Below are 576,716 nucleotides of genomic sequence, written 5' to 3' on the forward strand. Positions count from 1 at the left end.
ACTTTTCACACCCCAAGATGACTGTCCACACTCTTTGACCTGTAACCTGGTAAAAAGTTGGGGATTTTTGTCCCCAGGCCCCGGGGTGGGGTTTAACTCTGCTCTCCTGCCATCTTCCCATTTGTTCGGACCATCCACCCACCCATCAGGCACACCTTACCCTCCCTGGAAAAGACCCACAGCATCAGACTCTGTACTTCCTCCGTTTATAAAAATCTGTTCCATTTTGACCGGCGAGCCTCAGTTCAACTCTTCACCGTGGCCCTGAGTATTTTTCTGTCTCCGTTTCCCAGCACTCTTTTTTGCCCTTGACTTTCCTAGCTATCACCCAGAGGGGCCTACAGAGCTGCCGTTGGCCCTTCAGCCTGCGAAGCCCACAGCCCTGGCCGGGGCCCCAGGGCACTGGGCTCCTCCCAGCCTCCACCCCACGGAGACGAGAATTTGCTCAAGGAGACAGGAGGTGGGAGTGTGAGAGCTGAGGGAGGGCTCTCGCCCCAGTATTATTTCACACAAACAAGACTGTCCAACGGCTCTGGACTCTGCTCGAAAATATTGGTCTTTCTGCAATTCTTTTTTTCTTTCTTCAACCAAAATATGCTCTCTTCTGTTTTTCCCCTTCCACACCGGAAACTCTACTTATGATTTTTAAATGGTCCTAACTGGGGAGAGGAAGTTGATTGGCTGGGGAGAGAATTCCACACTCATCCATATCCCACTGGGCTGAGAGTCAATAGAACGGCCCACCGGGCTCCAGGCGGCAGGAGACCGGACAAGCCACGAAGTATTTATTTTCTGTGGCTTTGCTCAGGCCTCTGCAGACAGACTTTTTATTGAATCTGGCCCCAAAACTGCTGGGATTAGGCCTTGCTTGGCTACTCAGAGAGAAGTAAGTGTTCTCAGAAAAAAAGTTGCCCTCTCCTGCCCTCCCCTTCTTTTCCTTTTCTACTCTCCCCACGTGGTTTCTTTGTTTAAAAGTTTTCCAAAATTTGCTCGTACTGAGGAAGAGAGTCATGTTTTTCTGAAAGCCCAGCACGGCTCCTCTGGACCCGTGGTTGGCGTCAGTCTCAGGAGCTCCCTGCTGCCCAGCGCCAGGAGGAGGGCCTGTCTTGCACTCACTGCGTCCACAGGAAGGCCTGGCCTCACTGCGGCCTGCCTGGTTTGGAGGCCCCGCAAGGCAGGCAGCAGGGTCATTCCCAGGCCTTCCCTTACAGCTCAGAGCTTGGAGCGGCCCCCAGGCCTCCGGGGAGCCTCCGTCATAGCGAATGCAGCCTCCCTTGAGGTGACAGCTAACGGAGGATGCTGAGGGTCCCACGCAGGTGGCAGGCCTTCCCAAGGTCCTGGGCCCTTGCCTGGCAAGGCCAAGATCAGAATCAGGCAGAGCTGAGTTCCCCAGCAGGGGTTCTGGGCATTTCTGTTAGAACCTAGAAAGTAGGCGACTGAGTGTTTCAGGGGGCTCATGATCTGACACCCCAAAACAGGCTCTCTGGCCTGGCCCAGATCTCAGTGTCCTGAGGAGGCCTCTCATGGCCCCTCTGGGGCCACTCAAGGGCTGTGAGAGGGGTTGGATTCCATCTAGGAACCTCTGCCCTGATGGAGGCACTGAGGTGCCAGGGCAGGTGGCACCCTAGCCCCTGGCTGTGCTTCACGTCCATTCGCTCTTCTTTCACAAACTTGTCTGCATGTGATATGATCACTCTTTTTTTTTTTTTAATTAATTAATTATTTTTGGCTGCGTCAGATCTTCATTGTTGTGCGCGGGCTTTCTCTAGTTGTGGCTAGCGGGGGCTACTCTTCATTGCGGTGCGCAGGCTTCTCATTGCGGTGGCTTCTCTTGTTGCGGAGCACGGACTCTAGAGCGCGGGGGCTTCAGTAAATGCAGCACGTGGGCTCAGTAGTTGTGGCTCGCGGGCTCTAGAGCGCAGGCTCAGTAGTTGTGACGCACGGGCTTAGTTGCTCCGCGGCATGTGGGATCTTCCCGGACCAGGGCTTAAATCTGTGTCCCCTGCATTGGCAGGCAGATTGTTAACCACTGCGCCACCAGAGAAGCCCAATATGATCACTCTTAAGGCGCCATCTAGCAACCAGGTGGGTTAACTTCTGTGACTCATTCATTCATTTGTTTATGCACTCAACAAACAACTGCAAACAAAATAGCTCTGGGAAGGCGGTGCTTTGGACCCCTAAAGGGGAGTGGCCTGGCCTCTGCTCCTTCAGGCGCTTGCACCCTGAGACACTCCGGGGAGAGCTGCAGACCACCACCCAAAGGCAGGCCTCTGACTGGGGGGCACAGGGAGCCTCCAGGCCCAGGTTGGCTCTCTGCCGGCAGCAAGAGACAGGACGGCATCACTGGAGAAAGCACGGAGGCTGGACGGACACTGCAACTGAAGAGCAGAGAGACTTTCCTGGCGTGTTGGGTGGACCAGCGAACATGAGACCTCTTTGGACACAGGCTGTGGCATCAAGCCAAAGATTTGTTACATGGACAGAACCCAGCTGTGTTGGGTCTGGCAGTTTCTTCATCTGGCTCCTTGTTCCGAACTGGAAGGGCTATCTGTGTTGCTCGAGGAGAGGCCGATTATGGCTGGCGTTTATTGTGGGGCTTTAATAATGAGAGTACCCCTGCTCCAGGGTAGGGGAGACAGCTCGGGGCCAGCCAGCCAGGTCCCTGGAGCCCCTTCCTCTTGCCCTGCCAGATTCCTCAGGGCCCAGTGGATTAGATCAGCGGTTTCTACTTCCCAAAGGCCCAGGCCTCGAATTCTTATCCAGCTCCAGCCTCCCTTAGCTCAGGTGGAAGGGGAGCCAGCCTGCGAGGGCTGGGTGCTCAAGGGCCCCAGAGAGGGGCCGGTCAGGCAGGGGAGAAGCCCCCGTTCAGAGGTGGCTTGAGTCCCAAATCCTTGGTGCTGCTCTGCAGAGCATTCACCCCCCTCCCCGCTTCCAGACCCCTGTTACTCTCTACAGTCACTATCCTAAAGACAATTCCAAAGGCGCGAACCTGGGTGCCTGCCGAGCAATGGGCAGGAAGGACAAAGGGGCAGGGAAGCTAGACCTGCATACAGCCTGAGAGGTCCTGCCTGTCCTGGTCGCTGGGTCCTTTCCCTCTCCCTCTGCCCCGTGCCCCGACAGCTGCTCTTGCTCTAGTGTGGTGGAGCCTGTAGCTGGTGCCCCCAGTGACCGCCCATCCACCCTCTGCCCGCTTCACTGCTCACCTGGTCTGTGCAAGGGTCCCCCCGACCCCCATCCCCACCTCTGTGAGCTCACGGAGGGCTGTACAGCAGAGCACCTCCGTGCCACACGAGGCCCTGCCTGGAGGCTTTAGGTTGATTTGCGTGTGTGCAAGAGGGGTCTCCAACGCCCAGCTGCTGGCTCCCGGGCTGCACACACACAGACAGACATGCCCCTCCCCTCAGTGAGCTTCTAGGAGGGATGCGGGGCTCAGTATTCCTTGACTGTGAGATGATTCATGTGGTGGTTTTAAATTCCCTAAGAACACACGTCAAGCCTGGATTCTAGAACTGACTTGGCTACCTCGTGCTGTGTGACCTTGGGAAAGTCATCTAACCTCTCTGTAGAGTTCTCATTTCCTACTCCAGGAGGAGATTAGATTAGTTTGTCTCTGCAGAACCTGTTAAGAATGAGGTCAGGAGGAGGTCATAGGTTACAGCAGAGTCAGGTCATTCCCAGATTTCTCCGGGGAGGGGAGGAGTGCTAGGGCCGCCCCGCCCAGGGCGGGGTGGGATCCTGGTTCTGCCTGCAATCTCCAGATTCCAGCAGACAAGTCTCCTCTGACCTGCCAGAAGCTCTCCTCCAGGAAGGAAGGCAACCACGTCGACTTGGACCCTTCCCCTCTTTCTCTTGAGCCCCTACCTGCCAAGCCTGCTGGCTTCCCAGCCCCCTCTCTGTGCTCCGAGTTAATCCAAGAACAGATGTAGGCTGAGGAGCCTTCAGATGATCTTCTACTTTCCTGACACTGGAGAGGGGCACTGGGGTTGATCTGTGGGCCAGCCATGGCGGTGACATTGACCCACACAAAAGCCCATCCAGGGAGGTTTACTAGACGTGCTGGGATTGCCTGGAGGCCTCCCGAGTAGCAAGGGAGGGAAGGGTCTGAGTGGATTTTGCTGGGTCAAGACCTGGGGCTGGGGGTGGAACAGGGTGCCCTTCCTGGAGTAGACAACACCTGGGCTTCTGAGGGTTAGAGGGAGAGAAGGAAAGGCTGACCTTGCGATACAGCCAGCTCAACCCCTCCAAGTCCTGCCTCTTCTTGGGGTTCCTTTGTTTCAGTTACTAAAATGTACATGAGAGGGCTTCCCTGGTGGTGCAGTGGTTGAGAATCCGCCTGCCAGTGCAGGGGACACGGGTTCGGGCCCTGGTCCGGGAAGATCCCACATGCCGCGGAGCGGCTGGTCCCGTGCGCCACGGCTACTGAGCCTGCGCTCTGGAGCCCGTGAGCCACGACTACTGAGTCCATGTGCCGCGATTGCTGAAGCCTGCGTGCCTACAGCCTGTGCTCCACAGCGGGGGAGGCCGCCGCGGTGGGAAGCCTGCGCACCCCAATGAAAGAGTGGCCCCCGCTCGCCGCAGCTGGAGGGAGCCTGTGCGCAGCAACGAAGACCCGGAGCAGCCAAAAAGAAATAAATAAATACATTTATTTAAAAAAAAAAAAATGTACATGAGAGCTTCTGCTCACCCCAGCTGGTGGTTTTCAACCCTGGAGGGGTTGAATCACCTGGTGCCCAGGACTCGTGGCAGAGACTCTGATTTCATCCATTGAGAACCTCTGCCTTTAGAGCCTGACTTGTCTCCAAGTGAAGGGTACCTTCTCCATCACACCTCCCCTCCCCCAGTACCTGAAGGTTCTTCCTCCCCCCAGCTCTTGCCAGGAGGACACCTTGCTCACCTGGGATGACTGTTGACACAGCTGGTCTCTCCTGCAGGTGAGGACCTGGCCACCTCAACCAGGTAAGTGAAGTGGCATTTTCTGCTCAGGTGGGAGTAAAGGCTCCTCACACATCTGCCCCTCAGCCTCAAGTTCAAGTCAGACACGTCGACAGAGTCATGGGTCTGTGCCCCCTCTGCTCCCCCATCTAGCACTGCCTGGATAGTACCCCTGTCCCCCACTCTCCGGACAACCACCTGCCTGGCAGGAAGAAGTGTGGGTGGTGATGGGCGGCGGCTGCTAGGCAGGGCCAGTTCTGCAGCCAGGCCGGCCTGGGGGGTCCACTTTTCTCCTGGACGGCCTCCAGCCTCGCCATGACATCATTCAGTGGCTACTTCTCAGGACCTCCCACTGAGGACCTCTCCGTCACCATCCCCTCCTCTGGCTCCTGCCTTGGCTTCCAGAATGCTCCCTCCCACAATTCTCTTGATGGGCTCCTCAGTCTCTCCTGCCACTTTCCCCAAAGGCAGGGTCCCCTGGGGCCTGTCCTCGGCCCTGTCCTGGCTCCAGCTCTCCCAGGAGTGGCATAGCTTCAAATGCTGTGGGCACCCCGACTCCATCTCCAGCCTGGACCTCTCTTCCGAGTTCCAGATCCCCGCAGCCAGCGGCTTACTGGACCTCTCCCCTGGTGTCCCACAGACACATCCAACCCTTCCACACCCAAGCTGCCCCTCTAGTTTCCCTGTCTCAGAAAGCCTGGCTTTATCCAGCAAATTGCCTCCTCCTTGTCCTGGCCTCCTTCCTGCCCCACACCCCAACCATGCCCCTACCTCATTTCACCCCCTAGGTCTCCATCCATCTACTTCTTTCCACCTCCCTCCACCAGCCTGGTCCGGACCACCATCATTTCTCACCCAGACCCTGCAATAGTCTCTTCATTGCATTTCCTGCTTCCCTTCTTGTCCCCCTTCAAACGTTTCTCCACATGGCAACCATTGGGAAGTCTGAAGCACAGGAGCCTGGATCTGCACTTCTCTGCCTAACACCTCCGCAGGGCTCCCCAGTGCCCTTAGACAAAGTCCTCTTTAAGGAGGCTGACCCTTCCTTCATCCCAGCCCTCCTCTGCCTTCATCTCCTCCTCCCAACTCCTTCCTCCGTACCCTTCCATTCACATTCCAGTCATTCCATCTCCTTAGAGTTAGGGAGTGATTGACACTTCGGAAACATCGCACTTGCTCTGGAATGCCCTTCCCCACTTTATCCGGCAAACTCCTACTCAGTCCTCAAAACCTCACTCGAGTGCCGCTTCCCCTGGAAAATCTTCCAGGACCTCCTGTCTGCGTGCAAGAGTGACTTGGACTGTGATGGAGCACATCTGCTCTGGCTTTCAAGATGGCAACTCTTCCTGTTGCCACAACCCACGGGAAATTTGGAGCCCTGAGAGGGAACCACAGAGTGTTCAGATGAGGGGAGAGAGACCATCACACAGCCCTTGTGGTGGGCAGCCTGCACTGAGTGGGGCTTATCCGGGGGACTTGTCAGACTTTTGTGGGACACAGCGGGCAGAGCCTGCAGTGAGCTTTGCCCACATGTCTCAGTAGAGAAGTCGGTAAGGGGTCGTCTCAAGTAAAAAGCAGAGGCCCACCCACCAAGGAGCTTTCTCGGGTGACGTACATGTTCTGTATCTTGCTGAGGTTTGGGTTACGTGTTGTGTTCATTTGTCTAAACTCAGTGAGTGTACACTTACGATTTGTGCATGTTGCTCTCTCTCTATATTTTATATCAAAAGAAAACACACTTTAAACAAATACTGAAATCTAGTGAAATATATGCACGCTGAAGTATTTAGGGGGAAGTGACCGATGCCTGCAATTTACTTCACAACGTGTCCTGAAGATCACAAGGGATGGAGAGAGGGGTGACAGAGTGAGAACAGTAATGCGTTAGCGGTAGAGTGCAGGTGGCTGGTAAACAGGTATTCCCTGTAAAATTCTTGCCACTTTGCCGTATGTTTGACATTTAAAAAACAGTTTCTAATAAAATGTTGGCTCAAGAAAGCAGAGGTCCAGGGCTGGAGATGGTGCAGGGCAGGAAGAGCCACTTTGCCTTCTTCCAGAAGAGGCAGCCCAGGCTCCTGGGTGGAAATCATCCCAGCTCCTCCCTGAGGGGCCTGGAGACTCTTGGGGTTTATAGTTTGCATTTACACTAATGGCCTAAAATGAATCTGCTTTATCCCAGAGTGTGAGCCCTGCCACTTTCAACAGATCCCTTGGTGGTCCCCACAAACTCCCATGTAAAGCACTGGGGGGGGGACTCTACCTGCCAGTGCAGTCAAGGCCAGGGGAGTGATGCCCCACGCCACGCCCAGCACCCAGCAGAGGCTCTTTATCTATCTATCTATTTATTTATTTATTTATGGCTGCAGCACGTGGGCTCAGTAGTTGCGGCGCACAGGCTTCAGTAGCTGTGGCTCGCGGGCTCTAGAGCGCAGGCTCAGTAGTTGTGGCGCCCGGGTTTAGTTGTTCCACAGCATGTGGGATCTTCCCGGGCCAGAGATCGACCCCGTGTCCCCTGCATTGGCAGGCAGATTCCCAACCACTGCGTCACCAGGGAAGTCCCCAGAGGCTCTTTTAATGTGGCTTCTTTCTCCTCCAGGGTGACGGTTACCCAGCAGGATTCTCCATGACCTTGAGTCCTTGAGTCACTGCATGGTGAGCTCCAGGGGGCAGGGGCCATGGCTGATTTTTCTTTGCATCCCCAGAGCTTGGCACAGTGCTGGCATGTGGTGGGGCTCGGAACTGTTTGCTGGATGAGGGAATGCTCTCAGTTGTTTCATGTCACCCACCGAATTCGGCCGGCCTGGGTACTCTGACGGTACGTGAAGCTGAAGGTGATGCCAGCTCCCGGTAGCTGCCAGCGGCGATACCCTAAAATTGCTTCCTAGGTGGAGGGAGGGGCGTGTTAGAGCTCAGAGTCCCTCTGTCCTACGTCAGGATGGAGCGATCCAGTCTGGCACTGAGTGATTCAGAGCCTGCCCTCGCCTCTCTGGCATGATTCCTGCGGCTCCCAACAAGCTCCTTCTGCCCCAGCGGCACAGCTCTAGTCCTGCCCTCTACCTCCGCGCCTTCGCTCGCCCGGTGCGCCCTGCCTGGAATGCCTTCTCCACCTCTCCCTCCTGTCGGAACAGCCTCCACAGGCCGGGGCAATGATTGTTTCCTTTAACTTGTCCATCGCCCACTGGCCTTTCTGCTGGCCTGGCACCAATCAAACAGCATTATTAATTAGTTATGCAGCATGACCAGTGACTTCTTTCCAGGTGTCCCACTGCTCTCCCAAGGTCTACCTGTATCCACACCCCTATCCCTCCCCTAGGGCTTAGCACCGTGGCCGAGAGGGACAGAAGACACCCCGGCGAGCTGGTTGCCAGAGAGTGAATCTTCAGGGCTGGGTTTCAGTCCCAGGCCCAGAACAGAAGCCATTTTTATGAATGAAGCACCTGAGATTGAAACGCGCCAACATGAAGACAGAGCGATGGTGCCCAGACAGAGAGGAGGGCACGGTAGGGGCCGAGGCTCCTGGTTCCCCTTTCTCCAGAGCCTCACCTCCATCTCCTCCTTGACCTCAAAGGGGTCTCACATCAGCCCGCTCCCCCATCTCTTCCCGAGCTGCCTTCTGTAAAGTGATCTTTCTATATTTACTTAAACATCTATTTAAAGAGGAATTCCTCATAATTACTCAGCCGCAGAGAGCTGACACTGTTTGGCTCTGTTTATTTAGTTTCTCCTGGTGATTGGCAAAATGTCCTCAGTGGCTTTAAAGAGCAGATATAGACGAATGACCCGCTGGTCATAAAATAAAGTATGGTGTTCTTTTCTGTCCTCATGGGAGATGGCATGTGGAGGGGACATGAGATGCCTCACTGCCTCATCCCATGAAAATGCTAAACCCAGTCATTTCTGAGGTTGGATCAATGAAGGAGTTTTATAATTTTTGAAAGGCCGCCGTATCATCTGGACATGAATATGTATGGGTACGCAGTGTGTGCTCAGCGCACACGCTATAAACACTTCTCATGTACATACACAGACATTCACACCCACACACAGCCTCACAAACAGCAAAGGGCAGACATGCCAACAAAGGGATGAAGCAGGGATTAATACATCTATTTTTTCTTCAGAAAAAAATTAACTGATATCGGCTTTTAGCCCAGTAGTGGAACTAAAATAGTAAGTTGTTTATGTAGAAATGATTCCCAAGGCGCTTCCCTCTCCTCTCCCTCACCCCTTCCACCCCACTCCGCCACGCAATGACCTTCCTGCTACAGCAACCCAGAGGGAAGACTGGGCTGAATGTCATTCGTCAAACTTTGGCCAGGAGCTGGGCTCAGAGATGGTTGGCAACGGGGGGATCTCGGGGCGAACACTGTGCCGTGTCCTCTCCAGTGAATCCCAGTGAGTTCAAAGCATGCAGGCAGCAGGGACAATTGTCATGCCTCCCAAAAGTGACCCGACCAACCTAACCCACCACAGCACCACCCCCTCGCTTCCCATGAGCCTTCTCAGCACCGTCCCACCACAAGCCCTCCAAGACCGGCCTTCCTGGGGGACATCCTATCTCCTGCCCGGTATCTCCCCTCCAGCAGCCTTGAGCTGACCCCTCGGGATTGGGGCAGCCTTCAGAGGCCTCCTCTGCCCGCCTTTCCCTAAGTGCTCTGCAGAGAGCTTTGTGGGGCTGCCGTTCCCTCTGCAGTGAGACTGCCCCTTTGAGGGGGACGGGGCCTGTGCCTCGAGCCCCTGCAGTGTCCCCATATCACCTGGCACACAGAGTGGGGACCAGCGTGGTGTCGGTGGGGACAGCACGTGCTTGTGGCCTTGCAAGGCACAGCTCAGGAGCCCGAGAGATGTCTGCTGTCGACCAAGGGCCCTTCCTGGAAACGTCCTTTCTGCTGGGCCCAGACCGAGGTCAGTGGGCCTCTCTTTCTGCATCCACCACAGCTTCACCTGAAAAGCCAGCAAGCAGAACTGAAAGAGCCTGGCCAGACGCAACGCCTGCCCAGTGAGGGCCGCGCATCTGCCGAGTAATACGTGACACATCCTCCATCGCTCCCTTGTTCCAAACATTGTTGACAAGGTGTCCCGAGCCCCAGGCTAGTCTAGAGTTTGTGATGATCCAGCTTTCACTTCCTGCTCTTTCCATGGCCTTGCTTCCCAGAAAATCAGGAGGACCATATCTTTCTTCTTCTTTTTTTTTTTTGGACCCTGCTGCGCGGCTCGTGGGATCTCAGTTCCCCGACCAGAGACTGAACCCAGGCCACGGCAGCGAAAGCCCGGAATCCTAACCGCTAGGCCACCAAGGAACTCCCAAGAGCACCATTTCTATAAAAGAGATTAGACAAATAAAGGCAGCGTGAGAAGCCAGGACCTCCCCCGTTCCTAGAGCTAGCTGTCCTCAGACACAGCTGACGGGGCTCCGCACGTGGGCTCCGCCGCCCCTGGGACACCCTGCCCGGCCCACCAACCACGCCAGCCAACTCGGGGCCTTGCGCCTCCATGGTGTGCGCAGCCCCTTTATCACCCGCTTTCCCTAAAGGTCAGCTAAAATGCAAACGTTAACAGAGAGAGCCACCAAACCGTTTCCAGCGGTTAAACTCCAGCTTGAATCAGTGTAATTTCAACAAGCACTGATGGAGCGTCCACCATCTTCCAGGGGCTCTGCTTACGCGTCAGTAAACACAGCAAGTGGATCACTGCTTTCACGGAGTCTACAGCCCAGCAGAGGGGTTCCCAGATTTCAGGTGCATCAGCATCGCCTGGGGGACTTGTTAAAACACAGAATGTTGGGCGCCAACCCTGGGGTTCCAGATTCAATAGGTGTCTGGGGTGGACTCTGAGAATTTGCTTATCTAGAAAGTTCCCAGGTGATGCCGATGGTCCAAGAACCACACTCTGACAACCACTGGTCTAGCAGATCCCCAGAGCAACAGGACCCAGGGCAGTGAGTTTGTTATTTTTCATTTGTTGATTTTTGCCGTCTTTTTTTAAAATTTTGGCTGCGTCACGCGGCTTGCGGGATCTCAGTTCCCTGACCAGGGATTGAACCCGGGCCACGGCAGTGACCGCACTGAATCCTAACCACTAGGCCACCAGGGGAACTCCCCAGGGCAGTGATTTTTTTTTAAGGCGAAAAGACTGGTGGTCCAGAAAAACAAAAGGGTGGCTGAGAAGCCAGCAGCACGTGGCCCGCAGGCTTTCGGCATGTCAGAGCCTTGAGATTTCATCCGAAAAGCCACTGGGCTCGATGAGCTCTAAGATCCTTTCTGGGTCTCGTTTTCTGGAGGACGGGTGGATCAGCAAGAGAGGGGGAAGTGGGCTTGTGAGCAAGGGTGGGGAGGTGGGGCAGAAGATTCTGGAACCCACTGGGGTTGGGCCGGTGTTGGAGAAGAGGAGACTCTGGGCCTTCCTCGGCCTCCCCAGCTTGTCTCGGCTTCAGCGGCCTCCGCCTGGGCATCCCCCGCCCCCAGCCCCCAGCACCGCCGTGGTCTGGCTGGGGCCATTGAGACCTGGGAGCCGCCGCTGCCCACGACACCTACAGTTTTAGAATCTGGAGAGCAGATGTCTCTCCTTGCTAAGCAACTCGTGAAACAAACAGTTTGCTTCAGGGCTTTCTGTTTTGAAGCTGACTTTGTTGTTGGAGTGGTGTGATGTGTGCACAGATAAGCTTCTCAAAGTGATGACATCACAAGAGCAATAAAAAATGCCACTTTGCACTCTGTGCCTTTCACCTTTGAGACAGTGTTCTTCAAAATAATCACAGGTCCATTCCCCTTCTGAGCAGCTCCAGGGGCTGGGGTGGAAGCAGGGAAGGGGTGCCCGCCGACAGACATTGGCTCTGCTGACAGTTCTCTGAGGGGCTGGGAGCCAACCACCTTACCTCCCAGACCCTCAGTTTCCCCATCTTAAAAATGGGCCGAGCTTAGGTGGCTTTTAAGGTCCCTGCTCGTTCCCACTTATAAACTGGGCGTTTAACCAAAGCTTTGTTCAATGGAGTTTTCACTGCAGTGGTGTTTGTTGTAAATGAATTCTACCTGGATATGCATAAGTAAATTTTTTTCTTTTGTTATGGTAAGGGGTCAGAGGTTGCTCCAGGTTTTGGGGGACCCTGAAGCTTCCATAATTTGTGAGGGCATCTCCCTAAGAAAAATAATACAGATTTACTAAACAAAATTAGGCAGGGGCCCGGCTGTGAGGCACCCTGAGGCTCAAGCTTCTTAGTTCCAGGGGATCCCCACTCCATGTGGTTCAAGGCCCACTGTTGTCCTGGGCGAATATCAGGGTCCAGAGTAGCGGAGACCCTTGAGATCACCATGCGCTTGAGTCTGCACTTTGCAAACCTGTCTCCCGCGCCCATCCTGTCCTGGCCTGTGTTTTGGCCTTGACACTGCAGTTGCCGGGCAACTGTCTATCCTATAGGAATTCACACTCGCTCTTCCAGGCAGACGCACATTTAATTTCAGACCCAGAGTGCTCAGTGACGCGGGGTGTCAACAGTCTGCGGCCTCACAGAAATAACCTGAAGCACTCAGTCAAAAGTAGCTGGGGGAACTGATACCGCATTTGGTCTTACTCCCCGAAAATAGCCTGCTCCCGTTTATGGGGCCACCGTGAGAGCGCCGACGCGGAAGGCTGTCTGTGCTCCCAGCTTCCTCCCTCCCGCTGGGTGTTTTCCTCTCCGTGGCCATCCCCAGGGACCCTCGCAGTGACTCAGGGCCCTGAACATGATGTAACACCTCTGGCCCCCGGGCAGGGTGATGGGGAACGTGTGACAGCCTTGGAATTCCAGACGGGACCCTTAGTGCCAGCCTGCCAGTTCTTGACCAGTGCCAGGTGTGGCTGAGAGCTGGGCTCTCGAGCCTGCTGGTGGGGCTGGGGAGGACGTCCCGGGCCCCGGGCCAGAGCTCCCACTGAGCACAGGCCCAGATCGTGACCCCAAAGGACCGCACATCAGTCCATTCTCTCGAGTAGTGGTTCTCAACCTTGGGCCCACACTGGAATCACCTGGGGAGCTTTAAAAAATATGGATCTGGGCTTCCCTGGTGGCGCAGTGGATAAGAATCCGCCTGCCAATGCAGGGGACACGGGTTCGAGCCCTGGTCTGGGAGGATCCCACATGCCGCGGAGCGACTGAGCCCGTGCGCCACAACTACTGAGCCTGCGCTCTAGAGCCTGTGCTCCGCAACAAGAGAAGCCACGACAATGAGAAGCCCGCGCACAGCAACGAAGACCCAACACAGCCAAAAATAAACAAAACAAAACAACACAAAACGAAACAGTCAGATGCTCAAAACTCCATCCTTGGGCTCTGCTCTCTGTCGGCTGCAGGAAGGAGACTGGCGGCCTCAGCCCATCTCAGCTGTCTGCTGACAAGCCCTCTGTTCATCCTCCAGCCCAGCCGTCTTCCCTAAACTCCAGACTCATATATCCAACAGCTTCTTTGACCTCTCCATGTGAACATCCAACGACCTTATCAAACTCAACAGAACAGGATAAACCTCAACTCCTGAGCTCCCCCGAGACTGCCCCCCGAGAGGGTTCCCCAGCTTGGCCAACGGCAACCCTGTGCTTCTGTGGCTCACTAACCCCTTGCTGTCATCGTGAGCTCTCCTTTCTCAGATCTCACCTCCAATCTGTCAGGAAATCCCACGGACTCTGCTTTCAAAGTGTAGTCAGAATCCAACCACTTCTCATCCCCTCCATTACTGTGCTAATCTCATCTGAAAGTGTCCATTACGCACTGGTGTCCCTGTGTCCGCCTTGTCCCCCTGCAGTCTAATCTCAACGCAGCAGATAGAGTAGCCTTTTAAAGTGCAAGCTTCTGCTCAAAACCCCAAACCCTCCAATGGCTCCCCACTTCACCAGAGGAAAACTCAAAGGCCTGACAGTCGTCTGTTACAGTGATTCTCAAAGCAGGGTCCCCAGACCAGCTGCATCCACACTTGTTAGAAATTCTCAGGTCTGCCCCCGACCTATTGAATCCAAGCCTCCAGGGGTGTGGGAGCAGCAATCTGTTTCACGAGCCCCACCAGGTGATTCGGATGCACACTCAAGTTTGAGAAATAACGACCTACTTCATCTGGTCCTACCGCCTCCCACCCCCGATCGGTTACTCCATTCCAGCCAAACAGGCCTCCTTGTTGACCCCCACACAGTGCAGACACACCTGTGCCCCAGGGCCTTTGTCCTGGCTGCCTACCCTGCTCCTCAACTTCCTTCAAGTCTCCGTTCAAAGTCACTTTCTCAGCTGGGCCTTCCCTTCCCCCCATATTTAAAACTTCAACTCTATTTTTCATTATAGTATTGATTACCTTCTAATGTTTTGTATAATTTACTTATTTATGATGTTTCTTGCTTAGAGGCTAACCTCTCCCACTAGAACGTCAACTCCGCTTGGGCGGGGATCTGTCTCTTTGTTCACAGAGGCATCTTGAGTACCAATAACAGTGCCTAGCTCAGGGTGTGTTTGTTGAATGAATGAGTGAATGAAAGAGAATCCACATAACCCCAAAGGGCAAAAACTACCATTTATTGAGCACGTATTTTGTTCTGATCTTTTTTCAAGCATCAGCTTTAATTCTCTCAAAATCCCTGCAAGGTATGTAGCACAGTCTTCATTTTATGGCTCCAGAACTTGACTCAGAGGACTTCTCTGGTGGCGCAGTGATTAAGAATCTGCCTGCCAATACAGGGAAGACGGGTTCAAGCCCTGGTCCGGGAAGATCCCACACGCCGTGGAGCAACTAAGCCCGTGCACCACAATTACTGAGCCTGCGCTCTAGAACCCACAACTACTGAGCCCCTGTGCCACAACTACTGAAGCCCGCGTGCCTAGAGCCCATGCTCTGCAATAAGAGAAGCCAGAGAGGCCGGTGCACCCCAACGAAGAGTAGCCCCTGCTCACCGCAACTAGAGAAAGCCCGTGTGCAGCAACGAAAACCCACTGCAGCCAAAAATAAATAAATAAGCAAATTTATTTAAAAAACAAAACAAAACAGGTTGACTTAAAAAAAAGAAAAAAAGAACTTGACTCAGAAAGGTTAAGCAGTTTGCCAAAAGTTGCCCAGCTAGAGGGGCTGGTGTTTGGTGTCTTTCTGATTTTGAAGCCTCTGCTCTTTCCCTGATACCAGGCAGCTATTCCCAAACACCCTCCCCCCATGCCCCCCAAAGGCTGCTGCAGCCCCCCAGCAGGAGGTGACACAGCCTTGCAATGCTGTAGCATGGGTAAACCCACTCTGTCTGGGAAACATACAGTAAAAGATAACACAGGACCTGGCTGACTGGGACCCGTCCATCTGTGGATCAGAGCACAAAGAAGGGAACGCCTGGCTCCTCCAAGTCTGCTGGTGGCAAGGAGGGGGCTGGGGAGCGGGTGGGCTGGTGTGGCGGTAGGGCTGCCATCCAGCTTTCCCTAGATTCTCATGCAGTCCTTTAGAGAATGTACCACTTCACCCAGTCTCTAAGCAACTGCCTTCTGCAGTGGGCGGGAAACAATCCATTAATGATACGTTAGGAAACCCTTACTGAAAATAATTACACCCTCCTCTGAGCAACGTGTCAAAACACGTTGGAGGATAGTCAGTGCAGGAAGAGCCCGGAGGCCAGCCCCTTCCGTCCAGCCCCCTTCCTCCCACTCGCTCTTCTCAACCTGGCATGTCTTCTGCTCACAGACCCTCTTTCTCTTCTTCTTGAGATTGGCAAAGTGGGGGGCACCCACAAAACCCACACCCCATCTCTTTCCTAAACCACACTATTTAGCTGTCACAAGGCTCAGAGGATGGACGTCATGCTTACAGAAGGTTTGGAATCAGGGCCACCCTGGGAACCCGGGATGGATGTCATTGTAGCTGCCAGCCCCCATCCTGACTCCTGCAGTGGGGTTTGTGGACTCATCAGGGGGCTTAGGGCTCTGGCAGACCCAGGTTTCAATCCCTGTGTGACCTTGAGCCAGGCATTTGACCTCTCTGTACCTCAATATCCTCATACATAAAACGGCCATAACAACTTGGTAGGGTTGTGATAATTAAAAGACATTTAACCGATGGGCCTTACTCTGTGTCCTGGAATGTGGCACATCATAAGGGTTTCATATAGATGCTTGACACTCTTTAGGACAAATGTGACTTAATAGTGAAAGATAAAATACAAAGCACCACTTAGTAAGCAGTGAAGAACTTTGGAAGAGGAGAGAGATTGGGTGGGCTGAGATAATTAGGAAGAGCTGGGCTGGAAGGATGCAGAGGATTTGCAAAGTCAGAGGGACGGGCAGGGAGGCAGGGCGGCGGTTCTGACTTGAAGGAGAGATAAACACTTAGCAACATGCAAGCGTATCTCCTTCCCTTACTTGGCTTCTCCCTCATCAGAATTCAGGCTCCTTGCGGACTGGAGTCTGTCTGTCTGGTTCCCAGTCCTCCCACTGCCTGCCCAGAGCAGTAGATACTTATTGAACGAAGAAAGGAAAAAGATGAGGTGTGCCAGGCAAGACCCATCACGCAGGATCCCAAAGGCCCAGGAGTTGACTTTGGAGGCGGTGGGAAATGGGACACATTTTGGTTACAATGGGTATGTGTATAAAAAAGTGCTACTCTGTACATTCCTTCTAGGGGAAAAGGCATGGTTCCAGCCTTGCAAGGCCATGACAAAATGTCGGGCTGGGGGAACCATCAGAGGCAGGCAGGGCCAAGGGCAGATGCATCGGGGCACCTTCCAGGTGAGTGGGGTTCACCTGGCAGAGAGGGCGGAACCGTTCTGGGAAGGGGAGCCCAGAGGCCGAGGACAAGTCCTGCTCAAGCAGTGGGTCTTGGCAAGAGGCTTAGGCAGCGTGGGGACGGCGGGCTTCAGGGAGCCTGGCTGGAGAGCTGGGAACTGCTCAAGGGCTTCATCCAGACGGCGCTGGGGCGTTTCAGAAATGCCACCTGGAGGCGGCCTGCCACCTGGAGGCGGCCTGCCGAGGAGGGCAAGCGGCCCGCTTTCCCAGTGAGGACTACACCCCGGGGCCTGTGGGAGTGTTGAGAAAAGCAGCTGTGCCACTGTCCTGCAGAAGGGGCCAGAAGGGGCTCCAAGGCACGGAAAGACTGAGGCGTTGCCCCATTCCTGCCAGTGACCCGCCACCTCACCCTGAATTCCCACCCTTCGCCACCAACAAAATCACCTGCAGCTGACTGCTTTTGCCGGCTCTCTCAAGATATCTTTTTACTTAAAATTTTTCTTTATTAGTTTTTAGAATATCAAATTATATGTGATTGCTGAAAAATCATTAAAAAGCACAAAAGTACTGAAATAAGAAATGAATGTCCACCCCATCCCCATCCGCAGCCACTGCCTTCTTTCAATCCCGCTCCCTGGAGCTAACGGTTCCTTCTCTTTCCTTCTCTCTCTCTCTCTCTCTCTCTCTCTCACTCATAGTGTTTTTATTCTGTATTATTGTTCAGCTTTGATTTGTTTTGTTTCCACAAATTTGGGCTGATCTTTTATATATTTCTCTATAGTTTGCTTTTTCACTCAACAGCACAATATCATGGAAATTCCTTGGAACGAATGTAATGCCTGAGGTGCAGAGTGTGAGGGTCTATACTTTCCTGGAACAACCTGTTATTGATGGACATTCAGGTTGTCTCTAAGTTTTTGCTAATTCAGACAAAGCTGTATAAACATTTTCTAAAACCATCCTTGTGAGCTTGTACCAGTGCTTTTGTGCAATATTTTCCCACAGGTGGAATTGCTGGGTTGAAAGTGAGGTGTATTTAAGCATTGGATCACTGTTGCTAAATTAACTCCCCTCAAAGACGGCCTGATTTACTTACAAATTGACAGTGCCTGCTAACTGTTCTCATATCCCTCCCAGCACTGCACAGTATTAATTTAAAAAATTTTTTTCCAAGCTGATAGAAGAAAAATGGACCATTTTATTTTCTTTGGGGAATTTCTTCTCCCCATCTTTTGCCCGTTGGGTTACCTTTTGCTTGTGTATAGATTCAGGACACAAATCCTTTATATTTTACGTCTGATGCAAATATAGATTTTCTCCTGGTGGGTCATTTGTCTTTGAACTTTGTTTATGAGGTCCTTTTTCCCCTCTTTCAGTTTCTAAGTAGCCAAAGGATTCCTTTCTGTTTTCTGGTTGTGCCCGCATCCCCTAAACACTACACTCCAGGGTAAAATGATGGGGACTGAGACCTTGCTGGCACAAGAGCTTAGCCTGGAGGCGTTACCCTGGGAGATGTATTTAATCTGGCAGAAGCCTGGGATGGAGGCCTCTGGCTGCCCCTGGAACAGTCCCTCCTGCCCTCAGGAGCCTCCTCCAGGGCTGCAGACTCACTCCTCGGCCCGCGGCTGGCCCAGGAGGGAAGGCGAGCAGGAGACAGTTGCCCCCCGACCTCCAACCCCAGACGCCATCCTGCTGGGAGAGGGGAGGGCAGGGAAGCATTGGCTCCAAAGCCCAGAGAGGGGAGATATGATACTGGGCTCTTCCGGAAAGAGTGGGGCTCGGGCTCCAGTGGCCAGACCGACTGACCCTAGCACAAGTCCAGTGGAGACGCCAGCCTATGGCTGGGGCCTCTGGAGGGCGCCTCAGGAAAATGGGTCAGCGGAGGTGGCCTCTGGCGCACACGGCTCCACGCACCCACACTCCCGCCACCCAGGCCGCCACGCTTGGTAGTAATGACCACAGCTGCCCTTTAGCTGTTAAACGTTGGGGGTTTTCCCTGTTATAAAAGTACTACACACTACATACAAAAATCACAACCATCCCGGAAGTGGACCATGTGGAACGTGCCAGCCACTTGGGGGACCCCCCAGGCCTGGAGTCTGTCCAGAGCTGATCAGAGTTTCTCTTCCTTCTTGAGTCTCTTTCCCCAGCAGTTCTGGAAAAGCATCCATGTGATGTTGATCTTCAGCTGTTTTGGCAGAACGCTGCACGCAATACTCCCTAATGATCTTAAAGTCTCATGCTTTTCTGAGGTCGGGCTCCTTTCCCCTGGTCTTACTCTTGTGGGTTTTCCCCCACGCCTCTTTTTAAAAACCTTTCTTATCATGAAACGGGCATAGATAAATGTGTATGTAAGACAAATGTACAGCTGAATAAAGGGTTATAAAGGAAATGCCCACCACCACACAGATCCTGGGAATGTTCCACACCCCAGAAGCCACCCGGCATCCCAGGGCCCCTCCCAGCCACAGTGTCCTCCTGCCCCACCATCCTGACTTCACCTCATCACTTCCTTGCTTTCCTTTGTATTCGTTCCACCCTGGTTTGGCTTTGCCTCTTTGCGTCTCTCTTTATTTGCTCGGTCGGTCGGGCCTGCTGGGCAAGGTCAATGGCCGTGTTTTTTCAGGGAGGGTCTACCAGGCCAGCTCCAGACCCCCTGCCCGCATCCGCCTTCCCGCCTCCCCAGGCTCTGCCAGTGCCCACACTTCGCCTGCGGAGAGGGCTCCCCTGGCCTCCAGGCTCGCCATCCACAGGTGGGGTTCCTTCTCCGCCCCTCACCACTGCACAAACTCGGGCAGGTTCTTAAACGCTGTAAGCTTCAGTATCTTCTCCATAAAGCGAACTATTGGGAGCTCTGGATGTGTTAGTCCCCTGAAAGAGTTTGGCCCAGTTTCTGCCATTTATTGATAGTAAGCAGGACACAAGTGTTGGCTTTTACTCTCGAACCTTCCCACCTCACTGCCATGGCTACTCCTATTCCCAGCGCTTGGTATTGCTTTTCCCTTCTCTTTGCATGGGAATCTCCTCCTTCTCCATCACAGCCCAATTCAAATGCCTCAGCTTTTATGACACACACTGGCCAGTGACTTGCTCCTCCGGCATTTCTTTCTCACCCTGCATTCCTACATTCTAAAAGGCTAATATAAATCTCTGTCATTTATTGGGCAACTACTTCATGCAAACTCTTTCTGCATGTTATCTGTCATCCTTGCATCATCCAGGAAAAGTCGATTATAGCTCTGTTTTATAGATGAGCAAATTGAGGCTCACAGAGGTTAAGGGGTTTCGCCCAAGGTCACAGCGTTGCTAAGAGATGATGTGGGGAAACAAATCAAGGAGGGAATCAAATCAAGGTGCGCAGAAGTCACCTAGTGCCACCGCCAGCCCTTGTGGTGCCTTTGGGCATTTTAGCAAAGGCGGCTTTTCCTTGGGGCACACACAGCCCCCAAAGTGGTAAAAGTCGTGGAGATGGGGTACGGGGGGGATATGGGTCCCACCGACCCCTGGCATACTTTGATAAGACACAGATAGGAGGGACCCATAGGAATGGCAGGTGCCCTATGCCTCAGAACTGGTCTGGCCACGCCTGGGGAAAAGGGGAGGGCCCTGTGGAATGCATGCTCAGAGGCCCCAGAATCTACCCTGGAGGGCCCAGAACCGTCTATGAACCGTTTGTGTCTTCTGAGCTTTAGTATAGGCAAGACCCTGGGGGGGGGGGGGCGTCTTTTTTTTTTTATTAATTAATTAATTTATTTTGGCTGCGCCGTGTCTTAGTTGAGGCACGCGGGATCTTTGTTGCGGCATGTGGACTCTTAGTTGCGGCATGCGGGATCTAGTTCCCCAACCAGGGATGGAACCTGGGCCCCCTGCATTGGGAGCGTGGAGTCTTACCCACTGGACCACCAGGGAAGTCCCCCTGGGGATCTTATTACTCAGTTTGTGGTAGCTGTGGCCATTTTAAAGGCAGCTGCATTTACCCTCTTGACCTCGAGGGACTGTGTAAAGAAGTGGCCAAGGGCTCCAGAGCCAGACAGTCTGGATTCAAGTCCCAGCTCAGTCATGGTCTGCCTGTGCTACCTTGAACAAGTTACTTCTCTATGCTTCAGTTTTCTTATCTGTAAAATTGTGATTAAAGATCGTACTTACCACCTCTATAGAATTGTGATTAAAGATGCTACCTACCTCATAGGGTTGTTATAAGGATTAAAGGAGTTTAGACATGCTCAGCACTGTGTGGGTTTGTGTGTGTGGAGTGCTTACCCTTCAACCAATGACCAAGGATCCTGAGGGCTCTGGGAGGCCCCAGTGGGTCCTAGCTATTCCATAGGATATTGTGCCACTGGGCAACATCCATGAGTATACATCCCCCCTGGGTCCCAAGCCTTCCCTAGGCCTGGACCTACCCCAAGGCAGGTGCACCCATTTGACCCAGGAGCATAGAGAGAGGAAAGAAGGAACGTGTAGGAAATTAATCCTGGTGTGTGCTGGTCCATATGTGAGGTGCTTTGCAAACATTGATTTCATTTGTTTTTCACCACCCGGTGAGATAGGTGGTATCAACCCCCAACTTGTGAAAAAGAGGCTCAGAGAGGTTAAGGAACATGCCCAAGGTCACACAGCACTGGGATTTATTTCAGGCCTATCTGGCTCCAGAGTCTGGGTTTTCCTTCTGCAACTAACTTACTGCCCTAAGGTGGGCAGCCTTCTGGTGTGGTTCTGAGGGAATGACTAAGGTGATACCCCTTATTATAAAAAATTCCTGTTTTACAGAAGTAGACATTTCAGAGCCTTAAGAGATGGGGATTCCACTGACTCTCTAGATCATTTCGGGGAATATTGTCATCTTAACAATATTAAGCCTATTAAGCTTCCCAATCCATGAATGTGGGATGCTTTCCATTTATTTCAATCTTTTAAAATTTCTTTCAGTGTTTTGTATTGATAGTTTTCAGAGGATAAGACCTGCATTTCTTCTGTTAAATTTATTCCTAAGTATTTTATTTTTTTGGTTGCAATCGTAAATGGATTTTTCCCCCTAAATTCCATTTTGAATTGCTCATTGCTAGTGTATAGCAATAAGTTGGTTTTTGCATATTGATGCTGTACCCTGCCAACGTGCTGAACTTGTTTACTAGTTATAATACAGTCAGCTCACTGCCCTTGGATGCCTGGCCTGCTCTGGGGTGACTTTGACCAGAGGATGGAAGAGGGGCTGGCAGGGGAAGATCTGGGGGTGTATTTGGGGACTATGGGTCACCAGCTCAGAAAGTGCTGATGGGACTTGCCCCTCCCAGACAGGGAGCAGTGGGGAGCAAGAGATGGCGCCTCACCTGCTGGTCTTGCACCCAGGGCCACGGGACGCGCGTGTACACGCACGCCAGCTCTGCCCTCAGAGGAGACTTGGACTCCAGGCCCACCCCTGGCCCAGGGGTATCTCAGCTGACCCTCTTCCTCAGCCCACCCTCTTCCTCAGCCCACCTCTACCTTTCCTCTCCAGTTAGAGGGCCCACTGCTTCTTACCTTCTTTCCCTCCCTCCCTCTCTCTTAGTTCTTCCTCAGGACTCCCCTGCAACAGGGCGACCCCCTCCTGTCCTTTAGGGCCACCCCGGGCCCTTTAGCACCCATGGGCAGCATTACGTGCTCAATAAGTGTTCCTCTCTCTGGGTGTACAGACAGAGGCATGTGTATGTTTGGGAGGTGGAAGGTGGGTGAAAGGGGTGGAGGGGCAAGAGGCCTGATAGCTGGCCAGGGGCGGGGGTGGAGGGGCTAGGGGAAGGCCTCTCCGGAGCTGGGACCCTGTTCTCCCACTTCCCCAGTCCCCGGGAGAGGCCCCATTCTTCTGGGACGACTCACGTGCCCCGCCCTCGCACCTCTGTCCCACCTGGGCTCCCAGGCCCTGATGAAGATGATGGGGTGGAGGAGGAATTTATGGCGCGTCGTTCTGGAGGAGCCTTGTGGCTTCCCAGCAATGACTTCACTGCTCACGGGAACAGCCTCGGGTGTGCCAGGCAGGTACCAACTCGCAGGAGGGAAAACTGAGGCCCGGGAGGGAGAGGGTTCACCTGAAGATGCCTCCCTGAGGGCCAGAGGGTTTCAGGAAATAGAAGCCTCCTTCCTCCCCTTTTGCCAGACCCATGGGAATTAGGGCAATTTGAACAAAAGAGCCTAGTTAGGGCCTGTCCGTTCCTAGGGCGAATCTGGGTGCGAGCCCACCCTGGTCTCCACCCTCCCCTGCCTGCACCCCAATCCCCATCGTCAGGCACGTGCTGGTGGCCACCCTCTGTGGGGCGCTCCCAGGGTGAAGCCGCTGCTACATGCCAGACACTATTGGGGAAACTGAGGTAGAGGCTTTGCCCTCACCCGTGGGGAGTCTGAGAGGTGGGGTGAACCAGCAAGGCCAAGAGAGGGGACGGGGGCAAGCGGCTGTGCACAGGGCCCGTGGCAGCCGCTGAACAGGACCCCGAAGGGGCCTGGGCCCGGGGCTTTGAAGGAGGGGTGGGCCTTCTGCACCCCTAGACTCCTGGTGCCCCCTCAGCAGGCCTCGATGGGGCAAGAGGCCGCCGCCTGCCAATGGCCCCGTTCAGGGTGAGGGTGACAGACACAGACATTCTCGCTTTGTTTCTAGGGCCACCGTCCACCCAGCTCTGGGTGGCTTTGCGGTTGGGGGATGGTAGCCCCTGGGAATCCTCTGTGTCTCCTTGGCAGTGCTCTGTTGGCCTCTCTCTGGGCCTCTGGGCATCCCGGGCAGGCCCCGCCCCTCAAACCCTGCACACATCCACAGCTGGGGGCCCGGGTACCTGCTGGCTGGGCTGGCTCTGGCAGCGAGGTTTCCCCCTCCCTGCGGCCCTGACTTGGCTCTTCCTACCTGAGCTCAGCTTGCACAGCCAGGAGACAGGGCTCTGGGGGCTTCTGGGCTGGCCACCATCTCCTGGGCCTTGGAAAAATGGTTTTGTCTGCTGAGCCTCCGCTGCCCTCTCTACGCGTCATCACATCTAACCTCCACAGCAGCCTTCTGAGGTGCGCACTTTCATTAAACCCGTGTCACGATGAGAGAGTGAGACCTCGTTACCCAGGGTCACAAAGGTCACAGACATGGCAAATGACAGAGCAGGAACTGCACCCTCACCGCCGTGCTCGCTGTGTTCCTAGGCTCCGCCAGCACCCTCCCCGCGCTTCTCCGGGCCCTGCGGAGCGGTAGCTGATGGGCTGTGGTCTGGGGGTGAGCTTTCGGTCTGGGGTCTGCTGCAGAGGGAGCTGACATTCCTGTTGTGGCCCCACTGTCTGCTGCATCTCCTCCTCACTGCTCAGGTCACAGGGGTGGAGCACAGCTCAGGCCATGTGTGTAGGGGGGCAAGTGGGAGGGAGACCCTGTCTGCCCAGGATCTGGTGCTCAGGGTGAAAGTTGGGGAAGCCAGCCCTGGGTTGGGGTCCTCGGGAAGGGGCCCCTGGCCCCTGGCGTCAGGCGTGTACCTGCGGAGGGCCCAGCCTGGCCGGGAGGGGAGCAGGGGCCCCAGGGGCCAGCAGGGGAAGTGTGCTGGGAGTCCTGGGCAGACGCTGGGGGTGTCTGCCACCTAGCCCTGGCCGACCCTGACAGGCTGGGTGACCTTGGCCGAGCCTGCCCTCTCAGGGCCGCAGCCCACGGCTGTGAAGTGTGACCAGCCAGCGTCACCCCCATCTGCCCTCCTGGGATGCCCCCTGGTCCCAGGACATAAGCCCGTGTCTTGGCTGCAGGTGCGCACGTGTGTGTGAGCACGTGTGAGAGTGTGTAAGCATGTGTGATGTGCCTGGGTGTGAATGTGAGAGTGTGCGCGCGTGTGTGTGCGCGCGTGTGTGTCTGTGTCTGTGTGTGTCTCTGTGTGTGTGTGTGCGCGCGCGCACGCGCGCGCGCGTGTGTGTGGAATATGCCTGTGCGCTCCGAAGTGAGTTAAGACAGCTGCCCTGCATCCTCCCCAAACCAAGCCGCCCCTTTGGCCTAGCCAACCTCCCCACTTGCTGTAAGTGCTGAGGGGAAAGAGCTGGTGCCCAGGCTGCACCCGAGAGTGACCAGCACGACCCATGAGGGGGCCTGGCAGACAGGAGCAGCGGCAGAACCCAGCAGATTTCACCGCCCAGGGAGCCCAACCGGGCGGCTCTGGCACTAAATCCTCACCCCCAGCCCCTCCCCAGCCCCCTGAGCAGCTTGGGGCAGGGAGGAGTCCTGTGCAGGCCTAGGGCTCGGGTGCCTTGGGGAAGAGGAAGCAAGCCCCTCTCCCCCCAACCCCGTGCCTCCTCTTTGTCCACGGCCGTAGATCATCCCAGCTCCAAATCCAGGGCTCTGGGGTGACTTGCTATGGTTTGGCCTGAAGTCTGATGACCCACAGTCCCCCCAGGATGGCACCTCACCCTGGGCAGCTCTGCTCTCCAAACCCCCTAAATTTCTGAGGGCTCAGCTGGTCTGGGGTCATCCTTCCTGCTTCTGGGCAGGTGGCATCAGAAGCCCAAGTCCTGGCCTCTCTCCGTTCCAGACCTGTGTTTCCAGTAGTTTCTACACACGTCGGTGGATGTGTCATCCCCACCGGAAGCTCACGGCTCCGAAAGCAGCCTCTTCGTCTCTGCTCGCCCCATAAGCAGCCCGCCGCTCATCTTCCCGGTCCAGTCACCTGGGGCAGAATCTCACCACCTCTCAGAGAAGGGGGAGCATGGCGGGCAAGGGGAGAACTGCTCTGGGGAGGGGGGGCCTGGTCAAGCCCCTGGGGTCCCCTACGACCCTGGACCTAGGGCTACATCTTGGAGCCCCAGCTTCCCCCGTGAGCTGTGGCCTGTTTCAGGCAGGTGGGAGGAGGGATGATGTGATACGAGGCGCACGGTGCCGGGGAGCTGGGTGTCCTGCACTGCCATCCACCCTCCATTTCCCATCTGCGCCCCTGTGGCCATCAGCGCGTGGGTCGAACTGCCTTCACAAGGATGCCTCCAGCCCTTCAGCACTGCCTCCAAAATGACCCTTGGGTAGGGCAACCCTGAACTTTGCTAAGCCACGCCCGGCTCAGAACCCTTGAGGGCTGATGTCACCTACCCCGGTGTCCAGCGCCGCCCGCACCAGCCATCCTTCCACCTGACCCCAGCGTTTCCCTACAACATCCCACTCCCCCGGGGGGACAGCCTTAGTCTTTCCCCACCCCCTGTCTTGGTGCACGCACTCCCTCTTGCCTGAAGCACCCTCGCAATTCTCTCCCATCCTCTCACGGGGGTCCCCAGGCCCCTGGCTTCTCTGTCAGGTGGGAAGGTCTGGAGAGCTGAAGGGGGCTTGAAGCCCAGAAGGAGATGCAGCACCAACAGGGAGCCTCCCACCTGTCTGAGTCTCCAGGTCGGGTGAATGACCTCCCAGAAACAAGAGCTCAGCTGCCCTGCCCCAGGGAGGGGCGGGACCCTGCAGGACACGACCCATGACCTCACCTCTCCTGGCTCCCGGCAGCAGCCCTGCCCACCTCTGGAGAATTCCATGACTCAGGTAAGGGGGCGGGGCCCTGCCAAAGTCTCAGAGCCAAGGGAACGCCGCCCTGCCACGCGGCCACCTCTGCTGTGTCTATAGAGGTGCACGGCCAGGACCAGAGGGCACTGCCTTCCCCGCTTAGCCGAGGGACCAGCCTCACCAGGAGGCAATGAGGGGATGTGATCTGGGGCCCAGAGGGGAGTTTGGGTGATCTGCAGGGGTGGGGAGTTGGAAGCTGGAAGCTCCTACCTGGCTCAGCCTGCAGGGTGGGGAACTTAGGGAGCAGCTCTTGCAGGCAGGGCTAGCGGGCTGGGGGCCAGGCCTGGGCCTCAAGGGCTTCCTTTAGCATACAGGAGGTTACACTCAGGGCAGCCAGGTACGGCTGCATGGGTTGTGCACTGCTTAACTCTAGGAAGCACCCCACACACAGACGTTGACGTTGATATGATGGCTGGCCAATGTGTGATGGCTCCAGTCTCTCTCTCTCTCTCTCACACACACACACACACACACACACACACACACACACACTTTGTTGAGTGATTTCACATCAGTGTCCTGACGTGTGCACATTTCTTTTTGCCCTGTTTAAAGATGGCAGCAGCAAAATAATGGTGACTGTGGCCTGGGGCTCCAGTAACTGGGGGAATGGGTTTAAAATGGAAGAGCCAAATTGTCTTTCTTCTGAAACCCCTTTTCTAAGCCTGCTCCATGTTCCCCAAAGTCAGAATTACCATCACAACCCTAACTGAGGGACCAGGCCTGGGGCCTCCACCCTCCTTTCAGCCCGGGCCTCGGTGGAGTGGAGCCACTTTCCGTTCTCAGGACCTGCCTCTTGCTTTCGTGTTGGCCGGGCCCTTCCTCATGGTGTCCCCCATGCAGACTTTGAGGTCCAGAGGAAATGTGACCTTGTCCTCGAGGCTCCCGCGAGCCCTGAAAGCCCTCATGCCACCCTGTGATCTTGACAGTCTTCAATCCAGGTGGTCAGGTGACCAGTTGTGTGACTTCAGGTCTGAAAAGGTGATGCACTTCTGCTTTGTTTGCTGGACGCCTGTGGAGGCACCCTGACTGCCATGTGCAAGTCCAGCTACCTGAGGCTGCCATGCTGTGAGAAGCCCAGGCCACAGGGCGGCCACGTGTAGATATTCTAGTTGCCAGCTCCAGCTGAGGTCCCAGCCAGCAGTTGGCACTTGCCACCAATGAGAGTGCAGACACCTCCAGGTCACTTTGGCCCCCAGCTGTCGAGTGTCCCCCAGCTGTAGAGTCTTACCCTGACTGAGCTTCAGACCTCACAGAGTAGAAACAAGCCTTCTCCTCTGTGCTCTGTCCAAACTGCTGACCCACAGAATCTGTGAACATAATAAAATGGTTGTTCTAAGCTGCTAAATTTGGGGGTTATTTGTTATGCAGCAATAGATAAATGAAAGAGCTGCCATCTTCTTCCTGCTCCCACCCTTGCACAGAAACCCCTATCACCAAGGTCCCCTAGGATCTCTGGGTGGATAAAGTTAGTGGGCTTATTTCTGCCTGGCCTTTCTTCACCTCTCGGCCACCATTCAGGCTTTCTAGAAAATACCCTGACCCTTGGCTTCTGACGCCTCCCTCCCTCCCGGTCTCCGCCTTCTCCCTCGTTGCTGGGCCTCAGTTTCCCTGATGGGCTTCCCTCTGTCAGTCACCCCTTGAATGTGGGTGTTCTCCAGGAACCCACCTTAGTTTTCTGCTTATCTCCTGGCACACAGGACTCCAAATCCATGTCTCCCGTGTAGACCACTTCCCGGAGCACCCACTGCCTCTCCGCTGTGGCCTGGTCTGGAGGCCCCCCACCCAGTCCTATCCATCTGGTCATTATCCAGGCTTTGTCTGAGCATCATGGTTTACAGGTGTGGAGCTGGCCTCTAGGGGTGCAGTGGGAAATGGTGCAAATCGGGCTGAGGGCGGAGGCGCTGGGAAGGATACGCAGACTTGACCGAGGGGTGTGGGCTGTGGCAGTGCTCCCCAGTAACCAACTCATGGCTTTCGGGAGAATCCAAATGTATCTGCAGTTTTTCCTTTGCTGCTCATCAGCCCACTCAAGGGGGCACTGCCCAGATGGATTTTTTTGCTCATCACCTGCAAGTCAGTTCACCCCCAAAGTGTAAAAACAGAGCCTGCTGTTTCCAGTTATTCTCTCTCCCCTCACCCTCGTCATCTCTGATCCTGCCTGAGCGTGTGGGCAGCGGGGTGAGGCACTGGGCAGCGAAGGCTGGAAGTGTCCCTGAGCACGTGCCTGGGGTCCGGTGCTGCCCTCACTGAGTGCCCCAGTGGACGGGCAGAAAGTTCAAGGTCAACAATCAATGAGCCAGCAACGCACAGGATGTGGGAAGGGATGGAAGAAGCAAGGCTGATGAGGAACTGGCTGAGGGTTCCAGGGAGAGAGGGGTCCAGCTTCCCAAGCCAGAGCCAGAGGATGGCGGGGCCCTGCCCTGGGTGTCTGTGTGTGTGTGTGGGTAACTGTCTGTTGTGCCCAACAGAAGAGGGAAGCAAGGAAATGGAGTTGAAAATGAAGGGGTTGCTTGTGGGACCACACTGGGAGCAAACTCATGGATCCAGGGTTATGGGCTGGACTGTGTCCCCTTCCCCACCTCCACTCCAGTTCATATGCTGAAGCCCTAACCTTAGAATGTGACTGCATTTGGAGATAGGATCTTTAAAAGAGGTGATTAAGGGCTTCCCTGGTGGCGCAGTGGTTGAGAGTCTGCCTGCCAATGCAGGGGACACGGGTTCGAGCCCTGGTCTGGGAAGATCCCACATGCCGCGGAGCAACTGGGCCCGTGAGCCACAATTACTGAGCCTGCGCGTCTGGAGCCTGTGCTCCGCAACAAGAGAGGCCGCGATAGTGAGAGGCCCGCGCACCGCGATGAGGAGTGGCCCCCGCTTGCCACAACCTGAGAAAGCCCTCGCACAGCAACAAAGACCCAACACAGCCATAAATAAATAAATAAATAAAAATTAAAAAAAAAAAGACTGGTCTCGTTTAAAAAAAAAAAAAAAAAGATGTGATTAAGGTAAAATGAGGTCATTAGTGTGGGCCCTCATCCAATAAGACTGGTGTCCTTAAAGGAAGAGATTAGGACATAGACACACAGAGGTAAGACCGTGTGAGGACACAGCGAGAAGGTTGCCATCTCCAAGCCAAGGAGAGAGGCCTCAGGAGAAATCAACCCGGCCGACACCTGATCCTGCTCTTCTAGCTTCCAGAACTGGGAGAAATAAATGTCTGTTGTTTAAGCCCCCCAGTCTGTGATGCTTATTAAGCAGCCCGAGCAGACTAAGACATCTGGGCTCCAAATCGAGACAGGAGAAGGGGCAAATGAGTGTTGAGGGGCACGGCAGTGACTTCAGATCAGGCTGTGCTTCACACCCCGACCCTGCACGGGAGGCCTCCAGGGCTGCCCATAGCCCCCTCTGCTGGCTCTGAAGCGCCACCCTCTCTCCCCAGTTCCTGAAGGCTCAGCTCCTTCGAAACACACAGTGAACGTGGAAGTGAACCTAGATGTTCTTTAGAAAACACCCTCAGCCCACCCATCTCCCAAGATGCTGTGGCCGTAGTAGCTTCCAAAGGTGCCCAGACACGCGTGTGCAAGACACACACACATGTGCCCACATGCTTACATGCATGTCAATATGTCATCTATTAAGATTCCAGTTTTACAAACTTGTTTTAAAATTGCCCAAAGGACATGGAAAATAGCCCTGCTTTGAAGATGTGTGCGTTTTGGAGCGGCCGTCTCAGCCCGCATCTGGTTTCCTGGTTTCTGGACTGAGGGGCGTGGCTGGGTCTGGGCCCCCTGCTCTCCGGTGAGGGTGAGCTGGTCTAGGGGGTGTTTTCACCGCCTGGACACCCCTTGCTCTGCCAGTACCACCCTGGGTGGGCGCTTGCGCGGGCCTCAGGCTGACAGGGTGCAGGGGGTACTGAGGCCCAGTCCTGGGAGGGCCGGGGGCCAGTGCAGCCAGGGGCTGGGTGAAACGTCCCCACACAGGACTCTCCTTCCAAGGGTGTCCCTGCCCCACACACTCGAAGCCCTGCTGGTTGGCCGGCCTTGGCAGACAAACACTTTCCCAGTAGACAGCAGGCCCTTCAGCCTTCTCCAGCCCCAGTCACCCAGCGTCCCTCACTCCACAGCCCCCTGCCATCAACCCCCTCCCCAGCGGGCTGCCCCTCCTCTGAGGCCAGTTCTCCCCACAATCCACTGGGCAGAAGAGGGGCGGGGAACGGACAGGGAGGCAGAGTCAGGAACAAGGGTTCTGCTCATTCCCTGTACCTCAGTCTCCCCTCTGTATAATGGGGACAACCTCAGGAGGTCTGCTCTGAGGAGGGACCGGGGGCTATGGTGGCCCAGAGGGGAGGCTGGCTCACCGAGGCTCGGAGGAAGCTGCCACCTGGCAGGGGCACGGCCCCCCGGAACACCTCCTGGGGTGGCAGGGCTGTGGTGGAGCTATGGGAGCCCAGGAAGGGAGGGATACAGGTTGGTCTAGTCCAGGGTGACTTCCTGGAGGAGGCTGGATTCAAACGGGGCCAGTGGGGTGAGGTCTCCGCAGAGGCAGCCAGGACATACGCTCTGCCCTGGCCACGTTCAGAGCTACTTCTGCTCCCTCCACCCCTACCCACGGTCCCCCCAAGGCCCACTGTGCCAGGCTCTGGGCAGAGCATTCAGGGGCTTAGGTGCTCCTCCCTCCCCACCCCATCTCTTCAACACAATCTTGGGGAAACTCTTCCTATGGGGCTGTCATCCAGGTGAATTCAGTTCCCAACCAACATGGCTGGCAGCCTGCCCGGGGCCACCCGCTGAGCTCCCAATGCCCAGACCTCTCATCCCTAGTGTTCCTGCAGCCCCACCCTCGGCAGGCTTGTCATCCTCGTTACAGACTGGACAAACAGGCTGCACAGATGCCCACCAGGTAGCCAGGCCAGCTGCTCTGAAGCCAGGTGTTTTCAAGTGGAGCCGGGGGGACTGCACTGGTCTCTGCCCCAGAAATAGTGGCCCTGAGGTGGGGCCGTGTGTGTTGCAGTCAACTTCGCCTTTTGGAGCCCGTGGGCCCCAGCCTCCTGCCATGCCCCCTTGGTCCCAGGTGTGTTTAGTCACCGATCCTGCCCCAGATGCTCACTGGGGGCCTTACAGACGCCAGCAGGGCGACGGGGTGCTCCTAGAGTGCAGCCCTGAAGAGCTTCATGGTAAGGGGCCCCGACAGGGACTCCGTGGGCACGGGGGATGGGTGTCGTCTAGCCACTGGGCGGGGCTGCCTGGCAAAGACAACTTTGAGCCTGGCCTTAAAGGGAGACAGGGAGACCAGGAGAGGAAGGGGGTCCAGGGAGAGGGTGTGGGTGGAGGCAGTGGGATTGAAGCTAGAACATCTCCCTGCCCAGGCCTGGGCCCCAGGGGGATAATAAAGTAAAGCCAGGGCTCCTTTGGGGCCACTGGCTCTGAATCCCCCCATGGCTTGGGGTGTGGGCAGTGCCGAGGTCTGCATGATGAGGTTGGGAGACTGTGAGGCTCTGGGGTTCAAGTCTGGAGCCTGGAGACCCCTCCCAGGCTGGGGGCTCCTCTACATGAATCCTCAGAAGGTTCTTGAGTTCCCCAGCCTGGCCGGGTTGGGCCCCCTCAGGAGCCAGGCTGGGCTGGGCTGGAGGGGTTGTGCTGTGGTGAGGACAGATGTTTCCAGTTTGAGGGCTCGGTTGTCATAAATTGTTTGTTCCCCACCAAACCCTGTTTCCTATTAAGCCGACTCTGGGGGATGGAGGAACCGCCATTCGTCCGCGTAGCCTGTGTGTGGGAGCCCTGGTGAGGAAGTGGCTATGTGTTCATCCACTCTGCACACCTCCTGGCCTTCCACAAGCCCTTGCCCTGGGAACTGTCCCCTGGCTCTCGGGCAGCCTCATCCAACTGTAGGATCCGAGAGCTGGGACACAGGAGACTTCCGGAGGGGGGTTCTCTGCCTTTCCCCTCTGCCCCTGATCATAGCCTACACTGCTGGGTAACTGTCCACCCTTGCCTTCCTCTTCCTTCTTCCTAAAAGAGCCTGATTTACAGTCTGGTATTCTCTCTACTTCATACAGCTGATCCATCCAGGTTCCAGATCCTGATTCGTTTGCCGTGATGGTGGAACTCTCTCCTTGCCAATGATGCTTTAGGAATGGGTGTGGGAAGCAGTCCTGAGCATGGAAATGTGAGGGGACCTCGGGGAGAGGAACCCCACTCCCAAGCTGTGCCCTAGATGAGATCATGCCTTGATGCAACATCAGGAACTGCTGCAGCCCTCTTGTGACTATGAGCTGAGCCAGTCAGAGGGTGTCAAAGCTACAGATGGGCAGAGTTTGGGTCCTTAAGATGGCATTGGGTGCTGCATTAGCCCTCTCTGGGACTTCCTATTATGTGAAATTATACTGGCTATTATTTTTTTCCCCCTATAGTTTTTAGCATTTGTTCTGTTTCCTTGACTTTTTTAAAAAATTAATTAATTTTTGGCCAAGTTGGGTCTTCGTTGCTTCATGCGGGCTTTCTCTAGTTGCCGCCAGCGGGGGCTACTCTTCCTTGCGGTGCACGGGCTTCTCATTGTGGTGGCTTCTCTTGTTGCAGAGCACGGGCTCTAGGCGTGTGGGCTTCGGTAGTTATGGCACGTGGGCTTCAGTAGTTGTGGCTCACGGGCTCTAGAGCGCAGGCTCAGTAGCCGTGGTGCACGGGCTTAGTTGCTCCGCGGCATGTGGGATCTTCCCGGACCAGGGATCGAACCCATGTCCCCTAGCACTGGCAGGCGGATTCTTAACCACTGCGCCACCAGGGAAGTCCCCTAGCTCTTACTTATTGAATGCTTATCATGTTCTAGAAACTGTGCTAAATGCTGGCATATTCAACAAATATTCCTTGAGGTCAGGTACTGTTATGTGTGGGGTACAGACACACAGAAATCAGACATAAACCCCTGACTTAGAGAATTTACATTCTCCATGCTTTAAGTATTATCTCACTTAAGACTAAACGACAGTGTGAGGTAAAGTGACAGATGCCACGGTGTGGCTCATGCAGCACACTCCCACCCCTGTGGACTGGGCTTTCCTGACAGAGGCTGGAGAGCAAAAATGCTTCACTTTCTAGGCTCCCCTGCAGCTGGGGTTCTGCATGCACCCAGCTTTCCCGAAGCGCTCCGGCTGAGACTTGGAAAGTGGGAGTGAGCATCGGGTGGTGGCAGGTGCATGGGCATTTGGGCTTGGTTCCTCTTGGGCAGCTGTGGGCAGAGTTTAGTGGCTGGCCTCTTAGCTGTGTGGATGGGTGCTGAGTGCTGGGTGAGGCCGCAGCCAAGCTGCCTCTCAATCCTTGGGAGCAACTGGCCATTTCTCCTGGCTGTGTAGCATGTAAGCTTAGTTCCCCAGCCCAGCCCGGAATTTGGTAGCTACCTAATACCCAGAAATAAATCCTTTTCTGCCTAAATTAGCTCGCATAGACTACATGATTGCTGCAAATAACATCACCTAAAATGTGCCATTGAGCTTGAGGAGGTGGTTGGGTGGTAGATGGTTAAGAATCCACTCATTGTGGCTGAAAAACCAGTGTCCCCTGTTAGGCAGTGGGAAAGTATTAGGCCAAGCTGCTTCCTCCCGTGCTTAGGAAGGAGGGCTACGGCCAGACTCTGAGCTGGGGGCAGGGACAGGGTGACTTTGGGCTTATCTTCTTTGAGGAGCGTGTGTGGTGCTCTTTGTGGGGAAATGAGACGGTGTGCGGATGTTGGATAAGGGAAGGTAGAGACCAGCAGGTGGAACCCTCCTTTACTCCCTTTGCAGCTGCAATAGCAATGTTGAGCCTTCCAGCCCATGAATCTAATACGCTTCCACTTACTTAGGGCTTTAATTTCACTTTTTCTTTTCTTTTTTTTAGATTGATCTCTGGGAACTTAATGGATTTTTAAAATGCTACTGTAAATGGTAAACCTAAAAATTTTCATTTTCTAATTGTTGCTGGCTTATAGAAATACAAGTGATTTTTGTATATGACCTGGCATCCAGAAACCTTGCTCATTCTGCTAGTTTATTGGTAGATTCTTTTAGATTATCTAAAGTAATCATGTCATCTGCATATGATGACAATTTTTCTTTCCGTCTAATCCAATCTTACCTTTTTTCTTTTTTTAAAAAAAACACTAGGCTAAGACCTCAGGTACTATTTCCCCCCAACACAAAGTGAAATTGAAAGAATTGTACAGTGGACACCTGTATACCCACCATCTAGAGTCTACCGTTCTACATTTTACGAAGCTTACCAAACTAGTTTTATCACACATCTCTCCATCCTTCTATTCATCCATCAATCCATTCTTTTCCCCTTTTTGTGATGCATTTCAAAGTAGTTGCAGACATCAGTATACTTTCCCTTAGTACTTTGGCATGTATATCATTACCTAGTACCATTTTGAATAGAGGTGTTAATGGACATCATTTTCTTGCTCCCAATCTTAGCAGGAAAGTTTTTGATATTTTAAGTATGATGTGTTTGCTGTAGGTTTTTTGTAGATATCTTTATCAAATGGACATTTCCTTATTTTTCTAGTTTGCTTAAACACATCACCCAATGATTTTTGAATTTTATCAAAAAATTTTGTCCACACCTATTATCATTTACTTTTTTCTTTCTTTCTTCTGGTAATGTGAATGACTCATTGATTTTTGAATGATAAGTCCAATTTAATCTTTTATATATTGCTAGTTTCTATTTGCTAATGTTTTGTTTAGACCTTTCGCATCTACAATAATGAGAAAGCCTGGCCTGCAATTTTAGTTTCTTATACCGTTCCTGTCAGATTTTTGACATCTAAGTTTATGCTGGTCTCATAAAATCAATTTGGAGGTTTTCTATTTTCTGGAGGGGTTTGTGTAAGATTGGCATTCTTTCTTTCTTAGATGTTTGGTTGAATTCACTAGTGAAGCCATCTGGGCCTGTCGATTTCCTTGTGAGGAGATTTTAAATTATGTATTCAACTTAGGCAACAGATATAGGATGATTCCGATTTTCAAGACCTTCTGATGTCAGTTTTAGAAAGCTATTGTTTTAAAAACAGAAATTTGTTCATTTAATCCAAAGCTTTATTGAGGCATAATTGACATACAAAAACTGCATATATGTAAAGTGCACAATTTGATTAGTTATGACATACGTATACACTCCTGAAACATCACTCCATCTAGATTTAGAATTTATTAGTATCTATAACATCCTCTTAAATATTTTTAACGTCTGCCTAATCTGAATGACTTTGCCCATTTTCACTTCTGATACCGGCTATTCCTCCGTCCCTCTCCCACCCGTTCTCCTTCCTTCTTGATCAGTCTTGTTACAGGGTTGTCAATCCTTTTAAAGAACCAACTTTTCACTTTCTTGATTCCCTTTATCGTATATTTGTGTTCTATATTTTGGCTTTTATTTATGGGTTTCATTTGCTTTTTTTTTTTAAATTTAATTTCTAGGTGGTTGCTCAGATAATTGATTTTCAGCCTTTCTTCTATTCAGACATATGCAGTTAAAGGTATAAATTTATAAGCATAGTTTCTCACAATTGTGAGTTGCAACTCACAATTTTTCTTCTCCCTAAGTTTTAATATGTACTATTTTCATTATTCAGTTTGAAATAATTCAAATTATCTTTATGATTTCTTCTTTGACAGATGGGTTATTTAGAAATCTATTTAACTTCCAAATATATGAGGATTATTACATTATCTTTTTGTAATTGATTTCCACCTTAACTGCATTGTGGTCAAAGAACATATTTCATTGGAATTAACTCTCTTGAAGTTTGTTGAGACTTGTTTTACACTCAGCATACAAATTTTGGCACGTGTGCCATTTTTGTTTGAAAAGGAAGCTGTTGAGTGTAGTATTCTACATGTATCTATTTGGCCAAGTTTTCTAACTGCGTTGTTTAAATTTTCTATAACTTGATTTTTGTTTGCTTGTTTTTACTATTACTGAAATAGATGTGTTAAAATCTCACTATGATTGCATATTTGCCAAAACTTCCTAGTTCTATCAACTTTTAATTTTGAGATTGTATCACTAAGTGCATAAAATTTAGAATTACTACCTCTTTCTGGTAATTGAATTGACTGTTTTTATTTCTAATAAAGTTTTTGCCTTAAAGTTTGCTGTAATATTAATATATCGATACCAGTTTCCTATAGTTGCTGTTTGCTGGGTGTATATTTCTCCATCCTTTTCTTTCAAAATTTCAAAATTTGTATTTTTTATTAATTAAATTTTTTATAGATTTCATTAAAAATTTTTTTATTTTATTATTTATTTTTGGCTGCATTGGGTCTTCGTTGCTGCACGCAGGCTTTCTCTAGTTCCAGCGAGCAGGGGCTACTCTTTGTTGTGCTGCGCAGGCTTCTCATTGCGGTGGCTTCTCTTGTTGTGGGGCACGGGCTCTAGGCGTGTGGGCTTCAGTAGTTGTGGCACGTGGGCTCAGTAGTTGTGGCTTGCAGGCTCTAGAGCGCAGGCTCAGTAGTTGGGCGCACAGGCTGAGTTGCTCCACAGCATGTGGGATCTTCCCAGACCAGGGTTCAAACCGGTGTCCCTTGCATTGGCAGGCAGACTCTTAACCACTGCGTCACCAGGGAAGTCCTCAAAATTCGTATGTTTTAAAAGTGTCTCTTGTAAACAGCATATAGTTGTTTTTATTTTCATTTTTTACTGTTAAATTCTTTTCCTCTAGTTTTATTGAGATGTAATTGACATACAGCACTGTACAAGTTTGAAGTGTACAGAATAATGATTTGACTTACATATATCATGAAATGATGACCACAGTAAGTTTAGTGATCACCCATCATCTCATATAGATACAAAATTAAAGAAATAGAAAAAAAAGTTTTTCCTTGTGATGAGAACTCTTAGGATGTATTCTTTTAACAATGTTCATGTATAACTTACAGCAGTATTAAATTATATTTATCATGCTGTACATCACATCCCTAGATCTTATAACTACTATGGTAGTTCTTTTTAAATCAAGCCTGACAATCTTTGTCAACACTTGAGTGTTAGTTAGCCCATTTACATTTAATGTAATAATGGATTTATCATGTATATCTTACAACCTGCTTTCTATTTGTACCACCTATTCTTTTTTTCTTCCCTCCTTTTGCAGCTCTTAAACCTGTTCGTTGAATTGTTCCATATTCCCTCATTGGCTTGAAAGTTATACACCTTTTAACTAATATTTATTACAATATACATCCTAGACTTATCAAAGTCTAACATTAAATTGGATTTTTAAAAACTCTCTTCTTGGATGATGCAAGGGGCTTAGAACACTTAAACCCTATTAAAGCCCTCCCCACCTATATACCTTTACTTGAACACCTTTCGATATATAAACTTCACAAGACATAATTATTTTTATGTAGTTAGTATTTATGTTGACCTGTACATTTCTCATTTTCATTGCTCTTCAATCCTTCCTGAAGCTCTGTCCTTACATTTGGGATCATTTTCCTTCTGCCTTTAGAATACTTTTAATCTTCCTTTAGGGTATGTGTGCTGATGAATTCTTCCAGCTGTTTGTGTAAAAATGTCTTTATTTCTTCTGCATCCTTGCAGGATAGTTTCCCCAATTAGAAAATTCTAGGTTGGCAGTCATTTTCTTTCAGCACTTCAAAGGCTGTTTCTGCTGAGAAGTTAGCTGTCAGTTTAATTGTTGCTCCTTTGATGGTAATCCCTCTCCTACCCACGCCTCACCCCTCAGTAGCTTTAAAAATTTTCCTTTTCTTTGGTTTTCAACAGTTTTACTGTGATGTGTCTAGGTGTGGATTGTGTTTTATTTATCCCATTTGCAATTTGTTGGGGTTTCTTGAATTTATGGTTTGATATCTTTCATGAGTTTTGGAAAAGTTCTCAGCCAATATTTATTTAACTATCCCATTCTTCTACGCTTTTGATATCCTCACTGTATCCTTCGTGTCTCTTAACCCTCTATTTGCTATCTTTTAAAAATTTATTTATTTTTGGCTGCAATGGGTCTTCGTTGCTGCACGTGGGCTTTCTCTAGATGCGGCGAGCGGGGGCTTCTCTTGTTGCAGACCACGGGCTCTAGGCGCGCAGGCTTCAGTAGTTGTGGCACGCGGGCTCAGTAATTGTGGCTCGTGGGCTCAGTAGTTGTGGCTCACGGGTTCTAGAGCACAGGCTCAGTAGTTGTGGTGCATGGGCTTAGTTGCTCTGCGGCATGTGGGATCTTCCCAGACCTGGGCTCAAACCCGTGTCCCCTGCATTGGCAGGTGGATTCTTAACCACTGCACGACCAGGGAAGCCCTATCTTTTTGATTCTGGTTTTGCTCTGACTTTTCACCTTAACTCAAGTTATAGACTTGCAAGTTTTCTAATTGTGTTGTTTAAATTTTCTGTAACTTGATTTTCTATAACTTAGACTTTTCACCTCTTCTTGAGCCCATCCACTGAATTATTCTGAATTTTTGTTATATTTTTCAGTTCTAGAATTTCCACTTGGTCCCTTTTATTGTTTCTAATTCTCTGAAACTCTTGGGCACGTGCTTCTTTTTTTTTTTTAACACAGAAAGCATAGGTGTTTCAAATTCTGTAAGACATCTGGAGAGATTGTGGGTTTCTTTTTTTCCTCTGGTTTTAATTCATGTAATTTATATTATTTGGTCTTCTCATATACCTGGATATTTGATTGTAACAGAAATAATTTGAGGCCTTGGGTTATGCTCCTGTCTTAAGTCAGCTTGGGCTGTTATAACAAAATACCATAGACTGGGTGGCTTAAACAAGAGACATCGATTTCTCAGTCCTGAAAAGTATGAAAAGGCTTTAAAGTCCAAGATTAAGGTGCTGGTTGGTTACATTCCTGGTGAGGGCTTTCTTCCTGGCTTATAAACAGTGGTCCCTTTGCTGTGTCTCCACATGTTGGAGAGAAAGATCTCTCTCATGTCTCTTCTTATAAGGGCACTAATCTCATCATGGGGCTCCACCATCATGACCTCATCTAAACCTAATTACTTCCCAAAGGCTCTACCTACTCATACCATCACACTGGGGGTTAGGGCTCAATATGTGAAATTTGGAGGATACATTCAGTCCTCAACAGTTCGTGTTCTCCAGAGAGAACATACATTTGCTAAGCACTGGGGGCACTAGTAATCTGGTTTCACCTCAATCCACATTCGGTGACTGAGGTGATTTAGAAGCTGGGTCACAGTATCCATGAAAGATAGTCTGCTGATAGTAATGGAGCACCAGGTAATCCAAACCAACCCTCCAGCTAAGGGGAACTTGGAAATCTGGCCGAAAATATTTTAAAATTTTGTTGCAGTCAGCCCAGAGCCAACAGAATGGTGAAGCATTACCTGGTTAGTCATATGAGACGGCTTTCCTTCTGGAGGGGAGCTTCTGCTACTTCCAGAGGCTGTGTCTGAGTAGCTGGCACTTTTGATAGCCTTGTGAAGTCAGGAGGGTAGGGGTTGCCATACATGACCTGACCAAGCTGGTGGGGAGCTCCTGATGAATCTCCCTGGCTTTGGGTGGGAGATCCCAAATGGACGTACCCTAGTGAGATTAAATTTTATGCTTTGAATTCTTAAAAAATAAAGATGCGTTATTTGCTGTGGCTTGTGCTATAATCCATTCCTCAGCTGTGTCATATTCATAGGAAGCATGGCTCTTTGTCAGAGACTAGAAGCTCCTTGACTCCTGGAAGCGACGTAGGACACTGGAATAGCCCTGAATTTGGTGTCAGTATGCCCAAGGATCAGCCCCTAATATCAAATGGCAGCTACTGAAACTGCAGGCATAGTGCTTAGGAGGAGATTAAGAGACCAAAGGGTTGACCTTGCAAACTCAAGCTTATAAAGTATCAGAAAGTACCACAACTCTAATTTATGGCTCTGGAAAGCAGTGACTGTTATGCAGAGAGCTGTAACGTCTAATGCAAAACCCTGGCTCCACAGAACCTACAGGACAGTATGTTGCCTAAAGAATGATATATTAAGAAATTTAGGACCTAAAAGCACCCCCCACTAAACGTTCCACTTGGGGGTACCCTAAACAAGCTGGAGGAAACTGCTGAGTGTTCTGATTGACACTGGTCCTATGTTCTTTCCTCTCTCCGTCTTCTTCTACAGTTCCTGCGATTTCCTTCCGAAGAAGAGGACTGTGTGTGCAGTGTACTTTCTGTGCTTCGGGGACCTTCTTTTCTTTCCTTTCTTTGTCTTTGTCCTTGAGCTGCTCCACAGCCTTGCTTCCATCTGCACTGTTGAATGGTGGCCATCCTGTGATGCCAACCTTGCAAGGCTGTTGTTTACAGATCCTATGACACCAGCCCTCAGTGGGTGATGTGGGGACCAGAGTTATATAATTCTGAAGCTTTTTTTGCACAGTGCCTTGAACTCTTGATAGGAAAGGTGCTATTGAAAGGGGCACATTCTTTTAAAAATAAATATTATGAAGGAACCCTTTGTTGAAGAGATGACACGTTGCAGTAACAGCTCTGTATCTTGGGTAAAATCAGATGTTAATTTACATTCAAACACACGATGGTCCTGTATTGCCTCATTCTACACATTTTTACTTTGTGGAAAACTAAACAATTTCTAAGCAAATTAATGCAAGCATAATTCAAGTTTATCATTTAAATTTATTGTCATGTAATAAATCTTCCACAAAAATAAAGAGGAGACTCCTGGTGGATTTGCAGAGTGGAAGCGGTGACGCAGTGGTGTCTGGGAGTGTGTACTCACACACTTCCTCCGAGGCTGTAGCCCTAGCTGAGCTTTTAGGCCAGTGAGCACTTCTACTGTGTGGTTAATTAAAAGTGGCGGGGAGGGAGGGAGAGGACACTGCCAGAGAACGGGGCTTTGGGGGCACCTGGTGAGCCAGGTGGCCTGGGGAAGAGACTGCAGGACTCCCTCGATCAAGGCTTCCTTGGTAGTTTGCGCTCTATGACCGAGTTCTGGGGGACCATATCTCCTCCTGTCACAAGAACTGACAGTCCTGCAGCCCAGTGACTGCCCCATGGCACTTCCCAGTCCTCAGCCTCCTAGGTTAGTTCTGGGGTCTTACCAGGGGCTCAGCTGCTCCACGTGACCCTTTAAAAATTGTGTTTTGGTTTAAATGAAGGAAAGCAGATCCAAGTGCTTTGGAAACAAATTAAAGCTATATATCACGTTCCCATATAGGAAATAAAAATAATTGCTACCTGAAATGATAATCCAATCATTTCCCCTTTCTGACTGGAGGATTCCTCCTTCCACCTTCAAACTGCCTCTCCCCACGAGCCAGACTAAGCAGAAGCGCTTCACACGACTCATCTGCGGGTCTGAGGCCCTGTCCATGCGACCTTCAGTGAAGTACCAGAGTCCCCAGCCACTCGTGGAGACACGTCAGAGGCCTGAGGCCGAGGAAGCAGCGGGCAGGCCACACGCGCCTCCTGGGTCCACCCGCCAGTGATGGCCCTTCCTCAGGCGGTCTGCCGCAGGGAGCTTCGGTCTCAGCCCCTGTCCTGATGGAAATGAGACCGCCTGGCCGACCTCAGGTGCTGCTGAGAGGATGGAGCAGCCAGGCTTTTCATGAGTGGAAACCACACGGACGTGCACTGACAGGTCATGTTTTCAGCCTTTTCCAGAGCTCGGTGTGACAGAAGATGGCTCCTCCCAGACCCTCAGAAGATGGTGATGAACCAAAATGACTCCAGCCTCCAGGTCCGGGACACAGGGACAGGGGAGAGAAGCTGCCTCTGACACAGATTAGGCAACGGCAGGCTGAAACGGGTGCTCGGTCTCATCTGGGATTATGTGCTTCCTATGCAGAAAAGCAAGTACTTTTTGTGTCTTTGAGAGTGAAACTAGACCGTGAAGGGGTGGCCATGGACCTAGAGCGTGACTCGAAAGGCCTGTCCCCTCTGTCCTCAGTGCCCACTGCTCTGCTCAGGGCGACCCCAGCGGCTGTTTCCCTCAGAGAAGCTCAGGGAGACAACTGCGATCACACAGGCCCCAAAGAGTTTAAACAAAGTCAGAAGTGGAGAGAAAAACATGTGTTTACTCTCATGTGGAATACTGTATTAATCAAATTGGTCTCCTTTTTCTCCTATTAGTCTGGTTGAAGAAAAAAGATTGCTTTCAAAATGAAGCTTTTCTTTTCCCAATGATTAATACAGAGTAGATTAACTTAATTTGTGCTAGACTCCAATTTAATTCAGCTACAGCTCAGAGGCCAAATCCACAAAAAAGCTAATCTGGGCTTCATGAGAAGGAGCCACTTCTTTCTTTGAGGGAAAGATGACAGGGATCTAAAGGCTTATATCCAACCGCCCAGGCTTATATCACGGGCCTTCTGAAAGGCAACTGCATGCATACACGGCTTCATTTCCTTATTAATTCCTGTCTTGTCATCTTTTCAGGTTGACACTTCTCAATGTTGAAACACACACACACACGACCAAAACAAAAATCCCGAACATGCAGGGGGGAAAAAAAAAAAAAAAAGAAAGAAAAGAAAAGAAAAAGAAGTATGTACTGGTAAAGTTATATGCCTAAGGCATCAGGTTCCTGGAAAAGCTCTAGATTTTTGGTTTAGAAATAAAATTGCATGTGAAATAGCAGGTTTTTACATTTATTATTGTTGTGTAACTCCCCTCCCCTTTTTTGCACTATAATCTAAACTGAGTGATCTACTGCCAACTGGCACCAGTTCTCCAAACCCAAGTGTGCAAGGGAAACACGCCTGTGTGATCCTCTTTAATAGAAGACGCACCAGGGAGTCCGTCTACCTCTGTTCCCCAGGAAGAAAATAACTAGAAGGTTGCTTGGCTGGAGGGGGTCAGGGTGGGAGACAGCGTCCCGTCCTCAGTCGGAATCCATAGTGAACAGCTGGATGTCCTGCGGGTTCCAGTACAGGCCTACCGCTGAGTTGTACACCAGGGACCAGACATAGGGGATAAAAAACTCCTCGGGCTGCTCCTCTTCCACATATTTGAATTTCAGTTCTGGAAATTTCTGCAACGAAAACAGGATGATGTAATCAATCTCAGCCCCAGGTGAAAGCAGCAGTAGTTTATACGCGGCGTGTGTGCAGGGTGCAGGGAGCCCACCTTCCCTGACTGGTCGGAGGGCCTGTGAGCCCCGGGGCCACAGATCCAGCTTCCAGATGACTCTGGAGGACACGTGAATCACCCGTAGGAAGGGCACAACCCCACCAGCCCTGGTCAGGGACGTCAGTGTGCTGAGAGGAGCAGGGACCTGGACGGGACGAGGCGGGCTGAGAAACATCAGGCGGGGAAACAGGCCCCGCCCAGGTCCAGACAGCGTTCAACAAAGACTGCACCACTGGGATACGGATGGCTGGGCCTCCTTGAGACGCTTCCCTCTCAGGGCTGCGTCACCGTGGAGGTGAAGACTTTCCTTCACAGTTCCTCAGCCTTGACTGTGCGGGCAGGCGGCGCCCATGGTGGGCCTCGGTCAGGGCCCTGAACAGCTCAAGCCCCCTCTTCCTCCTCCTGGGGGAGGGGGTGGTGGGGATGCTCTGGCTTTGTGGCGGGGGTGGGCAGTGGAGGTGATTCCTGGCTCTACAAAGGCTTCCGGGCGACCGGGCCGCTCTCTGCAGTCCCGGCTGATAAGTGAGAACACGTGCAGTTTCAAGGTCCTGTAAGTAGCACTTCCACTGCAGCGTTTCACCAGGATTCGGGCTTTTGATTTTCTAATTTTACTCCTGACCTATTTATTCCAGCCAGAGCAGAGGAAGTGATTCCCCCTTCAGCAGCCTGAGGAGCTGCTGGAATCTACTAAAAGTCCCCGGGCCGCCTCCAGGGCGAAGGTGATTCTGACAGGAGTGGCTGCAGTTTGGTGACCTGTGTCCCAGGTGGGGCGGGGAGAAGGGGGCAACAGTGTCCTAAGACGAGGGGTACGGTGGAAGGGCGCGGGAGAGGGCTGAAAGGGACAAGAGGGGAAACACACACACAGAACGCGTGGCCCACGAGGGCAGAGATTTCTATGCCCATCGTGTTTGCCGCTGTGTCCCCTTAAAGGGTGGCCACACACTTAATACACGATTTGATGAATTAATCAATGAAGCAACCAACCGTATAAGGACCAACGATGTCCCAGGCACAGTGATGAATACTTTAGGTATATTATCTTGTTCAATCCCTCTTACATGAGTCATTCACTGATTACCATACTGGTTGAGCGTCTGCTTCTCTGCACCAGGCCGTGTGTGCACCGGGGCCTGGGGACACAGTCCCTGTCCTCACAGAAGGCGCCTTCTCGTGGAGCAGAGGGACAAACAAGCAGCAGCAGCAACAAAACAATGACAACAGAGGAGGAGGAAGGGAAGGACTAGGGGCTCGAGGCCTGGGGGCGGGGAGGGGCAGCCAGATGAAGAGGGAAGCGTGTTCTTTCTGAGGGAACAGCACGGAGGGAAGGCATGAGGCGCTTTATGCTGGAGGGAAGAGGAGGGGCGGAGGGAGAGTAAGCCCTGGTGAGCGGGGCCCAGAGGGGAGGAGGCCGCCACATGAAGAATCCTGGCCTCCACGTGAAGGTCCCGGAAGCCTCTGAAGGGTCTCAGAAGGGGGCTAGATGAGAGTGGCTCTGTGCAGGGACCATGCCGATCACAGAGTGGAGAACTGGAGGGCACCCGGCAGGGACAGGGCCTGGTCCAGGTGAAGGGCAAATGGGCCTGAACTAAAATGACACTAGTTGGGTGGATTTAAAAGATTTTAAAGAGAAAAGGGGGTGGAGGGACTAGGGGAGCTACACACACACCCAGAGTTAAGAGATTTTTAAGACAACATTTGCAATGATTAAGACTAAACATCTAAGTGCTGGATCCTCAGAGTTCCAGAATGATGACAGAGGGGCGGCGTTAAGCAGGAAATGCTTTGTGGCAAGGTGAGTTTTGAGTTAAATCTTAAAAAAGTGTATAGGAATTCGTGCAAAGGAGGGTCCTCTGGTCATGGGTGTTACTTCAGCATACCACAGACGGCACAGCCCCCATCTGTTATGGCTTCAACGAAAACCAATTCTATTCCACAGCTCCCAGGGCATCAGTAAATACAGAATACACACAAATGGGTTTTATAAGTGGCCCAGACTCCAGCACTACCTACCCCTATATCCTCCCTCATACACTTTTTACCCCATACTTTGCAAAACTACTCAGGTTTAATGCAAACCCAAGCCTTTTCAGACCACCAGTGTTTCAAGTCAGTTCTTTAGTATCATCAGTGCAAGGCTGAAAGTCTGTGTGTGTGCTGAGGGCCATACTTATTACAGTGCAGAGGACAACTTCTCCCACTGCGCTCGTGGGGTCAGTCTGGCTGACAAAGTGCGATCAGCTCAGGGATATGACACTACTTCCAGCACGTACTGATCTGACTGGAATTCAGTTAGGTCCCCAGTCTCCTTGAATCCCTCCCACCCCGGGCCGAATCCCCCCCATTCTCTGGGTGCACCATAGCCGCTCAGCAGCTGGGTGGTCTCTGGGGGCCTGGGGCGTCCTTGATGAGCCTCCTAACACGTTCTGTGCTGCTTCCGGCCTGGCATGGGGTTCTCAGGTGTGGGGACAGGGTTCCTGGAGGCGGCAATAGGCCTCTGTCATGGAATCAGGTGTCTTATAGGTAGCAACACAATGATCTTCTTTTCCATGAAAAATCTGCATTTGTAGCAGTAGGGTGCAGCAAGCAGCTGCCACCAACCGAGCACTCCCTGAGCAGCAGGTCGGTCTGGAGGCTCCCCACTTGCGTCGTGGTCAGTCACCATGGTGTCCTGCTGAGGCCCACGTGGCCAACCCCACGAATGGAAGGTGAAGCGGGGCCTGGAGCAGCTAAGCGGCTGGTCCTAGGTCACACAGCCTGTGGGCTGGAGTCAAGATGGAAGCCTGGGTCTGACTGGGTGGGAAGGTCAGTTTGAAAAGAGATACCACAGTCATAGCCACCCTAGTGCTTTGTCCTAAAATCCAATTCTCCAAGGCTCCACAGGGCCCTGCGGGGTTAGTCCTGTGCCCTTTCACTGTATGGACAGAATGCAGCACACACACTACTGGTCCTGATAGAAATGACCGAACCCACAATGATGTCAAGAATCAAGAAAGTATGGGGGCGGGGCTTCCCTGGTGGCGCAGTGGTTGAGAATCTGCCTGCCAATGCAGGGGACACGGGTTCGAGCCCTGGTCTGGGAAGATCCCACATGCCGCGGAGCAACTGGGCCCGTGAGACACAATTACTGAGCCTGCGCGTCTGGAGCCTGTGCTTCGCAACAAGAGAGGCCGCGATAGTGAGAGGCCCGCGCACCGCGATGAAGAGTGGCCCCCGCTTGCCGCAACTAGAGAAAGCCCTCGCACAGAAACGAAGAAGACCCAACACAGCCATAAATAAATAAATAAATAAATAAAATTTAAAAAAAAAAAAAAAAAAAAGAAAGTATGGGGGACTGTGTGTGAAGAAGAAAAGAACTTTACCCCCTAATAATGAGGATGCAAGTCCTAGTTCTTGGAATGGCCTCAACTTGAGAAAACTTCTCACGCTGTCTTGGAGAAAAGTGAGGGGCTGGGGGAGCAGAGGTGGTGGTTTGAAAAGGCCAGAGGCCCCCGCACTGCCTCTTTCAGCTGGAATAATAAACCTCCTACATTTCTAAGCGGTAATGTCACCAATAAGGCGCGCTTCTTGCTGACAGTGATAAAAATGACTAAAAGATGTGAAACCTTTTCTCCAACGAGTGACATATTTAGGGGTGTTCCTACGAAGGCAGGTCTTAGGAAAGGGTGTGAGGCAACTTAGCCGAGACTGCTTTCTGTACCTCCAGGGAGGGTGGGATGGGAAGTAAAGCGAGCAAGCTGCTTTCCTAAGAATTCCCTCCAACTGAATTAAAGAAACTCAGGCAAAACCTGCTCAGCGGGGTGGCACTATGTTCATGTGCTGGCACTAAGTCTACCCGCCCTCATGGTTTTGGGGAAATTCTGATGACTTTCCAGTTAGGAAGAGTAATGAATCAAAGACTGCCTTTAGATCACACACAGGCAGATCTAGGAAAAGGCCACCAGCAGAAGCACCTGGAACCCCCATGGTTACCCTTCCCACCACCTGGTAAAAATGGAGCTGAAAATGCCTTGTTTTTAGTCTTGGCTCGAGTTTAAGTCAAAACAATAATCCATCTCACTCTGGAGTAAGTGTCGTAAACAAAATCTCAATGTAGGGTAATATCCAGAGTGGCAAGAATATCCATATATAATATAAAATAGTACAAAAAAGTATAAACTTTACCTGACAACAGCAGACATGTATTTCATTATGAAGTTTTTCAAGCTGATCAATGATTATTTCTATAGAAGTTCTCCGTAAAAACTTAATTAATTCTGAGATTATGGGTAACGTTTATAGCTACCATAACTGATTACGTATTACATAGCAGGAATGTTCAAACACTTGACATATAGTTACTCATTTAATCTTCGAAGTAACTAGAAAAAGCACCTGAAAAGCAGGCATGTGATTTGAGTCCTAGCCCCACCTTTCCTCATTCATTCATTCATTCAGCAAATTCTCACTGAGTGCCTACTGTGTAGCAAGCACAGTACTAAAAACATAGCTGTGAATAAGATGTATACAGTCTCAGCATTTAAGAGCTGAAAGAAAGTCCAGTCCGTATTAGCCAGGTGACTTGGGACAAGTCTCGTACCCTCACTCAGACTCAGGCTCTTAAAAGGTAGAGTTTACTCTACTCTGAGACTTTGAATTTAACCGTTCTATTTCACAGAAACGAGATGAGCCATGTAAAAGTGCCTAACACACTTTTGACGAAGCACTCAATAAATGCTGGCTATTATTACTGACATTGAAGTGATATGCAAATGTAAGGTATGCTCTTATTTCAGAACTTTCAGCGATCAAATCTAAAGACTAGAAATACCCCCTGGCCTGGTCCTAAGCCCATGTCTCTTACTCTACCCAGCTGGACACTTCTGACTTGGCAACCCTGTTTCCTGACTCTGTTATTAATAACAGAAACACAGGGTTTCCCTGGTGGTACAGTGGTTAAGAATCCGCCTGCCAGCGCAGGGGACACAGGTTTGAGCCCTGGTCCGGGAAGATCCCACATGCCACGGAGCAACTAAGCCTGTGCGCCACAACTACTGAGCCTGTGCTCTAGAGCCTGCGAGCCACAACTACTGAGCCCGCGTGCCACAACTACTGAAGCCCGCGTGCCTAGGGCCCGTGCTCTGGAACAAGAGAGGCCACTGCAATGAGAAGCCCGCGCACCGCCAACAAAGAGTAGGCCCCGCTTGCCTCAACCAGAGAAAAGCCCGCACGCAGCAACGAAGACCCAACACAACCAAAAACAATAAATAAATTAAATAAAATAATGAAATAAATAAAGTTATTAAAAAAAAAAAAAGAAACATAAAGAACCTGGGCCTCCCCACGTGAAAACCCAGGAACAAGTGCTGACAAGTGGCTTAAAAGCGAGACTCATCTTCATTAACATTTTTAAAGAACAAAGTTCTGTCACTGCCAGAAGGCAGGTTCTGAAGAACTGCCTTCTGTCCGTCTCAGAGTCCTCACTTGGTGAACGGTGAGTTAAGTGAACGAACGCGTGGCTTCACGGCTGCCCACAATCCTGTGACGTAGCTGTTGAACTCAACTGGAGCTGAGGACTGGCTCTGAGGGGAGCGTGCGGCTGTGTGATGAGAAGAGAGGGGTCACCTCTAAGCTGTATCTGACACCAGGCTCACCGTCTCCCTGGATGATTATGTGGCATGTTCAACAGCCTCCAACAGGGGTGTGGCGTCTAACCCCGAGGGGACCTGGCTGAGGTGGCTGAGGTGACCAGGAGCGAGGACGCCGGGCCTTCTGCTAGCTCACGGAGCCCACCCAGCTCAGGGGAAGTGACACGCTGAGAGCGCCCACGTGCCGGTGCTTTTCACTTCACCCACGACCACCCGGTAGCAAAAGCGGCACCTCTCAGCTCATCGGCGTATCTCCTTCACGGCAATTGGGGCTTAGCTTGTGCATGTGTTTGTTTACTCGGGTACCATCTGTTTCCCCACTAGAATACAGGCCCCAAGAGGGCAGGGACCTTGTGAGCATCTGGCATACCACTGACACTTAGGAAATGCTTGTTGAATGATGAGTTAAATGAACAAGCGCATGACTTCAAATCTGCACATAATCCTGTGACATAGGTGTTATTAACTCTATTGAATGACTAAGAAAACCAAGGTTCAAAAGGATAAATAACACGCCAAAGGGGACAGAGCTAGGACGTGGTAGAGCCAGAGGCTGAATGAAACTACATCTCTCTGCTGTGGCCTCTCCAGAGTCAACAGGTACCCAGCTGCGTGTTTCTTGAAAATGTCTATATCCAACATAGATGGGAGGCTTCCATGTCTTTCCAGTAATGATAATGTGCCTCAAACACTTCTTCCATGTCCCCTAGCCACTAAGTCACTAACCTTTTGTGCCTGAGTGTCCTCACCGGGAAGGGATGGAACTGATCTCCGGCTCTGGAGTCCAGGTGACCCCAGGCTGGGGGTCAGGAGGCCTTGGCTCTGTCTTGGCTCAGCTACTGGCAGGCTGAACAGTTTGGGGCAAGTCACAGCATTTCTCCAGGACTCAGGTGTCTCACCTTGTGTAAAATGAAGGACCTTTAAGCTCCTTCTGATTCTACTGGGTGTGGTTTTACGAGATGACCCCAGTAAGGTCTACACACTGGCATTCTCTGCATGCCTCCCGGGTTCTGCTGGGCCCACCTGGAGAAAGGGCTGAATGAGTTGGGTTCAGTGGGAACCCCCAAGTCAAGCACTTGCTGGTTTGCACTTAGCCAGGCTTCACCTGGGGGCAGTCTCAGCGGAGAAGGTCAGTATCTGAAGGTTCCTGAGCTGTCCTGTGGGTTGACAGCAGTTGGTTTTAAAGGCTGAGACTCCCAATTGCTTAAAATCAAGACAAACACGAGGCCATGGTTGAGCTGCTGTGGCCTGAGGGCTCGTGGCTAAGTGGGCTGAGGTCCCAGGCGTGGCCCCGTCTGTGCTAGAGAATGAAGGCCCGGCCCCTTCCATGGAGCGTGCGCCACTGGGCATGCGGGAACCCAAAGGGCAAGCACAAACAGAGCAGCACGAACACACTTCTATCACGAGCAAAACCCGAACACTGCAGACGGCACGCTGGCACGCCCCTCGAGCTCCAGTACCAGTTCCTCTCGCCGCAAGGCTACAAGTGAGCTGTGAGATATTATTTCTTGAGTTATTTGCTTGCAACTTTGCACCAGCACTTAAAAGGTTCATAAAGGGGGATAAAGCATAATTAGCAAGAAAAACAGAGCATGTTCTCTAGGACTGGCTATAACAAAGCGAACATAACAAAGCACGAGGTAAAAAGATTCCTTTTTCCTGCAATAAGTTGTTTTTAAGACAGTGTACTGGGAACATTTTAAAAGGCTGCATAATAGGCATAACTCGCAAAAGAGTCTGGAAAACACTGTTCAGTTGACCTGACTGAATGGGAATGCAGCCTCTGTGTAACTAACTGTGTCCAAGCTGCACCAAATTTGACACCCCCCAAGTCTCCCTGTCTATCTAACCAGAGAGAGAGCCCACATGGGCTGAGAGAGAAACAGACTTTCTTAAAAACATGTGCTCCTCGGGACTTCCCTGGCACTCCAGTGGTTAGGACTCAGCGCTTTCACTGCCGTGGCCTGGGTTCTATCCCTGGTCAGGGAACTAAGATCCCACAAGCCGTGCGGCCAAAAAAAAGAAAAGAAAGAAGAAAGAAAAAAAGTGCTCCTTGAATCCTCTTAGAAGTCTGAGAGCTAAGGAAAAGAAAGGCAAAAGGTTTTATTTAGCACTAATGACACTGGGGACACATCTTGTCAGAATTCAGTCCAAGAAATGTCATAGTCTGAATGCCAGATCAACAACCTAGAAAAAGTCACTCTTTCCTTTATGTTCTTTTCAAGCCTGTGGAGAACGCTAATGCCATCCTGTGATGGCTGGGGGAAGCCCAGCTTCCTCACTTGAGAGTGTCTTCACTCCTGACCCCGCCAGCAGGGCCCAGGCCACCGGGGCCTTCCCCCACCTCTACCGCATCTCCCCTCTCACCTGCTCAGGCCCCCGTGGCCTCCAGCCAGTGACTGCTGGGTGGACGTGCTTGAGGACCCACTAAAGCTCTGGGAAAGCGGAGGAGGGAGGTCTGGGGGGACGGGGGCTTTGATTTGACAGTTACGGCAAGAATTCATCTGGAAGGGGCTAGCAGAGGGCGGGGTGCTGGCCACCACAGGCCCAGGCTTTCGCCCCTCTCTTTCTGAGACAGTTGTCTCGTGACTCAGCTCAACGAGGAGGGAAAAACCATCTCTCAAGCTTGGAGCTTGGTCTCAATCCAAAGCTACTTACAACAATCTTGTTGTTTTGACTTTTGGAGCCAGAGGTAATGCTAGACTCTCAAGTTTGGCCGGAATGTTTTTATCAGCTCCAGTGAATCAACCCACCGCAGTGGGACATCCGGACGCCCAGCCCAGAGACAAAGCAAAGGTCTGATTTGGTGGTTGAGGGTCGGGTATAATAAGCAGACCAAAAGCTTTAAAGACTGTCTCTGCTTCAGCCATGTGATCTGGTGAAAACCCACAGGAAGTTCAGCGAACAGATGTAGGGCTCAACTGCAATAATTTTATTACCACAAAAGTTCAATGGCGTTTTCCCCCTTCCACCATTATATAGATAGCATCAGAAACTCTAGCAAGCCCCTGGCATGTTTCCAGAAAGTTTAGTGCAATTTAAAATCAAATAGCTATATAGCACATTACAAAAAATTCCTTCAAAGACCGTTTTTCAAGCCCCTGAACAGACAAGTGACGGGTGATGGTCAGTAGTGAGGCAGGCCGGCACTGCTGGGAGAGGGCGTGGGGCAGGATGGACGAGGTGAGTTACTGCTGGCAGCAGACACGTGGGCTGTGGTGGGCAGGTTCCATGCAGATGGAAAGTACCCTGTTTCAAGCTTCTGTCGTAAGATATCCAGGTAGGCATTTACATGCAGTTATTTTATCCACAGGTGAATCTGGGATGAGCCAGTTTCCCTACCATTCCTTCCCTCATTTACTCTCATTGTGTAAACGCTGGTCCTTCAGTGATGGGTCCTTAAACTAAACACTGGTAAGAGCCAACTATATACGAAGCATTGTGCTTGAGGCCGTAGAGGAAAGAAAGAGGAATAACTGTTGCTTCTCTAACAGGGGGTATAATTTAGTAGGACGAATAAGAACAGTGGGAGCATGACACAACATGGAAGGGCACTGCCCTGGAAGGCTGCTCTCCCAGGCAGACTGGCCAACACTGGGGTTGGAAGACTGTAGGTGGCTTTGAACAGCAAACTCTAGGAGAAGCGTCTATCTATATGATCAGTGCAGCTAAACTGAGCTTCCCTGGTCGGGCAGTGGTTAAGAATCTGCCTGCCAATGCAGGGGACACGGGTTCGATCCCTGGTCCGGGAAGATCCCACCTGCCGCGGAGCAACTAAGCCCGTGCGCCACAACTACTGAGCCTGCGCTCTAGAGCCTGTGAGCCACAACTACTGAGCCCGCATGCCACAACTACTGAAGTCTGCATGCCTAGAGCCTGTGCTCTGCAACGAGAAGCCACCGCAATGAGAAGCCCGCACACCGCAAGGAAGAGTAGCCCCCGCTCGCCGCAACCAGAGAAAAGCCTGCACGCAGCAACAAAGACCCAACACAGCAAAAAATAAAATAAATAAAATAAAAATAATAATTCAGCTAAATTATGGCCTGAACAAGCCTGATCTGCAGGCTCTTCTATGTGTGATGGAATGAGCTGCAAATGGATCCAATATTATTACTTACCTGACAAAAAGGAGGTAAGCACTGGCCTATGAATAACAGCAACACTGAATGTGGAGCAGTCCCATTTTATGCAAATCAGTTTCAAAATTAAATTCAAAACATAGAAAATTATAAAGGGCCATTGATTAAAAGTTACACGTGAAGAAATGCAAAGCTAAAGTTAAGAAGCCCACCATGAGGTGGCTCAGAAGACAGTTACAATACCTTGCATAGCTAAGAGCACAATGGCTGGCTGGGCAGCGGGGACCTCAGGGGCTCCCTGGGAAGTAAGTTACCACCAAGAAGAGAGCTACAAGGTGAGCGGACACCTGTCCTGAAAGCTCAGGCCAGGCGACCACCTCTGAGTATTACAAGTGACACTAATGATGTCTGTGACCGGTGGCAAAAAATTAAAAACCTCTTAGGAAAACAGAGGATACAACAGAAGGTTGAACCCACACGTGTGATGAGCTGCCCAGCATCATGCCATCAGCCAGAATCTGACGCCCACTGCAATCTGAAGCCTGGGCAAACGTCCCTGTTAGACCGTTGTCTCACCAGGTCCAGGTTAAGGTGGGTCATCAAAAGGAGGATGTCTTCAGTTTGAAATTTCTCTCTCTTTTCTGGGGGCTGGTGGGGTGGCCCAGAGGAGAAGGAAGTAAGGGCAGGTTCTCCCGCCACAGGGGAAGTTAGAGAAAGGCCTTGACAGATGGGTTATCACCCGTGGGGGAGGGACTGGGGGCAGGGAGGAAGCTGGCATTGCATGGGGAGAGACCCCTGTGAGCAAACAACGAGGCCGATGGCTCACCCATGGGCCTGGCGAGTCGTGTGGGACCAGGGCCCAGGCTCGAAGGCCGGCAGCTGGGGACGCTGCTGGAAGGACAGCGCGCATACAGGGAGGGGCCTTGAAGGCCGGGACAACAAGTGTCCATTCGGTGAGCTTAGAGTTGAGAGAATAGGTACGCTGCGGTTAGAAATGTCTAATTTAAAAGTCATTAGTTCAGGCTTCCCTGGTGGTGCAGTGGTTAAGAATCCGCCTGCCAGTGCAGGGGACACGGGTTCGAGCCCTGGTCCGGGAAGATCCCACCTGCCGCGGAGCAGCTAAGCCCGTGTACCATAACTACTGAGCCTGCGCTCTAGAGCCCGCGAGCCACAACTACTGAAGCCTGCACGCCTAGAGCCTGTGCTCTGCAACGAGAAGCCATTGCAATGAGAAGCCCGCGCACTGCAACGAAGAGTGGCCCCCGCTCACCGCAACTAGAGAAAGCCGCGCACAGCAACAAAGAAACAAAGCAGCCAAAAGTAAAATAAATTAAGAAAAAAAAAAAAAAAAGTCATTAGTTCTGAGATGGCAGTGGAAGTTGCCAAGTGTGTAAACTCCTCAAGAAGACTGAGCTGCAGCATAGAGTCAAAGCCCCTGTTTTGAAGGCAAATCAATTCGAGTTCAGAAGCCTGGGAAGAGGAGAACGTTTTGATTCCACGGTGGCAGATGAAGGGCAAAAGTAGAGAATTTACTGGCAGAACTTCTTGCGCTGAAAGAGAGCCCAGAGGGGGAGCCACAGATAATTGGAATTGCTTGCCCTTCCTGCAGCGGGCTCATTATTTTGGACAGGACTCAGATACCTGGCCAAGAGAGTGAGATGTCAGAAAAATAAATGCATTACTATGAAATAAAAGTCTAAGTAGAATATAAGCTCCATGAGGGCAGGGATTTTTTTTTTTTCTTCCCCACTGATGCATCTACCAGTGCTTAGAATATTGCCAGGGGCTTAACAGATATTTGTTGAGTGAGTGAATAAAGGAATGAATGAACAAAGAGGTAAAAATTGCTGTTTGCAGAAAAACTCAGGAGTTCTGGGGGCGAAAACGAGTTGGGAAAATTGAGTCCTGCACTGGGTGAGTTAGTGGAATAACTGCCCCAATTTACTTGGGATAAAATGAGCCAAACTAAGCCCATGTCACTTTGAGAAGCAAATGAACTGACTTACTGGGATTTGGGGGCAATACTTCAAACCTAATGGATTAATTTACTTCTCAAATTGCCTGTTCTCCTTGCTTACCACTATCCTACTACCGTCATATTGTCACTTACCTAGGAAAAATCAGATCCCGAATAATGGATGACATTAATCTAGATGGTGATGGTCATATTTTATATTTCAATATATCTAATTACGGAACCTAAAGTGAGCTCATGTACTAGTCATGAACTGATGTATAATATGTAAACGGAGACAAGTTCCACTTTTAATGAGTCCTTTACTTTTTACTCTTGTCAAGACTGCAATATGGTTCTTTTAAAAAAGGGGAGGATATGGCCTCAAAATATAACACGTAAGTCCTAACTACCGTGTCTGTGACAATATTTCTTTACACTAATTTTTTTTCAGGTCAATATGTGAATTAAGTGGGAGCAGGAGATGCAGATTTGGAGAAAGATTCTGAATCATGCTTAGGCAAATTCTGGCAAAGCAAGGATCTCTGCTATGTATGAAATGTTCATGCTGGGAGTTACATGTGGGTGACATGTGGCGGGTATGGGGGCAAGGGCACATGAGAGGCTTTGCTGGCATGCCCCTGCCCAGACTGATGTGTCTCTGAGTGAAGGAGAGTTTGTGTGATTGTATCAGGCGAGAAGACAGCCTTTGCCACAGTACGTCAAAGAGATATCCGGGAAACAGAATTCCTACTAAGACAAATGCACAGATAGGAAGTTGTCTTTGATTTCTTAAGAGTTATTTCCTTTGAACGTTCTTAGGATTTACGTTATCAGCAAATGTGACAGTTTTTCAAGCCTTCAAGGGGCATCACCCATTCTTAGAAAAGTCATGCCTTAATTATTCCTTAGCAAGAAGTTGAAATGAGGCTCTGAGAATCAATGTCCCATGTACCTACTATATAAGAGGATTTTTTCCCTCTGCTTATGGAAAGAGCAATCTATTCCTAGTGTTCTATGAAAGCCTTGTGGTTGCTAAACCAATGACGTTTTCTTCAATCTACTGGGAGAAAATCCCACTTAAATCCCATGATTCTAAAGGTAAGCATTTTACAACATAAAGTTCAGTCTCAGTGCTTCCTGTGGCTGTATCTCCCAGTGATGCAAGCATGATCCGTGAGTGGAAGAGCCGGACCTGTGACTTCCTGTCAGATGCAACAGTCCTAGCCCCGTGGTTACTCCAACATGTGTGATCAATGAATTAAAAGCACAAAATTTGGCTTGTTTCCTTCTCTACAGTCATGAGGACTAACAAAGGGAATTAGGAAATCTAGAGGAAAAGGAACAGAAGCAGAATGCTCCAGATGATTCCTGATAATCCTATTTGCTGTTAGGAAGTGAGTCCACCTTAGATTTCACTCAGGGATGGTTATGTCAATGTCAGGCAGAGCAACCTAGAAGATGGGCTCCCCCAGCTTCAACTAGACAGGTCTAGGTCAGCTAGAAAAATTCGTATTACTTTCCTGAACCTTGACACTAAGAGATCCTGGGATCACAGAATACCAGCACTAGAAGAGGCTCCCAATTTTGAAAAGAAGGTACAAAAATGTACAAATAAAACCACAAAAATCCTTAACAGTCATAAGTCCACCAAGTTAACTGGAATTCATATTAAATGACTAGTGTATAAGTTGATTTCTTCAAGAAATTGTTCTAAGATAGGGAACACATTCATTACCTCAGCCCAGAACGCCCTCAGACTCAGGCTCGTTCCTTTTCGGGAAACAGTTGACACTTTCCAAAAATTAAAAAAAAAAATGCTATTGATAAAATAGTTGTGTTTTTTATCCCCTTGAAGCCAGTAAACATATTATTAAACGATTCAAAAGCTTGATTTAGTGTCATGCATCACATTGTAAGATATCGTCTCACTGTGGTCTTTTTTTTTTTTTAATATAAATTTATTTATTTATTTATATATTTATTTTATTTTTGGCTGCGTTGGGTCCTTCGTTGCTGCATGCGGGCTTTCTCTAGTTGCGCTGAGAGGGGGCTACTCTTCGTTGAGGTGTGCGGGCTTCTCATTGCGGTGGCTTCTCTTGCTGCGGAGCACAGGCTCTAGGTGTGTGGGCTCAGTAGCTGTGGCTCGCAGGTTCTAGAGCACAGGCTCAGTAGTTGTGGCGCATGGGCTTAGTTGTTCCGCGGCATGTGGGATCTTCCCGGACCAGGGCTCACACCCGTGTCCCCTGCATTGGCAGGCGGATTCTTAACCACTGAGCCACCAGGGAAGTTCTCACTGTGTTCTATTTGTAAAATAGCTATCAATTGTGAAACACTCAATTGGTTGAAAACCTCAAGACAGGAGATAAGCAATGAATGCACCAGAAGGAACTAATCAAAGCAGTTTGTCTAATTTTTCTCAGGGAAAACATGAACAGGAAGAAGCAAAGACAGAGCAAAGTGGGTGGTGGGGGACATCACTGAAGGGCAGGAGGTGGAATGAGAGAAACGCTAGCACAGTAGAGTTCTGTGATTTGAGAACTAGGACCAAAAAAGAAAACGAAGGGGAACCTACCTGACTATACATTAAACTACAAAGCTAAAATAACTGAATGGTGTAATACTCCTCCCTCTAATTTGGACCATCACAGATGTATATAATTTAGAATTTATACCTGCTATGTTATAATCACAGAAGAACTAACTAAAAGATCTGTATAAAATATCTCATCTACGGAATACAGGATACATTTTATTTTACAGTTTTTAAAAAAAGTGGTTGCGATTTAAACTTCCCAAAGTTTTGATTTTGAAAGTTATAAGATTTAGAAATTTCAAAATACGCAAGAGTACATGAAAGGGCCAGAGGCTCCCACATTCACCAGACTTCTTCCTCCTCTCTTCTCACCCCATCTTAATCAATTAACCAATGTGTTATGTGGGAAACACTGTGGGGTACGGCAAGTATAAAGCAAAGTTCAGACTCTCAACGGGCTGAAAATCTAGTAAGGAGACAAGATGTAAATGTACAAACTAAACATTTAAATATCAACCTCATTGTTAAATACCGAGAAGAGTGATATAGAGAGTGAACTACTGAAAAGTTTTCAGCAGGAAGAGATCAATACATCTGTCACGTCTGGGACAGTCTTCACGGAGGCAGGCGGACCTAGGCTGTACAGGCAGGTAGAGAAGGGGCAAGGAAGCCACTTCAGGCAGGGCCAAGCAAGGCAAGAATGAAGAGTGGGTTCAGGGGCTGGGGGGCAGACAGCAGGCAAAGGAACATGGCGGTAGGCAGTGGGGGCTGAGGTTCTTAAGGTGGACTGGCCTCAGGGTTTGAATTGTACTTTATTCTTCCTGGACTCTTCAGGCATCAGGGCATCAGGCTGTGAAGAACGTAAGACAAGTGGTGAAGTTTATTCAAATGACCGGGGGTAGAGGTGGCAGTGATAACGGTGATATATACGTGTTGTGTGTGTGTGACGTTTCCCCCAACAAACTGCACCCGTTCCCTCTCATCACCCAAATTCGCGTTAGAGAAACGAGACCCACAGACCAGCAGCATCACCATCACCCGGGTAGGCACTTGTTAGAAATGCAGATTCTTGGGTCCCAACTATTCTGTGATTCAGGAAGGAAGAAGGGAAAGAATGACCTGAGAGAAAAAGAATTTCAGTTCTGGAGGAGCCATGTGTGGGAGTAAAGTTCTCCCGAATCGGGAAGGGTGGAGACTGCAGAATGGCAAAGGCATCCCAGCACAGTGGGGTTGGAAGGACTCAGACACCATCTTGACAGCTCCCTCAACTGGCATGTGGGGAAACTGAGGCTTACAATAACAATCATTTATTTCAGGCGGCAAGACTAAAACGTGGCAGAGACCTAACAAGAAATAAGTATTTTGGGCCACTGGTTAGGCTGGCCCTAAGACACAGACAGAAGCTGGGAACCATCTGTGTGGAGCCTGAAAACAAAGTGAAGGTAATTAGGGAGAAAAAAAAAGGGAAAGGATGGTAAAAAAAAGTGGTGCTTCAAGACGATCTAGTAAGTGCAAATTTTGCTAGGAGCTTCCTAGTTCCACTAGTATGCAATCATTTCACAAATAACTAATGACTCTTAGCTTACTGCTGTCTTTAATGATGCTGATGTTAACGGGAGACAGATTCAGAATATGAAGGGCCAAGAGCTCTTTCTAATCCACAGTAGTAACATTCTCTTTGGCTTGAAGTTCTAAATGGGTCATGTAGGATCCTACTCGTGGCCCATCTTCTTAATAGCTCAGTGCCATGTGCACAACTCCCCCAAAGTGCAGAGTGGCCAAGCAGGCAAATTGTTCATGGGCTTTGGGTCGATAATTTTAATTCCATTACTTGGACAAAGGTCTCCCTGCAGTGAGAACGGGAAGGCAAAGATTATGACGAGCTGAAGAATGGAAAAGGCTAGACAAAGAAATGTTTCCCTCTAGGGTTCCAAGAAATACCCTGGGAGGGTTTATACAGAATGAATGAACCAGCGGCCAGTGGCTGACTACTAAGTAACAAGCACCCCTGCCCTGCCCACGGCCCCCCGGCCCTCCCCCCACCCCGCACTCCCCGCCAGCCAGTGACTGCCCTGGTGCTGGCCCTGCTGTGAGGGTGGAGAGGGACTCCCAGCCCAGCCAGCAAATGAGAAATGCGGAGGGAGGGAGGGGGCTGAAGAAGACGTCAGAGTTTCCCAAGTCACTCCAGTCCCATTCTCATTTCTTCAGCTATCACTCTCTGTTCCCACTTCCCTGAAATAGAGGCAGGACCTTTAAGACAATTCAGAGAGACCTGACAGCCACACAACAGGCTCAGGGTCCTTCTTAATTCTAGCGCCACGATGAAATAGAGCAACTAAACAGCCCACTAAAGAGAAGGTATTTTTATTGTCAATATTATGGCAGAAAAGAAAAATACTTCAAACTCTCTGCTTTCCAAAACCAACACAGAGAGATGATACTGAACAAGGCACAGGTGATGTGATCACAAATCAAATATGACCTGGATCTCAGATCACATGCCACTGAGGAAGACACTCACGGAAAAGCTAATGAACGTGAAGAGGTTAACACTTGGAAGCTGAAACACAGATCAAATGTTCCATTTACAAAAGCCTATTCTTTGCCATTCATGAATCCTGCTTTTACTCTTTCGTATACCAAAAAACACAGGTTTTAAGTTTCATGTCTTAGTGTGTGGTTAGAAGTTTAAAAACTGGCCCCCATATCTAAAATGGAGTATTGTGCAGGCTTCAGGGCAGGCTGGAAATTTAACTGCACTGGTATAAATGCACGTGACTTCAATTTTTTTCCCATAATTTTCTTATGAAGGGAATGTTTTACAACTTTATGAATAAGCAATAACACTGCAGGCAGATTAAAAAAAAAAAAGTATGCTCAGAGGTGGCAAAGCAGTGGTAATATCCACCAGGACCAGGAGGCCCAGAAAAGAGTGACTCTATACGCTGTGAAGAGGGCTGCTCCCGGAGCCCCAGGCTTTCCGCTGACACGGCTCATGTCCTGGGTCAAAGCATCACATCCACCCTTCCACCTTTGTACAGTCTTGAAGGGGTATTTCGCAAACTGGAAATGTAAAATAAAAAGGACCGTCTTGGGGCTTCCCTGGTGGCGCAGTGGTTAAGAATCCATCTGCCAATGCAGGGGACACGGGGTTCGAGCCCTGGTCTGGGAAGATCCCACATGCCGTGGAGCAACTAAGCCCGTGTGTCACAACTACTGAGCCTGTGCTCTAGAGCCTGCAAGCCACAACTACTGAGCCCACGTGCCACAACTACTGAAGCCCGCGCGCCTAGAGCCCGTGCTCCACAACAAGAGAAGCCACTGCAATGAGAAGTCCGTGCACCACAACAAAGAGTAGCCCCCGCTCACCACAACTAGAGAAAGTCCGTGCACAGCAATGAAGACCAAACGCAGCCAAAAATAAATAAGTAAAATAAATAAATTAAAAAAAGAAAAAGAAAAAAAAAAAAAAAAAAAAAAGGACTGTCCTTTGTATATGGAGGCAGTAGTCCCGGCCCTCAGCCTCGTTAACGCAGATCCTTTTAGGTGTGCGTTTTTCTCTGATCCAGCCACATACCTTCACCTGGTTCCTCTCAGAAACACGGGTGTAGGATTCAAAAGGGACTGGTTTCTTTACTGGCTTGTGGCCCCAGAACAGGGAGGGGGACCAGGTAGTGATAAGCGACTGTCATGAAACATTCTAACCCACGGCTTTCTCAGCCACCCCCAGACCCCTTCCTCCACACTTTCAAGAAGCTGGAACTTCTTCCTTCGTCTGGGCCCTCACACTTCTGTCCACCACTAAATGACACTATTTTTTTAAAACCTTATAAGGATGCAGCCTCTTCTGGAATTCCTCCGATTTCAAAGTCTCACTCTCAAGTTCTTGAAAATGAGGGCAGTTCCTGAAAGGCAGGTATAGCAACCGAGGACAAAAGAAAAATCATAACTTGTTTATTAGTCAGAAGAACTGTGCTAAAGATGCTGCAGCTATATTTAAGCCCCATTAGGTGCAAAGCAACCTGAATAAAAGATTCAAATGTGTTTTGAGCTGAATGGAAATTCTAAGATTGAGGAAAAAGAGAGAAATTATCTGCAAGTCTTAAATAGCAGGACACGCACCCAGAGGGCCAAAGACCTGGGGATAATGGTGGTCAGAAAGAGCAAGGCAAGGAGGCTGGGAGTTGCGCTTGTTCCCGTTTTCTCCGCGGCAGTGGCTCTGTGTGCTGTGGGGACAGGCAGAGGTGGGACGAATGCAAATACCAACTGAGGGGGCCGGCTGGGGCCTCGGGAGCCCCCCGCCCTCTGTCATTCACAGGCTGAAAGCCTGGACTGGGCCAGGCAGGTCATTTGGACTCCGGTCCCTTTTAATTCCCCAGCTTAGGCAGACTGGAGGTTGTAAAAGGCAGGCAGTTGGTACTTAATGCTCCTCATGGCAGTGGTCATACCTACCAATTATTTGAAACTGAAATAAACACTATGATAAGGAAGCATAAACCTTTAAGACTCATATGTCTCTCTCCCATCTAGGCTCTGACGGGTATAATGGAGGGAAAATTCAGGATGTCTGAATTTTAGACTTGGCTCTGACACTAACAAACTTGGACAAATAACGTCACCCCTTTGACACTTAGTTACCTCATCTGTAAACCATTACTGCTGATGAGGCCTGCTCTGCCGGTGGCGGGGAGCTGAGGTTTAAGTGACTCACGCGGGGCTGGGGGCCCAAAAAGGGCCAGGCAGGGCTGCTGGGCCGATCCTTGCCTTGTCCACAGAAGCAATGCCACAGAAGGGCCATAAAAGAGCCCATCTCCTGCCCTGTGACAAAGGTCACACAGCCAAAGGAAAACTGGGAATAGAGGGACCCCCTCCCTTCTCCATTTTGGTTGGTTGCTTGGTCTATCTATCTATTTTTCAAAGCAGCGCCTCAGAAGGCAAGTAAAACATCTGTAGGTGAAGCATCTGAAGATCTGTAGTCATTTCCAAAACATGACAATGGTTTACGAGAAGGAGTCTTATGCTTTATAACACAGGCTCTAATTATTCCAAATTTACATATTTCAATAAAGAAACACGCACTGTTGGGACTTTCTTGGTGGTCCAGTGGGTAAGACTCCTCGCTCCCAGCGCAAGGGAGCCCAGGTTCGATCCCTGGTTGGGGAACTAGATCCCGCATGCATGCCACAACTAAGAGAGGTCCGCATGCTGCAACTAAGAAGCCTGCATGCCGCAACTAACGATCCCGCGTGCCGCAAGGAAGATCCCACGTGCTGCAACTAAGACCCGGCGCGGCCAAAATCAATAAATAGAAATAAATAATAGGGCTTCCCTGGTGGCGCAGTGGTTGAGAATCTGCCTGCTAATGCAGGGGACACGGGTTCAAGCCCTGGTCTGGGAAGATCCCACATGCCGCGGAGCAACTGGGCCCGTGAGCCACAACTGCTGAGCCTGCGCGGAGCAACTGGGCCCGTGAGCCACAACTGCTGAGCCTGCGCGTCTGGAGCCTGTGCTCCGCAGCGAGAGAGGCCGCGATAGTGAGAGGCCCGCGCACCGCGGTGAAGAGTGGCCCCCGCTCGCCACAACTAGAGAAAGCCCTCGCACAGAAACGAAGACCCAACGCAGCCAAAAATAAATAAAATTAATTAAAAAAAAAAATAAAAAAATAAAAAAAATAAATAATAAATAAAATAAATATTAACAAATAAAGAAAATGTATTGCTTATATCTTAATTTACTTTCAGGGACTAACCACGGATCACTCAGTTTGTTATACACTGCAAGCATGAACATTAAGTAAAATTGGAATTTACCTTGAAAATATTCCGAAACATTTTAAAGGATATTTCTAGGGGAAATTCTAAATTTAAATAATCAACATACTGGATATAGGGAATACTTAAATAATAAAACACTCTTTTATACTTGGGGTTTATTTAGAGAAAGGAATGTAGAACATATGTTTCATTTTCTTAAAAAATCAAAATTTGGGATAAATAAGAAAACAAGGTGGAACTATAAATTTCCCCTATAGAGAACTATTGTATGCTCAGCATGAAAGGGATGACATCTGAGTTCCGGGCTTTTAAACTACTGCTTTACTTTCTTAAGGAAGAGAGAATGTTGTGCTTTATTGCGAGTCATTTACACTGTTGATACATCTTGCACCGTTTCTCCATCCCAGTGAAGGTACAAAACACTTTCTGATGAAGGATGTTAAGATAAAACTTCTGATTAAATCCCTCTTGTAAGGTGACCTGTTCACCCATGCATCCTTCCTTCCTTTGTGTTAATATTTACATTTTAATCATAACCACCGATGATTTAACAAATACGGTATTTTAACACAATGGTGGATACAAAAATAATGGTCTCCTTTGCCATCTGGCTGATGGGTCTGCATCATCTGTTGTGACTATACCAAGAGCCCAACCAAATGGCTGACTCCTGGCTGTTGTCCTGGTTGTTCCCGTGGTCAGAGCTGCAGCAATGCAATGTGAGGCACAGACGGCGGCCACATAGTGCTGCCGCGAGGGCGCTCGGCTGGGAGGCCAAGCTGAAGGCTTCCTCAGTCCCAGCCAGGGTCCAGCGTCTCCCCCAGCATTTTATTAGAGATGCCCACATACACAGCAGTGGAGAGAAGGGTGTGCCCTGGGCATCACGCTCAACTTACAGTCATTCTTGCTTCAGCTACCTCAAACTTCCCTCCTCTGAGTTATTTTGACGGCAATCTCATAATTTTATCCCTAAATGATTTTTCTTTTTTTAAAAAATTAATTAATTATTTATTTTTGGCCGCGTTGGGTCTTGGTTGCTGCGCACAGGCTTTCTCCAGTTGCGGCGAGCGGGGGCTACTCTTCGTTGCGGTGCGCTGGCTTCTCATTGCGATGGCTTCTCTTGTGGCGGAGCACGGGCTCTAGGCACGTGGGCTTCAGTGGCTGTGGCACACGGGCTCAGTAGTTGTGGCTCGCGGGCTCTAGAGCGCAGGCTCAGTAGTTGTGGCGCACGGGCTTAGTTGCTCTGCGGCATGTGGGATCTTCCCGGACCAGGGCTCGAACCCGTCTCCCCTGCATTGGCAGATGGATTCTTAACCACTGCACCACCAGGGAAGTCCCTTTATCCCTAAATATTAACCTGTATATTATCAAACAGGTAAGAACTTTTTGCTCTACTTTTAAGGTAACTCAAAATTAAGTTACAGAGTGTTCCTTTGTATCATAAAAGTATTTGATCAAAGATATGTCCTATGGTCCCTGGGCTCAAGTAATCTTAACAATTACTTGGACAGTTAAGATGAATGCAAATGAAAAAAAGAAGCACTAAAAAGCAATTCTCCAATATAACATATTGTTAGACTAAGCAATGTACTAATTGCCAGTCCTGACTTGGATGGATTTTAGGATGTGCACAAACAATCCAAGTGACCTCCTAGCTTCATCTGCTTCCTCTCCTTTACACAAACCATCAGCCTCTGCCAAAAGGAACTCCCTGAGGTCTTCTGCAAACTCCAGGCAGTACCCCTCTCCGTGCTGCTCCATTTCTGAGACTGTTCTTTATAGCTAAGATGGCCTTCCCACCACACTATCATTTCCTACAGAGCTGGCTCAAATGTTTCCCCTCCTCCTCAAAGTCCTTCATGGTCCCCTCCAGGGCTCGGTGTCTGCTTGCCCACCCACAGGCATCTGTCTGTATACTTCCCACAAGGTGCCTGGACTGGATACGGGTTTGTATATGGTTTTCACTCGCTACCGGATATAAATGTTTTGAAGGCAGGCTTTGCTGAGTGAGGAAATGTACCCACCCCTGTCAGGAGCTATGGAGGCTTAGGAGAGACACAGACCCTGTGCATGAGGCTGATGCAACAGTGGCTCTGAGTAGTCCTGAAGGAGAGGGGAGAGGTGGGGAAGTATTCCAGGCAGAAGAATTATTCAGAAGCCTGGCCAAACAAGAAAAAGGCTCGAACCCTCCCATATACTGACCCCTCTGAGGAGCCCCCGGGCGCACGTGGGGGCTGCATCAGCAGTGATGAATTCTGGTCATGGGGGACTTCCCTGGCAGTCCAGTGGTTAGGATTCCGCACTTCCACTGCAGGGGGTTCAGGTTCGATCCCTGATAGGGGAACTAAGATCCCCCGTGCCACGCGGCCAAAAAAAAAAAAATCTGATCATGGTTCTCTGTGACTTAAAGAAGATCCTTGATGGCTTCTCCATGAAAACTACTGCCACAGAAGACACCAAAAAGAAAAGACAGAGACTCTGCACCAAGGTGTTTATAACCTACACCTGGAGATAAAACATCTATAGAAATAACTATAAGACAAGGTAGAAGCGGTAAGTATCATGTGAAGTATACAGATAAGCAAACTATGGGAGTCCAGGGAAGGGAGAAATTACTGTAAATGGGGGCATCAAGAAAGACTTCAAGGAGAAGGTGGCAATTGAGTGGTCTGTACACAATGGGTAGAAGCCGGGCTTGTGAAGGTAGGAAGAAGGGCACTCGGGGCAGAGGGGATAACAGATGAAAAGGCATGGAGGCAGAAAAGCACAAGGGTGCCCAAGGACCAGCCAGTGTGTTCAGGCTGTTTGGAAAATGGGGAATAACAGTGGGAGTGATGTGAAACAAAGCTTAGAGGCAGGTTCATGGATCCTTACTGAGCCTGATTCTAGACTTTAGTCTGTGCAAAAGGAGCCACTATGCGTATGTGAGCAGAACAGTGACCAGGGCCTGAATGCCGCTGTGGAGGATTACTTGGGAAGCAACGTGACCCATTTGATTGAGGGGGGTGGTGAAGCAGGCCCCAGGAGAGAAGAAGCTGGGCGACCAGAGCAGGGGTCGAGGCTACGGGATGAGGGCCTGAACCCGAGATGACGGTGGGAACAGCGGAAGGGATGAATAGAGGAGTCGTGGGGGGCGGGGGGGGGGGAACGCCACCCGGATGAGGGAGGGAGGGAGGCTTGGCCACTCTTCACGGCTGCCCCTCCCCAGAAAGGGAGATGAGGGCTCAGAAGCGACAGATCCAGAAATAAATCCAAGAGTGTCCTCTGTTGATGATCCTATGTTGAGTCCAATGACCTTTGTTACTTTTGTTTTTCACTAGAAACAAAGGAGCAGACAAATAAAATCCGGTTCCATCCTCCGTCTGGCTCCATTCTAATGAGTCTTTTATCTTTGTGATATGGTTTCTTCGAGCCGGAGCCCGTTTGCCTCTGGGAAACGGTCTCTGCGCAGCTGACTTCACAAAGCCTTTATATTTAGGTCAGCAGTAGCTGCTGACACCAGCCCCCAGTCCCGACAGCTTCACAGATTAAGCACGCTGTCTGGAAGGGTTTATCACCATTCTGATTCTCTGGCCTCTATCTTTGAAAGTTAGAAAAGGGAAACAGAGCCTAGAAGGAAGTCGCAGTACCTGTTTCTGAAGGGAGATGTTTTCCTTAATTTTGTCCATTTCAACCTTTGATCATCAGCCTGTGAATATTGAGAGCAGTAACAACGGCTTAGGAACAAGGAGAGCCTGGCTGTGAACGACTAACTTTCTCATTCCAGTTCAGGAAAATGCACCCATATCTAGCTCAGGTTCGGGACCTGTTGACAAATGTCCTGGTCAGTCCCCAGGCCTTGACTCTATCATTTCCAAGGCCTGCAGATGCACAGTGACTGATGGACAGTCCTCCTGCCGGAAGCCTGAGCCAGGAAACTACCTCCCACGTTTGGGGAAAAACAGCGAGCCCTGAAGGTTCCAGGGACGAGAGTTAAAACTGTATTGGACCCAAGGTGCTTCATGGGACCCTGTTTCCCATGCTCGGAACACACGTGGATGGTCACGTTGCTTGACATGTGTTCTCCCCCAACTCTGTCCTTGAATTATTTGAAAAGAAAACAGGAGTCCTTAGGACACACTAGGGTCAAGGGTTCCAGCTTAGAAAAACTAATTCCAATGACAGGTTCATCCTCTACACAAAGTTTAGGAAAATGTGCATGCAAATTTCATTCCCAGGATTCTGCCCTGTTGCGTTTCCTTTTTTACTTCTGGAAATCAGGGATGGGAATGGAGTGGGTGACAGGAAGGAGGAGATTAGAATAAACTTGGAAAGCCAGTAAGGTAACCTGACTTCATCTAAGGGCAAAAGGTAACAAAATTCCCTCGTAGGAGCTTTCTGTATCTGGAATATTCTGTCATCATCAGTTTTTACTCATCTCTCATTTCCCCTTCCCCCAGCGTGACAAACTCTAGATTGAACTAGACCCCTACTAATTGGAACTTTCATGACAGCACACTTATTTTTAGGACAAAGAAACAAGAGAATGAGCACATAGTAAGTTAAGAAAAAACACAACATACTTCCAAGGAACCCTCCCACTAAGATCATGATATACTCTGCACGATTTCTCACACCTTACACAGGCCTATACACGGAGAACTCACATTACAAGGGTGATGGAAACACAATAAGATTCTGAATTATCCACAAGAGATAAAAAGCAACACGTTCCTCATCTATGCCTAAAGAACTTCCCTCTGAACTATAAAAAGCTTTAGGATGTAAGTTGTATTGAGGGTGTAGTTTGTAAGTAAATGAATATATAGACAGAACTAAAGAAACAGTATGTAAATGAAAGACACTACATCACAGAGCCAAGAAACTGAGTGTGGTTTAGGCCAGTTCCTGACCCAGAGGAGCCTCCGGTCTAGGGGACAGCCATGACACAGTGATAATTCAAGTGGGAAGGGCGCTAATGGCTGTGCTAACAAAGTGGTGGGGAAAGGCTTTGCTGAGGAGGTGATAATTTCTACATCCTGAGAGAAAGGGGTGAGTTTTGACAGGGAGGAAGCACTTTAGACATTGGGAAAAAATGCAAATAGGATCATATATGCAAAAATAGCAGAAACTTTATCTTTAGAGGGGAGATAGTAAAACTGGTCACTCCCCAAAGGACTAGGTTTTTAAAAAATTTTGTTTCATACGTCTTACAAACTAACAGTTTATAATTTATAAACCTTTTATAGACTCTTATCATAAAACGGTATACCTTATTTAAAAAAAATTATCAGAACTGCAATGCCTAGAAAAGCAGCCTTTTAAGGCAGATCCCAGCTTGGAAATATAAATTCTCTGATTTCAAAATGGAATGTTTAATAAACCTGGTCAATAAAAATTAACTTCTGAGATTTCAGTTATTTTAAATTACTCTTTTTATCTATTCTCCCAAAAGCCATTTATCACTTACAAAGAAAATGTCTTTGAAAATAAACATGCAAAAATTTATATCAAATATATAATTCTGAAAATAGATTAATTTTTGTGAAGTCCTCCATAACAAGCTCTGTGACTTCACATTCCCTAAAGAAACTGTTAACAGTAAGACATTTTACATTCACTTTTTGAGGGCCACTCTGAATTTTTAGCTATGATCTGTTTCATGAAATACTACTCGAAAGTTAAAAATAATAAAAAAAACTATAGTAGGCTGATTGATGCAAGGGAATTTTTAGGCTTTGCACTCATATGTAGAGAGGCTAACATGTATTTGAGATCTCCAGCAAGAGTGTATTAAGTTCTACTAATAAATCTTCTGGGACACCGTGTTCTAAATATACATTTTTCCTTTTTAGACTTCTAAATCTGCAATTGAAATAAATTTAGTTTTAATTTTTCCCATGTTCAAAACTAGCTACTCTCTTAAAAAAAAAGCAACAACTTTTATTATGGAAAATTTCACACACACACACACACACACACACACACACACGTAGAATAGTATAATGAACCCAATGTATCTACCGGCCAGCTTCAAAATTATCAACAGCTTGCCCAAATTCTTATCCACCATATTTAAAAATATAACCACAGTAATGTATCAGAATTGAAATAGTTAAAATAATTACTATTACATAATACCTATCAGTGTGTATAGGTCCCCAAATATCAAAAAGGCCTTTTTGCAGTTGGCTTATTTGAATCAGGACCCAAACAATGTCTACACATTAAATTTTTTTTCATTTTCATTCCTTCAAGTATTTATTAACCACCTGATAAGCATTAGGCGATGTGCTACGTGGTAATCCCAATTTTATTTAACAGTTTTATTTTCTCTCTACTTTCAAATGCTGTTTTGTAATTCAACCCTTGGTTGCTTTTTATCTATCTGGTATTAATCTGTAGTCATAACCAAGTATTGACTCTTAACAACACAGGTGCCCAATTTCTATGGGTTGCTAAACTACAAAAATTATTTTCTCAACTTTTAACTTACTTGTAGGATTGAAATTAGCTGCACTCTTATTTCTGAAAGTACCAAACTGTTTAAAGTATACTTGAAGTTACTTGTTTAATTCACTGCTAGATCAGAGAGACTAACTTAAAAATACAAATTGTCTGAAAGTGCTCACACGCCAATCACAAGCCTTGGCTTGGGGTTCTATGTACAGCACATCACTAAAATACCCACAGAAGACTTGGGCCTTTGTTTTAGAGAAAGAAGGGATATAATCTATTTTCCCATTCCCATTTGCTTTAAAACCATTAACTACCAAGTCCATACATTCATCATAATACCCTCCTCTAACTCATACTGGCAAGGCCATCTTCCTCTTTTTCTCTCTCTCCTTTTTTTTTTTTTTTTTTTTTTTTTTGTGCTAAACAACATAAAATTTACCATGTTGACCAATTTTAAGTGTACAATTCAATACTGTTAACTATATTCACATTGTTGTGAAAAAGATCTCAAGAATTTTTTCATCTTGCAAAACTGAAACTCCATACCAGTGAACAACTCCCCTTTTCCTCTCCCCCCGCCAGTGCTCGGCAATTGCTGTTCTCTGTTTCTATGAATCTGACTCTCTTAACTACTGCATGTAAATGGAATCATTTGTCTTTTTGTGACTGGCTTCCTTCACTTAGCATAATGACCTCAAGGTTCATCCATGTTGTAGCATGTGACATGATTTCTCTCCTTTTAAAGGCTGAATAATATTCCATTGTAAGTACAGGCCACATTTTGTTTACCCATTTGTCCACCTTTTTGGCTATCATGAATAGTGCTGCTAGGAACAAGGGTGTGCAAATATCTCTCTGAGATCCTACTTTCAATTCTTTGGGCTATATACCCAGGAGTGGATTTGCTGGAGTATCGATAGTTCTATTTTTTAATTTTCTGAGGAAACTCCAAACTGTTTTCCATAGTGCTTGCACCATTTTACAATCCTACCAACAGTGCACAAAGGTTCCAATTTCTCCACATCCTCACAAACATCTGTTTTTTTTTTTTTTTTTTAACAGTAGCAATCATAATGGGTGTTTTTTCAAATTAAAAATTTAACAAAATTTCTACTACATGTTTCATAGTAAAATAAAATATATTATTCACTGAAGAAAAATTGTAAAACAGGGATTTAAAAAATTATCGTTAGCTCCACAATCCAAATACAACAACTGTTAAACATTTTGATATATATTCCTCTAGCCCCCCTCTTTTTTTTTTGTGGGGCATGGGGGGCAGAGATCATATTTTAGGAGAGGTAGACAATTTGATTTCTATATGCAAATGGAAACGGAGAAGAATCTTACATATTGATAAAAATATTTTTACCTTCATTGAAATCCCCTTGTTTAACATTTCTATGACTTACCATACTTTACTCATTTTTAAAATAAAGGAGTCTTCGGAGACTCTCTCACTTTTTTTAGCCTTTTCTATTATGAAGTATAACACACATACAGAAAAGTCCACAGACACAAATACATGACAACTAAGTTAGTACAAGGCAAACACTCCTGTTTCCACCGCTCGATCTGCAGAAGGACACTCCCACAGGATCGCTCGTTACCACTCTCCTGACTTTGATGGCAATCACTTCCTTGTTCTTATACTTTTACCACCTACACCAGCATTCCTTATCACTATCGTTGAGTTCTGCCTTCACTTTAACTTCATATTAATGAAATTATACAGTATATACCCTTTTGTGTCTGGGGTCTTTCATTTAGTGTTATACTCGTGAGGTTCATACACAGTGGACTTGCTGTGGTTCACTCATTTGCACTGCTATCCAGTACTCTATTGTTTGAATACACCACAATTTTTAAATTAATTCTACTGCTGATGGACACTGGGTTGTGTCCAGGGTTTGACTATTATGAACAATGATGCTATGGCCATTCTCATACGTGTCTCCTGGCATGCAAGGGCACGCATTCACGTCAGGTGTACACCTAGGAGTGAAACAGAGTGTACATTTGTTCAACAGAGTGTACACTTGTACACAGGCCAAACTTCTATTGAAGGTCTTCAATAACCACATCGCCCTCGTCTACTGCTTTTCTTATTCCTGATCCTGCCCCTTTATCAAACCCTCGATGGAAACTGTCAGAGCTTGTCAGTGGCCATCACACTTGCATCTTGGCCAACACGGCCTCCTGGAACAGACTCGTACCTTCCCATCACACTGCGGTGAAGACACGCGCGGTGAGTGCATACTGTATGCAGGGCTGCAGGCTGAGCGTTGGGGAAATAAAAGGCAGATGACAGGTCCTGGACATTAGATGTTACAATCGAGTCGGGAAAAAAGGCAGAGAGATAAGAAGGGAAGTCTTAACAGAGGTGGCGTGCGCTAAACAGCAAATAATCGGTGTAGATGACGAGAGCTACGGAAGTAGAGGAAGGAGTAGAGTGACGTGTGAAAATCTTGGGGAGGAGACCTGATCTTGGCTGGGCCTTGAGGGAAACGCAGGACTGAAACGAGCAAAGGCCATGGTTGGGAATGTTACGTTTACAGAACAGGGAAGGATGAGTGCTTTCCTGAAGTAATGACCCATACCACGTTCAGGTGCACAGGGGTAGAATCTGTCTCTTAAGTGGCCCGTTAAAGAGTAAACTTGCAGCTAAATAAGATATAGAACATAAGAAGAAAATTAAAGTCTGCCAGTTAAAAACATGACATTTAGTCACAAATGTGCATTCAAAAACAATTGCAAAATGCAGTACTAAAAAATACCTATGGTACTAGAACACGGAGCCCCTGATGCCTAGCCTGAGAACGTGATCCCTTCAGGCCTAGAGAGATGTGCGATGTCACTGTCACAGGCCACGCAGTACTCTGAAAGTGGTCCTGTAGTAAAGACATTCTGCTGGTCATAAGGAAGACAGGTCAGGGAAGGAGTATTTGAATTAACACAAACATGTCATCAACAGCAAGCACAAACTCACGGTGTCATCTTTCTATATAAAGAACAGCAAAGAGCCAATTACTAGTACTGGAATGGCTGGATTTTCAAAAACTTTGAGGCTGCTTTGATGGATGATTTAGCCGATGTTAGGAGTTCCAGCGCCCCTTGAATGCAGAGAAGTGTCACGTAGTACAGATGGATCAGGAAACCTGGCTCTGGGCCTGCATCTGCCCCTGCAGCCTTGTGACCTTGGGCCATGAGTCAATTCTCCTCATTTTCTCTGTTCATAAAAATAAGGGGGTTGAAACGGGGTTTCTAAATTATCTCTTATCTCTCCATTCTAACAACTAAATGCTGAGAGAAGGCATATTTTTTGGTCCACTTCCTTAAGAATGAGAAAAACTCATCGCTGGCTCCTGTGTATCTTTCCCACAAACCCTAAGGCTTCCAACAGAGAAAGGGCACAGTCTGATGCTGTTCCTGAAAAATGAAGGAACTCCAGAGAACATTGTTTTTTAAATCATTTGAACACAGTTTTTGTTACCCTGGGCTGCTGGAAGTGAGAAGTGTAAGACAAATCAAAACAACCAGAGAAATGAGCTCTGGCACTTGGCTGCTTTTGTTACAACTTAAACGTCACGTGCAGCTCTCACAGGCCGAGGATAAGAGTGGAAATTTAAAACAAGGAAGTGGCTTCTCCTATTTCTTCTCCGGGAGTGATTCCATTCCAAACCTTCTTTTTTATTCGACTGGAAAGTGGTACACTTGTGAGATACAGTCAGGGCCAACTCTAACAGTAAACGTGAATACAGCTGCATGGATTGATAGGTCTTTTCATAAATACTTCCACTAAAGTGTCTTTTTTTTTTTGGCTGTGCCGCACGGCATGCAGGATCTTTGTTCCCCGACCAGGGATCGAACCCGCACCCCCTGCTTGTAGTCTTAACCACTGGACCGCCAGGGAAGTCCCTAAAGTGTCTTTCAAAAGTACTGGAGTCAGGGAAAACATCTGTAATACCAGGTTTTTAGTTTTTTTATACTGAGAATACCATGTGTACCGAGGAAACATGGGCAAAACAAAATAGTAGTACAATAGGTTGGCTATGGAAAGAACAGAGCTTTAGAGTTAGATAACCTGGCTCAGCTTCACTTTATAACACGGAACTTTCTAGATGGAGTGATCCGTGAGTTAAATGAGATAACTTAATCCTGACAGAGCTATTGGTGTGATCACAAAAAATGGTCTCTAACCTGTAAATTATTATAAATCAAATCACTTAATTACTTAAAAGAATTTTAAAGTTACTATTTAAGAGGATCTGGCTATGATTCCTTCCAAACTAAAATATCAGAACCACCAGCCAGTTAAATAAAATCACTCAGGAATTTATCTGTTTTGAGAGTTCAGACTAGTGACTTGAGCCTTCTTTGGGCTTAGGTCAGTGATGTGCTGCCGTGAAAGATGAGCCCTTACATTTCTCAAAGACAGAGATGATCTCCACTTGATATCCTGTAACTGCCCCACCTTTTCCTCGGGGTCATGACCTCTGTGGACTTGCAACTTCCCCGATGAATAGTGTATAAAAGTTCATATAGGGCTTCCCTGGTGGCGCAGTGGTTGAGAATCTGCCTGCTAATGCAGGGGACATGGGTTCGAGCCCTGGTCTGGGAAGATCCCACGTGCCGCGGAGCAGCTGGGCCCGTGAGCCACAACTACTGAGCCTGCGCGTCTGGAGCCTGTGCTCCGCAACAAGAGAGGCCGCGACAGTGAGAGGCCCGCGCACCGCGATGAAGAGTGGCCCCCGCTTGCCACAGCTAGAGAAAGCCCTCACACAGAAACGAAGACCCAACACAGCCAAAAATAAATAAATTAATTAAAGGTATCCTTTAAAAAAAAAAAAAAAAGTTCATATAACATACAGAAAAGTAAGATTCACATGTGTTGTTTTTCTGTTCCTTCCCTTGTTATACCAGGACAAGTGGCCCTTGATTTTCACTACTGTTAACGTACTAACTTGTGGAAGTTCTTTTAAGTTGTGTCTTCTAATCTGTCATAGACTTGAGAACCAGATGGCCAAGCTTGTTAAGATCGTGGATCAGGCTGTGAGCAAAAGGGCTTGTGGCCCTTTCCTAGTAATAAAGTGCACGGAATTTGACTGTTTAGAACTTACAGCTCTAGTTCTTGGTTTTGTTCTAGAAGAGCGAGGTTGATAGATAAATGGGAAAATGATATCGGCTAACAATTACTGAGAGCTTACTTTGTGTTAGGAACTTTGCATTCACTGTCTCTGTTAATTTCCCCAGCCACCTCGGGAGGTAAGCAAGGCTATGAGACAGACCTACCCTGGAGGTGAGAAACTGATGCACAGTGAGGGTTAAGTAACCTGCCCGACTACGCAGCTGTGGAGACGCGATTCACTCTTAAGCCCTACAGCATCCTGCCTGCCTCTCCATTTATATGCTTCAGGGTGCTGGGGTGGGGTCCGCATTCTGTTTGTAGCCACTTCTCATTGCCAGTCAGGGAGATCAAGGTATCTCAAAGCCCTTCAGGGTTCGAGCTGTCTCTTTCCTTTGCCGTTTGCATCCTCTAATTTACTTAAGATTCCTCATTTGAGAAAGAAGAGTCGAGCAGCTTTTTTTTTTTTTAATCATTTTTACTGGAGTATAATTGCTTTACAATGTTGTGTTAGTTTCTGCTGTACAACAAAGTGAATCAGCTCTACGTATACATATATCCCCATATCTCCTCCCTCTTGCATCTCCCTCCCACCCTCCCTATCCCACCCCTCTAGGTGGTCACAAAGCAACGAGCTGATCTCCCCCAAGAGATGCAGCTGCTTCCCACTAGCTAGCTATTTTACATTTGGTAGTGTATATATGTCCATGCCACTCTCTCACTTCGTCCCAGCTTCCCCCTCCCCCTCCTCGTGTCCTCAAGTCCATTCTCTACGTCTGCGACTTTATTCCTGTCCTGACCCTAGGTTCATCAGAACCTTTTTTTTTTTTTTTTTTTTTTTTTAGATTCCATATATATGTGTTAGCAGACGGTATTTGTTTTTCTCTTTCTGACTTACTTCACTCTGTATGACAGACTCTAGGTCCATCCACCTCACTACGAGCAGCTGTTTCTGGGACTGCTACTTTAGAAACTGTGCCCTCCTATACGGGAAGGCTCTTTCAGGGACAACCTCTAGAGGACTGCTGTGCAGGCTGGAGTTGCTCAATCAATGCTAGTTGAACAAATAAATGACAGGCTACAAGATGCCAATTGCAAATAGTAGCTCTGCAAGAAGAGGAACGTTAGCCACTGGATGTTGGAGATATTTATTCAAGGACTCAGAGGTGTTAAGGATTTGCAGGAACAACATAAATAAATATAATCATCAAGAGCCCACATGGTTCCTTGTACCCCACTTGTATCCTGACCTGAAAAAAACCTCAATATTGGCTCAGTGTTCTCCTTCAACAGGGACTGTTAACAATGAGAAGCTCTATGACAGAATATGGAGAACGTGTACAAAGGACTAAAATACTCCCTGATTTTTCATTTTCAGATCCTGTAGGTTAGAGCAGAGATACAGATGGTCAGAGAGGAAGGCAAATCTTTTATAGTGCCTACCTGCTGTTATTTCTCATCTCTGTATCAACAGGAAGAAGGCTGAATGCACAAATTTGATAAGACTGATATTTATTTAATGGCAGAGGTTGTTAGAAACAAGAAAAAAAAAAACTAGACATACTATTTGAATACTTTCCTTGTGAAATTCCTCTAATGCACATTTTTAAAGAAAGACTGTGCTTTCAATGCCCCAAATATGGTCTTTTGCTACGAACATATTGAAACTGAATGGAGAAAAATAAGATCCCTCTTGACTACAAGTAACCACCCACTTCAGTCTGTGTAACACTCTGTGATACAATGGAAACCATGGACACAATGCTCTACGTGCAATTCAAGTTCACAAAAGCTTAACTCTGAGTGATGAATAGAAAGAATGAGTCATTCATTTACCCTTTATGGAACCAGTGTGGCTCTTTGGGGTTCAGATTATGAGCAAAGTCATCAGCCTGCACAAGCTAAGGGTTGGCTTTGTGACTTTAAGTATATTTTTAGCAAACAGGAGCCACACCACTCAAGGGAACTAGTGTCCACTGCTAGTAATTCTTTACTAACTTGGGGGCTTAAAATAATCAGGGCTAAAAGTTGAAAGAAAAGTATCTCCAAAGAGGGGGAAAATCAGAGTTTAAGGAATTCAATCCTAAATATTATCAAGTGCATACATTACGTATCAGATATTTAATGTCAGAGAAAGGACAATAATGGTAAGACTACAAAGGTTCTCATTTATAGCATCTTGTCATAGGGACTATTGAAAATTAAATAAGGCTGTTTCTAGCTGCTACTGCTATCAATTAGCCAGCAGCCAATTCCACAGCCGTAACAACTGCCACATGCCCGCTGTGTATTACCTCTGGGCCTGCTAATTCCAAACACAGGAGGTCGAGGCTGCACTGAACAGATGAGCCTACAGCCGAATGCCCTGCTAGTCAGATTTTGTTTTACAAAATGAAATGATTCAGTACGTCAGAATATTTTAGATAATTTAGCCTAGTTCCGCTCCTTAAACATGTGAACTAGATTACGTACTTTAATAATTTAACCTTCACTTACCCAAATGTTCTCTATGCCATACAACTACGTGCTTCTCTTTATTTCTGTTTCTTCTAGTTCACAAAATTTAAACAATGATCTCTGGTCTAAGTTACAAGGTTATGCTGCCAATAAGGTGGTTCGTGTCATATTTAAAAGCTTTCATTTTTTTCAAAATGAAAAAAAAAATAATCAGCTCTCTGAAACTGACACTTCAGTTGCCAAGATGAAGGTATCAACATTGAAAAAAGAAAATCCTATCCCAAAGGGTCACCTTTTATACCTATGGAAGCAGCCCCCAGACCCACTCCACGGCCTGCTCCCCGCTCCAGCCCTTTCCTTGGGGGGGCGGGGGGCGGTTCCTCAAACCCTAGTATTGACAGGGGTTCCCACGGATCAAGACATGAAATGCTGGACAACAATAAAGAGTTAAGGCTCCTCCTGAACTTTGGAAGAAACCAGATTTCGTCAGTGAGGTTTGGCAATGTGAGAAACCCTGTAACCAATTTCATTTCCTGATAAATGAATGGTCCACAGGGGAAAGTCGGCCAGTGAGTTTCAGAGCTGTTGGGAGTTCAGACTTTACTGCGAGACTCCTTGAAGGAGCCAGCCTGTCTACTGCTTATCGCTGCTGAGCCAGCCCCGTGCAAACAGGGCGGCTGCCAGACTCCATTCACAGCTCACTGAAGTGCCAGTAAGACGTCTTCACAAACATGTGGTATCCCTTTAAGAAGTGATGCGGCCATCAGAGATCCTTTCCATTATACTGGGCTTTTTAACCTGCACGACCGCAAACACAGGCCTATTAGAATTATTTTACAACAGCAGGTTCAATGGTCTTCATCATTTAAACTTATTGCCCCTTGTCCAACCAAAACCAAAACAGCCTCAGCGTTCAGTTTAGATTCAGAACTGGGGCAATGCAACGTCTAAAACCAACAAATACTCAGATAAATAAGAGTAAAAGGCAGAAAGTCCATCTGAGGGGAGTTACATAGAAAGTACCTCAAAGTACTGAAACAAGTTTACCGGAAATGTAAATAGCATAATTAATCTCAAGATCATTTACATTTTAAGCTTGAAATGAAATAAATATCTGTATGTTTAAGTAAACGAAAAGGCAATTCTCATAAATATAACCACAGATGCTGTATTTATGCTTAAAATGTAAAAAAAATCTTAAAAAACATTTTTCACATTAATTCAGAATTGGTCAAAGCCTACACTTAAGAATTTGTTGACTTCAAGTAAATTTTCATCAAAGGTTAACTTGACAGATTTACAATCTCTAATTTGGGCTTGCTTAGAAAACACACACAATTACCCTACATAAAATAGTCAAATGAACACTTGAAGGCGGGAGAAGGGAAAAAGTTCTAAATAATGGTTTCGGGCCCTTAACTATAAAACATGAAGAAAACAAAATCTGAAGCTAGTGAGCTTTCAAGAGGCTTGCAGGCTTGAACTGGCAGTAAGGAACCTGGACCTGATTAGCCTCACCCTCACAAATGCACGTCACAGCGGCAATGAGGAAGTGCTCCAGGTTTACAGAGATGGAGAATGTTAATTTCATCCACCAAGAATAACTCATAAAACACGGACAGAGGGAAAGCCAACGAGCCCTTTAGCTTCCTTAAGCATTCAATCCAATTTTTTCTTTCCTTCATGGTCTTAGGACCATAAGATGTATTCTTCCTTGGACTTCAGTGTTAGATTCCTGGTGACATTGAGTTGGGCTGTCTCCAGGGTCAGAGTAGGGAGAGAAGTCTGTGCATTCACTTACAGGGAGTCAGTAAAGTTTGCTTTGTTTAGGTCAAATCATTCGATAACAGAAAGACTGAAGGGAAAGGGAGCCTCCTAGGTTATTTTAAAACCATCTGAGTTGTGACTCTGATCAGTCACGTGACAGTTTATAAATCAAGGGCAAAAAACAAATTTCTAAACATTATGTTTATGAACCACTTCAAATTTTAATTATCTCATAAATAGTAACTGTGCATGGTACTTTCAAATTCAGAAAACAAGCATAACTGAAAGGTTTAATTTAAAAATAGAGCTCATTACCTGTGGTAGGAGACAATTAGTCTGGTTCCTAACATGAAAACTGAGTTATTTAAAGGATAATCGTCAGTGCTTTGTGGACAGAGCTACAAATGACTGAGTTTAATGGCCAAAAGCACATCTGAAGCCTTTAATTAATCTCAAGAACTGTTTCTTGTAAATATGCTGCAAAGCACATGAGTTTCTTATATAGTAAGTTCCAAGAGAACTAAAACATTTTTCTGTTTTCTTCTGGACGTGGCTGCTTCCAGACCGTCTCAAGTTCAGAAGCTGGATGGCGTGGGAGTCAGGGAGAGGGGAGGGGAAGGTTTAGAGAGCGATAACGTTGAAACTGCTGTGGAAAAGGCCTGACGTGACGCACGGAGTCCTGATAAGAGAGGCCGTCGATGAGCCTGGGGGAGGCAGGCAGGACAGGGCTTCCTTCGGATGAGCATCAGCTCAGAGCCCAGGAGGTCAGGGGCCCAGCTTCAATGCTGCCTCCTCGCCGGAGAAGGATGGACAGCATGACCTTTACAGCTGGACAATGGATGAGGACCCGTCATCCTAGGGTATGAACGAATCTGAGGTCCTTATTCTGAGGAGGAGCCAGGGAAATTCCCTCTTTCAGCATGCTTTTCCTTCCTTCCAGGTTCTTTTCCGTCAACATGAGCACACAATACCTTCCCGTCTGAGAGCTGAGTGTGCAGCTCCTGAGGAGGGAGGTTTGCTGGCTCGGCTCGGCCTGAATGGGGGATACTCCCCCATGCCCACTACTCCTCACACTTCCCTCCATGGATCAGAGTCACTCAGAAATGTTTAAAGTGAGAAAAACAGGACCAGTATACAGCTGAGGAAATGTAGGTACTGAGAGATTTGGTGAAGAATGAACAGGGAGGCAATGACAGGATCAAGAGGAAAACACACATTTCTGGATCCTTACTTGGGAAACTGGCAACGGGCATGATGAGCTAAACTACAGACCTGAAATTTTATCCACATTTTGACGATGGGGGTAGTGGGTAATGCTAGAAAATATCAGAATTTTTCCAACACTGGGAATTCAAAACATTTACTGCTGTGAGTCTTGGAAACAAGGAATGGTAGTTTAAGTTTTGAGGTAGGGAAGCAGAGGGATCAAAAGAATGTTTACTCTGTTTTCTAGAAAAAAAAAAAGTTTTATGAAGTGCTCTTGCCAGTGGAAGACATAATTATTATTTTCTGCTGGGAAACATTCCGGCTAGTTTACAGTAAGGATCTGATATAACATGCGAAGAGTTTAAACCCTATACACTTAAAAGCTTGCTAACACATATTTTCCTGTAGAGGCTGCGGTAATGTTTATCCTCCATTTAGATAGAGCAATGTCAGAAATGTGTTAGCAGGAGCACCGTCTTACTGTAGCAGCAGAACATTAAAGGGAATTTTAAGAAAGCAAAGCAAGCAAGCAAGCAACCCAACCCAACCCACCCTTAATCTTACTACTCAAAGTAAGTAAATATTTTCATTTCGGGGAATAATCTTTCTGTCTGTATTTGTGTGTCTACATTTGGATGGGTGAATACACACACACAGTAAGTGTGTATGTATAAATATAAATATGAACATAGTTACAGCCATATGAAAAGTATTATGATGTTTTGGAGTCTGGGAGACACATTAAGAAAAACTGCCATGCCTTCATACTTCTAGATGGCACTATGAATTATTTCCTACTTTTCGTTTACTCTCCATGCGACAGAGATTATGCCAGAAGTAAATGGCTGAAATATATTTTGGTAAAACATACTATTGTAATTGTTCAAGTAATTCACAACTCCAATGTAATAACAAGTGCTGTGTTGTCTAGGTTTTGAGGCTATAGGCCACACAAAATGATTTTTCTGGAATCATTTTACTTTTTGTATGAAGAGTTACGTAAAAATGTAGTAACAATACAAAGTGCAGAGTGTTCATACCCTGAAGACACCTGGGAAGAAGTGAGTTGTCCATTCTGCTTTTAAAAAACCTTTGGAGGTACTGCATGAATATTGCACTGGTTACTCCCAGAATCCTCCCCGAGAGAGCCACAGACAGGCTATGGATGTCACAGTGCACACCACTGCTGCCGGTACTGAGAACTTTTTGACAGATAATATGCTTAGATGGAAAAATCTTTTTTTTTTGTTCCACCGAAGGAAGCTTGGTTTTTGAGGATGGCATTATGTAGCTTTTGTTGTTGCAAGGACTGGGTCTGGGCTGTGTGAGAAGGGACATGGAGAAAAAATGCTCTTGAGACCTCTGAATTTCAAATCTGAGCTCTTTAAATGATCTAACCATAAATTAGCTCTTTGCTCAAGTGGTGAAAACATATGGTACTCTGCACAACAGGGGGGCTTCACGAAAGTACTTTTTTTCTTTTTCCTTTTGGCAATGTTCTTCTAGTTTCCAATTATATTTTTGAATTGAACTCTGGTATTTGTTAGGTGAAAATGACCAAACTGATTGCTTCCTTCTTTTTTGCTTGAGATGTAACACCATACAATTAAAAGTCACTAATTTTAATGTTTAATTTGATGAATTTTGCTGTTTGTATATAACCACGTAACTGTCACTACCATCAAGATAGAGATGAGAAGCCCCTCCTGCCCCTTTGCACTTGATTCCCTGCCCTATCCCCCTTGGCCCAAGGCAGCCACTGATCTGTTTTTGGTGACAATTTTGCCTTTTCTAGCATTTTATTGATTTCTAATTATCTAATTTAGCTTTAATGATTTTAATGTTTTTTTTTTTTTATTTATTTATTTATTTATTTATTTATTTATTTATTTATTTATTTATGACTGTGTTGGGTCTTCGTTTCTGTGCGAGGGCTTTCTCTAGTTGTGGCAAGTGGGGACCACTCTTCATCGCGGTGCGCGGGCCTCTCACCATCGCGGCCTCTCTTGTTGCGGAGCACAGGCTCCAGACGCGCAGGCTCAGTAACTGTGGCTCACGGGCCCAGTTGCTCCGCGGCATGTGGGATCTTCCCAGACCAGGGCTCGAACCCGTGTCCCCTGCATTGGCAGGCAGATTCTCAACCACTGCGCCACCAGGGAAGCCCGATTTTAATGTTTTAAAAAATTATTGAGATTTGTTCTATGGCTCAGAATATGTGCCATGTGCATTCCAAAAGATGAATTCTGCCATTGTTGGGTGAGATGTTCTATGAATATCAATCAAGTCAAAGTGATCTCCTATGTTTTCGCTGATTCTTTTTTGTCTAGTTGTTCTACCAGCTGCTGAGAGGAGGCTGTTAAAATCTTCAAAATAATAGAATTGTCTATTTATCCCTTTAATTCTGCCAGTTTTTTGCTTCATGATTTTGAAGCTCTGTCATTGGTGCATATACATTTACAATTATTATGTCTTCTTTTGCTGAACTAACTTTTTGATCATTTTGAACTATCTCCTTCATCTTAGGTTTTGTTTTGAAATTTGTAATAGCTGATGTTAACAGAGCCATTTTAACCTTCTTATGCTTACTGTTTGCATGGCACTTCCTTTTCCTTCCATCATTTGCTTTCAAACCATCTATGCTTTTATATTTAAAGCACATCATTTGCAAACAGTATATAGTTGGGTCTTATTTTATCCATTCTGACAATCCCTGCCTTTTAATGAGTATTTAGTGCATTAACACTTAATGTAATTATTGATATGTTTAGGTTGGTCTATCATCTTTTTTTTTTGTTCCTATTTGAATCCTCTGTTTTGTTCCTTTGTTCCACCTTTCCTACCTAGGGAGAGGGGAGAGGTAATTATTTGAATATTTTTTAGATTTTTATTTTAATTTTTCTGTTGTTTTTTTAGCTGTTGATTTTCATATTTTTAAAATAGTGGCTACCCTAGGTTTACAATGTAAACCCTTAACTTTTCACAGTAAAATTGCAGATAACAATTTAGTACTTCATGTAAAATACAGAACGTCATACAGGACCACAGCACACAGGATCATATTCATCCTCTCTTATCCTTTATGTTACAGTCATGTGTGTGTATATATGACACATCTACATACATTATAAATCCTACAAGACAATGTGATAACTTTGGTTTTAAGAATAAGTTTATTTAAGACAACTAATAAGGACCTACTGTATAGCACAGGGAACTCTACGCAATACCCTGTCATGACCTATATGGGAAAAGAATCTAAAAATAAGTAGATATATGTATATGTATAACTGATTCACTTTGCTGTACAGCAGAAACTAACACAACATTGTATACTCAATTATACTCCAATACAATTTTTTTAAAAAAGGAATTTATGTGGTTTAAAAATTAACACAAAAAAAGCTAAGCAAAAAATGGGGGGTGGAAGGAAGAGAAACAGAGACAGAATAGATATGAACATTTTGCATTTATCTAGATATCTGTCATTTTTGGTAAATATTCATTCTTTCTGAAAATCTGAGTTTCCATCTGATATCATTTCCATTCAGCCCGAAGGACTTTCTTAGCATTTTTTATCATGCAAATGTGCTGGCGACAAGTTCTCTTAGTTTTCTTTTACCTGATCATGTTTTGTTTCGTTTTCATTCTTGAATGATCTTTTCACTGGATACAGAATTCTGGGTTGACTATTGTTTTTCTTTTGCGCTTTAAAGATGCTGTTCCATTCTCTTCAACACTATACAGTTTCTAACGAGAAGTGATGTTAATTGGATTGTTGTCCCTCTGTATGTACTATACCATTTTTCTCTCGGTCTTTATCGCTGGCTTTCAACAGTTTTTTTTTTTTTTTTTTCTTTTTTAAACATCTTTATTGAAGTATAATTGCCTTACAATGGTGTGTTAGCTTCTGCTTTATAACAAAGTGAATCAGTTATACACATACAATATGTTCCCATTTCTCTTCCCTCTTGCATCTCCCTCCCTCCCACCCTCCCCGTCCCACCCCTCTAGGTGGTCACAAAGCACCGAGCTGATCTCCCTGTTCCAACCGTTTTGACAATAATGTGCCTTGACGTGGGATTACTTGTGTTTATTCTGCTTGGTATTAGCATCTCACCTCTGCAAACTACTGACTTTTTTATTGTCATTATTTCTCAGCTGAGTCTTCTCATGTCTCTGCTGAGATTTTCATGCACTGAAAACATGTTTCATGCAATGAAAACATTGAGCAGAGTTATAGTAACTGCTTTTAAATCCTTTGTCCGTTAGTTCCAACATCTGGTTTGTTTTGAGGTTGAACTCAATTGATTTTCTCTTATGTAGAGAACATGTTCCCTTTTCTTGGTTCCGTGGATGCTGGGAAATTTTGGATTGCATCCTGAATAATATTAAGTTGTGGAGATTCTTGTCTGGGCTTAAACTGCAAACTCTATATTTTTAGTAGCAGCACCAATCTCTGTTCAGATCTTTTGTCTTTATCTAGGCTGCTTAAAGTTTGGTCTACAGATGGGTGGTTCACAATTTAGTCAGAGGTGTGGGTAGACAGAGTTTAGGGATCCTCTTCTCTGATTCCTTCTCTTCTGGGATTCCTCCACTATTTTCAGAGTTCACAGATCCTCAGCTTTTATTTTTGTTCTTCAGCCCAGAAAGGCTACAGCTTTCCCCATGTGTCCCATCTCTGCTGTATGTGCCATGGACTGCAATTAGCCTCAGGCTAAAAGACCTCAGAGATGTGGAGTTTGCTATTTCCCATCCTCCAAGTGAAAGTATACTCTTCACCAGAGTTTTCTTGCATCTGTTCACTCTTCTGTATCTTCAGGGTGGCAAGTCTGGTCTTAGTTTAGAATTTTGGTCTTTGGCTGAGCTGCTCTGAGTCTGTCTTCCACATATGGTTCAGAGATCAGTCAGAGGTGTGGACAGATACAGTCTGGGGGCTCCTCCTCTGGTTCTTTCCCCTTCTGGGATTCCTCTACTCTCTTCAGTCCTCACGCTTTTCCAGCCTCACTTCTGGGGTTCCCCAGCTCAGAAAAACTAACAGTTCTTCCATGTGAGTCCCTCGCCACTACAAAGTAAACCACAAGGACTGTGCTTAGTCCTGGGCTAAAGGCCACGGACATGGAAACTTACTTATATAGCTTCCTATCTCCCCCTTCTAAATGAGCATGAACTCCCTGCCAGAGTCTGTTTGCTTCTATTTGCTCTCCAGTACCTACAGGCAGCTGTGTTTTGTATTATTTGTCCAGGCTTTACAGCTGTTTTCTGCAGTGGGTGTCATCTGGTAGGGTCTTAGTCCATGATACCTGGAAGTGTTCTCAAGCCGATTTTCAACCATGCTGAATGAATTAATAAATTCATTCAATAATATTTAATAAGTAGCTATTCTGTGCAAGGCAGTGTATTATGTTAAACACTACGGAGGAGATATAAATATAGAAAATACAGCAAGAAACTTAAAATCAAATGAGATTAAAATATATACATACGTATTTATATATAAAGATAGCATGACAACTTTTTTTTAGTAGCTTAAAATTGGAAATAATCTAAACGTGTACCATTAGTAAAATGTATAAATCGTGGACTATTTACACAATGTAATACTAATACATCAGTGGAAAGGAACAAACTTTGTGTAACAACATAAACATCTTTCATAAACGACATTGAGTGAAAGAAGAAAGGTGTAAAAGAAAATAAACTGCAAGATTCCATTTACAAAAAGTTCAAAAACAGGAAATCATATTGTTTGGCACTATACACACACAGATGGTAAAGTTATAAAGAAAAAGAAGACAATCATCTTCAAAGTCAAGACAGTGTATATTTATAGGGGGACAGGGTACATATATTGAGACTTCTGGGCTGTTGGCAATGTTCCATTTCTTGCTCTGAAGAGTGATTACATGGATACTCACTTTCTCACAATTTAAAAGAGTAAAAAAAAAGGGGGGTGGTGGATTTATCAGTAGATGGAAACTTGGCTACATTCTAGGTATGATGTATGACTATGAACAAGTTAGTTACTATTCTTGTGACTCAACATACTTCTGAAAATGGGTATAAAGTATATTCCTTCCAATCTCACTGAGCAAAAATATAATTTGATACTAAACACAGGTCTGGTTTAACTTACCTAGCTAGCGCCAGAGAAAAGCTGACTTTAAGTGCTTTAAAAAAACTCTTTCCTATTTAAATGTAACAGAGTCAGTTCTATTTGAAAGATCATGTGAGAAATCTTTTCGGTGAGCCAAGATCCTTCCTGAACACAACTAATTAGTCTATAACTTACCATTTTTAAAGGTTGGGGTTTTTGTATATTAGGTTTTCTTCAAGAGTGGCATACGGGTAGTGATCTTCACAATCTAATAATTGCCACTATATTAGTCAGAGATTAGGAAATCCCCTCAACTATTTCTCCAAATTCATATTTTAAGCTGTGCTTGGGTTAAAGACCATATCATTATTTCCAAGTTTCAAAATGGATTAGATTTCTACCAATTAGTGTTCACTGTCCGAGGTACTTCCTACTGCCCTCAGAGCTCCCAGGCAAGAATCCTATTTAAAGCAGGGGTCCCCAACCCCTGGGCCAGGCCACAGACTGGTACCCGTCTGTGTGGCCTGTTAGGAACCGGGCCGCACAGCAGGAGGTGAGCGGCGGGCTAGCGAGTGAAGCTTCATCTGTACTTAACAGCTGTTCCGCATCGCTCTCATTACCGCCTGAGCTCCGCCTCCTGTCAGCATTATGGTGAGCTGTATAATTATTTCATTATAGATTACAAAGTAATAATAATAGAAATAAAGTGCACAATAAATGTGATGTGCTTGAGTCATCCTGAAACCGTTCCCCTCAACACCCCCGGTCCGTGGAAAAACTGTCTTCCACGAAACCAGTACCTGGTGCCAAAAAGGTTGGGGACCGCTGCTATAAAGAAACTGCGTGTGCTGAATTGACAGGAGAACAAAAATTGTTACATTCGTTAATTAACTGTCTCTAACTTACTGTTGAGTATCAATCATATTCAGTCTTCACAGAACTATGTTAGGGTTTTAGGGCCTCGAATCCTCTAAAACCAACAAACCCTGTACAAAAAAAACTCGAACTGTATGGCAGATGCTTACCAGCTACCTCGATGTGATTAGTTATATGCCAATCACTGCCTCTTCCAACTTGCCCCAGAAATGAAAGCCATCATAACAAAAGCAGTTTTGTTCCCTCAAATGACCAATTTTGCTGTGTGTAATGAATTATATTAGTGTTTAATTAAGACTTTGGTTTCTTTAAAAAGCCTTATATCACCTTAAAAGTTTTCAGAAACTTTTGGGATATATGCTCAATTAAGAACATCCCTTCGAAAATCATAAGAACCAAATATCAATACAATTATTTAGTTTTCTTATTCTTTTACTTAAAAAAAAAAACTGTGTAGAAAAGCTGACTTGAGAATACTAATAAAATAAGCAGAACCCACAGAACAAATTATTATACATAATTTGTTAGTCACTCTTTTTATCAGAAATAATTCAGTCTTCACTTATCATCCATTAAAGATAAACAGTTCTATAACTATCTGGGAGCCATTATTTCTTGGCATAAATCAGATTACAAAATACTTTGTAAGGATTGCAATAAATGACTTGAACAGTAACTGTAGAGGCAATGAAACAAGCTCAGTAACTTTCATATGGTCAGCCTAATAGAAGAGTCAAGATTGGGACAGATGAAGAATGGTAAATGGTTCTATTTTTCAACCTACATAGTAGAGTCTCTTTTAGGAACTTTTAGTTTGTGAATCACAAATTTCTGATTATACCAAAGAAAATAATTCTATCAAAAGTAATAGCAGAGACAGGGACTTCCCTGGTCGTCCAGTGGTAAAGAATCCGCCTTCCAATGCAGGGGATGCGGGTTCGATCCTTGGTCGGGGAACTAAGATACCACATGTCGCGGGGCAACTAAGCCCGTGTGCCACAACTACTGCGCCTGAACAAGAGAGCCTATGTGCTGCAAACTACAGAGCTCATGCGCTCTGGAGCCCGCGCGCCACGACTAGAGAAGAGAAAACCATGCATTGTGAACTTGTGTCCTTTGGTCATTGGAAACCACGGTTTGGAGAACTGGGCAAAAATTTTTTTGCTATAGAAAAATCAGATATTTATCATTTTTCAGTTAAGAGTTTTAGTTTTCATGACTATATTCAAGATGTAATGATTTGTAATAAACACCAAATTTTTATACTCTTTGAGATCACAAAGTAAAAACTAAGTTTAATCTAATTCTTACCCATTGAAAGGAAGAGAAAATATCCTGTAAACTGCTTACAAATCTACCATATGTTTAATTAAACAGAAATAATGAAAGACATTATAACAAATACCAGAGTTAGTTTGCTTATCAAGAATGGCTATCCTAAAAGTAAATACGACATGAAGCCACTGCATGTGCAGTGCAGTTTCATTATTATCTATGAGAAAAGCCTCAGAGTGTCCTAATACTCCCTGAAGTAGCAATGGCTATAACTGTCCAAACGTTCCAAAGATTACAACACTGTATACAGATACTGTCAAAACCAAGAACTTAGTTATATTATGAATGCTTTAGGTTAAACAAATTGATCTAATAGGCAAATGGGTTTGTGAGGCAGGAGGAGACAAAAATTTAAGATTTCAAAGAAAGAATAGCTTCTTTATGGCTCAAAGATAAGAGGGACTGAAATAATCTTGGACAAGCCATTCTCTTATCTCTAAATGCTCTTTAGCCTGTTTCCTCACTTGCAAAATGTAAATTATCCTTACAATTCATATGGTTGTTGGGAAGACGAAATGAGAACACCTATAAAAAAAAATACCTAGCAGAGGGACTGGCACAGAGCAAGTGCTCATTAAATGTAACTAGATGATAAACAACAAAGAAAAAGGAGTTGAGTCAAAAGAGGGATACTTAAGTCAGACTAAAGAGCAGATGCTGGGACTTCCTTGGTGGCTCAGTGGATAGGACTCCACGCTCCCAATGCAGGGGACCTGGGTTTGATCCCTGGTCAGGGAACTAGATACCACACGCATGGGGCAACTAAGAGTTCACGTGACACAACTAAGGAGCCCTGGAGCTGCAACTAAGACCCGGCACAACTAAATAAATAAATAAATGAATATTAAAAAAAAAAATAAAGCAGATGCGACATTTTAAAAGACCATAGCCTTTAACTTTTTTTGCTACTATTTGTTTAATTTACAAAATAATTGTGATAATTCTCATATTTGGGTTACATGTCAAAAATCTACTTAAAAGAAAGCTTCTATTTTAAGGTTCATGAAGTGAAAGTTCTCTGTCTTTTATAGGAAACGAAGATAAAACAGTTCCAATCCTATCAAGGCTACTGTTAACCCTAGCCATCATTTCCTTCTTTTTTTTTTAACATCTTTATTGGAGTGTAACTGCTGTCCAATGGTGTGTTAGTTTTTGCTGTATAACAAAGTGAATCAGCTACATGTATACATATATCCTCATATCCCCTCCCTCTTGCATCTAGGGCAGGGAACTAGAGAAAACTGGGCCACACAATAGTGGTTCTCCAATCTGGCAGATTATCGGGATCACTCAGAGAACTGTTTAAAAAGCCAGATTCCTGAGTTCATCACCAGACCACTGAATCAGAATCTGAGGCGGTATCCAGAAACCTGCATTTGAAAACAATGCTCCAGGCGACTGTGTTCATTCTTTTGGAATCCTCGCCTTGATGGAAGGAGAATCAGTGTAAGCAGATTCGTTCTTACGTAAGACCAATACAGAAGGAATTCTAATAACAACATTTAAAAATTTCTGTGCTTCCTACAGTCCTTGTCTTGTCCTGTCCTTGGTTAAGCTTTCCCATTTGCTTCCTTCTCAATGTATAAAATCGGTGACTTGGAAAGCTAGAACGGCACCCTGCACGTGTGCGGGGGTGTGTGAGTGCGCGTGCATTTGTGCATGTGTGCATTTGAGGTCATGTATTTCATACTATATTCCTCATATGGGATTGAATGGTCCTAAAAATAAGGTGCCAGCATTATTCTGGCAGTTTCTGAAACCATTTATGATTGTGTTTACTGTTCCATGAGAGGCACTGGTAACTCATGAGTAGGACTTGATCTCGGTCTTTAGTGGACAAGAAACTCAAGGAGGGTTAGAACGGGAGAGAGAACCGCTCTGCTGGTCAAACTTCTGCAGAGATCATTTGGGGCTTGAAGGAAATGGCAGGAGTGTGCTCGTCTCCCCTTTTAAGGAGAGAAGCCCAGCACAGAGCTGTCCCTTTTATGCTTTAGTGCTTCCTAGTCGCCACCCAAAAGTAAAAAGTAATTAAGATAACAATATTTCAAAGAGAGAGAGAGAAAACAGCCAGGGGAAAAAAGTCCAAAATGAGTTTTAAAATACAGGGGGGAAAAAAAGGCTTCATATGAGCCTGGTAATTCCAGCATGTTCTTCACCCTCCAAGAAAGACTCAGAAATAGAATAAAATAACGTCACCTGAGAAACTTTATTCTAATAACATAAATCAGAATATTTTACTCTGCTTGAACTGTAATGAAATCGTGGCAGGTGAGAGCCAAGAAGAGAACCCCTGAGAAACTCTTAAAAATTCAGTGAGGCCAACTTACATAGTAATTAACTTACTGATGAGGAGTACTAAAGAGGAGGTCTTCAGACCAGGGTTTTGCAGCTATAAGAATGCATGAGCGTGGAACAATTATTATAAGCTTAAAAAAATGTTAACTATTTCAGCAAAGTGACCAGGGCCTCCACTCTTAACTTAGCTTCTCTAATAATATTTTGGCAAGAAAGTTGACCTTGCAAGAGTCTCTGGAGAGCTGTTCTCCAAAAAACAATGTTTACTTGAAGCAGCATCTGGGACCATCACTCAGTGGTCAACAGCTCCCCTCCTCTCTGCCTCTCTCTCTTCCATTCAGCAAATATTAACCCACTATGTTCCAGATATGACCTAAGACACATCAGTGCACAAAATATGCAGAGCCCTGCCTTCCTGGTGCTTATATTATCCGAAAGAATAATAATAATTACATAGCATGCTAGGTGATAAACGCTGCAGAAAAGCAAAACCTAGAGTAGGATTAGGGGGATTGGAAGCGCTGAAATTTAAACAAGGAGGTCAGGCAGGCCTCACTGAGAGAGAGGCTTCATTTGCTCATGTGAGTAAAGACCTGAAGGAGGTGCAGGAGTGAGGTGTGCAGGGATCTGGGGGAAAGCAATCGAGGCCAGAAGGAGAAGCCCGAGCAGAGGCCTTAAGGGTGGAGAGTGCTGGTGTGTCTGGGGGATTATCTACTGCTATGTTTCTTAAACTTGAGCCGACATCAGAAGACACTTGGAGGGCTACTGCCGGGTCCCAGCCCCAGGGGAGGAGGCTGGCTAGTCGTATTCCCATGGGTGGAAACGCACACGGTAAGGACGCAGAAAAGTGTGTCTGTGGACATGAGCATTGGTTATTGTGGGACCCCGAGGTGGGGCCGTCCAAGGGGAGGTGGGCACACCACAGTGGCACTCAGTATTCTGCTCTGGAGACAGAGAACTGACAGGGAAACGAAAGACACTTGGGCTGGGAACAGAGAGAGACTCCTAATAGGAGATGGGGGAAGATTTTAAGTGAGTCAATATTAAGAGGCTATGAAAAACTCTTGAAATTTCAGTCAACTTTCTATATTTCTCTTTGTGCAACTAACAACAACCATGAAAGTATTCTAAAAGGTGGATATAAAACAAAGGCTTTAAAAATCACTCAGCGTGAAACCACCAAGCCACTCGAATCCTATGATTTGCCAAGTGTCTTAAGTGAATGAAATGAGAAGTTCAGTTAGTGCCAGTAACTGCTATTTTCCCTAGTTTCCTATTTACACTAAAAGAGAAGTTATCTTCTGGCTCATTCCCCCTGAAAAGCATGACCTGAGTTTCAAACACTAGATATGGCAAAGTTCTTAATCCTCAAATGACATGGGTAATTCACTAAGCCGAAGAAAAGAGGGGCCCAGGAACCCTTACATCATTACGTACGAGGTGGTGTGACGGTGGCTGAGAACCTGCACAGATGTGGGTGAATTCTGACCCATCATCATGACGTTCCAAATGCTCACTAGTAGGCCAAACGGGAGCCAGGGGCAGGCCCTGCTGTGCACGCAGACAGTGAGAACTCTGAGCTGCATCTTCTAACTGAGCTCCTGGAGGACACACTAACTTTATTTATTTCCTTCCAAACGCGAAAGGAGAAATAAGCATCTTAGGGTTTCAGAGCCTGTTCTTTGTGTGTCTGTTTATGCAGGAGGGTCCCCCCAAAACTAATTACCTGGTATTGCCTTTCCCAGACTTCACGCAATACCCGTAAGAAGAGGATGTTTAGAATGATATTAATACTATTTACTCTGAATAGCCAACTTGTTTAACTGTATAGACAGATTCATCCAAAGAGTATATATTCCCACACAGGATATTACACAAATATTTTACAAGGCTATGTCAAATAACATTCGATTGAAAAATATTTTATTTGGTTGAAAGTCAATTACTGTGTCATGGGCTTCCAGATCTTAATGTTTACTTGCCCAAAATTGGAAGAATAAGTCTTCTACAAATTTGGCTTCAGTGCTGCAACTCAAAGGAAACTTCAAAAACTTCTGGCTCATCTTCTTCAGTTGACATTAGCTGGCTAATGTCTCAGGAGTAAGAGGCACTGTGCTTCTCTTAACAGCCCAAAAGGTCGTTCTAAAATTTCTAAATGTTTAATTTATATTTTAAGAAAGAACAAATCAGTAAGTACGCGCACTATTCTACACTTTCATAAAGACCTTACTAAAAAGCATTTCCAATTTGAAACAACCTCTTTTACATCAATCTCATACACAAAGCTATTATTACATACCCGACAATTATTTTACCAGTATATATTAGTGAACCACCCAAAAGACTATAATGTGCTGTAATGTGGTATAGTACAAACATTATTCAACACACAGCTTGAATTTTCAATCAACTTTAGATACAGCAGAATTCTGTGAATTAAACTCTAGAGGTTTTAAGCGATTCGTTTTATTATAAACAATCCAAAAAGATGATTAAAATAATTGAGATAAGGCTTGATTATAAACAGTCTTTTTTTCTAGAAACATCTGTGGTAATAATGTGCTATCATTTAAACCAACTGAGGATAACTCACCATCTGTGAGTAAATGTAATTTTGGTTTCTGTTCTAGTACTGGGGACGGATTTCTTTCTCTCTCTCTTTTTTTAAACTGAATCATCCGTCCTCCATCATCTGTCCCTCTTGCAACCACAGAGTGAGATGGTAAGCTGCAGTCAGGAATGCAATTTCTTGCTATGTTCCTGAACAAAATTAACCGGCCCATCTAAAGAATTTACCCATGACCTTGGCTTCAATGGGATCTTGCTCTAAATTAGAGTTAACTGGGACCTCCCACAGATCAATTAATTTCTGCATTTATTTAGCCATAATCCTGAAAAACCAAGAGTTATATTTCTCATTTATATTTTACGATCTCAAATATAAAGGGCATTTTCTTTCTGAACATAGTATAATAAATGAACAACACAGTAACATTCAAACATATAGCCTGTACACTGTAATTCATTTTGCTTTAAGGTAAGTATTATAGTGAACTACAAAATTAACTTGCAGTATCTGCTATGGCCCATGGAGTGGCTCTTGGGCCAGGAGTGTTCACTAAAGGAATTAGGAAATAAAATTTGGGACTGGAATTCAGTAGGAAAAAAATGGACTAAAGACGAAACTAGTGAGAGACAATCCAAAAAGAGAGGAGCTAAGGTTTATCATAGGGGAGGGAGAGATACAAAAGAAGAGTACCTGAGTATAACAGCAGAGTGAGGAAGCAGTAACTGTCCTCAGAAGAGAAAGGAGGTGGGAAAGGACAGGCGAGTGGAAGGGTCCAGAAAGTTCTAAGAAGAAGGTGGCCTAGGGCTTCCCTGGTGGTGCAGTGGTTAAGAATCCGCCTGCCAATGCAGGGGACACGGGTGCGAGCCCTGGTCTGGGAAGATCCCACATGCTGCGGAGCAACTAAGCCCGTGTGCCACAACTACTGGAGCCCGTGTGCCACAACTACTGAAGCACGCATGCCTAGAGCCCGTGCTCCACAACAAGAGAAGTCATGGCTATGAGAAGCCCACGCATCGCAATGAAGAGTAGCCCACGCTCGCTGCAACTAGAGAAAGCCTGAGCGCAGCAACGAAGACCCAATGAAGCCAAAAGTAAAAAAAAAAAAAAAAAAAAAAAAAGCAGCTAGTTTAAGAAAAAAAAAGGGGGGTGCCTAGTGCCCAGGTCTTGTTTCCTAAATACCATTTAAAAAAAAAAAAGGGACCAGGGATCATTGAAGAAATGGTTGATTCCGGGGCTGAGGAAGATACAGGAGCCAACCTGGAGGAGCTCCCACTGGCCAAAGCTAGAACAATTTGAGCAACAAAATAAATAAATGATAATATTGAATTATAATCTATAGAATAAAATATAAAATTATCATTCATTAGGTAAACACCACAGTAATAACTGTGTAGGGCAGCTCCACTGATGAATGATATAATCAAGGCAAAAGTTTGAGGAGAAACAGGATATTAGCAAAGTCTCACTCCCAAGACAGTAATCAATAACAAAGGGAGAAATAGTGACTTTCCACTGGAGAAATCTGGTAGCCACCACATTAACCGAGTGATCAAGGATAACATCAACAGCAATGAGAGAGGCTGACACCAGGTACCTCCTGGTATGATGAACTGAGAGGGGCACAATGCCACTTCTGTGGTATTTTTGCCAAATATGTATAACTTCAATATAATCATGAGGAAACATTAGAAAAACCCAAGTTGAGAGACATTCTACAAAATAACTTGACCAGCACTCAACCACAGTGTCAAGGTCATGAATGATAAGGAGAGCCTGAGGAGCAGTCTCAGGTTGGAGGAGACTAAGGAGATACAAGAAGTAAATGCAGTGTGGGTCCTGGAAAGGATTCTGAAACAGAAATAAGAATACTGGGAGAAAAAAAAAAAACAACTGGTATAATTCAAATAAGGCCTGTAATTTAGTTAAGAGTATTGTACTTCTGTTAATTTTCCGGTTTTGATCATTGTACTACAGTTACATGTGTTGTTAGCATCAGCGGATCCTGGGTGAAGGGTTTACATGAACTGTCTCTACTATTTTTGCAACTTTTCTGTAAGTCTAAAATTATTTTAAAATAAAATGTAAATAAGAACATCAAGGGGGCATTGATTCAAATATCTTCTCTTCTGGACAACCTATCTAAAACTGCTCGCTTCCCAATGTTATCTATCCTCCTCTATTCTTCTTATTTACTGCTACCTAAAATAGCAAATATTATAAAATAAGCTACAAGGATATATTGTACAACACAGCAAATATAGCCAATATTTTATAATAATTATAAATGCAGTATACGCTTTGAAAATTGTGAATCACTATATTGTACACCTGTAAATTATATAATATTGCACATCAACTATACGTCAACTAAAAAAAAAGAAGAAAAAAGAAAACAAGAAATAAAAATAAATTAGTGTACAAAAAAAAGCAAATATTTTACTTATTTCTCATTGTCTATCTCCTCCACAAGAAACAAAAAAACAAAAAACCAAGCTCTATGAAGAGGCAGGGTTTTTTTGTCTACTTTGCCCATTGCTGTATCCAGAGTTTAGAACAGTGCCTGACACATATAGGGAGAGACAGTTAAGTGAATTAAAATTGCAAAGAGGATGGTAAAATAAAAATTAAGAAAAGCAGGTCTGGAGATAGAAAATTTTACTCCAGGACTCTTGAATTCTAAGAAGTCCCCATTTCCTCTTTAGCATATATAAAGTGAGCTTTTCACTCATCTACTTATTACATTTACTGAGCAACTCCTATGTACCAGACATCAAAGGGATGCAGATGACTAAGACATGACCCCTATTCTCAAGGAAGTTACAGGTGAGTGGGAGAGAGAAAACATTTAAATAACTACATACAAGGTAGAAGAGGAGAGGAGTCCCCAAAAATGTAAATATAAAATGCAATGGATATTCAGAGGGGGGAGGCACAGGTAGGTTGAGGAGTAAAAGGAAAGGCTTCCTAAACGTTGTTAACTTGATCAAGGGCTTCAATGAATGCTTAGAATTTGAATAAGCAAAAAGCAAAGGTGGGAGAATGGTATATTGGGAGAAGAAAATTGTGTCAGTAAACCCAAAACCGCAGGAAGGAAGAAGGCACAGAGATAGTTCCACTCGGCTGGAGCACCAGGTGGGGGTGGGGCAATGGGAAGTAGGGAGGCAAAGGACTGGAATGGCAGGCTGGGGTTAGACTGTGAATGGTCTAGAATTGCAGCCTAAGGACTCCAGACCTTGTCAGGGAGCAACAGGGCTTGACCTCTAAATAGTAGAAGGACGTTACCAGAGCACTGCTCTACAAAAATTCTTCCTGGAATTTTAGAACACAGAATTCTAGACTCATAAGAATTGCAAGAAATCTTTGGGATCATCCTGTGTAACTTCTTTTTTTTTTTTTTTTTTTAATTATTTATTTATTTATTTTTGGCTGTGTTGGGTCTTCGTTTCTGTGCGAGGGCTTTCTCTAGTTGCGGCAAGCGGGGGCCACTCTTCATCACGGTGCGCGGGCCTCTCACTATCGTGGCCTCTCTTGTTGTGGAGCACAGGCTCCAGATGCGCAGGCTCAGTAGTTGTGGCTCACAGGCCCAGCTGCTCCGCAGCATGTGGGATCTTCCCAGACCAGGGCTCGAATCCGTGTCCCCTGCATTAGCAGGCAGACTTTCAACCACTGCCCCACCAGGGAAGCCCCTGTGTAACTTTTTATTAACAGGAACTCTTTCAATCTTTTCCCCCTGTGTTATAGATTTGAGTTCCTTTGTCACCTGGTGCTCTTTTTACATTTACCATCCAGACTTTATCGTGAATACAACACTTCACTACTTCATGAAGCCCCATATGGACTGCTAAACAACTTTACCCGTCAGAAAACACTTCCTTAGGTGGAACTAATACCTGTCTTTGTTCAGTTACTACCCATTGCCCTTGGCATAAAATGAGAAGCTTAATTCCTCTTTCACAGTATAATCCTTAAAGTAGCTGAACACAGTTTTTATATTTTTCTCTCTTTCCCAGGTTATATATTCTCTACTCCTCACCTTATGTGACCTACAGGCTCTTTACTATATAACTTTACCTGCTTGTGCACACACCTTGGTTTACCAATGTGATGCTCAGATGGAACCTAACGACCCTAGTGTGGTCTTACTGGCACGGAAGGGGATAGTACAGGACAGTGGTAAACAAAATGGACTCTGGAGAAAGACTGCCTTGGTTTGAAGCCCAGCTTTGCATCTGGGCAGTAATTTAACCTCTCTGAGCCTTAGTTGCCTCGTCTAGAAAAATCAGGATAATAGCATCAACTCATAGTGCTATAAAGCGCTTAGAAAAGTGTCTTGTAGCATTATTAGTATTATTGTTGAGCTTGAGTTCTCAAATTTTACTCACAGGTTATATCTGCCAGCATTGTGAGAAACTGTGCATCTGAGCCTTAAGATGAAAAAGGCTGGCAGCGCTTATACCATTCTGTTTTTTTTTTTTTTTTTTAAGTTTTATTATTTTTTTTTATTGGAGTATAATTGCTTTACAATGTTGTGTTAGTTTCTGCTGTACAATGAAGTGAATCAGCTATATGTATATCATCTATATCCCCTCCCTCTTGGACCTCCCTCTCCCTCACCCCATCTTACCCGTCTGGGTCATCACAGAGCACTGAGCTGAGCTCCGTGTGCCATACAGCAGGTTCCCACTAGCTATCTATTTTACAGATGGTAGCGTATTTATGTCAAACCTAATCTTCCAATTCGTCCCACCCTCCCCTTCCCCGCCCACCCCACGTCCACATGTCCGTTCTCTACGTCTACGTCTCTATTCCCGCTGCAATTAGGTTCATCTGTACCATTTTTCTATATTCCACAAATACGCGTCAATATATGATATGTTTTTCTCTTTCTGGCTTACTTCACTCTGTATGACAGACTCTAGGTGCATCCACATCTCTACAAATGACCCAGTTTCATTCCTTTTCATGGCTGAGTAATATTCCACTGTATACATGTACCACATCTTCTTTATCCATTCATCTGTCACTGGACATTTAGGTTGTTTCCATGTTCTGGCTATTGTAAATAATGCTGCAATGAACACTAGGGTACATAAGTCCTTTTGAGTTATGGTTTTCTCAGGGTATATGCACAGTAGTGGGATTGCTGGGTCATATGGTAGTTCTATTTTTAGTTTTTTTAAGGAACTTCCATACCGTTCTCCATAGTGGCTGTATCAATTTACATTCCCATCAACAGTACAAAAGGGTTCCCTTTTCTCCACACCCTCTCCGGCATTTACTGCTTGTAGATTTTTTGACTGTGGCCATTCTGACTGGTGTGAGGTGATACCTCATTGTAGTTTTGATTTGCATTTCTCTAATAATTAGTGATGTTGAACATCTTTTCATGTGCCTCTTGGCCATCTGTATGTCTTCTTTGGTGAAATGTCTGTTTAGGTCTTCTGCCCACTTTTTAATTGGGTTGTTTGTTTTTTTGATATTGAGCTCCATGAGCTGTTTGTATATTTTGGAGATTAATTCTTTGCCCATTGCTTCGCTTGCAAATATTTTCTCCCATTCTGAGGGTTGTCTTTTTGTCGTGTTTATGGTTTCCTTTGCTGTGCAGGAGCTTTTAAGCTTAATTAGGTCCCATTTAATTATTTTTGTTTTTATTTTCATTACTCTAGGAGGTGGGTCAAAAAAAGATCTTGCTGTAGTTTATGTCAGAGAGTGTTTTTCCTGTGTTTTCCTCTAAGAGTTTTATAGTGTCTGGTCTTACATTTAGGTCTTTAACCCATTTTGAGTTTATTTTTATGTATGGCATTAGGTAGTGTTCTAATTTCATTCTTTTTAAAAAAAATAAATAAATAACTTTATTTATTTATTTATTTATTTATTTATGGCTGTGTCGGGTCTTCGTTGCTGCATACGGGCTTTCTCTAGCTGTGGTGAGCAGGGGCTACTCTTTGTTGCGGTGCACGGGCTTCTCATTGTGGTGGCTTTTCTTCTTGCAGAACATGGGCTCTAGGTGTGCAGGCTTCAGTAGTTGTGGCGTGCGGGCTCAGTAGTTGTGGCTCACAGGCTCTAGAGCGCAGGCTCAGTAGTTGTGGCGCACGGGCTTAGCTGCTCTGCGGCACGTGGGATCTTACTGGACCAGGGATCGAACCCATGTCCCCTGCATTGGCAGGTCAATTCTTAACCACTGTGTCACCAGGGAAGTCCTGATTTCGTTCTTTTCCATGTAGCTGTCCAGTTTTCCCAGCACCACTTACTGAAGAGGCTGTCTTTTCTCCACTGTACATTCTTGCGTACTTTGTCATAAATTAGGTGACCATACGTGCGTGGGTTTATCTCTGGGCTTTCTATCCTGTACCATTGATCTATATTTCTGTTTTTGTGCCAGTACCATGCTGTCTTGGTTACTGTAGCTTTGTAGTATAGTTTGAAGATGGGGAGCCTGATTCCTCCAGTTCTGTTTTTCTTTCTCAAGATTGCTTTGGCTATTCCAGGTCTTTTGTGCCTCCATATAAATTGTAAAAATTTTTGTTCTAATTCTGTGAAGAATGCCATTGGTAGTTTGATAGGGATTGCACTGAATGTGTAGATTGCTTTGGGTAGTAGAGTCATTTTCACCATATTGATTCTTCCAATCCAGAAACATGGTCTATTTCTCCGTCTGTTTATGTCACCTTTGATTTCTTTCATCAGTGTTTTACAGTTTTCTGAGTACAAGTCTTGCTTCCTTCGGCTTCAATTTTATTTAGAGGATATACTCTTTTCCAGTTGGAGATTATTCTCACTAAAGGAGATAAACTAGCATTTGAAAATGGGAGAATGCTTAAATCAATCAATCATGTGATCTTGTCCACTGTTCCTATGCTGAAGGCCCACAATTTCTTATTTTCTTTGCTTTCTCCTCTCAGAGGATCAAAGGCCCCTTCCAATTCGAGTCTTCGACAATGTTTGTGTAAGTTCATGCCACTCCATTACTTTTGGCCTCTGTACATACCATTCTTTCTATCTTTTGCAGGTATCCTTTAAAAAAAAGCCATGCTCGTCAAGGAACTTCTCATTCTGCTTCTTTAGTTTCTTTTGATCGTATGCCACGTTGTTGGCAACTCCAGCACCTTTCTTCCCCTTTCACGCTGGAAGCCTGGAAACTACATGTCCTAGCATCTCTCCAGAAGGGCTTTGGGTTAGACTGTGGCAAGGAGAGGAACTTGTATTTCAGAAGGCAGAAGAGAGACAGAGGCCACTGGTGCTCTGGTTAACAGTGGTGGGCAGACTGTGGGCTTCAGCAAACGTTTTGACGGTGGCTTCTAGCAATCTTCCTGCAGACCTCCGCATGGATGTCTGCAGGCCGGCCAGACCATCGGTGACGACATTCTTGCCGCTTCTGATGTCCTGAAAGCCAGCACTGTTTTTTGCTGAAGTTGGCTTCCTTAGTCCTTTCAATGACTTTCAAATTTCCTATATTAAATTGCTTTCTGTTCGCAGTCAGGGGTTTTATTTCTCTGACAGGTTTGGTAGGGAACACAGAAGGTCCTCTCTATAACTCGAGTATAAAGGGTTTTGTAAGGAAAATAGAGGCTTACGCAACCGTTAGAAAGGCGAGATCAGGGAAGCCGCGACAGAAGACTGTCTACAGCACTGGAGTAGGTTCTCAAGAGCTCACTGCAAGCTGCTGCAAACCTCAGTATCTCTGGGGAGACATCGATGACCCTGGCCGCCTAGAGCACCAGGCCAGGCAGGAACTGCCTCTGGCGGATAACGGCTTCTTCTCTTCTGCTTTCCAAATCGCATGCAAGTGGGCCTCTCCTTGGCTGACTGCCATTTGGAACTACACAGACAGGAGGATTCTGGAAAATGTACTCTGGATGCATCTCTGTGATGCACAGGAGACTGGAGAAGGAGGCGAATGTGATACAGAGTTGAAAACAGATACTTCAGTACAAACGTAGTTCTCATATTTGTTTACACAGAACAATCAGTGATTGGATAGTTAATATCTTTTATTTTATTTGTTTTCCATCCCACTTGAACTACATTTTTTCTTGCTATGAACCATATACAACTTTTAGCAATTTATGGTCTTTTGGCATACAAACCTGACTATATGCCCCTCTGCTATTATGAACTGAAAGGTGATCTCTGTCATAAAAAATCCCCAGGTCAATAATATTTCCTTATTGTTTCTTACATCTTCTGAGAGTAAAAACTGTTATCAAAAGTTTATGCAGTTTCCTGCTTTGTGGAGAATGATAATTTTAGTATATACACAGACAAAATTATACTCTTAGGAATGGAAACGTTCTTAAAAGTCACACAGTTGGTTTTCCCCACCAATATTTGAGTCCTTACAATTGGAATGGCAAATAACTTGTACATGTGCTCCTGGCTTTCTGCTCCTGTTGCCAATGGCAGGCGTTGTTAATGGATCTCAGCACTTTTCCTGCTGCACCCGAACTCAGCCTTAGAATCCTTCTCCATTTACTGTGCTGGCCAGCTAGTACCAACAGATGAGAGCTTCATGCAAGATGGAACTTATCTGCATCCCTGTCAAGTGGCCATCGTCCTATTACTCTTAACACCTCCAGTGACAGTGAATGCACCACTTCCCAGAAGTTGCCTATTCCATCTCTAAATACAGTTGACCCTTGAACAACAAGGATTTGAACTGCGTGGATCCACTTATGCATAGACTTTTTTCCAACAGTAAATACTACAGTACTACATGATCCAGGGTTGGTTGAATCTGTGAGTTCAGAGGAACTGTGGATACAGAGGGCTGATGATAAATTATATCTGGGTTTTCGACTGTGTGGAGGGTCTGCATGCACCCTGAACCCCTACATTGTTCAAGGGTCAACTGTAGTTCCATTTCTTAGAAAGTTCTCCCTTCTATGGGACTGAAATGCAAGTTCCTTCTACCCATTGGTCCTATTCCTGAGACCACACATAATAAGTCCAAATCTGCTTTTGTAAATAATTCTTCCAGTACTTGAAGACAAGTCTCTTCTGCTTGGATCCTCTGAATTCCCCTAATCACTCCCTGTGTTCTTTCACAATTTTGGTGATTCTCTGAAAGTTTTCCAAATTGTCTTATGGTGTGTGGCCTCCAAAGTTTGCTCTGAATTGTCTAGTACAGACAGCCTCTAGAAACTAGTAGCAGATTGACTCACATATACTGTTGAGCCGCACATTTAGCAAAGCAGAGCCAGGCATCTAACGATGAAAGACTCAGCTAGCCAACATCTGAAAGTTGTCCTTGAGACCACCTAGCCCAAGTCCAAATCCACTTCCATAAACAGTTCTTCCAGTACTTGCAGACCAGTTCTCTAACCAGTCCAACAGAACCTACGTTCAGCCACCATTCCCTGGAGCTTCTGTAATCAATGCAGACTATAGCTATCTCCTAAAAGGCCTAAGTGCACTCGCCTGCCCACCAGACAATTTCTTGGACGAATTCTGTTAGCACTTCCGCCTTTCCACCGTGGTCCAAGTCAAGCAATAGTCTAACTGATCTCTCTGCTTTCATTGTTGCTCTATAGTCTACCCTCAACACGTCAGCCAGAGTGGTCCTATTAAAACTGAAACCCCATCGTGTCTCTCCTCTTGCACTGGTTCCCCATGTCACTGCACCTCCCCACCCCCATCATCCTGTTTACCTCCTGTTCCTCTCCCCTTGTTCACACAGCTCTAGCTGCTTCGTTCTTTTCATTATTTCTTCAACATGCTTGGCATCCTCCTGGCTTTGGACCTTTTTAGTAGCTGTTCCTACTGCTTAGGACTCTACTCTGAATAAGCACGCCTAATTCTCTCGCCTTTTTTTTTTTTTTTTTTTTTTTTTGCTAAAGGTTTGCCCGGACCATTCTCTGTAAAACTTTCTCCCACCACATCCTCACGGATACTCCCAGACCCCCTCAAGCTGCTCTACCTTTTCTGTATTTTCCAGAGCATTTATCACATCCTAGTGCCCTAGATCATTTTGTTATTTACTATGTTACGCTGATTGTTCATTGTCTGTTTCCTCCTGCTAGACTATGAGCCCTGAAAGGGCAGGGATCTTGGCTCACTATGTGCCCAAGCACTTACAGCAACACTGTCACAGAGCAGATGCTTGAGAAAGACTTGCTCAGTGTTGATGGAACCTTGTGGCAAGCGTAAACCTAATGTCGTATGTCCTCATCACTGGTCACTGCCATCTTCTTTTGTACTTTCGTCCCCATTCCTCTCTGTGCTTTCTCTCCCCCGATCCAGCCTCCTATTACTTCCCTGCCTCCCATACCCTACACTGCCTTTTCAAACCCCAATTTCACGGTTAGGATGTATCCCTACGCTCTCAGTCCCTGCACTGACTCTTCTCTCCTCACCACCTGTTTAACTGAAACTTGGTTCTCCCCTCAGGACTCCCAAACCCCTGGAGCCTTTGGAAGTTAAAAGCTGCTTGTTCTTTCACACTCCCCAGCCTTCAGGGTCTGGAGGTGCAGTTGGTGTCTTCTTTGTTTTCACTGTTGTTGCTTGGCTATTATCCTTCTACCCTTAAGTACAAAGCTCTGTTCATATGAGGCTGGTACCAGCTTCTTCTCCTCCTTATAGCTGCCACCTACTGACTCTTAGGCCTCTCTCTCATTTTCTATAGCATCTGGCTCAGTCTTTCTTTCCGCCCATGGCTTATCATCCTGGGTGCCTATGATGCCCACGTGTATGGCCCATCCTTGGCTTCCAATTCATTAACTGGCTCAGTCACACTGACTTTCATTCACATCTGCATCATTTCAGTCCCCCACTCATGGCCGAATCCAGATCGTGTTGTCATGGAGATCTGCTCCTTTTGAACATCTTTGGTCTAAATATACTGCCCTCTAATCACAATTTCCATTTCTTCTACTATGCTGGTTCTTTGATCTCATCAAAATCTCCCTTCCCTTGACTCCTCTGCATTACCCTTTCCTTATGGTTTCTTGATAGTTCCACTTCTTTCTTGACTTAGCTTAAACACCACGATCCACCACTTCCTACTGGTTAACATGGTAGAGTTCAAATAAATTTGAAACAGTGAGAAAAAACCCGAAAGACCTCAGATGTCTTACTTTAGGTAAGAAAGGAAATAATATGAATTCTCTACACTTCAGGAATTGTCAGGAAAAGAGAGTAAAGTCAAAGCTGGAGGGTCTGGTGAACCGTAATCAGGTTTTATGCTCTTGCCACATGGTGGTGCCATTTTAGCTGATAAGCAGAAACCCCTCCTTCGCTCAGCACTGCGTGAACTGCACGGCTGTGTACGGACAGTGGAACTTCTGCGAGTGATTATGACTAATGTGCTGCTGCTTTATAAACTCTGTTATTAGAACCGAAAATGTTTTCATATCCTACAATGTTCATTAAGCGGCGGTTCTAGTGATAGTGCTGAAAAACAGAGCCCCCCAAACGGTAACTTTGGAACAGAAGCTAGTTGTGATAAAACACTATCAAGAAGGCCAAACATTCACTATGACACCCTGTGTGCTGTTCATTTAGGAACGAGCACTCTAAAAAACTGAGAGGCAATGAAGGAAAAAAACTAAAAGAAGTATTAAGGTAAAAATAGGCGGCAAGGCTGTACATTCACACATCTTCCCCCAAATATCCCCCTTACATATTTTCCTATGGGAAAATTAGTCTTGAAGTATGAGTTTTACATCATGAGATCACTTCAGGAACATATCTAACACACAAATGTAAATGCCTCCTCAAAATACAATATTTCCCCTACCTCTTCCATGAAATGATCCTCTTCTATAGCTACTCCCAGGCACACAGTAAATAGCGTGGTGATTATGAGCATGGACTTTGGAGCCAGATGGCCTGGGTATGAATCTCCTAGTTTCCTAATTTTCTAATTATATGGCTTTGGGTTAATTACTTAACCTCTCTGTGCACCAGATTCCTCATCTGAAAATTAGGATGATAACACTACTTACCATCAAAGGGTTGTTGTGAGGATTGATTGGGTTAATATATGTAAGACACTCAGAACCTCCCAAAAGCACTGAGTAAACACTATGTAAATATTAGCTACTGCTGTAGTGATCATCATCGCCATCACCACCACCACCACCTTCCCATCAACCCTTGATGACACTTAACAAGACTGTATTTATTTCACTGGGTTAAAAAAATAAGGTGCTCCTTTATTCATAGTATATATATATGAATCACTCATAGTATATACAGCGGTTACTCACAGGATATGCAGTGGTGTGAAGACAGTCCTTTTGCTATTTCTTCTGGAAAACTGTCAGAATCCTTCACCACAGTTCTGTGTGTCAGTATACAGTAGAGTAGGCAGCGCAAGTTTAGAGAGCCTTTTCCAGCGCAAGTGCTGGGTAAGTGGTATGATTCTGAATAGAGCCCACTCAGACACTAATATTTGCATCAAGGGATACAACAGTATGTTTCTTCCCCCAGTCTTACCTTCAGCCTGTCCTTGGGCAGTGCGACGACCCCTTGCTTGATGATTTCCAGGACCCGTTCCACTGACAGCTCAGCTCCAGCTTGTAGCAACCTCGAGCTAAAGAAGGTGATCACCTGGAATGTAAAGTGTTATTTTTTTAAACAAGTAGATGTATGAGAGGTATTTTCAGTAGATGCCTTTCTCACATGGTAGTCAAAGGATCATCGTTCCATTTCTTCGAGTGACCTGGCTTTTAATTCACTAGCTCTCCTAAATCAGTCCTCTGTATAAAGGGTTTGATGGCTGAATTAGAGCCAACCCCTGAATATTCAGGGTTGATTATCCATTCTGTGAATTAAGCAGGCTCCTGAATTCTGCACTTTCTTGTGCTGCCTCACCTTGCATTCATATTTCATTTAGAGAGCAGCACCCATCAGGAGGTAGGAAGAGAAAGCTAAAGCTTAATATCTGTTAATATTGAGGCTTAATAGTAGTTGTCCAGAAAAAGTCTTAATAAGAAAGAAATTTGAAGCTAATGGCTAAAATGATGTTTTGGGGATTATTTATCAATTTAATTTATCCACAACACTCTTACCTCTGAGCACCAGGGATAATCAACAGCATGCTGTAATTTTTTTGTTTCATGTCACAGCACAGCCTGAACTATGTAGCAAGGTGCTAACACACAGTAACATTTGGAAATAACACTGTCTCTTAACACTTGTCATTAAAAACTAAAAGACTGTCATCATTTTTTAGGAAATCACTTAAAAACCACAATGTTAATAAATCAAGAAGACCGTAAGTCACTTTTTATTCAAGAGACTATATACACTATAGACCAGTGTTTATAGTCAGAGATGCCTACAAAAATATAAAAATGTATGTTTCTTAAAAAGTTGAGTATTTCCATTTACATGTTTTCTATTTTATAGGTAAATTATTTTAAGTTAACTAAGAGTCATTTCCAAACATTTTTCTAGATTTTCTTTCAGGATTACTCTCCTATATATTAATTGTTCAAATGCACAATAACTTTTCTCCTAACCATTCTAGTGGAAGGTGCATGATATGACATAAATGCCACTGAAATGGATTTATTCTGGAAAGTAGAGACCCAGCTGGAGCCAGAACCCTGACAGGCTTGTGCCTTGCAAGACTGTGGCAATGAGCGAAAACAAAGGCAGCCAATGCCTGGCTATACTGCTGTTGATTCCAAATAAATCATTTCTTTATCTCAGGCAGTTTGCTGGCACCAGCTCCTTTGCAAGTTGCTTATTTTGTCCATGACAGGTTGGTTTTCAACATGTGCCTATGGGTCTTGTTTTTTCCAAGTCAGATTTTAAGCTCTCTGGGATAAAATTTTGTTCACAAGAGTTTAGACACAGCAGGTACTATAACTGATTTTCATAAATTGTAATTAAGTCTCTTTTTATTTATTTATTTATTTTTGGTTGCATTGGGTCTTTGTTGCTGCACGTGGGCTTTCTCTAGTGGCGGCGAGCGGGAGCTACTCTTCGTTGTGGTGCGCGGGCTTCTCATTGCAGTGGCTTCTCTTGTTGCGGAACACAGGCTCTAGGCACACGGGCTTCAGTAGTTGTGGCTCGCGGGCTCTAGAGCGCAGGCTCAGTAGTTCTGGCGCACAGGCTTAGTTGCTCCGTGGCATGTGGGACCTTCCCGGACCAGGGATCGAACCCGTGTACCCTGCACTGGCAGGTGGATTCTTAACCACTGCACTACCAGGGAAGTCCCTCTTTTTATTTTTAAATGGACATTTTATATGTGTAAAATAAGTAAATTCCGTGAAAATATTTTTTGAATTTTGGTTGTACCTGAAGTTTTTGTGTTTTACTTAAGACACTGATGATACCCTTGACAACCTATTCAGTGGAAGGAGTAATCAGAGAATTTACAAAGGAAATAGATGATACTTTGTGTCTGCCAGAAAGATGCAATGTGTACAGCAACTGTACACATTCAATAAAAGGGAAAAAATTCAATAAAATATTTTTTTAAACAAGTAGCAAATTCAATAAAAGGGAAAAGAAGAGAAAGATGCAATGTAATTGGGGGACAAGACACTGATCAAACGTATAATTAAATGGATTTAAGACATCATGGTAGTGTACACTACAAACTACTCAAAGTCAGAGGCCTAGTTTGGGTCCTGCCTGCGATACTTACTAACCATGTGACTTGTAAGATGCTCAACTTCTTCCAGATGTAGAATTGTGCAGTGGTTTGGAGCGCTTATCAGGTGTCAGATTGCTTGCGTTTAAATCCCAGCTCTCCTTATAAACTTAGGCAAGTTATTTAACATCTCCATGCCTTAGTTTCCTGATCTATAAATGAGGAAGAATAGAATGCCCGCCTCATGGGGTTGTTCTTAGAATTAAGTTAATACTTGCAGAGCACAAAGAATGATGCACGGCCCATGGTAAGCGCTCACAAAATGTCAGTAACTATGATTATCATTAGGTGTATCTCAGTATCTTTGTTTATAAAATGAAAAAGTCGCCCCATCTACTGCATAGGAAACAATCATAATACATGTAAAAGTAGTCTGTTAAGGATGAAACCCATGAATGTTAGTACCCCACCAATGTATCCGATCAATAACATTTCTTTGTAGTTATATGTCTATATTCCTGACTTTATGCCTGATACAGGCGAAAAATTTGTAAGAACTGAGTTTGCTGGCACAGGTCATCTCACCCAAACCAGTCAGGACTAGCAAGTGAAATCTACTGAAAGTAAATTTTAGGAAAGCCTGCAGGTTAAAACCTACATGTGATCACCATTAGTTTAATACATGACTGAGGGTCAACTAACAACTCTTCTATTTTTACTTGATGAACTTATGTACAACTTTTCCCAAGGAATTTATATTAATTTCATTATTTTCAGAAAAATTAAACTTAGTACCAGATTGAGGAAGTTTTCATAGTTTGCTTAGGTTGCATAGGTTGCTTCTGTATCTTGGCAGTTATAAATAATAATGCTGCTGTGTACACTGGGGTGCATGTATCTTTTTGAATTAGCGTTTTTGTTTTTTTCAGACATATACGCAGGAGTGGAATTGCTGGGTCATATGGTAGTTCTAGTTTTCGTTTTTTTTTGTTTTTTTTTTTTAAATTTATTTATTATTTATTTATTATTTTATTATTTTTGGCTGTGTTGGGTCTTCGTTTCTGTGCGAGGGCTTTCTCTAGTTGCGGCAAGCGGGGGCCACTCTTCATCGCGGTGCGCGGGGCTCTCACCATCGCGGCCTCTCTTGTTGCAGAGCACAGGCTCCAGACACGCAGGCTCAGTAGCTGTGGCTCACGGGCCCGGTTGCTCCGCGGCATGTGGGATCTTCCCAGACCAGGGCTTGAACCCGTGTCCCCTGCATTGGCAGGCAGATTCTCAAGCACTGCGCCACCAGGGAAGCCCTAGTTTTCGTTTTTTGAGGAATCTCCATACTGCAGATATTGAACTATCCTTGAATCCCTGGGATAACCCCACTTGACCATCGTGTATGACCCTTTTAACGTCTTGTTGAATTCAGTTTGCTAATATTTTACTGAGGATTTTTGCATCTATGGTCACCAGTGATATTGGCCGTAATTTTCTTTTTTTGTGATGTCTTTGGTTTTGGTATCAGGGTGATGCTGCCTCACAGAATGAGTTCAGAAGTGTTCCTTCTTCTGCAATTTTTGGGAATAGTTTGTGAAAGACAGGTGTTAACTCTTCTCTAAATGTCTGGTAGAATTCACCTGTGAAGCCATCTGGTCCTGGATTTTTGTTTGCTGAGAGCTTTAAAATGACTGATTCAATTTCATTGCTTGTAATTGGTCTGTTCATATTTTCTATTTCTTCCCGGTTCACTTTTGAGACACTGTGCATTTCTAGGAATTTGTCCATTTCTTCTAGGTTGTCCATTTTATTGGCATACAGTTGTTTGTAGCAGTCTCTTACGATCCTTTGTATTTTTGTGGTATCAGTCGTAACTTCTCCTTTTTTGTTTCTGATGTTATTGATTTGGGCCCTCTCTCTTTTTTTCTTGGTGAGTCTGGCTAAAGGTTTATCGATTTTGTTTATCTTTTCAATGAATCAACTCTCAGTTTCACTGATCTTTTCTATTTTTTTCAGTCTCTATCTCATTTATTTCTGCTCTGATCTTTAGGATTTCTTTCCTTCTACTAACTTTGAGTTTTGTTTGTTCTTCATTCTCTAATTCCTTTAGGTGTAAGGCGAGGTTGTTTATTTGAGATTTTTCTTGTTTTCTGCAGTAGGCTTGTATTGCTATAAACTGCCCTCTTAGAACTGCTTTTGCTGTTCCATAGATTTTGGGTCATTGTGTTTCCATTTTCATTTGTCTCCAGGATTAAAAAAAACTTCCTCTTTGATTTCTTCAGTGACCCTTTGGTTGTTCAGTAGCATATTGTTTAGCCTCCACGTGTCTGTGTTTTTTTGCAATTTTTTTCTTCTTGTAGTTGATTTCAAGTCTCACAGCATTGCGGTTGGAAAAGATGCTTGATATGGTTTCAATTTTCTTAAATTTACTGACAGTTGTTTTGTGGCCTAGCATGTGGTCTACCCTGGAGAATGTTCAACGTGCACTTGAAAAGAATGTGTATTCTGCTGCTTCTGGATGAAATATTCTATATATATCTATTAAGTTTATTTGATCTAATGTGCCACTTAAGGCCAGTGTTTTCTTACTGATTTTCTGTCTGGATGATATGTCCATTGATGTAAGTGGGGCTGCACAAAGTGATCTGAAGATGAACAGATGACCCCTGCAAATGTCGTGGGTTATATTATAGCAACAGAACTCTGAGCTTAGGGAACCCAAATCTCTTATTAATGGTCAGTAAGAGTGTCTACCTTTTGCTCCAGAGGGAGACAAAGACATGCTCCCATCTTTACCCCACCTGATCCCAGGTATCTGCACAACTCATGGTCTACCTCCTTCAAGTTTGAGCTCAAATGTACCTTCTCAGAGAGGTCTTCTCTGACTGCAGTCTTTAGATTTGCAATATCCCAACCCTATTCCAAGTAGCACTAACTATTCCTCTTTCTTCTTCTTTTTTGGCATTTTGGCATACGCAACTAGGTAGATATTGATGTCATTTACAGAGCTAAGGCAGACTGCAGAAAAAAAAGCAGATTCATTTTGTGTTTGATTTTTTTTGAAGAAAATAATGAATTCTCATTTAACCTTGTTCGACATTTGTGGGACTGTTGTATAGGCAACTGAATGAGCTAGTTTGGAGCTCAATAAGAACGGTCAGGTCTGCAAATACAGAAAACCTAGTGTAAACTTTACACTGTCAAGAGATAAAAAAAATAGTTCTTGCCTTTACCATACCACAAAACTACTGTTGTTCACTGTCTCTGTCCTATACTTATATTCAGCCATGAAATTTCTTTCACGCCCTCTCTTGTTCGGTTTGGTATTTCTATTTTGTCCTGTTGCTTAATTCAGCCAGATCATATCATCTTATGAGTTAGAATGGAGGGTTATGTACCAGTGGCTAACAGTAATTTGGCTACCTGAAAGCACATGTCTAACTCCTTCGGCAGAAGTTAAAAGTACTCCAAGGTTAGTCACTCCTGTCTCAGACATTCAACATTGCTTAATGTCTTAATGAAAAACATCAACTCTCAACTCCCTGTCAGCTAAAAATAACAGTAGATTCATAGTCTCCTCTACCAACACTTTTCAAGGTTAACTCCCTGAAAGAAGAAATAGCAAAGGTTTGCTTAAGCCAAGATTTCAGCAGGAGCATTTAGGGGAGGGAAGGAGAAGGTAAAGTGCTGAAAGAGGCAAAAGTAGAGATGTTATTTATATCTTTCTCATGGTATTCTTTTCAAAATATGTAAAAAAGAGTTTAAAATGATTTTGAATGAATCTCCAGTGTGTCCAACGCTATTTTAGATGATAGTATTCAACAAAAAGTTGTTGGAAAATCTGCTCATTTGGAATCTTATTTAGGTTTATCCAAGTGAATGTTGAAAATATGGAGTTTATAATGAGAAGATCCGGATTCAAGGCTGAGTGATTTACTAGCTAAGTGACCTTGAGCCAACCATTTCACCTCTGAAGACTCGCTCTGCCTCCTTCACGAGGATAATTTAAGGGTCAAATGACATATGGCGTATGCAAATAGCCCTCAATGATAAAGCCCTACGCAAACATGTGATCACTATTTAAGAGGATTTTTTTTTTTTCGTATTGCTGCATGGCTTGTGGGATCTTAGTTCCCTGACCAGGGATCAAACCCAGGCCCCGGCAGTGAAAGTGCCAAGTCCTAACCACTGGATGGCCAGGGAATTCCCTAAGAGGAATGATTCTTAGGTGGGGATCTGTGTTAAAATCACCTGGGAAGGCTTCTCTCAGCCTGCTGGTTTCCTTATCTGTAAAGTGGGATAACTGTAACTAGTTTACTGGTTTAAGAAGAATAAATGAGTAATATCATGTAAAGGTACTTAGCCTCATTCCCAGCACTTAGTAGGGACTCAAAAATGTTTCGGCATATATTTATCTAGTTTTAAGAACTACACAACAGCACACAGCCAAATGTTTACCCAGAGATTGCATTTTTCACGAGTACAGTTGGAGTGTCAGTAAGTGGCCAACTACTGACAAGGACAGGAAAGTGAGCACTGGATGTAAATCCAGTTTAACACCCTGCTTTTATTTCCATGTGGTGATATACTGTGAGAAAAACAAGTGAGGTCCTTTCTATTTCCTCATCTTTACTCTAATTTTCACCTCTTGCAAAGGAGACTAAGTTTCAAATGGATGTAGTTTAAATCCTTTGCATGGTTCGTGTGTGTCCTTTCAAAAAACAATATGGTCCTTCAGGGTTATTTTTAAGGATGTCAACAGCCGGGTTACTAAGAAGGGAACATCACTTTCACCACTGGTGGAGTAAAGACTGATTTGACATTATTAGAAGTGAACTTGAAGGAGAAAGTAAATTTCCGGGTTTGTTTTCAGATGTTTTCAGGCAGTGAATAGGCAAACCAATGAGAAACTGTAGGAACATTTAGTGAATGGGGATAGTAGTCAGGCATGATGACTACAAACAAGGGTTTTATTATCAAACTGCCTCGGTTTGAGTTCTGGCTCTATCACTTTCTGAATATGTGATCACAAGCAAGTTAAATCTTTCTAAGCTGGTTTCTTTAACTGTAATTGAAAATTAAAATGAAATGTACTTCCAAGTTTGTTTTTTAATGAAGATTAAGAGAGATCATGCATGTAAATGCTTAGCAAGCATGCAATAAAAGCTAGCAACGCTAATGATGAGATGAAGAGAAAAGGAGCAAATGGTTTTTGATGTGGTTTAAACATTTAAAACTAAATAATCCAAACAATGTATTACAACATGATCATTTATCATCTATTACAGTTATGACCACAGGAAAAAAGAAACTTTGGTTAGTCTTTTATCAGAAACAAAAAGAAAAAAATGCACTATTATGAAAAGAGGTATTGGTAATTAAAGAGAAAACATTTCCGATACACTGCAGATATAGATTATCTGACATATATTGTGCACAGTTCAGGTGACTATCCAGAGAAAGAAAGGTAGAATGAGTGAGTGAGAGAGAAGGGGGAGGAGGAGGAATGGAGGGAGGGAGGAAGGGAGGAAGGAAGGAAGGAAAGGGTAAAAGGAGAAAAAAGACAGGAAGGAATGAAGAAAGAAACTGAAATCAGAGAGGTCCAGAGAACGGCAAAAGTTATGAGACAAGGGGCAGGGGTTTGCCATAAGGGCAGACTAAAACGATTAGGATGACGCAGGTTAGAAATATGAAAGCTAAAAAAGGATGTATTGGATAGTTCTATAATTCAAAGATCTGGATAAACCTTGGAAAAACCAGGATATCCTCCACCCTGGAATGTGAAAGAGATAAATTTATAAGTATTATAAGAAGATATTATTTTAGCACTTCAGTGCTTTTTCCTGGGTGGTAGGCTTAGACCCAATTAGACATCGAGAGGCTCAAGAACATAATAGCGGTCTCTGTTTACCTTGTATACACTTGAAATTTTTCATAATAAAAAGTTTTAAATATTTAAAAAAAAAAAGAGTGTAATAGGCCACACTGGGCATAAGATTAACTTAAAAGGACAGAAGGCCAGGAAAAAGAGCATGCCAACAGCACAGCCCCAGGCTTTGGTTTTCCCTGGGAATACTCACAGCAGTCTCAGGGCTGGTCTTTGGACCCTCAAATGATAGCGCCAGTGTGAGAGACTGAGACTACCATGGGCAGATCCAATAGCCACCCTAGCTTAGAAGCCATGTCCCAAACAGAAACCAATACCCCTTGTGATAGTCTCAGCTTCTAGGTCCCTGAAAAGGACATGCCTGGCTATGAATTTTTTCACTCAGGGAAGCCCAAAGCTATATAGTCCTTTCAGTCCAGACTCAACTTACCATTCAAATGTCATTCTATCATATTCTCGTTTTATTACAGCAGTGTTACCTAGTAACATGGCTGACATTCCACCTTCATCAGATTTCCAAGGAACAGAGCTAAAAGCAGCTTAACCCGAGGCCAATTTCCCATGTAAAAGAGAAAAGGGTTTTGTTGAACCTTTCCTCACATGCACAGTGAATCTTAATCTCAGTATTCTACTCCCCAAAATGGTACAAGCAAGAAACTAGAAGTGAATTTGGACAAATTCGTGAACAGGCTGGCTAGAAATGGCTTTTTATTTTATTTTTTATTTTTTAATTTTTTTTGGCCGCACTGCGCGGCTTGCAGGATCTTAGTTAGTTGACTACCTCGTTGTCAAAAAGCATCTGGCCAACAGAAAAAGGTAGAAATAAGCTCTGATGGATGTCCCTTGGGCAATCATTTGTTTCATACTCTTGTTACCACTACTTATCAATTTTAAAAGGAGGCGCTTTTCCCATTAAACAAGAAGGACATGGGGCCAGAGAAGAAATATTTGGGAAGCAGCTTGGGGATGCTCTCACACATCCTAAATATCAACACATCTACATGGGAGTACTGGTTCATAATGGTGAGAATTTAAAGAATATAAATGTCAAGTCTAACTCTAAGATATAAACATGCTCATTTGAAATGATGTTTCTGCTTTATCCTAACTGCAAGGATGACAATAGTACCCAGCTGCCCCAGTTCTGTTAACGATATCTAAATAATACTGATAATAGTTTAGGAAAATGACAAGAGTGTGTGTGGCAAAATAATTTGCTATAGCTGCAACCATTAGGTATATAGTTGAGGTGACTTAAGGAAAGCTCATGAAAACGCTAATTAAACTGACAGCAAAGAGGTTTTTGTTTTGTTTTGTTTTGTTTTTAACATCTTTATTGGAGTATAATGGCTTTACATGGTTGTGTTAGTTTCTGCTATATAACAAAGTGAATCAGCTATACATATACATATATCCCCATAGCCCATATATCCCCATAGCCCCTCTCTCTTTCGTCTCCCTCCCACCCTCCCTATCCCACCCCTCTAGGTGGTCACAAAGCACCTAGCTGATCTCCCTGTGCCATGTGGCTGCTTCCCACTAGCTATCTGTTCTACATTTGGTAGTGTATACATGTCCATGCCACTCTCTCTCTCACTTCGTCCCAGTTTACCCTTCCCCCTCCAATGTCCTCAACTCCATTCTCTACAACTGCGTCTTTATTCCTGTCCTGCCCCTAGGTTCTTCAGAACCGTTTTTTTTTTTTCTTTTTAGATTCCATATGTATGTGTTAGCATACGGTATTGTTTTTCTCTTTCTGACTTACTTCACTCTGTATGACAGACTCTAGGTCCATCCACCTCACTACAAATAACTCAATTTCGTTTCTTTTTATGGCTGAGTAATATTCCATTGTATATATGTGCCACATCTTCTTTATTCATTCATCTGTCGATGGACACTTAGGTTGCTTCCATGACCTTGCTACTGTAAATAGAGCTGCAATGAACATTGTGGTACACGACGGTTTTGGAATTATGGTCTTCTCTGGGTATATGCCCAGTAGTGGGATTGCTGGGTCATATGGTAGTTCTATTTTTAGTTTCTTAAGGAACCTCCATGCTGTTCTCCATAGTGGCTGTATCAATTTACATTCCCACCAACAGTGCAGGAGGGTTCCCTTTCCTCCACACCCTCTCCAGCATTTACTGTTTGTAGATTTTTTGATGATGGCCATTCTGACTGGTGTGAGGTGATACCTCACTGTAGTTTTGATTTGCATTTCTCTAATGATTAGTGATGTTGAGCATCCTTTCATGCTGACAGCAAAGAGTTTTAATTTTTATTGCTGTTTACCTGCCATCATTACACAGCAGTGATATGGAGCACATCAATGAACAGATCTGCAACAGTATACATAGTTGTAGTTAAACTCATGTAATTGTGTGGATTCCAGAGTATTCAGCAGTTTACAGAACTATGTGTTAAGAGTCTGGAATGGGGAGCCTGGTTATAGTTCAAAGCTGATTTCAATTAAGTACCGAACAAGTACACAGGACTCTACTGGGATGAGCAAAAATTAACCTACTTGGGTAAACTGGTTTAATGAGAATGGATAGAGATGCTCTTAAGTATCTTAAATGTGATCAGAGTCCATGCCCCCATTTATGCATTGCTGTTATCCTGAAAGAAGACGGGGAGTTTTCACTTTAGAGGCCACTCTCACCCTCTCTTCCCCACCCCCAATTTTACCCAGCCTCTCTCTACCTCAGCTTTTAAAACCCTCACAGATGGGCTTACAGACCCCAGGCAGGAGCCTGGAGGACTCTTAACATGAGGACACTGATCAGTCCAAGAAATAAGACTTAGTGATATTGACAGGAGGGGCTCAAAAGGAAATGGCCATCTAATAGGAGTTTCATAGAGAGGAAACAGCAGGACACAGAGAGAGAGAGAGAGACAACCGGGAAGAAATAATTAAAATGAGTATTTGAACGTTCTGAGCATGAGCCTCTAGACTCAAAGGACCCTCCAAGCGCCAAGTGCAATTGACCAAGGCACAGCAAACCCCCATGAAATTTCAGGACACAATAACAGAGAGATCCCAAAAGCTTCCCAAGACAACAGGTCATGTGTAAAAAGCGAAGAAAAACATTTTCAGACATGAGAAACTAAAAAATAAAAAAACCTACCTCACATACACCCTTTCCCTAGAAAGCTACTGTAGTATATGCTCCACCAACATGAAGCAGTAAACCAAGAAAGAAGAATTCACAGGAGCCAAGATCAACCAAAGGAAACAGGTGAAGGAAATTCCCAGGAAGATGCTGCAGCTCGGCAGGATAACCAGCGTACAACCTGGCTGGAGCTGGAAGCAGCGCTCCAAGAAAAGAATGGAGCTGAGAATTTGATGTTTGACTATTTTGAGAGGAGTTTTAGAGTTACATCAGAAAGTCTGTACTTGTGTTAGTGACTGGATATTTGCAAAACATAACCAAGAAACGCCTAGAATCCAGAACATACAAAGAATCTACACAAAGATAAATAACTCAGTAGAAAAAACCGGCAAAAGACTTGAATTAGCGTCAGAAAAGAGGAAATCCAAATTAAAACTATAATGAGATGCTATTACAAAACTGACCAAACTAAGTGTTCATGAGGATGTGAAGCAACAGGAATCTTATACACCACCAGCTGAAGAGTAAAATGGCAGCACTCCAAGGGAAACGGTTTGGTACGATACATGTTATGCAGCGGATCCACTATGAGGTGTACACCCTGGAGGAAGGCGTGTATGTGTGCTTACTTATGATGGAAATTATATATTCATACGTGTGCAATAATTTAATTATTAAAAATCTCCCTAAATGTAAGTAACACAAGGACAGGGATGGTGCCTCTTCTGTTTCCTCTTGTGCATTATGAATCTGATTAGCTATGCAAGAGATTTTTGTGGAATCAAACTGAACTGGGAAACACTAATACAACAATAGAAAGTTTAGCAGAAAAACCTTTCTAAAAAGGACAGGAGGTGAAAGTTCATAGACCTGTGAAAAATGTTCAATCACACTAATAATGAAAGAAATAAAAATTAAAAACAATAATGAAATACCATTTTTGATATAAAAGGACAAATATTAAAATAATTATAATAAAGCTGTAAAAGTATAGTGAGATAGATCCTCTCATACATCACTTGTAGAAGTTATAAGGTGATACACAGATGCATTAATTGTACAATACTTCTGGAAAGCAATTTGACATGGGTTGAGTCTTGAAAATACTGATCTCTCTGACAGCAAAAACTAGTACAATTCCAGTTTTAAGACTACTTCAAAAAGAGAACTAAAAAAGGTGAGATACGATGTATTTACAAACTGATAATTATAAATTAATACAAAATATGAGAAACAACCGAATGAGCAATAATGGGATAAGGGTTAATATATTTTAGGACCTCCATAATACAGGTTATACAAATACTGAAATGTGAGATTTTCAAAGAATTGATGATATCACAGAAAAATGTTAATAATGTTAAGTAAAAATGGCAGAATACAGAACTATATAAAGTATGATCTCAATTCTACTAAATATACATGTGTGCGTGTATATATATGTCTGTATATAATACATACACAAACATACGGAAGGTGACAATTGTTATAGCAGAATAGACAGCAAATAGAGTTAACGTTCAAGAGACTAATTATTGCAGTTTTTTATCAAGGTTTGTTAAACTTTCTCTACTTTAATATTTTAAAAAGAATCATAATAAATATCTCCATCTACACTTACCAGATCAATATTTTGCATGATATCCTGAAATGAAGGATGCGTTCGAAATTGTTCAAAGAGATCTCGTTTGTAAAGAAGTGCATACACCAAGTTCGGATTGTGATGAAGAGAATTTGTCAGGCAGGAGTTGATGATCTCTAACATCATTCGAATCACTTCTTCGATGACATTTAGGTCTTGTGCCTGATAAAGAAAGACAATCCCCATATAGAGTCTGTGTTTTTCTCCTTGACACAGAATTAATTAGAATGAGGGCAACTGCTTTGCAATTCAAACAGCATTGGAAAGATCATGCAAAAGAACTCTTCAAGATTACTTCTGTCAAGAATTTTTAGAATTAAGTTTACCAGTTACTAAAGGATTTAAAATCTTTTGAATTTAGTATGGTGATAATTATAAATTTCACCTAATAAATTATAGACTTGCCAATCTAGAAGGAAATTTGGAGCTTATTCAGTCCTTTGATTAATAGACCCTAATTTGTACTCTTATCACTGTATCACCCTAAATCATTAGACTTGCACAGTACAAAGTGGTGGTAGGGTCTTACCAATTCCAAGAAAAGTGTCTAATTCAGAATACGACCTCATTTTTCTGCACTGTCATTTCAACGTCCATAGTTACAGATAAAGAGCCTACTGTTTTGTTTCTGCTTCCTCAGAGTCAACAGTCTTTGGGAATCTGAATGTGGAATAGTTATAAGAGCAAAACTCAAAGTAAACAATCAATATCTCTCTTGAAAGAAAGAACAATGGAAAGCAAAAACACAGGTGAATACAAGACTTTCCTTCTCCTCTTGGGTTTTCTAAATTATGTTTGACAGCTGAAGCAGAAATTATAACACTGTCTGATGTGGTTCTCAATGGATGTAAAGGAACACCTAAGACAATTACATTATAAACCAGGGAGAGCAAAGGGATTTAAATAGGGGACGGTTTCTACATCTCACTTGAACTGGTAAAATGTCAACACGACTAGACTGTGGTAAGTTATGTATGTAAATGCCTAGACTGAATTTATACAAGGAGACAGTATACACAAAAATACTACTGATATATCAAAATGGAATTCTAAAAAAATGTTCAAGTAACCACAGGAAGGCAGTCAAATAAGACAGATGAGAAACAAGGAACAAACAGAAAGCAGAAAGTAAAATGGTAGACTTAAGCTCTAACATATCAATTATTACATTCATTGTATACGGTATAAATATAATCATTAAAACCCAAAGAATGGCAGAGTGGATAAAAAACACATGACCCAACTACATGCAATCTATAGGAAACTTCAAATATAAAACTCACTTTAAATAAAGTTAGATAGAAAGTAAAAGAATGGAAAAAGATATAACATGCAAATATTAACCTAAAGAAAGTAGGGATGGCTATATTAATATCTGATAAAGTACACTTCACTTCAAAGACTGTATGGCCTACAAAATAAACAATACTAGCTGGTGCCTTACAGAAAAGTTTACCACCCCTGGTCTAGCAGACAAAAAGGTATACTTATTTCCATACAATTTACCTCCACCTGCATTGTTTTAACCATAATGTCCAGCATTCAATCAAAACTTATGAGATAAACAAAAAGCAAGTAAAAACAATCCATGTCTAAGAGACAAAGTAATCAGCAGACTCAGAGATACACAGATATTGAAAATATCAAATAGGGAATTTAAAAGAATTATGATATACAAAAATCTACTATGAGTCTATAATATGCTTACATTGATGGGGAATTTTAGCAGAGTTGAAAACTATAAGAGGGAAGTTCCCTGGTGGTGCAGTGGTTAAGAATCTGCCTGCCAATGCGGGGCACACGGGTTCGAGCCCTGGTCTGGGAAGACCCCACGTGCCACAGAGCAACTAAGCTTCTGTGCCACAACTACTGAAGCCTGTGTGCTCCAGGGCTTACGTGCTGCGACTACTGAGCGCACCTGCCGCAACTACTGAAGCCCATGCACCTAGAGCCCATACTCCACAACAAGAGAAGCCACCACAATGAGAAGCCCACGCACTGCAGTGAAGAGTAGCTCCCACTCGCGACAACTAGAGGAAGCTTGCACGCAGCAACGAAGACCCCATGTGGCCAAAAATAAAATTAAAAAATTGCAAAAAAAAAAAAAAAAAACAACTATAAGAAAGTAACACGTGGAAATGTTAGAATTAAAAAAAAAAAAAAAAAAAAGGTAATAGCAGTAAAGAATATCTAGACAAGTTCAACAGCAGACTTGAAAGAATCTTTTAGAGATAATGGCTGAGCATTTTTTTTTAAATCACAAAAGAATCGAACAACAGATCCAAGAAGCTCAGAATAACTCCAGAGTATTCCCTAAACAACCCCCCTGACCCAGACAAGAAAAAAACCACACAACGAGATGCATCATATTCAAACTACTGAAGACCAGAGAGAAAGAGAAAATCTTGAAGGCAGCCCAAGGGAAAAACAGATTAAATACAGAGGCACAAAGCTAAGAACTACGGTAGACTCCTCGCGAGGAATTATGCGAGCCAATCTAAATGGAGCAGCACTACTAGAGTGCTGAAATCAGAGTCAAGCAAGAATTCTATCACTAGCAAAAATGTCTTTCAAATAAGAAGGTAAGATACTTTCTCAGACTAAAAAAAGTTGAGATGATGTATTACTTGCACACCCACACTGTAAGAAACGTTAACAGGAATTTCTTCAGACAGGAGGAATATGAAACTAGACAGAGCTGTAGATCTACACAAGGAAATAGAGACATTTTTATTTTAAATCATTCTAAAAGAAAACTGATTTCAGAAACGAAACAGTAACAATGTATTACAGGTTTATAGTACACGTTAAATATGTAAAATTTATCAAAAAGTCCTTCTACTAATGGGCATCCGATTTATTTTGTTTCCTTGTTTCCATAAACAAGGCTGCAATAAGCATCCTGGTAGATCTCTTCTTATATATGGGCACTCTTGTTTCTCTGGGAGAGGTTCCAGGAGAGGGATGGCTGAAAAGGTTGTGTTTTGTAAAGTTAATAGATGTTGCCAGACATTGCTTAAGGAGCTATAACAACCTATTTACAATGACAATGTAGGAAGGCTCCTGCTCTCATTTTCTCACCAACAAGTGTAATTGTTCTTTTTAATATTCACTGCCTGAAAGAGTCATCAGTTTTTAATAACGTTATGTCAAAATTTCCCACAGTGATTAAGTATTTATCAATTCCTCTGAGTGATTCATGTATTCAAAGTGACTGTAGGTTCACGATTGGCCTCTTTTTAAAAACGTTATCATTATGTATTGCTTCTCTTTATTCATAAGTGTATGTTTTACTGATATTAATATTGCTGGGACTTCTCTGGTGGCGCAGTGGTTGAGAATCCGCCTGCCAATGCAGGGGACACGGGTTCGGTCCCTGGTCCGGGAAGATCCCACATGCCACGGACCTACTAAGCCTGTGCACCACAACTACTGAGCCTGCGCTCTAGAGCCCGCGAGCCACAACTACTGAAGCCTGTGGGTCCTAGAGCCCACGCGCTGCAACTACTGAGCTCAAGCGCCACAACTACTGAAGCCCGTGTGCTCTAGGGCCCACGTGTCACAACTACTGAGCCCGCGTGCTGCAACTACTGAAGCCCGTGTTCTGCAACGAGAGAAGCCACCGCAATGAGAAGCCCACGCACTGCAACAAAGAGTAGCTCCTGCTTGCTGCAACTAGAGAAAGCCTGCGTGCAGCAATGAAGACCCAATGCAGCCCAAATATATATATATATAGCTATACCATCTTTATTTTGTTTACCATTTGCCAGGTATATCTTTAATTTTCAAACTTTCTGTGTTACTGAAAACAAATATGGTTAAAAGCAACTATGCTGCTAGGCTTTATAATTTTTAAATCTAATCTAATAGTCTGACTTTTGAGTTTAATTCACTTACGTTGTTATTGTTGATATCTTTGGAATTTATTCCTACCATCTTGTTTTGCGACTTTATATCAGTTATCTATTGCTGTATAACTAACTACAGGCATACCTCATTTTACTGCACTTCACAGATCCTGTGTTTTTTTTACAAATTGAAGGTCTGTGGCAACCCTTCATTGTCAGATGATGCTTAGCAGTTTTTAGCAATAAAGTAATTTTTAATTAAGATATGCTCATTTTTTTTTTTAGACAGTATGTTATTGCATACCTAATAGACTTAGTGTAAACATAACTTTTATATGCACTGGGAAACCAAAAAATTCGTGACACACTGTATTGTGATATTCGCTTTATGCAGTGGTTTAGAACCGAACCTGAAATTATCTCCGAGGTATGCCTGCTCTTCGAAGCTTAGCAGCTTAGAATAGCAATAATCATTTGTTTTGCTAACAATTTGGGCTGGCCTTGGTGGGAACAGTTTGTCTCTGCTCCATACGGCTTCACATGGGGCTGCCTGAGTGGCGGTTGGAGAATCTACTTTTATGACAGCTCTCTATCATAATATGCCTGGCAAGTTGGTGCTGGCTGTGAGCTGGGGGCACAGCTGTGGGTGGGGACCAGAGCCTTTGATTCTTCTTTGCATGGTCTCTTCTGGGCTGCATGAGCTTCCTCACAGGTTGAAGGTTCCAGGAGAGTCAATGTTGGAAATCACTTACTGTCACCGCCATTTAGTGTTACTACCAAATGGTGCCACACACTATTTATTGAGGAGTGGCAAAGTTCTAGAAGAGCACATGAAGCAGAAGATGTTGTGGCCGTCATCTCTGGAATGTATAACCTGCCATATTTGTTTGCCATCCTTTATAAGTTTACCTCTTCCAAACCTGTCTTCCCTTTCCAGCTTCTGTTGAATTAATAAAGCTTTTTGTTATCCTGGCCCCTCCTTTTCCTCTCTGCTGGTTTACAGGCTAAAGATAGCATTTCTATTCTTACAGGGGTAGCCCTTAAAATTTTAACATACACATCCAACTTTAAAAATACTGCTGTCTACCTCCTGAACAAGATCTAAGGAGGTTAACATACTTTCACTTCTCCTTGAACAGCAAAGCCCCTGACCCCATTCTTCCTTGTTTCGTTACAGTAGCTTAGGTTTTTAATTTCATCTTTTAAAAAACCCCATAAATTGGTTTTTAAAAAGTCAATGGTTAACTAAATTTACAGATGAATTTCAGTGTATACCACTCTTTCTCGCATTCCACTTCTTTACAGATCTATTCTTCTTCTATTTGAAGTACATCCTTTAGTAGTGCTTTCAGTGAAGTCTATGGCTAATAAACTCTTTTAGTCCTTGTATGGTTGAAATATGTCTTGATTTTGCATTCACTCTTACATTACATTTTAACTTATATATAAATAAGAATTATAGTTAGAATTACAGTTACTTTCTTCTGCACTTTAAAGATACTGGTTCACTTTATTCTGGCATCTATTTTTGTCATGGAGAAGTTTATTGCAAACCTAACTATTGTTCCACTGTAGAAAATCTTTTTGATAGCTTTTAAGATTTACTTTTCATCCTTTAACACTCTTGAGTTTCACAACCATGTGTTTAGGTGTTGATTTATCTTTATGTATCCTGCTCAGTATTCAGATCATACTTTTCATCTGACAACCTAGTCTCTTCCATAAAGATAACCTGGATAATTTTTTCTCGTTACCTTCCAATTTACTAACCCTTTTTGATAGTACCCAGGTTAGAACTTATTTTGTCTACTGAGCTTTCAATTTTAATGACTATAGTTTTCATTCTAAGCTTTCTAATAGCTCTCTGAGTCATCTTCTTATTTCATTTCTCCCTGTTTTTATTTCATAATTATTTATTCATCTCAATGAATATTATATCCTTCATTTATCTTTGAGGGTATTAAAAATACTTAGAGTGCTTTCAAAATTATCCTATTAAATTTTAATTCTCTTTGGATAAATTTACCTTACTTATGATCATGACTATGTTTGCTGTCTTTCTTAGTATTAAGTTAGATTTTGGCATGTATTTTGGAACTTTGGTTGTGTAGGCTCATCTGATGTAGCTTAATCCCCCCAAATCTACAGGTCATGCAGCAGCTTTCTAGAGCCCCCAGTCTGAAACTAGGTCTCATTGTTGGTATCTCAGGGCTGCTGCTCTGCAGTTACATTGAAGGCAGTATGGGCAGGGTCCGTCACCAAGCCACATCCCTCACAATGGGCTCAAGATCCCATCGTGAGGCTGGTTCTATGTCCTCCCACCTCCCTAGGCATAGAACTTAACCGTCATTATTAGTACCTCTTTTCAGGCTCTTTTCAGTAAGTGGTCTATCCCAGCTCTCAGTTTCTACCAGGGAACCTGGCACTAGCATGCTGCCTCTCACTGGGCCCCTTAGTGCTACGCCTGCCCTGCAGCAGTTGAGCTCCCAGCCACTCCTGCCTCCTTCCAGGCCTGAAGCTTGGCAGCCTCACTGCTTCAGACCTTGCTATCTGCATTGATGGCTTTTTCTATTTCTGGTTGATCCTGAAGTATCTATCTCATTTTGGGGTGTGGCTATGTGTTTTAAAGGTTCTCTTGTTATAGTTCATCTATTACATTAATGTTTTTGGAACAAAGGGAAGGGATTAGCCTTCATATTGGGAACTATCAAAATAATCTTGACTATAGCTCTCTCAATTATATTTTCATCTCACGTTGGTACTTGAATTAGTAGAAGAGGAAGAAGAGACTTTGAGTTTCAGAATTCTCTCTCAAAGTCATCCAAGAGCAACCCAGTACGACGTTATGACTACTGTAGTAATACAAGTCAGAATATTAGCTTCTGCAGAATTTTATGTTCACAGGTATTCACACCCATTTATGTTAAGTCCTAATATATTAAACTTAAACATCAAAAATGAATTACCTCTTGATAGCTTACAATTTCTGCTTTCAAACATATTGATAGTTAATTCTCAATGTTTTAATATGTAATTTGCTGCAACAAGCAGGGTAATATACTCAATTCCCAAATAGGCACCTGCTCATTTAAACCCAAACCAAACTACTGACCATTTATTTTATTCCCAAGTCAGGTGAAGTACAAACTGGAAACTTTACGTCAATAAGCATACTCCACGGTAGTTTTCTTTTTTTTTTTTTAATATTTCTTATTTATTTATTTATTTTCCTTATTTTTTGGCTGCTTCGGGTCTTAGTTGCGGCACATGGGATCTTCGTTGAGGCATGCGGGATCTTTCGTTGTGGAGTGCGGTCTCTTCGTTGTGGCACTCGGGCTTCTCTCTAGTTGTGGCATGCGGGTTTTCGTGGCGTGCGGGTTTTCGTGGCACGCGGGCTCCAGAGCGCGTGGGCTCTGTAGTTTGCAGCACGCAGGCTCTCTTGTTGAGGTACTTGAGCTCAACAGTTGCGGTGCGCGGGCTTAGTTGCTCTGTGGCATGTGGGATCTTAGTTCCCCGACCTGGGATCAAACCTGCGTCCCCTGCATTGGAAGGCAGATTCTTTACCACTGGCCCACCAGGGAAGATCCTCCACGTTAGTTTTCACTTTGCATTAACCAATCTGACTGAAGCTCCTTAAGGGTTATACTAACCCTCCTACACTTATAGGAGTTACTAGGTATTTTACTTAACTTCTTTTTTATTGTTTCTGTGACAAGTCCTAATTCTAATGCTATCTTTTAAAGATTATTTTCAGCTGCAGATTTACAAATTAAATGACAAGGACATAAAGCTTCTCTGACATTACTCAAATCAACTGAAAATATAATGTAAGAAGCTACAGCAAAGACATTTTATATGATATCATATTTTGTCATATTGTCATCATACTAGGAAGCATCCTGTATATTTTAATGTTATAAAACAATTATAAAACAAAAATGAGAAATTAAACATAATTTAGAAATTAAAAATAAGTTTAAATTAGGGAGTGGTTGATTATAATTTTCTGACAATATCTATTTTAACATGTAACACTGTAAATCATTTAGATTTTAGACATTATTACAAAAAGCACAAAAAATAACTGCCTTTGCAAAGTGGATAAATTAATGCAATTACTATAACTGCAAAGAATCGCATCTCTTAGTTTTAGATATAACTGCTAAATTACACTTTTATTAATTTACAAAACTGGTCCTTTAGGGAAGTGTATAAAAAAATGGACTTACATTTATGGAATAAGTTTTTTAAAAAAGACAGGTTTTAAAAAACTAACAAAAATTAGCTTTGTCAGAGATAATATCAGATGGCTCATTGGTAGAGAAGCAAAATACGTGGAGAATATTGTGCCTTTTTCATTCATGGTATTTTCTTTTTAGTACATACAGCTTCCATTCCAGGAATGGATCCCTCGTCAAACAGACTCTCTTCTCAAAAAAAAAAAAAAAAAAAAAAAAAAAAAGGCAGACTTATTTTATTGTAGAAAATCTCAAATGTAAAAACAAGGGCCCTGAGAAAATGGCTCCATTTTCAGATGTTTCTGATGGTTTTGTGCATGGTGGTAATGAACACTGAACATGATCTGTGCTAAGTAGTGAATTTACGTCAAACGGACAAGCTGGCAGTTGTGGGAGTATCTTACCCTGTCAACAGCAGTCATGGCTGCTTCATTATATAAACTTCCTTTTCCTTTCAAGAGGGAATTTATACAGTTAAATAGTTTCAAATAATTTATTTTTAGTTTCCTTAAGAGAAGCATATGTATCTTGTTTGTATTAGTTTTGGGGGGATTCCAAGAGAGCTGTCTAAATTTCCTGCATTTTCAGCAGAAAATAAAACCTTCAACAAAATTAATGGGACTTTGCCGAAGTGGGGAAGAGGGGGGAGGAAGCCCATAAGCAAAACTCTTTTTAAAGTTAACGCGCAAATGGCCTTCAAAGCCAATCATTCGGTGATGGAGTCTTGTTATCTCTATGTTGTTAAAATTCACTGGCACACACGATGAAAAGCTTTGTGACCACCATGTTATTTCCAGCCAGCACTGGATTTGTTCCAGAATATCGAGCTTCTGATAGTGAGAACTAGCTTTCTATTACATGCAAAATCACAGCTGAAGAATCAATCCTGTGACCAGAGGAGATGATGCAGAGGGGAGGAAGGGGGAGGGCAGAAGGCTGTCCTCTAGCACCACCAACTTGGGTAAAACGATGTGGTCATTTTCTCCATTCCTTGGACAGGGTCTGAATGTGGCCCACAAGCCTAAGCTAGAACCCTGGGAAGGCTGTTATTTAAAACATGCTTACTGGTGGCAGAAAGGCAAGATAATGGTGGCTGCCAGGGGCCATGGGCTAACTTCACATGTTTTCCCATACCTGGAAAACAGCCAGAGAACACACAAAAAAGGAACATTCTGATTGAAATCCAGGTAGGCTGCAGCCCCCAACAAGCAGTTACCCTTAGCAGGCTACTCATACTGGGCAGCAAGTGGGGTGCCTAACAGTGCTTCTTACCCCTCCCCAGGCCCTCCCACTGGCAGAAGAGAGGAAGCACACACCCGAGCTTGGAGTTTTTCATATTGTTTTTAAAAATGCAAGGCTTTGTATCAAGAAATAGTGTTCACTTCCATTCTCCAAAATACACTGGTGTTGGGACTTCCCTGCCCTGGCAGTCCAGTGGTTAGGACTTCACCTTCCAATGCAGGGCATGTGGGTTCAGTCCCTGGTTGGAGAGCTAAGATCCCATGTGCCTCGCGGCCAAAAAAAACCAAGACATAAAAATAGAAGCAATATTGTAACAAATTCAATAAAGACTTTAAAAATGGTCCACATGCTGGGAAAACTGGACAGGTACATGTAAAAGTATGAAATTAGAACACTCCCTAACACCATACACAAAAATAAACTCAAAATGGATTAAAGAACTAAATGTAAGGCCAGACACTATCAAACTCTTAGAGGAAAACATAGGCAGAACACTCTATGACATAAATCACAGCAAGATCCTTTTTGACCCACCTCCTACAGAAATGGAAATAAAAACACAAATAAACAAATGGGACCTAATGAAACTTAAAAGCTTTTGCACAGCAAAGGAAACCATAAACAAGATGAAAAAACAACCCTCAGAATGGGAGAAAATATTTGCAAATGAAGCAACTGACAAAGGATTAATCTCCAAAATTTACCAGCAGCTCATGCAGCTCAATATCAAAAAAACAAACAAACCAATCCAAAAATGGGCAGAAGACCTAAATAGACATTTCTCCAAAGAAGATATACAGATTGCCAACAAACACATGAAAGAATGCTCAACGTCATTAATCATTAGAGAAATGCAAATCAAAACTACAATGAGATATCATCTCACACCGGTCAGAATGGCCATCATCAAAAAATCTACAAACAATAAATGCTGGAGAGGGTGTGAAGAAAAGGGAACGCTCTTGCACTGATGGTGGGAATGTAAATTGATACAGCCACTATGGAGAACAGTATGGAGGTTCCTTATAAAACTAAAAGTAGAACTACCATACCACCCACCAATCCCACTACTGGGCATATACCCTGAGAAAACCATAATTCAAAAAGAGTCATGTACCAAAATGTTCATTGCAGCTCTATTTACAATAGCCAGGACATGGAAGCAACCTAAGTGTCCATCGACAGATGAATGGATAAAGAAGATGTGGCACATATATACAATGGAATATTACTCAGCCATAAAAAGAAACGAAATTGAGTTATTTGTAGTGAGGTGGATGGACGTAGAGTCTGTCATACAGAGTGAAGTAAGTCAGAAAGAGAAAAAGAAATACTGTATGCTAACATATATATGGAATCTAAGAGAAAAAAAAAAAAAAGGTCATGAAGAACCTAGGGGCAAGATGGGAATAAAGACACCGACCTACTAGAGAATGGACTTGAGGATATGGGGAGGGGGAAGGATAAGCTGTAACAAAGTGAGAGAGTGGTATGGACATATATACACTACCAAATGTAAAACAGATAGCTAGTGGGAAGCAGCCACATAGCACAGGGAGATCAGCTCGGTGCTCTGTGACCACCTAGAGGGGTGGGATAGGGAGGGTGAGACGGAGGGAGACGCAAGAGGGAAGAGATATGGGAACATATGTATATGTATAACTGATTCACTTTGTTATAAAGCAGAAACTAACACACCATTGTAAAGCAATTATACTCCAATAAAGATGTTAAAAAAAAAAAAAGGTCCACGTGAAAAAAATCTTAAAAAAAAAACAAACCCAAAATACATTGGTGTTTTATTATAAAACCAATGTCCTTCCAGATCCTATAAAAAGTAATATCTAAGTAAAATAATTCTCTATGAAGATGTATTGCCTTTTTAAAAATGGCTTTGACATTGTACTGAGTGCCTCCCATCACCCCACTCTGAGATACAAGAGTCCCAGTTCCAGTTCCAATTCTAACAGTAACTAGCTGTGTGACTTTAGGTAACCACTTAACCTGAGTTGCATTTTTTATTTGCAAAAATAAGTGCTTGTGAGATGTAAAAAATCCCTTCCTAGTCCTAGCTTCCTTAAAGAATGTAGAAAATACTGAATTTAGAAAGCAAATTTTATTAGACTAACCAAAAATGTAACTAATGTAGAAAAATCTTAGGGTGACCTCAAACTTCAGTAAAATTCAGAATTTACTTTAGATTATCGCAGCACCTAAAATAGTGTCACTGTTCGTTTACAATGGAAAAAAAAAATCCCAACAAACTTTGAGAATAAAAATGTATAAGGCTAAGTTTGAAAATAATCAGTCTCTAAACCAAGGAACCTACTGACTCTTCTATAACTCATTTTTTTCAGTGTTTGTTAATTATCTTTGATATTGTTAAGGCACAGAAGGGAAATAATCTCTAAGTTGTATGTCAGGGATTTCACATGAACGTCAGAGACCTAATGATGCTTGGTGCCCTTTTTTCATTCATTCTTGGGAAGAAGGGTAGGTGGTGCTAAGAAGGGCAGTAAAGAATCACATATAAGAGAGCTATTTACAAAGCAGAAATAGAGACACAGATGTAGAGAAGAAACGTATGGATTCCAAGGGGGCAAGGGGGGGGGTGGGATGAATTGGGAGATTGGGATTGACATATAAACACTATTGATACTATGTATAAAATAGATAACTAATGAGAACCTAGTGTATATAGCATAGGGAACTCTACTCAGTGCTCTGTGGTGACATAAATGGGAAGGAAATCCAAAAAAGAGGGGATATATGTATATGTATAGCTGATTCACTTTGCTGTACAGTAGAAACTAACACAACATTGTAAGGCAACTATACTCCAATAAAAATTAAAAAAAAAAATAAAAAGAAAGCTGTAGCGCTGATATTTAGAAAAAGGAAAAAGAGAGGTAGCTACAAGTTCGTAGAGAGAAGTTCTAGAATGGGTTCTAGTCTCAGTTTTGCCATAGACTGGACAAGTCCCTTTCTGGGCCTCAAATGTAAAACTAATGGGCTCTTTGGGCAATGCAGGGAAGCATTAAGGGACTCAGACTGACTTCTGCTTAGGATGTGGAAAGCTGCAAAGAATGTCATCTCCTACCCTAACAAGGAGGAATAGCCAGATAATTTAACAAGTCAAAAGTCTTCTTAAGGTCATCAGAGAATAGTTCTGCAAGGTAATGAAGTGAAATGAATTCCCAAGAGGGACAAGTCCCTCTAAGGAAGGAAGGAACACAAGCACTCCCTCGCTTTTGGCAGAGTGCAGGCAGAAGAGGTGGTCTCCACAGAAATGGGTAAGAAGAAATCGGCTAAAACTTTAATGAATTCTTAAAAGCTAAGTGTGGTCTAATGTTTCAGTCTGGAAAGCGAGAAACTCAGATACAGTGGAGTTTGCACTCAACCAAAAGTTCTTTTCCACTGGACTCAACCGGGTGCTCATGAGCCCCTGTATTTGGCTCAAGCTTGCAGAAGGTGACCAGCTGCAGCTGGGGGCAGGCACCAAGACTCCGTAACTTCCCAGACATTCTTCTCATGCTAAGCAAAAGCCTTAAGCTATCGGGACAGCAAACCCTTTCGGCCTAGAGCACAGGCAAATTTCCACTGCTTCTAGGGGAGAAGTAGGAACATAACCCACCTGCCTCTGAAGAGAAGCAAGAAACCCTCTCACCCCCAAGACACAGGCAAAGATCCATTCTTGCTGGTGGAGGGATAGAAGCAAAAACCTTCTAACACTAGGGTTGGGGCCAGGATCCCATACCTATACCAATACCAAGCAGAGGTCTGCTGTCACTGGGGAAGGGGCAGAAAACTCCCACTCAAGGCCCACCACAGATACGAGGCAGAGTCTGGTTGCCAAGGGGAGGAGGAGCAAAGATGCTGAGAAAGCCCTATCTCTAAGACCTGGATGCACCCAAGGACTCCTCAAGATTGAGGCTGGACCAGGACAATAGAAATATTCCTTCTCTTCTCTAACTCCACTGCAAGGACTGCTGAAAGCAGAGTATGATAAAGGAACACTGAAAAAACAAACAAACAAACAAACCCAGGCCCACTCTTTAAGCACAGGTAACAACTGCTGGGGAAATTTGAAGTTGGTGGTACAATGAAGATACAAAACCCAAACCCAACTCCAGTCCTAACTAGAATGATCTGACTCCCTGTTAGCAGCCTAGCAGCAGAGGTGTGACCATTTACAGTCATAAATACTTTTTGCTTTAGACTCTGCTGTGCTATACACAATGACTGGCATTGAACAGAAAATTATGAGACACATAAAATAAGTTATATGGTCCATAAGTAAAACAGAATATATGATTTGGTAAATGCTGGGGACAGAGTAGTGCTCCAGACATGTCCATACCTTTACATAGGTTATCATCTAGAGGAGATACACCCTGAGAAGTATTCGGTGCTATGGGAACACTTGGGGGTTGATGCGGGGGCAGGCAGGAGAAAGAGGCTTCCCAGAGGAAGTACAGCAGAGTGGTTAGGAACATAAGCTCTGGAGTCAGGCCTAAATTTGAACCCCAGCTTTAGCACTTACTAGCTGTGTGTCCTTGGGCAATTTACTGAATTTCTTTGAGCCTCAGCTTTCTCATCTGAAAAATTAGAATATTACCTGTTTTATAGGATGTGATTAAACAGTACAATGTCCTTAACAACATTTGCTGTCTTGCCTAGCAGATGGAAAGTGCTCATTACCTGGTAGTTACTATGACTACTTATTATTAATAGGCAGATTCCTGTACAAGTTGGTAGGAGAGGTGGATAGGCAGAAGGAACTGCATGTACAAAAGGCCTAATAGTGAAGTGGACCATGGAATGGTAGGGACATCCAGTTTGGCTAGAATGTCAAATATAAGAAAGGAGTAACAAGAGGTGAAACTAGATCAAGTAGGCCTCACAGGTCAAGGCAGATGAGTTCAGGACTTCCCTTAGTACAAAGAGGACCTTTAGGGCTCCTTCCAGCTGAGAAGTACCCAAAGAGAGAAGGAAAAACACTTCTGGCTAAAGAACAGCACTGGAGAACTTCAAGTAGCTCTAGGAGAAGAGATGGTGAAGAATACCCAGAGAGGTCCAGGGAGCACATTCTGAAAACCTACTGAGGTAGAGATTCAGGCATGTTACTTGCTAGTCAGAGTGCCAAGGGCATGAGAAACAGAAAGGAGATAGCAGAGACTGAAAGTTAAGGGTGAACTTTGGAACTACTATCTACAATTTTGAAAAACAGCAAAGGGAAGACATTTTCTAACAGAACGATACATAGTACACAAAGCTTTATTAATTAATATATTAGAAATGGTACCATAGAAATATATTTGCTCCTTTCAAAAGAACATCGGAAGAAAAAGAATCCAGAAATATATCCAAGTATACATGGGAATTCAGTAAATTATATGGAATTTCATATCAGAGGGGATAAATAATTGAATCATTGTTACTGGGTTAACTGAGTAATAATTAAATAGAAAAAAAGTAAAGGCAAGATCTCTAATTCATTCCTCTCAACAAAAAGAATGCTAGAACACTGAAAGGTGAAAAATAAATCTTAAGGTGGTAGAAAATATACAGGTAAATATTTTCATAATCTTGACCCAGGGATGAGATAGTGAAGACAGGGAGGCTTTTCAAAATTTGGGGAAAAAAAATCCAGAGTTCCTAAAAGAAAAAACACACAGCTTTGAATACATGAAAATGTAAATCTCTTGAACTGAAAAATGCTAATCAATAACAGAGGTGCAACCAATGGCGTACTTACAGAAAAGGCACAGCCTCATAGTCATCCATAAGTAAATAAGTAAAATTTAAATAGTAAACATTATAAACCCACAGAAAGCAGGACAGAAAAAAATAAAAACCTAAATGAATAAATAAGAAAATAAAAAAAACCACAAGAGAATAAGTAAATAAATAAATAAATAAATTTGCTCCTTTTAAAAGCAAACAAAAGATAGACAAAATGCTCATCAGGAAAAAGAGGAAAAAGACAAATATAAAACATTAGGGAAGATAAAAGGACTGCAACTACAGACATGTAGGACATTTCAATTAAAATTCTTCGTACAATTCTCTAAGAAAATAGACAATCTGTGACAAAAATGCAAAAATTAGAAAAACTAATGATATATTCTATTAGCAAGATTGTAGGAAAACTGGAACTCTCATGTTATGTTAGTGGGAATGCAAAATGGTACAACCTCATTGGAGGAGCATTTGACAATACACAGAAAAACTAAATGGGCATTTGCACTTTGACTCAGAAATCCCACCTTTAGGAAGTGATTACAAAGGTACATCTGCACAACTATGCAACAGCATATGCACAAGGCTCTTCGTTATGGCATCATTTGCAACAGTGAAAGAAAACAAAATGTCCATCAATAAACTATGGTATGTCCATATAACGGAATACTATGCAGTAGGGAAAAGCAATGAAGATGGCTTTACACTAAGATGAAGTGACCCCTGGGACTTACTGTTTATACAGCAAGGTGTAGAACAGTACACACAGTATGTTATCTCTTGAGTAACAAAGGACTTAGGGAAGAGAGAGAGTGTGTGTATGCAAACAGAACAAAACAAAAAACAAAACCAAACCAAACCTCTGGAAGAATAAACTAAAAATAATACAAATAAAAATAGTTACCTTTAGAAGAAGGGAAGAAACAAGAAGAGGGAATAGGGATGAAAGCAAGACCTTCCTAGGTACACCTTGTTACACAGTTTTGACTTTGGAAACATATACCTTATATAATCCAAAATAAAATTAAATCAAGAATTAAAAAGAATTCCCTAAAACCTGACAACAGACTTGAATGATGTATCAGAATGATGACACAAGGATACAGACATAAGAATTACTTCATGTGGCTTTGGAACATAGTAGTTTGACTGTATGTAAGTATATTCTTAGTAGACTATTAAGTAGAATATATTCTAAGGACAAATAGAACTGAAATATCAAACTTTATTCAATAGTCTCACTGTTAACAGTCACACTGGTGGCATTATTTTGAAGCTACAGATTACTTAATGCAAGTAAATAATTATGTTAATGTTTTTAAGAATCAAGGTTTTTAGTGTAAGAGAGGAGATACAAGCATAAAACCGAAGAAATAAAGCTAAAAGTTCATAATGTTAAATGTGAATTTAAAATCATAAACAAACGACTTTTTCTTTGGAAAAATGTATATATCTTTATTAATAGTCCACTGAAAAGGTCTAGTAGTAATGACAACCAAGTAGCAATGGGAACATCAACTGTCAGATTATATTCTCCAAACACCATTCACCACCAAAAAAACCCAAACAAACCCAAACGAAAAAAACCCCCACCCAACCCAAGTCTTCTTGAAAAGGTGACTGATACCAGGTCTGTGGCAGAAAGTACAGAATATTAGCTGGGACATCTTGTGCTGGAAATCAAGGAAGCTTTTAATGACTAGTGGACTGTGTTAAAGGGACCCAGAAGTCAACATGATGTGATACAAGTAACCAAAGATAAAATTTCAAAGAGCTGAGCTTCAAATACGAGATTTCTGGCAGGTGGAATAGATGTTTTAGACTGACTCTCTCACCCGAGAACAGCAATAAAAGCTGGATATGTGCGTGCATGTACGTATCCGTACACACCGTTTAATGTCCTCAGAAAGTCACCATACACATTTAATGGCCTCAGAAAGCTATCAAGGCAGTAAGAAATTATTAGTGCAAGATTTAGGAAAAAAGAAAAGCCCAGATGATGAATCTGGCATCTAGAACCACTTTTCCCATAAAGGTGTATGCTGAAGTATAGCTGAGAGCCTGAGTAGCTGAGTAGCTAAGAAGCTTAGTGTAAAGTTCGATAGGGTCATAGGACTTGAGGGAGGGAAGGACAAAGACTGGAATTCAGGGTCTGTCAAAGACGAGGGACCCAGGTAAATTCCCTCAGGCTTTCATCTGAAAGTCCAAGAGCTACACATGAATTGTCAGAGTAAAAAGAAAAAGATCACCCCTCACAGAGACTCAAATCCAGCTTTGAAGCATCTTAATCAGATAGGATTAAGCCAATCTGGGTGTAAAGCATTCCTAGCCTAGACAGTTGCCACAAGCAAAAATCTTCTCTGGAGGAAGGAAACATTACCCAGGGCCTCTAATTATCTCCAGAATTTTTCATATACAATGTCTCCCACTTAATAAAAATAACTAGGCGTGTCTAAAGAGAAGCACATAACCAAAAGACAAGAGAAACAACAGACAGTAGAAACAGACCCACAGGGAAACATCAGACATGTACTTCAAAATAATTGTGCTTAACAGATTTGAGGACAAGACAGAATTCTGGCAGAGAATTGGAAACTACATAAAAGAACTGCATGAAAAATCTGGACATTAAAAATACAATAACTGAAATTAAGAACTTAATGGTTGAGTTAAATAGCAGATAAGACACAACTGCAGAGAAAATTAGTGAAATAGAAAATAGTTGATAATAAAACATCCAGAATAAAGACAAAGGAACAGAAACAATATTTCAGAGGTACTAGCTGAGAATTTTCTATAACTGATGAAATACTTCAAGCAACAAATTCAAGAAGCAATATAAACACTAGCAGGATAAATCTGACCAAAACCACTCTAAGTAAAACTGCTAAAAAAACCAACAACAAAGAGTATCTTAAAAGCAGCCAAAGGGGGACAATCTGTGATAAATTCTTCTAACTATGTACTTAATGATTTATGTACTTTTCTGTATGTGTGCAATACTTCATTAAAAAGTTTTTTTTTAAGAATAAGGATGCAGTGGATGTAAACATATTCAATATGTAAAACTCCGTGAGTTAGACAAGCAACAAAGACTGACTGTATAACACAGGGAACTATACCCAATACCATATAATAACCTATAATGAAATATAATCTGCAAAAACCCCTCCAAATCACTACACTGTACACCTGAAACTAACACAATATTGTAAATTAACCATATTTCAATTTAAAAAACCTCCATAATTTTAGTAATAATCCCTTAAAAGATGAGAGAAACCTCTCACCCCCAAAACCCACCAATTCATTGGACAACATTATAACTAGACCACCAGCTTCTCACTCTGAAAATTAAAGATTAAAAGGGAGTAATTAAGCCTTTCCTTTATGAACTGTATTTCACCTAGCCCCATCTGATGGAGGAATATACTTCTTTATAGAAGAATTACAGCTAGTGACTATAAAAAGAAACAACTTTGAAAAATCAAAATATTACAATTCTTAATCAACTAATTTTGGCAATAATATTCAATGAATTGTAAACTGTTAGAGAAAAATCTGAAGTGAAACTTCACAATGGAGAAACCAGGCTGTCCCCACCTGAAATCACTGATCAATCTTAGCATCACTGAAAGTAAGACAATGTCTCCTAATGTATGGGGCAAACAGTACCACCTATGAAAGTATTCTTGCCAAGAAAGATGAATCTGAATCTATTCAAGCTTTTAGAGCTAACTTCAATGTACAGTAAATATGAGGGACACAGAACAAGTTAAATAATACCAAAGAAAGCAAAAGGACATATTCAGAATATGAAAGAGTCTACAGGACAAACGGCTGTTTTTGCAACCTGAGAATGGTATAGGAAAAAAAAATGGAGAGGGAATTGCTCTAGATTAAAAGAGATTTAATAGACATAACAGCTAAATGTGTGAATTTTATTTGGATTCTGATTTTAGCACATTGCCAATAGCCCTATTTGAGACTACTGGAGAACTTTGATTATGCTGTATATTAGATTACAACTGGGAAATATTGTTACTTTTGTTAGGTATGATAATGATATGTGACTATGAAAGAAGCTGTTATTTTTAGGGATGCATACCAAAATATGAAGGAGTAAAATTCCAAGATGTACTTTGAAATAGTTCAGCAAAGGAAAAATAAAAGGTTCAGATGAAGGACATACGACAAAATCTAATCGTCAAATCTAGATAATAGGCATAAAGGGGTTCATTAAACAACTTCTGTAATATGTTTGAATTTTTTCATAATAGAATATTTTTTTAAGTTGACAATTTGAATGAAAAAAGTTATCTTCGTAAATACAAATTGTTCAACTTGACCTATAATTAAATAAAAAATGTGAAGAGAATAACATGAAAAAAAAAGGGAAAAATGTGTCAGAGATATGCTGTTAAAAAGGACTGTGCTTATATAGTTTTAAAAGTAATTCCTTTACATCTTTAGGGAATATACAATTACTATGCCAGTTAACCTTTTAAATCAGAAGAAAAAGATAGTTTCTCATTTTTTTTTTTTTCCTTAAAGGAGAGTAACAATAACTGATTTCAAAATATGGTAAAGTTAGCTCAAAAATGAAAATAAAAACCAATGTCACCAAAATACTCAATAAAACATATACTTATCAAAGTCAACATCGTACCAAAAAATTCTACAACCCAAATAGTTTCAAAAATTCTAGAATGACGCAATATTAGGAAATCTATTGATGTAATCATGTAAATACTCAAAGAAGAAAAAAGTTATGATCACCCTAGTCGATTTTTAAAAGGAACTTGAGAAAAATTAATTATCATTTCTCATTTGAAAAGTTTTTTGGTAAAGTAGGAAAAAGGGGCTTCAATTGAAAAATGCACAATGGACACAAACACATAATTCACAAAAGATAAAATCATTAAAATATGTTCAACTTTCTAGTAGTTAAAAAATGCGCAATAAAATTATAACGCTGTATCTTTTTTTTACACCTATCACAATGATTAAAAATAACAAATAAATGTAATTCCCAATATTGTCAAGAAGACAGGAAATGGACATTCTCAACAGAGTACTGATGGAAGTGTAATCTGAAACAACTTTTCCAAGGATCAATTTATAAATATGTACTAAAAGTCTTAAAAAAATAAGACTTTTTTTTTTGGTCCCTGCAATTCTTTATTTTATTTTTTCTGTCAGTGCCAATTAAATGTTTTTTTCACAAGGATGTTCCTTACAAGGTCAAAAATCGGATTAAATTCGATGACCCTATGGTCCCTGCAATTCTAATGTTAGAAATTTATCCTAAGGAAATAAGTAAGACTGTGCTCAAGGATTCAGCCCTGTGGATGTTTATTGTATAAGAGAAAAAAATTCTCCTCATCCCTGAATTAGTTTTCTATTGCTGCCATAACAAATTATCACAAATTTAGCAGTGTAAAACAACACAAATTTATTATCTCATACCTCTGCAGACATTCAGGTAGGTTTGGTTGGTTCCTCTGCCCTGGTCTCAGGAGACCAAAATCAAGCTGTCAGAGGGGCGAGGCACTTATCTGGAGGCTCTGAAGGAGAATCCCCTTCCAAGTTCATTCAGGTTGTTGGCAGAACTCAGTTCCTCATGGCTGCAGAGCTGAGTTTCCTATTTTCTTGCTGGCTGTCAGCTGGGAATCTCTGTTAGTAACTTATGTTGCCTGCATCACATTGCCCCCTCTGTCTCAAACCAGCAACGGTGTGTCAAATCCTTCTCAGCTTTGAATCTCTCTGACTTCCCCTTTTGGCATTTGTCTTCTGGAGAAAGTTCTCTGCTTTAAGGGTTTCCGTGTTTCGATTGGGTCCACCTGAATAAGCGAAACTAATCTCCCTATCTTAAGGTTCATAAACTTACATCTGCAAAGTCCCTTTTGCTGTGTAACTTAACATACCCACGGGTTCTGGGGATTAGGACATGGACACTTTTCTCTACCACAATTCCTAAGAGTCATTACGCCTACCACAATCCCAAAGGTCCAACAGTCGATGACTGGTTAAATAAATTATAGTCCATCTGGACAATGGAATACCATGTAGTTGTTAAAATGATGGGTACTGGGCAACTCACTATGAAATGTATAAAAGATAGCAATGGATTGATAGAAGGTCAGAGATGAATAGGTAGGTAATAAAGCAAATTTAGTAAAATGTTCACTGTAGAATTTAGGTGGTAGGTATATGGGTGTTCACTGTAAAATTTTTCAACTTTTTTGTATATTTGAAAAATTTCAAAAAACAATTAATCCAGTGATCTTGCAGGCCCTCCTCCCCACTCAGTCAATGGTCTTCAAACTGCACTGGGTGAAAATCTAGGTGTCTGTGAGATTTCTAGCAAAGCAGCAGCAAATAAGCTTTTGCGTAAGGTTTGTACGGAGACTAAGTCTCAAATAGCATTAAATAGCACTCCACTTTACTTTTCAGATAATTAGCAAATTAAAAAAGCAATAATATAGGATGCATTTTTTGAATTGTTAATGTAAAAACCAAAAGTATATCATTTTTTTTTTAAATTTATTTTATTTTTGCGCCACAGGGAAGCCCCCCAAATTATATCTTACACTTGAGGCATTTTTATTTTTAAAATGGAAGTTCCCGCTAACATGTAAAACTAATGCTACCTCTATTAATTATTTCTAGTTGCAAATAAACAAATCTATCCCACGGTTTAACAAAATTTGACAAAACAGATTCTCAACTGATTGAAATAGACAGAGAAATGAACATAAAATAACCACAGAAGACAATGATTTCACAAACAGTAACTGAAGGCCAATGTCATGACAGGTAGCATCGTCTTAAGCACTGAGAACAGATTCTAAGGCTATAAAATAAAATGCAGTCCTTGCCCTTTATTTCACCTTGGAGTTATAAAATCCTGTCTTATTTCGTAAAACAGAAAGGTCTCAAAAACACTATTTTCAAGATATGTAAGGAATTTAACATTTAGAAAAGGGAACAAAAACCTAACTTGTTATTTTCATTTGGAAATATTGCAAATATAACTGAGGGATGCTGAACCTCAAGCTAGACAACAAAAACTATTCTCATGGATTCAAATCAGGAGCAATTATTCATATTAATGACTCTCCAATTTTACGGGAAATTGGCCAGAGTATGGAAGAGGAATACTGTGGCACAGCAGTTCACAGCCAAGGCTCCGTGGTGAACCTGACTGGCCTTTGTATCCCTGTTCTACTATTTACTGCTCATATGATGGTGAGAAAGATTCTAAACCTTGATTTCTTTATCAGCAAAACTGTCAGAGTGGAAACAAGATAATGAATATGTAAAACACCTACCCCAATGCCTATTGTGCAATAGGACCTCAAGAAATTGTTGCTTTAACTAATAAAAGCGATAGTAATAATAAATCAAAGCTTCCTATTACATACAGATGTAATTGGGATGTATGTTAACTCTATCGGGCACTAAGTCATATAACTGTATTGTTTTCTGACTTGCACTTTTATGTCTATTTACAGAGAAGTGCTTCCATGACACTGAAATTTGAATTTTAGAACATTTGTGTGCATTACAATGAAACGCTCTGAGCTAACTGTGAATCTGAGATCTTTAAGAACCTAAATGCTATTGTTATACTAAATGGTTAATCCTTTTATGAAATAGTACGTTCAAAAATATTCCAAGGGGCTTCCCTGGTGGCGCAGTGGTTGAGAATCTGCCTGCCAATGCAGGGGACACGGGTTCGAGCCCTGGTCTGGGAAGATCCCACATGCCACGGAGCAACTGGGCCCGTGAGCCACAACTACTGAGCCTGCGCGTCTGGAGCCTGTGCTCCGCAACAAGAGAGGCCGCGATGGTGAGAGGCCCGCGCACCGCGATGAAGAGTGGTCACCGCTTGCCGCAACTAGAGAAAGCCCTCGCACAGAAACGAAGACTCAACACAGTCATAAATAAATAAATAAATAAATAAAAGAACGTGAATTTCTAAAAAAAAAAAAATATTCCAAGTTGGGCTTCCCTGGTGACGCATTTGTTAAGAATCCACCTCCCAATGCAGGAGACGCGGGTTTGAGCCCCAGTCCGGGAAGATCCCACATGGAGCAACTGAGCCCGTGCGCCACGACTACTGAGCCTGAGCCTGCGCTCTAGAGCCCGTTAGCCACAACTACTGAAGCCCGCGTGCCTAGAGCCCGTGCTCCGTAACAAGAAAAGCCACTGCAATGAGAAGCCCGTGCACCGCAACGAAGAGTAGCCCCTGCTCGCCGCAACTAGAGAGAGCCTGCGCGCAGCAATGAAGACCCAACGCAGCCAAAAATAAATAAATAAATAAAATTAAAAAAAAAAAATTCCAAGTCTACTGCTGAAATATAGGTGACCCCTGATTGAAGACAGCTTGATTTGAAATCCATTGCATTATAACCATATTCCACATAATGGCCAAAGGTTATATTTATGGTTGCTTAATGGCTGGGACCAATGTCTACATTTTGTAAAAACAACTGCCAATGCTCACGATTCAGTCAAGGTCAGTGGCAGTGAAGGTGACTCAGTCTGCTGCTACAATTAGAGTAAGGGAATCACTGAAGAAGTTGCCATGGCAACTACCTATCGCCCAGCAATTACCATTCAAAAACTTTGGGAGGCAATCCTGTATTAAACTTGCAATTTATTTCTGTGGCAGAAACTAATTTTAAAGCAGTTTGAAGGTCCTTAGAGTAATGAATAATGCTTACTACAGGAAGAGTTACTAAAACAAGATGTCTTCAGTCTAAATGTTATTGGACTTATATTTTCAAAAGCCTCAAAGGCACCCAAAAGCTTATACAGAACCCAATTTTTATCTTGCTGTTTGTGATATAGGGTTATAAAATACAAATTTTTCATTCACTGAAATCTGTTTTTCTGTTTCTATAACATGAAATTGATTTGGGGGAAAGGAGCTTAACATGTGTAACATTTATAAGGATCTGACTTAAAATGGCCCACCTTAGGATCATAGTTTAGCAATCGAGTCATGAGTTGGGGCTGCCGTCATTTTGCTATTTGGTGCTGATTTCTTGGTAAGAGATGCTTAATTTTATTTTCTGGACATTTTTCCTGGACAAAAGTTTGTAGAAACAACTATCAATATGTAAAAGATAAAATCAAAATGGGTGGGGTAATGTAACATGAAGGATATCCTTCTTTTAGAGGCAAAGGAAAGGTGATTTGAACATAGAAATAGAGAAAAAGGCTATTAAAGGAGTCTCTTCAGTCAAAATTTACTTGACAACAAGGAATGTGATTCCCCCTTTCCTTTTCTCTATTGCACGTCTTTATCAATTTGGGAATAAGGAAAAATTTTTGTTAGGCGGAAGATACAAGATGCAAGCAAAAGACATTTTAGGGTAATGAGTACCTTGTAACAAGAAAACTTTCTAGTACTAATGCTAGTATCATTGGCAACAAAGCTAAAATTTGCTTGGTAGCATTTCTCACTAAAAAAAAAAAAAAACACAGCGACAGTACAAGGAAGTAATGTAATGAAGATGCAGCTTTTTCTACAATGTGTAGACCATTAAGTGGCAATTTAATGGTAATTCTCTTTGGTCAGCTGTCCTGTAGGTTTGTAAATAAGAGGCAGACAATTTTAGTTTTTCTTTAGTTCAAGGAAAACCATGGTTTCCTTAAGGTCCAAAGTCAGAGATGTTATTAGATGTGCACCAGCTCAAGTGGAAAAGACTGAACATGCTGTAGCATGTGTGCAACAATCACAGACGTGAGTGCGAGAGAAAGTCTTTTGTGATTGATGCCATTCACTTAGCTCTGGCAAGGACCTAAACGTGCACAGCTATGATTACAGAGAAACCTCTGCCTCACTGCATCAATAAAGTCAATGATCAGTTCAAACTTTCCTGATAATCACTTGGTTTTACCGAAAGATCATACTGCGAGCTAGGTGAACAAGAACTATCAAATATCCAAAGAACAAGAAAACGGCAGTATAAAATCAATTTTAGCAATTTAGTTGTTTTCTTAATAAAAATGCCTCTCCAACCAAAGTGTTTAGGAAGCAGTTTTTCTCCTTGTATGTGTGTTTGATTTATATTTAAGAAACATGTGGTGACATTATTTCAACTAATTTACTGGTTATTAATTCAACAGTCACTGCTAACTCTAACTCTTTGGGGTGCCAACAAGCTAAATAAAAGAATGATTAGAACCTTCTTAATGGCTTCAACTTTATGTCATTCAAAACTTGAGTAAATTGGGAGAGGAATTGGTTGTGTTGAGCAAAAAGAATACAGAAACTGTAAGACAGACATAAAGACACAGAGGGAGAAGTTAAAATCTCATTAACTGCACACACACAAAAAACAGTTACAAACTGCCTTTTACAAAAGACCTCAAAAACAGTTGCTATTTGAATATTCCTTACACTTCCTAAGAGCTTTGATAACAGCACGGATACTGAACACCTGCCCAGTATTCTGTGCTCCCCTGTAATTTAGTGGCCTTGGAAGGTCTGGTTCAATGTAGCCTTGGCAGCTGGGGAAATTTTATTAACTCCTTCAGGTTACCAGGCTAACTGGTGCAATTTAATCAATCCTCCCAATAGTTATTTATTAGTTAACTCAACATTCCCAGATGAAATCTGTCATTTACTTAAAAATACTGAATGACTGACACTGTGAAAAGGCACTGGACCAGGCACTGGATTCAAGCAGTGACCAATGGATGCAATCCCTGCCTATATGGAGCTTAGACTCCAGCGGGAGATTACTGTGAATTGTGGGAAATCCTTCAAGGCAAAGAAAAGGGGGAAACGGGAGGATAAAAAAAAATACAATTTAGACCAAGACTTGAACACAAAAGCACAGGAAGTGTCCCATTTAAGACCACAGTATAATGCTTTCAAGAGTTTCAGTCAATGTCATTAGAGATTTCCAATTAAATAAAGAAAAATACCAGAAGTAGGAGAAAATACCTAATTGTGGAATGCATAATTTATTGGCAGTTTTAGCCAATCTCTCTTGAATTACCAAAAATCAGACTCAGCGTTATAAAGTGAGGGTGCTGACAAGCTTGTTATTACTTTAAGACTTAGAGAATAATATATTAAACTCAGTTTTGAAAATAATCTCAAATATTTATTGTACATGTGTTTGGTTTCCTGTTCTTTATTTCTTTCCCCTAAACTTCTGTTTTAATTTTTATCAAAGTAACAAATGAACATAGTGTGAAAGTTAAGACTACTACTAGATTTGAAACAAAACAAGAGCAATCCCAGGACCCATCCTCCTTTCCCTTCTCCTAACTCCCACTCCCCAGAGGTGAGTATTTTGAACCATTTTAGCTACTTCCTCCAACATCTGTCTTCTTATTTGGAAATAATAATGTGTGCTGGTATTTCTTAATTTTAGAATTTTCAAGTATCTATTGACTTCTTGAAAAATGAGAGGCTTTTCCTCTTCTAAATTCATTTTAGAATCAGCTTGAGGCTTTCTGATTTACTGAACTGAAAATATCCATTTTTAAACCACCATATGAAGGAGACAACTAAAAAGAAACATGTATATCTAAGCTAAAATGCTGAAAGAAATGAAACAAGATTTAACTGGGAATCTCAGAATAAGATCATGCTTCAAATTTTATGACACTGCTTTGAGACAATGGCAGTTAACTGACTCCCCATGTATCTGAATATCTTATCTGTAAAATGAGGGATAGAGAATAATAATTTCTCTTGCTTCATTACTAGAGTAGAATCTGAGTCTGTTTAAGAGTTGGACCATTTTCCAGAGCACCCTCTAAATTCAATTAGGCCTCTTAACTGTACCCTATGGTCACTGCTTTTGACCTGACAAATTTATTTTGTAACTCTCAGAATATAATGAATCCTAGGTGGCTGTTTTATTCCTTTTCTTTTTCTCTTTTCTTTCTTTATAAGAGTCTGGCATTCTCAACAGTCACAGCAGTGATCCTGCTGGCATTCTCTCTTGCTCCTGTGCTATTACATTTAATTTGTGTGCTTTTATAACTTTGTACTTACGCCCACGGGCTTTTGAACAATGGGCACCCATTCAATAAATCCAAGAAATAAATGACTTAATGATTGTAAGTGCTCTGAACTCAATGGACAGAAGGCTTTACATAAGTAATATAATAGTAAGGACACTAGGATGAAAGATTGAAAAGAAAAAAACAATCTAAAGCTTTTGCAGACACACACACTCCCTCTCCCTCTCTAATTGTCATTCTTTGTTACATAGCACACGTTTTCCTCATTTGTACTCCGTTCTCAAAACCTCTTAAGTTTCTGGAGGGGAAAATGACAAACATTTGTAAAGCAAAAAATACATTTATACATGCTTTCAAAGAGTATTTCCTCTGAACCACGGATGGGATGGTGAATGCACCGTTTATTATATAAGGTAAGAGATACTTAAAAACATCCTGCAATCCCATGGAAATAATATCAGTGCTATGAGGAAACCATTTGGAGCTTCCTATAACCTGAGTTGTGGGAATACTGTACATTTTGACTTTAGTACTTTTAACTTGGTTTATTAAGCATAACTTAATTTAAAATCCGATCATGTGTACGTTTAAAGAAAAGTAATCAGGATTATTTAGCTATAAGTTTATTATGATGAGTTGTTATTAATTACAGTCCTTATGTATAACCTGCATTTTTTTTTTTCTTTTTTTTGGCCTCATTGCGTGGCTTGTGGGATCTTAGTTTCCTGATCAGTTTCAACCCAGGCCCCAGCAGTGAAAGTGCTGAGTCCTAATCATTGGACTGCCAGGGAATTCCCTAACCTGCAGAGAGAGAGAGAGAGAGAGAGAGAGAGAGAGAGAGAGAGAGAGTGTCTATTCACCCAAATGAATTTTATTATCACTTTATCAATTTATATTGAAAAATTACATTAACTTTGACATATTAATTTGTTAAGGATGAAATCTTAAGAATTTCAGAGCTTAAAGTTTAGAAAGATACATTATTTCTCCATTGATTTAGGTCTTATTTTATCTCTTCATTAATATTTTAACATTACCTCGGACATCCCTTGTGGCGCAGTGGTTAAGAATCCGCCTGCCAATGCAGGGGACACGGGTCTAAGCCCTGGTCTGGGAAGATTCCACATGCTGCAGAGCAGTTAAGCCCCTGCACCACAACTACTGAGCCTGTGCTCTAGAGCCTGTGAGCTACAACTACTGAGCCTGTGTGCCACAACTACTGAGCTCATGTGCCACAACTACTGAGCTCATGTGCCACAACTACTGAAGCCCGTGCACTCTAGGGCCTGTGTGCCACAGCTACTGAGCCTGCGTGTTGCAACTACTGAAGCCTGCATGCCTAGAGCCTGTGCTCCGCAGCAAGAGAAGCCACCACAATGAGAAGCCCACGCACCACAATGAAGAGAAGCCCCTGCTCACCGCAACTAGAGAAAGCAGTGCAGCACAAAGACCCAATGCAGCCATAAATAAATTAAAAAAAATTTTTTTTAACATTACCTTAATATAATTCCTAGATATTTGTTGTTAATTTATTCCTAAATATTGCCTAACCTGCATTTTAAACAAGCTTAACTATTATCATTAGTCCACACAAAATATTCATAAAGTTGGGTATGCTAAGAAGTAGGAACAGGGGTAGTAGACACATATTCTAAGGTAAGAAAGGTTAACCGGGAGACTGAAAATAAACAATGTGGTACTCTTTCTTTCTTAGACCTCGATTTAAAAAATCTAACCCATAAAAAAATCTTCTCATGATTAATCTAGCTACCTGTCAGCTTATACTATTCAAAATAATTCCCATTTTCACAAGTCCAGATACCATCTGTGTTTTGCCAAATCCAGTGCATATGTTTTAATCCTCATCTCATCCTCAATCTTCAACCCATAGTTGGCTCACCATTTCTTCCTCTTTAAGACATGCCTACTTGACCTCATGCATTTCCTCATCTATCCAACTTCTGAAGGTTGGGGGCCCTTCAGGGCTCCGGACTGATCCCTCTTTCCTTCTCATGCCACTTTCTCTCTCATTGTGCTCTCATCTATCTCATGACTTTGAATATCTCATTCTGCATTTCCATCTCCAGTCTAGACTTCTCTTGAGTTCCAAGCCATTATCATCTCTCACCATGTTGATTTAACTGGACTCTCAGTCTTAACTCTCATCTCTTTAAATCACTTCTCCACAATATCCTTTTCAAAGGCCTATTGGGCCAATTGCTCCATTGTTCAAAACCCTTTAATGACTTTATGCCAAACGATGGATAACATCCGAACTCCTTAAAATGAGGAGTCCGTCAGGCCTGGCACGGGCTGACGCTGACCTGTACCTCCAGTCTCATTTAATGCTACTCCCTCTCTACCTCTCACATCCACACTCCAAGACACTCTGGTCTGCTTACATTTTCCTGAATAAACAGAGACCTGTCCTGCTTCAGTGCCTTCACATTTGCTGTTAAAAACACTACTCCCACTCTTCTTCTGGCTGACTATTACTCATCTATCAGGTCTCAGTCAAATATTACTTTCTCAGAAGGCAAATACCCGATCTCCCCCATATCCCAAAATCCAAATTAAGATTCTCATGATTCTCTTGCATTATGTTGCAGTTATTTTCCTTAACCCTATTTATAATTTTGCATTCATTTGCTTGCTAATTGATTGGGCTCTTCCCTCTACTAGCTCCCTGAGGTGGGGTAGGGTCCATGTCTGCATACTCAAAGCCTGGGGCAAAATATGACATGAATAAAATCATACGTTTTGAATGGATGATGCCCTTCTTGAATTTATGCTGTTTTACTTTTGTATTCACTGTATTTAATCCTATTTAAAAACTAACAAGTAACTAATAGTAGGACTGTTATGATTATTTTCAGAAGTGGAAATTAAAACTCAAAAGATTGTCATTTCCTTACTATTTACACAGCTACTAAGAGAGAGAAGCAGGATTCAAATCTACGTATGTCTGATTCCAGAGTCTTTGTTCTTGGATGGAGAAACTGAAGCTCAGACATATGATTTATCAGACTTATATAATAAGAACTTGAATGTTTTCTTTTTTTTCTGGGAAAGAACATAGATGCATATTATTACTTACATATTGAGAGTATAAATTTTCTACAATCAATTCATTAAAAAAAAATCTCTGTGCCTTCCCTTTGTGATGCTACTGACTGATAAGTTCCTTAAGGACAATGGCCAGGTCTCCCAGCATCAGGCAAGTTCCAGGAAGCTTGCTATATTGCTTTATCTCTTGTGAGTGCTCTGTAAGCAATAATGATGAAGCTACAATGAGAGAAATGTCATGCTGAGTTACTCAATGAGAAGAAGTAAAGCAGTGAGGATGTCAATAAATAGAGACAAAAAGAATCACAGGGTACAGAGTTAGGAAGAGATCTGAGTAGTCACTGCCGTTATATTTCTGGAATCAGTTCTAGAGCATTTCTGTTAGATGCAGACCTCACCTCTGTTGTATTTGAATCTCTAGCGGGAAAAAGAGAGCACTTTTCTATTGCATCTGGTATCTAACAAGAAGTCCTTTTTGGTGATTTTCACATGTTACTAGAAAAAAAAGCAAGTTAACACTGGGCATCACTGTTCCAGTTATCTTTAATCCGCCACAGTCACCAACAACAGAGCACTCCTCCCTCGGAACGTGCACTCCTCTAAACAGAAAGGTGATAAGGCTCTACTGATAAACAAAACCCAGAGAAAAAAAGATAGATACTGAAATTTCAAAAGCTGAGAAAAATAGATACGATTTAATAGTATGTTCTATTAAATCCATATTAAATCTAAGGCCAGAATTAAATCAGAAATAGATTATTCTTATGTTCAGATAAATTTTGGCCAAGAAGGATATATGGAAAAGTCCGTCTTACCTTCCATTCCTGAACAATGATAATCATATATGAATGAATACAATCATGGATGGTAATATCCATCATTTACTGAAAACCTACTATGATCAACGCATTAAGTCAAGAACATTATATGTATAATCACTAATATTCAATCTAACTTAAAAAGTAGGTATTAGCATCCTCATTTTGTAGATGAGATAACCAAAGCTCAGACAGCTACAATAACTCCCCTAAGGTCATTAAGTAAATATTTACTAACCAAAGTAGCATATCAAGTAAGTGCTAAAACTTAAGTTAACTCAAGTCTGTCTGACTTGCACAGTAAGCTTATTCCATTACAGCACAGCACACTGAAAAGAGAATTTTTAACAGGCTTCCTCGGTAATAAGCTAAAGTTTTCAGTGATGGGAGAATGAAAGATATATTTTCCTACTGTAGGTGGTAGAAGCTGTAGTGGTGGTAATAATGGCCACTAATATTTACATAATACATATTTATATAGTTAAAGTTACATGCCACATATTGCGCTAAGTGCTTTCTATGCATTATCTCATTTAATTGGTACAACAATCCCATGGGCAAGGTATTATTGTTTTTATTTAATAAATGAGGAAACCAAAGATCAGAGGGGTTTAGGTCAAGGTCACATGAAGGTTAAATGTAGTTTTTTCAGATTCCAAAGCTCATATTCTTTAATTTATTTTTTAATTAAAAAAAATGTTTTTTCCCCATCTTTATTGGAGCTTAATTGCTTTACAATGTTGGGTTAGTTTCTGCTGTACAACAAAATGAATCAGCTATATGTATACATATATCCCCATATCCCCTCCCTCTTGAGCCTCCCTCCCACCCTCCCTATCCCACCCCTCTACGTGGTCACAAAGCACCGAGCTGATCTCCCTGTGCTATGCAGCTGCTTCCCACTAGCCATCCGTTTTACATTTCGTAGTCTATATATGTCAGTGTTACTCTCTCACTTCGTCCCAGCTTCCCCTTCACCCGCTGTGTCCTCAAGTCCATCCTCTATGTCTGTATCTTTATTCCAAAGATCAGAGGGGTTTAGGTCAAGGTCACAGGCAGGTTAAATGTAGTTTTTTTTTCAGATTCCAAAGCTCATATTCTTTAACTTAAAAAAACTGTGGTAAAATACACATGAAATTTACCATCCTAACCATTTTTCTACCATGTCAGTAGTGTTAAGTATACTCACACTGTTGTGCAACCTCTTTAACTTTGTTAATTGGAAAATTTCAAATATATACAGCACGAAGATAGGACAGTATAATGAACCTCCATTTACCTTTTACCCAGCTCCGACAATTACCAACTCAGGACCAATCTTGTTTCTTTATACTCACTCACTTCCTCCCCTCAAGTGTCATTTTGAAGCAAACCCCAGATATACCTTTATTAATATACTGGTAAGTATCTCCAAAAGATAAAGATTCTTCTTTTAAAACTGTAACCATAATGCCATTCTCACACATAAAAAGTTAATGGTAATCTGTGAAAATTATCAAATATCCAGTCAGTCCTCAACTTTCTAATTAGGCAAAAAATGGTTTTTGTTCCTATTTTTAAGACACTTTGTGAGAATGAGGATCCAAATAAAGTCTTTACGGTGCAACTGGACTTTATTAAAGGGTGTTTTTCTCTCTCTCTCCTTTTTCACTGTAATTTATTAGTTGAATAAACCAGGTTATTTGTCCTATATAATTTCTTGCAATCTGGATTTTGGTGGTGGTGTTTCATGTTTCTCTGTTCTAGATATTTCCAGTAAATTGGTAGATGAATCTAAAGGCCTGATCAGACTAGTTTTTTTGTTGTTGTTTTTGTTTTTAAAACAAGACTCCTTCATGAATGGTGGTGTGTTCTACATCAGGAGGCACATGATGTCTGGTTCTTTTTTTGTAAGTGAGAGGCTATTCATGTCCACTGCTTGGCTCTACTAATTTATTAAGGTTAATTAAATGGTGATATTCTAATTATATCATTCCCTTTTCAGTTATCAGCTATAACATTTCTCTAAAGAGGAACTTTCTCATAACTATTGTTTTGTTACCATCCTATATGAAAGGCAGGATAAATTGCTTGTTCCTTTCAGTGGAAATCTGATTGCTAGCGACGTTCAATGCTGTGCTACTGGGCTGGTCACTGCTTCTGTGAGTTCAAAGGACAGAAGTAGAATGACTAGACATAGCTACAGATATTCAAAAATAAAAACCAGAGTCCATACAGAGTCTTCCTATTCAAACTAAGATCAAAGAGTTTTTATTCAATCTCTTCTATTTTATATCTGCATATACTGCTCCCATGCCAAGAATCCAGGTTCCCAAGGCAATGGGGAAAACAAAATTAGAATAGTGTACAATTACTCATTTGCTTTATCTTACATTAAAAGCCCATGTCATGAAATAACAATACCAAGGTTGCTACACACATGTGATTAGTAAAAACAGTTTAATTTTTTTTTTCAGTTGTGCCTTAAGGTACAGCCTCCTAGGGATAAAGAGTCACTTGGATGTTTGGTTATACCACCTACTGGATATATATTTAGGTTTATTTATTTCAATTTATTTAAATTTTAGAGACTGTTCTTTTAAACTGTTTTATAATCATGTTATATGTATAATCACTAACATTCAATCCAACTCTACTGAAGGAACTTTTTCTTAGGAACTATTTATGTAGTTCTTAAGTTAAATCTAAAATCAAGAATTACTCAATCTAGCTTTATCCTTCTCAGTCACTTTCATCCTATTCTTTTACTCTCCTTATAGGTAACAATTAAAAAAAATTTTTTTTATAGTTTGTCCTTCCATTGTTTTTGTTTTCAAATAAAAAGATACAAATGGATATCACCAACCTACCCTGAGGATGCTTATGTGGCAACTTATAGAACTTCATATAGAAATACTTTTCATTCATTTTTATAGATGGATAGTACTCTACTGTGTGAATGTACCAAAATTCATTCAACCAGTTCTTATCAATGGAGTTTTAGACTGAAGATCAATTTGTTTGGTTTCAATGCTTTCACATATAATTTTATATTTATATATATATATTTCTAGGTCTTTTATATAACTAGCCTTTCCATATGTGGTATATTTTATTTGCTTTCTTTTTATATTTTATTTTTTGGTATTTTTTTTGGTATTCAGGAAATTTGTATTTTTCTTCTAATGGTTACCCCTATGTGAATAACTATATAATTCCTGTCTTCTTATTTTTTTGTCATTTTCTACTGGTTTGCTGCTGTAAACAGTATCAAATCAGCTAATTACCTCTTCTTCTTTCTCCCACTTCTCTCCCAGCATCTGACCTGAAATAATATCCTTTAACTCCCAGTTAACCATCAGGCAATCAGCAGTTTATTTTACTTTTTACATGTTCTCACCATTTCCCTTCTCCATATTTTAATAGTTGTGATGTATCTGCATTGCCAGAGACACAGCCTTTACATACTATACCACACTCTCTCCTTTGTGAATCTTGTTTCATGCTAGTTCTACAAGTAAAAATATAGATAATGCTTATCACCAGTCTTTATGTTTGTATCTCTCCAGTCATTGTGGTTGTCTAAAGTTCTTTCTCTAGTACAGGGGTTGGCAGACTACGAACCATGGGCCAAGTGAGATTTGTGGCCTGTCCCAATATGGCCTTTGAGCTAAGAATGGTTTTTGTATTTTTAAAGGGTTGTAAACAAAACACCCCACACAAAGATAGGTGACAAAGATAGCAATGTAGCCTAAAAAGTCTAAAATATTTACTGTCTGGCTCTTTATATAAAACCTTTGCTGACCACTACTCTAGTAGAGCCCTCAGGAAGGGAACAATATTCTCAGAGTTCCTAGATTTCATAAGATTGTGTTTCTTATACTTGCAAGTCAGTTTGGTGGGATATAAAATCCTTGGCTCACATTTGCTTTCCTTGAGTATCTTAAAAATGTTATTCCATTTTATTGTGGCATAAGACACTGCCCAAAAGTCTGTTGACAATTTTATTTTCTTCCCTTAAAAGTGACCTGGACTTTTTGCCTGAGTACCCCTCAAATTTTTTTCTCTCTAGCTTTGTAACTGCAGTTTCACTGGAGTATGTGTTGGTATTTGTTGTCCTAGGTTGATTTTCCAAGGCATACAGTGTATGTTCTTTCAACATGTAGTTTCAAATCTTTTTCGTTCATAATTTTAGGAAAGTTTCCTTGAAGTATTTTTTTTCTCTTGGGGGGATTCCCATTTTATATATATATTTTATAAATACTATAGGATTTCTGCCTATAGTATTTAGTCACTTTCTCGCGAATCATTTTTCTTTCATTTCTTTTTGTTTTTAAGCTTTTCCTCCTTTTTACTTTCTATTTTTCTTAAGGCATTATATCTATTTATTTACTAAATACTTTCTCTTTATGGATAGTCTACATGTCCCAAATAATTTTTTATTTCTAATTTTATTTAGAAATAAAATTTGTCCATTTGGGTTTTTGTGATTCTGATTTGTTGTTCTGTTATATCCTATATCATTTTCTTAGTTTCTTTTAGTTGTTTTGAAAAGTTATTTAACAGTTCTCATCTATTTTATTTTATTTATTTTATTTTTGGCAATGAACAAGCACTGATATATTTGTTTTAAAAAAAGTTTTCTTTTAGTCACGTTAATATCAAGACAGACAACTAGTTGTTAGCTATGCAATTCTAGACAATTTTGTTACATTCTCTGAACCACTGTTACTTCAAATGATTTAAAAAAAATTTTTTTTAACATCTTTATTGGAGTATAATTGCTTTACAATGGTGTTTTAGTTTCTGCTTTATAACAAAGTAAATCAGCTATACATATACATATATCCCCATGTCTCTTCCCTCTTGTGTCTCCCTCCCTCCCACCCTCCCTATCTCATCCCTCTAGGTGGTCACAAAGCACCGAGCTGATCTCCCTGTGCTATGCGGCTGCTTCCCACTAGCTATCGGTTTTACATTTGGTAGTGTATATATGTCCACGCCACTCTCTCACTTTGTCCCAGCTTACTCTTCCCCCTCCCCGTATCCTCAAGTCCATTCTCTAGTAGGTCTGCGTCTTTATTCCCATCCTGCCCCTAGGTTCTTCATGACCCTATTTTTTTTTTTTTTTTAGATTCCATATATATGTGTTAGCATACGGTATTTGTTTTTCTCTTTCTGAATTACTTCACTCTGTATGACAAGACTCTAGGTCCATCCACCTCACTACAAATAACTCAATTTCATTTCTTTTTATGGCTGAGTAATATTCCATTGTATATATGTGCCACATCTTCTTTATCCATTCATCTGTTGATGGACACTTATCTATTTTAAAAGCATGGGTATATATCATGCTTTTATTTACAAGACATATTATTCTCCTTATTCTCTTTTTTCTTCTCTCTTTGCACTGAATTTGACTGAGCTTTTTCTCTTTGCTCACGTTTTTTTTTTTTTTTTTTTTTCTGGCCGTGTGGCATGTGGGACCTTAGTTCCCTGACCAGGGATCGAACCCATGCCCCCTGCATTGGAAGCGTGGAGTCTCAACACTGGACCGCCAGGGAAGTCCCTCTTTTGCTCATTTTTAATGAAGTTAGTTTTCCCGACTTTTTTCTCATGGAGGGTAGGTCAAGGTAGCACTTGCTAGTTTCAAGACCACCTTTTCTTTGTTTATGTAAAGTGTTCATAAACATGGTCATGCACTTTCTGGAATCTCCTGGCTCTCTTCTCCAACCCAACATTTATCTGAAACTTTCTTTTTTCTTTGCTTATTGTCCCTGACCTTCTCTGGGGGCTCCAATTCTAGCAGCTTCACTTCAGTGTGGGGCTTGGTCCTAGGAGAGACCTTCAGCTATTTAGTTTAATTTTTTTTTTTTTTAAAGATTTAATTTTTTATTTATTTTTGGCTGCATTGGGTCTTTATTGGTGTGTGCGGGCTTTCTCTAGTTATGGCGAGCCGGGGCTACTCTTCATTGCAGTCCGCAGGCTTCTCTTGTTGCGGATCACGGGCTCTAGGCACACAGGCTTCAGTAGTTGTGGCTCGTGGGCTCTAGAGCACAAGTTCAGTAGTTGTGGCGCACGGGCTTAGTTGCTCTGCGGCATGTGGGATCTTCCCGGACCAGGGATCAAACCCGTGTCCCTTGCAATGTTGACAGGTGGATTCTTAACCACTGCACTACTGGGGAAGCCCCCAGCTATTTAGTTTTAAGAGTCGATAGGGCCCAGATGCTGGAACCCCTTCAGATCTTACAGCAGACCCCTGACAATCGACTCTGAGTTAGGGTATGCAAAACCCCTACCAGTTTCAGGTGCTTTTCTCAAACTGGCCTGTGGACTTTCCAGTGAATCCCTTTTGGCTACTTCTCAGATCCCTTGGCGGTCTCATTCCTTCTAGTTGCTCTCACACAGATACTGCAAGGATCTTGTAGCTCTTGGTAGTTTGTACTTACCCTCTGGTATTTTGGGTTTCATGTGGCTACCCTGTCACCTAGTTTTGTTGTAAATGTTATGTTTATTGATGCATTCTCTTTGTTTTCATGGGGAAATTTCAAGAAAACTAATAAACTATGAAGCTGGGTCTATGTTCCAAGAATTCTCCTCACAAAGCTTATATGCCTAACCATCATATATACTGACTCTTAATTAAAGGCCCTTCCACTCTGTAAGACTCAGAATAAAACCACTCAAAACTTTTATGATGCCTTCTCAGAGGAGCCTCTTATTTGTAGCATTCTATAAAACATAAGCTGATATTTATCTCGTCTATAAATATGTACATCACTCTGTGATATCTACAAATGGCTGTCTCAAATCCTTAAAGAAAGGGTCTGCATCATCATTCTATATTTCCTATTGAGTCTCGCCATTCACCCAGGCCCACTACTGTTGTGTAACTCCAGGGTACACCATGCACACTGTATTCTAGGATATGTTTCAGGTGACACGGTTCACACAGAATACAATGAGAGTGGAGTCCCCTATAACTGCTGTGCATTGCAGCAATACAAATCCCTTTCTATATAACCAGAGAATGCCAATCACACTGGAAAAGGAAATCGCACACAAAAAATCTACTTTAAGATACACTTTAAAGGCAAGGAAATCAAGGGTCAGAATGGCAAAATAAGTTGCCCAAGCCCACAGCAAATTAAAGGTAAACAAAACAAAACAAAACAAAACCCCAAAAATAGGTCTTCTAATTTTCAGGCTGTTGCTCTATCCAAAACTTTTCTGGATCACCCGTCGATATGCATTTGTTCAAGAGGATTATAAATACGGTCCAGATAATCTCCTTCCCAGCCACTATACCCTGTCAGGGCTCACGGAGGCTCCTGTCTCAACCCCTCTGCACTCCCTGTTCCATCTTCCTAGAACACACTGACCTCTGCATGACTCACTGCTTCTCCTTCCTTAGGTTTTACTCAAATGTCACCTTCTCAATGAGGCATACCCTCCACTAACCACCCATTACACTGCTACCTTCCCATGGCCTGTGCTCCCAACCCCTTTATTCTGCTTTATTTTCCCATGCGAACTTCTTACATTTCATTCACTTGTTCATTCATTTGCCCATGCATACAATCATTATACATCTCTCTTCATTAGAACGTAGGCTTCATGAGGGCAGAGATTTTTATCTCCACTGATGTCTTAAAGGGCAGAGAAAAGTGCCTGAGAAGACGGCAGTTGCTCATTACTTGCTGGATGAAAGAATAGGGAATTTCAAGTACCATATGGAGTTTTTTTTAATGCATGTACTACTCTTTTGTAACTGATATTACTGTTAACCTGGATGATATTAGTAATTATATGAGAATTCACAATGGGTATGGGGAATTTAGGACTTGGAATTGGTTAATAAGCTAAAGCACTACTAATAATGAAACAAAAGTTACTCTAATTGGAATTCACTGACCAGTATGATACATAAGAGATAACTTCGTAAAAGAGTTAATACTGATTATTAAAGGCTCAGTACTTTTTAGGCTTAGAATATGACCCTAAAAAGGATAAGTCATTAATTCATTTGCTAAGTTGATCAATTAACATTGTACGTTCAAGAAAAAAAGATATGTTTCAGAGTAACACAATATTCTCCTTATGACCTCAGTCAAAATACAAATTTGAGATCATAGAAGATACCAGGTGAGAGATAAGACTCAAATGCATAAAAATAATTAACCATGCCTGCCCTATTTATAATCAAACATGCTAAGTAACTTTATTTCTGTGGTACCAAGTACACTTAAGAACTGAAACTTAGTTCTTATGTGTCAACTATCAAAAACAAATACTATGTTGTGTTAACAAATTAAAAAAACCAATACACTCCAATCATGGAATAGCCTCTAACAACTGTCAAACCACAAATTAACTTGTCTTCTGTTTCCCAAAGCATACTGCTTCTCAGAACTGAGATCTCCAAATTCACATCTCAGAAACTCAAGTAATTTATAAATAAGTTAAGAAACAATTTAGGCTTAACTTTATCTGGTGTTAATTGAGTCTTCCAATAAAGCCTGAAGCCTAGATAAACTCTGTTGCTTTCATGTTCATTTTTGCATTTATAAGGTAATCCCCAAATACTCTTGTAAGATTTCTTAAGAATTTTTCAGAAAGCCATGAAATTTCCAGGAAAATAGGCAAAGCTGAATTCTCAAATACAATTTGTTTTCAGAAATTAAATCCACTATGGAAAGAGTTGAATTTCCACTCATACAATGAGTTAAGATGACTAGTTTTTGGGGGTCTTATTTGGAGAAACTATAATAAAGTGCCATTTATAAAATTTTGCAGCTTTGACTATAATCAACTGTAATAATAAGATACCAGCTCAAAAAAATTCTTTTCATTTAAATCTCTTTTGTAATACTGCTTTTTAATAACCCTCATAATAGCCGAATTAAAGGACCCCAACAGAAATCATTCATCCCACATAAAACAAACATTGCCTTTTCTTCTTAGCTTTGTTTTACAAGCTACATTATTTCCAGATGACGCTTGAGGGGACTATGGTTTCAAGAATTAGATGCTTAAATAGACAGCTGCTTTCTATTTGCCATGCAAATCAAGGATATATCAAAGAAAATTCCAAATAGTAGACTTCTTTTCTTCCTATTAGGAACTATGAACTCAGGCAGAAAGGGAGAAAGAGAGAAAAACAATCAAAATTCGAGCAAACAGAAAATTAAAATAATGATTTTTTTTAACATCTTTATTGGAGTATAATTGCTTTATAATGGTGTTAGTTTCTGCTTTACAACAAAGTGAATCAGCTATACATATACATATATCCCCATACCTCCTCCCTCTTGCGTCTCCCTCCCACCCTCCCTATCCCACCCCTCTATGTGGACACAAAGCACCAGAGCTGATCTCCCTGTGCTATGCGGCTGCTTCCCACTAGCTATCTATTTTACATTTCGTAGTGTATAGGATGTGTTTGCACTGAAGTCTGGCAATGATTAATTAACCTTCTAAGAGAAGTTTAAATAATACAGAAAACCCATGCATATTAAATTCAGTAGCAATGTGTGATAAATTTCTAAAAACCAGTGATCGCAGTTTCTTTTTTTTCCCCCTTCCCATTGTAGTGAAAATATTCTTACCTGCTGCTCTACAGAGCTAATATAAAAACAGCTTTTCCTGAGATTCTTCAAACTTTCTTTGTTATTTAAGAAATCACTATGATTTCTTAAATTATCACACACTGCTACTGAATTTAATATGCAAGGGTTTTCTGTATTCTTTAAACTTCTCTTAGAAGGTTAATTAATCATTGCCAGATTTCAATGCAAACACATCCTATTTCCTTTTAGAAGGAACATAAAAGTTATTTAAGTATTTTTAATGATAATTTAAAAAAATCCTTAAAAAGAATATTCTACCATATTCCATAAGAAGGGACAGGACAAATTTCCTCTTAGGAATAAAGAAAGGGCAATATTCTTTACCTCAATTCAGGTGTGCTTTTTAAGAATGAAGAAATTTTTCTTTTTTAAACAAGAGGGGATCCCTCCAACTAAAACTGTCCTTAGAAGTATTCTCAGAACATTTCTGGAACTCGTAGTTCAGAAATGCATCCAAAGCCACGTTATAACACAACCAAGAAAATCAGTCTGATTATATTAAAGTCAGGCCTGGTTTTTAATTAGGAAGAAAAGTGGCAGGGATAGGGTGTGGAGCTTGCTCACTTGTTAGAGGCCTCATTTATTTGATTTTTAAAATCAATTGTTCTAAAGAAGAAACCTCCTGGGACCTAATCAGTGTGGGGCTTGGAATCTGTTAATACTTAAGTTCAAAGCAGTTGTTTCTAGGGATGTTCACAAGATTTGCAACCTTATTCACAAGATCGGGCTCTGTTTTTTACATTGGTTTTGACATTAGGAAAGTAACTATCAATATAAAGATCTTGATGCAAATTTCATGATCCTCCTTGGAGAACTGGTTGATTTTAGGGCTGGAGCAGGGGAAACACAAGATGAGTTGGAGCATCTTGAAGGTCGCAAAAAAAAAAAAAAAAAAAAGGTTGACGCATATTCAAAGGGCAGAGGATACAACCTGAAAGAGCTCCCAGCGCCTAAAGTTGGAACAACCTGAGTAACAAAATAACAACAGTTCTGGATGATAAGAAGAAAATTCATATCCAGGAGTCCATACTGATAGAAATAAACAACTGCATAGATAAATACATCAGGGAGAGGTGACAACTCTTCCTTGCAGAAGAATTCTAATAATAAATTTAGAGGGAATGAGACAAACAGAAAATCACTAATAAATCAGTAAAATAATGCTGAAGCCAGATCAATCAATGGATGCTAAAATTTGTGGGAAAATGTTTAGGAAGAAACAGGATATCGGCACCATCTCAAAGTATCTCCCCCATATACTGTTCCAATATAGTGGAAATATTTAATAATCTAATAAAGTATTTCCAATATAGTGGAAATAACTACTATATAAAACATAAAGGAATTTCAAAGGGAAAATCAGCAAGTTTACGGTGAAGAATCTGGACAGACATCATCCCAGTGAAGTGATCAATACCAGTAATACACACCAACACCATATATTCTCTGAAATGATGTACTGAGAAGGGCATATCACTTCTGTAGTATCCTTCCCAATAAAGCATAACATCAATCTAATCATGAGAAAATGCCAGACAAACCCAAATTGAGGGACATCCTACAAAATAACTGATTAGTACTCTTCCAAGGTGTCAAGGTCATGAAATCCAAGGAAAGACTAAGGAGACGTGACAACAAAATGCAATGTGGGATCATCCTGGATTGGATACTAGAAAAGAGTAAGGGCATTAGTGTCAAAACTGGTAAAATTCAAATGAGATTTGTGTTTAGTTAACAGTATTGTACCAAGGTTAATAGTTTTGAAAAATGTCCTATGGTTATGTAAGATATTTACAAAAGGGAAAGCTGGTGAAGGATATATGGAAATTCTTGAAAACTCTTTGTAAGTCTAAAATTATCTGAAAATAATAAAGAAGAGAAGGAAGGACTGAGGGAGGGAATAAAAAAAAGGGAAGGAAGGGAGGGAGGGAGGGAGAAAGGGAGGGAAGGAGGGGAAAATAAGTCCTATACTTGATAAAAATGTAAAGATCTATACCTATAAAGAAGAGCATAAGGCAAAAAGTGTAAGTTCTACTTTCCCTTCCCTTCAGTCTGACTCCCTACAGGTAACCACTATTTAATAGTTTCTTATGAATTATTCCAGAAAAATTAAATGCATATTTTCAAACATACATGTACATATAACCTACATACTATAAAGTGTGGTTTTCTGTTTGTTTCTACTGATTTAAGTGTTCTGGATATCCTTTCAGATAAACCTATATGGACTGAATTTGTTAAAAAAAAAATGTCCGCAGAACACTGCATTGGATAGATTTAAACTTTAATCAGTCCGCTATTGATAGATTTTGCTTGTTTCCATTATTTTGCTCTTAAGCCAGGCTGAAAAATACACATATCTTTTTGTAATTGCATATCTAATTGACTTTAGCAGTTTCTAAAGTCAAGACACTACTTAAGAAACATTTTCCCTAATTGAAAATATTAACTTTCCCGAAGTATAAAATTTATTTTTCTAACATTCACCCTCATGCCATAATGCCAGCCAAGCTGGTATCTATATGCTATTATGTTCAACAAATAGTTCTTTTTTTCTTTTTCCTAGTGCTCCAAGTACTACTTTTTTTTTTTAATGGCTTCACTGAGATAACATTCACACACCACACGTACTTTGTCAATTTAAAATGTACAATTCAATGGTTTTCTGTACATTCAGAATTGTGCAACCATCACCACAATCTAATTTTCAAACACTTTTATCATCCCCGAAAGAGACCATGTACCATCAGCAATCACTCACCATCCTACATCACATCGTGGATTTTTTCCAATAAATATACAGTTGGACCTCCATATTGTCAGGTTTTACTTCTGTGGATTTAACCAACCTTGGATGGAAATTTCTATCTGTGGTTGGGTGAATCCTCAGATTCAGAATCTGAAGATATGGAGGGCCAATTGTACTATACCACTTTATATAAGGGACATGAGCATCCTTGGATTTTGGTATATGCGGGGGCTCCTAGAATCAATGCCCCTCAGATACCGAGGGACAACTGTATACTATGTTTTTTCCTATACAGGCATACTTATGATAAAGTTTAATTCATGAATTATGTACAGTAAGAGAATATCCAAATTGCTAGCACCACTACTCTTATGCTTTGGGGTCATTAAGTAAAATAAGGGTTACTTGAACACAAGCACTGCAATACTGCAACAGTCATCTGATAACCCAGATGGCTACTATGTGACTAATGGTCGGGATATGCTGGACAAAGGGATGAGTCATGTCCCAGGCAGGACAGAACTGGATGTCGAGAGATTTCATCACACTACTTAGAATGGTGTGAAATTTCAAACTATGAATTGTTTATTTCTGGAATTCTCCATTTAATATTTTTGGACCGCTGTTGACTGTAGGTAAATGAAATCTCAGAAAGCAAAATCGTGGCTAAGGGGGGAGTCGACTGTACTTGCTTTTAGCAAGTTGAGGATAAACTCTTAGTTACTGTTTATACTTCTCCTGATTTTTCTGATCTGGCTCCTTACTCTTTGGCCAGGGTCTTTTTGGCTTGTGCCTTTGCATTTACGTTTGGAATGAGATGAGAAAGTTGGTCCTATGAAAAGGTTCAAAAATTCTTTGATGATCATGGGGCAATAAATTTTGGTTCCTTATGATTCCACCTAGAATAAAAGTTAGATTCCTCTCATCTCAACTAGTTGCTAAGATAATTGTTAGAAATTAGGGATACAATGCTTACATGACATGTGACAACAGTCATAATTAAAAGCCACGGTTATATTTAAAAAACAACTATAACTCACTTATTATTTTTGCTTCATTGTCTATATTCAGCTTCTGTTTTATATGACCAAAGTTGTTTAAGAGGTTTATTCTTATTAAAAAAAAAAAAGTGTTGGGACTTCCCTGGTGGCGCAGTGGTTAAGAATCTGGCTGCCAATGCAGGGGACACGGATTCAAGCCCTGGTCCGGGAAGATCTCACATGCTGCGGAGCAACTAAGCCCGTGCGCCGCAGCTACTGAGCCCGCGTGCCTAGAGCCCGTGCTCCACAACAAGAGAAGCCACCGCAAGGAGAAGCGCACACACCACAACGAAGAGTAGCCCCCGCTCACCGCAACTAAAGAAAGCCCGCAAGCAGCAACGAAGACCCAACGCAGCCAAAGATAAATAAAAATAAATAAATCTATTTAAAAAAAAAAGTGTTGAAAGATTCTTCTTTAACAATTCTCTCATGTCTCTTTAGTCACTGAATTAAACTTTATGAAACCCTGATATAAAGACACCAAAACTCAGCCAACTCAACTGAACTTCACTAGCTTTCCTAGACACCTTTATCACTCTCTGACCAGCTATCATTCTCTGTAGTGAGCATTCTCTCTCCCCATGGAGAACTTGAGTATAATTTTTTGTTTTATTTTCCCTTAAGCAGTCAGGGAATTTCCTCATTCTCTAGAAGCTGGTTGAAGGCTTCAGGTTTCCCCTGAGATGTTCAGACAAACATGGCTGTACTAAAGTACTAATACTAATGTTTTTGTAACTCGCTATTTGCTTTCTATGTTGTTACTCAATTGACTGGTGAACTATACAGTATAATGAGAATCAACATTTTCTTAATAAACTCAGAAATCTCTAGGTAGACTGAAAGTACTCTATGTACTACAGTGAGAAGAAAAACATATCCTTATTTTTACACAGTTATTCAAACTTTGCTACTATAGTTCTCTCAATCCTGCTGTAGAAAGTATACATCCAGGAATCCACTGCTGCATTAAGACCCTTTCGTTTTCCTGTTCCATCTTTTACAGACAAGTTTTCTAAAGCATTAGTCAAGGACACAGAATTTTATGTGGTTGTTGGCAGAGACACTTAACAAGTAAAATTTCTGGGGAAGAAAAAGGGAACATACTGCATTTGCCCAGTTAATGACCAAATTAAAAGAGAATGATAATGAGAATATGGTTTCAAATGTTCACTCACTTATACGTAGTATTTTGAGCAACGGGAATGACCGACCAATAAAACATGAGTTATCACCAAAGAAGAACATAGTGTAGTACTTACTTTTAAGGTTGCTACTGTTTTCTTTAATCACCTTTCAGCTCAGTGGCAGGAGGAGTGATTCACAGTTATCAACACTACTACCGAATCAGTGTTACCCACCCTCTGCACTTAGCTCCGAGGAAAGGCAGCAAAATTCAAGTTCATAAACCCATTTGGAAAATGCTGTGATTTGCAAAGTCTCATACCCACAAATGTTATAATAAGGACTGTCAATGGCAGATTCCAAATGGAATTTTCCTTGTATTTCTAGGAAGTGGATGCCTCAAGAAATTCAGTTTTACTCAGTGAAAACTTCACGCAAGAGGAAAACAGTCAATGACCTGTAAAGTTCAACAGAATTCATATGTCCATTACGAGTTCAACTTGTCCTTTCACTGCATAATCACCTCCATGATTGGCAAATACTGTTAAATATGACCTCTTTTCTCAAAGAAATATCAATTTTCTGGCCTCTGATTAAAGGAGAACACCGCTAGGGCAACCTCAGTACTACATACATTCAACACATTTTTGTAGAATTAACAGGAATACTATATAAATCAAATAATATGTGTATAAAAATTACAAAACACTTACAGATGAACAAAATTCAAGTTCTTAATAAATATAATCCCTACTGCCACTCTGGCCCCAACTGAGGTTTCCAAGGAGCAATTAGAAAGAATTATTTTTCTTAGAACAAGTCATGACAAGGATAGAATTAAGTCAACTATAATGCTCATTTTTCCAAGAAATTGAGAATATTCAACTAGCAGGAAAATCTTAAAAGATACTAATTGTTCTGGTAGGAGAGAAGTAATTTGGAATTTTAAATTTCATAATGGGAAGACAGATCATAACATCTCTCTCACACACACACTAAATAAATAAATAAAAGAGATGAAAAATAGCACCAGTCAGGTTGTGGCTGCACACAGCTATCTCTGTTTATCAGCGTCTGATATCTGGACTGGGTGCTGTTCCCACAGTCTCATATCAGCACAACCATTTAGAAATGAAACAAACGACAGCAGGAAGCAAGCAAAACAACTCTCCGGCTGTCTGGTACACATCACCACCTCAAACTTAGAATATAAAAATTCTCTCCTAAAGTTTCTAAATATCAACTCATTAAGTTGTCCCCAGACAAACAAACAGGGAGGTCCTTATTAGAACTGGATGAACTACCTCTGTGGTCCGTGACATGAAAGTTTTTAGCATCCTCATCTAAGGTATGTTCCAAAACACAAGAGGTGTCACAGACAGTGGCACAGCCCTAAAGGAACTCATAACGAGTTCCCCCTCCTATTATATAATGCTCATCCCTGTGCTGGGTTCTATTCCATCATCATCCCCCGAGGTCAGGTGGTAATAAGCTCTTCATCTTTAAAGAGGAGGGAACAAATGCAACACGTTACTGCTGTTCTCTGCTGACCATGACTGACGAGATCGGAGCAGCATACTGACCCAAGCAGAGACAATTAGATTCTCTCTCCCAGGATCTGAGAATTAGGACTCTGATCAGTCAGCAAAAGGCATGACACTCCCAAGGACATGTTAAGCGCTGGGAGGGAAAGGGGGTGGGGGAGGGGTCGGGGTTGCTATTTCAGTCAGCAAATAGGGAAAACGGGCCTACGGAAAGCAGCGGCAGAATAAAACTGAAGCAAAAAGAAGCAGATAACTGAAACTAAATGCCCCAGAAAGATTGGCTTTTTTTTTTTTTTTTTTTTCTAATTTTAAGAATTATCATTGCTTATTTATGTATGTATGCATGTATGGCTGTGCTGGGTCTTCCTTGCTATGCATGGGCTTTCTCTAGTTGCAGCGAGCGGGGGTTACTGTTCCTTGCGGGGTGCGGGCTTCTCATTGCGGTGGCTTCTCTTGTTACAGAGCACAGGCTCTAGGAGCACGGGCTCAGTAGTTGTAGCGCGTGGGCTTAGTTGTTCCACGGCATGTGGGATCTTCCCGGACCAGGGCTCGAACCCGTGTCCCCTGCATTGGCAGGCGGATTCTTAACCACTGGACTACCAGGGAAGTCCCAAGACAGGCTATTTTGAATGAATCCAATGGCTTTTCCATTTCAGGTTCTCATTCCCTGAAATCCAGGTGTACATCTTCCCCTTGAGTTCCGTGAGAAACCTTTGCACACTTCTTATATAAAATCCCTCCTTTTGTTTCTCTGTAATTAGTTTGAGTGGTTTTCTTGACTAATAAGATTTCTAATTATTAACAATCATTGATTTAGGGTTGACTTTCTTCAACAATTTTGTTGATAATCATCAAAAATTTTTTCACTTGATTTGAGATGCCAATCCTTTATTTACCTACCATAGGTTTCTCAGGGAACAAGATCACAGCCAGATCTTGGGAAGAGAGGGGTATTGTTACTTTTAAATTTAGCAATGAAAGGAAAATTTTTTTATTGACAAAGTAAGGTAACTACTTACATAATCTGGTAGAGGAACATCACTGGAGCTCAGCGAACCTCTCAAGGACTGTGTGGCTTGTTCCAGAACTTTGTTATGTTTTTTAGACAGCAAGGAAAACAAGCTGAAAAAACAAACAAAACCCCAATTATATTAAAAGAACTAAGTGTCTCCTTTTCTAGGTTTTATATTGACATTGCACAGAATGTCGATTATTCTAAAAGATTCTTTTTTCGTGCCTGTGTTAACAGCAGGATTAACAATACTATTGATATAACAAATAATAAAGCGAAAAGAATGTTTAAATTATAAGGGTTCTAAAATAAAAGTTTGCCAGTTTCAAATTATATTTCAAACAGAGGAGAAATTTTCAGAAGATTACTATCATGGACAGGACAGTGGACAGATATTAAGAAAACCTGAGATATGGACTGACTTTATGAGTAACCCATAGTGCAATCTGTTACAAGTTACTTGAGCTTGCTGTATCCCAATTTTCTCATCTTTTTTTTGTATCTTACTGCATGGGTTTATTTATTTTACTTTTTTTAACATCTTTATTGGAGTATCTCATCTTTCAAATAAGTGCACTGGATTATTTCTCTAGCATAATACAGAGTCTATGATTCTATATTATAGCTTTATATTCTTATTCTCAAAAAAAATGGCTTTATGGGCTTCCCTGGTGGCACAGTGGTTGAGAATCTGCCTGCCAGTGCAGCGGACACGGGTTCATGCCCTGGTCTGGGAAGATCCCACATGCCGCGGAGCAACTAGGCCCGTGAGCCACAACTACTGAGCCTGCGCGTCTGGAGCTTGTGCTCCACAACAAGAGAGGCCGCAACAGTGAGAGGCTCGCGCACCGCGATGAAGAGTGGCCCCCGCTCGCCGCAACTAGAGAAAGCCCTCGCACAGAAACGAAGACCCAACACAGCCAAAAATAAATTAATTAAAAAAAAAAAAAGAATGGCTTTAAACATATGTATGCATTATAAGATTTTTACTTCTGGCCAGGATGGATTAACTGGTACTGAATAACTCCCCTGTGTAAACAACTAAAAAACTGAACAAAATATATAAGATAACTGTTTTCAGATGCTGAACATCTGAAATGTTCAAAACCTGCTCCAGTGTCTTCTTGAAAGGTGTGGCAGTAAACCACCATCCAGGAGCCACAAACTGAACAGAGATTTTGGAGATCACAAAAGGCTGGAGGGATGAAGTTCCAACCAGCCAGAGTGGATAAAACTCATTGAACATGAACACTCAGTTGAATTCTCAGAAAGGCCATGCTTTAGGAGTAGGGCTATTCTAGCCCAGGGTAAAGATGATTCTAAGATGCATCCCAACAGACCTAAATGAGCAATTTTCAAAGTATAAAACAAATTTACATTAAATGTAAATGGATTAAACACTTTCGTTAAATGACAGAGATTGTCAGACTGGATAAAAAAGCAAAACCCAATAACATGCTATTTATAAGAGCCACGCTTGTAAATTTAAAGATACAGATAAGTGAACAGTAAAATGATACAAAAGAGATATATTGTATAAACACTAATCATAAGAAAGCTGGAGCGGCTATATTAATATTAGACAAAGTAGGCTTAAGGATAAGAATATTATTACCCGAGATAAAGAGAGAGATTTTATAGTGATGAAATGGCAAATTTATCAAGAAGCTGTAACAATCCTAAATGTGTATGTACCTAATAATAGAGCTTCAAATACACATAATTATATGATCCTAATGTTAAATCTACTATATCTAGTGAATAAAGTATTCTTCCTTGGGCTAGATGACAAGTTAAAAATAAAGACAATTCTGATTCCATGTACTTTTCCATATAAGTATGACCTGTAGTATCTTCTTTAATGCCCAAAACATTACTCTAGTATTTCTTAGTGGTACCTTTCTAAACAGAATATTGATTTGAATATCAATTTATGAAAATCTCTAATTTCAAATGGTTTAAATGGGATAATTACTGAAAACAAGACTACTAAGTATTCTTTCTAGATTAAGTTTTAACATTAAAATGTTAAAAAATGAATGAAAAAAATTCCTTAACACTTATTGGTAATGCTGGATGTGTACAAAGCAAATGCAACAAAGCCAAGAATATTCTCTAAATCTATACTCAAATACAGCAGGAAAATAAGTGAAATAATTACTAAGTGAATAAGTGTGAAATCATATGATACTGATCAAGCATATGTTAAGAGAGACTTCTTTGAAATGGAATAGTTCAGCAAAGTTTCATGAAGGGGTTAGACTTTATGATGAAGGAAAAAGATTTGTGCAAGAGAAGAGAGAAGGTATTTCCAAACAGAAGGCAAAGCACAGAGGCAAAACAGGGGACAGTGAGAAGAGTGAAGCGGAAGTGCTATGTAAAGAAGTAGGAAAAAAGACTCAATCTGTAAGGGTATGTACATTCTTTTCAATCATTTTACTTTTCTGGGTCTTCTCTATTTGAGGTTTAGTTTTGCTTTTTTAAGGTTAAAAGTAAACATCACACTTTTTCCTCACATCCATATCCATGACCCACTGGTAACAAATGTTAGCGGTTTATTGTCTATGATTCCAACAATATTATATGCATCAAGGCATGTATATGAATGAATACTGTGCATATACATCCATGTTTTTTTTCTACAAAATAGGTACTGCTCTGTACCTTGCACTTTTTCCACTTAACAATATAATCCTTGATTCGTTCAATAAACATATATTGAGTGCCAGTTAACTGATATCCAAGCATATGGATATACCTTAATTTAACCAGTCCATTAGAAATGAATCATTGCAATGTTTCCAGTTTTTTGTATTATAAATAGCACTGCAATGAACACCCTTGTACATAATCTTTAGTATACCTGAGGCAAGACTGACTATAGCTAAAGTAAAACTGCTGAGTAAAAGAATAACTGAACATAGTACTAAACTGCAATGGGGGTATATATTCTTAAATATACAAATTATTTTGCAGGCAATGGAAATTAAAAGATAAAAATACGTTGGGATAGTGCATAAAGCATATTCACATGGAAATGCATAAAAGAGGGCAATTAGTAAGATTCTTTTAATTGGTTGTAGTGTATTTTCTGGAATAAATGGAGTTTCAGAAGTTTTTTGAGACTGAATGGACTTTGGTGGTTGATTTTAGTATAGGGCATGGCAAGACTCAGAGGCATCAATTGGATGCCCAAACAAAAAGCAAAAACAATAAATATACCTGGAAGAAGTTAGCTTTTTGGTGTTAGTAAGAGGAAAGGGGGCAAGTGAAGTACAGCAGTGCACTTCAAGTTTACAAAATACCAGAACTCAGGAGCTGTTTTATGGGTTCAATAAACCTGGGATTTTCTCTGTCAGTGTTCTAAGAGTGTACCCTTCAGAGAAGGACAACAGAGGTAATCTATGGTAACTTTTATCATCACTTTCAGAAATTTATGAAACAAGTCCTAGGAATCAAAGCAAAAAGGACTTGATATTGTTTCCTTTGGAGAAGAAAGGCTAGTTTGTTTATTTTAAAAGAGAATACTAACAATCCTTTTTCATTGTTGGTAGAAGACAAAACAAGGAAGGGAGCTGCAATTCAAACATAAGCTCTTTCAGTTGGACATAACAGAAAATTTGACTGTTATGGGCATACAATGTTGACATGGTCCACCTCAAGAAGCTGTGGCTACTGTTCCCAGCTGTTTTTAAGAAAGTTGGTGTAAGAACAGATGATTTGAGGTCACTCCCAGTTTTCTATCACGAATTAAAAACAGAATTCACACTTACTCAGGCTGTTATTCTTCTACAATCTAATATGCTTTATTCCTCAGGTCTGCTAGCCAGAGCTCTCAAAGTTTTTTTTTTTTTTTAATTTTTAAAAAACATTCAATTTTGTCTTCTGTTTAGCATTTGTAGGGCAAAATGACCTAAATTTATATGAGACATGACTTGCAAATTGCTGAGAAAAGTAACTTTTGCTTAAAGCTTTTGCATTCAAAGTACCAGCCCCAGCTAAATGCTAGAGTGAGTGACACACATGATGTTTGTATGGAAGGGGTAATTCCGATTCTGGAAATAAGTGAAACTGATTCCAAGTGTACTGATCTTCATTCAGGATATAGCTGCCAGAATACTTTTTTATTTAAATTAGAAAAAGACTGGATTTTCCTTTTTGTACAAGAATGTTCATTGTAAATTGGTTTAACAGTGAAAAATTAAAAACAACAAAAACTCTCAGGAATGGAATGGGTAAACAAACTGTGGAAGAGTCATACAATGGCATACTATGTAGCAATTTAAGGTTATCTAAACCTACGTGTAACAATAGGGATAATCCTCAAAAACAATGTTGTTCTACAAGCAAGGACCCTGGTAGAGAATGTGAATGAGGTATTATTTATATAGTGTTTTTAACATGCAAAACATTACATATCTTCTACAGATAAAACATTTGAAGTAATAAAACATATATGGAAATGATAAACTCTACATTTAGGATAGTCATTATTCTCTGAGAAAGAAGAGAAGGAAATAGGATCAGGGAGGAAGAAATAAGAGGCTCAGCTCTCTCTCTCTCAAATGTTCTTTCAGTAATACTGGATATATATATAGGTGACTGCTATATTACTGTTTTTTTGGGTTTTTTATGCCTGAAATATTATACATTTTAAAAACTGGAATAAAAAGAACACACTAACCTGAAGAAAACAGAGCCCCCGCCAAAAGCCAGCGTTTCACAAAAGAAAGAAGCATATAAATATGCATGATGAGTCCAACCTGGAATGTGCTCAGAAAACCACTGGCTGCTGCAAAGGGCTGTCGTTTAGGGCGCCCAGCTGGTGGCAGGAGACGAGGACAGTTTAAGGACAGACTGTGAAGGGCCGCTTGTGGCACATCAAAAGTCCTGGACCTTTCTGTATGCAGTAAGAAGCTAATGTTACAGTCTTACAAAATGAGTTAAAGAGACATGATTCCTTGCCCCCAAGGAAATCAAGTCTAATGGAATAAGAGGAAAAAAATGTCTACAATACTGAAATCAGAGAACTCCATGGGTCTGAAGAGAGTGCCATGGGAGTACAGCTGAAGGTTAGGTACGTTTCACAGAGGAAATCTACCTTGATGGTGGCCTTGAAGGTTAGGGGGTTTGCTTGTTGGGAAAAGTAAAGGGGGAGGGATAGCCATTCTGAAAGGGGGAAAGTGTATAGAAAGGCACAGAGAGACTTCAGGGAAGTACCAATAGCTTATAAGGCCAGAAAAGTGCAAGTCCACCGGGGCGGAGGGTTCGAGATGGCGAGAGATGAAGCTAGCAAGATCAGCATGGGCCTGTTAAAAAAGATCATGCTAAGAGGTCTCACTAAGTCACTGAGACAGACAGTAACTCCAACATTTACCAAGAACCTACGACATGCCAGGGAATGAGAGCGTTGTCTGCCTGGGATACAGCAACAAGCAAAAGCCACACGATCTTTGTTCTGTGCTCCTGGAGGGCGCAGTCAGGTCAAGGAGGCTATGCCTACACAGAAGTCACTGTGGTGATGGAGAGAAGCATGTTGCACTGGGGACAAAGATGAGGGCTGCCTGACTGCACCTGAAGTAAGGACAGGAAATCATTTCCGGAGGTGATGCCTGAGCTGAATCTTAAGGAACAATCCGGAGTTAGCCAAGCAAATCAGGCAACGGTAAAGGTAATGTGGGCAGAGAAAAGAGCACGAGGGTAGGCAGAGAAATCTGAGCACTGCGGGTGTAGCAAACATCACAGCACGCACACTCATAAAGTGTTAAGTATCTGGAGCACCACGATAATGGTCAGGGCAGTAGCGGGAATAGTTCATAAAGTGCCTCCTGTGTCTTACTTAGACCCTGGACTTCATCCTGAAAGCCAGAGGTGTTTTCTGACAGCAGGACTATAATGATAAGCAAGAGAGACAGAAGCAAAGCTGCTATGTTCGGGGTCCAGGTGGGAGGTGGGGGGCAGGGATGGGCAGGAGGGGTGATGGAGCAACCTTGCTCATCTCTGTCCTCCATCTCTCCCCGATGCGCTCTCATCTCGTGGTGGCCGCAGAGGCCCTGTCACAGAACCTGAAAACCACATACCTGTGCAGAGAGGTATAAGTACATAACAATTATGTTTGTTTCAGAAAGATTCCTTGGCTCCTAAAGAGGACGGGAAGGATGGACAGGGGTGGGCAAGGGAACGGGAGTGGAAACAGAAAGATACTTTGGGTAACTTTTACGCCGCTACAAGTGAGAGGTGAGGAGGGCTTGAACTGAAGCAAATAGGAGCTATTTGGAAGGCAAAGGAGACAACACAGAGTGAAAAAAGGGAATCATGGATGACTCTCAGGTTTGGGAAGCTTGGGAAACTAGTGGATGGCTGAGAATGTGACTGAACATGCCAGGGATTCAAAGAAGAAGAGCCAAAGAGTAGGAAGAAGACCCAGGAAGACAAAGGGCTGCGCCTCAAAGAGAACAAGAGTGGCAGCAGCTCAGTGGCAGGTTGCTTCCTGAGCATCAGACACTGTTCAGCAGGTCATCACCTGACAGATGTGCTATTATTCTCCACGCTTTTTTTATTTTGAAGGGATGATGAAAATTGAGGCAAAGTATGGTTAAGGCTCATAGCTACTAAGTGCTGGAGTCAGGAGACAAATTCAGGCAGACTGGCTCCAAGAGCTGTGCTCTTAACCATTCTGCCACGAAACGCAGAGGTGCTCGGCAATATCCAGATGGAGGTGGTTAGAAATATCCAGATTCAGGGACTTCCCTGGTGGTGCAGTGGGTAAGCCTCCATGCTCCCAACGCAGGGGGCCCGGGTTCGATCCCTGGTCAGGGAACTAGATCCTGCAGGCTGCAACTAAGAGTTCACATGCCAAAACTAAGGAGCCTGCGTGCCACAACTAAGGAGCTGGCGAGCTGCAACTAAGGAGCCCTCAAGCCGCAACTAAGGAGCCCTCAAGCCGCAACTAAGGATCCCATGTGCCGCAACTGAGGAGCCTGCTAGCCGCAACTAAGACTCAGCACAACCAAATTAATTAATTAATTTTAAAAAAGTTGCATTTGGAAGAGATTTCTTAAAAAAAAAAAAAAAAAGAAATATCCAGATTCAGGAAATACTAATCTGGTGCTCAGGAGAGAGGTAAGAAATTTAAGGGCTATTAGCATCAGTCGAAATCATAAAAGTACAGGTGATCACCCAAGGAAAACATGTAATATAAAACAAGGACAGAAATCTGGGAAACACCAAGACTAAAAGGGTAAACACAGTAAAGGGTACTCAAAGAGCTAGCAGTAGAAGAACAAGAAGAGAAAGACATTCTTCTCGAAGTCAGGAGAATAATCGTAAGGAGGGAGCACTCACCACTGTTAAAAGGTAAAGAAGGATTGAAAAAAAGAAACAAAGTCACTGGATTTGACACAAGGAAAGAAATCAACGGTTACTGTACCCAAAACTGTTTTCAGTGGGGAGGAGGAGGCAGAAGCTGGCCCTTGGTGGTTGAGAGACAAGCAGGATGTGGGGAAACAGGCAGCGCTGGGGCGAGGAGAGTTAAGAGTAACAGCCCAACGGGGAAGGCAACGCAGACAGAGGTCAGTTACTGCGAGGTGGCATGGGGTTCCCTCCTTGAAAACTGCAGACATTCCTCACAACTTGTAATCACTTCCTCTCCATGCCCCTGTCCCTCCCTCTGACACACTCAAACAGTAGTCACCAGAGAAATGAGGAGCACCTCAACTCCACATTACAATGGGAGCAGATGAAGAAACTTAGCTACAGAGCTGGTAGTTCATCCAAGGTCAAAGTTCCATAGTGTAGTGAATACAAAAGTTCTTTACAAACCCTAAAGAGCTATTTAAATGCAGAGAAACACAAAATATTATTAAGGTTATTAAAGGCAGAGCTCCAGCTAGACACCAAATCTCCTTCCGCCAAGCTTTGGGCTCACTCCCCTGCAGACACAGACTCTTTCTATATGCAGGAAGCCCTTCTTGCCCCCTCCACCCATCTAAGTGCTGACTCTCTTTCAAGGCACAACTCCCTACGCTCTGTGAAAGGTTTCTCTAACCTGCCACTGAACCATACTAACTTCTCTACCACTCGGTTGATATTTAAATACAGTCTTACACTGCTGGTTACTTTATTTTTAATCAGCTTTATTGAGGAATGAGCTCCATATTATAAAATTGGCCAATTTTAAGTAGACAATTCAATGAGTTTTGAAAAATACAAACATTCATGTGACTCATCACCATAATCATGATAGAGACTATTCCCATTACCCCAAGAAGTTCCCCTGTGCCCCTCTGAAGTCAAGTCCCTCCTCCAATATGCCCACCCCCAGACCTCACTCCAGGTAACCACTGGTCTGTTTTCCATCACTATGGTTCTGCCTTTTCTAGCTTTCATGTAAATAGAATCATACCATATGTACTCTTTTGTGTCTGGCTTCTATCACTCAGCATAATGTTTTTCAAATTCATCCACATTGTTTTGTGTGTCAGTAATTCATTCCTTTTTATTGCTGAGTAGTTTTCTATTGTATGAATGAACCTCAATTTGTTTATTTATCAGTTGGTGGACATTTGGGTTGCTTCCAGTTTCGAGCCATCATGAATAAAGAGGCTATAAACACTCTCGTACAAGTTTTTATGTGAACATATGTTTTCATTTCTCTTGAATAAATACCTAGAAGTGGGATTGCTGTGTTGTATGCTCTTTGTTTTAACTCTATAAGAAGCTGCCAAACTGTCTGTTCTACATTCTGGCTAGCACTTGATATTTCAGTCTTTAAGTTTAGCCATTTTAGTGGGTGTGAAGTGGATCTCACCGTGGTTTCAATTTGCATTCCCCTAATGAATTTCCCTGTGCTCATGTTTTCTTTGTTGAAGTGTCTATTCAAATCTTTTGCCCATTTATTTAAAAAATGGGTTCTCTTTGTTCTTCGTGAGTTGTGAGAGTTCTTTATCTATTCTAGACACAAGTCCTTTATCAGGTATTTTTTTTGGTCAGCTTTAAAATATTTTCTCCCAGCTTTATTGAGATGTAATTGATATATGACACTGTGAACGTTTAAGGTGTGCAGCATGTTGATTTGATACATACATATTGCAAAATGATGACCACCACAGCTTTAGCTCACACCTCCATCCCATCCCATAACTACCATTTCTTTCTTGTGGTTAGAACATTTAAGACCTACTTTCTGAACTACTTTCAAGGATATGCTAGAGTACTATTAACTATAATCACCATGCTGTACATTAGATCTCCAGAACTTATTTATCATAAAACTGGAAGTGTGTACTCTCTGACCTTGTTATCAGCTAAACATCAAATTGGTTGTAGTATCATTTTTTAAACATCTGGGTACTGTCATTGAGATAAAATTACAGTCTACTCAGAGGCAGCTGTCTCTTATGACCTATGAATTATAAATATGAAAATATACCCTAAGTACAACACAGAGTAGGGTGGGTTATAAAACTAAAGGAAGATTTTAACATATTGATGAAGATTAAACAATGATCTTAACTACCCTGAGAAAAGGACCTATATTTCCTTACTTTGTATCTCATTATCAGGTATTATTTATTTTTGTAAACAACTTCTCCCATACTTGGTGGGGGGGCGGTGGGAAGTGGAAGAAAGTTTTAAAATTTGATGACGTCCAATTCATGAAATTAAAAAAAAATTATTTGTAGTTTTTGCATCATAAATCTTTGCCTAACCTAAGATTCCAAAGATTTTCTCCTATAATTTCTTCTGGAAGTTTTATAGTTTTAACTCTTATAATTAGGTCTGTGCTCTATTTGGACTTCATACGTATGTATGGCATGCAGTAAGAGTCAAGGTTCACTTTGTTGTTACTGGGCTTTTTGGCATATAAATATTTAATTGTTGTAGAACCATTTGTTGACAAGGCTATCCCTTTCACCCCCTGAATTACCTTGGCAGCCTTGTCAAAATTTCTTTGACCATATGTGCATGGGTCTATTTCTGGACTCTATTCTATTCCATTGGTCTAAAAAGCTATCACATACTATCTTGGTTACTCTAGCTGTAATTTAGAGTAAATCTTGAAATCAGGTAGTCTTAGTCCTCCAACTTAAGTTTTCTTTGTTAAAATTGCTTTTGGGTATTCTAGGTCCTTTTTACATCCATACAAATGTTAGAATCAACTTTGTCAATTTCTACCAAAAAGTCTGGTGGGATTTTGATTAGGATTATTTAAATGTATAGATCAATTTCAGGATCTTAACAATACTAAGTCTCTGATCCACGAGCATGAGATCACCCTGTTTATTTATGTCTTCTTTAATTTCTTTTAGCAGTGCTTTCGTTTTTATTGTACAGATCTTGCCTGTATCTTGTTATGTTCGTTCCTAAGTTATTTCGTATTTTTTATGCTACTGTAAATAGCATTGTTTTAAAATTTCAATTTCTGGCTGTTTATCACAAGAATATCAAAATACAATTATTATTATATACTGACCTTTTATCCTACGACCATGCTAAACTCATTTATTAACTCTAGTAGATTTTTTATAGATTCATTAGGATTTTAAAACATATGACCATGTTTTATGTGAATAAAAACACCTGTAGATCTTCTTTCCTAATCTGGATTATTAACATTTCTTTTTCTTGACTCACTGCACTGGCTAGGATCTCTAGCACAATAATGAATAAATGTGAGAGTGAAGATCCTTGTTATTTTCCTGATCCTAGGGAAGATGCATTCAGTTTTTTACCATTAAGTAAGATTTTAGCTGTAAGTTTTCTCATACAATTTCCTCAGTTGAGGAAATTCCCCTCTATTCCTTGCTAACTGAATTTTCTTATCATCATGAATAGGTGTTGAATTTCATCAAATGCTTTTCCTATACCTATTAAGATGACCATACAGTTTTAAGTCTACTAATATAGTAGACTGTACTAATTGATGATGGTATGTTAACGCAACCTTACATTCCTAGGGCCGATCCCACTGGTTATCCTTTTATATGCTGAGGATAAATAATAAGAATGACGGTAGTTGTCACTTACTTACAATGTACTCTATGCCATGCACCTTTTTAATCTTTTATATTTTTTAACTAAATTAACATACAACATGCTTAATAAAAAGGGTATTAATGCTATCGTCACAACATACAAGAGGAAACTAGGGCATTAGAGAGGTAAATCAGCTTGCCAAGGATTATACTGCTTTTAAGTGGAAGAGCTAGAATTTAGACCTTGGTAATCTGACTTCAGAGCCAGTACTCATAACCACCTTATTTTATTATCTCTTATCTGGGGTGGTCTGGTTTTTTTTTTTTTTTTCTGCCCAGCATGATTCACTCCCACTTATTTTTTTTAGGAAAAGAACTGACTCTCCCGAAAAAAGTGAGTTCATGGCACACGGTGAGTCAGTTATAATACCCCATCCCCTGGTTCACAAAGATTGGCAAATGGATAGGTGTTTTAAGTTGAACCAGTTGAAAACTTTGCCTAAGATTTTTCTAACTAGGAATGGTGAGAAAGACTGTTTCTCCTCTTTGGTTAGAAGACTGTAAAGATGTAAGGTCATGGTTTAGTTTTGCAGAGAAAATCCACGTATAAAAGGAGAGAATGAACCTACGCTAAGAGAGTGAAAGAGAAAGACAGACCATAGACACAACACACAAACACAGGCATATAGACACAGACACACAGGAAGAGAGGAAGAAAGGGAGAGGGGGGAGGTGGGCAGAGAATATGCCCTGGAGGTGCTGACTCCCCAGTTTAAGTCTCTGAGGTTCCCAACATCTCCAGCATTTCTTTTGTGAGCTATTCTCCACTAAGTATCCTTAAGACAAACCTTTCCTTTCTCACACCTGCTAGAGTCTAGTATGGCTTACTCCCTCATCCTGAAGTTTTTTCTCAAATGTCACCTACTCTTTGAAGCCGATCACAATCCAACCCTGGCATGCCTTATTTTCCTTCCTGCTCTATTTTTATCCCCCATACTACTTATCAATTTATAAAATACTATATGCTTTACTTATATGTTTTTACTGCTTCCATCCACTAGAACAGAGGCTGGCCAACTACAGCTCACAGACCAAATCTGGTCCACCACCTGGTTCTTGTAAATAAAGTTTTATTGGATCTCAGCCACATCCATTCATTCCTGTACTGTCTATGGCTGTTTTCATGCTACAATGGCAGAGCTGAGTAGTTGTGACTGAGACAATCTGATGTGCCACGTCTAAAACATTTACTATCCAGTCCTTTACAGAAAAAGTTTTCTGATCCTGCACTAGTATGTAAGCTCCACCACGGCAGAGATTTTCACCTGTTTTGCTCACTGCTATATTCCTGGTACCTAGAACAATGCCTGGTGCATAGCAGGTACTCAATATTGGTTCACTGAATAAAATACAAAGTAGAAATTCCCTGAAAATTACTTTTGCTAAGCTTAAAATTTCAAAGTTTATCTGGTTTCTGATTCTTTACACAAATATCTGATATTTTTATAGTTAGGCAAATATCTCCTTTCCATATCTTTACTGCACTTAAAAAAAAAAAAGCATTCTCTCCCATTTACCTGGAAATACAATTGTCTTACACTTTTCAGTTTCTCCTGAGAGCTATTCTCCAATATCTTTCCTTGGTATACACACCTAGCTGATGCCAAAGCCAACAGGATTTGTTGCCAGCCTGGATGTGAGGTAAAAGAGAAGAGTCAAGGATATGATCAGGGTTTTTAGTGTAAGCAAATGAAAGGGTAGGTATACCATTTACTGATATGGGAGATTATCCACTGGGGTGGGGGTAGTTCCAGGGAGATCATCAGGTGTTCCCTCTTAGATATGCTACGTTTGAGATGTCTATTCATTACCCAAGTGAAAGTTTCAACTAGACATTTGGATGTGTGCATCTGGCTTCAGGAAAGAGATTTAGGTTAGAGATATGCATTTGGGAACTGTAAACATACAACCAGGAATGAAAGCCATGGCAATGGATGAGAAAATTCAGTGACTATTATAGATAGAGAGCAGAAGAGAGACTAGAAAAAGCTGAAACCTAAGCTGGAAGTGAAGGAGGACCAGGCGCTAATGAGTTTATACTCTAGAACTCCAGCAAGGTACAGGTCTTAAAAGTACCAGGTATTAGAAAGTAGGATGCAGATGAGGCCCAAAACAGGAAGACCGACTGAAAGTATGTATTACCAAGTCAGACTTTCAGTTCCCTCCCCTCTCCCACTCAGCCCAGTGAATGCCTCCCTCCATCCTGGGAGAAGAATAGAGGTGTTCACTCTCCAGAGGATGAAGCAGGCAGACTCTGGACTTACAGATGTAACACCCAAGTGAGGATGGGAGCGCTACACTGAAAGCGATTAAGTAAAAGCCTAGATGCTGAACACTGAAACTTCTGGCTTCATCCCCCGATCAGCTCAGAGAATGCCATCAGTGAGGTGTGTATACTCAAGAAAAATACTGGAGGATTACTCTCAGGAGAAAATAAAAAGTGGGGAATTCCCTGGCGGTGCAGTGGTTGAGACTCAGCGCTTTCACTGCTGTGGGCCTGGGTTCAATCCGTAGTCAGGGAACTAAGATCCCACAAGCTACACAGTGCAGCCAAAAAATAAAAATTAAAATAAAAAAAAGCTTAAGACAAAAGAACCCAAAGATACCAACATTTGGGGATTCTCCAAAAACTTAGTCCAGCTGGAGCACTCTGAGATGAAGCCACCAGCCAAAAAAGCCCAACTCAAGGGGTTTTCCTGGTGGCGCACTGGTTAAGAATCCGCCTGCCAATGCAGGGGACATGGGTTTGAGCCCTGGTCCGGGAAGATCCCACATGCCGCAGAGCAACTAAGCCCATGTGCCACAACTACTGAGCCTGTGCTCTAGAGCCCGCGAGCCAAAACTACTGTGCCCTCATGCCACAACTGCTGAAGCCCGCACGCCTAGAGCCCGTGCTCCGCAACTAGAGAAGCCACTGCAATGAGAAGCCCGCACACTGCAACAAAGAGTAGCTCCCACTCGCTGCAACTAGAGAAAGCCTGCACACAGCAAGGAAGACACAACACAGCCAAAAATAAAAATAAATAAAATAAATAAATTTATTAAAAAAAAAAAAAAAAGCCCAACCCAAGCACACAGAACTTCCAATTCGTTCTTTAGTGGCTCACTTTAAACATCAACTCTGCCAAAGATCACCAGAAAAAGCCACTAAAATGACAAACAAGTAAGAAAAGAAAAAAGGAACCTGGATGAAACAGAGAAAAGGCAGGGAGGAGATGAAATTCCCAAAATGTTACAATTACTAAGCTAAAGGAAAAAGTGAATATACTGCAACTATGAAACAAGAAGGAAGTCATATAAAAAAGGAATATCAGAGAACAAAGAAGAGCTCTTGGGGCTTCCCTGGTGGCGTAGTGGTTGAGAATCTGTCTGCCAATGCAGGGGACACGGGTTCAAGGCCTGGTCTGGGAAGATCCCACATGCCGCGGAGCAACTAGGCCCGTGAGGCACAACTACTGAGCCTGCGCGTCTGGAGTCTGTGCTCCGCAACAAGAGAGGCCGCAATAATGAGAGGCCCACGCACCGTGATGAAGGGTGGTCCCCACTTGCCGCAACTAGAGAAAGCCCTCGCACAGAAACAAAGACCCAACACAGCCAAAAATAAATAAAAAAAAAGAGCTCTTGGAAAATGTAAATATAAAAAATTCAACAGAAGAGTTAAAAAAGAAATTTGAAGAACTTTCCCAGGAAGTGGAAGAGAAAAGACAAAGAGATGGAAAACAGTGGGAAAATGGCAATCAGAGAACTGGTCCACAAAGCTTAACATAGAATGTTTTAAAAGAGCAAAGAAAATGGAAGGGGAAAAGAAGGAAATTATTACAGAATTATTCCAAGGAAAGTTCTCAAAACTGAAAAACATGAGTTTCCAAACTGAAAGAGCCCTCCATGAATCCTGAAAACAGGTAAAAACAAAGCATAATAGCATATGACTGGAATTTTAAAACACTGGAGACAAAAGATCATAAAAACTGAGAGAGAGAGAGAAAAAGAAGGAGGGAGAACCATATACAAACTGTCAAGAATTAGTAGGGCAGTAGACATCTTAACAGCTACAAAACAATGAGCGATGCCTTCCACATGTAGAGTGAAAATGACTCTGAACATAGAATTCTAAACCCTGCCAAATTTTTATTCTAAAGATTGAAGACATTTTTAGACAAATTGTCTAAGAAAGTAAACTATATGGATCATCTATACTATTCGGATCACCTGTGAATAATATCTGGTTATAACCATGTAAACATTCTATTGATGCAGCATAAAACGACTGTTGACCCGTACTGGGAGAGTGGGGAAGAGGCACCTTAGAGTGTGTGCATGTAGATGTGTGTAGCTGTAGGGGAGTTGAAGATGATGACTATTACTTTTGAAATATTGGTCTGTTTACATAAATGTCTCCTTCTCATGAAAAATCCCTCCATCTATTCAGAGAGGGTCAAGCAGAGCAATAATTGCCACAGACCAGATTCCTGTAGTCTTTGTCAAAGACAGTCAGATCAAATCAGAGGTCGGGGGAAAGGCCGAGGGAGAAGTGGATGGCTCTAGTAAACATGGGGGAAATCTGAGGATTAAAACACCTCTGAGTGATTAAAAACTCAAAGTCTATGAAGACTAGAACAAATTCATTCCATAAAGTGTGTCCCTTTGTATTTGTAGAATATAACAGAAATAGAAAAAAAAAAAAAAAAAGTAACTTCCCAGGCTTTTCCTCTCTATCAAATTACATACTCCTAATTATTTGTGTGTTTTATGCTATTAAATTGCTATGCACCTACACACATATATATGTAAAATATATACATGTATAGCAAATATGGTTTCCCCCCAAATGCTAAGTTCACGTACAGCCTTGATTGTAGATCTTTTTACAGTGCTCTACATATAACAGCGTCGAAAATACGCTTGCTACTAATAATGTCTTTCTATTTCTCTTCCATCTTTCTTACTCCAGTAAAAGAAACTTCAAAGATATCCATAATCCTGCCTTACAAAACTGGAAACGAGAGGTCTTTGTTTATTTTTAGAACACAAAAATCTTATTTTTAAGGATCTAAAATTAAGATGAAGGAGACAACCAACTACATAATTATCTTTGCTAAAAACACTGACATTTACAAAAAGAAGCAAGGTTAGAGCAAACCGCCCATTCATTCACATGTAACTGACTTAATAACCATAAACATTATTTTAGATACATAATAACTAGTTTAAAATTCATTTCCATCCAGGACAAGTGCTGAAATGGCATTGATTTTTATGGTATATAAGGTAGAGTACAAAATGAGAAACCTCAGCATCACTAGCTTGTTGATTTTCAAGTAAGACTTGTTAAAATGCAAATGTTTAGTGAACTAGCAGTACGGAGCACAATGCATGGGAAGATGTGTCCATCCACACTGAATGCAACATGATCCATCAGGTCTACATTATTCCACGTTTCAGCACTCTAAGGAAAAGGCAGTAACTCATCTTCAAAAACTCTGAAGTAAAAGCAAAAGATACAGACACCCATTTATAAAATCTAGTAAGCCAGGGCACATCCTGAATTGCAAACTGGAGAATCCAATCTCTTTGCCATAAAAACACAAAAGGTATCTTGGAAAGAACTTGAAATTATGGTTACAATGTCCAGTATAATCTGCACTGTATGCATGTCATGCAACATGACCAACAATGTTTCTTTAAAACAAAACAAACAAAAAAAAAAGCTTAAAACTCAAGAACTGAATTTCCCCTGGTAACAGTAACAACATAAGGAAGACACAGAAGGAAAACTGAAAGATCACTAACAACTTTAAAAATAATGTTACATGACTTATTAGAAGTAAAAATATTTTGAAAATAATGGATAAAATACATGATCTGGTAACTATATTAACAAAAATATAAGTGCATGAAATAAAATAATCTATCATTAACTTAAAAACAGTTACTTTTATTTTTCACAAAGGCATGCATGCAAAACTTCTTGCATGTTTTTAACCTTTGAAGTAATTCAGTGGAAAACTTCTAATAAGTGGACATAATGCAAAAGGGTTGTTTTCTTAAGCAGATTTTTTTTTTCAATTTTGACTAAATTTGGTCAGAAATGCTACCGAATAAGAATGACCTAACTAAATTTAAAAATTGGTAATTTATCTCAAAAGAAAAACTTTATCCCTAGTCTTCACTTCACTTTATACTTCTTTCATGGCTAACATACTTAAAAATGTGTATCCGTATATAAACTCAAGAACAGCACAAGACAGAAAGTATTTTGTAATTAGTATGTAATTCTAAAGATATCAAGTTTATTAGAAGTTTTATGGTATTTTCTCTGTTAGAAAATATATTCTATAAAGAACAGAAATGCATCTTCTGACTTGAAAGAAATTAGGTTGCCTTTCTCTGACATGCTTTCTTAGTCCCTTGAAAAAAACTGCACACTGAGCAGACAGCAAACCTATCCACTTAAAAACAAAAATTCTGTAGCAAAATGTCACTAATTTATGGCAACAACTAGGACTGAAATGATATCTAATGAGAATATTCATTTGAAAAGTGGGATTATCTCATAGTGAACACAAGAGCAGCCAGAATGAACAGTTTATAAGTTATTATCACAAATTGTTAAGGCACTTCCTAAGTGTAAAGAAATTTCCTCCCAGGGGAAACCTACCAAATGAAGTATGTTTACTCTATGTCAGATTTTAAAAGATAGTCAAAGGAAACATGACACTAATAACTGTATTTAGAAAATGATGCAGAATACCTACTCTTAATATTTTTTTAAATTTTTATTTATTTTATTTTTTTGCCTGCATTGGGTCTTCGTTGCTGCACACGGGCTTCCTCTAGTTGCGGCGAGTGGGGGCTACTTTTCGTTGCATTGCGCGGGCTTCTCATTGCGGTGGCTTCTCTTGTGGAGCATGGGCTCTAGGCACGTGGGCTTCAGTAGTTGTGGCCCACGGGCTTAGTTGTCCATGGCATGTGGGACCTTCCCAGACCAGGGATCGAACCTGTGTCCCCTGCATTGGCAGGCGGATTCTTAACCACTGCGCCACCAGAGAAGTCCCAGGATACCTACTCTTGTAAACAATTTATCAGGAAGATGGTGGTAGACCCTTAATTTGAGGATCCCAACTAGAACTTCAAGATTTCTTTTTGCTTAGCCTGTAATCTTAATTTAGCAAATACAATTAGTCTTTGGAAGGGCTATAGGAACAGGAAGTCTTAATTGGAATTGCAGGTCTTTACTAGTAAGTGCCTTTTCTCAACATCTGTCAGCCTCATTACTATTAAAAATCTTAAGATTTGTAAAAACTCTATCCTCTTATTTCAACTTCCTTTCAACCTTTGTGTACTTAATTACTAATTTATACTTGTTCTACACATTTTAACATACATCTTCCTTTATCTTTTGCTTGTATATTTATTCCATTTCTTTTGTGAACACAGTTTCAAGGGCACAGATGTCCATTCCTCTTCTTTTCTTTCAACTCCTTTGCAAGGTCTCTCATGTATACACAGTGACTTAGTTATTTCCTTCTCCACTTTCCTTTTAAGAAAAATATCCACTGACTGATTGGTGGTGGATAAAATATACTTTGAGTTAAAGTTTAGAAATACTTTTTTAGAATAACCAAGAAACCAAATACGTATTCATAGTAACTTCATAAGAAACCCTCCTCTACCGTGACATCCTCACATAGAGGAGCAGCCCCCTTTCCTACCTGCAGAGACAAACCCAAGCCAATAAAGATGTAGACGTAGAGAATGGACTTCAGGACGTGGGGTGGGACGGGGAAGCTGGGGCGAAGTGAGAGTAGCATTGACATGTATACACTACCGAATGTAAAATAGTTGGCTGGTGGGAAGCAGCAGCATAGCACAGGGAGATGGGTTCGGTACTTTGCGATGACCTAGAGGGGTGGGATAGGGAGGATGGGAGGGAGGCTCAAGAGGGTGGGGATACGGGGACATGTGTATGCGTATGGCCGATTCCCTCTGTTGTGCAATAGAAACTAACACAGTATTGTGAAGCAATTATACTCCAATAAAGATCGATTAAAAAAAAAAAAACAAAAACCCAAACAGCCAAAAAAAAGATTTCCATGCAAGAAATGGTTATCAATGCCCAAACGAAAGCTATGAACTTAACTCAAGGTCTTATTGGTCTGATTTAACACAACTATCAACAAGCTAAATTATTAGCTTCCTCAGCTAAAACTTCTAAATAATAAAATTAATGAAGAAGGGAAAACCAGGATGGTTTCCCAAAATGGTTAATAGCGTAACCAAAAAAGAGAAGAGAGTTTTGACATTAAAGTAGGAGCAAACTCAGAATTCCATTACTTTTCAGTACAACAGTCCATGTTCACAGCAACAAAAGTATCAAGAAAAAGACTCAAATGTGCACAAGGTCCTGTACTTAAAAACTGGAGAAAGTCTGCACAGCAACATCTCTTATCTGAAATACTTTTAAACCATTTTAAGGTAGTACGTTTATGAAACATGCTTTTGTTCTCTGGAAAATATTTGGAAATCCATAATTCCAGGGATGGTAGATAAATGAGGTATTACTTAAACAGGACTTTTAAAAGCCTGTAATATTTGAAGCCACAGTCCCTTTTAATTCTGGGTTAAGTTCAAACAGCAGAGTTATTACAGTATCAACCAGAATATTTCTGATATGATAAAAATTATGATTTTTTTGTTAAATATATTTAACAATACAGAATATAAACCACAGTAATCCTCACGAATAACCATTATTAAATGTCATTTTAGAACACAGCTCTTTATTATAACTACCAATAATTACAGAGGTAGAATTCTATCAGTAGTTGTAAAAATGTCACCATTTCAAGACACAATTATAGCTCAAATCAAGTCGAACATAACCTGATAAAAAATAATCTTCTGTTTTAAGAACTGTGGTTAATGTTTAACCATATGACCCCCACCCCCCTAATCCCCCAATTTTCCTAAGATCCAGACATAAATTCATGCCTTGTGCTCCCTCTGCTGGCTCTATAGCTATAGTTAATCCCATTCTTGGGAGATATTTTGTACAATGCAATCCTATTACAACACACTGAAAGGCAATGGTACATTATATGTGGGATCTTAACGATATAATACAGCTCCCTCCTTTGGGCTTTGAGGACAGATAAAAGAAGAAAAACATAACTTGACCAAGGTCACACAGGGTACTGACAGAATAATTCTGGTCTGACTCCTAATCCAGTGTTCCTTCTATTCCGTAACAATGTCAATGTCTTCATGTACAAGACTATACTTTGCTACAAGTACCTAAAATCTGAAGCTTGATATCTTTGGGCCACACACAGATTTTTCACTGAACTGTAATTACAACTGGTAAGAGCATCTGACCAATATTCACTGCAGACATACAAAGAGTGTCCCTGATTTTAATTTTCTCGGACAGTGCCCAATTAAAAATGAAAGCTTTAGGGAAAAGATAGTTTGTTAAAAACAAGAACCTGTTTAATTTCTTTTAAAATTTAATCTAAAGTGGAGAGGTTAATACTTTCCTTACTTTTAGTTGAATAAGGTATATGACCTATGCCATAAATGTTCCCAAAGAATAAGTTAGTATTTAATTCCAATTGACTTTTGTAGAATAGATGTATTAATTATTTGTCATGTAGTCTGTGTGTGGAAAACTGGAAATACTAGCTCTAGTCTGATAACAATACTATTTAGATAGACACAAACAGTCTGGGATTAAAGAATCTAATCTATTCAGACGAAAAGTAAATATTTATTAAGCTAGAATATACAAGTCTATCTTTGCAGGGAAGAGACATTTGTTTCTTGATGAAAGATATAAATTGTTATCTAAATCAAGAACAATTTTTATTCAAAGTAAAGTTTAAATTCTGTGTTCCTTTTAAAAACAGAAAACTAAAGGCATCAGCGCCCATCCTTGTCCTCTGGTGGTGATTAGTTGTTATTTTCATGGAAGGGAATCATGTTAAAGTATTTAAATAAATAGGAAAATCGTGTTAAAATGAATATATTTCTCAATTACCTACTGATAACCAATTAGGACAGTACAAACAACAAATGTCAACATTTTAGAAATGAGAAAGTAGCCCGGGTTAAATCCAGCCTTAAGGAATTCAGGGAAAACTGACAGATGAATGTAAATTTTAACCTTGCACAATTTAAATAATGTGATAAACTTGTTACCCAGGGCTCTATAGCTATCATCATATAATATTTATGAATATTGATTTTTCAACTGAAATGACAAATAAATATTACCTTGTTTTTGATGTTATAAAGAAAGGCATTTAGAATAATTCAGATACACCTCTGTTTAAACACCGGTCCTCCACTTTCTAGCTATGTGAACTTGGTTACTTAACTTTTCTGAGACTCAATTTCCTTACATGTGGTGGTGATGATGGTGAAAGCTACTGAACAAGAATTCCTGTGATGATTAAATTAATTCAATTAGTGTAAAAACACTTAATAGGGAGTCGAAGGAAAAAGCCACCAGTCAGTTCCAATTGATTATTGGCATGGAGAAATGTGGGCCCTGGGTTACCAGCTATTCCATTTATCTGTTATATTTTAGCAACAAATGCTAACTTTTTAAACATACTGTGCAAAACCAAACACAGTGCCTCTCTGGGCTGAATCCAGACCGTAGTTTCTGTTTTGGAGAATCACTGGAAATGCCACATGTCATGAAACTGAGCAAGGCACTGGGAGTCAAGGCTGTGTTGGGGTTAGATGGATGTTCTAGAAGAAAGAGATGTGCTCCGGCAGGAGAAGTCAAGGGTAGAGGTTAAGAAGATTTTATGAGAACCACGCAAAGCAAAAAGTGTGTTTTTCCTGGCAAGCCATAGTTTTGAGATAGCTCAGTACCATACTACGTTCCAATTTAAAATCTTTGATTTTTGTATAAATGCATTTCCATTTAATCCCTGATTCTCCAGTAAAGAGAATATGTTCTATCAGAGATAGATCAGTTGGTTTATGGTAGAATCCAAAGTCTCTACAACATAACATTCATATGACCAGGATACAGTATAAAACTACTGAACATACAATCCTGGCTAGAGGTATATCGATTTTATTGATCTTCTCAAGGAATGAATTTCTGGTTCTACTGACTTTCTCTTCTGCTTTTTTGTTTTCTATATCATTGATTTCTGCTCTTTATTATTATCTTTCATTTCCTTATTTTGGTTTAATCTGCTCTTCTTTTCCTAGTTTCTTAAGGTGAATATTGGGGTCACTGATTTGAGACCTCTCTTCTTTTCCAATATAGGCATTTTAAGTTAAAAATTTCCCTCTCAATACTGCTTTAGTGGCATCCCACACATTTTGATTTGTTGTGTTTTCATTTAGCCTAAACTACTTTTTAAATTTCCTCTGATCCATGGGTTGTTCAGAAGTATGTTTTTAAATTCCCAAATATTGGGGGATTTCCCAGAGAGCTTTCTATTATTGATTTCTATTATGATTCCTTTATGGTGAGAGGATATGCTTTCCATGACTGGAACCCTTTTATTTAAACTCACTGAGACTTGTTTGACGGCACAGAATATGGTCTTTTTTTTGGAAAATTTGTGAATAAGTTTTATTCTAAGTTAATATTAAATTTGGAAAATCTGTAAGTTTTATCTCTCACCTAAATGAAATATAATAAGAAATTAGACCTTTAAGAAAAAGCACCATATTCAGAAAAAATACCTAGTATGTGCTAAGACTTGAAATACATTTTCTCTTTTCTTCCTTTCAGTATAAAGCCTTCGGCAGGTAAATACTATTAATTTCAGCATGAATCACATTCTACTTAAAAGAAATGGTTTAGAGTTTAGAGGGTTAGTAAATGAGAATGTAAAGCAAAAACAAACAAACAAAAACAGTAACAACAAAAACTCCTTAAATTTTAAAACCCGATAAAAGAATTATTTTTTAACCTGTTTTTTTCTCTCAGAGATCTATGTGTAAGTTTAGTATCTAAGCCAGAGGGGGAAAAGAAAAGATATCTCTGTTCAGTTTTTGCATTTATATAAGGCCCTAGAAAGTCCAGTCTAGGCCCCAATATCATTGCAAGCTAACACTTTAAACCATTTTCACCCACTGATATTGTGGCATGAGTCAAGTTTATCACATTAACAAGTCAGGGTCATAGCAGGACTCTGATGGTCTGGAACGTAGCTCTGGCATGTTCTGATTGGGAATATGGTCTTTCTTGATAAATGTTCCTGTGTGCAAATGAGAAGAAAGTGTATTGGGATGTTATTGGTTGGAGTACTCTATAAATATCAATTAGGTCAAGTTGATTGATAGTGGTGTCTGAGTCTTCAATATTCGTGCTCATTTTCAGTCTACTCCTTCTATCAACTATTGAGAAAGAGATATTTAAATCTCCAACTGTAACTGTGGATTTGTCTATTTCTCCTTGCAATTTTATCAGTGTTTTGCTTCATGTATCTTGAAGTTGCTATCTATTTGGTATGAACATTTAGGATTCTAACAGTCCTCTTGATGAATTGACTCCTTTATCATTATGAAATGGCTTCCTTTATTCCTGGAGAGTCTATGCTCTGAAGCCACTCCCTCTTGCTTTTGACCAGTGCTACTGATGGGGTTAAGTTTATGTCTATCATGTTGCTGTTAGTTTTCTATTTGTCCCATCTATTCTTTTTTCTTTCCCTTTTCCTTTTTTTTCTGTCTTCTTTTGGATTAATTGAGGGTTTTTTGTGAGTCCACTTGTTGATTTATTAGCTATAATTCTGAGCAGTGGTCAAGAAATTCTCTTAGAATAAACAGTAAGCTGCGATTTTCGCAGGGATCACTTCCTCTTGTTTCCCATCTCTCAGGGATTAGTTCTTTTATTGCCTCATGCTCAATGTCTTGAAAACCACTGTTTCATATATTTAGTCTGTTTTGTTGCTGTTTCAGGTAGAAGAGTAAATCCACTCTCTGCTACTCTATCTTGGTGGGAAGTGAATAGTGATTTTTAAATATTTATAGGAAAAAAACACATAGTTCTACAAATTTTATATAGAAACTTAAGGAACACTGGAGAAAACCAAAGAATTTTAATCTAATATTTTTCCTTACTTAAGCTGTGATTGTACAATTTTTCCCACCTCTAATAATCACGGTATTTTAAATTTCACCCTGATTTCTCAAATATGACACAAAGTACACACTTAGTTCAATGTGTGTGGAAATTGTATTCCCTCAAAATAATCCCACTAATTACATGCCTTGTACTAACTCTACTTTATTTGCACTACTAGTCTCTTTTGTAGATTATAAGTGTCAGTCATTCCTAGTCTTTTCATTATTCTTCACTGTAGAAATCAACATACTAGGTGCTCTCTACTTTTTCAGATAATGTTGTGACACCATTAGGGAAGACAAACACTACAAGGCAGTTTTACATTTCTAGTTCAAGTCCATCACCCCCTACTTCATTCCACACACTGTTCATTGCTCTTCTCATCACTTCCTGAATACACTGTGCCTTTGTCCACACTAACCTCTTTGCCTTTACATCCCTTTCCTACAAAAATATGCCTGGCAAATTTCTACTCACCCTTCAAACTCAGAAAAAACATCAATCACATTTTCTAGTTAGTTGTATGCATGTTTATTTCCCTCACTAAAATATGAAGTTCTTGAGCATGGAATAATTCACTTTGGCCTCCCTGGTACCTAGCATAGTGCCTATGTATTTAAAAGATTCTCAAAAGTGTTTGTTTAATTAACTAAACTCAGAAACAGAAATAATTTGGGAGGCAGCATGTCATGGACTGAATGTATGTGTCCCTCCAAAAGTCCTATGTTGAAGCCCTGACCCCCAGTGTGGCTGTATGTGGTGTAAGGAAGTAACTAAGGCTAAATGAGGTCGTAAGGGTGGGGCCCTGATCAGAGAGGATTATTGTCCTCATAAGAAGAGACATGAGCTCCCTCTCCCTCTCCCTCCAGGTGCGCACAAAGAAGAGCTCACATGAGCACACAGCCTGAAGGCAGCCATCTGCAACTCCAGAGCAGAGCCCTCACCAGACATCAATCCTGCTAGTAGTACCTTGATCTTCAACTTGCAGTCTCCAGAAGTGTGAGAAAATAAATTTCTGTTAAATAAGCCACCCAGTCTACAAGATTTTGTTACAGCAGCCTGAGCTGACTAAAGCACTTAGGGAGGTGGTTAAGATGAGGCAGTTCCTCTCTCCCAACCAGAATGCAGGTTAGCGTCCTTGAGTCTCAAGGACCAGCAGTAGGAACTCTCTCTTCTGTTTAAAAAGAAATTTATGGGCTTCCCTGGTGGCGCAGTGGTTGAGAATCTGCCTGCTAATGCAGGGGACACGGGTTCGAGCCCTGGTCTGGGAAGATCCCACATCCTGCGGAGCAACTAAGCCCGTGCGCCACAACTACTGAGCCCGTGAGCCACAACTACTGAGCCTGCACGTCTGGAGCCTGTGCTCCGCAACAAGAGAGGCCGCAATAGTGAGAGGCCCGTGCACCGCGATGAAGAGTGGCCCCCGCTTGCCGCAACTAGAGAAAGCCCTCACACAGAAACGAAGACCCAACACAGCCAAAAATAAATAAAAATAAATAAATAAATAAAAGATTACTATAAAAAAAATTAAAAAAAAAAAAAGAAATTTATTTCTGTCTTTCCTCTGGAGGGCTATACTTGAAACAGTGCTGCTATTTCACCCTTAGCCATTGCTACCACACAACTCACTCCAAACCAAAAAGATCGGACATTCTATAACCAGGTTTATAAGGTTAGAGTTTATAATTACTCCAGCAATATATATATCTCAGAGGTATGGGGATGATCACAGTGCTTCTGAAATAACTGTCATTTACAAAAATAAAGGTAAAGAAAGAATAAATAAAGTGGAGAGAGGCTCTGGTTTTGGATGGGGTAGTCAGAGAAGGCTTCACTGAGGAAGTGATATTTAAGTAAAGACCTGAAGAAAGTAAGGTTGTGAATTGAGTAGATATCTGGGGAAAGAGCATTCTAGGAAAAAGTAATAATAAATGTAAGTGGACCAAAGAAGGGCATGTTCAAGTTGCATTACTGGTAACAATCTCAAGAATCTCTCTAAAGAACTATTTAAAGCATAAAAGATCTAAAACACATCATTATTTTTAGTTGCCAAGACCACACCCCACCCCCAGCAAAACTAACTTTTTTTTTTTTTTTTTTAACCTAAAACAGAAAATTAAATGATTACTCTTCAGCCAGCAGTCTGCTGCAGAACAGGAACTGGATTTGAAAACCACAATGCTACTGAAAACATTTTTAAGACTTACTTGAATACAAAATGAGAGTTACTGTATTCAATAATACGACTGTGACAATCTGTCTACTTCTGGCAGAGATAGATAGAAGGTGACATGTGAGTTGTATTATATTAAAGCTGGAATGAAAAATGGTTTTCCAAACTTATTTCTTTAATTACTGAATTATCGTTACAAATAAAAGGCAGAAAGCTACCAGCAACATCAGTATTTGTTACTTTAAATTAGCTTAAATTGAAAACATGCTAACCACCAATATATAAATAGTCGTGGTGGCTGTAGTAATCATGGGAAAAAGAATAATATTAGAATTTGGTTGCTTAGTATGTGACATTAGCATTGTGCTAAGTGTTTTGCATACATCATCTCATTTAAATCTGACCTCAACCTAGAGAGGCAGGTTTCCCTATTATCTCCATCTTACTTGCTCAAGGTTACCAGCTACTCAGTGGCAGAACTAGCAGTCAAGTCTAGGCCTGACTCAACACCTAAGCGTCATGCCATGGAAACGCCATGGAAATGCCAATATCTATAAATCAACCTCAGTGATGGGTCCTGCTAGTCAGGGCCAGAATCTGATACAACTACTGACACTTTATTTTGTTAAGGAATATTACAGTGTAGCACTCTCAAAGCTCAGGATTTTAATGCTTCCTATCTTTGTGATCTATGAATGAACTCCAAGTAAATATTCAATAATAATGTGAGAACCATATGTCCTGATTTGCCCAGGATGGTCCCAGTTTATACATTTTGTCCCCCTGGAACTATTAGGCAGAGTTCCCTTTCACTCTATTAAGGGTCCTGGTTTGGATGATAAATTACATGCTCATCTACTGAATAATCACTTCATTTTTTGCTCCACCCAGTCACTGTCTTCCTTATTAAACAATGAAACATCGTAAACGGCCATCACTCTTTCTTTTGGGGGTGTAAGTTCATTAGACCTTTTCTTCTAATCGGAGTGTTGGCTTTCTCAACATTTAAAGTACAACTTTTTTCTTGTCTCCAAATGGTCTCACAACTCTTTCCCAATTTATATGTCTGATCTCATCTCCTCCCACACCCTGTCCCATTCCCCATTCTTTTCTCCTAAATGAACCTTTTGTCTTTCTCGCCTACTCTTGCCTATATCTTCTTTCATGCCACCCCCTACACTTGGAACAACCTACTAATCCACCAAATCTCTTTCCTCAAATCGCTTTTTAAGAGTCACTTTAGTCAGTGAAGCCTACCTGAGATCACCCATGCCCCCACCTGTCCTATTTATGGACTGAATCCATCAGATTCAACTTTGAATTGTTTTTGTTATTACACTACTATAAGGTTCACCATATTCACTGACATCAAAGAGTATGTGAATCCTGACAAACGTCACAACTTAAAAGTAGGGCTTTTAGATATATCTATTAACCAAAAAGAAAGCACAATCCAGATGGATCTTACTAAAAATTATAAATGAACCATTGCTTTTAGAGGACACAGGGACAAAAAGTGATATGTGGATAATCTGATTGTCAAAAAGAAGACCACATTCACTGGTAATACACAATAAAAAAAATTACTCTTAAGTCTTGTGGGGAAAAAAAATCGGTGAATTGGAACACTGGTCTTACCCTGCTTCTATCACCTACAACTTGCCCAATTCTGAACACCAGAGCTCTGTTCGTCCACACTGACAATAAGGACAGAGATATCTGCTACAGAGAAAAATTAGAAAAACAAAATGTCCCACGAAAACCCATCTCTTTTAGGCCAAAGACTAGTGGTATTTAGTGAACTAGTCTAATGAATTAATGTATAATAACTCTCATTTTCATATTATTTTTTCAGTGGTATTTTACATTCAAGGAGGAAGATAATTAGTTCTAGGTAATAGTGTAACTTTTGAACATCATAGTTTGTCTAAAACAACAATGAAGTAAAATTCAAAGCTGAAACAACACCAAAAAGATATTTTTAATGAGATAACGTATCTAAAAAGAAAATGAAAACTAAACTCTCCTCAGAAAAATATTTGAATAACAAATATTAATAAGCAAGGAAATAACTACTGCATTTTTGCAAGTATAGGTTATCGGAAGAAATGTCATTTGATTGTGTAAGAGGGAAAATCAGCTTCTGTAAATACACGAAATCAGAAAAGGCACCTCCAGAACCAGATTAGGAATACCATGATAATACATATAGCTTCATTATGCTAAAGAATGCTACAATACATGTGATGGGAAAGTGAGCTCTATGGTTTTGGTTATGAGGAGGTATGTCAAATTTCCACATGCTGTAAACAAGTAAGGCCACATCACCTTCTGAAAAGACTACTTATTGATTCTTTTTAATTTTTCAAGTTAAAGAACACTGACTCATATAAGTATGTACATTCCCCAATACATAAAAAGCAGTGATTCAAGCCATGTGCCAACAAATTCAAATCCAAGACTACAAATACACCAGAGCTGAGTTAGTTAACAAAGCAACAATTTTAAGAGTTCATTTTACTGTTTGGGCTAATAGTCCCATGACAGCAGAACAAAACCACCACCATTTTGGCTGTAAAAGGCATTGCAAATTGAAGCCAAACTGACTTTGGTCTCACTTAAAGAAAAGATATATACGTGAGTTACATTTACAAGTTTGCAACCAGTGCCTCTGAGTTTAGTCACGATTCTAGCTCAAGTGGATCACCTTTCAGTGGAACCACAAGTAATTAACGTATATAGATTCACTGTGTAAACAGGTTACTATTATCATTATTATATTCACAAGAGGAAGGGAGGGACTAGAAAACCGGACAGTGAGAGTGAAATAAAATCTCTAAACCATGGTAACAGGAAATACCACATTACCATAGTCACACCAAGAGTCATGCAAAATTTGGTAGCTTGGATACCTCTTGCATTTGCTGCTTAGTGTCAGGCACAAAAATCAAGGCAGCGCTTCTTGAGAAAGAATATTAAAAAAAGGAATGAAAATCAAAGCTCTTTCCTTTCCTTTCCTATCACAACACATTGCCTCAATATCTTGACGGCTATAGTAATATATTGTTATGCAAGACAGGAAAACAGCAAGAATTAAAAAGCCCACAGAACAGATGATTGCCCATTGTGTCTTACTGACCCGTATTTAATCCACAGTGATGCTCTCCACCTGACCATTTAAGGACAGTAAGAGGAATCTTGAGGCTACTGTACAATCAGCTGAACTATGAACAATATTCCCCAAATGCCCTTTTTTCACTGCGCACTCAGAAATAAATTTACCTGTAGCTATTTATTTACTGGTTTTAGATTAATTTGTTAACCTTTCTTTTATTTTCTAACATTTTATAGAAATGATACTGAAATGTTATTATATGTAGTTGCATCCCTATCTTCAAACGTGATTTTGGAAGTTTAGGACCGAAGGACATGACGTAAACCCTAAAAGGCGGACCCACCGCAACAAGACACAAACTGCTCTTTGCCCAGACTCCCAGTGCTGCCACAGGCACTGCACGCCAGGACGTGGAGCCCATACAGTAAAACTTCTACTGCCATGCATGACAGGGACCTGAGCTTCCTATTGGCTTCTAGTATGCGCTACCTGAGAATAAATGCACATAGGAAAAGGAATTACTGGTATTAACATGAGATACACCAAGAATAAACTTAAAAATAACAAACATTTTTAAGTTTATGTAAATGTTACCTGTAAAAAAAAAATGTACATATATAGATAGTAACTATACTTCTAAATCCCCAGGAAAGCTTCTGCTTATTTGTTTATTCAAAGTTAGAAGGACAACCCAATTGTTAGTCACTAAACAGAGGAGTAACATGGAAGCTGTAAGACTTTTAGTCACTATTGGAAATTATATTCAGTTGCTAACTGTACTTATTTTTTCTTTTCCCAGTGGTAACTAAAATGTAAAACATATCCTTTGGGTTACCTTGAAAATACACCTATAAATGCTTACTTTGTGAAATCTGGTTAAAAACCTTTTGAGAATAGCTTGTATCTTTTTTTACTTTGAGAAGGAAAAATTATCAAACCTATAGCAAAAATTAAAACCTAACTTAGACATTTGGGATACAACATTATGAAACTTTTAAAAGGATTAGTAGCTTTGAAAAACAGGAGACACTGCATGTTTAGAGAGTAGAAACCAGACTAAATGGTACCTACAGAATTTAGAGGACCAAGAAATACAGTTTTGAGTTTCTCCTGTTTCTACAGTCCACAGTTCAATTTTGAATTTTAGCCAGTTTTATAAACTATCTCCAAGTGAAATTTTGAGTGTGTAGAGAAGTTCAAGAATTTAAACATAAATTGTTTAAAATGTATAATCATCAAATAATATTGGATCTGTATTGGGCTCTAAGATGGGCTGAAGTGATTTCAAGGGCAAAGTTACTTAATAAAATCATACTATTATTAAAAGGTTTCTTGGGAGGCAGTATAAGGTTACAAGTGTAGCTTTTACAGCTAGAATAATTTCAGTTTCAATACTGGCTTTACCATCTTCTAGCAAGGTATTAAACTACTCTGTGCATCAGTTCCCTCATCTATAAAATGGAGATAACAATATTAACTACCTCACAGAGTTGCTTTGAGGATAAAAATAAAAATAGTTAATAGGCACTTCCCTGGTGGCGCAGTGGTTAAGAAACCGCCTGCCAATGCAGGGGACACGGGTTCGAGCCCTGGTCCGGGAAGATCCCACATGCCGCGGAGCAACTAAGCCCGTGCGCCACAACTACTGAGCCTGAGCTCTAGAGCCTGCGTGCCACAACTACTGAAGCCCTTGCACCTAGAGCCCGTGCTCCGCAACAAGAGAAGCCACCGCAATGAGAAGCCCATGTACCGCAACGAAGAGTAGCCCCCACTCGCTGCAACTAGAGAAAGCCCGCGCACAGCAACGAAGACCCAACACAGCCAAGAACAAATAAAATAAAAAATAAATAAATTAAAAAAAAAAAGTTAATAATTACAACAGTGTCCATTACAGAGTAAGAGAGTTCAATAAATATTAGCTATTATCACCACTACTGGGCAAAGAAAGTATTTTGTATGTACTCTCTTAATATACAGCCTTTAGAAAATCCATACAGTACATCTAAAGTTCATTTAAAAATTAATTTTTAATGAACTGCCTCTTACAGACAGCTAGTTTGTAGAATTGTTGTGCAAAACAAGCAACCTCTTGGAATATATCTAATTCTAATTTAAGATCAATATAAGAATGCACATGGAAAAATGCCTAAGAAAAGTATTAACTCTTCAATTCCTATTCCAGATCAAATCTTTAAGATGGAGACTTAAAATGTAACAGATTAAAAATATAACAGGATTAGGGACTTCCCTGGTGGTGCAGTGGTTAAGAATCTGCCTGCCAATGCAGGGGACGCGGGTTCCAGCCCTGGTCTGGGAAGATCCCACATGCCGTGAAGCAACTAAGCCCGTGAGCCACAACTACTGAGCCTGAGCTCTAGAGCCTGCGAGCCGCAACTACTGAAGCCCCTGCACCTAGAGCCCGTGCTCCGCAACAAGAGAAGCCACCGCAATGAGAAGCCCGCGCACCGCAACGAAGAGTAGCCCCTGCTCACCGCAACTAGAGAAAGCCTGCACGCAGCAACGAAGACCCAATGCAGCCAAAAATAAATAAATAAATAAATATTTTAAATTAAAAAAAAAATAACAGGATTGAACTGAAATTTTTAAATCTCAAAACATAAAATTTTTTTAAAAATTGGAGGAGCTATCTATTGAGAATAATTCATTAAGTGCATGTATACAGCGAGATGCATTTCTCACTTTATAATGCTGTGACATTCAGTCAGATGAAACTCTGATCTCCAGAGACTTGGATTCTACTTCTAGCTTGTGTGATCTTTGCCAAACCATTTAACTTCTCCATATTCTCCTCCAATTCCTCATTTTTTGCAGGATGGAAATAAATTTGTTGTCAATCTAACTCAGAGGGATAGGATTAGAGTAAATGTCATTCCCACTCTGTGGCCAAATTGAAAAGGATTTACCTTTCTCGTCATGAGTACGATGATTTAGTTACTTACTGCCAGTAGGTGAAACATTAACTTCTGATTTACATCACTGCCTATTTAAATTCTGGAAGTCAAATAAATGTAAGGCTGGAATCGTGACGTGCCAAGGCATGGAGAATGGGTGAAATCACTTTTCTTCCATATACAGGAAACCCTGTATATTTAAGTCTGTTAGACATTCAGTAACCAAGAATATTTCTATAATAAGCAGTTATGCAGGTCTGCATGTCTGAATATGTACATGAAATTCCCTGCAAACGGCAGCCCCAGGGAAAGAGCATCCAACTTGGGGGATTTTGTATCCATTCCAAATCCTCCATACGTTGTCTAAACTGCATGAGAAGTTTTAATTTTGTTGTTTAGAGTGCTCATCTTCGGGAACTCTGGTTACACCTACATATCACAGGTACATTAACTAAGACTTGAGTGCCTCCTTTACCAATGAAATCTATACCAAGAGCATTTGGTGGAAAAAAAGATCTATTACCACTTTGGGGGATCAAATATGAATTTCATATTTTTGTTTCCTTTCTATCTTACTTTGTTTCCATATGGAAAAATCTTCATGATATCCTCCTTAGACTAAAATTTTACTTATCTGTAACTCATAATTTTCCCTTTCTTTATTAACCATTTTAATATCTTCTTTTGGAAGTGTTTTTACATATATGTACATTGAATATTTTCTCCCAATCATTATTCTTACCAGTGTCCTTGGAAGAGCAGAGAATTTTAATTTTCATTAAATCCAATTTACCAGTTAAAAATTTTTTTTTACTTTGAGCTTCCCTGGTGGCGCAGTGGTTGAGAGTCTGCCTGCCAATGCAGGCGACACGGGTTCGAGCCCTGGTCTGGGAAGATCCCATATGCCGCGGAGCAACTGGGCCCGTGAGCCACAATTACTGAGCCTGCGTGTCTGGAGCCTGTGCTCCGCAACAAGAGAGGCCGCGATAGTGAGAGGTCCGCGCACCGCGATGAAGAGTGGCCCCCGCTCGCCACAACTAGAGAAAGCCCTCGCACAGAAACGAAGACCCAACACAGCCATAACTAAATAAATAAATAAATTTAAAAATGGTCCACATCAAAAAAATCTTTAAAAAAATTTTTTTTATTTTACTTAGTTAATAGGTATCTTCTGTTATACTTTACTAACTTAATCTACATTTCTTCCCTCTGGGCAATAAATTGTACAGTGCGACTTGGCGACATTTTAGTGCCAATCACTATGTCATGCTAGTATAACAATTTATTTTGAGAAGGGTTTTAATGTTACTGTTGATCTTCAATAAATCTTACCAATATTCTTATAAGTAACACACTGAAAATATTTTCCTAAACGTTTCCAATTAGGTATAGTATAATGAATATGTCTGCTTTTCTACTAGGTAATTTTGAATTAAAAAGGAAGTTAAATAGAATTTTTAATACACACCGTGATATATATTTTTTTACTTCTTATCTATATTTCTGAAACTTCATTCTGCTACTACTATGACAGCTACTACCCTCCACAATTTATTTATGCTGAAGGACAACTTTTCGGTGGGAGGGTGGTAAAGCTTGTAAGAACTATTCTAGCTTCAAATTATTTGAAATGTTGTATATTATTATGGTGTGTAGTCTTATGTTTAAATTTCAAGGGACAAAATTTAATGCAAAATAAGCTTACTGCTTCCTCTGAGTTTTTTCTGCTTAGCTAGAGCCACCAAATAAAAGATTTTTGCATTTTTATGAGTCATCTTTCAAACCATGTTGATATTGCTTTGATGGTCACAGTTTACCATATAAATCCAAAAAGTGAGTGGAAACTTTGTAAAATATTTAACTGAGAAAAAAAAAGCAATGTAATTTCACATATTCAAGAATTAAGGAGCCTTCCTTTGGCAGGCAGTTTTACTGCATATCTGTAGAAAGTATAAGAATACTTCATTATCTAATGATGCTACCTTGAATGCCATTTTGAAGATATAGTAGCATTAAAACAGGATTGTCATCTTACTGCTTCTAGTCAAGTAATCGCTGAAGAAGTGGTCATTATTAGACTGGGCTAGTCTGCAAAAAAGTTAATTGTAATAAACTAAAAGCATCCATTCTCATCAAATATGAAGCACCTGTTGCATACTTAAGTATGATATTAGGTGCTACGGATTAATGGATAAAAAAGCATACATCTTCTGCCCTCATGGAGCTTAGAGTCTACTCTGAGAGAGACAGAGAGATAAAGAACGTGTGTGAGAGAGAAAACATAGTACAATGTTAAGTATAACAATGGATTTGGGGATAAGGGAAAATCTGAGGAAGTAACAAGTGTAAGAAATACAGAGTTGCGGGCTTCCCTGGTGGCCCAGTGGTTAAGAATCCGCCTGCCAATGCAGGGGACACGGGTTCGAGCCCTGATCCGGGAAGATCCCACATGCCGCGGAGCAACTAAGCCCATGTGCCACAACTACCGAGCCTGCGCTCTAGAGCCCGCGCACCTAGAGCCTGTGCTCCACAACAAGAGAAACCACTGCAATGAGAAGCCCACACACTGCAACGAAGAGTAGCTCCCACTCGCCGTAACTAGAGAAAGCTCACACGCAGCAACGAAGACCCAACACAGCCAAAAATAATAAATAAATAAAATAAATTTATTAAAAAAAAAAAAAAAAAAAAAGAAATACAGAGTTGGGGAAAGAACATTCTAGACAGGGAAGAGCATGTAAAAAGCCTAAAGATGGAAATAGGGTCAGCAAATCCTAGAAAATAAAAGAATTGGTGTGGCTAGAGGATGTACCATCCTAAGGGCAAAGGGAATCCACTGAAGGGTTTCGAGCAAGGAAGAGCAGTAATTGGATTTAGAGTACCTGAACATGCTTGCTAGGTGAGGAATTAGGGGTGCGAGTGGGAGTGATAAGACTGCAGGAGGAGAAACCAGATAGGTTTTCTCAGTCTAGGTGTGAGAGAAGACCGTTTGAGCTAGAGTGGCTGCCAGTGGGCACAGAGAAAAGAAGGCAGATACTACTTACATTCTGGATACAGAAATGAAATGAATAGAGTCAGGATGGATGTAGGGGGTGAGGGAGTGAAAATGCTGAAGATTTTCATGGGATGGGCGTAAGTAACTTGATGGATGGAGACACCATTTACTGAGATGGAGGAGACTAAAAGAAAAGGTTAATGGAGAAAGGTTAAGAGTTCACCTGAAAGATGGGGCCTGTGAAAGGTGTGAGTGGTGACTATAGCATGAAGACGGCTGACAATATGGGACTGGAGCTCAGAATTTCAGCTGGCGTTATCCATTTGAGAAGCAGTGGCACTTGCATGACATGGAAAGTCACAGAAATAGACAAAAATGCCTACGGTAAGAGTTTAAGTGAAAGGAGAGGAAGACCTTAGGATCAAGCTTTAAGGAATTCTAATATTTTCAAAAAGAACCTAAAAAGAAATGGCAAAATGGTGGGAAGAAAGCCAGGAGTATAATGTCACAGAAGTGAAGAGAAGGGTGTGGGGCAAAGCTCTCTACACCTCAGCTCTGAGACCAAGCCAAGATGGTGGCTAGGATTGTCAAGCTTTGCCCTCCTCTTTTCTCCAGAATGCACGGCGATGATTCATTCCTGTACATCTTGAGAAGAAAAAAGAAACCCCCAAATCTCCGGATCAGAACACATACTAATTTAGAATAGTGATTTTAAAAAAATTTCACTGCCTACTGTTTATTCCTCCCAACTTTTCTGATCTGAATTTACCTGTCCTATTTTGATTTATACAGCACTGAGTACTAAGGCAGTAAATCTTAAGACTGAACACAACATTACAGAAAATGGGATAAGCTTGATGACAAGATCAAGTAGTGAATATGTAACTCGAAAGGAAACCGTAATGGTTTAAGTGGGATAATACATTTCATTCATGCCACAGAAGTGGCACAAAAATCAATAAAGCACATAGCCACAATAGAATTATTAAGACAGTATCATATGCATGAAAAGTTATGACTATGGCTTCAAATATTTATTCATTACAAATTCAGTGAACAGCATACAGTATGACAAGACTGTTCTACTAATTTAAGAAACCTCTCTTGAGGAAACTCATTAGAATATTATCTTAGATTTAGATTGAAGAGGCAATCCTTTCAAAGCAATAAAATGGCACTGGATGTGATTTTTTTAAACCACAATATAAAAGACATACCAAATAGGGTAAAAGCACTCCTAAATTTGAAAGTTAGACAGAGAAATGACTTAATGTTGTGCTTAGAATTACAGACCCATTCTCAAAAAGAAAAAATAAAGAATTAATAAAAATTCTAACATAAGCCATGGGTGAAATTTTCTGTGATCACAGATCAGGGAACTCCTATCTATTCCCATAAATCACACTGCAGGTCTTTGTCAATTAATAAAATGACATTATATACTATGTTGGTAGGGGGAGAAAAAAGAAAAGCCAAAGACATAGATTTTATTTGGGCAGTGGAGAGAGGGCACAGAAAAGGGAGAGAAGAAACTTACAATTTAAATTTGCATAATTAAAAAAATTATTTTTTAAATTAAGTTTGTAAACTTAATTTTGCAAAATAAACAAACTTATTTTTTAAAGAAATGTCATGTATATTTTACTAATGTTCCACAACTATTTTTATACATTATCTAGTTTTTGTCCATGTGCATATAATTTTACACAGTTGTATTAACAGCAGTACATAACTTTATATACTTTTTTCACTTAACACTGTACCAGATGTTTTCCATATTTCTACTCATTTTTCCTTATAATATTTTTAATGGCTGCAAAATATTCCACTGAGTTGATAGGATATAGTTTACTTGTAGTTACTAGCGATTAATTCAAATTCTCAAATGCTCAAAATTCTAAATTTGACTTCTACAGATGGCAACTCTTAGGTTAGTAATCTGAGAGTTGCTCTCAAGGCTTGTGAGCATAAACAGGAGAAGCTACCAGGTCTGAAAGCCTTATAGCTTCATAAGGTTTGACTCAAGAGTAAGATGGGCCAAAATCAAACATTAAACTAAGAATAAATGTAAAGCCCTGCAGTTAGGTTAAAAAAAAAATTAAATGTGCAACAGGTCTAAGGAGATGTGTGTTCAGGTGAAAAGGATCTGGGAATTTTACATGAGCTAAGGTGTGCCTGCTTTAAAATGTGTGGTTTGTCTTACGACAAATTAACAGAGTATAATTTATAACTATAATTCAGTTTATAATTTATATAGTTTTCATTTATAAAGGACAAAATTATAAAGTACAACTGGAACATTACATCCAATTCTGGGTACCAAATTTTGTGATATGTGCTGACAAATATAATTATCCAGAAAGAGAAAAAGAAGGCTGAATAATCTAAAGATCATTTGTCTCTGTAATGGTTAATGTAATCAGGCTATTTAAGTTAAAGAAAAAACTTTAAGGGGAGTCATGACAGATGTTTTTAAAAACCTGAAGGCCTCTGATAAGCAGCAAAGTTTATACATTTATGTGTTTCTCTCAAGCAGAACCAGACCAATACATGAAAGTTACTGGCAGGCAGACTTCACATATGACAACCTTTCTAACAATGAAACAGCAAGAACCCTACCACCTCCCGAAGTAGGAAGCACCCAGAAGCTCTCTCTCAGGGATGCTATAAAAAGAACTCTTACACTGGAAAGAAGTTTACAGTAGAATGACTGAAATTTCTATCGCAGTGATTCGTGTTAGACTAAGGTAAAGTTCCTTCCTAAGGAATAGGCTTATATTTCTCTCTAGGAATTGAATTACATTTTAAACAGTCTGCATAACCAAAAGCTACTTGAGGTTGTGAACTGAGTCTGAGATTGCTCCTTTCAGACATTTGGCTTGGTTTATCCTTCCATACAACATAGTTGAAAGAAAAATCTTTCAACTGCAGGGACTAGATCACACTTGACCACGTGTCACTGTGTATGCAGGATGTTCACCACTTGCAGATGAACATGCCACAAAGGTGACCAGACGTCTCCTTTTATGCGAATCCCGCCCACATTCTGAAGTCTGTCCCAAATGGAAGCGTTTCCTGTCCACTGTCTCAGCCTGCAAGTGGTGGGGTCGGATGTTAAGCCAGTGGGGGAGGAGGAGGAGCCCAAGTCCCTAACCTCTGCACTTCAGGAAAAGTAGACAGGGCCAGGCAGAAACTGGATGCCAAAAGACAGCACACACCTCTGATGCAAACGCCCTGTTACAAGATGAGAGAAGACGGGAGATGTCAGAGAGGAGACAGGAGTAGGGATGGGCTGAGGTGGTCCTTTGAGCAAAGGTGGTGAATGAGGAAAAGGAAAATGGGAAAGAAATGCTACAGCAACTCAGAAACTGAGGGTGGATTTAACTCTGCCAGGAATTAGCTGAAGGGGGCTTGGGAATCGCACGCTGCTTTCTTTAGCCACGTGGTACCTTCATCTTCCTCCTGTCAACTTTTCACTTTTGTTCCTTCCTACTTTGTCTTCCTCATCCTTTTCCTTCTGTTTTCTTTCATCTTCCCAGTTGACTGTGTATTTCTGTCTCCTGTCTGTTCCTGTGAGGTGAGGGGTGTGACTCCAGAGTACACCGGCACATTGTCACACGTGGCAGATGGTAAAACCTGCTGCAACTAGTATTAATGAACAATGCACCAGGCATGAGGTGCTATAAGATGTATAATAAGGAATAAGATTCAGTGTCTACTCCCAGGAGGCTCACAGTCCGGCAGGACGGATACCATGCACATGAAGACACACAGAAAAACAGAAGCACAGTGTGGTGGTAACTTTATGTGCCAACTTGGCTAGGCTATGGCGTCCAGCTGTTTGGTCAAACACTTGTCTAGACGTGGCTGTGAAGGTATTTGGGTGTGCGATTAACATTTATAATCAGTTCACTTTAAGGAAAGCAGATTACCCTCGTAATGTGGGTGAAGGCCTTAACAGCAAAGACTGAGGTTTCCTGAGGAAGAAGGAATTCTGTCTCAAGACTGTAACATAAACATCCTGCCTGAGTTTCCAGACTGCTGGCCTGCCCTATGGATTTAGGATTTAAGACTGAAACATCAATACCTGAATTTCCACCTAATTTCAGACTCACCCTAAAATAAATCTCAACTATTCTCTCTCTCTACACACACACACACATACACCCCTACTGGTTCTGTTTCTCTGGAGAACCCTGACTAGTACACTAGTAAACAAGGGCAAGGTCAATTATGGTGTCCAATTCAGAGGTTCAATGATTAGTAGCTGCTCTCTCCATTCTTTGAAACCAGACAAGTTCTGTCTCCAGATCCAAAGAGTAGTCACTTACCTGATATTCACTCACTTTACAAGCCAGCTGAAAGTCACTGGCTTTAGTTTGATAAATTCTCCTATATTACATACATAAGAGTTGATCTATTATTTCCACTTGCTCTTCTATTTGATTTTTTTCATTTCTTGAAAGTGTCGTTACTGACTCAGTAAGAGTCTGACCAACATCATTATGAGAGTCTAAAATTTTTCTGCTACCAAGAAAAGGATCTGTCACCTTAGTTGTCACACTGTCTTCAATTCCTAATAATCAAAGTGTTTTCACTTAGATATACTGTGTAGTCTGAAGCTTTCCTATGCGTCTTCACCTGAAAAGATCTATTTTAATTCTAAATGCTTGCTCTTTTCTAGAAGGCGGTCATGGAGTTTTTTCCGTCTTCCTCTAAATCAACTGGCAGTGAAGACACTGCCTTCAGACATCATACTTGGCTAACAGTATAGTGCTGGTGTGCGTCATCTCTGACTTATAGAAAATGTGTGTTAGAAATGTCAACTTCAAGTACAAAGCAGTAATGTCATACTGCCCCTCTACTAAACAACAGGAGTTGATTTTCTCTGATACTTGAGATTGATGGCTTGTCTCTTTCTTACTGCTCCCATTTGCATTAACTTTAATCTAGATTCATCTATGACACGTTGCAACTTGCTGATTTTATAACCCCTCTGTAATGTAAATGAAATGAGTGAGAAATACAAAATCCCAATGAATAATTTCTACCTTCTTATAAAATCAAACCTGCTCAGCTGAATGTGCCTCTATCAAAACATGGGTGCAGCCTCACAGCCAGCTCTCAGCTATACAAGCAGAGCAAGAAAGAGACCTCAAAATTCGTATGTAATTTCATATATAAACCAGACAGAGCCCTCCCAACTATCATAAGTTAAACCTAAAGATTTCCAAATGAAGCAAAGTAGAGAAAAATTCTCTCAAGTTTACATGACAACTATGTGGCTAAAAGCTTTTCTCTCTCCCATGAAACATAACAAAGTACTTAAGACATTTGTTTAAAAAAAAAAATCCCAGCCATTTTTCTAAAGAATTATTTAGTATCACTTCAAATATAAATTTCCTCCTTAATCATTTAATTGACATGTATCCCATTAAAGCATGCAATTATCAGTCAATATACAGCATGCAGCATGCAGTAAATGGACAGCATAGGTTAATAACCTGGAAGCATAGGATCTGAGAATGTGAGAGCAAGTTAAAGACAAGAGTTCCTCTCCATTGTCACTGAGGGTCGAGAAGCAATGTTGAAGCGTAGAACAGTGAGAGTGGGGGAAATACAGTTTGTCCAACACATAAACATATCTCCGCAAGTGGCGGCAGGTATAACTGAAAGACAAGGGTAAAAGGAGAAAAACAGAAAGAGAGGAGTTTTCCTTTGAAAAAATAAATCATTCTCAATGACCTCAAAGTTTTCTGTGTATTTTCACTAGATGGTGCCCAAGAAAAAAAAACTGTAAAAGAGAATATTAAAAAGATTAAAAACAAGAAAACAACCTGATTTTTTAAAAAATGGACAAGACCTAAGCAGACACCTCACCAAAGATTTACAGATGGCAAATAAGCATAAGAAAAGATGCTCCTATGTTATGAAGGAAATACAAATTAAAACAACGAGATACCACTACATACCTATGAGAATGGCCAAAATCCAGAATACTGAAAATACCTAATGCTGACAAGGATGTGGAGTAACAGAAATTCTCACTTATTGCTGATAGGAATGCAAAATGGTACAGCCACTTTGGAAGACAGTTTTAGTTTTCTTACAAAACTAAACATACTCTTACCACATAATCCAGCAATCATGCTTCTTGGTGTTTACCCAAATGAGCTGAAAACTTATGTCCACACAAAAACCTGCACATGGATGTTCATACCAGCTTTTTTCATAACTGCCAAAACTTGGAAACCATTAAGATGTCCTTCAGTAGGTAAAAGGATAAATAAACTGTGGTACATCCAGACAGTGGAATGTTATTCAGCACTAAAAAGAAATGAGCTATCAAGTCATGAAAAGACATGGAGGAAACTTACATGCATATTACTGAGTGAAAGAAGCCAATCTAAAAAGGCTACATAATGTATGATTTCAACTCCATGACACTCTAGAAGAAGCAAAACCATGGAGACAGTAAAAAGATCAGTGGTTGCCAGGAGTTAGTGGGGAGGAAGTCAGTGCACAGAGGATTTTTAGGGCAGTGAAACTCTTCTGTATGACACCATAATGGTGGATACATGACATTATACACTTATCCAAACCCACAGAATGTACAACACCATGAGTGAAACCTAATGTAAACTATGGAGTTTGGGTGATAATGATGTGTCCAAGTAGGTTTATCAATTATAACAAATGTATCACCCCTGGTACAGAATGCTGATAGTGGGGGAGGCTAAGTGCAGGGGCGAGGCAGGGGTATATGGGAATTCTCTGTACAATCTACTCAATTGTGCTGGGAACCCAAAACTGTTCTTAAAGAAAAAGTCTATTTAAAAGGAAAAAAAGATATACTGACAGAGGGAAAAGTCTCAAAATATCACGTCATTAGTTAACCATATAAAATTTGCCTTGGTAGAGCAAAGTGACGTGAGATATTTTCTCTTTGCAGTAGTACAAATACATTCCTGGAAGATAGGTAATACTACTACAACAATGTGGAAGATGCCATGGTAGAGGGAATACTAGGGGTCAGAAAACTTAGAAATCTAGATCCAGCCCAGCCACTGGCAGCTTTATAACAGTTGGTACTTGATCTAAGTCTCAATTCCACAAATTGCAACATGAAAGTAAAAAGTTTAAATTACTCAAAAAGTTTGAAGTGGTATTATAAAAAGGTAAAATAGTAAGAATTTATTAGTATTATTATTATTGCCAGAGCAATTTCACTTATATCACATTTCAGACCACTTAAAAACAACAAGTTTGAAAGAGGAAAATGCCAAATCAATCAAGGTCAATTAACCAAATAGTGAATACATCAATTGATATGCCTAGACTATTTGTCTTTGAGAACCATGTCTGAAAAACCATACCAAAGGTCTATCAAAGTTCCCAAGGAGGCAACCGGTGATTTTTAAAGTGTGGTGGAACTCAAAATAAAACTAAGAGACTGAAAGATTAGAAACAGGGAAATTTCCACAAATGGACAATCCAATCATCCATTCAACCAACTAACCAATCAATCAACTAATAAGCCAAGCAGTATCTACTATCTACTGCATGTAGGAACAGTGCTCGACATTGAAGACAGGATGAGGAAGAAAATACATACAATTATTACCCATATAGAGCTTACAAGATAGAGGGAAAGACAGATGTTAGACAGTAACAAAATTCCACCACAAACTGTATAATTTCAAACTTCGAACTGCAGTAAGCACTCTAAAGGAAAAGTACTGAATGCTTCAAGAGGAGTAAAATGGGGATCTCCTTGAGATGTGGAGGTTGAGGAAGGGCTCTTGCAAAGTGAACTTTAAGCTGACTTCTTAAGGAAGAATGCAAGTTAGCTAAATAAAGAGTGTGGGCTGGGAAGAGGGGACATGAGTAAATTAAAAATCTATTACAAATAATATATGAATGTGGCAAAAAGAGTGGGCTCAAAATTAATAGCCTTCCTCTATTCAAAAAACAATCAGTTTTTAAAAAAACACCATGATTCCATTACAATGACACCAAAAAATGATGAAGTATTCAAGAATAAATCAAAAGTTATGTACAAATATGTATGAAGAAATGTTTAAAATGGTAGTAAGGAAAAATTTTAGACTCAATAAAATGGAAAAAAAAATTTTTTAGACAGGAAACTCTAGGGTTGTAAAGTCACCAAATGTTCTTATGTTAATCTAAAAATTTATATCCTCACAAACATCAGTAAGATTTTTTAGAAACTAGACCAGTTAATTCTAAGGTTCATATAGGAAACTGAACATTTAAGAAGAGCCGGGGTGGGGGGGGGGGTACTTCCCTGGTGGTGCAGTGGTTAAGAATCCGCCTGCCAATGCAGGGGACACGGGTTCGAGCCCTGGTCTGGGAAGATCCCACATGCCGCAGAGCAACTAAGCCCGTGTGCCACAACTACTGAGCCTGTGCTCTAGAGCCCGCAAGCCACAACCACTGAGCTTGTGTGCCACAACTACTGAAGCCCGTGCACCTAGAACCCGTGCTCCGCAACAAGAGAAGCCACCGCAATGAGAAGCCCGTGCGCCGCAATGAAGAGTAGCCCCTGCTCGCCACAACCAGAGAAAGCCCGTGCACAGCAGCAAAGACCCAACGCAGCCAAAAATAAATTAATTAATTTTTTTTAAAAAAAGAGCCAGGAAATTCTGAAAAACTAGAGTTATAAGATGGGATTAGCTCTGCCACCTATTAAAAAATACTCTAAAGCGACTGTCAGAAACAGTCTGGTATAGTGCATGAGTAGACAGAACACCACAATAGACTCAAATAGGACAGGAACCTAGTATAAGATAAAGGTGGCACTTTAAAACAGAAAACCAGATAAGTTATTCAATAAATGATATTAAGTTAACTGGGTAAATAACTAGAAAAAAATATAGCTGACTTTCTACTTCACCTCTTAAAATAAATTCCAAGTTGATCAAAGGCTTGAAAGAAAAACACTACTACAAGAAAGTTCAAAAATAAACCATACACCTGAGAGTCATTTAAAAATAAAGACATAAATTTGACCACACACAAAAAAATGGAAAATATGAATGGAGGAGACAATCACTTTTCACTCTTTATCTTTTGTACTGTTTGCACTTTCTGCCATTTTCATGTATCACAGAAATAAATTAACAACTAATTAATTTTTAAAAATTTAAAGGGGCACAGGAGTGATACTTTCAATCAGAGAGAATATCCTAAAGCAGGGAGATCTAGGCGAGTTCATGGATCTGAAAGAAGTTCAGTACAGCTGCTGTAACAGTGAATACATGGTCAAAGGTAAGGCAGGCGCATGCAGGCTATGTGCTATTTTAAAAGATTTATCCTATCGTGGAAAATTAATGAAGGGATTGAACGGAGAGCCACTATATCTGATTTACATTTTTTTAAAATAAATTTATTTATTTATTTTTGGCTGCATTGGGTCTTCGTTGCTGTGCGCGGGCTTTCTCTCATGGAGAGCAGGGGCTACCCTCCTTTGTGGTGCGTGGGCTTCTCACTGCGGTGGCTTCTCTTGTGGTGGAGCATGGGCTCTAGGCACGCGATCTTCCGTAGTTGTGGCTCGCGGGCTCTAGAGCGCAGGCTCAGTAGTTGTGGCGCACGGGCTTAGTTGCTCCGTGGCATGTGGGATCTTCCTGGACCAGGGCTCAAACCCATGTCCCCTGCACTGGCAGGCAGATTCTTAACCACTGTGCCACCAGGGAAGTCCCTGATTTACATTTTTTAAGATACATTTCTGCAATGCAAAGATAAAATTGGAGAGGGGCAAAAGTTGAAAGATAAAACTAGACAAGGGCAGGAGTAGAAAAGCAAAGAGCAGTCAGAAGCTACTGCAATAGTTTAGGCAAATACTGCTGATGGCTTAGAGCACGGGTATGGCAGAGTAAAATCAGTAAAACCTGCACACTGACTGGAATGGGGGATGATGTCAGTGGAAGAAGATATCAAGAATAACTCCCTGATTTCTGTATTAGGAACTGAATGAAAGTAAACTTTCTGAGATAGGAGAAACTGAAGGAGAGATAGGTTTTATGGAAAAGATCATGAGTTTGGTTTTGAACATGTATGGTATCAGACACTGTAGTTGTGAGATGTCAGTAAAAGTTGGTATATGGGTAAGTTTGAAGCTAGGAGAGGTGTGGACTAACTAACCTAGAGATACAGGTAGATATAGACATAGACACACAGATGGAAATCACAACTCTGAGAGCATGTATGAGATCACCTATAGTCAAAGTGATGAGACAGAAGCAGGACCCAGAAGTTACAGCCTTTCCAAGTGTGAGAGAGAGAGAGAGAGAGAGAGGGAGGGAGAGAGGAGGTGGGGGGGAGAGAGAGAGAGGGAGAGAGAGGGAGGGAAGATGATAATGAATACTAAATGGTAACTAGAGTGGCAGGAAGAAAATCTAAGAGCGTTGTCAGAAATCAAGAAAAGGAGTGTTTCAAGGTAGCCTTGGTAATAATACGCCTTTAAGATAATTTCCAAATATGCTAAACAAATAATAAACTTTTCAAACCGTATGATTGAAATAGTTAAAAATATTTTTATAAACAGAGCTACTGTTCAATTTAGAGAAGCTCCTTGCTATTAATTTAATCATCTTGAAATATTCTTTATTATTTTTACATAGAGAGTGAATGGAAATAGCCCAGGTGACCAGCAGCCATGTGACAGATGTATTCTCATTGTGTGAAAAATCCTTTAGCTTCATACTTTTAGCTTACAACAACAACAACAACAACAAAAAAAAACAAGAAATGAACAAAAAACAACACAACTAGCTTTTCGGAATTACCTTTTAACCACTTACAATTCTATCATGAAGTCTGTCTGAATATTTTCACAGCAATTGTAAAAATGGTAAAAAATGAATTCAAAATTCAGTAGACCCTAGACTTTGAAATTGCTATTTTGAATTCAGCTCAATCTGTAGTCCTTAAATATAAATCAAGGCACAGAAAATTGGCTTTTAATTACATTCAGTTGTCATTATTAACTAATTTTTATGAGCATCCACTGGATAAATAATATTTATTGGTTACTGAACAAGACTTCAGTTATGAAATTATTTTAAAGGCATGTAGTCTACATAAAATTAATAAAATGTTTCAAAAGGTACAAATATGAAAATGGATAAAAGATATGATGTTGCATTTACTTCAGCATTTTACACAAAAGAATACCTTCTAATCATTACTGAAAAACAGTTATATGGCATCTGATTGAAACCTTGCCGAGACAAAAAGATCAACATCTTGGTTACCTTTTTCTAGATATACTCTAATTTTTAAATATTCTTAAAACACAGTGATAATATTACTATTACCTTCCATGAATGGAACAGTATAATATTTTTTTGATGAGCACAGGTTTACATTAGGATTTTTAGCAGTTGCTCATATTAGGCTGGTGACCAAATGTAATGCATTATAGGACAATCTTTCCAATCCTTTATTTTACAACTGATCTTTGGAACTTAAATTAGGAAATGTCAACTTGCAGTGCTTGGTTTCATTCTAATATGTCAAGATAATTTTGAATATGAACTCTGTGACTTTGTCATCTACTAAACTGAGAATATCTCTCATGATTTCTTCTAAGAAAATCATTAATAGAAGCACTGAATAGAAACAGGTCAAGGACAGACCTCCTAGAAAAATGCACTAGCGATCTCTGTGTTGGCCATCAGTGCATAGAGAAACACTAATCAACAGCATTTTCATGTTTTTCAGCCATAAATATATGAAGGAGGAATGTGAAAAAAAAATACTTTCACATTTATGACCTACTTATGTTTTTTGTCCCCATATTCCACCACGGTAATTAAAAACAGGTATCAGAATCCCCATTTAACAAATGATAAAATTGCAGAATAAAGAAGTGACATGTTAACTATCCTGTAAATTAGTAATGGAAGAATTCTACCCAGTGGAATCCACCAACAATGCTGTCATGCTCCAGCCCAGAGGCTTTCTAACTCTGTAAATGAATATCCAAGACCAGGACCCATCTGCTCTGGAAGTTCTCCAAGTCCTATTCCTGCCCACTTCTCCCAAATAAAAGTATTAAGAAGCTGATAATGTCCAAGATAAGGTAGGGTTAAAAAAAATTTTTTTAACAGGTTTACAATTAAATAGATATTTTTACTAAGTCCTAAAAAGGACTCCAGGACTCAATCCACCGAAGGAAAGCAAAAACTTAAGAAAATATAAAAATTGTGCTATTTAAAAACGCGAATCAGGGGCTTCCCTGGTGGCGCAGTGGTTGAGAATCTGCCTGCTAATGCAGGGGACACGGGTCCGAGCCCTGGTCTGGGAAGATCCCACATGCTGCGGAGCAACTAAGCCCGTGAGCCACAACTACTGAGCCTGCGCGTCTGGAGCCTGTGCTCCGCAACGGGAGAGGCCGCGATGGTGAGAGGCCCCCGCTTGCCGCAACTGGAGAAAGCCCTCGCACAGAAACGAAGACCCAACACAGCCAAAAATAAATAAATAAAATAAAGAATTATTAAAAAAAAAAACGCGAATCACCACCACCACCTTAAACAAGCGATCACAGTGAATATTAACATCAGTAAAGTAAACCTCACGTGTCTCCTGATATGATCACGGCAGAGATTAAGTCTAACCACACGGAATCATCAGGCAAATCCAAACTGAGGGGCATTCTTTATTTTAAAAAAAAAAGGGTCTGCGTTTTTCAAATTTTGAAAGATGAGGAAAAACCAAGGGGCTGTTCTGGATTAAAGAAGAATAAAGAAGACAACTAAATGTAGTATGTGATTCTGGGATTGGATCCCAGACTAGGGTAATAAAAAGGCATTTTTTTTTTTTCCTAGAAAGGAAATTAGTGGGGCAAATGACAAAATTTGAGTGCCTGTAGATTAGACAAGAGTATTTTCTCAATGTTAATTTCCTAATTTTGAGAAATATCTTCTTATTTTTAAGAAATACACACTGAAGTTCTTGGTGGTAAAGGTACATCTTGTGTATAAACTTATTCTCAAACGTTTCAGAAAAAACAGGACACACAATGATACAGCAAATGTGAAATTTTAACATTTTGGGAATTTGAGTTAAAGGTAAGTAAGAAATCTTTATACTATCTTTCCAAGTCTACAATTTGAAGAAAAAAGGTTTTTAAAAACAAATACAATATTATAACATCAAAAACTTATTTATTTTTAATCTAGGAAAAAAAAGAAAACCAAACTAGCCTTTTTGTTATAGTGAATAACATCCATTTTAAGGTTATGGAACGTAAACCTGGAGCCCTAAAATGTCATCCTGACCTCTATACTTAAAGCTTAGGACATCAGAAAAACTAGAGTGTGGGAAGTAAGCAAATGTGGTCTGGAGCTATCCCATAAAAAACAGTCACTGTTACTTAAGAGCTGCACTTTCATAAAAAATAAATTCTCTTTAGTGCCTTCTTACATGAAAATGTCCAAGATTATGCAATGTATAGTTCTGAAATGTTACTTGATATGGTTATGTCTCACCAAAGTAAAATAGGAAAATTTCTGTCCTAGAACAACATTTAAGTCTGTAAAAGATCCCCAAAACCACAAGCAAAAGAGTGATGCTCTAAAAAGAACCTAGGGTCAAGCTTTCTAATAATGTATTTAACAATACTTTGACAATAAAATTACAGCATAAAAATGAGGTTACCAGGGGCAGGTTAAACTTTATGGACTACCTAGAATATTCTGTGTATCCCTTTCCAATCTCCATTTTTGTTTCTCCCTCCCTTCCTCCCTCCCTCCCTTCCTTTCTTTTGAAAAAGCTTGTCAGCAAATTCACCAGTAGGTTTAAAATACCAAGAAAACTAAATTGATAATAAATGTTTATGACCAATATGAAGAAAATTACAAAAATTTACTATTGTGCATAACAGAAGTCTTCAATAAATGAAGACACACCAGTATGCTTCTGCATGGGAAAACAAAATACAAAGAATGCCATTATCCTCCACAGATTAAAAATCGCAAGAGGAATGTTGATTTTGACAGTGTAACTCTCTTACACTGATTCCTAAATTTCTTTTATTTAAGTGTTCATCTTAAAAGCCAATAAAAGGTATGGATCCCCTTACAGAAAAATGCAGCAAGTCACATACACACAAAATTTTATATAAAATTTCAAGCTCTTCATGGAATGCCTGAAGCCCATTCATATGATCCCTATGTCCCAGATTTATGAACTACAAGTACTGAGCTCCTGTGTAGAAGAAGAAATAGGTAAAAGAGCCAAGAAGACTTTGAAAAAGAATAGTAATTAGGAGGGATTTAACCTTATGCTATTCAAATATATAAGTCTATAATAATAAAAGTAGAAAGAAAAGTGCTAGAAGAAAAATAGACATATGAATCAATATAACAGCTAAGAAAACCAAAAAACAGAATCTAGTATGTGCTAAGGGTTGCATTTAAACTTTGGAAGGGAGAGGGATTTTTTTTGATATGTGTCTGGAAAAACCAGTAACATATTTGAAACAAAAAAACAAAAAAACCCCAAACATATTTCTTACATAGCAAATCAAACAAAATCCACCAAAGGACCAGAAGAATAAAGGAGGGAAGTGGGAGATGTGGCCATAAGAAAAAGGATTATTGATGTTACTTTGTAAACATTTAAAATGTCAAAACAATCAATAAAATGTAACACATATATTTATAACATAAGACAGTCAATTTTTCCTTGTGTCTATAAAGAACTCTTTAAAATCAATAAATGAAAGATGAAAAACACAACTGATAAATGAACAAAGTGCATATGCTGGTAATTCATAAAGTATACAAGCAATAAACATTTGAAAACAATTTACTCTCACCAGTGATTAAAAAAACAAAATTTCAAGAATGAAACACCAATTTTTGGCTATCAAACTGGAAGATGTGTTTTTTAAAAAAAGCTGATGAGGATGGCAAGAATACAGGAATATGGACGTTTTATGCACATGGGCTCTGATCTCACAGAACATACATTTGAATAGGAAGGAAGACTGAGAACAACTGAGTAAAAAAAAAAAAAAAGAAAAAAGAAATTTTCAGTTAATGAAATAAAGAAAATATGAACAAGGGTGGTGGGAGAGGGGCCAGAGGGGCTAACCTGTGTTGTTAGGAAGGGTTTCACCAATGGAATGACATCTGAGCTGAGAAATGAATGCCTAGGAGAACTACAAGCTCAACTTCTTGAGTATTTCATAATATTATGAACTAACTTACATTCTTTACTCCATAGCTGAATAAAAACATTTGATATTTCAACTGAAAGAGATATTAATCAATCTGAATAGGGCTCAGACATGAACAAGATAATGAGTTTTTCCAGTGGATGGGACTGGAAGAATGAGGCCGCCTGATGATAATGGGGATCTGTGATTTCACAGTCACAGGGCCGGGAGGGCCTGAGAGGTCGTTTTATCCAATCTTCTACCCACAACAGAACGTTCTTCTAAGCACTCCTGCAAGTTGTTCATATTGCTCTTACTATATACATCTTTAAGCAAAAGGGAACTCTCTAATTCGACAGACAGCCCCATTCCACAGATAAGTGTAACAATTAGAAAATTGTTCCTTAAAGTAAGTTAAATTTCTACCCAGTTATGACATCTGGAATTAGATACACAAAGTCTAACTTTTTTCTCTATATAATAGCCTTTAACTGTATAAAGAAACTGTGAACCCCTTAATTTTTTCTTCTCTCATTGATACTAAACATCTGTTCTTCCATCTTTCAAGAACTACAGTTTCTAAATTCTTCATCAATCTTATTACTCTTCTTTGGACATTCACATTGATTAATAACCTTCTCAGCAATGTAAGAAAGGCAAAGAGGAGTATTTTCTCACTGATAGTATTTAGAATTGATAATAAAATGTAGACCAACTTTTAGTTGGTCTTACTATAGTTTTAAAATTCTTTACGGGCATAGACAATACACTCCCTTATTGCCTAAACCACTGATATCATCCACTGCTTGGTACACCACTGGTTATTCTTAAAATATGGCAACATAAGTGAACTCATCATATTAGATGTGTTGTGTTTCGGGCAATGATGAGAAAATTATATTCTATCAGTACAGCTCAAAATAATTTCAAAAACTAAAATTAAATCAAAAAGAAAAAATTCCCTCAAACTGAGAACTGAAATGAATTTAACTGTATATCAAGTGATGATAAAGCTACACAAAGAATTATTTTGTATAACTTTAAAATGTAGAATTGATCCTACATATATATCAGTGGGATATACTCTAAGGACAAAGAGACACCAAAAAATCCTAAACTTCATTCACTGACAGTAGTAATATTAACATTATTTTGAAACAAATATACATACATATATACAGAGAGAGACAGACAGACATGAGAGAGACACACAGACATATAGAGACATACACAGTAGGATAAAGAGGAAAAATATATTAATGCTGTTCAAACAATCAAATCAGAATTTATGTTAAATAATCTTAAATTTGAATCAGAACTAACAGTATAAACTTTTTCCTTTCCAAGAATTTATATTTTCCTAGCTTTGTCCACTAAAGAGAGCTAAAAGAAATGACAATCTCCTTAGCAATTAGCACCCCTATCACCTACGAGCCAGATTGTGGTTTCTAAGTATCATTCCCACTAAAAGAAACCAGAGACCTTAGAAGAATGGCTGTTTCTACATCTGAGACAGGAAATGTGCAAGATGGCCTGAGACATCTTATTGGCCTAAGAGCAAGGAAGCAAGAAAACTATCAAAGACAAATGGGGTCCTATCAAAAGGACATAGAGACAATATCATACGAGGTCTGCCATTGGCCAAAGATGGCACAATAAAAAATCAGAAAAATTACTCTGCAAGTGATTGAAACACATTATACACACACGCACAATATATATACACTGAAACACATTCTATATGTATATATAGAGACAGACAGAGATCAAGGAGATCATAATAAAATAAAACAAAAAAGAAACAAAAATGCATTAGTTATGACTGGAGGTAACAAGGGCACTTAAAGGGAAAGAATTAATTAAGCATTAATCCTGTCTTTCCAACTAAACCTAACTGGAAAAGAATCCTACCTAAAAATATGCATGTAATATTATAATTAAAATTTTTCCTTTTGGCAGCCTATAACGAAACAACTAATTTGGTCAATCATCAAGAGATGAAGCCATCACATATATGAACAATGGTGAAATTCAGAACAAAGGGAACACGTATCCTATGCAAGTGAAAGACAGTGTGGCAGGAGCTGACCTTGTGGGAGAAGAGAGGTAGATGGGGCCAGATTACACAGGAGTTTTGTTTTTATCCTAAGAACAATGGCAAGCAACCGAAGTCTATTAAGCAGAAGAGTTACAGGATAAGATTTGCATTTTGAAAGGATCAGTCTGGCTGCAGACAGTTGAGGCAAGAGTTGGTAACAGACCAGTTCGGAAGTTACTGTAGGGAACTAAGGCAATGGAGTAAAGGAGAGAAGTGAATGGATTTGAGAGAGAGTTACTAACAAGACTTGCTACTCAACTGGATGTGGCAGGTAAGAGAAAGGGGGTGTCAAAAAATAACCCCCAGCTTTCAGGCTCACATAAAAGGTGATGTCATTCACTGAGGCAGGGAACAAGAAAGAGGACTGGGGAGCGCTGGGAAAGGGCAAGATTTACATTTTGGACATGTTGTGTTTGAGATGACTCTGAGAAACTTGAAAAGATGATACCACGTATCTGATTGGACCAAAAGGTTTCAGAGGTCTGAGGACAGGTCTAGCCTGGAGATGTGCGTTTGGGAGTCATCCACATATAAGTGGTAGTGGCTGAGATCACCTACCAAAGGAGTAGAGGGAAGGCAATCTAGGAGTGACCTTGAGAAGTGCCAACATTTAACAGTGTAATAAGATCACGTTAAAGCTAGATGAGAGGAAGACAAACTTCCACAGATTTTTGAGGAGTGGCAAAAACAAACCAATCAACCCAGAAGGAAGATGAGGAAACCAAGAAGAGACTATCTTAAAGAAAGAGTAGTTAAAAGTGTCAAATGCAACTGAGAGGACAAATAAGACAGAAAATGTCTCCTGGATTTAGCAATATGAAAGTCACTGGTGACCAACAGTCCCTTTTGTTAGCAACATAAAAAAATTCCATTCATTAAAACACAACTCTGGATATAAGACTTCTGTTTAATACCACTGATTAGCTCATTTAAGTGCACTAAATATCATTAAGTTGCCAGGGGTGATTTTTGCAAACCAAAAAATTTAAAAAATAGCTCTCACACACATAATTTTACATAGTATAAAACTTACAATACAGTGTGGATATCTAAGGATATCCAAAAAATGAAGCAAAATAAAATCTGGGACGAGTGTCAGGAAACTACACAGCAGTGGTGGAAGCACAACCCTTGAATCATTTAACTCCCTGGCAGCAGAAGCCATTTTTCCTGGAGCGAAATCTATTGCCAGCAATGAAGATCCTGGGAATCTCTAGTATGAAGGATTAACAAACTGGCCCAAACACTGGAAAATACATTGAAAGGAACAATCTAGTACTAGCTCAGAAGGGATGAAATGACCTAATATCCCACTGCCAGGTCTAGAAAGTAATAGAGATTGTAATAATAATAAAAAAAAGGACCTCTTCAACAACAATATAACACTATGATAGAAACTTCTGTGACTTGTTTTATTCTCATTTGCTGAAGAAATTCAAAATAAGAAAATCCTTTGGATTTGCAGTGTAACACAACATTTTAATCAGACAGAATTTATACTATCATTGATACTTGGAATTTAATTAAATTCTCTGATTTAAAAATCTTCTAATAAACACTTTCATCCTAAATTAGCTACTTATTTTGGGATATAAATGCATCAATAAAGACCTACAATGTGAACATTTTTAGAAATTTTAAAAATAAGCAAATATTTCGGGTCTTCTACGCATTTTTTAACTGGATTGTTTGTTTTTTTTATGTCGAGTTATTTGAGCTGTTTATATATTTTGAATACTAACCCCCTATCGGTTATATCATTTGCAAATATTTTCTCCCATTCAGTAGGTTGTCTTTTCATTTTGTTGATGGTTTCCTTTGCTGTGCAAAAGCTTTTAAGTTCAATTAGGTCCCATTTGTTTATTTTTGCTTTTATTTCCTTTGCTTTAGGAGACAGATCCAAAAAAATAGAGGACATTCAGATGGCCAACAGGCACATGAAAAGATGCTCAACATCACTAATCATCAGGGAAATGCAAATCAAAACCACAATGAGATATCACCTAACACCTGTCAGAATGGCTATCATCAAAAAGAACACAAATAACAAGTGCTGGTGAGGACATGGAGAAAAGGGAACCCTCCTACACTGTTTGTGGGTATGTAAATTGATGCAGCCACTGTGGAAAACAGTATGGAGGTTTCTCAAAAACCTAAAAATAGAACTACCATATGACCTAGCAATTCCATTCCTCAGTATATATGTGAAAAAAAAACCCAAAAACACGAACGTAAAAAGATACATGCATCCCAATGTTCATAGCAGCATTACTTACAATTGCCAAGATATGGAAGCAACCTAAGTGTCCACCAACAGATGAATGGATAAAGAAGATGTGGCACATATATACAATGGAATATTACTCAGCCATAAAAAGAAATGAAATTGAGTTATTTGTAGTAAGGTGGATGGACCTAGAGACTGTCATACAGAGTGAAGTTAAGTCAGAAAGAGAAAAACAAATACTGTATGCTAACACATATATATGGAATCTAAAAAAAAAAAAAGGTTCTGAAGAACCTAGGGGCAGGACAAGAATAAAGACGCAGATGTACAGAATGGACTTGAGGACACGGGGAGGGGGAAGGGGAAGCTGGGACAAAGTGAGAGAGTGGAATGGACATATATACACTACCAAATGTAAAATAGATAGCTAGTGGGAAGCAGCCGCATAGCACAGGGAGATTAGCTCGGTGCTTTGTGTCCACCTAGAGGGGTGGGATAGGGAGGGTGGGAGGGAGACGCAAGAGGGAAGAGATATGGGGATATACGTATATGTATAGCTGATTCACTTCGTTATACAGCAGAAACTAACACACCATTGTAAAGCAATTATACTCCAATAAAGATGTTAAAAAAAAAAGATGTGGTACACACACACACACACACACACACACTGGAATACTACTCAGCCATAAAAAATAATAAAGTTTTGCCATTTGCAGCAACGTGGATGGACTTGGAGGGTATTATGCTATGTAAAATAAGTCAGACAGAGAAAGACAAATACTGCATGATATCACTTTTATGTGGACTCTAAAAAATACAACAAACTAGTGAATATAACAAAAAAAGAAACAGACTCACAGATATGGAGAACAAACTAGTGGTTACCAGTGGGAAGAGGAAAGGGGCGAGGGGCAATACAGAGGAAAGAGATTAAGAGTAAAAACTATTGTCTATAAAATAAGGTACAAGGATATACTGTATAACACAGGGAATATAGCAAATATTTTATAATAACTATAAATAGAGTATAACCTTTAAAAATTGTGAGTCACTATATTGTACACCTGTAACATATAATACTGTACATCAACTACATTTCGATTTAAAAAAGGGCAGGGGGAAGCAGTAAAAAAAAATAGGCAAATATTTTAGATGGCAATTTCATGATGTCTTTGTAAATGTACTTCTTCCTGATTTTAAAATATTTGTTATAATCAGATATATATTTGGTAGTATCTATAGGATTAATCATATTCACTTTTAGGGGCAAACTTTATTTCCAAGAATGTTTCTAAGAATCTCAACTTTGCCTTTGATCACAGTTTACAGAATCTCATTCTCCTTTTTACAGAAAACAAAGTAGTTAAAAGCACTGATTTTCATATACTATAAAAGCAAAGGGAATAAGGCACTTGAAAATATATTTTTTTAAGTTTTGTAAACATTATGTCATATGTACCAAATATCTAAAAATATTAGATTAAGCAGATGGAAACTTACATGATACTCATTAAGTATAACATCATCCCTCGTTTTAAAGATGATGTGACAATCTATATTTACAGGTGTGGATAAACAAATCAATTTATTACCAGCATTCCTTTTTACGTGGCATATGTATTTTTAAAAAGTCTTTTGACTCTGGACAAGGCAACCATTTAAAAAGAATGTTGCCGTGGCTCTCCATTATAGACTTTGCTCTACAGGTATCCAATATGGCAATGCAGCAAGGTGGAGCTGGCTTGTTCCCAACAATGCACAGTTATGCTATATGGCCTGAAGTTGTATTTCAACGTGTTAATAGTGTGCTGTTCTCTACCCTACTTGTGGTCTAATAACAAGGTCTAAAAAAATCTATAAATGCAGACATTCATTTCAAGTTCCTAACACTTTCTTCCCATGAACTTAAGAGTTAGGAGGAAGGGAACACTGATGGAAATTTCATAAGCAAAGAAAATTTACTTGAAAACAATTTCTTGATTGGATTTGTTTACAATTTATATTTTGAAAGAAACATTTCTCTATGTCATTATGTTCCTCCTTGTGTCGAGGGAAGTGGTAGATTGACAGAGCACACGTTAAAGCGATGACACCCACAGATTCCAAATTGGTTCCAGTGGGGTTGGAGGTGATTGAAAGAAAGGAAGACCTAAAGCACATGCTCATTACAGAAATAGCTATTAAAGACAGAGAACTTAGCCTGAAATTTAAAAAATTTATCTTTACACATCATCTTGAGAAATTAAAAGACTTGTTTTCAAAAATCTAGTCTTCAGGGGACATTCATAATGACTATATACTAGATTCAAAAGTGTCCCTCAGTCCACACACATCTGTCTACACTAAGTAATCTGGGGTATAAACACTAAGAATGTAATAGAAAGACTGGGTTCACAATGAAATAGGTATAAAATAGCATATTCAGCACATTTTATGACCATCAAAAAGCTTGTTCACTTCTATGGTCATTATATTTTACAAACACTCTCTTGACAAAAAGGCACAGAAAGATTTACAGCTATTGTAAAATTATTCTGAAAAACCTGAGTTCTGAGTCTTAATTCTCAACATATATGCCATAAGTATTAGATCAGTGAAGTTAGATAATCTGGAGCCATGAAAAAAGGCCAATTCTGTTAAGACTGATTAAATGTTTATGTCACATCCTTTCTATAGCAGAGCTGGAAAAATATACACAAGATAAAATGCTATACAATCAAGAGCTGAAAATCTATTGAGGTCATTAAAAATAAGAACAAATCTTCACATATAGAAATTATGCTAATAACCCATCATCAGAAGACCATTCTGGACTCTTTTTTCAGTGTGCTCATGGATATACACTGGAAGAACCACATTCCCTCAACCTTTCACCCACATGGGCGTGGTGACACACACTATACCCACATCTGTGAGCTGGCAGGCAAGGATCACGGGAGTGGTCTGTTACAGGAATGTGGTCATCATGATACTGAAGAAGCTCATTGGCGTAGGTGGGTGGAGATGAAAAGCCTGATCTTGGTCTCACCAGCTCAATGCTCTCATCAGCCTACCTGAAGTATTAGCCTGACAGACACGCCAGGACACCTATTCCTGGGGGAAAAGACAGGCATGTGTTCTTTTGCCTCTGGGTCTTTGCACCTGCTGCCAACTATCTGGAGATGCTCATTCCATCTCCTTGTCCTTTTGGCAAACTCCTCTTCCTCCATTCTGTAAGTGTGACTCTCCTGTGAGGCTTTCCCTGACTGCCTCAGGCACATTCTGGTGCTTTCCGTTCTAGGTTCCCATTTTGCCTTGTGCTTACTGCCAATACACAACTTAACAAAATGTATTTGTAACTGTCTTCATAGCTATCTTCTCTCCCAACCGTAACCTCTTTGAGGGCAGATTCTGAATTTTTGTTTCCCTAGCACCCAGCACAATGCCTGGCATTAAGAAAGCACAATATTTACTGATTCACTACAGGAAAACTGACAAAAATTAATGTTCCATATTCAATGATCCACAAGTTACTCTGCTTATGAGGGTTTCTGTGCATTTTATACTACACTGACAATCACACTGTACGCTGGGCTGGGATTCAGAGTCATAACCATAAATATAAAATTACTTCCTTCCTTAGGAGTGAGCAAAGGTCTATAAATCACTAGCAACAGGAACTTACACAATAATTTCTCTCTAAGGCCCTAACTTCTAAGTTTTTTAAATTTTAAAAGAATCCCATGATTTGTCCACATGGCAAAAGTGCAAAAGATTCAACCGTTTTAATCACTTCCACCCTCGCCAAACAAACAAAAACTTTTAATTTTCTTTCCATGGAGTAAAGAACTGGATCAACATGATTAACCTCACAGCTGGCCATCCTGAAATAGTTCTGAAGACCTTACTAGCTATCACTCTATTCATTCTATGAATTACTTTACATTATTTTGGATCAAAATTTGCAACAATCTACCAACTTCTAGAGCTAGGTGCCTTATAAAAGGCTTCATATGCTTTTTTTAAGACAAAAGTTGTAACTGTTGGATACAGGAAATGGCCAAGATGGGATGAAAGAGATCAAAAAAGGAGGGAAAACGCTTACTATGATTTGCAGCAACATGGATGGACCTAGAGATTATCATACTAAGTGAAGTAAACCAGACAGAGAAAGACAAATATCATACATCGCTTATAGGTGGAATCTAAAAAAAAAAAAAAAAAAAGATACAAATGAACTTATTTACAAAACAGAAATAGACTCACAGACATAGAAAACAAACTTATGGTTACCAAAGGGGAAAGGTTGGGGGAGGGAGGGATAAATTAGGAGTCTGCAATTAAAATATACACACTGCTATATATAAAATAGAGAAACAACAAGGACCTACTATATAGCACAGGGACCTATACTCAATATCTGGTAATAACCTATAATGGAAGAGAATGTAAAAACAGAATATATATATATATTTTTATATATATGTATATTTATATACATACATATATATATATCTGAATCACTTTGCTGTACACCTGAAAGTAACACAACAATGTAAATCGACTATATTTCAATTAAAAAAAAAAGCTTACTATGGAAAGACAGACCAAAGTACTTTGTTTTTATGACAATTCACAGAAGGAGAAAACAGGGTACAAGAAAGATCTATATCATGATGGAAGTGACATAGTGCTTATTTATCTAGCATCTGAATAAACAGTTATTAGTTCTTTGACTCTTCTCCTCTCTCTTTGGTATGTAATCTATAAGAAAATTAACCAATGGTTACCCATCAGGCAGTTTATAGTGTAGCTGAAGATTCAAGGTATAAACAGTGTAAAAATTAAATGACACAAAAAAATTACCTAAGACGTATCACAATTCCATATATTTACTAATTGACAAAATAATAAATCTATGACAATAAGAGGTTACGAACAGGACAAAAGAGAAGATCGTAGACTATAAAGAATTAAGTACCAGGAGAAAAATATAACGTAGGTATCACGGATTGAATTGTATCATCCCAAAATACATGTTTAAGTCCTAATCCCTGGTACCTACTGGTACTTCCACATGTCGCTTATTTGGATATGGAGTTTTGCAGACATAATTAGTTAAGATGAGGTTATACTGAAGAAGGGTGGGCACTTAATCTAATATGACTGGTGTCCTTATAAGAAGAGATGGGAGACAGAAACATACAGGGAGAAGATGGCCATTTGATGACAGAAGCAGAGACTGAAGTGATGCATCTATAAGCCAAATACTATCAAGGAATGCCAGCAAACACCAGAAGCTAGAAGAGGAAAGGAAGCATTCTACCCTACAAGTTTCAGAGGAAACACGGCCTTGCTGACATCTTGTTTTCGGATTTTTAGCCTCCACCACTGTGAGATGATACACTTCTGTTGTTTTAAGCTCCCAATTTCTGGTACTTTGTTACAGCAGCCTTAGGAAACTAATACAGTGGGCGAGATGTGTCCCTTCAATTGGAAATAACGAGAATATGCATCATCACGTCATCAAAATTAAAAAATTCTGCTCTTTGAAAGATGCTATTAAGGGAAAAGACAACCCACTGACAGGTAGATGAATATTTGCAAAACATACACCTCTGAGTTTTATATCTAAAATATATTAAGAACTCTCAAAAGTCAAAATTAAGAAGCCAAACAACCCCAACATAAAAAGGACAAAAGGTACGAACAGACATTTCAGCAAAGAATATATATGAATATGAGTTATATGAATACATGAATATAAAGAAGTTACATGAATTATATGAACACAGAGCTGCTCAATCTTATTGTCATCAGGGAAATGCAAATTAAAAGCACAATGAGATACCACTATGTATTTATCAGAATGGCTTTTACAAAAAGATATTATTAGCTATTTGGCGAAAATGAACACTCACACACTGCCAGTAGGAATGCAAAATGGTACAGTCACTTTGGAAAAGAGTTTGGCAGTTTCTCTTAAAGTTAAATATACACTTACTATATAACCCAAAGACGCCATTCTTAGGCATTTACCCAAGAGAAATGAAAACTTACATTCCCACAAAATTCTCCACACAAATATTTGTAGCAGCTTCATGCATAAATGCCGCCAAATGAAAACAATCCAAATGTCCTTCAACTGACAAATCGATAAACTGTAGTATCCGTACAATGAAATACTACTCAGTAATACAAAGGAATGATACAACAACATGGATGAATTGCCAGACTCAAAAGACTACATATCATATGATTTCACTCATATGGGAACAGAATAAGGCTTAGGTGACTGGAAGGGTATGACTATAGACTCGTACAGGGGAATCTTTAGGGAGATAAAACTTTTCTTTATCTTGATCATGGTGGTAGATACATGCCTATATGTGTTTGTCAACTCAAAAAGCTATACACAAAAAAGGAGAAATTTTCTGTACATAATAAAGCAATTTTTAAAACTGTCCTAAAAAATTAAAAACAACAATCATCTATGGTGAAATATTAGCCTTTGCTAGTCAGACATACCAAATGTATTCAAGGGAAGAAGAAAATTAGGTTATAGATTCCAAGCTCAGTTCTATATATCCTGCTCAAGCACAGACCATTTGTCATGGTAAAAACCTTTAATGTCAAGCCCTTTTTAATCTCTGCACACTTTTAAAGTTTCTTATTCCATGCATCATCAAAAACTTCTTACTATTCCCAAACAAGTACTACTGTCTACTGAGAACAAAAACCAAGTGTTTCTTACCGTGACAGAAACTGAACATCTCACCAAAAATGAACTATACTGAAGTTAGATATGCTATCAAGGAAAGCTTACCACACACTAAGTATTACAGCAATGGTTCATTCCATACCAATCTGCATATTGGCCCAAAACAAACAAAAGGCTTATTAGAGAAGAATTATTTCTGGAGGTCTTAATGGAAGTCAGAGGAAACAGTCGATAAAACACTAAATATTTAATTCAAAACACTCAGTATACTTGGTTTGGTAGTCTGGGACATATGCCTAATAATTACGAAAACAGATTTTCTCCATAAGAATGAATCTACAGTCTATCTTTTAATAGATAAAATTCTATGGAAGGCAGAGAACGAGAGTAAGTGGTAGAGCCAAGTAGAAAAACTCAATAACCTATACGTAGAAATAAATAAAAGACAAAAGAGAATGTTTCTAAATTTTAAGTATATAAGAAAATGCAGAGTTTAAATTACCAAATAAACCCATTATTTATTTTAAAAAACACTGACTTCACTAATGGTACTTAAAAAATGCTATTATTCTAAGGTATGATATTCATTTTGTAGATCTTTTAGAAGGATATCATACCTTAGAATAATATACTGCCTTCTGAGAAGTTCGAGGAACCTAAAGATCAACCTCATTACCTCATTTAAAGAAGTGTTTTCTCATTTTCACCTTAGTTATTTATTCATGGAGGTATGTATGCATGCATGTATTTAAAGCAATGGAAACCCTTTCTTCAAACAAAATCTGGTGTGAAAGTGCAACAAGGAACACACACTAGTAGAGCAGTGCTGCTCTGGGACGAGTAGGGCAGCATGAGAGCCCTGGTGGCTCATGTGGCCACCACCAAGGAAAACATGAGCTCTACAGGTGAATAAAACACAAAAGCAGAACCGTAGCATCTTGGATATGAGAGGGACCTTGCTGTTCTTTACTTTCCATCAATCTCTTCTATGCTGCCTCCAAAGGTATGTAGCCACTGTTGAATAGCTTAAGTTATCTTAGCCTTTTCCCAGGTCAAGCTGAAATGTAAGTCATTGCTACACTGTTCAATGTGAAAGACATTGAAATGTATGAAAGCTACCACACCCCTTTTAGTTATTAGGTCAGCATGCCCACTTTGCAAAACAGAGCAGGGTGGGGTGAATCTATTTGTGTCCAGTTCCTTTGAATTAGTGGCAGTCTAGATCCAAAGATAATGACATTAAACAGCCATTAAAAAGCCTCATATTGTACTAGCACATCTAGAGCTGAAAAATTACCAGAAGAACCTTAGTCAAAGTCCAAATGCAGATTACAGTACTGACTAGTCTTGAAGAGGGCCACATCAACATGGCTCCTAAAATAGTGTCTGTATCTGATTTTACTTCTGCTAACAGGAAAAGTACTAGAGGTTGCAGACCAGAAAAGTTCCGAAGTAAATATTCATTGATATAAAATAAAAAACAAGTAATTCTTCTATAATAACGGGCAGTTCTAAATACTTCCCGGAATTCTTCTTCCTTGTCAGCCCATTGATGTTTTTTAGTTACACATATGATTTTCCTGTTTCCCTGCCTTTACCTGTTGAAATATTATTCATACTTTTGCAATTGACTGTCAGGTACTTCATGGAGTCTTCCATTTTATCCTAGGTTACAATTACTCTCCCCTTCCTTCTATGTTCCTACAGCACTTTGAGCAACTTATCACTTCCTGTATTATTTTACAGTTGGCCTTATAGAATTTCTACTGAATTGAAACTGAACTTCTTATTCCTACACTACACTTTCACATTTTTTTTCAGTAGATAAGATACTTAAATGTTGTAGGAATTAAGGACTCACATAATGCAAAAATGGACGGATGGGTGATATACTGAGGGGATTTCTAGAATGTATTTTCACAGAACAGCTGGATTCACTGTAGCTTTATGAAAGAATCTTACTCCAAGTGCCACATGAGTAGTAACATTTTTTATTCATTCCAAAAGTACTTACTAAAACCCACTCTGTAAAAGCACTGTGCCTGGTACACAAGGATAGACAAATAAATCAAGACTAGATGCTTTTCTAGGTATCGAAACTTGGTGCTCTGGTGTCAAGTTACACTGCTTATTTAAGGATTTTGTTCAATCTGCCCCTAAGGGCCTTTAACTCACCCAGGAAGCCACTGTTGCCCCACTCTTATCGTATGGTAGTTGTGCTACTATAATCCCCTCTTTTCTTGTTTTCCAGTAATTGGAAAAATGTAACTGTTGGTTGTTCCCCAGTGGTCCATTTTTTCCCTTCTATAGCAAAAGATTCTTTTAGCAGAGCACATGGCTGCAGTGAATAAAAACTACATTTCTCAGCTTCCACTGCTGCTCCGTGTGGTCAAGTGACTAAGCTCTGGCTTACTAGAGATTGAGGCAGCTTCTGGGAACCTTCCTTAAGAGTCACCTGGTGCCTTGCCTCACCTTTTATTCTTTGTCTCCTCCTCTGTTCTGTGGCTTAAACTCAGATGCTGACTGGGACCATAAGAAGGAAGATCAGACCCTAGGGATGGTGGAGCTACAATGAAAGGAATTTACCCAAAGATGCCCATGCCCTAATCCCTGGGACCTGTGCATATGTTACAAGTCAAAGGGGAATGTGCAGATGTAATTAAGACTACACATCTTAAAATAGGGAGATTATCCCAGACCATCCAGATATGCCCAATCTAATCACATGAGCCCTTAAAAGCAATGAACTTTCTCTGGCTAGAGTCAGGGGGATGTGGCAAAAGAATAAAAGAGATCTCAAGCATGTGAGCCATCTGATGTGCCATTAGGCTCTGAGATGCAGGGGCCCACGTACAAGGACCAGAGAGAAGCTACTGGAGCTAAGCGCAGCTCCTAGCTGAGTATCAACAAGGAAATGGGAACCTCAGTTCTATCATCATAAGGAACCAGTTTTGCCAATAACCTAGAATCTAGAAGCAGATTCTCCCAGAGCCTCCTTCTCAGAAGGCTGTTGGTCAGGCCAGCAGACCAACAGCTTGACTTAGGCCTTGTGAAATCTCGAGCAGAGTTACCAGCTGAGCCAAGCCAGAGTTCTGACCTACAGAACTGTGAGATAATACATTTGCGTTGTCTTCGGGACTTAAGTTTGTGGTGATTTGTTACAGCTGATAAAGGAAACTCATACAGACTTCCTGGAGTAGAGCCTCCTTATCAGCTCTGAAGGTCTGCTTTGGACTTTTACCTGGAGAAAAATAAAATTCTTTCTTCTTTAAACTACTAGGATTGTTAGTTTTTCAGTTACTCACAGTTGAACCTAAATTTGACTGATACACTTGACGAAATCCTTTCAACCTAGCACAGCATCATTATCAACTGCTATAAAGTGGAAGAGGCTAAAGTGAAATACTATTTCAAGCTGTGAACACTTTATATAGGGAATGATAATAGTCTTCAATGAGGTTTATTTTCACTTTTTTATTTGTAACAGATATATCATTACTTCAAACTTCATAACACTTAGTATATGATCCAATTTTAAGAAAGTCTAAACAAAATGGCATAAGATTACATCGCTATCAACGTCTAGACCAGCCAGGATTAGTAACTACCTATGGATACAATATACATGAGCAAAATAGATACAAATAGTTTGGTAGGAAAGAAAAACACAATTTCAAGTAAGTACTAGATATCGCGGTGAAAGAAAAAAAAATATCTATGGCTTGAAAAAATACCTAAATCTTTTAATTATTACAAAATACTCCATTTCATAACTGTAATATAAAAAACACATACTGCTATAAAACCTTCATACTATTTTTCTTCATAAGGAAGCAAAGACTTCTGCAAACAAAATCTGTTTAAGCTAATTCAATCTTAACATGAAACGTTTGATTCTAGACATGAGGAAAACAGAATCTGTGTAAAAGACTTGAAAATTTAGTTAAAAAATTTTTTGGTTGTGGAATGCTTTATTCACATTTCAGGTGTCACTTTTAGATAATCTAAAAGTTAAAATCTTCTTTTAAAACCTATCAGAAAGGACTTCCAGTTTCTCCTTTCTATGAGGGTGGTCTGTGAAATATCCATTAATACATAAATGAAAAAAATATATATCAACAGCCATTCTCAGTCATGTTGTTTGTATTTCAAAACTACTTCAATGTGATCAAGTATATCCTGCTTCAAGAGAACCAATATGTGGAAAGAAGAAACTGCTTTATAAATGGTGCGACTCGGGAAGGAAAATAGGCAGGGATGAATTCTAGAAGCTAATTAACAATAAATAAGAAAGAACATAAAAACTTAAAAATAGTAATCTAAGGAGATGGGAAAATGTGAACTGACTGCCCCAAAAGGCAACCACGTAGCCTCTGAGGTGGTGGGAGAACACAGCACATAACCAAGCAGAGTCAGGTTAGTCCAACCAGGTCTTCTCTCTGCTCACATCATCTAGCAAGGTGAACGAGAATCCGGGATCACCCACTTTCAACGTGCTCTTCCCAGAAAGATGCTGAACAACTTTCCCTGATACATAATGATGCATAAGACACACCTGAGATTTGGAAGCATAACTAGATTCACCTCCTTGAAGTGAAGAACTCTGCAGCTGCTCATTCTGGGTATCTTCATGCAAATTATCCATAAGGGCCTCCTGCTTGTGACCCCAGGGATCACTTTAGGGGAGAGTACCTAAAGGACCAGCTACAAACAAATGTTTGTGAAGAGTTTTGAGGGTCATTAATAATGAACAGTAATAGTCCCTCAGAACCAAGTCTGCCATTTTATCCCCATATTTGGAGAGAAGAGGTTAGCTAACACTTAAACGTGCTAAACATTGTTCTAAAAGGTTTTCATATTTTTACTGATTTAATCCTCACAACAATGCTATAAGATAGGAATTATTTTAATCCACATTTTACAGATACACCCGCAGCAAGGTTAGGTAACTTGTCGAGGATCACACAGCTAGCAAGCGGAAGGGGTGGGTCTCACTCCAGTGTGACTGCTAACTATCACGCACTGCCCCTCAGGCACACGCAAGGATTTTCTTTCCAGAGCTGTATGTGTCAGTATATGCACGCGTGCCAACACCTTAAATATCCAGTACGTGACGTTATTAATTTTACTGGATAAACTCAATGATATTTTGAAGCTGTCATGCTATGGAACTATATCCTCTCAACGTAGTGGACACACACACACACACACACACACACACACACACACACAATGTGGCTACTAAGTGATACACTGGAGAAAGGGATGTCCTGGGTGGGACAGCACAAGAATGGCACACAATTTAAAACTTATAAATTGTTTATTTCTGGAATTTTCCATTTCATATTTTTGGCCCATAGTTGACCACAGGTAACTGAAACCGAGGAAAGAGAGGAAACCATGACTTGCTTTTTCACATAATATATCTTGGAAAGCCTCCTACCAGTACCCTTACTGTTTTTTGTTTTTTGTTTTTTTTTAAAGCTACATGCTGTCCACTGTATCAGTGTACCATATTTACTGAAATAAGTCTCTACTGATGGATACTTGAGTTGTTTCTAACCTTTTCGTATTATTAAAATATACTGCCAAAATAAACTTGTACATCGTCATTTTGCACAAATGCAGGAATGACTGTTGGGTCACAGGGTAATGTATTTAGAATTTGTTCACATATTGCCACATTGTTCTTCATAGGAGTTGTACCAATTTACACTCCAGTGTCTGTTTCCACACAACCATGCAAACAGATTTTTCTAATCTGATAGATGGAAAGTGGCAATCTCAGTGAAGTTTTAAATTGCATTTTTCTTATTAGAGTGAAATTAAGCATTTTAAAGTTTAGTTAAGGACTCTGATAAGTTTTTAACTTAAAAACTTTTAAACTTCGTGAATACATCATCTTTAGGCAAATTGGTTACTACCTTCAGAGCATCTACAGGTAGCTATGGGCCTGGCTTGAATTCAATTAGGTATTATTTTTTCACTTTTCAGAAAATGTCAAGAAAGTGAATGGCAAGGATTAGACTCTGAGGACAAGAACCACGTCTTAGTTCCCCTACGCCTAGCACAGGGCCTGGTGCACCTTAGATGAACAATAAAATGTTTGCTAAAAAAAAACTGGCACCGAAAGATGTTTTCTTTGGAAGTTGATAGCGCAACAGCACCACCAAGGGGAGCTTTAGCTAAAGCATCCCCCCATCAGATGTCCTTCAGCCAGGTCTCAAAGCCACCGCAAACACATAATCGGCAGGAGACAGTGCAACCGCTGTACAAATTCCACCTCCAAACAATCTCCAAGCTCCGCCCTCCAAATTTAATGCTGCCACTCAACCTCCCTTATATAGGACTTCTGCAGCTGCCATCATTGGAGTGCCCCTCGGGCCAGTCCCGCTGCCACAGGGTAACGGAGCCCTACATTTTCTCGGCCCAAAGCCAAGCGCTGGCTGTCGACAGCCGCTCAGTAACCAGCAAGTGCAGCCCCACGGGGCATTTACAGGACAGGAATTCCGCCCACTTGGTATAAGTAAAGACACCATTATGCAAAGTGGGCATTTCCTTCTGAACAAAAGAAACCAAATACAGGCAAAAGTCAGGGGACAGAACTCTTAGCATTTGAACGGATTCAGCTTAATTTTCTCTTTTGAATAGAAATCTAGACATTTATCTTAAGCCTAGAATTTGAGAATGAAAATACTTGTTCATTTCTTCAGCTACACTGCGTAATAATTTATGACAGTCTTGTGGCAGCTAGTATCCAAAGGTGGCCACAAATGAACCAAGCCTCCCAGAGTTTATGTCATTTGTGATCCCCTCCTCTCCAATCTGTGTTGGTCCTGTGACCCGCTTTGGGCCAATAAAATGTGGTGAAAGCGAGGTTGGGAGACAGCTGAGCTCGGTCATAGGAAACCTCAGCTTCTGTCACTCTCGGGATGTTCATTCTTGGGAGCGTCCCTCTTGGGAACCGGGGAGAAGACCAAACTTCGTGGACAGGTCACATGGGAAAAATGAGGTGCTCCAGTCACCGTCTAAACAGACCTCCCCAGCTGACAACTGGCATCACCTGCCAGCCAGGAGACTGGGTCACACTGGATATCCAGCCCAGCTGCTGTCTGACTGCAAGCATGTGAGAAACTTGGAGTGAGTATCACTCGGCTAAGCAATCAATCCACAGCACTGGGAGAGAGAATTATATACATTGTTGTTTTAAACCACTTAGTTTTGGGGTGGTTTGTTACACAGCAATAAACAACCAGAACAAATTTATTTTATAGCCACACCCTGGCAAGGTGAGCAATAAACTTATAAGACAATTTAGTACAGTAACATTTCCATCTTCCAACTTTTGGGAGGGGCGGGCCACGCTGCATGGCTTAGTTCCCCAACCAGAGATTGAACCTGGGCCCTCGGCAGTGAAAGCACCGAATCCTAACCATTGGACCGCCAGGGAACTCCTTCCATCTTACGACTTTGAGAGATAGGAACCATGTCCTCTTACAGGCAATAAACATGATTTATACATTCTGTATATCCCCTTTCTCTTCCAACCTCTGATAACTGAGTTCTCAATAGATATTTATTAAATTGAAGCATGAATAATACAAACATAGCTAACTATTGATTATATTGATGGAAGGAAGTAAGGGTATAATTAATTCAGAGATAGATATTTAAAAGTATGTACAGTGACCTTTGTGATACAGGTATGCTCACATTCACTATCTCTACCTCTTCCTCTGAAAGGGCATTAGAACAGTGGTTCTTAAACTTATGTCAGGGCTCCTTTAGACTCTTAAAAAATTACTGAGGACCCCAAAGAACTTTTTTTGTATGTGGAATATACCTACAAACATTAACTAGAGTAGAAATGAAACTACTAGTGGAGAAAAATGTAAAATACTTATTAATTCATTTAAATATAATAATGAACACATTACACCTTAACATAAATAAAATATTTAATCAGAAACAACTCTTTTCCAAACTCAAAGAAAATGTGATGAAGAGAAGCATTATTTTCTATTTCTGCAGATCTTTTTACTGTCTGGCTTAACAGAAAACAGATGCTCATTCCTGCTTCTGAAGTCAGTCTCATGCTATATGTGTTTTGGCTGAAGCATATGAAGAAAATGCAGCCTCAAAAAGATACGGACTTGGGAAAAGGAGCAGTCTTTTAATGCCCTTTACAGAAAATTGCAGATATTCTTCTTTGATACTACAATAAAACAAGTGGTAGTTTCTTAAAGACAGGTAAAAAGGTAGAATCAGACACCATAACAAAAAGCTTTTTGAGTCTGTTGCATTAAGATTCATTAGTCTATTTTGTATAATTTTAATGAATCTTTTCACTCATGCGTAATTTGTAACTTCATGCACTGGTCATTTGAAATATACCACTTCATTATTTTTTTGAGTGGTATAATCTTTTTACATGATAAAGTTTATATACACAAGCATTCAAGGAAAAGTTGTTAATTTCATGGCTCTTGTGACAATCACAAGAAACAGACTGCATTAATCATGCTGCACAAAAAGACAATAATAAGCAAAGGTTGAAACATTAAACTTTTAGAGGTGAGTCATAATTGTAATGCTATTTGTCTTCAAACTTCTTCACAAAATGAAATAACTTTCTTTCCATAGTCTCAATTATATTAGCGTCTTTCGAAGATTTTGGAATTAAGGCAAAGACGTTAAAAGGAGTCAATTCAGACCAAGAGTGGAAGTCAACTTTTTGAGAATCAAAATTCTCTTATGAAAATACCACTTCATTGAGTTATAGAGATCTTCCAAATGTCAACACATTGCATCATACAGTATCCAAAAAATCCCACATTTATTAATATAATCATCAATGTCATCACAAAAGTCTTTAATTATTGGGAAGCTGTCAAACTCATGGTGCCAAAACAAGTTTTTTAAAATTCTAATTTTTGCTTGTAAGTTCCAATTTTATCATTGGCAACCAACACCGGCAGCTGTCTTCTTGAAGTGACAGGCTCACTTTATTAATTTTCAAGAAAATGTCTGCATAGTCTAAATAACCACAGACTGTCACTCGTTCTTTCATGGGAAAATTGTATCCTATCAAAAAAAGGGCTAGTTTAGCTCACAACTAAATCACACACATAATCGCTGTAGTTTAGTATGCAGTGGAACTGTTTTCATGTGAACATCACATAGAATATTACAAAGACATGGATTCAAGGATCAAGATTTATTACAACTAATCATTTTTACTGTTTCATCAAGGACATTAAGCAAAAGTGGCTTTTTTTTTTCCCACTGCAAGCGTGTGATTGTGGAAAATATAGTGATTCCCAGTATAGTTTGGTGCCACTGCCTTGATTTATGCTTAAGGCACCAGCAGTTTTACCCCAACGTAGCTTTCACAACCCTGGTGCAAATGTCAGCACAGTGGAAATGGCTTATGACGTCCTATTATTAAAAATGGTTTAGACCCCATGGAACCTCTGTGGTCTGTGAAGTACACTTTGAGAACCTCTGCACAGGTATGATTCAAGAAAAAAGACTGTAGAAACTCTATACGGTAGACATTTCAGTCATTCATAACTGAGAACTTGAGTTTAAAGTGGCTGACATCTGTTTTTTCTTTTCAGTATTTACCAATGTCAGGTCTGCCATAAAGAGAAGAAAGAACACTTCTAGGCTAGGGTCACTCAAGGATTCTGATTTCAGCTCCATCACACTATGAGCTGTCTGATCCTGAATGAGTTTCCCAGCCTCTCTGAGCCTCAGTTTCCTCATCTATAAAGTAGGAATTATGTACCACATACAGGGCTATAGTCACACTTGGACAGTCTCCAAATAACAATGGTAAGCACTGTGTGTGACACAGAGTAAGTCCTAAACTGAACAGGATTCTAAATGACTAAGAACCAGAAATACGGCTAATGTCCATATTTGAATGACAGTGGTAACACTGATTTTATTTTTCTCTCTACCACTTGTGGAGGGACCAAATCATAACAGATTGTCATAAAAACTCATCCTTTAACATAATGCAATTTTGATAGATGAAATGCCAGAAACTGCTTCAAAATAAGGAGGAAAAGGTAGAGATATAAACAAAATAATGCTGGTCATGAATTGATATATTTGTTGAAGCTCAGTGATGGGAACCTACAGGCTCATTATAGTATGCTCTTTAAATATGTTTTGAAATTTCCAAATTAAAAAGGAAAACACTGGTCACTTATTTGAAAAGTCTTTAAATGATACTTAAGTTTGTCCACTGACTCTAGCTAATTTGATAATTTACAGATTCACAGGTTCAACAAGTCACCTTCTACGCTAGTAGTTTTCCCACAACAACACACACCACATGCTTTCCTTGCCCCTTCCCATCCCATTCCACCTGGGAAGTGCTGATGTAATCTGCATCTTTAGTCAAACCAAATTTTAAAGTCACATGAGTATTCCAATAACGTGACAACTGTGACACAAGTTGAAAAGTTTTCTGAATAGGAAAATAAAGTTGCTCTAAGGTCAGCTTGCCAGATGGCTTCTGCAGTAGTAGTTTTTATTTTAATACATATTTTAAAAAAATTTTATCACCTATCATTCCTATAGGAATCGAGTTAGATGAAGTTAAGTTTTGTGAGTTTTTCTGTAGGTAGCTAAATGGGAGCTATATGTATATAAATGAAATCTTACCTACGGTTTCTAAAGGAAGTTTAGGGAGAGCAAGACAGATGGAGAAAAGAACTGTCTCCCTTATCACCAATATAAAAGAGGGTAGACTGCTCACCTCTTCAGATAACGCAACCATCACCTGACCGGTGAAGGGTGCAGTGGTGTTCAGGTTAGCTGTCTGCTCTCTCCCTTGTCGCCCTGCCATCAGCATACTACTCACGCTGCCCGATGACTGTTAACCCACTGCCTCAGCCTGATGAGAAGCTCTTTGAATGCAGAGCACAAATATATGACGCGAACCTCCAATGACCAGCAATGTCTAACACAAGCAGACGTACAAAATATCTGATAAACGATTAAATGACCCCAAAATACCTACCCTTGTTTTAAAAAATCACAATCGTGTTATAAAACACTCCATGAAGAAAACATTATTAGAACCCAGTTACTCTAGTTTCTCAGAGGGTATATGTAGAATCCCAGTGATTTACTTAAGACTGAGTGATTCTAAATGGGAAATGTGTAATGATATGAAGGTCTTTGATTACCTTATGTACAAAGGTACCATGATTATGTTTATAGCAGTAAATAATGACAGGGTTGTGTATACTTCTGAATTGCCAGGACTAATGGGGTCATGAAAATTCATCAAGTAAATAATATACAAACGTTCCTGGGCTTCAGTATGATCTTCATGTTTGACTAATGAAGGTAAGGAAACAGGCACATTTTAGATGGAAAAACATCACTAACAGGAGTGTCACACTAGGTTCCTAGAGTAGTTTTTCTTAACTTATGGGTTTCAACCCCAAAAAGCCCTTCAGATCTTTTTCAACCAGAGTTCCTAAGAAGGTGTAAATCTGGTAATCAATCAAATTCTCTCCTACGTGTTTAGGAAGGTGTTGTCTATGTGCCATCCTTGGAAGAACTGAAAAACCTGTCACTCATGTCATTCTCCACAGGGCTCGACTCCCTCACAGAACCCCAATTGAGAAAAGCTGGTACAGTACCACAAGGTATCTGAGACCCCACAATTCACTCTGGAATCTTCTCAGTTACTAAAAGATAGTCAACAAGGGGATCACATGCTTAGAAAGGTCAGAAACAACTCACCCAGGGCAGGATGCGATATTAAAATTCTTGTACACAAATTATTTGCACGCTTTTAGTTTAAAACCTCATTTACAAGAGGCATTTGACAATGGAAGGCAGTCCAGTACTGTGGATGGAGGACAGATGAAGGCTTAAACCCCAGCACGGTCACTGTCCAGCAAGGTGACCTTACATAAATTACTTCTTTGAAATTTAGTTTCTTCACTATAAAATGGAAATAATAATACCCATATCATCAGATAACACAAGTAACACGTTGTATAGGGCCTAGTATGTAGCATATGGCAGATACCAGCCATACAAAAAAAAAAAATAACAAAGGCGGTCTATATGGCATGTTGTTTCCTCTTCACCTAGAGCTGTAGATTTTAGCTATTTTCTTTTAATCCAGTTAGAGTGTCAGAATTTCATCATTCGTTCCAATACCTACTGAGCCACCACAAGCAAGACATGGTGCTGTCTGTCCTCTAACAAGCAAGATTTTTGTTTCCTCTGATAATTCCTAGGTGATTGCTATTGAAAAGACTCTATTCTAAGTGCTTTATGTATAATCACCCATTTATTCCTCACGGCAGTCCTAAGAGGATATTCCCATTTTGTAAATGAGGAAATCGAGGCCCATTAAATGAATAAACAAATGTTAAATGCTCAGAATACTCATCAGTATTGTTGATAGGGAGTATTTACCTACCTTTGCGGCAGCTACCTTTTCCCAACTATCCTCCTACCTCTCCTAAAGAAGCATTCTCCCTTCCCTGTGGGTCCCCGTCTCAGGCACATCCGATTCTGCATGTGTTTATATGGGACACGTGAGTCATTTTAAATCTCTTTATCCTTCTGTTTACTCTCATTTCTCCTGTTAGCACAATCCTTGTTTCTTTGTCTTGGAAAAGGTGCTTTTTACAAAGTCTGTGAAGCATGTGCAATTCATCAAGAAAGAAAATGCTTTATTAAGTCATTTTATTTCTCTTACCTGGCTTAGCACTTTAAACGTATCAGGTATCACAACTATGTAAAAGAGAAAGGGAGAGAGAGAGAGAATATGTGTGCGTGAACACACACCTTTTTTCTCTTTTGTTCTGGGAAGAATATTAGGCAAGGAGCTGGGAGGCTTGATTTCTACATCTGCTTCTACAATAGTGTTCACTTAGACAAGTCACATAATAAATCTAGGTGTCAATATTTCCATATGTAAAATGTGCAAACTTCTCTTAGATGTTCTTTAAAGGCCCTTCCAAACCTAAAATTTTATGATTTGTGTTTAATACAAAAATATTTGGGTTATGTCAAAGCCACTCAGAAACAAGGCTTTAAGGATTGCATTAATGACATTGACACCTGAGCAGGAGATTCATTATGACACGTGGACAAAGCAGAGGCTAGTGAGGCCAGTCAGTCCTTTACTACTTCTTCTAAGATACATAAATCCCATGCATTAGCTAGAACAGTATCAACTAGCTACCTTAATGACTTGGTGACAGGTTTTTCCAACTGGCAACAGAAAGGCATAACTAGGTACTAAGACTATAGGGAGAGTTCCCCATGGGTCTCTGGTGTTTCTGTACATCTTGAAAGCAGAGGCATTAGCAGCCTCGTGCTCTGGATTCTCTTTTCATGAATTTTGTAGAGTGAACAGATGTGGAAGGTAGAGACAGTGACTCCCTCTAAAGCAGAGGGCAGTTTGCTGCTATCAAATATATGAAAGGTATCTCCATCCAAAGCAAAGTTTGGGCAGGTTTGCTTGAAGCCTATTATAAAAGATGGGGTTTCCTAAGCTCAGGGTTCTCTCCAGTAATGCAAGCCACTGCATGTGCAGATGTCACCTGACCCTGGTCGCACTGCCCGGTGGGCATGGGGAACCACACAAGAAAATGATGATACTCTGGCTCACACTACTGTGAGCAATAAACTGTCCTTTGTCTCTGACCCAGGAATCTTGAGTCTCTAAGAGGATCCTCAAAACTGTGGCAGGCTAATTTGTTAGCTTGAGAGTAGGGTAAAAGTCTCAGATTCTTCACAGTAGTAGACAGAAATGGGGGCTTAATAATTCATGGTTAAGAGGACAAGGTATGAACCCTCCCATTACCTCTATAATATGACTGTAACACTTTATAAAGCTCTATGCCAATTATTTTAATGTTTACTTTCCCATGTGACAATTTTGCCCACAAAGGTCTTTACTTATAAGAAATCAAAATTCAGATAAATGTATGAGATGCTTCTTTAAAAATTGACATTTTGGGGCTTCCCTGGTGGCGCAGTGGTTGAGAGTCTGCCTGCCAATGCAGGGGACACGGGTTCGAGCCCTGGTCTGGGAAGATCCCACATGCCGCGGAGCAACTGGGCCCGTGAGCCACAATTGCTGAGCCTGCGTGTCTGGAGCCTGTGCTCCACAGCGGGAGAGGCCGCAATAGTGAGAGGTCCGCGCACAACGATGAAGAGTGGCCCCCACTTGCCGCAGCTGGAGAAAGCCCTCGCACAGAAACGAAGACCCCACACAGCCAAAAATAAATAAATAAAAAATTAAAAAAAAAAAAAATTGACATTTTGAATGTGCCAGCAGTCTAAATTGAAACTAAACTTCAAATTATTAACATTTCACATGTCCCATCAAGTCTACCAAGACCCTTTGTTGTATAATAATAATCTCTGAACAGCTAGAAATTTTCTATTGAACACTTACAAATTTTCAACTGGGAGCTGTCTAAATGCTCTCAATATAACTTCTAAAGAAAAGGCTAAGCTGAAAAGCAAACCATGTCCCAGGTTTTCCTGAAAAATGTAGCTACCTTCAAAGTATCACTGGCTGTAGGAAGTGCAGGAAGCCAGATTTTTGTCTTTTTTTTTTTTAGGAAGCCGGATTTTTAAGGCAAAACATTCCTCCTTCCTTTCTTGGCTACTGCTTTGCCAAGAGCAAACAAGGATCAGCAAAGACCAAAAGCAATGGAGAAACTGGAACTACTTTATGGCCAAGGCACTGGGCAAGAAAAAGTTAACTCTGTCTTCTAAAAAATAAATCACATAAGTTTAAAAGAAATACTTACACTGCAAAATCATTGCTTAGACCTCCTACCAATCCAAAATAAAACACTATCATTAAAAACTCCCCAACTAAAAAACAAAACAAAAACTCCCCATTTATATTCAATGAGGTCTTCACTGAGGGAAATATTTGGGAAATACAGGCAATTCGATGATCCTTTGGGCTAGGAATCGGAATCTAGGAATATTCTGATTCTTTGCCCAATTCCTTGCCTAATTTCTAGAAAGCAAGAAAGTTTTTGTAAGGATGTTATCTAGATTTGTTTTTAGATTAAAATTACTTCAAAATGTTATAATACAGCTACAAAAGACGTTATAAGCCATTAACTCTCACAACACTACAATGAAGTAGGTATCATACATTATCTTAGAGATGGAAAATAGAAGTTAAACAACTTAACAAGATTTTAGAAACAAAACTGAGCTACTTGTTATAACTCTTAATATCACATAACTCCTTCCCTAAAGAAACAAATTCCTAGTGTTACAATATGAACAGACCAATCACAAGCACTGACATTGAAACTGTGATTAAAAATCTTCCAACAAACAAAAGCCCAGGACCAGATGGCTTCACAGGCGAATTCTATCAAACATTTAGAGAAGAGCTAACACTTCTCCTTCTCAAACTCTTCCAAAATATAGCAGAGAGAGGAACACTCCCAAATTCATTCTACGAGGCCATCATCACCCTGATACCAAAACCAGACAAAGATGTCACAAAAAAAGAAAACTACAGGCTAATATCACTGATGAACATAGATGCAAAAATCCTCAACAAAATACTAGCAAACAGAATCCAATAGCACATTAAAAGGATCATACACTATGATCAAGTGGGCTTTATCCCAGGAATGCAAGGATTCTTCAGTATATGCAAATCAATCAATGTGATACACCATATTAACAAATTGAAGGAGAAAAACCATATGATCATCTCAATAGATGCAGAGAAAGCTTTTGACAAAATTCAACACCCATTTATGATAAAAACCCTCCAGAAAGTAGGCATAGAAGGAACTTACCTCAACATAATAAAGGCCATATATGACAAACACACAGCCAACATCGTCCTCAATGGTGAAAAACTGAAACCATTTCCACTAAGATCAGGAACAAGACAAGGTTGCTCACTCTCACCACTATTATTCAACATAGTTTTGGAAGTTTTAGCCACAGCAATCAGAGAAGAAAAAGAGATAAAAGGAATCCAAATCGGAAAACAAGAAGTAAAGCTGTCACTGTTTGCAGATGACATGATACTATACATAGAGAATCCTAAAGATGCTACCAGAAAACTACTAGAGCTAATCAATGAATTTGGTAAAGTAGCAGGATGCAAAATTAATGCACAGAAATCTCTTGCATTCCTATACACTAATGATGAAAAATCTGAAAGTGAAATTAAGAAAACACTCCCATTTACCATTGCAACACAAAGAATAAAATATCTAGGAATAAACCTACCTAAGGAGAAAAAAGACCTGTATGCAGAAAATTATAAGACACTGACGAAAGAAATAAAAGATGATACAAACAGATGGAGAGATATACCATGTTCTTGGATTGGAAGAATCAACATTGTGAAAATGACTATACTACCCAAAGCAATCTACAGATTCAATGCAATCCCTATCAAACTACCATTGGCATTTTTCACAGAACTAGAACAAAAAATTTCACAATTTGTATGGAAACACAAAAGACCCTGAATAGCCAAAGCAATCTTGAGAAAGAAAAACGGAGCTGGAGAAATCAGGCTCCCTGACTTCAGACTATACTACAAAGCTACAGTAATCAAGACAGTATGGTACTGGCACAAAAACAGAAATGTAGATCAATGGAACAGGATAGAAAGCCCAGAGATAAACCCATGCACATATGGTCTCCTTATCTTTGATAAAGGAGGCAAGAATATACAATGGAGAAAAGACAGCCTCTTCAATAAGTGGTGCTGGGAAAACTGGACAGCTACATGGAAAAGAATGAAATTAGAACACTCCCTAACACCATACACAAAAATAAACTCAAAATGGATTAAAGACCTAGATGTAAGGCCAGACACTATCAAACTCTTAGAGGAAAACATAGGCAGAACACTCTATGACATAAATCACAGCAAGATCCTTTTTGACCCACCTCCCACAGAAATGGAAATAAAAACAAAAATAAACAAATGGGACCTAATGAAACTTAAAAGCTTTTGCACAGCAAAGGAAACCATAAACAAGACGAAAAGACAACCCTCAGAATGGGAGAAAATATTTGCAAATGAAGCAGCAGACAAAGGATTAATCTCCAAAATTTACAAGCAGTTCATGCAGCTCAATATCAAAAAAACAAACAACCCAATCCAAAAATGGGCAGAAGACCTAAACAGACGTTTCTCCAAAGAAGATATACAGATTGCCAACAGACACATGAAAGAATGCTCAACATCATTAATCATTAGAGAAATGCAAATCAAAACTACAATGAGATATCATCTCACACCGGTCAGAATGGCCATCATCAAAAAATCTACAAACAATAAATGCTGGAGAGGGTGTGGAGAAAAGGGAACCCTCATATACTGTTGGTGGGAATGTAAACTGATACAGCCACTATGGAGAACAGTATGGAGGTTCCTTAAAAAACTAAAAATAGAACTACCATATGACCCAGCAATCCCACTATTGGGCATATACCTTGAGAAAACCATAATTCAAAAAGAGTCATGTACCACAATGTTCATTGCAGCTCTATTTACAATAGCCATGTCTTGGAAGCAACCTAAGTGTCCATCGACAGAAGAATGGATAAAGAAGATGTGGCACGTATATACAATGGAATATTACTCAGCCATAAAAAGGAACAAAATTGAGTTATTTGTAGTGAGGTGGATGGACCTACAGTCTGTCATACAGAGTGAAGTAAGTCAGAAAGAGAAAAACAAATGCCGTATGCTAACACATATATATGGAATCTAAAAAAAAACCAAAAAAAATGGTCATGAAGAATTTAGAGGCAAGACGGGAATAAAGACGCAGACCTACTAGAGAATGGACTTGACATGGGGAGGGGGAAGGGTTAGCTGGGACGAAGTGAGAGAGTAGCACTGACATATATACACTACCAAATGTAAAACAGATAGTTAGCGGGAAGCAGTCACATAGCACAGGGAGATCAGCTCGGTGTTTTGTGACCAGCTAGAAGGGTGGGATAGGGAGGGTGGGAGGGAGGGAGACGCAAGAGGGAAGAGATATGGGGATATATGTATATGTATAACTGATTCACTTTGTTATAAAGCAGAAACTAACACACCATTGTAAAGCAATTATACTCCAATAAAAACGTTTAAAAAAAAAAAGAAACAATTTCCTAACTACAATGAAATCAGAAAATGATACGAGGTTGAAAGTGAATTAAGTTTTAAAAACTAAAACCAACATGACTATAACACTTAATTTCTAGATACAATGAATGGCATTTGTCTGAAATTAAAATGTAAACAAATAAACTAAAGAGGACTTTGGCAGTGGTATGCTTACAGCAAAAGCTCAATAAGTACTTATTGAATTAAAAATAAAATCTAACATCAGGGACTTCCCTGGTAGCGCAGTGGTTAAGAACCCGCCTGCCAATGTAGGGGACATGGGTTCAAGCCCTGGTCTGGGAAGATCCCACATGCTGCGGAGCAACTAAGCCCGTGAGCCACAACTACTGCCTGTGCTCTAGAGACCGCAAGCCACAACTACTGAGCCCATGAGCCACAACTACTGAAGCCCGCGTGCCTAGAGCCCATGCTCCGCAACAAGAGAAGCCACCGCAATGAGAAGCCCGTGCACTGCAATGAAGAGTAGCCCCCCCTCGCCGCAACCAGAGTAAAGCCCACGCGCAGCAACGAAGACCCAACGCAGCCAAAAATAAATAAATAAATAAATTTATTTATTAAATAAATAAGTAAGTAAATTCTGGCAAAAAGTTAAAAAAAAATGTAACATCAAGGATTAGATGTAAGAAAAATATTAAGTTTCAGGCTGAAATATATACAGTTCTTGTCCTTTTTTCCATGTTTATTTTCCAGGAAAATACCCATACACTTTGTATTGCAATACCTGACACATCCATACCTTTCTCAACTAGCCAGTTCAAGAAAGAAAGAGAGAGAAAAGGAAGGAAGGAAGGAAGGAAGGAAGGAAGGAAGGAAGGAAGGAATGGAGGGAGGGAGGAAAGAAAGAAAGACCCAGTCTTTGCTACTATAACTTTAGGGGTTTAGCTATACTGGAAGGAAGTTGGAATGAGGGGTGGGGGGCAGCAAACCGAATAATCAACAAGGGTTTGGCTACCCTAGATTGCAGAGAACCATCTGTTTCAGAAAACCCCAGAGAGTTTGGATTGATGGTCCCATGGCAGTGAATTACTCTCATTAATAACGTCCTGCCAGTCTTTCCATGACAGTGCAGTGGAATAGGCATGGGCATTTCATCTGGACAAACTTGTCAGCCAAGTGTCTCCATAGCCACCTGTCAGCTGTGCAACACCAACACCTTAAATTATACAAGCCTCCAGACTTTTACCACTCTTAAATGTAACAAAAGAGAGAGAAGTGTGATGAAACACTAAAGGTGATAGGTATGAATTTATCATTAAACGGACCTTATTTTTAAAATAAGACAGTATTCCTGAAATATCAAGACCAAGAAATAACCAATATTTCTCAAATATTGGTTATTTCTCAAACAAGAGAAATAACCAGACATGTTACTATATCTGAATATTTTACACTGTATAATATAAATGTATCCCAACAACAAACAGGCCATTTTGCTTCTTAACATTCTCTTGTATGTCTTCGGTTCAATGTATTATTTGGTTCAGAAAAAAAATCAACTCCTGAAGACTTCACTCAGTGGGGACAAAAGTGAGGAAGCCTGATGTGGTAAGCTAATACTAGGAGGTATTAATTAAAAGCAAATTGTCCAACTTTCTTTGATTCCATGGGACATTCTGAAACATCTATATTTGTCCAAAATAGAGGAATTAACCACCCAGAGTTAAATAAGGCAAACTGTGTTTTTGTAGTCTTCAGAAAAAGGCTGGGTGACTACAATATGTACCATTATATGTGCAGAGCAGAACAAGGCACCTTACATAAACTGCCAGCCTGGGGCTAGACAAAGACAAGATGGACAGCAGTGAACTTGGTTAAAATCTGAAGAGTATATGTTCACTACTAGTGGCTGTTAACAGTTAGAAAAGGTGTAAGCATAAATTATGAATTGAAGTATTTAAAAGTTCTTAAATTACATGATTAGATTTTACCAAAAACAAAAACAAAAACCAAAACCAAAACCAGCATTGTAATTAAATAGCTTTAATTAAAATCTAATCTATGTTTTTTTATTATTTTATTCTCAGGAAGTTTGAAAGACCACAAAGCTTTCCGTAATGTACACTGTCATCAACTTCACTAGTTTCAAGCAGCAGCAGCAATCTGCAAAATGGGATGAATCAATTTAGGTTAAGTCTCAGAATGATGGATGCCACACTAAGCTTAAATCCCAGATGCCCGCCCATCTTCTAAGAATCAGTGGCTAGGTATTTATTAAAATTCTCTTGTGTACCTGCTAACAGCTACTCTAGTAAAGTGATGCAGAGAAATCTAAGACAAATCTTTTCTCTCCAGTAATTACTACTCTGCTTGAGCAACGAGACTTAAAACTTCAGGCAAGGCCAGTGTATCACAAGCAACTACGCTGGCCAGGGCAAGACTCTGAAGTTCTCTCTCCCTGACACCTTCTCTGAGAGAATCCATATTTCTAACATGTGATATTCTTCTTTTCCCTGCCCTATCCTCTCCGCTCCTACCCCAGAAACTAGCCCCTGGGCCAGAAACTGGCTGTGTGACTCCTGGACCGCCACGGAGGAGCTGAGGAGAGCCAGCTGGGCAGACAAGGCCCACTCTAAGACAAGGCTCCTCAGCCCCAGCAAGACGACACTTGGGGCTGGATAATTCTTTGCTGTCCTGTGTATTACAGGATATTTAGCAATATCTCTGGCCTCTACCCACTAGATGTCAGTAGCAACCTCCTCCCCAGTTGCGCCAACAGAAAAAACAAAAACAAAACAAAACAGCAAAAAAAAAACACCCCAAAATAAAAAAAAACACAAATAAACCACCTTGACTCCTGTCCCCTGGGGGCAAAACCACCCATGTTTGAGAGCCACAGCTTTCAGGAGGTTGAATTTTAACCTGCTGGCAACAGGAAGGCATTTAATGATTTTAAGCATAGGAAGCAATACAAAACGGATCAGATTTGCTTCTCGAATGAATGGAGCAGTACAGGGGTCGACTGTAGAGGGGCAGGGAGGGAAGCAAAAGGACTAGGCTGACTAAAGACATAGTTTTGGGTGAAGATGATGAACACGTGAAGTCACGCAGCAGTAGTGGAGACAGAAACAGGGTATGAATGCAAGTTACAATGGTAGAGTTAGACAGAACACCAGGGCCCAGTCAGATAGAGCATTTGAAGGGAAGGAAAAAAATGGCACAGAATTACTTGTAAGTTTCTGACTTGGCAATTTAGATGGCTGTAGTGAGAGTCATTACCTAGGATAGGGAATTTAACAGGAAGAGCACGTTTAAAAATGAGTTCCAGGGACTTCCCTGGTGGCGCAGTGGTTAAGAGTCCTCCTGCCAATGCAGGGGACACGGGTTCGAGCTCTGGTCCGGGAAGATCCCACATGCCGCGGAGCAACTAAGCCCGTGCGCCACAACTACTGAGCCTGAGCTCTAGAGCCTGTGAGCCACAACTACTGAGCCCGCATGCCACAACTACTGAAGCCTGCGCGCCTAGAGCCCGCGTTCCGCAACAAGAGAAGCCACCGCATTGAGAAGCCTGTGCACCGTAACGAAGAGTAGCCCCGTTCACCGCAACTAGAGAAAGACCGCAGGCAGCAACGAAGACCCAGAGCAGCCATAAATAAATAAATAAATAAATAAATAAATGTATTTTAAAATAAATAAATTAAAAACAAGTTCCGGGGACTTCCCTGGTGGTCCAGCGGTAAAGAATCTGCCTTCCAATGCAGGGGACAGGGGTTCGATCCCTGGTCGGGGAACTAAGATCCTACATGCCATGGGGCAACAAAGCGCGCATGCCCCAACTACTGAGCTCGCACGCATCAACTAGAGCCCACGTGCCGCAAACTACAGAGCCCACGTGCCCTGGAGCCCACGTGCCACAACTAGAGAGAGAAAACCCACATGCCGCAACTAGAGAGAAGCCCAAGCGCAGCAATGAAAGATCCCGCATGCCTCAAGAAAGATCCTGCGTGCCACAACTGAGACCCTGATAAAAAGAAAATAAATAAATATTAAAAATAAATAAATAAAAATAAAAACGAGTTCTGTTTTAAACGTAATAAAAGTTTGAGGTAAGTGTGGGATATCCAGGTAGTGAGGTTAGCCGTTAGGTTTCAAGGGGTCAACACTTATATCGTGAACATTATGTGCCAGGCCCTTTTCAAATATTAATTCGCTTAATCTTCATCCTATTCGTTGAGACAGCAACTATTGCCGCCCCATTTTATAGATGGGGAAATCGCTGTGCAGAGAAGTTAAGTAACTTCTCCAAAATTCCATAGCTAGTCAGTTTTGAAGCTGGGATCCCAAACTCAGGTCTGTGCTCTTGTAGAGTAGGTGAAGTTACAGGCATAGCTATGAACTCGCAAGGAAAATGAGCAAAGATGAGAAGAACAATCTAGGATGAAATACTGGAGAAAAGTATAAGTACCTGTTAAGCCAAAGGTGAAGGAGGAGCCAGAGGAAAGAGCCAGTGAGGGGGGTGTGGGGGGGGGGGGAGGGTAAAACAAGCAATAGGGAAAGTCTTAAGGGCAGGAAGTAAGTGATGATATATTTGTAACTCACAACAATCCCTTGCATATAATCTACTCCACATAAATGTTTTAACTGAATTAATAGCCCTATAATCCCAAATAATGATCATATCAAATATCCATGCTTACAGCATATTCAAAAAATTTCATAGGTGAGCAAAACCTATATCACGTATGTCTGTGATTTTTCTAGAATACCAAGAGTTTGTGGAAGACACAGTGCCATTTAATATGAAACAACAGCTTAGACACCATATGAAATCATTCCATACATTTATGTCCAACTAAGAAGACTTTTTAAAGCTTTATTCACATCCTACTTGCACAGCAATGAAACATGTTACTCTGTTTTGCATTTTGTTGAAGATCACATGAAATATTGGCTCCTCTAAGTTTTGCAAATGACAGCTACAAAATTGTGTAGTCTCTTCCTAAAAAAGGATTTAGAAACCGTGTATATGAAAACTAATTACTTCTCATTTGAAGGAGTTACTAGAGCATCTGGTGAATCTTGAGTTGTGCTGCTATAATAAATCTTCTGTGTATCTAAACAGTTTTTGGTTATGCATTCCTTATTATACTTTACAATTTTATACCCTAAACACAAACATTTAGTAGAAAATGAGTTTCCTCAAGATACAAAAACGCTGGCCCCCACTTCCAATTCAACACGAGTGTTTTCTAAGTGTTTATTAATCTTGATTTCCAGGCCCAAACTCAAAGTACTTTCTCAACTTTAATGCATGTACAAATCTTTCAGGGATCTTGTTAAAATGGAAGATTCTGATTCAGCAGATCTGAAACCAGGCCAACGCTCTGCCTTTCTAACAAGCTCCCTCCCGCATGATGCGATGCTCTGGTCCACACTGGCTACTCCACTGTGGCGCTTGGACCAGAAGCACCGGCAGTACTGGGGAACTTTGCGAACTGCACGGCCCTCAGTGTGACAAACAACAGACCAATATCATCTGCTGAAGCTGATAACTCCAGGCATTTACATTAAAGTATTTCTTTTCAAATCCATTTACAACTCATTCACTGACATTTTCTTTTTTGTCGGTAGAAAAGGTGACACCTTCTTTTCTTTCTATTCTTTCCATTATCCTAAACTGTGGATCTAACAGCTTAGCCCCTCCACAAGGAGGCCCCAGCTGGTTCTTTCAGGCTTCTCTCCTATAATCCTTGTACTGGTCCACAACATGCCAACTGAATGGACTGGTTATTTTCTAAATATAAACCATGCTCTCTCACCACACCCCCTCTTGTTTTGTTTTGGTTTGTCTGGTTGATGCTTTCCCCTATCAGGCCAGTCTCTAGAGCCGTCTCTCTCTACTCACCTTGCCTGATTTCTCAATGAGATGTGACCTCACCATTCTCTGAACCAACCACTTGCCCTCACCACAGGAATTTTTCTTTCATTCTAATATTTACTACATTCTGCTAGGTATGACATATGTTGGTCTTTGCCTTATCTCGGCTATTGAATTACAAGCTATGTAAGGGTAGGAATTTTTATAACTAATTTTGATACTCCCTGCACTGCATAACACAGTTCCTCACTAAATGCTAAATAAAGCTCCAATAGGGCTTCCCTGGTGGTGCAGTGGTTGAGAATCCACCTGCCAATGTAGGGGACACGGGTTCGAGGCCTGGTCTGGGAAGATCCCACATGCCGCGGAGCAACTGGGCCGGTGAGCCACAACTACTGAGCCTGCGCATCTGGAGCCTGTGCTCCGCAACAAGAGAGGCCACGATAGTGAGAGGCCCGCGCACCACGATGAAGAGTGGCCCCCGCTTGCCGCAACTAGAGGAAGCCCACACACAGAAACGAAGACCCAACACAGCCAAAAATAAATAAATAAATAAGTAAATAAATTTATTAAAAAAAAAAAAAAGCTCCAATAAAACTGAAGTAAAGCATTATTCCTTAATGATGATAAACTTGATCTAAATAGTCTCAAATCACAAATCCAAATTACATTTCTTATTTCTCCAAATACTATTGGTTTTCTACTTCAGTCATCACAGAAAATTGGGCACAATGCTTAATTTGCATTTTTTCCAACTCTGACACCTAGAAAATTTTTATTTAATCTTACTTAAATCATTTTATCAGAACTTAAATTCTGAACCAGTTCATCTGGCATTTTCATATTGAACAGTCCAAATGTTTATGTATCAGTTGAGGAAAATTTTGTTATGAAATCTTCCTAAAACCATTATAAAACTCCACATACACACAAAGAAAAATAGAACATGAAGCAGCACAGATATCATTACACCTGTCATGCTGAAATAAAGCATGGTGACAAAGGTCAATTTTTAGAAACTAAAGGCTCTTCAGAACACCTGGAAGAATCTGAGGTATGAGGAGACACCATGTTTACTTTTAATCACGAAGTCCGCGTTAGTTCAAAGTCAGTCAACTGGACAATCTCTCAAGTACAAACAAACAAACAAAGAAATCCAAAATAATGTATGATTAAAGTAAACAGTGAGTCAAAGGAAAATATCCTGTGCTAAATTCTGAGGATAAATAAACAGACTAAGAACGTAAGTTAATTCTAACTGATTGTTAAAAATGAGCCCAGGTCAATAAATGTCTCTAACCAAAGGATGGAAAGTGAGATCAGAGTTTAAAAGTGATATGGAGTTGTGATAACCACCAATGACTGGAAGACAACAACTAATTATCAGAGCTGCATTGCCCCAAAAGCAAGAATTAAAAGAAACGATCTAATGTCACTGACTACATAAAAAATGTTCTACTTGAGAGCTGCTAGGGCAATACTGAGCACCCACCTGAAGACCAAAAAGTAACCATATTTGTTAAATCCTGCAAATGACAGTCATTCATTCATTTGTTAATTAGCTTTCCTAACCTTAAAGATTGTGCCTTTGGCAAAGAACAGGTAAGGGACGGGAGTTTCTGGTGATGTTCTGACAGGCAGAATAATGGCTCCCCCAAAATATCCATATCCTAACTTCCATGAACCTATGAATATGTTACCTTACATGACAAACGGGACTCTGCTGTGGTTGTGATTCAGCTAAGGACCTTGAAATGGGTAGATCATCCTGGATTATTCAGGTAGGGCCAAGGCATTCACAAGGATCCTCACAGTAGAAGAGGAAGTCAGAGTCATAAGACGTGAGGAGAACTCAACAACCTACTGTTGCTGGCTTTGAAAGGAAAGGAAGGGGCCATGAGCCAAGGAATGCGGGCAGCTTCTAGCAGCTGGAAAAGGCAAGGAAAGAGACTCTCCTCTAGAGCCTCCAGAAGGGAATGCAGCCCTACTGACATCTTGATTCTAGCCTGGTAAGACCCCTGCTGAACTTCTAACCTACAGAATTGTATAATAAATTTGTGTTGCTTTAAGCCATTAATTTGTGGTAATTTGTTACAGCAGCATTGGGAAACTAATACAATGGTTAACTGCCATGGAAAGAATTCTCTAAAACAGATAACTGCTTTTGAAAAGGGTAGAGTGATGCTCTATAAAATGCTCGGCAAATATGTGAATTAAGATTTAGTTTGCATTACTAAGACATAGACCTGCTCTGCTGTAAAAGGCTAACACACAAATCTTAAAACTAGATTTTATAAAAAGGTTGAAAGCAAATACAATTAACTTTGATAGAAAACCTTGGGTTAGAAAACAAAGCAGAACAAGGTATTTTCAGCCAGACAAGAAGGTGATAAAAAATAAGTAGGAAAATGTGATATTCCTTGCAGAAAGCATTTTAAAAGGGACCACCACAGTATCCTTTTCAATAGGCCAGCTAAAAGGCAAAAATCAGCATTTCTTTTAAAGCTCATATTTACCTGATGATCCTCTGGGCAGCATACTGATGGAGAGAACGAAACTGTGCCGACATATTTGCTAAAGCTGCCAAACAATTTGTGTGAAGGTACTTGTCCTGTCAGAAAACAGCAAGTTTAAAACATACATCGAGTCTTCTCGACATTTTAAGCAAGGTTAACTAGAAGCAAATGTAAACTCAATTGTCACTGATTTTAGAAAGTGCAGATCCACAGTCTGTTTTCTCTAATTCCAAAATCCATAAAGCACTGAAAATCCAAAGTTTTTTCACCGCTAGTTTGGAACCAACATCTGGCACAAAAGATAATGATGCTATTTATGGTCTTCATTAAGCCCACCCTGGAGAATACTGAACTATCTTGCTGCAGAAATATTAATGTTTAGTTACAGTGCGCGGCTCCAGAACCTCATGGTTACGTATAGTGTAGCACACAAACTATAATTATCTTCCTAAAATCAAAAAATTCTCCGTGCTAAAACATATGTGGCTCCAAGAGTTTCAGATAAAAGATTGTGGAAAGGCTAACCTATGTTAGCTTCCCAGAGGGGCATAACTGAAGATGGTGCAGTAAATTTGACCACTTCTCTTAGCTATGAATTCTGTATATTGCTTCTCTAGTGACTGGAACTGAAATTTGCTCCCAGGCATAGCAAATACAATCTAGTTGAAATTTTCCTTTTACTCTTTAAAGTATTCTCTTTTTCTCCATTTCTTTCCCATCTGAATTCATATTTTCTTGTGCTTGTATCTTCTTACAGTTTGCTGTTGCTACTTTTAAAAGGTAAATCAGTTTTATCAGTCCAGCAAAGACATACAACATCTTTTATCTAAATGTGCTCCACTGCTTATTTTCTATTACATGTAAAATATCTCTGATCATACCACCTATGAAATATTAAGAAGCAGACACTTTAAACATTACCTTAGGATCATAATACAGTAACTATATGTTGGTCTATATTTTTCCACCATATTCCATGAGAACGTTAGCACTCTAAATATTGAGATTGCTTTAAACTATAGTCTTCATCGTACTGTATGTATAAAGGTAGAAAAATAGCTACGGAATACTTACTCGTGTCCTTGTCATGTTGTACTGAATAGTTCTTATTACAACCAGTATCAGGAGACTCCCCAGTGAAATTTCAGTTAAAACCCGTTCTGAATACCAAGTAATATTTTTTAACATCTGTAATAGGGAAGAAAAGTTTAAGTAAATATGATTGCTTTAGGGAAAAAGGGATTATCCATGTCTACAATTTCTGACAAGCTGTGGCTTTGCTCTGAAGGTGAGTTAAACAGTATATAAAAGTAAACTGTGAGAATTTCAGTTCACGATAGTGAAACTGTGCTGATGTATTTTTCTTCTTCTTCCTTCTTAAATATAAAAGAAAAACAAAACAGACGATGCTATCATTAGTAGACAAAAAGGAGCTATATTTAAAAAGGTATGGCACATAGAACATGTCTGACAGAAAAACCATCAGAGGTCAGTAGTTTGAAAGCAAAAATAAGAAAACCGAGGAGTCTCTTGAAAAAGTGGAGCTATCGTAACAACCACAGAAAATCTCTACCCTTGGGTCAAGGAGAGGCCAAGAATGCAAATAAGGCAAGATCTTCAAGAAGAGATGCGCCCATGCTCTGCTCCAGCTCTGGTGCTCACCTCCAGGCCTTGGTAAGCAAAAACTGTCTAGCTTCAGTTGGCGAGTTCCACAGACTTGTAACATGGGCATCAGAGACAGAAAAACTGGGCAGCACAGCAGCCAAGGCTGGGTTGCCACAAAGAAGGAGGCAAAATGCACAAAAACCAACAGGCTCATCTGGCACCAGAACTCCTCGTTCTCTTCCATCGAGGTCACCCTACTTCTTTTCTCCTTGACGCATGAAGCCAATGAGCCACATTCTTTCCATCCATGCCTGAAAAAGGACAAGACTTCTGGCTGATTCCCGCCCTCTCCACTGAGAAGATAAGCCCCCCTGTAGAGCACAGCAGACCTCCATCATTCACACCTTCCAAAGGGGGTCTCACCACCTTTTAAAATAAGTGAATCTAGACTTTCATTTATAACTATGAATGGACAAGAAGCCACCAAAAAGTAGAGAAATCCAACAGTGAAAAAGATACGGTGAATCTAATCAAGCCTCTGTTCTAATTGCCAGCATATATGAAATACAGAGGACAGAAGAACATGATAAATAACACAATGATATAATCAGCCAAAGCCAAATGTATGAAATTCTACTAAACAAATAAGTCAGTTTCTACAAAAAATAAATGGTGTAATAAGGTGGGAGAGGAAGAGACTGTTACAGATAACAGTCAAGAACTAAATGCTTTGGAAACTCATTCAAACCAACCAACTCAAGGAAGACATTTTAAAGATAATTGAGAGAAAACTGAATATTAGTAGGTATTTTAAAAATATTGTTGGGCTTCCCTGGTGGCACAGTGGTTAAGAATCTGCCTGCCAATGCAGGGGACACAGGTTCAATCCCTGGTCTGGAAAGATCCCACATGCCGCGGAGCAACTAAGCCTGTGCGCCACAACTACTGAGCCTGCACTCTAGAGCCCGTGAGCCACAATTACTGAGCCTGTGCTCTAGAGCCCGCGAGCCACAAATGCTGAGCCCACGTGCCATAACTACTGAAGCCCGTGCACCTAGAGCCCGTGCTCCGCAACACAAGAAGCCACCGCAATGAGAAGGCCGCGGGCACCGCAACGAAGAGTAGCCCCTGCTCGTCGAAACTAGGGAAAGCCTGCACAGCAACAAAGACATAATGCAGCCAAAAATAAATAAATAAAATAAATTTATTTAAAAAAATAAATAAAATAAAATAAAATATCGTTGGTTTTGTTGGATGTGATAATGGTATTATGTTTATTTTTTTATGCCTATATTTATCAAAGTGACATGCTTAAATACCCACAAATGAAATTTTATATATATATATATGATTTACAAGATTAAAAAAATAGATTTTAGCCAAAATATAAAAGGCAGAGGGGGTGGGGTGGGTAGATGAAATGAGAACAGAAGAATGTTGATGAATCCATGGGGATTCATTATACTATTTTTTCCAATTATGTTTACATTTAATGTGTTCATAATTAAAAGTTTATTAAATAAACAAATAATAAGAAAATGAATAAATGTGAAACTAAACAAGCAGAACAAACAGACCCCCAATTAAACAAAGATAATTTAAGAGGCTGGGGAAAAGTTTTTGAAATTCTAATTAGTATCTTTGGTGAGAGTTGACAGAATACTGTATCCATAAAATAAGAACAGGCTACTATGAAAAATGAGAATCACAGAATGAAGAAAGGCTACTGAAGATTAAAAATATGATGACTGAGACTTAAAAGAGAGAGAGGAGGGCTTCTCTGGTGGCGCAGTGGTTAAGAATCCGCCTGCCAATGCAGGGGACACGGGTTCGAGCCCTGGTCCGGGAAGATCCCACATGCTGTGGAGCAACTAAGCCCGGGTGCCACAACTACTGAGCCTGCGCTCTAGAGCCCGTGACCCACAACTGCTGACCCCGTGTGCCGCAACTACTGAAGCCCATGTGCCTAGAGCCCATGCTCCACAAGAGAAGCCACTGAAATGAGAAGCCCATGTACCGCAACGAAGAGTAACTCCCACTCGCCACAACTAGAGAAAGCCCGCGTGCAGCAACGAAGACCCAACGCAGCCAAATAAATAAAATAAAATTTTTAAAAAAAAGAAAAGAGAGAGAAATTAGCAGAATGGGCGCTATGGAAAACAGAACTTGGGATGTGAAACACAAAACTGAGAAGTTCCCTCAGACAACAGCAGTATAAGGCAAAAAGACAAAATATAAGAGAAAAGTGGAGATTCAGTATATACCTAATAAGAGTTCCAGAAGGAATAGACTAAAATCGACCCTTGAACAACATGGGTTTGAACTGCATGGGTCCATTTATATGTGGATATTTTTTTCAGTAAGTATACAGTCAGCCCTCCGTATCCGCAGGTTGCATCCGCAGATACTGAGGGCCAACTATGGGACTTGACAATCTGTGGGTTTGGGTATCCACGGCGGGTCCTGGAACCAACCTCCCGCCGATACCAAGGGAGAACTGTAGAAGCAAAAGAGAAAAATTAGTAATAGGGCTTCCCTGGTGGCACAGTGGTTAAGAATCCGCCTGCCAATGCAGGGGACACTGGTTCGAGCCCTGGTCCGGGAAGATCCCACATGCCACAGAGCACCTAGGCCCGTGTGCCACAACTACTGAGGCTGCACTCTAGAGCCCATGAGCCACAACTACTGAAGCCCACGCACCGAGAGCCCATGCTCCGCAACAAGAGAAGCCACCGCAATGAGAAGCCTGCACACTGCAACGAAGAGGAGTCCACACTCGCCGCAACTAGAGGAAGCCTGCGTGCAGCAACGAAGACCCAACACAGCCAAAAACAATAAATAAATAAAATAAATAAATTTATTAAAAAAATTTTTTTTTAAAAAGAAAAATTAGTAACAGAAAATTTCTTTGAGGGAAAGAGAAACTTGCAACACTTTAAGCAAAAATATTGAAAAAAAATCAAAATTTAGTCTGATAAGATTTCTGAATCAACAGTATATGAGAAAATCCATTGGCTTCTAGACAGAAGAAACATGCCAAAATCTATTGGCTTCTAGAGAGAAGAAACATGTTATCACCAAAAGAAAGAAAGGTAGACTAACATAAGATTTCTCATCTTGAACACTATATATCTGAAGGACAACAGAACAATGTCTACAAATTTTTGAGGAATAGATTATCATTCTAGAATTCTATATCTAGAGAAGCTACCACACAAGGATACAGAAAAGTGAAGACTTTTAAGTATGCAAAGACTCAGCATGAACCACCCATGCACTATGTCTGGGGAAAAAACAAACCACCACACATGTAAGTGCTTAGCTGCCCCTCCTCACCACCGTAATGACAACAAAACAATAACAGCCAGATAAAGTCAAGGAAGGAAAATATGGACTACTAAACAACAACAACCCCCCCCAAAAACCCACAATTATAATTCATGAAATGAGGAAAATATAATTAAATCTAAATAATATGGTTGACCTTAATTCTTTGCTAAGATAAAATAAATATTTCTCTGCTAAGTCTGCCTCCCTGCAAATTCCAAACAATATTAAAAATGAGAAAGGGGGCATGGAAGCAGATAAGCATTAAAAAGTAAAGAAATACTGTCTTCAACTTCATGTAAGTGTCCATAAGTGCCTCCACAACAGATTTTTACGCAGTTCAACTCTTTGACAAGAGACCCATGTCACCTAGAATCCGCCATTACAAATAACCCAACCCTGACCTGTGCCGGAGGCTCCACTCGGAGGATGGCATGTACAAATGCCCAATACATGGTAGTTGAGTACTGTTTGCGAAGTAACACTTTAAGCATTTCCATTTATTCATGACTAATAACGACCTTAATCAACTAGAAGAGACAGCCTATGTGTAAAACAAATGATAGTAGCTGAAAATACTCAGAACAATGAGATTTGCCAGTTGAATCTTTATAAAGGAATGATGCAATGCACAGTCCCTCTGATTTACTCTCTAAGGCTGCAGTTCTCAAAATGTGGTCCTGGGACCTCTAGGGGTCCCTGAGACATTTCTGGAGCATTCTCAAGGTCAAAACTATTTTCACAATAATACCAAGACATTACTTTCCACTCTCATTCTCTCGTGAGTGTATAGTTCAGCTTTCCAGAGGCTACATAACATGTCTAATAGCACAACAAATTTAATACAGAAGGAGACATGAGAATCTAAGGCAAAAATGTAAAACAATGCCACTTTCTGCTAAACTTTTGTTTGTGGAAAATAGTTACTTTCATAAAAATATGTTACTGATGCTAACATGTAATGGGGTTTATTATCATAATAATTACTTCTAAATGAACTAATCAAATATTTTAAAAATATGTCAGTTTTAATTTCCAATACAGTAAATGTAGAGAACAGTAATACACATAAAGTCATTATTTGGTGTCCTAAACTATTTTTAAGTGTAAAGACCAACAAGGTTAAGGCCACTGCTCTAAGTCTCCAAGGGAATACTAACCCAGGACACTCATTAGGCAACTTTACTAGTGAGAGGAGTCTCTGTCTTTCAAAAGGTCACACTTGAGCACACACACACTTGAGCATAGTTCGGTTTCTCCTCTCTCTTGGCTCCTGTGTTTAGAAATAAATTCTCATAAGCCACCTTATTTGAAACCAAGGTCACTGGTTCTTAACGTTTACTTGTGTGTGTCTACTACGTAACTGGATGGAAGAAGTGTTTCGAATAAAAGTAGTCTTATTCATTTAACATTCAACAAATATTTAATGAGTATCCACATAGTAAACTTATGATGCTACTATGAAAATCAGAAATCCAATTTGGCATTTACATAAAGGTCTGTCTTTTCTTCCGGTGAAAAATAAGTCATTATCTGGAAATTCTGGTAGTGTTTAAGAAAAATTAAAAATAACTAGCTATAGAGCTCACACAGCTTCCCAGGGGACATTAATGCATACTAGGCAGCATACAGAAAATTTTCTTGGTAACCTGGCTGTAGTTCTTGACCTATTTATTTGGTTCTTATAAAAACAATTCCTCACCTCTTGTATTCAACATCCATACAGTTTAATAGCTGTAGACTGTTATCATCTTGATTACACATTACATACATTTAACATTTTACACCAAAATAACTCAAACATGTAGAAGGGAACTCCTCAAGGATTTGAAAATATCTTCCTTTTCAAAAAGTATATGAGAATTGTTTGTGGTTCTAGGTCTTCTTTTCAGCTTCTTCCCCCCATAGGATTTGTTTTTATTGACTATATCTCTTCCATATGTTACAAAGGCTAGAATATTATACAGTAACATATTATATAATATCAACTCTTTAAAAAATTAAATATATATAGAAAAGCACAAAGAATAATGAACTTCCATACTCCCACAAATGACATTAACATTTTAACATTAACATTTAACGTTAACGTTAATGTTTTATTTTTTAAGATGAAAATCTCATTTTACTCCCCCAAAGAGGGACAACCACTATCTTGAGTTCAGTATATATCTTTCCCGTCCATTTCAAATGCTTTGTATGTATACACACAAACACACACACACAACCAAAAACCAGCATTCCTTTGTATATTTTCTACTTTACATAAACAGTATTATACTGTATCAGGTTGAATAGTGTCCTCCAAATTCATGTCACCCAAAACCTGTGAATGTGACCTTATTTGGAAATAGGGTCTTTGTAGACACAATCAAGTTAAGATGACATTACACTGGATTAGGGTGGGCCCTAAATCCTATATGACTGGTGTTCTTATAAGAGAAGGAGGAGAGACAGACAGGTACATGAGAAAAGGCCATGTGAGACCAACGCAGAGGCTGGTTGCAGCTGTAAGCCAAAGAACACCAAGGAATGATGACCAGAGGCGAGAAGGAGGCAAGGAATCACTCCCCTACATCTTTCAGAGAGAGTATGGTCCTGCCGACACCTTGCTTTTGGACTTCTAGTCTCCACAACGGTAACAAGCAATTTCTGTTGTTTTAAGCCACCCAGTGTGTTATGGCAGCACTAGTAAACTGATACACTTAAGTATTTGTTTGCGTCCTAATTTTTTCACTCAATAGGTCTTTGCAACTCCTCTATATTGATATATATATATATAAGAAGAATTATGTTTACCACATAAGCCAAGGTCTAATAGTACTAGTTGTTTTTTTAATGAACTGCTTCTATACTAGTTAGTAAATAGGTGCTGCCCCAAGCCACTCCTCCAGGACCTCCTCATGGTTTGGCAATTAAGGTACAGCAGAGGACAAAGGACTATATGGACAACAGCCATTTTTACTGGATGATTTTGATGCCATGACAGTTAAATAGCTGAAAATCACCTCTAATTCATTCCATCCAAGCATGGTACAGTCTTGCGTCAACAGGTCACATTTTTTTATCCACTCTTCTATTACGGAAATTTAGGTTATTTCCAGGGTTTTCCCTATTAAAATCAGTGTTACAATATAGATCCTTACCCTCATTATCCAAAATCTCACTACATTAAACTCAGAAACCAGGGAGTCCTTACTCTCCATACTTGTAGTATCTGGCCATTAATTACCTAAAGTCAGGAATTACACAGATTTTGAAAACAAAAATATCTGTAAAATCCCTGTTATACGTTACCCAGTGTGTGGTACTTAGTGACTTCACAAGCACTTTGGCAAGAGTTTGTTAGGAAGCAGAATTACTAAGCCATTGAGCACCTCCTTTTAAAAAGATATGTATGGAGGCTAAACAATACACTACTAAATAACCAAGAGATCACTGAAGAAATCAAAGAGGAAATCAAAAAATACCTAGAAACAAATGACAATGAAAACACAACGACCCAAAACCTATGGGATGCAACAAAAGCAGTTCTAAGAGGGAAGTTTATAGCAATACAATCCTACCTCAAGAAACAAGAAACATCTCAAGTAAACAACCTAAACTTACACCTAAAGCAATTAGAGAAAGAAGAACAAAAAACCCTCAAAGTTAGCAGAAGGAAAAAAATCATAAAGATCAGATCACAAATAAATGAAAAAGAAATGAAGGAAACAATAGCGAAGATCAATAAAACTAAAAGCTGATTCATTGAGAAGATAAACAAAATTGATAAAACATTGCCAGGCTCAACAAGAAAAAAAGGGAAAAGACAAACCAACAGAATTAGAAATGAAAAAGGAGAAGTAACAACTGACACTGCAGAAATACAAAGGATCATGAAGGATTACTAGAAGCAACTATATGCCAATAAAATGGAAAACCTGGAAGAAATGGACAAATTCTTAGAAAAACACAACCTTCCAAGACTGAACCAGGAAGAAACAGAAAAAATAAATAGACCAATCACAAGCACTGAAATTGAAACTGTGATTAAAAATCTTCCAACAAACAAAAGGCCAGGACCAGATGGCTACACAAGCAAATTCTACCAAACATTTAGAGAAGAGCTAACACCTATCCTTCTCAAACTCTTCCAAAATATAGCAGAGGGAGAAACACTCCCAAACTCATTCTACTAGGCCACCATCACCCTGATACCGGACTAAGATGTCACAAAAAAAGAAAACTACAGGCCAATGTCACTGATCAATATAGATGCAAAAATCCTCAACAAAATACTAGCAAACAGAATCCAACAGCACATTAAAAGGATCATACACCATGATCAAGTGGGGTTTATCCCAGGAATGCAAGGATTCTTCAATATACGCAAATCAATCAATGTGATACACCATGTTAACAAATTGAAGGATAAAAACCATATGATCATCTCAATAGATGTAGAAAAATCTTTTGATAAAATTCAACACACATTTATGATAAAAACCCTTCAGAAAGTGGGCACAGAGGAAACTTACCTCAACAAAATAGAGGCCATGAATGACAAACCCACAGCCAACATCATTCTCAAAGGTGAAAACCTGAAACAATTTCCACTAAGATCAGGAACACGACAAGGTTGCTCACTCTTACCACTATTATTCAGCATAGTTTTGGATGTTTTAGCCACAGCAATCAGAGAAGATAAAGAAACAAAAGGAATCCAAATTGGAAAAGAAGAAGTAAAACTGTCACTGTTTGCAGATGGCATGAGACTAAACATAGAGAATCCTAAAGATGCTACCAGAAAACTACTAGAGCTAGCCAATGAAATCGCTTGCATTCCTATACACTAATGATGAAAAATCTGAAAGAGAAATTAAGGAAACACTCCCATTTACCATTGCAACAAAAAGAATAAAATACCTAGAAATAAACCTACCTAAGGATACAAAAGTCCTGTATGCAGAAAACTATAAAACACTGGTGAAGGAAATTAAAGATGATACAAACAGATGGAGAGAAATACCATGTTCTTGGATTGGAAGAATCAACACTGTGAAAATGACTATACTACCCAAGGTAATCTACAGATGCAATGCAATCCACACCAAACTACCAATGGCATTTTTCACAGAACTAGAACAAAAAATTTCACAATTTGTATGGAAACACAAAAGACCCCTAATAGTCACAGCAATCTTGAGAAAGAAAAATGGAGCTGGAGAAATGAGGCTCCCTGACTTCAGACTATACTACAAAGCTACAGTAATCAAGACAGTATGGTACTGGCACAAAAACAGAAATATAGATCAATGGAATAGGATAGAAAGCCCAGAGATAAACCCACGCACATATGGTCACCTTATCTTTGATAAAGGAGACAAGAATATACAATGGAGAAAAGACAGCCTCTTCAATAAGTGGTGCTGGGAAAACTGGACAGCTGTATGTAAAAGAATGAAATTAGAACACTCCCTAACACCGTATACAAAAATAAACTCAAAATGGATTAAAGACCTAAATGTAAGGCCAGACACGATAAAACTCTTAGAGGAAAACATAGGCAGAACACTCTATGGCATAAATCACAGCAAGATCCGTCTTGACCCACCTCCTAGAGAAACGGAAATAAAAACAAAAAAAAAATAAATGGGACTTAATTAAACTTAAAAGCTTTTGCACAGCAAAGGAAACCATAAGCAAGATGAAAAGACAACCCTTAGAATGGGAGAAAATATTTGCAAATGAAGCAACTGACAAAGGATTAATCTCCAAAATTTACAAGCAGCTCATGTAGCTCAATATCAAAAAAACAAACAACCCAATCCAAAAATGGGCAGAAGACCTAAACAGACATTTCTCCAAAGAAGATATACAGATTGCCAACAAACACGTGAAAGGATGCTCAACATCACTAATCATTAGAGAAATGCAAATCAAAACTACAATGAGGTATCACCTCACACCAGTCAGAATGGCCATCATCAAAAAATCTACAAACAATAAATGCTGGAGAGGGTGTGAAGAAAAGGGAACCCTCTTGCACTGTTGGTGGGAAGGTACATTGATACAGCCACTATGGAGAACAGTATGGAGGTTCCTTATAAAACTAAAAATAGAACTACCATAGGACCCAGCAATCCCACTACTGGGCATATACCCTGAGGAAACCATAATTCAAAGAGAGTCATGGACCACAATGTTCATTGCAGCACTATTTACAACAGCCATGTCTTGGAAGCAACCTAAGTGTCCATCGACAGATGAATGGATAAAGAAGATCTGGCATGTATACGCAATGGAATATTACTCAGCCATAAAAAGAAACAAAATTGAGTTATTTTAGTGAGGTGGATGGACCTAGAGTCCAAATACCATATGCTAACACATATATATGGAATCTAAAAAAAGAAAAAAATGGTTCTGAAGAACCTAGGGGTGGGACAGGAATAAAGACACAGACATAGAGAATGGACTTGAGGACACGGCGAAGGGGAAGGGTAAGCTGGGACGAAGTGAGAAAGTGGCATGGACATATATACACTACCAAGTGTAAAATAGATAGCTAGTGGGAAGCAGCTCATAGCACAGGGAGATCAGCTTCTTGCTTTGTGACCACCTAGAGGGGTGGGATAGGGATGGTGCGGGGGAGACACAAGAGGGAGGGGATATGGGGATATATGTATACGTAGAGCTGACTCACTTTGTTATACAGCAGAAACTAAGACACTATTGTAAAGCAATTATACTCCAGTAAAGATGTTAAAAAAAAAAAATGTATGTTTTGATCAGTATTAACTAAAAAGCACAGAGCAACACAGCAGCACCAGCCACAAGTGGGGATTTAAATTCAAATTTAATAAAATTAAAAATTCAATCCCTCAGTCACACTGGCCAGATTTCAAGTGCTGCCATATCAGACAGTGCAGTTACAGAAGATTTCTATCAACACAGAAAGTTCAACTGAATAGCCTGGTATAGAGAACACCACTGTATCCATCATCCAGTTTTAGCAAATGTTAATATTTTTGCTTTTGAAGCACCTAAAGTCCCCCAGCTACTCCTCCCTGACCCTCTAACCTCTGACAACACTCTCTTAAATTTGGTACTTCATTACCATGAATATTTTTGAATTTATTATTGTCAATACATACAGTTCTATTTCATTCACTGTAGCTCCTAGCTCCTCTGCAGTATTTCATTTATGTTATCAGGTGCTTGCAATTTTTGAACACTACAAACAATCCTACAATGAACACTGCTTCAAATGTGCTCTTGTGAATCTATGGAAAAGTTTTTCCTAGGACTCCAACCAGGAAATGGAATTGCTGAGAGGTAGAGTATTTACTTCTGCAGGTAATTTGAGGAATGTGAGAGGCCAAATTCCTCTCAAAAGTGGTTCTACCAGTTTATACTGTCACTACCAGTATATGAGAGTCCTCTTTCTCTGTATTCTCACCTGATATATGAGATCTCGTAATTTTTGCCAATCTGATGAGTACAGAATATATCTTAATTAGCATGATCCCTGAGAATCATCAGGTTGAGCATCCTTTAAAAATGCTTACTGGGGAAATTCCCCAGCAGTCCAGCGGTTAGGACTCTGCACTTTCACTGCCAGTTGCCTGGGTTGAGGGCCGGGGTTCAATCCCTGGTCAGTGAACTAAGATCCCACAGGCCTCACAGCACGGCCAAAACGAAACAAAAAACTTCTTTAAAAAAAATAATAATAAAATAATAATGCTTACTGGTCATTCAGGTTTTTTATTCTGTTTTTCTATTACTTTGCCCATTATTCGAGCAATACTTTGTTTTTGTACCTGATTATACGGATTCTTTATAAATTAAAAATGCTGGTACTTCCCTGGTGGCACAGTGGTTAAGAATCCGCCTGCCAATGTAGTGGATATGGGTTCGAGCCCTGGTCCGGGAAGATTCCACATGCCGCGGAGCAAGTATGCCCGTCCGCCACAACTACTGAGCCTGCGCTCTAGAGACCGCGTGCCACAACTACTGAAGTCTGCGCACCTAGCGCCTGTGCTCTGCAACAAGAGAAGCCACCGCAATGAGAAGCCCACGGACAACAACGAAGAGTAGCCCCCGCTCACTGCAACTAGAGAAAGCCTGCACACAGCAACAAAGACCCAACGCAGCCAAAAATAAATAAATAAAAAATAAATTTATTTTAAAAATAAATAAAAATGCTAACCCTGTCTTCCTGTCTGCATGTTGTTTTTACTTGCTCTAACACTGAAAATTTTCATTTTAATGAAATTCATTCATTTTAATGTAGTCAAACTTATTAATCTTTTCATTCATGGTTTATACATTTTATGCTTAAGAAATTCCTTTCTCAAGTTCATAGTAATATTACCCTTTAATTTCTCTTTGAAGATTTTAAAATGCAGCTTTTCACATCTAGGTCTTATTAATCCAAGTGGAATTCTTCTTTGTATGTGGGGCAAGATAATCTAATTTTACTTTTTCACTTTGGATGAGCCATGTTCTCAATCTCAGCACAATTTATCTATCACTTCTGTCACACTTCATGTTTCCCTATTTGAGTGTGTAGTTTCTGGACTAAGTTCTTTTCCATTTATTTATTTTCTATTCCCTTGTTAATAAAACACAATCTTAAGTACTAAAGTTTTATAACTAGTCTATCTGGTTGGGTGAGTAACTCCACAATGAATTGCTTCAAAAACTTTCTAGGCTTTTTGCTTTTCCCTTCGATTTCTGGGATTAGCTTCTCAAGTCTCACAAAAAACTGCTGAGATTCTCATCAGATGAACATAGCGATTAATTTGGAGGCAAAATTAACAACTTTACGACACTGAGTCTTCCCATCTGTGAACATGGTATCTTTCTCCATTTATTAAGCTATATTTAATATCTTTCATTTAGGTAATTTATGCCGTTAAAATATTGTACTTCTTTTAGATTAATTCCTGGGTTTCACTGTAGTTTTATTGCCATTGTAAGTAGCATCTCTATATCACATTTTGAAGTCCTTTGTTACTGGTATGCAGATATAGTATTTATTTTGTATACTGATTTCTGACCCAGAAAATTTGTTCAACTTTCCTAACAGTTCTAATATTAGAGTCTTGAATTTTCTATGTAGTCAGTCATAACGTCTGCAAATACTGTCATTTAGATTTCCTTTAATTTTTAAATCATTTATAGCTTGTTCTAGTCCCAAGGACCTGCTTAGAATTCTGGTACAACATTGAGGAGAAGTGGTAATAAAGGGCATACACACTTTGTTCTGACTTTCAAGGGAAGACTTTCAAAATTCCCCAATCAAATATAATACTTAACTATAGGTTTTGGTAGATATTTTCTGTTGAGACAAGGAATTTCTTTTCTACCCTTATTTTGTTAAGGTTTTTTAAAATCATAAATAAGTACTGACTCTTATCCAATGCTCTTCCTGCATCTGTTGAGATGATTATATGGTTTTTTTACTCTTAAGTTAATAAATTACATTAAGATATTTTCTAATATGAAACCATCCTTGCATTCCTGCAATACTTGGTATTGACAGACATACTCTTTTTCCTATCTTGCTTTATTCCATTTTACAATATTAGATTTATAAGCTTTGTGACTACATTTGTGTCAGTATTGCTTCTCAATTCGAAATCCACTCTTCTTTGTCCTGCTTTGTGATACCAAAGCTGAACACTGTAGACATTTCTCCTTTGTTGGCTGTCTTGATGTTAAGTTTTATCAATAGAGGACATTTGGAAGGACACCTCAACATCAGAGCAAGAGGAAAGCTCTTTCTTCCCTTCTTCAATGTAGTGTTTTCCATGCAGTAGCCAACAACAGATCAGCATGGGGGACCTTGTAATGTTTACCTAAGTGACCTTCACAGTTCCACTTTGGCCCACATCCTCTGACAAGTTTCTTCACTACTGGCAAACTGCATATTCCTGGGACAACCAGGTCCTCTTCCTCAGAGATCTGGCCCTCAGCTTTGGGTGTATATGGGGAAGCTTCCTTTAAATTTCTAAATTCCTTCCTCCTCCTCTGTCAGATTAATGATAACAGCTACTTTTTGCACTTGTCTTTTCTATACTCTTTAGAGTTGGCAGTTTCTTTCTTAAAAGACTAAATATACTAAATATTTTAGGCTTGCAGGCCAGATAGTCTCTGTCACCCATGACTAGACTCTACTGTTGTCACTTGAGAGCAGCTGTGGAGAGTACATTAACAAATAGTTGTGGCTGTTCTACAATAAAGTTTTATTTACAAAAAACAAGCAGCTGGCCTGCCGGCCATACTTTGCTGAACTCCTTCAAAAGACTATTGTTGCTGATAGTAATGATGACAGGTATGAATGAATTAGAATAATTCACTATCTGTCAATTGAAAATTTGATATGAATACCACAGCAATCAGTAGAATAATAGTGATATGCAAGAAGTGACTTTTTTTCTTATTAGAAATAGAAAGTGAAGCAGGTAGTAATTTTGCACATTACAGTATTTGGGTTTAATATGAAAATTTACCAATTTAGAACAAGTTGAACACATATATTCAACATGAAAGATACTTTCGATTGTATTAGTACATAAGAAATTTCAAATTTCTCAGCTTGTTTATTATTTTACTTTATTTTTCATGTTCAACCTGGTTTGAAGGATAGTTATTCCACTTTAATTACATATGATCAGCAATTACACTTGCATGGTACCCAAGTGCTCAAAAGCTTTATGCGCTATGGGATTTTTATATATTTCTTAATGAAACTAGTATCTTAAGACTAATTAGCATAATCATGACACTTTGCTGTAACATATAATCTTCTGCATGTCTCTTGGTATATATGTACATGCATTTCTTTGCATATATACCTAGTAGAATTGCTGGGTGTTTGGATATATATGTTCAAATTAGGTTGAAAATGACAGTGAGTTTACCAAAGGAGTTGTAACAATTTAAAACCCCACCAGCAGCTCCTCACCCTACCCAATATTAGGTATCATCATCCTTTTTAATTTTAGTCATTCTGGTAGGTGTATACTGGTACCTCATTGTGGCTTTAATCTGCAATTCCCTAATTACAAATGAAGTTTTTAAAACACTTTTTAATATGTTTATTGACCATTTAGATACTGTCCTTTTTGAAGTGCTTCTTCAAGCCTGTTGTTCATTTTATTACTGTGTCTTTTTCTTACTGGTTTGTAGGCGTTCATTATATATGTTAAATATAAGCCATTTGTGAGTAATATATATATATAGCAATATCTTCTTCCACTATCTGGCTTGATTTTTCATTCTCTTACTAGTATTTTTTGATAAATAAATTTTAAATTTTAATCTAGTTTGGTTTATTAATCTTTTCTTTTATTGCTAATGCTTGCTGAGGCCTGTTTGAGAATCTTTCCTTGTCCCCAGGCCATGAAGATATTCTCCTCCATTATCTTCCAGAAGCTTTACTGTTTTGTTCCTTATATTAACATCTAGAATTCATCAGAAATTGGTTTTTGTGTATGGAGTGAGTAGGGGATCAAGTTCATTTTTTCCCCATATGGATAACTTACCATTTAATGAAAAGACCTTTCTCTGTGGCAACCTTTGAAACAAGCTGTGTTCACATATAGAGTTCTCATATCCAGTAGATCAAGTCCTCCTACTTTGTTCCTCTTCTACAAGGGCATCTCAGCTATTCTTGGCCCTTTTCACTTCTAAGTAAATTGTAGAATTTACACATACATTTACACTCTCACATTCAAAAGAAAAATACTTGGAAGAGGGGAATTTCACTAAATATATATATCAATATAGGGGTAAAGATATCCTTGCAATACTAATATTTCTAATGCATTAACATAAAAGTCTACATTTATTTCCGTTTTCTTTAATCTTTCTCAATGTTTTAGAATTTTCTAAGTAGAGATCATACACATCTTTCACCACATTTATTCCAAGGTATTTGATATTTTATGATGCTATTGTAAAAGGTATCTTTTAAAAAATCCATATTCAACTTATTGCTGGTATGAGAAATACAATTTTTTTTTTTTTAACTTTTGGATTTATTTATTTATTTATTTATGGCTGTGTTGGGTCTTCGTTTCTGTGCGAGGGCTTTCTCTAGTTGCGGCAAGTGGGGGCCACTCTTCATCGCGGTGCACAGGCCTCTCACTGTCGTGGCCTCTCTTGTTGCGGAGCACAGGATCCAGACGCGCAGGCTCAGTAAATTGTGGCTCACGGGCCTAGTTGCTCCGCGGCATGTGGGATCTTCCCAGACCAGGGCTCAAACCTGTGTCCCCTGCATTGGCAGGCAGATTCTCAACCACTGCGTCACCAGGGACGCCAAGAAATACAATTTTTTTAAGATTGATCTTACACCCACCAATCTTACTAAACTCACTAACTCTAACATTTTATATATAGATTTCTTTGAATTTTCTATCTAAACAATCATATCATCTGAAAGAAGTTTTATTTCCTTTCTAGTACTACGTATTTTAGTTCTTTTTCTTTCCATAATACACTGAATAGACCTCCAATCACATGTTCAATAGAGTATTGTTAGCAGATATCCTTGACTTGTTCATGATCTCAGAATGAAGACTTTTAACATTTTATCACTAGATATGATGCTTAACACCGTTGTTTATTACTTCTTTTGGTAGATACCCTTCATCAGATTAAGAAATTTTCCTCCTGATTCATTAAGTTTTGTTTTTTGTTTGTTTGCTTATTTTTTTTAAAGAATAAAGAGACTGAATTTTACACAATACTTTCTTGGTATCTATTTAGATTTATCATTTGACAGTTCTCCTTTATTCTGTTAAAATGATGAATTACATTCATTGTTTTCCAAATGTTAAGCCAACCTTTCATTCCTGAATAAATCCACCTTGATTATGACATGTTATCATTTCACATATTGTGGTTCAGTTTATATTTTGTTTCTACTTTCCCGTCTATTTGCATAAATGACACGTGCCTGCAATTTTCCTTATTCAAATTTTGTTACATTTGGTATCAAGATTATGTTGGCCTCCTAAAATGAGTTGGAAAGATTTCCCTTTTTTCTACCATCTAGATGAGCTTCTATAAGACTGGTGTTATTTTTTCCTTCAATTTTCAGAAGAATTCATAGGTAAAAAATCATCTGTGCCTACAATTTTCTATTTAGGATGATTTTACATTACAAAGTCAATTTCTTTAAAATAAACAATTATTTTGATTTTCTGTTCCTTTTGTGAGCTTTGCTCAAGTTTTTTCTAGAGGGGGAGGGGATGTGTCCATTTCATGTAACATTTAAATCTTATGGTATAAAATTACTTGTATCAATAGTATCCTCTGAGGATTTTTAAATATCTGTGGAACATTTCCTGATCTCCTCTTATGCACTCGCACTCTCAATAATAAATGTTTGTAGCTTTTTTTCTTGATCATCTTTCTAGGGATTTATCAATCTTACTAGCTTTCATATATTTTGCTTGTAATAGAAAAGCACAAAGATATAAAATCAAAGATTTAAGCTTCTACCTAAAGAACTGAAAAAAATAAAGAACAAGTAAAGCTTAAGCAAGCAGAAGAAAGGAAATAAAGAGCAGACATTAATGACATTTTTAAAAACTGAGAAAATTCAATGGAATCATAAGTTGGTCCTTTGAAAAGATTTTAACAGAGGGAAGGAAGAAAGGGAGAAAGGGAGGGAGGGAGAAGGAGAGGGAAAAAAGAAAGGAGAAGAGAAGAGAAACCTCTAGCCAGATAGATGAAGAATAAGAGAGAAAAGACACACATTCCAATACCAAGATTGAGAGAGGTAACATCTCTATGGCCATTACAGATAGTAAAAGGTAATAAGTTTAAAAAAAAGGTAATAAGAATGTATTATGAACAACTAATGACAATGAATGCAATACCTTAGAAGAAGTGTACAAATACCTTGAAATACATAAAGTATCAAAGCTCAAAACTTAACCAAATTGTATATGAAAATATATATAAAAGGATACTACATCATGGCCAAGCACAGTTTATCCCATGAATGCAAGGTTGATTTAATATTCAAAAATTAATCAGTATATAATTCACTATATTTACAGACTGGAAAAAAATCCACGTGATTCAGAATATATAAAGAAGCCTTACAAGTCAATAGTAAGACAAAAATCCAATTTTTAAAAAAGGAGGTATGGCTAAACAAGGCAACATGAGGGACATCCCCATGGTGACGGAAATGCTCTGAATCGTGACTATTTCAAAGTCAATGTCTTGGTTGAGATACTATACTACTGTTTTGCAATTATAGCTGTCACTGAGTGAAAACAGGTGAAAGGTACATGGGATCTCTCTGAATTTTTCTTACAACTACAATTATTTCAAAATAAGTATAATTTAAAACAATGGGGAAAAACTTGGAAAATACTTCACAAAAGCAAATATATAAGCACATGAAAAGTACATGAAAAATGCTCAGCATCACTGGGTATTAAGAAATGATAATTCTAACCAGAATAAGATACCAGAATATATTTCATAGACAGCTAGGTCCACAGTGGATGATACCATGTACAGAACTTTGTAAAAACACTTGACTTACTCATTTTTACTATTACACATAAAAAGGAAAAGGATAAAAGTAAACAGATCAACACGAAAGTTAGACTCTAGAGAAAAAGAACAATTTGTTTAAACACCTGAATGTCATCTAGAATATCCTGAAATCCTTATGGAATGGACTTGAATGTTAACTGAATCTAATGCCTTCCCTATCTTACCATCCCTGTTTTGGCAGTCAGTAAAATTTAATTTTAATGCAAAATCCTGTGCTAACATAAAATTGTTTTAATTACCAAACATAATAAAGATACAAAAAAGTATAGAAAATAATATAATAAAAAGTATATCCACTGTTAAATTATGTCAAATCTTAATATTTTGGTCAGATATGGTTCAAAGTTTTGTGTGGTTACTTTTTACTTTTGTTTTTGCTGCTGTTGAAGTGAAAAGAATATTACAGACCTAGGGGAAGCCCCACTGTGCACCCTTCCCCATTTTCATTCCCCTTTCTTACTCTGATATAGCCGGTACCCTGACTGTTTTACTTTGCATGTTCCACACATTTTCAATATTATAAACAGTGCTGTAGACGACCACTAATAAGCATGTCCTCTCTGCAAATGTGCAAGAGTCTTCCTAGATAACCCTGGAGTGAAATGCTGACTTGTGGGGTATACACAGCTTCAATTTTACCTGTATCCCTTAAAACTAAACACACACTTGTCTTATGACCCAGCAATTCTACTCCTAGGTATATGCCCAAAAGGTTGAGTGCATATGTCCACCAAAATACACGTTCAAAAATGTGCACAGCTGCTTTAGCAAAAACAGCCCCAAAGTGGGGAAAGAAAAGCCAAATATCCACCAAGAAGGGAATGAATAAATATATTGTGGCATATTCATACAATGGAATAATAGTACATAGCAATAATAAAGAACAAACTAATGATATAGTAACATGGGTGAATTTTAGCAACACTATTTTCAGTGAAAGAAGCCAAAATAAAAGAGAACACCCTAATTTCATTTCCTAATGCCCAGTAATAGTAAGCATTTTTCGTGTACTTTTCATGTGCTTACATAGCTTCTTTTGAAAAGTATTTTTCCAAATTTCTCCCCAATGTTTTAAATTATACTTTTTAGTTTGAAATAATTGTAGTTTTAAGAAAAATGCAGAGATATCCCATGTATCCTTTACCCATTTTCCCCCAGTGACAACTATAATTCAAGGAGAAGCAAAAACTAATCTATTAGGAGGGAATTCAAAATGTAGTTTGGTGTGGGATATTGACCAGAATAGGGCAAAAGGGAGTCTTCTACTATGCTAGAAATGTTCAATAACTTGATCTGGGTGGTAATAATACAGGTATATATACATACATAGAAACTCATTAAGTTGTACCTTTAAAATTTGTGTACTTTCTGTTTTATACTTCAATTTTTAAATGTTTTTAAAAATCATACTGGTTTTTCAACTTCTTATCAAAAGAAAGATAAATGCTAGTTTTAAAAAAAAAACTAAGTCAGTGCAAATATTTTCTCTCATGGTACTTTACTAAATAAAAGAATCAAAAAATGTGTATGTTTTATCCTCTTTCTACAGTGTCAAGATCCTTTAAACCTTAGTTGAAATGATGGTCGCACTACGTAAGAGGCAAAAATAGTTTCAACAGGAACAGTAGAGAAGAGTAAAGACGACATGAAAGCTCTACTGAAGAAGAAGAAGGTGTCTGTACCCGAAGAAGAGTGAGACCCCTATAGCCCCATTCTCCCAGTCGACCCCCACACTAGACTGGAAGAATCCCTTCTCAGAAATTGATCAATTACCCCAAAAGGCCTACAGCGAGTAGGACACCCAGAGAAACAGAATATGTAGTGCACATTACGTTGAAAATGTCCTGCCCACACACAGAACTTGCAATCAACGTTCTAGTGCATGCTCCTCAATAGAAACAGATAAGCAAGAATCACCACACATTTGAGGAAAGCCTCCAATGAGGACTAAGACAGGAGCCAAGGATGAAAATGAAACGGAGAAAATATGCAATATGTTTTAATAGCTTTAGAGGGGGTTCTCGGTTCTGCTAAAGTTGGGAGTTGCATTAGTGATTGGTATATGAATATAAAACAGGGCAATGATGTGCTACAGAAAAATTAAAACATGTACAAGAAAGGAAATACAATTATCATACACTCCATCTGAGGGCAGAATTATAGTTAACAAAATTATAATAATGTAAAAGCTGAGTTAACCAAAAATGATAATAAGATGCAAGAAGGAAAAAGTCTCTGTTCTGGAAAGCGGTCTAGGAACCCAGAGGGAACACTCAAGATGTGCAGGAGGGACAGCAGTTAATCTCTAAATCTGAAAAATCAAGAAATAACAATATAGGCATGTTATTTAGAAACATGGACAGAGCTGACAGCAGTTGTCTTTGGAGAGTGGTAATCAGGTATGGGGTAGACATGGGGTCTGCTAGTTTGCATTAAAACCTAGTACTTCTGTGTAAGTTTTAAAACTATGTACATGTATTACTTTGACAAAAAGAAAATACCAAAGAGGAAGATAAAATCAGTTTGGGAATGGAACTCACAAACAGGACTAAAATTTAAAGAGTTAAATTATACTACACTATTTTACATTGTTTTACAAAACAATTTTCAGTCCTCTTCTTCTTCCCTATTCTTTCGCTTATTCTATATAAAAGGAGCAAACCTGTTTGATAATTTCTGCCACAACTAAAAAGTGGAAACGGAGAGGAAAAATGATCTCACTGCAGCAAAAACATTTCTATCAATTACTAAAGAAACTATTTTGAGAGAGTTTTTAATAGTAGCTAATAGTCATTCAAAAATAAAAAAGCATCACTTCATAAATCTGAAGAAAGGCACACCATTTCTAAGTCAGGCACTTGCAGAAATATCTACCAGAAGGAAAAGAAGGAAGTAGGGTACTAAGGGTAGTAAATTTTATGGAGTGACGTGTCTGTTCTGTAACTCTGATTAAAGTGAAGGCAACTTACCACTTCGTGAATGGATCTATTGAAGCCATCATCTTCTGTAAGGATCAACAATACTATAAGGGCCATATAGACATGGTGTGAATTTCTTTCTTCCACATGATACAGAATCTCGAGAATTGGTAAAACCTAGTGAATAAAAATTTTAATTTACTATTACTTTATTATAAAACCAATGTTTTAAACCTCTATACTTTTATCATGTACCCTTTGCTTTCATTTCACAAACCAGCCTGTGACTGAAAGTACTTTCCATTTGTATAACTAAAGTACCAGCAGAGAAAAGCATCCTCTTCTGCAAAGGTCTGCCGCCACGTAAAGGTTGGGTTTACAGAGACCACTTAGGCTCATGGTCAACACCTGACACTCAATAGAGGCGATTCGGCCTCCAGCCTAGCAGGAACTTACTCAATAAGGTATTCTTAGAAACACTGCAATATATCAAGCATTACCTTCTTAACAGCAAAGATTGTAGGATAAAAGAATTGTTAACAACAAAATCAGATCAGCATAGTGAATTTCCTACCAGTAACATATTTTCTAATCACAGACTCAACAAATTATAGATGAACAAGGAAAGGGAAGGACATCAGTTAAAACATTATAAAAGTAATCTATGCAAGACATTAAAAACAAAAACAAATATACAAGCCCCACCTCACCCCACCCCAGCCCCCCAAAAAATCCCCAAACAAAACCTTTTAACTTTTCACTGGTGTTAAGTCATCACATACAGACATCTGTTCCCCTGCATGATCTTTTGTACCAACATCCTTACCATGGAACTTTCTAGAGCTGATGATGTCATGGGCTTTCTGCTTATTCCCATCATTTTCCTTAGGCTACATCATGCTCAGAATTGTCTCTGCTTATATTCACTCACCCATTAGTAAGCAAGCCTTTTCTTTACAAGCTTTTACTCACATGAGCAGTACACTGTCACACCCAATTTTGCTATTTAAGCCAATGTTTTCCACATATAGCTGGTGCGCAGATGGGTTCTTTCATCACATTTTTTTGTCCTTAGTGTCACTCTGACATAGAATATGCTCTTCAAATAAATTCTAATATTCCATGTTAACTCATTATTTTCATGTTTAATGCTGAAAAAAAGTGGCCACCAAATCCCTGGTGAATCCTGCTATCACTCTATAAAAATTGGTGCAGAGGGGACATTCCTGTTGCCACCAGCAAGCTGCCAGCTATTTCAGAGATGTTCACAATTTTATTAATGCATGAACAGTCCAATGTTATCTATAATTATGTTTTCAAACATGACATCAACACCTTAGTGAGGCAGCTTACTTTTCATAGAAACATTTTTGTTTACACATTAGTTATAATGGAAATCAATAATTGCCCATAGGAGTTTTTGTCTATGAGCAAAAACTTGGAACCAATTTCACTCACATAGTAAAGGGTAATGTCCATTTATATGATATCTGGCAATGGTACCTTAAAATAACTATAACACTTCAGGAACTGAGTTCAGACAGCCTTAGTGTCAAAGCCTGTTGAAGGGATAGGACACTTGGGAAACTGAGTTGAAAAATCACCCTTCCTTTTAGCCATACTCATCAGGAATATGCGACAACTGTGACCAGCTACTTGAACTTAGTGAGCAGGCACTTAGTAGCGGAAAGGAACCAAGAGGGTATAAAAATCTTCTTGACAATGGCAGCCAATGCTTCTTGGAGGACTTCATCCAGGCTGAGTCATGGGCAGTGGGTGGCTGTTAAGGACCTAAAGGACAGGGAAGTTTGCTGTGCTGTGTGCTCTCCTGCTCTGCACTGTGACGCCATCTCTATGTGCACTGTCTCCTACACTGTAAAACTCATACCTCTGCCTTTGCCTGGTGGCATCTCCCTATCAACCTCTTGACTATCACCTTTGCAACCAGGCAAATATACATATCCTCCTGGGAAAAGAAATTACTCTTCAAAATATTATAAAATATAAAACCATGTTTAATATGATACTTACAAGATTTTCCATATCTGTGCGAGCCAACATGTATGTTCTAATATTACTATTCTGATGGAGCAATGTATACAGGAGGAGAGTTGCTTGATCAGATGTCTGCTGTTCACACAGGGCCATATACAAACTGTTAAAGTTAATCTGGAAAGCATGTGAAATTGACGAGGGGAAAGGACTGCTATCTGGAATATGGAAAACACAAAATTTTTGAAATATTACATCTATTTTCTAGACTGTGCCTGATATTAAATAATAAATAATAAAAGTACTGTTAATGTATACAATTCAGTTCCCATTAATTTTGTATAAGTTGCTACATTTCAGGCTCAAAATTTCAATTTGTATTCTAAAGTTTACCTAAAAAAGAACTAAACTAACTAAAACATGACTACAGTTGATAACACAGTACTGTATATTTGAAATTTGCTAAGAGAGTAGAACTGAAATGTTCTCACCAAAAACAAAAAAAACAAAAACAAACAAAAAAACCACACACACACACACAAAACACAAAAACCCAACCCAACCTAAACTCGGACAATTTATTTCTCTGTACTATCTAAACCATAGTTTTCCAATGATTATAAATATATGAGCAAATACCATGTAACAGACTGACTTTTTTTTTTTAAAGCCAAGTATAAAAAAAAACTAAACTAAGTCACGCAGTTTGACTCCACTACTATTTTTGCATTAACATAGCTGAATTAAATTGTCAATAAAAATATGAGCTTAAATAAATACAGCTATGGGAGTAGGCCAAAAAAAAAACACCTTTAATATATACAATTTAACCACAACATTGAAATGCTTTGTTACCGAGACTAAATGGCCATCTGTCCTAAATAAAAATATCTAGAGACAAACAGAAAATTCTCTTGTAAGATAAGAGTTAAAAAGAAAACAAACCTGCCTTGAAGCTAAGTTACATTTTTTCAAATGAATTATCACGGCTGAAGTATTCATCAATGCCATCAATCCATTTATGAAGAAAATAGGATAACATATAATTTAGATAATTTAAAAATGATATCAAAATCAGTATGTTCAACATTAGCTTCTATAATAGAACATACCAAACCTAAGACAACTCTTGGAAAACATAAAACATTTTTGTTTAAAGGAAAACTTAAAACTAATTGACTACAACTACTAAGAAACTTTTTTTTTAAGTAGAGTTACTGGAATGATGAAAAGCATAAATTACAACCCACATAGGGAAAATTCTTGATATTCCAAAATTGACATAGCCCCTTTCCTACAGTTTACTGGATTTGTTTAAAAACTGAAGCAAGCAAGGTTAGGAAGTTTAAAAGGAGGTAAAGCTAGGTCCACTGACTTAGAGACAATTATAGTCTCATCAGATAAAACAGTGGAACATAACAGCACAAATAGCTGATATTTTAATGTGTTTTGACAAGTACGCATAAAGAATTGTTTTTTTAAAGACCCAGAACCACTAGCAAAACAAAACAAAACAAAATTTTAAAATAATACTGCTTTAACATTTCCAGAAACTGTGCTCTTATGGAAAAGAAACGTGTGCCAACAAAATCGTCATGATAGCACAGTCCTGTGTCTCTCAGATTTTCCTTTTTAACCTTTACATTTGTGAGAAGAATGCATCTAAAAAATGTCTTCAACTTTACTACAAACTGCCCTCACTTTTCCTTCCACATTCAGAACACAGGTTATTTTTTCAATCCTAGCACTGTATTTTTGACACTTACAAAAATAATTGTTTTGTAAGACTGACCTACATTTTTGCAAAGGATGGCAAAAGGAAGTGCTGGATATATTGTGAGTATGAAAATATTACAGGATTTACAGAAGACTTGGTGGAGGAAGATGTTGGACACACTACACCTCTTTACAATGGAAGCAGAATAACACAGGTTCATCAACCTGTATTATACCTGACTACAAATGGAATACATATGTTGTGTGTCTATACGTTACTAGCTAGTAAGTGCTATGAACCAGCCATTATACTGACAGCTTTATGTGTATTACCCCTTATTTAACCCATATGACAACCATGTCATTACTCTGACCAGTTTTACAAAGGATGAAATAGAGGCTTAGAGAGATTAAGCAACTTTTCCAAGATCATCCCTGAGTAAACACAGATCAGCTCCTGTTGTTTTCACCACATTATACTGTTTCTTACAACAGCAGCAATAATTTAGTGGGTCCGTCCTATGATAAATGCTCATTTAATTCTTCTAAGAACCTTATGAGGTAGAGATTATAATCCTTGCTTCACAAATAAGGAAACTAGTATATAAAGAATATAATCTGGGATATGAACTCAGGTCAGTCTAACCCTAAAGCCAATGTTCTGAATCACACTGTTCTGTACCACAGTCTCCCAAAAGATGACTCTCCCAAAAAGGTTCAACCCTAAACAGTATCATTTGGCCAGAGCAGCAAAAGTGATAATAGCAGATACCATACACTGAACACCTGCTATGTTGCAAAATCTGAGCTAATCATTTCAAAACCTTATCTTGTTTGGTACTTATACAAACCCTATTAGGTGATACTATCTTCATTTTACAGAAAAGGTCACTGAGGCTTATTGAGACTAAGCAAACTGTGAAAGGCCTCACAGCTTTGAAGTGACAGGAGTGTGACATGAACTCAGGTCAGCTTGACTCCAAAACTTCCTTTTTTAACCCTGAAGTCACACTGTCACCAAGAAGAGTACAGCAATGAGAATAGAAAATACTATTAGATACATGAGTTTTCATTTCTTATCTATCTAATTGTTAGAGACTCATATCCCCCTGCAAATAATAATGCCAGAATTGGCAAAGGCTCAACAAACACTGTCTATGAGAAACGTATACTAGAACAGCTCTGGAAAGGAACAAAGCAAAGAGCACCAGAAGTGTTAAAAATCTTCCTAGCCAATAACTGCACTTCTTACCCATCTTAATTATATTAGTGTTGGATGTATTTTGAAAATCTAACTACCATATTAATCTTGCTTCTAGAGTATAACCTTTTGATAAGTGATTACTGCTTCAACATGGAACTATCTGCGCGTGCTCTACGTCAGGGTTTTGGCAAATTACAGCCCACAGGCACCCCACCACCTGTTTTGGAAATAAAGTTTTACTGGAACCCAGTCATGCTCATTTGCTTATTTATTACCTATGCTGCTTTTATGCTACAATGGCAGTTAAGAGGTGGTGACAGAGACCACAAAAGCCATCTGCCCCTTTGCAGAAAAAGTCTGCTGAGTTCTGTTCCTATTTTTAGTCATATAAAACCCTAGATGGGGGCTTCCCTGGTGGCGCAGTGGTTGAGAGTCTGCCTGCCAATGCAGGGGACACGGGTTCGAGCCCTGGTCTGGGAAGATCCCACATGCCGCGGAGCGGCTGGGCCCGTGAGCCACAATTACTGAGCCTGCGCGTCTGGAGCCTGTGCTCCGCAACGAGAGGCTGCGATAGTGAGGGGCCCGCGCACCGTGATGAAGAGTGGCCCCCACTTGCTGCAACTGGAGAAAGCCCTCGCACAGAAACGAAGACCCAACACAGCCTAAAATAAATAAATTAATTAATATTAAAAAAAAAAAACCCTAGATGGAATATAGATTTTAAATAAAAAATTTCAAATAATGTATCATTCGGAGTTTTCCAGGTTAATTCCTATCCCTAATAGGTAGGACAGGTGGAGCTACATTAAGCACATGCTGGCTTGGTTATCTCTGAAAGAAATGTAAATATAAATGGATATAAAGAACCACAGCCCTCATCTAAGATTTACTTGACCTTCCTGAGAATATACACAGAAAATTTAGTTTTTCTCATCTTTAACCAACATGAAAATATACAACTTAACAGTCAACTCCACAAGTGAAAGTACACAATATGCAGTAAACAATACCCTCTTTCCTCATTAGAAAGACTATTCAGAGGAAAAAAAATACCACAAACCTTGTGTATTCTTAAAGGACATGATGGCCTGTCTGTAGGGGTTTGGTGCATCTGCAGCATCTGTCAGGTTGGCCAGCACCAGCAGAAGCAGGAGACTCTGGTTGGCCAGAGGCGAAGAAACTTCTGGAGCAGCGGCCGCTTTGCTGCCCACACCGCCCAGTGTGAAAACAGTCCAGAGTCCAGCTTGAGAAGAAAACACACAATTAAAATGTGCTGGGACTAGGGGCAGGACAGGAATGAAGACACAGACGTAGAGAATGGACTTGAGGACACGGGGAGGGGGAAGGGAAAGCTGGGACGAAGTGAGAGAGTGGCATGGACCAAATGTAAAATAGATAGCTAGTGGGAAGCAGCCACATAGTACAGCGAGATCAGCTCGGTGCTTCGTGACCACCTAGAGGGGTGGGATACAGAGGGTGGGAGGGAGACGCAAGAGGGAGGAGATATGGGGATATGTGTATATGTATAGCTGATTCACTTTGTTATAGAGCAGAAACTAACACACCATTGTAAAGCAATTATACTCCAATAAAGATGTTAAAATAAATAAATATATAAAAATAAAAATACAACTCAGCTCTGGTGGAAAACTACAAAAAAGAAATGTGCTGGGACTAGTAAGATGAATCTATTTCTGTACAATATTCTATACTTACTCACATTTTAAAGTTTGAAATAACACTCCCTTTTTTGATTATGAAAGTAAAACAAGTCCATAATTTGGAAATTCTCATATTGCCCAAGGACATAAAATTTTTAAAGACTATCATTCCCTATTCCCATAATTCCACTTCCACTTCCCATAGATAACCAAGATAATATTAAAGTTTCTTATGTATCTTTCTCAATTTTTCTTTACATATAAAAACATACACATAATTATAAAAAAGTTTCACGTACAACTTTATACCAATATATTTGAAAACCTAAGCAAAATATTAAAATATCTAGGAGAAAACAAAATACCGAAATTGGCCAAAAAAGATGAAAGCCTGAATGGACAAATAACCTTATAACAGTGTAAACCAGAGTCAAAGAGCCAATCCTTAAAAACCATCCAAGTCCAGATTTTTTTTTTTTTTTAGAAATAAGTCTACCAAACCCTCAAAGTACAGATAATTCTCATACTGTATATGCAGTGCCAAAGTACAGAACAAGAATCATAGCTACATACTCATTTGACAAGGTCAGAAAAATCTCCTTGGTACAGAAACTGGATTAAAAAATGCATTTAATCACATTAAAAAACAACTTAGGAATAAACCTAGCCAAGGAGGTGAAAGACTTATTATATGTAAGGAGGTTCATCAGAAAACTAAAAATAGAATTACCATATGATCCAGCAATCCCACTCCTGGGCATATGCCCAGAGAAAACTGTAATTTGAAAGGATACACGCACCCCAAAGTTCACAGCGGCAGTATTTACAATAGCCAAGACATGGAAACAACCTAACTGTCCAAGCACAGATGAATGGATAAAGAAGATGTGGTATATATATACAATGGAATACTACTCAGCCATAAAAGAGAACAAAATAATGCCATTTGCAGCAACATGGATGCAACTAGAGATTATCACACTAAGTGAAGTAAGTCAGAAAGAGAGAGACTATCACTTATATGTGGAATCTAAAATATGACACAAATGAACCTATCTTTGAAACAGAGACAGAACCACGGACACAGAGAAGAGACCGGTGGTTGCCAAGGGGGAGGTGGGGGGGTGAGGAATGGAGTGGGAGGTTGGGGCTAGTAGATGTAAAGCTGTTATGTATAGAATGGACAGACAACAAGGTCCTACTGTGTAGCACAGAGAACTATATTCAATGTCCCAGGATAAACCATAATGAAAAAGAATATTTTTAAAAAAAGTATGTATATATATGTATAACTGAATCACTTTGCTGTACAGCAGTAATTAACACATTATATATAAATCAACTGTACTTCAATTAAAAACAAACCAAAAAAATAAGTGATCACTACACATCACAAATTTAAATTTATTCAAAACAATGTTCACGAGATAGTTGGGAAACTTGAGGCATTTAATAAGAAAATCAAAATTATATAAGAAAGTACAACCAGTAGCCAAGTATTATTTGCTTTGGGACTGATCTGTTGTTTATCTTAACATTTTTAAAAATTTCCAGTCACTTCCTTCCACTCAGAGTATGCTCCATGACTGCCTACCCCTATATATCCACCACTGTGTGCTCGAGGATTGCAGGCAAAGAAAAACACAATTAGAAAGCTCAATCTGCCAAAAAAAAAAAAAAATCACAAAATGCTCTCCAAGGTAAAATATAAGTGTTTTATTTTGGGGGGGGGATTCTCTTCACAGCTGTGCATCTTCATTACTAGGAGAAATAAGAGTTGACTAGCACTGGACAAATTTCACAAACAAAATTCTGACTAGCTTTTAACAGAACTTCAAGTCTCCTTCCCCCCCCCCCACCCCCCTTCAAGTCTTTTCAAGAGGGCTGCAAAGCTGCTTATAATGTCAACAAATGAACATTTTATTGAGAAGCTATCCCGCCCCACCCCCACCGGACAGACAGCCTTCCTTCCTTTCTCTGATAAATATTACTGCTATGTGGCCTTTCCTTACAGGGAGAAATGAGGCAGCCTGCCATTGCCTACACTGTAGTTTAAACTGGTCATAATACTGGACCAGAATTCTTCCAAAAGTTTGTTTCTTTTTGCTGATCCAAGCCTCTGATCTATGACCCAAGAATCTTAGTGGAACTGCATTTTCCTGTTGGCAAAAAAAGTCTTCTCTCCACCAAAAAAATAAGGGAAAGTTACAGTATATTTCCTTCTGTTCTAAAAACCAAATTAAGGATGGTCTCCAAAGTTTTTTAATTGTATCCCTCAGGTCCTCCGAATAAATGCTTAAAATAAAATTCATCTAACTAAAACTAAAAAAGTACTGAAATTAACTAAAAGAAAAAATCTAGTGTTGATAATTCCACCTTTTAAAAGTACTGACTCAAGATTATTTAACCTTAAAAATAAAAATGTGAGAAAAATATAAAGTATGACAAACTGAAACATCAATAAAATAATAACCAAAGAAAAAAGAACTCTCATTTTAAGAAATTTTGAACTCAAATGTAAACTATTAAGACAACAAAATTAAGGTAAATTACTGTTTTTTTATATTACTAAACATGCCACTTGCCCTATAACTGATTTCTTATATCTAAAAAATACATTACAGAACACTAATTATTCAAGCAAAACTATACCAAAAAATACATGATAACATACTATACTGTCATCCATAGTTATAAAAATCTGCTAAAAGGGTCATATTCATATATTTTGGGCCTGTAATACTGTAACAAAACAGAGACCATGAAGAAATTAAGGAGAAAGCAGGTCAGCTATTACAAATACTTATGAAAATTCTGCTAGAGACATTTCAATCAACACAGATAAAAGGGTAATCAGTCAATAAGTAGGTAGTGAGTGCCTAATTAGGGTTAGGCTCTATGCCAAGTATAAAAAATACAAAGAAGAAAAAAATTATACTTTGTCTTTGAGGAGGTTAGAGAAAGGGGAAGCAAATATTCATACCAATTTTAATTGTCATAATGATCCAACAAATATACCTAACTCTTCAAACATCTATACTTTTCCTATATAAGTATAGTGAAATAAGGGAAGACAGTTTCACCAATAAAGTTACTGAACATGCATCCCAGGGCAAACATTGGGGCAGAGTAACTATCTGATCCCAATACCATGCTCTCTTTCCTTTTATTAATAAAACGCCCTGAGATTTAGCTGGGCAGAACTACATTTCCCAATCTCTCTTACAGAAAACTATGGCCATATGACTAAATTCCAGCCAATGGGATGTGACTGGGAGCAGCCCAAGCGAGTTTTAGATTATATCCTTAAAAGGAAATTATTTTCTCTTCAAATCCTCACCCTTCCCATGGGCTAGAACCCAGGTAGAGTGGTGGGCCGACAGATTTGACTTTGTGCATGAGGATACCACCAAGGGAATGGCAAAACAAGACAGAAGGAAGTCTGGCCCTGGATGACCTCAGGAAGCAAACCTGCCTACACTCCTGGACTAGCTTAGACTTTTACGTGAGAGAAGTATTAATCTTCTATCTTTTTTAAGCCACTGGTATCTGATCTCTATTAAAAGCCAAACCAATATCCTAACACAAATACGTGTTATAAAGTTCCAAAATATTATTGCTTGGTTAGAGACCTTTTTTTTTCCCCAAACAATAGTTAAAAAAAATTTTTTGCATATCAAAAATTTATTTAAGTTTTTAAGATAATTATAGATTCATATGCTCTTGTAAAAAAAATACACACCTTTTTATCCAATTTCCTCTAAGGGTAACATCTTACAAACCTATAGTACAGTATCACAATCAGGATTTAACATTGATACCATCAAAATACAGAACAATTCCATCACCAGTTAGGTACATTTGTATGGGAAAAAATATCTGATGATCACTAAACTTCTTTGAAGTTAATTTCTTTTAAGGGTCACATACCAGCCACAGAGGAAATGTACCATTGTGGATTAGGCAAAGTGCAAGAAAATGGATTAGACACTAAGGAGCCCAAAGACAATGAGGCCCTATCCATGAAGTTTATAGTCTAAAGGAGAAATGGACATGGAAAAGACAAGCAAATAAATAAACTGTAATGAGTTTGCAGGGAGAAAAAGAATGTTACCTAAATGTCAGGATGGCCCTGGAAGAAAAAACAGTTGAGAAATAACTCAGAAATCAATGTGTAGAACTGACCATTGGTTTATAGACTTTTTCCAAGTTTACAATTAACCAGAGAAGCCATTCTACTTCCCCCCAGTTTTAAAAAATTTTCTTTCATTTCTTTTTCCTACTTTCTTTCTTGCTTAGAACATCCTTCAAGGTCCAAATCAGACTCGTCTATTCTAATGAAGCAAAAAATGACTGCTTTTACAGCACTTTGATTATATAGCTCTCTGGAGCATTGTACTTACCAGTCTGAAATTGATTATACTTACATATGTAACTTAGGCACAAATCTTCCTGTGGACTCCTTGATAGAAAATAGCTACATCTTTTTCATGTTTCATATTCCTTAGAGGGCTCCAACTTATAAACTTAATTTGTTCCTTTACTTCAACTTTACTTTACTTTCTTTCTTACTTCAGTTACTTACCAAAGGTTATTTTTACAGTGTATAAGACAGATTTTATATTTGATATTTTAAAAGTATATAAATAATATAGATTTTATATTTGCTATTTAAAGGAAAAGCATGCTGTTTTTAAAGTTCTAAATATAAGTGTCAAAAGTTGGCTTTAGTCCTATATTTTAAATTATAATACTTTAATGCTGAAGAGAATACTAGGAGACAGGTATTTTCAGACACCAGTGGTAGGACTGTAAATGGGTACGCACCATCTTTGGGAAAGGCAGTCAAGTAATGTGCATCACAAACATTAACGATACGCAGATTATTTGGCCTAAGAAGTCCAATTCCACAATTTATTCTAAAGAATGAATACAAAGATCAAATTAAAGAGCTATCCACCTTAAAACTCAGAGAAACATATACACTTAAATACTGAATGAGAAGAAACTGGCTGAATCAATTGTGACATAACTCATCAACACAGGAGAAAACCAAGCCCATGGTTAGAAATACAGGCGTATCACCCAGAATGTCAACAAGGTTAACATTTTCCCAGTAGAATGTCAGCTAGTTTTTAATATCTAAACTTCCCAGAATATATCACTCAGTTTAATCCTTTTCAACTAGTGTTTATAAAATAATCTTTTATATTTGTATCTCCAAAACTCAAAACATTTTAAACAAAATAATGTACTGGGGGAGAGGGGGAATCAAATTTCATTACAAAGATAACTGGTGTGACAGAATTGCTGACATTTTGAAACTGAACTGAGTGTTAAAAAAAAAAAAGGAGATGAATGTCTCAGATGTTGTTGATAACTAACAGGGCATCTTAGTGTCATGCCCTGTGTGAGCCATTCTCCACCACTGGGCACACATACTAAATGTGTTTCCTAAGACCTTTCACACTGAGCCCTTGATTTTTGCTAAGTGTTATACAATAAGAGGTAAAAGTTGAAAAAGTTGTAAAGAAGAGTGAGGAAAAAATGACTAAATGGAAGAGAAGAGATTACTATTTAAATCATCACTTTCATCAGGAAGCCATGTTTTAAGCATTTTATATAAAAACACACTAGTTTGTTAAACACTGGCATTTAGTGTGCTTTAAAAAACTGGTTGAATAATTTGAGTTATTACATACGCTATAATTTTTAAAATTTAAAATAATGGTATTTAAATAGGTTCCAGATCAGTATTTTTGGCATAATGTCTGATTTTTGTGAATTTTTGTGATTACTGATATTAATCAGTAAGAATCTGTAAGTAACGATTACTCTTTGGTTGAAAGTGACATTCAAGGAAACATGGGAAGAATTTCTTCCAAAACTCGGACCACTTTGAAATGAGTAACTAGTTTGGAGGGTCAGTTGTTAGGGTCTGACTACAAAGGAACACAAGGAGACTTCTTAAGATGATGGAAATGTTAAAAATCTTATGGTTATGGTGGTTATTACATGACTATACATATTTGTTAAAACTAACAGAAGGTAAATTTTACTGTGTATAAATTATATCTCAATAAACATTACTCCATCCTTTCCCTCTCCAAAAACATGTTGGGCATGGATGTGGAGCAAGTTGAACTCTCATATACTCTATAGTGAGAGAGTAAATTGGTGAAAATAATTTGGAAAACTGTTTAAGTGTAACCACTATACTTGAATGATGCACAGCTAGGACCCACCAATTTGCCTAATTATTATACCTAATAAAATGCTTACATTATGTGCAAAGACATGTACAAAAATATACACAGCAGCATTATTTTAACAGGCAAAAGTTAGAAATAATCAAATGTGTTAATAATCATACACATTACAGTATGAAGGATAAATAAAATATGGAATAGTCTTAAGATGAAATAATACATAATAATCAAAATGAACAAAATATGCTTCATGCAAAAATATGAATGAACTTTACAAACCAAAGAAGACGCCAAAGAATACATAGCATGTGATTCCATCTATATAAAGTTCAAAACTAATCTGCGGTGCTAGAAGTCACAACAGTGGTTTCCCGTGCAGTTGGGAGAGGACCGCGATTAGGAGAGTACACGAGCGGGGTTTCTGGGATGCTGGGATTACTTGACCTGACTGGTAATTACATGTATGTTCATTCACTTTATGACAATGAATTGAGCTATACACTAACTGTACATTTTCTAGATGTTAAACTTACATTAAAATGTTTACCACTAAGAAAACCCAGTATGCATTCCTTTTTGTAAGATGATAAGTATATACCATAATGCTCACAGTGGTTACCTTTGATTACTGGAACTAAAGGTGATCTGTTTTTCTCATTAGAATGCTTTGATTTCTAAAATGATAATGTAGTAAAAGAAACCATAAAATTCGAAAAAAAAATTTACATGATATCTTTAGAACAATATTTCTTAAAAGAAATATATTAAAATGTCAGTTTATTGAGGAAAACATACCCTATTTGATATTATATCTTTATTAAAGGGCACAGTCCTCAAGTACCTCTCTATGTGTTCAGCCTATACGTTAAGAAAACATTCTTTAGCAATTTATTTTTTTCATTTGAAAATGAATATAAAACAGCAACATACACAATCTTGAACTACAGCCAATCATACTACAGTGCTAGGAAAGGGGGAAGGGTGGTGGGAAGGTCATTAATATTTTCACTTTTTTACATGTGTTTACATTTAAAGCACTCTTAAAATATCTGGTGACTTCTAGTTCCTAAAACAGTTCTGAGTCAAATTCAATTTTCCTAACACAAAACAACATGATATTAAAACCCCCAGCCTGTCTCCCAAAAGGAATGCTTTGACCATCTCAAAAAAGAGAAAAAAACACACCACAAAAGAACAGAGGAAAATGTTTTAAAAACTCATAGCACACTAAAACATTTCATCCACCTTTGTAGTCTGAAATCTTTCAGAACCTCTGATTTATAATCCAGCATAATATAAGCCATATGAAACTTTAAAAGTCTTACTCCTTTAAGAACAGAACTATTAAAGAAAAATTGAAAAAAAAATCCACTGAAATAATTCAGTGTTTATGAAGATAACACCTGTTTTCAAAAAGGAGAAAAAATGAAAGGTAACAGAATTCATTGGTCTAAGTAAAACTCTAGAATCACATATCCTTAAAATAAACATTTATGAGAACCTAAGATGAGCCAGGTACTATAGTAAAGTGTAGAGTATGAAGGGAAACAAAATGAATAAAAAACCTAGTGTCCTCTGAGATAAATCCCATCTCATACCCCCATGCAAAAATGTTAGATAAATTAAATCTGATGCAAGAAATAAGAAAGGGGCACTGTGCCTGTATGCTCAGAGGACAGATAGCCCTTCCCTTGAACAGGTCCATATCTGGTTCCCCAGTAACCTCATTCCATCTGTCCTGAGGTTGGCCCCTAAAGCAGTGTTTCCCAAAATGATGCACGGACCACTGATGAAGTGAGAGATGGTTAAGTGTGGCACTTTTTAAAAATCTTCAAGAGTTATGTATATTAGAAATATATAAACTAGGATATCAATCTCAATTTTCAAGGACTTCACCATGTAATATAAGGATAGAGTAAACAATATGTTTAAATTTTTGAAAAAGTGAGGTAAGTAAACTGGAATTCAAGCTGTACTCATATAAGACAAAATCATGGTGGTTGCATGGACGTGGGTGAAGTTGGGGAAATATTCCTGTAGGAAAACAGAGAAGTCCTCACATCACAGCTCTAAGCATCTGGCAGTGTATACTTACACAGAAGTCCCACTCTTCAAACCAAAAAAGCCCTGTTCCCACAACATTTTCTCATGATACATGATCTCTAACCCCTCAATACCCTGGCCACCTTTCCATCTGCTGGCAATGAGGCATCCCCAACAAAACACAAAATAGAGGTATGTGTGTTAATGATGGAAGAGAAACATAAGTACCTTTCAACAAGCTTTAACCAAATACAACCATTCACCCCTCCTTCAGCTGAGGAAATCCAACAGTGTAGTATGTCACCCCTGTGAAAATTAAAGGGCCTTATTAGGGCTAGAGCTTTCACTGTTACTACAAACTTTTCTCTCTTATACACAGCTGTACTACTTCATAACCTTGGCTTGCACGACTGCCTTCCCTGCTAGACTGTGGGTTGCTTGAGATGGGTGTCTCCCTTCTTCACTGTGGTTTGATTCCTTTGCACCCTGACAATATAATTTTTTATATTACATTAAATAGGAAATGAGTAATTTTTAATTTTGCATTTTTGCAAACTGAATTTTTTACCTTTTATGTAAAAATATTCATACGAAATTCTTTACTTTCTCCAAATAAAAATCACGATTGAAGTCTGAATTATGCAAGAGATTTTGTCAAAAACTACCTATACTAATAAGTTTATTAACTGTAACAGTATCAATAACCAAAAATAATCCATTACTGTTAGATTTCTAACAGTAAAATCTTAGAATGAGTGCCTACATTAGCATTTAACTTCCACTTGTGAAGGAGTAAATATAAATCAAATGACTATAACAAAATATGCAGAATAGATTTATTCCCACCTCAGTAACAGTCATTTTTTCCATATAGGTTTCCAGCTGTTACTCTCCTGGGCATTAAAAACTGAGAATCTGTAAGTAACTATTACTCTTTGGTTGAAAGTGACATTCAAGGAAACATGGGAAGAATTTCTTCCAAAACTCGGACCACTTTGAAATGAATTTTTAAATGCCTTAAAGGTAGCAACAGCAATGTCATCTACCATCAAAGGATAAGAAGAGTAAGATAAGAGCTTAGGAGGGACTAGGAAAGTAGATTCTATGAAAAGAGAGCACATTCATAAATATTTGAAAAAGAGGATTCCAAATTAGTGAATCCAGAAAGTTCCCAAGATATAAATGATGCCCAAATGAAAGTTACAGGTAGTAAATGCAAACAAGAGTAAACACTGTAGATCAAATGGTCTGAAAGTACTCATGAGATTGAAGAAATATCCACAGAGCATTCAATACAATCCAACTAGCAGTTAATAAACACACACTAACACTAATGGTCTCCAAAGTGGGTGAGCAAAGAAAATATCAGAACTTTGTGTTTCATCTAAGAAATATGAAGACCCTAAGCCTTAGCAGTACACATTACTCAGACTGGCACTGGTGCTCACACTCAGCCCACCTGTCAGAAGTCAAATGCCATGCCAGTAATCCAGGTACCCTGAGTGGGGTCCTGCCCGCAACAGGGGGGAAAGAGGCACGCGCTCCTTCTTTCTCTTGCAGCATAAGGAGACATACTGTGGTTTACCCTGCTTGATTATACTATCTAGGTTTAACTAAACTGACTCTTGTAAAAATCTATTTTAAAAATAATGGAACCAGGGATTCCCTGGTGGTGCAGTGGTTAAGAATCCGCCTGCCAACGCAGGGGAGACGGGTTCAAGCCCTGGTTCGGGAAGATCCCACATGCCGCAGAGCAACTAAGCCCGTGCGCCAAAACTACTGAGCCTGCGCTCTAGAGCCCGCAAGCCACAACTACTGAGCCCGTGTGCCTAGAGCCTGTGCTCCGCAACAAGAGAAGCCACCGCAATGAGAAGCCCACACACCGCAACGAAGAGCAGCCCCCTCTCACCGCAACTAGAGAAAGCCTGCACGCAGCAACGAAGACCCAATCAATGCAGCCAAAAATAAATAAATTTTAAAAAACAAATACCGTATGCTAACACATATATATGGAATCCAAAAAAAAATTGTCACGAAGAACCTAGGGGCAGGATGGGAATAAAGACGCAGACCTACTGGAGAATGGACTTGAGGACACAGGGAGGGGGAAGGGTAAGCTGGGACGAAGTGAGAGAGTGGCATGGACATATATACACTACCAAATGTAAAACCGATAGCTAGTGGGAAGCAGCCGCATAGCACAGGGAGATCAGCTCGGTGCTTTGTGACCACCTAGAGGGGTGGGATAGGGAGGGTGGGAGGGAGGGAGACGCAAGAGGGAAGAGATATGGGGATATATGTATATGTATAGCTGATTCACTTTGTTATAAAGCAGAAACTAACACACCATTGTAAAGCAATTATACTCCAATAAAGATGTTAAAAAAAATAAACAAATATATTAAAAATTAATTAATTAAAAAAAATAATAATGGAACCAGGGAATTCCCTGGCTGTCCAGTGGTTAGGACTCGGCGCTTTCACCGCCCAGGGCCTGGGTTCAATCCCTGGTTGGGGAACTAAGATCCCACAAGCCACACACGTAGCATGGCCAAAAAAATGAAATTTTTTAAAAAAATGGAACCATAAAACTGTTTTAAACTTTCTGGTAAAGAAATCACAGACCGAAAAAAATATAAATTAAAGATTCAAGTACAAGCAAACAACAGTAGAGCCTACATTTCTACTCCCTGTGTCGGCTCTTTGTTAAGTCATTTTTGTAAGCTAAAAGCAAAGACAATGTTTATCAAATCTCTGAAGAAAATTGCCTCCCCATCCATTACCAACCCTCTCTGAAATAAAGATATATAGCCACCATTATTAACAAGGAATATGGCTATAAAATATACCGTTCCTTGAGACATTAAATAATGACACTATGAAGCCACTGTGATTAGCAACTGAGTTTAAAAACTCATCCAGATGATTAATAATATTTGTAATATCAAATTTTTTTCTGTATTGGTAATAAACTCAAATTTAAATACTTAAAATTTTTTTATTAATTTTATCTTTTGGAAAATGTCAATTTGCAGATATCTTATAATTTACATAATATATTGGTATAACAATGCATTATATAATTTATGTCAATCCACTTAAATCGGGGGGTTTCTTTAAAAGGTTACATTGATGGGATGTATAATCAATAACGTTTAAAGACTACTATACACAAGGGAGGGCTTCCCTGGTGGTGCAGTGGTTAAGAATCCACCTGTCAACGCAGGGGACATGGGTTCGAGCCCTGGTCCAGGAAGATCCCACATGCCGCGGAGCAACTAAGCCCATGCGCCACAACTACTGAGCCTGCACTCTAGAGCCCACGAGCCACAACTACTGAAGCCCGCGCACCTAGAGCCCGTGCTCCGCAACAAGAGAAGCCCGCGCACCGCAACGAAGAGTAGTCCCCGCTCACCGCAACTAGAGAAAGCCCGCATGCAGCAATGAAGACCCAACACAGCTTATCAATAAATAAAATAAATAAATTAATTAAATAAATAAATAAGTAAAGACTACTATACACAAGGGACTGCTGTGGGGAGAGGCAGTGAAAGAAAGAGGGGAAGAAAAAGAGCAGTTTCTGCCATTAAATGGTGATCTATACAAATTATCAAATTTCTAACTCACCAAGCATTATCATTCACCTAATTTTACACATAAAGAAATTACACTCAAAGAGGCTAAGTTCCTTATGCACATAATAGAGCTAAGCAGGTCTGCACCCACAGTGCTCTGAGTCTATAGCAGATGCTCTCCCCCACTACCCTCACTGCCCCTCCAGCTCCAAAACAATAAACGGGGTCCCCTGGCCTCCGCTGGGGATTACAAGTTTAAAATTTACCACAAGTCAGATCTTCAAGCACTTGGGATATAACAGGCCTAAATTCAATCTGTTTGCTATAAGGAGTAGCATTCTGTGGTTTACAATGAGTCTGGTCCCAAATTATCTTGCCAGACAGAAGTCTCTCCCACTCTTCAACCTCATCCACAGAACCCTACATATATATATATATTTTGCTTGGATTGTGTTTTTGGCTCTACTACCTTCTGTTCATCTTGGTACCACATCTGCATTTCTTTATATCCCCCTAAGGAACCATCTCTCCCAGGCGTTTTGCCCCTTTTTTATGGTGAATAAACATTTACTAAATTGTCTCTTTGGCAGGCACACACAGGTTCTTCAATGAGTAAACTGTTTTCAATACATTCAAGGTGCCCATAATCTTCTTGAGGAGACAGGCAGGAATGTCTTTATAACACAATGTTCTGAGAGTTTCACAGAGTCCTGTGCAAAGAAAGAGGACTAGCTTTGCTTGGGCATTCCAGGAGAGCTTCCCAAAGAAGGCTGCCTGTAACCTGGGCTGTGACGGTGAGTGACAGATCTGCAGGAGGAGAGGAGGAGGGCATTTCGGTGCATGGGATGGTATCAGACAAAGCTGGGCAGGGGTGAACCTTCGGTGCACCTGGCGCTCCAGCTGGAGACTCTGAGTGAGGTAAGGCTGGAAAGAGAGGGGACATTGTGAGGGGCTTACATGACGGTGCTTCTGAAGGTCACTCCAATTGCCAATTCCGAAGGACCACAAACAGACCAAGAATTCAAGTCTTTTCTGGTGATCTTACAAATGAATGACATACAATTCATACATACATACAACCTTCACTTTCAATTTTACCTAGGATTAATACTAACCTATTAACTCACTAAATCAGTTATGGGACATTGTATTTTCATAAACCTAGAAAAAACTAGAGTTTACAGGAGATCCTAATAACTAAGTCTCCTCTCAAAAAGTCTGGCTGCTGTGCAATGCTTGTTTGTGCTGCAAAGCTCCTTGTGCACAAACACGCACGCAGACATACATATCACAGGTGCCTGGAATTCCAGCAGCTTGGGGGAAGGAAGTTCTGTTATGCATTTTGTTCTGAATTGTTCATGGTCTTCCACTGATGCATTTCAAGCTTTTTAAGTCATAAATTTCAGTTAAATTAGCTTCAAAATGAGGAGTTAAGATGATTGTAGATTCTCTAGTTAACCCTACACAATACAACGATGCATAACTATTAAGACCACACTACTAATAAGATACCCTTTCCCCTGCCAGGACACAACCAGCCAGCGGGATATAAGGGAGGTTCACGGAGCTCTGAATCCTTCAGTAAGACACCTCCTTTTCAGGCCATGAGGCCAAAAGCCTCACCATGACAAACTGTCCAAAGCTATAATTAGAAATACTACCTCCCTTCCCCTAAAGGATCATCAGGGCTAATTATAATTATGCCTTATATCCCTGTTTACCTTGATCAGCAAAGAGAACTAAAGCTGCTACATACCCTGGCCCAATGCCGTACGATTCAGTACAGCCCCTAAACTAACACAGTCTCCCGTAGCTCTCCCCATCCCCTCTGGAACTCACATATTTCATCAGAAAAAATCCTCAGTACTTTCAAGCTTAACCTCTTTGCCCCTGGTCTAACAGAAACCTGGGTGTCCCCTGAGAACAGTTCTTTCTCTGGAGCCTTTACAAGTGGTGACTTGCTTTTCTCTCTCCACAACCCATGTACCACAGAGAAGCAGTACAGCTTCCAAACTATTTCTCCTGACATCCCAGTTGCCCTGAAACATCCCATCAGACTACACTACCCATCAATGCTTCTTGCTACAGTCATTTATAGACGGCACTGTCACTCCTGCTCATTGTCTAATCATTTGAGCACCTGCTTCACTGTCTGCCCCTCCACACTACTCCAGTCCTCATTTTTAAAATATCAACATACTCATATTCAAGCCACCCAAAAATACGGTCTCTAAGGCCTTGATCTGCTTGTTCACTTCCTCTAATCTACCCCAACTACCCATTCCCATGGTCATGCCCTGGCGGCACATTCTCTTTGCTAATAATTGCACTACCACCACAATTTTGAATTCATATAGTCCACTCTCTGAATACCACCACCGCCCAGCTTTCCAGACCATTTCCTCTAGTACCCGACTCAAACAATTTTTGACCTGGTTGGCTCTCTCTACCACTTTTTCATTGTCTACCGCCACGCCCTCCTAACCCAGCTAGGATTCAGTGGATCGGCATCAGGATCACTCCCTTGCTTACTCCGTCCCAACTCCCTCACACTCCTGCTTTCCTCCATCATAACTGCCTAGCAAAACTCCAGCCTTGATTCAATCCAATTCTCTAACTACTCCATGTTCCAAAGCAGCTATACATAACTGAAGAACAACATACAACCATTCTGATTGCTTTTAAGTTCATCCCCATAAATTTCAAGTGGGCCCTCAGCTCTGTCCGGCAATCCTATTATGCTTCTCTAGTGTCCCAGGGGAATTAACTCTCCTACAGCTCTCTCTTGGTAAACTTCCAACACCAATCTCCAATCTTCATGCTCAGCTGACTCTCAATAGAGCCCATCAGATAACTACCCTGTCTTTCCACTTTAAAATCCACAAACCCACCTGCATCAACATGTACATGCTCTGCCTTCACTCCTGTTATAAAGGAGTGAAATATCCCTTCTCCAATCTTTATGAATAAGAATTTCTCCATCTGTAATAGAATGTAAGTTCTATGAATGCAGACATTTAGTAATATTTACAGAATTGGAATGAATCATTCCTACCACAGTATGTAAACATGCTGCGCCATTTCCCAGCCAAAAATAAAAAAATAAAACCTCCCTGGAATCCATGTCCCCTTCCAGTGGCTGCCCTATTTTTCTGCCTATTCTCTGACTCTCATTCTCCCCTCAACCCACCCTAATTAGCTTCCTAAACACCATTCCACCTAAATGATTCTTGACAAAGTAACCAACAACTTCCATCTTACCAGATTCCAACAGTCATTTCTAAGGCCTCTCCTTAATCAACCTCTCACTTAAATCTGCATAAAGTTGTACATTTAAGATTTTGTACTTTATTGCACCTATGTTATAATTCAAACATTAGAAAACTTCAGTGAAAACAATTTCATGGATCAGATACAACCGGAAAGAGAATTAGTGAACTGGAAGATAAATCTGAAGAACTTATTCAGAGTTCAGAGAGACAAATGAAATTCTAAGAGAGATTAAGAGATATGAAGACTATGAAGATATGAAAGAAATTTCAGAAGTAAAAAGAACAGCAGAGGCAATTTCCTGATGGTCCGTTGGTTAGGACTTGGGGCTTTCACTACCGGGGCCCGGGTTCGATCCCTGGTTGGGGAACTAAGATCCCACAAGCCGCACAGCATGGCAAAAAAAAAAAAGAATAGCAGAGATCTAACACAACAAAATAAAACTGCAGATCACAAAAGCTACCAGAAAGTAGAAATTTAATGATCCCAATCACTACCCCCAAGGTCACAAAACTAGCAGGCTTAAATCCAGGTTTCAGGCTTTTTGCAATATATCACACCACTCAGAGAAGAAAGAAAGAAAAATCCAGTTAGCTAAGAAACTCCATTAGGCTCAAATGATACATATGCTATTTCTCCAACAGGTATGCATGAACTTTTGGAGACAATCCATGATGTGCCAGGAATAAGCAAGGTCAGAAAACAAACATGATACTTTTTCCTGGATCACTAATCTTACACTAAGATTTCTAGAAAGTTAATTAAGTCACTGGACTGTCATGTAATTCCATCCTAATAGTAATAAAACAAACGTGGATATGATTACTGAAGTAGAACTTAAAATGTGCCTTAATTGGGCTTCCCTGGTGGCACAGTGGTTGAGAGTCTGCCTGCCAATGCAGGGGACACGGGTTCGAGCCCTGGTCTGGGAAGATCCCACATGCCGCGGAGCAACTAGGCCCGTGAGCCACAACTACTGAGCCTGCACGTCTGGAGCTTGTGCTCCGCAACAAGAGAGGCCGCGATAGTGAAGAGGCCCGCGCACCGCGATGAAGAGTGGCCCCCGCTTGCCGCAACTAGAGAAAGCCCTCGCACGAAACGAAGACCCAACACAGCCAAAAATAAATAAATTAATTAATTAAAAATCCTTCCCTCTACTTTAAAAAAAAAAAAAAGTGCATTAATTTATAAGATAAAATATGAAACCTGAGCATTGCTAAGAGGCTTCTGACAAACTCCTAGACCTTTAAGGTTATGACTCATTTGCCTCAGCTGTTATGGGCTGGCTGAAAAAGCACTGTTAACGGCTCTAATGGTTTTCTCAATAATGTGTAAATTACTATGATTGGCAGAATTCAACAACAAAAAAAGATTATTTGTGTAATTCACTGTTTTTGTTGTTGTTTCTTTTACTCTGAACTTAAATGTTGTATTCTGTGAAGAGTATAACAAAAATGCTGGGGGACTGAGGACAAAATCTGGTATGCAGAGAGGGAGAAGTACCAGGTTCTGCCTCATCCCACCGTCTTCTGGTCTCTGTGAGATTATGCTGATAACTCCTACAAATAACCTGCCCTAGAAAGCTAGTTTATTATATTACTGCCTCGTCTTCATCCACTATACATTATCAACCAAGTATAAGTCAGGATTAGGGTGAGTTACAAGTAACAGACCTGTATTAATTATGGCTTCAACAGAAGTCCAAAAGTAGGTGTAGTAGAGCTTGCCCGTTACTCCATGATATTCAAGAGCCAGGCTCCTTTTCTCTTGTTGCTTCACTGTGTACAGCCTCCATTTCTAAATTTACTCACGGTACAATGTGGCTAATCCAGCTCCAGCCATCACATTTTCATTCAAGTCAGCAGACAGAGACGAGGACAAGTACTTCCTTTGAGAACTCTACCTGCAAGTTTGCCCATACCACTTCTGCTTACATTCCCTTGGCCAAAATATAGATCATACATGGTTGAAAAGAGGACTGAGAAATATAACCTATCCTTGGCATCCATGCAGTCAGCTAAAATGGGGGAGGAGACAAACTAGCAGTCATCATCATGACACATATGAAGAAATCCTTTGCAATGTCTCCAAAATATATCCCTTCTACTTGAGATGATGGAACTTGGCCTTAGGTCTCCTGTCTTTAGAGCCCTGTCTTTACCTTTGCTCAGGGAAACAACTGTGCCCAGATAAACCAGTGAGCTTTATGAACAACATGAGAACTGGCAGAAGTATTGGTAGTCTTACCATGACGTCTTCCCTTTGAATACTAGCAACAGGATACCTCAAAACATGCGCTATTAACCATACAGCCAAAAGAAGGAGGTAAGTAATTTTAGCTGCTTTACAGCAAAAATTTGCCTGCTCTCCTGATCTGACCAAGTCAGGAACTGAAATTAACAAAAGTAACAGCTTAGATTTCAACCGCACCTTTCTGGATTAGGGCTCTAACTTTTCAAATACATAGTAATATACTATTTTATTTTCATAACCCTAGTAACAAGATAAAACTTGATTATTATTTGCACATTTTAAATGCTCCCTACTTTACTATTTAATTTGCTGTAAGTATATACCTATACATAGGGACAAGCACTGGAAAAAGAATGAAAAAATGGAAACAGTTGATTTGTTACAGTGGTAGAATTATAGCTAATCTTAGTTTTTAAAATTTTCGTAACTTCTAGTGCCCCCTGTGTGATAATATTTAAGACTTTATAAACACACACTCACACTCATATGTATCTTACATACATACAGCATACAGTATGGAGAAAGATAGCCACACATGATTTCTACTAGCTGTGTGACTTTACGAAAATTACATAACCTCTGTAAAATAAGGTCACAGTACTAGCCATTTCCACACCTCTCCCATCTATGATCTGTAGTGCAGGGGGCTAGAAACCTGCAAACTATATTTTCCAAACTTCTTTGCCTGCTGGCTTCAGATTAGGGCAGAGAATCGGAGACACTGGGTTGGGGGTAGGGTGGGGCGTGAGAACAGAGAAGCCATTTTTCCTTCAGCTGCTGGGGGGATCTCTAGCAGATTCAATCAGGATTCCAATGGCTTCCTGCTCAGGTAGTAAGGCTCCTACTGTGGTGGAGCCAGCAGGTTCTCTTGCAACATACTGTATAAAGATGCTCACTAGGGTGTTATCTGGAATAACAAAACAGTGGAAACCACCAAAATGACTAATCATTTTAATTGATTAAGGTGAATCTATATGATACATGATTAAAATTGTATTTATGAAGAAATATTAATGGCATGGAAAATACAACATAATGTTACACAAACAAGACAGGATTCTTAAAACTATATTGCCATTAGCATCAGTTAGTGTTGTGACTGCAGAGCATGACAAGGGCACGAGGGAAATGCAGATCAAATTGTGTATCATTTAAATATCTATGAGAGTTATGGCCCAGCCAGATAGAAAGAACATGAAAGAAGAGAAAATGTATTCTAGCAGTAAAAAGCATAGGGAGGAATTTGGCTCAGCCTAAGTGGAGGGCTGCAGACTTTTGCTTACATTATGCATTGCAAAGTTGGCAATATCATCTCAAGGGGACAAACTTTGAAAACTTGATTCGGAAGAGAGCAAAAAATAAAAACCCTCTTTTTATGTATGAAGCACAGATATATATAGTACATAAACAGCTTTACAGTATATTTGTAGTTTTAATTTTCCTTTGGGAATGGCAGTGGCAATTAAGAAAAAACAGTCTAAAAAGGCTCCTGGGACTTCCCTGGTGGTCCAGTGGTTAAGACTCCGTGCTCCCAATGCAGGGGGCCCGGGTTCACTCCCACATGCCCCAACTAAAAGAGCCCACGTGCCGCAACTAAAGATCCCGCACGCCATGACTATAGATCCCACACGCTACAACTAAGACCCAGCACAGCCAAATAAATAAATAAATATATTTTTTTAAAAAATTACAAAAAAACTAAAACTAAAAATAAAAAGGCTCCTTAGGATGACAAAATGGGGAAACATGTTAAGAAACACCTGCAAACAGAAATCTCCCTGAAGAATAAAGTACATATTGGTGTAACTTGAACCCATGTATACAGGAGAGGGTTGAAACAAAACCCATCTGAAGGGCATGGACCTTCAGTGTCCAGGTATCAGGGGGACAACAGAAATGGTTCAGGGTACAGCAGGAGAACCGCCATGGATGCATGCAACACCAAGACATAAGAGAATCTAAGTTTGCAAATTATATCAAAACATTTCAAAGAACCAGAGATCCACTATATTGAATATACAAGAGGAGGAAGTGTTTGTTCTGTGTAGGCATTTCAAGTGATTAATATGTTGAAAGGATAATATGATTATAAGGCAGGAAGGACAAAAAATAAAAGTAATGAACAAGAGCAAGTAAGAAATTAATATAAGACTGCAAACCAAAGGCATCTGAAGAATAAAACTCTTACACACTGCTATCATCCATGGTAAATCGAGGAGGATAGGTAGTTTACTCCTTATCAAATATTATTATACAAGTTTATGATAATCATTTCCTTGCTTTTCTTTATAGTTTCAACCACCTACAGACCAAACTCTAAACAATGTAGTTTAGTTTTGCCTGGCTTTTTTGGTGTAGTTTTGCCTACTTTTGTACTTTCATACTGTATATGTTTTCTTTTAACTTGCTTCTTTCATGCCACGTGGTGTTCTAAGAGTCATCAGTTTACGTGGGGAGCTGCAGTCCCTTCAGCTGCATATAATGAACATAATACTCTTCATCCATTCCACTCTTGATGGTCATCTGACGTGTTTCCAGTTGGAGACGATTATAAACAATGTTGCTACGAACCTTTTTTCATGTTTTCTTGCACTTACGTATGCGGGTTCCTTTAGGATGTATACCTAAGAATGGAGCTGCTGGGGTACAGGGTATGTTCATATTCAGTGTCACTAAATAACGGCCAAACATTTTCCAATGTAGCTATACCTAATTACACTCTTAGCAGAGTTGTCAGAGTTCCCACTGCTGTACCAACACCTTCTTTCATAATTTAAAATATAACATTCATCTCCAGTGTTATACCTCTGAAAGTTACTGGCTGCAATTGTACCTACTTTCATATATGTCTGATTTTGAAACAAATTTAATTCACTTTCACTTCATGCAAAATAAGGGTAAAACTACATCTCCAGTCTAATAAGCAGCACCTAGCTCCACACAGGACCAGCAGGGTGAATTAAGATATTCGTATCCTATCCTTTGTACATCTCTGGAAAGTATCCCAAGCATCCCAAAGCAACTTACTAGTCTCTTCTTCTGCTTGGCTAACTCCTTTTATGTGTTGTAATAATGTTTATTAACATTGCTTATTTCTTTAGTCATTTGACATACAGTTTTAGGCTCCATAAATTTACACTCCCATGAAAAAAAAAACTGAAGGGTATTTTTATCTAACAGAATTATATTTGACTGCCCAGCAGGTGTGGGGGGAAAAAGGTATACCAACATCTGTAGTAAGAAAATGTAATAGATTTCTTAAATACTAAATTTTCTTTACTATAAGAAAATGTGATGGTCTTTGCAGAGAATTACCCCACTTTCTACCAATCACTGTCCATTATGGAAAAACTATCAACATTTATGGTCTGATTACTTAAATTAAGCTGTCGCCACACTGACTGTGAAAAATTGAAAGGTTATTTTTAAAAATTTCTCAAAATAAACACATTTCAAATAATCAGCCCAATTTTATCTAATTCTGCCAGGACTTTAAACATGAAAATAAAATTTAAAAACAAACGGATATATCATATCATTTTGTTGTACCAAAATGTCCATATAATCACTGATAATCTCAAAACATCACTCAGTAGTAATCATGCAATTGGAACCCTACATGTCAATGCTTTGATTGTTATTGAAGAAAACCAGTCTATGGGAGAAAACACTTGAATCAAGTATTTTCTTTTAAAAATACAATGAAAGTGGGACGTCCCTGGTGGTCGAGTGGTTAAGAATCCGCCTTCCAATGTAGGGGACATGGGTTCGATGTCTGGTCAGGGAATTAAGATCCCACATGCCACAGGGCAACTAAGCCACACGCTCTAGAGCCTGCATGCCACAACTAGAGAGCCAGCATGCTGCAACAAAGAGCCCACGTGCTGCAAAAGACCCCGCATGCCACAACAAAGATCCCGCGTGCTGCAACTAAGACCTGACGCAGCCAAATAAATAAATAAAAATAAATATTAAAAAAATACTTTAAAGCTATTTGACTTAATTGACATCACTCAAATAGTTGTAAATTTCATGGTACATCCATACAATGGAATATTATTCAGCCATAAAAAGGAATGAGGTACTGATACATGTTATGAATGAACCTTAAAAAAAAATACAATGAACGTGTTAAGACAACAATAACCTAATTTGCTAAAAATATCATATTTGTATTTTTTTAACAAAAAAATGTACGACACTGGGGAGGGAGGAAAGGGAGGTGGTGGAAACTGTATTTTCTGCTCAGTTTTCTGTAAACTAAAACCACTCTAAAATATAAATAAATAAAGTCTATTAATTTTTTAAAAAATGAAATGTAAAGGAGTAATTAAAAGTATAAATCCACAACCATAAAGGGAATAGAGCCATAAGTAGCTGAAAGATTTTAACAAATTTCTTGTAGAAAGTTAACAGTGAACACAATGGAAGAAGACACAGACAGAAATTCTCATAGCAGGAGCTATAATGAAAGAAGAGGGTCCATCTACACAGTAGATCTTTAGCAAGGGTCTAGAATTAGAGAAGGTATATGGATTGGGGGCAGGAGTTAGAAGCAGGGCTAAACATGGAAAAATTTCAAAAATCTTTAGCAGAACAATTACCTCTTTACAATGGTACTTTTCTAGGCCTCAGTCATCCAGGTTTTACAGACCAGTCATATAATTTTCAGAGGCTACATGACATTCACCCATTCAACAAGTAATTAGTATCTCCCACAACCCAGGCCCTGTGCTAATGTGCCGAGGATACAGGTTTGAACAACAAGTAATTCCTGCTCATAAGACTTTCCTCACAGTCTAGCGAGGGGTAGTAGTTAGGTAACGGAGAGTCCTAGATCAGTTCAAGAACTGGGGCCGCCCAGCACAGATCCCACCCCTCTCTACACTCTACAGTATTTCTAATTCTCGACTCTAAAGCTGACTCTGCTCAAGCCTACGCCGACTACCTCAGACCCTTGCTCCAAGGTTCCCAAGCTCAGGACCACGTGGTTTCTCCTGTAGCCGTCACTGCTCCTAGCACTGGCAACTCCAAGATGGAAGCAGCTGTTTACATCAGGGCCACAAACAGCAAACTAAGGCCAGGAAATGCAGTGGCTAGAAAGCTAAGAGCAAAGAAGACAGGGAAGAACAATACTGAGGGTTGGGGGGGATGGCAAACAAGAATAGGAAACTGAAAGCAAACCGGGGCAGTCTAGAAATGATCTTTAAAAACAAACAAATAGGTAAAGCCACAAATTGCTATTTTACTCACACAGCATTACCTGTTGAGCAACAGAGATGTGTAAGCAGGCAAAACTATTTTGTACTTTTAGAAATATTCCTGGAACGCTTTATACTGTGGAATAATTACGAATGAAAAAACCTCCTCTCTTAAAGCTAATATCTGTTAATCTGTGTACACTTTCTAAAATAAACAAACTGGGGGTTGAGAACTGACTAACTACAAAGAGGCATAGGAAGTATTATTAGAATGAGTTGTGAAAAGACAAGTTTAAAACTTTTCAACATTTACCCTCAATCCACAGCATCAGGAGCCACAGAAAATATAATACATGCCAGACTATGAAAATATATGATTCAGTAACTTGTGACATTTTTAATTGCAAAATTAGCTGAACTTGGCTTGCTTTTGCACCACTCAATTGGCCTGAAAAATGGTACTGACAGCTAAGCAAGGCTTCCAATTTGATGAAGTTATGGTTAAGGACGCTAAGGAGGCTCCTGGTCAACCTGTTTATCTTCCCTTTTCGTAATCTAGAACAGAGGGGGAGATTGCCTTAATTTTTTAAGCACAAAGGCTAAGGGAACATGAAACATGTAAGATAAAAATATGTAAGGTGTTTGGAAAACTAGAGAAAGTGATACAGGTGGGGGGGGGAAAGATGAGGCAGGCAAGGGTAGCTAGTACTTGTTTTCAGTATTTACCATGTTCTAGACATTTATTCACTACTTGTTGTATGTTATTTAAATGTAACAAAAGCCCACAGGTAAAGATATTCTAAGTTCCACTTTTAAAATGAGAAAATTAGGATTCAGTGAAGTAACTTAAAGTAACAAAACTAATAGAAGCCAGAGCCTGGTTTCCAGCTCAGACCTATCTGATGCCAAAAGCTATATTCTCTTCCAATCCATGATCGGGTAAGGATGGCTAGCTGCTGCTCTCCCACTCCCTTTCCTTTGCCTAGCCTCTGTAAAGTATGGGACCCCTATGGCCTTGCAGAATTGACTCTGGAGGCTGCTGGGCAGCACAATGAATGGTAACTCCCTCTCTCTCTCCACCACTCCATCCAGTTGGATTCGATGGGCCTTCAAGGACCACAGTCTGGCAAAGTACAAGAGAAAAATAAAGAGACATTTATCATAATCCTGCAAGGAATCATCATTCCATTTTTACAGATGGGAAAAGGCTTGGAGAGGATACAAAACTTTCACAAGGTTACAGAGCTAACCAGCTTGCACTAAAGGTTCGAGTCCAGGTCTGGCCACACCCACACGTTCTTCAGAATCTTACCTAGCAACTCTGGAAGGGTTAGAAGTTAAGAGACAGCGTTTTAATGGACAAACTGAAATTTACAACACTAATTCATGCTCATAGTGATTCTGGTTTTCCCCTAACATTTTATTATGAAAATTGTCAAACATCCAGAAAAGTTGACAGAATTATACAGTGAATACCCATATACTCACCACCTAGATTTCACATTAACATTTTGTTATATTTGAGATAACATCCCTATCCGTCTATGCATCCCTATATTCCCCATCAATGTAGCTTATTTTATTAATGCAGTTCAAAGTAAGTTGCAGAAACATTTTAAAAGGGAAGTCTTTGTTTTTCAGTTTTGTTTTTTTTTAAATTTATTTATTTATTTATTGCTGCATTGGGTCTTCGTTGCTCTGCACGGGCTTTCTCTAGTTGTGGCGAGCGGGGGCGACTCTTCATTGTGGTACATGGGCTTCTCACTGCGGTGGCTTCCCTTGCTGTGGAGCACGGGCTCTAGGAGCATGGCTTTCAATAGTTGTGGTGCATGGGCTCAGTAGTTGTGGCTCGCGGGCTCTAGAGCGCAGGCTCAGTAGTTGTGGCTCACGGGCTTAGCTGCTCTGCGGCCTGTGGGATCTTCCTGGACCAGGGCTTGAATCCGTGTCCCCTGCATGGGCAGGCAGATTCTTAACCACTGCACCACCAGGGAAGCCCCTAAGAGGGAAGTCTTTGAATAACTCCTAACACTAGACTTTAAATTATTACTTATTCATGTGAAAGGTGGTCTCAAAACTATACCAACTATAACTTATGAGGGTTTTTACTAGCATTCACAAATTCTGTCAGCAAGTAATCTTGAATAAATCTAATCTTTATATTTACTCCAAACATCCATACTGAAATTAATGTAAATTTTAAAGCAGCTGCTTAATAAAAGTTATACTTATTGACTGCGATAGAATTTAACAGTTTTAAAGCAAATCCACTTTAATTGCTTCATTTTTCAAATAAGATTCAGTCCCCAAAATTAGAATTCCATGATTTTAATATTCTTATGTTTAAAATATCTTTAATATTTTAAATTCCACAATAAAATAAGTTACATTAGTGGAGTCTCAAAAACTGATTAAATCGTCGATGGCAAATAAACAACATTTATAGCAGTCTTAGAAAGTTATTCCTAGGATTTCATCTGAAATTGATTGCATTCATCTATTTTCTTCCTGGTGAATATGAATGAATTCATTCCCCAGCTATTTGTGGCATAAAAAAAGCTTCAGTCTTCCCCTCAAATCTGTTAAGAAGAAAATGAGACTAGAGGGATGGCATACTGACTTTCAAAACCATTTCTGGAAACTGGTTTAGGAGCGGTTGTCAGCAAATTACAAGGATAAAAGATAACAAGTCGGGGCTTCCCTGGTTGAGAATCTGCCTGCCAATGCAGGGGACACGGGTTCGAGCCCTGGTCTGGGAAGATCCCACATGCCGCGGAGCAACTGGGCCCGTGAGCCACAATTACTGAGCCTGCGCGTCTGGAGCCTGTGCTCTGCAACAAGAGAGGCCGCGATAGTGAAGAGGCCCGCGCACCGCGATGAAGAGTGGCCCCCGCTTGCCGCAACTAGAGAAAGCCCTCGCACAGAAACGAAGACCCAACATAGCAATCAATCCATCAATCAATTAATCAATAAAATAAATCTTTAAAAAAAAAAAAAAAAGAAGATAACAAGTCAATACTATATTTTGACACTTCCAACGAATATCTTTTAATAAACATTTTTTAAAAGTCTAAAATCTGAAATAATGCTTGTTTCAGAGAGCAATTAAAAGTAAAATAACTTATATTATGACCCTACAACTAAATATGGTCAGTTTGTATTATAGATACTAATCTAAACGCTCACTCTGGGGCTTCCCTGGTGGCACAGTGGTTAAGAATCTGCCTGACAATGCAAGGGGCAAGGGTTCAAGCCCTGGTCTCAGATGATCCCACATGCCATGGAGCAACTAAGCCCATGGGCCACAACTACTGAGCCTGCGCTCTAGAGCCCGCGAGACACAACTACTGAAGCCCGTGCCCCTAGAGCCTGTGCTCCGCAACAAGAGAAGCCACAGCAATGAGAAGCCCGTGCACCGCAACAAAGTGTAGCCCCCGCTCCACGCAACTAGAGAAAGCCCATGCGCAACAACGAAGACCCAATGCAGCCAAAAATAAAGTAAATAAATGCTCACTGTATGCCTGCAAAGAACCATTACAAGTAAACAGTAAACTGAAATTAACTATATTTTAAAAGTCACAAAATGAGTTCAGTCCTGAAAATAAAGAAGGGGAGAAAAAAGTCATTCTTTCACCTGGTATATAAAAATCTATCAGATCATTCCAAATAAAAATGAATTAAGAATGTAATTACTGTTTATAAAGCACTTTCTTTTTTTGAAAATTCAAAGTGCTTTAATTAGAAATGCTTTCACAACTATGCCTGTTTCTGAGTGCCACATACTTTTTCGCTTACTGTAGTTTTTCTTTCTCTCAATGAGTCAGCCCAGAAGAAGCCAAAACTGAAGAGAAAAACAACCGTCACATAAAAAAAATTACAACTACTGCATACCATACCTATCATAATAAATTCAATAACTTTCTCAATAACACCAATTGGGAGAAATGAGTTTTAATCTTCAAATTCTACTTTATTAATTTCTCTATTATAGCATTTACCTAAACAAATAATCACTACTTTGGCTTTATAATTTGGCTGGGACACCCACCACCGCAAGCAAAGGAAAAACAAAAACATTTTTGATGGCTCATTCAAATGGAAAAGCCATATATCAAAAATTATCATGTAAAACCTCAGTACTTGTGATGGAAAGCCCAGTTTGGCAGAACACATTCAATTAGGTTTGGCTCTTTAAAACATTAAATACTCAGTTATAATCACATTACAGCTTTGTCTTATAATGAAAAAACACACAAGAAATTTCAAGGTCAATGCTTCCTTTGCTTCACCCTTTTTTTTAGGTATTAGAGGCAATTTAGAAGCTTTAAAATATATTAAAAGACAGGGTCAAAGAAGTAAGGATAGAATCAAAAGGAAAACAATAAATGTTATAACTTTGTTTTTCCTTCTCACAACATAAATTTTCAATATAACTCTTCTAGTGACTATCTGAAGTCTCTATTATAAATGTGTATACCAAATATCAGATATTTTCATAATTTATTTACATTAAAAATCTGAGTAAACTTGTAAATCATTATAAGGTCACTGTCTTTTTTCTATTTTTTTTAAACAAAATTATCTTTCAAATACAACTATGTAATATTTGTGACTAACAGTGACCATTTATTGTGCACCTACCGGGTACAAGGCTCTTTCTTACACTTTTGCTCATTTCATGCCCTCAGTAGCCCTATAAAGGAAGGTATTATCCTCATTTTGCCTTGAAGAATTTGAGTCACTAAGAGGTTAAATAGCCAAAGAACATCTAGTTAGTAAATGGCAGGACTGGCTTTCAATTCTAGGTCTAATACCAACAGCCAGAGTCTGATACTTATGCCTCTTCCATAATACCAAATTATCAAAATCTAAAGCTAGTCCCTCCCAAAGGACAATATAAGGAGTAGCCTCCAAAATCAGAATAGAAAATAACTTGTTTCAATCACAGGATTATTTGGTGGGGGGGGGGGGGAATCCTTATGCATTCTGGAATGCCTTTTCCTTCTTTATTTATTTTTTAAAAAAACAAATTAGTGAGGTTGGAATGGGCTGTGAGTGATCTACTTTGGGCAAAACCCTCACCTCCACCACTAAACAGGTTGTGGTTTAAAATAAAGAATGACTGGGGCTAAAAGGTGCCTTAGCTGTTGACATAAAAAAGAGACCAATGGCCTCCCAAACTGAGAATTTCAGTGAGGGGAATTCCAGCATGACCTACTTAATACATATTACTGACTGAATGTTTGTGTCCCCCAACCCCAAATTCATATATTAAGCCCTAACCCCAATGTGGTGGAAATAGGAGGTAGGGCCTTCTGTAAAGTCATTAGGTTTAGATGCAGTCACGATGGCGGAGCCCCCGTGATGTTATTTGTGCCCTTATATGAGGAAGAAGAGACACCATGTAAAGATACTGTGCAACCATCGGCAAGCCAAGAAGACAGCCCTCACTAAGAACCAAATCTGCCAGCACTTTGATCTTAGACTTCCCAGCCTCTAAAACTGGGAGAAATAAATGTCTGCTGTTCGAGCCACCCAGTCTACATAAGGCAAATGCTAACAGCTATAAAAGAGGAAATCGAGAGTAACACAATACAGTGGGGGACTTTAACACCTCATTTATATCAATGGACAGATCATCCAGACAGAAAATTACTGAGGAAACACAAGCTTTAAATGACACAATAGACCAGATAGATTTAACTGATATTTATAGGACATTCCATCCGAAAGCAGCAGATTATACTTTCTTCTCAAGTGCACACAGCACATTCTCCAGGATAGATCATATCTTGGGTCACTAATCAAGCCTCGGTAAATTAAAGAAAACTGAAATAATATCAAGCATCTTTTCTGACCACAACGCTATGAGATTAGAAATCAATTACAGGGAAAAAAAATGTAAAAAACACAAACACATGGAGGCTAAACAATACGTTACTAAATAAACAAGAGATCACTGAAGAAATCAAAGAGGAAATCAAAAATACCTAGAAACAAATGACAACGAAAACACATCAATCCAAAACCTATGGGATGCAGCAAAAGCAGTTCTAACAGGGAAGTTTATCGCAATACAATCCTATGTCAAGAAACAAGAAACATCTCAAATAAACAATCTAACCTTACATCTAAAGGAACTAGAGAAAGAAGAACAAACAAAACCCCAAGTTAGTAGAAGGAAAGAAATCATAAAGATCAGAGCAGAAATAAATGAAATAGAAACAAAGAAAACAATAGCAAACATCAATAAAAGTAAAAGCTGGTTCTTTGAGAAGATAAACAAAATTGATAAATCTTTAGCCAGACGCATCAAGAAAAAGAGGCAGGACTCCCCTGGTAGCCCAGTGGTTAAGAATCCGCCTGCCAGTGCAGGAGACACGGGTTCGAGACCCGGTCCGGGAAGATCCCACATGCCGCGGAGCAACTAAGCCCGTTCACCACAACTACTGAGCCTGTGCTCTAGAGCCTGTGAGCCAAAACTACTGAAGCCTTCGTGCCACAACTACTGAAGCTCGGGCGCCTAGAGCCTGTGCTCTGCAACAAGAGAAGCCACTGCAATGAGAAGCCCATGCACCTCAATGAAGAGAAGCCCCCGCTCGCCGCAACTAGAGAAAGCCTGCACATAGCAACAAAGACCCAATGCAGCCAAAAATAAATTAATTAAAAAATAATAATAAAAAGAAAAAGAGGGAGAGTACTCAAATCAATAAAATTAGAAATGAAAAAGGAGAAGTTACAACAGACACTGCAGAAATACAAAGCATCATAAGAGACTACTACAAGCAACTCTATGCCAATAAAATGGACAACCTGGAAGAAATGGACAAATTCTTAGAAAGGTATAACCTTCTAACACTGAACCAGGAAGAAACAGAAAATATGAACAGACCAATCACAAGTAATGAAACTGACACTGTGATTAAAAATCTTCCAACAAACAAAAGTCCAGGACCAGATGGCTTCACAGGTGAGTTCTATCAAACATTTAGAGAAGAGCTAACACGGATTCTTCTCAAACTCCTCTAAAAAACTGCAGAAGAAGGAACACTCTCAAACTCATTCTATGAGGCCACCATCACCCTGATACCAAAACCAGAGAAAGATAATACAAAAAAAGAAAACTACAGACCAATATCACTGATGAATATAGATGCAAAAATCCTCAACAAAATAGTAGCAAACAGAATCCAACAGCACATTAAAAGGATCATACACCATGATCAAGTGGGATTTATCCCAGGGATGCAAGGATTCTTCAATATACGCAAATCAATCAATGTGATACACCATATTAACAAATTGAAGGAGAAAAACCATATGATCATCTCAATAGATGCAGAAAAAGCTTTTGACAAAATTCAACACCTATTTATGATAAAAATTCTCCAGAGAGTGGGCATAGAGGGAAGCTACCTCACATTAATAAAGGCCATATACGACAAACCCACAGCCAACATCATTCTCAATGGTAAAAAAATGAAAGCATTTCCTCTAAGATCAGGAACAAGACAAGGATGTCCACTCTCGCCACTCTTATTCAACATAGTTTTGGAAGTCCTAGCCATGGCAATCAAAGAAGAAAAAGAAATAAAAGGAATACAAATTGGAAAAGAAGAAGTAAAGCTGTCACCGTTTGTGGATGACATGATACTATACATAGAGAAACCTAAAGACACCACCAGAAAACTACTAGAGCTAATCAAAGAATCTGGTACAGTTGCAGGATACAAAATTAATGCACAGAAGTCTCTTGCATTCCTATACACTAACAACAAAAGATCAGAAAGAGAAATTAAGGAAACAATCCTATTCACCACTGCAACAAAAAGAATAAAATACCTAGGAATAAACCTACCCAAGGAGGTAAAAGACCTGTACTCAGTAAACTACAAGACACTGAAGAAAGAAATCAAAGATGACACAAACAGATGGAGAGATATACCATGTTCTTGGATTGGAAGAATCAACGTTGTGAAAATGACTACACTACCCAAAGCAATCAACAGATTCAATGCAATCCCTATCAAATTACCAATGACATTTTTTACAGAAATAGAACAAAAAATATTAAAATTTGTATGGAAACACAAAAGACCCCGATAACCAAAGCAATCTCGAGGGAAAAAAGCAGAGCTGGAGGACTCAGACTCCCTGACTTCAAACTATACTACAAAGCTACAGTAGTCAAGACAACATGGTACTGGCACAGAAACAGAAATATAGATCAATGGAACAGGAGAGAAACCCCAGAGATAAACCCACGCACCTATGGTCAACTAATCTATGACAAAGGAGGCAAGGATATACAATGGGGAAAAGACAGCCTCTTCAATAAGTGGTGCTGGGAAAACTGAACAGTTACATGGAAAAGAATGAAATTAGAACACTCCCTAACACCATACACAAAAATAAACTCAGAATGGATTAAAGACCTAAATGTAAGACCGGACACTATAAAACTCTTAGAGGAAAACATAGGAAGAACACTCTTTGACATAATTCACAGCAAGATCTTTTTTGACCCACCTCTTAGAGTAACAGAAAAAAAAAACAAAAATAAACAAATGGTACCTAATGAAACTTAAAAGCTTTTGCAAAGCAAAGGAAACTATAAACAAGATGAAAAGACAACCCTCAGAATGGGAGAAAATATTTGCAAATGAATCAATGGACAAAGGATTAATCTCCAAAATATATAAACAGCTCATGCAGCTCAATACAAAAAAAACAAACAACCCAATCAAAAAATGGGCAGAAGACCTAAACAGACATTTCTCCAAAGAAGACATACAGATGGCCAAGAAGCACATGAAAAGATGCTCAACATCATTAATTATTAGAGAAATGCAAATCAAAACTAGAGTGAGATATCACCTCACACCAGTCAGAACGGGCATCATCAGAAAATCTACAAACAACAAATGCTGGAGAGGGTATGGAGAAAAGGGAACCCTCTTGCACTGTTGGTGGCAATGTAAATTGATACAGCCACTATGGAGAACAGTATGGAGGTTCCTTAGAAAACTAAAAATAAAACTATCATACAACCCAGCAATCCCACTACTGGGCATATACACAGAGAAAACTATAATTCAAAAAGATACATGCACACCAATGTTCACTGCAGCACTATTTACAATAGCCAGGTCATGGAAGCAACCTAAATGCCCATCGACAGACAAATGGATAAAGAAGATGTGGTACATATATACAATGGAATATTACTCAGCCATAAAAATGAACGAAATTGGGTCATTTGTAGAGACATGGATGGACCTAGAGTCTGTCATACAGAGTGTAGTAAGTCAGAAAGAGAAAAACAAATATCGTATATTAACGCATATATGTGGAATCTAGAAAAATGGTACAGATGCACCGGTTCGCAAGGCAGAAATAGAGACACAGATGTAGAGAACAAAAGTATGGACTCAAACGGGGGAAAGTGGCGGGGGTGGGGGTGGTGGTGGTGGGATGAAATGGGAGATTGGAATTGACATGTATACATTAATATGTATAAAATAGATAACTAATAAGAACCTGCTGTATAAAAAAATAAATTAAAAAAAAAACAACAATCCTGATAAACTGGACCTCATCAGCAAGAGAGCAATAAGACGAGAAAGCAAGATAATACTGAAGAAGAGTGTCAGTTAAACCCATTAGAGCTGCCTCAAAACAATGTATTCCCCAATAGTTAACAGAATTGGCTCAACTATCTGCCATGATGGGCCCACAGCAGAACAGATGCAAGCACAGGAAAGGGACCCGTACCACAGAGTGGTGCAGAAATGGACCAGCTTTTTCAGAACCATCTAGAATGCTTACTGAAAATATGTATGAGCAGGCCGCACTTCATATCTAATGGCTCAGAAATTCCAAGGTGTAAGCACAAGCACATGCTGGTGGGAATGTAAATTGCTACAGCCACTATGGAGAACAGTATGGAGGTTCCTTAGAAAACTAAAAATAGAGCTACCATATGATTCTGCAATCCCACTCCTGCAATCCCACTCCTGTATATATTTATATGTGTATATGTGTGTGTGTGTGTATACACATACACACACATATACACATATAAATATATACATACATACACACACACAAACACACACAGACAATGGAATATTACTCAGCCATAAAAAGAATGAAATAGGACTTCCCTGGTGGCGCAGTGGTTAGGAATCTGCCTGCCAATGCAGGGGACACGGGTTCAAGCTCTTGTCCAGGAAGATCTTACATGCCGCAGAGCAACTAAGCCCATGTGCCACAACTACTGAGCCTGCGTTCTAGAGCCCGCAAGCCACAGCTACTGAGCCTGCGCTCCTAGAGCCTGTGCTCCCCAAAAAGAGAAGCCACCGCAATGAGAAGCCTGCACACCGCAATGAAGAGTAGCCCCCGCTCGCTGCAACTAGAGATAGACCGTGCGCAGCAACGAAGACCCAATGCAGCCAGAAAGAAAAAATAAAATACATTAATTAATTAATTTTAAAAAAAGAATGAAAATACCATTTCCAGCAACATGGATGGATGTAGAGATTATCATACTAAGTGAAGTCAGACAGAGAAAGACAAATATCATGATATCATTTATATGTGGAATCTAAAAAAATGATACAAATGAACTTATTTACAAAACAGAAAGAGACTCACAGACATAGAAAACAAGCTTATAGTTACCAAAGGGGATGAGGGGGAGATAAATTAGGAGTCTAGGATTAACATATACACACTATATATAAATAGGTAAGCAAGGACCTACTGTGTAGCACAGGGAACGATACTCAATTATCTTGTAATATATTCTAAAAAGAATATATATATATGAATAACAGAATCACCCTGCTGTACATCTCAAACTAACACAACATTGTAAATTAACTATACTTCAATTTTTTTTAACAAAAGTTAAAAAAAAAAGAGACATCCCCTTTTAGGAAATACACGTTCAAGTATTTAGGGGTAAAGGGCCATGATGTATATAACTTATCCTCAAAAATGGTTTAAAAAAAATGTGTGTGTGTGTGTGTGTGTGTAGATGGGGGGGAGGAATACAAATACAATACAAATGGGATAAAATGTTAACAATAAATCAGCCTCGTTAAAGGTATATAATTTGGGGGATTTTTTTAGTTTTGGTATTTTTATATATGTCTGACCTTATTTCCAAACAAAAAGCTCTTTTAAAAGAGGAGGAGAAAGGTAAGTGGAAAAAATAGCAAAGTGTTGATAATTCTTGAAGATGGGTTATGCATAGATAGTAGGTTCATTCTACCATTCTCTATGTTTGTACATCTTTGAAATTTTCCACAATAAAATGTTAAAAAAGAAAGATACTAAATAAAGAGTAGGTGAAATCATGTATGTAAATTAACTACTAAAGTGATTGGCAAACGTAAGGCATTCAGTCAATGATAGACATGTTATCTTAACTGAGTTCACATCTATCTTGAGTGCAGACAAGTATTAGCTTTTGGTATTTAATTACATACAACAAGTATTTACTGACAGTCCACAGATATAAGGTGCATTGCTGCAGCACACACCCTCACATAAGTCATGAAGCAGCTTACACACTCAGGACTCAAGTGGTGACAATGAAAGACCAGATAGTAATGACCTATATGGGAAAAGAATCTAAATAAGAGTGGATATATGTATAACTGAATCACTTTACTGTACACCTGAAACTAACACAACATTGTAAATCAACTATACTTCAATAAAATACTTTTTAAAAATTGAAAAAGAAAAACGAAATAAAATGAAAAAAAAAAAAAAAAAAAGAAAGTCCAGATAGCAAAGGTCAGGAGTCAAAGTGCAAACCAACATCACCTCTTTCCTATGTGATCTTAGACAGATAATTTAATAACTAGGAACATCTCTTCATCAACTATATTAAAAAAGTAAAACCATCTATTTCACAAAGTTGCTATGAGAATAAAGTGAGATACATAAATGTTGCTCTGTAAACTCTGAAGTGTTAGATATATGTTAGCTCTCATTTTATTGTATGTAGAGCCAATGGAGGGATAATGATGCTTGTACCTAGTGATCATAAGACAAAGTAGAGTGTTAAGTGCCTCTGGAAAAGATCACATCTAGCCAGGACGTAGAAAGGAAGTCTTTTGTGGAGAAGGTGGTACTTGAGAATGGTTTTAAAGGATGGAGGAGCAGGGACTTCCCTGGTGGCGCAGTGGTTAAGAATCCGCCTGCCAATGCAGGGGACACGGGTTCAAGCCCTGGTCCGGGAAGATCCCACATGCTGTGGAGCAACTAAGCCCGTGTGCCACAACTACTGAGCCTGTGCTCTAGAGTCCGCAAGCCACAACTACTGAAGCTTGCACCACAACTACTGAAGCCCACACGCCTAGAGCACGTGCTCTGCAACAGGAGAGGCCACCACAATGAGAAGCCCGTGCACCACAACGAAGAGTAGCCTCCACTTGCCGCAACTAGAGAAAGCCCGTGCACAGCAACAAAGCCCCAATGCAGCCAAAAAAAAAAAAAAAAAAGCATGGAGGAGCAGAAAAATCAGTCTGAGAGAGGAGGAAGTAGGACTCTAGGTTAAAAAGATAACCCAAATAAAAGTATGAAAAAGGAAGAATGTCAGGCATGCCAAGAAGCAACAGAGTTTTTGCTAAAGTCTGGGAAACAGTGTAACAGCCAGATACAAATCTGAAAAAAGTGAGAATAAAATGGGGAGGGCCCTGCCTAACTCCTTTGAAGGTCCAGATGTGTAGCTCACACTCCTCGGGACCCCAGTTCTGGCAAAAAGATTCTCCTCGTCCCTTCCAGTAACAACAAAACCTCACTGTCCAAAACTGTTAATTTTTTTTTTAAATAAGGCACCCTGATTTAAAGGAACTAATTTAAGCAAACCATACTATACACATCCTGCTATGAAAGGAAATGCTTTCTGTTGATATATCCAGGAAAAACTTAATCCCAACGAAAATGCCATTAAAAACCCAAAAGGGTTTATAATTTACATTTGGCTTTGGAATCTCACTTTTTTTTTCAGTGAGGAACTTCCAAATCATATTTTTCTCAAGCTAATATTAAAGTAAGAAAATTCCTTAACTACCAGCCAAAAGATCATCAAATCAAAAAATGACAAAACTAAAGTCAAATTTCCTTTGTCAACTTGATTGACTTTCATGTAATGTGGCTTAATTCAAAATTACATGACTATGACCATTCTTACTTTTATTTTTTTGCCCACAATACATAGCTATGCTACTTAAAAGGAAAACATCCTTTGGCTGTTTTTTCATAATTCTTTGTGTCACATACTGTAAAATAATAAATTACTCCATCACTTATACTTTTACATGAATAATTTTATGAAGATTTAAGAAGCTATGTAAAACATCTTATGACTACAGGCACACTATAAGTCTCTTTTAATGCCCTTAGCTGAATATTAAATTTCTCAGTGGTAGGGGAAAAGACCAGAGAACCATTAAAAGTTATGTGGAAATAGTCTCAGAGATCATCTATTCCAACCGTGATCGACATCTGATAGACAAAGAAACTGGGAGCTAAGAAAAGTAAGGAACTTCCTTCCGATACGCAGAGTAGATCTAAAGTTAACAAGTCAAGTTTTTTGGCACCCAGTACTAATGACACCACATACCATACTGGACTTCTTTATGATGACACGTAACTGCAAGAAAAATCAAGAACTACACACAAGTCTATATTTTTAAAAACTGCAAAGCACTGCCACTGTTTTGAAGAAAGCAGGTAATGAACTTCTACTACCTCCTCCAAAAAAAACGTCCAACCATATTGGAGAACAGGAAAATACTCAGTTTTTGAATACTTACACCAGTTTAATGACTGAAAAAAGAAAACACTAATGGATTAATCAAGCCTTCCCACAGGACACCCGATTCCCACAGGCACACAGGATTCCTGTGCTGCCTTCAGAGGCCGAACATGAGCAAGCCTTGTACAGCTTCCTCATCGGAAACAATGAGGGCAGTGGGAGGGGTGACTCGGAGGATGAACCTCTGCAGGTCTGGGGGTCTAGGTAGCATACTCAGCACCAAAGACAGAGCCATGAGTGATTACAAATGTAATTCAACTCATAATACTGAAAGAAATCAAAGGAAAGCAAACCTAGAACAGAGGTCTTTTCATCCAAAGGGGTTCCTGAGACTCCTCATCCCATAAATTATCCCACAGTACTCCATTTTCCTAACAAACTGACGCCCCTGCCTGAGTGTGGAGAGCACGCCCCAGCCTAATTCAGCTGTGGAACTCAGCTCCATTTAAAATTCCTTCAGACAGCTGAATTCTGCACTGTGTAATTAAGCAGACTGTATACTGTTTCTTTAGTAAGAGCACCCAGGCAGACCTTACAACTGCCAAAGTGCCAGTCTAGTTTTTGTTTCTCCTTCAGAACAAAGCACAAGTTCAGTTGACGTAACCTCACATGACCCAGGTCTTCTTGTATTTCTGGTCTCTTCAGGTCTAAACGTTGTGAAGCAGAAATGAGGCTTTACTGGATGGTGGGAAAGGACTTTCTTCAGTTAATGAAATTTGCTTCCAATCTGATAAAACTCACATTTGTGCCACTTCAGAATTTATTACAAGACTCTTCAAAATGTGCTAATTTGTCACCGAACAAATGAAACATTGAGTATAATAAGAAAACTATACCTAATTAGTCATGTAAAATCCTAACCAAGAAAGCCCCTAAAATAGAATAATTTCCTCATAAAACACAAGCGGTAAAAAGTTTCCAAGAGCATCACTGTATTTATATTGTACAGCTAGAATGCACGCAATATGCATATTTATAAATATTCTTCTTGAAAAATGTTCTCTTATAGGTAAACAGTCTATTCATGATTTGCATATATTTCCTTGTATAAATCAGTGCACCAAATGGAAAAAATATTTTAAATTATTTCCAGTATTTCACATTTAACCAGCTGCACAGATGCAATCTGACAGTTAGTAGTGGCAGCCAACTGAACAGAATTTCTCATGACTAACTGGACAAAACCTACGTATATCAAAGACCTGACAAAATCTGGTGAGACTTACTTGCTACTCCTGACGCCAGTCCATACAGCAGCCCACCCCCATCTGACTGCTGAGGGAAAACGTGTGCTCCTGGAGGAGGCGGCTTTTCTTGCCTGATGAAGTTATACAACAAGGTCTTTACAAGTTTGCTGGTATATGGGAGGCTACACAAAAAGAAAAAAGAAGAAAATAAACTCAGATTTTGGGGAGTCAACTGGCTTTGTATCGTGATAAATATAACCTATATAATCTACCGACATAAAAGGGATTAGCACAATTCAAAGAAATCTGGCACTGTCACAACAGTGAAGACCATGGGCTGTGAGATCAGACTTGAGGCTTAAATCTGGCTTTCCTCTTACTATGCCGTATGTCATTCATCAAATCGCTTCAACTCCAAAGCTTCAGTTACCTTATTTGTAATCTGTATAACAGGTGAGATATTATAAATTCAGTATATAATACAGTACTTGGCACTTGAAGGGAGGTAGTAACACAGAGTCAGTAGGAAAAAGCAAGAATTTTAAAGTATGGAAATTGACTTGAATAGTATATTTGACTTAACCCAATATATCCAAAATATTCAACATATAACCAATATAATAGTTGTTAAATATCTCACATTGTTTAAAATAAATAAAAGTATGAAGTTATTCAATCTATGCATGCATACAAAAAACATATCCATATATATACAGATTTCTTCTAATGTTAATACCCTTTGCTTTTAAGTAACAGAATGAGAGGAGAAGGGAGAGAAAACAGGTTAAAAGGGATATGTGTCCACAAATTGGTGATAAATCAATTCCTGCAATCTGGAGAAAACTTTTGAATAGACTCTTCAGCCAACGCTTAAGGCCTTTTATCCTTATTATCAGTGATTTTCAAATATGTTCCAAAAGAGCCCTAAAGGATTCTGTGAATGTGCCACAAGTATAATCAAGGTAGCAAGAGGGATGTGAAAAAGACAAAGGTGCTTCTCTCTCTCTGTGTGTGTGTGTGTGTGTGTGTGTGTGTGTGTGTGTGTGTGTGTTTAATATTTATCTACTCCCGTCCCTACCCACCAGGAGACTGTAAGCTTCTGCTCTGCTCAGGAGCACAGCTCCACATCCTAACACATGCCTGGCACATGGTTAGCACACAATAAACATTTGTTGACTAAATGAAAGTAGGAACAGTCAGTTAAGTGGCTGCTGGGGAAGTCCAAACACATGGTGACGGGGCATACACTGCAGTAGTCGTTTCAATGGGACTGGTGGGAAGGGGAAGATACAAATGATTTCAATGAACAAATATGACTGGATGAATGCTTAGACATAGAGTATGATGCAGAAGGAAGAAAAGATGGCTCCAAAGTTTCAACTCTACAAAGAAATCACTAGAGAAGGTAATGAAGCTAGGGGATGAAAGGGGCAGGGAGGATGGACAGTTTAGACAGGAAAGCAGATCCTTATGTGCTGGGTTTGAAGTTCTGATAGAACAACCAGAGGAAATGTCTGGTTGGAAATATGGAACAACACTAAGGAAAGAGAACAAGACGAGAACTATAGATTAATACAATAAAAAACTTGACAAATTTAAAATAGAAACATACCATCGACCTCGCATCAAATACTTGTGACTGATGCTCTGTCGCAAAACTTCCTTGTGGAAGAGTTGGCAGGAAAGGAAAACCACCATTGTTGACACAGCTTCTACTGATATTTCATATGTAATATCTCTGAAAAAACAGGAAACAAATCAGAATAATGATCACTTTGGAAGATTAAGATATTGCTCTTTTCTAAATAAACTATACATTTAAAAACTCAAATCAAAATATTCAATATGCTTCTGGATTATTAAAAAATACTAGTATGTTTAACATAAAAATTGAGTCAAACAAAAATATGAAACCCTTCCTTGTCATTAGTTCTTGTACTTGGGTCAAATATCCCATTACTTTCCTATTTTCCAGGTCCCATCTACTAATGAATGACAAGTATCAATATATTAGTGTATAATGGAAACAGTTACCAGCAGTGTTCTGCTTTGAAGGTCCACTCTAAAGCCCTTATGTTCGTTCGCTGTTTAGTTATAACACGGAAACAAATATTTAGATTGTAAAACTGAAAAGAAGTCACAGTGTAGGGAAGACAACAATGTCTTTTTGAGTTGATAATAACTTTACAGTGAGAACTATGGTATACCCTAGATCTTCTATCTCTAAGTGTCTACTTTCTCAAGGCCAACTCTGCCTGTTCAGCAAAATGTGAACAGTAAACAAATTGTTCCTGTTTTATTAAGCATATTTCTTTTATGAAGGACTACCGTTGTCCTCCGAAGATCATTAACCCCTTTTAGAAACAAATCTTAGAACAAATAAAAAGGAAACAAAATTTTGGCTGAGCACGAACAGGAACAAATGCATCAAGAAATCTTCAATTATTGCAAAAGTTTAAACACAGTTATCATGGGGAAGAGTATCATGTTAGCCCAGGAAAGTGAAAATCTCAACAACACAACAAAAAGAGTAACAGCTCCAAAAGAATATAAGATATTTTTACAGAACTGAAATATTCACGGAAAGCCCAAAGAAAAATACTTAACACCTACTTAAATGAAGCTCATTAAACAAATTAAAGAGAACTTGATTCTAGAAATGGAGAAGCTTACCAGATTTTTAAGTTCTAATTTTATTGGATATTTACAGAGTTATTTTGCTGATGAAATATCTTTTAAAAGCAAAGTATACAAAAACAAACCACAAAAGACCCGTGCAAATGATCTTATTATGTAACGAATAAATCTCATTTCTACTCAGAAATCTGACTAATACTGTAGAACAATTCTCTTTCCTGAAATTTCCATAATTATTGTTGTAAATATTAACCACATAAAAGGCACATCTTACATTTGAACTTATTTCTTGAATTGAATGAAAAACAACCCTGATGTGTTGTATTAGGATTCATTAATTCTTCAATAATGATGATCTGGGTGCTCAAAACCCAAAGGATTTTGAATCACAATAATCATTTATTCATACAGCCTACGCCTGTCAGGAATCCATACTCTGTAGTCAATTTGCTAGGCTTTTCAGTTGGGTCAGGGCTTAAAGCCAAATCCTGAAGAACAAGTATCTTGCCACAGTACATCCTATCTAGGTAGGTGACTACCTCCAGTACACTTGTTAATGCATTTAGTCATTGCATCAATAATAAAAAAAAAACAACAGCAGTGGTTTACAATTTAACATCTTACACTAGGTCCCTGATCCAGGAAGAAACTGCTTTAATTTGTTTAAACTAAAAACTATGACTATTAATAAATACTATGTCTGACAACTTTAATGAAAGAATGTAGATTTAGAACACAGGGCTGTTCTCCTTCAAAATAAATTGGGCCAAACAACATCACAAATGGGAGAACATCACAAATGGGAGGGATCTTTATTGCTCTGATTTTGATTGGAACTAACTAGGACTTCCTGAACAGAGTCATCAGCATAGTGTACCAGGCATACATAACTCAGAACAGCAAAAAGGAAGAAATATGTTGAGGCCATATAATACACGATCATAATACAAAAGGAATACTCTTTGCAACAAAAATGTAAAGGGAATTTCATGAAAAAAGGATCCAGGATGCTGTTGACTGACTTAGAGGATATCTTCTATTCATTTTGCTGGCCAGCATCCACTTATTAGTATTAAAACATTAATAAAGGGCAAACAGGATGATCTGAATGGAATGATTAAATACCATGAAGATAATTCTACACAAATTAATCTTAATCACAACCAAAATTCTCATTGAGTTTTTTTCAGAAACTTCATAAATTGACTCTGACATTTTTATGAAAGAATAAACATATAGCCAAGTCAATCTTGAAACTGAAAAGTGAAGAGAGGGACTTCCTCTACCAGATATCAAGCCATGTTACACGGCTGTAGCAATAAAAAAGGTATGGTATTTGCAAGCACACACAAAAAAGTTAGACAAACCAATGGAACTCAACTGAGAACTGAATGTACAGGTCAAACCTGTGTTTCTATGGAAACATAAAACAAAATGGATCCATAAATCAATGGAGAACAGATTGTACAGAAGATGGTGCTGGGAAAAACTGGCTTATTTCATAAAGAAAAATAATGATGGCTCCCTATCTTACAACATATTCAAAGACTGACTACAGAAGAATTAAAGACCTACATTCACTTGGATGTGAATGGCAACACTAAAATTAATAGAAGAAAATGTACAATGATAAGTTTGTAACATAAGCACAAGAAGGGACTTCTTAAATAAAAGCCTAAGAGCACAAAGCATAAAGTAAGTAAATAAATAAAAGCATTTAATTACATCAAAATTAAGGATTATTGCTCAACAAATGAAACCCTGAACAAAGTTAACTGGCAGATGATAAAATGGAAGAAGAACAAAGAACTAATATCTAGAATATTACAAGCAACTCCCACAAAAAGCCAAGAAAAAGCCAACAACTTCACTAGGAAAAAAAAGAGCAAAAGATAAAAAACAGTCCGTTTAAAACAGTGTAATATCCCTTGATGTCCTAGAAAATGTAAAGTATTGGCAGGCACATAATGATATATAAACCCTCATGTACTGCTGATAGTAATATTAACCAACACAGTTATTTTAGAGAACAATTTATAACCCAGTATATGTATATGCCAAAGAAAAATTCACAGAAATATGTCTGAGGACTGTGGTGAGCAACCTCCAAAATGACCCTCAATAATCCCTACTTCCTGCTATTCATGTCCTTGTGTAATTGCCTCCCCTTGAGTGTAGGATGGATCTAGAGACTTGCTTAGAAGCAAGAGAATACAGTAAAAGTGAAAGCATGCCACTTCTGAGAGGAGACTGGCTTACAAAACAACCGTGGCTTGGGTTGGGCACCTGCTCTTGCTCTTCTGTTTGCTTTCTCCAAGGGAAGCCAGCTGCCTTGTTGTGAGCTGACATACAGAGAAGTACACCTTGCAAAGGACTATGGGAGGCCTCCAGTCAACAGCCAGTAGGGAACTGAGTCCAACAGCCCTAGAGAAATTGAATCCTGCCAACAGCCAAGTGAGAAGTCTAGGAAGCAGGTCCTTCCTATTTGAGCCTTCAGATGAGACCACAGCCCCAGCCATAAGATCAACTACAACCTCATGAGACACTTGAGTCAGAGGCACCGAGCTACACAGTATCCTGATTCCTGATACTAAAAAACTGTGAAACAACGTTTTGTTTTGTTTTTATTGAAGTATAGTTGATTTACAATGTTGTGTTAATTTCTGCTGTACAGCAAAGTGATTCAGTTATACATATATATTCTTTTTTATATCCTTTTCCATTATGGTTTATCACAGGATACTGAATAGAGTTCCCTGTGCTATCCAGTAGGACCTTGTTGTTTATCCATTCTATATATAGTAGTTTGCATCTGCTAACCCCAAACTCCGACTCCATCCCTCCCCCAACCCCCATGCCCTTAGGAACCACATGTCTGTTCTTTATGTCTGTGAGTCTGTTTCTGTTTTATAGATAAGTTCACATTTGTGTCCTATTTTAGATTCTGCATATAAGTGGTATCATATGGTATTGAAACAATGTTGTTTTAAACTTCTAAATTTTAGAGTAGCTTATCATGCAGTAATAGATAAATAATATAAAGACATTCATTATTTATGGTGTTGCAAATTTGGAGGCACCCCAGGTGTCCAGCACTGAGGAACTGGATAAGTAAAATGTGGATGTACACAATGGAGCAGTTTTAACAGCAATAGACTAGGTGTTCATTTAGCATGACAGGTAACTCTTAAAAACAATTCTGAGAGGAAAAAGCAAAAAACAATGAGTTCTATAACACAATTCTATTTATGTATATTAAAAATACATGTACACTATAGCTGATTCACTTTGTTATAAAGCAGAAACTAACACACCATTGTAAAGCAAATATACTCCAATAAAGATGTTAAAAAAAAAAAGAAAAATACATGTACACATTAAGTATAACATCTTGTACTCGGACATATACATATAAAAATACATCCATTAAACATATTAAAATGGCTGTTTATGGGAAAGAAAAGGAGTAATGAATGGGGATAAATGGGAATAAGTAAATGGATTAATATTAAATGGAGGGGGAGATGGGCCTTACACAAACCAACAATGATAGTGACCCTTGAACTGAAGAATGTGACTGACTCAACCCTATGCCTGATGTGTCCAAAATCAGGGATTGTAGAATGAAGGGAGGCATAAGAGGTTGGGGGACATATTGAAGTGGGAGAATGCTCAGATTAATCCCAGAAATAAAAAAATACCAGCAATAAAATATCCAGTTAGGACATTATAAGGACCACCATTAAAATAATGACAATGGCAATGGAAAAGAGCAGTAAGACTTGAATGACACTTAACAAAATAAAACTAATAGCACTCAGTGACAGATTGGATGCTTAAAGTGGGGGAGAAAGACTAAGACTAATCAAGGAAGACCAAGGCTTCTAGATTTAGAACTCAGAGAAGGTGACGTTATCAACCTAAATCAAGAACACAGGAAATGGAAAAATCACTTTACACGTATAATCTATCGATGCTCTTTATTCACAGATTCCATGTTTGTGAATTTACCTACTCACTAAAATTTACTTATAACCCCAAAACAATTTTCTGCAGCACTTTTGCAAGTTGAAATGATCTACGTAATTTTCTAATTTGCACCAAAGGAATCCTAGGCAAAATTTCATGACAAAAAAATAGCTAACGATTGCAAATGAACTCACAGATGATAAAGTTACTTTGTTAAAGATGATAAAATTAAAGTCTGCATTTTTCTAATGTCAGTGGGGAACGGGAAATAACTACATAGCAAAGCTTCATATAAAACTGACTATCCAGATATGATATGATGTCTGGAATTTTCTTAAATATAATCTGAGAAGTAGGGGAGGGTAGCTGTGGATGGGGTATAATTGAAATAAATGTGGCCATGAGTTGTTAATTACTAAACCTAAGTGATAAGCATATGGGAGTTCATTAGTCTCTCTACATTTATATGCTTAAAATTTTATATAAGATTAAAAATATAAAATTAAAAATTGACTGCACAACTGTAGACCAGAGTTTGGTGAAGATAGGGACCTCTCTTATTCCTAGCTCCTACCACATTTCCTGGCAAAGAGTAGGCACTTAACAGATACTATTTGGAGTGAATGAATCATCCAAAATTCTATATTTAACAAATTTAATTTGCTAAAGTTATCTGCTTTGAGAAGTTGGGTACGTTTCAATAGTTTTTATATTGTTGTCATTAGCAAATCACCACAAACTTAGTGGCCTAAAACAGCACAAATTTATTATCATGCAGCTCTGTAGTTGCAGTACAGGATTCACGGGGTTAAAATCAAGGTGTCAGCAAGCTGCTTTCCACTCCGGAGGCTCTGGGGAAGAACCCATTTCCTGCTCACTTGGGTTGTTGGCAGGATTTAGTGACTCTAGGATCCAAGTCCCCATTTTCTTGCTGGCAGTAAGATGAGGGCACTTCCTAGGCTCTACAGGTCGCCTCATTCTTTGACTCAAGGATCCTTTTCCTCCATCTTCAAAGCCATTAGTGGCTTTGAATGACTCATGCTGCATCTCTCTGACCCACCCTTCTGGTTTCCTCTTCTACCTTTAAGGACTCATGTGATTAGACTGTCCTCTATTATCCTAGTGGGCCCAATCTCCCCCTCAAAAAGCCCTTAACTTTAACCACATCTACAGAATCCTTTTGACATGTGAGGGTATCTATTCACCAGCCTTCCAGGGATTAGGATGTGGACATCCTTGGGCTGGAGAGGACATTATTCTGCCTACCACTAGCAGCTAGTAAGAATTAGATGCTAATTTCAATAAGAACCAAAAACCTCCCTACCAGCCAACATGAAAATATTACTCAAAGTTATACTAATCTACCAGATTTGGGGGCTGGGGGGAATATAATGTTCAAATAAATGGATTAAAGCAGGCTCCAACAAACTGGCAGGGTAGAAGATAATTTAAGTACACAATGAAGCACAGCTTCAAATGACATAGCAAAGATACAAATACTAGAAATGGCTAAAACAGAATCTTTTCGTTTTTCTTTTTTTTTTTTTTTTTTTTTGGCAAAGATGTCAAGAACCCAATTTCCAATTTTCATTGTCTGAAGATAGTGCTTATAGCCACAAAGCAGAAGAAAATTTAAATGCACAGAGTAACAAATATTCAAACAAGGACAGTAACCACCCACTAGCTGCCCATCCTGCTCAGAATAAAATGCCAAGTCCTGAACCTAGCCTCTAAGACCCTACATGACTTCTGACTAACCAACCAACCTTGTCTATCACTCACCCATCCTTGCTCATTTGGCTCTAGCTCTACTGGACTAGTTAGTGGTCCCTGGGTACACCAAGCATGCACCCACCTCAGGGCCTTGCATCTGCTGTTCCCTGCTTAGAATGCTCTCCCACCAGAGTGACAGGACTCCCTCTCTGACTTCCTTTGGGTTTCTATTAAAAGGTCCGCTTCACAAGGAGCCTTCCCTTACAATCTTGACTAAAATACCATGACATTACTTTTTTCCATTGTACTTGTCACATTCTAACATTAATTAATATATTAATTTGTTTATTATCTGTCTTACCCTATGCACAACTAGAATCTATGTCTTATTCACTATTGTATCCCTGGCACCTGAAACAGTGGCTGGCCACAAGTACACACATATTTGTTGAATAGTCTCTTTGTGCTCTTGGGCACAGTGAGAAATTAATATTATTTGGGGTTTACCAAAACCAAGAAAAATACATTCATTCACGTACAAATTTTACATGACAAAGTATATCTGAAACTCCCAGCTTCCAGAAACTAATTCATGATTTAGTGCTCTGCGTAAAAATTCACACACACACAAAAACGGAATTCCCTGGCAGTCCAGTGGTAGGGCCGCACACAGGTTCCATCCCTGGTTCGGGAACTAAGATCCCGCATGCAGTGCAGCGTGGCCAAAGAGAAAAGAAAAAAAATAAAAAATTCACTAGACTCCTGGGGCTACAGTTACAGAATTAGTAGCAACAGCAAAAATAATTACTCAACATGCCCTCATTTAATCCATTTTCTATTATAAGTGGTATTGAAAATGACTGGACTTCCCTGGTGGCTCAGTGGTTAAGAATCTGCCTGCCAATGCAAGGGACATGGGTTCAAGCCCTGGCCCAGGAAGATCCCACAAGCTGCAGAGCAACTAAGCCCGAGCACCACTGCTACTGAGCCTGCGCTCTAGAGCCCGCAAGCTACAGCTACTGAAGCCCACGCGTCTAGAGCCCGTGCTCCTCAACAAGAGAAGCCACTGCAATGAGAAGCCCGCACACCACAACAAAGAGTAGACCCCACTCAACACAACTAGAGAATGCCCATGCGCAGCAACAGAGACCCAACGCAGCCAAAAATAAATTAATAAAATTTTTTTTAAAAAATAAAAGTTTAAAAAAAAAGAAAGAAAATAATATTTTTAAAGTCAGTTTCAAAATAAGTTGTGAACACAAATTTGGGTTCTGCCTATGGGGAAAAAAAATGATCTAAACAGGAAAACCGCTGAAATAGCCATTTAAGAAATATGTTTTAAAGACACACATGGATAAAATGAAACTATCCATCAATTATCTTCCTAGTTACCATCTTCCCGCACATCTCCCAAGTCTGTGTGAGGGCTTCAGCTCCCTCTACCCTTGCCCCCAAACTGTTTGGCTGACTCATATTCATCACTCAAGACTTTGGACTATGCTTTTCATAGTCTATAGTCTATGTCATATAAGACAATATTTGCCAAACCAAAAAAAAATATCAACCAATATTAGAAAATAAATGAAAAATGTAATAAAGCACAGTTTATATATTAACTTACACAACCACATAATTTTTAAAGAGATCACAGGAATTGAGGCTACTTCCATTTCCAGCAATGACAGACAGAAAATTCAGAAGAATATTCCCAATGAAGTCAACAAAAATCACTGACAGAGGGTCTGGAAGGGCACTTTCTAAAAGGACCAAAGAGCTAGTAAAATACTGAAGAATTACAAGGCCAAGATTCAAGGCACTAAGAAAACCTAGAGAGGTCAGCCTGACATCTGGAATTGCTTTGGCCTTGGGATGTTTCCTGATTCATAAGTGAGTGGCTGGGAATTCAAGCAGTGCTTTTGACAGGGTTGACAATCTAGGGGACAAAAACTGGAGTCCAAGCCTGCCAAGGGAGTAAGCCCTAGTACTTCACCCCACACACAGGGTAGAGATCCTCAAGGGGATCCTTACCTTGGAAGTAAGGGGGAGCAGGAAGTAAATCAACGATCTCATGGGCTACAACCCAGCTTTAAGTTCCCTGGGTGGCCAGAAAAATTCTGAAACGGAATTAAGAAGAATCCAAGGCACCCAACAGAAACAGACAATCCCCTCTGAAGAAAGATAAAATCATACTATCAAACTATTTCTACAACTTTACAAATACAAAAACTAGCAACCAATCAAAAATAGGCACATAAAGAGATAAGACTACATGAACAAGAACCACCATACACCCATAAAACAAACAAAACTCTCCCAATAATAATATTAATTACCAAATACAACTATGCCTACTCTACCTATGGCATAAAAGCCAAATTTTTCAAATCAAAAATTTCTCAAGGACCTGTAAACTATATAAATATAGCAGGTATTTCTTTTTAAAAAGTTCTAGAAAAAAATTCTGGAACTGAAAAATACAATAGCCAAATTTTAAAACTTGATTTAAAAAAATAAGTAAATAAGAAAGAAAGAAAGAAAGAAAGAAAGAAAGAAAGAAAGAAAGAAAGAAAGAAAGAAAGAAAGAAAGAAAGAAAGAAAGAAAGAAAGGAAGGAAGGAAGAAAGAAAGAAAGGAAGGAAGGAAGGAAGGAAGGAAGGAAGGAAGGAAGGAAGAAAACCTCAATGAATGGGTTTAACAGCAGATTAGACTCGGCTGAAGAGAGATTTAGTGACTTGGACATAAAGTCATAAGAAATAACCGAGAATAAATTAGAGAGAGACAACACAACAATGTTGAGAGGCATTTGTTTCTAGATTGGGGTTATTATGAGAAGGTTTACGAAGAAAGATTTATAAACATTTGCATACAAGTCATTTGCAAACATATATTTTCATTTCTCTTCAGTAAATACTTGAAAGTAAAATTGCTGGATGAGAGGAGAGGTGGATATGTGACTTCATAAGAACCTGTCAAAACTTTTCCCAAACTGGTTGTACCATTTTATACACCACAGCAATTTTTTACATAGATTTTATTTTTCAAAGCCGTTTCCGGTTCTCAGTAAAACTGAAGGTATAATTTCCATATAACCCTTGCCCCATATATGCATACCCTCCTCCACCATCAACATCCTGCCCCAGAGTAGCATATATGTTAAAAATGATGAACCAACATTGACACATCATTATCACCTAAAGACCCCATAATATACATAAGAGTTCACTACTGCTGTGTAATTTCTATAATCGCTATAAATTTTGACAAATGTAGTAACGTGTATCCTTGATTATAGTATCATACAGAACAGTTTCATTGCCCTAAAAATCCTCTGTGCTCTGTCTATATATCCCTTCCTCCTGCCAAACCCTGGCAACCACTGATCTTTTTATTGTTTCCACAGTTTTACCTTTTCCAAAATGTATAGTGGGAATAATACAGTATGCAGCCTTTTAAGATTGGCTTCTTTACCCACAGCAATTTCTGAAAGTACCAGTTGCTCCACATTCTCACCAACATTCAGTACTATCAGTCTTCTTAATTATAGCTACTCTAGTTGTGTGTAGTGATAGCTCACTATAGCATTTAATGTGCATTTTCTGATGATTAATCACACTAAAACTCAATGTGCTTATTGGCCATTCATATATCTTTTTTTGTGAAGTATCAATTTAAATCTTTTTTCCATTTTTAATTGGGATATTTGCCTAATTATTTTTAAATTGTAAGAGATCTTTATATATTCAAGAATAAAGTCTTTTGTCAGCTACATGTTTTGGAGACATTTTCTCCCATCTGTGGCTTGACTCTTCTTTTTCTGAACCGTTTCTCTTGAAGAGGCAAGATTTTTATTTTTGAAGTAGTCTAACTTATCAAGTTTTTCTTTTTTTGGCTATTGCTTTCTGTATGCTTTCTAAGTTATCTTTGCCTAAAACAAGATTGTGTGTATTTTTCTAATTTTTATGTTATATGTGAAAGTAGGAGTCAAAGTTTTTTTGTTTTGCTTTGTTTTCCCATATAATCAGCTTTTCCAGCACCATTAGTTTAAAAAGTTTTCCCTCCCCAACTGAATTGTTTTGCTTCTTTTCTCAAAACAAAACAAACAAAAAACAATTGACCAGAGAAGTACAGATCTATTTCTTGGCCCCCTATACTGATCCACTGATTTATTTGTCTATACTTGGGTCAGTACCACGTTATCTTCAAAACTGTAGCTTTACAGCACACTGTGAAGTGATACAGTGTAAGTATTCCATTTGTTCTTCCTTTTCAATTATTTCTTCTAGATATTCTAGGTTCTTTGCATTTCCGTATATATTTTAGAATCAGCTTGTCAATGTCTATGAAGAAAACAAACAAACAAAAAATACTCTGGTACAAATGTGATGAATTGACTCTGTAGATCAATCTGGGTGATACTGACATCTTAACAATATTGACTCTTCCAATTCATGGATATGATGTATGTCTACATTTAGGTCTTTTTAGACTTCACTGAGCAATGTTTTTTAGTTATTAATATATAAGCTGTACACATATTTGTTGAATTTACTAAGTATTTCATGTTTTTCATATGATTTTTAAATGGAATTTTTAAGGTTTTAGTTTCCAGTTGTTTGCTACTAGTATATGATTTTTGTATAATCATCTTGCAATGTGCAACCTTGCTAAACTCACTTTTCAGTTCAAGTAGCTTTTGTATATTCCTTAGGGTCTCCTACATAAACAATCATGTTGCTGGCAAATATAGTTTTACTTTTTCTTTTCTAATCTTTATGCCTTTTATTCTTTGTTTTGCTTTACTGAACTGGCTAGGGCCTCATACAGTAGCAAACAGAAATGCTAAGACCAAACATCCTTGGCTTGTTCTTGATCACAGATGAGGTAAACCTTTAGTCTCTCATCATTAAGTGTAATGTTAGCTGCAGGTTCTTCATGGATGCCCTTAACCTAGTTGAAGATGTTTCCTTCTATTCCTAGTTTGCTGAGAGTTTTTTCTTTTTTTCCATGAATAGATGTTGAATTTGGTCAAATGCTTTTTCAACATTTACTGAGACAATCATATGGCTTTTCTAATTTATTTTGTCAATGTGGCATATTATACTGATTTTCAAGTGTTAACAATATTGTATTCCTGAGATAAGCCCCACTTGGTTATAATGTATTATCCTGTTCTTATATTGCTGGATGAAATTTGCTAATTTTTTAAGCTTTTTCTCCTGTATTCATGAGAAATATCAGTCTGTAATTTTCTTTTTATGGAACGCCACTGTTAGGTTTTAGTATCAGGGTTATGCTGGCCTCATAAAACAAGTCATCCCATCTGCTTTTGAAATACACTTTATTGAAAAAATATTTGCTTCATGATGTGATGTTGAGCAAAGACAGCAGAATAGTATGCATCATATGACTGAATACACATAGATGTTAATATGCAAAAAATAAAAAAAGCAATCCTGGAAGATGAGATTATAGGTGAATATTTTTATTATTTTTAATTTAAATTTTCAAAATGGGAAGGGCATAAAGAAAATGAATGGGAGAAATATTGGCTTAAAACTGGCTGTCTCCACCAGGAAATTTCCTGAAAAAAAAAAAAATATCAGGATAGATGGTCTGAGGACAATCTCTAATCTCATTCTGACCATAGATTTTCTTTTTCTGTTTTTTTTTTTTAATAAGTTTATTTATTTATTTTTGGCTGCATTGGGTCTTTGCTGCTGTGCGCGGGCTTTCTCTAGTTGCAGCAAGCAGGGGCTACTCTTCCTTGTGGTGTGCGGGCTTCTCTTGTTGCAGAGCACAGGCTCTAGGCACGCGGGCTTCAGTAGATGCGGAACATGGGCTCAGTAGTTGTGGCTCGCGGGCTCTAGAGGACAGGCAGTAGTTGTGGCACACGGGCTTAGTTGCTCCGCGGCATGTGGGATCTTCCCGGACCAGGGCTCGAACCCGTGTCCCCTGCATTTGGCAGGCGGATTCTTAACCACTGTGCCACCAGGGAAGTCCCAGGTTTTCTTAATTATTCCTCTCTCTCACTTCACTGTAAACAATCAAAGTAAAGAGGATTTGCAACTAGGAAAAACAATCTAAGTGTCTCATTCCTTTTGGACTGTAATAACAAACTAATACAGACTGGGTAACTTATAAACAACAGAAATTTATTTCTCACAGTTCTGGAGGCTGAGAGGCCAGATCAAGATACCTGCAGATTCAGTATTTGATGAGAGCTGGTTTCTGGGTCACAGAGATTAAGCGTCTTTTTGCTATGTTATCCTATGATGGAAGGCAGCAAGGAAGTTTTCTTGGGTATCTTTTATAAGGGCATTAATTCCACTCACAAGGGCTCTGCCCTCATGACCTAATCATCCCCCAAAGACCCCATACCTTCTAACATCATCATCTTAGAGGTTAGGTTTTAAAATATGAATTTTGGGAGGACACGAACATTCAGACTGTAGCAATGAATTAGACACACTTGCTGCATTATTTAGGGCTCTCCAGAGAAACAGAACCAACAGAATATAAAGAAATATATACATAGAAAGTAATTTATTATAAGAGATGGGCTCACACAATTACAGAGGCTAAAGGTGGCATTATCTGCCATCTGCAAGCTGGAGGCCCAGGAAAGCCAGCGGTGTAGTTCCAGTCCAAACCCAAAGTGCTGAGAAGCAGAAAAGCCCTGGTCTGAGGGCAAAAGCCCAAGAAACAGGAGTGCCAATACCCGAAGACAGAAGGAGATGGATGTCTCAGATTAAGCAAGAGAAAAAATTCACCCCTCCCCCACCTTTTTGTTCTCTTCATGCCCTCAATGGACTGGATGATGCTCACCTACACTGGTGAGTATGATCTTTCTTACAAAGTCTACCTATTCAAATGCTAATTGTTTCCAGAAACACACTCACAGACACATCCAGAAATAATGAAATAATGTTTGACCTCTGGGCATCCCTCAGCTCAACCTGTCACACAAAATTAACCATCACACTTGCCAAAGACGTAAGTTAAATGTTTAAATACTGGGAAAGGGCACAGAGCCACAGATTCAGTCTCATTAAAAGCATTTAGTCATTAAAAGCATTTAAGCACTATTTGAAAGGTTTTACACCTAGAAATTTTTGTTCCTTCATAAGAAACAAACAGCATTCTAACACTCACCTAATTTGTTATAATCATAAAAAGTGAATTCATATTTCAGTACCCCAAAATTTGACATCTATCACAGGTGTGTTACAATTTTAAATAGGAAGACTCAACAAGAAGTTCACATTTGAACAAAGACTTGAAAGAAATAAGGAAACAAGGGAAGTCTTCCAGAGAGAGGGACCAGCACACACAAAGGCCCTGAGGTAGGAACACACCTAGCATATTTAAAAAACAACAAAGAGGTCAGTGGGGTTAGAATGAAATCTGCAAGAAGGAGAGTAGTAAGAGACGAGGCCAAAAAGATAACAAAAAGCCTGAAAGGTCTAAAAGCTGTAACAGATTGATAAATTCAAAATCTTTTTTTTTTTTAAATCCAGGCTGGTCTTCATTCATTCATTCATTCATTCATTCATTTATTTATTTATTTATGGCTGTGTTGGGTCTTCGTTTCTGTGCGAGGGCTTTCTCTAGTTGCGGCAAGCAGGGGCCACTCTTCATCGCGGTGCACGGGCCTCTCACTGTCACGGCCTCTCTTGTTGCGGAGCACAGGCTCCAGACGCGCAGGCTCAGTAGTTGTGGCTCACGGGCCTAGCTGCTCCGCGGCATGTGCATCTTCCCAGACCAGGGCTCGAACCCGTGTCCCCTGCACTGGCAGGCAGACTCTCAACCACTGCGCCACCAGGGAAGCCCCAATAAATTCAAATTCTTAAAAATAGTTTTTAAAAATGTATCATGGCAAAAACAAACACATACTAAAACCAAATAAGTCAAAAAGCAAACTTAGAAAAAAAATGTACTTTAAATTTATGTCACAAAGGACTAACCTTTCTAATGTAAAAGTGGTCCTACAAATAGATACAATAAAGGTGCCAAAATGAGAATGAGCAAAGGATATTAGCAAAAAAATGTTAACAATTCTAACATCTTTCAATAGGGGGATGATTAAATATAAACTGATATTGACCTACAACAGAATATAATGCTATTTTTAAAAACAAATGAGAAAGGATGTAGAGAAATCAAAACTCACATACACGGCTGGTGGGAATGTAAAATGATGGAGCCACTGAGGAAAAGTTTGGCAGTTACTCAAAAAGTTAAATACAGAGTTATCATATGACCTAGCAACTTTACTCCTAGACACATACCCGAGAACTGAAAACTACGTCCACACAAAATCTTGTACATGAATGCTCACAGCAGCATTATTCAGAAAGTAGAAACAACCCCAATACTTATCAACTGATGAATGGATAAACAAAATGTGGTATATACATACTATGGAATAGTTTTCAGCAATAAAAAGGAATGAAGTACTGGGGCATGCTATAACATGGATGAACCTTGAACACATTACACTAAATAAAAGAAGCCAGATACAAAAGGCCACAAATCATATGATTCTATTTATATGAAATGTCCGTAAAGGGCAAACCTATAGAGACAGGAAGCAGATTAGTGGTTACTGGGACAGGAGGGAGGGGGAAATGGGAATTGACTGCTAATGGGTACAGGGGTTCTCTTTGAGGTAATGAAATTCTGGAATTAGAGAGCAGTGATAGTTTCGCAACTTTTGTGAATATACTAAAAACCACTTAAATATATACTTTGAAAGGGTTAATTTTGGGGTATTTGAATTATATCTCAATAAAGTTGTTACTTAAAAGACAAAAATGAGAAAGCTCTCTGAATGCTGGTATACAGAAACTGCCAGGATAGATTGCTAACTGGAAAAAGAGGAAAATCCAAAACACTATGTATAATTTCCAACCTTTTATATGAATACAGGGGGAAATAAAAATCTAAATTCGTAATTGAATATATATGCATGAAAAATTTCAGGAAGGATACGTATGAAACTAAGAACGAACAGTGGTTACTAGGGAGACAAATGGGAAGGCTGGAGAGATGGGGAACAAGGACAGCCAGGAGATCGTTCATGTACACTTTTACGTGTTTGGTATCTGAACAACATAAATGTATCATCTGTTTGAAAATGAAATTAATCAAGAACTAAAAATAGAGGATTATCATAAATTATAAAATCAAAATTTACTGATTAAAATCTGATGACACTGAAATAAGAATAAACAAAAAACTAAATCATATTGTGGTATGCTGAAAGAGTCACTGACCCCAAGTGAGAAAACCTAGGATCTGTTTCTAAGTTCTCCATTAAACTCACTCTATTAACTTCAAAAAATAACTCCTCTGGGTCTCAGTTTCCTTATTTGTAAATAAGTACATTGGGCAAGATGACCTTTAATGTCAATTCTTTCTGTAACTTTCTATGATGCTCAAAAAAAGGAATTCAAAGCAACGTTATATTCCTGTGGAAACAAAATTTTAAATCCATTAATTGGGCTATCTTAAGTGCCAAATAATCAAGGAAAAGAGCCAAGACAGGCCAATACTTGAAAGAAACCAAAATTCTACCATGCTGAGTGTGGTGGTTTTTAAAAAATGAAAAATGTTTTAAGTCAACAGATCTTTCTTGTTTAATGTCCTTGCATAATCTTCAGAAGATTTTCATTACACAATCGCCAAAACAAAGTCAACTTTAAAAAGCCAAAATGTTGCTTCGGCTGCCATATTATCACAAGAACTTTCCACCATCTGGACTGGAAATGTCCTAGAACAAACTACTGTTGGAGCAAGTTATTAATTTCATGTGAAGAAAAAAAGGCGCTATGACCTTGCAGTGCTCTGCCAGGGCAGAGTGGAACACTTGGATAAAGACAAAAGCCTTCACGAAATGGGTGTCAGTGTTGGCTAAGGTCAAAGTCAATGAATATGCAGGAGAAAAAACCATCCTCCTTTGACTTGCTATTGGATAAGAAACTGTAAATGGAACATAAGTTTAACAAAAACAACTGACAAGTTCAAAGGATTAAGACCAAAAGTTAGAAATATCAATGTCATGCCAACATGGAGATTCCAAAAGTAAAATATGAGGAAAGACTAAAAAGTGGTATAGTGTATTACAGATACGGTCAATAGCAGTAATGGCTAGTTTTAAAAGTTAACAAAATCAAAGACATGGTAATACTCCTCATTTATAAAAGTATTAACAATGGAACAGGAAGTGCCTGGAGGTTAGGCACCAAGAAATCTGCATTCTAGTATCAGAACTGTCATTTGTTACCTTTATCAGTCACCTTATCTGTCAGCTTCATCATACATAAAAATTAATGGAGTGGATCAAATAAACTCAAATATCCATTCCATGTTTTTACAGCTTCTCAAAGAACTAATGCTATATATGTAACAGTGCATCAAATGTATAAAATATAGCCACATACCTTCTTGAAATAAAGCTCAACCAAAAAGAGGTTTTAAAAACATTCTAAAAAATCAAAAGTTAAGATGGATTGATTAGGTGGATACATAATAATAAAGCAAATATACCAAAATTGTTATGTGGGTGTCCAAATTGCAATTATGCCAGCTTAAACAAAGAACATTCATAAACAAAGAACAATCAGAGAGAAAGAGCTCTCAAGAACTACAAATGATTGCTAAACTTTCATCGAAAGTTAGAAATGGCTTTTAAATATATGAAGAGATGTTCAGCCTCACTTGTAATGAGTGAATGCATATAAAGATCACAATATGATTTCCATTTTTAGCATACAAAAAATTTTATAATATACAATATTGTCAAGGCTCTGTTAAATGTTTTTGGTGGGACTATAAATGATATACTCCCTTTAGGGAACAAGTTTTTACCAAATTTATTATATTTTTATCAAATTTTAAAATGGTCACACTTAACTCCAATTCTAAGACTTAAATAAGGACTATACCTGTATATATGCATTAAGTGAATGTATGTATATGTACTACATCCAGACAACGGAGTATTATTCAGTGCTAAAAAGAAATGAGCTACTAAGCCACGAACACAGAGGAACCTTAAATGCATGTTACTAAGTGAACGAAGCCAACCTAAAAAAGCTACGAACTGTAGGATTCCAACTATATGACACTCTAGAGAAGGTGAAAATATGGAAACAGTAAAAGGATCAGTGGGGTGACCAAGGGTAAAGGGGGTGGGAGGGATGAACAGGCAGAACACACAGGACTTTTGGGGCAGTGAAAGGACACTTAACGATACTGTAATGGTGGATACATGTCATTATGCATTTGTCAAAACCCACGGACTGTACAACACACCAAGAGTGAACCCTAAGGTACACTATGACTTGGGCGATAATGATGTACCAATGTAGGTTCATCCACTGTAACAAATGTACCACTGTGGTGAGAAATGTTGATAGCAGGGGAGGCTATGTGTGGGAGGAAGGGTATGGGAATACTCTGTACTTCCCGCCCAGTTTTGCTGTGAATCTAAAATTGCTCTGAAAAATAAAGCCTTTAATTAAAAAAAAGAAAGAAATAGTGTCATATTATTTAGAAATACATATAAAGGTAAGATAAGCGTAAAGGTTTATATAAACCACCAGAATAGTCAAAAACAAAAAATGACTGTCTCTGGAGAGCAAAGGGATATAGGACAAGGAGATTTGTTCTCATCATAAGCCCTTTGTGCTATTTGATTGTCTTCCCAAACCATGTGCACACATACATTACAATTTAAAATAACTGCATCAGCATCAATGACTAGCTTTAAATATCCAAAGGTAATGCAATCTGGATTGTGCCCAAAAAAGAAATTACTCTGTAAAGAATTAACTTATATAAGTAACACAAAAAATTAAAAAGGAAAAGAAAATCAATTGTTTGACTGTTGGTAGAATTAAAAGTTGTAGCTATTAATATCAAACTACCTCATTCATATTTTGCTACACATGTATTAAAAACAGCAAAAGAAATTAACAAAAGCATCCTGTACCAGTCTTGCTTTCATAAGAGTAAAAATTCTTTGAAGGCAGAGATTCAACATTTTCAGGGCTGAGCTACCTAAGAATCTTGCAAACTGACCTTAGGAAAGTCACTTCCTTTCTCTCTACTTCAGTGCCATTATACACAAAATGAAAATGTATAAAATAAGCTTAATTCTAGTTCTAAAAAATTCAATGATTATACGCCTCTAAATAGTCCACAACTTAACAAGGAAACATGCAAACACAGGCAAAATGACAGTCAGGATTCAGGACTCTGCTTTAGCTGCTGCTAATCTCTCACACCTAATGCCAGGCTAGAACCAGTCCTCCAAAGCAGCCAGAGAAGCTCCTCCAAGCAGCCTGACCCAACAGGAACTGACTTCAGTTCCCACACAAACTATTCAGCCTTGTTCTTTTGAATCTCAGACATGCTGCGTCCTATGACCACTATACTTGTTAATGACCAAGTGCTATTACTTTTTACTGAGAAGTTTAAAATAGGAAAATTGACTCAGAAGCAAATATATTCAGTGTTTTTCTTAAGTACTTAGTATGTATAAAGCAACACAGTTTTATAATCATAAAGCATTTTAAAATTTATAAAAGCATTTTCCAGTGCATTACTTTGGTCTTCAATGCAATCCTAAGCAACAGAGTAGGCAGTGAGAGCACCAGACAGACCTCATCCCAGGATGAGATGCTCCCTCTCAGCTGCAGGCCCCCCTACGGCAGCTCAGGACGTGGTGCATTAAACTAACAACTGGCCTGGCTGTTCCTTCAATGGCTACACGAGTTGATCTCCAAACTCATGCACTTCAATCTCCACACCCAAACTATTAAACAACTGAACCAGATGTGTTCAAATGTCTTTTCCAAGTGACAGTCTATGATCTATGAACCCCAATTTTAAAATGAGAAAACTGAGGCCTGGAGTGACAATGCTGATGAGTGGTAACGCTAGGATTCAAACACTACCTTCTGGATGCAGAATTAGTGGTGTTTTTTCCTAATACATAATGTCTCCTACACTTCTTGGCAATACTGAATAATGCAATTATGAACAATCTGAGCACATAGTTTATAGTATCAATATTTGTGGTACTGGATATATCTCAGTCAGATTTCTTCAATAAACCTGGTAAAGGCTTAACATATTAAAATTTTTTAACCGGGATTTTTTTCCCCAGAGGCACCAGAAATCAATTTTCAAACTAATAAGCTATTGTGAACTTAATTCTGTCTTGGTATTTGAAAATGCTATCATCTTTAATTCAGTGCTTGTAATGTCTTAAACATCTAATTCAACCAGAAAGCTACACCAGATATTTACTTTACAGCACCTAAAACTTAAATGCTGACTTGGGGTTTTAGCTACCCACTCTGCTGAGGCTGGATTTGAGAAGAGTTTGGGTATCAACATGCAGGGCTGTACAAAGACATTTTCCCAACAGTTAGGCCGTTCACTGCCAACGTGGGTCTCTCCAGTTCCTTCACTCTCAAAAACTTGCAGACTTCATAAAGAAACTGTTTATGGCTCTTCAGGTTCTTGAACCACCTACTTCACCATTGCCACCAAAAGTTTTCAATATTCAGATTTTCCAAAGTATAACATCTAAGCCAATACCAACAACTATGGGTCGAATAAATGTGTATTTTCTGTCATTTTATTACATTTCATAAATCCAGTAAAGTTAATTTTACCAATAAGATTCTTAATCAGTTTCATCCCTCCCCAAATACATCCAAAATGGATTTCAGAGAACTAGCTCTAAAATATATATATTATGTTCTTTTATATCTTAATAAAGAGAACCCTAAACCTAATCAAACATTTAGTCCTTTTAACATTCAAGTCTTTACTCCATCAAACCACATAGCTTCTCCAGCCCTAGTCTCCCACAAACCCTCCACTCTAATCAAACGAATGAACTTGTGATTCTCCAAACACATTAGACGCATCCAAGAGGTCCCTATGCAGCTCCTTTCTGCCTCCTTGAAGACCTAGCCGCTGCTCATCACTATAGCTCCCAATGACTGCAGCATGTATCAGTTGTTCCTCTTACTAGGCTATCTTTCTATGCATCTATCCATCTCTAAGTTCTTCCAAAGTCATGCCTTTCTTTGCCCAGGGCCCAGTACCGTAAATACACATAGTTTAGTATATTCATAACATATGTTTTTGTGGATGAACTTAATGAAAAGGTTAATTATTATATTGTGAAGGGATCATCTGGGGGACTACTGAGATACAATGCTGACTGTCCGTCCCTAAACTAAATGGCTCCAGACTAGTCAGCATTTATAGCTAATTAATCTACCATTTCCTTAAATATTGTCAGATGTAATTTCTCAGTGTTTCGGTTTCTAGTAGCCCCTTTCCACTGCTAACGTCTATAAGATACCTAGTGTTTATAATATAATATACCAACTGCAAGGGGCTTTGAGCCACTATATCTGCAATGGAATATGCCTTAGCACACTACTGTGTTTCCATATAGACCAGATAATGAGAAACAAACAAAATATTTAAGCACATTGAATAGGCTGTGCTCCCACGGATTTACTCATTCAACAAATATTTTTTGAGTCTTCCACTTGCCAGGCTAACCTGAGTACTAAGGGGACAGCAGTGAGCAAAACAAATGTTAACGCAGGAAGAGCCCTTGTTTTCATGTAGCTTTCATTCCAATTTCTTTGGGAAATAACAGGTAATATGAAAAGCAGTGATAGGAGCTTTCCTGGTGGCACAGTGGTTAAGAATCTGCCTGCCAATGCAGGGGACACGGGTTCAAGCCCTGGTCCGGGAAGATCCCACGTGCCACAGAGCAACTAAGTCCATGCGCCACAACTACTGAGCCTGCACTCTAGAGCCCACAAGCCACAACTACTGAAGCCCGCACGCCTAGAGCCCATGCTCCGCAACAAGAGAAGCCACCACAATGAGAAGCCCGCACACCACAACGAAGAGTAGCCCCTGCTCGCCGCAACTAGAGAAAGCCCGCGCATAGCGACGAAGACCCAATGTAGCCAAAAATAAATAAGTTAATTAATTAAAAGCAGTGATAAGTATTAGGACAAAAAAATAAAGCATGATAAAAGGACAGAAAATGAGAGGCGTGTTACTTTAGGGTAGTCAGAGCGGCTGTTTCTAAGAAGCAGAACTTTGAGCAGAAGAAAGCTTGAAGGAGGTCAGGACAAGAGCCATGCAGATGTCTGAGGAGAGATATTCAAGGCAGGAGAAGGAAGGTCGAAGGCCTTGAAGACAGCAATGGGTTGGCATGTTCCAAATTAGCAAGGACACCAGCGTTATTGAAGCAGAATGAGTAACATAGACAAGGTCAGCAGATGACATCAGATACCCCTGCACTGAAGCTGCGAAGTTCCACTACACAGACATACACACACTCCTGGAAAAGGCGGTGAAGGCAATCCAGTTTGAATATCGTATCTTTATCAATATATAACTTATGAAAAAACTAAAGTTTCTTAAATTATAGAATTAAAAAATCTTCCCATCAGGGCCAGGCTGAGAATTAAGCCGTCCCAATCCTCCTTACTGAGTTCTCAGGTTGATAAAGGAGAAGACACATAAATGGATCTCAGAGGAAGGGGCTGGAGCCCACAGAAAGGCCCACTCTAAGCAGACCTCTCAGGACGTGTCCAGAGTGAGGGCACAGAGGCAAGGAGTAGGGCCTGTTCTTGACAACGGCATCACTGTAAACAGCTAAGAGCAACAGCTTTGACAAAAACAATAGCAACAAACAGAGACAAAAAGACAAGGAAAGACATCCAGTTCAAGTTCTCAAAATAAACTCTATTTCATAATAAAAAAGCATCATAAGCAGTCCTCAAAATGTAAGTATTAGGCCCATACAAGGTAACTGCTTATGCTGCTAGGGCCCCACCTAAACTCCATCACTGGAAAGAATCACGGGGTCTCATTCAACCCTCACGGTAACACTGAAAGAAGCGAACCAGTGTCACAAATTCTAAGTGTGTGCTTTCAACTCTGGGCTGCCGACCATGTTCCATTACACTCTCCATTAGTGTCTTGAGGGACATCCTTTATCGTAACTTATTCCTCTCTCATTCAACTCCTTGAGATCAAGAAGGTATAACAATTAAAGACAAGGTTTTACTTTTGGAAGACATTTCAATTCTACTGGATCAACCCAATATACACTTAAAAATGTCAAGTCACGAGACGGTGCCTGACTTAATCTTTCTTTTAAATACATATATAAACGCTGAGAGGTGTGGTGTTAAGGAAGGATTCCTGGAAGGTGTGTAACTTGAATCTGTCTTTGAAGACTAACACCTCAGAGAATTAATATTTTATCAAGAAATCCAAACTGAGAAGCAGTATCCACTTACTACTTAAAAGTCCATTTTCATTACAAATGAATTCCTACAAATTCTGGGAGTTTAAACTATCACAGTTGATCCTGTTCTCTTAATGATGAAGTATCAGTTAAAACATATAGATTTCTAAATGTCTGTCTACCTCTGTTCTTGGTAATCATTTGCTTTCAATATTAATAGAATGATTTCATAGTCTCAAACGAAACGTTTAAGCTAGTTTTGCATTACCCGCGATGGCAATTAAAATTAGTTTCGGGCTTCCCTGGTGGCGCAGTGGTTAAGAATCTACCTGCCAATGCAGGGGACACGGGTTCGAGCCCTGGTCCGGGAAGATCCCACATGCCGCAGAGCAACTAAGCCCGTGCGCCACAACTACTGAGCCTGCACTCTAGAGCCCGTGAGCCACAACTACTGAGCCCACGTGCCACAACTACTGAAGCCCGCGCACCTAGAGCCTGTGCTCTGCAACAAGAGAAGCCACCGCAATGAGAAGCCCGTGCACCGCAAGGAAGAGTAGCCCCTGCTCGCCGCAACTAGAGAAGGCCTGCCTGCAGCAACGAAGACCCAATGCAGCCAAAAATAAATAAATAAATAAATAAATTTATTAAAAAAAAAAATTTGTTTCCTCTTGCTGTTCACCCGTAATGCAGCACTGGCATGCCAACGTTAAACTTCAATGTTTATAGTGAGACTGATGATAGTCAGGTGTGTCTAGACCATCCCCAGTTTTCATAGGTTAACATTCCTCCTTAAATTATAAGCTGATCGGTAACACTGCACTATGGTTATAGTAGATGAAACATTTAAAGAGTAGGTTGGTTTCACATGGAAACTGTTACTAAGACAAACCTTCTTGTAGGATGGAGCTCCAAGAACATTAAATCATAAGAAATTGTTTCAGCAGCTGGTTAAAGCTGAGTATACATAACACAAGACATCTGGTTGTCTGTGCATTTTCAGTTCATTTAAAAAGTATAAACACATAAAACACTAAAATGTTTGATTTATTACAACACTACTTCCTCTCCAAGAGTGTTTAAGTGGCTGGTCTATTTATTGTATTCACAGCTTATTTACTATCTAAAGGGATTTACCATTTCCATCCCCCTTAACTTTACCATGACATTTTATCAACAACAACAACAAAAGGCACTCATTCAGGATATATACAAAATTGCTGGTATTTGGTAATAACAAATGTAATAGAGGTAGTGCTACTTTTAAAATTAAATCAGGAACACATGAAGCACCACACATACTGTGATAAGCAAATAGTAGGCAATATATGTGTACCCCTTCCCACATCTGACCATAAGTAACAGAAAGCTAATAGCCACAGTGGCTTAACCAAAATAACTGTTTGCTCTTTTCACATAAGGAGAAATCCAAAGATAAGCCATCTAGGGTTGGTGTAATGGTTCTATAACATTATCAGTATCCCACACTGCTGGGACACTGTTCTTCGGGTGTGGCGCCCATCTTCATAGTTTCAACATGGCCCAAGCACTGCCTCCACATCCAGGAAGGAAGAGAAGGGCCAAGGGCAACGGGCTGAAGGTACATGCTCTGCAAGCTCATGACTTCTGCTTACGTGTAACTGGCTCAAACTGTGTCACAGAGCCATATTTAGTTCCCAAAGTGCCTGAAAACTAAGCTGGGCACACCTTGCCCCCAACAGTATTGGAGAGGAAGGGGAGAAAGGATACCAGGCACGCAAAGAGCTGTGTCTGTCACAAGAGTTCAACTTGCCTGGGACATTTTTCCCATACCCTTCCCTGTCAGTGGTTCCTCAGTTGTCTCAGCCCTACCTTCCAGGCTGCATGTCACCAGACCAAGTCACAACAGGATTTGGTGGCTCTCATTTCTAAATCTATATTACAATTTTGGATGCTGCACTTGTGCAAAACAGAGGCCAGGAGCCTCTTTTCTCACAAATACCTGTCTTTCCTTTTTGGGCCACAGGCAAGTGGCACATTTCCAACGATATCCCCACATAGACTGAGACTCTGTGATGATAAATCTTAAAAATCTACTTTTTTATTTCAAAAAATAATTCCTTTAAAATATGCATTCTCGGGAATTCCCTGGTGGTCCAGTGGTTAGGACTCCGAGCTTCCACCACAGGGGGCATGGATTTGATCCCTGGTCGGGGAACTCAGATCCCACATGCCATGCAGTGTGGCCAAAAATTAAAAAATAAAAAATAAATAAAATAAAATATGCATTCTTGACGGGGGGGTTGAGATCACCCTCAAGAGGGTGAAAATTGGTTCTTAAGGGGTGAAAAATTTCATAGATATTATAATGATGTGTGGCCCTCAAAAAGGCCATAGCACATAAACAGATATTCAGTGTATCTGGGGTATTCAAATTTCATTAGGACTTTGGAGAGGCAATTAAGAAAAAAATTCTAAAGAGGCTCCTCAGAGAGGCAACTAAAAAAAAAAGGTTGAGAGCAACTGCTTTAAAAGTAACAAACATTTTGAATCACATAGAAACTGCATTCAGCTGTAGTGACAGAAATCTAGTTGTAACAGTGTAAACAAATAAGGGTCTAGTTTTCTCACATGAGAATTGCAAGGGCGGGGGTGGGGTAGGGGGAGGAAGTGTAGTAGTTGATGACTTTGGTTCAGCAGCTCAATGACATCAAAGCAGAATTTTCTCTGAGTCTCTTAGTTCCTGTTGCCAAGATGTCCAACACAACTCTAAAGGGACCCTGTCCACATTCCAGAAAGCAGGAAAGTGGGCTCTCACAAACAAAAATATATGTATGCCTCCTAGATGAGTCAGGTCCCCTTAAAGAGCTGCATCCGTAAGTTTCATTTGAGGACTTCCCTCCACATCTCACTGACCACACCTAGCTTCAAGAAAGGCTAGAAATGGAAATCTGACCTCTCCAAAAAAGGCCAGATATATCAATAAAATCAGGAAGCAAGGAAGAAGGGGAGAACAAATAATGGGTGGAAAACTAGCTGCATCTACCACATATATACTAGATTTAACTGTTTCCCTCTCAAACCCTTGTTTACAGAGATTAATTCTGTGCCTATCATATGCTCAGTATTGCTAAAGAGCTTATTTTCCCCTCAACAACATAAAATTCTTGTGTTGATGACAGGTCGTCAGAGTCTAAATATTATTAGGCAGGAGAGACAGAAGAAGCCCATGGATGTACACGGAGGCATACATAAAAGGCATACATGAAAGTACTACACCACAACCCACAAACTCTTCAACATGATCAATTACTATCTTCAATATACAAAGAAGATAAAACTAATCCTGGCTTAGCCAGAACTTACAAGAGTGGAATATCAGTGATTAACTGCATCAAACAGCACAGCAATTCTTCCAAAAGATCTTCTGAGTCAGAACCTGGTAAGACACATAAAAAGTTTTTTAACAAAGTGTAAAATAGAATTCGGTTGTTTAGCTCACAGTTTTTGGGGGATTTTTTTGGCCACACCACGCGGCATGCGGTTCCCCAACCCAGGATCGGACCCGGGCCCCCTGCAGTGGAAGCACAAAGTCTTAACCAGTGGACCGCCAGGGAAGTCCCTAGAATTCAGTTATTTAGAAGTTTAGTTTTGATTCCTAATGAAAATAAGAATAATTATTATTACAGAAACTCGAACACTAATACTGACCTCTGAATAAAATCTATATCATGAAGCAAGTCAGCATCTATTATAATCTTCATCTAGTAGAGGAATTCTGAACACCAGCTATTTGTTCTATCTCTTTGAATGCTTGAAGGTTAACTATGGCTTCTGTAGGCCAATACTTTTCAAGTTTCTTATACCGCACTATGTTTTTTCAAATAAAATGATACTGAAGTCAAATATATAAAATAGATAAAAATTCAAGCTGCTCCAGCTGCTTTGTTTGAATCAGGAATAGAATATCTGCACCTTCTCCCCCGACGAATATCTGACCTAACCCTTGATCTCCTTGATGAACCTCAAAGTGCCTTCTCTGAACCCATGGAGTCCCACCGATCACAAACTGAAACCCGCTAAGAGGCCAACCACCTCTTTACAAAGAGCCAAAGACAAAATGGCTTTCCCAAGTCACACAATAAGTAAGCAGCAAAGGTAGGTTACAAATTACTGTTCCAATAGAAATGCTCCTCTGTCCCAAACTGCTCTAAGCCAAGTGACCTTCTAACTTGCAAAGCCAATCAGGATCTCATGTGGCTCCTGGCTTTGGACATTACTGACACCTACTCCTTCACGAAGTTCTTTCTTCTCTCAGTCCCTATGCCTTCTTTCTAACCTACTACTTTTTCTATTCATTCCCAGTATCCGCTACCTCAGAATACCTGTCAACACTGACATGTTCCCCCAGAATTCCACCACTGGGTTTCTTCTCTTCATTTCTCACTCCCTGCGTTCTCCCTTCATCAACCATCACTTACACGCTGGTGATTCCTAAGTCTATGGTTTTCCTCTCAGCCTCTCCACTGCACGTCATATTTTTATATCTACTTACCTCCTGGCCACCTCCACCTAGATACTTCACTGGTACCTCAACCTCAACACACTAAAAGCTGAACTCCTCTTTCCCAACACTTCAAATCCAGTTCTTTATTCTTTATTGTCCTTTTTGGTGACTACATCAGTAACCCAAGCCCCAAACCCAGATGATTCTCTCCTACTCATCTTTTTATAACCAATCAATCTCTAGGTCCTCTCAATTACACAGTCCTTCCCTCTGATATTTCCTCCTTCTTTAACTCCTTGTCATTCTTTCGTTCATTATGTCATCATTTCAGTTCAGTTAAACAAATTTACTAAATTAAAACTCATTTTGGAACTTCTTTAAACCTTCTTAACTAGTATTCCTACCTCTAATTTTACTCCTCTCCAATCCGAATCCCAGATCGCTATCAGAGGGAGCTAACTAAATTCCATCCTTTCATTCTCCCAGCTTAGATCTTGTCAATTGCTTTAAGCTGATTACTACACATCAGAAAAAACTCAAAGCCCCAAAGTACCGTATGTCAGACCCTTCAAGATACAGGCCCTGAATCCCTTTCTATCTGTATCTCCCACCATTACTCCCTTCGTGATTTATATTCCTGCAATGCCAAGCTGCCTGCTACATGCCGTACCATGCCTCCCACAATTACATTCTCTCTTCCTGGAATGCCCAAAAAACCTGATTTTTTTTTTTTTTTTAAAAGCCCAACTTTATCTACCTGAACCATCCTCAGTCATCATCTCCTCCATAAAATCCAACTCTCTTGCCTCACCCTGAATAAAAATAATCATCTACACAGCATCTATGCCTTGTGCATCTGTCTGTTATTATAAATGTTGGTTGCATTATCTCAGTTTCTGACTACATGTAAAGCTGGCCCCTATTCGACTTTGTCCTTCTTCAAGGTGATGACTGACAAAGAACTTGGCACATAATATACACTCAATACATGTTCACTGAAGTGAACACAGGTGTCTAAGTCCAAACCTAGTGGTTACTTCCAAAGCATCAAAGCACTTGGAATCTCAAAACGAAGTTTAGCAATTCTGTTTTTCTAGACCACAGTATCACTTGGTATCATCAGAAAGTATGAAGAAATTCCTTCCTGCCTCACCAAAAACAGAACTGGCACGGTAGCCCTCTGAGAGGTCAGTGCAAAGCTCGAAGAGATTATTCTTTCACACTGAAGACATGAATCAATGCTAGAGAGAATACACAGTGAGAGTCTAGTTCAATAACCACATTAAATCTCATTCTAGAAGTGGTATGCTTATAGCTCAACTAGTGAAGAAAGTCAGGAGAAGATCTAACTAAATCTCTCTCTGCCAAAGCTGTCCAACAGGATCGCCTTACAATGCAGGGGACGCGGGTTCTATCCTTGGTCAGGGAATTAAGATCCCATATGCCGCGGGACAACTAAAGCCCGTGTGCCACAACTACTGAGCTCTCGCACCTCAACTAGAGCCCACGTGCTGCAAACTACAGAGCCCTCATGCTCTGGAACCCGTGCGCCAGAACTAGAGAAAACCCACATGCCACCACTAGAGAGACGCCCGCACACCACAACAAAGAGCCCATGCACAGCAATGATAAAAGATCCCACGTGCCTCAACGAAGATCCCACGCGCCACAACTAAGACCCGACGCAGCCTAAAATAAATAAATAAATAATAAATCTTAAAAAAAAAAAAAGGCTGTCCAACATAACCCAAACGAGTTAACAACTGATTCCAACAAGTTGGTCTGTTGACATATAATACATACATAATACTTATTTGCTGAACTGTCATTCCTTGGCTTACCCCAGAGAATGTGGTGACCCAGACCCAGCAAGAACATTTAAAATCACTCACTGATTCCCTAAAGAACATTTTAGACCAAATAAGTTGGCCAATTTAATAATATACCCCTGGTTCAGCCAAGCAGCCAGCACAAGGTTTTTTGTTTTAATACTTATTTATTTGGCTGCGTCAGGTCTTAGCTGCGGCATGTGGGATCTTTCGTTGTGATGCGCAGGCTTTTCTCTAGTTGTGGCACATGGGCTTCTCTCTAGTTGTGGCACGTGGGCTCCAGAGCACAAGGGCTCTGTAGTTGCGGCATGTGGGCTCTCTAGTTGTGGCACGCAGGCTCAGTAGTTGCGGTGCGCGGGCTTTACATACTCAGTAGATCCCGCAGTATGTGGGATCTTAGTTCCCGACCAAGCATCGAACCTGCGTCCCCTGTACTGCAAGACGGATTCTTAATCACTGGACCACCAGGGAAGTCCCCAGCACAAGTTTTTTAATTACAGAAGGTGAGGGAACAAGTACTCAGGACACACAGATGGTGCTTGATTGGATTTTTTTCCTTCCGGGGTGTAAACACATCTAATTTTCAAATCTTAAAATGGTGACAAGGATCCTCTCTTTGGTTCCATGTGCCATCCACATCATGACCTCAGCCAAGTTTACAGCTGGTTAATTAAGGAGTACATACACAGCTTCGTTACCAATGTAATACAATACTAATGAAAATAATGATAAATCCATTTCATACAAGTAAAGAGTAGCATTTCAAGGCCAAAGTTCTAACAAAACTAAAGGCAAGAATAAGCAAATTCCAGGTGAAATCTCTGACAACTTCCATTTACTAAAGCAAAAACATTCTTGCATAATACTATATCCTTATTTCTGGGGCTAATCTAGAAGCAAATAATTTCACAGCAAGTGAAGAGTGACTGCTTATCAGGTTTTACATTAAGCAAGTCACTCATATTGCATTAGTTTCCAAGCAGCATTTATATCACTTAGCTTTCATGTGAGGCCAAATATCTTCCTTAGTTTCAATAAAAACAAGTAAATATAAAACTCACCTGCCAAAAATGATAGTAACACATTCATGCATTTCTCACAGGAAAGAGAATCTTAAAAGTCCTTGAAATTTGCAGGTTCATGACAAAGTAAATTGATGTTCTTTGAGTAAAGAAATTTGCAGAGATTCAGCGTGTTTACTGTGTTGTGAACTTTTACAACCTAGAGCTGTTTTTTTAATCTTTCTTAAAGTGTTTTAAACTGCCTCTATATCTCCAGTTAAATATTTTAATATTTTAAATCATGAGCATTCCATTCTCTCTAGCTCACATTAATCCTAACAATAACTCTTCAGGATCAGGTATGATCATCATCATTTTACAGATGAGGAAATCAAGGCTCAGAGAGGTTAGTTTACTTAGAGTAAGTGGCAGAATTCAGATTTAACCCAAATTCAGACTTCCAAAGGAGAAAAAGAAACCAACCTTACAAATTACTTTTAAAGACCTGTTTCTATACAAAGCTGGAAAAAAATCCAGTCAACCAATCCATGTTTCACTGAAGACCCTAAATACAAATCCCTGGTAAGTGAGTACTCTGAGCTGTGTTAGGGGACAGGTCGGAAATACCACATATTACTTTACACGTCAAGGTGACAGCCTACACATTCATCAACACATACTCAAGTTCTTGACTTAAATATCCAATTTACAAATAATCTCAAACAACTAATAAATACAAACTCTTATTACGAATAGTTTGCAGACCAAGGTCACTGAAATCCCACCCCTGTCCCTGAGGTTCTCCCATTTTAAAGCCCAAATGCTACTTCCCGGGTCCCTATTAGCATCAGCAGAGGAAGGTGCAAAGAAAGAGAAAGAAAGACAAGATTATGGTCCCTCACAGCTCTAATAAATCTACACCTGAAACTAAGCTGTGGCCAGTCCCTGTTAGTGCTTTCTGTTCGGCACCCATTCAGAATCACGGACTAAGATTCAACTCTCTTATTTTGGCCTTAGGGAGACAACCAGAGATAATAAAATACTGTCATAACCAAACGCCTTCCATCAGAGTTGGGGGGAGGAGGGGTGGGGAAGAGAGAGAGAAAAGAAAAATTTTTAAAGCACTTATTCGAGGAAGGGGAAATAACAGCACTGACGGAAAACAAAGAAGCAGCCAGAAGAAAAGAAACATATGGGTCAATTAAATCAGGTTACACGTAGTTATTAGAAGGAATATTAAAAGACAGAGAGCTAATCATTGTTTTCCCTGCATTCAGAAAGTCAAACTGTCAGTTTCTCAATGCTGCCCAATACTGTGCTAATACAGGTACTTAGAACTTAAGAATTAACAGAGCTACACTGCAAAGAGTGCCTGAAAGTTCAGAGCAAAAGACTTCCTTAAGATGAAGACACATAGCTAGATTATACTTACTATAAACTTCTACTCAGAAAAAACATGACAGAGTCTACGTTACTGTCTATTTTAACTGTGAAGCTAATACTGGAATTATTCTAAAGTATTAAAAATCATATTTAAACTTCTAATTAGCAAAATCAAATATGCCTCCATAAATTAATTAAGGAAAAGCAAATGGATTCACTCTTTTCTAAAAATAAAACCGGTCTACATTTCCGTGCATTACAATATTTATAAACCTGTGTCACACAACCATTCCAATAAAATCTGCAATAATTTTGGTAGACTGCTATTACTGCAGTCGAACAGAAACGTTTCTAATTACCCTAAAGGATAATATACTCTTTGAGGTTTCATTATAAAATGTGCCAATTAGTAAAATTTAATTCATTTTGTTCCACTGATTATATAAAAGAAAGAAGGGGAGAGAAAGAAATATCGCGAATCCCACTATCACCTATTAAATAACCAAAGAACAAGTCAGGAGTCCCTAGAAGCACTTTATTCTTCTGCAAAGTCACATTACAGATCTTATACGCTAAATATTTTTAAAGAATAAATCTGCGCTTTCTTTTTTCTCTGAGTCACACTGTTCAACTATCGTGGAGTTTTTTGGGGGGGTTTTGCATTACTTATCTATAACTAATGAGATTAAACTATTAAGTTTTATATTAAGACAAAAATAAAACCAAAATCACTCACCTCCCCCCACAATACAATTTCTGGTTCACCTGTTGAGCGACAGCGGCCCCAGGCCCTAGGGACCAGCTCAAGCGGAGGCAAGAGCAGTAAAGCCCTGCCATCGTGGGAGCCAAAGCACCTCGGCCATCAGAAAAAATCAAAGCTACTTTCAAAGGACAGAGATTTACCTACACTGCATTTAGTAAAACAAATACAACACGGATTTGGAAGGTAATTCCAAACAGTTTCGAAAAGGTTTTAAGCCAGAGGGGAATGAAAAGGAAATTGGTTGTGCTGAAGAGGTGTGATTAAGGACTTTTTTTCCATAAATTTCCATCTCATATAATTTTTTTCTTCTGTTTGTTTTGGTCTCTCACAAATTATAAGTTTTCTCACCTGTATGGGATCCCTGACTCCCCATCTACCAGCCAGAGGGAGACAAACAGCACAGCCTGCCATGCGGTGGTTCCCACAGGTGGGTTGTGAGCTGCTTCATTGAGGGGCACCTAAATGTCAGTTTCTATAAGTCTTTCCCTGTTTTGGGTTCATTTTCTCCAGAAGAGTATCCCCACTCGTCTTCTGGCAGAAAAGAAAGTGGGGTGGGTAAAACCCCAGTGCTAGCATTCTAGAAGCCAAGTCAAGATGCCTCACTCTTCCATTTTGTAGCTTTTTCTCTTAACCCTGTTCTCGGTACACCACTGCCTCCACTCTGCCCAAGAGCTCACAAAGGGAGGCCCCATTGGTCCAGCCTCTACAGAGAGCAGATTTTAGTACTAAACTGGGGAGGGGGTGGTCCCATGACTGTACATGACAGGGGAGAGATCTTTCCATCAATCCCCCTGGTTGTCTGCCTTCAGAGACACCTGGCACTTCCAATTCCTAAGCATCTCCAGGGTTCTGCGGCAAGAACTGACTTTTCTCTGAAGTTCTCCAACCCTGAAGGCATTGAGCTCCCAGCTTCCACTGGTCAGTTTAGCTCAGCATCACTCAGTTTTCCAACTTGCAAAATGTTACTAATATTGTGGGGACTTCCCGGGCGGTCCGGTGGTTCAGACTTTGCCTTCCAACGCAGGGGGTGCAGGTTTGATCCCTGATCGGGGAGCTAAGATCCCACATGCCTCGCGGCCAAAAAAACAAAACATAAAACAGAAGCAGTATTGTAACAAATTCAATAGACTTAAAAAGAAAAAAACCCAAAAAACATTGTGCCCCCCTCTCTCTCTCTTTAACCTAATAAATTCATAACTTATTAAAAATCCCTTTACTGATCTTTTATCGGGCTTTCAGGAGAAAGCAAAGATGATCATCTATGTTTAACCTACTATGCTTGAGAGCAAGTCCTACAAAATAAATGATTTTTAAAAATAAATATGTATTGAACTATTCTGCACCAAGGAAACGTAGTCAAGCAAGCCTTTTACCTGGACTTGACAAGTGCCTAGTCTCTTTCTACTCTGCACAAAGCTGTGCTAACTGGTTCCCAGGCTCCTCAGGCCCACACCTCTTGCTCTGCCCAGCTCTCGGCAGGTGCAGTTCCTCCTCCTCCTCCCCCTCCTCCTCGGCGCCCCGACACCTGCCCGCTCAGGGACACAGGCGGCACGTTCTTCCAGAGCAAACCTGTGTTCCCTCTCTGTGCTCCAGATCCTAGTGCCTCTTACTTCCCTGGACCTTTTTACAGCTTCTCGCCCCCCACCTTTTTATTATTTTTTTGCTTTTATCTTCAGTCTCTCAATCTCCTAAGGTTATCTTCCCTCATTTAAAAAATTAAAAATATTTGTAAAGAAACTATAATTGGCAGCAGTATTGTGGACTAGTTACTCCAAAGGGCCCTCCTGTACAAAACAACGAGTTCTTGGTTAAAATACACTCTTTAGTGCACTGATGGGCTTCCACAAAGTAAAGGAAATCTCCAAGGACCCCAGCACCATAACCAAAAAGAACCACTGCTACAAGCAAACAAACCGTGGCTTGAATCCAGAGTAAAACACTGAGGAATAAGCAAACTCTAAGGGTAGGGTGTCCCTGAGGATGAAGCCAGCTACTGGGAGACTAAGTCTTCAGATTTGCCACTGGGAAGCTGAACCTGAGAGCCACATGAAGCCGAGAACTGCTGAAGGAGACTGAAGTGGCCTATGGTGCAGCCCCTGGATCCCTTTAGAAGCAAATGCAAATCCTACCCTTATTTGGGGCCTCAGGTTAAGATCAAACAAATAAAAGCTCACAGTCAGCACCATCAAAGACATAACGAAACAAGCTACCATAAGTGTTTGCAGAAGCCAGCAACAGATTTAGGCCCCTAAGGACTTAAAAGATTGGCTTTATGTATAAAAAATGTAAAATAAATATCAGTTATTATGTCAGCAAAAATAGGACATAATACCAAGACAGAGGAAAGGAAAACTTGCATTGAAGGCAAAGGGAGAATGCAAACAATTTTGTAGTACTTCACAGTTTTGCCTAGGGCTGGCTTTGTCCCCTTGACTATTCTCGAAGGCATGGAATAGTGGAAAGAGCTATGTTTGCATAATGATACAAATTCTCTCTGGCAAACAATCTACTACCACATCATACATAGCCTACAGGGAAATGTTCAAATATGAAATCCTCACAAATTTCAATTACAAACTGAGAGCGGACTAAGAGTCATACTACCCTCATAAAGATGGCTTCACTGAATATGGCAGCAATATCCATCTGATCATAGCAGTATTACAGTGAGTTGGGATAAACAAAAAATTCAGTATGCTGCAATAACCCAACAATCCTAAAATGCCTCAGTTGATTTGCTCAATTGTTTGCAGATGCTCCTCTACTTTTGTCAATTCAACCTTCAAACAACCCTTACCACTGTATCTTACCTACCCCTGAACAGTCTTTTACACACCTAAGTCAGATATTCATATATTGGCTAACAAATGGATGTTTTCAGAGTGAGGTTCCATTTTTTCCCATTCAACAGTATCTGTGCAATCATTTAATTTTATCACACTTTTACAAACTGTAAAAAGACATTGACAGAAAATATAAAAAAGAACTTATACTAGTAATAAGAAGTAGAAATCTCAAACTAACAACCTAAGGCTAAGATGAAAATAATTACACATGCCAAAAACAGCAAGTCTTTAACCTTAAGGAGATGTTCACTGGACTTAAGCTGGTGGACAAACAGCAGCTCAGCTGCAAATGAAAAGAACAGAAGAGCATGTATAAAATCCTGAATTGCCAACTGGATAAAGGAACAGGACAGTCTGTCAGCACACTAAATCACCAATTACCAAACCTCACAGACAGCTCTTTCAGTGAGACAACCATCTTGATAAAGTGGCCGTGGTTGAAGAGTGTCGTTTTTGTCCTGCCTCTACATGAAGCTACCTGGGATGTACAACAAAACCATGCTTCTCAAGCCTGGATGTGAGTGGGGAGTGCAGGTACAGAGAGGGTACTGTGGGAAGATGTTTGGCCCCCAAATAAGCACAGTGTATCTCTCAAGTGCATCAATTTGCTCAATGGTAACTAATGGAAAAAAATGATTTTATATTAAAATAAAAATGATATTGTGTTAAATAAAGCACAATATTTGCCTAATTTTTGTGACATAATGCAAAACAAAGTATTGGGTTTGCAGGTGCTGGTTGGACTATGCTCTCAGGCCCAACAGGGAAAAACATTCACTCCATTCTTGCTGACAGAACTTCCTGGAAAGGAATGCAACTTACTAAGCAGAACTATGTTTTGGCACTATTGGTGCCACAAAAACAAAGCCTAGCATTAACAAAACTAACACATACAAGATACAATCCTGATTAAAAGCTCTAACCATTTAAACATCAGTATATATTTAACAAATATAGAAGGCTGATTCTCAAGGTAGTAAATTAAACATATTCAATGTATAAAGCTCTAGGTGGGCAAGAAAGCCTGATGAAGGCAGAGGTGTGTTTTGAAAAATGAACCCAGGAAACTCAGAAACAACAGTGCCTTTGCCTTGAGAAAGAGAGAAACGAGCATGAATGGTAGGTGCAAAACCACATTCCCCGTATTTTAGCTGTTAATAATCCCATTATGCCCTTTTATTTTCCAGGTTGTAACTTTTAATGCTAAGAAATGAAACACCAGAGAGCCTCCCATCAAGCCCCTTAGATAGCCTCAACCACCAGAGGGCAGACAGCAGAAGCAAGAAAAACTACAATCCTGCAGCCTGTGGAACAAAAACCACATTCACAGAAAGACAGACAAGATGAAAAGGCAGAGGGCTATATACCAGATGAAGGAAAAAGATAAAACCCCAGAAAAACAACTAAATGAAGTGGAGATAGGCAACCTTCCAGAAAAAGAATTCAGAATAACGATAGTGAAGATGATCCAGGACCTCGGAAAAAGAAAGGAGGCAAAGATCGAGAAGATGCAAGAAATGTTTAATAAAGACCTAGAAGAATTAAAGAACAAACAAACAGAGATGAACAATACAATAACTGAAATGAAAACTATACTACAAGGAATCAATAGCAGAATAACTGAGGCAGAAGAACGGATAAGTGACCTGGAAGACAGAATGGTGGAATTCACTGCTGTGGAACAGAATAAAGAAAAAAGAATGAAAAGAAATGAAGACAGCCTAAGAGACCTCTGGGACAACATTAAACGCAACAACATTCGCATTATAGGGGTCCCAGAAGGAGAAGAGAGAGAGAAAGGACCAGAGAAAATATTTGAAGAGATTATAGTCGAAAACTTCCCTAACATGGGAAAGGACATAGACACCCAAGTCCAGGAAGCTCAGAGAGTCCCATACAGAATAAACCCAAGGAGAAACACGCCAAGACACATATTAATCAAACTGGCAAATATTAAAGACAAAGAAAAATGATTGAAAGCAGCAAGGGAAAAATGACAAATAACATACAAGGGAACTCCCATAAGGTTAACAGCTGATTTCTCAGCAGAAACTCTACAAGCCAGAAGGGAGTGGCATGATATACTTAAAGTGATGAAAGGGAAGAACCTACAACCAAGATTACTCTACTCGGCAAAGATCTCATTTAGATTTGATGGAGAAATCAAAAGCTTTACAGACAAGCAAAAGCTAAGAGAATTCAGCACCACCAAACCAGCTCTACAACAAATGCTAAAGGAACTTCTCTAAGTGGGAAACACAAGACAAGAAAAGGACCTACAAAAACAAACCCAAAACAATTAAGAAAATGGTCATAGGAACATACATATCAATAATTACCTTAAATGTGAATGGATTAAATGCTCCAACCAAAAGGCACAGGCTTGCTGAATGGATACAAAAACAAGACCCATATATATGCTGTCTACAAGAGACCCACTTCAGACCTAGGGACACATACAGACTGAAAGTGAGGGGATGGAAAAAGATATTCCATACAAATGGAAATCAAAAGAAAGCTGGAGTAGCTATACTCATATCAGATAAAATAGAATTTAAAATAAAGAATGTTACAAGAGACAAGGAAGGACACTACATAATGATCAAGGGATCAATCGAAGAAGAAGATATAACAATTATAAATATATATGCACCCAACATAGAAGCACCTCAATACATAAGGCAACTGCTAACAGCTATAAAAGAGGAAATCAACAGTAACAAAATAATAGTGGGGGACTTTAACACCTCACTTACACCAATGGACAGATCATCCAAAATGAAAATAAATAAGGAAACAGAAGCTTTAAATGACACAATAGACCAGATAGATTTAATTGATATTTATAGGACATTCCATCCAAAAACAGCAGATTACACTTTCTTCTCAAGTGCACACGGAACGTTCTCCAGGATAGATCACATCTTGGGTCACAAATCAAGCCTCAGTAAATTTAAGAAAACTGAAATCATATCAAGCATCTTTTCTGACCACAGTGCTGTGAGATCAGAAATCAATTACAGGGAAAAAAATGGACAAAACACAAACACATGGAGGCTAAACAATACGTTACTAAATAACCAAGAGATCACTGAAGAAATCAAAAAGGAAATAAAAAAATACCTAGAGACAAATGACAATGAAAACACGACGATCCAAAACCTATGGGATGCAGCAAAAGCAGTTCTAAGAGGGAAGTTTATAGCTATACAAGCCTACCTCAAGAAACAAGAAAAATATCAAGTAAACAATCTAACCTTACACCTAAAGGAACTAGAGAAAGAAGAACAAACAAAACCCAAAGGTAGCAGAAGGAAAGAAATCATAAAGATCAGAGCGGAAATAAATGAAACAGATACAAAGAAAACAATAGCAAAGATCAATGAAACTAAAAGCTGGTTCTCTGAGAAGATAAACAAAATTGATAAGCCATTAGCCAGACTCATCAAGAAAAAGAGGGAGAGGACGCAAATCAATAAAATTAGAAATGAAAAAGGAGAAGTTACAACAGACACCGCAGAAATAAAAAGCATCCTAAGAGACTACTACAAGCAACTCTATGCCAATAAAATGGACAACCTGGAAGAAATGGACAAATTCTTAGAAAGGTATAACCTTCCAAGACTGAACCAGGAAGAAACAGAAAATATGAACAGTCCAATCACAAGTAATGAAATTGAAACTGTGATTAAAAATCTTCCAATAAACAAAAGTCCAGGACCAGATGGCTTCACAGGTGAATTCTATCAAACATTTAGAGAAGAGCTAACACCCATCCTTCTCAAACTCTTCCAAAAAATGGCAGAGGAAGGAACACTCCCAAACTCATTCTATGAGGCCACCATCACCCTGATACCAAAACCAGACAAAGATACTACAAGAAAAGAAAACTAAAGACCAATATCACTGATGAATATAGATGCAAAAATCCTCAACAAAATACTAGCAAACAGAATCCAACAACACATTAAAAGGATCATACACCACGATCAAGTGGGATTTATCCCAGGGATGCAAGGATTCTTCAATATACGCAAATCAATCAATGTGATACACCATATTAACAAACTGAAGAAGAAAAACCATATGATCATCTCAATAGATGCAGAAAAAGCTTTTGACAAAATTCAACACCCATTTATGATAAAAACTCTCCAGAAAGTGGGCATAGAGGGAACCTACCTCAACATAATAAAAGCCATATACGACAAACCCACAGCAAACATCATTCTCAATGGTGAAAAACTGAAAGCATTACCTCTAAGATCAGGAACGAGACAAGGATGTCCACTCTCACCACTATTATTCAACATAGTTTTGGAAGTCCTAGCCACAGCAATCAGAGAAGAAAAAGAAATAAAAGGAATACAAATTGGAAAAGAAGAAGTAAAACTGTCACTGTTTGCAGATGACCTGATACTATACATAGAGAATCCTAAAAATGCCACCAGAAAACTACTAGAGCTAATCAATGAATTTGGTAAAGTTGCAGGATACAAAATTAATGCACAGAAATCTCTTGCATTCCTATACACTAATGATGAAAAATCTGAAAGAGAAATTATGGAAACACTCCCATTTACCATTGCAACAAAAAGAATAAAATACCTAGGCATAAACCTACCTAGGGAGACAAAAGATCTGTATGCAGAAAACTATAAGACACTGATGAAAGAAATTAAAGATGATACCAACAGAAAGAGAGATATACCATGTTCTTGGATTGGAAGAATCAATATTGTGAAAATGACTATACTACCCAAAGCAATCTACAAATTCAATGCAATCCCTATCAAATTACTAATGGCATTTTTTATGGAACTAGAACAAATCATCTTAAAATTTGTATGGAGACACAAAAGACCCCGAATAGCCAAAGCAGTCTTGAGGGAAAAAAACAGAGCTGGAGGAATCAGACTCCCTGACTTCAGACTATATTACAAATCTACAGTAATCAAGACAATATGGTACTGGCAGAAAAACAGAAACATAGATCAATGCAACAAGATAGAAAGCCCAGAGATAAACCCACGCACCTACGGTCAACTAATCTATGACAAAGGAGGCAAAGATATACAATGGAGAAAAGACAGCCTCTTCAATAAGTGGTGCTGGGAAAACTGGACAGCTACATGTAAAAGAATGAAATTAGAATACTCCCTAATACTATACACAAAAATAAACCCATAATGCATTCGAGACCTAAATGTAAGACCGGACACTATAAAACTCTTAGAGGGAAACATAGGGAGAACACTCTTTGACATAAATCACAGCAAGATCTTTTTTGATCCACCTCCTAGAGTAATGGAAATAAAAACAAAAATAAACAAACGGGACCTAATGAAACTTCAAAGCTTTTGCACAGCAAAGGAAACCATAAACAAGACGAAAAGACAACCCTCAGAATGGGAGAAAATATTTGCAAACGAATCAACGGACAAAGGATTAATCTCCAAAATATATAAACAGCTCATGCAGCTCAATATTAAAGAAACAAACAACCCCATCCAAAAATGGGCAGAAGACCTAAATAGATATTTCTCCAAAGAAGACATACAGATGGCCAAGAAGCACATGAAAAGATGTTCAGCATCAGTAATTATTAGAGAAATGCAAATCAAAACTACAATGAGGTATCACCTCACACTAGTTAGAATGGGCATCATCAGAAAATCTACAAACAACAAATGCTGGAGAGGGTGTGGAGAAAAGGGAACCCTCTTGCACTGTTGGTGGCAATGCAAATTGATACAGCCACTATGGAGAACAATATGGAGGTTCCTTAGAAAACTAAAAATAGAATTACCATATGACCCAGCAATCCCACTACTGAGCATATACCCAGAGAAATCAGTAATTCAAAAAGACACATGCACCCCAATGTTCATTGCAGCACTCTTTACAATAGCCAGGTCATGGAAGCAACCTAAATGCCCATCGACAGACGAATGGATAAAGAAGTTGTGGTACATATACACAATGGAATATTACTCAGCTATAATAAGGAACAAAATTGAGTCATCTGTTGAGACGTGGATGGATCTAGAGACTGTGATACAGAGTGAAGTAAGTCAGAAAGAGAAAAACAAATATCATATATTAACGCATGTATGTGGAACCTAGAAAAATGGTACAGATGAACCGGTTTGCAGGGCAGAAGTTGAGACACAGATGTAGAGAACAAACATATGGACACCAAGGGGGGAAAACTGCGGTGGGGTGGGGATGGTGGTGTGCTGAATTGGGCGATTGGGATTGACATGTATACAGTGATGTGTATAAAATTGATGACTGATTAAAAAACACACACACACACACACACACACACACACAAAAAGAAATGAAACACCAGCAGCTGATCTGGAAAACTATAGGCCCTCCTAACTACTGGGGGAAAAAAAAATTTCGGCAATATCAGGAGAAAATGGTAACCTTTTCCTGTATCTTCAGAAAAAGACAATATACTTTGGCATCATAAAACTATACTTAAAAACGTTATTTCTGATCAAGGAGTCCCAGAGATACCCAGACTCAGAGACTGTTATGTCCTATGAAAGTAACCTTTAACATTTATAAAATCTGTAATTCTGATTGGTTGTCTCCCTTAATAATGTGTTGGCCTAGTAATGGTATTTAAATTGACATTTGTTTCCTGAAAGGAATATTTGTGATTTTTATTTTTATTTCCCATATACATAGAAGTCAAAATAAAGAAAAGTCTCAATCTTACCATCCCCCTTATTTAAAAAAAGAGAAAAAAGCAAAAAATTGTAAGTGTCTCAGCTCATTTAAATTAATATAGGGGAACAAAGAGTGATGGTGTCAGGTCACTTAAAAATGAAAATTGGGACTTCCTTGGCGGTCCACTGGTTAAGACTCCATGCTTCCACTGCCGGGTTCACGGGTTCAATCCCTGGTCGGGGAACTAAGATCCCATGTGCCAGGCAGCGTGGCCAAAAAAAAAAAAAAAAAAAAAATTATGAGGAAAAGTCGAATTTTCAAAATTATACTTCTAATTCTTCAAATTCTATCCTTATATGTTACGCACGTTATCCCAGAACATCTTCAAAGGCAATACTTACTGTAACTGCCAGGAGATTTTTCTTCGTAAGTAAAATGAAGTTGTAACTCTTCCTCTGACATCTCACAAATGAACACTTTCAGCAAACAGCAAATAATAAACAAAGCATTGTGTGTCTGCCAAATGAAGATGTGGCTAGAAAGGAGAGAGCAAAATTACACAAGAATCAGTATTTAATCATGAGCACAATCACTTTATTTCTAGTCCATTGATTTCTCAATCATTTTGCCCATTTGGTTTGTAATATTAGAACAATGTGCAAACCTTTTTTTTATGGCTCATGATTTATGACACTGGACCAACGATATCTACTATAATTTACCTCATATTTCATTCTGTGTATTTTACATAGTGAGTCAACTTGAAAATTTTTTTCCTTTAGGCATGACTGCTCTTTGTTCTTAACTTTATAGTTGCCCCATACACAGGCAATTCAAAGAAAAGAAAACTAAAAATAGAAAAAATAAAAACTATAGTAACATAAAGAGAATATATGCAAATACACAACCAAAAAAAAAATTTTTTTTTTTTTTTTTTGGCTGCATACTGCAGCATGTGGGATCTTAATTCCCGGACCAGAGATTGAACCCATGCCCCCTGCAGTGGAAGCTTGGAGTCTTAACCACTGGACCGCCAGCGAAGTCCCCACAACCAAAATTTTAAAAGGGGCATCACCAGCTGCACAGTACAATACCTGCTATTTGTATTAATAATCATGGACTCACAACAATTTTAATTGGATTCAATATAAATTATTTGGAAACAGGGCAATGAGCAATCTTTTAAGAGACTACCCTCCAAAAATGGTTTCAAAAAATGCTCGAGTGCATAATAAAAGGTGAACCTTCCACTATATAAATATAAAACCATAATATCTAATCTGAACCTTCGTTCACCTAATATGAAAGAAATAAAGGAAACAAATGTGAAATGAAATAATACACTAAGTCATTGCAGTAAGTCCCCTACATACAAACGAGTTCCATTCTGACAGCATGTTCATAAGTCCAATTTGTTTGTAAGTCCAACCAAAGTTAGGCTAGGTACCCAACTAACAAACTCGGCTAAATAGTACTGTACTGTAGTAGGTTTATAATACTTTTCACACGCCTCGCTCCACTCTCAAAATTGTTTTCACTTTTGTTTCCATCGTTATCACTTGGCACTTCTTAGCAGTACCAGCTACATCACCGCTGCTTTTACGCTTGCTTCCAGACATCCTGGGCTTGAAATAAAGATACTGTACTACGGTACTCTATACAGTACTGTAAAGTACACAAAAGCACGACCACTTGTAGAGCATGCACACATGTGACAATGTACGCCAGATACGTGAACTAACTTACTTGACTGGATATGCAAACACACTTTCACATCTTTGAAAGTTTGCAACTTGAAGGTTCATATGTAGGGGACTTATTGTATTTAAATTAGATACAACCAGCACTGGAAATGGGAGAAAATTACCTTTTTTGTAATAATAATTACACAATTAATCTTCTTAAAGGATATATTTCTAAAGATTGTCTAAAATGCTGAAATCAGATTCCAGAATTTATAATCTCACTACAATGACCTGGACAGTAAATTAAAACCTCTTTTACTTCTTGCCTTAATAATGAGAACAATTCCAAGACCATACCCTATTTCTACCAATAAATGAAAAATACTCATATTGTTAAATATAAATTAAATATAGAGAGAGTGTGATTTAATCATCCAGCTTACTTCTGACATTCTGCTGAAAGTTTTAGTTCTTTGGTTCTAGACAGGAAGACCTTAATTAGTGCACCAAGGTTTCCTGTTCGAGGATTGTTTTCAACTGCAAGAGAAGAAAAGGTTTTTAAAAGTTAAAGTTAAGAACTGAAATCAAAATGAGCATATCATAACATTTATAAAACCAAATGTCAGATTGAAGTTGTTCAGGGATGAACCTTATTGTCAGTTTCAAACCTAATTGGGGAAAGTAGCAACGAGAGAAACTGCTGCTTGGTCTTAATTCTAAACAACGAAAAATGATTTACAAATGGAAATAATAGAAACTGTAGGAGAAAACAGCCACCTCCTCTCAGAATCCAAAACTGTAAAGAAAAGATATACGTAGGAATAAGTACACCATTACAGCCCATCTGCTTAGCGCTCAGTAACTGTCCAATTAACCCAGGTCTATCTGCTGGGTAAGTGTCACAGCTTGAGAGTAGATGCAAGTAAATGTACAATCTTCTCATAGTGATAAAATGTATAGCACCTTGCTCATCCAAGTGTGGTTCACGGACTAGCAGCGACAGCGTCACCTGGGAGCTTGCTGGAAGCACAGAATCCCACGGCCACCCACACTACTGACATTGACAGTGCTTCTCAACGTTTAATGTGCATTTAAATCACTTGGCATTCTCATTAAAGTTTAAGTTCTGATTCTGCACGTGTGAAGTGAGTCCTGAGATTCTGCAGCTGTGACAGTCTCCCGGGTGATGCCCACTGCTGCTGGGTGGAGAGCCCCACTGTGAGTAGCAAGGGGCAACCTGTGCTCTAAGTTAGGGCAGGTTTTGACCAGATTCCATAATTCAGAATAGACACGTGATTAGATATTGTTAGAGTTTCACTCTGAATCAAAAATTTCCTACTTTTAAGCTTTGGGTTTAGCTTAATGAAAGACTATGCTGAGATTTCAAAACAAATGTTTTTTTTAAAAACCAGTTAATGTAGGGGACTTCCCTGGTGGTCCAGTGGTAAAGAATCCTCCTTCCAATGCAGGGGATACGGGTTCAACCCCTGGTCGGGGAACTAAGATCACACATGCCGTGGGGCAACCATGCCCACGTACCACAACTAGAGAGAGAAAACCCGCAGGCCACAACTAGAGAGAAGCCCGAGTGCCGCCACAACTAGAGAGAAGCCCGCACACTGCAACGACAGATCCCGCATGCCTCAACAAAGGTCCCGTGTGCCACAACTAAGACCCGACGCAGCCAAAAAAAAAACCAAACCAAACAAAAAAAACCCAGTTAATGTGCGCAAGTGCGTCTCTGTGTGAATTAATATTTCATAGCTATTGTAAATCAAAACAAAATACTGAAAAAAAAATACTGAAACAAAATGCTGAGGCTGACAGGACTTCAACCATATTTCAGAATCCCAACTTCACAATCTTGTGTTCATTCAACAGCCCCTTCATTATTGAATGGCTTTATAAGTAATCATTTGAATTTTATGGTTAGCCATTAAAATAACAAAAAACCCTGTGTTGTTAGAAAGAACAACCAAGACTACTAGAGATTGATGTAATTAAAGTTCTGTGTACCCTTTTCATTCATTCAGCATGTCTTCATGGAGCTACTTACATGTGCCCAGCACTGTGTCAGGTACTAAGAAGGTACTTACAAACAGAACTCCCTGTCTTAATGTGGATGACATTCTAAGTTTCCATAGTACTCTTTTCGACAAGATGTAGATGGGGTCATAAATTTATAAAATTAAGTACACTTAATGATGCTTCAAAAATAATACTCAACGGTAGACTCAATATTCCAAAATACCTCAGTGGAATTTAACAGGATCAAACTTAACTGGCAAAAATCAAATGCTACGTTGAAGTTGAAGGCGCTTCAGGACCAGAGTAGAAACAGGGGATATCTGACAGGAAGGCAGAAAAGCACGTGGAACTGGACTACAGGACGTGACTACGTTCAAAGCCCAGCTCCAGCACTGACTAGCTGTGTGACACCTGGCAACTTACTTAACCTCCCCATGCCTCAGTTTCTTCACCTGTAAAATTCAAGTAATGATAATACTTCAGTAATGGAAAACTAACTCATTTAACTCTAGAGCTTGAACTTGCAGCAATCTGTTAACTGAACTGGCTTTGTGAAAAAGGAATTCTCCATCTCCACAGGAGTTCTAGCAAATTCCAGGTAATACTCAGACAAGGGTATTATAAAAAGGATTTCCACCTGGGGTGAGAGGTTGACCTTGCTTCCAGCCCCCGAAACCACCTTTCCCAGTATCTCACTAAAATACCCATGATCTCCAAGATCCAATAACCAATATACCATAAATATAGAAGACAGAGACATGTTAACAATCCATAAGGATGCAATCGACAAAATCTACATTGTGGGAAACTCTACTACCCACTTTCTTCAATAAGAAAATTGAGAGGGGAAAAAAGGCAAGACAAATTCAGGAGGAACCTAGCTCTGAAAAGAATGTAAAGACATATTAACCGATAATAATGTATGGACGTTATTTGGCTCCTGATTCAAACAAACTGAGACAATTAGAAATTTGAACAGTCAGTGGATGTTTTGCAATATTAAAAATTGTTTTTAGTAGATAATGGTATTTTTTTCCATTAAAAAATTGTTATTATGAGATACATATCACAATATCTATGGATGAAATAATATAATGCCAGAGGTTTGTGTCAAATTAATTATGTGAGGATATGCTTCTTGTTTTGTATACACTTTTTACTTGTGCACTTTTCTGTACATATCTATACGTCAATAAATAGGTGAGAGATACAGATGAAACAAGACTGGCCATGAGTTGAAAATGATTGAAACTGGGAGATGAGCATACAGGAGGTCATTATATTATTCTGTTTGCCTCTGTATGAGTGGGAAATTTTTTTAAATAAAGAATTAAAAATAAAATACCCATGAAAAAATACAAAAAGATACAAGCTCATGAAAAGGCTGAGTCAGGATAGTCCTTTTCCCCAAAGAACAGGAAACACTTTAACTAACTACAAATTTTATAGAACTGAATTAAAATTTTATTTGGTAATCAATGGATCATTAGCAAGCCTAACTGCCTGAAAGTACTTTTGTCTACTCCAACCAGAAAACTTACGTTAATCGTCCCACCCAATACCTTGCTATACAGATTCAGAGGCGACAAGTCCCAGAAAACAACTGGTAAGAATTAAACAAGCCAAACACAGAGCAGACCTCACCTCCTCACATAAAACAACTGACCTGGCTCTCATTGCACTATCCTAGCAGGTAAGAACTAGGAAAAAGTGGGGGAAATGCACTTAAAATTCACTGTGAGATACTTAATAAGAAATCTGTTTGGACCCTGAGAACCTCATGTGCAGATTCATGGAAAAAAGTAATAAAGATAATATAAAAAGCCCAACAAAAATAATGGCCACAAACATCCCCAAATTTATGAAAAACATTAATCTACGTATCCAAGAACATCAACAAACCCCAAGCAGAATAAAGAATAAATTTTAAAATTTTGTAAAGGCAAGGACAAAATCTTGACAGCAGTAACAAAAAAAATGACTTATCAGAAGGCAACAGAATGATATATGAGAAAATAAATGCCAACTAAGAATTCTGTATCCAGAAAAACTCTCCTTCAAAATGAAGGCAACAGCAGGGCAGGGGCACAACTTTACAGTGGAGAAAATGGACAGAAACAACCCTGGCCACATAATCAAGGTCAACATCATCAGTGAAACTCATGTTAATAGCATGTATCCCTGATATAATGTGTTGAGAACAGCATGTCACCTCTGTGATCTTCCACCTACAAACCCATAACCCCCACCTAGCCATGAGAATAACATCAAACGAACTGAGGGACATTCTGGAAATACTCTACCAGTATTCCTCAAAACTCTGAAAGTCATTAAAATTGAGGAAGATCTGAGACAAGAGGAGGTTAAGGAGACTTAATGACTAAACGTAATGTAGTATCCTGGAACAGAAAAAAGTCCAAGAGGACATTTGGGAAAACTAGTGAAATCTGAATAAAGGGTCAAGTTTAGTTAATAGTAATGTACCAATATTGATTCCTTAGTGTGACAAATGTACCATATTAATGTAAGATGTTGACAACAGAGGAAACTGATGAGGGTTATATGGGAACTCTCTACATAGCTTTGCAACTTTTCTATAAATCTAAAGCTATTCTGAAATTAAAATTTTATTTTAAAAATCTCAATAGATGTGTTTACCAGAAAAAAGATTAGTAAACTAAAGACGGATTAATAAAAAAATATCCTACGGAAGGTCAGAGACAAAGTAAAAAAGAAAGTAAAATACAAAAAAAAAAAAAAGAGAGAGAGAGAGAGAGCCTAACAAGCCTATGCGACACAATGAAAATGTTAACACAAATATAACAGAGACCCTGGAAGGAGAGGAGACACAGAATAGGACAGAAACAATGTATAAATGGATAACGGCTGAGAATTTTCCAAAACTGATGAAAGACATCAACCCACAGATTTAACAAGCTCTACAAACCTCAAGCAGGGAGGGAGGGAGGAAAGGGAAGAAAGGAGGGAGGAAGAAAAGAAGAAAGGAAGGAAGGAGAGAAAAAAGGAAGGAAGGAGAGAAGGAAGGAAAAATACTCCTCAGCATATTCTAAGATGTTGAAAACCAAAGGACAAAAAAGAAAAACTTAAAAGCATCCAGAAGAAAAAAACTCCATTGTTTTCAAAGGAACAACACTAACATTGACAGCTTTAATCTCAACAAAAATGAGAGTAACCAGAAAAATAACAGAATGGTATATTTAAAGTATGGAAAGAAATTAATGCCAACCTAGAATTCTACACCCAGCAAACATATCCTCCAAAAGCGAAGGAAAAATGAAAACATTTTCAGACCAAAAAAAAAAAAAGAGAGAGAGAGAGAATTGTTACATACCCACATAGCCCTTAAAATTGATAGACATTTATATCTATTAATGTGGAAAGAAGTTCCTGAATACTGCTAAGTGAAAACAACATAGAAATAATACCACTTACATAAAATTGTGCATATAAATCAATACACACAGAATACTGATAAAATTTTGATCTTATCACAAAAGATTAGCAGTGATTTCCTGCACTGTTTAATATGGGAAGACTTTAATTTTAACTATACTACTATATTGTTAGAATTTGGGGAATTAAATGTATATATATATATTTTTGCTATTCTCCAAAGTAGTTTTAAATATAGAATGACACACTTAGATACATAATATCAAGTGAAAAACACAGATTAAAATAATTGAGTATGTGTATTTAATATGCATGTAAGTGTATATCCAAAGAATAAATAACAGAAGGCAAAATATTACCAATAGCTATGTCAGGGTTGTGGAATATGAGCAATTACTGCCTTTTTTACATTTTAGTATGCTTTCCACATTGTATTAATAAGTAACTATTACTCCCAATTTTAAAATGTTATTTTTGTAAAACCCCAAGGTCACGTTAAAAACCATCATCATAATAATTGCATTAATATCTCTGTTACATAAAATTAATTTTCAGCAAACTGTCATATAGGTTTTTGAAAGTCAGCTCTATTTAGCGCAAAATCCTCAAATCTATGGTTATAACTGCAGACAAAATTCAAGGCAACTATTATAATACCACCTCTATCATTACCAACATAATTTGTTTTTAAAAGCAAAAATATTTCATCAAAGACTGTACTTGGCAGAGTAACTTATATGGGAGTTAACCACATAGCTTACATGGAGCATATCCATAAGCTTGATTTAAAAACAAGCTCGTCATCACTTATTAAGCTCCTGTCCACCAGTCGTTTCACAGATACGTTATCTCTAATTTTCAAAGCAACAATGAAATGTAAGTATAATCATTCACATTTTTTAAAACATACATTTCTTTCCAACTGCTACCAATTTGAAAGTAAAGTATTTGAGAAATGAGGTCCAAAAAAAGGTAACATTCATTGACATAAATAATGAATAATAACGAGATGCTAGGCACTATACTGGATGTTTCATATGTTATCTGACTTCTTCCTCATGAGAATCCTGCAATTTAGATGAGGAAATTAAAGCTCAGCTAGTAAGTAACAGAGCCCATGCACTTTACCATAACACCAAGTTGTTATTACTAATTTGAGAAGATTCCTAATATATTTTACTATTAGTGAGTGATAATTATTCTAGTTAACACAGCCAGCAACAGCATATATAGTATGCGCAGTTGGCAAAGCAAAGCATGAATGATCCATATTCTCTAGGAACTATACATGCAACTACAAAACAAAGAATATTTTGGGTTTTTCTCAGTATTTCAAAATTTGTAAAAAGAATAAGCTCTATGGCTTGGTGGAGTCCGTTACCACTACTGCAAATAAACCAAGCATGTGTCTCATTGCTGTTAACTGAATGAGAACCTCTAGAGGCATCAACGAGCACCAAGAATATAATTATTAGTACAACTATAATTATAATCATCAACAAAAATATATCACTTCATTAATTCAATTCACATTGCACCAGCAAAATCTGTAACAGAAATTTTGAAATAACTGTCTCCACACACATATATATATACACATTACACACACACACACACACACACACACACACAAACACATTCATTTTTCCTCCTTACCTAAAGACCTGCAGACTGAAATGGTTGCCTCCTCCAAGAGCTTCAACTCGGTACTGGAAAATGAGAAGAAAGGTAATTAATAACTATAACATTAACTATGTACATACTAACCAGTTAAAGGAATACATAAAAATAAAGACAAGAAAGACAATTTAGAAGGAAAACAAGGTGTACAGTGGTAAACAATAATATCAGCAAAATAAAGCTTCTATTCTCAATGTAATTAGAAAATTTACTATAATTCTCAACATGAGACTCCTAAAAAAAGCACTTGGGGCGCCTTGCCCTTTAGGTATTGAGGCGGGGAGGAGAGGTGGGGCTGGAGGGACTTAGAAAAATTCGAGGAAGGTATTCTCAAACACAGAGCACAAGGCAGGGGCCTCATGTGCCCATTTCCAAGGAAGTACTGATCACAGGATTATAGTTATTTAGAAAAATGCCATGATTTTTCTATAATACTTTCAAATAGTTCAACAACAAAAAAAAAGAAACAAGGCAAGAAAAGAGAGCAAACACAGACATAAGCTTCAATAATTTATAAATATACAGAAAAACAGAAGCCAATGCAAATTGACAAACAGACAGGAAAGAAAGACATACAACTCTTAGATTTAAAAACTGGGGAAGTGGGCTTCCCTGGTGGCGCAGTGGTTGAGAATCTGCCTGCCAGTGCGGGGGACACGGGTTCGGGCCCTGGTCTGGGAGGATCCCACGTGCCGCGGAGCAACTGGGCCCGTGAGCCACAACTGCTGGGCCTGCGTGTCTGGAGCCTGTGCTCCGCAACAAGAGAGGCCCGCGCACCGCGATGAAGAGTGGCCCCCGCTTGCCACAGCTAGAGAAGGCCCTCGCACAGAGACGAAGACCCAACACAGCCAAAGATAAATAAACAAACAACAAAAAAAAGAAGTCATGATTTAAAAAAAAAAAAAAACTGGGGAAGCTACAGGACAGCGGATCCAGCAGTAATTTCTTACATATGACACCAAAAACACAGGCATCAAAAGAAAACATAAATAAATTGGACTTAATCAAAATTTAAAACTTTTGCACATCAAGGGATACTACCAAAAGGGTGAAAAGTCAACCCAACAGAATGGGAGAAAATGTTTGCAAATCACATACCTCATAAGGCACTAATAGCCAGGATATATTTTTTAAAAACTCTGACTCAACAACAACAAAAAAACCCAAACAACCCAGTTTAAAAATCTGCAAAGGATTCAGATAGACATTTCTCCAAAGACATAAAAACGGCCAACAGGTATATGAAAAGATGTTCAACATCACTAGTCATTAGGGAAACGCGAATCAAAACCACAGTGAATACTACTTCACACCATTAGGATGGTATTATTAAAAAAAAAAGAAGGGGAGGGGAGGGGAGAGGAGGGGAGGGAAGGGAAAAGGAAAAAAAGTGTTGGAGGGGATGTAGAGAAACTGGGACCCTCGTGCATTTACATGGGTGTGTAAAGCAGAGCAAGTGCTGTGAAAAACAGTACGGCAACTTTTCAAAATATCAAAAATAGAATTATCATATGATCCAGCAATTCCACTTCTGGGTATACATATACCCAAAAGGACTGATACTTGTACACCCACATTCACGGCAGCATTACTCACAATAACCAAAAGGCGGAAGCAACCAGTGTCCATCAATGGATGAATGATGGCACAAAATGTGGTACATACATACAATGGAATATTATTCAGCCTTAAAAAGGAAAAGTTCTGACACATGTTACAACGTGGATGAACCTTGAAGACATTATGCTAAGTGAAATAAGCCAGTCGCAAAAACACAAATACTGTATGAGTCCACGTATATAAGGTTCTTAGAGTAGTCAAATCCATAGAGACAAAGTAGAATGGTGGTTGCTATTGGTGTGGTTGGGAATAGGGAGGTGGGGGGATGGGGAGGGACAGCAAGTTAGTATGTGATGAGTATGGAGTTTCAGTTGGGGAAGATGAAAAAGTTCTGGAGATGGACGATGGAGACAGTTAAAACAGCAATGTGAATGTAGGACTTCCCTGGTGGCACAGTGGTTAAGAATCCGCCTGCCAATGCAGGGGACACGGGTTCGAGCCCTGGTCCGGGAAGATCCCACATGCCATGGAACAACTAAGCCTGTGCCCCACAACTACTGAAGCCCGCACGCCTAGAGTCCGTGATCCGCAACAAGAGAAGCCACCGCAATGAGAAGCCCGCGCACCGCAATGAAGAGTGGCCCCCACTCGCTGCAACTAGAGAAAGCCCACGTGCAGCAGCGAAGACCCAACACAGCCAAAAATAAATAAATAAATAAATTTATTAAAAGAAAAAAAAGAACAATGTGAATGTATTTACTTAATACTACAGAAGTAAACACTTAGAAATGGCTAAAATGATAAATTTTATGTTGTGTGCATTTTGCCACAATTTAGGAAAAAAAAGTGCATTCCAATTCCAATTCAACTAGTTACTAGCTATATAACCTAGGGATCGTTTAACCTTCTTTTAGTTTTCTCATACATAAAACAGAGATGATAAACACAGTACCTGTTTCAAAAGGTGTTGTTATTAAATTATGTAACATGTATAAGGCACTTAGAACAGTGCCTGGCACAAAGTAAAACCTCAATAAATGAGCTACTATTGATTCCAAAATGCAGTGTTTTTTTCCCAGTTAATAAATTAAAATAATGCTTTACATTTGTGTAAACCTTTAAAAGTTTTTCAAAGCACTTTCAAATTTATTAGCACATGAGAACCTCTTCTAATGAGCAGGACAATTATAAACCCTATTTTAATAGATAAGCAAACTGAGGCTTCCGAGGAGTTTAAGTAACATTCCAGGAATCAGCAGTCTAGGAAGAACAAGAACCAGCTTTACAGCCTGGTGACTGGTTTAAAAATTTTGTTCTTTTCTGCCAACACACATGGCACATAGCAAATCCTCCGAATGGGCAACTCTTTCAAGGGCTAGTTTAAAAACCCCTACCTCCCAGGGTTCTCTGCTGTTGCTGCTGAAGCATACTTTTAAAAGAAAACAATCCATAAGCACCAATGCTTTTGACAAGAAAATTTTAGAGAAACTATGAAAGAAAATGGATTACTTTAGCTATTTCTAGAACTATGCTGTCCAATATGGTAACCACTAGCTACATGTAGTGGCTGACCACTTGAAAAGCGGCCAGTCCCAACTGAGATGAACTGTAATACAAAATACATACCAGATTTCAAAGGTTTTTTTAAAAATAGAAAATACTTCATTATTAATCTTTATGTTCATGAAATTATAATATTTGGGATATACTGAGCTAAATAAAACATACTGCTAAAATTAATTTCACCTGTTTTATTTTACATTTTTAACACGGCTACTAGAAAACTTCAAATACATTCCAATCTAACCTTTTATTTCTATTAGAGCTACTCTAGAACTTGTCTCCCAGCAATTGAAGACAGTATCATGTATAAGAAGTATTGTACATATACACAAAGCTAAAACTAATTACTTCAGTGAATATGCCATTACCTTAAGAATCTCAAATTATATTCATATTCAAAAAGATAAATATCTTTCCAAAGTAATCTTTAAGTTTCTCCTAAGATTGAAAAATTTTTAGCCAAAAGTACCTAGAAATGATTCTACAGTCAACTGTTTGCATGTCCCTGGTCTTTATCCCTGTATTAGATATTTTTGGAGAGTCTGCCGACCTCATATGATTTGTCTACTGTCCTCCCCCTCCCTTTCTTCTACCTTCCCACCTACTCCTCAGGGGCGAGCAGAGGCAGACAGGCTTGTTCAGCCTGACCCCCACTCCCTGGACATAGCTGATGGATCAGAGATAGGCATCTAACAAAAGCTATGCCAGAGTCTTGGGGAATTTGGAATTGAGATGGAAAGACAGGTTCTCCGTATGGCTGGAACTGGCCTGCCATGCTGAGGGTTACAGGAAGCCATCCTCTATCCACTGAGCAGCAGAGATAAACAAAAAGGACACTCAGGATTCCTGCTGGCCTTGTAATTCTTGCGACCAGTTCTTCCTGAAGCCTAGCTGTGTTTCTCATCTGGGATTCTATGAGACAGCCCTTTCTCTTCATCACATAAGCCCCTCTTTCTGACATATGCTAAATCAAATTGATTTTTGTTAATAACCAAAAGACTTCTAATTAATAAATCACTGTGGTCAGATTTAATAATATACATTAGTAGTTGGCAAGAAGTGAAAACTATGAATTACTCAGTTTATGGGTTACTCGGGCAAAAAATAAAAGTAAAGACATATAAAATGCAAAAGACTGTAAAGAGTTTTATGAGGCTAATAACTAGACCACATGCATGAAGTCTGTTTCACTGGTGCTTCTACTTTCTTGAGTCAATAACACTCTCTTAAAACCAGCTGGAACCAAGAGCTTCAATTATATACATGTGGCTATAACCTTCAAAAGCTTCAGAATTTGCTTGTTCAACAAACACTGCCTGGGTTCCCAGGACATGCTGGGCTCTGTGAAAGACGCTGCCTCTGCCTCCAGGCTACACAGAGGAATGAAGAATCAGACAGACTATTTGGTGCAGAGGAAGTACGCAGATCAAGCCCGGCCCTGTCCCAACCTACTCTATTAGCACTCAAGGAAGGCATCCTGGAGGAAGTGATTGTCTGTCCTGAAGGAGGAAGAGAAGGCAGTTGGGCAGACAAAAAGGGACGGCTTTCCAGACACAAGGAATGCGTACACAAAGGCATGGCAGTCACAGAGAGCCTGGAAGGTTCTGGGAAGCAGAGGTTAATCAACACTGGAGAATGATCAACTACAAGCCTGGAAAAATATACCAGATGGCTGGAGTATGGAGTTCAGTTTCTCAACTCGTTCTCAACAGAAAGGTATTGAGTGTTCCCAAAACAAAAACAAAAACAAGGTTCTGATTTATTTTGAATACAGTATTAGCCTGAAAAAAGAATTAATCCCAACATGTATTAGTGAGGTTGGTTTGGACACCATTTCCTCCAGGAAACCACCTCTGATCACCAGAGACCAGGTAAGAAGCCTGCGTTCTGTCCCAACAGCACCCGATCATGAAACTGAGCACCCGGTAGCAAGACTGCCAAGTTATGTCTGTGGCCCCCCTGGATTGTGTGCTCCTTGCTCATCACAGCATTCTCAGCCTGGTACAAACCAGGCACTTAATAAAAATGCACTGAATCAATGAAAGCCTTTGTCAGACACTTTATTACCAGAGAACAAAACTCCTTCCCCATCCCTCAAGAAACACTTCACACTCTCCAGATTTCAAGGCAACATCTGCCCCACAGTTTAAATTTTTATTAAAATATTTTTAAAGACACTTATTTGTTTCTAAATGTAAAATAATATAACTTTTTGAAGCAGGCTGGTTTCTTTGTCACTCAAGGATGAAGAGACAGGAAAAGCTGGGAACTATCCCACCTCGGCTGGAAAGCTCCGGCTTGTGGTGAGCCAGCCAGCACCTACCGTCCTGTAATTAGGCCCCTCAAGTCTGCGTCCCCTACACATGGCCATGATCTGAAACAGCACCACAGCTACCACACTTCCTCAGCAATCACCACTGCAGATCAGAAGCATCTTGAGTATCCAGATTATAACCTCCGTGAGAACAGAGAAAATGTCTCATTCATCCGTGCCTTCCCCCACCATGCCTGGTACAGTGGCTCAGTCAGAAGAAGAACACATGGCAATTACCTATTAAATGAAGGATTCATAAAGCTCTGTTTGTCGCAGTTTGTTGCAGTGTTATTTCTACAAAGGAAATCAGCCAGGCACACCCCTGCCAAAAGCAACACACTGATTGTTATAATAGAATTCCTTTCCTCCCATCCCTCCATCCTCCAATTTCCTAAACTTTTCGGAACATTTTAAGAATAATCTTTCCCATTTCCTTGATGTAGAGCTGAAATGAGGTGGTAAGCAACCGGGGTGGTTGGTAACTGCTGCCGCGTGTTTATAGGCATCTATGCACAGTACTATTTAGTTAAACAAATGGACTCAGATGTTCTGGTAGCAGGCAACTACCAAATCATCATTTGCAGTAAATAAAAGTAAAATTGAAATGCAAAATATGCCAATGTTTCCAAGACAATTACAATTAGAAACCGAATGCTGTTTCTGAAAGCAGATTTGGGGCACTGGAGGCATACAAAAGGGGGGCAAAAAGGCAGCAAATATTCATACCAATACAGATTAAATAAATTAATATCACACAGAGATCTTCAAACTTCCTGTATACATAAACTCCACAGCCAGGTCAATATGGAAAATGTCATTAAGGAGAGATTAGGGATAAATACTTAAAACTAGTCATCTCTTAATCAAACATCTGCTAAAGGAACTAAACTCTAGATAAACAATCATATTGATCCAATGGCCCGGTGTGGCTCTGTCTGAAGCAATCCTTCTATGTGACAGCAGACCAGGCTCCTCCTTTGCAGAGCTGCTATCATGCCAGCAACAACATAAACAGATGGATTCACAGAACAGGAATCTCAGTTTTGCGGGTGACACCCCGATGGACAATGAGACCTATGGGACTGGAGAGCCATGCCCAAGAAGCTCTCACACACACACTGGAAAATTTGAAACTGGTCTAAGGGATTTTTCCAGTTTTAAGAACCTTCATTGGGCTTCCCTGAAGATAATTCAGCAAGGAAGTGGTTATCAAGATTTTCACAACTATAGGGAAGTTCTTATACATTACATGGCCATTTCTGGGCTATATCCTAAGTCTATTCCCTTCCTTACTTAGATTTCATGAAGAGACTCTCCCTCAGGAGAGAACATCAACGTCAACCTCTCACTCTCCACATGCTCCAGTGACAGTTTCCACAACAAAATTCCCCAATGAATACCAATAATACAGCTGGATCACTTCTAAGTTATGTCTCAAATAATCAATGTCATCTCTGCCACCTCTGCTGAGTGCACCAACATACATCATGACAAGGTTAAGTAACTGGGACGTGTAGGTAGCAGAGAAGACTTGCAAGGTAAAATAGAGCAAAAGAGAGAAGAACCTTAATGCCATCTAAAGGAATTTGGATTTTATCCTACATAAAATAGGAAGCCAATAAGCACAGAATCAAAAATATACACTAACTGGACTTCCCTGGTGGCACAGTGGATAAGAATCCACCTGCCAATGCAGAGGACACGGGTTCGATCTCTGGTCCGGGAAGATCCCACATGCCACGGACCAACTAAGCCCGTGCGCCACAACTACTGAGCCCGACTGCTGCAACTACTGAAGCCCACGCACCTAGAGCCTGTGCTCTGCAACAAGAGAAGCCACTGCAATGAGAAGCCTGTGCACTGCAACGAAGAGTAGCCCCCACTCACCGAACTAGAGAAAGTCTGTGCACAGCAACGAAGACCCAATGCAGCCAAAAATAAATTTAAAAAAAAAAATCAAAAACATACACTAACTGGACTTCCCTGGTGATGCAATGGATGCAATGGATAAGACTCCACGCTCCCAATGCAGAGGGCCCGGGTCTGATCCCTGGTTAGGGAACTAGATCCCACATGCATGCTGCAACTAAGGAGCCCTGGAGCCACAACTAAGGAGCCAGCCTGCTGCAACAAAGGAGCCCACGTGCTGCAACTAAGGAGCCCGCCTGCCGCAACTATGGCCCGATGCAACCAAAAGAATAAATAAATATTTTTAAAAAGACAACAACCCAGCTGGAATATTATAATATATATATAGACACACTAACAGAACTCTTCACAGAGCAGCGAGATGCCCCAGGTGTACAATGGTTAAATGTCTTCAATCATCTTCACATTTTTAGCAAAAAAAAAAAAGACAATGTGAACAGCAACAACGATAATAATGCCTCTAGTAGTACATATAATAAAGCCTAACCAGATACAACCACCACTATAATTAACCACTGCTGCCAACTGTTGGGCCAGCAAACTTGGATAAACTACTATTACTAAAGCAGAACACAGTCAAGTACATAATCTTTAAAAATTCTAGTTTAGGGACTTCCCTGGCAGTCCAGTGGTTAGGACTCTGCCCTCCCAATTCAGGGAGCACAGGTGTGATCCCTGGTCAGGGAACTAAGATGCCACATGGTGCATGGCGTGGTCAAAAAAAAAAAAAAAAAAATTCTAGTTTAATTCCACTAAAATAATATACCAAATTGGAACACTAGTAAGAAACAGTAACAGAAATAATATAGATGATTCTGTTCCCACTAGATTCACAGACTGGTCACTTTCAATTCTTATACTCCAAGTGTACTACCCTCTCGATTTAACCATTACCATCAATTAACAAACTCATTCCTGCGTACTGCCCACATGGATTTCCAACCATTCCCGTTACTGAAGACAACATATGCTCCCATATAGTGGAAAGATTCCAAAGCCACATATTTAAATTCCAGCTTCCTCATTCCTATTGGTATGACTAGGCAAGATACTTAATTTGAGCGGCTCAGTTTCCTCATATGTAAATGGATATAAGGATGCCACCATCTGATAGGATAGTTGTAAGGACTATGTAGCAACTAGCAACGTGTGGAAAGTGCTCAGCACTCTGCTCAATGAATGTGAGCTCCCTAACCCCTCAACAACAAGGTGAAACAAATCCACAAGTGTTAAACTGTCAAACTTTGCATATATTTATTCCTTAATACATCTTGTAGGTAATTTGCCAGTCTTCACCTTTCTTCCCCCCATGGGGCAGAGGGGAAGTATAAGGCATAATTTAGTAATTTTTGAAGTAGTTTTACATTTTGAAATAGTATCAAAACAGCTGTGTCAAACAACTGTAGGTGATCTGCTTTGATTTTATTTCCATTAATATGTTACTACAGTAGAAGTATAACACTAGTGGATTACAAAGGAAATCAATATTCCTTATTCACCTAGCAAAACTTCTCAGTATTAAGTAACATTTAATAACTGGCAGAAAAGAAACTTAAATCCAAGTAATTTTTCTTTTTTAAAAAAGAAAATAATTTTTATTTATTATTGTAAAAATGAACCATACTAAAACCACCAGGAGGAAACACTACACACCAATCAGAACTGTTAAAATAAAAAAGAGTGACAACATCAAATGCTGGCAAGGATGCAGAGAAACTGGTTACCACATACATGACTGGTGAGAATGTAAAGTGATACAGCCACTCTGGAAAACAGTTTTGGCAGTTTTGTATAGGACTAAACATTTACCATATAACCCAGTCATTGAACTCTTGAGCATTTATCTCAAAGAAATAAAAACTTATATTCACACAAAAACCTGTACACAAATGTTCATAGCAGCTTTATTCATAACAGCCAAAAACTGGAAACAATCCAAATGTCCTTCAATAAGTCAGTGTTTAAACAGAAACAAACTATAGTATACACACAACACAGAATACTACTCAGCAAAAAAAAAGGAACGAACTATGATACACAGAACAACCTGAATGGATCTCAAAGACACTATGCTGAATGAAGGAGCCAATCTCAAAATGTTACATACTGTATGATTCCACTTAAACAACCTTCTTGAAATAAAAAAATTATAGAGATGGAAAACTGATTACTGGTTGCCAGGGTTTAGAGATGGGGAAGGTAGAAAGAATGGGTGTGGCTATGAAGGGAAAGCACAAGGGAGCCTTGCTGGGATGAAACAGTTATGCATCTTGATTGTGGTGGTGGTTACACATGTGATAAAACTGTACAGAGCTATACATGTGCACACAAATGAGCGCATGTATAACTAACTGCTGAAATCTCAATAACTTTTGTGGCTTATACCAATGTCAATTTCCTGGTTTTGGTACTGAATTAGAGTTACGCAAGATGTTACCATTGGGGAAAACAGGGAAGGATGCAAGGAACCTCCCCTGTACTACTTTGTGTGTGTGTGTGTGTGTGTGTGTGTGCGCGCAACGTCCTGTGAATCTATAATTATTTCAAAATAACAAGTTAAAAAAAAAGAAACATAAAAATAAAGCTATAAAAACTTATACAGAAGAATTATATAAATATACACATTTTTAAAATTAATATCTATAACACAATTTTGCTTCAATGAGATTATGCTACATGAATGATTTTATAACTGGCTTTAACCACTTAATATGTTGTGGATTTTTCCATATCTATAAACACATAATCATTATTAATGACTATATATTGTTCCAGTGTGCAGATGCACCATTTTTATTTGTTTGTTCATTCATCTGGACACTTAGATTGTTAGCAATTTTCTGTTATAAACATTGCTACCAATGTCTTTACACATACATCTCTGAACTTGTCCAATCATCTCCTTAACATAAACTCTAGACGTGGAATTGCTAGGTCAGTGACACTTCTGTTCTGATGAATACTGCAAATTACATTCCAGAAAGATTTAACCAATTACCATTCCCACCAAAATGCATAAACCAAAATGCATAACTGTGGCTTAACCCATACATATTACTAAATCTGCAAAATTACAAACCCAGATGTTTTGACACCAAATCCAATGATTTTTATATTCAGATAAGCATGTGTTGACAGTATGCAAGCATAAGAACCTTCATGACAAATACAGATTTTTTTTCCCTTTAAAATTGCCTATAGAGAGGAATTCATAAAGGATGTGACATCTAACTGGCAAATTACCATGCCACTGTAAATTTAAAACAAATTCTATTCAACACCACCTAAATTCTTTCACTGTACCAGGCAGACAATTTTTGTATCAACTAACATGGATGGTGGGGCATATCAAGAAACCACTGTACAGAGAGTTTACAACTTCTTTGGATTTAAACTCTGTGTTACAATCCCCTGACATGACAAACAACTCTGGCCTTAACTTGAAGAATGGTATAGTGAAGAGGATACAGAAATGTTCAACTGTGATAGAAAAAGAAAAAGATTAGCAAATACGAAGTAAAAAACTGTGGATAATATTTTTCATTATAAAAAGAGATGATCAACTATATCACCCATTTATGCAGAAAATGTGTCCAGATGTCATGAGCCATGATTCACGAGGTGACAGAAGAGAAGAAAAACAACCCTGGCCTTGATGGTTAGATCTGCTCTCCACCACAACCTCAGGGAGACCCTGCCATTAGTTCGTGTATGAAAATAAAAACACCAGAGCTCACTGTTACAGCACGCATTCCTTCATTCATCAACAGAGTACCACTGTCAGATGGCAAGTGGTTTTCCAAAACTGACAAATAAACAAGAAAGAACATTTGCTGGTAGGGGAAAAACGCTAATTTCATATGAAGCCTGTAGTTCAAGAATACAAGTGTCCACAACCAAAATAAATCTATAAAATGGGTCATCTAATGAACTTAACACCTATTCCTGATAACTGTCACACATAAAAATATATGTAAGAGTTATTTACAGTATTTTAGTCAGCTGGTGTAACAAGTCAGACAGGCTACAGTTGGCAAGCAAAATACCATGGGAGTTCACAGAAGCAGCATACTTAGGCTGATAACTTAATTGATGACCCATGACCTATACCACGGAGCCAACATACAGCCCCAGAAGGAATTATTTGTGGTCCTTTAGGCAGTTTCCACCATCCAACATTTTTTTTCTTTTTCAACTTTCTCTTTTCTTTTCTGTCAACCCATCTGTCTCATTCTTCTTCATGTGTCCACACTTCAAATTTTTAAGTAACATAAGAGGTACCAATGGAAACTGCCAGGCCATGGTGTTGGCCCTCAGGGATTAAAGAAAGAAAAAAGAGGTTGAATAATACATAATCTTAGAGAAGAAGCTTACCAAATGGTTGTAGAGCAACCTAAAAAAAAAAAAAAAATCTTATTATCATATTCTTAAATGTAGAAGCAATTTAAGTTTCCACATAAAATCAGATTTAAAAAAAAATTTTTACACTACAGAGAAAAATAATCTATTTTAAAAAACTCAAAACTGCAACTAAGTATTGTAAACATTTAGCAGATTTTCAGTAATTTGAACTCCACTAACATAGAATTTGGGGTTGTTTGGCTAAATTGAGCTGAAACTAACTTTTATGTTATATTTTAAAGGAAGTATTTCAACATGGGAGGAGACTAAGGAAAAGAACTGTTTAACCTTCTACAGAAGAAATATGTTCAAAGACTTCAGCATATTAATTGTTGATATGCAAATAAATTTGCTGATTAGCTACAACTTGTAATCTGTAGAGGCCTATATACTATTCAATGTTCTCTCACCTTGAATATTTCATTTGATTTCTTTTAAAAACCCTGAGAAGTTGACTAACGAAATAAGAGTATCCTCAATCTACAAGTGACAGAAATGGAGAAGCTAAGTAACTTGTCCCAGGTCACAAGAGAAGAATAAATATGTCAAACTTCTAGTTTAATACTCTTCCAATATGAATAATATTTAGCTACTTTTTTATTAAGGCAAATCCACATAATATCAATCTAGAACATTACCACTAACTAACTGGAATTTCTATATATACCTAACAGAAGTTCTCATAGGTGTATTATTATAAAAATTACATCTGTTACGATTTAAATCATTTAAAAATTATGTGAATGATAAAGAACTAGAAGAAAACAGAAGAAATTAAGTCTAATGAGAAACGTGGCAAGGTGATAGATGACTTTTTTGTAACTGCTATGAAATCATAAACTATAGTTTGGTAAGAAAGCTAAATTTTTTAATTACATATTGCCTAATTCACAGCTTTCAGTAATTTAGACTGGTTTTATTTTACTTTTTTAAAAATTTATTTATTTATTTATTTATTTATTTTTGGCTGCGTTGGGTCTTCGTTGCTGCGTGCGGGCTTTCTTTTAGTTGCGGCAAGCGGGGGCTACTCTTCATTGTGGTGCGCGGGCTTCTCATTGCAGTGGCTTCTCTTGTTGCAAAGTACAGGCTCTAGGCGCGTGGGCTTCAGCAGTTGTGGCGCATGGGCTCAGTAGTTGTGGCGCACGGGCTTAGTTGTTCCGCAGCATGTGGGATCTTCCTGGACCAGGGCTCGAACCCATGTCCCCTGCATTGGCAGGTGGATTCTTAACCACTGCACCACCAGGGAAGTCCCTTATTTTACTTTTAAGCACACCGATCTCATAAGTGAATCTCAATAATGAAAGATGATAAACTCATAGTTCAAATCTTTTAATGAAAAGCAGATGGGCAGAAAGTTGTTGAGGGGAGAATCACACACAGATTTCTAAACACTGATTTGCTGAAAAATCAAAGTAGATATAATTATGAGGTTCATAAAATAAACACTGAAAATTCTTAAGCCTTTTTTTAATATAAATTTATTTATTTTATTTATTTATTTTTGGCTGTGTTGGGTCTTTATTGCTGGGCATGGGCTTTCTCTAATTGTGGCGAGTGGGGGCTGCTCTCGTTGCAGTGAGCGGGCTTCTCACTGCAGTGGCTTCTCTTGTTGCGGAGCATGGGCTCTAGACGCGCGGGCTTCAGTAGTTGTGGCTCGCGGGTTCTAGAGCGCAGGCTCACTAGTTGTGGTGCACGGGCTTAGCTGCTCTGCGGCATGTGGGATCTGCCCAGACCAGGGCTCGAACCCGTGTCCCCTGCATTGGCAGGCGGATTCTTAACCACTGCACCACCAGGGAAGCCCAATTCTTAAGTCTTTTTCACTGAAAACTCCACCATAAAATGATTTCAAAATTGACATTTTATATTAATAGTGTCATTTTCAGCCCACAACATACATTCTCTAACAAATTATATGTTTGCCAGTTTAAGACACAACATGAGTAAAATCAACACATAACCACGCAGAAAAGCATAGCAGCACTTCTAAAGACATTTTCCCCCTTACCTTAGCAAAGAGAGAATTATGGAAATCATTCACAAAACCAACAAGAATCAGCCCATTCAGTGGTTAAACTGTGGAAACGTTAATGTTTTAAAAGAGGCTATTCAAAGGAAAAAATTAAAGGATAAAAATTGCGTATAAGTTTATTATAGTAATTTTTAATGCACCAAGCAGAACAAAAAAGTATTTATATTCATGAGATTCACAGACAATCCTACAGGCTGTCATTCAACTTCCAAAATGGAAGAAACTGTAACTACTAAAATGTCAAAATTTCAGCAACTATCATGCAAGATCATACTGCATTTATTTTCTCAAGAAAGCAACAGAAAAAAATGACTTAAAAATTCAGATTCCAACCAACAAAGTGAGAAAAGGAAAGAAAGGTATACTTGGAGCAAAACTTACTTTCTCCCTTATTTTAATGCTTTAAACAATGTTAGTTACGTTTTCCCCCACTTAAGCTTTTAGTTTAAGGGAACAATCAACCCTGGGCAAACTCAAGCATCTTCTAAAATAATTTTGCATAGAAAAGTATATATAAAACAAAGGGAAATAAAGGTTTTGACTCAAGATGTAAAAGCTGAACTTCTTTTGGCCCCTCAATCTGAGAAAATAAGATGCCAAAAAATGCCTTGAATTATTTATTCCCTTAGTAAAATGGCCAAGTACACTATTTTGGTCACCATTCAAGTAAACATATGATGAAAGAATTAGAGACAGTTTAGAAAACGGTTTAGGAGTTATCCCAGGCCCACCTCAATGACAGAGCAGGTTGTTTCAACTTGAAAAGTTCTAATAAAATTGTACATAAAGTGTGCCAAAGAGAATAAAAATATAAAAGCAGAGACAAGCATCAAAAATTCAAAAAAAAAATTTTACAATCACTTCTTTCTCTCAGTTAAAAACTTGTGACCTAATTCAATCAAAGTTTCTTTTCCTGTTTCTCAGCAGGAAACAGATCAAGAAATTCTGAGGGAGACCTTCAAGATGGCGGAGGAGTAAGACGCGGAGATCACCTTCCTCCCCACAAATACATCAGAAATACATCCACATGTGGAACAACTGCTACAGAACACCTACTGAACGCTGGCAGAAGACCTCAGACCTCCCAAAAGGCAAGAAACTCCCCACGTACCTGGGTAGGGCAAAAGAAAAAAGAAAAAACAGAAACAAAAGAATAGGGACGGGACCTGCACCTCAGGGAGGGAGCTGTGAAGGAGGAAAAGCTTCCACACACTAGGAAGCCCCTTTGTGGGCGGAGACGGGGGTGCTGGGGGGGAAGCTTGGGAGCCACGGAGGAGAGCGTGATCCAGGGACAACTCCCCCGGGAGAACACGTGGCACACCTCAGGCTGCTGCAACGTCACGCCGGCCTCTGCCGCCACAAGCTCGCCCCTCATTCCGTACCCCTCCATCCCCCCGGCGTGAGTGAGCAAAAGCCCCCTAATCAGCTGCTCCTTTAACCCCATCCTGTCTGAGCGAAGAACAGACGCCCTCAGGCGACCTACACACAGAGGCGGGGCCAAATCCAAAGCTGAACCCCAGGAGCTATGCGAACATAGAAGAGAAAGGAAATCTCTCCCAGCAGCCTCGGGAGCAGCGGATTAAATCTCCACAATCAGCTTGATGTACCTGCATCTGTGGAATACCTGAATAGACAACGAATCATCCCAAATTAAGGAAGTGGACTTCGGGAGCAACTGTAGACTTGGGGTTTGCTTTCTGCATCTAATTTGTTTCTGGTTTTATGTTTATCTTAGTTTAGTAATTAGAGTTTATTATTACTGGTAAATTTGTTTATTGATTTGGTTGCTCTCTTCCTTTTTTTTTTTTAATATAGAAATAGATATATTTTTTTCCTTTTTCGCTTTTTGTGAGTGTGTATGTGTATGCTTCTTTGTGTGATTTTGTCTGTATACTTTTGCTTTTACCATCTGTCTTAGGGTTCTGTCTGTCCATTTTTTTTTTTTTGTATAGTTTTTAGCACTTGTTATCATTGGTGGATTTGTTTTTTGGTTTCATTGCTCTCTTCTTTCTTTTTTTTAAATTACTTTTTAATTTTTCTATTTGTAATAATTTTTTATTTTCTATTTTAATAACTTTATTTTATTTTTCTGTCTTTCTTTCTTTTTTTCTCCCTTTTCTGCTGAGCCATGTTGCTGACAGGGTCTTCACGCTCTGGCCGGGTGTCAGGCCTGTGCCTCTGAGGTGGGAGAGCCGAGTTGAGGACACTGGTCGACCAGAGACCTCCCGGCTCCATGTAATATCAAACAGCAGAAGCTCTCCCAGAGATCTCCATCTCAATGCTAAGACCCAGCTCCACTCAACAACCAGCAAGCTACAATGCTGGACACCCTATGCCAAACAACTAGCAAGACAGGAACACAACACCACCCATTAGCAGAGAGGCTGCCTAAAATCATAATAAGGTCACAGACACCCCAAAACACACCACCGGACATGGTCCTGCCCACCAGAAAGACAAGATCCAGCCTCATCCACCAGAACACAGGCACCAGTCCCCTTCACCAGGAAGCCTACACAACCCACTGAACCAACCTTAGTCACTGGGGGCAGACGCCAAAAACAAAGGGAACTATGAACCTGCAGCCTACAAAAAGGAGACCCCAAACACAGTAAGTTAAGCAAAATGAGAAGACAAAGAAACACACAGCAGATGAAGGAGCAAGGTAAAAACCCACCAGACCAAACAAATAAAGAGGAAACAAGCAGTCTACCTGAAAAAGAATTCAGAGTAATGACGGTAAAGATGATCCAAATTCTTGGAAATAGAATGGAGAAAATACAAGAAACATTTAACAAGGATCTAGAAGAACTAAAGAGCAAACAAACAATGATGAACACACAATAAATGAAATTCAAAATTCTCTAAAAGGAACCAATAGCAGAATAACTGAGGCAGAAGAACAGATAACTAACCTGGAAGATAAAATAGTGGAAATAACTACTGCAGAGCAGAATAAAGAAAAAAGAATGAAAAGAATTGAGGACAGTCTCAGAGACCTCTGGGACAACATTAAACACACCAACATTCGAATTATAGGGGTCCCAGAAGAAGAAGACAAAAAGAAAGGGACTGAGAAAATATTTGAAGAGATTATAGCTGAAAACTTCCCTAATATGGGAAAGGAAATAGTCAATCAACTCCAGGAAGCACAAAGTCCCACACAGGATAAATCCAAGGAGAAACACGCCAAGACACATATTAATCAAACTATCAAAAATTAAATACAAAGAAAAAATATTAAAAGCAGCAAGGGAAAAGCAACAAATAACATACAAGGACATCCCCAAAAGGTTAACAGCTGATCTTTCAGCAGAAACTCTGCAAGCCAGAAGGGAGTGGCAGGACATATTTAAAGTGATGAAAGGGAAAAACCTACAACCAAGATTACTCTACCCAGCAAGGATCTCATTCAGATTTGATGGAGAAATTAAAACCTTTACAGACAAGCAAAAGCTGAGAGAATTCAGCACCATCAAACCAGCTTTACAACAAATGCTAAAGGAACTTCTCTAGGCAGGAAACACAAGAGAAGGAAAAGACCTACAATAACAAACCCAAAACAATTAAGAAAATGGTAATAGGAACATACATATCGATAACTACCTTAAATGTAACTGGACTAAATGTTCCAACCAAAAGACACAGACTGGCTGAATGGATACAAAAAAAACCCGGTATATATGCTGTCTACAAGACACCCACTTCAGACCTAGGGACACATACAGACTGGAAGTGGGGGGATGGAAAAAGATATTCCATGCAAATGGAAATCAAAAGAAAGCTGGAGTAGCAATTCTCATATCAGACAAAATAGACTTTAAAATAAAGACTATTACAAGAGACAAAGAAGGACACTACATAATGATCAAGGGATCAATCCAAGAAGAAGATATAACAACTGTAAATATTTATGGACCCAACATAGGACCACCTCAATAGATAAGGCAAATGTTAACAGCCATAAAAGGGGAAATCGACAGTAACACAACCATAGTAGGGGATTTTAACACCCCACTTTCACCAATGGACAGATCATCCAAAATGAAAATAAAAAAGGAAACACAAGCTTTAAATGATACATTAAACAAGATGGACTTAATTGATTGGACATTCCATCCAAAAACAACAGAATACACTTTCTTCTCAAGGATTCATGGAACACTCTCCACAATAGATCATATCTTGGGTGACAAATCAAGCCTTGGTGAATTTAAGAAAATAGAAATCGTATCAAGTATCTTTTCCGACCACAACGCTATGAGACTAGATATCAATTACAGGAAAAAAAACTGTGAAAAATACAAACACATGGAGGCTAAATACACTACTAAATAACCAAGAGATCACTGAAGAAATCAAAGAGGAAATCAAAAAATACCTAGAAACAAATACAATGAAAACACGATGACCAAAAACCTATGGGATGCAGCAAAAGCAGTTCTAAGAGGGAATTTTATAGCAATACAATCCTACGTCAAGAAACAAGAAACATCTTAAATAAACAACCTAACCTTACACCTAAAGCAGTTAGAGAAAGAAGAACAAAAACACCCCAAAGTTAGCAAAAGGAAAGAAATCATAAAGATCAGATCAGAAATAAATGAAAAAGAAATGAAGGAAACAATAGCAAAGATCAATAAAACTAAAAGCTGGTTCTTTGAGAAGATGAACAAGACTGATAAACCATTAGCCAGACTCATCAAGAAAAAAAGGGAGAAGACTCAAATCAATAGAATTAGAAATGAAAAAGAGGAAGTAACAACTGCCACTGCAGAAACACAAAGGATCATGAGAGATTACTACAAGCAACTATGTGCCAATAAAATGGACAAACCGCAAGAAATGGACAAATTCTTAGAAAAGCACAACCTTCTGAGCCTGAACCAGGAAGAAATAGAAAATATAAACAGACCAATCACAAGCACTGAAATTGAGACTGTGATTAAAAATCTTCCAACAAACAAAAGCCCAGGACCAGATGGCTTCACAGGAGAATTCTATCAAACATTTAGAGAAGAGCTAACACCTATCCTTCTCAAACTCTTCCAAAATATAGCAGAGGGAGGAACACTCCCAAACTCATTCTACGAGGCCACCATCACCCTGATACCAGAAAAAGATGTCACAAAAAAAGAAAACTACAGGCCAATGTCACTGATGAATACAGATGCAAAACTCCTCAACAAAATACTAGCAAACAGAATCCAACAGCATACTAAAAGGATCATACACCATGATCAAGTGGGGTTTATCCCAGGAATGCAAGTATTCTTCAATATAGGCAAATCAATCAATGTGATACACCATATTAACAAACTGAAGGAAAAAAACCATATGATCATCTCAATAGATGCAGAAAAAGCTTTCGACAAAATTCAACACCCATTTATGGTAAAAAGCCTCCAGAAAGCAAGCATGGGGGAACTTACCTCAACATAATAAAGGCCATATGTGACAAACCCACAGCCAACATCGTTCTCACTGGTGAAAAACTGAAAGCATTTCCTCTAAGATCAGGAACAAGACAAGCATGTCCACTCTCACCACTATTATTCAACATAGTTTTGGAAGTTTTAGCCACAGCAATCAGAGAAGATAATAAATGAAAGGAATCCAAATCAGAAAAGAAGAAGTAAAGCTGTCACTGTTTGTACATGACATGACACTATACATAGAAAATCCTAAAGATGCTACCAGAAAACTACTAGAGCTAATCAATGAATTTGGTAAAGTAGCAGGATACAAAATTAATGCACAGAAATCTCTTGCATTCCTATACACTAGTGATGAAAAATCTGAAAGAGAAATTAAGGAAACACTCCCATTTACCATGGCAACAAAAAGAATAAAATACCAAGGAATAAACCTACCTAAGGAGACAAAAGACCTGTATGCAGAAAACTGTAAGACACTGATGAAAGAAATTAAAGACGATACAAACAGATGGAGAGATATACCATGTTCTTGGTTTGGAAGAATCAACATTGTGAAAATGACTATACTACCCAAAGCAATCTACAGATGCAATGCAATCCCTATCAAACTACCAATGGCATTTTTCACAGAACTAGAACAAAAAATTGCACAATTTGTATGGAAACACAAAAGACCCTGAATAGCCAAAGCAATCTTGAGAAAGACAAATGGAGCAGGAGGAATCAGGCTCCAGGGCTTCAGAGTATACTACAAAGCTACAGTAATCAAGACAGTATGGTACTGGCACAAAAACAGAAATATAGATCAATGGAACAGGATAGAAAGCCCAGAGATAAACCCACGCACATATATGGTCACCTCATCTTTGATAAAGGAGGCAAGAATATACAATGGAGAAAAGACAGCCTCTTCAATAAGTGGTGCTGGGAAAACTGGACAGCTACATGTAAAAGAATGAAATCAGAACACTCCATAACACCATACACAAAAGTAAACTCAAAATGGATTAAAGACCTAAATGTAAGGCCAGACACTATAAAACTCTTAGAGGAAAACATAGGTAGAACATTCTATGACATAAATCACGGCAAGAGCCTTTTTGACCCACCTCCTAGAGAAATGGAAATAAAAACAAATGGGAGCTAATGAAAGTTAAAAGCTTTTGTACAGCAAAAGGAAACCATAAACAAGATGAAAAGACAACCCTCAGAATGGGAGAAAATATTTGCAAATGAAGCAACTGACAGAGGATTAATCTCCAAAATTTACAAGCAGGTCACGTAGCTCAATATCAGAAAAACAAACAACCCAATCCAAAAATGGGCAGAAGACCTAAATAGACATTTCTCCAAAGAAGATATACAGATTGCCAACAAACACATGAAAAGATGCTCAACATCACTAATCATTAGAGAAATGCAAATCAAAACTACAATGAGGTATCACCTCACACCAGTCAGAATGGCCATCATCAAAAAATCTACAAACAATAAATGCTGGAGAGGGTGTGGAGAAAAGGGAACCCTCTTGCACTGTTGGTGGGAATGTAAATTGATACAGCCACTATGGAGAACAGTATGGAGGTTCCTTAAAAAACTAAAAATAGAACTACCATACGACCCAGCAATCCCACTACTGGGCATGTACCCTGAGGAAACCATAATTCTAAAAGAGTCATGTACCACAATGTTCATCGCAACAGTATTTACAATAGCCAGGACATGGAAGCAACCTAAGTGTCCATCAACAGATAAATGGATAAAGAAGATGTGGCACATATATACAATGGAATATTACTCAGCCATAAAAAGAAATGAAATTGAGTTATTTGTAGTGAGGTGGATGGACCTAGAGTCTATCATATAGAGTGTAGTAAGTCAGAAAGAGAAAAACGAATACCACATGCTAACACATATATATGGAATCTAAAAAAAATGGTTCTGAAGAACCTAGGGGCAGGACAGAAATAAAGACACAGACGTAGAGAATGGACTTGAGGACACAGGGAGGCGGAATGGTTAGCTGGCACAAAGCGAGACAGTGGCATGGACATATATACATTACCAAATGTAAAACAGATAGCTAGTGGGAAGCAGCCACATAGCTCAGGGAGATCAGCTCGGTGCTTTGTGACCACCTAGAGGGGTGCAATAAGGAGGATGGGAGGGAGACGCAAGAGGGAGGAGATATGGGGAGATATATATATATATATATATATATGTATAGCTGATTCACTTTGTTATAAAGCAGAAACTAACACACCATTGTAAAGCAATTATACTCTAATAAAGATGTTTAAAAAAAAAAGAAACTCTGAGGAAGGATTATTCTGGCAACTCCCCTTAAACAGAGAAGACACAAGGCAAGGTTAAAACATGGGACAGATTATACATCAACTTGCCTATATTAATTGTAAATAATATATTTATTACATGTACATTGTAAATAATGGCACTCAAACATAAAGTATGTGTTATTATCACCCTCACTTTGAAAGTGCTTGAAAATGTGAATATATAGATCTGGTGATTCTTTTCTCAAAGATAAGCATGTATAATTTAATGTTGCATCTCTTTAGCCATTATTTGATACTCAGTCAGTGATTGGTCTATGCTTCCAAATGGAGACTGTGTAGCATAATGACCAACAGAATTCATCTCTGGAGCTAACATAAACCTGGTTTGAATCTGGTCCATGGAAGCTACTAGCCATGTGACCTCAGAAAACCTCCCCAGGCCTCTTTTCTCACATACAGGAATAATAACAGTACCAACCCCACAGACTTGATGTGAGAACTAAATGAGGAAATGAGTCTTCGAAATGAGCCCAGCACCGGCACACAGTAAGTGCTCAATAAATAACTGCTAAATTAACGCTGCTGTTTACATTAGCCAAGCCTCTTAGCAGAACGAACGTATTCTTTAGAATGCAAGGAGGATCCCTGAAAAAAAAATCAGAGTGGTAACTGGAACCTAACAATGCTGAAGAGAAATGAAAGGCATTTATTTAAAAGAATTTATAAGAAAGTACAACAAACTGAAGTTTAAAAAACATTATGTGATGTGGGAAATACATACAGTGGATATTTTTCAGCCTAAAAAGGAAGGAAATTCTGATATGTGCTACAACATGGATGCAACTTGAAAATACTATGCTAAGTGAAACAGGCCAGACACAAAAAGATAAATATTAAACGATTCCATTTATATGAGGTACCTAGAATAGGCAAATTCATAGAGATGGAAAGTAGAGTAGAGGTTACCATGGGCTGGAAAGTGGGGGGAATAGGGAGTTACTGTTTAATGGGTACAGAATTTCGGTTTGAGATAATGAAAAAGTTCTGGAAATGAGAGTCGTGATGACTGTAAAACACTGGGAACGTACTTAATGCCACTGAACTATACACTTAAAAATGGCTAAAATGATAAATTTTATGTTATGTAAATTATACCACAATAAAACAAACTATGTGAGTAAAATCTTTCCATATTATAGGAGAGTAAGTAAATTACAGCAGACTAAATTCCCCAAATACCAACATTAAAGCATGCTCGTCTCTGCAATACCACACTTCATAAAAAATCTTTACCATGGCCCAAAATCCCTATGTAATTTGTTTCCTTGCTCACTGTTCTGCCACACTGGCTTTTTTGCTACTTCTCTAACATGCAGAACTTATTCCTGCTTCAAATCCTTTACATTTGCTGTTTCCTCTACCTGGTGGAATACTCTTTCCCCAGAACATGCAGGGCTCCCTGATTTCACTAATGTCTGCTTAAATGCCGCTACCCCAGAGACCCTCTAGCTAAAGAAATTTCCCTCTGGTATTTGTTCTCATTCTATCACTCTTCATGACCTCGCTCTGCTTTATTTTTCAAAAATGACTTTATGTATTTATTTCTTTACTTGTTTATTGCCCATTCCTCCACTAAAATATAAGCTGCTTGAGAGCGGGGACCTTGCCCCTCATGTTCACTACAATGTTTCCAGCCCTTAAAAACAGTGCCTAACAAATGGGAGGCATTCAATAACCATTTTTTGGTAAATACATCTTAAAATATTCACATTTACAAAAAATGAAATATATCAAATACATTAATTTTTACAAGTTACATAACAGTAATACAGTACAATCACATATTTATGGGGGGGAGGGAGACATAAATACACATGTCTATTATTAGGAATGTCCATTAAAAAAAAAGTATGGAAAAACATATACCAAAATATCAACAGTGGTTATCTCTATACGATGATAACACATGACAATCTTCCCTTTTGTTTCTGTATTTTCTAACTTTTATACAATGAAAGATTTCTGTGATTTAAAAAGAAAAAAAAAAAGGACTATTTTACCAGCAATTCAACTACCAAGAACTCACTCCAGTTGTATAGTTAAGGATATGCACAAAGACTTGGCTACAAGGAATTTCAGCATAGTTTTTTATATACAATCAGGAAAAATAAGAAACAAGCAAAATGTTCAACGATATAACTTATGGACATCTAAAAGACAGAACATTCTACAACCATTTAAAATTATGTTGTATGAACACAATGACATGAGGAATATGTGAGTTAAATAAAAAATGTGTGGAATATGATGCAAACATTTTTAAATGAGAGAGAACTGACAAGATATACACCAAAAAGTTAACAAAGGTTACTTCTGATTAGTGTTATGTTTATCATTTTTACCTTCCTTGAGCTTTTCTGTATTTAAAGGTACTAAAGATGAACACACATGAATTTGCAACTGAGAAAAATGAGTTTAGTGATTGTGTGACTGTACCAAAAGCTGCCTCTTGCCTTATTTGAGCACCATCTAGTGCTCAGTACACATAATACAATTCTCACTATGCAGTAAAGGCTTCTAAAAAGTAGCCTTTATAAAAAGGACATGGAGTCTGCACAGAGACAAGTATTACTATAGTCAGTGTTTGGCCTAATTTTTAAAACAGCTGAACAATTAATTCAAGAGTCATAGGATTTTCAATCAGAGGATAAAGCAGTCATCAGAAAATTGGTTAAATTTCTGCTACTTATTTTCAACCCTCAAATATTTTAGACTAACTCTCAAGACAGAGCCCTTGCACTTTTTTAAATTAATGGGTATTTATTCCTTGAAAGAAGAGGAAAGTCAGACACCTTACGTGCATTATGGTGTTTTATCCTCCCCACAAATCTATATACATGGCAGGTAATATTATTTCCATTTTACAGAAGCGTCAACAGGCTCGGTGAGAATTAAGTAAGCTTGCCTAAATTCACAGAGGTAATAAGCAGTAGAGCTGAGATGCAAGACAAAGTCAGTCTGGCTCCAAAATCTATGCTCCCCCTACCATGTTCTACTGTCTCCATTCTCTACACTTTGCCCAAAATCACCACACCTTTTGGCAAACTGATTCTCATTCTTGGTAAGCACACAAGCTGTCATTACATTGCTCAGCACTGCTCTCAAATCTAGAATTCTAAGCTCCTTAATTATTAATGCTCAAGTCAAATATCAATTTAAAATAAAAGAGCTTTTAACAAATAGTGGCTGGAGGACTTCCCATTTCCTGAACAGGCAAAGAAATTCAGACCTTCATTACATGGTGGTTATGTCACTGCAGCTGCCTCCCATCTGGTTTCCCTTCCTGAGTTTCTCCTCTTTCCTCCTCTTTCCAATCTACCACTCACTCCACCCCAAAAGTAAACTCCTTAAAACAATGCTTTCACCAAATCCACTTAACAAGAACCCACAAGGAATCAATTCTAATCCTCAGCTTTCTAACCAGTGTGCCAAAAATGGGCAAGTGGACAGATTGCGATTTTCCCATTCAGTCCCCTGTGGTCAGAACCTCTGCACCCTCAGAGCCTCCAGGCCACCACATACATCTGACCAGCCTTATCAGTTTCCAAACAAACAAAAGACCCAAAAAAACCAAGAAATATGTTGGGAAGCACTTTCAGTGTTCCATAAAATCTGTTCCTGACCTATTACACTTGTTTCTCATGCTCTACCAACACAAACTGGAAGAATTAATGGAAGTCATTTGGCCATACTTTACTCACAGGACAGAAGTCACTTCTACCATACATATAAGGCTACTGCCATATTATATGTAATGGGTTACGTATAAGGCTATTGCTGTATTATTCAATATATGTAACAGGAAAACACTGGAGGCAATCCAAATGGTAAAAGTAAATGGCTACAGGGCTTCCCTGGTGGCGCAGTGGTTGAGAATCTGCCTGCCAATGCGCGGGACACGGGTTCGAGCCCTGGTCTGGGAAGATCCCACATGCTGCGGAGCAACTAGGCCCGTGAGCCACAGCTACTGAGCCTGCGCGTCTGGAGCTTGTGCTCCACCACAAGAGAGGCCGCGACAGTGAGAGGCCCGCACACCGTGATGAAGAGTGGCCCCCGCTCGCCGCAACTGGAGGAAGCCCTCGCATAGAAAACGAAGACCCAACACAGCCAAAAATAAATAAATAAATAAATAAATAAAATAAAATAAAAAAAAGTAAATGGCTATATGAATTCTGATATGTTCAGCAGTCGACAGACACTTCGGTTTCTTCCATATCTTGGCTGTTGTAAATATGCTGCAATGAACATGGGGGTGCATGTATCTCTTCTAACTAGTGTTTTCACTTTCTTTGGAAAAATACCCAGAAGGGAAATAGGTAGTTCTATGTCTACTTTTTGAGGAACCTCCATACTGTTTTCCATAGTGACCATACCAACATACATTCCTGCCAACGGGGCACAAGCGTTTCCTCTTCTCCACATCCTCACCAACACGTATTTGTCTTTTTGATGACAGCCATTCTGACAGATGTGAGGGGGTATCTCATTGTGGTTTTAATTTGCATTGTGCTTTTAATTTGCATTTCCCTGATGATTAGTGGTACTGAATATCCTTTCATGTGTCTGATGGCTAGCTGTATGTCTTCTTTGGAAAAATGTGTATTCAGGTTCTCTACCCATTTTTAAATCCAGTTATTTGTTTTTTTGATGTTGAGTTGTATGAGTTCTTTGTTCATTTTGGATATTAAACCCTTATCTGATATATCATTTGTAAATATCTTCTCCCATTCAGTAGACTGACTGCCTTTTCATTTTCTCAATAGTTTCCATTGCTATGCAAAAGCTTTTTAGTTTGATGTAGTCCCATTTGCTTATTTGTGCTTTTGTTTCCCCTGCCTGAGGAGACATCTCCAAAAAATATTGCTAAGAGCAGTGTCAAAGAGCATATACTACCCATGTTATCTTCTAGGAGTTTTATGGTTTCAGGCCTTACATTAAATCTTTAATCCATTTTGAGTTTATTTTTGTATGTGGTGTTAAAGAATGTTCTAATTTTATTCTTTTACATGGAGCTGTCCAGTTTTCCCAGCACCACTTACTGAAGAGATTGTCCTTTCTCCATTGTATATTCTTGCCTCCTTTGTTGTAGACTAATTGATCATAAGTGTGTGGGTTTATTTCTAGGCTCTCAATTCTGTTCCATTGATCTGTGTCTGTTTTTGTGCCAGTACCATGCTATTTTGATTACTGCAGCTTTGTAGTATAGTTTGAAATCAGGGAGTGTGTTATCTCCAGCTTTGTTCTTCTTTCTCAAGATTTTTTTGGCTATTCAGGGTCTTGTGTGTTTCCACACAAATTTTAGAATTATTTGCTCTAGTTACGTGAAAAACACCATTGGTATTTTGATAAGGATTGCACTAAATCTGTAGATTGCCTTTGGGAGTATGGTCATTTTAACAACATTAATTCTTCCAATCCATAGCAGGATATACCTTTCCATTTGTTTGTGTTGTCTTCCATTTCTTTCATCAATGTCTGACAGTTTTCTGAGTATAGGTCTTTTACCTCCTTGTTTAGATTTATCCCCAAGTATTTTTTTTGATGCAATTGTAAATAGGATTATTTTCTTAATTTCTATTTGATAGTTCATTGTTAGTTCAAACACAACAGATTTCTGTATATTAGTTTTGTAACCTGCAGCTTTACTGAACTCATTTATTAGTTCTAATAGTTTTTTGGTTGTATCTTTAGAATTTTCTATACATAGTATCAATGTCATCTGCAAACAGTGACAGTTCTACTTCTTCCTTTCCAATGTGGATTCCTTTTATTTCTTTTTCTTGTATGACTTCTCTGGCTAGGACTTCCAATACTCTGTTGAATAAAAGTGGCAAGAGTGGGCATCCTTTTCTTGTTCCTGATCTTATAGCAAATGCTTTCAATTTTTCACCATTGAGTATGATGTTAGATGTGGGCTTGTCATATATTAAGCTGAGTTATGTTCCCTCTATACCTACGTTTTGTTGAGAGTTTTTATCATAAATGGATGTTGAATTTTGTCAATTTTTCTGCATCTACTGAGATGATCATATGATTTAGTCTTCAATATGTTAATGTGGTGTATCATATTGATTTGCAGATACTGAACCATCATCCTTGCATCCCTGGGATGAATTTCAATTGATCATGGTGTATGATCCTTTTAATGTACTGTTGAATTCAGTTTGCTAATATTTTGTTGAGAAATTTTGCATCAGTGATATTGGCCTGTAATTTTCTTTTTCTTGTGGTCTTTTCTGGTTTTGGTATCTGGGTGACACTGGTCTCACAGAATGAGTTCAGCAGCATTTCTCTGCCATTTTTTGGAATAGCTTGAGAAGGATAGGTGTTATTTCTTCCTTAAATGTTTAGTAGAATTCATCTGTGAAGCCATCTGGTCCTGGACTTTTGTTTGTTGGCAGTTTTTGGATTACTGATTCAATTTCATTACTGGTAACTGGTCTGCTCGTATTTTCTATTTACTCCTAATTCAGTCTTGGAAGACTGTACATCCTAGGAATTAATCCATTTCTTCTAGGTTGTCCATTATACTGGCATATAATTGTTCATAGTAATCTCTTATGATCCTTTGTATTTCTGTGCTGTCAGTTGTAACTGCCCTTTCATTTCTAATTTATATGGGCCCTCTCTTTTTCTTGATGAGTCTGGCTAAAGGTTTATCCATTTTGTTTATCTTTTCAAAGAATCAGCTCTTAGTTTCATTGATCTTTTCTATTGTTCTTCTAGCCTCTACTTCATTTACTTCTGACCTGGTCTTTGTTATTTCTTTCCTTCTACTAACCTTGGGTTTTGCTTCTTTTTATAGTTCCTTTAGACATAAGGTTAGATTGTTTGAGATTTTTCTTGTTTCCTGGGGTAGGCTTGTATCTCTATAAACTTCCTTCTTAGAACTGCTTTTGCTACACCCCATAGATTTTGGATCATTGTGTTTCTGTTTTCATTTGTCTCCAGGTTCTTTTTTTCCTCTTTGAAATCTTCAGTGACCCAACAGTTGTTTAGTAGCATACTGTTTACCCTCCACACGTTTGGGGTTTTCTGCAGTTGTTTTTTTTTCTTGTAACTGATCTCTAGTCTCATATTGCCATGGTTATAAAAGATGCTTGATATGATTTCAATCTTCTTAAATTTACTGAGACCTGTTTTGTGCCCTAGCATGTGATCTATCCTAGAGAATGGCCCATGTGCACTTGAAGGTGTATTCTCATGCTTTCGGATGGAATATATATAATAAACATGTATCATCTGGTCTGTCATTTGAACCAGAGTTTCCTTACTGATTTTCTGTCTGGATGATCTGTCCATTGATGTAAGTGGGGTGTTAAAGTCCCCCACTATTGCTGTGTTCCTGTCAATTTTTCCCTTTATGTTTGTTAATTGCTTTATGTATTTAGGCGTTCCTATATTGGGCACATATATATATATTTACAATTGTATATCTTCTGGTTGTATTGATTCTTTGATCATTATGTAACGTCCTTGTCTCTTGTTACAGTCTGTTTCAAAAGTCTATTTTGTCTGATATAAGTACTGCTACCCCTGCTTTCTTTTTGTTTCCATTTGCATGGGATAACTTTTCCATCCTCTCACTTTCAGTCTGTGTCTTTAGATCTGAAGTGAGTCTCTTGTAGGCAGCATATAGATGGGTCTTGCTTTTGTATCCCTTCAGCCACTCTATGTCTTTTGATTGGATCATTTAGTCTATTTACATTTAAAGTAATTATTGATAGGTATGTACTTATTGCTATTTTGTTAATCATTTTCTGGTTGTTTTTGTAGTTTTTGTTCCTTTCTTCTACCTTTAGTGTTATGTTTGGATTCCTTTCTCTTTTTTCGTGTGCATCTATTATAGATTTTTGGTTTGTGGCTACCATGAGGTTTATATATAACTATACATATAAACTATATATATGTGTATATATATATATATGTGTATATATATATATATACACACACATATATATATATATATACACATATATATATAGTTTAGTGTTTTGACATCACATTTAACACCTTTTTGTTTCATGTATCCCTTAACTACTTATTGTGGATATAGATGATTTTACTACCTTTGTCTTCAGCACAGTTTTGTTTTTTGGTTTTGCTGCTATATTTAGTATGAAATCAGTCATATAAGTAATTTTTAAACATTTTATTAAGACAAATAAACAGTATATTACTTAAACTTTACTCTTGAATTAATATTTATTTATCTATCTATTTATTTATTTATGGCTGCGTTGGGTCTTCATTGCTGCACACAGGCTTTCTCTAATTGCAGCCAGTGGGGGCTTCTCTTGTTGTGGAGCATGGGCTCTAGGCACGCAGGATTCAGTAGTTGTGGCTCAAGGGCTCTAGAGCGCAGGCTCAGTAGCTGTAGTACACAGGCTTAGTTACTCCACGGCATGTGGGATCTTCCCAGACCAGGGCTTGAACCTGTGTCCCCTGCATTGGCGGGTAGATTCTTAACCACTGTGCCACCAGGGAAGTCCCTACTCTTGAATTAATCCTGATTTTATTTCAGACCCTTGTTTCACAAGGAATTTTAATAAGGTGAAAAGTTAAAAACTATTGAAGAATCTAAAGATTTTTCAACCATGCCTGGAAACTATAACAAAATCTGGTTATTCTAGTGCCAAAAAACAGTTTATAGTAAGGAAGGATTAGATTAGTCCTGAAGGACTTAGTGCTTCTAAAAAAACTGGCAGCCATCAATTTTTGGCTGCACTTTTTGGATCCCATATGGGAAGACAGCCCATATGGGATCCAAGGAATTCCAGGAGTGAGCAATCTCAGAAATGTCTGGATTCAGAGTCTTCCCTAAAGATATTCCTCTTAGTCTTGAATAATTCATAAACTAGGTAATTCCATCCCTGACTGTCAATGAGGTGGTGGCACCTTCCACCTCAAGGCCTGCTCAATGTCAAGGTTCACACATCAAATACCAGACTGAGGAGCTGGGGCGGGCCTCAAACAAAGTGACAAAAGTGCCAAAAGCATATGTACCACCACAAACAAAGCTTCTCTGGATATTCTGAATAGCCACCCATTCCCCCCCCACAATGTGCAGTTTACTCATTTTACAGCTTTTTACACTTTCTAAGATTCCTTTATACTTTTCTCTATAAACTAGGATGAATTAAGAAAAGAAATGACATCAAAAAGAATAAACACATGAGAACAGCAAAGGATCTTTGAGAAAAAGCAGTAATCAGCAAAACAAACTATAAAGTCATAATAATTCAAACTGCAAGGCACCAGCACAAGTATGGAAAACTTAGAAAGTAAGAAATAGACAAAAATGGCTAACAACTTATTCCCATCATTATTTCTTGAGAAGTTCATCCTTTCCCCAATGCTCTGAATTGCCAGCTTTGCATAAATCAAGTACACACACACACACACACACACACACACACACACACACACAATCTTCCTTCCCTTCTTCAGAGTACTTTAGCTATTATTAGTTTTGTTCTTTCCCATTCAAATTTTAGAATGAGCTTATCAAGATCTCCTCACCCACCCCCCCCAAAAAAGCTGTTGGAATTTTAATTGGAATTGCTTTCAATCTACAGGTCAATTTGGAAAGAACTGACACTTTTACAATTCTTAATCCTTGAACATGGTATACATCACCATTTAGTTAAGTCTTCTTTAATGTCTTTTGGAAGAGCATATATAGATTGTACTACAGTTTACATAAGTGAAAAGAAAATTTATTTTGGATAATAAATAATTTTCTCTTTATATGCCCTTTTTTCTCTAAGTCTTATTACTACATGAGCAGTGATACTCAATGACAATTCCTTAAAGATGAACGAAATGGTTTCAAAACTTGATGATGCTACAGCTCATCTCCAGTTTGACCTCTCCCACCAATCCACAACCACCTTTAATTTTCCAAGGATCTCAGAAGCAGTAGTATGTATCCACTTCCCATAATATACAACTAACCCACATTATCACAAAAACTGCAAACTAAGCCAACCTTGTAAGGTCCAATCCGACTATACCCGAAAGTCAGAAATTAAAATGTATTGCCAAAATGTATAAACAATTCACAAAAAGGAAATACCAATAATCCTTAATCCTTAAACATATAAAAATAAACATAACCTTGATTGTTAAAGGACCACAACACACATACATACACATATATTTTATTTACATATATCAATATTTATATATTTTTTTAATTCATACTCAAAAGAGAGAGATAGCCCTTCCAACCCTGGGGTCAGGGGAAAGGGGAAATACAGACTTATTTGTCACTATTACACTATTTTCGTTACTGAAAATCAGTAGAGGAAAAAAATTAAGTGTTTACCCTTATAAATAATGTAGTAAAAACTGTTTTACATATCCTAATTCATGAAAGCACTCTTTCACAGGAGAATTCCAGTTAATAAATGTACAAGAAATGACCAAATTAGAAATACTACCATTTTGGAGTCTCTTATGAAACAGGTGATTCAGACCAAAATCATCAATGGATGCTAAAACACACTCAAATCTCTGATCAGTCTTAGCATGATAACTGATATAAACCCACACATTTTCTGTAACCTAATGAAATACAACATAAGGTACCTAGCATCACTTATGAAATACTCTTACCAAAAATGTTTAACCCAAATTTTATCAAGCCTTTAAATCTGATGTCCAATTTACAGAAAATACTGTAAATAAAAAAACAAAATATGAGAAGCAATCAGGTAGGTCTCGATGGTGCAACATTCTACAGAAAAACTGACCCAGTTTGTTAAAAGAAAAAAAAAAGTAACAGCATAGGGAAAAAAATAGTGGCAGGAGTTGGGGAGTACATACCTCTATTCGAGATTAAAGACATTTAAGAAATGTAACTACCTTATTGCAATGTATTGCAATGCAATGTATACACCTTATTTATTTCCTAACTGTAACAAATGAACTACAAAACAACTAGGGAAATTTGAAAATGGACTGGGTAAGAGGAATTATTGTTAACTTTGTAAGGTGTGATAATGGTATTACAGTTATAAAAGAAAATGTCCATATTTTAATTTACTTTAAAAAAACCCTAAAAAACAGATGAAATAAATATGGAAATAATCCAAATGGCTATTAACTGATGAATGGATAAACAAAAGATGGTATATTCATACAAAGGAATCTCACTCAGAAATAAAAAGGAATGAAATATTGATACATGCTATAACATAGCATACTCAAAGATTCCAGGGACTAGGACACAGGTATCTTTAGGGGGCCATTATTCAGTCTATCATAATAAAGCTGTTAAAAACAAATAAATAAAAATGTTTAAAATCTACATACTGAGTAATGGGAATTCAATATTCTAGTCACTCTACATAATTATATGTCTGTCAGTTTTTATAATAAAGAGTTAAAAATGAGATATTGGTTTTCACCTACCAAATTGACAAAGGCCAAAGAGTCTAAAAATGCATTAAATTGACAAAGGGGTGGGGAAGCAGACCTTCTCATACATTGCTGGTAGGAGTATAAATTGGTACAACTTCCATGGAGCAGTTTGGCAAATTACAAATGCACATATACTTTGACCCAGAAATTCTACTTGGAGGAATTTATACTGGAGATTTATTTGTATGCTTGAGAAATTATGTATGCAGCATTATCTGTTATAACAAGAAATTGGAAACAATCTAAATGTCCACCAATAAAAAAACAATTTCATATAATCTATGCACACTCTGCAGTCATTTAAAAGAATAAGGCAGTTGCATATATGCATATACATATGTTTTACTTAACTGTGGGGAAAAAAAGCAAGGGACAGCAAGCAAAAACGAAAAAGCAAGGTATGTGTAGTATGCTACCATTTGTGGTTAAACAGTTTTGTAAAACTACATGAAATAATATGGTTTTACTATCTCTGGAAGCATTCAAAAGAAACTGCTACCAGGAATTATCTCTGGGCAAGGGAGGTGGCTGAGTGGGGGAAAGGAAAGAGAAAAACTTATTTCCTCCTTTTCATACCTTTTGGATTTTCTACTGGTACCTGTACAACAAATGGAGGGACAGACTGATCATTAAAATAAAAAAAATTTTTTTTAAGTCAGCATACCACACAAGCTTATGTGGTCCTTGAAACAAATTTTCAGTCTCCAAGTAACCTCTTACCTGCTAGTGGGTGCAGGGAAAGAAAATGACAGTAGCTGATTCCAGAACGGGTCATTCTCAGAGACAGATTCTGTGCCTGATAACTTTTTTAAGTACTCATTTTTAGGAAGATCACCAATTCTGCTGCTATTCGATCCCATCTTTTAATCTGGTAGATAACTTGTCCTTAAACCTTCATTTCCACAAGACAACCTATAAAGAATGAAAAGAAATTTCAAACGTGTTCAAAATAATCATCATACTTTTCTTACCCTTGACCTAAATGTAAGAAACTCTAAACTTAGTAAAAGAAATCATACCTCTCTTTGTTTTTAAATATATTAGACATCAGATACAAAGTTACAAGGCGAAAAATGAGGCTAAAATCTGTCTTAGCCAACATAACACAAAATCCCAATCTATACTTGTAGATCTTAGAATGGGCATACCTTTGCCCAAGAAAATGTCTCAAAGCAAATTCATAACAATGATAACTTATTAACAAATAGTCTAAAACAATGGTGCTAAAGAAATAGAGACTGGATGGCTTGAATGTCCTAAGGGTAGAAAACTGTTCAAGTAGTTACCATGTGCTACCTATATGTAAGGAGAGAATGAGGACTGAAGTGAGTTACCAGCTTAAAGTGAAAGGGCTCCCAATTCCAAAGGAGTCACACTTAGTGCCTCTCTCATCCTGCTGTAATGCACATATACTTTTTGCTGGCATTCTTAGTCTCCTAAACCATGAGCTGTTGTGTTTTGCTGGGGTTTTTTTTTAAAATAAGAACTATCTTATTCATCTTTCTAGATGTCTACATTAGCATATAACAGGCATTCTCTAAACAGCATTATGTTGAAGGAATGAGTGTAAATAAATTATTACTGTTTTCAGTATTTGTTGTGCTTGGTCACGAAGGGGAAAACTAACAGATCAGTTACAAAATGAATCACAGTCTTCATCAAATTGCACTTAACATAGTTCAAGATCATGTTTTATCTCAACTTGTTCAGAAAAAGTCTCTCACTGACAATAAAATAATGAATAATAAATTAAACTAAATTAAAATTACCATCACAGGGACTTCCCTGGTAGCACAGTGGTTAAGAATCCACCTGCCAATGCAGGGGACATGGGTTCGAGCCCTGGTCTGGGAAGATCCCACATGCTGCATAGCAACTAAGCCCGTGCGCCACAACTACTGAACCTGTACTCTAGAGCCCGCGAGCCACAACTACTGAAGCCCATGCGCCTAGAGCCTGTGCTCCTCAACAAGAGAAGCCACTGCAATGAGAAGACCGCACACCACAACGAAGAGTAGCCCCCACTCACCACAACTAGAGAAAGCCCGCGCGCAGCAACGAAGACCCAACGCAGCCAAAAATTATTAATTAATTAATTTTTTTAAAAAAATTACCATCACAATGAAAGGAAACTACATGGGTTCAGTGGCTAAAGGAAGCTCAGGTTACAAGAGAATTTACATTAGTAGTGACTTACTTTCTCACCTACGTCCCTCCTCATTCCACAAAGACATCGAAGCCAAGATCAGAATTTGGAAGCAAGTCTTCCACATTCCCTTTGGAACTCTGGGACTGGCTTGAGCTGCTTATCTAAAGACATGAGGCTTCCCCAATGCACATGGACAGCTGGGCCTTCGGAATATGAGTGAGAAATACTGATCTGGCTTCTTATCACCTGCCCCTGAACTCAAGGCCACACACTACTTTCCTCCTCCTTAATCATGGGGACAGGGACCCCAACACTAGCTGACTCCAACTCAGGCTTCATATCAAGCCAACTGTCAATCATAACTCTAGATTTCAGTTTAATGTCTCAAGTAATTATTGAGCCCAACTAGAAAATGCTATAAAGAAATATTCTGAAATATATAAAGTCCTTACTTGTCATACCCTATCCCAAAGCTACTTTATACCTTTTAAGCTATTAAAATTAAAAATTTTAATATCTTAGCAATGAGATATAATACACTAGTGAAAATGAATTAACTAGAGCTACAATTACCAACATGGACACATCTCAAAAACAAATTTTTTTTTTTTTTTTTTAAAGAAATTCACGTTCTTATTTATTTATTTATTTATTTATTTATTTATTTATGACTGTGTTGAGTCTTCGTTTCTGTGCGAGGGCTTTCTCTAGTTGCGGCAAGTGGGGACCACTCTTCATCGCGGTGCGCGGGCCTCTCACCATCGTGGCCTCTCTTGTTGCGGAGCACAGGCTCCAGACGCGCAGGCTCAGTAATTGTGGCTCACGGGCCCAGTTGCTCCGTGGCATGTGGGATCTTCCCTGACCAGGGCTCGAACCCTTGTCCCCTGCATTGGCAGGCAGATTCTCAACCACTGCGCCACCAGGGAAGCCCAACAAATTATTTTTTAAAGAAAGTGATAGAGGGGCTTCTCTGGTGGTCCAGTGGTTAAGAATCCGCCTTCCAATGCTTCCACATGCTGCGGGGCAACTAAGCCCGTGTGCCACGACTACCGAGCTCACACACCTCAACTAGAGCCTGCGTGCCGCAAATTACAGAGCCCACGTGCCCTGGAGCCTGTGCACCACAACGAGAGAAGAGAAAAACCCACACACCACAACTGGAGAGAACCCTGCGCGCCACAACGAGAGAAGCCCGTGCGCCACAACAAAGAGCCCGCACACCACAATGAAAGATCCCGCGTGCCTCAACGAAGATCCCGCATGCCGCAACTAAGACCCGACACAGCCAAAAATAAATAAAAATAAATAATAAATAAAATCTTTTTTTAAAAAAGTAAAGAGGTGGAAAAAGATATACCATGCTAACACTAATCAAAAGAAAGCAGGAATAGTTTTATTAATTTTAGACACAGCCAACTTCAGAGCAAGGAAACTTATCAGGGATAAAGGCCATTATATAATGATAAAGGAGTCAGTTCTCCAAGAAGACATAACAGTACTTACTGTGTATCCACCTAACAACAGACCATCAAAATATGAGGCAAAAACCAATAGAACTGCAAGGAGAAAACAACGAATCCACTATGATAGCTGGAGACTTGCACGCTCCACTATCAGAAATGGTCAGATCTGATAGGCAGAAAATCAGTAAGGATATAGCTGATGTCAACACCACCATCAATCAACTGGATATAACTGACATCTTTAGCTGCCTCATCCAACAACAGCAGAACATACATTCTTCTCAAGCTCACATCAAATATTCACCAAGATAGACCACATTCTGGGCCATGAAACACATCTTAAATTTAAAGAAGAGAAATTATAAAATGCTTTGAGTGCCCAAAACCAATAAGCTGGGGATAGAGAAGCAAATCAGAGGACCCCATGGGGAACGATTCCGACAAATGCAGAATACAGGTGATGAGCAAGTTCATTTGTGGGACTGGAAAAGTTCTGAATCCTCATTGTGGTGGTGGTTACCTGAATCTATACAGGTGATAAAATTTCACAGAACTATATGCACAAACGAAAAAAAAATGAGTCCATGTAAAAAGTGGAGAAATCCTAGTATAGTCTGCAGTCTATTCTGTGTTGTCAATATCAGTTTCCTGGTTTTGATAATGTACTATAGTTATATTAACCTTAGGGAAAGCTGGGTGAAAGGTACATGGAATTTCTCCACACTATTTTTGCAACTTTTTATGAGTCTACAATTATTTTAAAATAAAGTTTTTTAAAATAAAAACAAAATAAAACCCAAAAATCGAATCTATATGTCCAAGAAAGGTGCCAACAAATCAGACTAACAGTTATTTTCTATCACAACCACTAAGTTTATTTTTACATATTAAATTACTTCATCACCTATATTAACACATGGTGAGATGATTAGGATCTCACATTTATTTTACTTGGTGTCCTGGAATGCTCTTTCACTTAGTTTCCCCAAATAAACTCTTTCTTTCAAATCTTATTTGAAACTGAACTTTTTCAATAAAAGCAAAAGAAGTCATGGTCCTCTGGGGATTCCACACTAACTTCATAACTTGGGAGTATACAACAGATTTTGCCCTCTACCACCTACTTAAAGGAACTACTTCCTTTTTATCAAACCTTCCAAATTATTTTATTTGTCTAATAATCCCCGCAATTCTTGAATATGCCTCAAATAAATTTTTTAAGAACAAACAAAAAAGACAGCCACAACTTGTTTATAAGTCCTCTGTTTATCGGGGGGGACCCACGCTAATTAGCAGTTAGCATTGTGGGCCTAACAACAGTTTACTGGATAAACACCTAAGTGTGTGGATCAAAATGGTTAGTTAAGAGTGCTGGTTTACTGGCAATAAGCACTTTAATTATGGTTTCCCTTGGCTCTGCCATGGACTCAATTTCCTTTCTCTTTGCTTCATTAAAATTAACAGAATAAAAATGACACCAGATAAAAAGAAATGAGAATCAGAGCAAACTGTTCTCAATTAAACAGACCAGTATTTTACTTTTCTTGTGGTGCCTTAAAAGCAATCAATGAAAAATTTACTTTGGGAGTTTAATAAGGTCCATAAATGCTGAATTTTCAAAAGAACAGAATTCCATCCCACCTCTCCTAAATAAGGCAACAATGAGACTATCATCATAGAGTCTATTAATGAAAATTTAAGTCAGACTTGATTTATTTATACTTTATTTTTTTAATCAGTAATGCACCTGGTACAAAATACAAAGGGTTCAAAGGGTATAGAGTAAAAAGTCTCTCTCCCATCCCTTCTCCTAACCATCTGGTTTCTCAACTCAGAGAAAATATTACTGGTTGCTTGGATATCATTCCACAGATTTTCTATGTATATACAAACACATATTTTCTCCTTTTTACACAAACCATAACACCCTATATATGCCTCTTTACTTTGCTTTTCCCAGTTAATATATATTAGAAGTCATTACATATATGTATATAAAGCACTTCATTTATTTTTACAACTCTAACATTCCAGTTTTTAATTCCATAAATCCCGTATCGATGGACATTTAAGTAGCTTATGATCTTTCGCTATTACAAATCGCTCTCCAATAAGTATCTGGTACATATTTCACACGTGTATCAGTAATATAGGTACAATAAATCCAGGGAAACAGAATTGCTGAGTCAAAGATTATGTGCATTTCTAACTTTGGTAGATACTGCTGAAGAGTAGCAGAATATGCCACCTCAAAATCTGCCACTTTGCCACTTTATTTTGAGCTGTTGGCACTTGAAAAATAGCAAATGCAGGGTGAGGCCTTCTCTGAACTCTCCTTATCTGCCTAAAGACAGATTCTCCAAAAGAAACTCCATTATCATAAATCATAAATTGAGCAGTTTCATCAACGAGGGAAGACTGACAAGAGCACCTAGAAGTTGACACAACACTGAGACTAACTTTGTCACAAACTATCATACCTCTCATCTATTCTTCTAAGGCCCATTCATCTTTCCTAAAAATCATTTGTTCTCCCTTAAGAGGCCTACGTTCCCCTTCCCCTTTCCCTATTAAGATGGTATTAAACTGAATTCTAAGCCACTCATTTTTCCCTAGGTATCTCCCATGTATACGTGAGGTACACATGTGAATAAACTTCTGTTTTTCTCCTGTTGATCTTTTATCACAGTTAAGAGCTCAGAAGGGTAAACGGAAAATTATTTTTCCTCCCCTACACTGCCTAGCTGCCTTCTTTAGAGGCTGCCAACTTCCACTCCCTTCAGCAATGCCCGTTTCTCCACACCACAGCCACCACTGTTTAATCAAACTTTTTGATCTTTGCCAACTGACACATGAAAATAGTTTACAATATGGTTTTAATTTGCATTTCATTTCTCTTGCTGTGAATGAGGCCATCACCTCTTCATATCCTTTGCCTATTTTCTATTGATTTATAGGAAATAAATTTTATTTTCAAAACTCCTAGGATAGACCACAAAGTACTAAAATAACTGCTCAATCCAGGACCAATATGAAACCTTTCTAAAACAATATGAATAAAGCCTGTCAGCTATAAGAAGACACTGAACAGAATATTAACAAGGAAAACCAAGACAGCCAACTGAGCACAAAATGCAATGCCTCCTTCCCCTCTTTTCCTCACCTAACCCTAAAATAATGCAAAAAACTTTTGTCAATTATTACACAGCCATGCTCAAAAATTCACAGGAAACCAGAAGCTGTGAGAAATCCCCATAAAATGTAAAACAGCTGGAGATGGACTGAAAAGGAAAGTGACATCCAGGGCAGGCTCAGGAGTCTTCAATCAAGGGTACCAAGAGTGGAACAGCAACCGCAGTCCAGAGGCAGTTGGCCAGAAAAGGGCCAGAGCCCAGGGGCAACAGACCTGGCTAGGACACCCTGCCCAGTCACCCCTGCCCTCACTCCATTAGGCAGCAACAACAGGGTACTATCTGCTGAGAACAGAGAGTGAAAACAGCACCCAAGGCAGCTGCAATGCCAAGGAGGAACAAGTTCAGCCAAGCAAAGACAACTAGCCACTGAGGTACTCTTGCCAGAAAGTTCCATCTGCTCCCCACCCTCGCAGAAAGCAAAGTAGAAAACTGAGGCCCAATGGCACCTCTTCTGCATCTGATTCATGCCAAGGATTTCAAACACACACACACACACACACACACCACTTGCATTCAATGTATTTGGAACTCCCAAGACCCTTACCAATGAAAACCACAATAAAATGGAACTTGAAAAACCCACTATCCAATCACCCCACCTCCTAACAGTCCTAATGCTCTTCCCTCTCACTGTGCATCAGAAGACTTCCTGGCTTTCAGCTCTTCCTTCTCTCAATGTTTCAATAACTGAGCCTCTCTCCTGGTTGCACCAGTGCCTTCCACGATATTATTAATACTTTCAAACCTCTCCTAGTCCCAACCTCTGACTGGAATGCCAGTTCTATCGATATGCCTAAAACACTCAGGAATTTTTTTTTAACTTAAGGGTAATATAATATATATAATATAAATAATTATATATATTAATTATAATATGTAACATATAAAAATTTATACCTATATATCCACTAATTTCGTGGATAACAATGTTCCTTACATAAATCTATACTAGAAATAAGCAGCGTGCCACTGCTGATGCTTTTAGCAGTAAACCTTTCAAAAGACCTATCTTTAAGGCAATGTAGTGAATAATTCAATCTTAACGTGTGTAAAACTGATTCCACCCTCCCTCCCAAAACCAGTCTTCCCTCTCACCTTCCCACCACCCACCTAAAGTTTCCATTATGTAAAAACTACCGTTAAATGCTATGTTTTTGTAGTATATATGACATATCTCCCAAGGTAGATTATTCCTCCTTATCCCTAAGTAACCTACAGCACACTGCTGAAGAGGTATTACCCAAAAAAATACTTATTGAAATAGCCAAGGTCCCATTAGCTAATAAATATATGAAAAGATTTTCAGTATAAATGAGGAATAAAATATGCTAATTAAAACAGTGAGGTATCATTTTTACCAATCTGATTAGCAAAGGTTAAGAAAAACCTTAATAGCAGTTGTGAGAGTAATAAGGAAACAGGCATCCCCACCATTAGTGTGTAGGTATTTGGCAACACCTGTCAAAATGTTAAGTGTGCCAACAATTTTGGTTTTAGAAATTCATTTGCACAGGTAAAGTCATACAAGTTGACAAGTTCTATACATACAGATGTTAATCACTATTTGGAAGAGCAAACACACGAAATAACCTAAATGATCATCATCTGGAGATTAACCACCGTGTGGAATAAGCATATAATGGAATACAATGTAGCCGCTGAAAAGAATGAGGTAGACCTTATGTGTTAATATGTAAAGATACCCCAAATACAAACACAAAGACACAGAACAGCTCGTATAGTAAAATCCCATTAGTTTAAATAAACATGTAAATTCTTATATACGCCTAGATAATTTCTGGAAGGAAACATAAGCAATGATTCAAGACTGGTTACCTCTGAAGAATGGTAATGGAAATCTGGAGGGAAGGGACTTTTCAGTTTATGTCCTTCTGTACTGCTTGACTTTTTTTAAACCAGAAACATGTTGTAATTTACAGTAAAAAAAAAAAAAAAAATTCTTAAATAAATGGATTGTTCTCTTTACCTGCTCTCCTTCAGGAAGGCTCTGAATGTGCTTATGTCTTGTGCTTTAAACTCTATGTGAGTGACCCCAGAATTAATATTTTGTCTTGACTTCTCAGTCAAAATCCAAGCATAAATCTCTATGTATTGAACATATCAATTGATGTCGTACTATCATTATAAATTTTAAAATAGAATTTAACATTTGTCCCCCAAAACAAGCAACCCCTCCAAAAGTCACTATTCCTATCAATGTCATCAGCATTCTTGGCTCAAGTTACCTCACTCACATACCCAAGAATACATTCCACACATGCCTATTACACACCTACTATAAATGCAGGTGTTATGATGGTTACCGAAAATGCAAAAATGAATAAAACCAGGTCCCTGCCATTAATGGACTCAAATCCTGGAGAGACAAACATGTCAATAAATTATTATAACACATTTGGTAAGTATTACAATGGAGTTATTACAAGAATCTATGGAAATACACAGGAGCATCTGAGGCAGAAGAACCACATATGCAACAGCACTATTAGCAGATTTATTTACACGGTCTAAGGGCTTTAAACTCACTGATTCATTTAGTCCCCATTAACAACTCTGAGAGGCAGGCACAGATTTCTCATTTTACAGATGAGGAAACTAAGGCACAGACAGGTTAAGTAACTTACCAAATTCACGAGGTCCCAGAGATAATAAGTAGAAAAGCCAGGATTTGAACCCAGGCAATCTAATTCCAGAGTCCCTGGTCTTTACCACTTTACTAGGGTGACTCTCCAATGACATCAACAAGCCCTGTGGGTTCTTCTACAATACCCACAATTCTACATATCAACTTTTAAGCCCATCTCTTTATCTTCCCGCTGCTTCCATGCTGGACCAGACTTCTACAATCTCACATGATTCAGTGCAACAGTATCCTGATTTCTTTGCTCCCAATCTCTCCACTTCGATTCACCCTGCACACTCCACTACTACATTAATCCTTAAAAAAAAAAAAAAAGGAAATTCAGTCCAGCATCAAAATTAAGACCAAAGGTTCTGGGCTTCCTTGGTGGCGCAGTGGTTAAGAATCCGCCTGCCAATGCAGGGGACACAGGTTCGAGCCCTGGTCCGGGAAGATCCCACATGCCTCGGAGCAACTAAGCCCGTGTGCCACAACTACTGAGCCTGCGCTCTAAAGCCCACGAGCCAAAACTACTGAGACTGCGGGCCACAACTAATGAAGCCCACGTGCCTAAAGCCCGAGCTCCACAACAAGAGAAGCCACCACAATGAGAAGCCCGCGCACCGCAACGAAGAGTAGACCCCGCTTGCTGCAACTAGAGAAAGCCCGTGCGCAGCAACAAAGACCCAATGCAGCCAAAAATAAATAAATAAAATAAATAAATTTATTAAAAAAAAAAAAAAAAAAGACCAAAGGTTCTAGTATGAGACAGATCCTGCTAAGTCTGTGTAGATTCAGCCTGAATCTCCATTTACCATTTATCAAACCCCACTGTATAATGAGAAAAGCAACACTACTTACAACTCATAAAGATTTTCTGAGGATGAAGCAAGATGACACATGCAAAGCACTCAGTAAAAGACCTGGCACAGGGCATGTTTAGCCAAATAAAAGGTCAAATATAATCTATTTTTAATATTTGTGAAGTTACCACTTCCACCATTTTACTTACCAGCTCAAAAATATTCAATGATTCTTCATTACATGAAAAGCCAAATACTGACATTCAAGACCCTCCACAGTCTGAAAGCTCGCTTTCCAACTTTATTTCCAACTGTCCTCCAAACCGGTAGTTCTCAAACTTCAAGGTACATAAAAAACACCTGTAGAGCATGTGGATAAAAATGCGAATGCTTACGCCTCAAAGATTCAGAGTGTCAGGCCAGAGCCCAGGCATCTGCATTTTCTAAAAAGCATTCGCAGTGATTTTGATACAAATTGTGTGTGAACCACAATTTGCAAATAAGTACCAGAACAAAGTAAGGCAAGCCACGTTCTCAACACCTAGCAAGCTCTCCCACTCCTCCGCTCCTGCTGTTCACACCTGCCTTCCCCGCCACACACCTGTCCCACAGCACCTGAAATCCTACTCACTAAGCATAGTGTGAGCGCTCTTTTTTCTCTACAGTCCTAGAGCGCTCATTATCTGCACCATTCATTTCGAATTTAACTACCCTTCTAATAATGTCCTGTTTTGCTGTCTGACTTACACTGCTATTTAACACTTCAGATCAATTATTCCAAGTCAATTTTACTATCATGAGTGAAAAGAACCCTTTGAACAAGAAATGATATGCTCAATATTTTGTATTTAATTTGTGAAATATCTGATATATACATAAAATAAATCTCCTTCCTCTTCTATATGTACTGACTCACTGACTGTCTCCTGATTTAATGTATCTTAGCTGGAAAGTAAACATTAGTGGATCTGAAAATCCATGATAACCAAATTCTGTCTTAACACCCTCAAAATATACAAATAACACCCTACTGCACTTTGTCCCAACTTAAGACTCCATAAATCATAAACTATATTCCAGAATCGCCTGAATGTATATATGTGTGTGTACACACACAAACATACACACACACACATTTGTACTCAACAAACTTTAAAGCGAAACCTCATCATTGAAACAGGAGTCCAGAGAAATAGTGGGCAGTGATCACTGGCCAAAGGACATGTTAAAACACCACAGGTGCCGTTAGTCCAAGTAATGGAACATTCTCTAAAAGGTTACTATGTTCCAAGTGCTATATTAAGTAAGTACAGTTGGGTATTCCATGGCAGTGAAATGAGAGCAATGAAAATAAAAAGATATAAGCCCACAAGTATAAGATCAGAGGAGGTGTGAAAGATGGAAAGGTGACAGAGTGCTAGTAACTGAACTGGCAGAGCTGAGGATGCCCCCAACATACCTGCCTGCCAAAGGAGACCCTAACAAGAAGCAAGCCAATCCACCCCATGGAACCCTGGGAAGGTGAAAGAACTGGAGAAAAGCACCATGAACGACTGGGCAAGGCAGGGGGCTCAAGTCTGTGAGTCTTTCCCCCCGAGTAGGAAACCAGGTATGTGCACTCTGAAGAAATCTGAACGGAGACACTCTGGACTCCGAAGCCAAGGTTGGAGAGAGTAATGAGGCAGAGGATAAAAACAGGGGAATGAAGTTCAAGTCTGCCTGCTGCACAGATACACAGTGGGTTTCCCAGCCTCCAAAGCAGGAGACTGGAGGGTTCTTCCCAAAAAATGAAATTTTCTTCCCAGAAAATGAAGGGGAACCATGGAAAAGATACAGACATTTGGGATTCCCCCCATTTAAAAAGCTGGCTTGCCACCTACAGCAATGCCCACCACTCAGCAAAATCCGCTCACACGCAGAGTTTTCAATCAATACTGGGAGTCTCAATCTTTAATTAAGAGTGGTCCACCAAAAACGATTAGACTTGTGAGGAAAGCCTCCAACGTGAAATAAAGAAACCAAAGGAAACCAAAGAAATTAATCAGAAAACAGGGGATTCTAAGAAAAAAAATTTTAACTAATATCCTCAGGGAGATAATAAAAATAATAATAATAACAACTGCAAACATTTATATAGCCTACTATGTCCCTGGGTCCTATTCAAAGTGCTTGACACATATTGAGCCGTTTAATCCGCACCGGGTTAGCAGTTATGACCCGAGGGCTAAATCCAGCCTGCTGCATGAAGAATGATTTTTACATTTTTAAGTGGTCAAGAAAAATCAGTATTTTGTGACACGTGGAAATCATATGAAATTAAAACTTCAGTGTCTACAAATGAAGTTTTATTAGAACACAGCCATGGTCATTTGTTTACACACTGTCTAAAGTTGCTTGCGTGACACAACAGCAGAGCTGAGTAGTTACTACAGAGACTGTATGCGGTGCGTTCATCCCTTTATACTGCTGCTCAGTGCACTGCAAATCTCAGGGACACATGTGACAATGACAGCATTTCAAGTGTCATGCATACTACCATACTTTGACATTTTTAATTACCAGTAAATATCTCTCATATCAAAACAAGAACAAAGGGCAATTCCCTGATGGTCCAGTGGTTAGGACTCCGTGCTTCCACTGCTGGGGCCTGGGTTTGACCCCTGGTAGGGGAACTAAGATCCCGCAAGCCCCAAGGCGTGGCCAAAAAAAAAAACAACAACAAAGTAGACTCTGATGTCACACTTTTAAGTCACGGTGGAGTGTACATTTTTTTATCTAATTAGATGTCGAAGTATTATGTTTATCATGTAATATCATCATAGCTATGTCAGAAGAATACAAGATAGGCAGACATTACCAACTAAGGTAATAACATGACCTGCCCTACCACACAGCACTCACTCCCAACTCATCAGAGCAACAATCAGGAAAATTAGAAAATGTAAAACAAGGCATTTCATCACAAGCAAAATGTCTTCCAAAAATAAAAAATGAAAATGAGGCTACAACCAGAGTAAGATTCTGAATGGCTCATTTGTTAACCAAGCAAGGAAAGTCATTTACCAATCATGATTTAAATTGTGTTTGATTACAGCAGACCAAGAAATATGTCCAGAGAAAATAAAACATCTTTAAGACTTGTCTCTCAGTGAAAATAATTGCTCAAAGAACAGCCTGTAAGGAACAATTACAGCCATGAATGTTTTCCAAATTGGTTGAGAAAATACTAATTCAGTACAACCTGAAGTGGCATCTGCTAAGATGAATAACGACAGATGGTGGTAAACATGTATGGAGCAGAAAAAAGCTTAGCTGGACAAGTTTACAAACTTTGTGAAAATGCAAGGTGTTTACAAAATTTTATTTTGCTTTGCAAAATATACATTTTTTACAAAAATATGTTATTTATGTTAACATGTGGATTTATTATCTCTATTTTTAAGTAAATTAAATAAATATTTTTTAAATGCAAGGTGTTTATAGCCTACAGTGTTCATTATGCTATCTATCAGCAGGTACTCTGCATAAAAATATTTCAATCTATCATGTGTTATTGAACCAGCAGTGTCAACAGTCAACTTCATCCACTCTCATGAACTTAACTATCAGTTCCATAAAATTTGTCTCAGAAATGAAAACTGAATATCCTGATATGTTCTACCACACAACAATACAATGGCTCAGCAATGGTATGGTTTTATTTAAATTTTTCAGGCTCAGGGTTGAGACTGAAATTGTTCTGAACAAGAAGAACCCCCCTCAACCACTGTTACTGGACACTGAATGACTTTGGAAATTAGTTTTTGCTTCAGATTTGATAATATTTCTCAATGAATTCAACCTAAAATCAGAAGGCCAACAGCACTTAAAAATCTGTAAAACCTATACTGAGGTAAAGTCCTTTCAAGGACAACTGACATTGTTTGAATCACAGGTAATGTCAAGCTGCTTTATACACTTTTGATGCTGTCAAAAATCAAAGTAAGACTCGAGATCTCCACTCCCACACAAGTATGCAGTAGATATATTTTCCAAAGTCAAACTACAGTTCCAACAGCATTTTTCAGACCTCAGTGCAAGTACAAAAGTACTTTCCACATTTCAAAAACCATTTAACTGTGCAACAAGGAGTTCCACGTAGTCCTCAATTGGAAGTGATTAGTCAGTAATGGAATGATTTGCTAAAGGGTAAATATGAGAAATGAATCTAACATAATTCTATAGATGCCTTCCAAGCAATAAATACGCTCTATTAAAACCACTGGGGGAATTCCCTGGTGGTCCGGTGGTTAAGACTCGGGTTTCCACTGCTGTGGACCCGGGTTCAATCCCTGGTCAGGGAACTAAGATCCCACAAGCCGCACAGTGCAGCCAAAAAAATATGTTCATAGATTGATATCAGTATTTGGCAATACTTATCTATGTAAAGAGATATATTCAAAGGTGAAATACATTATATCTCATTACAAATCAGCATTAAACAGGAACATTTATAATCAATTTTGATGATAGGAAATAGTAACTTTAAACTCCAATTAACTAAAATGTTATCCCTTCTCCCCCAAAAGAGATTTCATTCTTCTCATCAGCAAACCTTTATTACCAAAAAAAAAGTTCTCAACCATTATTAGTATTGTATTTTTAATTTCATCAATTAAAAAACTTGAGGAAATTTTTTCTCCCTTGTTTTGCAAGTACCTACAAAATATTCTTCATTTTGCCTCTGGGCCCACAAAGCCTAATTCTTACGATCTGGCCCTTTACACAAAATGTCTGCCAACCCTTGGCCTAGAAGAATAAACTGAGACAAAGAAAGGTTAAGCGGCTTGCCCAAGACCAAGACTAGAGTTAGAAAGTGACAGACCAGGGTTCAGGCTAAGGCAGTCTGGGTGCAGAAACCATGCTCTTAACCACTATACCACTTTGTTCCCATGAACCAAGAACAAGACGTCAAGGAAATAATCAAAGAACAAGAAAAGATACTTGAAACTAAAAATTGATTTAAAAATTCAATAGGCAGGAGAGAAGACAAGGTCAAGGAAACGCCCATAATTAAGAACACGAAGACACATAGAAAACAGGAGACAGAAAATAAGAAGACCCATTTAGAAGGTCTTAATAGATTAGTAACAGGAGTTCCAAACAGAAAGCACGAACAAAACAGAGGAGCATTAAGTTAAGACACTGTCAAGTCGGGAACTGTGAAGGTGTGAGATTGTACTTTACCTTCATTAACAAAGACAATGAAGCCTCTGGGACGGGATGAAAAATAATTCACTGTCACGGCAACAGCAGTAGCCAGAGTAACATCTTGCATCGGTTTCCTGGGTCCCAATCCCCACAGGTCTTTCAAAGTATTTGGTAAAAATCAGTAATATGTTCACAGAAAAATAAAGCAAATAGGGCTGGGGGCAGGGAAACAAGGTAAACTCAGCTCAGCAGTGATATGTATGCAGTCAGGATGATGTAAACACTGAATTCATCAAGAATTCTTAAGTATCTATACTAAAAGGGCTGGAAGAGGGGGAGGAGGAGGAAGAGGACCTCATCTACCACAACAGGCATCAATAGGTATTACCTAAAATTGATAAATCACAAAATAGCCATTTAGACGTATTACTTATAAACACAGTTAAAAGCAGTTATCTCTGGGAACCAGACTAAAAAGGATAGGTAAGGCAGGGTACTGCTGATCTTTTGTAATATTATTATAAATTATTATCTTTTCTAACAATTTGCAAGTATTACTTTAAGTAGAAATATTAACTTTTAAATACATTGGAGAGAATGTGCTTTACTATTTCACAATCATTGATTCATATAACTCAATGTGCAAATATCAAAGAATACTGCAGGGCTGAAAAAAAAACTAGCAATACCCAAGCTCCATCACACTGGTTACGTAAGCACAACAACTCCATCAATATTTCCCGAGTGCCCACTATGTGGCTAGCACAATACCAAGAGCCAAGGTTAAAATTGTGAAGGACAGAATTTATTTACAGTTGAGTAAGAGACACAAATAAAGCAACATGAAATTATAATATGGCAACTATTCAAGACTCAGTGAAAGCTTCCCAGAGGTCATGCCATAAAAGCTAAGACCTAGGACTTCTCTGGTGGTGCAGTGGGTAAGACTCCATGCTCCCAATGCAGGAGGCCCAGGTTCGATCCCTGGTCAGGGAACTAGATCCCACATGCATGCTGCAACCAAGAGTTCACATGCCACAACTAAGGAGCCTGCGTGCTGCAACTAAGGAGCCCGCCTGCTGCAACTAAGACCCGGCACAACCAAATAAATAAATATTTTTTTAAAAAAAGCTAAGACCTGAAGGACTGGCCTGGTTGGGTGTGGGGTTAAGAAACTTTTCAAAGTAAGAGAAAAGCATGTGTGCAGGCCTAGGATTAGGAAAAATAGGCAGGGCCCATTCAAGGAACTGAAAAAAGCTCAACATGGCTGGAGTACGGAGGGAAGCAAAAAAAGCCAGAAAGCAAGCTGATGCCTGATGGGGAGACTTACTAAAGGGCATGTCTTCTACTTTGCCCACTGTAACTATAAAATTGCATATATCCCTCAGCCTTCTAGACCAGTGAACTCTTCCCCAATACACTGATGATTTCAAAATACCTAATTCTAGTCCAGAACTGTCTTATGGGTGCCAGACCATTTATCTGACTACATGCCATACATTACCATCTGGACCCAGAAATCAAGGGCCACATCCTAGAGGTGACAGAGTAAGAAGCTGGAAAAGAGGCTGGGTTCCTGATGACAGCAGAGCTACCATACCGGCCCTGAATTGTCTACCTCTGGACTTCTCTTACAAGAGAAACAAACTAGTAACATGTTCAAGCTAGCAACTGTATGTTACTCATAGACAAACCTAATCTTAACTGACACAGGAGGCTTTGAAAGTATTGTAAGGTTGCAAAAGGTATTTTGAAGGAAGAATTGTCAAGACTCAGTGATTGACTTCAGGACTTCCCTGGTGGTCCAGTGGTTAAGACTCCGTGCTCCCAATGCAGGGCGCCTGGGTTCGATCCCTGGTCAGGGAACTAGATCCCACATGCATGCCGCAACTAAGAGCCTGCATGCTGCAACTAAAGATCCCACATGCCACAACGAAGATCCCGAGTGCCGCAACTAAGACCTGGCACAGTCAAATAAATAAATAAATAAATATTTAAAAAAAAAAAAAAAAAGATTCAGGGATTGACTCAATCTAAAAAAGAAACTTATTATCTGTCATATGACATACAAAAAAATTGTTGTTAATTCTTCCAATATCCTTATTGGAGAGTTATAGCCACTTTTGGTGTCTGCATTTTTTAATTGAGATATAATTCACATGTAACATATTAATTTCAGGTGTACAACACGATGATTCAATATATGTATATACTGTACTGCAAAATGATCGCCACAACCAGTCTAGTTAACATCCAGCACCACACACAGTTAATTTTTTTTTCTTGTGACGAGAACATTTAAGATCTACTCTTAGCAACTTTCAAACATACAATACAGTATTATTAACTACAGTCACCACGCTGCACACTACATTCCAGGACTTATTTATTCTATAACTGGAAGTTTGCACCTTTTGACCACCTTCACCCATTTCACCCCCCACCCACCCCTCACCTGGTGTCTGCATTTTTAAAGAATGTAACAAAAACTAGAGAAGACATCAAAAAGTACTGACCAAACTTTCTTAATAAATAAAAAAAAAAGCTTTCAGTAAATAAGAGCTATCTGTAAAGTTGTTCTCAGCCCTATTAGATTGCTTTGTCTAGAAACAGACAAACATGAGTATAACTTAAAACTGCAAGCAGTTTTTAAGAAGTTCAAAGCATTAAGCTCAACTAAGAATCTTAGTAGGGGGCTTTCCTGGTGGCGCAGTGGTTGAGAATCTGCCTGCCAATGCAGGGCACACGGGTTCGAGCCCTGGTCTGGGAAGATCCCACATGCCACGGAGCAACTAGGCCCGTGAGCCACAACTACTGAGCGTGCGCGTCTGGAGCCTGTGCTCCGCAACAAGAGAGGCGGCGACAGTGAGAGGCCCGCGCACCGTGATGAAGAGTGGCCCGCGCACCGTGATGAAGAGTGGCCCCCGCTCGCCACAACTAGAGAAAGCCCTCGCACGGAAACGAAGACCCAACACAGCCAAAAATAAATAAATAAATTAATTAATTTAAAAAAGAATCTTAGTAGGGAAAATAAGCTTAAAAATAGGCACAGATATATAATAATTCCCATTATGCTTACTGGAAGCAGTAAGCTAAAACACACCACCATCAGAGAGACCAGACCTTCACGCTCCAAGGCAGTCAAGACCTCGAGAGCTAAGCTGGAAAGTGGAACCCCCTCAGGAAGCAGGATACCAACTACAGGACATCCTGAAATCCACCTCTAAGATTCAGAGTCTTCTCCCCAGCCTGGGAGAGGAAGAGCAGTAACAGCCATCTTGCCCCTCTGCTTTTCAGGCCCACAGCACTCAACCTCGCCCAGCTGGGTCACATAAGGAAAATTCTAGATGGGAATTCAAGCCCAACTCTCACAGTAGCTCATTCTTCCTGAAAATTTTTTCTCCCTTTGAGTCTTCCTGTTGAATTGGAGGTGCCTCCATCACCCACTGGGACAGAGAGCCCCTGCCCTCTCACTCTGGGCATGGAAACCGTCATTGCCAGAGTGTCCTGTGACTTCAAGTAGCAGCTGAGCATTATATACACTCTGATTACTAGTAAACAATACTTTAAAAACATGAATATGAAAAAGACCGAAACAAAATACAGAAAACCTTTACACGTTATTACATTGTTTTTATATTTAATCACTTCTAAAGGTCTCATTTTACCAAAGCCTGTCCTACAAATGTCACAGGTATTTCCCACATATTTGTTTACAGTCACTAAAAGGAAAACGGAACAGTCCTCTCCAGCACTAACTGTTCCCATTATCTACAAAGTGAAAGAGGACACACTGCATTTGCAGCAGCAAACAAAATCACTGATTTTCTTAAGTCTCAACAAAATATCCCAAAACATACTGTGATAGGCAGAATAACAATTCCCAAGATGTCCACATCCTAATCTATGGAACCTGTGATTCGGTTATTTTACATAGCAAAAGAGACTTTGCAGATGTAATTAAGTTAAGGACCTTAAGTTGGGGGAAAGTACCCTGAATTACCCAGGTGTGCCTGATCTAATCATATGGGTCCTTAAAAGTGCAGAACCTTTCCCAGCTGTGGTCAGATGGACTACAGAACAGTCAGAGAGATGCAATGCTGCTGGTTTTGAAGATGGAGGAAGGGGGTCACAAGCCAAGGAATGGCGCAGCCCCTAGAAGCTGGAAGAGGCAAGGAAACAGATTCTCCCCTGGAAACTTCCCAAAAGGAACACAGGCTTGACACACTGATTTTAGCCCAGTGAGACCCATTTCGGACTTCTAAAATACAGAACTTTAAAAGAATAAGTTTGTATTGTTTTAAGCCATTAAATTTGTGGTGATTTGTTGCAGTAGTCATAGAAAACTAATACACACACATTAAACAACTTCTAACAATATGTGAAATCATCTGGAGGAGAGAAACATAATCAAATTGCCCAAATACTTAGAGCAGTATGAGATATAATAGTTATCTGTGCATTTTGTGGTATATTTCACTTCTATTTTTTTCCTGCCCTCACAAAACTCCATCCATTAAAGAGCCAGCCAAAGTGACAATTCTTCAAGCATTCTGTAGAAGGATGAACCATATTAACCAAGAAAATGGAACAGTCAACAGGATTGACTGGAAAAATCAGGAAACAATTAAATTGTATTTTTCAGAAAGTCAAACATCAAAATGTTTGCACTGCTTCTTCAGTATCAAATGGATACCACATTTAAAAAAATAAGTCCTTTTAGATATTAAGAGCTTACTATTAATTTTTTAGGTGTGACAATCATATTGTGGGTGTATTAAAAAGAGAGCGACTCAATCTTCCAGAGACATATACTCAAACATTTACAAATGAAATGGAGTTGGGAAAAGGAATAGATAGGGCCATAGATGAAACTAAATTAGCCTGAGTTACTGATTGTTAGAGCTGGGTAATGGGTACGTGGGGGTATATTACATTATCCTGGGTTGAACTTTTCCAAATTTCAAAGTTACAAAAACACAGTCCTTGACCTACTTATCATAATAATATAGATTTCTTAATATATTTAATAGTTGAAACTCCTTCCTGTAACATTGACCCATCTCAATTTTCTGCCACTTAATCCATGTGCATCAATTCTTTCATTCCCACTCATTCTGCCCTATTTACTAACCTAATGAGTTTCAGGAAGTCACCTAACCGCTAAAAGGTTGATTCTTCATCTGCAGAATGGGAATAGTTATACTTGCCCATTCTGTCTCTGAGTTGCAGAGAAAATTATCTAAGATAAACAATACAAAGCAGGATAACCATTCAAGAAATCTACATTATTCATAAGACGTCCATGCTCAGCAGCAACCATTCACCTATTACTATAGATCCCCTTCCCTTCCACCTCCAGTTCCTCTCTTGAGCCCTCAATTCATCCGCCCAAAGCCAGGGTCCGTCTGAAAGGGTACACTCCTCTCCACCGCCTCCACACACACACTGGTGTTTTCATATCTTTCAGCACCTTCTCTCTACACACCTCTCCCTCCAGCTTTCAAGGATCCTGCTCAATCTGCCCCCCTAGCGAGTCTATCCTGTGTACCCCTTTGCTGGCCCTATTACAATCATCCCATCCCTTCTCTCTATTTCAGTACTTTCATCCTATCAGCTTTATTAACTCACTACTGTTCACAAACACCCGAGCTAACTTCCCACCCTCTCACCTTTCAGTTAAAACACAATCGCTAGTTGCCAGGGAGTGGAGAATAAGGAGTGACTTCTAATGGGTATAGGTTTCTTTTTTGGGTGATAAAGATGTTCTTAAATTAGACAGTTGCACAACCCTGTGAATATGCTTTTAAAAAACACTGAGTTAAAAAAAAGAACAAAATACCACTGCGTTATACTTTAATTGTACTTTTAAAGGGTGAATTTTATGGTAGGTCAATTACATCTCAATAAAAATTTGTATGTCAGAAAAACAATCAATATTATTGCTCACCCTGCCCATCACACGCCCACTTGTCACATCAATCTCATCTTCCGAAGCATCGACTTGCTCTTCGGTATCTCCCCCCCACCAACTCCCAACACCAGGCTCGGACTGAGGCCCCTCTCACTCTCTTGATTAGCACACCCCCTCACTTCCCGGCTCTAAGTGCCACTGAATCCTGGAAGTGGGGGGCAGCTCTCGTGGCCCCGTCCCCCACTGGCAGAAGGGACCCTTCTGCCCGGGGGAGGGGAGGGTGTCCCCAAACCCGCTCTGACAAGGGGCGGGGGACCCGCCCGGCTCCCAGGGCCGCGCTGCCAGGGGCGGCGCCACAGCCCACCTGTCTCAGCCGGCGGGGAGATCCGCTTCCAGCTCACGGACGGACGAACGGGTGGCAGAGAGGACAGAACAAGCCGCGGTCGCCGCCGCAGCCGGGTTGGCGCACACCGGCTCAGGCCTCAATGTTTCCACGTCTCTGCGGCTCCGGCTCCGACTCCGACTCCGGCTCGGCTCCCGCCCGGACGGCGTCACTGCGGAGGCCCAGGGGCGGGGAGAGAAGAGGGAAGCTGCCGAGAACGCCGGGGGTACCGAAAGCCCCGGCGCGCTCTAGCCGGCGGTCACGTGGCGCGCGGCGCGCGGACTTCTGGGAAATGCAGTCCTTCCGGCGTTCAGCATTTCTCCACTCTCCTGCGCCTCCAGGGCAACCGCAAAGCCGCGTGGCAAAACCGAGAAGCTGCTAAACCTTCTTACCTTCGTGCTGCCGTCCTGGCTTACCCTACAGCACTTGTTCTGGTAGCTTAACTTCATTAAGGCCCCTGTTCATTCCAACACAATAATCACCCCAAAGTCAAGCAGTTCCTTGTAGGACTCTAAAGAATTGGGAAATAGGAAAATAAAGTTTGATGGAGACAGAATAGCAGATGTAGAATTGCCTGCAATACTGTCAGAAAGGACAGGTCCAACAGGAAAGAGTGTCAATGTGGTGCAGTGACAAAAGTATGGAATTTGAAGTCAAATGAGCTGAGGTTACCGGATTGACGTCCTTGGGTCCTTATTTCACCTCTCCAGCCAGTTTCCTCATCTAAAATACATATACGGGATCATGATGATACTAACCATACAGGACTCTTGACGACGTCAGTAATAATAACTCATATTATGGGTTGTTTTCTATGTGCTATTCACTGTTACTTTATTTCTTCAAATAACGCTATGAGATAGATATCACTGTTATTTCCTTAATATGAACAGTATGTGCCAATACACTCTGAAAAGTACTATAGAGGTCTTACATATACTTTTCCAACTTTTATTGCCAACAAGTTCCCTGAACTTGCAGAATAATTACAGGAAAATATACTAAAACACAAGATACCTGAGAAGCCTAGCTAAAAAAGAGGTGATAAAAATGTTCTGAAATTAGATAGTTTATGGCTATGCAGCCATTGTCAACAACGCTATGAATATGTGTTCATGACATATTGAGAGGAAATGGTATGTACAGTATTATCCAATTTTCAAAAATAAATTATATTTATAATACTTATGTATATATGGCCCAAGGGGAAAAAGGCTAAAGGAATATTAGCAATTATTATCTTTGGGAAATGAGGTCATGCATTTTTTTTTAATAAATTTATTTATTTATTTATTTATTTATTTATATTTGGCTGCATTGGGTCTTCGTTGCTGCGCACAGGCTTCCTCTAGCTGTGGTGAGCAGAGCTACTCTTCATTGCGGTGCACGGGCTTCTCATTGTGGTGGCTTCTCTTGTTGCGGAGCACGGGCTCCAGGAACATGGGCTTCAGTAGTTGCAGCACAGGGACTCAGTAGTTGTGGCTCGTGGGCTCTGGAGCGCAGTCTCAGTAGTTGTGGCACATGGGCTTAGTTGCTCTGTGGCATGTGAGATCTTCCTGGACCAGGGCTCGAACCCTTGTCCCCTGCACTGGCAGGTGGATTCTTAACCACTGCGCCACCAGGGAAGTCCCCATGCATGATTAAAAATAGTTTTTTCCTACATGTTTTCTAATTTTTCTGCAATAAATATGAATTACATGTATAATTTTATTTTTAAATTACTATAGCAAAAAGAGAGTCAGGCACCAAATCAACCTCAAAGTGCTTTTTAATTTTGCCTGTACAAAAATCACACAGTCTACCTACCCCAAAGTGACCTAGCAAAAATTGCGAGCATCTCTTCAGAACTGTCTTGATAGACCAAGAAGCAACTTATTCTACTTTGAGGCAATGCTGTTTGTGAAATTTAATATTCCCTCCCTTTTGTATTTTTTGCATGGCTTGAAATAAAAAGTTTCACTAGAAACCAGTGTTCCTAGGCTAATATTATACTGTTGCTAAGAAAACATCATAAATCAGAAAATAATAATAGGAATGGTTTTAACAATATGTAATGCATTAGTTGAAGTGCAGTCCTTTGAAAACTACTTATTGCACATGTAATGTGCAAAGTATTATCCTTGGTCAGCAACTTTCAATACTGCCTGCACAAGTATCATGATAACTTTGGCTTGACTACTTCAGTGTCTAGTTATTGCAGAAACACTAACAAGAAGGCCATAAACACCCTCCCACTAAATGCAGTGGGGTATCTTGGATTGGATCCTGGAACCACAAAAGGCAATAGTGGGAAAACTGATGAAAGCCAGATAAAGTCTGGACTTTAGTTAAGGATATTGTACCAATGTTAATTTCCTAGTTTTGACAATTGTGTACAGTTATATAAGATATTAATGTTTAAGGAAACTAGGAGGAGGATATTCGGGAACTGTCTGTACCTTGCAACTCTTCTGTAAATTTAAAATTATTCCCTCTGGCAGGCCGAATAATGGCCACCCTGAAGATGTCCACATCCTAATCCCCAAAACCTATGAATATATAAGTTTACATGGCAAAGGGGAATTAAAGTTGCAGATGGCATTAAGGTCACTAATCAGATGACCTTAAAATAGGGAGATTGGGGCTTCCCTGGTGGCGCAGTGGTTGAGAATCTGCCTGCCAATGCAGGGCACACGGGTTCGAGCCCTGGTCTGGGAAGATCCCACATGCCACGGAGCAACAAGGCCCGTGAGCCACAATTACTGAGCCTGCGCATCTGGAGCCTGTGCTCCGCAACAAGAGAGACCGCGATAACGAGAGGCCCGCGCACCGCGATGAAGAGTGGCCCCCACTTGCCGCAACTAGAGAAAGCCCTCGCACGGAAACGAAGACCCAACGCAGCCATAAATAAATAAATAAATAAACCCAAAGTTAAAAAAAGTTGTGCCATTTAAAAAAAAAAAAAAATAGGGAGATTATCCCCAATTATCTGGGTGGGCCCAATGTAATCACAAAAGTAAAAAGTGAGAGGGAGGCCGAAAACATGAGTCATAAATATGGCTCTGGCAGAAGATCAAGTGATTCAACGTGAGGAGCAGGCATTACTGGCTTTGAAAATGGTGAGAGTCTGGGAATGTGGAGTAGCCTCTAAAATCTAGAATGGCAAGGAAACAGATTATCTCCTAGAGCCTTCAGAAGGGAACACAGTCTTGCTGATACCCTGATTTTAGCTCAGTGAGACTGAGTCAGACTCTCACCCACAGAGCTATAAGACAATAAATTTGTGTTGTTTTAAGCCACTAAATATGTGGTAATTTTTTGTAGCAGTAATGGAAAACGAATACATTCAAAAATAAAAAATTGTAGGGACCTCCCTGGTGGCTCAGTGGTTAAGAGTCCACCTGCCAGTGCAGGGGATACAGGTTCGAGCCCTGGTCCAGGAAGATCCCACATGCCGCAGAGCAACTAAGCCCATGCGCCACAACTACTGAGCCTGTGCTCTAGAGCCCACGAGCTGCAACTACTGAGCCCACACTCTGCAACTACTGAAACCCGCGCACTCTAGGCCCTGCATGCCACAATTACTGAGCCTGCGTGCTGCAACTACTGAAACCCACGTGCCTAGAGCCTGTGCTCCACAGCAAGAGAAGCCACCGCAATAAGAAGCCCATGCACCGCAATGAAGGGTAGCCCCCGCTCACAACTAGAGAAAGCCCGCGCAGCAGCGAAGACCCAACGCAGCCAAAAAAACCAAAAAAAGGTATAATTAAAAACAAAACTTCCAAATGGCTACCTGTCTTGCCAACACATTCCCAGTCTGGTACTGTACAAATATCCATGCTACTTAGAAAGAAACTGCAAACCAGAAAATGCACAAAAAATTATACTTCACTTCCCAGCTCATTTTGGTTAGACTATTATAAAAACCAGCTGTATCCAGAAACATGTTGAGTTCAATAGCAAAGTCAATCAAGCAATGAAGTATCAAGTGAGTCACTGGAAACATTATGGTATCTGAAACTGCAGTCCTGCGTAACTTCCTCATCCTCCTCACTACTCAGTGACTTTCCAGAAAGATACTTAAAACAAAGACTGGTGTGGGGCTTCCCTGGTGGTGCAGTGGTTGAGAATCTGCCTGCCAATGCAGGAGACACAGGTTCGGGCCCTGGTCTGGGAAGATCCCACATGCCGCGGAGCAACTAGGCCCGTGAGCCACAACTACTGAGCCTGCGCGTCTGGAGCTTGTGCTCCGCAACAAGAGAGGCCGCGACAGTGAGAGGCCCGTGCACCGCGATGAAGAGTGGCCCCCGCTCGCCACAAGTAGAGAAAGCCCTCGCACAGAAACGAAGACCCAACACAGCCAAAAATAAATAAATTGATTAATTAAAAAAAAAAAAAAACAAGGACTGGTGCTTCTGATTTAGGATGTCCATTTGGTTCATTCATTCACTTATTCCGCTAATATTTACTTAGCAATCCTGTGTGCACTGTGCTTCAGGGCTGGGCCTGACCTCAAGAAGCTGAAGGTCTAGCAGAGGAAACAGGCATTATACAATTAAAAATTGGGTTAAATTGCCACGAAGAACCAGAAGAGTCAGCACACCCTGGTATCCAGCCACAAGGAAACAGCTTTTCAAGAAATAAATGGTGAAAAATTAACCATTTTCTGGATGAGCAGGGCCAGTATTTTCAACATCTTAATAATAAAATTTATGCCTGCAAAATTGAAATTTCCTTTAGGGTTAAAACAAAGAAACAAATAGAACTGAACTAAATCAACAAAAAATTATTCCAGAGGTGCTAAATGCCACCATGGCCCCTCAGTAATAAATGGTTCCCAATGCGATCAAATGGCCTTGGCTATGGAATAATGGAAATTTTACTAGGTTTACCCAGAGAATGAAATACACTGCAAGTCTCTGAATGAGATTATTATTTCTGATTTTCTCTGAGGCTCTAAACATAATTCCCTCCCTCCATCTCCATAAATCAGACCATGTCCCCCATCTGCTTAAAGACTTCCAGTGGCTTCTCACTTCATTCAGTATTAAAGCCAATGGTATTAAAATGGCCTGCAAAGCCCTACAATATGCCTCAATCCCAAAGCCATCCCACCACTATAATCTCACCTCCACTCGTGGCTATTTCACTGTCAGACCTAATTGGAATGGCCTCCTTGCCGCTGCTCCAAGCACGCTCCCAGCTCAGGGCCTTAGGCACCTACTGTTCCCTCTGCTTGGACCACTCTTTTCCCTATTTTTAGTAGTGAATATTTTATTGCGTGCCCTGTAAATGCCGCACATGGATCTAGGCACTGGCGTGTTATAGATCAACTGTATTATTTGTTGTTTTCAAGGAGCTTACATTCTGGTGGAAGAAGACAATTAAATAAGTAAAACAAATTATAATTAACTTAGACCACTTCTCCTTATCTCCTCCAAGACTCTGGTCAAATGTGATATTACCAAGGCTTTCCTTGTTCGCCCTGCATAAAATAGCAACACCTCCCCACCCTCACCTCCTGTCCCCAGACTCCAGCATTCTCCATCCTTTCCCCTCCTTCATCTTCCTACACAGCTTTTAATCACTCCTCCACACGTTGTATAGTCATCTGTTTATTTGTCTCCTTGCTAGTGGAATGTAAATTCCCTAAAGAAGGGGTTTTTTGTTTATTGGCATAGCCCAAGGCTCCCATAGGCACGTAGTAAACATTTTTTGAATAAATAATAAACCATTTCACCAGGTGTTATGGATTGACTTAGTCTCCCCCATCAAAAAAAAAAAATTCATATAGTGAAGTTCTAACTCCCAGTACCTTAGAATGTGACCTTATTTGGAGATACGGTCTTTATAGAGGCGATCAAATTAAAATGAAGTCATTAGAATGGGTCCTAATCCAACATGACAGGTGCCCTTATAAAAGGGGGAAATTTACAGACTTATATACAGGGAGAATGCCATGTGAAGATGAAGGCAGACATCAGAGTTATGCATCTACAAGCCAAGGAACACGAAAGATTGCCAGTAAACCCTCAGAAGCTAAGGGAGAGGTATGTAACAGATTCTCTCTCACAGCCCTCAGAAGAAACCAACACTGCAGACACCTTGACCTCTGACTTCTAGCCTCCTGAACTGTGAGACAATAAATTTCTGTTGTTTAAGACACCCAATTTATGCTTCTATATTACTGCTGTTCTAGCAAACTAATACACCAAGCAGTCCACCACTTGCTTCCCCTACTTTGCCCATGTATGCAAAACTGTGTATTTGACTAGAAAATATCACCAAAGTACTAAATGTTCAATGACAGGGGATTGGCTGAACGCATTATGGCACATCCATCCAACAGAATACTGCGCCTTTAAAAAGAAGGATGTAGAAAGTTATTTAATGACTTGGAAAGTCCTTCACAACAGGTTGTTAAATGAAATTAAGTTTAACAAACAATATGTAAAACATAATTCCAATTTATTTAAAAGTCTGAAGAACTGGGTTGGAGATGTAACTTTTATTTTTCAATTTTTATGCATTTGTACAGTTTGCATACAAGAATATATTCAATATATATACAAAACTAATATATGTGCATGTATTCAAACATATACAAGTGTATATATGTAATATATCAAAACATATACATAATTAGACCTAATTTTCACAATGCTGTGAGTAAAGTATTATTGTCTCCATTTTACCCCTGAGAAAATATAATACAAAACAGTTTGTATTTTTTTTTTAAGTTACTGAACGTTATACACCTAGGTTACTCAGACCTCCAAGAGTTCACCTTCTAATATAAACAACATAAACAGGAAAGTCCAAAGAGAATGGATTTTTATGGTTGTTTTATGGTGATTTAGTTGTGAACTTGAATTTTTATGGTAAAAGAGAGGTGGTGGTGGAAGGAGAGACTATAGGTTAGACTTGAACTTTAAGACTCTGGGGCCAAAAAGAGTCTCCGGATGTCCCTGGAATTCAGGAAATCCCAGTTGGAAGATCAGGCATTGTGGCCAGAGACCAGATCCACAGGCAAAAATATAAAGAGAGCCAGTTTCCTGGGTAGGAAAATTAGAATTCAAAATTCTTTCAATTAACTACAATAGTGAACAAAAATGAGCTGAATGACATTTAAAGGAACTCGAAATTTCTGCATTTGGGTTCAAAATACCACTGCCCAACGTAGGAAAGGCAGTTAATCGAAAAGGAAATACTTGCGACTTCCCTGGCTGTCCAGTGGTTAAGACTCCGCACTTCTACTGCAGGCGGCGCAGGTTCGATCCCTGGTCTGGGACATGCCTCATGGTGTGGCCAAAAAATAAATTAAAAAAAAAAAAAAGAAAGAGCAAATACTAATGGCTCTTTAACCTCACCAAAACTCATAACAGGAGAAAGTCAAATGAAAGCTACCCTGAAATATTTTCTCAAATCAGATTGGCGAACATCAAAAAGTTTGATAACACACTGTTGGCGAAGGTGTAGGGACCAGGCCCCATACGTTGCCGGAGGGCACGTACATCAGCATCACCAACAGTTTGACAATATTTTCAAAATTATAAAACACATACCCTTTGACACTGCAACATACACTTCTAGAAACCTATTTTACAAATATGAGTTCACACACAAGGGAATTCCCTGGCGGTCCAGTGATTAGGACTCCGAGCTTCCACTGCAGGGGACACAAGTTTGATCCCCTGGTCGGGGAACTAAGATCCTGCATGCACTGCAGTGCAGCCAAAAAAAAAAAAAAGCACACAAGTGAAATAATTTACGTACAAAGATATTTACTACAGTAAATTTTTTTTGGTAATTTAAAAAACATTCTTTATTGTGGTAAAATACAAACAAAATTTACTATCTTAACCGTATTTTAATGTACATTTTTGTAGTATTAAGTATATTTACACTGTTGTTTAACTGTCCCCACCATCTATCTCCAGAACTTTTTCATCTTCCCCAGCTGAAACTCTGCACCCGTTAAACACTAACTCCCCTTTCCTCACTGCCCCTAACCCCACCAATGCAACCACCATTCTACTTTCTGTCTCTATGACTTTGACTACTTTAGATACCTCATTTATAATCATACAGTATTTGTCTTTTTTGTGACTGGCTTATTTCACTTAGCTTAATGTCCTCAAGGGTCATCCATGTTACAGCACATATCAGAATTTCTTTTCTTTTTAAGGCTGAATAGTATTATTATGTTAAGGTAGTTTCCTTCTATTTCTAGTTTGTTGAGTGTTTTATCACGAAAAGGTATTGAATTTTGTCAAATGCTTTCTCTGCATCAATTGAGATGATCACGTGGAGTTTTTTCCCCTTCATTCTGTTAATGTGGTATATTACATTGAGCAATTTCTGTACACTGAACCATTCTTTCATTCCAGGAATAAAGTCCACTTGGTCCTTTTAATATACTGTTGAATTTGGTTTGCTAGTATTTTGCTGAGAATTTTTGAATCTATATACATTAGAGATACTGATTTGTAGGTTTCAGGTCTCTCTCCCTCTCTCTTTTTTTTTTCTTTGGCAGCGTGGCATGTGGGATCTTAGTTCCCTGACCAGGGATCGAACTCATGTCCCCTGCATTGGAAGTGTGGAGTCCTAACCACTGGACCACCAGGGAAGTCCCTAGAATTCACCTGTGAAGCAGCCATTAGGTCCAGGGCTTTTCTTTGTTGGGAGATTTTTGATTACTGATTCAATCTGTTTACTAGTTATAGGTCTATTCAGGATATCTGTCTCTTCATGATTCAGTCTCTGTAGGTCTTGTGTTTCTAGGAATTTGTCCACTTCATCTAGGTTATTCATTTTGTTGGTGTACGATTGTTCACAGTACTCTCTTATAATCTTTTTTTATTTCTGTAGTATAGGTTGTAATGTCCCCACTTTCATTTATGATTTTAGTAATTTGACTCTTCTCTCTAGTTTTCTTAGTCAGTCTAGCTAAAGATTTGTCAATTTTGTTGATCTTTTCAAAAAATCATCTTTTGGTTTTGTTGATTTTCTCTATCATTTTCCTATTCGCTATCTCATTTATCTCTGCTTTAACCTTAACTATTTCTTTCCCTCTGTTAGTTTTGGGTTTAGTTTGTTCTTTTGTTTTTTCCTTAGTTTCTTAAGCTGTAAAGTTAAGTTGTTGATTTGAGATCTTTCTTCTTTTTTAATGTAAACATTTATAGCTATAAATTTCCCCTTTAGCACTGCTTTCACTGGGTCCCATAAGTTTTTTTTAATTTACTTTTTATTGAAGTACAGTTGAATCCATAAGTTTTGTTATTTTGTGTTTTTATTTTCATTTGTCTCAAGATATTTCCTAATTTCCTTTGTGATTTCTTCTTTGATCCACTGGGTTATTTAAGAGTCTATTGTTTAATTTCCACAAATCTGTGAATTTTCCAGTTTTCCTTCTTCTACTGATTTCTAACTTCCTTCCATTGTAGTCAGAGAGGACACTTTATATGATATCTATCTTTTAAATCTTTTGAGACTTAATCTGTGGCTTAACATATGCTCTATTTTTGAGAATGACCTATGTGTACTTGAGAAGAATGTGTACTCTGCTGTTGTTGAGTAAAGTTTTCTGCATGTGTCTGTTGAAGCCAGTTGGCTTACTGTGTTGTTCAAGTCCTCTCTTTACTTACCTTCTGTCTGATGGTTCTATCCATTATTGAGAGAGGTGTATTAAAGTCTCCAACTATTATTGTAAACTATTTCTCCTTTCAATTTTGCCCATTTTTCCTTCCTGTATTTTGATACAGTATTTTTTGTAATGTTGAAAGACAGAAAACAACCTAATATCCATTGATCTTCAAGATACACTTATTCTTTTTTTTTTTTTCTTTTTTCATTTTTTGGCCACACGGCGCATCACGTGAGATCTTAATTCCCGACCAGGGATCAAACCCGTGCCCCCTGCATTGGAAGCACAGAGTCTTAACCACTGGACCGCCAGGGAAGTCCCAAGATACACTTATTCTTTCTAAGATATACTTTTTTTTTTGGCTGCGTTGAGTCTCTTGCTGTTCGTGGGCTCTCTCTAGTTGCGGTGAGTGGGCTCTACTCTTTGCTGTGGCGCGCGAGCTTCTCATTGTGGTGGCTTCTCTTGTTGTGGAGCATGGGCTGTAGGTGCTTGGGCTTCAATAGTTGCAGCACACAGTCTCAGTAGTTGTGGCGCACGGGCTTAGTTGCTCCGCGGCATGTGGGATCTTCCCGGACCAGGGATCGAACCCGTGTCCCCTGCATTGGTAGGCTCTTAACCACTGAGCCACCAGGGAAGTCCTAAGATATACTTTTAACTGAAAAAAGAAAACCAAGCAGTGCCTATTGTATGTTACTTTTGTCTAAAAAAAGAGAAAGTCGATACATACATATGTGTGTATTTGCTTATGCCTTCAGAGAATAAGTCTGGAAGGATAAAGAAGAAATTGATAAATCTGACTGCCTCTTAGGAGGGGAACTGGGTTCTTGGGAACCAGGGTGGGAGGACGAAATCTTTCTCTGTGTGCACTCTTGTACCTTGTGAATTTTGTACCTCGTGAACATATCACCTATTCAAAAAGAAGTATGATTAAAGATTTTTAAATGCTGTAGACTGAAAACTTTAAAAAAAATGGGTGAGTTATGGTTCAAATTAAAAGGATCCTAGAAGGTATTAGATAACTGTAAGTTCAGTAAGTAGGGCAGGCTGCTAAACGAGCTTGCTTGTATTCCGGAAAGCTCAGTTCAGATATGATGTAGTAAAAGGGAAAGAGCTGGAGCTAATTATTCATTTGTTAGTTCGTTTATACTCTTCTTCCCCCAAATATTTTAAATGACTTGAAAACACATGAAATACAAAAATTGGAACATTAAAAATAGGAGGAGGGAATTCCCTGGCAGTCCAGTGGTTAGGACTTGGTGCTTTCACTGCCGTGGGCCCAGGTTCAATCCCTGATCAGGGAACTAAGATCCCGCAAGCTGCGTGGTGCAGCCAAGAAAAAAAAAAAAAAAAAAAGAAAAGAAAAGAAAAGAAAAGAAAAAAAAGAAACCAACAAAACAGGAGGAAAAGAAGGGTCAGGGCATAAACTGGAGCCAAATGGGTAGACCAGGTGTCTTTCTAAACCTCCTAAGTTGAGTTTTTTATAACTGCTGGTTTACAATGTCTGCCATGCAGCTTTTCTCTGTTGCAAGTTGAATACAGACTTCATGTGTGAATAAGTCTTCATCTACAGGGTACTGACTCTCTCCTTAGAACCTAAAGGGCCAAAAAGGGCCTATGCCTATTAGAAGGCCACTCCACAAGCAGGATCAAAACTATCTCTAGATTATTGTTTCAAGCCTGTCCAAGAACAGTGCTTATGTTTCCAACTTTTCTGAGAAAGAAGAGCAGACTTTGGAGTCAGACTTGACTTTGAATTCCGGTTCCATAATTATGAGCTGAATGATTTGAGAAAGAGACTATCCTAGTCTGTTCTTAGTTAGCTCCTATAACTGAATACCATACACTGGGTAGCTTAAACAACAGACATTTATTTCTCACAATTTTGGAGGTTGGGAAGTCCAAACTCTGTTGATTAAGGCGCTGGCAGATATGGTATCTGGTGAGAACACTCTTCGTGGTTTGTCAATGGCTCTTGTCACTGTAGCCTCACATGGTGGAGAAAGAGAGGTCTAGTCTCTTTCTCTCCTAATAAAGACACCAGTCCTGGGACTTCCCTGGTTGTCTAGTGGTTAAGACTCTGTGCTTCCACTGCAGGGGGCATGGGTTTGATCCCTGGTCAGGAAACAAAGATCCCGCATGCTGCACGGTGAGGCCAAAAGAAAAAGAAAAAAAGACACTAATCCTGTCCTGGGGGCTCCACCCTCATGACCTTACCTAAACCTACTTACCTCCAAAAGGCCCACCTTCTAGTACTGTCCCATTGGGGTTAGGGCTTCAATATATAAATTTAGGGGGAACACAAACATGCAGCCCATAGCAGCTACTTAACCTCTGTGAGACAAGTTTTCTATTACTGGAGACAGTAATACCCCACTCATATCTCACAGTTGCTGTGAGAGTTAAATTAAGTAATGCATGTAGTGTGCCTTTTTCTGTAACTGTTAATTCACCTGCATAATCCAGATGGTAATAATCAACTCACATGTAGTTGCCAGTTTCCGGGTGCCCCTCCTAACAGGGATATACTATACATTAACCAGAACTAGATTAAGGGCAAACAGGATGGTGAGAGGTCTCATGTTCGATGTGGAATGGCTGACAGAACTGAGGATGCACAACTAGATAAAGAGAAGACTTGAGATAAATATGGAGCAGGGGGCATGACCACTTATTTTGTGTGTGCCAGGTAACCAAATTAGGACCACAGATCTGAAGTTACAGGTTGCAGATTTCCACTCCATATAAAACTTTTTGACAATAAGATCAATACTAATAATTAACAATTCACATTGTGGATTGTTTGCTATGACCTATGCACTGTTATTTTATTTAAATCTGCCAGCAATTCTGTGAGAAAGAGTCGATGTAGAAATTTATTTAATGGCCTGGAAAACATTTCACAATAGGTTGTGAAGTGAAATTAAGCTTACTATGAATGAAATGGTCTACCTGGAAGAAAAATGAGATTCTGATCACTACATGTGTTCAAGCATAGGCTGGATGAACAGATAGTCAAATAAAATTGCACCTGGGAAGGGACATTGGCAATTATCCAAGTTTCTTTATATTAGAGGTGAGGAACTGAGCCTTAGGGACATGAGAGGACTCAGCCAAGGACACACAGCCAGTAAGCTGTGCAGACGACTGGACTGAGCAGTCCCCTCGGCCACCCTGTAGGCAGTGATGACGAATCCCCTGCAATGCCTGCCCTGAGCAGTCAGGTAAGACACTGCTGCGGACAGTGTTGAATACTCAGAGGCAGTGACTCCTCAGGTCCAGAGTGTTGCCTGCCTGGCCAAGTGAGAGGCTACCCAGTTAGTTCTCAAATCCCTCCAGCCTGCAGGAGAGCCCAGCTATACATCTAAGTGTACAGAGTGCCTGTTCATCTTTCCTTACCCGGAGCCCTGAGGCTAAGCCTTGCGAGAAAGCTGTTTGGACAGCCAGACCACCACAGGTCCTAAGAGGAGCTGTCCACTGCCTCACTGCTGGAGGACTTAGAGGGGTTACTGTGCAGTTGTCAACGTCTCCTTCCTGCTGGGGCCAAATTAGGATGAGTCACAAACTAATATTAGTTAACGGTGTTTTGAAGACACGTACCCATACCAGGCACTGTGGTAAAAGTTTCAGGTATATTAACTCACTTAATGGTCATTATGACCCTCCAGAATACTTATTTATCGTCCTGGTTTTACAGTCCCAAGAAGTTAAACTTCCCAACATTACAAAGCTAGCAAGTAATGATTCGAATCCAGGCAGTCTGCCTGCAGAGCCCACTCTTACTAGAAAAGGTCATCTCAGAGGTCTTTATGCCAACATCACCAGTGTGTGAAGATCTATGATGACTTCCATAGAGTTACGTCATCTTGCTAAGTAAAATGGGCTGTTATACCTGGGTGTATGAGCGTTGAGCTGTAAGCACCTTCTAATTATCTTGATGAACTCATGTTGACGTGATCAGGCACCAGGAACTTTGTTTTATCCAGGACCGGAAGTTGCTTCTCACCTTTGTATCATTCTACCGGGATTTTGGTAGGATGCTGTTCTCGGATAAGTCGGACATCTCCTACTCTTTGTTCGAAGGTTCGGCGCTGTTTGAAGGTTTTCTCTGACGGCATGGCGCGGCAGGCTGGGCGGGGGCGGCGAGGTGGAGGGTCCCGGCGGCTCCAGGCGGCGGCTGCCACGGCTCTGACTGTGGCGACAGTGACTGCTCTTGTGTCTGAACAATCTGTTTTAAGCCTAGTCGTCTGTCGTCCATTCTCAATGTTTATATATTATTTTAATTTTTATTATAAGAACAGCACAGGGACTTCCCTGGTGGCGCAGTGGTCAAGAAGCCGCCTGCCAATGCAGGGGACACGGGTTCAAGCCCTGGTCCGGGAAGATCCCACATGCCGCGGAGCATCTAAGCCCATACGTCACAACTACAGCTAAACTAAAAGCATTAAAATTGAGATACACTTTCTCTACCTTTTGGCTTAAAGCTGTAGATGATCCACGTTCTATGTTGTGTGTGACTAAAATACGTTATTAAAAAGCATTTTTAAGAGTATTTCAGTTATCACTGTTAGGTCAAGCAGTCATCAAAATTCCCCCACTCCACGTGCATGTCAGTTTTGAAAAGAGCAAAAGGAAACATGTTCTTCACAGATATCAATATCAAACGTTAAACATTTTCAAAGTCCGACTAGAATAAATAACCAGTGCTTCCTACTACCCGCATGGGGATCACTATGTACTATTTTTGTGAGAGCTATCACAGAAGGATCACAGACCCACTTGAGACTGGACATTAGCAGGTCACCATGAACCCTTGTGTGTTTGTGTGTGGAAAACTTGTATCTGTGAGTGGCAGTTATTTATGGTAACTGAGGAAGAAAAAGCAATATTACTGCATACGGGCCCTCAACCCCAATCAGCTACTCTTCCCGACGCACGCATCTGTCCACATGGCTAACTTTTAATATGTACATTTTTACATTATGTAAATTCTTAATTAGCCTGACTTGCTTAGATTGTATACATCATTATATCTGACATTCTTGTAACTACTGTGTGATCAGTAAGATTCCTATAAGACACTCTGCTTTTTACAGACAAAAATATCACGATGAGAGGGGCAACTTACTCATACCCCACATTAGTGGGTGGTCATTCTATTTACAGGGTTTTAAAACAAGTACATTTTTAATGAATAAAGGTGAATAACGGCACAACTAAAAACTGAAGAAAAAAACAAAAAACAAAAACAGATTGTTCATGTGATAATTTCTTTTCCTTCAGATTGTTTAAAGTCTATCTTCAAAGTCAACAATAAGAAAAAAAAATACGGCACCATAAAAAAAAAATCTAGGAGGGGGGTCAGGAGGGATTTTTATACTATCTATCTATCTATCTATCTATCTATCTATCTATCTATCTATCTATCTATCTATCTATATTTTTGGCTGCATTGAGTCTTCGTTGCTGCGTGAGGGCTTTAGTTGCAGTGAGCGGGGTTACTCTTCGTTGTGGTGTGCAGGCTTCTCATTGCGGTGGCTTCTCTTGTTGCAGAGCACAGGCTCTAGGTGCACAGGCTTCAGTAGTTGCAGCACGTGGGCTCAGTAGTTGTGGCTCGCCGGCTCTAGAGCACAGGCTCAGTAGTTGTGGCACACGGGCTCAGTTGCTCCGCGGCATGTGGGATTTTTCCGGACCAGGGCTCAAACCCATGTCCCCTGCATTGGCAGAAGGATTCTTAACCACTGCACCACCAGGGAAGTCCCACTATCTGTAGTTTTAAAATACTTTACAATAAGAATACACTAATGTATTAGTTGTAGAATAATATTAAACTCTAGGAAAGATGCATTGGTAAGTAAAGGGTTTGGGAAGGTGACCCATGCTGCTGTCTTTTAAATTGTGAAACATGTCATGAGAAGAAATATTTAAGGGACACAACTTAAAGAACAGTATTGTTAAACCCACTACCCAACTATGAAATAGTAGCGTCGACTAAAAAAAATTGCACAACCTAAGAGTAGAGAATTATGTTTTATTCGGTGGACTCTCTGAGGACCCAAACTCAGAAGACAGCCTCTCAGATAGCTCGGAGGGACTGCTCGGAAGAGGTAAGGGAGGAGCCAGGATATATGGGGGTTTTGTAACAAAAACCAGGTAGTCAGACATCAGAAGATTATTGTTAATTAAAGAAAACCAGTCATATCAAGTTAATGAATTTAGCACTTTTCTCTGTATGGGGAGAAGCAAAAGTATGGGCTCATTGAAATCATTCCTTTGAAAAGCACCTCAGCTATCTGGGGCCAGTATCCTGTGTTTTCCATCCCGAGTCTCCTCAGAGTGCACCATTGGGGTGTGGTTGCAGTGGCTGAGGGCTTGGTGGCAGGCATCCTGTCTCCACCCTGAGTTCCCTTAGAGCTCAGTGTTGGGGGGTGGGGGGGTTGCTGCTGTAATGTGATGGCTTGATGGCTGCAGCATCCCTTGTTTACTGATATGGCAGGCAACATTTTTCATTCACAGTAGCAATATCCCAGAAAGCCCTCTCTGTGCTTCTCCTTGATTGCATCTCTCTCCCCTGAGGTAAACACCATCCTAACTTCTATGCTAATTATTCTCAAGATTGTTAGAAATTGTTTTACCACTTTGGTAATACTGTTTAGTTTTGCCTATTTTTGAATTATATAAAAATCATTCAGCATGATTATTTTGTGGCTTTTTTTTCGCTCAAATTTTTTTTTGAGATTCACCCATGTGGATGCATACATCGAAGAATTCACTTTTATATTTACTTTTTTATTTACTTTTTTATTGACTTGCCTATAGTAAACTGACAAATGTTAAGGTTGTATCTAAATCTTCTCTTACGTGTATCTTCTCAATATATATCTGTGTAACCACCAATCACATGGAGATAGACAACATTTCCAGCACCCTAGAAAGCTCACTTATTCTTCTTTCCAATCCCCCAGAAGTAACCACTCTTCATACATCATGCAACATAATCACTTTTGAGTTTTCATTTTTCACTGCTACGTAGTATTCCAGTATACACATATTTTGTGAATTTAGACATAAAATAATTGCTGACTGGCTTTTGGATCCCTTGATCAGGTGAGCTAAGAAGCTTGCCCCCATGATTTCATTAACCCTAGACTCTACACTTAACATATATATAATATAGACTGCCATGTCAGAATTGATTTTTGGGGTGAGGGGCAAGAGAATAGTTGTGTGGTATAGAACAGTGGCTACCAAGTCCAGTCCAAGAATAGGTGATAAGCTTTCACCAACCAGGCTTCCCTAGTGGCACAGTGGTTAAGAAGCCGCCTGCCAGTGCAGGGTACACGGGTTTGATCCCTGGTCCGGGAAGATCTCACATGCCACAGAGCAACTAAGCCTGTGTGTCACAACTACTGAGCCTGCGCTCTAGAGCCCGTGAGCGACAACTACTGAGCCCATGTGCCACAACTACTGAAGCCCACGCACCGCAACGAAGAGCAGCCCCTGCTCACTGCAACTAGAGAAAGCCCGACGTGCAGCAAAGAAGACCCAATGCAGCCATAAATAAACAAACAAATAAATTAATTAATTAAAAAAAAGTTTTCACCAACCATAAAAAGAAAAATATGGAGAAGCAAGAAGAACTACAATCCTGCAGCCTGTGGAACAAAAACCACATTCACAGAAAGAGAGACCAGATGAAAAGGCAGAGGGCTATGTACCAGATGAAGGAACAGGATAAAACCCCAGAAAAACAACTAAATGAAGTGGAGATAGGCAACCTTCCAGAAAAAGAAATCAGGATAATGATAGTGAAGATGATCCAGGACCTTGGAAAAAGAATGGAGGCAAAGATCGAGAAGATGCAAGAAATGTTTAACAAAGACCTAGAAGAATTAAAGAACAGAGATGAACAATACAATAACTGAAATGAAAACTACACTAGAAGGAATCAATAGCAGAATAACTGAGGCAGAAGAACGGATAAGTGACCTGGAAGACAGAATGGTGGAAATCACTGCTGCGGAACAGAATGAAGAAAAAAGAATGAAAAGAAATGAAGACAGCCTAAGAGACCTCTGGGACAACATTAAACGCAAGAACATTCACATTATAGGGGTCCCAGAAGGAAAAGAGAGAGAGAAAGGACCCGAGAAAATATTTGAAGGGATTATAGTCAAAAACTTCCCTAACATGGGAAAGGAAATAGCCATGCAAGTCCAGGAAGTGCAGAGTCCCATACAGGATAAACCCAAGGAGAAACATGCCGAGACACATAGTAATGAAATTGGCAAAAATTAAAGACAAAGAACAATTATTAAAAGCAGCAAGGGAAAAACGACAAATAGCATACAAGGGAACTCCCATAAGGTTAACAGCTGATTTCTCAGCAGAAACTCTACAAGCCAGAAGGGAGTGGCATGATATACTTAAAGTGATGAAAGGGAAGAACCTACAACCAAGATTACTCTACCCAGCAAGGATCTCATTCAGATTCCATGGAGAAATCAAAAGCTTTACAGACAAGCAAAAGCTAAGAGAATTCAGCACCACCAAACCAGCTCTACAACAAATGCTAAAGGAACTTCTCTAAGTGGGAAACACAAGAGAAGAAAAGGACCTACAAAAACAAACCCAAAACAATTAAGAAAATGGTCATAGGAACATACCTTATTTACCTTAAATGTGAATGGATTAAATGCTCCAACCAAAAGACACAGGCTTGCTGAATAGATACAAAAACATGACCCACATATATGCTGTCTACAAGAGACCCACTTCAGACCTAGGGACACATTCAGACTGAAAGTGAGGGGATGGAAAAAGATATTCCATGCAAATGGAAATCAAAAGAAAGCTGGAGTAGCAATACTCGTATCAGATAAAATAGATTTTAAAATAAAGAATGTTACAAGAGACAAGGAAGGACACTACATAATGATCAAGGGATCAATCCAAGAAGAAGATATAACAATTATAAATATATATGCACCCATCATAGGAGCACCTCAATACATAAGACAACTGCTAACAGCTATAAAAGAGGAAATCGACAGTAACACAATAATAGTGGGGTTCTTTAACACCTCACTTACACCAATGGACAGATCATCCAAAATGAAAATAAGGAAACAGAAGCTTTAAATAACACAATAGACCAGATAGACTTAAGTGATATTTATAGGACATTCCACCCAAAAACAGCAGATTACACTTTCAAGTGCGCACGGAACATTCTCCAGGATAGATCACATCTTGGGTCACAAATCAAGCCTCAGTAAATTTAAGAAAATTGAAATCATATCAAGCATCTTTTCTGACCACAACGCTATGAGATTAGAAATCAATTACAGGGAAAAAAACGTAAAAAAACACAAACACATGGAGGCTAAACAGTACGTTACTAAATAACCAAGAGATCACTGAAGAAATCAAAGAGGAAATCAAAAAATACCTAGAGACAAATGACAATGAAAACACGACGATCCAAAACCTATGGGATGCAGCAAAAGCAGTTCTAAGAGGGACGTTTATAGCTATACAAGCCTACCTCAAGAAACAAGAAAAATCTCAAATAAACAATCTAACCTTACACCTAAAGGAACTAGAGAAAGAAGAACAAACAAAACCCAAAGTTAGTAGAAGGAAAGAAATCATAAAGATCAGAGCAGAAATAAATGAGATAGAAACAAAGAAAACAACAGCAAAGATCAATAAAACTAAAAGCTGGTTCTTTGAGAAGATAAACAAAATTGATAAGCCATTAGCCAGACTCATCAAGAAAAAGAGGGAGAGGACGCAAATCAATAAAATTAGAAATGAAAAAGGAGAAGTTACAACAGACACTGCAGAAATACAAAGCATCCTAAGAGACTACTACAAGCAACTCTATGCCAATAAAATGGACAACCTGGAAGAAATGGACAAATTCTTAGAAAGGTATAATCTTCCAAGACTGAAACAGGAAGAAACAGAAAATATGAACAGACGAATCACAAGTAATGAAATTGAAACTGTGATTAAAAATCTTCCAACAAGCAAAAGTCCAGGACCAGATGGCTTCACAGGTGAATTCTATCAAACATTTAGAGAAGAGCTAACACCCATCCTTCTCAAACTCTTCCAAGAAATTGTGGAAGGAACACTCCCAAACTCATTCTATGAGGCCACCATCACCCTGATACCAAAACCAGACAAAGATACTACAAAAAAAGAAAATTACAGACCAATATCACTGATGAATATGATGCAAAAATCCTCAACAAAATACTAGCAACCAGAATCCAACAACACATTAGAAGGATCATACACCGTGATCAAGTGGGATTTATCCCAGGGATGCAAGGATTCTTCAATATACACAATCAATGTGATACACCATACTAACAAATTGAAGAATAAAAACCATATGATCATCTCAATAGATGCAGAAAAAGCTTTTGACAAAAAAAAAAAAAAAAAGAAAAATATGAACAAAATTGTGAATTTCTCATGAAAACAAAGATATCTTCTATAAACGTATTCACACTAATGGGCTACTGTTATCCTTTATTCCCATGTCCTTCTTCACTCTTTTGGTGTCAAAATGTCTTCTTTTATGAAGTAATGGTGATAATAAGTCACAGCCTTTTAATATATTCCCGCTAGGCAAAATAAAAAGTTGGCAACAGTGTACCAGCCCCCTCAAGTTTTTAAAAAATATTTTTTTACTAGTATGTGAAAATACAAGATTGGGAACCAGTGCTCTAGTGGAAGACTGCTAGAAGCAGAAAAGGCCTTAGAAGACCAGTGATTCTCAGGAAGGTAGGTTTAAATGAACTGGAATGATCTGGGGGATCACTTTTCAAAATTATGTGTCTCAACTTTTTAAGAGTACTGAATTAGAAAAACTGGTATGCTACAGGAAAAATGAAGGAGTAAACCAACAGAGAAAGATATGGGATCCAGGGAACAAGAGATCCAACATAGGAGTGGTGAAGAAAAGTCCCAAGGACTGCCACTGTGCCTCGGGCCTAGGCAACAACTAGTCAACGGAGGAAGTGTACAGGGAGAAAAAGGTAATGAGTAACTGCAGGCAAGCAACGCTCTAAGTGAAGGGAAACTCAATCCCACTACACTCACAATCTATGCAGTGAGCAGTAGTCACTTGCTCATCCTATCAGTGTCCAGCAAGAAGCAGACGGTACGCTCAAGATAAAGCAGTGACCCAAAGCCAGTAGTAACCGATGCCATCAACCCTAGGCCCAAAAAGACAAGGAGAGGGAGACATCAGTGGAAACTGAAAGGGGTCATGTGGAGTTGGTCACCATGAGGTACAGTGACTTTTGGCTGAGAAACACATCTGACCTGAAGGGACCTTGAAGGGAAGGAGCCAAGGGAATAAATACCCTGACCTCACTCTTTCCTTCACTCCCTCCCATCTCCTGCTACAGATACCACTGGCCAAACCAACAGATCCCAGAGGTCATAGGAAGCCTGTTGATGTAGTCCATACAGCTTTCTTGAGCAGGAGAGTAGGGTGAGGGAGCAGAGATTTGGAGGGGCAAATGGAAAACATCTGGAGCACGCATCATGATCTACACACTGATCAGCGACTTAACCAAAATTTACAAACACACATCTCGAGGATGTGTGGGAGAAGCAGAGGGACTACAGTGTAAAACAGCTATATCTCAACCATGGCAGGAAGTCAATAATGTTTAAAGTTGATAGTTCCAAAAACTGCAGTATACATGTATCACCTAAAATAGGAAGATAAATCCTAAACAAAAGCAACAGCTAAATGAGTAAAGCCTTTGGGGACTATGGGAGTAAGGACATTATATACCTTATTTGATTTTTAAAAAATGATATATTTTAAGAAAGTTGCTAGAAGGCTATACAAAAAGCTAATAGTGGTTACATCTGTGGAGCTAGAACAAAGGAATGAGAGTAGAGAAAGAACGTTAACTTTTCATTTAACCTGCCCTTGCATTGTTCTACTATGAACATCTGCTATTTTCATAATATAGTTTTTAATACCCTAAAAAACAAACTAATCAACTGGATTTAGTTGCTAATGAGAATTTATCTTATCCTTCAGGTAGGCTGGGGCAGAAAAGTTGAAACACATTTATATCAAAGGAAGTCCAAGGTGGATCAATGACTTGACCAGACACAGCTTAACAGAGCCTCAGTTAGGACCCAGGACTTCACTGGGGACCCAAGGCGGGGAGTCCTTTCTAACTTCTCCTTGCTTCAGTGAAAATAAATATTCTATAAAGATATGTCTCATCGTCTTTTGAGTATTTATAGATCGTTACACTAAAATGAAGAGGCCCGGGGATGAAAGATCATGTGGAGAGGCCCAGACCAGCAAATAACTATCCAGGAACGTCACTGTTGCTGAAAACCACGAATTTGGGTGTCTTATTATGGAACAAAATAACTGATACAATCTGAACTTTAAAAAAAAAAGAAGAAAAAAAATATCGCTGCCCCATAACTATCCGGATGCCATCACACTATTACAATCCTGATTTCTGATGTGGTTAAAAAATCTTACTTTTAAGTATTTATATTTTAAAAGAAGAAAGAACAACAAGCTAAACTGAATATTTAATACATTCGTAGGAACAGAAGGAATGCGACAAGAATTAGAATTTTATAATATACATTAGCAATTTGCGTAAAAGATGTTCCATTTTTCAGAGAGGTTACCCCATTTCCCTGTCTTTTCTTCCGCAGAGCAATAAACAGTAATTACTACTCTCATAGATAAGCTGCTCCATTGAGTGAGACAGTAATTACATCTTTATGTTTCAAGTCATTATCATCTCCAAAAACTACCTTTCATTTCACTGCACAGTCTCACTGCACTCTTTCACAGTAAAATTATACTCCTCAAATTTGAAGAGCCTGAATAAAAGCTAGAGGCCCAAGGAGTTTTAGGGACTGATTTAGTAACAGTGTCTACTGGCACGAACCTTTTCTTTATTCATATTTTTAAAACTGCAATAAAAGAAATGAAAGCTACTTTAATGAAAAAGGAACTCAGGAATGAGGTCATTAAATATAACTAGCTACATTTTAAATACAAATACCAGGTATTTCCTGATTAGTGTCAGGTAAATATCTAAACTATCGAGCCCAAATTCTGGTTTCAGGGAAAAAGATCAGAGACAAGTACAAAGAAGGTGCTTCAGACTATCAGATCCATTTTTAAAACAATGACATCCTTTGGGACCATCACTTTAGTCTTTCTTTTTATCAGAGGTTTCTGTTGGTCCTCTTGTCGGTAATCCATTTATGTCTGCACCCTAAAATGAAAAACCACTTTAGATATTATTACAACAAACAGACATACATTTTAAAAGATATTCTCTTTAAAAACAGACAACAAAGTTCAGAATGAAAAAACTACTTCCAGAAATGTGCAGGATGGCTAAATTTGTGCATTTGAACACAAAGTTGTATTTAACAATCACCAACACTAAAGACAACAGAGTTGTCTAAATATTCATTTCAAAAAATAACTCCATTTTGTTTAAAAAAAAATACCTCTATGATCCTACCAATTAAATCTCTTATCAAAGTTATCAATCAGTGAAACTTGGCTTATTTTAGAATCATCTCTTGTTATTTATTAACTATTTACCGTTACTCTTACCACTCAGGAGATACTGGTTATTATCTTGGCCATAAAGCAAGAAGCAAATGCATAAATCAGAGGACTAGTTTAAAACCTTAGTTTAAAGCAAACGTTAATTACAAATACAAATCCCAAACCCCTATTTTAAAAAAGAAGGAAATTTAGACACATTAATGAAGCTTCTGGTTGGAAGAACCTGCCTTTCCAAAAGCCAAGTATTTCATCCTGCATCCCCACCCCCCCTTATTCAAGGCATTTTAATGTTCTTACCTTACAGTCTATTTTGCCTTTGTTTTTATCATTGGATTCTCGTATAGCTTTCCTAGGCCACATACGACTAACAAAGGGGGAAATCAGAGGGTATATATATGGTTCCAGGAACTTTTTGTAGACCCAGAGCAGAACTGGAATGACGATGCAGGGAATGCACACCATTGTCCCAGGCTTGAGATCCTGAACTGTTGATAAACAAGAAGAAAGAACAAATTAGATCATCATAGATTAATGAATGAAGGAATTTACCTTCAGGTAAAAGGATTAAGATATATGAAAAGACTATTTCTACACTGAAGGAAAAACTTAAATCACACTACAGGTATTAGCTTAAAGCAAGAGTCTATCAAATTAAAATGCTGCTATCTACAAGGTAAAGGAATAACAGTTGGTAGACCTGAAAATAATAGTGAGGTGCCTGCCTCCAAACCTCTCCAATCACTGCTCCGCAACCATAAATTTGATGATAAAGGAATGACACCATCATTTGCGGGGTGCTAGGCAGTTAAGCCCTTCACATGTATCAACTCATTTAATCCTCAAAACACCCAGTGAGGTTGGGTACCTTGGCATTTCCATTTACGGATAAAGAAAAGGAGGCACACAAACATTAAGGAATTTGGTAATTTTGACATACGCCAGTTTAGTGTGAATTAACTCCCAGGGCCTAATCATCTCCAGGAACTGAACAATGCTAAGGGCAAATCTTGTAATATGGAACTCACTACGATATCACTTTGGAAGACCTCTAGGCTGCATACTGGCTGGCCTTTCCCAGCCAACAACTCTCCCTTGACAGATTTGCTTTTTCTTTTTAATGGCAATAAAGGGGTATTGAGTAATAAAAGTTTTATTTAGTATTATTGGTATAAGTCAATTGTCCATTTCCAAAAATTAACACCTAAATTTCCTTGATAATTAGAAGTCAACTTGGAATTTCTCAAGATCAGCAATTTCTTGAAAAACAGCCAATACTACTTCCATAACACACAATTAAACCGAAGACCTCTTAAATTTACAAGAATTTTTAATCCCTTAGCAAAGGCTTTAAAAACTAACAAACTTCAGAACAGTGCATAAGGCTAATAATTCAGCATGTTAAACTTATTTTCAAAATATTGTAAGCTAAGTAGTATTTAGTGGTAAATGATTAAGTACTGCTACGCTCAGGCAATTTAAAATGATTCACAACACAAGTGAAGAGTGGTATACATAATCCAATCTGAATGTGGCTTTGAAATGAATTACAAGAGCTGTAAACAAACAAAAATGTAAATGTGTATCAGGGAATGACCAACTATTTTATAAGGGATTCATAACTGAAGTCTTTAAAACAGTCCCCTAGACAAATTAAAATAATTTTAGAATTTGCCAAAATATTTTGTTCCAAAATTTTAAAGAATATATCCTCTGATCAAAATAAGCCAAACGAGCAAGAGTCTTTTTCAGCATTTTTCAAGAAATCATAATTTCTGGCTACTAGACATTTAGAATCTGAGCTGAAAATACTTCTTACTGGTTTAGGTACCATAGCATAATAATCAAACAGGATGGCTAGCAGCTGCCTGGATTTCAGCCCTGCTTTCACCATTTTCTAGATAGTGTTCCTGGGCAAATTATTTAACCAGACTGTGCCTTAATTCTCCCATGCGTAAAAAGAAGACAATAATAGTACCGATCTCACAGGGATGTAGTGTGGATGAGACAAATTAATAGGAGTACAAAGCTCAGAACCGTGTCTGCATATATTAAGTACTACGTAAATGCTGCTACCATAAGAAAAAAACAAAACAAAACCCAAACACATCCAAAAGTTGTAACCTGTCCAAAGTCCACACTTCAGGTAACTAGTAACTAGAACTGGCTAAGACCAGAATTCCTAATTCTGGTTTGCTAGCTCAGTGCTCTTGCATTTTCTCTCCCCAAAACACGATCATCATGTTATTCCCCTTTCTACCAAACTTTCAAATGCAACTAAACCCTTCAAAACAACTGGCAATGCTACCGAGCACTAGGCTAATACGATGACAGGCAATCCCTCCATCATAAAGATTCAGGTTTTTACCTACTTGAAATTGTGCTCTAAATGAATTCTCAAGAACAATTAGTACTAATTACTTTTGTTATAATTATGGCTTAGAAAGGTCTAGAAGGTGACTACGATAAATTGATAAAATCATGATTTTATTTACTCCCTCCAAGCCAATTCTCGAATATACAACACAGCGAGAAAGATGGATTGAAACGTGGAGGAGAGGAATTTCTTGCATTCAACTTAGTCCAATACAATGGAACAGGAAAAGGCGGAGGCTCTATGAGAACAAGAGCAGCTGTGGCGGGGGAACGCCACTTCCTCTAAGTGACCAGTCGGCGGATCACTTCACTGGAGACAAAAGAGAGCGGGACAGGCTAAGTCAAAGGCAAGGACTGAAAGACAGGGGAGAGTACGAGCGAATGGTGGCGACGACGATAAAAAGTGATACCGACAATGCAGGCCAGAGAGCGGATCTTGAGGCAAAGAGAGGCGGACGGAGGCAGGAAGAGGTGGAGACCGACGCAGGGGGAGGGACAGGGCAGGGGCGCTGGTGTACCGTGAGGGCAGGAGAACGCGCAGCGCCCCGAAGCCCCGGCCGCAGCCCGGGCCCACCCAGCCCCGCTCACCCGTGGCCACCAAGCCCCAGTGGCAGTGTCCACGCTTCCGGAAGGAGGGTCGCGGGGGGACGTGCCGCAGCCAACCCAATGGGCACCGCAAGAGGGACCGACAAAGGCGCGCCTGCGTCAGCCTGAGGACGCACCCGACGTAACGGTGACGCCGTGCGGGGACGGGGGCGGCTTCCGGCGCAGCCCCGGCAGTCAGCTTAGAGCTTGCGGGCGAGGCGGAAGCGCTGTGCTCCCCAACCGCCCAGTCACCGGAACAAGATCCACGGCGCTGACCCAGGAGAGGATAAGCGCCTGTACCTGGGGCTCACCACCAACAGGGAAGCTTGCGGTGATGGCTAGGCTATTTACGAACGCAGTTGTCGCTAAGCTACTCACCCTGCTACAAGGGTCTTAAATTGAAGAGCAGGGGAAATTAACATCGTCAGCTTTGAGCAGGTATTTTTACAAGAAATGGGTATACAACTTCCCTCCCACTAGGACAGCTATAATCAGCGACATCTAGGCGATGAAGAAATTCGAACCTTCATACACTGCTGGTCGCACTGTAAACGGCACTGCTTTAGGAGTCCTGCAGTTCCTCCAATGTTAAAATTACCTTATGACCCTGGAATTCCACTCTTGGTGTACACCCAAGCGAAAGGAAAACATGCCCACGGAACTTTTACAGTTCACAGCAACACTAATAGTAGCTAAAAGAAAAAAAGCCCCAAATGTTAATTTATATGATGAACCACAGGTACATGCTACAACCCTGAAAAAATCATGCTAAGTCAAGGCCAGTGAGGAAGGTCACACTGATTTCATTTATATGAATTGTCCAGAATAGGCAAATCTACAGTCAGAAAAAGGTAAACAGTCACCTAGCACTGGACTGGGGGGAGGTGACAGCCAACCACTACCAAGGTTCCTCTTTAGGATCATGAAAAACTCTAAAATTCATTGTGCTGATGGATGCATAACTGAATATACTAAATGCTACTGAAGACTGTACAGTGTGTTAAATCTCAATAAAGTGGGTGGGAAAGATTCAGAAATTTCTGTGTTCTAACTCCATTTTATGCAAAGCACCAAAAGATGCAAAATAGCATGTTTTATGAAAACTCATTTGATCCATTTTGTGATGACACTTGAAATAGATTTACCAATTAAGACAACCAACACTCTGCTTTTACTTTTATTTGCATTTATTTTTTGCAGCATTTATTCCCGGGCCATAAGTTTTTGTTTCTTCAATTTCTTCTGGGATATCTGGGGACAAGAAAAAAGCACTATTAAGATTCCAGAAGGTTGTATCTCAATGAAAGAGTAATCAGAAATTTCAACATAAAGGGAACAACATAAAGAGTCCTTTGGCGTAGAGAAGTGGTATAGGAAGAAGGGCAGCCAGGAGGACATCAGAGTAAGCAGGAGAGAACCAAGACTGCAGGCAGGGTGCCCAGCTGGTAAGAACTAAGTGGCAGCAAGGATGGAGGATAATATTTAATGATAAAATCAATAGAAGACAAATCCATTAGGTGCGAAGAATCACTCCCAGGTTTCAGGCTTAAAGAACTAAATGTAATCAGATACTGAAAACAAGCTTATTGGGGGGCAGGGAGGAGAGCCCAGTTTTGGACATGTTGCATTTGAACTGGCTATGGACATCAGCAGATAATCACGTGGTTTTAACATACTGAACAATACAAAGTTACTATTCACTGTTAATCAAGAAACTAATGAGACATATGAAAGCCAAAATAAAATGGTAGGAAGAGGTTGCTGGTTGTTCAGAATAGTTTCCTTTCATGGTTATTCCAAAGGTGTCCTAAGTTAGTCATCACAGCAACCACAAATCTAACGTCCCAAATGAAACTGAGCAGAGACTAAGTAATTTACCTTCTTCTTCTGGGCAACCTCCTCTTCTGGTTTAGGAACAATCTGTTCTTTTTCAGTAAGGATCATCTCAATGTGGCAGGGAGAGCTCATGTATGGGTTGATCCGACCATGAGCTCTGTATGTCCTCCGCCGCATCTTGGGGGCTTTGTTCACCTGGATATGCTCAATTACCAGAGAATCTACATCTAAGCCCTGGAACAAAATCAGGTAACATCTTTATCTTAATACCACAAACTGCATCATTCAAGTCCCTGCCTTAAAAAAATAATTTGAAAGGCAATCCTTAGGACTTTAAATAGCATATTTGTTCAAGCAGTTTTTTTAACCTTTATTCTAAGTGTCCTTCCTTAAATCTAACTACCAAAACTCCGTGCTAAATGCACCAAGTTTGTAAGTGGCATTCATAAAGGGGTGGAGTTACAGGATCTGGTAGTGTCTGTGTCTATTTCTAAGCCTTGATGATAAATAGGATTTTGACAGCAAGGCTTAGCAGCTAGAAGGGCTACAGCTAAACAGACCCACATTAATTCCAGTTCTGACCCAATTTTCCAAATGCAAAAGGGTAATGGATAATTCCTCAAATGGATAAACCTGTTTTGTTGACACAGGTTTTGTTCAGTTAAACACTGCTGTTTGAACTTCTAACTGAAATTTAATGTCTCTCAACTATGAATGTAGGCAACAAACCACATTAATCATTACTACGGCAATCACACTGGTTCCTTTGGAATAGTACATATTTTATTGTATTTAAAAATATCCTGTGAAGGGATTCACAAACCATAGTATAAAAAAGGTCCATGGCACAAGAAAGTTTACAAACCCTTGGTAAAATACCCAAGAAAAAAAAAGCATTTCTTTTGCATGTACTGGGATTATAGGGGGGGAAATTCTAAAGACTTAAGCTTGAAGTAACTGCAGACCATGCTCCTGAAATGCTTTACAGACAAAAAATTTTAGTCTGTTGGAAACTGGAGGTAGAGATTTAAGAGAATTCTTTTAATGGAAAATTTAGTTACTTGAGAAAGCAAGACAATCAAGGAAATAAACCTGGACAACAGCAACTATAATTGAATAACAATCCAAGTTATATGTATAAAGATGTTTATGGTCTGGGTACCTTAAGTTCAGCATTACTCTCTGCATTTTTGAGCATGTGCAGTAAAAATTCAGCACTCTTTTTGGGCCACCGACCCTGCGTCCAGCCCCACTGTTTGGCCTAAAAAACAAAACCAGAGAGCACATTTGTCATTTCCCCCAATTTAAATCAATGTTACAAGATGAATTTATTTTAACCAACACCAAGGTTGCTCAGAAGATGGTTTTTTTCATGGTTAATCCAAAGGTGTCCTAAGACTGTCATCACAGCAACCAGAAAGAGCCTGATTAAAGGCAGATCTTGGCCATTCTTACTCCCCCCAATCACCTTCTCTAACAGTTTGTCTTTTTAAATGACAACTATCAATTCTCACCTGGGCACACCTACCAACTCCACCATTGTAACGACGGAATGGCACACACTGCTTCTTTAAAGTGACATCCTTCAGATACTTGGTGGCTTTTCGGATATGCATACCCTTAATGGCCTGGGCTGTTTCACGAGTGTTCTAAGTATAAATAATATAAGCTGTGAGTTAACAATATTATTTTTTAAAAATCACAAATTTTAAACATTAAATTCTAACATTTTCAACATGTCAACATTTATCAACAGCCAAAACCTTTCCATTATTAGGGTGTGAGCTGATACAATGAAGAAAAAAAATCTGTGATTATCAGCCAAGGGAGGCTTGGTTTGAAGGTGGATAAAAGTGAACCCTAAGCATGTTTATGCACTTTAATACATTCTCCATCATCTTATGAACTACAATGACGTGTCCCACATCTTGATATGTACACTAGGTTCTCAAGGAGTTCTCTGGTAGTTTTACCCAATTCCACAAATCCTAAATCAAAGTTTTCATGATATACTGATGACCACGGACCAAAAGGTGGCTGCTCAGAATCGATTTATTTTCACGGTAAAATCCAAAGGTGTCCTAAGAAATGCATCACCGCAGCTACCTTTTTAGAATGGTTAAAAAACACTCACTAGAACTCGTGAAACAACTCTTTTAGAGCATTAACTATGATTCACATACCTTAAAGTGAACACGAAGATTTGAACCTCTCGACTTGCATGCTAAAAAATACCCAAAAAAAAAGTTTTGGTTAATTCTGGGCATCTTGTTGCCTCTTACTCCAAAATAAAAAATGTTTCGTGTTCACTTACATTTTGTGGGGTTTTCTGGGTCAAGTGAATAGCGAACCATTTTGAGAGGTCACCTGGAAACGAGCAAGTATAATTCTGTCAACATGTTTACAGTAACTTACACAGTTTATGTACTAAACGCTGCCAGCAGCTGCTCAGAGAGTAGTTGTTTTCATGATTAATCCAAAGGTGTCCTAAGAAATGCCATCATCGCAGCCATCCTTCTATCCACTGTTTCTTCCCGTGTGCAACTACCAGTGACTACAGCAGTGCCGACACTACACTAGTGACACGGACATCATTCCTTTTACCCTCTGGAAGAAAACACAGCCTGTTTCAATCCAAGCCTGGATCCTTCAGACGAAAGTAACGCGACCCAACTACAACCCTCTACAGGCTCCCCCTACAGAAACCTCCTTTACTCACACAGCTTCACAAGTAATCCAGTCTTTTTTCCACACTTTCAATTACCCGCATGAAGCGCCGCTGAACTTGAACTCGAAACACTTACGTTCAGCCACTGAATAAAAGCCTCGACCCGACTTGACTTTATTCCCCCACCCCGCCAAATTTCTCTCGATGCGGCCACCACTCACCGCGAAGACACTGGACCTCCGGAGTCGGGAACCACCACAGCCTGCCTGTACCCCCGGCCAGCCCCATTCCCAACCATCGCGCCCCGCTGAGGCCCGAGAGCACCGGGGCGCCAAGCGAGGGACTCCGACACGTCTCCCCGCACAGAACGCCGCTCTCACGGAGAAATCAGTAGCCGCGAGAGTCCTCCTCCCGAGGGTCTCGAAATCGGCACCGCCAAGGCCAGGATGGCAGCGATTAACCAGAGGATTCCCCACTCGGAAGAGACGCCGAAGAAACACTCACCTCAGGCCGCTGACCGGAAAAGGAAGAGCGGAGGTTCACGGGAGAATTCATGAGAACTCGACATCTCGCGAGATTCCCAGCCAAAGGAACGAGATTTGAAGAGGTCGGGGAGGGCGAAGGAGAAAGGGAGTGTGGAATATGTTTGACAAGATCTGAAAACGAATTGCCCCCTTAGGAACCGTCTCAAAATTCTTCTTTTTTTGTTTCCAGAAATAAAGTTATGGATTCTAAATATCAATCAATTAAAAACAGGTTTGTTCAGAAACAGACTCAGAGACTTATAGAACGAACTTATGGTTACCAGGGAGAAAGGTGCGGGGGGGGGGGGGGAGGAAGGATAGTTAAGGAGTTCGGGATTGACCTGTACACACTGCTCTATTGAAAATGGATAACCACGACTTTCCTGGTGGCACAGTGGTTAAGACTCCACGCTCCCAATGCAGGGGGCCCGGGTTCGATGCCCGCTTGGGGAGCTGGATCCCACATGCTTGCCGCAACTAAGAAGTCCACATGCTGCAATGAAGAGACCGCATGCCGCAACTAAGACCCGGCTCAACCAAAATAAAATAAATATTGGAAAAAAAAAAAGGGATAACCAACAAGGACCTACTTACTGTATAGCACAGGGGGCTTTGCTCAATATTATGTAACAACATAAATGGGAAAAGAACTGGAAAAAGAATAGATACATGTATAACTGAATCACTTTGCTATACACCTGAAACTAACACAGTATTGTTAATCAACTATACTCCAATATAAAATAAAAAGTTTAAAAAAAAAGGCTTGTAGTTCTAGGACAAGACCACCTAGACAAGACATTTATTTGTCAACATTTGTTAAGTTTGGTTATGTGATTATATGAAAATGATTTGTAAAGGGACAATTAGGAAGATGCAAAGGATGGGATGTAATTATGCTAATCAGAAAATTCTCAGTTTAAGACCATCACCCAATCAATTGTAAAGCAACCCTTGTGAAGGATGTAATAACAGAAGGGTATTGTTCAAGAATGGGGTCTGGTTTCCCCACTGCAACTTGTAGATCTTCATATGGGAAAGGATATCTGTTCCTTGAAAACAAAAATGCCAAGGGACATTTTCTTCCTCGCCAAGGTCATCTGTCTGGTTATTCCTTTACAGTCACTGGTGGTGTTAGCAGTTAGATTTAGGTCTTCCTTTTACGGCCTCTGTGATTTTCCTAGAAAACTTAAATGAACTCTTTAAATTGTATTTGATATACATATATTTCCTTCAATCTGTTTTTAATTCTTTATTTTAATTTTATTATATGTATTGTGCAGAAATTTTAATTATTAAAACAATAGTGTACTGCAAATAGGGGTAATCCTTAGCAGTCAATTGATTTGTTCATTCATCCATTCAATGAATATTCATCAAGCACTTATATGGCTGCCGTTGTGCTAGATGCTATGCTCTAAGAGATACTAGGAGAGTCTCAGCCATCAAGGAACCCACAGTCTTAGAATGAGGGTAAGGACAGAGAGATAGGGAACTAGGAGGTGAACAGCCAATTAGAATACAGTGTGAACTTGCTAAAGTAGGGTGAGCACTTAAAGTAGGAAAGCCTCCCCTGAGTAGATGACATGGCGGCTGCACCATGAATGACCAGGAGGAGCTAGCTGGCCATGGCAATACAGAAAGAGAAAAATAGCTATTATTGCCAGCAAGAAAATTCTGCTATGGGAACTGCAAGTGTTCGGATTCCTTTTGGGTGAGGGTGGGGCGAGGTAAGGCGGAGTGGCAAACCTGATCTGGAAGGAACCTATTTGTCTGCCAAGGAGTTTTAAGTTTACCTTAAGGTCAATGAGGGACTTTTCAAAATGCTTAGACCCTTGGGGGATGGGTGAGGCGACTTGATCAGATTCACTTTTGAAAAAATCACTCCCCAGGGAGACATTTGGGATTCCTCAGGGGCAAGACCAGAGGCTGGCAAAAGATGGTGGTGGCTTGAACTGATCAGGTTCAGTTTAATATTTTTACAAAGAGAATGGAGAGTGGTGGACGAATTCAAGAGATTTTGGTAAAAGTCACATGATTTCCTGATTGTAAGCTGTAAAAGTTGGTACTTTTGTACCTTGCCTGGAGTCAACTTCTTCCAAACTCCTGTGAATGTTCTTAATGGCAGCTAGAATGGTGAATCCTTTTCAGAAGGTTTTCAATTGACTTTGCCCAGATCATCAGAGGAATCACTATCAACGGCAGCTATAGCCTTACGAAATGTATTTCTCAAATGATGAGACTTCAAAGCCAAAATTACCCCTTGATCCACGGGCTGCAGAATGGATGTTGTGTTAGCAGGCGTGAAAACAACATCAATTTTCTCGTACATTTTCATCAGAGCTCTTGGGTGACCAGGTACATTGCCAATGAGCAGTAATATTTCAAAAGAAATCTTTTTTTTCTGAGCAGTATGTCTCAACAGTGGGCTTAAAATACTCAGTAAGCCATGTTGTAAACAGATGTGCTGTCATCCAGGCTTTGTTGTTCCATTTATAGAGCACAGGCTGAGTAGATTTAGCATAATTCCTAAGGGTCCTAGGATTTTCAGAATGGCAAATGAGCATTGGCTTAACTTCATATCACCAGCTCCATTAGCCTTTAACAAGTGTCATTCTGTCCTTTGAAGCTTTGAAGCCAGGCATTGACTTCTCCTCTCTAGCTATGAAAGTCCTAGATGACATCTACTTCCAATAGAAGTCTGTTTCATTTACCCTGAAAGTCTGTTGTTTAGTATAGCCACATTCATTAGTTATCTTAGCTAGATCCTCTGGATAACTTTTCTTCTGCTTCCTCACCTCTCTCAGCCTTCACAGAATTGAAGAGAGTTAGAGCTTTGTTCTGGATTAAGTTTTGACTTACGCGAATATTGTGGCTGGTTTGGTCTTCTGTCAACTATCCAGAGCACTAAAACTTTCTCCATACCAGCAATAGGCTGTTTCACTTTCTTATCATTGTGTGTTTACTGAGTAGCACTTCTAATTTCCTTCAAGAACCTACTCCGCAACCCCCCTCCACCCCATAACTCGGGCAACTGCTTGAGGCAAGAGGCTTAGCTTTTGAGCTGTCTTGGTTTTCGGCATACTTTCCTCACAAAGTTTCATCATTTCTAGCTTTTGATTTAAAGTGAGGGATGTGTGACTCTTCCTTTCACTTGAATACTTAGAGGACTTTGCTTTTTTTTTTTTAATTAAAAAAATTTTTTTTATTTTTTAATTTTTGGCTGCGCCTTGCAGCTTGTGGGATCTTAGTTCCCCAACCAGGAATTGAACCCGTGCCCTTGGCAGTGAAAGCATGGCATCCTAACCACTGGACCATCAGGGAATTCCCTAGAGGCCTTTGTTGAGTTATTAATTGGCCTCATCTCAATATTGTTGTGTCTCAGGGAACAGAGAGGTCCCAGAAGAGGGAGAGAGGTGGGAGAATGGCTGGGCAGTGGAACCGTCAGAGCCCACACATTTATTGATTAATTTTGCTGTCTTATATGGGCGTAGCTCATGGCACCCCAAAATAATTACAATAGTAACATCGAAGAGCACAGATCACCATAACAAATATAATAATCATGAAAAAGTTGGGATTATTGCCAGAATTACCAAAACGAGACACGAAGTGAGCAAATGCTGTTGGAAAAATGGCGCTGATAGGCCTGCTCCATGCACGGTTGCTACAAACCTTCAATTTGTAAAAACCTTAAAGTCTGGGAAGGGCAATAAAGTGAAGTGCAATAAAACAGGTTATGTCTGTATAACAAAGGAAAACTAGCTTTATGAATGACACCTCCCAGAGGTATTGTGTATTGGATTGAATGGAGGAACATGAATAGCTAAAGGAAGTAATTCATTCATAAGCATGTGGGGCGGTGTTTTTGAGGAGCAGTAGAGTTTGGAGATGGGCCAGAAGAGGATCTTTCCTGCCAACCTCAGAGGACACCACAGTTTGGAGCAGAATAAGGCCATTTGAGTAGTGGCAGGATACCCCTAATCCTCTCAGAGAACAGGAGGTTGGCAGGGGCCACTTCAGGAGGGCTGGTCAGGGTACATCGATCCGGACTTGGTGCTTGGAATTTGTTTTCATTGTCACAGGAAACCACTGAAGGGCTTTCAACAGGGAAGGGACATGATAAGATTTATGCTTTAAATAAACGACTCTGAGAGCTCTGTGGAGAGTAGACTGTGAAGGGGCAATGGTGAGATCACTGAGAGGGAGGCAGAGGTTCTCGCAAGAGCTAATGACAGCTTAGACTAGGCTGGCCACAGAAGAGATGGTGAAGAGGAATCAGATTCAGGGGATCTTTTGGAAGCTGAGTCAATGGAACTTGCTAATGGATTGGATGTGGCAAGTGAGGGAAAGACAGTCATCAAGGATGGCTCCCAGATTTTGGCCTGAGCTGCAGGAGGTACAAAATGCTGTGCCTGGAGGAGGAACAAGGAATAAAAAAGTAAGTATTCTATTTGGTCCGATCAAAAGCTTAAAAAAGTTTTAATTTATAAAATTTCAAAACACACAAAGGTAGAGGGAGAGCAATAGAGCAAACCTGTAGGTACTCACATTAAACTTCAGTGGTAATCAATATTTTGTCTTCCTTGTTTTATATATTTCTTCCTCCCTACCCAACTTTCACCACTTCCTCTCCCTTTTCTTACAGTATTTAAATCCCAAATATGTTCTTTCATTTGTATGTACTTCAGTATGTATCTCTAGTGGTTAAGAATCTCCTTCCCCTCCCCTGCCCCTTCTCTCCCCCTTCCTCTTCTCCTCTTCCTCTTCCTCCTCCTTCCCCTTCTTCTCCTTCTTCTTTATCTTCTTCCTTTTCTTATAACCATTATACCATTATCATACCTAAAACAACAACAATAATTTCTTAATATACCTCATACCCTACTTTGTGATCAATTTCCTCTGTCTCAGAAAGGTTTTTACAGTCCGTTCAAGTCAGGATCCAGACAAGATCCAAATATTATGTTTGTGAGATATATCTCCTAAGTCACTTTTAATCTATAACTATTTCTCTTTTTCATATTCTCTTTTCAATCCCCCCACTCTCCACCCCATTCCACTTACTTGTTGCAAAGACTAGATCACTTGCCTTATAGAATTTCCTACACTTTAGATTTTGGCTAATTACATCCTCATGGTATCATTGAACATTTTCCTCTGTCTTTCAATTTTCCTGGAACTATACCTTGAAGCTTGATCAGATTCCTTTCAATTTGGGGGGCAAGAAAACTTCATAAGGGGTACTATGTATTTCCCATTACATCACATCAGGATAGACAAAATGTCATGATTGTCTCATTTTTACTGATATTAAGATGGATGAGTTCAGGAGATGTCAATCTGATCCCTTCATTAGAAAATCCCACATCAGCATTTTAAACAAATTAATTAATTAATCAATTAATTTTTGACTGCGTTGGGTCTTCGTTGCTGCATGCGGGCTTTCTCTAGTTGCAGCGAGCAGGGGCTACTCTTCGTTGCGGTGAGCAGACTTCTCATTGTGGTGGTTTTTCTTGTTGTGGAGCATGGGCTCTAGGCACGAGGGCTTCAGTAGTTGCGGCTCACAGGCTCTAGAGCTCTAGAGCACAGGCTCAGTAGGTGTGGTGCGTAGGCTCAGTTGCTCCACGCCATGTGGGATCTTCCTGGACCAGGGCTCGAACCTGTGTCCCCTGCATTGGCAGGCGGATTCTTAACCACTGTGCCGCCAGGGAAGTCCCCCACACCAGCTTTTTACCTAATGGCTTTAGCAGCTATTGAAATTCATTGCCTAGATGCATTATTTAATCTCATGTTAAAAAGTGGTGATTTTCCCCCCTAATTTTATCATTCCATTAGCTTTTTTTTTTGGCTGTGCTGCACGGCTTGAGAGATCTTAGTAGTTCCCTGACCAGGGAATGAACCCTGGTCTGGGCAGTGAAAGTGCAGAGTCCTAACCACTGGACTGCCAGGGAATCCCCATTAGCATTTTTTAATTGGACTTGTGTAAAAAAGAATGTTCCCTCTTTCCAATATTTGAAATATATTTGACACAGGAAAGGCAGGATAAAACTTAATTTTCCCCTTTATTTATTGACTTTTAGAAAATTGAGCTCGTTCCCTAAGCAACTGCCAGAAATGGCTGATTAAGATTTTTTACAAATCAGCTTTATTGAGGTATACTTTATATACAATAAAATTCCCCCAATTTTAAGCATACAATTTATTAAGTTTTGACAGATATACGTGGTCATATAACTACCACCACAATCATGATCTAGAGCACTTCCATCACCCCTCAAAATTCCTTTATGTCTCTGTTAAAAAATAAAGGTAGTAGGCCCAAAATGGAGTCACTCGTGCTAAGTGACTCCCAGGTCAGCACACCAAAACTTAGTCTGTAACCTAATTGTAGTTTCAGATTCTTCCAGGAGTGGAATTATAAAATTCCAGTCTGGAATTTCCTGATTAACACTAGTGAGGTAATCTACATGATAGACCCCTGCCCTTCCCCCAATGGCAGGTGATCTTGCCTGAAATAATCCTTTTGTTTGTTTTTTACTTCCTTGTCCCACCCTCTCTGCCTTGAAAAACCTTCCATTTTGTACAGCTCCTCAGAGCACTTTTCTACTTGCTAGTTGGGATGCTGACAACTAATTAAATGATTTATTAAATGAATCAGTTAATAAAGCCAATGAACTCTTCAAATTTACTCGGTTAGGCTTTGTTTTTTAACATTTCTTTGGAACCAATCTCCTTCTCCCACCCATGGGACCTAACGACTACTGCTCTACTTTCTGTCGCTGTAGTTTTGCCTTTTCCAGAATGCCATGTGAATCCTACAGTATGTAGTCTTTTATGTCTGGCTTCTTTCATTTAGCACAATGCTTTTGAGATTCATTTAGATTATTGCATGTATCAGTAAGTCATTCCTTTATTGTTGAATAGAATTCCATTGTACAGCTACCTCACAATTTGTTTATCAGTTCAGCAGTAGACGGACATTTCCGTTGTTTTATGTTTTGGGCTCTGATGAATGAACCTGTTGTAAACTTTTGAGTACAGGTTTTTGTATGGACCTATGTCTTCACCTGTCTTGGATAGTTACCTAGGAGTGGAATTGCCTGGTTACAAGTTAAGTTTATGTTTAACTTTGTTTTTTCAAACACATAGACTTTTTTTAATTTACTTTTTTATAAAGCAGGTTCTTTTTAGTTATCCATTTTATACATATTAGTGTACACATGTCAATCCCAATCTCCCAATTCATCCCACCCCCACCCCCTGACACTTTCCCCCTTGGTGTCCATACGTTTGTTCTCTACATCTGTGTCTCCATTTCTGCCCTGCAAACCGGTTCATCTGTACCATTTTTCTAGGTTCCACATATATGCATTAATATATGATATTTGTTTTTCTCTTTCTGACTTACTTTACTCTGTATGACACTCTCTAGATCCATCCATGTCTCTACAAATGACCCAATTTTGTTCATTTTTATGGCTAAGATTCCACTGTATATATGTACCACATCTTCTTTATCCATTCATCTGCCGATGGGCGTTTAGGTTGCTTCCATGTCCTGGCTATTGTAAATAGTGCTACAATGAACAATGAGGTGCAGGTTCTTTTTGAATTATGGTTTTCTTTGGGTATATGCCCAGTAATGGGGTTGCTGGGTCATATGGTAAATCTATGTTTAGTTTTTTAAGGAACCTCCATACTGTTCTCCATAGTGGCTATATCAATTTACATTCCCACCAACAGTGCAAGAGGGTTCCCTTTTCTCCACACCCTCTCCAGCATTTGTTGTTTGTAGATTTTCTGATGATGCCCATTCTGACCAGTATGAGGTGATACCTCATTGAAGTTTTGATTTGCATTTCTCTAATAATTAGTGATGTTGAGCAGATGTTCATGTGCCTCTTGGCCATCTGTATGTCTTCTTTGGAGAAATGTCTATTTAGGTCTTCTGCCCAGTTGCTCTTTTAATATTGAGCTGCATGAGCTACCTGTATATTTTGGAGATTAATCCTTTGTCCGTTGCTTTGTCTGCAAATATTTTCTCCCATTCTGAGGGTTGTCTTTTGTCTTGTTTGTAGTTTCCTTTGCTTTGCAAAAGCTTTGAAGTTTCATTAGGTCCCATTTGTTTATTTTTGTTTTTATTTCCATTACTCTAGGAGGTGGATCAAAAAATATCTTGCTGTGATTTATGTCAAAGAGTGTTCTTCCTATGTTTTCCTCTAAAGTTTTACGGTGTTTGGTCTTACATTTAGATCTCTAATCCATTTTGAGTTTATTTTTGTGTATGGTGTTAGGGAGTGTTCTAATTTCATCCTTTTACATGTAGTTGTCCAGTTTTCCCAGCACCACTTATTGAAGAGACTGTCTTTTCTCCATTGTGTATTCTTGCCTCCTTTGTCATAGATTAGTTGACCATAGGTGTGTGAGTTTATCCCGGGGCTTTCTATCCTGTTCCATTGATCTATATTTCTGTTTTTGTGCCAGTACCGTATTTTACTGTAGCTTTGTATTATAGTCTGAGTTCAGGGAGTCTGATTCCTCCCGCTCCGTTTTTTTCCCTCAGGACTGCTTTGGCTATTTGGGGTCTTTTGTGTCTCCATACAAATTTTAAGATTTTTTTGTTCTAGTTCTGTAAAAAATGCCTCTGGTAATTTGATAGGGATTGCATTGAATCTGTAGATTGCTTTGTGTAGTACAGACATTTTCACAATATTGATTCTTCCAATCCAAGAACATGGTATGTCTCTCCACCTATTTGTGTCATCTTTGATTTCTTTCATCAGTGTCTTATAGTTTTCTGAGTACAGGTCTTTTACCTCCTTAGGTAGGTTTATTCCTAGATATTTTATTCTTTTTATTGCAATGGTCAATGGGATTGTTTCCTTAATTTCTCTTTCTGATTTTTGTTGTTAGTGTATAGGAATGCAAGAGATTTCTGTGCATTAATTTTGTATCCTGCAACTTTACCACATTCATTGATTAGCTCTAGTAGTTTCCTGGTGGCATCTTTAGGATTTTCTATGTATAGTATCATGTCATCAGCAAACAGTGACAGTTTCACTTCTTCTTTTCCAATTTGTATTCCGTTTATTTCTTTTTCTTCTCTGCTGTGGCTAGGACTTCCAAAACTATGTTGAATAATAGTGGTGAGAGTGGACATGCTTGTCTTTTTCCTGATCTCAGAGGAAATGCTTTCAGTTTTTCACCATTGAGAATGATGTTTGCTGTGGGTTTGTCGTATATGGCCTTTATTATGTTGAGGTAGGTTCCCTCTATGCTTGCTTTCTGGAGGGTTTTTATCATAAATGGGTGTTGAATTTTGTCAAAAGCTTTTTCTGCATCTATTGAGATGATCATGTGGTTTTTCTTCTTCAGTTTGTTAATATGGTGTATCACAATGATTGATTTACCTATACTGAAGAATCCTTACATCCCTGTGATAAATCCCACTTGATCATGGTGTACGATCCTTTTAATGTGTTGTTGGATTCTGTTTGCTAGTATTTTGTTGAGGATTTTTGCATCTATATTCATCAGTGATATTAGTCTGTAATTTTCTTTCCTTGTAGTATCTTTGTCTGGTTTTGGTATCAGGGTGATGGTGGCCTCATAGAATGAGTTTGGGAGTGTTCCTTCCTCTGCAATCTTTTGGAAGAGTTTGAGAAGAATGGGTGTTAGCTCTTCTCTAAATGTTTGAAAGAATTCACCTGTGAAGCCATCTGGTCCTGGACTTCTGTTTGTTGGTAGATTTTTAACCACAGTTTCAATTGCATTACTTGTGATTGGTCTGTTCATATTTTCTATTTCTTCCTGGTTCAGTCTTGGAAGTTTTATCTTTCTAAGAATTTGTCCATTTCTTCCAGGTTGTCCATTTTATTGGCATAGAGTTGCTTGCAGTAGTCTCTTATGATGTTTTGTATTTCTGTGGTGTCCGTTGTAACTTCTTTTTCATTTCTAATTTTATTGATTTGAGTCCTCTCCCTCTTTTTCTTGATGAGTCTGGCTAAAGGTTTATCAATTTTGTTTATCTTCTCAAAGAACCAGCTTTTAGTTTTATTCATCTTTGCTATTGTTTTCTTTATTTCTACTTCATTTACTTCTGCTCTCATCTTTATGATTTTTTCCTTCTACTAACTTTGGGTTTTGTTTGTTCTTCTTTCTCTCGTTCCTTTAGGTGTAAGGTTAGGTTGTTTATTTGAGATGTTTCTTGTTTCTTGAGGTAGGCTTGTATTGTTCTAAACTTCCCTCTTAGAACTGCTTTTGTTGCAACCCATAGGTTTTGGATCATCGTGTTTTCGTTGTCATTTGTCTCTAGGTATTTTTTGATTTCCTCTTTGATTTCTTCAGTGATCTCTTGGTTATTTAGTAACGTATTTTTTAGCCTCCATGTGTTTGTGTTTTTTACATTTTTTTCCCCTGTAATTGATTTCTAATCTCATAGCGTTGTGGTCGGAAAAGATGCTTGATATGATTTCAACTTTCTTAAATTCACTGAGACTTGATTTGTGACCCAATATATGATCTATCCTGGAGAATGTTCCATGCGCACTTGAGAAGAAACTGTAATCTGCTGTTTTTGGATGGAATGTCCTGTAAATACCACTTAAATCTATCTGGTCTATTGTGTCATTTAAAGCTTCTGTTTCCTTATTTATTTTCATTTTGGATGATCAGTCCATTGGTGTAAGTGAGGTGTTAAAGTCCCCACGATTACTGTGTTATTGTCGATTTCCTCTTTTATAGCTGGTAGCAGTTCCCTTATGTATTGAGGTGCTCCTATGATGGGTGCATATATATTTATAATTGTTATATCTTCTTCTTGGGTTGATCCCTTGATCGTTATGTAGTGTCCGTCCTTGTCTCTTGTAACATTCTTTATTTTAAAGTCTATCTTGTCTGGTATGAGAATTGCTACTCCAGCTTTCTTTTGATTTCCATTTGCATGTAATATCTTTTTCCATCCCCTCACTTTCAGTCTGTATGTGTCCCTAGGTCTGAAGTGGGTCTCTTGTAGATGGCATATATACAGGTGTTGTTTTTGTATCCTTTCAGTGAGCCTGTGTCTTTTGGTTGGAGCATTTAATCCATTCACGTTTAAGGTAATTATTGATATGTATGTTCCTATTACCATTTTCTTAATTGTTTTGGGGTTTTTTTTGTAGGTCTTTTTCTTTTCTTGTGTTTTCCACCTAGAGAAGTTCCTTTAGCATTTGTTGTAGAGCTGGTTTGGTGGTGCTGAATTCTCTTAGCTTTTGCTTGTCTGTAAAGCTTTTGATTTCTCTGTTGAATCTGAATGAGATCCTTGCCAGGCAGAGTAATATTTGTTGTAGGTTCTTCCCTTTCATCACTTTAAATATATCATGACACTCCCTTCTGGTTTGTAGAGTTTCTGCTGAGGAATCAACTGTTAACCTTATGGGAGTTCCCTTGTATGTTATTTGTCATTTTTCCCTTGTTGCTTTCAATAATTTTTCTTTGTCTTGAATTTTTGTCAATTTGATTACTATGTGTCTTGGCTCGTGTCTCTTGGGTTTATCGTGCCCGGGACTCTCTGCTCTTCCTGGACTTGGGTGGCTATTTCTTTTCCCATGTTCGGGAAGTTTTTGACTATAATTTCAAATATTTTCTTGGGTCCTTTCTCTCTCTCTTCTCCTTCTGGGACCCCTATAATGTGAATGTTGTTGTGTTTAATATTGTCCCAGAGGTCTCTTAGGCTGCCTTCACTTCTTTTCATTCTTTTTTCTTTGTTCTGTTCCACAGCAGTGAATTCCACCATTCTGTCTTCCAGGTCACTTATCCCTTCTCCTGCCTCTGTTATTCTGCTATTGATTCCTTCTAGTGTATTTTTCATTTCAGTTATTGTGTTGTTCATCTCCGTTTGTTCTTTAATTCTTCTAGGTGTTTGTTCTTTAATTCTTCTAAGTCTTTGTTAAACATTTCTTGCATCTTCTCTATCTTTGCCTCCATTTTTTCCCCGAGGTCCTGGATCATCTTCACTCTCATTATTCTGAATTCTTTTTCTGGAAGGTTGCCTATCTCCACTCCATTTAGTTGTTTTTCTGGGCTTTTATCTTGTTCCTTCATCTGGTACAAAGTCCTCTGCCTTTTCATTTTGTCTGTCTTTCTGTGAATGTGGTTTTCCTTCCACAAGCTGCAGAATTGTAGTTCTTCTTGCTTCTGCTGTCTGCCCTCTGGTGGATGAGGCTGTCTCTATGTTTAACTTTTTAAGAAACTGCCAAACTATTTTCCAGGGTGGCTGTACCTTTTGGCATTCCCACCAGCAATGTATGAGTATCCCAGTTTCTCCAGATCTTTGCCCAGACTTGGTATTGTCTGTATTTTTAATTATACTCACTGTAATGGCTGTGTCGTAGTATCTTCATGTGGTTTTAATTTGTATTTCTGTAAAGTCTAATGATGTTGAACATCTTTTCATGTACCATACAACTCTCTGAAGTATCTGTTTAAATATTTTGGCCATTTTAATTTATTTATTCATTTTCAAAATGTTTATTTATTTATTTATTTATTTGGCTGCGTCAGGTCTTAGTTGCGGCAGGTGTGATCTTCATTGGGACCTGAACTCACGTGCAGAGCTCAAACCTGTCCAAAACCCAGTCTTACAACTGAGATCACACACCTGGTTTCAGGACTTAATGAAGCTCAAGTTCTTGATGTGTCATCACAGAAAGAGTTCAGTGAGAGGCAAGGTGATAGGTAAGAAGTGGATTTATTTAGAGAGAAACACACTCCACAGACAGAGTGTGGGCCATCTCAGAAAGCAAGAGCAGCCCTAGGGTATGGGGTTGTCATTTTTTATAGGGGTGGGTAATTTCCTAGGCTAATGAGTGGGAGGAGTATTCCAGCTATTTCAGGAAGAGGTGGGGATTTCCAGGAATTGGGCCACTGCCCATGTTTTGATCCTTATGGTCAGCCTTGGAACTGTCATGGCGCCTGTAGGTGTGTCATTTAGCTTACTGATGTGTTACTGTGAGCGTATACTGAGGCTTAAGGTCTGGTGGAAGTCGACTTGCCTGCCATCTTGGACCCATTTGCTTCTAGTCAATTTGTGTCCTGTCCTCAGGCTATGTCATTCTTTCAAATGTTGTGCCCTGCCACTTTCCTCCTGTTTCAGGTGTGGCACATGGACAGTTGTTGTGGTGCCTGGGCTTATCCAATCCCCCCCCATCCCCCCCCATCCCCCCCCCACCTGCATGTGGGATCTTAGTTCCCTGACCGGGGATCAAACTCACGTTCCCTGCATTGGAAGGCAGATTCTTAACCACTGGACCATCAGAGAAGTCCCCTTTTGGGCATTTTTAAATGGGTTGTTTGTCTGATTATTGAGTTGTAAGGGTTATTTATATATTCTGGATACAAGGTTTTTTTTTTTTTTTTTGGTTTGGCTGTGCTGTGCGGCTTGCAGGATCTTAGTTCCCCAACCAGGGATCGAACCTGTGCCCACTGCCAGTGGAAGCCTGGCGTCCTAACCACTGGACTGCCAGGGAATTCCCTTGGATACAAGTTCTTTATCAGCTTTGCAAATATTTTCTCCCAGGTTCTGACTTGTCTTTTATTTTCTTAATAATGTTTAATGAAGTCCAAAAGTTTTAAATTTGGGGAATTCCCTGGTGGCCCAGTGGTTAGGACCCCATGCTTCCACTGCAGGGGGCACAGGTTCAATACCTGGCTGGGGAACTAAGATCCTGCATGCCGCAGGGCATGGCCAAAAAAAAAAGTTTTAACTTTGGATGAAGTCCAATGTATTGATTTTTTTTTTCTTTTATGAATTGTGATTTTGGTATTGTATTTAAGAATCTTTTCCCATCCCAAAGTAATGATTTTTTTCCTGTTTTTCTTCTAGAAGTTTTATATTTGTACTTCTCAAATTTACGTTGATTTAGTTTTTGTAACTCAATTTTGTTTGAGGTGAGTGTCTAAACTCACCTTTTTCGGGACTTCCCTGGTGGCACAGTGGTTAAGAATCTGCCTGCCAATGCAGGGGACATGAGTTCAATCTCTGGTCTGGGAAGATCCCACATGCTGTGGAGCGGCTAAGCCAGCGTGCCACAACTACTGAGCCTGTGCTCTAGAGCCCGCGAGCCACAACTACTGAAGCCCACGTGCCTGGAGCCCGTGCTCTGCAACAAGAGAAGCCATTGCAGTGAGAAGCCCATGCGCTGCAACGAAGAGTAACCCCCACTCGATGCAACCAGAGGAAGCCCGTGCACAGCAACGAAGAATCAATGCAGCCAAAAATAAATAAATTAATTTAAAAAAATAAATCAATTCACCTTTTTACACATGGGTATCCAATTCCTAGCACCATTTGTTGAAAAAAAAAATGTCTTTATTGAATTGCTTGTGGAGTAGATGCAGATAGTTTGGTAAATATGGTGGGGGTAGGTAATAGGAAGAAATATGGTTGACGTTAAGCAGCACTTACTATGAGCCAGGCACAGTTTGAAGCATTTCTCGTAGGTTTTCTCATTGAGAAAATCTTGAGGGTCTTCTCACAGACCTTGTGAAGTAGGTGTCCTTAAACCATTCTCTTAAACGAGAAGAGGGATTTTGGAGATCTCAGCCAGCATGTGCCCTACTTAGGTGGGTTCCAGAGTCAGACCCTGGAGGAGTTCAAGGGTCTTCCTAGAAAGTGGATAATAATAAAATCTGGAGAGGGATGCGGCAATGATGGTGGGAATGAAACAGGAGGGAAGGAGGCAGGGCACAACCTTTGAAAGAATGACATAGCCTGAGGACAGGACACAAACTGATTAGAAGCAAATGGGTCCAATATGGCAGACAAGTCGACTTCCACTAGACCTTGAGCCTCAGTACACGCTCACTGTAACACATCAGCAAGCTAAATGAGACACCCACAGGTTCCACCATAGTTCCAAGGCTGACCATAAGGATCAAAAAGTGGGTCGTGGCCCAATTCCTGGAAATCCCTGTCCCTTCCCAAAAAAGCTGGAATACTCCTCCCACTCATTAGCCTATGAAATTACCCATTCCTATAAAAACTGACAACCCCCAAACCCTGGTGCCTTTCTCACCTTCTGAGATGGCCCACACTCTGTCTGTGGAGAGTGTTTCTCTCTAAATAAATCCACTTCTTACCTATTACTTTGTCTCTCACTGAATTCTTTCTGCGATGAGACATCAAGAACCTGAGCTTCATTAAGTCCTGAAAACAGGTGTGTGATCTCAGTTGGAAGACTGTGGGTTTTGGCCAGGTTTGAGTCCTGGCGCGTGGGTTCAAGTCCCAATCTGAGGTGCACAGTTTCAGCAATGGAAGTGAGTAGAGCCTCTATGAAGAGAATCTGGCAGTAGAAGGTGGTAGAATTTTTTTTTTTTTTGCAACAGATGAATTCCTGAAGGCATCTCATAATGCAATGAACATAAAAGAAGAAGGAATGTATTCCTAATACATCTAAATATGCAACTGTCATAACAGTCTACTTATTTTTTTTGGCATTATCTCTAATATTTCATAGCATAGTGCTTAAGAGCACAGACACTGGAGCCAGACTTCTTAGTTTCAAATCCCATCTCCTCTCTCCTTTTCTAGGACTGCCATTCACTAGCTGCCTGCCCTGGAGAAAGTTACTTAAGGTACCTGTGTCTCAGTTTCCTTATCTTATCTTTCCAGATAACTGGAAAGATATCTGGAAAGATAAGATATGTTTACAGATAACTGTAAAATGGGGACAATGATAATAGAACCTGCCACATAGGGTTGTTATGAGGATTAAGTGAGTTAATATTTATAGAGCACTTAAAATGGTGCGTGGTACACAGAAAGTGCTATTAAGTACTTGTTAAGTAAAAAATTACTATGTTTCAGAGAAGGATTTCTTAAATTAACAGCACGGCATATTATGGATTGCTTTTTTAAAAAAGCTTTTCCCTAACATTTCAACACATCTAAATTCTGCTGTAAAGTTACTGATATTTTGGCATACTTTTCCAGCAGTAGTGTTAGCACCCCATCTTAGTGGAGGACATTGTTTTAGGATACAGAAGATACTTTTTAAGTTATAACAGTGAACAGCACAATAGTCACTAAGATCACTTATGTGCTCACAAACAGAGTTGGGTGAAAGCAGTCACCCATTAAAGACTGATCATATTTCTAAGATTTCATTTATATAAAAGACAAAAACTTATCTTTTCTGTATGAAGTCAGGATAGTGGTTACCCTCGGAGGGGAACAGGATAACTGGAAGTAGGTAAAACGTGGCTTCTGGGAGCTGATGATGTCCTATTTCTTAACCTGGGTGCTGGTTTCACAGTTTCTTGCCTACAAGCTGGTGCAGTTTATGAAAATCCATAGTTATACACATATGATATGTGTCTATATATATTATATATGTAATATATTCAGTATTATTCTTCATTTGTATGATGTTTCAATTCTTTTAAGTAACCATGGGTGTATTAGTTTGCTAGGGCTGCCATAACAAAGTACCACAGACTGGGTGGCTTAAACAACAAAATTCATACAATTTCTTTCTTCTTTTGTCACTCAGTCACTAATGCATTCAACTAAGAAGCCGTTACATGTACAGGGTGGGCTATGCACTGTCCATGCATAGTAAATGCTAAGGGGTATTCTACTTAGGTAGATAGCAAGACACAGATACATTTTATAAAGAAGTAAAGGCAATGCAAGCAATGTCATAAAACAACACAGGATTCACGCCCAGAAGAGTTGTGCGGGTCTTAAGTAATGTTGGCGACTGCTTTCTATTGCATAATGAACGTTTGGCGGCATAGAAGGGACATCATGCACATACTGGTTGAATAGATGTTTACAGTAGCTAGCCTTTAAGAATTTGGCTGACTATATACTGGGTCAACAGAGCTAGGCTGGGAGAAGGGACTGGCATTTATTACACCGGCATTGTGGCTGGATGCTCTACATTCACTAGTGCTTGGAACTTCACGATGGGAGGAGGAGGATATTCAGGTTGGGCTCCCCAGGAACTGGAGTCTGAGACAGAGATGAACAAGTGCTCATGGGTTCAATAATAGGGAAAGGAGGGTTAGGAAGCAGGATTGATCCTGAGGGCCAAATCAGGCTCTGATGCAGTCCCTGGTGAAAGATTCAACCAGTACCCCACTCCCAACCAGAGGAGCTCTGGAGCTGGATGTTGTCCCAAGATGGCTGAAGGGGCTGGGCCTTTGTAAGTCCACTGATCAATCACTGGATGTAGGCTGCCCAGGAAGGGGGTGTGACCTTGCGTGAGGCAGTTTTCTTCAGCCAGGTTCTTTTTCCAGTTGAATGCGTGCAGCCGATAATGAACCGATGCTGAGACTGAACAGCACAAGCTTTATTCAATGGCCAAAGAATGGAGAAGCGGGAACCTAGTTTGCAAATCAACTTCTCAACCCAATTAGAGAGGAAACACCAAATATATAGGAAGATCGAGGTAACAGGGAGGGAATTGGAAAGAGTGGGAGGAATATTCATGAGTTATCTGAGAACAGGTGTGTGGTTTGGACCTGGAACTGATGCAACCCTCCTTTTCAGTCCTTGTATGGGCTTTTCCGGTTGTTGTCATGGCAATCATCAACTGTCATGGTGCTGGTGGGTGTGTCATCTAGCATGTTAATGGATTACAGTGAGCGTATAGTGAGGCTCAATGTCCACTGGAAGTCAAAACCTTCCTCCATCTTGGGTCTAGTTGGTTCTAACCAGTTCTTGTTTTTTCTCTTTGCAGCTTCCTCCTGAAACTTAGATAAGAGTAATTGGTTTCCATTCGAGGGAGGGGCAGGGGTATGATTTTGGGTCAACAGCCTTGGTAACAATGCCTGTGTTTTTTTCTAGAATCCTGTCTGCCGCTTCTGCACATCCCTGCCTCCCTGACTGCTTACCAGGGACCTCCACCTTTCCTGGTGACCCTCGGCTCACTGTGGCTGGCCTGGCTTCCCCATCCTGCCTCTGGACCATCCGTCTCTTGATTGGCTATCAAGCTTTCCTCCAGCTTTTGCAATGCTCTCTGGTGCCTGGTTCACAGTCCCACTTTCTCAGCCCACTGCTGCCTGCATTCGTCAAGATGAACCTAATGAAAGCAACGTTGAGGAGGATTATTCTGGCTCTGAGGCACTAGGTGGATTGGTGAGGCCAACAACCTCGGATTAAATTCTGGAAAATTCTAGAAAATACCGGAAAAGCTGTAGGAGATGAGGTAATACGAGTTTGGCAAGGGCGAAGAAAGTGGGAATGCAACAGCAAACGCCTTTGGACTCCTCAAACAGGACTGAAACACGGCTCCCCTGGATCCTTCTTCTACTGGATTCTCTTTGATGGCAACCCCTGGGGCTTCATTTGCTGTGTAGATCTCCAGGGAGCAGCAGGAAACAACAAATCCTTAGCCTCTCAAAGTCATAGCCGTTCTCCTAGCTGACCTGACAAACACAGATGTCAAGTGGGCCCTGTAGGAGTTTGACAGTTTGTCCAAACAACTGTTTTCAGTTGAGGCTATAAATCTCTTAGGAAAAGGCTTATCTGCCTGGCAGTTCAGTCAGTTGGCCAATATGAATTAGTCTGACCATCTTCTCAGAAAAGAATGTCTTTGGGGATTTTCAGATGAGTGAATATTCAATATTCTGTCTTTTAGCTTTACCATCCACCTCCCCGCCCCTTCGTAGAATATTCTTCAGATAGTTGGCTCCTGGGCCTCCAGGAGAGCCAGGGGAAGAAAGCCTTAATCCCTTAGCAGGATTTACTGGCTCTCCTCAGTCTGAGCCTCCCTTACAATGCTGTTTGAGCTTCCCTTAGAAATTGGCCTTCTTTGCCAGGAAAGGGGGATTCTTTACATGACAATAAGGAAAATGTAATCCCTTACACCAAGGGTGGAGTCCTTTTCTTTGCCTCTTAGGATGATGTGCTACTGCCAGCACCTCCCTGCCTCCTGGTTGGTCTTTCCCCAAACACCCAGAGCTAACACTGGGGGGAGGGGGATCGTGTAGAGGGATATTGACATCCAGTAACTGGAATGGAATTCCACTACTTCCCAGTTGGGTGTTTCAATGCAAGCTACTTGGTTTTGCTGAGATTTGCTCTTTCATTTGTAAAAAAAAAAAAAAAAAAAAAAAAGAGAGAGATAACAAACCAATTGTACCGGGTTGCTAGGAAAGTTATAAGAGAAAGTTAAAAGACACAGTGAATAGCACAAAGTTAGATATTCAGTAATATTGGCTAATTCCTACATTCTCTCTCCTTCTGTTGCAGGAAGGGGGACCCCTTCCAGGGCTCTTGTCTAACACTTGGAAATGAATTGTCCAAGGAAACACATGTGCTGACAAAGCAAGAGACTTTATTGGGAAGGGGGGCCTGGGTGGAGAGCAGCAGTGTAAGGGAACCCAGGAGAACTGCTCTGCCACGTGGCTCGCAGTCTTGGGTTTTATGGTGATGGGGTTAATTTCCAGGTTGTCTCTGGCCAGTCATTCTGACTCAGGGTCCTTCCTGGTGGCGCACGCATCTCTCAGCCAAGATGGATTTCAACGAGGAGGATTATGGGAGGTTGCTAGGACATATGGACTGGCGTCTCCTCTCTCCTTTCGACCTTTCCTGAATTCTTTCGGTTGGCGGTAGCTTGCTAGTTCCGCGTTCTGTTAGTTCTCATTAGTTCCTTCTGTTGTAAGAGATAACTCACGCAAAGGGTTACCATCTTGCCTGGCCAGGGAGGGCGGTTTCGGTAAGTGGTTCCCCTAACACTTCTCCTTAGAATTTATTCTTGGACATCACCTAATCTGATTCTTTTCCCCAGGCAGGGATTTCCTCTACGACATCCTGCACTGGTTATCCTCTGGGTGTCTCCTCCAGATCCATTCTCTAATGTCTGTGTCCCGTGAAGCTGAGCCCAACGACTATAACCCAGGCCTCCCTGCCAGCTGACTTCTGGTTGAGAGTGGCCCACGGTGAGCATAGGTAGGAGCTGGAAGGTCAGGGAGAAAGGCTGGACTATGTCTTCCTACCTCCCTTGCTGCCTTAGCACCAGGTTCTGGGGTGGCTGCATCCCTTTAAGGCTACAGCCCCTGTCAGATTGCCCGTCCTCCCGAGCTCAGATCTCTCTGAGCTCCATTTCAATACCTCCTTGTCCAATCAGTCCAGAGTATGGAAACATCCTTCTGTGGTTGCTACTCTGGGTGCCTCAATGTCTCTTGTAAGTTTCCTTAACTTTGTCCCCACCTCTTGAGTTCCTTTAAAGCCTCTTCTGGTGAACTCTGCATGGAATTGTTTCCTGCTGGCATCCAAACAGAAAATTATCCACCGTCTATTTGAATACTTCCAGGGACCAGAGCTCAATATTTATCTCTTCACTCCTATTTTTGTTTTCTTTTTCTTTCTTTTTTGGCCGTGCTGCATGGCTTGTAGGATCTTAGTTTCCCGACCAGGGGTCAAACCTGGCTTAGCAGTAAAAGTGCTGAGTCCTAACCACTGGACCGCCAGGGAATTCCCCTTTCACTCCTATTTTTAAAATAATGATGTACTCAGGACTTTGCTGGCGGTCCAGTGGTTAAGACTCTGTGCTTCCACTGCAGGGGGCACGGGTTCGATCTCTGGCTGGGGAAGTAGGGTCCTGCATGCTTCGTGGTGCCCCCAAAAATAAAAAAAATTAAGGATGTATTTGAGAATGGAACTAACTAATGGAACTAGGGTACATCTACTGTATGTTGAGTGCTATGTACGCTTTGTCACATTTATTCCCCACAGCGACTTTGTAAGGAAGATTGAACTACCCACATTTCACAGAGGATGGGACTAGAGGCTCGGGGGAGTTCGGTCACTTGCCCTGGATCGTACAGCTAATCAGCAGGCAGCACAGGACAAGTTGAGCATAGAGCTAGGTTGACCTGACCCCCACGTTTGCTCTCTCTCCATTACACCTGCCTGTCATGGGGGAGAGTTCGGAAAGGGGAAGCTGGAACTATGGGAAAATTTGCCTTGGATTTCACAATTTTGCCAAGGGCTAGCCTGGAAAGAAACCCTAATATTGCTCACAAAAACGTCTCTTGAAGGACACGGTTCTGTTGTGGAGTAGCTGAGTGACACCATGGGCCACTAGATGGCACCAGTTCAGCGTTGAGTTAAAACTTTTTCCCATAACACTTTTTGTGGGCAAAGGGTGTGCATAGAAAGTTCTGTTTACCTTGAAGTGTAAATACTACTTTGATGTAATGAACTATGTATTTCCTCTAACCTGGGCTGACTCTCAAGCTTCTCAAAGGTGAGATTGTGAATAGGGCAGGAGGGGGAGGCCAGGAGACTGAGAATGATTTGAACTCAGCCCCACAAATGTTGGCTTGTAGTGGGAAGAAGCAGTGCCCTACCTTTAACACCAAACCAAGTAAGACGGTCAATCAAAGGCCGGGAGAGCCTGAGAGCTGGAGGGGTCTGGAGGTCTTTTAGCCCAACCTTCTCATTACACAGATGAAGAGGCATTCCTCTGTTGCTTTCTGTGATCCCCAACTTACCCAATTGCTCTAATAAAAAAATATTGGTCTAACATCTTTTGCCTTGTGACCCTCCCAGTTTTGTAAGGCAACTAGATAAAGGTTGCAACTTTTGCTCCCCTCTCTTTGTTTCTGAAGGAACTTCTTTTCTTTTGTCCATTTGAAATTCTCTAGACAAAATTTTCAAGTTTTGTCTTTTTTAAATTAAAAAAAAAAAACAACGGAATACATTCATCTGGTTCAAAAATCAAAACAATATTAAAAGGCAATCAATAAAAAGTGTCACTTCTCTCCCTTTCCCCATCTGTCTCATCCTCCTACCCCTCAACCCATGAGTAACCATCAATTTATTACTTCTTGGGTATTCTTCTTGAATTTCTTAATGCAAATACAATTAAGTGCAAATACAATCAACATGGAAAGGTTTTTATTTATTTCTTTGGGGGAAAGGATTCTCCACTGTTGGCCCCTGGCTGCCGAATGCCCTTTCATTCCCACCTACCTTCAGGGGTGATTTCTCTAGTGGCCACATTTCTGGGGGGGATAAAAAAAAAAATTGAGACATAGTTCTGACAAGTACCAGTGGCTGTGCCTAGATGGTGCTCCTGTTCTGGGAACCATGGAAGCCATTGTCACTGCAGTGAGTCCGTAGCTCCTGGGCCCCAGATGCCCCCTCACTCCTGGAGGAAGGCTTCCTTTTTTTTTTTTTTTTCAATCGTTCACTTCTACTTTATTTCTTTTTCTTTTCCATTATGGTTTATCACGGGATATGGAATGTAGTTCCCTGTGCTATGTTGTTTACCTATTCTATATATAATAGTTTACATCTGCTAACCCCAAACTCCCAGTCCACCGCCAGCTGCCCTCCCCCACACTTGGCAACCGCAAGTCTGCTCTCTATGTCCGTGCATTTGTTTCTGTTTCGTGGAGGATGGCTTTGCCTCCTACTCCAGGAGACCCTCCGCCTGCTTCCTTGCTTCACAGTCCCTCCACCTCCCCCATTCCTTCCCAGGGCTCCCACTCTCAGCATCCCTGGGGCTCCCACTCTGCCTTTAGACACCTCCAACTCCTCTTTCTCTTCCCTCAACTCCTTTTTACTGCCCCTTTCTTCCCTCTTTTCCCAGCAAAGTTCTCCAAAGGCTAGTTACTGAGCTTTCTTCCCCACTTAGTTCAGTTCATTAAAATTGAATTAGCACCTACAATGTGTGAGTAATGTGCTAGATGAGGAAGATTCAAAGATAAAAAAGATGTGGTCCCTGTCTCTAAGCCCCTTCGGCTGGCTCAGACCTAATTAAGGGAAACACCCTGGGATACAAGCAGTAATACAGTCGAGGTCTAAGTAGGCTGAGCACAGCGCAGGAGCCGTGAGTTCTGGCGATGATGAGGGTGTCACCGTTACTGAGCTCTCCAGGTGCTGTAGCTTGGGATTAAGGTCCTGATGCTGCTTCCTTAAACAGGGTCCATGGGGTAAGCTGGCCCCCCTTTCTTTAGTCCTCTGCCTTCTGTCACCTATTTTAGATGCCATTCTTCTCTGAAGCCCTCCAAGTCAGGGCAGTTTCCAGATTTAACTTTCTCAGGTACTGCTCCCTGCTCCAAACCACCTTGCCCATCAAAAGCAAACCTGTGAACTTTCCCTTGGAGCCCTGTGTTTGCTTCCCAGGGTGGCAGCTCACGCATGTGAAGATAATACTGTTTTCCTGAAGGGCCCGTCCCAGGTAGTAACACAGGTGCATTTTAATAGTGATCTGGAAAAGCAGTTTAATAGTGATCTGGAAAAGCACTTTAAAAGTGATCTGGAAGAGTTCTCGGTCACAAATAGGTTTTGAAGATTAGTGACAAACCGGAAAAGCTCTGAGGAGAGTAGACCAGTGGATCGAGGTGCTGCTGAAATGTCATATGAGGAGCAGTAAGATGAAAAAAAAACCTACCAACGACTGAAGTTACTTATCATTTGCCAAGCATTGGCTGAGAATTTTGCTTGCATTATCTCAGCATACTCATTTTCTAGTGCTGCATAACCACAAACTTGGTGACTTAAAACAACACATATGTGTTATCTTACAGTTTCTGTTTGTCAGGGGTCCGGGCAAGGTTGTATTCTCTGCAAGATTGCACTCAACGTTTCGGTTCTCATCTGAAGGCTTGACTGGGAAAGGATCTGCTTCCAAGACACATGGTCCAAGATCAGTCCAAGATTCAGGTCTTTATTGGCTGTCAGACTGAGGGCCTCAACTTCCCCTTGGCTATTAGCCAGAGGCCATCACCACGTCCTAGTTAGTTGTTGGCCAGAGGCTGCCAGGTCCTTGCCATGTGGACCTAACCAACATGGTTGCTTACTTCACCAAAGCCAACAAGGATAGTGTCTGTTAGCAAAATGGATGTTAGAATCTTACGTAACATAATGATGGCAGTGATATCCTGTCACCTTTGCTGTATTCTGTGGGTTGAAAGCTTGTCACAAGTCTTGCCCATACTTGGAAGAGGAGATTACACAAGGGCTCGAGACCAGGGGTGAGTATCATAGGGACCATCTTAGAGTCTGTCTGCTCTACCATCTCTGAAGAGGACATTTCTATTCTCATTATAGAAGTGAGGAAAAGGAAGATTAGCATATTAGGTAACTTGCCCAAGGGTGCTCAGGTAAAAAGTAGTAGAGAAGGGATTCCAAACATGGCCTGTCAGATTTAAAGCTCATACTCATTGTGTTACACTAAGGTAACTTGGGGGTGTTTGGCCTGGATCAGAGAAGACTCAGAGGTGAGATTCATACTGACAGTCTTCTGGAACTTGGGTCACCACATGGATGAGGGCATAGATAGAACTAAAATCAATACTGGGCATTATCAGGAATAGATTTAACCTCAAATAAAGGACTTCTAACATTTACAGTGACCTAAATAGAATGAGCAGGCTACCTTCTGAAGTGGCCTGTTCCCTTCATCACCTGGGTCCAACCAGCATCCATGGCAGGATGAACCTTGTCCAGGGCACCGGAGGGGATTCCACCACTGGATGGAGATCTGCTGGGGAGGGTTTAAGATCTCAGAAGTAGAGAGTCTGTATTTCTTAGAGGTTATCAAAGGTGGAAGCTGCAGAGTCCAGCAGCCAGGTGGAGGAAATATCCTGGAGGAAGTTAAGTTTCACTCTGCTTGTGAACCCATCCAGGACTGAAGTTCTGCTGAAGAGGCCCCCAGATGGGTCCCCCTTCTCACACTGACAGTCTGCCTGGGAGTAAAAGTCAAGATGATGTCAGTGGTTGTTCCCACGTGGAAGTGCCCTCTGAGTGCTTCATGGGAACTTTTCTTTGAGTTTTATTATCCTGACTGTGCAGATAAGGAGACTGACCCACCAGGGGAGAGAAAGTGGAGGCCACCGTCCATGTCTCTTGGCAGGTCACACTCAATTCTTTCCTGCCCACATCAGCTGGGGTTGTAACAGTTTCCAGTTACAGTGTACCCAAGCTGGTCACCTGATGGCAGAGTCTTGTCCATTTGGAAGCTCCAGACCAATGAGCTGAAATAAACACCTCACCCCACTATTTACTGCCCCTTGTGCAAATTCCTTGTCTCGCTGATAATTCTTTTGTGTGTAACTGTAATTGTGCCAAAGTTTATCAGTTTTGGGACAATGTGCATAATTTTGCATAGATAATAAAGCTCTTTTAGTTTATTTATTTATTTTGTTGAATAGAATTGCTACTACTTCCTCTGTGAGTTTCTGAGAGAAAGTCAGCAAGACCCAGGTGTGGAAGCTTTTATATCATGTTAATCCTGCTGAAAGGATTTGTAGCTGGATTCCTATGGCAGACAAGGGCCTATCGGTCAAAGCTATCCTTTTGAATCCTGATTCAGCTGATGCATGATTAATTCTTTGCTTGTTCATACTCTCTCAGGCAGAAGTATAATTTGAGGAAAACAGGGAGTGTGTGTGTATGTGTGTATCTGTGTGTGTGTGTGTGTATCTGTGTGCCCCAGGCGGAATGGGAGTGGACCCCCACTTTCTCTGCTTTCTTCCCCCTGTGCCAGCCAGCCTGGCTTGTTCACGCTCCCCTTGTCTCTGGGCCTTTGTGTCTGTTGATGCCCTCTCTTGCTTGGACAGCCTTGTCTATCTTTCTTATTTGGTCAACAGAGCACCAAGGAGGGTGCTGGGGAATCTTTCTCCAGCCCTGATTCTAGCACTGATGTGCGGGGTAATATTGCTCAAAGATCTTGGCCTCTTTGAACATTCATTCCTGATATGTGGCAGGAAATATTTATTTACTCAAACTGAACCCACCTGGACAGTGGGAAGGCCTGCTGGAACCACCTCCCCTGCTGGGCAGCTGTAGGGATTAAATGACATCATGGAAGTTAGAATAGGATTATTTCTTGACTTCTGTCCATCATCGGTGCCCAGGCCAGAGCCTTCAGAGCCTTCTAGCCTACAGTGACTGATCTCATTTGTCATTTATTTAGCCCTATACTGCTTAGCTAATTTATGATCTATTTATGTGTGTGCTTTATCTACTCCTCTGGTACATAAGCTCTTTTTCTGCTCCTTTGAATCCTTTCAATGCCTAATGTGATGCCTTAATCATAACTGGTTTAGTCTTTGTGGATTGACTGCTTAATTGAAGCTGGGATCCATGGAAGGAGACTTATTTTAAAGGGACCACCCAATGCAAGGACCTTAGGTTTGAGATCATTTTATGCCCCTTTTCATGGTGGAATGAAGACTGAATAACACAGTTGGAATGAATAACACAGTGTGTCATGAGTTGGGAAAGGAGAAAAAAAGAGAATATCTATACATGTCATCTTCAATCATCTTGACTTGAATTGCCTGGTCTTATTTGGTCAAACAACAAAAGCTGGGGGAAAATGGTTAAACTTATTTCTTGGTTCTTCTGAGACAAAGTAACTGGCTGATTGACCGTCTTTTCTGCTCAGCAGAATTTGCTGGCCTCAGAGGCCAAAACCAGAAACTGAACTGAGGCAAATAGGATCACAGTGGGGAGGAAACAGCAACCTGGCAACATCTTTATTTTTGCCTTGTTGGTGTAACCTTGCTCACAAGGAAGACATAGAAGAGAAAAGACTTGGCGAGTGGGGCAGGAAAAAGAAAAGAAAGCCACATCGTGAGGAAGGCCCAGGAGGACACAAAGGAACCAGTCAGTTAATGCTCAGGGAGTATCCAAAGTGTCCGTGGGAGGATCACAGCAGGGTTTGCCCCACATGCTGATGGAGGACGGGCTAGGCTGCCTTCCTCCTAGAGTGAGGTCAGTGGCCATCCCCCATCAAGTGATTCTCACACTGGCCCTTTCCCCAGCAGGCAACAATGGTCCCCTCACCTCTGCCTTTCCAGGAGTCTGGGCTCACAGATCCCCTCAGACCCTCAAGTCAGGGTCCTTCAGAGAAAAAGAACCTACCATACAGTGGTCCCTCAGTATGCACATGGGATTTGTTCCAGGACCCCTGTGGATACCAAAATTGGAGGATGCTCAGGTCCCTTATACAAAATGATGTGGTATTTGCATACAACCTACACATATTCTCCTGTATACTTTAAGTCATCTCTAGATTACTTATAATACCTAATACAAAGTATATGTTGTACACCTGAAACTAACATGACATTGTAGATCAATTATACTCCAATAAAAATTTTTTAAAAACCCAAAGTAAATGTTATGTAAATGATGATAAATTAAATATAAATGTTATGTAAGTAGTTGCTGACACATGGCAAATTTCAGTTTTTGCTTTTTGGAACTCTTTTGGATGTTTTTTTTTCAAAAAAAATTTTTTTTAATCTTTTGGCTGCGCCGTTCGGCATGTGGGATCTTATTCCCCAACCAGGGATTGAACCTGTGGCCCCTGCATCAGAACTGCAGAGTCTTAACCAGTGGACTGCCAGGGAAGTCCCTCAAATATTTTTGATCTGTGGTTAGTTGAATCCACGAATACGGAGCCTGTGGATATATATATATATATATATATATATATATAGAGAGAGAGAGAGAGAGAGAGAGAGAGGTTTATTTTAAAGAATTGGCTCATGTGATTGTGAAAGCTGACAAGTCCAAAATCTGCTGCATGGGCCAACAGGCTGGTGACCTAGGGAAAAGTTGCAGTTTGAGTCCAGAGGCAATCTGCTGGCAGAATTGACTCTTCTTCCAGGGACCTCAGTCTTTTTTCCTCTTAGGGTCTTCATCTGTTTGGATGAGGCCCACCCACATTATGGAAGGTCATCTGTTTTACTCAAAGTCTACTGGTTTATTTATTTATTTAAAAAATATTTATTTATTTATTTGGCTGCACTGGGTCTTAGTTGTGGCATGTGGGATCTTCAGTTGTGGCACGTAGAATCGAGTTCCCTGACCAGGGATCAAACCCGGGCCCCCTGCGTTGGGAACGCAGAGTCTTAGCCACTGGACGACTGGAGAAGTCCCAAAGTCTACTGATTTAAATGCTAATCTCATCTAAAAAATACCTTCACAGAAACATCTAGAATAACCAAGTCTCTGGGTACCTTGGCCCAGCCAGCTGACACATAAAATTAACCACTACTCCTGGGAAGGGAAGATGATTCCATGGCAGAGCTGATTTTGAAGGGAAGTGGCTGCTGCTTCTTTTTTTTTTTTCTTTTAAAATTCATTTATTTATTTATATTTTCAAGCAGGGATACAGGCACATGGTAAACAATTTGAAAGGTCTAGAAAAGTATCTAGTAAAGAGTGAGTCTGCTTTCCACTCTTAACCTGTTTCTTGGGAATTCTTTCAGAGATATTATATAAGTATAGACGCATATTCCCATAAAGAGTTACATACTGTACACACCTCACAGGCTATACCTTGGTTTTTTTTCTTCACTTAACAAGAAAAGTAGGAGTTTTTCTATACCAGCCTGCATTGACCTACAGCATTCTTTTTAATGGCCAGATAGTATTCCATAGTGCATTTACCCGGTCTCCTAGAGATGCACATGTAGGTTGTCTACGTCTGCTGCTATTGCAAACCATGTTGCAACGAATATCCTTACACATCCTTACATTTGAAGTAGCCCTTTCCCTACTAACCCCCGTGATTTCTCCAGTGCATCCTTCAGGTGAGCTCAGTAAAGGTTTTCCGACATAAACCCATCCCTCCAGGTCACACCCTGCCTTCATCAACCTTTCTAAGTAAAGCCACTGCCTTTCCTGCAGGCTCAAGCTCTCCTTCCAGTAAGAAGTTAATTTCCGTCTGGTTTCCTGAGACTCGGCTCAATTGGGCAGTGTCTGCCTGTGTGTCTTTATCCTACCCCAAACGGGGTTCTTCAGATTCAGCCAGGCTTGCTCTCTGTTGAAGAGAGCCTGCACATTTTTCTAAGCTTATTTCAGAGGCAGCAGCATTCAGATTCAAATTTCTCCTGGCACTTGGCTGAAGTCAAAGTGACAGAGCAGAATAAATTGCAGCCAGACAGGCTGCACAATCCTCCTGCCGGACAGAGGGTTTTGTTGGCTGCAGAGCCTGTCACCAGGCAGGCAGACGTCCTTATTGCTCCAAAGCGGTCCCGTGGGAGGCCCTGATAGACAGTGAAGATGGGGTTACCTCCAGGCTCTGGGAATAAGTTCTGGCTCCCAAGGGACGGGACAGTGTGAAGTCGGAGCTGGAGAAGGTTGCAGAAATCATGAGCCTAACTCTTCTTATACTGGATGAGGAATCAGAGCTGGCCCTCTGAAAAACCAGCTCTGGGCTGCATCCATCATCCCCGTGGTCCTAAATCTTCTAGGGTAAACAAACTCCTTGGAGAATCTGACGAAAGCTTGGGCCCTTCATCCCAGGAAAGTGGACATATGCATAGACACACAATATTTTGGATACAATATGTGTTGATTGCGGTGGTAGGGGAGGAGGGTATTCTGGGTTAGGGTCAATTAAGACGATGCCTGAGAAACGTTTTCTCTCAACGTGCTGTATGAAGGCCAGGCATTATTATCTTCTTCTCCAGGAGTGCTCAGACCAAAACGTTCCTCCATTAACCTGTCTTTAGCTGGACTAACTTTAAAATCATTGCATTTCTGGAAGGTGAGGGCTGAGTACAGCCTCCTTTCCTGAGAGGAAACTGGTTTTCCCAACTCACTGATCTCAAGTGTGAACATGCTTAAATTTACCAGAGCTTCCGGAAAGTTTCATTCTCTTCAGACTGGGTGGCATGGGTCCAGTGTGTGAACCAGCCACACTGCAAGTTTTGACCTGGCCTCTTTCCAGCTGGCCCAGCCTGGATCCATTTGCCTGCCTGAGAGTAGATCCAACAGAACCAGGACCAATGGACACAAGACAGGAAAGGGCTTATTTCACCTCGGTGAGAACTGTATCTCCCCACCAAACTTAAAATATATGTAATATTATCTCTTCCCACTTTACCAAAGTGAAACTTGTTCATTTTAGAAAATACAGACAAATAAATAAATAAAATAATAATCAGCAAGTAATTCCAATGCTTGGAGAGTTTAATCAGAGTGTTAATAATTTATTTTATTTTTTTGGCCATGTGGCGTGGCTTGTGGGATCTTAGTTCCCCGACCAGGGATTGAACCCAGGCCATAGCAGTGAAAGCGGGGAGTCCTAACCACTGGACCACCAGGGAAGTCCCCAAGAGTGTTAACATTTTATATTTTGGTGTGTGATCTCCCAAACCACCCCCCACCACACACACACAGAGATAACCCACACACATTCTACACACTGTGATTGATTGTACTATTACGCCTCCTGCTTTAGTTCTGATTATTTCTGTTCAAAACTATAAGACTCTTCCAACAACCAAAATGGTCCAATAATGGAATTGGCTGCCTCACAAAAGAGTGGGGCCCCAACCCTGGAAGTGTTTAAGCAGAGGTTTGACAGGGTGCTGTAAAAGAGATTTCTGCAGTAGGTGGGCAGTTGGTCTGGAAGCTTTTTAAGGATTCCGTGCACTAGAGGCCTTGGCAAAATTCCCTCTGTGAGTTGCTGGAATCTTGGGCAGGTGGCCACCGGCTCCCCCGCTTCCTGGCTCACCCTCCTTGAGAGAGCCTGGCTCTCCCCGGAGGCCCTCTTAGGCCAGATGATGAGAAATCAGCATTCTTCACTGCTCTTCCTGCATTTTTACCAGCCTCTGGGTAACAGGCTTACTTTCACTGGCTGTCATTAGCAGAAATTTTGCTTTCAAGCAGTGACCTCATTGGCTCTTTTCTTAATAAAAAAGAGAGGACATTCCATTTCTACTCTGTTGCTGTCCTACTGTGGGCACTCTAGATTTTTCATTTAGCGCTCTACAGCTGGTTGTTTTGTCTGTGTGTGTGTGTGTGTGTGTGTGTGTGTGTGTGTACCCACCCATGCATGTGCACATCATGTGGTGTGGTGTGAGGCTTTTGTTGCCCAAATCATCCTATTGCAATTATTTCCTCTTACTGAAATCTTCTGGCACTGCCTGGTGCTTCAGTAAATAGACACATGCCTGGGTTTGCAAATTGTTGTGTATTAGGGATTCGGTTAGTCAAAGTATGTATCACAAGGGAATCTGACTTTTATTTTATCAACTTAATTTAATTTTAGATTCTTAAATTATGAAATATTTCAAGAATACAGCAAAGTACAGAAAAATAGAATTGACCTCCATATATCCCACTCACTTGAACAAACGTGTGATATTTTGCCTACTTGCTTCAGAATTCTCTCCTTTTGTAGGAAATAAAATATTAAAGGCTGAGACTCTCATCCCTTCTTGCTCTCTCCCTTCAGGTTAATCACTCACCTGAAATTGCATGTTTTTATACTTTTACTACGTATATGAATGTGGCCATAAACAGTATGTTATATTGTTTTGTTTCTTTTTAAGATTTACTAAATCATACTGTAGATAAAATTTGCAGCCTTTGTTTTTCACTTAAGATTGATCTGTGCTGATCAATGAAGTTCTCATTGATTCATTTTCAATGTTATAGAGTATTTCATAGTATGGTACAATGTATTTACCCATTTTCCTACTGGACATTTGAGTTGTCCTTCCTTCCCCCTTGCTGTCACTGTTTTAAGTAAGGCTGCAGTGAAATTCCATGGACTTGCTTCCTTCCTTGTGGGAATATTCCCAAGGTCCTGATCCTGGAGGTTGATCTCAAAAATAGGGTGCAGAACTCTATCTTATAGGTGAGAATAAAGGGCATTTTAGTTGTTAGCTTAGTTTTTAAAATTGTGATAAAATAGACATGGTGTAAAATCTATGATTTTAACCATTTTTCAGTGTGCAGTTCAGTGGCATTAAGTACGTTCACATTGTTGTACAATCATCACCACCTTCCGTCTCCAGAACTTTTTCATCTTCCCAAAAGGAAACTCTGACCCCATCAAACGAAAGCTCCTCTCTCATCCCTCTCCCAAGCCCCTTGTTCTTGTTTTAAGTAGAGGAAGTTACTGTTACTTCCTCGTTCATTCTGTAAACGTTTATTACATACCTATCATCTTTCAGGCATATAAGTAGGTGCATAAAATTTAGTTTCTGCCATCAAGAAATCCCCAGCCTAGTCAAAGACAGACACGGGAACAATAATATGGAAGAAGTGATAGAATCCAAGTGCTGAGAGAGTCCAGGGGCAGAGCAATGAATTCAGGGGCAAGGGTGAGATGAGGTGGGGAGAAGTGGGAGATAAGAAAGTCTTTAGAAAGGAAAGAATTTTCAAGCTGAAACTTGAGGTATGAAATAAGATTTTTCCAGGCAAACAAAGGTGGCGGTGTAATGAATTTATGAATGTGCTTTCAAAATCCAAAGCAATCAAATATAGCTATATTAGTTAAGGGTTAACCAGCTTAAGAGAAACCACTGAAGTCTGTGAAACAGGAGGAATTTAATGCTGGGTCTTGGTTACACAGGTGATGGAGGAGCTGAGGTGCCAAATAAGGGCTGATGAGGCATCCAGAGAAGCAACAGAAGGAGGAAACGTCTCCTGACAACTCTGAGGTCAGTCGGTCAAAGGGAGGAAGTAGTGTTATCACAACCAGGGGCCAGGATCTCCCAAGGGAGACTGGAACCACAGGGGATCTGACAGATAGCAGTTGGAGCCGTGGTGGAGACATGCCTCCCCTGGAGAAGCTGCCAGAGACAGAGAAGGAGGGGGATGAACACCCTGGCTTCTTCCTTTTTTCCATGGTTCACTGGCGATTGGCTGAAAGAGCAAAAATGGAACACGGAAGTAATACAGAGATTGTAACCACAGAGAGCAGGTGGGGATGGGAGACAAGCAGAAGAGGTTGAGGTATCGGGATTAGAATATCAGAGGAGGGGCCCCATGGAGGCTTCTGAGAAAGGGGCGTTTCCCAGCTCCTTCTGGGACCTCGTGATTGGAGAACAGGCTCTGCTAAGTTGGTGCTCAGACTCCTGAGAAGGTCTTCCCTTCACCAAAACTAACATGGATACTGCTCTTACTGAGAGCCTAACCTGCCAACAGCAGGGACCGTTGCTATGAGGCAGGAGGTAGATGGGACCCCGGGGCAAATGGTTGGAATTCGCTCTTGTGGATAGATACTCTGAGATACGAATAGCAGAGGCTGGGCCCTGCCCAGATAGAAGATAAGAGACCACATATTTCTTATTCTCGAAGTCAGGAGACCTCCCCGAGTACACATGTGCAGAAAGGCTCCTTGGAGGTCAAAAGGGGAGTGATGCTGGGACTTCCCTGGTGGCGCAGTGGTTAAGACTCTGTGCTCCCCAACCTAAATGCCCATCGACAGACGGATGGATGAAGAAGTTGTGGTACATATGTACAATGGAATATTACTCAGCTATAAAAAGGAACGAAATTGGGTCATTTGTTGAGATGTGGATGGATCTAGAGACTGTCATACAGAGTGAAGTAAGTCAGAAAGAGAAAAACAAATATCGTATATTAATGCATGTATGTGGAACCTAGAAAAATGGTACAGATGAACCAGTTTGCAGGGCAGAAGCTGAGACACAGATGTAGAGAACAAACGTATGGACACCAAGCAGGGAAAGCCGTGGGGAGGTGGGGATGGTGGTGTGATGAATTGGGTGATTGGGATTGACATGTATACACTGATGTGTATAAAATTGATGACTAATAAGAACCTGCTGTATAAAAAAATAAATAAAATAAAATTCAAAAATTAAAAAAAAAAAAAAAGACTCTGCGCTCCCAATGCAGGGGGCCCAGGTTCAATCCCTCGTCAGGGAACTAGATCCCACATGCATGCCACAACTAAGAGTTCACGAGCTGCAACTAAGGAGCCATCGAGCTGCAACTAAGACCTGGCACAACCAAATAAATAAATTTTAAAAAAAGGGTGGGGGAGTGATGCTAAGTGATGTTAACTACCCATAGCCCTCTTCGGTAGAATCCATCTTGGCTAAGAGATTTGTGCGCACACATGGAAGGGTCTGAGATATACCAAGTACAGACTTTGAACCAGGCAAATCAAAATGACTGGCCAAAGGAAACCCGGAAGAAATGTCCCATAAAAGTGATTCAAACTACCATGAGGGCGCGACTCTCTCTCTGAGTCCACCTGTGTGTTTATCCACACGTACTGTACTCTTTTTTTCTCCTAATAAATACTTCACTTGTTTCACTACTTTCCGTCTTTGTGGGAATTCTTTTTCTGCAAAGCCGTAGGGCCAGGGCCTTGTCACTGACCCTGGTCTAGTGGCTGGGATTCGGTGCTCTCACTGCTGCCACCCGACCTCAATCACTGGCCGGGAACCGAAACCCTACTTCAAGCTGCTGCAGGCCAAGGCCACCCAAGATCAGCTAAGCCCCGAGTGGAGCAGTTTTCCCTGGGGTGGGCAGGTCAGCCAGGCACATGGTGGCAGATTGATTACATTGGGTCTCTTTCATTAGGAAGGGGATAATGTTTTGTTCCCACTGGAATAGATAGTATTCTGAATATGGATTTGCCTTCTCCAGTCTTGACACATAGCACTGTCACCATCTATGAATTTATAGAATGCTTTATACACATAATGTATCCAAACAACATTACTTCTGACCAAGGAACTGATTTCAACAACTAACAATGGGCTCAAGCCCATGGAAATCACTGTTCTTACCCTGTGGCCCCTTTTGGCCTGAGTGATAGAATAGAAGACTTAGATACAGCGCTAATTGGGGTTAACAACCTGAAGTGCTGAGGTTTTGGCTTACAGGATGTAGAGTGTGCTTTGAATCAGTGACCAAAACATGGTGCTGCTTTTCCCACATATGGAACATAGGGTCTAGGAATCAGTGGCTCCCCTAATTATTATACTTAACCCATTCACAGAATTTTTGTCTGTGGTTCTTGCACCTTTGGGATCTGATGGTTTGGAGGTCTTAGTTCCTAAGAGAGGAATGGTTCCAATGGGAGACTCCATAATGGTTGCATTGAATTGGAAGATGAGAGTGCCACTTGCTTATGAAGTACAGCAGGCGTGACTGACCCCAATTACCTGGGGAAATTCGGTTACTGCCACTCCGTTGGGGCAAAAAGGACTATGTCTGGAACTCTGGGCATTCTCTGGGGTGTCTCTTAGGACTTCCACGTCCAATAATAGAAGCTAATGTCAAAATACACCCACTAAGAAAGGCAAGCCCAGTGAGGATTCAGACTTTTCAGGAATGAAGGTTTGGGTCGCCTCACCAAGTAAAGAATGGAAGCAGTTAAGATAATGGCTGAGGGCAGAAGGAACGTGGAATGCGGTAGTGGGAGAAGAAAGTCATAAATATCCACTATAGCCTTGTGACCAGTTATAGAAATGAGGACAGTGTGAGCTATGCATATTTTCCCTCATTTACCCACTCATAGTGTTAGCTCACTCATATATGTTATGCATATATTGAGTACTTTCTTATTTTCTTTCCTCTTCCTTTCCCTTGATTATCCTATTGTTGTATCAGCTTTGTAGAACTGATAGTTCGTGTTAAAATGATCTGTTATGTGTCTGCCTCCCTGTTAAACAGGATCCTTGAAAGAAGGGACCTTTTATCTGCATCTCAAACACAGACCCAGTCAGCGGGGCACACCTCCTGGCCATGTTCTGTTGCTTCTGCCCAGTGATTATCTGCCAACTACTTGGAATTCCCTGCATAGAAACAAAGGGTTAATTCAGCTTGGGTTGTCACAGCCCATTAGTAACAATTATCACTTGGCTCAGCAAGCTTGCCCTCCTGGTAAATCTCACAAGTGAGGAGTTAGGCATTGTTTAAGGAAGCTGCTGTAATCCACGGAAAATAATAATCATTCCATATATACATTTGTTTATTTATTGAGTGCTTAATAATAATAGCTATTAAGAACTAATATTAATTGAGTATCCAGGCTGTAGATATAATGAAGACATAGTCCCACCCTAGTGGGAAATGTACAAATAGGTCCTTGAGTACAGGACATGGTGATAAGTGTTATGCCAGAGGTTAGGGGGTGGCTACAGGAGCATAGCGGAGCGACACTTAACTTAGGCTGGGAGAGATCTGCAAGGAAGGCTTCTTGGAGGAGGTGGCCCTTGAGCAGAGTCTCCAAATAAGAGTAGGAGTTCGCTTGCCCAGTGGGGTAAGGTTGTATTAGGCACTTTTGGTGCAGGAAACAATATCTTCTGCTAGAGAGCTTATGCTAGCTTTAGCAGTGGGGTTTGTTGTAAAGACATACACAAGCAGGAATCATCCAGACAGAGGAGACCTAGTACAGCTGGGCCTTGGGTTCTAAGGTCTACGGCAGTGGTTCTAAGGTGCATCAGAATCATCTGGAAAGCTCGTGAAAACACAGATTGCTGGGCCCCACCTCCAGAGTTTTTGACTCAGTCGGACTGGAGCAGGGCCAGAGAATGAGCATTTCTAACAAGTTCTCAGGTGATGCTGAGGCTGCTGGTCCGAGGACCGCACTTTGTCACCCTCCCATCTAAGACAGGTCTGGCAACCTTTCATTGGTTTTTTTTGGCTGCACCGCAGGGCTAGTGGGATCTTAGCTCCCCGACCAGGGATTGAATCCGGGCCCTCGGCAGTGAAAGCGTGGGGTCCTAACCACTGGACCACCAGGGAATTCCGAGGTCTGGCAACCTTAAGAGCATAGTTCATGGACCTCGGCCCTTAGCCTCGTGTCATCACTGTTATTGTGACTCAGCTACTTTCTCTGTTTTTGATGTTTTTCATCCTTCAGGAATTGTTCCTCACTATCCCCTGCTGCTTTGTGCATCTTTTTTTTTGTTGTTTTTTTTTTTTTGTCATGCTGCTCAGCTTGTGGGATCTTAGTTCCCTGACCAGGGATTGAACCTGTACCCCTGCAGTGGAAGCACGGAGCCCTAACCATTGGACAGCCCGGGAATTCCCTGTGCATCTTTTCTTTATCTCCCATAGCTGGTTTTGGCTCACTTGGATCCTAACAAGGCCCCTCTGCCATTCTGTGCATCTTTTCGGCTTCCCTCTTAGGCTCCTACTTGATCCTTTAGTATTTCTCAGACCAGATGCTGAAAGGAGAGAAATTTGATTAAGGTTCTACGTTGCCGCTGCCAGCCGGTGAAGGGGCTTTGTTTGCCTCAGATCCACCTGTGAAGGTGGGATCAGAGCACTGAGGAAGACTCTATTTCCATGACTATGTTGAAGCCTCTTTCCTGAGGACCCTCCATAGTTACTGTTCTCCAAGCCCAAGGCCTCTTTTCAGTCCTCAACATTTATTTTCTTTTGCTTTACTTTCATCTATTTAGTTTAAAAAAAAAAAAAAATTATTTATTTATTTATTTATGGCTGTGTTGGGTCTTCGTTGCCGTGCACGGGCTTTCTCTAGTTGTGGCAATCGGGGGATACTCTTTGTTGCAGTTCACGGGCTTCTCATTGTGGTGGTTTCTCTTGTTGCGGAGCACAGCCTCTTGGCGCTCGGGCTTCAGTAGTTGTGGCATGTGGGCTCAGTAATTGTGGTTCGTGGGCTCTAGAGCACAGGTTCAGTTGTTGTGGCGCATGGGCTTAGTTGCTCCATGGCATGTGGGATCCTCCTGGACCAGGGCTCAAACCCGTGTCGCCTGCATTGGCAGGCGGATTCTGAACCACTGCGCTACCAGGGAAGTCCCTCATCTATTTAGTTTTGAATAAGGTATTCATGTGGTTCAAAATTCAAAAGGTTCAAAAAAGCTATGGGATTAAAAAAAAAAAAAAAACCTCAAAAAGTTATTTCCACCCCTTCCTCCAGCCACTCACATGTCCTTCCCAGAGTCAACTAATGTTTCTAGTTTCTTCTAAATCCTTCCAGAAATATTCTATGAATATATAAACATGTACATATAGATTTTCTTTTTGTTTTTTAAACAAAATTATGGCATACTCTACACACTCTTCTATACCTTGCTTTTTTACTTAAATTTATAAATTGAAGATTGGTCATATCATGACATAAAGTGCTTCCTTATTCTTTTATACAGCTGCATATTATTCCACCACAGCCCTGATTTACGTTCTCTGTCGATGGACTTTGTTTATAATATGTTGCTATTGCAAACATGCTGCAATAAATTATACTGTGGGTATATGAATTTGTACAGCAAAATGAAGGATAAATTTCTTTAAGTAAATTGGATAACTCCAAGGTATTGGCAGTTGTGGTTGTCTTAGGATGGATTCCCCAGAAAATGAACTTTGAAGCAGAATTTTTTGTGCAGGTGGCTTATTAGGGAAGTGCTCTTGGGATCTTACCTTTGAGGGGTCCAGGACAGCACAAGAGGGCAGAGGGAGGAGTTGAACTGTGATGCTACAGAGGTATCACAGTCAGTCCTGCAGAGCTGTGTTGAACTGGGGCAAAGGGAACCTGGCCTTTCTACTCCACAGTTGACTAGACATTATATACCGGCTGCTTTGGGGGAAGGGAGAGTGACTTTGGGCAGGCAATTCCGTTAAGCCAAGAGCAAACCCAGGGAGAGACTCAGCTATGAATCCTCAGCAGCTGACACTCCCATTAGCTGGGGGCGGGTGCCTGCCTTGAACCTGCAGGGGGCATTTGGGTCATGACTCATGACTTCCACTATGGTCTACCATTGAGACAGTTGGCTCCTTTTTGTTTACAGCGTAAATTCACCTCACCTGGCAACAGCGTCTCCAGAATTCTAGTTGGTTGTCTTCCTGGCAAGGAGGGTTTCATGGAGGAGGTGATTTCTGACTTAGACCTTTAAGGATGAACAGGAATTTGCCAAGTGGACAAGGCAAAGGGATTGGAAAGAGACCTTAGACAGTACTTCTCCAGTGGTTCTTGCTGAGGGTGTGGATTAAAATTGTGGATTAAAATCACTTAACGGGTTTTTGCAAGCTGAGGTCTCAGGTTGCTTTCCCCAACCCCAGCCTGTGTTTTCCAAACTATGCTGCCTCTGGTGAGTTTCAAGAAGAGATAAAACATTCTTAACTTAAATGGAATAACTGCCTTCTCCCAATTTGCAGAAAAAATTGACAAAAATAATATTCTCAAATTCAAATTTTCTCCCATAATTTTAAAAACTTTATTTGGACTAATTTTATTTATTTATTTATTTATGGTTGCGTTGGGTTTTTGTTGCGGAGCACGGGCTCTAGGTCCACAGGCTTCAGTAGTTGTGGCTCGTGGGCTTAGTTGCTCCGCGGCATGTGGGATCTTCCTGGACTCGGGATCAAACCCGTGTCCCCTGCGTTGGAAGGTGGATTCTTAACCACTGTGCCACCAGGGAAGCCCCTTAATCTTTACTTTATAGAAAAGCTGTTAACAATAGTCCAGAGACCTCCATATCCCTTACCCAGCTTCTCCTAATGTTGACATCCTACATAAGCACAGTACAATGATCAAAACTAGGGCTCAACACTGGTACAATACCCTTAACTAAACCACAGTCTTTATTTCAATTTTACCATTTTAAAAAGCTTTATTTTGAACTCATTTTAGGCTTACAGAAAAGACATAATTTTTCTTAAAGTTTTTGTGCTTTCTACTACTTGCGTGCTTCCAACAGATAAAAGAACACAAATAAGTAACAAAGGAGTAGTAACGGAAAAACTCAGAACTGGCTAATAATGCTTTGAAAGCTGGTTTTTCATCTGTATTTGTAATTGTGTTTTCACTTTATTTTGTAGTGTGTAAACTTAATTAAACTGACATTTTAAAGCAACGCACTTTAGCTAAACAAATAGTTTTATGTGAGATCATAGTTTATGTGATGGAATGAAATATTTTAACATTTAATGCTCTTAAGCAAAAAGCATCAGCAAAAAGCATTTCAGGTGCTTTCTCATCTGAACAAGTCTGAACACTACTGCACTCTATGCCATCCATCTATTTAGAGATGCAAGACTCAGTGGGGGTGGTTGGTGATGTTTTTCTTGGGGGAGATTCAAGCTCTTGGCTTTCTGGACCCAGTTCTTTCAACTAGTTACTGCTGAGAACTTGGTGGACCTCAGACCTCTGTTACTATTATGCACTGGGATAAATATTGCATGTCTTTTATTGGAATCACTCTTTCATCCCTAATACTTAGCTCCTCTCTAGAGTAGTAATTTAGTTTATTTACAGTTTTATATTTAATTATTCACTTCTTATGCGTGCACATGGTGAAAAATTCAAGCTGTATCGAAAAGCATAAAATGAAGAGTTAAAGTCTTCCTTTATGCCTTCCAATCAATCTGGACCATTGCTCTCCAAGAGGAGTGCCATCTCCTGGGGACATTTTGGAAAACTGGCAGTGTTTATGATCGTTTCAATGATTAGAGAGTATTACTGGAATTTGGGAAGAGACGAAGAATGCTTATAATTCTGCAAAAAAAGAAAAATTTTTTTTAGTTGTATCCCACACAAACTTTTAATCCTGGTGGATGTTCATATACGTGAATAATACTGTTTTCAATGATCTAAGTCTAGACTATAGATGTTTTTAATGGTTGTGTGGGTTGTATGCTGTCCAACCTAGCAGATGTTATTCACATCATAGAAATCATAGATTTCAATATTTGTTATGCCACTTTTCTGGCAGATGGCAATGAAGTGTCTTGTCCTAACAAAATTAGTATAGCATGATAGCTTTTTCCAAAAGTAAAGCATCTTAAGGAGGGAAATCCTTTTTGTAATTTGCATGAAAGTGGCATATTGAATTGTCTTTTTTTTTTTTTTGGTAAAATTTTATTGAAACTTAATAAAACAAGTTCTTGTATGTAACAAATATTTTATAACACAGTTTAAATTGTCTTTTGAATTTGTTTAAACTCTTTTTTTTACTGCAGACAAGTTTTTAAAAAATTTTGTGTAGTCAAGATTATTATGTCTTTCTTTTATCTTCTGTGTTTATATCCTGCTTAAAAACCTTTCCCTATGAGGCCGCTCTAGCCTTCTGAGATGGCCCACACTCTGCGGAGTGTGTTTCTCTCTAAATAAACCCACTTCTTACCCATCACAAAACAAAACAAAAAACACTTCCCTATGATATTGGAAAAGTAGAGATTTTTGTATAGTAATTATGTAATCACCCTTGTTACTAGATTATCTTTTTTTTTTTTTAAATGGGGTTTGTTCAGTCAATTAAACTTTTTTTAAAATTAATTAATTAATTAATTTTTATTTTTGGCTGTGTTGGGTCTTCGTTTCTGTGCGAGGGCTTTCTCTAGTTGTGGCGAGTGGGGGCCACTCTTCATCGCGGTGCGTGGGCCTCTCACTGTCGCGGCCTCTCTTGTTGCGGAGCACAGGCTCCAGACACGCAGGCTCAGTAGTTGTGGCACACGGGCCTAGTTGCTCCGCGGCATGTGGGATCTTCCCAGACCAGGGCTCGAACCCGTGTCCCCTGCACTGGCAGGCAGATTCTCAACCACTGCGCCACCAGGGAAGCCCCACTAGGTTATCTTATTTCTAATTTTTTCAAGCATCTGTTGAAATAATTTTTTCTCCACCTTTGATGTATATATGTGGCGAATTATAGATTTCCTTGTACTGAGCCATGTTTATATTTCTAGGTTGAATGTACTTCAATTGGTCATGACATATTGTCCTTTTAATGCAATTTATTTATTTATTTATTTTAAATTTTAGCTTCGTTGGGTCTTTGTTGCTGTAAGCGGGCTTTCTCTAGTTGTGGTGAGCCGGGGCTACCCTTCATTGTGGTGCGCAGGCTTCTCATTTACTGTGGCTTCTCTTGCTGTGGAGCATGAGCTCTAGGTGTGCGGGCTTCAGTAGTTGCAGCATGCAGGCTCAGTAGTTGTGGCACGCAAGTCCTAGAGTGTGCAGGCGTCAGTAGTTGTGGTGCGCGGGCTCAGTAGTTCTGGCTCACGGGCTCTAGAGCGAGGGCTCAGTAGCTGTGGTGCATGGGCTTAGTTGCTCTGCGGCATGTGGGATCTTACCAAACCAGGGATCGAACCCGTGTACCCTGCATTGGCAGGTGGATTCTTAACCACTGTGCTATCAGGGAAATCTGTACTGTTGAGTTTTATTTGCTAAAATTCTACTTAAAATATTTGAAATAAAATCAGTTTATAGTTTTTCTTTCTTTCTTTCTTTTTTTTTTCTTCATTTCAGTCTTTGTCAGATGTGGTATCAGTGTTATCCTGAATTTGTAGAAAACATTTTGAAGCTTTTATTTTTTGTCTGGTTCTGAAAAAGTTTAATTAGTTTCAGAAGTTGTTCATGCATTTAGTCAACAAGTATTTATTAAGTCCTGGGGCTGGGAATACAGAAATGGTCAAAATGCACAAAAAACCCTTTCATCCTAGTGGGGGAAGGCACATTGTAAATAAATAAGTAGCTAAGATATATGTGTCAGATGGTGGTAAGTGTTATGGAGAAAAATAAAGCAGGGGAGGGAGATAGGAGGAGCTTTGCAATTTTCAGGTGGGTGTCAGGGAAGCACCAGCGACATGTGGGCAAAAATCTGAAGGAGATGAGAAACTGTGCTCTGAAAATACCTGGGGATCAGAAGAGGGAACAGCAAATGTAAAAGCTCTGAGGTGGGAGCATGCCAGGTGTGTTGAAAGAACAGTCAGAAGACCAGAATGAGGAGGGGGTGTGCCAGGGGAGGGGAGTATGAATTAATATCAGAGAGGTCAAGGGGAGACCTTGCAGAGCCTGGTACGTTACTCTATGTTACTAGTCTTTACAGTGAATGAATTAGGGACTCATAGGAGGGCATTTCAGGTGGTTTATTTCAGATGAAAGATGATGGTGGTTTGCACTGTGGTGGGAAAAATGGAGGCGGTAAGCAGTGGTCAGATTCTGGATGGATCTTGAAGGAGAAGCCACAGGGATTTCCTGGATATTGGCTGTGGGATATGGAAAAAGGGAGTCAGAGCTGACTCCAGTTTTTGGCCTGCGTGACTGGAACAGTTAGTTTTCCATTTATTGAGACTGGGAAGACAGAGGCAGGAGTAGATTTTGGGGGAAGATCAGGGATTTGGTTTCTTTTCTTCTTTTTTTTTTTTTAAACATTTCCCCCATTTATTTATTTATTTTACAATTTTTATTTATTTTATGTTTGGCTGCTTTGGGTCTTTGTTACTGTGTGGGCTTTCTCTAGTTGCGGTGAGCGGAGGCTACTCTTTGTTGCGGTGCGTGGGCTTCTCATTGCGGTGGCTTCTCTTGTTGCGGAGCACGGGCTCTAGGCGCACGGGCTTCAGTAGTTGCAGCACGTGGGCTCAGTAGCTGTGGCTCGCGGACTCTAGAGCACGGGCTCAGTAGTGGTGGTGCACGGGCTTAGTTGCTCCGTGGCATGTGGGATCCTCCCGGATCAGGGCTCAAACCCGCGTCCCCGGCATTGGCAGGTGGATTCTTAACCACTGCGCCATCAGGGAAGTCCAGGGATTCAGTTTTGAACATGGTAGGTTTGAGATGCCTTTTAGGCATCTAAGGTGATAAAGAAGTTTGGATTTCAGAAAGGAGGTTCAAGCTAGAGGTGTACACTGGAGAATCACGTATAGATGGCTTTGAAGGCATGAGAGTAGATGAGATTATCAAGCGAGTGATTTTAGATGAACAGAAAAGAAGAGGTCCATAGATGAACCCTGGGGTGCTCCAACAATGAGAAGTCAGTCAGCAAAGGAAACTGGGGAGGAGGGACCAGTGAGCGAGAAGGAAAACCAGATGAGTTCAAGGAGGAGGCAGTGACTGTGATGGAGCGAGAGGAGGACTGAGGATACAGCTGGCTGTGTGGGGTGACCTTGGTGGGCAGGGCTGTGGGGAGGAGTTGGAGCTCGAGAGGAAATGGGAGGAGAGGGCTTGGAATCAGGGAGCATAGAGAACTCTGTAAAGAAATTTCACTGTAAAGGGCAGCAGAGAAATAGGGTGAGTCTGGGGAGGGAAGTAGAGTCACTGGAATTTTTTTTAAGGTGGAGAATTTGTAACTTGTGTAGGTATGTTGATGGAAATGATCCAATAGAGAGGGAGAAATTGTTGGAGTGATGTCCTTGGGTGAGAGGGGATGGGATCCGGTGCGTCAATGTGTGTGTGGGCATGGGGGGTGTTTAGAAGCACAGACAACTTATCTTTAGTAACTGGCAGGGAGGCTGAGGACACGGGTACAGATGCATATAGTTGGGGGTGTGACAGTGGTGGCTTGTGGATGTTCTCTTCTGATTGATTTTATTTTTCCAGTAAAATGGGAGGTCCGGTCATCAGCTCAGAGTAAGGATGGGAGAGATGTTGGAGGTCTGAGGGGAGAGAAGAAGGTGTGAGAGCGTCATCTAGGAGAAGGAGTAGGAGGAGTCTAGAGAAATAGGATTGATGGCTAGGCAGAATTAAAAGACCACTTGAGATTAGTAGTTACTAATTTAATTGAGCAAGCTTGTTTGTAGGTGTAGGTACAGAAATAGGTGAAAAATGGGATTTAATCAAGGGTTAGTTTGAGGGAATTTGCCTGGGGAACCATATCCATCTGGCATTTTGGAGGTCTGTGTGGATAGGATGATTGGTCACTCTCAATCTTTTCTTGTGGTTACTGTTCGATTTATTTTTTTATTTTTAAAAAAATTTTATTTATTTATTTTGGCTGCGCTAGGTCTTAGTTGCGGCACGTGGGATCTTTATTGCGGCACGTGGGATTTTTTAGTTGCAGCATGTGGACTTCTTAGCTGCAGTATGAGGGATCTAGTTCCTTGACCAGGGATCGAAGCTGAGCCCCCTGCACTGGGAGCATGGAGTCTTACCCACTGGACCACTAGGGAAGTCCCTACTGGTCTATTTAGATATTCTGAGGTCAGTTCTTTGTAACATATTTTGCTAGAGAATGGACCTTTTGGAATCAGGTTTAAATGTTTTTGTTCTTGTTGTTTTTCCCCACAGAGCTTTGGAAAGGCCCAGAGCATTTAACAATGGACTTAGTTTGGTGATCCACCCCTCCAGTCTGTCACTGGAACACTTTAAATGTTTCTCAATTTGGCAATGAGCCCCTTTGCCTCGGCTTTTCCTCTCTCTGTTCTGTGGTGTGGAAGTGATGGACGAGTGAAAGGGTCTGGCAGGTGGAGCGGCGGGGTTTGCTCAGCTGTGCTTCCTCCGAGCAGGGCTGGCTGCCATCCTCCCTCTCGGCCTCTCCGGGGGAGGTGCTGGTCTCCAGGCTGCTCAGAATCCTCAAGTTCTTGGCTGATCCCATAGCGGTCATTTAGCTTTTGTGTGCAGGGCTAGTTGCAGAAGACACGTTTTAACATTGCGAGTTAAAATGGCATGTGAGCTGAACCACTCTGGTTGTTTTTTGGGGAGGTATGAGTGTGACTTGACAACCTTTCCCTGGGTCTTATCCTCTGGGTCAATTGATCATGTAACCCATTATCATGCTATCTTTTCCAAAAGAAATGTGTCAGGCCTGACTCCTTTCTTAGGTAAATTCCTTTAAACTACCCCAAGTCCTGGTTAAACTCAATATTTCACCTCTTCCATGCTTGTATAGATGCAGGAGAAAAACATACAATCATTCATGAACTGCATGTCTGAATTTGCATAAAAATCTCTTTATTAAGAATAAAGAATAACTCAGCTTCCTTTAGATGTCTTCTGAGTGGAAGAATTCAAGGAATTGGAGCTTGTGGTTTGCAGAGGAAGGGAAACATAAAACAAAACAAAACAAACCTACCCAGAGCTACCTTCAGCACATAGGCGAGCTGAGGTCATATTGCAGATGGAGATTTAAAATGGGGCTCAGTTAACTCTCTCTCTGTAGTTACAACCCCTAATCCAGTGCTTCCCAAACTGTGTTCCTGGGGAATTCTGATCCTTCACTAAACCCTTTGTGGGGTGAGGGTTCTGTGGTTAACTTAATTTAGCAAAAGCTGAATACTTTGTCCCTTTCTTGGAGATTCGTCACACACTTCATTTATGTAATCATTCAACAAATATTTGATGAGACTTCTATGCACCAGGTTTTATGCTGGGCTCTGGGAGAAAGAATAATAAGCAAAACCAAATCCAGTTGCTGCTTTCATGGAGCTTATACACCAATAGGGAGAGAGACATTAATCAAATAGCCAAACAAATAATGTCTAATTAAAGATCTAGGTAAGTTCTATAAAAGAAAGCAGCATTCTTATAGGAAACCTAGGCCAGGGGTCAGGAAAAGTTTCTCTGAAGAAGGGACACAAGTAGATATCTGAAATTTGATAAGAGTTAGCATTAACTAGGTCAAAAGCCAAATCTTGATGCTTTAGAACATTCACTAGAAATATAATATGAGCCACATATGTAATGAAAAATTCTCCAGCAATCATTAAAAATGTAAAAAGAAAAAGGTGAAATTAATTTTAGTAATATATTTTACCCAACTCAGTGTATCCATGATATTGTCATTTCTACATTTAATCAACATAAAAATTATGAGTGCAGTATTTTTAATATATTTTTTGGTTTTATGTCTTTGCAATCTGGTATGCATTTTACACTTAGTTTAGACTTGCCACATTTCAAGTGCTCAGGGGGCCGTGGGTACCGGATTGGACAGAGCAGATAAAGGAGCTAAGACAAGGCCAGGGTAGCAGGAAGGCAGAGAGAGAAGAGGAGGGTGGTGGGAGACAGAGTGGTGCCTCTCGCCTGGGCCAGTCCATGGAGGGTGTTGTCGGCCATTTGAAGGGTCTTAATCTCGAACCTGAAGCTACTGAAGGGTTAAAGTATAATAAAGGTCCTGAGAAGTCCTGCAGTGGAGAAGCCTGTTTTAGCTTGTTTAACTCAGTGTTCTCATATTTATTCCATGTAACACCTACTAACATCCCAGGCCCACATGGGGAAATGTTTCTCTAGCTTATTCCTTTTGGAGGAAATGTTGCTTCTGAGTGATATAAGCTTCAGGAGTTGGAGACTTCAGGTCTCTGTATTTATCAAGAGAAGAGTCTGGCTACTTTAACTCCTGCTTGTCACCCAGAACTAACAGCCAGGTAAGCAGAGGAATGCTACCCCCTTGATGGAGGTTTGGCACTCCCTTTCCAAACTTTGTGGTCAGTACATCACTCAGGGGGATCCAAGTGCCAGCCAAGAGTTGGGACTTAAGGCCTTTTCATTCTTTAAAGTCTTTTTAAGTCCCATCTCCACCTAATAGTCTTTTCTATCAGCTTGATTCACTTATATTTTTCTCTTCTCTGACCTTGGAAAGTGGAGTTTGAGTACGCTGTGCATTTAATTATATTTTCCATTTCTTTTTAAGTTGCTTATAGCATTTAGCATAATGCTGGGCCTATGACAGAGGTTTAATAAATATTTGAAGGGGTCCAGTTTGTGCTAGTTTTTTCCTTCTTTATTTGAACCAGTGGTATGATTTTTATTCTAGACTTTCCACTAAGTCTGGTCGTCTCAGCTCTCCATCATCTTCTCTGTCTTCAAACAGGGAGAGGAAGTCTTGGAATCAGAAACTTGGATTTGTGTTCCATCTTTGCTTTTTTACCAGCTGTGCGACCTTGAGCAAGTGAGTCAATCTGGTTGGGTCTTAGGCTCACGATTTGTAAAGTGAGATGGTTGTACTAAGTGATCTCTCAGATTTGTTTTAGGTTTAACACTCTAAATCTGTGTATGCTGTCTAATAGGGTAGCCACTAGCTCCATGTGGCTATTGACCACTTTATATGTGGCTAATCCAATTTGACATGTGCTGTAAGTGTAAAAACACACCAGATTTCAAAACAAGAATGTAAATAGTCTCAGTAATTTTTTGATTACATGTAGAAGTAATAATATTTTGGATATATTGCATTAAACAAAAAACTATTAGAAAATTAGTTTCACATGTTTCTTTTTACCTTTTTATGTGGCTACTAGAAAAGGTAAAATCACATATTTGGTGCTTAGACTGAATTGTGTTTCAACAATCCCTTCCCTCACTGCCATCCATATGTTGAAGCCTCAACCCTGAAATGTGATGGTATTTGGAGATGGAGTCTTTGGAAGACCATTAGGTTTGGATGAGGTCCTGAGGGTGGGGCCCTAATGATGGGATTAGTGCCTTTATAAGAAGAGACACCAGAGAGCTTGCTCTCCCTTTCCCCGCCATGTGAGGACACAGTGAAGCTATCTACAAAACAGGAAGAGGGTTCTTATCAGAACCTGACCATGCTGGCATCCTAATCTCAGACATTTAGCCCTGAAAACTGTGAGAAAATAAATTCTTGTTGTTTGAGCCACCCAGTCTATGATATTTTGTTATGGCAGCTATAGCTAAGACATGTGGTTTGTATTATATTTCTATTGGACAGCATTGGTCCAGATGTCTGATAACTCCTACATACCACACTTTCAACATCATGTCTGTGAGAGCATGGATGGCCTCCTGAACATTCCTTGGGGTGCTCAGTGTTTTACTCCAGTAGCCATTCAATAAGCATCGGGTGATTAAATCATCTTCTTAGTTATAAACAACACAGTCTTTGGCTCATTTATGCAGAAGAGGAACTCATTAAAAACATATTAGGTAGCAATCAGAATATCTGCAGGGCAAAAGAACCAGGCTTGGAAAGTATACTCAGGCAGACTGCATTGCCCAAGTCCCACTGCAGACTGGTCTGGGGGTGATGCCACTGCTGCCCCCCAAAACTAGAGCTGGCTGCTGCTGTCCCGCTGGCAGAGTGGAGTGGCTGTGTGCTTTCAGGCTCACTTGCTTTCACCTCAGGGTTTGATTGGCTGAGTTTAAACCAAGAACTCTAGCTGCAAGGGAGGCTTCTGAAGTGGAAAGAGGGCTCCTCTCATGAGAGGGAGATTCATTCCTCTAACATAGGCAGGTGTCTTCAGATGACAAACTGCCTAAAAGAATGACCAGAACCTTTGCTAGAGTTACTTGAGACCCTGACATTTTGACTGTGACACAAACAGAAGTTTCTGCTGAAACTCCCCAGGCAGGGACTTCCTCCACACTGGAGGCTCCCCAAATCTCCTCATGGTTCTTCTGGAAAATATGTTTTGCATATTTTATACATATGTTATGCTTTGCATAACAGACAGTTGATGTTATACATTACTGTAATACTGTGATTATAATTTCGTGATGTCCTTTGGAAGTTCTCACATGATGTTTTAATATAAAGACACAGGAGGGCACTCTAACCAACCAGCAATAAAACGTAAAAAAGATGGGTGTTGATCTTGTTGAATCTACGGTTTTTTCGGGTAGGATAACCAACTTTGTAGGAGTACCTAAGCTCTCCTAGGGGATCTCACTTGTGACAGAGGTCCCCAAGACACACCCTCCACACTGTCCAGTTAAGGTTCTAGGGACTGTGATTTGAGTAACTCAGAACAGAGAGGGTTTTTTTTTTTTTTTTTTTTTTTTTGGTTGCATTGGGTCTTCATTGCTGCGCACCGGCTTTCTGCAGGGAGCAGGGACTACTCTTCCTTGAGGTGTGCGGGCTTCTCATTGTGGTGGCTTCTCTTGTTGTGCAGCATGGGCTCTAGGCCCGCGGGCTCAGTACTTGTGGCTTGCAGGTTCTAGAGCGCAGGCTCAATAGCTGTAGCTCGCAGGGCTTAGTTGCTCCGGGGCACTGTGGGATCTTCCGGGACTGGGCTCCAACCCGGGGCCGCTGCATTGGCAGGCGGATTCTTAACCACTGTGCTACCAGGGAAGTCCCCAGATAAGGGGATTTTTGACTCACAGGTTACCTACTGACTGGACCACTGAAGAGATGGAGACATGGCTCCCAAAGGCTCATATTTAGAGGTCAACTGGCTAAATCAAACTGAGAGCAGAAGAGAGAGATCTGGTTGTCAGACTTGCTTCAGACCGGCAGCCTGTTCCCGAGACTCAGTTTTCCCATCTGTAAAATGGAGACGATACCTGACTTATGTCTGTATAGTTTGCCAGTGAAGAAGTAGAATGGTAAGAGGAGGGAAAAAACATATCTGGGGGTGCCATTTACCATCCCATAAAATACATTGAGTTTACACTGAAAAAATAAAGCCGGCCTGCCTCTTGTTAATGAATTATAACACACAGGAGGGACAAAGCGTGCTTTGCTGGCAGCTGGAGTAACAAAAGTAACGAGGATAGGTTGGAACAGGACCTGCTCCTCCAGACTGGTTTCCCCACACAGATCTTCCAGGAGGGGCCCCCGACACCAGGGAGGAAGGAGAGCGGGGCTGCTCGGGCAGTTTTCCTCCCCAGGCAGGAGCGGGACCGGTTCTGGCGACGGCGGGGTTACTCGCAGTCAAAGGTGTAATCTGGGAGAGCCAGTTCTGGCTGGAAGGAGGCGGGATGGCGGTGCTCGGCCCCGCCGCGGCGTTTTTTATCTCTCCCGCCTCCTCGGCGTTCCCGAGGGCTGTTGAGGCGCAGCCGCTCCCTAGCTGTCCCGGCCGCAGCCGGCCTAGAGCCCCGGGCTCTCCGCCAAGGTCGGGGCGCTCGCCGCCCTCGGTCCCGGGGTCCCCCCGGCGGAGATGGAGCCGGCACCCGTGGGAGGAGCAGGGACACGCGCAATAAAGGGAAGGAGAGGAGGACAAAATGAGGAGGGAGAGGAAGAAGCTGCCTAATTCCCCTCAGTAAGTAGTTGCGCGCGTCAGCCGACTCTTGGAGCTGGTTATGCGCCCGAGATCCCCAAGCGTGGCTCACTGTTTCCTTTGGGGAGTGTCGCCTGGCATCCCTCTAGTCCTCCACCCGCAGGTGTGAGAGCGCCTACCACGTGGCCTACTGTACTATAGTAGGTTTTTAAATTTCCCCAACATCCCTAAGCGACAGGAACTGTTACCACCCGCGTACTGGGGACGAAGGAAAGGCCTTGGAGAAGCTGGGTGGCTTGCCGCGAGTTTTGCCGCTAGTGGCTGAGCGAGGACTCCGAGAGGGGTCTGAGCGATCCTGACGCCCAGGCCACAGCCCGCAGCCCCTCCGCTCTGCCGGGTTATTGTCTGATCACGCCGTCTGCACCTGTCGCGGGCCTCGCTAGGCAGGAGCGCAGGAGGAAAGGGAGAAAAGAAGGATCACAGGGTGACCAGCTGGCTTTCCTGCATCCGTACCCTTGGCCCGGGGCGAGGAGAGATCATTTCGGGCGCGGGGATGGCTTTGCGCCTTGGAGAGGACAACCTTCCTTCTCCAGCGATCGCAAGCGCGGCGGGAACAGGGCTTTGGGGCAATGACCCTCCTGGGGCTGAAGGGGCGAGCGGAGAATCTAGGGTCCGGGAGTGGACACTAGGAAAAAGTGGGGCGGCGAGAGCGCGGCTGCCCGCGAAGCTGACTGGGGAGGAGACAAGGCGGCGCGTGCGGAGTGTCCACGCGGTGGGTGTGCGGCGCTTTCATTCATACTTTGGGGAGTCTTTGGTTCGGGCGTCAGCGAAGGTGTGACCAATCAGAGTCCGGGGACGGGAATAAATTATGCAAATCACCATCTGGCGATGGGTCAGATGACTCCAATACTTTAAAAAACTACCTCGCCCGGGAGCTCGCGGTGTGACAGTGGCGAGCCCTGGCTTCCCGGGCGAGCGGCACGGGTGAGGGCAGATCTGGCTCTGGTTAGAGCATCTTCGCACTCCCCTCACCACCCCGTGGCTCAGTTTAGCCAAGTTTTCATTTTCCACCTTCTCCACCTGCAGCTGTCTAAGGCCACCACTCTCTGTGATCGAGAGAAGCCTTCCCACTTCGAGTCTTACGGGCTCGGACTGCTGGAAACATCGTTCGAGAGGCGGCTTTTTTTTTTTCCTGTGGTCTTTCTAAAAGTCCCGTTTGGGGGAAGGGGATGTGGCCGGGAAGGATGAGAAACTCCGGTCTTCTGCTCTGCCTCTGGAGCGCTTACTGTTGCTTTGCCGCGGGAGGTCCCGCAACCCTTGGTCCAGAGGGTCGGCTGCAAGGTAACGTGTCCTTGTTTTTATTAACACCCCACAACTTCTTTTCTGTGCCAGTTCCCCTCTGTCTTACCCACCCTTCTTCCTCGATCCTGCGACATTCTCCTTCCTTACCCCCTGCGCTGTCCATTTACTCCTCCTAATCAGCCTTGGAGATCACTTGTTCCTCTGCGCTTCTGACGAGGACATCCCCAGCCAGGCATCCAAGAGGCCGCAGGCTGCCGGTGCGCTCGCCCGCGCTCGCTCTCGCCCCACCCCCCTGTCGCTATACGGTTCTCCTCTCGGTGCTGTCCAGTCAGCAGAGTTGGCTGCCAGCAGCTATTTAACCTTGCCCTCCTCTTTGAACCTGGGGTTTTCGAGGCAAGAAGGTTGTTAGAGCTCTATCACCTGGTGCCCTTCCTTTTAATCTCGGCGTAGGTGTCTTGAAAGTTAAGGTATCAGGGTAGCTGGCTCTGGTTTGAGTAGTGCTTGCCAGGAGTACTAGGTGAGCCATTTGTGCAGAGAAGCTGCTGGGCTTATTCCCCAGGTTGCCGGCCTCCTCTTCCCCAAGTCTTTCCAGCCCTCGCTCTGCCTCTTGCTACCTCTCCTCCTCCTCCTCCTCCTTGCAGCTGCCAGCTTTTCTTCTGAGTTCTGCGTGGCAGTCTTTTCTACTGGAGGAACTTGCCCTGGAGGAGCGAGGGTAGGGTCACCCAGCGGGAGTACCAAGTCAATTAGCTAAGCAGAGGAGAGCGGGGAACCTCTGAACCACACACTATTATTTCATCTTATACTATTCTGCTGAGGTTGGGTCCAATGATGTTGGTCCATGTGGCTTATGTGCATGCAGGAGGTTAATTGGAATGAATGGAGAAAACTTGTTTTATTTAACATGTTCCCAACTCTAGTGCAGTTGAACCAGGGTAGGTTGCATCTCTAGCTCCTCTCCTGTAAAATGCTAACATTCCTTCCAAAGTCTATGTTCTGTGATTCTGAGTATTTGCGGACCATTTCATTCATTCAAAAAAGTATTTATTTGCCAGGCATGCTTCTCGGAGTGAGGGATAGAGCAGTGAACAAAATGGGTGTAAACCCCTACCCCCATGGATCTTACATTTCAGTGGTGGGAAAACAGCTAGTCAACTAATTAAAATATATAAATAGTGCTCAGTGTTATGGAAAAAAATAAAGCAGAGGAGGAAAGTACAGAGGGCTGGTGGGAGAAGGTGGTGCAGTGTTAGTCTGTGACCAGGCTTCCATCTCTGAGGGGCTGACCCCTGAGCAAGGAACTGAAGGAGGTAAGAGAATGAGCCTGAGGACATCCGGATGAAGGACGATCATGAAGTCCCAGAGGCTGAAGTGACTCAGGCTGGAAGTAGTAGAAATGAGCTAGAGAACTGTGGTGTCAGAGAGAGCCAGCTGCTAAGGTGAACCTTTTATGTCAGTTTGTGAGTTTATCCACAAGTCGGTGCCAGGAAGCCAGCAGACTCCCTTTCCTTTTTTCCTGGACTTGCCACCTGGTCTCTGTGATTGGCTATCTGGGTGGAAATTGGGAGATATTGAATGAGTTATGTCCGTGGTTCAAATTTCTGTCAGTTGAGGCTTTTGTTCATGACTTTAATGACAAAGTTCTGCTCATGCATATTTAGTGGCATTTTCTGGAACCTTATCCTTTTTACATCTGGTGCATTGCTCTCCTCCCCCTTGTCCGCTTCACCAAACCTGTCCACCACTCTGGTCTCTCTTTCCATGACTCCATTTGTTTTTTAACTCTGGGATAAATGAAGCTCCTGGGATGGTCATTTGGTACCTTTTCACTTGATTTCTGGGTGACCGGAGAGTTTGATTTTCTAATTTCCTAGCCTGTTATCAAGGGATGGTATCCTGGATGGTTGGAAGAATGCTAGATGAGGCTCATTTATGACCTTCTGAAATAGTGTGGTGATGACAGTACCTAGTGTTAAAAGGCCATAGGGACCATCAGTGACATGGGCTGTGTTTTGTAGTAGGGCCATAGTGCCATAGTAGGAGTAGTGCTCCTAGACGGCACTGTGTGTGTGCAGTGGAGCTGAAAAGAGAGGTTTTGCTGCTCTTATGAGCTTCTCCATGGCTTCAATAACTTATTTAATTTATTCAACAAACTAGAAGAATGTCTGGCACATGTCTGGTACTGCAAGGAGCACTGAGGATGCATGAGGTCTTTGGAGCAAGTGTTGAAATCGAGATGAGAGCATTAGGGAAGCCCATTGCATAAGAGGTCAACAGCTCCTTACCTCCAATTCCAAAATCCAAAATCTTTGAAAATTGAAAAATTTGTTTGGCGACTTGTTTGGCAGCAAGAACTGGCCTTACCTGACCTGAACTCTTACTCATTTGGCAGCAAAAACTGACCTGAACCGACAAGAGGGTATTTAGAATCTTTTTTTTTTTTTTTCCCCTCGAGTGTGAGTAGTTATGTATTTCCCTGCAGAAATATTATTGGTGTGTTTGATGAATGGGAATGCCCCAGACCCTGCTGAGGGTGTTATATAATAATATATATAATAATATATTATATATATATATATATTTATATATATATATGCCATAATACCTTTCTAAAATCTGAGAATTTCTGAATTCTGAAACTCAACTGGTCCCAAGCATTTCAGGAAAAGAATTAAGGACCCATACTGTGAAACTAGTAACTTGAGGGAAGGAAAGAGAACTCGTTTGGATGGGGAAGAAGAAAGAAAAGCAAGAGAGACTTATTTCAGATTCACAGTAATTGATCCTAGTGACTAATTAATACTCTTAAATATTGGTGAGATGTCCCTTTTATAACATCTTCGCAACTCTTCTGGGAGGTGAGGAGGAAACATTCAGCAGATGTAGAAACTGAAACCCAGTGGGGTTAAGTAATTTGCTCAAGAGTGAATTAGAACTAGACCCTAGATCTCTCACCACCCAGGCCTGCTAGTTATACCCTTGCTCTGTTATTTCTCCCCAGATGGGCTCAACAAATCCAGGGTTGTACTGGCTGCTGCCAAACCCCCTGTGAGATTTAACCTCCGCACCTCTGAGGACCCAGAGCATGAAGGATGCTACCTCTCCTTTGGCCACAACCAGCCCTTAGAAGACTGTGGCTTCAACATGACAGCCAAAACCTTTTTCATCATTCATGGATGGACGGTGAGCCTCTGGGGGAGGGAGCTCTACAGCTTTCCAGGAGATTTGGTTTCCTTTGTTTTGGTCAATTAGAAAGAATACTGGTGCTTCCAGATTCCACACTCTCTCCCCCTCTTTTCTTGTGGGCTGCTTGTATTTCAGACAGCTGTGAAGAATGTAATGGGCACTTTGCTAAGGGGGCAATCTGGACTCCAGCAGGGTGGTATTTAACACTGGCACACAGCGGGCTTTCAGAAAGTGGCTCTCCTGAGGGCAGCAGCCCAGCTCCACTGGCTCTTAAGGGGCCCTCTAATTACGCTTAATTACATTGGTCAACCACTGCGTCGCGGGGGCCATCCCTCCGTAAGAGCTGAGCTGAACTGAAGCAACTTGACTGACTCAGAGAGTCTGTGAGGAGGCAGCTGGCCTGGCTGGCTGGCCCTGGTTGGCATGGTGCCCTCCTGTTTGCATAGAGATGGCTCCGCTTAAAGGCACTGAGTCTTTATATGACCTAGCTGAGCAATTCACATTGAAAAGCCCATGACGAACTTCAACAAAAAAGGGCTTTAACACTCAGCCTCAGAAGCTTTTGACCAGCGAGGGATTTATTCATTCATCTAATGGCAGTCTGTAGGAAAATGGCACTATTAAGTGAGCAGGTTTCTGCCTTGGCTAATTGGGAGGGGATATTCCTCCTCTTAATGATGAGAGATTCATATCCGTTACATGCTTTCTGGGTCTTTAGGTCTATCACCAACTGTTGGGGTCAGGCCTGGTGGGGGTGGGTGGTATGTAGGCACCTACCTACCTAATGTAATTGAAGGGATGATTAAGGGCCTGCCATCCATCCTCACCCCACAGCCTATGATTAGAATCATGCATTTGAACCTTTATAAGGCCCCCTGTCAAAATGCAAATACAAACTGCCTGCAACTTACAAATGGGTTGCATTCCAGAAAGTTCTTTTATAATCTGTTTGGAACTTGGAACAGCAGTTTCCCATAGAAGCAAGATTGTAAATGGTGTTAGGGTTCCCAGGCCAGGCACAGAATATCTGTTTATCTAATAATGTACTTGTGGATGGGTTTACAACTGGACCTAGTCACCATTTATACTTTGTTTCTGTGGGAAAGTGTGTTCTGAGTTCTAATTTGGGATTCCAGGGACAGATCTTCCCTACCCTGGGGTCAAGAGGGATGGCAGAGATGGCTTGTGGGAAGGGGTCACTTGTTAACTCTGCATTTGCCTAAGAGACAGAATCTCCCTGCATCTCTGAGAAAGAAACTAATTCTCCAGGGCAACCCTTCTCAGCTGCCTTTGAATGATGGACCAGGCCACTTACTTGCCTGATTGTGACAGGGACTTGGGCTAACCTCAGGCCAGCATTGCCACCAACTTATATCTCATAGGGGGCCTATCGGTCAGTGGGGCAGCAGCAGAGGACACCAGCTCTGACATCTTTGATGGGAAAAACTGGAGATGTCAAGCACAATGGAAGACAATCACCCATGTAGCAATCCTGCCTGTGGCTGGCCCGGCTCATGTGCAAGTGTTTGGTGCCTGGGTAGCCAATGTGAAGGTTCCGGAAGTGGCTGGGGAGAAGGTCATGGAACTGAATTCCATATTCATTAGGATTTCTGAAACCCAGAAGAAGAATTTTTTAAAAAGTCCTGTTTTCTCTGCAGATGAGCGGCATGTTTGAAAGCTGGCTGTACAAACTCGTGTCAGCCCTGCAGACAAGAGAGAAAGGAGCCAACGTCGTGGTGGTGGACTGGCTCCCGCTGGCTCACCAGCTTTACACAGACGCGGTCAATAATACAAGGGAGGTGGGACACAGCGTTGCCAGGATGCTCAACTGGCTGCAGGTAACGGGACCAAAGGGAGTCATCTCCTTTTACGAGCAGGACCTTGAACCGGAACCCTTTTAAGAAATATAGGTCAGGGGCTTCCCTGGTGGCACAGTGGTTAAGAATCTGCCTGCCAATTCAGGGGACACAGGTTTGAGCCCTGGTCTGGGAAGATCCCACATGCCATGGAGCAATTAAGCCCGTGGGCCACAACTACTGAGCCTGCACTCTAGAGCCCGTGAGACACAACTACTGAAGCCCATGCGCCTAGAGCCTGTGCTCCGCAACAAGAGAAGCCACTGCAATGAGAAGCCCGCGCACTGTAACGAAGTGTAGCCCCCTCTCACCGCAACTAGAGAAAGCCCGCACACAAAGACCCAACAAAGCCAAAAATAAATAAAAATAAAATAATTAAATTTATTAAAAAAATCTTAGACTGTAAAAAAAAAAAAGACATACAGGTCAGACAGGTCAGTTACAGTGAACTTCAGGAGTCTGAGAATATCTTTGAGATTCCAATTTTTACGGAATTAAGTATTGCTTGAAATATTTGGAAGCTGGGACTTTTAGAAAGCTTTCTGATTATTGACACATTTCTGGATTTTTCCTTTTACCTTACTTGCGGGAAGAAAATTTGCCTTTCGGTTCATTAATTGCTGATGCCCTCAGAAGCCAGGACCAGCTTGTAATCTTAAATACCTACTGAAGTCTGCTCTGGCTTCTGAAGGGTGGCTGGGCTGAGGGTACGGAGGGTTGGTTCAAACCAATGTAGCTTAGTGCCTTGCATCAACTGTGGAAAACAGATCTTGAGGTCTTAAATTTACTTTTTATAGGTTCATGATTTACCTGAGATCAGTGGACGTAATGGGAGGCAGGGGTACACTGGCTAAGTGACCCTATTTGGAATTCCAGCCTGAGCTTCCTTTTAGAAGCCCATGGAATCTGAATCATTTTGGCAGAATTCTGGTCGGGATTCTTGAACAGTCCTCAGTCCTCTACCTGGGTTGTTTTGTCGAGCTTGATTCCTGAGCCATGGGGTCAAATTGCCACCTCCTCATCCCCCCTGCTGAGTGCCCTGTCAGGGTCTGAAGCTTCAACTCTGGGGTCCCAGGCAGGTTTGGGATGAGGAGGTTGGCAGCTCGTGGGCCTAAGAGGGTGGGCAGGGAGTACCCTGCTGCAGGCTGTGGCTGGCACTTAATCTCCGGTGAGCCCGGTGGCTTCGAGCTCCACACTGCCACCCTCCCCGCTCCCGCGTCTCCCCAACGTGATTGACTTGTTGAATTGTTGGTGGCCTGGGGGCTCAGGACCCCACTCTTCACTCACACGCCTCTGTGACTTCCTGCAGGGGAAGGAGGATTTTTCTCTCGGGGATGTTCACTTGATTGGCTACAGCCTTGGAGCTCACGTGGCCGGGTACGCTGGCAACTTCGTGAAAGGCACGGTGGGCAGAATCACGGGTAAGTGCTGCTCCCTTCACTCATGGCTGACCCTGGGGCTCCCTCAGCTGCTCTGCCCACCAGGCTTTCCTGAACCAGAGTGCTCCCTAAGAGGCAGCAGGAGTGAGCCGTAGAGGGTTAGCCTTGGAAGAAACCAGGAGAACATCTAATCCAGGGCTTTTCAAATGTCCAAAAAGTCTCAGAGCCCTTTTTCAAATTGAACTTATGCAGGTCCCCAATGTATGAAACAGATAGAAGGTGTGTTCTGGTCAAAGCTGGGTATTTGCAAGTAATGTTAACCTTGTTATTTGAGCCTCCCCCTTCTCTGGAGGAATTTCTGGGTCCCAGAGCACCAGGGAGCACAGTTTGAAAACCAGGCCTAATGCAACAGGTGAGGAAACACCCAGGGGCAAATAGCTAAGACCCAAGGGCAGAACTGGGGTGGAGCCCAGGCCTGCAAGCTTCTGATACTCACTTCTAGTCTCTGCCCATGATAATGCCAGGACCTCAAGGGAAAGGAATGAGAGATGGGTTGTGGTTTGAATTCTGCCTCTGGTTTCTATTTCATCCACTAACAGCCTCTTTCCCATGTTTAGTTGGCATATTTATTAGTGATAATTACCTGTTTAGAATGAGTGGTTAAATGTTGTCATTAAAGAGACCTTTCTGTCTGATATTGGTACCCAGGTAGTCAATAGAAATTTGAATTTTCCATCTTAGTGAGCTTTTTTTTTTTTAAGTGAAAGCGAGTTTATTTGGAGAGATACACGTTCCATAGGCAGAATTCGTGACCTTTTTAAAAAAAATTTTATTGAAGTGCAGTTGATTTATAATGTTTTGTTAATTTCTGCTATACAGCAAAGTGATTCAGTTATACATATATATATTCTTTTCATATTCTTTTCCATTGTGGTTTATCATGGGATATTGAATACAGTTCACTGTGCTATACAGTAGGACCTTATTTTTATCCATCCTATATATAATAGTTTGCAATTGCTAATCCCAAATTCCCAATCCTTCCCTCCCCCCCTTCCCCTTGGCAAATAATTGGTGACCTTTTGATATGAGAGTTTGATTTAAATCATTGAATGATTGTGAAAAGTGGAAAGGATTCTCTTCCCCATTTGGGGGCCCTCTCAAAAAACATACTCTCCTCTAGGAGAAAATTAATGGCAAATTTTTTTTTAAGATTATATATATATTTTTAAATTAATTAATTAATTAATTTTTGTCCGCCTTGGGTCTTCGTTGCTGCACACGGGCTTTCTCTAGTTGCGGTGAGCGGGGGCTACTCTTCGTTGCGGTGCACGGGCTTCTCATTGCGGTGGCTTCTCTTGTTGCGGAGCACGGGCTCTAGGTGCGCGGGCTTCAGTAGTTGCAGCACGCGGGCTCAGTAGTTGTGGCTCATGGGCTCTAGAGCGCAGGCCCAGTAGTTGTGGCGCACGGGCTTGGTTGCTCTGTGGCACGTGGAATCTTCCCGGACCAGGGCTCAAACCTGTGTCCCCTGCATTGACAGGCGGATTCTCAACCACTGTGCCACCAGGGAAGTCCCTAATGGCAAATTTGTTACCCTGAATTTTTATCCTCCTGCTAGCATTCTTTTATTTGTTTTCCCTCCCAGCTTCTCCCTCACCTCCAACATACTAAGGGCCTAACTGGCCACCCAGAAGGAAAGAGTTAATCATTTCCTTCCTGGCAGTGTTTTCGTTTGAAAACAGGGTTCAGGTAGAAGGGAGTCCTTAGCTAGAGAATGATTTAGTAAAGGTAGAGTTTCTGGTTTCAGCAACAAGCCAGTGGGGCAGATTTAAAAATATATACATTTGTGAGGTTTAGTAGCCCTCCTTAAATCATTGTCCCTGGGCTTAAGTCTAATGAGCACACACACACACACACTCCTTTAGATCCAACTGTTTGATTCAGCATAGTTTGAGAGCTTTACTTTTGGTTATCAAGATGCGGGGCCTGAACTGTCTAATGGGCAATGTGGCCACACATGACTGCTCATTAACCCACTGCTGGAGCAAAGCCGTTGGGCCTCAAGCCCCTCAGGGTTCTATTGGCTGAGCACCTCCTCCTAGCCCCCAACAAGAGGCAAGATGTTGCAGAGCTGGGCCAGCTGTGCTCAAATTGCAGCACACACAAGGCCCCTGCCAGAGCACCAGGGCCAGTGTCCTTGGCAACAAAGACAAGCTGCAGATCCTCCCTCTCCCTCTTTCTTAATCTGAAATGAGATGGGGCTAGTAGGAGAGTTCCAGTTCTTTCCCCCTGCCCGTCTGGGTGGGAGCTGCTGAGATGTGGGCTTCGCCGGCAGAATGCTAATCAGTGCTCTGTGTTGTCTGCGTAGAGCATTGGGGCCTGCATGTCCTGAGCACAGCCCCTTCTCTGCGGCCTCTCTCTGTGGAGCAGGGGACCGGGGTGAACATAACAGGAAGGAATGGCCTCTGTCCAGTTGCCAGGCAGCATCTCAGAGGGTATCTGGCTGACCTGACGCATGCTGCTGTGCATGTCTGATGGGAGAGGCCTGTGCCCTCTCCTCTCCCCTCAGACTTCCCATGGGTCTGGGAACCAGGTGGTCCTGACTGGTAAGAGGACCAGAGACTACAGCTTGTGTGGGGCAGAGGCCAGTGATGCCGCTGTACAGAGGCCAGCAGGGGTCCTTAGCCTGGACCTGCAGGAGGTGCCTGAACCCACAGGAGGTGCCTGAACCCCAGTCTTGCTTGGACCAGAGAGCTGTGGACTGAGGTTTGCTAAAGTTTTATCCTCTTAGGCTTCTGAGGGAATTCTGTGACATACTAAGGAAGAGGTCATATATTTCTAATTGAACTTGTGTCTTGTTAGTTATAAATAAATAAGCAAGCAGATCTGTTCATTCATTCAAGAAATATGAACGAAGTGTCCACCCTGCAGGCTGTGGGCTAGATGCTACCTAATGTCAAGTACTCAGTGTGTGACAGGTATTTTATGCCATATGTAAGCCACATAGCATCCAGGCAAAAGGGTCCTTGGGCTTCATTTTACAGCTGGGGAAAATAGGACTCGGTATGTACTTTAATGATATCTCACACTCTGAGTAGCAGAGCTGGGATTCAAACCCAGGCCATCAGATTCCAGAGCCTGCAGCTCACCACGGCGCAATGCTGCCGCTCTCCCGCTGGGAGAGATGCAGTAGCTGTTACAGCGCAGCAGCCTCTGCCCTGCCAGGCCAGAAGGTGGAGGTTTCCCTGTGTGTATGCGTGTGCACAAGAGTGTGTGTGTGCGTGTGCATGCACGTGTATATTCCATTTGCTGGACAGAACACTCTGGGGGGAGTCTGACTGAACGGAAGAAGAGGTGGTTCTCCATCGTCTCTTTTTTTGGAGGGGATGCGGTCACCCTCCCATTCCCAGTTAAAAAGTAAATTGTGAAACTTTTCCCCAGAGTCGGTGGGCCCTAGCTATGTGTCAGGCGGGGTCAGTCTGGGGACGTGAAGGCTCAGCCTGCCTGCCAGCCGGCCTTTCCAGAAGCCCCGTCAGCCGCTTGCATTCCTCCAGCCCAGCTTGGTTTCCATGGCACTGACTGTCTGGTGGAGACTTTTGTTCACTGATACAAGAGCCCCTCTCTTATTGGCTGCAAAGCAGAATGTTCCTCTTCTTTCTTTCTTTTTTTTTTTTCTCCAGGAGACATGGTGAGAGGCAGGGAGAGGCCACCTGTGTCAGTACTGCGTCCGTTCAGTCCCTAAAAAGAGTCATTGAGGGCTATTCCGGGAAGCCACTGTTTTTGTGCCATCTTTCTTTGTTTGGGGTCCTGGGCTAGAGATGAGCCCCCAGGCAGCCTGGGCTCCCTTTCTGCCTCTGTCATTCATACATTTTTCTCAACTTCAGAGTTTTAATCATTACCAGTTCTCATGAGTAGTGAGTTCCACAAGTTTACTGTCCACTCTGGACAACAGTTCTACCTTTTGTTTATCCTAAAATGACCCCCCTCAAGCCTCACGATGTGCTCCCTTGTTCCACTGCGCTGGGGTCTGGGAAACACTGTTCTATTACTCATCTCCTGCTTTCACAGCTCTGTTCCTGGTCACACCTCCTCCCTACCTTGGTGTTTCTAGGTCCAGGTTTCTCAACCTCAGCAACTACTCATATCTGGGGCCAGATGAGGCTTGTGTGGTTGCTGACCTGTGCATTGCAGGATGTTTATCAGCGTCCCTGGCCTCTACTCCCTAGATGCTAGCAGCTTCTTTTCTCCCTCTTCCCCAATTGTGACAACCAAAAATGCCTCCAGAGGTTGCCAAGTGTCCCCTTGGGAGCAAAATCCCTCCTAGTTGAGAACCACTGTTCTAGACTAAACAAACCCCCTTCCTCTGCTGCACATAATCTTTTCTTAACTTTCTCCAGGTCCTCTCTCTGTGTCTGTAGGGCTCTAGATTGGGATGAATCCGGCTCCCATAATTACTTAAGCTTGGTAATAGTAGCTAGTATTACCTTGACAAGCCCTTACTCCTTAATATCACACAAGAACTGTATGAATCAAGACATTCAGATTTCATGTTCGAAATGCTACCGAAGCATGGAGAAGTTTTTCCAAAATCTGGTCCACAGACCACTTATTTTTAGGATCAGCTGGGGAATAAACCTCTATTTCTGGGCTCTACACCAGACCTACCAATCAGAATCTCTTGGGGGTCAGGGAATCTGCATTTTATGCTTTGCAAATTCTATTTTGAATGGTTTTACACTCATGTGGTTCCCAAACAATTATACAAGATGGTGAAAGTGTCTCTGTTGCTGCCACTATCTTTGCAGTTGCCTTCCCTGCCTTCTCCCCCGACACACATACACACAGGTGACCTGGGACTTGTGTGTCCTCCCAGAGCTTTTCATAGCTACACGGTGGAATCCAAAGTTGTAAGAAGCTCCCCAGAGACATTTGCGCTGTTTCAAATGTGAGAACCAGTGCTCTCTGCAGTGCTGTTTGTTTGTTTGATACAGAAAGTTAGCAGACAAAAGGTTTTCTCCTTGTGGCTGCAAAGGAGAGGAATTCTGGAGGCCTGAGATACGGCTGCTCAGTGTGCCTGGTGTACCCGCCTCTTGCCATTCCACTCCTGGGCCTGATTCATAACTAAAGGAAGGGGAAGTGTAAGTCCAAATACAAATAGCTCAGTTTGGGGAGACTGAGTCTTCCCTCTTGAAGATGTAGGTAGCTTAGTTATTCCGTCAAAATTCTGCTAAAATTAAGATTGTGGAAGGCTCCCAGTGGCAGAATAAATGGAATGAATGGCTTAGTTTCGGCCAGCCCAAGTTCTTTCTAGAACTGCTTCAGTTCTTTTTTTTTAATTTATTTAATTTATTTATTTTTGGCTGCATTGGGTCTTCGTTGCTGTATGCGGGCTTTCTCTAGTTTTGCGAGCGGGAGCTGCTCTTCGTTGCGGTGCGCAGGCTTCTCATTGCGGTGGCTTCTCTTGTTTCGGAGCACAGGCTCTAGGCGCGTGGGCTTCAGTAGTTGCGGTGCACAGGCTCGGTAGTTGTGGAACGTGGGCTCTAGAGCGCAGGCTCAGTAGTTGTGGCGCACGGGCTTAGTTGTTCTGTGGCACGTGGGATCTTCTCAGCCCAGGGGTCGAACTCGTGTTCCTTGCACTCGCAGGTGGATTCTTAACCACTGTGCCACCAGGGAAGCCTCTAGAACTGCTTCAGTTCTGACAGTGCGCGGTTCCTCAGATCCACGTGTCAGTTGAACCTCGTGGCCAGTTTACTGAGTCAGCTGAGTTGTCAGGACAGGTGAAGGCGTCAGGAGAAAGCATACGTTCCTCTGCAGCAGGCACCATACCCTTTAGGATTCCCAGGGTGGGGATGTCTTCATTTTACACTCGCCGACTTAGCTATCCATCAGGAATCGCTGCCTTAGCGCACCTGACACAGCTGGTCTTGGCTCCCCCTTCTGCTGTAGGTTTGGATCCTGCTGGGCCCATGTTTGAAGGGGTTGACATCCACAAGAGGCTGTCCCCTGACGATGCAGACTTCGTGGATGTCCTGCACACCTACACGCGCTCCTTTGGCTTGAGCATCGGGATTCAGATGCCCGTGGGTCACATTGACATCTACCCCAACGGAGGTGACTTCCAGCCGGGCTGTGGACTCAACGATGTCTTGGGGTCAATTGCATATGGAAGTGAGTTCCTTATTTTTTGTTTTGACTCAGTTATAGCGTCTCCTCCTAAATCAGCCAGAGCTGTTAGTGCTCCCGACAGCACCCATTTCATTATTCCCACTACCCCCCAGTGGCCCTTCAACACTGTTCATTCCACAGTTCATCATCCTGCAAGCCTATTAACAGCCTTCCCGTGGTCTCTGCTCTGCTTTCTTGTGCTTTGAGGTCACAGTTATTATTGGTTAATTTCTTTTTATAACAAAAGGAATACATATTTGTTGGGAAAATAATCAAGCATTACAAAATTGCCTAAAGCAAGAAGTAAAAGTACCCCCTCATCTCCCACACCTACTCCTACTTTCACTCTCCAGATGTAGCCAATATGAACATGTTGTGTGTATCCTTCCACTCTTATTGCTTTGCAAATTTATTTGTGTGTGTGTGTGTGTGTGTGTGTGTGTGTGATATTTTTCAAAATCACATTGTTCTGCAACTTTGCTTTTTCAGTCCTAATATATATTATGGGCATTCTTAGACATCAGAGTACACATATCTACTTACCTTATTCTTGTAAAAGGCTGTATAATATTCTTTAGCATGGATGTACTATAATTTAATTTTTTGTAACATTTTAAAGAAGTAAAATCAAGATTCTTCCTCCATTCACTTATAATCTATCTTCCTGAATGCCTAAGCCTATTCCCAGCAGTCTTGGGCTGAAGTGAGTTTGCTGCTGAAACTGTTGTGCTTGGTTTCTCGTTTGCTCACCGCCTTGCATCCCGGCAGCATTTCTAAGTCTTGGCCCCAGTTGGCTCTCTCCACTGTGATGCTCTGCTCTTGGGATGTCTACTCTGTCACTCAGTCTTAAGTTGCCCTCTCCCAAGGTGATAACATCCAAGGAGCCCCTGCGGGGCTTGGGGGTTCATGCAAGGGGAGTTCAGCCCTGCCTCAGGGGGATCAGATGATGGCATTTCTTAAGGCTGGTGATGTTAATGCGGAAGGGGAAGGGGAGCTTTGCCAAATTTTTCTTAAGTTCCAAGGATTTACTGGAACTATTGGCTTTAGCCTCTGGTTGCAAGAAATAATGATTACTACGGCTCAAAAAAATCCAAATTATACTCCTAACTTTGCAACAAACTGACTCTGTGACCCTGAGCAAATGACTTCACCTCTAAGGGCATTTGGGTCCATAATCTACAACTGAAAGCATTGGACTAGAATGAGGTTGGCAAACATTTTCTTTCCTTTTTCTTTTTAAGGTTTTTTTAAAAAATAAATTTATTTATTTTGTTTATTTATTTTTGGCTGTTTTGGGTCTTCGTTGCTGCTCTTGTGAGCTTTCTCTAGTTGCAGCACGCAGGCTCGGTAGTTGTGGCGCGCTGGCTCTAGAGCACAGGCTCAGTAGTTGTGGCGCATGGGCTCTGTTGCTCCGTGGCATGTGGGATCTTCCCGGACCAGGGATCGAACCCGTGTCCCCTGCATTTGCAGGCGGATTCTCAACCACTGCGCCACCAGGGAAGCCTGGCAAACATTTTCTTAAAGAGTCAGCTAGTAAATATTTCCAGCTTTGCAAGCCATACAGTCTCTGTTTCAACAACTCCACTCTGCTACCGTAGCGTGGAGGCAGCCAGAGACAACAGGTAAATGAATGAGTGTGGCTATGTTCCAATAAAACTTTACTAAAATGGGGCCAGCCTGCAAGGTGCAGTTTGCTGAGCCCCGGACTAGATGATGTTTAGCATATGATCCATTTCCAGCGTTTTGTGACCGCACGACTCTGTCGGGACTTAGTGACTCTTACTGCACAACTGGTCTCCATCACCCTGTTTAGTGCCTGTCCGATGCACTCTCTTGCTCTTTATCGCTTCATGTATATCAGTGCTGTCTTCCCACCCGGAGGGCGAGCAGTTCGGTGGCAGGACTGGCTTTCAGTTCTAAAGACAGCATATCACTGGGCATGCATTAAAGATGACACAAACAAGCTTACTAACAGCGACATGAAAAGCAGTTATTTCTGATGAAGTGTACAGTACTTACTGATGGAGTGGGCGGATCACCGAGAAGCAGCTCACCCTGATGGTCTCCATCTCTCTCTCCCCCAGCAATTGCAGAGGTGGTGAGATGCGAGCACGAGCGGGCAGTACACCTCTTTGTCGACTCCCTGGTGAATCAGGACAAGCCGAGCTTCGCATTCCAGTGCACGGACTCCAACCGCTTCAAAAAGGGGATCTGCCTCAGTTGCCGGAAGAACCGTTGTAATAGCATTGGCTACAATGCCAAGAAAATGAGGAACAAGAGGAACAGCAAAATGTACCTAAAAACCCGGGCAGGCATGCCTTTCAGAGGTAACCTTCATCCAAACCTGCATTGCCCTGGGGAAGGACATTTTTCCTCCTTCTAAATACCACATTGTAGATGGGCACATTCCTGCAGTTAAATCAAATAACTGCAAATCACATTAAATTGTGTATGCCCTAGGAAAGTAAATCTTTAAAAATAAATGATGGGGACTCCTTTTGTGATGTGAATCATCACTCTATGATCACAATATCGCTATCTTAAATTTCTATCTTGCATTTAGCTTTTCAAAGCTGTTTCATATTTATTTTCTCATTTGATCATCAAAATAATCTGTGATAGGACTAACAGGGGATCAAAATGATATCTCGCATTTTTATAGCATGTTATAAAACCGTAAGGTTTTGTGGGTATTGTGGTTGGAAGTTGAGGCTCAAGAAGTTAATACCTTGGTCCTTAATTCAAGGTCACACAGCTAGAAAGTATCTAGGTCAGCATCCCCCAAAGGTCCCCCAACCCCCAAGTTCAGGGCTCCTTCTTCTATACTGCAGTGACCTCTTAGGCCATTGGACAGAATGAGATCAAAGGGAGTTTAGAGGCTGGGCTGGACCAAAAGGATGAGAGTCCCTAAAAACTCACTGTGCTGGGTGACTCAGTTTGGGTCAGGGTGCCCTAAGATGACAAGCAAGGCTCACAAATGTCTTTGTTCTGCTGTCTCTGCAGTTTACCATTATCAGATGAAAATCCATGTCTTCAGCTACAAGAACATGGGAGATATCGAGCCCACCTTTTATGTCACCCTTTATGGCACCAGTGCAGACTCCCAGATTCTGCCTTTGGAAATGTAAGTCATGGGTTTCCTTTGCTGAGTTCAGGACAGAGAACGAGTTGGTTTGAAAAGGAGAGAGAGTGCAGGAGCTCTCTGTGTGCCAGGTGAACAAGTGCAGGGGAGCTAGTCTGCGTGCCAGGGAGGAGCTGGGTGGTTCCTCTCCTGCTTCACACTCTCCACCTAGCCCTTGACTCAGAAAGTTTCTGGGAGGGCAGCTCCTGGGATGAATCAGCAGCGTGAGAATCTGCTGGATCAGCTGGGCAGAAACTACTGTTTCATTTCAGAGAACGCCTGATTCCTGAGGCTTTAGGAAATTTGGAACTTGATAAATGTCATCCCTGGCATGTTTCTAATTATCTGTGGGAGGGGCACACAGTGATCTGTATACATTGAGCACTTGTAAGGTGCAAAGCGCCACGCTGAGTAATGCTGGGCTTGCAGAGTAACGTCATCAGAATACTCGCTCTCAGGGCTGGGGGTCTAGCGGGAGGAACGGGCTTGTACGCACACACTCATGCACACAGATGGGGTGAGACAGGTTCCCCCAAGTGCCACGTGAGAGGGACAGGCAGGAGGGGCTGGGAGTTCTGAAGGAGATGGATGCCTGTGGGCTGAGAGGAAGAGGCACTGTTGAGTGGGGATGTGACTTCTTTGCGCTTTCTCATTTCTGTTCTTTCCTGGTCTTGTTCCACCACCCCCCCCCCCAGGAAGTAGCATAAATGGGGAGATGCTCAGGAATGGTTTGGGGTGCCGTGGGCAACATTATCTCTCTGCCCGTGTGGAGCACAGCTGAGTTTTCATCCCGGCCCTGCTGGTGGGACGTGGAGGACATAGGGGGGACCTCTTGTGCATTTCTCTCCAATCCGAGTGGGGCAGGTGCTGCCACTGCGTCTACCTCCACGGTGCTGCAGTTTTCCAGGTGGTGGGGGGACTGAGACCAGCTTCCCTCTCCCCTTGCAGAGTGGAGCAGATCGGGCTGAATGCCACCAACACCTTCCTGGTCTACACCGAGGAGGACTTGGGAGACCTCCTGAAAATCAAACTCACCTGGGAGAGGACTTCTCAGTCCTGGTACAACCTGTGGAAAGAGCTTCGCAGCTACCTGTCTCAGCCCCGCAGGTCCGAGCAAGAGCTGAATATCAGACGCATCCGGGTCAAGTCCGGGGAAACCCAGAGGAAGTAAGTGCCTCACGACCCTTTCTGTGTTCTGTGTCCATGGTCAGCAGAAGGTGTGTGTCTCTGCAGCGTCCTTTCCTTTGCTAAGTGTACACCTTCCATCTTTCCGTATCCAGAGTACATGGGCAAAACCGCAAACCCTTTGCGAGGAAAACTGAATTGCAGATCAAGTCCTCTGTCAACTGTTGTGCAGCTTGTGCCCTGATCGCAGGCCCTGGGCTGAGAGGCGTGGGCAAGCGGGGGCTGGAATCCAGCCCTTGTTCCATTTGCCAAGCCCTGTGCTGGCCCGGAGGAAGGGGGCTTCTCCTGGACAGGGCTCTTTAGGAGTGCTGCCTTGTTAATTTGTTTGCTCTGGGGTCCGTGCAACCAAAAGCCTTTGCTTGCTCCTGTCCAGAGCAAACCAGACTACCCAGTTTAGGGAGCCTGCATGGATGAGGTCTGTGGGAGTCCTGGCTTCCCTTGCATCCAATTTTCAGAGCATTATACCTCTCCCTGGGAGGCTCTGACTCAAGGACATGGGTGGGGCGCTAACGTCAAGTAACAGAGATTCCTCTGTGCCATGCCAGCTGGCAGTTTCCCCACGTCTGTTAACCAAGCCTAACACGAAAAATCCACCCCTAAATCAGCCACTAAAACGCGCCTTGACTCTTGGAACAGCTTCTAAGTGGGAGCCAGGAAGCCCGGAAGACCTTTGTCAAGAGAGGAGGGTTTCCTTGGCCAAATCCTTCAGCAGACCTCCGGGAGGTCACTGCCAGCCTTGGAATGGTGGGAAGAAGCCTCCACCCTCTTTCTGTCTCTGCTGGCATTTTCTCCATTACAGTTCTTCATGCGTCCCGTTTCCATCCACCACCTAGGGTGCAGCTTGGCCATGCAGGGGGTGGAGGCTTAGGTTGCTTGTCTGAGTGATTCTGGTCTAAAGACCTGTGCACTGGTGTGTATGTGGCAGGGGTGGGTGCCAGCTGAGGGGAGCTGTTAGTATGAAGGCTGTGGTCTGGATAATTGCGTGTCTTTTTCCTTCTCTCGGTGCTTATAAGTGCAGCCTGTACCAGAAAGATGTGTGGTAGCAGAAAGGTGATCATTTTTATAAAACATTTCAAATTTAATAAACCACTGAGACAATAAATGTAAACCATTTTCATATTGGTTTCAGATATAAGATTTTAAATAGTAAAACATTACAGATAAAGCTGAAACCCCCTTGTGCCCCTCCCCTGTCCGACTCCTCCCCTTTCAAACCAAATGTACTGATCTTCCAACATTAACTAATGTTAGTGTGTTTTCCTCTTCATGATTTTTATACTTTCACTACTTCTGTTTGTATCCATAAACAACCTATAGAATTGTTTTGGTTGCTTCTGAAGTTTACATGAGTGGACATATTCCTTTAAAAGTTGCTTTTCTCCATTCAACATAGTTTATGAGATTTATCCAATGCATACAGATCTGGTCTATTCACATTCAACTCCTGTATGTAAACACCATTGTTCTGCTGAATATTTAAGTTGTTGCTACTTTTTTGCAGTTACAAATAGTGCTGAGATGAACATCCTGGGACATCTTCCTTGTGTACGTGTGTGAGGGCTTCTTTGGGGCATGTTGAATCACTGGGTTATAGTACATGTATTCTCCAACTGGACTGCGTATTATTAAATCCCTCTCCAAAGTGGTTGGACCAATTTTTAATCTTATCCACAGAGTAAGAGCTTCCTTTTCCCCTCCTCCTCACCTACCTTTGGTGGACATTCTTGCTATTCCGTTGAGTGTGAATTGGTCCCCGACTGTTGTTTTCATTTGTATTTCCTGATTGTGAGTGTTGCGGATGTTTATGGGCTGTTTGGGCTTCCTGGAGAAGGTTCTGAAAGCTGTTCGGAATGTGGCTTTTGTCCTGCTGGTAAGCGTCACGGTCAGGTGTCCCACACGTCTATTGGTCATGAGGTCATGCTGTCCACACACCACTGAGGCTGGGGCAGTCCACATGGTTGGGCTGTAAGTTACAGTTGAAACGGTTATTAGATCACTGATTCTTCCTGTGATCTTGGTTGTCTGCTTCTTGAACCTTTGATGTTAACTCACAGCCGAGTTCCAGTTACGCTTGTCAATGGGTATTTCTGGACACCATGCTGGAGGGAACTGGAGTTCCTCCGTTCAAGGAGTTTATAGTGCACCATGGGTGCAAGAATCCACAAGCTATTCAAGGCAGGATATAATGTGTCAAAATTAGCTAAAGCTTTCATTATTAACTCCATGTCATAAGAAGTAATGACAATAACAAAAGCAACATTTATATAAGGATGTGCCTATTTATTAAATTGGAAGGTCAATGGAGGGTTAGATTAATAAGGTCTCGGGCAATCAGGGAGGCTTCAGAGAGGATATGCCTTGGTAGCCTGGCAGGCTTTTGGATAGACAGAAGGAAGAAGGTGGAAGGGGTGTGATTAAAGTCTGCATGAGCTGAATCATGGGAGACATCAAAGTGAGACACTTTTGGTGTGCTTGTAGCAGCAGTGGGGAGTTCTGAAGGGTCTTGAGTCAGGGGTCACATGATAAAAACTTCTCTTTTCTCCTTATTCCATCTGCCTCAGGTCCAGAAAGCACCATATGGCTGATGCACAGCCATGTACCTACCCCTAGAGTTTTGGCTACATCAGTGGTTTCTTTTTCCTCCTAGACTGACTTTTTGTGCAGAAGATCTTAAGAACACTCGCATATCCCCTGGCCAAGAGCTCTGGTTTCACAAGTGTCGGGATGGCTGGAGAATGAAAAATGAAACCAGGTAAGCAGGACATTCTCAGAGGTTCATGCAATGCATGATGATGGGTCCCCTAGTGTAGGCTGGACATGCGTCTGGCACTTGGGACATAGAAGTCAACAAAAACAGATAAAAGTCCCTTCCTTTATGAAGATGACCTTCTGCTGGAAGGAGATAGACAAATCAGTGTGATAGGATGTTGGATGGTGTGAATGTCCCTTTGCCTCTTGCTCTGCTTCATCCTGTAGGTGTCACAGCCGTGGTCCTGCTGGAATGAGGTCTTTCAGTGACTAAGTCCCCAAGCTTGGTACCCATGTCCTCATCTTAGATGGAACTTCTCTGTAGTGACTGGGGCCGTGGAAAGTTCCAGGGCTCCCAGCTTCCTTCTGGGCACCAGGTTGGAGTGGGGAGTTGGGTGGGAGGTAAGGGAGAAGCACAAGGCATAGCCCCCCTTTAAGGTATTTTGGAACCCAGGTTGGTGTGAGTGGATATTAGTGGGCGACTCTCCCCCTTTTTGAGAAGCAGGAATGCTCATGTGCTCTTGCTTCAGTGTCCTCCTTGCCCCGTGTAAGTCTCATTATCTCAGAATTGAGGAAGGATGATCTCGTGGTATGAGGCAGTGGGTGCATCCAAAAGGGGACTCCGTCACACACCCTCTGAGTCTAAATGCCTGCTGAGGAGGAGGGAGATGGCCCCCACCAGCCCCTACCCCTGGTTCCATCAGAGGTACTAGATGATAATGCTGCTGCCTTACACCGAGCACGGAGTGTGCGCCCACCCTGTGTTAGTGCCTTCCATACATCATCTCATTTACTTTGATCATCAAGCTCATGGTGCTGGTGTCGTAACCCTGTGAACAGTTGGGGAACCTGAGACTCAGGGAGGTTTGGTCACTCTTTCCAGGTCCCCCACTTGGTGATGGCAGAGTAAGGATTTGAAGCAGGTTGGTTTACTCTAAAGCCTGTGCTCTTTCTCGCGCATGGAGGTTCCACTTGCTCAGATAAGTCGCCACTCCTCAATCTGGGTATCAATTATCAAGCAGCTGCGCCCGTGCTGGGATCCCCTGTGATTAACTGTCTGCCAACCCCGGGGGGCTGGGCTACATCCTGGCTGCTCTGTCTCCTGTTCAGGAGCATCAACGTGACCACAAGCTCGGTGATCACAGGACTTGTGGGATTCTGAAAACTGCCCATCTAATTAAGTGACTCAGTCTAGTCTGGATATGATTTTCTGCTATAGTAATAATTTTAATTCTTTATGTTTGTATTCAAATTTATACCTTTCCAAGTGCTTCCACATGTATTAACTTCATTGATCCTCAGAACAGCCATGTAAATTGGACACACCCAGGAAGGATTGCTATTCTTATTGTTATTCTTATATACTTCTTTTCCACTCCAGAACTTCGTAACAGTTGAGAACGTTATACCTCACCTCAGAATGCCCCTTTGAGAAAACAAGTTCTTTCCTTTGCCCTCAAAGGAACAGAAAACAATAGGAGCCCGAGTAATAAGTCAACACCAAGAAGTGGTGAATCCCTGGACATATATTACTCCTTCAGTACTCTCTCTCCTGCCATGGAGACCGTTCACCTGTTCACAGAGAAGGAGACTGAGGTTCCAAGAGGCTCAATAGTGCATTAGTGTAGCTGAGACTAGAATCAAGATGTCCTGACTTTGCCTTGCCCCCTTCCTGCCATACTGCAGGCTCTCTTGTGTTTCTAGATCAAAGCAAAGGAGCACTTTATAGTTCTTCCCGAAGTTGTGTTTGTGTGTGTGTGTGCTTGTGTGCACATGTGCGTGCTGTGGGTGAGTATTCTGCTAAATATGCAGGTGTCAACACTGTAGTGTATGGAACTGGGAACCCAGAGCAGGCTCCGGTGTGGTGTTTCTCAAAGTGAATCTGTGGCTTGTTGGGGGAGGGGGAGGAAGGAGCATTCAGGACTGTCTCCATTTGTTCTGAAGGGAAGCAAATAAAAGAGGCTGATAGGTATGGAAGAAAGCTTGGTCTTGTGGTAAACAGAGTTGCATGTTTGCAAAGCCAGCTAATGAACACCACTCCCACGTGGTTCCTTTCAGTCCAACGCTGGAGCGTCCTTGAAGGTGCCCGCAAGGCCCCCCACTCCCTGATTTCCAAGCACATGGAGGAACGTTACTGCTGAGGACCCACCTGATGGAAAAACCCTTCTTGGCCTTGACCCTGGAGCAATGGGAGGAGCCCGCTTGCTGGGCCCAGCACCGTGCCTCCTGTGATGGCTGGGACTTTTCTCCAGAGGAGACCACATACTGCTGTTCCCGCTGCTGCTCTAGGATAGCTCTAACGCCAGATCTGTGTGCAAACAGCCGATACCCTGGCCTCTATGCACACCGGGCTGGTTTCTCAGTGACTGGATGAGCTTGTGCTTCACCCAACAAGGAGCACAGGCTCTGAGTGACTCTGCGTGGAAGGCTGTCAGCTGCCTGACCTGACTTGAGTCATAGTGAGGGGTCTTGCTGCTGGGAGCTGACTCGTGTCGGGATGGCAGACCTGGGACCTTGTTCACCGGGGGAGGGAGAGTAGATCTGGGGAGGTGTGGAGAACCCTCGCTCTTGGGGTTCGATGGGTAACTGGTAATGTGGACTGGTTACATTTCATTCGGTCCTGCTCCCCAACTCCTTCTCTAAAGCACACATCATTGGCTTTCTTATTTTTCCATTGCTCATTTTTTGATTGGACAAATGTTTATTAAGCACTGAAACTTAATTATCACGTGGCAGTAGATACCTTAGTAAATCTTTGCAGACCATCTTCTCATTTGAAACCTAATGGCGTTGGGATGTCTAGGCTCCCTTAGATGATCCATGAATATGCACGTGATATGAAAGGCATGAGAGGCACTGGGAGGGCTACAGGATGTAAAAGTTGGGGACCCTGGGGCTTTAAGTGATTTCTACCTATTTCTTCTTAGTTAAAGTGCATCTCCCTTAAGAGTTACATCTTTGATCACCAGCAGAGTGGCAAGCGGAGTGTTATACGTGTTAGGGACAGAATGGTGCCAATTGCTGAATATGATTGGCAAAATCTCTTCTGTGTAGGAAGCTGGAAGCTATTACATATGTTACACATGTCTGTTCATACAGAAACCAGCACCTGTCACACACAGCTGGTGCCAAGATTGAATTAATGCCATGCTTTTTCCTTGAAATATCTTCCTCCAATACCAGTGCCCTTTCTGCGCCGAACTTCTTCAAAAAGCCCCTAATTCTAGATCTTGGTTTGAATTAATATACATGATATCTGAGGAACCCTTTTATAATTTTCAAAAGATTTGAACATGCATCACTTAATTAGAGACTCGCAACAGGAGGTGAGCAGGGCAGTTACTATTATCTCTGTTTTACAAAACCGAAGCTTAGTGAGGTTCAGCACGGGCCTAGAATTATATACCAAGTTGGTAGAGGAACCAGGTGAGGACCTAGACTTCCTGGAGGCAATGCCCATGGTATGCTCATCTCCGCAACTTCATCAGGACTTGTATAGCCACTTCCCACCAATATGCCCCAGATGTAACAAACAAGGAATTTTTTTCAGAGCCATCCATGGAACCCGAAACTCTTTTATTAATATATAACTGGGAGAACAACTGGGCCAGGGGTTGGGATTTTTATGGATGAGATTGATTTGGAAGGAGATGTGATGTCAAGTGGGAAAGGGGGAGAGCAATTTTCTCTGTACTTAGGTTTTTAAAGGACATTGTTTTCATCTCTCTTGTGCCAAAGTTGTGTCATCGTTCTGTGCCAAACCTCTGAAGACATAACCAGTCAAATACATTAATTCAAGGTATTTTCTCAATCCAATTGTGTGCCTTTTCTGTTGCTTCTGTGATTGCATTCTAGCCAAAGTAGAGCTTGTATTATTGACTGTGCATCCTGGTTACTTCTGCTTTTGTAATGGAAGCCTTGGGAATCGAATCCTCAGTGGGTCCTGTATTTATACATTTGGCTTGAAGCCTTATTTGTATATAATGATGCTTTTTTAAATGCTTAGAATACTATTTATTTCTCAAGTGTATATAATGTATAAAAATAAATATATGGTTAGTTTTTACTTTATGATTAACCAATTTCAAGATTAAAAATTTTAATAGTAAAATAATAAAATTCTACAAAATTCTTCATGGTCTAGCAGCTCAGTTCTTAAAATTTGAAAGAATTATGCCTGCCTAAGCCTAGGTTTTGACAAAAAGTTACTTTAATATAGGATATATTCTCTATTTGATACTAATTGTTGGTAAGAAGCAGACAACAACTCCTTTCACTGAAGAACAAGAGGAGAAATTATTCGAATCGCAATAGAAAGTCCTGAAGGTGGATGTTTGGAAGGACTGGGGAGGAGGGCTAGGCATTGGGGAACATTGGTGAGGATATAGGTTTGGTCCCATGGGATCTAGATAACAGTGACTTAAACCAGATAGAAGATGAATTCTCTATTGTGTTAAAGTCTCGACTGGTATTGAGGTTCTGTTCCATAAAGCCAGGCTCTTAGATTTTGCTCTGTCATTCCTAAGATGTTCCCCTCACCCCCGCAGTCCAAAGTGTCCCCCATTAGGTCCCCTTCTAGCCCATGGGAGGGTGGAAAGGGGGGGAAATGTTCCCTTTTAAGAGCATCAATGAGGAGTTGCCCACATTCTATGGCCAGAAATCAGTCGGATGATCACACCAGAAGCTGAAAAATACTGTCTTTCTTCAGGGTGCCCAGGGACCCAGCTGAAAATGCAATTAAATATTTATTTATTTATTTGGCTGTGTCGGGTCTTAGTTGTGGCATGCGGGCTTTTCCTTGTGGCGCCCGGGCTTCTCTCTAGCTGTGGTGCGCAGGCTTAGTTGCCCCGAGGAACGTGGGATCTTAGTTCCCTGATCAGGGATTGAACCCGCGTCCCCTGCATTGGAAGGCGGATTCTTAACCTCTGGACCACGAGGGGAGTCCCAGGAATTCATTTTTATTCCCTTTAAGTTGTCCTTTAAATCATTCCATCTTGTAGTCAACTTTTAGTAAATTTAAACTGATCTATCACTATCAAGTTTGATGAAGTACATACATTTGACTTTATTTCTAGTCTTAAATGTTAAAACATTTTAAAATGAGAAGAAAACTCTCTGCAGGGGGCCTTCATGATGTTGGGAAGTGGCTGTTCTTCACTTCCACCCAAGACATTCTGAAATACCAGGCTTAATCATGCACATGGCAGGGACTGGGTTAGAGAGTAAGAAATATATTCTTAACCTAATTCAGGTGACAGAGGAAAGGGCTGAAGCCTTCTTTCTGGCCGACTAAAGGAACTTTTTGAAATTGCCAAAAGGTAGAAGTATAGTCTGGGTGCCTCCATTGTGTCTTGTCTGACTTGGGGGTTCAGTGGTGCCCCCTCTACAAATTAGAGTCAAGGTGCTTCCATGGGGCCTCCTTTGACTATATGAACAAACTGAAACACTGAACTCCTTGGAAGGATGGATGCCAAGTAGGTACTAGAACAGCCACTGTTACCAAATGTACTTTTCTCAGTTTTCACCTCTGTTTTCAGCGCTACCCTGGGCCTTTAGCCATGTTAGTTCTAAGAGGGCTGAGATTTTTATCTGGCTTGTTTTCTATTGCAGTCTTAGAACCTAGAATAGTGTCTGGAACATATTAGGTGTTCAATAGATATGTAAATGAATTAATAATATTAGGTACGAGAAACCTGCTGCTTAAACAGGCAGGAGGGGGACTGGGAAAAGTGCAATTAATTTGGAGTCAGAAGTCCTCATATGTCACTCAGTATTATTTGAACTTTAGGCTAAATACAATCTTTCTGAACCTCTATTTACTCATCTGAGAAACAGAGACAATACCTTGCAGGGCTGTTGTGATTATTAAAAATATACAGTAAAAAAACCCAAAGCAAAACAGGGAGAGTGCAGCAACAGTGGTGCAAAGGGCAAAGCAGAGAGATTCCCGTGCAAAGGATAGGTGCTGACCAGCACCCACCAGCCTGAGACGATTGTCTGCTCACCCACTGGGGTGGGGGGGGGGATGGGAGCTGAGGCTTGGGCTTCGGAGGTCAGACCCCAGGGAGAGGACGGGGGTTGGAAGCGTGAAGACAGCCTGAAGGGGGTTAGTGCGCCACAGCTGGCCAGCAGGGAGTTCGGGAAAAAGTCTGGACCTGCCGAAGAGGCAAGAGACCTTTGTTTCACAGTGCGCAAGGAGAGGGGATTCCTTCCCAGTGTGCCCACAGAAGGCAGAGCACTGCCTAAGTGAGCTCCAGAGATGGGTGCGAGCCATGGCTATCAGCTCGGACTGCAGAGATGGGCATGAACTGCTAACGCTGCTGCCGCTGCCACCAAGAATCCTGTGTGCAAGCACAGGTCACTATCCACACCCCCCAGGAGCCTGTGCAGCACGCCACTGGCAGGGGCCCATGATCGAGGGACAAGTTCCCTGGGAGAACACGTGGCATGCCTCAGGCTGTTGCAATGTCACGCCGGCCTCTGCCACTGCAGGCACGCCCCTCATTCCAATTATGACCACCGTACCCCTCACTCTCCCCAGCATGAGAGAGCAGGAGAGCCCTAATCAGCTGCTACTTTAACCCCCTCCTGTCTTGTGGCGAACAGACACCTGAGGGTGGCCTACATGCAGAGGCGGGGCCAAAACCAAAGCTGAACCCCAGGAGCTGTGCGAACAAAGAAGAGAAATGGAAATTTCTCCCAGCAGACTCAGGAGTAGCAGATTAAATCCCCACAATCAACTTGATGAACACTGCATCTGTGGAATACCTGAATAGACAACAAACGTTCCCAAATTTGAGGCGGTGGACTTTGGGAGCAACTGTAGACTTGCGGTTTGCTTTCTGTGTCTAATTTGTTTCTGGTTTCATGTTTATCTCAGTTTAGTATCTAGTGTTTATTATCATTGGTGGATTTGTTTATTGGCTTGGTTGCTCTCTTCCTTTTTTTATGTATATATTTTTTCTTTTTCTCTTTTTTGTGAGTGTGTATGTGTATGCTGCTTTGTCTGATTTTGTCTGTATCAGTTTGCTTTTACCATTTGTCCTAGGGTTCTGTCTGTTCCTTTTTTTTCTCTCTCTCTCTTCCTTTTCTTCTGAGCCACGTGGATGGCAGGGTCTTGGTGCTCCAGCTGGGTGCTGGGTCTGAGTCTCTGAGGTGGGAGGGCCAAGTCCAGGACACTGGACCACCAGAAACCTCCTGGCCCCAAGTAGTATCAATTAGTAAGAGCTCTCCCAGAGATCTTCGAATCAACACTAAGACCCAGCTCCACCCAACGGCCAGCAAGCTCCAGTGCTGGACACCCCATGCCAAACAACTAGCAAGATAGGAACACAACCCCACCCATTAGCAGAGAAGCTGCCTAAAGTCATACTAGGTTCACAGACACTCCAAAACACACCACTGGATGCAGTGCTGCCCACCAGAAGGACAAGTTCCAGCCCACCCACCAGAACACAGGCACCAGTCCCCTACACCAGGAAGCCTACACAAGCCACTGAACCAAACTCACCCACTGGGGAGAGACACCAAAAATAACGGTAACTATGAACCTTCAGCCTGCAAAAAGGAGACCCCAAACACAGTAAGTTAAACAAAATGAGAAGACAGAGAAATATGCAGCAGATGAAGGAGCAAGGTAAAAACTCACCATACCAAACAAATGAAGAGGAAATAGACAGTCTACCTGAAAAAGAATTCAGAGTAATGATAGTAAAGATGATCCAAAATCTTGGAAATAGAATGGAGAAAATACAAAAAATGTTTAACAAGGACTTAGAAGAACTAAAGAGTAAACAATGATGAACAGCACAATAAATGAAATGAAACATTCTCTAGAAGGAATCAAGAGCAGAATAACTGAGGCAGAAGAAGGGATAAGTGACCTGGAAGATAAAATAGTGGAAATAACTACCGCAGAGCAGAATAAAGAAAAAAGAATGAAAAGAATTGAGGACAGTCTCAGAGACCTCTGGGACAACATTAAATGCACCAACATTCGAATCATAGGGTCCCAGAAGAAGAAGAGAAATGGAAAGGGTCTGAGAAAATATTTGAAGAGATTATAGTTGACAGCTTCCCTAACATGGGAAAAGAAATAGTCAATGAAGTCCAGGAAGCACAGAGAGTCCCATACAGGATAAATCCAAGGAGAAACACGCCAAGACACATGTTAATCAAACTATCAAAAATTAAATACAAACAAAAATATTAACAGCAGCAAGGGAAAAGCAACAAATAACATACAAGGGAATTCCCATAAGGTTAACAGCTGATTTTTCAGCAGAAACACTGCAGGCCAGAAGGCAGTGGCAGGACATATTTAAAACCTACAACAAAGGTTACTCTACCTAGCAAGGATCTCATTCAGACTTGATGGAGAAATTAAAAGCTTTACAGACAAGCAAAAGCTAAGAGAATTCAGCACCACCAAACCAGCTTTATAACAAATGCTAAAGGAACTTCTTTAGGCAGGAAGCACAAGAGAAGGAAAAGACCTACAATAACAAACCCAAAACAATTAATAAAATGGTAATAGGGACATACATACCGATAATTACCTTAAATGTAACTGGATTAAATGCTCCAACCAAAAGACACAGACTGGCTGAATGGATACAAAAAGAAGATCTGTATATATGCTGTCTACAAGAGACTCACTTCAAACCTAGGGACATATATGGACTGAAAGTGAGGGGATGGAAAAAGTTATTCCATGCAAATGGAAATCAAAAGAGAGCTGGAATAACAATACTCATATCAGATAAAATCGATTTTAAAATAAAGAATGTTACAAGAGACAAGGAAAGACACTACATAATGATCAAGGGATCAATCCAAGAAGAAGATATAACAATTATAAATATATATGCACCCAACATAGGAGCACCTCAATACATAAGGCAAATGCTAACAGTCATAAAAGGGAAAACTGACAATAACACAATAATAGTAGGGGAGTTTAACACCCCACTTTCACCAATGGACAGATCATCCAAAATGAAAATAAATAAGGAAACAAAAGCTTTAAAAGACACATTAGACCAGATAGACTTAACTGATATTTATAGGACACGCCATCCAAAAACAACAGAATACACGTTTTTCTCAAGTGTTCATGGAACATTCTCCAGGATAGATCATATCTTGGGTCACAAATCAAGCTTCAGTAAATTTATGAAAATTGAAATCATATCAAGTATCTTTTCCAACCACAACGCTATGAGACTAGATATCAATTACAGGAAAAAAACTGCAAAAAATACAAACAGATGGAGGCTAAACAATACGCTACTAAATAACAAAGAGATCACTGAAGAAATCAAAGAGGAAATCAAAAAATACCTAGAGACAAATGACAATGAAAACACAACAATCCAAAACCTATGGGATGCAGCAAAAGCAGTTCTAAGAGGGAAGTTTATAGCTATACAAGCCTACCTCAAGAAACAAGAAAAATCTCAAATAAACAATCTAACCTTACACTTAAAGGAACTAGAGAAAGAAGAACAAACAAAACCCAAAGGTAGCAGAAGGAAAGAAATCATAAAGATCAGAGCGGAAATAAATGAAACAGATACAAAGAAAACAATAGCAAAGATCAATAAAACTGAAAGCTATTTCTTTGAGAAGATAAACAAAATAAAGATAAACAAAAAAATCCATTAGCCATACTCATCAAGATAAAGAGGGACAGAGGCAAAGAATATACAAATCAATTTTCACTGCAAAGTAAAGGAGCTGTTACAGTGGAGGATTACTGGACTGAATGTCAATATTATGACATAGTTTGAGTGTGTTTCATGTTTGGTAATTGCAATCATTGTTGCTTTTGTTGTGGTCATCCATTTACAATGCTTGGTGCCAGTCTATTTATCTCTTGTAAAAATAAAATACAGTGTGTGTGTGTGAAAAAAAAAAAAAAGATGGCATTCTGTAGAAATACAATGTGCTTAAGGTCTATCAAATTGAAGGGCAAATACTGTCACTCCCCCGAACACTGCAGTCTTTAACCTTGAGTAGCAGGAACTTTTTACATTAAAGATATGTATACTTCTGGGCTTCCATGGTGGCGCAATGGTTGAGAATCTGCCTGCCAATGCAGGGGACACGGGTTCAGGCCCTGGTCTGGGAAGATCCCACGTGCCACGGGGCAGCTAGGCCCATGAGCCACAACTACTTAGCCTGAGCGTCTGAAGCTTGTGCTCCACAACGGGAGAGGCCGCGACAGTGAGAGGCCCGTGCACCACGATGAAGAGTGGCCCCTGCTCGCCGCAACTAGAGAAAGCCCTCGCACACAAGCGAAGACCCAACACAGCCAAAAGTAAATAAATAAATTAATTAAAAAAAAAAAAAGATGTATACTTCTATATGTCGGACTCCAAATCTTAAAGGAACATTTCAATGTGGAAGGGATATGTTCTTGACATTTTCTCAGTCTGAGATTTAAACAGCACTTAGTCTTCTAATTGGCAAATTCTAAGCAGTCAGATTCTTTAGAGAAATATTACTAGATGAGATCTAAAAATATAGGCTCCCCTCTGAAGGACATTGGATACTTTCATTTTTTAAATAAAAATTTTGTGAAAATGTCAGTTAGCTAATAAAGACTACTACTGGATATAAAAAAATATAACAAAAGATTGTACAGAACTCTCTTTGAGCAAAGAAAAATGCAATAAATATTCTGAAATGGAAAAAAAAAGATAAAGAGGGAGAGGACTCAAATCAATAAAATTAGAAATGAAAAAGGAGACGTTACAACAGACACCACAGAAATACAAAGCATCCTAAGAGACTACTACAAGCAACTCCATGCTAATAAAATGGACAACCTGGAAGAAATGGAAAAATTCTTAGAAAGGTATAACCTTCCAAGACTGAACCAAGAAGAAATAGAAAGTATGAACAGACCAATCACAAGTAATGAAATTGAAACTGTGATTAAAGATCTTCCAACAAACAAAAGTCCAGGACCAGATGGCTTCACAGGTGAACTCTATCAAACATTTAGAGAAGACCTGACAACCATCTTTCTCAAACTCTTCCAAAAAATTGCAGAGGAAGGAACACTCCCAAACTCATTCTATGAGGCCACCATCACCCTGTTACCAAAACCAGACAAAGATACTACAAAAAAAGAACATTACAGACCAATATCACTGATGAATATAGATGCAAAAATCCTCAGCAAAATACTAGCAAACAGAATCCAACAACACATTAAAAGGATCATACACCACGATCAAGTGGGATTTATCCCAGGGATGCAAGGATTCTTCAATATACGCAAATCAATGAATGTGATACACCATATTAACAAATTGAAGAAGAAAAACCATATGATCATCTCAATTGATGCAGTAAAAGCTTTTGACAAAATTCAACACCCGTTTATGATAAAAACTCTCCAGAAAGTGGGCATAGAGAGAACCTACCTCAACATAATAAAGGCCATATATGACAAACCCACAGCAAACATCATTCTCAACGGTGAAAAAGTGAAAGCATTTCCTCTAAAATCAGGAACAAGACAAGGATGTCCACTCTCACCACTCTTATTCAACATAGTTTTGGAAGTCCAAGCCATGGCAATCAGAGAAGAAAAAGAAATGAAAGGAATACAAATTGGAAAAGAAGAAGTAAAACTGTCACTGTTTGCTGTTGACATGATACTATACATAGAAAATCCTAAAGATGCCACCAGAAAACTACTAGAGCTAATCAATGAATTTGGTAAAGTTGCAGTATACAAAATTAATGCCCAAAAATCTCTTGCATTCCTATACACTAATGATGAAAAATATGAAAGAGAAATTATAGAAACACTCCCATTTACCATCGCAACAAAAAGAATAAAATACCTAGGCATAAACCTACCTAGGGAGACAAAAGACCTGTATGCAGAAAACTATAAGACACTGCTGAAAGAAATTAAAGATGATACCAACAGATGGAGAGATATACCATGTTCTTGTATTGGAAGAATCAATACTGTGAAAATGACTATACTACCCAAAGCAATCTACAGATTCAATGCAATCCCTATCAAAGTACCAATGGCATTTTTTATGGAACTAGAACAAAAAATCTTAAAATTTGTATGGAGACACAATAGACCCCGAATAGCCAAAGCAGTCTTGAGGGAAAAAAATGGAGCTGGAGGAATCAGACTCCCTGACTTCAGACTATACTACAAAGCTACAGTAATCAAGACAATATGGTACTGGCAGAAAAACAGAAACATAGATCAATGGATCAAGATAGAAAGCCCAGAGATAAACCCACGCACCTATGGTCAACTAATCTATGACAAAGGAGGCAAGGATATACAATGGAGAAAAGACAGTCTCTTCAATAAGTGGTGCTGGGAAAACTGGACAGCTACATGGAAAAGAATGAAATTAGAACACTCCCTAACACCATACACAAAAATAAACTCATAAATAAAATAAATAAATAAAATGGATTCAAGACCTAAATGTAAGACCTGACACTATAAAACTCTTAGAGGAAAACATAGGAAGGACACTCTTTGACATCAATCACAGCAAGATCTTTTTTGATCCACCTCCTAGAGTAATGGAAATAAAAACAAAAATAAACAAATGGGACCTAATGAAACTTCAAAGCTTTTGCACAGCCAAGAAAACCATAAACAAGATGAAAAGACAACCCTCAGAATGGGAGAAAGTATTTGCAAATGAATCAACGGACAAAGGATTAATCTCCAAAATATATAAACAGCTCATGCAGCTCAATCCAAAAAAAACAAACAACCCAATCAAAAAATGGGCAGAAGACCTAAATAGAGATTTCTCCAAAGAAGACACACAGATGGACAAGAAGCACATGAAAAGCTGCTCAACATCACTAATTATTAGAGAAATGCAAATCAAAACTACAGTGAGGTATCGCCTCACACCAGTTAGAAGGGGCATCATCAGAAAATCTACAAACAACAAATGCTGGAGAGGGTGTGGAGAAAAGGGAACCCTCTTGCACTGTTGGTGGGAATGTAAATTGATACAGCCACTATGGAGAACAGTATGGAGGTTCCTTAAAAAACTAAAAATAGAATTACCCTATGATGCAGCAATCCCACTACTGGGCATATACCCAGAGAAAACCATATTTCAAAAAGACACATGCACCCCAATGTTCATTGCAGCACTATTTACAATAGCCAGGTCATGGAAGCAACCTAAATGCCCATCGACAGACAAATGGATAAAGAAGATGTGGTACATATATACAATGGAATATTACTCAGCCATAAAAAGGAACGAAATTGAGTCATTTGTTGAGACATGGATGGATCTAGAGTCTGTCATACAGAGTGAAGTAAGTCAGAAAGAGAAAAACAAATATCGTATGTTAATGCATGTATGTGGAACCTAGAAAAATGGTACAGATGAACCGGTTTGCAGGGCAGAAGTTGAGACACAGATGTAGAGAACAAACGTGTGGACACCAAGGGGGGGAAGCCGCAGGGGGTTGGGGCTCGTGGTGTGCTGAATTGGGCGATTGGGATTGACATGTATACACTGATGTGTATAAAATTGATTACTAATAAGAACCTGCTGTATAAAAAAATAAATAAAATAAAATTCAAAAATTCAAAAAAAAAAACTAATACTAAACTTTCTTTGGGTTATTTCTATGGAAATATGTTAATATGAATGTTTCAGACATTATATGAAATTCCTAAAAATCTTATATGTTCTGGTATAATGTTATAAGTCATAATTCTAGTTATTATTTTAAAATGTATATCTCAGAAATAACTAAATTTCCTTGTCAATTGCATTATTATGAACTTTCATGAAATCTTTAACAGTGGTCATTTTTAAGTCTTTTGTCATTTACAGACAGTTCTGGGTGTACTCTGATGCTTTTGCAAAAATGTTGCTATAAAAGGGATTCATCTTCAAGGAATTCATGGAAAAGACTCTGACAAGTACAGGTTTCTGGTAACTGACTATACTGCTGAACTGAATGAATAAGCATTTTCAGAACTCTAATGGAAAACTGATGAATTCATAAAAGTGCTAACAAAAGATCAAGATGAAAAAAAGAATTAATTACATGGGACTGAGTGAACTGATGAGGATGATTACAATTTTTGTGACTCTGTTTGAATAAAAAAATTCTCTTAGTGGAAAAAAAAACTTCATTAAAAATTAATAATTTTAAAAACTAAAAAACAAACAAACAAAAAAACTTTCTCTGTTTTGTAAACATTTGAATTGGGAAAGGACCAAGATAAAATAAAAAGAAAATCCTTCTAATGTAAATGTGGAAATTTATATATGATAAAGCAAGCTCTATTAATCATTGGGCAGGGAATGGATGGTTAGATAGATGATGCCTGGGAAAGTAGGCTCATTAAAGGGGAAACATAAGATTAGATCCCTATCTTACATCATTTACAAAGATTAATTCCATTTGAATGAAAGGTATAAACATAAAAGAAAAGTATAAAGCTAATAGATGTTAAGAAAAATAAAGCTGAAATCTGGGTAAAACCTGAGAAAATATAAAATGTCATATTTGGGACAAAAAGAAGTAGACAATTTGAGTAAATCAACAAATATTAAGGAAACTGACAAGCTAATAAAAGATTCTCCTTTACCTCATATACTCAGAAAACTCCCTAGTCACAGAGGTTTTCCTGGGAAGTCTGAGGTCATATGTGTGGACCCTAACTGAATATGACTAGTGTCCTTATAAGAAGAGCAAAGTAGGACAAAAAGACATCAGGGTTGCTTGTACACAGAGAAAAGACCATGTGAGGACACAGAAAGACGGTGGTCATCTACAAGTCAAGGAGAGAGACATCAGGAGACACCAAACCTGCCACCTTGATCTTGAACTTTTAGACTCCAGAATTGTGAGAAAATAAGTTGTTGTTGTTTAAGCCCCCCCAGTCTCTGGTATCTTGTTATGACAGCTCTAGAAGACTAACACAGCTACCGAATCTAACAAATACTGAAAAGCAATGTATTGTAGTCTTGCCTGGGGTTACACAGCTAGTAAGTGGCAGAATCAGTGTTTGACCAGTTAGTCTGGTTCCAAATTCTGTGTCCTTAATCTTCTACTATAAGAATCAGACAAAATTAATAGACAGATGGCAGATATGGGGAATTCCCTGGTGGTCCAGTGGGTAGGGCTCCACATTCTCACTGCCATAGGGCCTGGGGTTCAATCCCTGGTCAGGGAACTAAAATCCCACAAGCTGCACAGCACGGCCAAAAAAAAAAAAAAAGTAAGCAATAAAATGATGTTTATAGTACAAAAATGTTATATAAATGAAAATGCAGACACTCAGAATAACACTATATATTTTGTAAGCTTATGTATCGAATGTGTAGGTGCCCAGGGTGGGAGGAAGGAAATGAAAGTTGGGATGAAGTGGAGGGTGGGGAAAAATAAAACAAGAGAGATTTTCATGATGATGGAAGGCCGTGAACTGAGGAGGATGGATAACTGAAATCCTTGAAGCTGAGGTCCAAAATAAAATAAATTGAAATAATTAAAATAGAAACTAAATTCTTTGACACAGCCCTTTCCTTGCTTGTTTTCCTGTCAATGATCTGGAATGATTTTAGGCATGAGCAGGGCAAGTCCTAATTTACTGTACAAACCGTTTCAATGGTTTCTTTTCTCAAGGCAGAGTTCTTAGAAAGGCTCTTGGATTTGCAGCGCAGGTCAAGCAGAGGCTGAACACGGGTGCCATGGTTGCTAGAGGGGAACGGGAGGGCCCTGGAGGGGGCTGGGGATGGGGTCCCTTCCAGGAGTAGATGGGGTGGTGAGACAAAGCAGACAATCTGGTCAACTCTGCCTTGTTTAAAAGAAGAGAGTCGTTATTAAAAGAACAATATAAATTAGCAAAATGCTATAAGAGGTATAGGCAGTCTCCAATTTATGAATAAACATTCATTTTTAAATTGAATGTTGAGAACGTTCAAGCTTTCCTCTGTAGGAACAATGCTATAAACCGTAGTTGTATTCCCAGTATTTGCTAGACCACATGCACCACGTAGCTGAAATAGGACAGTAATGGAACTCACTTGGGTTCTGAGTCTTGGGAATCAGGATGTGAGAAGGAGGAGAAGGAAAAGAAGACCAACTCTCTCAAGGCCAACCCTAGTTAAAATATTGGACTAGATGACGTTCGTATTTGTTAGTCTGAAGTTTCTATCTTATGTCTCTTGCTTTCTTCACTGCATATTATAACAGGAGTATTTTTCTTGTTGCAATAGAGCTTAATGATCATTTTTTTAAATGACTGCAGACATTTCCATACAATGGGTGGACGTCATCATTTACTTAGTGGTTTCTCTATTGCTGTCAGGTCCACATTCCTTTTCTGCCCACTTTTTTCCTCTGGTGCCTCCTTTCCTGGCTCTTATTATATGTTCTCTTGTTGCTCTGCGCACTTCCCCTCCCATACCCCTCAAGCACTCCATTTTCCAAACTTACTTGACTTTCTACGCCTTCAACCCAGGCTCTTGTTTATTCAGAGTAGCTGACATCCGCAACGGATCCGTTGGAAGCTTTGAAATGAACTCAGTCCTGCTCATGTATCAATGGCTAGTAGACCTCTAACCAGTTCAGAGTTATAAACATTGTTAAAAGAAGATGTTTGTTAAGCCAAATTAATCTTTGCCTTGAGGCAGCCAAGCACATCAAAAGGAAAATTTCCTGTTAGGGTAGGAGATCACTGGGTCAGGGTGGTCACCTTACAAATAGGCTAGTCCTCTTTGGGAATCTTTCCTCTAATCAAGTCCCCTAAAATATTGCTGGGTTTCCACAGTTGATTTCATTCCTCCACTCCTGATGCTGCAGATTCTCTAAGCACCAGCGTTTGTTTTTCCATCCCCCTCCTACCCAATGATTTCCATGGCAGCAGTAGTTGCCTTGAGAGGGGGAGAGAGGTGTCAAAGCTGTCTTTTCTAACTCTGGGTTTATCTATAAATTGGGAGTGGTTTTTCCTAACAAAAGCTTAATAAGCAAATAAAAGGAATAAGAGTAAAACAACTATAAACTAGGGTTCAAGTCATTTGCTTTCCTAAATGTCTGTGGTTAGCAATACAGTGTAACTTTGACTTTCCTTATGTAATATCAGCCCATGTATGTATTGTGGTGGTGAGACAGGCTGGGACCATTTGCTGCAGTGCTGCAGTGCTTGCACCTGGACACCTCTCCTTGAGCAACAAAACATAAAGAAACTATATGGGACTAAAAATAACTGCGTGCATGAGCAGGTGGGGCAAATTCTGGACCCAAAATATACAAAGAGACCAAAAAACCCAACTGCCACTTTCGAAGAGCCTGGAGCAAAAACAGCGTGTTGGGAGCAAAAGCAGGGTACTGAGCATGCCCGCTGTGCACAGCACCGCCTAAGGGGTGGGCAAACCACCTAAGCTACGCCTCCGACCCAGCCCCTAGACACATCCCTACCTTCACCCCCTATAAAGAACAAGCTCGCCCCCCTAGGGGAGTGGGGAGTGAGCAAGCAATGGAACCTGTTGTTTGTTCTCACTCCCCCCGCTGCAGCAGGGGACCCAATAAAGCCTCGCCTAAATTTCTTGTCTGGCCTCTAGAGACAAGAAATTGTCTTCCCCTCTGTTGATTGGGGAAGGCCAAGAACTCTGGTTGGTAACAGTGGGAAGAGTCTGGAAGCTAGGACGGGTCTAAGCAGACGAGGGTTTAGGTCCAGAGGTCAGCTGTAGCAGCAAGGAGCAGAGTTTTCTGGACCAGCACTAATTATCTCAGCCCAGAGGTATTCACACTCAACTTTGTTTATCATTTCACAGGAAGTGGGTGATCATAGTCAGATGTCACATACAAACTTGAAAGCGTTGAGGCCGGGAGCAGAGGGTGGGATTTTCTCCCCGGAATGGAGAAACTAAGAGTACACTTTAAAAGTAAACATATTTTTGCTTCTGCCCTGGTCGTTATCCCAGGACAACTTCAGTGGGATTGTTGTGAAGCCAGAGCCTCAACCGGTCACTGCGAAGGAGCATATTCCATCATGACCTCAACTCATTTTCTGTATTCTGTTGGAGATATCAGTCCTACTGTGGGTCCTGTGTCCTTTTTTAAGACACACATGTCTTTCTTCTTTCTGATTAGGCTGCCCCCAAACTCTCTACACAGGCTTCTTTTTGGCCAATCAAAAAGAAACCCTCAGCAATATGGCTTCACAGACCCTGCAGTTTGTTTCCCTGGTGACCCAACTGCACTGCTGCTCTGTCTGCCTCCCTCAAGGCAAGCTTCTTCATTATGTAAATGAAAAATGTTGCCTGAACTAGTATATATATATAGGATGGATAAACAACAAGGTCCTACTGTATAGCCCAGGGAACTATATTCAATATCCTGCGATAAACCGTAAAGGAAAAGAATATGTATGTATAACTGAGTCACTTTGCTGTACAGCAGAAATTAAACACAACATTGTAAATCAACTATATTTCAATAAAATTTTAAAAATTCACATTGATTCTAAACTGAAGAATTAAAGATGAATTAGAAGAATAAAAGAAAAAGAAAGTTGCCTGCTAGATCAGCAAACAAAGGGTGCTGCGACCATCAAGCCAGCAGCCGCTACTGCTGCCCCTGTGGAGAGTCCGGAGGGAACTCAGGATAGAGACAGAATGGAGCTGCCCACTGTCAAGCCCTCAGCCACTGCAGTCACCCCCAGTGGTGCACCCTGAGGGGACTCAGGATGGGAAATAACAGGATACTGGCCCTAGATAGTTAAGGTATATATTGAAGGAATGATTTCAATGAGCCCAGAGTCTTGCATCTTCTCATACCTAGAAAAGCACTAAATTCATTAACTTGAGATGTCTGGTTTTCTTTAATTAACAGTAATCTTTTGATGTCTGACTGCCTGGGTTTTGTTGCAAAAACTCCTATATATCCTGGCTCCTCCCTTACCTCTTTGGAGAAGTCCTGAGCTACCTGAGAGGCTGTCTGCTGGGCTTAAGTCCTCAGAAAGTCCACCAAACAAAACATAATTCTCAACTTTTAGCTTGTGTATTTTTTTTTTAGTCAACAATTAGTACATCTCCTTCCCCGCCTCCTCCTCCTCCCCCTTGCCCTCCTCCTCTTCTTCGTTAAACAGTTTTACACATTGAGGTTTAATGGACACACAATACTTGGCACATAAGTAAATCATATAATTTGATGTTCTGATACGTGAAGCCATCATGAAACTGTGACCTTATCACCACAATCAAGATAGTGAACATGGTAATCACCTCCAAGAGTTTCCTCATGCCCCTTTGTAATCCTTCCCACTGCCCTCTCTTCAGCTAATCACTGATCTGCTTTCTGTCCCTCTAGGTTAGTTTAGAATATTTTGTAAGTGGAACGTAGGTAGAGTATGTTCTCTTTTTTGTTCGCCTTCTCTCACACAGCATAATTATTTTGAGATTAATCCATGTTTCTGCATGGATTAATAGTCCCTTCCTTTTTATTGCTGAGTAGTACCTCATTGTGTGGCTGTACCACCATCTCTGTATCCACGCACCTGTTGATGGACTTGGAGTTGTCTTGCAAATAAAGCTGCCATGAACATTTGTGTACCTATCTTTGGAAGGACATCTGCTCCCATTTTTCTTGGGTTTATATCTAGGAGTAAAATGGCTGGATAATATGACAGATGCATGTTCAACTTTTTAAGAAACTGCCAAACCTTTTTTCAAAGGAGTTGTAGCATTTTGCATTCCCGGCAGAAATGTATGAGAATTCCAGCTGTTCTAAGTCCTCATCAATACTTATTATGGTCAGTCTTTTGATTTTTAGTCATTCTAACAGGTGTGTGGTGGTATTTCATTGTGTTTTAATTTGCATTGACTTAATGACTAATGATGTTGAGCATCTTTTTATATGGTCACTTGCCATTCATATATCATATATCTTCTTTGATGAAGTATCTGTTCCAATCTTTTCTCCATTTTAGGAGACGTCGTTTGTTTTCTTATTACTGAGTTTTGTGGGTTCTTTATGTATTCTGGATATAAGTAACCAGATATATGATCTGCCAATATTTTCTTCCAGTCTATGGTTTGTCTTTTCATTCTCCGAACAGTGTCTTTTGAAGAGCAGATGTTTAAAATTTTGATAAAGTACAATTTATCAATTTGTTTTTTATGGTTGTTGGTTTTAGTATCATCTGTAAGAAATATTTACCTAACCCAAGGTTACAGAGATGTTCTCTTATGTCTTCTCTGGAAGTTTTATAATTTTAGGTTTTATATTTATGTCTACAGACATTTTAAATTAATTTTTTGTACATTATGTGAGTTATTGATCAATGTTTCTTTTTCACACAGACGTTTAATTGTTCCTTCAGCATTTGTTGAAAAGACTATCCTTTCTCCACAGAATTGCCTTAGGACCTTTGTCAAAAATCCATTTTTTACAATATATGTGTGGCTTTATTTCTAGACTCTCTGTTTCATTGATCTATTTGTCTATTTTGATGTCAATAACACTCTTCCTTGATTACTGTGGCTTTATGATGTCCTGAACTTGGGCACTGATAGTTTTCCAATTTTGATTCTTTCTGAAATTGTTTTAGCCATTCTAGGTCATTTGTATTTTCATATGAATGTCAATTTCTGCAACAATCTGCTGAGATTCTGGTAGGAATTGCATTGTATTTACAGATGTGTCTGAGGATAATTGAATTCTTGATGTTGGATCTTTCAACCTATCTTCATCTGTTCCTCATTTGAACTGTAATGCTTTTTACATGAAATTGGGTATTTTATAGCTTAGTTTTCTGCTAACAAAATTATTTCTTCAGGGAGCTATAGCTTGCTCTTTCCAAATATACAAAACTTCTTTTTTTTTTTTTTTTTTTTTTTTTTTATCATTTTGGCCACCCCACACAGCGTATGGGATCTCAGTTCCTCAGCCAGGGCTTGCACTCAGGCCACGGCAGTGAAAGCGCTGAATCCCAACCACTAGACCACCAGGGAACTCCCAAAACTTATTTTTTGGATAAAACAACTTTAAGCAAACACACAATTGCTTATTTACAATGGCATTTTTATTTTTACACAAAATTTTGAACATTAAAAAATGCCAAGATACCGCTCAGATGGTGTAGTGGGTGTGTGGAGGGCCAACGAGAAGCCCCCTTCAGAACTGAGGCACTCACCCCCCTGGCTGCTGGGAGCGTCAGCAGTTGAGGGCTCTCGTCTGAGTCTGTCTCCAGGAATTACCCTCAGTCAGCAAAGGGGCTTATGGTCACAGCCCCTCCCCAGAGGCAGTGCACAACCAGTGACCTCCTTGCCTGAAGACAGGACAACTCTGGAGGACTGTAGGAGCTGCACAGCTCCTGGTGGGATCAGCCAGGGCCTTTGTGACATCATAGCTCACCTCTCCCTTGCCCAGTAGAAGTCCTGCCCTCAAACCTCCATCTCAGACAGTCTGTCTCCCAGGGAATCCAAGCGAAGACAGATGAGAATTTCCTAATCAGCTTGCAACTGATGCAAGAGCTTCAAGGAGTGGAGACAGAGACTCAGGGTCAGCCCGTGGGGCCCAGAGGTGAGATATGGAGAAAACAGGAAGCCAATAATCACTGGCCTCTTATGCCTGTTGGCTTATGGTCAAAGTCACGTCTCTCACTAAGAAGGGCTTCCCCTTCACACATCACCCTGACTTTGGGAGGAGGAGAAAGCACTTGGCAGGCTTCTGCCTCCTCAGTGTGGCAGGGACACAGATGACACATGGGAGAGAGAGGGAAAGAAGACTTTTCGTCCCTTGAAAGCAGGAGGCCAAGTGAAGCTGAATGGAGAAACTCGGCCTCTGGGAACAGGGTATCACAGCTGGAGGGGAGCTGATGGAAGGTGAAGACTCACTTTATAACTTTTCTCAACTCTTGTTCGATGGGAGCATGAGTGTGAGATGGGAAGTAGGAGGAAATAGTACCAAAAACAACTATAAAATTAAGCATCGTGATACTCAAATGTATTTTTAGTCACTTATTGATGCTAATGAAACCCAGAGCAATCAGAACTGAAAGGTGGGCAACCAGGAATGGATTTCCTCATTGCTCTTTGCTACAGATATTAGCCAGCATTCAGCCTTCCATTTTGACATAAATCCTGTCCTACTCCGATTCCTCACAGGATCACCCCACATTTTAAAAAGAAGTTAGAATAGGGCCTTTAAAAACAACCTTGGGTTAGCCCATGTAAATGAGTTTCACATTGCACAACAGATATATTTATGTAAATTTAGTTATGTAATAATGACTAATTAAAGGCATTATAAAGTCCTTTCCCCTATGTTCCCTCATTTACCCTTTACAACAATATATGGCAGGGGAGAAAACTGAAGTTCAAAGACGTCAGTGGATGGTACCGGGCCTCTCAGTAAGTGGATGAACTTGGACTTAAACTTGGGTCTACAGACACTAAGCCTGTGTTATTTCCTTCCCTTAAAACGGCACTAGAAGAATTTACCTTCCAGAAGACTCCTCTATGAGTCTGTGTGTTCCCTGTATAAATCTGGATGTTCATCTATTACGAGGCGGGGGCCACCTGCTTTCTCTGAAGGAACACCCATTTCAAAACTTTCTCATAAGAAAATGAACAATGAAGAAACAATCTCTGTGGCGCTCAGGTGAGTGGGAGATTGGCATTCACTGAGATTTCCAAACTTGCCTAACTGGCTTGCTGTGGGACACCAGAATTGCGCACATTCCTGAAGAATGTCCTAGAGATGTTTTACCAACCAACTCACACGGTGGGAGGGGACGCTCCCCTAGGAGAGGAGCAGCTGGGGGACAGGAGCTGCCGTAGAGGAGGGGCTGCAGGGGAGGCCTGGACACTCCAGCTATTACTCAGTGGGGCAGGCCCAGAGGGTTCTGGAAGAATCGAGGAGCCAGTGTGAAACCAGGCCTCCCTGCCCCACTTCATTCAATCCTCACTCACTGCTACGAGATGAGTTTTCCTTTTGTTTCAAATATGGAACCCGAGACTTGGAGAGGCTGAGTTGTCACAGGTCAGAACAATAAGTGGGATTTGAGCCCAGGTCTCTGACTCCAAATTTGCTGTTTTTAATCACTCGGTTCTATTGAGTCTGGAGGTAGGAAGGATAAGGAACTGCACTGCATATTTAAAATATTTCTCCAACATTTACTCAGTGGAAAGGTCCAGGCTGAGGGGGACAGGTTGATGAGGAAGCAGCATCCAGCGTGGACACTTCCCTCAGCAGACACATCCCTGCAGGCCGCATCCCCTCCCTCCTTGTGAGGCAGTCGGGGGCAGCGCTGTGCTCCCCTGAGCTCCCCTGAGCTCACCTGAGTCGGGAGGTATGTCTTCCCCATCCTAATTAGCCCATCAGAGTATCCCTTATAAAAACAAGCAGTTCGGGCTTCCCTGGTGGCGCAGTGGTTGAGAATCTGCCTGCCAATGCAGGGGACACGGGTTTGAGCCCTGGCCTGGGAAGATCCCACATGCCGCGGACAGCTGGGCCCGTGAGCCACAACTGCTGAGCCCGCGCGTCTGGAGCCTGTGCTCCGCAACAAGAGAGGCCGTGATAGTTAGAGGCCCGCGCACCACGATGAGGAGTGGCCTCCACTTGCAGCAACTGGGGAGAGCCCTCGCACAGAAACGAAGACCCAACACAGCCATAAATAAATAAATAAATGAATAAATAAATAAAATAAACCCAAAGTTAAAAAAAAAACAAAACAACAACAAGCAGTTCAGTGCCTGAGTGGCGGCCTCATAAACAGCATCGCCAGGGACGTGGCAGTGCTGAAGGCTGGATCCCAGATGCTGCCGCTGTTCCCCGCGTGGTCACCACAGACCACATCCGTGGACACTCTGGGGAAGTCTCACATTCTGTCTCCTGGCTTCGTTCTTTACGGCCTGCTCCTAGGCTCTGCTCAGGGCTGGCAGCCTGCCTGGGAGTGCTGGCTCCACCTGGTCCTCCTCCATCTGGCCGGGCCACTCCTGTTCCACGGCAGGGGTGCAGGAACCCTCCTCTCTGCCAGGAGAACAGGAGCTGAGGGGACCTGGTGATTGCTACCTTCTTGGGTGGCTTCCTCCCAGGAGACGTCCCCTGCTTCTCCTCAGAATGCCAAGAGCCCCAGGAGATCAGAAGACATCCTGCATCTATCCACCTTAATCTGTAAGAAGTTTGGATTATAGGAGGACCATCTTCCAGGAGATCAGAAGACATCCTGCATCTATCCACCTTAATCTGTAAGAAGTTTGGATTATAGGAGGACCATCTTCCAGGAAGTGTGCCCCAGGATTTGCACAATATGGTAAATAACCAATGGCCTATTCTCTTCATTTGATTTACTGTCTGTAATCATCTACATATTTTATTGAGGCTGAAGTCCATGGAATTTTGTTGAATAGGAATTGAACTGAATACTTTTTTTATTTTATATTATTTGTTTATTTATTTTTGGCCTTGCCATGCAACTTGCAGGATCTTAGTTCCCTGACCAGGGATTGAACCTGGACCCTCAGTGAAAGTGCTGAGTCTTAACCACTGGACCGCCAGGGAATTCCCTGAACTGAATATTTTTTAAAACTATAATTTTATACAGTCATTCAGACAGTTTTCCGTCAAGGAATTCGTATTCTACCAGAATTCAGTTCAAAATGGTGCAAATCTTACTTGGCCCAAGCCAATTTCAACATTTAGGAAAAGATAAGCTAAAAGATTGTGCACAGGTGATGTGGGTGTGTGGGAATAAAGAAGAGAAATGGGAAAAGATGACCAGAGGTGACTGGCAAGGAAGGAAGACTCAGGAAAAGCCTGCATCTGCTATGATGTGCTTATCAGAAGGCTGGTAATTATTGGAAGAAAGGAAACACAAAAGATGAATATTCTGTCTAGGAGGTAAGCCAGCCTAGAAGTGTTGAGCAGCCTGTCCTAATCTATGTAAAGCAGGAAGGGTGATCACCTGGTATTCACAAGATTCACCTGAGCTCTAAAGATGTGCAGGTTATTCCATGAATGAGAGACTCTGGAAGAACACTCAGCTGGTGCTGGCAGAGTTTGAACTTCCTGGTGGAAGTTGGACCAGCCCAGCCTGCAGATGTGTACATAACTTCCCAATGCCTACTGGTGGGTTTGAACAAATTCCATGAAGATATAAATCAGCTAACACTATAAAGGAGTGTCATGAAGGCCAGGGGAAGATGCTGGTGCAGTGGGTCTGGCCACCACAGGGGCAGGCAGGAAGGTTTGGAACCTCTGGCTGTGAATGTAACATCTGAGTTCTACTGTGTTATCCATCATGATGTCGATTTTCCCTTACCTTGTTCTGGAATAAGTCTCTCATGCATAATAAGTCGATATTCTAATAATGATTTAATTAATGGTCTTCCAATTTCCTTAGGAAAGAGAAATTAAATTAGTTAATTAAAGTGGGAAAATGAAGGAAAGAAAAAGCAAGTGGATTAGCCAAGATCTCACAGCTCAGTGACACCTAACTTGAGGTTTTTGACTTAGTAAATGCACCAAAGGAATGTACCCTGATGTCTTCTCTCCTTGTATCAGCTTCTTTCCACTCAAAATGTTGGGGTGACCAGCAGGATTCTTGTTTTTTTTCTGGTCCTTTAAGAAAGCAAAGGGCAATTTTTTGTACACAAATGTTCATAGTAACATTATACGTAATAGCCCAAAGTGGAAATAATCTAAATGTCTGTCAACTGAAGGATAGTTGAACAAAAAGAGGATATCTATACAATGGAATATCATTCAGTCATAAAAATGAATTAAGGTCTGATACATACTACAATATGGATGAATTTTGAAAACATTATGCTAAGATAAAGAAGTCAATCCAAAAGACCACATTTGTATGAATCCATCTGTATGGAATAGAGTAGAATCTATATGGAAATGTCCAGAATAGGCAAATCTATAGAAACAGAAAGTTGATTATTGGTTGCCTTGGGCTGAGGAACTTAGGGGTGAGGGGGTGATACAGGGTTACTTTTTTTAAAAATTAATTTATTTATTTTTGGCTGTGTTGGGTCTTCGTTGCTGCACGCGAGCTTTCTCTAGTTGCGGCGAGCAGGGGCTACTCTTCGTTGCGGTGCGCCAGCTTCTCATTGCGGCGGCTTCTCTTGTTGCGGAGCACGGGCTCTAGGCACGTGGGCTTCAGTAGTTGTGGCACACGGGCTCAGTAGTTGTGGCTTGCGGGCTCTAGAGCGCAGGCTCAGTAGTTGCGGCGCATGGGCTTAGTTGCTCCGTGGCATGTGGGATCTTCCCGGATCAGGGCTCGAACCCATGTCCCCTGCATTGGCAGGTGGATTCTTAACCACTGTGCCACAGGGAAGTCCCCAGGATTTCTTTCTGAAATGATGAAAATGTTCTAAAATTGACTGTGCTGATGGTTTTGCAACTCTGTGAAAATACTAAAAATCATTGAATTGTACACTTTCAGTGGGTGAATTGTATGGTAACTATATCTCAATAAAATGGTTAAAAACGAGTAAGGAGAGACCATTAGTAAGATTTGTAGTGTTGTCAATGGGAAGCCTCAGTTTTTTTTGGACTTCTTGGCATAGTCCTGGGACCAGAGCTGAGTGCCAGTGCAAGGGGTGAAGGAGGGAGCCTGGACTGGACACACTGGAGGCTGAAGCCAGTAGGCATTCAATAACTGAATGAACAAGTATTGCAATTCCTGCCTCTTTGTTAATGCCCAATCAGTGAGGAGGAAGAGAAAAGAGTTTGGCTTAAGTCTTACGATTTGGAGCTGGGAAGCATTTCTGAGGGTGGCCCAAAGCAATTTTGAAATAAGGTTTTAATAGAACCAGCACTACTGTATATTCACACATCTCTTACTCCTCAGAGAGTATTGCATCTGGGGCCTCATTCGAGGTCTTGGTGCTGAGGGGTTGAGAGGGGGAGGCCTTCATTTGGTACCCAACATGGAAACCTGGAACAGGAAACCAGCTGCCCTGTGAAATGTCATCTCCCATTGTAGCGTGTGGCATTATAAGTTAAACGTGAAGATTTCTCCAGCAGCAAAGCTCACCAAACGCTGAAATGAGTCATCTCTGGGAAGATGTGGAAACCTTTATGTATAAGGACACATGGGAATTAGATACAACCCATTATGAGACTGGGACGTGGATTATTCGGCCTCTGGAAAGCCCACGGTCAATGGAGGCTGCAATTTCACCTGCTGAGGGATCAAGTTCAGGTGTGGTCTAGTGGGATGAACACAGTCAAATGGGTCATTTCACTCAAGTTTTAAACCGGCTCTTGCTACATTAATTTATTGTGTTATGCTAGGGCAAGACACTTGCGTCTACAAATCTGGTATAAAACTCTGAGCAAGGACTGGTTTTGAAAGAAATGGTGAAGCCATTCTCTGCTTTCCCCATCACCCCTGTACTTCAATTCAACTGTGCGGCTGCCCAAGTGCCAGTGTTACCCCAATCTAGTCCCTCCCCCTGTCTCTTACTAAGCTGGCTGGTAGACAAGCTTCAGGAAGAGAATGGCTTAGGCTAAAACCTTCTGATAAACAAATTCATGCTAAGATATGTGTGACTAAGAGTTATTTAATGTGTTGCAATTTAAGAAAGGAAATCAGTTACCTTAAGGAACAATTTAATGAACCCACACCTCATAGCAGTAGAATTTTTTGTTTTGTTCTATTTTGTTTTAGGTGGGTGGGCTTTCTGGATGCGTCTTAATTGACCTCAGATCAGAGTATCTCCAACTTTAATGGACACATGAACCACCTGAGACTCTTGTTAAACTTGACTCTAACTCAGTAGATCTGGGATGGGGCCTGAGAGTCTGCATTTCTATCAAGCTCCCATGGGGTGCTGACATGGCTAGTAGGGACCACCTTTTGAGGGTCCTTAGTGACCACCACCCTACATTCAGCAATACTAATGCACGCAGGAAGGAGTTGAGCTACTCTTTCTTGGAGTCCCCTTGACAAGTTGTACATCCTTTCATTAGAGCACTTAAGACATTGTGTTGTAATTATTTGTTTAGGGGCCAGCATCTCTGTTACACTGAGAGCTCTCACACAGCAGTGGCTGTGTCTTACTCACCTCCATTTTCATCTTGATGAGCAGACACAGCCCTGAAGGTGGTCAGATAAGGTCATGAACTCTGAGAGCTCTTACATGGTATCTCTGTTCCTGCTTGGCCATGTGGTGTAAACCAGTGTTTTTCAACTCTAACTGCAGATTAGGGGAATTTAAGAAATAATCAATGCCCAGGTACACTCCAGTGCTTTGATTCAATTGAGCTACTCTGGGGCTTATGTAGGGATGATTTTAGAAGCCTTCCAGGGTCTTACAACTCAACAATAAAAAGACAAATAAACCAACTGAAAAATGGGCAAAAGATTTGGAGAGATATTTCTCCAAAGAAGACATACAAATGGCCAATATGCACATGAAGAGATGTGCAAAATCATTAGTCATTAGGGAAAGGCAAATCAAAGCCTCAGGATACAACTTCACACCTGATCAGGTAGCTATAATAAAAAGTAAAAAAGAAAAAAAGAAAAGAAGTGTTGGTGAGGATGTGGAGAAATCAGAACATGTATACACTGCTGACGGGAATCTAAAATGGTGCAGTTGCTTTGGAAAACAGTTTGGCAGTTCCTCAAAAAGTTAAATATGGAGTTACCATATGATCCAGCAATTTCATTCCCAGGTATGTCCCCAAGAGAATTGAAGACATATGTTCTCACAAAAACTTGTACATTAATGGACCTAACAGCATTATTCACGTTAGCCCCAAAGTGGAAACGACCCAAATGTCCATCAATGGATGAATAAATAAATAAAATGTGGTATATCCATACAATGAAATATCATTTGCCATAAAGAGGAATGAAGTACTGATACATGCATAGATGAACTTCAAAAACATTGTGCTAAGTGAAAAAAGGTAAAGGCCACATATTGTATGATTCCATTTACATAAAATGTCCAGAATGGGCAAATCCATAGAGACAGAAAGTAGACTAGTGATTGCTAGGGGCTAGGGAAGGGAGGAATTGGGAGGCATGGGCTTTCTTTTCAGGGTGATGGTAATGTTTTGGAACTAGACGGTAGTGATAGTTGCACAACATTGTGAAAAATGTTCTAAAATGTTCTAAAAGCCATTGAATTGTCCACTTGAAAATGGTCAAATGATGTATTTTATGTTATGTGCATTTCATCTCAAAAATAAAAGGTTAAAAGCTTTCTGGGGATTCTGATTTGCAGCCAAGTTTGAGAACCTCGGTGTAAGGTAACCTGGGGTACGTGCTCCAACATTTGCTATCGAGAAGAGGATGGTGTTAAACTGAAGTTCTCAGCTTTAAATGCACATTGCCATGACCTGGGGAACTTTAAAAATGCCCATGTCTGGGTCCCCACTCCCCAAACCTGATTTGATTGTTCTGGGGGTGCAGCTTGGACAAGCTCCTCAGGGAATTCTAACAGGCAGCTCAAGTGGAGACTGTGAAGCACAAGTTCCTAAACATTAGGGTCACAGTGATCACCGGAAGGCCTGGAGGAGGAAGGGGGCTCTGGGAACTTCTTAAAAAAATTTATTTTATTGAAGTATAGTTCATTTATAATGTGTTAATTTCTGCTGTACAGCAAAGTTATTCAGTTATACATATATATACATTCTTTTTTATACTCTTTTCCATTATGGTTTATCACAGGATATTGAACATATTTCCCTGTGCTATACAGTAGGACCTTGTTTATCCATTCTCTATATAATAGTTTGCATCTGCTAATCCCAGACTCCCAATCCCTCCCTCCTCCACCTCTTCTTCCCCTTGGCAACCGCAAGTCTGTTTTCTATGTCTGTGAGTCTGTTTTTGTTTCATAGAAAAGTTCATTTGTGTCATATTTTAGATTCCACATATAAGTGATATCATATGGTATTTGTCTTTCTCTTCTGACTTCACTTAGTATGATCATCTCCAGGTCCATCCATGTTGCTGCAAATGGCATTATTTCATTCTTTTTTATGGCTGAGTAGTATTCCATCTTCTTTACCCATTCGTCTGTCAATGGACATTTAGGTAGTATCCATGTCTTGGCTATTGTAAATAGTGCTGCTATGAACATAGGGGAGTCTTTGTTATCAACAAGCTCCCTGGTGATGCTGATGAAGGTGGTCTGCACCACACTTTGAGAAACACTGCTTTGGGGAAGGGATCTCACAAGTTAATGTGCACACAAGTCACCCAGGACCTTGTTAAAATGCAGCTTCTGGTTCAGCGTTTCTAACCAGCTCTCAGATGATGCCAGGGATACTGGTCTGCAGACCACAGTTTGAGTCGCAAGGTTATAAAGCTGTGGTTCTCAGAGTGGGTTCTCTGGACCGGCATTAGCATCACCTGGGAACTCACTAGAGATGCAGATTCTCAGGCTCTACTTCAGACGTACAGAAGCTCTGTAGCTGATCTGTTTCAACAAGCCCTCGCAGTAATTCTGCTGCAGGCTGGGGTCAGAGAACCACTGCAGGTGCACAGCAAGTGCTCTTACCCCCCAGAAATGCCTCGCACAAAAGCCTGGACCAGCATCCCAATAAGGGAGCTGAGGGCTGTAAACTCAGAGGTGCCAGTGGCCTCAGGGGGCCACTGATTCTGAGCAAAGGAAGCCGTAGAGAAGGAGGTGTTGGAGTGGGGTGGTGGGCACCCCTGAGGACTAATGAGGTCTTCAGCCCAGGATGGTGGCAGAAGGAAAGGCCAACACAGAGCCCGGCCGTGGGGCAACAACGGTCAGGGGTGGGGGGTACATTCGTGGCAGAAGTGAATCTGTGACTCAGGGCCTCCTGTCTTCACTGTGTCCCTTCTACAGCTCAGGCACCTGCCTTCCCAGGTCCCCAGACCCCTTGGGAAAGCTGCACACCCACCCATTTATACGGAAGGTGTTAGGAACTTAATGTGCTACTTCTTCCTGGGTCATTTGCATTTAAAAAGTGGCTTTCAGGGGAAAGCAATGTTTCTTAAGTGCAGTTTTAAGGTTTAGGGTGCCTGGCTAGGAAGCTGCCTGGCCTTCAAATCACACCTCTCAGAGACAGCCTATGGGGCAGATGAATGCGGCTCTGCCTCCAGCTTTCCCCGGTGAGGGCTGGTGGGGCCCCTCCCTGGGTTCGGGCCAGGCTGCAGGAGCTGAGGAATTCCCCCTCTGCTCAGCTGCCTCCTGGAATCTCTCACCGCCCCATCCTCTGTGGGAGAGAGGCAGCAATTAGCATAACTGGAACAGATCCTCTTTGTCTACATTCCAGACTGTGGGATTCAGGCCTCCCCCAGAGACATGTTAATTACGTGGACGGCACCCTGGGTGCCCATTCAGATCCTTGCTGCAATGTTGCTGCCGCTGGAAATGAACCAGGTGTAAGTGAAGCCACAGCCCAGGCTTGTGCATTGATTAACCTGCTTCCCATCCAGGAAACCTCCTGCTGCTCCAGTCCTTCAAGCTCTCTCAGTATCTTCCTCCTCCAAGTTTCCACAGTCCTCTGTGGTCAGGAAAATACGCTTACTCTTGGCATGAGTATCTTCCATCACCTCACCCATGATTGGCTTTCCTTCCCATCTGGACTGTGGTTTCTTCACAGGGGACCTTGTTTTATACTTAATTAATGAATCAACCAAGCAATTAATCAATGTTTGTTAAAGAAACCTTTTTTGCCAAGCACCGTGCAAAGATCAGTAAGGCACCATCTGCAATGAGGCCTGTGCAACTTAGTTAGGGGTGCAGGGGTACATAGCCAAGTGATCAGTTACATGCCAGTGGTGAATAGAGGATGCTCTGGGAAGATTGAAGAGGGGGTACAGAAATGTGCCTGGGAAGGAGTGAAAGGAGGAGCAATGGAGGGCTTCCTGGAAGAGGTGACATTTGAACAAGATTAAGGATGAGTAGGGTTTACCACATAGGGGTTACAGACAGAGGAAAAAGCATGTACAAAGTCACCTGGTGGGACAGAGTTTTGGGCTTTTCTGGGGTCATGGGTGGCTGAGGTGGCTCGGCCGTGGACCACCTGTGAGAGGGGCAGAGGCAAACTGGAGAGGCAGGTGGCTGGGTCCTAAAAGGTTTTACCTTCCAAGCCAAAGAGTTTGGAGGTTGACTTGAGGGCACTGTGCAACCAGTGAAGGATTTGAATAAAAGGGTAGTGTGGTCAGAGTTTTAGAAAGAGAGGGCCACAGTGAGGAGGGCAGACTTGGGGGGGAATGACCTGGAATGGGGGACTAGGGAGACATCAGGAGGGTGGGATCAGGGAGACTGAGAAAGGAGGAGGCAGGGGCCGAGAGACCAGATACCACAGGGGTTTATGAGATGAAGATGGGCGTGTTGGATTATCAATCATGAGGTTACTGGTGATTTTAGAGCAGTTTCAGTGGAGCGGGGAATGAGTGGAAGATACTTTCAAAAAACTTTGCTTTGAAGGGTGGGAAATAAAATGAAGCAAAAGGGGAGCAGGGGTAGGCAAGACTTCTTTTTAAGACAGATTTTGTATGTATCTCTAGCCTTTCACTTTCCCAGTTTTACTGAAATTATCTGTGCAGGTGGATGCCTGCCTCTCTGACCACCCCAGCATCCCACGCATCCCAGCCTGGGTTAGGGGCTGCTCCTCTCCCAGAGCCCCAGCCCTGTGAAGAGCTCTGGCAAAGCACACAGGTGGTGAACTGGGTTGTCAGTTTCTTACATGTCTTCCTCTTTTTTTTTTTAATAAATTTATTTTATTTATTTTTGGCTGCGTTGGGTCTTTGTTGCTGCGTGCAGGCTTTCTCTAGTTTCGCGAGCGGGGGCTATTCTTTGTTGGGGTGCGCAGGCTTCTCATTGCGGTGGCTTCTCTTGTTGCAGAGCACAGGCTGTAGGCACGCGGGCTTCAGTAGTTGTGGCTCACAGGCTCTAGAGTGCAGGCTCAGTAGTTGTGGCGCACGGGCTTAGTTGCTTCACAGCATGTGGGATCTTCCCGGACCAGGGCTCGAACCTGTGTCCCTTGCATTGGCAGGCGGATTCTTAACCACTGCACCACCAGGGAAGCCCTGTGTCCTCCTCTTGACCCTGAGGAGCACAAGAACTGAGCCCATGTAGCTAGGGGTTCCCAGCACCTATCCCAGTGCCTGGCACAAAGTAGGTGCTCAAAAAATGTGCCTTGAACCAGCTTGTGTGAATGAGATGGCGGATGAGGGCTCCTCCTTCCAGCCACTGCCTACCTAGGGAGACCCAAGTGGAGTGAACTGTGATTGTCCTGGTGTTGGAGCCACAAAGCATCTGGTGACTCTCGTGTGATCGAGAAAAATGGTGAAGAGCTGAGGGCTCTGAGGTGTCCCTGCTTGTCAACCCGGAGCCAGTGCCTTGGGAATAAATGTCTAAGTGTAAGTTCAAGCATGTCCATATCAGGTATGTGGACCCAGAGTGGCTCACCTGTGTTCCTGGAACTGTAGTCTGTGGGTGCCAAGGGTGTGCTAAGTCTTATCCCTACTAGGTCACGCAGTCTTCAAAGGAAGCAGAGTCATCAGTGATGATTTTGTAAACAGGGGCTGTAAGTGAAAGGCTCTGACCACTCACAGATGATGTTCCCTCCTCCCTGATCCTGGAATTCTCTTGGTCTCTGAGGGTGTGAGTTGTACCTAAAGTGCTGCCGTAACCTCACTCTCCTCATCTGGAAAGTCAAGGCATCATTCCAGCTCCAGTCGGCTTGGATTCTGCTTAATTTTTAGATCCTTTCTTGAGATTAGGTTTTGATAGGAAGAGCCTGGAAGGATGTTACATACCTGAGAGGGAAGAAGGGCTTCTGTGGAGGGTGAGGGACTGAGAAATGGGAGGTTACGGCTCTGGGAAACACTTGCCCACCTCCCTGCCCTCAGGTCACTTCCCATGCAACTGAGGAGTCAGGATGACCACAGCCTTGAGATAGCCTAACAATCAGAGCATGTTCTTGGTGATGGCAAGTTCATGTGAAGTCATATACGTGGGCTCCAATGGGGAGTGGAAATTTGGACCATATCTGTTCAGACCTGCCCTGAAAGTAACCCAAAGGCCCATGAGGTGGTCTCAGAACTCCTGGGACCATTCTTTCTGGGATCTGCTCATTGGATCTGCTCTGGCCTGGACAGCCTCTAATTCTGTCCTGTGCTGTAACCAACCTCTCAAGGTAATCCAGGGCCAGAGCAGACTCAGCCCATCGGGAGGAAAGGCAATCTCCCTGTTCTAGAGAGAAAGCACTGAAGGAACCTCAGTCTGCCCTTGATGCCATGAAGACGTTACCCGACGAAAGCCTGGTTTGGAGTCTCAGTTGGTGGATATAGCAGAGATTCTGTGAGAGGTTTCTTTACCCTCTGGTTCTGATCAGGCAGCGAGAGTGTATGTTGTGACTTGGTCAGAGCTCGCTCTAAAGAGTGGTTATTACATCTGAAGTTGAGGAGACCATCCCTGATGTTTTGTTGCCAAGTGGGCTTGAGAGGATGAAGAAATTACAGGATCTTCAGAGTCTGTTTTTAACTTTCAGTGCCATAACCACTCTCTAAAAAGGGGAGGTAGCGCGCTTTCACAGGAAAAAAACGTGAACTAGGAGTCAGAAGACCTGAGTGATTCTGCCACTTAAGAGCCAAGAACCCTTCACAACCTGGGTGTCAGTTTTCTCGTCTCTAAATTGGGAATAAGAGTACCTGTCTTAGGCCCTCACGGGCTAGTTTTGAGGATCAAATGAGCTAAAAATGTGAACGAGCCCTTGCGGTAAGGGATGGTACTTTTGATTACAAATCAGCTGGACTTTCCCTCCTCCAGATATTCACTAAATCAGAACACATGGGCCCACAGGGTGTGGTCCACATGGGTATATGTGGATGTGGGGCTCTTTCAGCCCAATTCGGGGTCCTCCAGCTGGCAGCACAGTCTGCTGCCTTGTGTCTCTTGCTCATTTTGTCTTACAGAAGAGCCAGTGAGGGCTTCAAAGCAGGAAATGTTTTCACGGTTTCTGCCACGAGCAAACCAAGCTTTCCCGGGCTGTACTTCGAGCCCCGCCTTGCTGGAGAAGATCGGAGACTGGTCTTTATCTCTGTGACAGTTAGACCCTTTATAGTCAGTCAGGCATTTTATTGTTTCCCCAGTGATGACATGGTTGGAATTCAGCCCATGTCTTTGTAGTACTCGCCGGTGTCAAATTAATAAGGGGGCAGGAGAAGGAATCATGTGCTGGACAATGAAAGCTGTGAGCCTGGGACTTTACAAACTCCCAGCAATTCTCTTTTTGTCGGGAGGCAGCTGTGCTAGGAAGGGTTGAAGATCTGGAATTCTTTCTGATCTGGCTGCTGGGAGTGGGGCAGGGGGCTTGTAAGTCTCTGGGCATCATCTTGTTAAACTCTCTTATATAAAGCAGGCCAGTGCCAGAAGAGGGGCTTTCTGGGGACCATCTCTGAGTGGTGGCTGAGCCAAAATGTCGGCATCAGGACTGTGGAATTTAGCCAGAAACAGATCAGTTTCATGCAGAGAGCAATTTTGAATAGGGAAGCAAGGATCAATAACTTAGGATTCCGACTCTTCAGGAACCTACAGGAAAGGATATTGAATATAGGTACATACGGTTATGACCCAGGGGGACTGTGACGACCACTACTAGGGAGGTACCAACCCTGTGTGAAGAGGGATTTAGAGTTTTGCTATAGTCTTAATGTGTGTCCCCCAAAATTCCTATGTTGAAGCGTAATCCTCAATGTGATGGTACTAGTAGATGGGGCCTTTGGGAGGTGGCCCCTAGTGTCATGAGGGTGGAGCCTTCATGAACGAGATTAGTGCCCTTATAAAAGAGATCTCAGAGAACTCCCCAGCCCCTTCTACTATGCGAGGATACAATGAGAAAACCAGAAAAGGGCCCTCACCCGACCATGCTGGCACCCTGATTTGGGCGTTCAGCTTTCAGAACCTTGAGAAATCAATGTCTGTTGTTTATAAGCTATCCAGTCTCTGGCATTGCACTATAGCAGTCCAAATGGACCAAGACAGGTATTGTCGGGAGAGTCCCAGGAGTCTGATGGTTGGTGGGTAGCCGCACAACCACACCCATGGCCATGTGTCTCCACAGAGCCTCACATTTTGGCCACCATGAGCTGGTAGCCTGAGAGCATCATTTCATCAGTCTGGGTTTGAAGCCAGTCTCTTCTGAGGCAAACAAGTAGCTATTTCATAGGCCATATCAGATGCATGCCCAGGGATGACTACCTGCCCTGGAAGACAGTTGCCCAGGGACTCTAAGCCTGTCACCCTACGATACCTCCTCTGACTTGAACTAGCCTGTGTCCCAAAGATGAGGGCCCTCCTATTTAGAAAAAGAAAAGAAAAATAGGGCTTCCCTGGTGGCGCAGTGGTTGAGAATCTGCCTGCCAATGCAGGGGACACGGGTTCGAGCCCTGGTCTGGGAAGATCCCACATGCCGCGGAGCAACTAGGCCCGTGAGCCACAACTACTGAGCCTGCGCGTCTGGAGCCTGTGCTCCGCAACAAGAGAGGCCGCGATAGTGAGAGGCCCGCGCATTGCGATAAAGAGTGGCCCCCACTCGCCGCAAGTAGAGAAAGCCCTCGCACAGAAACGAAGACCCAGCACAGCCAAAAATAAATAAATTTATAAAAAAAAAAGAAAAGAAAAATAGAAACCATCAGAAGCAGCCTCTTACCCTTCCTGGTCACCAAACTTTCCTTTATTTGTTTGCACCCTTTGATCCTTCTCCGGGTCACAGAGGAAGTTGTGTCTGTGATCTCCTCTTGTCCACCTCCTACACCAGCACCCCCAATTTCACAACGTACTGATCTCCTTAAACGTCTCCTCTCTCCCAGGTCTTTATCCCTTCTCCCTGGGCTAGTCTGCCTTCCACCTGCATTTAACACAATCAAGTCTCATTCATTCAGAAAAATAAAAGCCTCCCTCCTGTCTTCACATGCCCTGCCACTCTGTTTCTCACACCGTCTGGAAGGTGTTTTCTATACTTGCCCTCTCCACCACTTTCCCGCCTCGTGTTCACGCCTGAACTCACTGCTCTCTGGCTTGTCCATCTACCACTGGGCCAACACTGCTCTCAGTGTGGTACCAAAGGCCCATCTGTAGAGCCAGTGTGCATTTTCTCAGCAGATTTGATTCTTTTGACCTTTTTTTTCCTAGCAAGAGAAAAACCCCCACTCTTCCCTTAAATTCTCTGACACCACACACGTTCCTGCTTTTCCTGGGTCTCCACTTTCTCCTGCTCCATCTCCTCTCACCAGTTTCTGTTCTTGTGTCCTGAGCTCTCTTCTCTTTCTCTCTTTTTACACTCACCCTCACCTATTTCATCTGGTTATACAAGGCAAAATCCACCACCTGTCTCAGATTCCGGCCTAGACAGATTTCCTGAGCTCTGCTTTGATGTCTCTGGACACCCACAGTGAGTACGTGAGCCGGCTCCCCCCCTGTGCTGTGCTTCAGCGAGCAACATGGTTAGTAACTCTGTTACTCAGTCAGAAACCTGGCTTTGTGAGTAAGGTGTGGGGTGAATGGTGAGTACATGAACATTTCCCTTGAGCCCACAGTTTCTCCCACCACCCCAGGAAAGCAGGTTCTGGAAGGAGAGAGAGAGACAAGGTGGGGATGGAGGAGATGGTGAGAGAGAGAGATAGAGGCATGAGATAGCGTATGATCTCTTTTCTAAGGCTGAGCATCTGTGACATGTTTTATCCATGTTTACAGCATGTTAATGGTGAAAAGTTGTCAATGCAGGATTCTGGCAGATTCCTCATCAGAGGACACCTCAGAGAATGCCCTTGAGGATGAACCCAAACAAGAAAATAGTCCTGATCTTTTCTTGAGCTTAGGTCTGGGTCAGGCACCTCAGCAGAGCATTGATCCAAAAGCTGAAGTCCCCAGACAAGAAGCGTTGACTAGGAGAGGGCTGGGGGGGGAGGGAGGAAAGGCTGGATGTGCAGACGGTGCCACCATCCTGACATTACAACCAGGGAGGGGTTGCTGAGCGCTGGTGAAGGAGCCCGGCGTCACTGGAGGGAAGATGGGATGCCCACCATTTCCAGGGACTCAGTTTCAGGCAAACAGACCCTGGAGGCCTGGGAGGGTGGGGGGCCCATTATGGGAGGAAGAGACAGCAGGGAGGCTCCAAAGATGATACGAGCCAGCCCTCCTCACCTCCGGTGGGGAGACCAGAGGCCAAGGGTGTGCATGAGCCTTTGGTGGGGCTCGACCATCCAGCTTTTGGTGGAGAGGTTCTTGTACCTCCTCACAGGTTCTGAGCAAAAAGCCCAACATCTCCTTGTTGTTCGTGGTTTTGAACAGCCAGGATAGCTCCTTGGAAGATTGGCTCATGATCTCTACTCTTCTGGTTCATTCTTTTTTTAAATTTTATTTATTTAATTTTTATTTATTTTTGGCTGTGTTGGGTCTTCATTGCTGCGCACGGGCTTTCTCTAGTTGCAGCGAGTGGGGGCTACTCTTCGTTGCGGTGCGTGGGCTTCTCATTGCGGTGGCTTCTCTTGTTGTGGAGCACGGGCTCTAGGCATGTGGGCATCAGTAGTTGTGGCACGTGGGTTCAGTAGTTGTGGCTCGTGGGCTCTAGAGTGCAGGCTCAGTAGTTGTGGTGCACGGGCTTAGCTGCTCCACAGCATGTGGGATCTTCCCGGACCAGGGATCGAACCCGTGTCCCCTGCATTAGCAGGTGGATTCTTAACCACTGCATCACCAGGGAAGTCCCTTCTAGTTCATTCTGTCTCCTTCTGCTTTTCCCTTGACATTCTTCTAACTGGGTAATTCTTCTACTCCAGTTCTAACCTGTATCGGGCCTCCTAATCTCTCAAGAGACAGATATCTGTCATAAGGTTTGGCTTTAAGGAGGTTTTCTTAGGGAATTCCCTGGCGGTCCAGTTGTTAGGACTCTGTGCTTCCACTGCGGGGGACACAGGTTCAATCCCTGGTCAGAGAACTAAGATCCCACAAGACGTGTGGTGCAGCAAAAAAAAAAAAAAAAAAAAAAGAAGAAGGTTTTCTTCAACCTTTTTCTCTTTTACAATATTCCTGTAACAGCAGCACTCTTGTAAGAACTCTTTCATCATGTCACTCCCCACACCCAAAGTGTTTGGAAGCTTCTCCAATCCAGTGGACCCATTCTAAACTTCACACTCAGGTGTCTGACACTCTCCACGGTCACCTTCCCCCATTCCCACCTTGTCTGCAGCCCATAATTACCCTGCTCCAGCTGCGCACCTTCCCACCTTCTTCAGTGTGTGTGTCACACGCACACACAATCACTCATACTCACGCTCTTCTTGTCTGGAATGTTTCCCTTGGGATCTCGTCCCGACTTTTCCACCGTCAGGCTGTGCTGCCTGGGCCAGATCCTGTCCCCTCTCAGAACCTCAGTTTCCCTGTCCATGAAACAGAGGGGTTGGACTAGGTGAGGTTTACTGGGGCCCCTTTCAGTGTTGAGGTTCTTTAACTTGGTGACGAGTTGGAAAGTCACTGGAGGACAGGGACTCTGTCCCATATACACCTTTGTGTCCTTGACAGAAGCCACGTAGAAACTGCAGTCTACGTCAGTGTTGATTTTGTTATTGTAACAGTCTGGCCCATTGTAGGGATTAAAGATCTCCCTGCTGGGCTGGTTGTGGGTGTGTGTGGGTGTTCTTGTCTCTTGGACTGTGCATTTGTCAATAGGATGTGCACATATAAAGAGAGATTTATTTTAAGGAGTTGGCTCATGTGATCGCAGAGACTGGCGAGTCCAAAATCTGCAGGGCAGGCCAGCAGGCTGGTAACACAAGGAAGAGTTCAAGTTCAAAGGCAGTCTGCCAGTAGAATTCCTTCCACTGCCTTAGACTTTGTTTCTGTAATCCCCAATTTCACAACCTTTCCCACAAATTTCCATCAGCTCTCAGGCCCATTGTGTGGGAGAGAGTGAGTGCTTCTGTGGTATTGCCTCCCGGGCCAGAATGTAACTCATTCATTTCAGGAATTTTCTTGCTCTGCTGAAAAGCCTCACTGTGTGTGACTCAGACCCAGGAAAACTCATGAGTGAGCGAGACGTCATTGTTAAATTGCAAGGGTTCAGCTCCAGCCACGTGGAATCAACGCTCTTTTTTCTGTGACCTTATATATACCTTAGGTCGGAAAAAAAATGTAGGTAAAAAAAAAAGATAAGAAACTGTCTTTTCTTCTCAGGCATTTTGCCCAGGGGTATGGGTCTAACCTTGATTTTCCAAATCACTTTGCAGCCTGTTGTTCAGGCAAACGGAAGCTCCAAAGAAAATAGGATAATGGTTTAGTGACCCTGAGCTCATCTTGAACGAGCCAGTGGGTGATGGGTTTCCACATTACCTTTGGCAGGTAACGTTGGTTGGCAAACATGTTAAACAGGGAGAAGAATAGCATTCAAATCCATCATCAAATATCTGTAATAGCTGATTTTGTGAAAACAAACAACAAAATGCTACAAAAGAGGTCCTATGGGATAACGGAAATCAATGCATCCCAGGTGATCACCTGCAGTGGCTGAGTGTGCCAGCAGGATACTCAGGCTGCAAGGTGCTTCTCTGGGAGTAGATCTGGCTCTCCCATTCCATGTGCTGGGTCCGGGGCCTGTCTTTGGAGGTCTGCCTGTGGCCTTGAACAAGAGCAGCACCAATTTGCAAGGAACCCCATGTGGATCCGGCAACTCTAAACTCAGGAAGGGGGATGTGGTATGAGAATCCCAGGGGAGCTTGTTGAACACACGCATACCCCAATTTCCCCACCCGACGTGGTTCTGACTTGGTGGGACTGCAGTGGGGCCCCAAGAATCTGCACGTTCACTGAGCTTGCCAGGTGATTCTGCCATCCATCCAGGTATGGGAACCACAGTCCTAACCAGTGTGGAGTGACTGGGGATGGAGCACTGGCTTCCAGATTGGCCCCCTTTCTCTTCCCTCTGTTTCTGGGCCTCAGCAGTACACCATGTGTGTGGGCATGCTCTCAAGAGCATGTGGTTATCAGACGCTCTAGGTGTTTGACCCACCCTCCCCACAATGAAAGACATTCTCACACACCCCTGCCTCCCCAGTTCTGAGGATTTATTAAATTCTATGCCTCTGGTTAGAGTGGGAGAGAAAGTTCCCCTGCACACACACCTGGGCGTTTGAAATCTTCTCCTTTTTTGCCTGCCTTTCCTCCCGTGGTCCTGGGGGACATTGTGGAGCAGAAGGAGGAAATACGCCCCAGGGGTGGGGCGTTCTCTGACCTGGATGCCTGCCCCGTGACTAACAGTTTTGATGTCAGTAGGTACCCATAAAATGGGCTGTGTAAAATTCCTCTTGAAAGAAAGGGGCCGAGTTAGCTGAGAGGTATGTCAGCAAGTGCCAGTCCATGGCAACTGCCTTCTCCTTCGAGGCTGTTCCTTTCCCTGGGAAAGGCATGAGTAATAAAAGGAATGGAATTGGCAAACTCTGCTCACTGTCATCGGTGATGGGACTGCATGCACAGGCAGGCAAGAGGCCCGAGGCCAGAGGGGAAGGGCCTGGGGGAGGGCGCTGCTGGGAAACCTCGTGTGGGCATTTCTGCTCCTTGGGGAGCCCCAGAATGTCTCCTCGACACCCAGGCTCACCCCACCACACTCGGTCCGCTTGCCTGTAGGTCGGATGCTGCCACCTCCCCTTCACTCATGTTCTTGTCTCTGAGCCTCTCCTCTGCCCAGAAGACAAGCACGCTATGTCTTTTTGTCAGAGGGTCTCTCTGCCCTAACCACAACGAAGGACACAGGAGAACGATGGCACACAGGGGCCACGCATAGGCTGCTCCATGCTTGGCTCCCGGCTCCTGACTTCCTCCTGAGACAGTAGGTGGAAGCCCCATGGACAGAGCTCATCAACGACCCGCTACCTCAACCCTTGGGCCCTCTGTGTACAAAGATGTGACATCTCACACTTCACCTGTCTTTCTAGATCTTCTTTCTTGCCTGTCTGGTCTTCTGCTGGCTTTTTGAGCCTCCCTCTATTCGTCCCCTTCGGATGGATAACACATGTGTGGGAGCTGCCTTGCATTCCCAAGGTGTTGCCTCTCAGATGAACCCCCTGAGTTAACTACCCATCCTCCACCCCACTCCCAATCTTGTCCCTTGTCCTGGCCCCATCTTTGGCTCTTGCTCACCTGGGTGGGGGAGCAGACACGGACAGATGGAGTCTGGCTGGGGAAGAGGGAGTAGGGGCACTCTTTCACACCTCCCTTGGACACCCAGCCTCCCCACTGCCTCCATTCAATGGCCCTATTTTCTGCCACCTTCACATGCTCTCTGATTAGGACAGCCTAGACTGGGTGCTTTCTGCACCCGGTCATTCTTAGCCCTTACATACTGTGTGCATTAACGCAAACAAAGCTTCGTGTGGGCACATTCTAGCATCCCAATTAGATCAAAGAGGGCAGGACATCTGCTCCCAGCAGCCACTAGTGCCCTGCACGCTGGTGGAAATCCAACTGTTCTGGCAACTGACTCCTCCTGGTGAAACATTCCTGGTTTCCCTGTGCTCTGGGAGGCATGGGAAGCAAAGTTTCCACCAGCAGCTTCGTTGTGACGACAGCTAATGGAAAGAAGAGCTCTCTTGTTGGGAAGATTTCTAGGTGTGTAAAGGAAACAGAGCTCTGAATAAAGCAATGCCTATATCCATTCATTTGTCCTTTCACATTCACTGATTCCCAGTAGACCTACTAAGTGCCAATTCTAGGTAATGCATAGTCCCTGGGAGCCTACCATCTTGTTGGGGAGATAACACTTGAAACAATGAGACAACACAGCAAATCAGCAAGTGACTAAATGCCCCAGATATTTGGTTTGAGTCATGAATTGAGGAGGTCAGAGAAAAAGCATGGTGGGGTTGCAGGGGAGTGAGTAGGCACTCTACGGTGGAGAGTGGCTCCCCAGGCCATGGAAGGAAGGGCAGAATTCAGACATGTAGAAGAGAATGTGGAAGACCTTCTCGGCAGAAGAAATGAGCAAACACGTGGTGTTTTGCAGCAAGCAGAGGGTGTTCTGGGGCACTGGAAGGAGCTGGAGAGGATGGATGCTAGATCCATGCTGCTTCTGTGAACATAGCAGGCGTGTGGGCCCACACTGGCCATTCCAGGCCTTGTCTGGGAATCTCTTTGGTAACCAAGAGTGCATAAAAGAAGCTTGCCGGGGCTGCCTTCACCTCTCCCATGCCCTACCAGCAGGCACAGCCAGGACCAGAGACCTCATCCAGACCACTCTTGTCTCACTCCAGGAGCAGAGGTAGCACAGTGGCTGGAAAGGCAAAGCTCTTTGATTTCCAAGGCCTTCCGATCCAGCCAGGTGGAAGGCAGCCAGGGAAGCAGCAGCTGGTGACAGCCTGCCTTACTGCCTTAGATAGCAGGCAGCTACTCAAGGGAACAATTGGGCAGAAAGGGTGGTGGCGGGTCAGGGAACACGGGCCAGTGGAATTCTGAACAAGGTCAAAGCCTGGTTTGGTACAGTGCTTGATTACCAATTTAAATCTCGTCTTTCCTCCCAGGGCAGCTGCCACCCCTGCAGAAGAGGCCAGGGCTGCCACAAGGGAAATTTGCATTTAAAGATTCCAAGTGCCGGGCACCCTGGCAGGGCTGCAGCCTGGCCTGCACGTTCATCCCAACACCCGGAGGTCGCATGCTGAGTACGCTCTGATTTTGCCCATATCTGGATGCCCACTTGCTTGGGGGGAGAAAAGACCCCAAACTCTTCTTACTTCTTCCAGTCTGGGAGAGGGTCCTGGAGTGTGCAGAATGGAAGCGGTGGGGTCTGGAAGCTGGTGATCATATGTCCTTCTTAACTGGGGCTGGAAGGAAGTCCTAAGGGAATGGCAGTCAATGGGTAGTAGGGATATTAAAGGGGCCGAACTGGAATAAGGCTGGGGGTGGGGTCGGGGGAGACGTGGAAGGGGGCTGATGGAATGAGACAAGAATCTGGGTCACAGTGAGGGCCCAGCAGGTAGATTCGACAGCAGTGGTGGACTGATTTATTCTGGGCACATGATTCAATCTGAAAGAAGGCTCCTCTTCATACCTCTCTCCTTGGGGCAGGTGGTTCTCAATCTTTTTCTTCATCTGGGGAGCTTTAGGAAATATTAATGCATGATTACTAATGCCCCAGAGATTCTGCTGTAGCAAATCCATAGCTTCTCTCCTTCCCCATCAATCCCATCACCTCTGTCTCCATCCCCACCACCCTAAAGGAAAGGGATAGAAAAGCCCTCTTCACTTCCATATGCTAAAACCCCACGGGGTTGGTCTTTCTGTGACCCCTTTACCATCAAATCAGCACACACTTATTGCATCCCTAGGTGTTGGTGAAAACTTAGGCACACAGCTTAAAGTTGAGGGTTCCTTGGTGCTTGCTTTCCACTGGACACAACTATCCATGAGAAGAGGGAGGACATGGTGCAATGGGTTTGTGACGTCAGGGTTCGCGGGGACAATGATCTTCTCACAAGGAGATTCGCTTGTCGGCATCCTCAAAGGCAAAGCCTGTCCCAATCCTTCGGCTGCGTGTTGGGCTGGGGCATTAGGTGTAGGTTACCCAACACCCTGTGCCCGGGAGCCCCACGTGCGCTCATGTGTGTGTGCTCACGTGCACGCGCGGGTGCACACTCACACACACACACACACCCTTACCTGCCGGAGGAGGCGAAGGTACATTCTGTGTATCCTGCGTCCAAGTTGATGGCCCAGCAGGCTTGGCTGGCCCAGACTCCATCTGAGCACTCCTGGGACTCAGGGGCACCCTGAGGTTTTGCTGTAAGCCTCAGGGCTTCCTCCCCCTCCCCTTTGAGCTGGCGATGGGGGGCACAGGTTGATGCGACAGGGACTCCCTGCTGTCTGAGTGGGAGGAACAAGGAAGGCTGGAGCTCAGCTCCTCAAGAGCACGTGGGCCCTCCAGGCCTCCGGGTCAGGCTGGAGAGGCTGAAGGCTCCCGTGGGTTCTGGGGAATGTCCGGGGCTGGCAGGCGCCCCGGGAGAGAAGTTACTCGGGGATGGGCACTAGCTAAGTGGGCCACAGATGATCTTTGCTGGGCACATTCCTCATGTTAAAAAACCCAGCCCTGGGCTTCCCTGGTGGCACAGTGGTTGAGAATCCGCCTGCCAATGCAGGGGACACGGGTTCGAGCCCTGGTCTGGGAAGATCCCACATGCCGTGGAGCAACTAGGCCCGTGAGCCACAACTACTGAGCCTGCGCGTCTGGAGCCTGTGCTCCGCAACAAGAGAGGCCGCGATAGTGAGAGGCCCGTGCACCGATGAAGAGTGGCCCCCGCTTGCTGCAACTAGAGAAAGCCCTGGCACAGAAACGAAGACCCAACACAGCCAAAAATAAATAAATAAATTTATAAAAAACCCCAGCCCTGCTCAGCCCCATCTACCACTCACTTTGGAGGTGGCAGGAGCTTGGTGGGCACAGTAGGGCCTCACAGCAGATCAGAAATCCTCACTAACTCCGGATTCCCACAGTCCAAAGTCCAGAGTGCAGAACACTCTGTCATCTGCGCCCAGCTGTCCTGTCCAGCCTCATCTGCCTCTCTGCCCTCACTTGCATCTTCTTTTCAGACTGACCCGCTCTCTGCCCACCTCCCCTACCCCCGGCCCCCGCCCCCCGCTCACCTGGGTGTTCCACAGGCCATCAGTCCCAGGTGCCGATCTTGCCACAGGTGTACCCGCTTCCTCCTCAGACACCTATCACATCCTACCAGCCCATCTAGGTCCAGCTCTGGGAGACATTTCCTCAGCCGGAAGTGATTTCTAGGCATCTCCCAGGGATGGTGCATTGTATCATTCATCTCTTCATCCCTAGTGCTTAGCCCGGTATGAGGATTAAACACAGTAAGATTTAGCTGAGGAAACAAGTGCACGGATGATGTA

At 40.8% G+C, this 576,716-nt stretch overlaps 4 protein-coding genes and 4 non-coding genes across 12 annotated transcripts; 1 reads left to right on the top strand and 7 right to left on the bottom strand.

The window, feature by feature from the left end:
* Positions 1 to 42,733: 42,733 nt before the first annotated feature.
* DYM (dymeclin) lies at positions 42,734 to 428,610 on the bottom strand. Of its 3 annotated transcripts, XM_068563051.1 has the most exons (18): positions 428,357 to 428,610; positions 407,359 to 407,550; positions 373,597 to 373,649; positions 366,942 to 367,035; positions 365,215 to 365,348; positions 349,167 to 349,239; positions 322,810 to 322,935; positions 321,237 to 321,379; positions 283,025 to 283,207; positions 279,084 to 279,262; positions 277,104 to 277,229; positions 255,703 to 255,816; positions 254,629 to 254,723; positions 207,400 to 207,564; positions 166,576 to 166,678; positions 118,516 to 118,698; positions 105,797 to 105,910; positions 42,734 to 43,134 (listed from the first exon to the last, which is right to left on the bottom strand). In XM_068563051.1, exons 2-18 carry the CDS (start codon positions 407,496 to 407,498, stop codon positions 42,985 to 42,987), a joined length of 2,175 nt encoding a protein of 724 aa, XP_068419152.1. In that variant the 5' UTR covers positions 407,499 to 407,550; positions 428,357 to 428,610; the 3' UTR covers positions 42,734 to 42,984. The 3 variants fall into 3 exon arrangements, with proteins under 3 accessions (XP_068419152.1, XP_068419153.1, XP_068419154.1); XM_068563052.1 differs by lacking the exon at positions 207,400 to 207,564 and having other exon boundaries at positions 428,357 to 428,609; XM_068563053.1 differs by lacking the exons at positions 118,516 to 118,698; positions 207,400 to 207,564.
* A 21,968-nt stretch (positions 428,611 to 450,578) lies between these two features.
* C14H18orf32 (chromosome 14 C18orf32 homolog) lies at positions 450,579 to 454,710 on the bottom strand. Of its 3 annotated transcripts, none has more exons than XM_068562774.1 (3): positions 454,558 to 454,710; positions 451,894 to 452,081; positions 450,579 to 451,291 (listed from the first exon to the last, which is right to left on the bottom strand). In XM_068562774.1, exons 2-3 carry the CDS (start codon positions 452,056 to 452,058, stop codon positions 451,226 to 451,228), a joined length of 231 nt encoding a protein of 76 aa, XP_068418875.1. In that variant the 5' UTR covers positions 452,059 to 452,081; positions 454,558 to 454,710; the 3' UTR covers positions 450,579 to 451,225. The 3 variants fall into 3 exon arrangements, with proteins under 3 accessions (XP_068418875.1, XP_068418876.1, XP_068418877.1); XM_068562775.1 differs by lacking the exon at positions 454,558 to 454,710 and adding an exon at positions 454,384 to 454,420; XM_068562776.1 differs by lacking the exon at positions 454,558 to 454,710 and adding an exon at positions 454,380 to 454,402.
* Positions 454,711 to 455,715: 1,005 nt separating this feature from the next.
* RPL17 (ribosomal protein L17) lies at positions 455,716 to 459,546 on the bottom strand. The gene is made up of 7 exons (XM_068562773.1): positions 459,280 to 459,546; positions 458,705 to 458,757; positions 458,574 to 458,614; positions 457,905 to 458,039; positions 457,553 to 457,651; positions 456,433 to 456,624; positions 455,716 to 455,805 (listed from the first exon to the last, which is right to left on the bottom strand). The coding sequence occupies exons 2-7, from the start codon at positions 458,742 to 458,744 to the stop codon at positions 455,758 to 455,760; spliced, it is 555 nt and encodes a 184-aa protein (XP_068418874.1). The 5' UTR covers positions 458,745 to 458,757; positions 459,280 to 459,546; the 3' UTR covers positions 455,716 to 455,757.
* Positions 456,319 to 456,382, bottom strand: LOC137777117 (small nucleolar RNA SNORD58). The gene has a single exon (XR_011076438.1). It is a non-coding gene; the product is annotated as a small nucleolar RNA SNORD58 (small nucleolar RNA).
* Positions 457,739 to 457,803, bottom strand: LOC137777114 (small nucleolar RNA SNORD58). Its single transcript, XR_011076434.1, has one exon. It is a non-coding gene; the product is annotated as a small nucleolar RNA SNORD58 (small nucleolar RNA).
* On the bottom strand, positions 458,427 to 458,492 carry LOC137777116 (small nucleolar RNA SNORD58). Its single transcript, XR_011076437.1, has one exon. It is a non-coding gene; the product is annotated as a small nucleolar RNA SNORD58 (small nucleolar RNA).
* Positions 458,834 to 458,899, bottom strand: LOC137777115 (small nucleolar RNA SNORD58). The gene has a single exon (XR_011076435.1). It is a non-coding gene; the product is annotated as a small nucleolar RNA SNORD58 (small nucleolar RNA).
* Positions 459,547 to 510,845: 51,299 nt separating the features above from the next.
* LIPG (lipase G, endothelial type) lies at positions 510,846 to 534,966 on the top strand. Its single transcript, XM_068563407.1, has 10 exons — positions 510,846 to 511,234; positions 514,194 to 514,375; positions 516,037 to 516,216; positions 517,544 to 517,655; positions 523,560 to 523,781; positions 525,863 to 526,105; positions 526,782 to 526,902; positions 527,848 to 528,066; positions 530,732 to 530,836; positions 532,891 to 534,966. The coding sequence occupies exons 1-10, from the start codon at positions 511,123 to 511,125 to the stop codon at positions 532,910 to 532,912; spliced, it is 1,518 nt and encodes a 505-aa protein (XP_068419508.1). The 5' UTR covers positions 510,846 to 511,122; the 3' UTR covers positions 532,913 to 534,966.
* The last annotated feature ends 41,750 nt before the right edge of the window (positions 534,967 to 576,716 follow it).

The sequence above is a fragment of the Eschrichtius robustus genome, chromosome 14 (genome assembly GCF_028021215.1).
Source record: "Eschrichtius robustus isolate mEscRob2 chromosome 14, mEscRob2.pri, whole genome shotgun sequence".
NCBI classification, from domain to species: Eukaryota; Metazoa; Chordata; class Mammalia; order Artiodactyla; family Eschrichtiidae; genus Eschrichtius; species Eschrichtius robustus.

Bases quoted from the DNA above. Each gene is read 5' to 3' on its own strand.
- DYM (XM_068563051.1), bottom strand. From the start codon at position 407,498: ATGGGATCGAATAGCAGCAGAATTGGTGATCTTCCTAAAAATGAGTAC. The intron at 349,240-365,214 runs GTAAGTATTGCC...GTGTCTTACCAG, and splicing joins AAAATCTCCTGGCAGTTACA to GTTCTGACTCAGAAGATCTT. The intron at 277,230-279,083 runs GTAAGTATCATA...TTTATTCACTAG, and splicing joins GCACAGATATGGAAAATCTT to GTTTTACCAATTCTCGAGAT.
- C14H18orf32 (XM_068562774.1), bottom strand. From the start codon at position 452,058: ATGGTGTGCATTCCCTGCATCGTCATTCCAGTTCTGCTCTGGGTCTAC. The intron at 451,292-451,893 runs GTAAGAACATTA...TTTTCATTTTAG, and splicing joins AAGGCAAAATAGACTGTAAG to GGTGCAGACATAAATGGATT.
- RPL17 (XM_068562773.1), bottom strand. From the start codon at position 458,744: ATGGTTCGCTATTCACTTGACCCAGAAAACCCCACAAAAT. The intron at 457,652-457,904 runs GTGAGAATTGAT...TTTGTTTTTTAG, and splicing joins GAGTTGGTAGGTGTGCCCAG to GCCAAACAGTGGGGCTGGAC. The intron at 455,806-456,432 runs GTAAATTACTTA...TCTTGTCCCCAG, and splicing joins AGGTTGCCCAGAAGAAGAAG to ATATCCCAGAAGAAATTGAA.
- LIPG (XM_068563407.1), top strand. From the start codon at position 511,123: ATGTGGCCGGGAAGGATGAGAAACTCCGGTCTTCTGCTCTGCCTCTGG. The intron at 517,656-523,559 runs GTAAGTGCTGCT...CTTCTGCTGTAG, and splicing joins CACGGTGGGCAGAATCACGG to GTTTGGATCCTGCTGGGCCC. The intron at 526,903-527,847 runs GTAAGTCATGGG...CTCCCCTTGCAG, and splicing joins CAGATTCTGCCTTTGGAAAT to AGTGGAGCAGATCGGGCTGA.